The sequence below is a fragment of the Syngnathus typhle genome, linkage group LG12 (genome assembly GCF_033458585.1).
Source record: "Syngnathus typhle isolate RoL2023-S1 ecotype Sweden linkage group LG12, RoL_Styp_1.0, whole genome shotgun sequence".
NCBI classification, from domain to species: Eukaryota; Metazoa; Chordata; class Actinopteri; order Syngnathiformes; family Syngnathidae; genus Syngnathus; species Syngnathus typhle.
The window spans coordinates 32,948-525,965 of NC_083749.1; the positions used below are offsets into that span (position 1 = coordinate 32,948).

The following is a 493,018-nucleotide window of genomic DNA, read 5'->3' on the forward strand; positions in this document are numbered from 1 at the left end:
CTAATTTAGGCGTCTATTTTAGGTCTTTATATCAACCTATTTTAGATCTAAAAATCAACCTATTTTAGACGTCTATTTCTGGTCTATAAATCGTCTATTTTAGGTCTGTATATCAACCTATTTTAGATCTAAAAAAATAAACCTATTTTAAACGTCTACGTTAGGTCTATAAATCAACCTAAGGGTCTATAAATCAACCTAATCTAGGCGTCTATTTTAGGTCTATATATCAACCTATTTTAGATCTAAAAAATCAACCTATTTTAGACTTCTATTTCTGGTCTATAAATCAACCTATTTTAGATCTATAAATAAACCTATTTTGAACGTCTACTTTAGGTCTATAAATCAACCTAAGGGTCTATAAATCAACCTAATTTAGGTGTCTATTTTAGGTCTATATATCAACCTATTTTAGATCTAAAAATCAATCTATTCTAGATTTCTGGTTTAAAAATTAACCTATTTTAGACGTCTATTTTTGGTTTAAAAATCAACCTATTTTAGACGTCTATTTTTGGTTTAAAAATCAACCTTTTTTAGACGTCTATTTTTGGTCTAAAAATCAACCTATTTTAGACATCTATTTTTGGTTTAAAAATCAACCTTTTTTAGACGTCTATTTTTTGTTTAAAAATCAACCTTTTTTAGACGTCTATTTCTGGTCTATAAATAAACCTATTTTAGATCTATTTTAAACATCTACTTTAGGTCTATAAATCAACCTAAGGGTCTATAAATCAACCTAATTTAGGCGTCTATTTTAGGTCTATATATCAACCTATTTTAGATCTAAAAACCAACCTATTTTAGACGTCTATTTCTGGTCTATTTTAGATCTATAAATAAACCTATTTTAAACGTCTACTTTAGGTCTATAAATCAACCTAAGTGTCTATAAATCAACCTAATTTAGGCGTCTATTTTAGGTCTATATATCAACCTATTTTAGATCTAAAAATCAACCTATTTTAGACGTCTATTTCTGGTCTATAAATCGTCTATTTTAGGTCTATATATCAACCTATTTTAGATCTAAAAATAAACCTATTTTAAACGTCTACTTTAGGTCTATAAATCAACCTAAGGGTCTATAAATCAACCTAATTTAGGCGTCTATTTTAGGTCTATATATCAACCTATTTTAGACGTCTATTTCTGGTCTATAAATCGTCTATTTTAGGTCTATATCAACCTATTTTAGATCTAAAAATCAACCTATTTTAGACGTCTATTTCTGGTCTATTTGAGATCTATAATTAAACCTATTTTAAACGTCTACTTTAGGTCTATAAATCAACCTAAGTGTCTATAAATCAACCTAATTTAGGCGTCTATTTTAGGTCTATATATCAACCTATTTTAGACGTCTATTTCTGGTCTATAAATCAACCTATTTTAGATCTATTTTAAACGTCTACTTTAGGTCTATAAATCAACCTAAGGGTCTATAAATCAACCTAATTTAGGCGTCTATTTTAGGTCTATATATCAACCTATTTTAGATCTAAAAATCAACCTATTTTAGACGTCTATTTCTGGTCTATAAATCAACCTATTTTAGATCTATAAATAAACCTATTTTAAACGTCTACGTTAGGTCTATAAATCAACCTAAGGGTCTATAAATCAACCTAATCTAGGTGTCTATTTTAGGTCTATATATCAACCTATTTTAGATCTAAAAAATCAACCTATTTTAGATCTATTTTAAACGTCTACTTTAGGTCTATAAATCAACCTAAGGGTCTATAAATCAACCTAATTTAGGCGTCTATTTTAGGTCTATATATCAACCTATTTTAGATCTAAAAATCAACCTATTTTAGACGTCTATTTCTGGTCTATAAATCAACCTATTTTAGATCTATTTTAAACGTCTACTTTAGGTCTATAAATCAACCTAAGGGTCTATAAATCAACCTAATTTAGGCGTCTATTTTAGGTCTATATATCAACCTATTTTAGATCTAAAAATCAACCTATTTTAGACGTCTATTTCTGGTCTATAAATCGTCTATTTTAGGTCTATATATCAACCTATTTTAGGTCTAAAAATCAACCTATTTTAAACGTCTACTTTAGGTCTATAAATCAACCTAAGGGTCTATAAATCAACCTAATTTAGGCATGTATTTTAGGTCTATATATCAACCTATTTCAGATCTAAAAATCAACCTATTTTAGACGTATATTTCTGATCTATAAATCGTTTATTTTAGGTCTATATATCAACCTATTTTAGATCTAAAAATCAACCTATTTTAGACGTCTATTTCTGGTCTATTTCAGATCTATAATTAAACCTATTTTAAACGTCTACTTTAGGTCTATAAATCAACCTAAGGGTCTATAAATACACCTAACTTAGGCGTCTATTTTAGGTCTATATATCAACCTATTTTAGATCTAAAAATCAACCTATTTTAGACGTCTATTTCTGGTCTATAAATCAACCTATTTTAGATCTATTTTAAACGTCTACTTTAGGTCTATAAATCAACCTAAGGGTCTATAAATCAACCTAATTTAGGCGTCTATTTTAGGTCTATATATCAACCTATTTTAGATCTAAAAATCAACCTATTTTAGACGTCTATTTCTGGTCTATAAATCAACCTATTTTAGATCTATAAATAAACCTATTTTAAACGTCTACGTTAGGTCTATAAATCAACCTAAGGGTCTATAAATTAACCTAATCTAGGCGTCTATTTTAGGTCTATATATCAACCTATTTTAGATCTAAAAAATCAACCTATTTTAGACTTCTATTTCTGGTCTATAAATCGTCTATTTTAGGTCTATATATCAACCTATTTTAGATCTAAAAATAAACCTATTTTAGACGTCTATTTCTGGTCTATTTGAGATCTATAATTAAACCTATTTTAAACGTCTGCTTAAGGTCTATAAATCAACCTAAGGGTCTATAAATCAACCTAATTTAGGCGTCTATTTTAGGTCTATATATCAACCTATTTTAGATCTAAAAATCAACCTATTTTAGACGTCTATTTCTGGTCTATGAATCAACCTATTTTAGATCTATTTTAAACGTCTACGTTAGGTCTATAAATCAACCTAAGGGTCTATAAATCAACCTAATCTAGGCGTCTATTTTAGGTCTATATATCAACCTATTTTAGATCTAAAAAATCAACCTATTTTAGACTTCTATTTCTGGTCTATAAATCGTCTATTTTAGGTCTATATAGCAACCTATTTTAGATCTAAAAATAAACCTATTTTAGACGTCTATTTCTGGTCTATTTGAGATCTATAATTAAACCTATTTTAAACGTCTACTTAAGGTCTATAAATCAACCTAAGGGTCTATAAATCAACCTAATTTAGGCGTCTATTTTAGGTCTATATATCAACCTATTTTAGATCTAAAAATCAACCTATTTTAGACGTCTATTTCTGGTCTATAAATCAACCTAATTTAGATCTATTTTAAACGTCTACTTTAGGTCTATAAATCAACCTAATTTAGGCGTCTATTTTAGGTCTATATATCAACCTATTTTAGATCTAAAAATCAACCTATTTTAGACGTCTATTTCTGGTTTATAAATCGTCTATTTTAGGTCTATATATCAACCTATTTTAGATCTAAAAATAAACCTATTTTAAACGTCTACTTTAGGTCTATAAATCAACCTAAGGGTCTATAATTCAACCTAATTTAGGCGTCTATTTTAGGTCTATATATCAACCTATTTTAGATCTAAAAATCAACCTATTTTAGACGTCTATTTCTGGTCTATTTTAGATCTATAAATAAACCTATTTTAAACGTCTACTTTAGGTCTATAAATCAACCTAAGGGTCTATAAATCAACCTAATTTAGGTGTCTATTTTAGGTCTATATACCAACCTATTTTAGATCTAAAAATCAACCTATTTTAGACGTCTATTTCTGGTCTATAAATCGTCTGTTTTAGGTCTATATATCAACCTATTTTAGATCTAAAAATAAACCTATTTTAAACGTCTACTTTAGGTCTATAAATCAACCTAAGGGTCTATAAATCAACCTAATTTAGGCGTCTATTTTAGGTCTTTATATCAACCTATTTTAGATCTAAAAATCAACCTATTTTAGACGTCTATTTCTGGTCTATAAATCGTCTATTTTAGGTCTGTATATCAACCTATTTTAGATCTAAAAAAATAAACCTATTTTAAACGTCTACGTTAGGTCTATAAATCAACCTAAGGGTCTATAAATCAACCTAATCTAGGCGTCTATTTTAGGTCTATATATCAACCTATTTTAGATCTAAAAAATCAACCTATTTTAGACTTCTATTTCTGGTCTATAAATCAACCTATTTTAGATCTATAAATAAACCTATTTTGAACGTCTACTTTAGGTCTATAAATCAACCTAAGGGTCTATAAATCAACCTAATTTAGGTGTCTATTTTAGGTCTATATATCAACCTATTTTAGATCTAAAAATCAATCTATTCTAGATTTCTGGTTTAAAAATTAACCTATTTTAGACGTCTATTTTTGGTTTAAAAATCAACCTATTTTAGACGTCTATTTTTGGTTTAAAAATCAACCTTTTTTAGACGTCTATTTTTGGTCTAAAAATCAACCTATTTTAGACATCTATTTTTGGTTTAAAAATCAACCTTTTTTAGACGTCTATTTTTTGTTTAAAAATCAACCTTTTTTAGACGTCTATTTCTGGTCTATAAATAAACCTATTTTAGATCTATTTTAAACATCTACTTTAGGTCTATAAATCAACCTAAGGGTCTATAAATCAACCTAATTTAGGCGTCTATTTTAGGTCTATATATCAACCTATTTTAGATCTAAAAACCAACCTATTTTAGACGTCTATTTCTGGTCTATTTTAGATCTATAAATAAACCTATTTTAAACGTCTACTTTAGGTCTATAAATCAACCTAAGGGTCTATAAATCAACCTAATTTAGGCGTCTATTTTAGGTCTATATATCAACCTATTTTAGATCTAAAAATCAACCTATTTTAGACGTCTATTTCTGGTCTATAAATCGTCTATTTTAGGTCTATATATCAACCTATTTTAGATCTAAAAATAAACCTATTTTAAACGTCTACTTTAGGTCTATAAATCAACCTAAGGGTCTATAAATCAACCTAATTTAGGCGTCTATTTTAGGTCTATATATCAACCTATTTTAGACGTCTATTTCTGGTCTATAAATCGTCTATTTTAGGTCTATATCAACCTATTTTAGATCTAAAAATCAACCTATTTTAGACGTCTATTTCTGGTCTATTTGAGATCTATAATTAAACCTATTTTAAACGTCTACTTTAGGTCTATAAATCAACCTAAGTGTCTATAAATCAACCTAATTTAGGCGTCTATTTTAGGTCTATATATCAACCTATTTTAGACGTCTATTTCTGGTCTATAAATCAACCTATTTTAGATCTATTTTAAACGTCTACTTTAGGTCTATAAATCAACCTAAGGGTCTATAAATCAACCTAATTTAGGCGTCTATTTTAGGTCTATATATCAACCTATTTTAGATCTAAAAATCAACCTATTTTAGACGTCTATTTCTGGTCTATTTTAGATCTATAAATAAACCTATTTTAAACGTCTACTTTAGGTCTATAAATCAACCTAAGGGTCTATAAATCAACCTAATTTAGGCGTCTATTTTAGGTCTATATATCAACCTATTTTAGATCTAAAAATCAACCTATTTTAGACGTCTATTTCTGGTCTATAAATCAACCTATTTTAGATCTATTTTAAACGTCTACTTTAGGTCTATAAATCAACCTAAGGGTCTATAAATCAACCTAATTTAGGCGTCTATTTTAGGTCTATATATAAACCTATTTTAGATCTAAAAATCAACCTATTTTAGACGTCTATTTCTGGTCTATAAATCAACCTATTTTAGATCTATAAATAAACCTATTTTAAACGTCTACGTTAGGTCTATAAATCAACCTAAGGGTCTATAAATCAACCTAATCTAGGCGTCTATTTTAGGTCTATATATCAACCTATTTTAGATCTAAAAAATCAACCTATTTTAGACTTCTATTTCTGGTCTATAAATCGTCTATTTTAGGTCTATATATCAACCTATTTTAGATCTAAAAATCAACCTATTTTAGACGTCTATTTCTGGTCTATAAATCAACCTATTTTAGATCTATTTTAAACGTCTACTTTAGGTCTATAAATCAACCTAAGGGTCTATAAATCAACCTAATTTAGGCGTCTATTTTAGGTCTATATATCAACCTATTTTAGATCTAAAAATCAACCTATTTTAGACGTCTATTTCTGGTCTATTTTAGATCTATAAATAAACCTATTTTAAACGTCTACTTTAGGTCTATAAATCAACCTAAGGGTCTATAAATCAACCTAATTTAGGCGTCTATTTTAGGTCTATATATCAACCTATTTTAGATCTAAAAATCAACCTATTTTAGACGTCTATTTCTGGTCTATAAATCGTCTATTTTAGGTCTATATATCAACCTATTTTAGATCTAAAAAAATAAACCTATTTTAAACGTCTACTTTAGGTCTATAAATCAACCTAAGGGTCTATAAATCAACCTAATTTAGGCGTCTATTTTAGGTCTATATATCAACCTATTTTAGATCTAAAAATCAACCTATTTTAGACGTCTTTTTCTGGTCTATAAATAAACCTATTTTGAACGTCTACTTTAGGTCTATAAATCAACCTAAGGGTCTATAAATCAACCTAATTTAGGTGTCTATTTTAGGTCTATATATCAACCTATTTTAGATCTAAAAATCAATCTATTCTAGACGTCTATTTCTGGTTTAAAAATTAACCTATTTTAGACGTCTATTTTTGGTTTAAAAATCAACCTATTTTAGACGTCTATTTTTGGTTTAAAAATCAACCTTTTTTAGACGTCTATTTTTTGTTTAAAAATCAACCTTTTTTAGACGTCTATTTCTGGTCTATAAATAAACCTATTTTAGATCTATTTTAAACATCTACTTTAGGTCTATAAATCAACCTAAGGGTCTATAAATCAACCTAATTTAGGCGTCTATTTTAGGTCTATATATCAACCTATTTTAGATCTAAAAACCAACCTATTTTAGACGTCTATTTCTGGTCTATTTTAGATCTATAAATAAACCTATTTTAAACGTCTACTTTAGGTCTATAAATCAACCTAAGGGTCTATAAATCAACCTAATTTAGGCGTCTATTTTAGGTCTATATATCAACCTATTTTAGATCTAAAAATCAACCTATTTTAGACGTCTATTTCTGGTCTATAAATCGTCTATTTTAGGTCTATATATCAACCTATTTTAGATCTAAAAATAAACCTATTTTAAACGTCTACTTTAGGTCTATAAATCAACCTAAGGGTCTATAAATCAACCTAATATAGGCGTCTATTTTAGGTCTATATATCAACCTATTTTAGACGTCTATTTCTGGTCTATAAATCGTCTATTTTAGGTCTATATCAACCTATTTTAGATCTAAAAATCAACCTATTTTAGACGTCTATTTCTGGTCTATTTGAGATCTATAATTAAACCTATTTTAAACGTCTACTTTAGGTCTATAAATCAACCTAAGTGTCTATAAATCAACCTAATTTAGGCGTCTATTTTAGGTCTATATATCAACCTATTTTAGACGTCTATTTCTGGTCTATAAATCAACCTATTTTAGATCTATTTTAAACGTCTACTTTAGGTCTATAAATCAACCTAAGGGTCTATAAATAAACCTAATTTAGGCGTCTATTTTAGGTCTATATATCAATCTATTTTAGATCTAAAAATCAACCTATTTTAGACGTCTATTTCTGGTCTATTTTAGATCTATAAATAAACCTATTTTAAACGTCTACTTTAGGTCTATAAATCAACCTAATTTAGGCGTCTATTTTAGGTCTATATATCAACCTATTTTAGATCTAAAAATCAACCTATTTTAGACGTCTATTTCTGGTCTATAAATCAACCTATTTTAGATCTATTTTAAACGTCTACTTTAGGTCTATAAATCAACCTAAGGGTCTATAAATCAACCTAATTTAGGCGTCTATTTTAGGTCTATATATCAACCTATTTTAGATCTAAAAATCAACCTATTTTAGACGTCTATTTCTGGTCTATAAATCAACCTATTTTAGATCTATAAATAAACCTATTTTAAACATCTACGTTAGGTCTATAAATCAACCTAAGGGTCTATAAATCAACCTAATCTAGGTGTCTATTTTAGGTCTATATATCAACCTATTTTAGATCTAAAAAAATCAACCTATTTTAGACGTCTATTTCTGGTCTATAAATCAACCTATTTTAGATCTATTTTAAACGTCTACTTTAGGTCTATAAATCAACCTAAGGGTCTATAAATCAACCTAATTTAGGCGTCTATTTTAGGTCTATATATCAACCTATTTTAGATCTAAAAATCAACCTATTTTAGACGTTTATTTCTGGTCTATAAATCAACCTATTTTAGATCTATTTTAAACGTCTACTTTAGGTCTATAAATCAACCTAAGGGTCTATAAATCAACCTAATTTAGGCGTCTATTTTAGGTCTATATATCAACCTATTTTAGATCTAAAAATCAACCTATTTTAGACGTCTATTTCTGGTCTATAAATCGTCTATTTTAGGTCTATATATCAACCTATTTTAGATCTAAAAATCAACCTATTTTAAACGTCTACTTTAGGTCTATAAATCAACCTAAGGGTCTATAAATCAACCTAATTTAGGCATGTATTTTAGGTCTATATATCAACCTATTTCAGATCTAAAAATCAACCTATTTTAGACGTATATTTCTGATCTATAAATCGTCTATTTTAGGTCTATATATCAACCTATTTTAGATCTAAAAATCAACCTATTTTAGACGTCTATTTCTGGTCTATTTCAGCTCTATAATTAAACCTATTTTAAACGTCTACTTTAGGTCTATAAATCAACCTAAGAAATTTCCTCGTCTTTTTGGACACTAGCCATAGCAGCAGCCCAGGAGCCGCGTACTAGTTGTCCCCTCCCCTTTCACGTGCGTGATCTGCTCACAACACAACAACGCCGGGCGCACTGCTCCCGAAAAGAGGAAGCAAGCAACAATGAACTGGATTTCAAAATAAAGTCGCGTCTAATGTCCGAGGTCAAACACGGCGATATAAATCGATGTTTACCTTTAGCATCGATGCCAATAAATCGCAGAGCATTATATCGATTAATCGATGTGTATCGATGTATCGTTACACCCCTAATATCAACCTATTTTAGATCTAAAAATCAACCTATTTTAGACGTCTATTTCTGGTCTATTTGAGATCTATAATTAAACCTATTTTAAACGTCTACTTTAGGTCTATAAATCAACCTAAGTGTCTATAAATCAACCTAATTTAGGAGTCTATTTTAGGCCTATATATCAACCTATTTTAGATCTAAAAATCAACCTATTTTAGACGTCTATTTCTGGTCTATAAATCAACCTATTTTAGATCTATTTTAAACGTCTACTTTAGGTCTATAAATCAACCTAATTTAGGCGTCTATTTTAAGTCTATATCAACCTATTTTAGATCTAAAAATCAACCTATTTTAGACGTCTATTTTAGATCTATAAATAAACCTATTTTAAACGTCTACTTTAGGTCTATAAATCAACCTAAGGGTCTATAAATCAACCTAATTTAGGCGTCTATTTTAGGTCTATATATCAACCTATTTTAGATCTAAAAATCAACCTATTTTAGACGTCTATTTCTGGTCTATAAATCAACCTCTTTTAGATCTATAAATAATAATTTTAGTATAATAAATTAATATTGCTACATCTTGGATCATTTCCAACAAGACACAAATCAGTCAGTGCTGCTTCATAATTTTATTTCATTTTTTTTCTTTTTTCAATACAGTCAACATCAGGAGTGGATGTCTTTGGACATTTCTCATAAAGTTTTTTTTTTTTTGCCATTTCTCTTTTCAGCAGATCATGACGTAACACGAGTTGGATCAATGCTCTTAGAAAATAGGGGACTGACGAATCAGACAGAGCAAATAGAGACAGCGCTGTAGAGGCCATTGTTTTTTTGATTGTCTTGCAGCGATTTGTCCCAGAGATGATGTTACTTCATGGAATGTACATTTGAGCTGGGAAAACATGACCCCAAAAAAATTAGAAATGCAATTCGAATTCAATGAACAAATTGATGACTTACGATTGGAAGGTCAAGCGAAGGGATTTCCAAAGGGATCTCCAAAGGCACTCGTTGAGTTCTGAGCAACAGGTGCAGTCTGCCATTAAAAAACATTATGAATGAATAGGAGGAAACCATTAATGGTCATCCTGAGCAAAGTTGCAATGACAAAATATGCACCATTGGAACAGGTGGGCTCCCAAATAGAGTCGTGTCAGGGGCTCCAAATGCTTCATCGAACTTGTCCAGACTGTGGCCTTGTGCCGGTGCTGAGCTGTTTGAAGAGAAGGCGGCATCGAGGAGGCCCAGGGCGTTATCACTCGGAGCTGGTGCGTCTGTGCGGGGAAAGGAGAACATGTGAGGATGGGAAAACGTGAAAAGTGTTGGTGTCCGGCGTCGCCTTACCGTAGAGTGCCGCCGACATTGCATTGATGTCAAAGTCATCGTTGTCAGCGACGTCTTGAGCCAAACCCACTTTATTGGAGAAGTACTGGTCGAAACCCCCCGATTCCGAAGCGGGAGCCTGCTCGCCTTTCCGAGCGGGGATGGCGGGCGGCTTGGCGAGCTGGAAGTCCTTGAACATCTCTTTGCCGATCTTCTTCTCTTTGTCGCCAAGGGGGTCCAAAGCGGTGAAGGCGTTTTTCTCCGGCTTAGGCGGGGCCTCTTTCACAGGCGGCCGGGGAGGCGGGCGGGACGGACCTTGCTGGTCACCCAGGCTGCAGAAAGGGCTGGGCTGGAAGGGGTTGGTGGCGGCGGGGTGGACCCAAACCCCGGCCGGCGGCGCAGGCTGGCCCCAGCCGAGATGTGGGGCGCCGAACTGAGGAGGCACCTGCTGGCCCCAGGCGTTGGGGGGAATGGGAAGACCACCAAAAGCAGACGGCTGCGGGTAGGCGGACGTAGGGGGTGCGAACATGGAGGGGGGTACGGTGGAGGTTGCCCACATGCCCGCAGTGGTAATGCCGGTATTGGCTGGTGGACCTAACTGAAGATCTCCTGGAGTTAAAAAAAATAAAATAAATTACAAACCAAGAACCTTCTGAATGCTCTTCTATCATCCTGCCAACCCACCCAAAGCCGCGATGGAGGACTGCGCCGAGTTGCCCGACGTGTTGTTGAACAGGTCGCCCCCAGCTGACGAGCCTTCAGGAGCGCCAAACAGATCGGCTCCGAACAAGTCACTTGCAGCAGACTGATCAGGGGGTACGATGAGAAGACCAAGGACATTTTTAAAAACCATATGAAATGTTCTCAGGGTGCATCAACACAGTCGTATTGGAGATGAGGAAAAAAAAAAAAAATCCTTCCTCTGCCGTGAGTGCGCCCAGAGTGGACAATACATTGTGACGCTTTCTTACCAGCATGCATCGCAACTTACCGGCGGCGCTTTATCGGCGGAAGCGTGAGCATTAGCAAAAACAAGGAAAGGAGGTGACAGCATTAAAAAGGCACATTTATGATTGGCTCAAAGGAAGCTCGTGACCACGAGTGCATGCGTTCAAAGACACCACCCTCTTTTTTAGACGTCCAGTGGAGAGCGAGTGCGACCTGCATGCAGCCACCTTCAGGCATCACACATGCAGCCAAAGCCGTCAAACGGCAAGGTCCGGTCACCTTCTGACTCCTCCGACCTCGTCCGGCCTTCGAGCTCTGCGGAGGCGGGTTTAGAACCACAGAGTCCTTGCTCGCAATCTCTTGGTGGCTCGCCCCGTTTGAATCAAAAAAGGGGTTTTGGCCCGATCCCGACTCGCTGCCGTCCATCATGCCGCCGTGTGTTATTTTGCCCCCTAGTGGCCACTGGCCGTTACTGAGAGCGAGGATCATGTTCTTACTGGTTAAGCCCAACATCTGCTGGCCGAGATGTTCAGAGTTCCCGTTCAAAGGGTCGCTAACGGCCGTCCTAGCACAGACGACGGGGCCGTTGTCGGGACTGGGCGTTTTGGACAGAGGATCGTCTCTGAAAGGGTCGCTGTCCGGGGTTGGAAAGTAGCCGAACGGCGAGCAGAAGGGATTCTCTGTCTGGGGCGGCGCCCTGTGGTCGGCGGCACAGGAAGTTAAAAGCGTTCCCTTTATGCAATTCTGATTGCTGTCGACTTCAGAGGACAAGTCCAGCAAGAGAATATCATTAGAGTCCTGGTTCACATGAGAGGGAGATGCAGAGATCAGATCAACACGGGGGTCAGTAACACATGAATCACAAAAGACAAAAATCAACATCAACTCAATTCTAAAAAGGATTTTTTTTTTTGCAATTTGATGACTGCCATAAAACGAAATATTCTTTTTAGAATCGAGTTTACACTTAGGCAATTTTGTAACAGTGTTGTGAGTATTACTGGAAACGTTAAAAGTGGCTTGTAGGTTTTAGCGAGATGATGATCAAGGCGGAGGGAGCGACGCAAACTTACGTTCGGGGCCTGGATGTCCGGGGGGGTCGACATGTCCCCGAACAAGTCCACTGGCTGTTAGTCACAAATGTAACTCAGTTATCACATTAATGAATAAATGCTAAATAGAATAAGATTGATCACCGCTTAGTTGACTTACTTGAGTGTTTTTTACCTGCACAGCATTACTTCCATTCTAAAAACAAAATGTTTAATTTTTATCAAAGTGAATTCAAATTTAAAATGCTACCATAAGCTCACCTCAACAACCGTGCTGCCATTTTCTCCCTGTAAATAAAACGAAAAAACAGAATGAAAAGAAACCCCAAACCTTGACTGTGTACCTCACCGAATAACCACTAGGGGGCAATGTTGCCTTTACCTTCTGGGAGGCCTCAGCCTCTTTCTTCCTCTCGTTGAAGATGACTTGGAAGAGATCCTTCAGGTCCAAGACAAGCGGCTCCGCCTGCCAGGCAACAAACTTCACGTCAGGAACAGACACAAGGTGGCGGAAAAAAAAATAAAATAACATTAGCACGTGCTCCAGAACCTGCTGTGCCGTCTTGATGGCGAAGAACTGATGCTGGCCCTCGGCTCCGCACACGTAGCCAAAGGCCCGGTTGTCTGTCACGTCCCTGGCGATGAAGGAAATCTTGTTGACCGCGTGCTCGTGCTCAATCACCTGACGCAGGAAAATATGTTCGTTAGAGGACCGGAATAATAAATACACCATTGGGAAATAGAGTGACGAAGAAAGAAAATAGAACTTACTCCTGATTTCTCATCAATAATTTTGATGCCAGCCATGGATATAGTGACCCAAATCCGCTGTTTGTGTTTCCCTTGTGAGCGAGCGGCGACCGCCATTCCCTGGAAGTAACACTTGTGAGTTTTTGCCCGTCAGTCATTTAAATGGCCGAAATGTTCACCTTTAGCTTCATCATGGAGTCCTGGCACATTTTGTCTCCTCGGGGCTCGGGTACATCGTCGATTCCGATCAGTTTGGCTTTGTACCTCACGCCGTCCCCTCGAAACCTGGCCAGCAGGTACTCGTCTGTTTTGTCCGGAACTGAATGAGGAAAAATGGTTTTGGGAGTCATGTGACTAAACCTGCACTACCATTTGTTGCTAGGCAGAATTTGTGACTCAAGGAAAATTACTTGGTTAAATTCCTCTTTTTTTTTTTATGAGATTTTTAGTGTGTTTGGTGTTAGCATTGAGCTAGCAAATATTCACCAGATTAGATGAGCATTTTTTAGTTTAAAAAAAAAAAAAAAAAAGACTTTTGTTAGCTTTCCAGTTCCACTACATCTCACCTTTCTTCTTGTCTTTCCTGAACGGCACCTTGGATCCTGCCGTCGCAGGTGAGGCAGGAGGGGAGCTGGAGGTCGAGGTCGAGATAGCGGGTGGCGACGTCGCAGTCGGGTCGCCGGCGGCGGCGGCCACCGGCACGTTGGCCTCCACCATAGTTGACATATTGCGGGAGGTTGTGAGAGTCTCACTAGAGGACGGGGCGTCGGTCGGTGGCTCTGGCGGAAGGCAGCTCAGCGTTGGGCGGGAGCGCTATTAGCATCCACGCATGCTTTGCGTGGTTACCTTCAACAACCAATCGAATAATTAAAGGTCACACAAAACCTATTTATCGAAGCTTCAGTGGGTTCATTTTCCCATCGAACTAAAAGTGGTGTGAGGAGAGAGTCTGCAAAACTTGAACCCCTACAGTGAGGTCAAACATTTGTTCCAAGTTCATCTACTGGACAGGCTATTTTGACAAGCTAGCAATAAACATTTACAACTTTGACAGAACCCATAAAAACATTTTGACCTCCAAGGTGGCAAATCATGCTGAATAACACCAGGTGACTTCTTTTTAATGACCCCAATCGACACAAAACATGCTCAGTGTTGTTCCAGCGCTAACGGCTAGCAAGGCTGCGAGCAGCGCGGAATTGAGCAAAGGTCGGGTACGAGCAAAGGTCGAGCAATCGGGTCGAGTTAATCTTACGCCGGTAGTGTAAAAGATCTTGTGATGCTCAGCAAAGCATTTGCTGATGGAAGTCAAGAGTTGAGCCAACGGATAGTTAAAAATCGAATTAAAAGGAGATAAGGCCGGAATCACCGAAACTTTATTGGAAGTTTGTGTCTTTCTTTTGTTGAGAAGCATGCAAGCACCTGGAATGATTAACACTTTGTGATATTGCCCCCAATTAACAGCATTTATATTTAAAAAAAAAAAAAAAAATCCCATGGAATCTATGGTCCACTTTAAAAAGTTTGAGAACACTTTTTCTTCTGCATTAGTGTAAATTGGACACCTTGCTGAACTTTTTTTTTTTTTTAAGTCACTACCACAAACGTCAGCAAAATATGCAAGCAGCGAGCCCTGGAAGGAAAGTGGGGGGGGGGGGGGATGTCACAATCCTGGGTCCGTCAAGAACCGTGAAGCGGTGCACATCTGGAGGAAATCAGCCAGTGAGTCAGCGTGCTAGTGAATGAAACGTGGTGTAACACAGCCAGGGCGCAAACACACGAACACGAACACAGGCCATGCATGCCAACATGGGCCTCTCGTGCACAATGAGAAGGAGAAGGAGGAGGAGAAGCTGCGTGGGATTGAAAAGTCATTTTTAGACTCCTTGCAGGCTGGACAGTCAGCAGAACAACCCCCCTCACCTCCCCCGTGATTTATAGTTTCTTGTGGAACAAAAAGCCCAGAAAGTTAAAAAAAAATGAAAGCCAGAACATGTGGGAGAAACAGTTTGGTTACGTCAAACATTCATGGATGGAAAGTTGGGAAGCGCGCACGCACAGGCGTGCACTAAAAAAAAAAAAAAAAAAAGTAGGAAAATGATCGTGGACTCACCGTGATTTTCGGAGGAAAGGGGAGCTCGGTGTGAGGTTACCGGTCCGTTGTTTTTCCCCGTGAAAGTGAAGCACAGGAGCGCCGCGCACTCTCGATATGCCGCAAACTCTTGAAGCCTTTCCTGCCTGCTTGCCAGCCTGCCTGCCTGCAAGCTAACGTCGCTTCTGGGGGGGAAGTGGGCGGTCCCTGCCTGCAGCAACAGCGGGCAGGACTCGCTAATAAATCGGAAACCAAGTCACATTTTTATTTGCTTTTTTTTTTTTAATTCATCCCATTATATTTGTGTGTCATTGTGAGAGATTGAGTATTTTTCAGTGCGTGTTTTTTTCTTACGTTTGCATTAAAAGAAACAGCGTCCTCTGTTGCTAGAAGAAGACACTGCAGGAGAGTAGGCTACTAGTTCAAAATAATTTGACTCAAGTAGGAAAATAATTAAATTTGAAGGAGGAAAAAAACAACACTGATTTATTTTCTTTTAACCGGCATGAATGTCAAATACAGAAATGTGTTGACAGGCACATAAAGACCCTAATTGGTGCTCAAGCACCTGCCTTTTCAATTTAGACTGATTAAAAAGTGCCTTTTTTGCTGCAGCCTTTTTTAAAATCTTCATTTGTATATTTATTTCTGTTTTAAAAAACTGTCATCATTTCCATCCAAAGATTTGAGAGGCATTCGAGTTCCTAATGGCGTCCTTTCATGACGTTAGAAAGAAAAAAGTCTTTTCTGGATCCCAGATGAATTTGAGGGGGGAAAAAAGCCATGCAGACGTTTCCAAATGTACAGATGAAGTCGCGTCACCGCCATCTTCTCTTTTGCACGGATGTATTGTAGCATTGACGCCATATTTGCTGATTCCCGTCAATGACGGTGCACCACGGTGGCCTAGTTTCGAGGACTTCCCAGTTTAAAACAAACATTGCCACATTTTTCTGATGCCAAACGTCAGTGCGACCCTTTGTTCCAGTCCCACATTGACTTTCACTTCTGTAAACTGTCCATGAGTAGTCATATCGCAACGCCGCCGTCACATGTCAGACTGGTACGTGTGCACAAAAAGTCAGGCTTTGACAAAAGAGCGCATGCAACACTCCCAACAGAGCCAAGTCATGGAGTTGTTAGGAATGTTGAATATTTGCAATGATTGGATCTTTCCAATGGTTTTGATGAGACTTAGAAAAAGACGGAGGAAGGACGTCCTTCCTGGTCTTGTCGCATCCTGTCTTCTGCTGACAGAAGCTGTTTTCTCTTGTTTTTTTGTTTTTTTATATATATATACGACTGAAACTCACTGGACATTCGTGACTTGCATATTGACTGTTTGTCTGCAGAATATTACAGTTTTAGTCAAAATGTCAAAAGGAACAAACAAATCGAGGAGGTTGGGAGATTTTAGGCCTTTGCATGTGCCTGAACAAAATTCAAGTAAAAACAAACCAAATATTTTGTGGCTCAGAGTATACCAGAGTACATTGGTAAAGTAAAAATAACGCGCAAGATGTCAGTGGGATGCGTTTTCCTCCATTATAAAAATAAAAAGTACTCCGGAGAAGTGACGGTCACTGTGTTGTTTTTCCGAGCAAGTCTTACACAACCAGCTCAACATCACAACAATAATCACTTTTCAAGAGAAAAATGAATCACAAATATGACGCTGATATCAGCAATAATATTATGTCACTTTTTTTTATTAAGTGTAAAGAGAAGTAAGAAGTAGAATAACTAACGATGATGCGCGTACAGTAGCTAGCAAACACTTCTGGGTTAGCGCTTAACTTTAGCACCATTTTTCAACAACAATTCAGTCTGGATACTTTTTCGGATTACCGTTTTTTTCCATGTATAATGCGCCCCCATGTATAATACGCACCCTAAAAATGGCATGTTGATGCTGGAAAAAAGCCTGTACCCATGTATAATACGCACCCAAATTTTGAGTCCTACTTAAGTCCGTAAACGTAAAATTATTTCAGATAAAAGATCATCTTTCGGAACAACCGGATGTTATTCTGCCGGTCAGTATCACTGCGCATGCGCTAGCAAACTCGATAGCTAAGAAATGTTTCGGATTTGTGTAGGGTATATTATGACAGCAAACGAGCAGGTGATACGTCTGATACGAGAGCATTGTGTTCGTATGGAGCGTGTTTGAAGTGAACAGCAGAGAAGAAAGCACATCTGTAATGGCGGCCTCCGTATCATATCTGGATTTAAAAAAATAAAAAAAAAATAAAAATACAATTTTTTTTTTTTTGCATGTATAATGTGCACCCCAGATTTTAGGACAATAAATTCGTTAAATTTTGCGCATTATACATGAAAAAAAACGGTAATTCTAATAAAATCCCGACAGCTGAATTGCCTTGGATGTCATTACATCTCCTCCTCCCCCACGGCCTGAAAAACAGGAAGTCTTTCTAGTCAGGAGAAACATTGGCCAAGCACCTTACCCTAGCCTCCAGCTTCCTGCTGCAAAAGCTTGTAAAAAGCCGTCACATCAGCATATATTGGTGACCGTGGTGTTCCCTTTCCACTTTTTCCCTATAGAAAAGACCCTCAGTTGGGGCAACTGTAAAAAAAAAAAAAACAAGATTGTACGTTCGCAAAAAATGGCTGATCAGAACAAAACATTCCGACTTTAAACAAACATCATCTGGGTGCTTTGGGAGATTCCCAACAGCCGATCAATAATGCCAAGTCTAAATTGAGAGAAAATGTGCTTTTGCAATGCGACAATCATTGACAGAGTGAAGGTTTAAAAGTCCGTTTGGCCCGCGGCTTTGCGTTCATTCAAGTTGTTCTTCACCTGCAAATTCAAGATGAGGATCGCGTTTGCCGTCGTGCTGGGTCTCTTTCTCATGCTCGGCGAGAAAGGAATGTATGTATCGTTTTTTTAGAATCCGTATGTACGTTCTGAAATGACGTACGATGGATAATTAACCTCGGAAAAGGAATTCAATTGACGCTTTGAATGAGGGTAGACAAAATGGCTAACAGGAGCTAGCCTATGTATGCTAGCTGGCATTTTTTTGCTTTCTGCCCTTGCTTTGCTGATGTCATCAAAATCATCTGACCATCATTTCGCAAGAGCAGATTTGAGGCGATAACCAAACAACGTAATTCTCCACTTCCTCCAGTGGGAACACTCGTCCGAGCTAATTCCATCGCTAATGGTGTCTTTTTTAGGGGAGTGGAACTTCCTGATCCGCCCGCCGTGGACTGCGTGTGGAGTCGCTGGTCCGAGTGGGGCGTTTGTGATCCGTGCACGTTAACCAGAGTGAGTCCAAAATTCACATATGTGTTGCAAGCTAGGTGTGGTTAACCCCAACGTGAACCAAACGTGATGGTCAGAGGCGTTCCCGGAGCGCCACGGTGTTCGGACAATTCGGCGGCGAGTCCTGCCAGGGTTCCATTGGCGAGCGAGAGTCGTGCGTGAGCGACGCTACATGTCAACAACCTCCACGTCCGCTATGCACCGACGAGGAGTTCCAATGCGACTCAGGTACTGTTTTTATTATTCTGATGATCTGGACAAAATGGTCATCAAAACTTCCCGCAGGTTCTTGCATCCATAAGAGACTCATGTGCAACGGCGACTACGACTGCGAAGACGGTTCTGATGAAGACTGCGACGACCCCGCGAGGCAGCCGTGTCACTCCGCCGTGCTGGAAAACAACGAGCAAGGCAGGACGGCAGGATACGGGTACCATGTTGATCAAAAACGAATAATAAGTCACGACTCAGCAGTTTGAACATGTTGTCCTCTTCCCTCACGCCAGAATCAACATTTTGGGCTCGGACCCTCGTATGAACCCCTTCAACAATGATTACTTCAACGGCCGATGCGAACGGGTCAAGAATCCGTACACGGGGAAGTTCGACCGACTCCCGTGGAATGTCGGGGTGCTCAATTATCAGGTGAGTCACAAAAACGACGCGTTGGCACCACGTGGTGATCGATCCCTTCCATTCTCCAGACGCTAGCCGAGGAAACGGTCTCCAGGGAAATCTACGAGGACACGCACAGCCTGCTCAAGGATATCCTCAAGGAGACGAGCAGAAATGTGGACGCCGGACTTTCCTTCAAGTTCAACCCGAGCGAGGAATCCATGTCGAGTACGTCCGGCGGTGTCAGTGTAGATTTTCAGTATGAGAAGAAAACTATGCTCAAGGAGATGTCCGAGTACGCCAACATCCGGGTAATTATTATTTTTCCGTCACATTGGTAGAAAAGATTTGTGATTGGGTAATTCTTCTTCTTTCCGTTCAGAACAAGAGCTTCATGAGAGTCAAGGGAAGGGTCCAGATGAGCACGTACAGGCTTCGTTCCCGCGCTCTCCAGCTGGCCGAGGAGTTCCTGGCGCACGTTGGCTCTTTGCCTTTGCAGTACGACAAGGGCGTCTACTTCGCCTTCCTGGAGGACTACGGAACGCACTACACCCAAAACGGGAAGTCTGGCGGAGAATATGAACTCATCTATGTTCTCAACCAGGACGCCATCAAGGCCAAAAGTACGTCGATCAGAGCACAGCGGCGTTTGCGTCAACTGCTCCTTCGAATTTTTTTTTTCTACTTCCAGATCTGACGGAGAGAAAAGTTCAAGAATGCGTCAAATTGGGTATCTCGTTGGACTTTACCGGAGAGTCGGTCAGCGACGGAAAAGCTCACTACAAAGACGACAAGTGTGATGACGTATCGACAAAAGCCCAAGGTTTGACCTTTGACCTTTGCTTTCCCGAAAACGAGCAAAAGCGCTCATTTGTACCCGCAGGAGAGATTGCCGGCAAAGCGGTAGTGGATAAGGTGATGACATCGGTGAAAGGAGGCACCTTGGAAAGTGCCGTGGCCATGAGGGCCAAACTAAACAAGGACGGGCTGATGGACATCGCTACGTACCAGGCGTGGGCTCGCACCATCGCCGACGCCCCTGCGCTTCTCAACAGCGAGGTGATTGCCAAGAGCCAGAATGACGTCATGGAGTCCGGACCTATCATTCGTTTTTGCTTCCGTTAGCCGCAGCCCATTTATACGCTGGTTCCTTTGGACATGGCCGACGCCAACGTAAGGATCGGCAACTTGAAGCGGGCCACGGCCGACTACGTGGCCGAGTACAGCGTGTGCAAGTGTAGGCCGTGCCACAATGGCGGCACTGTCGCGCTGCTGGATGGCAAGTGCATGTGTTTGTGCCCGCACCTCTTTGAGGGAATGGCTTGCCAGAATTTCAAAGGCGACAAAGCCAAGCACACAGGTAACTACTCCATTTAGAAAAAAACATGTTCAAAAACTTCATTTCAAATCATCAAAACTAAAATGACAGATGAATTATTTTTTTTTTGTGTGCAGGTGGACGTCCCGAGGTCTCTCAGGAAGGCAACTGGTCCTGTTGGTCCGAGTGGTCCGACTGCAACGGGGGTAAACGAACCAGGACGCGAAGCTGCAACACAATCGGGCTGCTCGGCGCTCGCTGTAGTGGAGACAGCAGCAGTGAAGAGTACTGCTGAAGAATACAGTGCCACCTAGTGGTCGTCAATGGCTTCCCGTTTGCATCAAATTGCTGCATTTTTTTTTTATTTGACGGCTGATTTCCTTCTTTCAGTTTTAATATTTAGTACAGAACATATGTATGATAGCTAATGTGCGTAAATAAACGCCCTTATAGTGTTGTACTGTTTTTATTTTTTTTATTAATTAAAAAAAAAAAAATAGCTCAATGAAGCTAAGACGTTGAAATGATTACGTCAGACATACGCTGAACACAGAGCATGTTTTGTTTTTCAGTCACGGTGACATGGACATACGTCGTATTTAAAAGCAAAGGGCACATTCCAGTCCCTTGCGCTCATAAATGAAAACCAGGCGAGGACCGTTGAACAGGAAATAAAACAGGCCGTTTTGGTGTTTTTATGACATCAACAAATGGAAATAAGATGTTCCATCCCGCTTTGTCAACAAATCACACGACATACGTGGATTAATTGTCAACAACATGAGTTTTATTATTTTACTGGAATTTAGCCATTGAAAATAAAAATAAATAATACAAAAAAGGCAGGCTATTAGGTGGCAGTAGAATTTTGTGGCACGCTGTTTTTTTTCGTGTGTTTGTATCCCAGCGCAGGGCCGTGCAAAAGGGGGGGGGGGGGGCTGTCGGGCAGAGTGCTGATTTCATCCCATGGTCATGGAAGTTTACAAATTTGAAAATATAAATATCCCGGCAACCGATTATCTTTCTATTAATGCATAGTATTAGTTGTCATTTTCATGAATTAGATATGCATTGATTAGTTGAAATGGTTTTTTTTTTTTTTTTTTTAGATTTCGCACATATCTGCAGCCCCCTTTCTTATATGTCTCCCCAGAAAATTTAGGAGGGTCTCGCACTTGTGGTGTGATAATCCTCGTCATCCTCCTTATATTCGTCATCCTCCTCCTCGTCCGAACATCCGCTGCCGTCCTCTTCCCCCTCTTTGCAAAACGTTTTCATTCTGACTTGAACGTACTCGCACAACTTCCTTTCCTCGCCGTCACACACGCACGTCTCCAGCTCCCTCGCGGCTGGGACGTTGCGCATGCGTGCTATAGCCGCGCGGCACTCCGACGAGCACTGCTGGCCTCCACTAAACAGCCTCCCGCAGTGGGACAGGTAGCCCGTGGTGACAGCTCTGCACGCCGGCTCCTCCTCGCAGCGACGCCGTGCGTGCGTGCAACCCAGTGGCGCGCGCGTTCCCGGCAAGCACTGCTCAATGGCCCGCTTGGCCCTGGCGCACAGTGGATCCAGAGCACAATCGCAGTCCTGCAGATCTGAGCCGCCGCGCGTCAGGTTGAGCTGAATCAGGGACGACACGCAGTGGCTGGGACACGTTCGGCGCTCCCCGCTCAGCACCGATGCGCACGCGTGGGTGTATTGCTCGTAGGCATGGAGGCACTCCGGCTCGCTGTGGCACTGCAGGATGGCCTTCCAGCACACGAACCGCTTCTGGTTGTGCTTGTCGCATACGCACAGCCCAAGGACGAGGACCAACACGCCGCATCTCCACGCGGCTGGACTCTCCATCAGCGTGACGCGTCGTGACTTTCCCACAGCGAGGATACTCAATGTCCTCACGGCTCTTCACTTTGAGCGTGTGCGTGTTTCCAAACTGCTCCCTTATTCCAACCTGTCGACTCCGATTGGACTTTAGCACGATGACATCACGATGGGCGGTGCCGTAAGCACAATTTGGAGCGTCCCAAAAAGTTGTTGAGCGTTCCCCAATTTCCTTTATTGATTTACTCATTGAATAAAATAAATAAAAGTGGCGCACCTTTGGCGCACCGTTTTTTGCTTTGACTTGAGAGCAAAATTTTGAGATATAAGCTCAACAAAATGTTTTGCTTTCTGGGTGGAAGGCTCAAACAGATAACTCGATTAACTCAGTCGGAAAACACAATGGCAATCTCAACCCGACTGCCAAATTCCGGTTATTTCAAAACCCCATTTCAATCTCACATGCTTGTAGGCCCGACTAAAGAATGGCGCAAAACCAGTGACAAATATTTATTCATCTTTTTTTACCTAAACAAATGGAAGTGAAGTCAAAAAGAGGTTGTCTGTCAGCTTGCGGTTTCAGTGCGATCCAGGCCATGAGCCGAAGAACCAGACTGTTTCATGAACATCAAGGTTATTATAGTCCACCAAACCCGACGGAAGGAGTCAAAAGAATTTGTGTAAAAGTCAACCCACCTCATTTGTGATGCTTCTTATAGATGCCAATGTACTCCTGCACGTCATCGGGCGAGCCCAGCACCACGGGGACCCTCTGGTGGATGTTGGTGGGCTGGATGTCCAGAATGTTGCCGGCCCCCGTGGTGGCCATGCCGCCCGCCTGCTCCATGATGAACGCCATGGGGTTGCACTCGTAGAGTAGTCGCAGCTTAAAGACCACAAAGAGAGAGAAACAGTGTGAGCGTTACTGTCATAATCCACCAGAGGGCGCCATAGAAAGCACTCACCTTTCCTTTTGGGCTCTTGGTGTTGGCAGGGTATAAAAAGATGCCGCCGTACACCAACGTGCGATGGACATCTGCTACCATGGAGCCGATATAGCGGCTGCCGTAGGGAGCAGAACCGTCCTGGAAAGACAGAACCCAAATCAGTGGTGACATCACACCGTTTGAGCTCGACAAGTGACTTTAAAATAGGATTAGCGTGTTTTATTGATTAGTGTGAAAGGATCCATTTACCTCAGGGAACTTTTTCTTCTGAATATATTCCGTCACATCAGGGTAGAAATGCTGAGCGTATCCTTCATTCAAGCTGTAGATTTTCCCTTTCTTCTTGATTTTGACGTCTCGATCCACCAGGATGAACTCCCCGATGGCCTGATGGAGAACTTCAAAGTTTTCGCAAGACGGGAGCAATCGCGGTCACGGTTTTGACCTTACCGGGTCAAGCATGAAGCAGTTGACACCTTGCCCGGTAGACAGCACCAACATGGTGGCGCTACCGTACAGAGCGTAACCGGCGGCGACCAGGTTCCTCCCCGGCTGCAGGGCGTCCTTCTCGTTGGGCGCGTCATTTGTGGTCTGCAGAGAGGACTTCATTGTATTGAACCCAAACTCTGAACATTACTTCAAATAGCATTTTAGCTTCACGCTAACCTTCTTGTAGATAGCAAAGATGGTACCAATGGAGACCAGACAATCGATGTTGGAGGAACCGTCCAGCGGGTCAAAGCAGACGATGTATTTGCCCTGAAAGGGAACAACGTCATGACTTACATCATTTTAATTGACATCGTTATTATTTGTCTTACGCTCTTGTCCGACTCGACGACGATAGCATGCTCATCTTCTTCGGACACCAGCACGCAGGAGCTGAAGGATGACTTGAGCATGTTGATGACCAGGTCGTTGGAGAGCACGTCCAACTTTTTCACCTGGTCTCCCGTCACATTGGTGCTACCGGCGATACCGTACCTGCCAAAAAAGAGCGGAGAACAGAACCTTTGACTATGCTGATCTGGTAACTGCGAGTCTTTTTGTTGACACTGATAAAGGCCTGTCAGTGCAAAAAAAAAAAAAGCCCCTCAACCTCCATTGTGAACTTTTGCCCGGGCTGAAGTACAAAATGCGCAAGCTAATTCTTACTGGCTGAGCTAATGTCACTTCATTCACTACCATTGACGACTATGGACGTCCTCACTAATAAGACAATTCAGTGCATCCAAAAGTCCTACTAGTTGTGGAATCATTTTACTAGTGAGGATAAAAAGCATATTAGTACATTCTTTTCAAATCACTGACTACAGAAAAGTCTCCAAATAAAAATAAATAAATCATTTCTCACAAGTTGGCAATGCCGGCCTTCCTGACAGCGGTGGAGATGGCTTTGACGGCCGTGCAGATGGAGTTGAGCAGGTTGGTGAGCTCGCCTGTTCCGTGGGCCTTCCTGCCCTCCTCCAGCACAAACCTGGTGAGGGTCAGCACGTTGGTGTCGAAGTCTCCCTTCTCGGACATTTTCGCCGTCAGGTGCCGGGGACCTCGAGTCGAAGGTGCGCGACAGAGCTGAGAGACAACAGAGAGGGGGGGCGGCGAGGCCATATGGGGGGGTGGGAGAGCGTGCCAGCCAATCACGAGCGAGTTCACGTTGGAATGACCAAAGTTCAACAGATAATGTTCTACCTTTGAGATGCTCAATGATGTTATTATAAATTGCCGTCAATACCAGAGCTGCCCTCGGAGGGAAACCACAATGCGGCCTGAGACAAAAAATGAATTTGACAACTCTGATCAAAAAGTGTTCTGTATTTTGTTTTGCTAACATGCTCAAGCCTTCATTGTGGTGTAAATGGGACAAAAAGAAGTGCTGACCTCAGTATTTTAGCAAACAAAATTCCACTGTCAACTCCCCCTCCCAGTAGCAAATGTTTCATGTGCTCTGACACATTGATTCCGTGAACAAAGGCCAAGTCGGGACATTTTTATTTCGGGCTGTACTCACTTTCATAAATACAAGTTTTCCAAGTAACAAAAAGTGAGGTTTTTGCTTACTTGTGACGGAATCGCTGAGGGTGTCCGCCGAGGTCACCAAACTGACGTCTGCCAGACATGCACAAGAGGCCCGGATTTGAACTTTGAACCCTCAAAGGCTTAAGCAATGCCAGATAGCAGTCACTGATGCAGCTCGTTGCATTTTCTTGCTGGTTAATGATAAATGATGAGATTGAAAAGGCAAATAGAACAGCAGAATGTAAATCTATCAAATTGATTGTAGTGCACGAATTAGCTCAAAAAGTATATAAAATGAAATAATGATGATCATGCCTCGAATTAAAAAATGTACTTAGCTGTCATTAAAAAGTGGGCCTGCTCACTGGAAAAATTAAACCCGTCTGAGAAATTCGGAAGTAGTTGAAAGACGAACGTTAATAAAGCGTTTTTTTTATAAAGAATTTTGCCGTCGATCTAATTTTCCTACGATGACGTAGGCGAAACCCGGAAGTGTTACGAGGCTGGCTCTGCGTACTCCGCGCATGCTCAGTAGGCTCGGCGCAGCTGTTCCGCAATGGCCGCCTCAGCTGCAGGAATAAACAAGCAGGGCTCCCTGACCAGCATTGAACCGTGCGTTCGACACGGCCGGGCGGCCAATGGAGGCACCGTCAAGGTCGGAGAGCTTTACAAACTGCAACCAAAACACAAACAGAGATGTTTGTGCAATTTTTACCGCCAGTCTTGTAGCGTTGCAGCGTTGCTTTCGTGGCTACTGTCTTGAGCCTAAACGCCGCATAGACGTCACCTCTTTCACCATTTGAATTACATCTCGCTCCAAATACAGTAAAGGCAAAATATGTGCAGCGTTTAATTTGCAATCGTAATCAGTCCCTCGTTGGTGTTTTGTAGCAACTTGATCGTGACATCACGTTTGTTTGTGTGTGCGTGCAGAGCAGGCCCACGGATCCAAATGTATCTCTGCAAATAATATTGACATTCAGTTTTGTGAAAATGCAAATCTTAAAATAGATCAGCTTCTATTGACTCTTACAGTGTGCAAACCTTTTTTTTTTTTTCAAAAGAATAATTACACATTGTCATGATCATTGTGGAGGTGTGCTGTGGTGCAGATGCATGGTGTGGTGCTGATCTTGTGTGTTGACTCCCAGGTGCTGGAGTGCGGCGTGTGTGAGGACGTCTTCTCGCTCCAAGGCGACAAGGTGCCCCGCCTGCTGCTGTGCGGGCACACCGTCTGCCACGACTGCCTCACCCGGCTGCCCCTGCACGGCCGGGCGGTCCGCTGCCCCTTTGACCGGCAGGTGACGGAACTGGGTGAGGGTTACCCGTAGTTGTCATAAGTCAAATCCAGCCCACCTTAAATTCATTTCGAAATGAATTGAATCACGCCACTCTTCATTCAGGTGACTCTGGCGTGTGGGGCCTGAAGAAGAACTTTGCTCTTCTGGAGCTTCTGGAGCGATTGCAGAACGGTGCCACCAACCAGTCGGGAATGGCGGAGGACGCTCTGAAGGGAATGAGCGAGGTGAGAAGAGCCTGCGAAGGCTTGCAACAAAAGCCGAGTGTGCAAATATGTCGGCGTTTTTTCTCCGACCCTAGCAGTGCGTGATTCGCTGCGACGAGGACGAGAGCCACACGGCCACCATGTACTGCACGGTGTGCGCCACCCACCTGTGCGCCGAGTGCTCGCAGCTCACCCACTCCACCCGCACGCTGGCCAAGCACCGACGCGTGCCGCTGGCCGACAAGCCGCACGAGAAGACCCTGTGCCCGCAGCATCAGGTGCACGCCATCGAGTTCGTGTGCCTGGAGGAGGCCTGCCAGCCGGGTCCGCTCATGTGCTGCGTGTGCAAGGAGTACGGCAAACACCAAGGACACAAGGTCCGTTGGCGTCGATGTTAATCAAACCCGACGCTCTAATCATTCCACCCGGCTCGTTCTTCAGCACGTCCTCCTGGAGACGGAGGCTAACCAGATCCGGGCGTCCATCCTGGACATGGCGCACTGCATCCGCACCTTCACAGAGGAAGTGTCAGAGTACTCCAGGAAGCTGTTAGGCATCGTGCAGCAGATCGAGGGCGGCGAGCAGATCGTGGAGGACGGCGTCGGCATGGCGCACACGGAACACGTGAGACCGCCGACCCGCCCGTTTGATGTTACCAAACATGAGTTGTTTTTTTTTAAAAAAAAAATCCGGTTCTCGCCAAGGTGCCCGGCACGGCGGAGAGCGCCCGCTCCTGCGTGCGCGCCTACTTCGCCGACCTCCACGAGACGCTGTGTCGTCAGGAGGAGATGGCGCTGAGCGTGGTGGACGCCCACGTCCGCGAGAGGTTGATCTGGCTCAGGCAGCAACAGGAGGACATGACCATCCTGCTGTCCCAGGTGTCCACCGCCTGCCTGCACTGCGAGAAGACTCTTCAGCAGGTGGGACGCCAACTTTTTATTTTTTTTTGCCTTGCCTACTTGATAAATGGATAAATCTGCCTGGTAGGACGACTGCAGAGTTGTGCTGGCCAAGCAGGAGATCAACTGTCTGCTGGAAACCCTTCAGAAGCAGCAGCATCAGTTCACAGAGTTGGCCGACCACATCCAGCTGGACGCCGGCATCCCGGTCACCTTCACCAAGGACAACCGCGTTCACATCGGTCCCAAGATGGAGATCCGCGTGGTGACTCTGGGTCTGGACGGTGCTGGCAAAACCACCATCCTCTTCAAGCTCAAGCAGGACGAGTTCATGCAACCCATTCCCACCATCGGTAAGCTAGCAAAGTAAATACATGAAGACGACCAATTGATCATTTGATTTATTTATCGGATTAAGGTTTCAACGTGGAGACGGTGGAATATAAGAATTTGAAATTCACCATCTGGGACGTTGGAGGAAAACATAAGCTGAGGCCATTGTGGAAACACTATTATCTCAACACTCAAGGTAGAATTTGGTTTACATTTTGTCAAAATATTTTTATGTCTAATACTTTGTTTCTCTCTGGCGTCGCCCGCAGCGGTGGTGTTTGTGATTGACAGCTGTCATCGGGACCGACTGATGGAGGCGCACAGCGAGCTGGCCAAGCTGCTGACCGAGAAGGAGCTGAGAGATGCCCTGCTTCTCATCTTTGCCAACAAACAGGTACCTGAGTCCATCATCTACGGTGGTGCCTTCAGATGAATCACCAGACTTTTTTTTAAATTTTTGCCTCAGGACGTTCCCGGTGTCGTTTCCGTAGAGGAGATGACAGAACTGCTGAGCTTGCACAAGCTGTGCTGCGGCAGGAGCTGGCACATCCAGGGCTGCGACGCCCGTAGCGGGATGGGCCTCCACGAGGGTCTGGATTGGCTATCCAGGCAATTGGTGGCCGCCGGCGTCCTGGACGTGGCCTAGCGTGGACGTCGCTGATCTGTGAACAATTACTTGAAGGTACACGTCGGAGGAGCCTTGAGTGTGCTTCTCCGAGTGGAGGTATTGAAAGAGACCACGACCCGTTGGGCTGAACTTTATGCTTCAAACCAACGCCAATCCAGTAAACAAAGCAGGATATTAAGCATAGAAGATAAAAGCTTTTTTTTTTTTTTGCCATTTTTCTATTTTGGGGCCAGAAACACAATTGGCAATTTGGGCCTACCGGTGCAAAATGAAATAAAAGCAGATTGTAGGTTATTAAATAGCAACTGATATTTCTTTAGCTCTCTGTTACAGAACAAAATTGTTTACTGATATTTATAGTTTTTTTTTTTTTGCACGTTTAAATTGGGCACTTGCTGTTCGCCGGCCCACCGTAGTTAGGCGGACAAACGTTCTACTGTCGACGTCCAGTATTAACGTCACGACTCTGGACGGTCTTGCGGAAAGCGTGGGATGATCTTAATAAGCCGCTGCTTCTTCGTGATGTAATGTGAACCCGTGACCCCTCCCTCTTCTGCCACGGACACTTTTTGTCGCCTCATTAAGGACACACAACCTTTGAGTTTATTCATTGCTATGTAATGTTTACTACTACTACTAAATAACAAATAGCTAAATGTCAGTGTGAAACGCCTTTTCCCGCAAAAACGTAGAAGCACAACGCGCCTCAACACCTCTTGTTACCGTCCGACTCGATGACAGCTTTTTCTTTGTAAATGATTCCGATTGTGATGTTGTCAAATAAACTGACTGACCGTAGTTGGCTGCGTGTGGATTTTTTTTTGCCAACAAATTCAAGACCGAGTCTCCTTCACGCAATGTCAGAGAGTGAGTCAAATCATCCAACACTAAACGTACTGTTTTAATATTTAAAAAATAAAACCTGTACAGTAAGCAGCCGCACGATTCATTTAATGGTGATGTTGATGATGCTGATGTCCTCGTACGGCTTGTCCGTTTTGGGGTGAGCTTTGGAGTTGGAGATCCTCTGCACGGCCTCCATGCCTTTGATGCACCTTCCGAACACCGTGTGCTTGTTATCCAGCCAAGGCTGCCGAAAACATGGAAGTGTATTTTATCCATAGTTGATAATAAATTCCTCTTGAATTGCTTGTAAAAGAAAACTACTTTTTGAAAAATACATTCATAGAAAAGGAGGACTTTGGCGCCGTCTTGTGGCCAGGCCCTGGCTGAACTCACCGTGGGCACCACCGTGATAAAGAACTGCGAGCCATTGGAGGCGGGGCCAGCGTTGGCCATGCTGAGCGTGTACGGCCGATCGTGTCTCAGGGTGGCGTGGAACTCGTCCTCAAACTCGTTGCCCCAGATGCTCTCACCGCCCATGCCGGTGCCGGTGGGGTCTCCGGTCTGGATCATGAAACCCTGAAGACACAAACGCAGTCTTGCTTCATGGCCATGACAACAGTATGCTTCTGAAAATGGTACAAACCTTGATGACTCTGTGGAAGATGTGTCCATTGTAGTAGCCGTTCCTGCTGTGAACACAAAAGTTCTCCACCGTTTTCGGGCACCTACGAGAACAAGGAGGAGAGGTGAGAATTTGCTCAACATCCGAAACGAGTCGTCAAAGTTGGTCACCCACTCTACGGGGAAGAGCTTGATGTGGATGTCACCCATGGTGGAGTGAATGATGGCGCTGTCCGACACTCGTTTGGGGCCCTCGGCCTGCGTGGCAGCCATCACCTCCTCCTTGGAGGGCTTCTCGTTGAAGATGTCTCGGTCAGAGTCGGCGCTCTTGGTGTCCTCGGGTTCCCTCTTTGAGAACTTCACGACAAAATAAGTGTGAGAACCTCACTTGGCGTTCCCATCTGTAGTTTGTGTGCACGTCTCACCATGTAGAATCGGTTCTTCTTGAAGGCCGTGCAGAACACGGTGGGGTCCGGTTCCACATTCTGTAAAGCGGGATTATCTGAGGCCTTCATCTCCACGGTGGGTGCCACTTGCATGGCCTTTGCGACCCCCTGAAAGAGACTCAACTGGACCACGCGGATGTTCTCCTGCTTCCCAAGTATGCGCACACACCTGGGAGACCCCAAAAATAATAATTTCAGACATCTGCTTCTTCTCCGCCTCATCTTTAGCTTGAGCACGCACCTATTGGTTTCCACATTGATGACCTTGATGCCCAGCATGGTCCCATACAGAACGAAATGGCCCGTCTCGTCAAAGATGATGTTGGTGAGTCGGATGCCGTCCACCTTCTCCAGCTCTCGTTCCACCGCCATCCGACGGCCAAATTCCATGTCGGGCAGCTGCTGCCTCATCTGCTGCAGTTCCGTGAACATCTGGCACAAGCGACGGCAGCAATCATGAGGATGTGAATTAGCCGTACTAATTTATCCTACTGATTAATCGGGTAAGAATTTATTTTTCATTAACCAGAAATACCCTGGTTAGAACTTACCGTTAAGGATTCGTCAAACACTCTCATGAGTTTCCCCGTGAGAAAGCGGAAGATTCTGACTTTACGGTCAGACGCCATGGTGGCCATTTTCTTCCCGTCGGGCGAGAACACCAGGCCGGTGGGGTATGTTTTATGTTTGGCGAACTCGTACAAATCCGTGTCCGTCTTGTATTGCCACTGCACGTGTTTCGGGAACTTGAATTCCGAGCGGAGCCCGGTCCAGTACTCCACCATTCCCGCTTTGTCGGCGGAGACGACCACTCGAAATTTGGCATTCAGCCGGATCTGCGACAGCGGCGAGGAGTGCATCTTGTCAAACATGTGGAGAGGCTCGCCGCTTCCTCGCCCGTCGTAGACAAAAATCTTGCCGGTGGATTTTTCCGAGCAGGCCACCGTGGAAATGGCGTCTCCGGGATTGTAGATCCACTCACTTTGACCAGGGTGGAAGCTACAACAAAAAAGGGAAAGGTATAACTTCTCATGTCATCGTCGCTTTCCGCCACTTTCAACTTTGCCAACGACTCTGCGTACTTACCCCAACCTGAGCATGTTGATCATATCAAAATTGACGACGTCAAAGACTTTCATGGCCTGGTCCTCCCCAACAGAGCAGAGGAGGGCACCATCAACACTGACCGAGATGCTCTCAATCACACCTGCACAGGAAGAGCGCACAAGTTGCAGGCGAACTCGTGCAAAGGGTTACGATATTTGAAAGAATTTCAAATCCTAGCTTACCGAGATGACTCCGAAAGTGTTTGACAAACTCGATTCCTTCCGTCTCCATTTTCTTCCAGAACTTGACATGACCGTCCTGACTGGCCGTGATGATAAAGTCTGTCCTTAAAAGCAAAAAGTGAATAAGATTCATTAGCATCCAGTGATGGACGTGCTTCCCCTATTATATATATGAACCTGAGCAACAGGGGGACTTACTTGGAGCAAACAATGTGGGTGATGACATCTCTGTGCATGTAGCTCTTTTCATACATGGCAGCTGAAGGCAGGTTGTCCAGGTAGACGCGTTCATATTCCAGAACTGGGCAAAATGGTGAAAGATTAGTGATTTTACTGAGTTTCTTACAGCAATCCTGGAATTTTTCTGACGGACGATTTGGGGTTCTTGCGCGTTAAAACGTTCTCATGGTTTGACAAAAAAAACACACCAACCTTTCCTCTTCTTGGTCGTGGTAGCCTCGCTCGGCATGGGGCCGACCCATTCCTCCTTTTCTCCGTCTTCATCCTGAGTTTGATCGGCTTTTCGCTTCAAATCCGCACCGTTTTCAGCTGCCGCCATTGTAGACGAGCTTCCGCCTTGTCCGGTCCGTCGTTGTCGTTCTTCCGTTAGGCGCGCAAATATCCGGAACTTTTGTTGTTGCCACTGTTTTTTGGTGGGATGATTTTCACCGGGCACATAGGTCAAACCAACTCATCACTTTTATGGGTGGACCGAACTTGTTTTTCTTCCTTATAATGTATCCACTGCATCCACACCGAGATACCCATACACGCCGAAAAGTCTGTAATTTACAATTCAAAAGATTTTTTATTTGGGTGTAAATGCTGGATAAATAAAGTAGCAATAACTATAGCAGTAATACGAACACCCCTACTAAGACAACGACGTAAACAACGCGATCACACCAGGCAGAGTAGCGGCGCTAATTATCCTCTGTTTAATGCAGTAGCGTAACAATTTGTTCAATAAAGACGTAAAATTCCGCCTTAAAACTACTGTGAAACACTACTTGTCGTAAAAATGAGCAATATATACATTCAAGAACCACCCACGAACGGAAAGGTGAGCTAACTCCAACCTGTCGCATTTAACTTCAACTACGGCCTTTTCAAGTCAAATATGTTTAACCAGTCCACGTCACTTTTCGTTGAAGGTCTTGTTAAAGACCTCCGCGGGTGATATCGACATCGAGCTGTGGTCCAAAGAAGCTCCTAAAGCATGTAGGAACTTTGTCCAGTTGTGTATGGAAGGTAAACAGTCACCCAATACCTGTCTGAAATCATAACATTGACACAGTTGCTTAAATCATGACGTTTTACTCTTAAATGTGGCCCAAAGGTTATTACGACGGGACGATATTCCACAGGGTGGTACCTGAGTTCATTATTCAGGGTGGAGATCCAACAGGGACGGGGACAGGAGGAGAGTCCATCTATGGGGGGACATTTAAGGTTGGAATACTTCCATGAAGTCTATCAAACTCAAAAATCTCAAGACTATTCACCATGACGTCACTTTTTATACCTCTAGCCACCTATTAGTTACAAACATTGTTCTTGAGATGTAATGTTTGTCTCTACCGCCCTCAGGATGAGTTTCACACCAGACTGCGCTTCAATCGAAGAGGTTTGGTTGCCATGGCCAACGCCGGGACGCACGACAACGGGAGCCAGTTCTTCTTCACGTTGGCACGTGCCGACGAGCTCAACAACAAACACACCATTTTTGCCAAAGTGAGTTTGAAAGGGAGCTGTTCCTATTTGTGCATCCCTGACGTCTGACACAAACAAAAAAAATGTTGCTTCCAGGTGACCGGAGACACGGTCTATAACATGCTAAGGTTAGCGGACGTGGCATGCGATAACAACGAGAGACCTTTGAATCCACACAAAATAAGAACTGCTGAGGTAGGATAATCAGCACCCTCAAATTGTTAGTGGTGGAAAATTGATGGATGGTTATTATTATTATTTTTTTAATAACTCTAGGTGCTACACTGTCCTTTTGATGACATTGAGCCACGTGAAACCAAAAAATCAAAGAAGGAAAAAGAAAAAGAGGAAGGAAAGAAATCACAGTCAAAAGCCACAAAGTAAGTCATCTTTAGTTCTGTTAACTTGCCTTGGTACCACTGCATACATTTGTCCATCTCTGAAGGAACTTCAGTCTGCTGTCGTTCGGCGAGGAGGCCGAAGAAGACGAGGAGGTGGTCAATCAAGTCAGCCAGGTAGAGATGGCTGTTTTAAAAGCATTACGTTTGTCCCCGTCGATTCCCGACATTGTCGTTGTCTCCTCAGAGCATGAAAGGAAAGAGCAAAAGCAGCCACGACCTTCTGAAGGATGACCCCAGACTGAGCTCCGTTCCAGCTGTCGATAAGTAAGATAATCAATTCGGGCCTGACCGATTAAGACTTCTGACGTGTTTTTATTTTTCTCTTTCCAAGAAAAGAGAAGACATCCGGCGACGAAGCAGAGGTAAGCCCATTTAAAGTAAAAAAAAGAAGCTCATCAAATACCAATCCAAACATGTTCCCACAGGAGGACGATGAGCGCGAGAAAATGAGCGAGCTGGTTCGAGCCAAACTTACAAAAGAAAAAGGCGCGGGAAAAGCCGGCGAGTCCCAAGATGAATACGAGCGGGGGAAGAAAAGCAGCCGCAGGTACGTACGTCTACAACGCAGTGTGTAAAGTGTACTGAAAAACTGTACAAGAGAATGAAATATTGTGTATTAAAACACACCAAAATCTCAAGCAAACCATATCAAAAAGAGGCTTTGTACTGTAAGGTAAGTCCCAGCTGGTGGCGCTGTTGAGCTTCGCTCTGCAGAGTGCCTGATCAATTGGATCATGCCAAAGCTTTTGCTTACTTTGCAGAGTCTAAAATATTTTAGGTTCGATGTTCCAAAATATTTGTTGTTAATTAGCTTTAATGTGGAAATAAGCTCTCCCTTATGACAAAACATTTTGTTTTATACCAAATGGAAAATATTTTCGGAACCTTACTCGGCCGCGCTGTTAATTACCATATTGCTGTCACGTAATTATAAAACACTGGATAAATTTAGTTGTTGGTCCTTCCGCAGTAGATATTGAACAACTAATTCATCTTAACATTCATTTTTTAAGAAAGTGTATTGTAGTCACAGTGCAATCGATGATGCCCTTGATTTTGGGCAAGGGGAGCCATTTAGGCGCCGGCGGCGTAAAAACCATCCGATGGGTACGAGAACAACCCAGCGTCCGTGACGCTCGTCTTGTCAACAGGTAGCCCTCGACATCACGCATAATCAAACCCGGCCCTCTCATTAGCGCTAATGGGATAAACTGCGCGGGCATGTGGGTACGCTTGACCGCCAGCCAGGTCCAGTGTCGTTTATTAAACACAAGCACAGATTGTTTTGCTACAAGAACTGTAACCCAACACAGTGGTTTGTCTTGGCAGGGCATCACAGAGCAGGCTGCAAGGTAGTCCTGCACAAAGGGGGCATTGTTTTAGGGAGGGGGGGGGGGTGCTCTATCACCCCACCGTCGATGCGCTCGGTCGGGTCATCTCTTCAGCATCTACTGGAGACGCATTTCTCTAAAATTTGATTAAATATTAAGATTTTAAAAGAAAATATTTACTCTTCCAAGTCATGGGTCCCCGGACTCCAAACATTTTCATCCGTCATATGACTTTGTTGTATTACATCATCGACAACATCCACGAGCCGCAGAGTCGCTGACGGCACGCCCCGGATCATCTGCATCCAAAGTGGGTCATCAGACATCACGCGCGGTCCAGCCAGTTCGCCGGCTCCGTTGGACCCGAGCCGACGCGCTCTCGCTCGCTGAGGCCTTGCAGAGATCCGCGAGTTATGCGGCCTGGTTTTTTAGTGCGTGTGCGTGCGCGCGCGCGGGCGTGTGTGTGTGGAAAACCACTTGAGATAATCCAGCGCTTGGCTGCGGGATTGTGTACGTTTGGGAGCTGCCAGGTTTACAGAACTCTGGCCCAGTGCAGCACATCTGCTCCGCATGGGGCGCTCGCTCCCTGGCCGGCTGCTTGGAAAGCTTTCCAGACAGACATGCACGTCTAGGGATTTAAAAAAAAAAAAATACAGCCGAACGAATACCTTGAAGCGTTGGGGACCCGCTCGTAATAGGTGAAAATCTGCTGAGGCCATGTAAGAAACAATTTTTGCTTTATCAATACAAACTGGACTCAGCCAACTTGTTAAAGCCACGCCGCATTTCGCTTTAGGAAGAACGTTTTCCCATCCAGGCTGTAAATAAAAACCACACTATATCTTACTGTATACATTTGGCGCGTTTTGCTGACTCTTTACTGTCTGGCATCATGGCGGTGGCCAGATAGAGAGGGAGTCGGGGGCTGCGGTGGGGCAAGGGGGGGGGGGTTCCTTGCGAGGCAGACGGCGTTGTAAAACAGCGAACCGCGGCGGGCTGCGCGTCGGTCTGGATGGCTGTGCCGAGTCATGCAAATTCCTGCGTGGAAGTTTGGATTCCTGAGTTCTGCTTGGCCAGGGCCCAAGCCGTGAAGTGCCTCCCGAGGCGAGTTCACGCGGCGGCCCGTTGGTCCGCGTTGCTCGCTCGGTCATTACAGGAGACTGCCGCCGCCATCCTTGCGGTCTCCTCGCTGCGCACGGCCACATAGCGAGGTGTTAAGTTTGACTTGTTTTAATATGCCCTTAACTCATTTCAACAGTGGCTTTATTTGAACAGTTGGCCTTCATTTCTCACTAGAAGGCCGTAAAACGGGAATTCGGAGAAGTCCACAAACAACGATATTCTGGAAAACGGTCGAGTTTTTTTTTCAGTCGTCGCGCGGCAATTTGAAGTTTTGTAAAATTCTCCTGTCGACCTCAGTCCTCTGCTCTGGAGGTTCCGAATCACCGGAGAGTTGTTGGGACTCGGCTGGTGGACTGTCTGTCATAAATATTGTAAAAATCATAACAAACATTGACAATATCTGCGTCGAAATACTCGGTGCCCTGAGGGGTGTCCAAACAGATGTTGTCGGTTTCTGGCCTCCTTCCCTTTAATGGTGCCGGCGTCATGGAGCCAATTGTTTGTCCGTCGCCACGGAGACGTAGCTTGTTTTGCCGAGAGTGGCGTGTCGAGGCAGGATGCAGCGCAGCCCGCGTTAAAAACCAGCCACCAGTCTCGGATGCCGAGGCCGCAACGTTGCCATTAAATGCAGAGAACTAAAATCCTGTGCTCATTTCATTTTCTTTTTTTTTCGAAAATCCCAAAGGCAGAAGATTGTCGTAACCCTTTAACCAATGGATATTTGAACACAAAAAAGATTTGAGATTGAAGTGTTTTAAATATGGACTAAATTCAACTTGTAAGTTGAAGCCTCGCAGCACACCGTGTGGATAAAGTACACGGGGGTTAACCATTTACTAGAAGGGAAAGAAAAAAAGGGATGTCGAGGATGAAGAAGCAGACATCAGAAACAAAGGCGGTCATTGTTTAGTCTGGAGATGCTTTGCATGTTTCTGCTCCGGGCGCCCAGACGCTGCAGCTTACCTGAGCTTTGATAGAGAGCATGGCAGCAACACAATAAGCGTCAGACTCACCAAAACATCGGCGCGAGCCAGAAGAACATCTGCAAACCTGCGTCATACGAGGAGGTGCGGGTCGACCTGACCGGCACTTCTCGCCCCGCTTTTCGGGCCGGCCGCCAACTGGGTCGGCTCAGCGGGTCGCTCTCCCCCCCCCGGCCCGCTCGTGTTATCCACTCTGCTCGAAAAATTGATGTAACAACTGCGTGTTTGACGAGAGGGAGTATAAACAACATTTATTGGCACTCGTACTGAGGTGTCGGGAGTTTAAAGGCGCAGTCGTATTCCAAACGGTCCTCTTCTGACCGTTTAGGGCTTTTCCCCCTCGATACCGCAAACCGCGAGGAGGAGATGTTACTCATAAATGGGAGACACATACGTAGCTCCATAAATAATGTGAATAATGATGATATAGAGTGGAAGGTTTGGTCAGCCTCAAATTTGTTTCGAGTCAATTTTTCCCGTAGGAAACGCAACTAAAAATACAGCCAATATTATTAGCTCTTTGCGGAGGATAAAGAATACATGCGTGTGCGTATTGTTATATTATCCGTCGACGTGTTGCTGACTAAACAGACGAAAACAGGTGCTGTTCATTAGCCTGGGTTCAGCTTTGTTAGCATTTTTAAATACACATTGTGCAATTTAGTGCGTCACCACCAGTAAACCGTAAGCATTTTTCGACCGCTTTTCCATCATTGAAAAACTATTTTCTCCCCCCCCCCAGCGAAGAGTTGCGCAAGGAAGTTCGTCAGTTGAAGAAGGAGCTCAGGGCAATGAAGCAAAAAGACGACGGCCCCAAGCCAGCCACGGATGAAGTCGAGGAGGGTATGTGAGCCCTGTTAATTCACTTTTATTGCTTTTTTAAATGAAATGTTAATATGGTGTCCAACTTACTGCAATGAGACACACTTTAATGGTGTTTTTAAAACCGCCACCAGCAAACTCGGAGAGCCGGGTGGTCCACGCCGCATTAAGAAAAAAAACAACGTACATCTCTTTGTATTTAGAGACAATTTATATTCAGTGTGTCCTTCTAAAAGTAACACAAAAATGAATTCGGGAGTGATGTAAATGTTGGCGCGATCCTTTGACCTCTTTGTCGCTCGTTCCACTCAGGAGCACTTAACGTTGGCACTAAAATGTTTGCGAGCCGCAATAAACGATTCCCGTATTGTTCTCCAATAAGTCATTGACAAATCATCAGGTCTTTAACGTGTCAAACAAAACAAAAGAAGTTACAAAATTTCCCCCCGTGCTCCAAACCCCAAATATTTGACTGAAGCAGCAAAAGCAAGCCAACAAGAGCTCGCGACCAAAGGAATGTTTTATATCTTGGCACTCGGTTAGTGTAGTAAAGCTCCAGATGGGACGGACACAACCACCTCCTGTGGGCTGAAATAAAAATGTACAATGTAGGAAGGAGAAACCAGTTCATCCATTCGAAAATGACCAATGTCAGCCAGGCACAGAGCCCAACTGTCAACGGTATTATTTTTGATAGATGATCAAAAGTTGCGTCGGAGATCGTCACTCTGCAAAAATCCGCTGATTGTTGCATAGGTGGGCACGTTTCATCCTATAAAAGATTGGAGTTGCTACAACACGGAGCATCTCCCAGGTGACAAGAGAGGAAAGGAATGTGGTTAGGAAGGCCGTCACAATTGTGACAACAGAGGCTGATGCGAGTGCCACACACACACACACACACACACACAACACCTCGGGGCGTCGTCAGTCAGCATCCATGTTGTCAAGGGAGGAGGCGGGCAGGATGACTGATGGAAGGTGATCACTTGTCACTTAAATAAATCACTCCCTTCTTGATTTTGCGGCCCGGAAAAAGGCTGAGTTTGCGTGTGTTTTTTTTTTTTTTTTTTTTTAATCAGTTTTTTTCACAATTTTTTTTTTTTAAATCCATGTTGTCAAGGGAGGAGGCGGGCAGGATGACTGATGAAAGGCGATCACTTGTCCCTTAAATAAATCACTCCCTTCTTGATTTCGCGGCCCGGAAAAAGGCTGAGTTTGCATGTTTTAGTTTTTTTTAATCCGTTTTTTTCACAATTTTTTTTTTTTAAATAAGTCCAAAAACGTGTCGCTTTTTTAATTTTTTTTTATCATTACCTGTGAGGGTAATTGATGTAATGCCACAAGAATGATCCACCATTGCCCAAAAAATGTCCCATTAAACTGATTTATTCGTAAAGCGCACAAACGTCACGTTGAATGGAGCGACTCATTGGCCTCACTGCGGTTTCTGTTACTTCATTTGTTTGTTAGCGCAGCAAAACACCAGCATGGCCACAGACGTCTGTCATGCGCCCGCAACAAACATCTGCGCAGCCAGCCAGACCGTCTGCTGCTCGCTGACCTCACGACGGGTGTTGCATCACGCGCGGTGGAAAATTATTCTCAGCTGTGCTCGGTACACAACGCTTTCTTGTTGCGTGGCGTTGGACTTACGGACGGGTACACGACTCCCAGGGCGGTCAGGAAACTTGATTAAAAGACACAATTCCGCCAAGTACCTCAACGCTGCATCTATAAAAGCTAATTAGCATTTGTTGCGTCATTTGCATACATTTGTAGATGAAAAGTTGTTAAGCGTACTAAAGGTTTACTGAATGAACTTTGTCCTCTTTGTCCAGAAAGCAAAGAGCCGACCAGCGAGGCTGTGGCCGAGTACCTGGAGGAAAGGAAGAAGTACGAGGAGCGGAGGAAAGACAAACGCAGGAAAGGCTCGGGGAGAGAGCAACAGGTAAACCATATCAAGGTTCATGCCAGACGAGTGTGATGTCTGACCGGCGGCGGCGCTGTTTGTTTGTTTGCTCAACAGACAATGGAGCTCCTCAACCGTTTCAAGGACAAGCTGTCGACGGCCATAAGCGAAGCCCCGGAGGAAGAAGAGGATGAGGAAGAGCTCGCCGAGGATGACGACAAAGGATGGTGAGTAAGCGCATTTTTAGAATCGGCTTGGAGGGGCGCCATTTAGTGCTCGCATTTAAAAATAGACATTTATGGTTTATAGAAAATCATCCGAGCCCCTCCAGCTTTGTTACGCACTTTTAACACTTCTAAATAATTGATAAAATTGGTAAATAAAATAGACAATGTCAAGAGAATTACAGTCACCTTCAAAAAGCACCAATTCTTTCACTTTGAGATCTTTGACATGAAAATGAACTGTCTATCTCCAATATTATTTCATATTTTTCACATATGGCTACAATTGTGTGCACCACATTGTGTGTTATTCTTCATTATTAACCAATTTAAAATGTTTACAATAGCTTGCCCCTTTAGTCGCTCTGTTGCAATATGTCAGTCAACCTAAGACTGAAAGTATTGAAGGAAAATTTGTTTTGTTAATGTATCATTTTGGTGTTGGAGAAATTGATCAGCTACAAAGGTAAGTCCGCGTAAGTACTTTTTTTTTTTTTTTTTTAGACAAATTAAAAATGGATCACTGTAACGTTTCGGAAACTGGTCACCCCATAGATTCATCTCCACGTATTAAACTGCCTAGTCAGCTCATATTTCGCATCACTAGGAGCTCAAAGCTCCGATCCCACAGTCCGACTCGAAAGATCAAGTGAGTTTTTGAATGCTTCAATTTGGGGAAAGGGACACGGGTCCGAATGGCGTGTTGGTTACGTGCACCTGCTAAGTTCCACCGCGCCTATATCCGCCCGAACCAAAATGCCGCGGCATCGCGTCTGTCCTTCCACTCGCTTGCATGCGTGCCAAAGTTCAGGGGGTCCGTACAGTACGTGCACGCGTCAACCCGCTGCCGCCAGGAAATGGGTCCTGACGCTGTGTTCTGCTCTCATATTCTGTTTTTCAACGCAGATCTTAAAAGCAAGTCCAGTTTGAAATGAATACCATGTGTGTGAATGAGAGATTTAGAATAACACAATCTGTTGTTGCCATTAGTCTCCTGGAGTGTGTGTGAGCGGAGGCTTCTTGTGGGGGGCGAGGGGGGGCTAATGAATTTGAGAGAAGCTTTTGTCGGTAGACACCTCGCCGCGCTCCGCCGCGTCGCTCCCGCCAGGTATGGCGAGAACCGTGCAAGCCGGGGGGCTGTTAGCGTAGCGTTGCTGGAAAAACAGCAGTGGGAAGGGAAGTGTGTGCCACTGCAGGAGCAGCCCACTCAGAATGTGGGTTACAACAGGTCAGACATTGGAAGTCAAGTCTGGGACAGAGGAGGTAAACTATTCCATCTGTGTCGGCGCGGACCCCCACCCGCCACCCCCATGCTCGTCCTACCTCGAATTTTACTCCGCCCCCCCCTTGACTGAGTGAGCAAGGCCAGAAAAATAAACAGCGGAGGCCTCTGTAGCTTTGCATCACCGCCCCCGTCTCGCCGTAGCCCCTTTCGACGCAAATGGCCTCCTTTGAAAACGGACCCAGGGTTATTCCTCGCCGCCCAATTTGGAACTCAACCACAGTTGGGTTCAGGGTTAGTCGGGGTTAAGCTTTGACTTAAAACTATGGCCGCCACTAATGATTTGTCATTGATTGTTCATATTTATTGCCCACCGTATAATTGCTGAATCAACAATCGGAACTAGTTAGCCCCCGACGCGACGGTTCTTGTAAAGAAGTCAATGACGATCCTGACGGCCCTCCCATCTTCATCGCGTCCAGGCTTGGCCATGTGCTGCACTTTGATGAGCAGTCCAGGAAGGTCAAAGATGCAACCATCCAGGACGAGGACACCTTTGAAATCTACGACCCACGGAACCCCGTCAACAAGCGGCGACGGGAGGAGAGCAAAAAGATCATGAAGGAGAAGAAAGCTAAGCGTTGAATTCGCACAATGTCCCGGCGAGTGGACTTTGGCTTCAAAATGTCCGAGATATACTCGGTGAAGCAATTCCCCAACATCTGGATTCTAATTGCGTCGTGACCACGATGGGACACTTTTGGACTGCAATTTACGAGTCATTTGTGATGTTTTTTTGTGACGGAACGGGCTGATAATAAAGTGTTACGGAGCTGGAACAACTCGTGATTGATTTCTGACCCATGATCCGTTGATGTTGTTTTCTTTTGGTACAATGACCACTCCACTATATCATCTGAAACGAATGGTGCTTCAAAACAAATGTTGAACAAGTCGTCATATTGCAGCAGATAAAGACTCAACGCTCCAAGACGTTAAAGTCTTTGGTGGTTTTAGGCACGTGTGACCAGAAGCTCCCTTTGGCAAGCACTCCATTTTATTTTGAGGAGGGGGTCAACCACACTTCTGGGATTATGCTTAAACATGCATGTGGAACAGGAAGTGGAGTTAATGTTACATTGGCCGCCACTAATCTAAAACAGGTGCCACCGCAGCACCAGTGTACGTCGCCAAACGTGTCATCGGGATGTGACCGACACGCGTAACCCACAACGTCGCTCATATAATTTGCTTTCAACTAGTTCTTCAGGATAACCCCCACCTTTCACAATAGACAAATAAACAGAACCATGTCACAAAGTCAGGAGAAATCCTGTCCGTCATGTTCAGCATGATTGACTTGGAAGCAAAGCGGTCTGGAATCTTTGCACACCTTCTTCTTGAGGTTGACGCATGGTCGGTAATCTTTGGATACCATCTTCTTGAAGTTGAGAACTTCTGGAAAGATCAAGAACCAACACTTGGAATAAATGAAAGATCTATAAAGAATCATAGCATCTTCAAGCTAGTGACTTCAAGGTTGCCATCAAAGCCAAGACCGGACGGGGGACAGAAACGGCATGTCAATGAAAGCCACCAGAGTAATAACCTCCATTACCATTTGTCCTCATTACCCGCCTGTCGTGATTCACTTGTGATGGATTTAGTACTTCTCTCTCCTCGCTTGCTCTGAAGGACCTTCTAACCAAAACGGTGCTGTTTTTTCCGGTCCCTGGGCTTAAGTGATTGGCTATCGATTCTTTATGAATGCAATCCACTTACCTGAAGCCCGTAGAGGTGACCTGGAGTAGCTCGGAATAGGCACCACGAAGAAGCGCTTTCTCAGCAACCGTGAACGTGGTCCATATCAAGGTGACCGTGACATTGTGGCCGTTGGAAAACTTATAGTTCAGATTCAAACATATCTTTGGACCTCAGTCCTGGAACTTTTATAAGTTTTGGGAATTGTCACTTGTTTGGATTCAAAACGAGTATTCGCCAGTCTTGGCCTTTGCGTCGCCTCTCCAATTTCCCCAAAATGCGAGATCCCTGCCAAAACCCTCCCGTCTTTCTGAAGTCGTCGCAGCTGAAGACTTTCTCTTCACATCTTTGACATCTTCCCCACCTCACCGTGTGAACTACTCCGAGGCTTTCATCTGGTGGTTCGGTCTGGACATCCGCTGTGGGAAAAAACTCTGGCAGGGCTTACCAACACCAAGCCCTAAGAGGACCTCAGTAGATATCAGGTGCCAGAGCCGTGACCTTCCCATTCCGGTCCGGCATTCCGGCTTGTCAGTTTCTTCAACCCCTCCCACACCCTACCCCAATGTGGACTCTGCATGCTCTGTGTCCGAGTACACCATCTGGAGCTCCTCATCCCGCTGTGCTTTGTTCTAGTGCTAAAGTGTCCACAACACTCAGAGCTTTCATCGCCGAGTGTTTGATTGTAGACAGAGCCGCGGTTGGCTGTGATGATTAGTGCCTTGTTGTTGTTCTTGTTGTTAGCGCCTCGCACACCAGGACGTGTCTGCACATTCAGGTGAAGACAGTAAGTCCTCCCGTTTCCAGATCTTATATTTTACCATAATTGTCATGTAATATGGGCTCAATAAAAGATGGCAAACACTTTGTTCTAATGAACGAACCTAAATCTCCGGCGTCCTCCCTTGATGGTCTGCTTACATCATCGTGTGTGTGCTTCAAAGTTAAGTCGACATTTTTTTTTTTTTTGTCTAAAGGTCATCGCAACTCCTAACAAAGGGGGGGAAGAAACAGGGTGAAAAGTTCCATTAGCAATTTTAATTGATTAAATATTAATTTATTTCGAAAGTCAAATGTGTAGTTCAAGCAACCTGGCAACCCACTAGTATGCTACGAGATTTTATTCCAAAATATATGCCGAACGATTATGAAACTTCAGTGAAAGATTGAAATTGTCGTTAGCGCTTTGCTACCATCTGGAATTTTAGCACCACAAATAGTCACACAGTGGTCTCTTTAAAATCAGTCCATTTTATTGTACCTAACTTTTTTGTTTTTAAAAATGTGGGTGAGAGGCTGCGTCACTGCTTATTTTTTTTTTTTCCCCCAAGATGCTAAAATGTCAATTTCACAAGCAGTGAAAATAAACAGACAACACAATAAATTAGCATAGAATTTACATTTTGTGGGGGAGAGGGGGGGGATTAGTAACAGTGTTGCAACATTAATACTGAATATAAAATATACACAACTCATCACATGACGCTTTTCCTTGTCTTTCTTTTTAGTATGTAAGCAATGTGACATTCAAAAAGTTCACAGCAACATGTACCTTTTTTTTTTTGTTCGTTTAAAGTCCGAGCGTTTTTAAATCCAAACGCTCTGCCGCTGTCCTTTTTCCCCCCATCGCTCGACGGCCTCCTTCAAGAAATGACATTGATGTTGGCCGCTAAAAATTAGCAGCAGCAGCAACAACAACAACAAGAGTCCGATATGAACTTTCGCTTTCCTGAGCCAGCAGTAATGGCTTGTTGATGACGGGATTCAAGTGTCCTGTTATTCATTTCTTATTATTATTTTAACACTACAACAAATACATTCCCAGTGTGAGGTACAAACATGACAAGAACACGACCAGCATTTACCGTGGTTAGCACCTCGAGCACCATATTGACTTTGGGCCTTTTTGTTCTCATTGGCTGGAAGAAATGAGGGCAGCTGAAATTTTTCACCAGCCGTGGTCTTTAAGTACTGAATGCCCCATCAAACAGGAAGTTAGGAAGCCACGGACAGAAAGCGATTGGGAGTGAATAAATGATTGCCTTCGAAACAGCTGGCATTGGATGAGTTAAGGTACTCCACTCATATGCGGGCAAGGAAAGCTACAGTATATATTGAATATGTAAATCTTCCCTTTGCTTGCCGTGAGATATGTGCCTTGGCTCAAGAAAGGTTGGGAAACACAAAATTACAGTATTTCATGGTTTCATCCAATGACATGATGTTCCCTTCCGAGACAGAAGGCTACTGTGGAATTTGTATAATAAATACACAGTACGCTGATGATTGTGGGCGGGGCTTGCTCTGGGCTGTCATATCTCCTTGGCGTTTAAAGTATTTACACAAAAAAAGTGCAGCCAAGCCAAATGTCCGCCCCCCGACGACAGCGTTTCTCGCCTGTCCGTCCGTCCTCTGTTAGCCACGTGTCCAGGGCTTTGGACTCGGAGGAAGACTCAACGATGATTCCAGGAATTATTATTATAATAAAATAACATCATTAACCGATCCTCCTCCGAGCTCCACTTCACAGAAGTGAACAGTTTTTGTGTCAGAGAGACTGCTGAGCGGCGGTTTGACTCTCTGGCCAACCACAAACGGTCGCGTTCCCATTTCGGGTGCGTCAGAGTCATCGTTGACGGTGGCGGCGGCGTTCCTTTCCTGGCTCGCGGGCTTCCAGTCTTTGTGTGGAGGGCTCAGTGGCCCTGACACGTCTTGCAGCACATCTGCCGGAAGTAGGCCCGACTGCAGAACTTGAACTTGAGCACCAGCGGGCAGTAGGCTACTTTGTTGACGTCTTTGCACTCTGCGCAGATAAGAAGAACGCAAAATGTTGATATTGATACTATCGATATTTATTCCAGCAGCATCAGTAACGAAAGATAACAAACGGGTCCTTGATCCGATTGAAAAACTCGAGGTCTAAAAATAGCTTGAAGGACGGTGACTCACACGTAATTGTAATACTTATGAGGCGAAACCTTCCTCAGGGAACACAGCGGCTCGACTTGGAGGCCGTGCCGAAGACCGAGAAGGATTCTGGCCCGCACGGCTCTCCGGGCTCGCTGCCACGACTCGCACGCACACACCAAGCGCACCGTGGCTCTAAATGCCTTATCGTGATCGGAGTGTCTTCCCTTATTAGGCTCGGGCCCACGCCTGGGCCGGACCCAATGAGACCAGACGTTGCCTCACTGCTGTGCGTGAAGTGACAATTAGCCCGAGGCTAATCCCATTAGCCGGCCTGTAAACGCTGCTCACGTTTTCCATGCAAGCTCGACCGACCATGTCATACCACATGAAGAATCGAATTAAAAAGTACAAGGGAAACAATGTCATTCATAAAAAAAATATTGTAAAATAATTCTCCTTTTTAATCATTTAAAGTATTTGTTTGATCAAACTAAATGTAAATATGTAAAGATGTATTTATTTTGCTTTGAGATAAATTAATAAAAATATATATTCTAATTGTATTTTTTAAATAATTACCACCACATACAGATTTGCATCTTAAATTGCGACCCAGGTGTCTTACCGTCACCATTGGAGACAGGCGTGGCGTCGCACTTGCTCTCGCACTGCTGCATGGCGGCGGGTCGGAGGGCGTCAGCGCACTCGCTGGACGGCTGCCCCGTGTAGGACATGCACTGCACCGTGCGCATCTGCTGGCCCAGGCCACATTGTGCTGAGCACTGCAAAGACAAAAGGTAACGCTCAAAGGAATAGGCCTATATGGTTTGTTTTCTTTTGATAGGCTCATTTATAATTTAAACAAACACTTCAATCCATATTCTTCGTCTCGCCTCTCTTTGCGGACGAGGCATGTCATTAGCGCCGCCGCAGCGTGAGAAAGTGCGAGCGGACTCCAGCTGTTGCTCCACGAGGGTTTAACCTCTGAGGGGGCCGCCCTTTGATGGACCACCCGGGGTTATCAGTGGGGGTCTGCTTGATGATTGAATTGCCAACGGTTCCTTGATGTTGGCGCAGACTCACCGGGATTGAGACTGTCTGACTGTTGACCTCTGAACTTTAAAAAATTGAGTTGCAACACAGTGTCAACCTCAGCACAAATAAACGCTGACTCGACGCATTCAAGCGTTTTTCCAAAAGTGCCAGATATGGCTTCTGACTTGAAATGGACCGAAGAGATATTACACACGGGCAGAAACGTACCTGGCCCCATTCGCCAGGGATCCAACGCGGAGGGGGACAGCGGCCGAGGCTGCAGCGGATTCGAACCGGCGGCTTGTTGTGGCTCGGACAATGGGCGGGCGGCAAGGTTTTGGTCAGATCGCTGCTCTTGCACAAGGCGATGCGGTGCTTGAATCCGGGCCCGCATTTGGGTGTACACTAAAATTGCAAAAAGTCTTTAGTCACCGGATTGAAAACCAAAACCTGATTTGTCAGGATTTGAGCTCCGGTCAGTGGTTTACCTCGGACCAGTCCAGCGTAACCCATTTGGGGGGGCAGGACTGGTTGTTGCAGACCTCTTGCTCGATGGGTCTGTGGGTGAGACAGTGGGTGTCCTCCAGGGTCTCCTCTTCGACCACCCCGATCTTTCTGATGCACAGGACCGTCCTAGTCCGGATGCCACCATCGCATGTCTTGCTGCATTCAGACCAGTCGCCGATGAACCACCTGGGATAGCGCAAAAATAATAAGACCCCCATGTTCACTAAAAATCGGTTAGAGAATAAATAAAGCGGCACTAAATAAAACTGTACCAAATAACGGTTAAATAAATACGACTAACTTTTTACCGCATAATTTGACCCGTGCGAGTGATATGACATCATCTTCCACGCGCAATTACCACGTTCAAACATCTGCGCTAGTCCGCGAAGGACCCGGCGAGGGCCGTGTGCGACGGGGAGTGGATCCAGATGAGCGACACGCAGGCTCTTAAGCAAAGAAAAAGGAAAAAATGTCTGCTAGCGTCACACATGACACCACTTGGCTGCCGCGTGGCCTCGCACCTGCGCGTACCTCCATGCCAAAAGCATCAAACACAGGTGGTCGCTCTCCAGGCTTTGTATTCTTGGCACCGGGTGAGCGCGGAAAGTTGTAAATCTGCGTGCTTTTATTGTTTTCACTTTTTCAAGATATCACGTTTTAGGTTAGGTTAGGTTTTAGAGTTTATTTGAGGTTAGGTTATTCAATTAATCCCGTATTGTATGTTCGGTTTATCTGCGGTTGAAATCACCGCTAGGCTAGTTTGTTAGCCTGTTTACGATATTTTGCATTTCCCCTATCACGGATAGCCGTGGAATGTATCGCCCACAAATTGGACGACATGTACGCATGTTTTCAACTGGTGAGCGTTCAAACTCGTTTTGACGTACTCAGGAGGGCACGGCTCGCTGTTGCAGTCCCGCTGGTTGTCGGGCGGCTTGCCGTCCGGGTCGCAGTAGCTGTTCTGGACCACTGAGTTGTCGTCCAGTCGCTTGCACACCACCTCCTGCTTCTGGGATCCTTACGACGACAGGTGGACAGATTATAGGATAAGCGGTATAGAAAGTGGATAAGTGGAAGTATTTGCGGATTTTCACTCTTCATAGACATTCTCAGTCAGATTCTTATTTTTTTTTCCTTAGGTCCATTTCGGAGTCTTTTTACTTTGACACAAGTACAAAGTTCAATCTGTGCCAATTTCCTTTACCCAAGTCTGTTTTTACAAAACTATCTGTACTTCCACTTAATTACAGAATGTGAATATTTTTGCCTCTTCTGCTCTGGAATCCTTTGAGACTCTCCGGTTACGCGGAGTCCTAAAAGGTTTGCTTTAGTCATTCCTGAGGCGACGGCTGACGTTGGCTCGCCGCCGCAGACTGGAGCGTTTGACGTTGGTCCGGAGGAGCGAACGAGCCTCGCTTGTCAGTTTTGGTTAGCATTGTAATCTTTGGAACGGCGCAACAGGTGAACTTCATGTTGCGGCCACTGAGTGCAGGTACAAGAAGGGGTGCTCGGTCTGCCAAGGTCCTGACATACGTATGTGGTCTACACGTTCCGGATGGTGCACGATAGACCATTTTTCTGGCTACGTTCTATGGAACAGATTTCCCACCCTGAATTGAGGATTATGCTATATTCAAAGTGATCAAAGATGCCCAATTACCTCCGGCGCACGTCGCCGAGCACTCGGACCAGGGCAAGTGGTACCAGGAGAAGCCCACCTCGTTGTCGCCACTTCCCGTGCGCTGGATGGGCACGTTGAACTTGTAGCGGATGCCTTGGTTCTGTTCCTGGAGTAGGATCTTTGACCGGCAATGAGAGAAAACGCAGTTTTTGGTTTCCGCCAAGCCACACAGTCACTGAACTGATTGGCTGAAGTGTTACCATGACAACCAAGTTCTCTGTGGTTGCCCCGAGGGCTTCCAAAGATTCTGGTTCGTCGGTGGGTCTCTTGTAGTGGAACGCGGTCCCGGCTATATCGAACTTCCTGGGCCAATCGATGGTCCACGCGCCGTTGATGTAATAATCGTCCCCCTCTGATTTCAAGGCTGGAAAGAGACAGAAGATGAACAAACCCTTCAACCCCCTTTTTTTTAAGGCCAGTCCTCAAACTGATTTTCAAAGGCTTGTTTTAAATCCAAGATATGTCAACTCGCCAGTCATAGGCGCTCTCTGACCTTCCAAACGTAGTATTTAAGTCTGGGAAAGCCCTTTAAAAGTCCATTTATTTGCCACAAGATAATCACGACGACCAAACCAAGCGATTTCGGAGAGGCCCGAGAACGAGAAGCAGATGTGCACGGTAGCCGAGCAGACTACAGGTGGAGACAATCAGCGGGCGTGATGTCATCGGCCTCGTTCGTCTTCATCGCGTCTGACAAGCCTCTGTCCTCGCACACCATACGTACGGGAAAAGTCCTCAGGTGAAATCCGCCGCTAATCTGCTGAACGGCGCCTCGGTACGCAGTTGTCAAAACAAACTCCGCTTCCACCAAACGCACGTGAAGCCATCCCGGCCGGTGTCACGTGTTTACCACTAACGAAACGGCACATCTGGCACTGATTGTGAGTGCTGTTGTGTGTACAATTGCTTCAAATGTTTTCAAGCTCGTCACTGATTTGTCATAAACTGTTCCAAAAGAGCAAGATAAGCCAGGATGCATCGCGAGTACTGCGTAAGATCATTTCTGGTAACGTTCCTCCTGTCAAAATGTGCTATTAAGCTACATTTCAAGGGGAAACTCCAGGGAAATTACACGTCTTGGCATTGGGAACATATCGCTTCGGGACCTTTCATTTCCAGGAACTACGAGCCCAGAACAGCTCGTCTAGCCTATATGGTCCTCACAAAGGTGCGCGTTCAGGTTCCTGCTGTTGGAATGTGCGTAGAGGAAATTCTAAGAAAAAAAAACTCTGGTCTTGGTACAGGTGACATATCTGACATATTTAGTTCCAGGAACTACATAATCACGGGCTTTTTGGAGAACCACGGTGTGTTTGAAACGCAGGAACCATCATCTAGATTGGCTTTAATTTCGGCATTTTTCCGTGGTACTTGGAAGTCCCGGAACAAAACGTTCAGATATGATCAGAGACGCACCGCTTCTCCTACGGGGATTTCTGGAAAGTACTACACCCCTCCCAACAGTCCGCCAAATTTCCCTAGAACAAATTTCAGACCAATTTGGTACTTGCCGATGTAGTTCTTGGAAATGGTGACCTCTCGTATCTCGATGTGAACGGAACCTTTGGGGATATGGACCACCTCCATGTAGCCTGCAAGAGAAGTTTTTATTGAACAAGTGGATGTATAGAATGGAGCCCAAATGAAAAGCCAATTGGTCCAAAAAAGGACAAAAAGTGGGAGGACGCGACAAGTATTTTTAGACGCACACGCTCGGCCCACCATAGAAGGACAAAGATGTTTCTCGCTACAGACGGCGGCGTCACATCTCTGTCACTACGACGGACGCAATGCGCTGTTATGTAATCTCATGACATCATATTCTGATACATGTCCAATGTTTCAGTACTTTGGAGGATCTGAACAGCAACAGTCATTGGATTTTTATGTATTCTTTGAAATGTGTCGAACCTCCTCGGGGCAGAGAGTCGTTGAAGAGTCCTTCGGTGGCTTCGCAGGTGCTGCCGTCGCCGCCGCACACTCGACATCGATCCTCTTTGGCATCTGACGCCAGCACGTTGTCACAGCCCACATGCTGGGACGCGAAAATATTTTAAATGCAATGGCTGTTAATAATGAAATCAAGCCAAATGACTCACTTTACACTCGCCGTTGATGCATATGTCCAAGGAGTCGGCTTGGCAGCGCGTGCCATCGATGACGGCCGGAGAGCGCTCGGTGTAGAAGTTGTATCCCTCCGCCAGGCAGTTGAGTGCGCACGTCTTGACGCCGCCTTTGAGCCAAGGCAACTTTATTGGTCTGGACCTTTTCTCAGGACTAAAAGATTTTTCTTGATCTCACCGCCAGTGTAAGGCTTCCAGTTGTAGTACTTCCCGCGGAAAGGCATATTGTCAAAGTCGCCGCACTGCTTCTCCCGAAAATCGCGGGATCCCGATGGACAGGCCTGCCACACGTAAAACAAAAATCATTCGTTCTTTCCCTTTTTCATCGGCAATGAAAAAATAGAATCCATCTATTACGTAAGAGAAGATTTTGAAGGAATGATGCACGGATTGTTGTTCGGCACCAGCTGACCACGCATGACCTGATTTAACCTGGTTTATAATCCAACGCCAATTTACCTGACGCAACCTTGCCCAGCAACACGCCTAACTGGATTTGACGCGACTCATGGCGACCTGACATGACTTTTCAACACTCGCTCTTTTCGAACTGACTGAAGCACTGTTCCATCCTGCTACGATTTATTTTACATTTGTAAATATTCAGAACTTTGCTGTTTACTATCTGAGCGGGGGTATGTCGACACGTGGCCATGTTAAATATTTTACCCTAAGCGTTACTCCAAACGCTCGGCCTGTTGGTTTTCACGCTCTAAAGTGCGAATCTCGTCCACATGCACTCCAAGAAAGTGTCATGAGCGACGTGTTATAATCCCTCGCGGCGCTACTGAATCACTTTTTTTTTATCAAATCTCCGTCTCGCCGGACTTCCACGGAGACGGGAAGTCAGGAAGCTGTGCAGTGACCTTCGAAAGACCTTGCCCAGACAGCGTAGCAAAGCCTCCCGCAGGCTTCAGGTTGCACAAGAAGAACAAGAAGAAGAAAAACTCACGGCAGTGTTACAGGACCTGTAGCGCTTCCTCTCCCCGAGGCAGTACTTCCCTCCTCCGGAAGGTCTGAGTAGGGGACACGGGACACTTGAATGACCGGTGACATCATTTGTCGCCACAGGATCAACCTCACCAAACATGACAGAGCTGCCAATTACAGCGGACCCTCTAAAGCGTCCACCCCACGGCTCTTCAAGAATTCTACCAAAGACTAAAGTCAAAAAAGAAGAACATAGTAACTGCGGAATTTATAAAGACAAAAGCTAAGGCCCCGGATCAAGAATAGAATAGAGGTAGCCGCCATGTGACCCATCTCCGGTCTCGTCCGCCAGGTCCGCTTACATACACTCGCACGTGCACACCGACAGACGCACGTGTGTGTGTGTTTGGCTTACTTTGCCTACTTACGCTGGGCTGTCACAGTGCCTCATGGACGAGGAGACTCCGCCGCCGCACGTCCTGCTGCACTCCCCCCACAGGGACCAAGGACCCCAACCTCCGTTTTCGCTCTGCGGCCAGGTCCCGAATGACACGCACTCGCCTTGGTAGCACCACTGCGAGGAGGGGGAAGAGTACAATAAGCTGGCGGCAACTTATTACACGCTGGGACAACACAAGTGTCAGTTTTACTGTTTTCCAAGCGGCCCGTCCAGGCTGTAAATTAGCTTCGGCATGAAATGTAGACTATACAGCGCTTGACTGATGGCTTTTTTTCCGTAGGCAACACGTGCGCGATCCTTCTTTCAAGCCCTTTTAAACATACGCTAAGTCCCAATCGCATCATTACTCAGCCCATAATTTCATTTACGCATTAGTTCATTTCTGCAGCCGTCCTTGTAAGGCTTTTATGTCTGACTCGGGGCACTTGTGTCCGTTAGGTGTTTGTCACAAGGGAAATTATTTCTTTGCTTTTCTTTCCGGGATTTGCTGAGTTGGCCAAACGTTTTGTGGGTCAGGAAGAAAGAAATTGCAAATCCCAAGGACAAAAGTTCCTCGAGATACGAGTGGCGGGACTTGGGTGTTTTTTTTAGATACAAATTGTCGTCCGTCTGATTTGCCAGCAACCGTTGGTAATACGAGCGCTGTACAGTGGCGGTCAACTTAACTCACTTCACCGCACGAAGGATTTTGGCAGACAGTGAACGGTTTTTCAAAAAAGAGGCTTCAAGCTGTTTAATGCTTCTCCCAGTTGAGGTTTACTGTCAAGATAAATATAAAACTAGAAGAATTACATTTTGTGTATTTAAAACAACCGCATAGCTTATGACAGTTCGTTTAGCTCGATGCTAGCTGATGCTAGCTGTGTTATAGGGCCTCCGTTTGACTGAGGCGCCGGAAGAATGTCCATTGAGTTGAAGCAAAAAGCTCTCTTACATATTTTAACTCATATTACATGTCTTTTCTTTACGTTTGACTCGAAACCTTTTTTTAAAATAAAAATGGGTCAGTCTTCTGGGTGTGACCGTCTACTTGACCAGCTTTTTTATGAGAAAGGGGAAGACTCTCTTTTGTTGTGTCTTCTGAGACATTGGATACAGGAGTCGCCCTGGCGCATCGGAAGGGTGCAAAGCTGCTCGCTAAGCATGTTGGGAGATCCAAGCGGATCAGAGGCAGGCCTAGGCCTTTTGTTTCACCAACTGTGTCAGTAGGTTAAGAGCCTCGAGCGCGAGTGTCGGCTTCAAGGTGACCAGAGGTGGCAGAAGTACTGAAGTATTTAACAAAGCGGCATTGCTAACAATGTGCTGTCAAATTTAGAAACCAGTTTGATTTGACACGAGACTTCCCAGTCTCAGCACCTTTTCAAGATTTACCTTCAAACATGTAAAGTGTATTTAGAAACACATCAGGGTCTTTTAGTACAGTTACAAACTATTTGTACCCGCTTACTGTCCTCTTTCTTTTCCTGGCTTTGTCCCGTACGTCCTCGACAGCTCTGGAAAACGAGATTATGTTGCAGCTGGTAGTTTTGCATTACACAACAACCTCCAGCAAGGTGAGAGCACACAAGAAGCTCAGTTCAGTAGGTCACTTTTTGTCTCTCTCCTATCCACTCCTCCCCCCCTTTGCCCCGCCGCCCTATCCCGTTGGCCCGGCCTCTCTTCATTACACGGCGGGTGAGAAACGGCTGACAGTCGTGTTCCTTTGAAGCTATCCCAGCCGGGGTAGACAGACAACGGCGGGGTAGCGCTCCTAAAAACTGCTCCAAAAGCGCTTCCAAAAGCCCCCCCGGCTCAACCTGGGGCCCCCCTGTGTTGTCCAGGATCCTGTCGGCGGGCCCCGACCCTCAAAGGCTCCACTGAGCTAATGCTAATGGCCGCTGACAGCTCATGACACTCTCCCATTCTTCCCTTTTAGACCGCCAACCATCCGTCCACAATAAGCGACGTAATCCGCGTTAAAACTGTCTCTGCCTAACCTGGACGGCATGCCGCTGACGTAAAGCTCGCCTCGCTAGTCTGCAGAGGTGGCAAAATGACCAACTCCTCTCCCGTCTAGTAACTTACCCCTTTCTCGATGCTCCCCGTCTGGCACAGCGTTCCCTCGGCGGCAGGAATACTGTTAGTGACACAGCGGTTGCTTTTGCTAAGGCACCAGAGCTCTCTACACACTTCCTAGGAAAGAAAGCAAAAGCAAGTTGGTCAGAACATTTGATAGGCAGCATTCAGGGTCTACTGAAAGAGATCCCATCAAGTAACAATTTTGGGTTTGCCTCTTCAGATTACAAATAGCCTTCTGGGGTCATTCGCAACAAGGGGAGTTTCTGTAATTCATCAACCTGCACGGCGGAAACATCACGGAGCAAAAGGTCCTGGTGTGTCTCAATGTCTTGAGTCAGTTGGATCAACGGCGTGACTAACACTTGCTCACCTCGCCGCCACGTCGGATAGCGATGTCAAGGAAGCGCCATTCCCAGCTAAGCGACGGGCCTCCCAAGTCTACAAGATGACCCGCTGGCCTCTCGAATAGCTTGAGTCTTACTGAGTGTCTGGACAAACACAACAGTGTTTATTCTAGACCCCTTCGGAGGTTGATACCCAAAAATCCTCTTCAGCTGCTGGCGGTTGTCCTCCAGTCTTCCTTCACATTGTTCCCCTTAAACATCTGAACAGTTAGCTGTGAATACTTGTGTGATTTTTAAGAAATTGGAAGGATCTCAAAATCTGACACCCTGAATTTACTGTGGCTGTTGGGACATTGAAACGGATGCAAAAGTTCAGGATGTCTGGTCGAGAACATAGAGAAATAGAAAATCCCCAGAGGTTTCCGTCCACTCTTCACTTCAAAGACTTTTACAGGACAATCGTGCTCGGCAGAAGAGCTAGCCTATGAAGAAGAGTTATGAGCCGGTATACTGATTATGACCTGTGAGTCAGTAAATATTCCAGTGCCCCCCCCCTGCCTCTCTCCAGATTAAAGAAAGCAGCAAACTATCCCTCTCTGGTTGCAGCCACTTCCTGTTACCAGCTGCTTTCAATAATCCACCGTGCCACTTGCGTTCCCTATCACAGTTTCTGCGGATTAAAGGTCAACGGTCCGGGACCTAGCCATCATGGATATGGGCCTGATGGAATGACGCCAGGAGAGAACAAGCAAGTGATTAAAAAAAAAAAAAAAAGAACCAAGGGTGGGGGGGTTCAATGGGCAGGTTTGGATTGTCGGCTGGCTTCCATTCCAATGGTTTTCATTATTGGCCAACCACCATCATCACCAACGTTGACTTAAGTCTGGAGGTGCTGACGGAAACCGTCCCAACCGCTTGCAAGACAATAATTAAACAGTTATCTCCCCCACCCAGAAAAACCAACCCCCTTCTCTCAAACAGGAAATATAAACCTGAAGAGCCTATTAGCTCATTTCCCACAGGGGCAGGCCGCCTGCGCGAGTCTAAATACCTCCACCGGCGGTAAATGTCACTGGCGATAACAACCAAGCGCTTTTGAAAAAAAACTCCATGACTTTTCAAGGACCTGTATAAAAAAAAAGTTCGTCCACGAACGCACGTTCCAGATGTGACGACGTCAAGACTGGCTGGAATTCCGTCTACAACGCGGAATACTCAGGCAGACTGACTGGCTCACATCCAACGGACAAATTGTTACGGTACTATTTTCTGACTTTGAACACAATAGACTCAAGTCAACCTGGAAAACCTAACTCGCATCTTCCTACTTGGTTACTTCCCAACTCAGCGGGTTTAGCGGGTGCTGATTTTTCTTACCCCATACTTGCACTGGCGCGAGGACGCCCCGTACTGGAAACGGCACTGCTCGTCAGCGTCGTACACCTGCCCCGGAGCCACTGTTGGGTACAGGAAGTCTCGTTTCAGAGGTTCATTGTCCAGACACGTCCCCCGACCTGAGCTGTCAAAAACACAAAACTACAATAGGATTGTTTCTTGCACAAATGGACCTGGACCATATCAGTTGCCCCCACTGCTGAATTTTCTATGGTGGAAACTAAGATGCCAATTAGAAGGCTGTCTGAGTTCGATGCATAATGTTTAGTCTGAGACGAACAAGCGCTCACAAAGAGAACTCCCTGGAAAAATAAACGACTTGTTGTTGGATTAGCGCGGGTGTTTACTCTGGATAAACTCGCCGGGCTTCTTCTACGAGGAGCTAACCTTAGACAATTACCCAATTAGGATAAAACGGACCTTGTGTATTTCATTTGGAAAACCCTGTTTACTATAACACTGTGTACTTTCCAGCTGTGGCAGCTGTGGTGGAAGGCTTCCATCCCACCACAGAAAAAAAAATGGGCTGGCTGACAACACAAATGTAGACGACAAGAAGACTGAAGATAATTCAGGACTCTTCTAAAAATGTCTTCTTAAATAGTCCAATAACACGAAGACCAGTGTTTTCCTCTACAGGGGAATTTTCCACCTTTTTCACAGGTTGCAGTTCCGCGTGAAAGGAAACGAATCCAAACGAGGGATTTAGTCTTGCCGCTATTTCTCGTCTTTTTACAATCTTCTTGGAATCATTCCGTTTCCAAGGTCCCTGTACTGTTCCTTTAAGAATAACATCAGCATAATTAATAGGTGAGCTCCAAAATGTCTTGTCCCACTCTTCCCTACTTTTACAATTTTGGAACAATCAGGTGCTTTGGGACATCTGTCCTGTCCTATCTTGAAAAACCTGTTCTTGCTCTTCTGTTCCGCATTTTCCCTTCTTTCTACAACCAATTTTAGGATTCTTCCTCATTCAATAATTACTTTGACTGATTTATTGTAACGACTAAAATACGTGGGCCTTGACCACAAAAAGGTGCCAACGACCCAATTCCTCTCAGGAGCCTCAAACATCTCGAGCGCTGCCTTCAGGTTGGCCACGTAAACTCATCCTGAACTCTTCAGCAGAGCGTGTTAATAAAACATTTCTTAAAAAGCCAAACAAAGCGCTGCAAGAAAGCGTATGTAGGCCAACGTGACGGCCAAAGTTGTTTACTTGGCAGGGAGAGAAGCGTGTGTGTGATATCCAAAAGCTCTGTCTGGGGGAGGCAGGAAGGCTGGGTAAGGCAGGGTAATTGGAGTTTACAGACAAAAACCTTTTGTTGGAAACACCAAGGCATAAAAAACCAAATTAAAGTTTCACAAAAAAAAAACTGGCTAATGTCGAATGAGGTGTAACATAAGAGAAGACGAGCGGGGGGCTCGGATAGCAGATTCCCTTTGAGCACACTAAGCGGCTCTTTGTTTGTCATCTCCATCCGGGGTGCTGCTCGGTTCACAGCTTTCAGCCGGAAACATTTTGTGACAAGCGCGCACGCTATTATTCGCTTTCCTTGAGGGCAAGCTAAACGTGAGCAACCTGCTTGAAAAGTAACCAACGCGGAACGAGCGGCGGACAATTGCTTCCAACTCGATGATTCCGGGCGGAGACGTGAAAGCGACCATCTCCGTGAACAAACGAGGCCATTAAAATATACCTCGACCCAACGTCGCATCCTCAAGAGTTCACTCGAACGTCAAGGCTGAGAGCGGTCATTGTCTGGAAAGGCGCCCGGATGCTCAAAGGCGCACATGAAAGCCTTTTCTATTCCCGCAGACAGTGGCGCGGGATCCGCTTCGTAAATCACGTGCCGCGCCAGCGCTGCGCACGAACGCGGCGGGGCAACGGGTGCAGAGAAGCGTACGTGGGGGTGGGGTGATCTGCTGCTACGGGGTGACTCTGACCTCCCGTCTAAACGGTAGAACAGAATACCTGGTCCTGTTATTACATCCATTCAATCGCAAAAAGCTTCTCGATTGCCGTTGAATGTTTTCACCGGCAAAAAAGAGACGACGCAGCAAAAAAAAGTCTGCCGGACTTGGAAGCTGCCAAGTCCTGAATCACGCAGCCGAGGGCATATGAAAAGGTTTAAAGGTGGTCCTGAGTCTCACGGGAAACATTTATACTCTCCCTCGTTTATGTCCGTACTTATCTGTACTTTGCTCTGTTTTTTTGAAAATATATATTGATTATTTCATATCAATTTAAACTAAGCAGCACATCTAATGTGACTGCCGGGGTGGAGGTTCTGGTCGGGGAAGCAAGCGTGACGTGCGAGGAACGACCGGGCCAGGAGCTCCCCGTCAGGATGGCGGGTATCTGCTTTCTGCCAGACGCCGAAGGCCGACTCCAGATGTTTTGTCTGGCTTTGTCTGACTTGGGGCCCGTGCACGTTTTTCACCATGCCAGGCTGGCAGCCAGCGGGGCCTCATTCCGACAAAAAAATTTGCGAGCGTGCGGTTGTGTGTGTGTGTGCGTATGGCAAGCCACTTGTGCATTTATTCGATATCCTTCATATCCAACATAAGGTCTATGGACTAGTATCGTCTTTATCCTGACTAGTAAGACAATTCAGCGCACTAAAAGTATGACATGGGCTTAAGGTGTTGGATAAACTCATAGAAATGTATTCAATATCTCTCTGGAGACAGCTTACGCAATACTCAACTTGACTAGTTTTAGACTTATGTGACAGGATAAGTCTTGCCTGTTTATTATTTATACTCTGTTCATATTACTTTGTGGCCTAATCTTGATCAAGGTTCTAGAAAAAAATGTCTTTCCATTGGCCCATTGGGGGTAGCAGTCATCATCCACTTACTCGAGGAAACTTGTGATGTAGTCTTTGCTGCAGGCCGACCAGGAAAATGGGTTGGTGTTGGCCGTGATGTGCGCCGCCATCAGCTTAGCCGTCTCGTGGCCTTTGGTGCCGCACGAGTTGCCGATGCCGTCGTGGTTCATGCCGAAGCTGCGATTCGAAAGATAATGAGTTAGCCCCCACCACTTAACGACGGCGTTCCTCGGGGTCTTAAAACAGCTGTGAGGAGCACAGCCTGGAGTCAAGGGTCAAACCCTGTCTGGAGCTCAGCAGGAATGAGAAAAAAAATCCTAATCACCACTGTGATGCCTGCCTGTCAATCAACGCCGGCAGGTCCGAGCAGGCCACCGGGGAGGCTGGAAAGTTCGGGGGGGGTCCTTTGGTTCAATTACTGGAGAGTTCCCAGACTTTATTTTTTGTTGCCTTAAGCATACTGGATTTGCAGTCTGAAATCTTTCTACCAAGTTTGTGAATCTAACTTAGTAGTGTTTTCTATTTTATCGCCTACTTTGCTCCCAGACCTTGAAAACTCCAAAGTCACAGTCCTGATCATCAATGTGATTCCTGTCTGTCAATCAGCGCCAGCAGGTCTGAGCGGGTCGCCAGAGAGGCTGAAAAGTAAGGGGGGGGCGGGAATCCTTTGGATCAATTACCGGAGCCGGAGAGTTTGAAAACTAATCATCTCAACAATCAATTTAAACTTTTCCTTGCGGGCCCCGGGAGCACAAATCAGCTCTAATGTATTTAACAAACCCGACCGCATCGCGCCGTCTCAAGCTGTTTTTCTAGCGCGGGCCGCGTATGTGACATCTTAGAACACTCTGGAAATAAATCAGGCCCGGCCGCGCTGTTATTCCTTATACATCTTCTGCAGGCATCGACTATTTTTACAACAGGCCCCTTGCAACAGAAGCAGACACGAGACATAATAAAAGGAAATCGCCATCTTGCACAACTCTCCGGGGAGGCTAATACATCATCATTATTGCGCACTAGAGTCGCGAGCCAAAGGTATGCACGCGCGACACGCTGGACTCGGAGCTCGTGCCAAGTCCCGAGGCACGCGGCCCGGGAAAAGGCAGAACGGCTTAAAGGTGGTGAGCAGGCATAGGGGAGGTCACATGACGTGGACTCGGATCACATGATGGAGCCGACTCACGAGGCGGGCAGCGTTTTGGCAAAGAACTCTTTTTGTTTACAAAATACGTATCCTAAAAGTCAGTCTTTGCTTTCGAAACGTAGTTCTCTGTCTTGTGTGCATGTTTTTCTTGTTCTTTGAATTCACTTAAGGGTCTTTAAGTGGTTGGTGTGCAGCCATTTCGTTTCATGCCACCGGAAAAAAATCATTTGGACTCACTTGTGGCCGATCTCGTGTGCAATGGTGAACGCCGAGCCAAGGCCAATGTCCTCGTTGATGCTGCAGCTCCGCTCCGGCTCGCACATTCCCGCCACCGAGGCCAAGCCTCAAGACAAAAAAAAAAAACACACGACAGGAGTCAAATGCAAACAGCCTTATTAGGACCCTTAGATTTGTCATCGCTAAGCTAATCGGCTGCTAGCTTATCTCTCAACCACAACAGGTGACCCCGGTTGTGACCAACACTGCCAACTACACGGTATAGTTTCAATCTCCTAGTTTCACTTCCCCCGCCAGAGCAGGAGAAATCTCAGGATTGGCTTCCGGCCGCTGGAAAACATCGAGACGGACGTTTACACTTCACGAAGCGCCAGGCATGGCCTAAAACCCGAGCCAAGGAAGGAAACGTAGCAGCCGCCGCGCCCGAAAAGCTGTCAGAGTATTAAAAAAATAGATGTTTTCCTCATTTGGGAGCTGGCGAAAGAGAAGAGAGGAGAAAGGGAGAGCGGGAGAAGCTGTTTCAACTTTCAGCCTCCCTTGCAATCCAGGTGTCGCGAGGCCTTTCTTCCCCAAAAAGCCGGAGAGGTCAGATAGGGAGACAGGAGGCAATTCTTCAAAGATTGCATCTACAGGTGAGTGCAGAGGGGATCGGATGACGGCGCAAAGCAGGTGTGTGTGTCGTGGGGGGAGGGCACTTGCGAGTGTGTGTCTGCAAGAGTGTTCCCCCACCAATCGTTTATTTGGCCCGAAATTTTGCTAACGTCATCAGAACTGGAAAAACAGAGACACATTTGGTCCATGTTGACATCTCAAGTACTGTTGTCTCCAAAACGAGAAAGGAATTCCGAACATCTTTCTCTGCGTGTCATCCAGGCTTGAAATACGAAGAACACCTCGCGTTCGGCCAAATCGCCGATTATTAGTGTTGCTGCCGTTGATCTCAATCACCTGCTTATCTTTTGAGTATTTGGCAAGCATTATGTGTCGAATAAAGCCCTTTTGTATTCTAATCTGGACACCAAGGCGTAGTGTCAGATCTTTGTTTGTATTTCCCATGCGGCAATCCCTTTAAACTCAACTCCAAAATCCACAGCGGGGGAAGGCACCTGCGGCGGTGAGTTTACACGAGCTCCCCCGACTGCGTCTTGGCTAAGAGCGTCACGGCTTTTGTATCCTCTTTGCTAAGAGGCTAAACAAGAATAGACTCGCAAATCGCGATGGGCCGAAAGGGAAGGAGGCGAGCCTGAAGGTGAGGAAAGAAGGTGGGAGAAGGAGGGAGGGAGGGGAAGGAAGGAGTGTGGCTACTCTGCGATTAGTTGAAGAATGTGTGCGTGTGTTGTTTTCCTAACACCGGCGCGGACTGTGTACTATCTCCAGGCTCCGTGATTACTCTGTGACCCCAAAAGGCCAGAGTTGTAGCCCCTGGAGCATGATCCCAGAGAAGAGGGGGGCGGGGGGAAGGTCGCGGGTAGACGACGAGGAAGCCGAGCAGATGCCTGGGCAATTGAAGCCACCGGGGGAATGTGACGAATGTGGTCAATCTGTCAGGGCGCTCCCTGAAGTCACGATACTACCTCCAAGATATACTGTGCTGCCTTCGGGCCCTTGTGCAGATAAGATGGAGGGACGAGGCTGGAGGTGGTAGAGGAAGAGGGAGGAGACGGGTATTTGCTTAAGACCAATGTCAGTGTAATAAATACCGACAGGGAACCAGGAGATTGAAGTCAAACCGTGACGTTTCAGGTTGTCGCCTGGTAGCAGGCAGTTCCGCACTTACCTAACGTTCCGCAGGGTTTGTTCTTGTAGGTGCAGATGTCATACCTAAAACAAGACACCAGAGGGACAATGAGATGTGAGTAACGTAAGCACTTGTCGTGATGGCTCGGTTCGGACCGCACGAAGGTGTACCGAGCCTCGCCCCTGACCCAACTTTTGACCCCGCTAACTCGCGTGCCGGTAATCCAATAGAGCGCAGCCGAGGGAGGCCGCGTGCATTTTACAATGGCCACGAACGATCCAATCGGAGCTAAAGCTTTTAATCTATTAAAACCAAAGGCACGGCAAATTTGATTTCACTCTGCTTCCCGCCTTCTTCCCAATGCATCCTTTTCTACAGCCCTTGTTCTACCCAGGGAACAGGTTCTCTGGAATTAACCCCAACCCACTACCCTAGAACCCAAACCCTGAACTAAACCCTCACTCTAAACCCAAACAAGGTACCCCAAACCTAATCCCAAAACTCAGAGTAACCTCACACCAAGACTCCCCCTTGTCCTAGCCCCAACCTGAAAACCGCAGCCGCACTTCAGTCACAGAAATGTCTGATGAGTTGTGATCGAAGTGACCGGGCAAATAGATTCCAAGCAAATACATAGTCAATTAAACCCCTTCTAATGCTAAAAGAAGCGAAACACCCGAGAGTAAATCTGCACAGCGTCAACAAGCAAGAACGCTCTGGTGACAAAGTGAAGAGACTGTTCTTGAAACACAATCCGCCCGCAAACACTTGAGTTGCTATAGTTTACCAGTCCTGCCAACAACACCGCAGATAAAGCCTAGCTTTTGGTTCTTGCTGCAGGACATTGCACAGAGCGACTTCTATTTCCATCTTTATTCAGCTATCCCACTTGTAAGAACCGTCCGTCCTCACCGAGTGATGAGTACGGCGTTGTCGTGGTGGGCCATCCCGTTCTCCGGAATACTATTGCCGTCGTCGCTGTGGTGGGACAGGATGGATTTTTGCCATTTGCAAAAGCTGTCCAAAGACTTGTCGGCATGATGGTTGATCTCCAGGTTGGGCTGCGGGATAGAGATGGAGGTGATGATGAAACCAAGCAAATAAGCCTTTTTCGCGGCGTTTCCTGGGTGGGCTCCTCTTACCTGATCTTCAGTCAGAATAATGAGTCGCGTCACAATAATGTTCACAACATTTCCTAGACTGGCATCGCGGTAAAGTTTGGCAACCTGACCTCCAGAAAAGAAGAAAAGACACAAAGTCAGACAAAAGGCGTCCGCCGGGGGCACCCTCTGAGAAAGCGGGATCAAACTTACAATATTCATGACGGATAAAATGTAGTGCTCGATGTCTTTGCGGCCGTGGTAGCCGACCATCATCTTGTCGGCCACCACCAGCGTCTCCACGAAGCGCTCGGTGCTGACGGAGCGCCGCGTTCGTTGCGTGCCATTTCGGATCGCGTCGTCACGTTGGGTTGTAGCGGATGTTGGGGACTGGGCGCTGTTTTTAACCAGGTCTGTAAACCACAGATGAACAATTTGATTTACTGAGTGAGCTCTGGGACCTATCCCAGCTGACATTGGGGAAAAAGCCATGGTAGACCCCAGACTGGTCTCCAGCCAACCATCATTGGACATCTCTGGAGTTGGATTCTGGCGGTAGTCACTCAAATGTTCATGAGTCTTCCCCTTTGAACTTGGCAGCCTTTGGCTTTATGACCCAGATGCTAAGATGGTACATGTTGGGGCATGCTGGTTTCCTGCCGACGACAGCTTTTTGCTGCTTCTTATAAGACCCTGTCCCAAATACCTCAATATCCACCTGGTTCTTCTTTTGACATAGTGCTTCTTCTAGCACGTGAATGTCAGAACTCTGTGTAGGAATGTAGATTCAGAGATGACTAGATTGGACTCAGACCCAAGTCAGCAATTTTCGGGCTTGAGACTTGCTTGACTTGACTTTGACTGGGTACTTTTCACCTTGAGCAATGTGACTTATTACAAGTCTTGATTGTTTATTAATTTATTTATAACTGGTATTTATCCAGGGCAGGCAATTGAGGACAGATTTCCCGTTTGCAATGCCAAATACAAATACAGTACGTGGCCGAGTTTGGTGTACCTACCTGAAATGCCGCAGCTCAACTCCTGGCTCTGCTCCTGCGACGAGGGCACGGCGGACATTTTATAAATAACGTGTTGCTGCGCTTCCTCCAGGTTCCATTGGCCGGAGGGGGAGGATATGTTCTTTAATGGCTCGATTAAATACTGTTCTTCCTCCGTTGTGATGACTCCGTGCTTGTCAGGGGGGTGGGAAGAAGGGCGACAAAGCAAAGCACAAGGTTAATTGCCATTCGGACTTTGAGGTCCTTGAAAAATCCGACATATTTACAACCCCTGCACCGGCCGACTTTTTAAACACTTATGAATAGCGACGGGTGACCCATAGCTGTTGTTTTTGCATCTCCTCCAATTTTCCCGGCCACAAAGAGGAGCCCAGCCAAATTTCAATACGTAATCCTTTAGCATGCCAGCCAAACAAGCAATAAGAGCGAGGACTAGCATTCAAACAATTACCCTAAAGCACCAAAAGTGTCTTGGCGCTGTGAAAATGAAAAGCTTATTTTATTTGGGTCTTTTAAAGAGTGAGTCAAAGTTTTCCAATTGTCCAGACGGCTGATTGCATTAAAGCGCACGCTCGCTTTTGACCATTTTTGGTGTTGCGAGACGGGGGGGGGTGGGGGTTTGCAAACACTAATTCAATTTATGATGCCGCGTCTCGATGCTGCCAACACATTTGGCTACGAGGCGAATACATCTTCACATTTGCAAGCTACACTTCATTTTCCTTTCTTAAATTCTTCCCGCTGCCAGGTCGTTTGTTGAATTACATTATCAGTGTGACATGTTGACTGGCCAAAAAGCGCTCAGTGACTGAAAGAAAAACGACTGAAACAGAAGCCGCAGCCCGGCGCAAGAATGCATGCGGACTTTTTCCATCGCAAAGACCATTAGTGACTCTTTCAAGGAATCGTCCAAGGTTTCGAGCGGTTACTTTGCGCTCACCAGGCCGTTGCAGTTGCTGAGCGCCACTCTGGTGGCACGGCTGCGGTTCTGCAAGAATCCCACATAGTGGCAGTTGTCCACCAGGTTGTGGCGCCACTCCATGCCGTCGCGGCCCCAGTACTCCACCGTGAAATGCTTGGAGACCAAGTGAGGGGTGAGAGTCAGGTTTAAGTGGAAGTGCATCCCGTAGGCGGAGAGTCTGTAGAAAAGCTGCGACTCCGGCGGCTCCGCCGAGAGGTCGACCGCCCCGCGTCTCCGTCGTCCGGGTCGGTGGTGCTTCACAGTGTAGCTCAGGAACTCTCCGTTCTCATCCACCCGTACAGGAACGGTCAGCTGATAGTGCTGCAGGTAGGACAGGAACTCCTCTGTGAAGATGATTCCACATGTTAAAGGAGAGCAATGCTACTTTTCGCAGGCTCGTTTCGACGTCCTACCTTGAGAGTCGTGCAAAAGTCGATCGACGCTCTGAAATTCCGAAGCGGCCACGACCACCAGGCTCAATGTCCAAGTTAGCGTCTTCCACAAAATTTCCATAATTCTGGGAAAGATGGGACATGAGGGAAAGGGGTGGTGGGTTTCAGGACCGGGGGAGATGGGACGGGGTGGAGGAGGAAGGGGAAGAGGGTGCTACAGTCGGACTAAAAACATGCGCTCAGTCCGAGGCCAAACCACAACAACTCCATGGTTTGCGTCCCCTGGTTGGCTCGGATAAAAAAAAAAAAAAAAAAAGTCTGCGTGTATTCCGGATGCTCAGATTTCTCCCGGAGGCAAGCGCGTCCACGTCACGGCGGAGGCCTCACGATTCATGTCCGCAGCTCGGCCAAAACACGACCATCCATCAGACGCTCAGGTGGAACTCCGGAGAGGAAGCTCTACATCGGAAACTTGCCTCGGCGCATCCATCTGCATTCCTGCCAAAGGAATCAATCAAGGCGTTAAGGCGACCCGCTCTTGCTTGGCTTGTGTGGTTGAGCTACCTCTCAAGCCTCTTTGTGTTCTTCCAAAACAGAGGCTCTTTGGACTGGAGATTGCTTGACATGATTAAGGACCAAACTATGAAGACATCCAAAGAAGATCCAACCGAGATTTATGGAAAAAGGGTATCTGTGCATCTTTGATGTTTTTTGGACTGATTTGGGATGTTTTTGTCATTTTTAATACGAATGACTCAAATGTGACAATATGACAAAAATTGACCATTGGAAGAGAATCAAACTATGATTGATGAATAAGATGACATTTTTATAAAGACAGACTTTTTGGGATTCAGATTTCCACCATTTCTAGTTATACATGGAAATTATGAAGATTAGAAATAATTGATGAGCAACTAGGCAAACTTTTCATTCAAAAACGTTTCAGGGACATCAATGGCATCAGTGAGGATCTTTGGACCAATTGTTTTGAAATCCAGTGGACATTCAAGTCCAACAAAAGTCAAAGCAAATTACAAAGTATATGCATGAAACATCAGAGACAATTTAGCCCTCACTGCTCTTGGTTTTGTGCAGGTGTGCCTGCCTAATAAGGAGCTCTTAAAAAAAAAAAAGTACCTGTCGTAGAGTTGACTAAATTCAGAGGAGTGCTATTTACCATCCAGGTCGAGGTCAGCTCCGGTCCAAGTGTGCAGGATGTGCGTCCAAAGAGACAATGTCCGTCCCACAAAGCGCCGCCGGCCCGGTACGTGCTCTTGCGCTCATCTCCTGCTCCTGCTCATCCTCTCGGCTGGGCATGGAAGCAACCCAGTCGCTCCAATTCAGAAACAAAACAAAACAATGCACTCTCCTCTGGCGGGGCGCTCTCTATTTCCAACCCGTTATAATCTTGACTCAGGCTGGCTTAAAAAGTGAGTTGAGGTTGCAAGAGGAGGGGAGAGGGGGTGAGAGTGCGGGCGGGGAGGGGGGCGAGTGCACGCACGCATGCATGCATGCAAAGCGAGAGAGCGAGTAGGACTTTGGAGGAGGGAGGCTGGCTGCTCCTACTCATCGCACTCGCCGGGGTATGTCCCACTAGTCCGGCTTTCAAATTGGCAGCCCCCCCCTCTCTCTCTCTCCCTTTGTGGGTGACGTCAGTGCAGATGTGACTCTCTCTCCAAATCATCTGCGTGCATGTCCATCAAGAAGAAAACCTCTCCGGGATGTCACCCAACAAGTTGAGCTGAGGTTGTCGTGGTGACGAGCCACTTTTAATTCTTCAGATATTCATCTTTTTGTTGAAGTGGTGATTAAAAATCCACGAATATGTTCCGTGGTGACTATTAAAAGACTTGGTGGTGACTTTCTGTTTGTCACACGCAAGTGATCATCATGTGGCAGCCTATCATCATTTTCAAAACACACCACTCGCTTCACTTAATGCAGGTGGCGCCCTCGTGTGGCTAAAGGGAGAAACTGCGTCCTGTCAGTGGAGAGAGACCACCAGTTTGGTTTTTTTAGGCAACAATTATATTTATTATTATCATATATAATCCAAATCATTTTTGCATATGAACGTTTTCTGTTTAGTGGGTGGAGCATTGTGAGATTTGGATCGAAGATTGAGGTCCGGAAGACTATTATAGTTATGGTTTAGTTTAAAGAGCAGAATTTGTATGTTCATGTCTTTAGTGGCCATTCACAAGGGGAAGTAGTTTCACTTCCTCTCCAACAGTGAGCTGAAATGAAAGCGTGCAGTCATATAGAATTTTTTTGACAATAATCGCATTCCCATGAGCGTTTTGAAAAAATAAATTCCAATGTGAAGCCACTCATGATCTTTTTTCCTCCCCCGCCAACCTGATTCAACCCATTTTTTTATTTCATAAAAGTGGAAATTCAAAACTGCACAAACATCCCCTGAGAATAGGTGGAGCATTGCCGAAGAAATAAAAGCAGGGGAGTGACCTCCAATAAAAAAAAAAAAACGTCCCATCCTGATAAAACAAAACGGACATCGCCCCAGCTCATCAGTTCCTCCCCAACGCGCCCTCGTTCGGTAAGAGAAGCCTATTATTAAATTTTTAATCGGATTGTTACATTATTTAGCTGCACACATTTTTGTGGACTATTGTCTTCAGTTCTTTTTATTTTACACCAAATGATCACACAATCTTAAATGTGTACATTTTAAATCATTTATTTTTTATATTCTTTCTATGATGATGGTGGTTGTGTGGTTGCATTATATATTTTGAGGAACCTATTTTGCAGCACTAGAGCAGCGTTCCTCCTCCTCATCATGGCCGTGACCAATCAACCGGGCAGGTATCCCGCTTCTGAGTTCCAGACCGGCCTGTGCGACTTCTGCGACGATTGCGGAACATGTAAGTTTCTCTAAATTGCAGGGAAGGTGGGGGGGGGGGGGGGGGAAAGCCGTTAACAATAAAACTCCCACACGGCAATAAATCGGCCAATAGAATAATAAAGATATAAAGAGGCTTGGCGTGAATCTTGAATTGAAGATGAAATCTGACCTTTCGTTTTCCGCGTCGGCAGGTTGCTACGGCCTGTGGTGCTTCCCGTGCTTGAGCTGCACCATCGCCGGCGACATGGATGAGTGCTGCCTGTGCGGCCTGAGCATGGCCATCCGCAGCGTCTACCGGACCCGCTACAATATTAATGTACGGAACCGCAACCCTTAGCTTGAGGACCCTTCATTTTCCATACAATTGTGACATCTCAACTATGCTTTTCACTGCTGTTGCCCAACTTCCTGCCCGAAGAAGCATGTTTATTCAGCCGAGTCATTGTTCGACGCAAAGCCAAAGACCTGCTGCGTGTTTGCGCGCCGACATTGTGTTTGCAGGTTTACCCTGTTCAACTTCATCGCCAACGCGTGCTGCCTAGTGTGTAGCACCTGCCAGCTCAAGCGGGAACAAGCATGTTTATTCAGCCGAGTCATTGTTGGACGCAAAGTGAAAGAGCTGCGTGTTTGCGCGCCGACATTGTGTTTGCAGGGTTCCCTGTTCAACGACTTTGTCGTCAACGCGTGCTGCCTGGTGTGTAGCACCTGCCAGCTCAAGCGGGACATCGACCGGAGAAAGGAACAAGGCATCTTCTGAAAAAGGAGCGCTTTGGCGCAAACCTCCTGACCTGGTGAGTCAAACATTACACATCTAAAGAATGAGAGCAGGTGGAAAAAGTGACTTCAATCTGATAGCAGTCATGTGGTTTCATTTCGATAAGATGTCATATCAATTGTTTTATATTATTGCGCAACGTTAACGCCTTGTCATTACCTGTTGCAGGTCTTATCAACTCTGAGCAGATCTAATCGTCTTTATGGTTTGATACAGCCGGATTTCAATAAAAGACATTTGAATTGGGAGTCAGCTTGTTTGAATCGATCGTCCTAATATAAAAGTAGTGCTTTGGCACTTTCCCGTACCACATTGTAGAAACGTAGTGCTTCGCCGCCATCTGCTGTTATTTTAGTATTTTTACAGTGATGCATTTGAGAGAGAGAAAAGAAAAAAAAAAACAGACTGAGCCAATAGCCGTGTGCACATTTAATCGTATTTCAGTGTCGACACTGTGTGTCGTGACGTTGGCCATGTGACACGTAGCCAATAAAATGCCAGAGCTTGAACACGAGAGCACCCGCGTGGTCAACGCAAACATGAGTCACTGGGGCGCCCGCCGGGCAATAAACATGCCCCTTGAAATATCCAGCCGATGGGACGTGAGCAGTGCAGGGATGTCATTTCCTTGCGATGATGCTTTGGAGTGGCAAGAAAAAAAAAACTCAAGAGGGCTCGGGGTGGGGTGATTTCTACTGACTCATCTGGCTCTCCAGGGCCTGGGCGGCCCACTCGGGAGCTGCCGTTCGGATCTTTTCCAGGAGGTTGTTAACCTGGAAACACAGCGACTGGATCTGCTTGTCCCACGTGGGAAGCGGCTCTCGTGCTGAAAAACGATATCGACATATCAATAAATGCTCAAACGGCTTTCAAGAACACCTTTAGTAGAGCACCCCCTGCTGTCCACGTGACACTTTTTTTTTTTTTTTGCTTTTTCCACACTGACTTCCTACAAAATGGTCACATCGGTGATGCAAGAACTATGAATAATTTTGATAATACCATCTGTCTATATCGCAAATTTTCTTAACTCACTCTCAAAGTGCACAATGCCGTCAATCTGGTCAATGAATCCGTTCATGCGTCCTTCGGTGATCATCTGTGATGCAATCTTCTCAGCCTGTGAATAGGAGCAGGAAAGCTAAATCAAAACAGCGACAAACAAAACAATTTAAAATGCAATACTTTCTCGCCATTTTTGGCTCATTTGACTCCATCCCACTTTTCTCACTTTGGCCGGAGGGATTTCCAAAAGTGCTCCGAGCTCTTCAAAGGTGATGTTGTTGTAAAGTTTACTGGCGGAGAGCAAGTTGTGTTCAATCACAGCTCTGTCCAGGATGCTGGAGCCTGAAGTTCATATCGGGTCAAGTCAATATAAATGAAAGCATTCCATCACGTACTAAGATTGTGTCAATTACAGGTTCGGCGGGTACTGACCGTCCGCCGTGGTGGCCTTCTGATGTGGCATGAGCATGGCGGCGAACTCCTGCAGCTGGTTGCCCCGGATGATGCGGTCCAGGTACATTTTCTCCAGAATCCCGTACGCGGCCAGCTGCTGGCAGCGCTCGTCCTTGAAAAGGGTGGCCAACATGCGGGAACGTTGCTGGCCTGCAATCGCGTCGAAATAAAACATGAGCAAATTTCCCACAATCACTCGGCAAGCGTGTTCGTACCCGCGGACGCCAGAATGGTGCAGTTGAGCGCGTGCTTGAGCGCCTCGAGCCGCTCGCTCTCGTGGACGATGGATTTGTAAGACAGCTCGTTGTATCGTTGCGCTGCTTCAATGAACTTCCTCCTGAAGTCCAGGACTCTGGCGTAGCACACCTACAGGAAGTGACAAGAGTAAGGCATTTAAAATTCAAAGGAATCGATTTCATCGATTATTGATAGCTCACCTTGTAATGTATTTGCAGCTGTTCATTGGAAGACTCGTTTTGAAGCAGCGAGGCTCGGTTGATGTAAGCCTCAGCCTGCACCGGGTCGTCATCCTCCAGGTAGAGACGGGCTATTTTCAGGTAGGTGTCCAACTTGTAGTCTACATTATATTGTCTAGAGGAGGGCGAAAAAGAACGTTTTAATAGACCAGGAAGGATCTCACGGGTGAAAAGGAATTGCGCTCGTGGCTTACTTTTGCCCCGTCTCCAAAGGGATACCGACTAAAACCTGGGCGGCGTTTCTCCAGTCGCCCTCCTTTTCGTAAATGGTCGCTAAGTGCTGTCTGATGGAGGCCACCTGTGCAAAGTGAAGAACTTTAACATGGAGATATAGAAAGACACAATAAGAGGATTAAGAGGTTGCCTGTTTGTGGTATGTTATAAAAACGGAAGTACCTGCTCCTCAAATGAAATGACCCTCGGCTGGATCTTCTCCAAAGTGAAGTGATACACCGCCTTGGCCGTGGCGTCGGGCAGGTTAGGCAGATGCGTGCAAAAGTCGGTGAGCAGCTGTCTCGAGATGACTAGACTCACGTTTTCATTTACCACTAAGAGAGCATGAACAATAGAGGAATGTGTATTATTCTTGCTCAATATGCAACACTATCAAGCGCTTTAAAAGTGACTCGTCGTTCCATACTTGCTTCAACAAAGGCCTTCAGGGATTCAAGCTGATCAGCATCTGTGAACTGGACAGCTTTTTCCAAGATTTGTCTATATCTGAAATGAGATATGCAATATAAGGCAACTTTTTCCACAATTTAAAGCGGTTCTTAGCAAAATAATTTAGAATGAATCAAAATATTAACAATTTGACATTCCATCCATTGTCATCTATGCATTTTGCTGTCCTCTCTGGACAAGAACTGTAAAAATAAAATTCATGTGCTATACTTTCAATGAAACAATGATCTTTGTTGCCCATCGTTAGGCTAAAAGTAGTTGCTAACTAACATGAAAACGTGCAGATGGTGCAAACGTTTATGTGGCTCGAACGCTAGCCACATGCCTACATTTTTTAATCATTCAAACTATATTGACAAAATCATTCCAATCTCGAATACATGCAATTCGAGACAATCACCTATATAGGAGCTATAGCAAAGGAGCTACCATTAGCTTAGCTTGGTTTGTCATGGTAACACCTCCGCCCGCCTATGTCAAACGGAGTGATTTCTATTCCGTACCGGGGAGAGTTTGATGCATGCCAAATAAATGAAAAACACTTTTCTGGTAAGCGTCACGTACTTGGCCGATAGATCTTTGTGGGAGCCAAACGAATTCATCAGCTGTGCGAGCTCCTGCCGCACTTCGGTGGCCATTGTCACACCGTCCCGGTTGTCAACAACGCCGCTTCCGCTGCCAAACGTGTAACTTCCGTTTAGAGGGGAATAATCCCCAATTTTTTTATATATTTTTTTTATTTATAAAGTCTATATCGACCGCTCAGTCCGACACTTAAATAGCATTTTTAAAATGCAATTTAGATAAAAACAAAAATCAAGGAAATCCCAAAGCTAATCCTGTTTACGGTCAATAGATGGCGTAATACGAAATGTTTTCATGCAGGCAACCGGCCACTTGGTTGTTTGGGACGTTCACCTAAAACCATCGACTATATTGTATACCAATACACATATGTTGTATATGAATGGATTTTTTAAAAACGTTTTTTTCACTAATTCTGCATAGAAGGTACCTTGGGGGGGCTGAATTGCTGCTACTGTAACTTTAACAATGACGTATCAGTGACGTATGTGGAGGAAGGCGTGGCCGACCTGTGAAATGTCAGGGAGGAATGGCGCTCGGCGCGGTATTTTGAACAATCGTCTTTTGCTTTCCTGGTTTCTCCCGCAAACGCTGGCTCGCGTCAGATAACTCAGGTAAGCGCGACTCGATGCGGGAAGCTCGCCGCAGCTCCGGCGGAAAACACCACTACGCGTGGCTCTATATTTGTAAGGTGTACAAAATAAACGTAGGGGTGAAGCTAGCTCGGGTTAGCCTGCTCGCCAAGTTTGCTAGTAGTACAGCAGTTGTGCTCCTCGCCCTGGATGATGCCGTTTCGGACGGTTGACATCCCTTCATGAACAACCTGTTAAAAGCATCTTGCACCCTGGGGCAAATTCGATTCGCGTCCATGGTCGCATCAACTTGTCCAAGGTAGGCGCTAACGTTCCGCAACACAGCACTAAGACGTTTTTTTTTAGTTTTGTGCAAGGGTTGTTTTGGTGGCGTGATGTTCATTCACAACATTATTGCGTTTAAAGTCCACGTTGTTATTTTTACTGCCACCGAGCTTTTTATTTTGATATGTTTAAGACGAGATATCCTTGATAACAACTCATGTCACCAAACAACCTGTTAGAAAAGTTATTTAAAAACAAACACACAACTAAATTGAGTAAAAGAGAAAACGTTCATCACTCCGTGCCTTTGAAACGAGACTATTTTCTTTCCACCATCGGAATGATCTCAAGTGACAGATGAGGAGAAGGGTTCTGGAAAAACTAGATTTAACTTTGCTCACCAAGTCTTCACTTATTCACTTCACTTTTGTGAACTTTTAGATCACTGTTTAATATATTTATACTTATTCATATTAATTTGAAAAATAATCAATTCTGCTGTTAGCTGGGCTGTTAGCCGTGCAGCTAGCAGCACTGATGACGAGATAAAAATGGCGGATCTTTCGAAATCCAAGCCCGGCCTGAAATAGTAACGCAGCCAAGTAAATAGCTCGCTTTCGCTCTCTTCCTTTGCCCACGGACTAGGGCCTCCTTCCCGAGGTGGTTTTCATGTCCCTCCACACATACAAAGTAATACAACTTTCCGGCCGTTTTGCACAAAAGCAGTCGGTTAGCCAAGTGTGGGGGGCTAAGCGAGCCCCTCGGTGGGGAAGACGCAAGGTTTCGACCCGGGGATGATGATGATAATGACGATATGATTATGTCATTAACCTGTAATCAGCTGTCGGCCTCGGCTGTAAGGCTTTTTGTTGACGGCAAAGGACGTTTTTCTGGCACGCTTAAATTCCCAGACAGGGTATTTTGGGTGGGTGGGCTAACGTTAGCTAGGCTGCCCTGGCGGTTTGTTTACGTTCACCTCAGAGCTACTAAACGGGAACATAAACGTTCTTAGACAAAGCAGCTGTGCTTATTTTAAACATTACGCCAAACGTCTTGTGGGTTGTTCATATATTTGTCAACGAGTTGTACTGCATACCAGTATTATTACAACTCTCTGAACCTTGACCTCTAGTAGGCTTACTTCACATTTCCTTTTTTTTTTTTGTTGATGTTGCAAACTTGGTCAGCTCTCTGCTTCCTCTATTGGTCGACGAGGGTGAATAAGGGTTTTTTTTTTTATCTGAACTCGAGATATTTATGCTCATTTTTGACTGACACGGTCCAATTTCAAGAATCATAAGGGCGACTTTCGGTTTATATTTCGACGAGCCTGTTTGTCTTTTGTTCAAGGTGTGCCGGGGTGCCGAGTCATCGCCAACATGGACGTGGTGTCGCCCGAGCTCAACAGCCTCCTTCCAGATGAAATCATGGACATGGAGGCCATTGAGGAGGTGGCTCACTCCAGCCAGGACGCGTCCGTCGCCATGGAAACGGATGCGTCCCCGGAGAGCGTTGTCACATCGACGGAGCACGTCGTCACATCGACGGAATACATCGTATCGGCGTCGAGTTTGTCCTCCCCGCTGGTGACGCTGAGACCGGCGCTGGCCACCTCCACTGCCGCCACCAGGACCACGGACAGCATCGCGGGGACGACGGTCACCACCAGCGCCTTGCAGAAGCTCACGGTGCCCCTCAGCATCTCCGCCGCCAACCATCAGATCATCCTCAACAAGGTGGCTTCGGCCCAGGCCACTGAGGCGGGGCGTTCGGTGGGGGGTCAAAAGCTTCTGGTGACCACCATCGGGAAGACGGGACAGCCCATCGTGCTGCAGCTGCCCCACGCCGCCACCAAGGCAGGAGGAGCGGCGGGCGACGCAAAGTCCATCAAGTTGGTGGCCATCGGCGGGAGGTCGGATTTGAAGCCAGCGGTTGGGAGCGCAGTCGGCTTACAAGGGCAGCAGCTCAAAACCTTGCAGGTTGGTTCAAACGAGAACAATCCTATCGCTTTGGCTTTGTAAGTCACTATTTAACAGGTTGGTTTTTGTCTCATGGTTACCATGCACCAGTATGTGCACTAGAAGCTTTAATCAAAATTGTTTTCGTCTCATTTCAATCTTCTTTTTTTTTTTTGGAAAACTAAATTGAAAGAGTGTGCATTAAAGCGCGCTCCATGATTCTGCTTTCTTTATGACACCTAGTCTAATTATGTATCGGACTGCTCTTGCATGAGCCTGCTGCTGTTTTGTTGTTGTCTTGGCTTAGATGTGGACAAATAATTCTGTCTCTTTCCCGATCCTTTGTCATGAACAGATTGCAAAGAAAACGCCGGCGTCCTCCGCTCAGCCGATCAAGTACATCATCAACAAGCCGGTGAACAGCAAAGTGCTGAGTCCGCAGACATCGGGCTCTCCCGTCATTGCGGGCGAGTGACACTTTTTCCAAACGCTCGCTTAGCGATTCTGTAGCTAATGAGGGCGTCTCCTTCGCAGGACGTGTCCTGGCGCAGAATTCGCCGACGATGCCTCAGAGGACGATCACTCTTACAGAGTCCCCGCACAACACCACCATCAGCATCCAGAGCATCGCCGGCAAAAAGATCGCCATCTCCCCCCTCAAGACTCCTAGCAAGGTGAAGCTTTGTGCCGACTCGACAGTTGTACGTTTCCATGGAATATACGTATTCCCAATGTTGGCTCCGTCTTACGCTTGTGCTCCCTCCAGGTGACGGTGGTGTCTGTGGCGTCGCCGACCTCCGGGGGGACTCAGAAGTCGATGACGCTGCCGGTCAGCGTGGCGCTAGGCCAGCAGATTCTCTCCATGCAACAATCGACCACGGTGTCGCCCGTCAAGGTGGCCGCCAGCCAGGCGGCGGCGCAGGTGAGCGACTATTTCAATCAGTGTGATGTGAATTAAGGAAAAGAAATATTCGGATTGCAAACCTTAATACTCATCGCCTATTGTCTTTTCGATTGTAAGCATTTTTGTTAGCAAAATAAAACTCCCAAATGAATCCCTCGTCCTCTTTCTAGAATATCAAATCGGTGGCGGTGGGCGGCTCCCAATTCAAGACCATCATCCCGCTGGCGGCTCAGCCCAACATGCAGCAGATCCAGGTGCCGGGAAGCCGCTTCCATTACGTGCGCCTGGTCACGGCCACCACGGCGAGCGGCGCCGTGCAGCCCAGCGCTCTCAGCACCAGCACCATGCAGACAGGTGACTCCGATTGTGGCGGCGGAGGCGGCGGCGCTCTTCCCGAATGATGTTGTGGAAAACACAGACTAAACATGGCGCGTCCCACAGCTAAACCCATGGTGGTCAGCACGGGGGCGGTGAGGATGTCGGTCCCGATCGTTACGGCGCAGACGGTCAAGCAGGTAAAGCGGCGCACCAAAAACGCTTCTTGATCTTGTTCCTGATTTCAACTTGGGCTCATGCCGCGCTTCGCCCGCAGGTGGCGCCCAAACCTCTAACGTCGGGAGCCCAAGTGATGGGCGGCACAGCCACCCAGCAGCGCCTCATCATGCCCGCCACCGCGCTGCCGCAGCTCCAGCCCAACTTCGCCAACCTGCCGCCGGGCACCGTCCTGGCGCCGGCCCCGGGCGGCGGCAACGTGGGCTACGCCGTGTTGCCGGCGCAATACGTCACGCAGGTTTGGTGCCATTTTTGGTCCCAAAGTTTGAGATGTGATGCTGACACGTGTGTATCCGCGTGTGTGACGTGAAGCTGCAGCAAGCGCCCATCGTGACCCTCGCCAATAACTCCACTTTTCAAACCTCCGCCGCCACCATCCAGACTCAGGCCCGGCTCCCGCTCAATGGGTGAGCACCCGACTCTATTTCCGGGGCGATCCGAGCGCTGATTTTAATGTACACAAGTGACGTTCACGTTCTCCACTCGCAGCATGTCGGCCGAGGCGGCGTCGCGGCCGAGGAAACCATGCAACTGCACCAAGTCTCAGTGTCTCAAGCTGTGAGTGTTTTCAAATTTCGTACGATGCGAGTTTTATTTGTGCGATTAGAATGTGTACGAGCGACACACTTTGTCTGTCTTCAATCCGCCCTCAAGATATTGCGACTGCTTCGCCAACGGCGAGTTCTGCAACAACTGCAACTGCAACAACTGCTTCAACAACCTGGAGCACGAGGCCGAACGCTCCAAGGCCATCAAGGTATGTCGCCGCCCGGCCTTTTTTTCGAGCACGTCCCATTCGAGACACGAGCCTTGACGCTCAGCCCTTTTGTTTGTTTTTGCCACAGACGTGTTTAGACCGCAACCCGGAGGCCTTCAAGCCAAAGATCGGCAAGGGCAAAGAGGGCGAGTCGGACCGGCGCCACAGTAAAGGCTGCAACTGCAAACGGTCGGGTTGCCTGAAGAATTACTGCGAGTGCTACGAGGTGAGCCTTCAACTCGGCACGGCTTCCGAAATGAACCGGAATTCTCGAGCTCCTTTTGTGTCGTCGACCCAGGCCAAGATCATGTGCTCGTCCATCTGCAAGTGCGTCGGCTGCAAGAACTTCGAGGAGAGCCCCGAGAGGAAGACGCTCATGCACCTAGCCGACGCCGCCGAGGTGAGGGTCCAGCAGCAGACGGCTGCCAAGACCAAGCTCTCCTCGCAGATCTCGGACCTGCTCAAGAGGACCACGCCCGTCATCTCAAGCGGCGGTGGCAGGTACCAAAACACTTTAGGCAAAACAAATCATAAAACACTTGACTTGAATCTCAGCCTGGCAACTATTCCAATATAGTTGCTCCAATTTTATTTTTGTCTGTGCACTCATTTGTTCTCCTCCCAGACTCCCATACACGTTCGTTACAAAGGAAGTGCTGGAGGCGACGTGCGAGTGCCTCCTGGAGCAGGCCAAGCGGGCAGAGCAGGCGCGGCAGCCTCAGGCGGAGGCAGAGCGCTTGATTCTGGAGGAGTTCGGACACTGTCTCATGAGGATCATCAACTCGGCGGGCAAAGCCAAAACAGACTGCGCCGGCATCAACAGCTAGGCCGGCTCCGAACGGACACACATGGAGCATCAGAGACGCTCGTTTTTGCGCAAAAGTAGCGCTCCGCTTCCAGCTTTTATTCTCCCCTTTTTATACTCTTTTGCTGTCCTCTTTCCTATCTGATGTTTTATGGTGAAAATATGGTGTCTAATGCTATATTTGTGCTCCCACTAGATAAAACGCAACACATTTTTGATATTTATTTTGACAAGTATTTGTAATTAGTCCGTGCTAATCTTATGTTGCTTACACTGTTCATTAATATTATTGTTATCATTATTAATAATAACCATCTTATTCGGAATCTGCGCACTTAACGGAATGACTCTGAAACTGGCCAAACATTTGCCATCCTCCTGCTAAAGAAAAAGAAGAGTATTTGGCGGATACACAACGGAAGAAGCACAGAAATCAACAAAACATCCAAATCCGGCGGTGAGTATGATTGGTTGACAGTGTGCTGTGCCTTTTTACATGTTGGTGGAACACAGTCCAACAGTTTTTAATCGCTTCAAAACCACCCGAGTCGATTTTTGATTCATGCGCTTATTCATCTCCTGTCAATCAAAAACACTATTGTAAAGAACGTATTCGGCATTACAGCAACCTTGTGCAAAACTGTGTACATTAGCTAAATTGTACAAAATAAAACAAATATTTAGCTATTGATTGAATTCAAAACACAAAAACGTGATTTTTTCCCCCTGTTGTGCTTACTATATCCGTCCAGTAGGTGGCGCGGTTTAACATCCCAAAACGCGACTCGATTAAAAGTAGTTTTTTTAGTGTTTGTTTTAGTCGCTCGAGGGCTCGAAATTGTGTTTTATATGTAAACTGAATGATAAAAATTATTTGACGAAGTTTTAAAAGCGGAGTACAGTGCATAGAGGTTTAGCATTGCGTTGGGGACTTTTTTTAATAACCGTCGAAGAAGAAAAGGCGGAAGTGGAGTCCTCCTTTCGAAGCATGGCGTGGTGGACGCACAGCAGGTAGAAAAAATAAAGTTTTATTCACGTTATTGTCAAGTAAGTGTGTATTGAGTGTTGGAGACCAACTGAACTTCTCTTGGCGTGGCGTGTGGTTCTTGTTTGTATTAAAAGCATATCGGTTTCGACTGTTTTTCAGTTGAAAGGCTCAGAACAAAGCGGACCAGAAAAGTAAGTATTTTTAATTTCATGTTAATTATTGTGACTTCATAGCCATCCCAATGATTATACCAATCACTACCCATCTGACCCATTCGCAAGTCTGGGAATGATTATACACGACAAAACGATGAGGGTTTAGGTCATTTAACTGAAAGTACTTGAACATATGTAAATTCGCCATTTTTAATCGCTTGGTTTCTTTTGTGTGTGTTTTTACAGAGTTGTCCTAAAGTGGCTGTGGAAGACTGTTTTGTTAACCTATTAATAAACGTGTGCACTCTATTTTATGTTGTTTTGTCTAACTTCATTTTCACGTGAACTTAAAAAGCACGATGCCAATTAAAAATATTTCCATACTCACAAAACACTTATAAATTATATGAATTTTCTGGTATTCGCTGAGAAGTAAATCGCAAACATGCTGGACGAAACGGAATCTGAACCGGAAGCGCCATGCTTTCTTCTTCGTGACCGGACCAAGTTCTTCTTCGTGGGTGGAGGCTTCCGATTGACGCGTAGTGCCACGTTGATGGAGCCCAGTGGGGACGTGGAAATTCAAGTGGAGAGCGAGCTCAGCAGGTACCGGTAGCTACGTGTAGCGGCCGTCCTCTCCTGTACTACGTGGGGGGGAGTTGTTTCAGCGTCAAAAGAAATTCAAAAGTAGCGAAAACAGCTTCTTTTCAGTTCCCCCCCTCCCTATTAATTCATTTTGTGCCTGCGCGTATATGTGACAAGGACCACGGAGAAAAGCAAAGTAACGCAAGGTAAGCCAATTGATCAACTGTCAGCTTCCCATTAAGCCTATTTATTAAATAGCATCGTCTTGCAATATTTGCTGTATATTTTAAGTCACGGTTGGTTAATTAAAGACTGAATGTGAAAGTGTTTGTCTGGATGGTGCCCTGCACATTTGCCGGCGACCAGTCCAGGTTCTTCTCTAGACGAGTCATTTTAGATTAATTGAAGACACAATTCAATTAAATCCGTATTCAATTAAGTTAAGTTGACTTCTGGCAAGAGTAGTCATAATCAGTGTCCAATTGATGGTCTCCCCCAGGGCACCAAATTGCTCACAATGGCTATAAGTAGCCTGGGGGCCCGTTCCAAAAAATAGATTAAAAAAGCAGTGATGAATCATGATTTATATCCTTTTTTTATTGTGGGTGTCATGTCCTTCCATAAAGAAATGGCTTGAACAAGATATAAAGCTTAAAAAAAGTCAATATTTTCAGAATGAAACTGAAAGAGATCAACCGTACCGCCATCCAGACCTGGAGTCCGGCCCAGCAGCATCCTATCTACCTGGCAACAGGTGCGAGCACCAGTGACCAGCGTATCAGATGATGTCATGTGAACTTGAATGAATTATTGTCCAGGCACGTCAGCGCAGCAGCTGGATGCTTCCTTCAGCACCAATGCCTCCCTGGAGCTCTTTGAGCTCGACCTGTCCGACCCTTCTCTGGACATGAAATCATGTGGCAGCTTCTCTTCGTCTCACAGGTACCCAAAGAAACAAAAAGCAAATTTGTGGTGCGCGATTTAAACAAGCCCCCACCCTCAGGTATCACAAGCTGGTCTGGGGTCCCTGCTCAGAGGACTCTCAGGGTCACCCAGCCGGCTTGGTCATCGCCGGCGGCGAGAACGGCAACGTCATCTTGTATGACGCCGCCAAAATCATGGCCAGTGATAGTGACCCGGTCGTAGCTGAGAGCGACCGGCACACGGGCCCGGTGAGAGGACTGGACGTCAATCCCTTCCAGGTACGCCACCCATCTTTTCTCTTCACCCGCTTGTCGCTTAGCTCACTCTTCATTTTCTTCCTCTGTGGTGCAGACCAACCTCTTTGCATCTGGCGGAAATGAGTCTGAAATTTACATCTGGGATATCAACAACTTTGAGTCCCCCATGACGCCAGGACCCAAAACACAGGTATGACTTTTTTTTTTTTTGTACTGTGCGACTGTGTATAATATTGCTTGCGTGTCGACAGCCAGTGGAGGACATCGGGTGCGTCTCGTGGAACAGGCAGGTCCAACACATCCTGGCCTCGGCCAGCCCGAGCGGTCGCGCCTCCGTGTGGGACCTCCGCAAGAACGACCTCATTATTAAAGTCAGCGACCACAGCAACAGAGTATGTCGACCGGCCACCAGAAGAAAAAAATTAATTGCAAATAACGAAGATACGTCTTTGCTTGTAGATGCATTGCTCCGGACTGGCTTGGAACCCAGAGGTGGCCACCCAGCTGGTCCTGTCCTCCGAGGACGACCGCATGCCCGTCATCCAGATGTGGGATTTACGATTTGCTACCTCCCCGCTCAAGATTCTGGAGAATCACACAAGGTGCAAGCATCCCATAACAATTAAGGGAAATAATCTCACGGTATCATCGTAATACCGTAATTTTCAGACTATAAGTCGCGTTTTTTTTCATAGTTTGGGTGGGGGGGGCGACTTATACTCAGGAGCGACTTATGTACATATATATGTTTTTTTTTCACTTTTTTGGGCATTTTATGGCTGGTGCGACTTATGCTCCGATGCGACTTATTGTCCGAAATTTACGGTACATGTTTAAAAATCATCCTTTTTTTTTTTTTATTCTTTAAAATGAACTAAAATTGATTTCACTGTAATAATCTAAAAGGTGATCTTTGTTGACCGGTGTGACTTTTTCTTTGGCAGAGGCGTCCTCGCCATTGCTTGGAGCACGGCCGATCCTGAGCTGCTCCTCAGCTGCGGCAAAGACAGCAGAATCCTGTGCTGGAACCCAAACACGGGCGAGGTGAGCAAATATTTGTCCCATCTCCTGCATTTTATTTTTTATTTTTTAAATGTCTCCTAAGTGACCTTTGCTTCCACCGACCGCTCAGGTGGTGTATGAGCTACCAGCCGGTAGCCAGTGGTGCTTTGATGTGCAGTGGTGCCCCAGGAACCCGGCGGTACTTTCAGCCGCTCACTTCGACGGACACATTGACGTCTACTCCATCATGGGCGGCAGCAGCCAGGCGCAGAGCCAGAGGCACGCTGACCAGGTGGGACACACTTTTCATGCAGATACCAATTTTCACACAGCATCCCTAAATGGAGGTCAATTAAATCCATTCAATGAGTAGTTAAGATCCTCAGTTTCTTCTCTTTCCAGATTAGTAACTCCTTTGGCAACATGGACCCCTTTGGGACAGGACAAACACTACCACCACTGCAGCTACCTCAGACGGCCGCCCGCCCTGCTAGCATCAACCCCCTGAAGAAGCCCCCCAAGTGGATCCGCAGGCCTGTCGGGGCATCGTTTGCAGTGAGTTTCTGAAATGGCACTTGTTTCCTTCCCTGTGGTGTTCCTCAAGGGTCAATCTTCGGACCCATCAGGCAGAACAACAATGTGGAAATTCTTTTGGGGGGGAGATATCAGGATGCTTTTGTGAGAACAACAATGTCCCGATCCTGACTTGCCATCCTGCAGTTTGGCGGAAAGCTGGTATCCCTGGAGAACGGCCCGGCAAACGGGCAGCAGCCCGGTGGCCCCCACCTGGTTCACATCAGCCAGGTGGTGACAGAGACCACCTTCTTGACGCGCTCGGAGCAGCTCCAGGCTACGCTGAGTGCGGGCACCTTCCAGGAATTCTGCCAGGAAAAGATCCAAGGGGCCCAGGACCAGTTTGAAGAAACTGTTTGGTCTTTCCTCAAGGTAACTTTCAGATGATGAAATGATGTCTACTTGAAAATTAAGACCTGCGTGTGTTTTCCAGGCCAACTTTGAACGTGACATTCGCAATAAATTCTTGGAGCTTCTGGGCTACAACAAAGAGGAGCTTGCTGCCAAGGTGAGGCCCCACCCCCCGTCTGTTAGCCTAATGCTAATGCAAAACGCCTTTGTTGTGCGATCTGCAGATATCTGCGGCGCTTGAGGGCAAATCTGCCGAAGCTCGGCCGGTGGACGCAGCTCCCGCCAGCGCTCAGCTGCCGCTTGACAATCCAGAGGCAGCGTTCGACCTGATCGCCAGCGCAAACATAAACACGGACGCCACTCCGGAGAGCCTGGACAGCACCGTAGGAGAACTGGACCTGAGCGAAGCTCCTCAGGAGGAAGTCGAGGAGGAGGAGATCTTGTTGGAAGAGGTAACTGAGACGGGACATTCGAAAGTCTACCATGACAATATCAAAGGAATGAAGAGAATCAAATCGGGGGGAAATGGAGATAAATGTCAAAGTGGAGAAAAGGAGTCATGTCAGGATGCGCCTTTCCATTTTTCCAGGAGGTGCCGCTGGACGAGAAGGAGGAGGAGCCCGAGACTCCCGCCCAAGTCAAGGATGTCTCCAAAGCTTCTGCAGAGGGAGTCGATCTCAGCATTAGTAAAGGTAATCATAACAAATGAGGATTTTTATGGATGTAATGTTTTTGTTTTTTTTTGTAATTCTTAAATTGTTTTAAATGCACGACTCTTTTTTTTTTTTTTTTACTCTTTTCCACAGACATGGATGGTCTTATCACACAGGCCCTGCTAATGGGCAACTACGAGGCGGCCGTGGAGCTCTGTCTCCACGACGACCGCATGGCCGACAGCATCATTCTCGCCATTGCCGGTGGCGCCGACCTCCTGGAGAAGACGCAGACAAAGTATTTCCGCAAGATGCGTGGCAAAATCACCAAGGTAGAATGGAAAGAACAATTAAAAGTACCGTATTTTCCACACTATAAGGCGCACCGGATTATAAAGCGCACCTTCAATGAAAGGCCCATTTTAAAACTTTGTCCATGAATAAGGCGCACCGGATTATAAAGCGCACCTTCAATGAATGGCCCATTTTAAAACTTTGTCCATATATAAGATATATACATTTGGCCCGCGGGCCGGACTTTGGACACGCCTGCTGTAGTGGCTCAATATTAGTCCATATATAAGGCGCCCCTGATTATAAGGCGCACTGTCGGCTTTTGAGAAAATTTGAGGTTTTTAGGTGCGCCTTATAGTGCGGAAATTACGGTACCTCCCGATTTGCGTCTTCAAATTTAATGTTTTTTTTGTCGGGTAGCTGATCAGCGCCGTGGTGACAAAAGACTGGCGCGACGTGCTGACAACGTGCGACCTGCGTAACTGGAAGGAGGCGCTGGCGGCCGTCATGACCTACGCCAAACCCGACGAGTTCTCGTCATTGTGCGGTAAAGCGAGCGCCGTATTTGGTCCCGTCGCCTTACACGACTCGCAAATGACCACTCGCTCGTTTCTCAGACCTCCTCGGCGTCCGTTTGGAGGCGTGTGGTGACGCCGATCTGCGAGCTCAAGCCTGTCTGTGTTACATCTGCGCCGGCAACGTGGACAAACTGGTGGCCTGCTGGAACGCGGCCGGCCAACGCAACTGCCCATTATCCCTGCAGGTGTGCTGGGGAACCTTTTCCCATTCTGCCTCTTTGCTCTTTCCATCATGCATGGATACAAAAACATGTTTTCTATCCTCCTCACAGGACCTGGTCGAGAAAGTGGTGGTCCTGCAGCGCGCCATGGAGCAGACTCAGCGCTCGGGTCGTGACGCCGGCGCCCTGCTGGCGGAGGAGATGGCTCGCTACGCCGGCCTTCTGGCTTCCCAGGGCAGCCTGTCCCAGGCCATCGGCTACCTGCCCAACAGCAGCGGTCAGGTGAGCTAGCCACAGCTGCAAAAGCTGCTAACAAGCTAGCCTGTGTGAGAAGATGATAATATCTGCCGTCTATTCGACTACCAGGCGGCAGTAGAGCAGCTCCGTGAACGCCTCAGTCGGGCTCTGGGTCAGCAGGCGGCGAGTCCAGTCCAGACCCCTAGATCTCAGACTCAGCACGGCGGGCTTCAGCCCCGCCATGCTTTCACCCCGGTCCAGCCTGCTCCCCTCACAGGATCCGTACCGCTGCAGACACCCGCCTCCATCCCGGCCCAGCAGCAGTATTACCAGCCTGTAAGTACCGCTAAGGACCCAAGAGTTTTGGCCTAATTGCAGATTATTCATTGCAAAAAAAAAAATGGTGTGGTTCAGGGGAGGTCTGCCTCCACTGTCACCTCGTGGAGTAACCAGACACCGACAGCCCTGCCCAACGTCTCGCTTCCGCCGCAAATGGCTCCTCCCTCCGAGCAGCAGCAGGTACCCCGATTTGTTCTCTCAAACACCGATGCCCGTAATCTAACCGGAATTTTCTTTCCTATTCCCGGCAGGCCGAAGCGCCGAATCCCGTCTACGGGATGCCGCCTTCGGGCTCGGCCCCCGCGGCCTCCGCCGGCTCGACCTACATGTACTCTCAGCAATACCAGCGTGAGTCTTTATTTAGGACACTGAGTAGGAAGGAATGAAGACGGCAAAGCTCGTTTGTTTCCTTTAAACAGTCAAACATTTCACGGTGGGAATGTTTGCCATCTTAGCATGTGTCTATGACTTCTTCCTGGATGGTTCCCCCCCCCCACTAACAGCATCTATTGAATGTCAGCCCAACCCCAGGTCCAGCACTTCCCGCCTGGAGCCTTTCAGCCTCATCACTACTCTGAGCCCCCTTACCCTCCTCAGCCACCCGGCTTCCTCGCCCAATGCCTGCCCTCCTCTCCTCCTCCTCCTCCTTCTTCGCTTGCTCCTTTCTTTCCCAGCTGCTCCTCTTCCGGAGCGTCTTTCCAGCACGACGCGCCGGGCTTTCCTGGGTCGTACGTGCCGCCGCCGCCACCACCCGGCGGAGTCTCAGGTACAAAGTTTGAGCTCGAGCAGACCCTGGACCCCCAGGCAACAGGTGCGAGAGTCCGCCGCGACACCCTTTAGCCGCCCGAACCCGTCCTGTGTGCCTTTTCCTCTTCCTGTCATTCATCTCAGTCGATTGATCCATGGACTAAATGATTTAATCACAATCATTCTACCAATAAGTTGATGACAGGCGCCAATCAACAACTTGTTAACCAGTGACTTGATACCAAAGGAATTAATGACTGATAACATGATGACTAATTTCTTTATGACCCATGAATTAATTAATTAATGACCACTGATTTAATAACAAATATGGTGAGATATTTCCAGAGCAAACCATTCTGTTTGCGTGTACAGGGCCCCAGAATGGTTGGAATGACCCTCCAGCTCTGAGCAGAACATCCAAGAAGAAGGTGACTCTTCTTTTCTGTGAATCCACTTGACACTTTTCTTCTTTATTATATTAATCTCAATTCCCCAATTTCGCACAGGTCCCGGAGAACTACACCCCGCCCGCCCCTATCACTTCTCCCATCATGGCTCCTTTGGGTTCAGACCCTAACGCCCACCCTGTGAACTCTGGAGCACCGCAGGCCTCGGTCCCGGGTCCTCAAGGGGGGTTCCAGCCGATCCCCCCGCCGACCCTCAACCCAAGCATACCCGCTGAGGGAGCGCCCGGGGGCCCCACGGGAGATGCCATACAGGTGGGTATCATTTTGTATTATTTTGCGGCCGAGGTAATTAACTTGACGAAGGACTGTCCAGCCCTCGCAGTCCATCCCGGCTGAGAAAATCGCCAAGAAGCCCATCCCGGAGGAGCACTTGGTCCTCAAGACCACCTTCGAGGCCCTGATCCAGAAGTGCTTGGCTGTTGCTACCGACCCGGTCAGTTAGAAGGAAGAAACTTGTTCATGTTAGCGTGAGCCAGCTAACACTTTTCTTTTGAATTGTTCCAGCAAACTCGGAGGAAGCTCGATGATGCCAACAAGCGTCTGGAGGCGCTCTACGACAAACTGCGGGACCAGACGGTGAGTTTTATTATTTTGTTCGGTCCAAGGGAAAATATCACTTTCTATTCGACTCCCTAAAAACACAGCTTCTCAAGCGCTCCTTTTCCCGCAGCTTTCTCCCGCCATTGTGGGGGGTCTGCACAACATGGCACGCAGCATGGAGGCGCGGGCCTACACCGAGGGCCTGGGCATCCACACGCACATCGTTAGCAGCAGCAACTTCAGCGAGACGTCGGCTTTCATGCCCGTCCTCAAAGTGGTGCTGACGCAGGCTAACAAGCTGGGCGTGTGAGCCCGTGCGGTACCACGTGCTGCCAATCAAGGGCTATTTTATTTTTTTTAATTTCCACTACCAATCATGCTGATTGCTTTTAGATTGACTTTATATGAAGTGATACAATCCAAATGGATCATGTTCAATGCCAACAGGAAGAAAAAGGGAACAGTCAGAGCATCTCAATGAGCAGAACTAGACTGATGAATTGATCGTTCATGTTTTTAAAAGCTTTCTTATCTCAGCGTTATTGTTTTTAAGAAATCTGAGTTGTTAAGTGCACCCATTTAGGTTTTTATTCTCCTCCTCCTTTACACTCCCCCTACTTGGACCAAGTTTTAATCCAACCCCAATATACTCTGCATCCCAAACTGTATTATTCTCTGCGCTTTATTTACAAGGTGACTGTGTCACCGGACACTATTCGCAAAATCGAATAAACAAAAGGACAAAGTGATGAGGATGGCACATTTACTGTAAATAAGACAAATCACATAAACATTAAGGTCGAGGCCTTTAAAAACGTGTTTCCGTATACTTGACGTCTTTGTTTTCGGAGCCTCCGTTAAGCTCTCCCTGTCACTTCCAGCTGTCCGAAGGACGTGATGACGTGATAGTGAGCGGCTTCCTCTTCCGTCAGTTCCGTGTTCCCCGGCCGCACCACCACCACCGTGTTGACGCCGGCGTCCTCCGCCGCTTTGGCCTCTGCAATCACACGGTGGGGGTTAGACTAACTCGTTTTCTATAACTTGAAGAAAAAAATAAATAATAATAATCAACCCAACGCCTAACCTCATTCAAACACGGTGCTTTATTTTGTTTGTCGCATGTTTTTACCGAAACACACCGCATATCTGTAGAGCGGACATGACGTCTGTAAGGCTAGTTATTTATGGTGGGAAATTCAAGTTCTGGGGCAAGAAAGTTCTGGATGCATATTTCCTGAATAAATACAGTACCTGCTCTTTTAAATGCTGTGTCCAAATTGGTGCCACTTAAATAAATGCCTCGCCTCAAAAAGCTTTCAAGAGAAACTTCTGTTTGCGTAGTTTCTTCAATGCTCTCGTAGATGTCGTGATTGTGTCCTAACTAACGAGTGTGTCTGCTTAAGGAAACAAGATAACCTCGTGTGACGTCCGTGAGGAAGGTGATTTCTTCTGGCGGACAGCCGATCCTCTCAGCGATTCTTTTGTAGCTTTTGGGGTCCACTTTGGCACCGACGGCTGTGTCAAAGTGACCGTCAAATAACTGCGGAGCAGGAAACATTGGTCACAATGAGTTTTTTTTTGTAGGTCCGTTCATGATCAAGATGCCTCCAAAATTCCATGTTGCCTGGAGGGCACAAGTGAACAAGAAAATACTAACATCTAAAACGTCGCCTTCTACGGAATGCGAGAAGAGCAGTTTTTGGGCTTCCACGCTGCCCGATGAGTAGATGAAGACTTTGAGGCTGTGCCCTCGCCACCTTCGGATGGACGGCGTCACGTCCTGGTAGATTCTGTGTATGAATGCACCGTCGTTTTAAGTTTCAGAAAAACTGAAGATCGTTATATTGGTTGCCACCATTTTGGTGTCAAGGAATTCTATCTAAGTAAGTCGGTGACAGATGAGTCCACTTACTCGCCTTTGATTGTGCCAGACGCATACGCCACTCGCCACATGTGACCCTGGAGGCGCTTGAGCGCCGTGGACTTGCGGTCGGCGGCCATCTGCCACAGCACGTCGCTCACCACCTCGCGGATGGCCTTCTCCTCGTCCGTGTGCACCGTCTGGTCCACGGCGTGGACGGGACACGCCCGGTTCTGCCTCATGTCCTCTTCGATCTGTTGGGAGTTTGGGGTGTTGTTTCGATGAGTCACATTATGTCACATTTTCAAAGGTCATCTTTTTTTTTCATTTGATAGGATAACCTGTTTTTTAAGAAGATGAACATCCTGTTTGCACTCGTCTTCCTCCCAGTGGGCTGACAGGTAGTCTTCAAGATGCTCCCGTATATATGGAAACAGAATATCCTGCAGAGAGAATGTTTATTTTGAGACGTTGACAAACAGCAGTGTCTACTAAATTAGCTCGTTTGCTTTTTTTTTTTTTTTTCGCCTACCTTTACAAAGGTGATTGGAGTGGTTGTGCCCTCGATGTCCAGCAAAAGGGCAGTGGTGCGAGCAGGGATCGCTACAGTAGCCATTGTTGTTGATTTCGTTTTACGCACGGCTTAGCTAACGTTAGCCTAATTAGCTACGCCGGACCGGTAGCTCGGTGTCTATGTGACGCTCACCGGTCGTGCAACGCTCGCTAATCAAATTGGAAATGTGCTAGAAATGCTTTTCAAGGGGTGGGGACTATGTTATACTTAATTCGCTAGTAGCATGGTTGCGCCTCTAAACATACGTCGACCCTCAGCAGTCGTATCAAGGCGAATCAACGTTAAACGTGTCTCCTCCCAACCTGGTGGTGGCGCTGCAATATTTCCGGTTTCATGACCGAGCCAAGTGCTGTTCGAGCGAAGAAGACGTGGGTAAAGAGGGAGACCCACCGCCAAGTAAATAAACGGCGAATATCGCCATTTATAAAGAATTGGACAAATATTTCGGGTAACTCGCGATCGAACCGAAGCATAGCATAGCATCTGTGAGGCTAACTCTCTAACTAGCCTCGCGGTGAGCGCCAAGATTTTTAGCTCTTAGCTTCTCTTCACCGACGCAACGCCAGCTGTACAAATAAGAAGAAATACGCCAAGAAAAAAGAAACAATCATGTCGGACGACTGCGAGTTCAGTGAAGACGTCGGCATCATGAGGATGGAAGAGGACGGCGAGGCGTATTGCGACGACCCCATGACGGCCGCCGCGGCGGGCGACAGCGGCCTAGATGGGGGCGAGGCCGAGGGGGCGAGGATCGACGCCAGTAAAAATGAGGAGGATGAAGGGTAAGACTTGTTTGAAATGTTTGTCGACAACGTAGCGGGGTTTGCCTGCTGTTCGTCAAATTACCGTACAATGAAATCGAATAACCCGTAGAACTACTAATTAGTGTTTCCTCGCCCTTTTACCGCTCTTGAAATAGTGTCTGTTAAAGCCATTCTAAAATCGATATTATATAACAAAGTCTGAAAATCATACCTGATGATCAACAGCGAGATGAAAAGGCAGAGAAGGTCCCCAATTACACTCCATAGTAGCAGCCATCCGAGCACGTTTTAAAGTAGCACTTTACGGTGCATAATTACTCCATGAACATTGATGTTCATTAAGACTGGCTAGTGTTTCTTATTTTGTGTAAGCAGACTGTTGTTGGATATAATGCTATGGTTTGTGTGAACATTTGCCTTGTGATAGCTAGCCAGGGGTTTGCTCCACATGACAGATGACAAGAAATGTTCAGAGTCACAAACGCATTGATAACTTTATCGCTCCCGTGCCACCAACACCAAGATAGCAGCAATTGATTTTACCGAAATTTTCGGACTATAAGTCGCACCGGAGTATAAGTCGCACCAGCCATAAAATGCCCCAAAAAAGTGGAAAAAAATATATATGTATATAAGTCGCTCCTGAGTATAACTCGCAAAAACTATGAAAAAAAACTGCGACTTATAGTCCGAAAATTACGGTAATCAAGCAGATTGGCAAGGTTGTGAACCTAATGCGAATGGATAAAAGCCATCTCATCGTAATCGTCATGTTACCAATAGGAAGGTGTTTGTCGGCGGCCTCAGCTGGGACACGACCAAGAAGGACCTAAAAGACTACTTCTCCAAGTTTGGGGACGTTATCGACTGCACTCTGAAACTGGACCCCATGACTGGCCGCTCCAGGGGATTCGGCTTTATACTCTTCAAAGATGCCGAAAGTGTTGACAAGGTATATCGACGTTTATTTGACATCCTTGACGTTCAATGTAAGGTTCTTTGTTCTGGTGAGTCAGCCACAAAGCCTTTTTGGTTTTACTCGACATGTGTGCTGCAAATGTTCAGTCAGTTTGATGGCAAGCTGCTTTATTGGTTTGATATGGATGGATCATTTTGTTGCCCAGGTCACTGCGCAAAAGGAGCATAAACTCAACGGGAAGGTCATTGACCCCAAAAAAGCGAAGGCCATGAAGAGCAAGGAGCCAGTCAAGAAGATCTTTGTGGGCGGCCTCTCACCAGACACTCCCGAGGAGAAAGTCCGAGAGTACTTTGCCACCTTCGGAGAAGTCAGTTTCCCATTCCCGGCGTCTTTTTTTTTCACCTCTTAATCGAACAGCAGTCATATTTGTTTTATATTTCATCAGGTGGAGGCTGTGGAATTTCCCGTGGAGAGCAAAACCAACAAAAGGAGAGGCTTCTGCTTCATAACGTTCAAGGAGGAGGAACCAGTGAAGACCATCATGGAGAAGAAGTATCACAACATCGGCCTGAGCAAGGTATTGCCGTCCCGTCACTCGCAGCTCGATGTGTGTCTGGGCAGAAATTGAAAGAAAGAAAACTTTCTGGGCTGTGTAGTGTGAAGTGAAGGTGGCCATGTCCAAAGAGCAGTACCAACAGCAGCAGTACTGGGGAGGAAGAGGAGGTTACTCGCCTAGGTCTCGAGGGAGGGGAGGCGGTGAGTCCCACGTTCAAAATGTCATTTGTTACATTGGCTAGCTTACATGTACCGTAATTTTCGGAGTATAAGTCGCACCGGAGTATAAGTCGCACCAGCCATAAAATGCCCAAAAAAGTGGGGAAAAAAACATATATATATGTCTATAAGTCGCCCCCCCCCCCCCCAAACTATGAAAAAAAAACGTGACTTATAGTCCGAAAACTACGGTATCGACTCTAGTTTGCAGCCGCACACCTCGCGCTCTCACCGGCCCTGGCGTCTGCTGTTTCTCAAAGCGTTGCCGAGGTTGCGTGTGTGATCCGAGTATGTGATCCCAGGTCCCGGCCCCAATTGGAACCAGGGCTACGGCAACTACTGGAATCACGGCTACAGCAACTACGGCTACGGCAATCAAGGCTACGGCGGATACGGCAGCTACGATTACTCCGGTTACGGCAACTATTACGGATACGGTGGCGACAGTAGTAAGTCCATGTGTGACGATCTCTGTAGACCATTTGAACGAGCTAGATCATATTTTTATTGAGGGTGGGGGTGGGGTAGTGGGTGGGTTCGGGGAGGGGGGGAGGGGGGATCGGGGCTCTGTTGGGACAAAATATGGATTTCATGATGTATTGTATTGTCTGTTACAATACAGCCTCGATACATCCGCATCAAATATCAATATTGTCACTGTCATAATTGTCAATCTTTAATGTCAACACTGCATCTAAACATGTTTTCTTAACATTGTGAGTGTATTTTTGTTTTGTTTTATTTCATTTTTTTGTGTACTTAACATGGAAGGGCAGTTTTGTGGGATTTCCCTTCTGTTTCATATACAGGTGCATCTCAAAAAATTAGAATATTGTGGAAAAGTTCATTTACTTCAGTAGTTCGATTCCAAACTCCCAAATTATTTGAATACTTTAAGGTTGATTTGTTTCAGAAGGCAAATTCCTTATTCATTTCTATCCCTATAAAACAATGTGTCATTCTAATTTCTTGAGATGATGGATTTGGGGTTTTTGTTAGCTGTAAACTATAATCATCAAAATTATCAAAAAAAAATAAAATTCTGAAATATTACACTCTGTGTGTAGTGAATCTATGATTGCCACTTATTGAATTGAACTGCTGAAATAAATTGAGTTTCCCATGGAAGGAGATGCACCTGTATATTGTGATGTTTGAGATCGCTTTAATTGCTGCATCATATTAATGCTGGCTAAATATTGCGTTAATACTTAATCACTCCGCAACACCCACCTTTTTGTCTATCCGCTGTTGTCTGGCACGGTTGTTAACAACCATTCCCCCCCACCACAAAATGTAAAAAAGACTTAAAGCACAATGTCGGACCACAGCGCTGTTGATGTTCACATTGGAGACACTTGATCAAACGTAACGACACCGCCAATCCGTTGACCGCGCTCGCATAGCTAGCACGCTAAACGATACATCGCCACCTATTGGCCTGGCATGCGCATTACAGTAGTTCCGTTTAATCCGGCTTTCACACTGCTTTGCATCTGATACTTATTGATCCCTAGAAGCGTTTTTGCCATATCTGTAATCGTTTTGCAGCAGTCGTCTGGGACGGCAACAGTTGCGTTCCACACGAAAGAGCCCGTCCAGTGAGTATTGGGTGTTAAACGTCACACTTGTTGTATGGATTGCCCTTTTATTATGAGTCAGTTTACATGGCTCGCAAAAAAAAGTCAGGTATACCATGAGTTGCAGGTATTATTGGTGTCCACTTGAGGGCGCCGTCGTCACTTGCCACGCGAATAGAGGATCTATGACTTTGAGTGTGTGTGGCTTTAAAAGGTGTGGCCTGCCCGGTGAGTGATGTGGGAGTCAGTGAACAAATGTACAGTTGATTCATAAACTCAGGTTAGCTGTTAACCGGCTAAATTATCCGAATAATCATTTCAGCCTTAAAATGACACAACACCGGTTCAAAAAAATTAAAATCACGTTAAACGTGCCACTTGAATCTATTGTGCTTTTTGTTTTACTGTTATTATTATTTTGTCGTTTTGTGCCCTCACCCGTAGATGAGCCGGTCGGCTACGGCAAGTCGCCGCGGCGCCCCATTCACAGCAGCAGTTACAGACCGTACTAAAACGCTCGAGGTCACCTCAAAGAACACAAAGCAGGTATGTCCACTCCAACACGCCTTCACGTCCCGTAAAACATTAAAAAAAATAGTCCCTAAATGTTTGATAATATTATGTTGTAATGTATACATTTTCCTTTTGGTAACATAGAGGCTACACGGGGGCGATTATTTTAACTCCTGCAGCCTCCTTTGCACCTTTTATTTGGTCTCTTCTTTTTTTTTTTTTTTTTTAACTGTAAAGTTAACAGGTAAAGCACTACTACAGTAATGGATGTACAGTTCACGGAAAAGCGCAAAAAAAAGAAAAAAAAAAAGAGGAAGTATGTTGTCTCTCCTAACTCTGACATACCTTGTTTGTACCTGCCAGCGGAGCTTCCTTGCAGGCCATGAGCTGACTCCAGATACTCTCAGGGCCCGCTCAATGCGGACCGGGTACGAGACGCATACGCTCTCGCTTGCTGCCGTTTGGTATGGTCTCACAACATCCTGTATATCAACTACAAATGAAAACAGCAAAACCGAAAAAAAATGGGATACCATGTTGCCGTTTTTATCAACTTTCCTTTGGCCAGCTTTTGAGTTGTTTATTAATATGTACAGCGGTGCCTTGGGATACCAGTGAGCCAACATTCGGCTAACTAGCTCAATGCTAACAAACCATGTCAAACGCCGTAGTCGAGCTAACGAGTAGCATTTCAAATGTTTTAACCAAAGGCTATTTAAACGCAACGGTGGAGCAACACACGCAGAAAGATCATTGAATCCTCCGAATTAAACTCGTATCTGAAGGCACCGCTGTACGCGGTTAAATTTCCGTAATTTTTTACAGGCCCCCGCCACAAGTAATGAATATTTGTAATTGAGTATTTGCTCTCCAAAGGATACGACAGCAATGCAGTTGTTAATCTTTTTGCAGTTCTGGTGCTTTTGTCTTTTGTCCATGAGCTAACAGCTTCTATGGACGCCGCCGTTGTGTTGGGCCATAACTTTCTTGGACATGTCTTCCCCTCTGTGTTACCGACTTCTTGTAACATTTCTGTAAAAGTAGAAATATCAAATGTAAAACGAGCAGAATTTGTCACATTCACAGACGCTTGCACGCAATGTCTCCTTTTTTTGTAATGACCTATTTTTCTTCTAGTCGTCCTCAAGATTGCTTTTTCTATTTAACGTGTGTTAATGTTAATTTACACATTTTGTTTTGGCACACGGAGATCCGTTAGGTTGCGCTGTGCCACGAGCGCGGCGGCGTGGCGGCTCTGACGTGTGCGCGTCTTTTCTCAGGTGCGCCAGCGGGGGCGAGAGGACGCGGCGGACGACGGGCAGCGGAGACGCCGCCACGCCATCGCCGCTGATTGTAAGCAAAAACAATTACCTGAAGAGCCCATATTTACTCTTTATTTTCCAGAGTCTTCTTTGGATATGACACTATTTTTGTGTGTGGATCGGGGGGTGGGGGGGGTCTGTTGTGAATGGCTTTATTTCTAGTTACACTTATTTACAGTTGTAGATGCACATTTATCACAATGTGTTGATTAGACTATACAACATTCGTATATACACCGACATAATGTATTCAATGTAAGCGTGGTAAAAACATTAAAACACTTGTTTGGATTTCTGTGGAACAAAATTATTTTTTTCGTGAGTAGCGGCAGGAGTGTAACGCAAACAATTCCCGTGGTAAGCACAAAGAAAGCCGAGACATGGCATTGATAGCTTTTGTACAAAAAAAAAAAAAAACATTGGAGATGTTGAAAGGTCCCACAGGTGCTTTGTTCCAATCCCCAGTTGAAGCGTTTCGTCATTCACACGTGCCGGAAGGAAGCGCTTTTGCCAAATGCAGAAGTTGCTTGCTTAAGATGCAAGGTGATTGAATCCTTGGTCTTAAAACAGGCTTTCAATTGCTTTAAAACAGACAATTAGATCACGTTGGTCGCGGCGAGTACGATGAGGATGAAGATGATGACCACGATGACGCCGATAATGATGAGCATTTTGATGTTTTTCCACCAATACTTCCTGGCCACCCGCGTGGAGGTTCTTTGGAACGAGTCGGCCTGCAAAGAACAAAAGGAAGGGCAAATTGATTTAAAAAAAAAAAAAAAACAGCCGCTCTTTTGGTTACGGGTTAAAATTTCATTCGGGTCAAAAGTCTTTTACTCACCGACGCCTGCAGGTCCCCAGTCTTGCCGATCAAGTCGTCCAACCGGTCTCCTCGCTCCAACACTTTATCGATGTTGTCCTTTAGAATGACTTTTACCTCGTTCACTTGCCCTTGCACGTTCTCCAGCTTGGATGCGGAGCCGGACGACGGGACGTTTGGGTCAGTCTGCCAGAGAGAGGGGGGGGGGGGGGGGTTGAGCCCCTAGCAGTCAATTAAGGCTTCAACAAAACTAGTCTACACAAATGTCAGACCATTTAGTCTCCAAATGACATGTTTTTGCTTTCAACAAATATAATTTTTTCTCTAATCTCGTCCACTAGTTGCTTTCAATTAACCTTAAGTACAATAAACTTTTGGAGAAAAATCAAAGACCGTTTAATGAGCTAGAAACCCGGAAACCTTTTTTTTTTTGTGGTGTCATCTTTATGGCATGATTAAATGAGATTGCCTTCAAACTTCCTGCCACGACAGTGCAGCATTCTGTTTTTCTTCGTGTATATCGAACTTCATCGAATTCATCGGTATCGACAACACAAATGAGTTTACAAAAAACTGACCACCTTTAACATCTCAAAACTCTCGTGACCACACAGCTGGGCGTCATCCACCGAGCTTTGAGTCTCTCACATGACAGGAAAGGAAAAGTCCAGATAGAGGAATAGGAAGTGTGAGACATAAATAACAAGAATAACCACTCACCATCGTTGCTCCACTCGTCGGTTTAATATCCAAAACACGAATGATCAAGCGGTGATCTTTGCTGCTTCTTGTGACTTGACTGCCGAAGGTTGCACCTCTGCTGGGTTACTTATTAACTCCCACCCGCCTCAATCAAAGTCTCACTGGCTTGACAACAGCTGCCACCGGCGGGGCCCCAGAAGCTATCTCTGCACTTTCATTTCCTCCTTTTGCGAGCAGGAAAAAAGTACACTTGATTTTTTTTTTTTACTCACTCTGGGTCAATGCAGGTGGCAACTCAAAGGTCATTTGAGAGGAGCAAGCAGTTGTGCACAGTCAGATGATGACATGGCTCGATTTCTCCATTCTTGCGTTTGTTTGCTCGATTGCATTTAAGTGCGCTGCAATGTGTCAGATAGATTAACAAAAATGATAATAATAATTACAATAAATCCTAATACGTTTGCTCTGTAGTTATTTCCTGACTTCTCACATTTTCAGTTTTTTCTGTGCTCTGGCCAGAGGCCTATCTACTTTAAAAGTAATGCTTTGGTGCCATCTTGTGGCATTAAGGTGTCAAGGAACTCTGTTGAGAAATGGCACAACTTAGTATTGCAAAATAAAAATACTAATTCTATGTGTGTTTTTATGTCCAAGGAAATTCTCGGTGATTCAGATCATGTTAAGTTTGGACTGCTGTTCCTGCCATTAATAGCCATTACCGCTGGAGGGCGATGTCGTAGACTACGCCGAATCCAAGAGACGAAAAGTGGCGTCAAAATCTCGCTAAAATGGTAATTTTCTCAACTTAAAAATACAATCATGTGGGAGATACGTTTTTTTGTTTTTTTTCGTGTAGATCATGTAAAAATATACATCGGGTGTTCGTAGATTTGGGACGAAACAAAGGGGAAACTTTCCACCAATGACAACTCGCGACATAAACAGGTGCTCGTGTATCGGGCGCCGTGATTGGTCGGGGTCGAACGGAGGCGATTGCACACTCACGAGCAAGTCCGCTGGAAAACGAGGTGTTTCAAAAAACTCTTTCTCATGCGTCGACTCGAGTAGTTTGGATTACACGTCCGAGTGGTGAGGGATGAAATTCAGCGCCCGGAAAACGTCAAGGGATCCGGTTATCGACGTTAAATGCGCCTTTGGAGGAGACTCGTCGCCTTCCTCCTGGTGAAGTGAAGTGGAGCTCGGTTGTAACTCAAGCCGAGCGCCACCATGCAGGGAAATGTCGGCGTCTACGCGGTGAAGAGGAGGAAAAAGCCCATTCAGAAGAATTACGTGTACGCAAAAGTTTGACGTAGTCACTCATTGACTTCTACCAAGTGTTTTGATAGACGTCGGCCATCATGTCACTTACGTCATCCCACCACAGTTATTAGAATATTGGCGTAATAAGCACGATGCAGCCAACTTTGTCCGTGTTTTGTCCATATTTGGTCACTTCCCGGCAGGTAAATGCGGGCAAGTTGATTCCGCTGACTGGCTGTGCGGGTCTAAAGTTACTTTGACGCTTATGCATGATTTGCCCCCCCCCCCCCCCCCACACACACACACACACACCGCCCCCCCCCCCCCCCAAACAAGAATGAAGAACTTGTATACAGTAAAAAATTGCATTGTAATTTTGAGTTATTAAATAGTCTGGTCCATCTTGTCATTTCCCCATGTGAGATTTTCATGCAACTAAACACCTAGTGTTGTTGTCTAGTGCCGCGCCCCCGCCCGTGAAGACCAACCCGTCCAAGCGGCACCGGGACCGCCTCAACGTGGAGTTGGAGCGCCTGACAGGCCTGCTGCCTTTCTCCGAGGAGGTCCGCAACCGCCTGGACAAGTTGTCGGTGCTGCGGCTCAGCGTGGGATATCTCAAAGTCAAGAGTTACTTCCACGGTAGGTTGAGTGTGACGCCTCATACATCAGCTGTTTAAAAAAGCCACACCACACATATACTGTCAAGTTTTTGCATGAAGAAAAGAACATGAAGCGTTTTTGCAGCGTCCAAAAAAAAGACCCCGCTGCGTGAATGATGAATGTGGCACTTGGATGGTGCAGAGGTCGGATGGCGTCTTCGGCGGAAGCCCCGACAGACCGACTCGGTACTTGGAAGCCGTCCCCGAGCGGATTCCCGCTACAACAACAAAGGGGTGGATTGCTGCAGTCACGTGACGCCCGCTTCTTGACCAACATGTCAGGGGAAATTCCTGGGTTTGTGGGGGGGGAGACGAGCGGCCCATCCTGCGGGTTTGTTTTGAAAAGCCAGGCGTAGCGAGCGGGAGGAGGGGGGATGAGGAAGCTACTTTGCGTGCCATGCACTCATTACTGTCTGACGGGAGATTAGATTCCCCCTTTGAGAGGTCCTTTCACTAGCCAGTCTCATTTGTCCCTAACCACAAAAACGCCGTCTTCCCCAAAACCACTGTAAGATGTTTGTTTATACAGATTTACAGTGACCCCCCCCCCCCCCCCCCCTCAGGGGCCTCACTTTTATAAATGGAGAAGCAGACAGCCTTCTGATTGTGCCGGAGGAGCATTCAAGGAACATCAACAAAACAGGACCAAAAAAATTCATGAATCCAACGACACCAAGATTCCACCAGATAGCACCAAAGTAACATTTTTATTCGATTCTCGCCTTAATATTTCTTCATCGGGCCCCTTCAGTTTACAAACACACTTTGACCAGTGCGGGTACGACAATTTAACGACTTATTTAAGGGGCGTAAACGCCAATTCCAAAACTCTGCTGAAATGGAAAAGTATCTCTTTGCAGAGCAGCGCAGGAAATGCGCGCCGCTCCATCCCCCCGCCGGCGACGGGCAGTCGGCATCGCTAGACGGTATCAGCTTCTCTGAGGGTGAGCTGCTTCTCAAGGTGCGACGTCGTCGTTGCTACGTGGGTGTGTTTTATTCGCTTGCTTCCTCGTTCTCGCTAACCGGCCTCGCCCGCTCTTCTGCAGTCGCTCAACGGCTTTGTCTTGGTGGTGACGGGCGATGGCACCGTCTTCTACACGTCGCCCACCATCCAGGACTTCCTTGGCTTCCATCAGGTCAGACTGATGTGTATGAAAACACCAAATTGTCTTTTATTAGACAGACGCGCACTACTGATAACGAACTACGAAGGTAGACCGACCCGTTCCCGATATTGTTCGCAGTCTGACGTGGTGCAGCAGAGCGTCTTTGACCTCATCCATATCGACGACAGAGAAATGTTCAACTGCCAGCTGAAGCTCGGCGTCCACTTTAGCGAGACCGGAGAGGACGCCGGTAAGTTCCGGGATACGTCATAAGCATCGTGATGATTATCGCTTTACGTTTTCTCTGCTTTGTCGAAAGCGCCCAAGAACGGCTCGCTCAGTCTCATGCCTGCGGAGAACAACTTCTTCTTGGAGAGGAGCTTTTGCTGTCGCCTGCGCTGCCTCCTGGACAACGCATCGGGATTCTTGGTGACTAATCGACGACTCCTAAAAATGTTTGCGGTATTGGGCGTGATTACAGGATGAGCCTAAAATGCACCAGAACCCGAAGAGAAGTTGCTGTCTCTATACTTTTGGACGACTTTTTGGACAACTTGCTGTTCTCGCACAAAGAGCTGCAACAAATGTCTTTTGTGCTAAATGCTAACATTAGCGTGACCTTCCTCCTCCAGGCTTTGAAATTTACCGGGCATCTGAAGTACCTGCGGGAGGATGGCGGCCCCGAGGGGAACCCCTTGCTGGCCTTATTTGCCATCGCCACGCCCCTGCAGCCGCCGGCCGTCATGGAGATCCGCACCCGGACGCTCATTTTCCAGACCAAACACCGGATGGATTTCGCCCCCCTGGCCATGGACACCAGGTACTGGCACCAGATGCTAAACTCCATTAGCCGAGTTTGTAATGAATTGAAACGTCACGAATGGCTATTTTTGCCAGGGGCAAACTGGTGTTGGGTTACTCCGAGACGGAATTGATGACCCCGGGTTCCGGTTATCACTTTGTGCACGGCGCCGACATGATGTACTGCGCCGATAACCACCTCAGGAGTACGTTGCCGAGTCTTGACCGCCGCAAACCATCCTGTGACTTGTTTTCTAACTTGTCCTCCTCCTTCGGCCGCAGTGATGAAAACGGGAGACAGCGGCTTCACTGTCTTCAGGCTGCTCACCAAGACGGGAAAGTGGTTGTGGGTGCAAGCCAACGCCCGGGTGGTCTTCAAAGACGGACGGCCCGACTTCATCGTCGCCCGCCAGAAGCCGCTGACGTAAGCACCCGGCGACACTTCTGGCATCAGATCATTTTTTATATCGGATGTGGTTGAAACATGGAAACATTTCCTCCAGGAATGAAGAGGGGGAGGAACACCTCCAGCAGAGAAGACAGCAACTGCCTTTCAACTTAGCCACGGGAGAAGGTGTCCTCTACGACCTTTCCCTGGATGCCTTCACCGTCCCGGGCCCTCCTGACACCAAGGAGCCCCTGAGAGAAAGTCCCCTGGATCCCAGCTCCATCTTGGGGTCCTTACACCGCCAAGACCACTCGCTTTATTTCCAGGATCCCGCCCCCCAATTCGACGCCTTTTCCCGCGTAGACGAACCGGAACCGGATCAGCCTCTGGAGCGAATCTTCTCGGACAGCCATGCCCTGCTCAGCGTTCCGGGTCAGCTGGACGAGTCGTCCGGCTCCGGGGGACTAACCTCTCATCCCATGCTGCACTCGCTGGAGCAGATCCTGGGAGACTTGGGTGAAGGTGGTCTGGACGGTTTGGAGGTCGAGCAGCGCGAGCTGAGGGACTGGGAGAACACGCTGCTCAGGATGAATCAAAACAGAGACTTGGATCACATCCTGGCCAACGACGTTTTCTCTTTTGTGGAGGAGGCTCTCGGGATAAAGACCTCAGAGGGGGAACGATCTCTCCAGCCTTCCCTCGATGCACAGAAGCCGATAGAGTGTGGACAAGAAGTTCTTTCCGGCGCTTTGTTTTCCACTGCGGGACTTTCTCCCAACTCTCCTCCGGGACACCGAACCGCGAGCGACGGTTCATACCACCCCGAGATTCCCACCCGCTCCTGCCGCTTTCAAACAACTTGCCAACCTTTACCGATAACCTCCAACATCGGCCTACAGGGGGCGCCCTCGAATCTTTCCCAACAAACCGCGTGGCCTCATCCCCCCCTCGTGGACACCACTGGCCCGCAGTTCTCCGGCAGCTGCATGTACAAACACCTCGCAAACTCCGGGCCTCGTGTCCCCCAGGGGGCGCCGTGTCCGGGACTGGCCCACATCAGTGATCCAAACCCAGGCTTCGACCCGCCGCAAGCGGTCGGAGGAGCCTGGCCCCCGGCCGCAGCCACCGGGCAGACGCAGCTTTCCGCTTTTGGCGACATGTCCGGGGCAGGCGCGTACCTACCGGAACATCCTCCTGAAAACAGAGCTTTGCAGTCCACCTTCTTCTGCTGGAAAGGTCAAGCTCAGGTGAGATTTCTAAATGTTCAGTAGATGAAATGAAATTGCTAATACTAATTTCCGCCTTGACAGATGCCCAAAGTTCCCCTGGACTCTTACGCCTTCCCGGTGCAACCACCCGGGAGTATCAACCTGCCCCAAAACACCGGCCCCTAGCCACCGGGAGCCGAGCCGCCCGGAGAAGAAAAAAAAAAAAAAAGCCTTCTCATTTCAAAGGGACTGAATCGCTGCTGTGTTTTTAGCTTTTTTTCACAAAGCCGATGTCTTGCAACCTGAAGAAAACCATAATTAGAGGCTAAGGACATTTATTTGTAAATGCAGTGCATCTAGAAAGTATTCAGTGCTTCACTTTTCCCATATTGTTACGTCAGAGCCTTATTCTCATAATGACAACATAAAATAAGATATCGCTTTTTTTAAAAAAAGATAAATTTGCAGAGATGTATTGAAAACACATTGTTTTAACTTTTGATAAATTCTTAAAACAAACAACTTTTGGTAAGATCCAAGGTCAAAACAGAATCGAAAGAACATAACAGACGTGGGGTCAAAGTCAAGTGCTGCAAATAAATTCTAGATTCATTTTTTCAAAAATATATATTTATATCCAATAATACAATGCAACACAAGCAGAACTAATAGAAGACAATCTACATTTTGCTTTCAAAGGAAATTTTTGAGCCAAGTTAAGTTTGACCCTCAAAAGGTGGACAAACTTGCCAATTACCTGGCAACATTTAAAGAACTGCAATCCATATATTTATTTGACTGAAAACTAACCTTGCATTTAGAAGTCATCGTAGCACTTTTCCACTAAAGATCATTAAATGATTCTCGAGCTCTTAGGAATCGCTTGTAAAGCGTCCATGTGCATTCAGACTTGTACACGTGCAGAGATGATTGACAGTTTTCGGGCAGCTCATCATGCAAACGTCGACAAGACTCCTGCTTTGTATTCTCACTTTTCTATTAAAGACAACCAAGCGACTGGAACTGGTTTGTTTTCTGTGGCTTTTACCAAAACCCGTCAGTGGCGACCTGGTTCTGTGGCCGATCCAAATTGGTGGTGCCTATCTACTTTTTCACGATTGCAAAAGCGTGTACAGTTCCTCCTTCTTTAAGGAACATGTTTCTCCAGTGCAAGAGGAAATGAAGTGGTTCTGTTGTAGTGTCTGTCCAAACAAAGCTGGGATGACTCAACACTTCACTTCCAACCAGGTTGCTGCCGCAATTTGGCACCACCGTGTGGCGGAAAATAGCACTGCAGGAAGGAGGAAAATATTGATATTCACCGGTATCCTAAATATTGTGAAAAATCATTCAAATGAGCAGCGTCTTCACGTTAAGAAACTGCAATCATTTTCAGTCTTTAACTCTATCTTTGAACACCATCAAAGGTATTTGAGCAACATTTAGTGGAGTGAGCCCTGCCCTAGATATAATAACTCTAAATATTTTGAGCTCCACTGGCCCCTGCTTTGGCCGAAAATTCTAATCATGATAAATAGGCTGATAAAATGAATTCCTAATGTCCCTCTCAAGCCTTTTCACATTGACCAGCTCATTGACCTTGTGTTAGAGTGCCCCACCCAGAAATTGGGAGGTCGTAGGGTCAAACCCCGACCGGGTCATACTGGAGACTTTAAAAATGGTACCCATTTCTTCCCTGCTTGGCACTCAGTGTAAGGGGTTGAAATGGGGCCTTACTTAGATCACCGAATGATTCCCGAGCGTGGCAATGCTGCTGCTCCCCTTTCCCCGTTGGCTCCAAATCCCACGGGGATGGGTTAAATGGCGAGGAGGCATTTCACCACACCCAGATGTGTGTGTGTGACTTTAAACTATGTGCGCCCCTGAAATACTTGGATCTTCGACATTCCAGCAGGCCTCTGAACGTCACACGGGGGCGGGGTTATGTTCAAGACCCGCCTCTTCCCCGCCCACACCACCACGAGGCTCCAGTGTTGACAGACAGGCAGCCTACGGGCACGCATTGCTCGCTCCGGCTAAGCTAACAAAGTTGAGCCCCCACCCGCTTTTCTCCTTCTTTCGACGCTTCCGGGAGAAGTGGCAATTAGAACCCTCTCCCTCCCCGCTTGGAAGCGTCGGCAGCTCGCGAAGTCTTGAAGCGGACGTGCGGCAATTCCGCATTTAACACGGAGCTAGCCGAACCGGAGCGACCCGCCTTCTCTTCATTTGTCAACAAAGGGGTTTGACATGCCCGCGGAAGCCCTTCCCCCCACACGGGCACCTTAAAAGGATGATTTGCAAACAAGCGAGCCGTGGCTAACATTCTCGCTTCCCCGTCGCGTTCATATGCTGCGTTGACTTCCCCTTCCGTTGCCGAGCTAGCATGGCGGAGCGTGCGCCCAAGCGGCTCTGCTGTAGGCCGGGCCACGGCTCGACGTGTCGGCCAGGCCAGCGAGCCGGAGCCGGGGCTTCGTCGACGGGCAGCACGCAGATCCCAGAGTCGCTGCTGGACATCGCGGCGAGGCGGGTGGCGGAAAAGTGGCCTTTCCAGCGGGTTGAGGAACGTTTCGAGCGGATTCCGGAGCCCGTACAGCGACGGATCGTGTACTGGTCGTTCCCGAGGAGCGAGCGAGAGATCTGCATGTATTCGTCGTTCGGAAGCGGGGCGGACGAGAGCGGCGACGAGAGTCGGCTGCCCTTTCGCCGCGGTGTCGCCCTCCTGGAGGGCGGCTGCGTGGACAACGTCCTGCAAGTGGGTGAGTTGATCATGTGGTTTGGAACTCGACTGAGGTCAATATTACGAATTGTAAAGCAGTCTCAAAAGAGACAAAGGCGACAATGGGGCTTTAAATCAGCTCAATGGGAATCGGATCAGAGCTCTGAACGCAGCTTCTCCCTTCTCCTCCGGGCACTTTGCATTTCCATTGCGACATTGAAACGCCCCAAATTGAATTAAAATGCAAGCACACAAAGAGAGCCTTTTGCGCAAAGTTTGAACGCTGCAAGGAGATGAGGTCATTTGCGCTTTCTGAGGAATTGTCGCCTAAGAAAATGTTTTGGACCTGGCTGGAACTCAAATCATGAATCATTGAACTGTATGATGATTTAATCCGCATGATGACCGCGACAAAATATGCTTTGGCAGTCATATCACTTGCACTATATGTATATATTTAGAAACGATGGCACACAAGAAATTATGACGTTTCTTTGTTTATATACTTGAGAGATTGCGTAATAGTCTCAAATTTGATTGATGACTGCAATGTCCACAACTGAAACAACGCATGACAGCAGTACTGGCAGAGATGATGTAATGATATAAAGATGCAACTGCACAATGTCGCTCAAAGTAACAGAAAGTAGACAAATACTCAAGTCGAAATCGAAAGTACAGGAGATGTCGCGCGCTTCCCGTTTTGTGGAACTGAGTGTTTAGCCCGAAAATGCATCGTGCTGCATTTAAAACCGTCCAGGGTCATGTTAAAAACATGTCCAAATAATTTATCTGTCTTCTCAACTCCGACTTTTTTATCATACCGTACGTTGCACGATTACACCGTCACAACAGCAAGCCCGAATCATGTTCAACTTGGGCTATTTTAGGTTGTCATTAATTAAAATCCTACAAACACAGTGTACTGGCCTCATCGCAATACGTGCTCGCGCCAAGTCTACGGCACCACAAAGACCCTTTAACATGTCACAAAAACGAAACTTGTGTAACGTCATCATCCCAAAGTCATTGTCGAACATCTCGAAGCGATGTAACATAAAAACAACTCAAGGCACAAATTCGCAAAATGGAATGGTGACGTTGTAAAACTCGTAAGGAGATCCGCGTTGATAGACTCGCGCTGGATAATTCGCTTTGATGCGGCCGCTGATTTTTTTTCCTTTGAATTTAATTCACTTGCTGACGGCTTGCTGCTTTCATGTTCACGTCGGGAGCTTCCTTCGGCCCCCACCGACCCAAACAAACAAAAGCACCTTCCGCTGCCCTCGTCGAGTAGCCGCGAGACTTGGAAGGCCGACGTATATTGAGCACAAAAGCAGCCTTTCTCAAACCGGCTCGGGGTGGGGGTGTGAGTCACACCCTCGTCTGCTTTTGGCACCAGATGAGCGGCGGCCTTCGAAGAATCTCAGTTGTCGTAGCAGCCATTTCTTTCGATTATCCCCCAAGCACACCTCGGGGCCTGTAATCCAATTTACTCCGCACGCTTCATTGGAATGCTAATGTCGTCTACTACACGTCTGCGTGGCCTTTAATTAGCGATCGTTGTACTTCTCAAACTAGGCTTCCTGGACCGAAACATTTCTTTTTGATTTTTAAATGGCCAAACTGCTCATTCAATTGTTAATTCACTCAAATCATATTTCCCTAACACCAGGATTTGCTTCATTCGGGTTTCACTACTTCGTTGTGCTCCGGTCACGGTTCCTTTTCGTTACCACCAATCAGGTTCTCCTGGTCCGAACGTGTTTTGTTGTTCTTGTTGCGTTGCGGGTTCAACCTGATTTTTTGTTTTACCGTCAATGAAAAGAAGCATTAGTCGGTTTCCATGTGCCCTGCCTGCACCTGCTTGTCAACAAGACCTCTTTTTCCCTGCGAAATTGAATCCGCATTCGTGCGTTTCAGGTTTTAAAATCGTGACACCGAAAAGCCTCCAGCGCGGTCATGTGCGTGCGTGGCATGTGACGCCGCCCGTGCTAGCGGACCAGCACATCGTGTACAAACACGCCTTATCTTAATCTCCGTTGAAACACAAACTGTCCTGCGACACGGCCATCTTGTGTGTCCGCAAATAAAGTCGGCGTGAGGAAGGACGTTAGGTGGGCAAATTCTTTGCCACCAACTGTCAACAAAAGAGAATATTTTCTTGGGAGTGTTGCGTTAAGGCGTCCTCCTCGGGGGAAGTCCTCGGCCGCCCTTTGTCATCGATTAACATGCTAGCACGCTAAGCGTCTGGTGTCCACATTTGGACCTGGTTAACTCAAATCCTGGCTGACCTCAATTTGAACAACTCATGCCCCCCCCCCCGCCCCCCCTACCCAAACACACATAAATGTGTCATTAGTAGTCCAAGCTACTTGACTGGTGCTGCTGCTCCCCCATATGTTGACCCACTCTGGAGGCTAATCAGGCTCATCAAGAAGGCCCAACAATGACATCAGGGGAGTTGTGAGGAGGGGGCCATTTTAAGTCCAATTATCTTCTTAGGCGTGTTTGTGTGGCTGTTTAGACTGTGGGAACTATAGTGGTTTAGTTCCCGGATACCCAATTAAGACATCGGTTCGAAAAATTAGAAGGCCTGAGTTTTTCCGTTTGCCGCTTTTGCCATTTTCAAATGGCTTTCCACCACATCGCAATGTTGACGAGCCCTACTTTTTGGTTCGTCGCTTCCCGTCGAGGCAACCCGGCTCTCGTGGCGCCTGGCCCGCAACTGAACCGTTGACGTAACGGAGTGAGAAGTAAGAGAAAGGGGGGAAAAACGTGCTCAGCTGAGTGCGTCGGGAGGTTTGGCGGTGAGCCACAGTCCTGAGCTCAGCATTCTGTCATGCATTTCCTCTCCGTAATGCTTCTTCTTCCACCCCCCACCACCCGACGCGGCCGTTCCGGGGCTCAATAAGTGAGCCGTCTCCACGCCCGAGGCTGCGCTCGCTGTCTGCCAAGCGAGGGATTACGGGAGGTCATTCTATGCATTGAAAAAGACACAAAAAGGCCACGGCTGCCCGTTGAGGCGTGAACGAGGCCTTCTACCGCCAAGGTGCGCTTTGTGTGCTCAAGTGGCCACTTCTGCTTGTAACAATAGGGTGGCTAATCTGTCACCCGAGGAGATGCGGCGGAAAAAAAGCATCTCGGGGAGGGCTGGGAGGAGGAACATGGAAACAATCAATGGCTACGCTAAGCGCTAACTGTTAGTTAGCAGCAAACTTGATCACACTTAACACGGCTTTGTTGCCTCCCACTCAGGCTTCCACTTGAGCGGCACGGTCCGCGAGCCGGCCACGCCCTCGGAGCCGGAGCTGCTGTGCAACGTGAGCGTGAGCTTCGACCGCTGCAAGATCACGGCGGTGACGTGCGGTTGCGGCAACAAGGACATTTTCTACTGCGCCCACGTGGTGGCGCTGTCGCTGTACCGCGTGCGCAGCCCCGAGCAGGTCAAGCTGCGGCTGCCCATCTCTGAGACGCTGTTCCAGATGAACCGTGACCAGCTGCAGAAGCTGGTCCAGTACCTGATCACGGTGCACCACACCGAGGTGCTGCCCACCGCGCAGAAGCTGGCCGACGAGATCCTGTCGCAGAACTCGGAGATCAACCAAGTGCACGGTGAGCATTGAAGACCCAAACCACAGATGGCTTTTCTCACCTGAACAATGTGTGACGTCCTGGACTTGTGCCGGTCGGTCCACAGGTGCTCCCGACCCGACGGCCGGGGCCAGCGTGGATGACGACAACTGCTGGCATCTGAACGAGGAGCAAGTCGAGGCGCAGGTGAAGCACTTCCTGTCTCAGAGCAGCCCCCACGGCTCCGGCAAGCAGCTCAACCTCCTCTTCAGCAAGGCGAGTGGACCCCACCCCACCACCACCACCGACGTCCACTCTCGTCCGTCAACCATGTCGCTTTGTGTTTGTCCGCAGGTGAAAGAGATGCTGAAGATGCGGGACTCCAACGGCGCCCGCATGCTGTCGCTGATCACCGAGCAGTTCATGGGGGACCCCCGTCTGGTGATGTGGCGTCAACAAGGGACCGCCATGATCGAAAATTACAGGCAGCTCTGGGATGAACTCGGTACTTGCAATTCTTTTAATAACAACGCGCTGTTGTCGGAATGCCGCAATGGTTGAGAACTACAGCGGACATTTAAGATTCCCAAGGACAACTCGGGCCTGGTGATTCATAAATGAGATTAAAAGCAAAGTAAAATAAAAAAACAAGGTCCATTTTCCTGTATTAATTTGATGGATATTTATACGTAATGTTAGCATATCCCTTTTACTAACGTTAGCATGAACTTCCAAACATTCATCCTCCCTGTCAGTAGGGGGCGGCGTTTTATGCGCTGAGAACGCATTCTGAACGCTTAAAAAAAGCTAATCAACATAAAGCTTGGTTCTGGTTTTACCTCCCCGTGTTGTGTCCATTGGCGCAGTCTGAACAAAGAGACCCCTCCCCCATACCTTCTCCATCCTCCCTCCCGGTTTCTTGCTCTTGTCATCTGTCATCCCTTATTCATCTGCGCTCATCGTCCATTGTTCTCCTGTCCTCTTTGCACAGTGTTGTCCTCTGAAAAGAGAAGAAAGAAAACCAAAAAAATGGGAAGATGTGTATGAGAGGATAAATGTCTTTAATAATTTGCGAGATGAAGCACTATTTGACAGATGAATCAATCGATATCACAATGTAAAATATCAGATACTACTGAAACGTGCTAACAATGCTAATGCGCTACATAGTAACCGGCTCAATGTTGAGCTCACGTTTTGAATGGCGTTCTCGCAGGGGCGCTGTGGATGTGCATCGTTCTCAACCCGAACTGCAAAGCCGACCAGAAGTCGCGATGGCTGAGGCAGCTCCGCCGCTGGAACGGCATGGACGTGTGCCCCCTGGAGGATGGAAACCAGGGCAGCAGCCAGATCAGCAACGCCGTACCACGAGGACACAACGCCAACCCTGGTGAGGACCCACTCTCTTCTTTTTTTTTTTCTTTTTTTTTTAAAACGTTACCTTAAGCTCCGAGGAACTCACTTTGTGGCTATCAAATCAATTCTTCTCAGACTCATCTCAGCGCACGGTGTTCACGCGGGCCATCGAGGCCTGCGACCTCCACTGGAGGGACCCCCACCTGCAGCGCATCCTCGCCGAGGACCGTAATGCCGATCCCTGTTGCCATGACAACCCGGAACTCTTCAACAGCCGGGGCTGGCCCCTGTGGCGTGGTGAGATGAACCGAGACATTTAACACGAGTTACTTCTGTAACGCTAATAGAACTTATTATGGTCATGTCTATTTGAACGGCAATCAAACTGATTCTGGTTGTGATTGACAGAGCACGTCCCCACGGCGTGCGCCCGCGTGGATGCTCTGCGTTCTCACGGGCACATTAAGGAGGCGCTCCGGCTTGCCGTGGCCGTGGTCAACACGATACGGAGGCAGCAGCACCGGGACTTCCACTTCTTCCGCAATATCAAGAAAGGTTTTTGCCTAGCTTAAAATCCTCCTTTCCTTCCTTGATGGAGTAAGATGACGTGTGTGTGTGTGCGCGGATAGATGAGCTCCACAAGGGCATGATGTCCGTCACCAATCTGGAGGGCTGGGTGGGACACCCCCTGGACCCGGTGGGGACCCTCTTCAGCACCCTCACGGAAAATGAGACGGAGGCGGTCCTGGACGAGGGTGAGACGCCGAAGGCGCTGGCGGTGGAGGTGGCGCTGATCGGACTCGGGCAGCAGCGGGTCATGCCCGACGGGCTCTACGCGCAGGAGAAGGTATGCCACAACGAGGAGCAGCTGCTGGCCAAGCTGCAGCAGCTGGAGCTGGACGACGTGCTGGTCGACGTCTTCCGCAAGCAAACGGCCATCTTGCTGGAGGGTTCGTCATCTCCGCTGTCGGCACGTTCGCAAAGTTCCGCTCTTCGGCCGCTGAAGCTTGGTTGTTGGTCTCCCGCTCCAGCTGGTCCTTACAGCGGTCTAGGCGAGTTGCTCTACAGAGAGAGCGTCCCCATGCACACTTTTGCCAAGTATCTCTTCACCTCGCTGCTACCTCACGACGCCGAGCTGGCCTACAAGATTGCACTGAGGGCCATGAGGTGAGTTGAGAAGCCCCAAGAACTGCACACGGCACTTTTATGGGGAACTATCGTCCGTATTTATTTCGAGAGTTATTCATCTGAGCTTCTGTGTTCAAGGCTGCCGGTCCTGGAGTCGAGCATGGCGTCCGGCGACCTGTCCCGCTCGCAACGCTTGGTGCCTGTGGTGGCCAGTCGTTACCCTCGCTGGTTCACGCTCAGCCACATCGAGTCCCAACAGTGCGAATTGGCGTCCACCATGCTCACTGCTGCCAAAGGTGCGACACCAATTTGGTGCACCGGTACCAGTTTTTCAGTAACCAGCCCGGCGCTGTCTCGTTCTTGTCATATCTCAGCATATTGTTTATTTGCCGTCAGGCGACGCCGACAAGCTGCAAACGGTGTTGGAGTCCATCCAGAAGAACATCCACTCCTCGTCGCACATCTTCAAGCTGGCCCAGGACGCCTTCAAAATCGCCACCGGGATGGACAGCCTGCCTGACCTGACGCTGCTCAAGGTGGCTTTGGAGCTGGGCCTCCAGGTAAGACGCACCGCAACATTATCCGACCGTCCGTCTGGCTCATTCCCGATTTCTGCCAGGTGATGAGGATGACGCTGTCCACCCATACCTGGCGGAGGCGAGAGATGGTGCGCTGGCTGGTCACGTGTGCCATCGAAGTCGGTCAGTTGACAATTTGACAGGAGAGCGGCTCTGACGACAATCTTTTTTTTTTTTTTTTTAATCAAACATTCTCAATTTTCTCCTCCGTGTGTCTAAGGCGTGTTTGCGCTGGACAGCATCATGCAGAAGTGGTTCACGCTCTTCACGCCCACCGAGGCAACCAGCGTGGTGGCGACTAGCGTTATGTCCAACGGCACCATCGCGCGCCTTCACGTGGACTCACGGCAGCAGGAGAACTTGGCCAACTCGGCGCGCACCCTGGCCCTGCAGTGCGCCGCCAAGGACCCGGAAAACTGCGCGCTGTCGGCCCTGACGCTGTGCGAGAAGGACCACGTGGCTTTCGAGACGGCTTATCAGATCGTGCTGGACGCCGCCTCCACGGGGATGAGCTACACGCAGCTCTTCACCATTGCCCGCTACATGGAGCACCGCGGCTACCCCATGAGGGCGTACAAGCTGGCCACCTTGGCCATGACGCACCTGAACCTGAGCTACAACCAGGACACGCACCCGGCCATCAACAACGTCCTGTGGGCGTGCGCCCTGAGCCACTCGCTGGGTAAGAGCGAGCTGGCCGCCGTCATCCCCCTGGTGGTGAAGGGCGTCAAGTGCGCCACCGTGCTGTCGGACATCCTGCGGCGGTGCACGCTGACCTCGCCCGGTATGGTGGCGCTGCACAGTCGCAGGAACGCGGCCAAGATGATGTCGCTGGACAAGGCGCCGCTGCGCCATCTGCTGGACGCCACCATCGGCGCCTACATCAACGCCACGCATTCGCGCCTCACGCACATCAGCCCGCGGCACTACGGCGAGTTCATCGAGTTCCTCAGCAAGGCGCGCGAGACCTTCCTCATGGTGCACGACGGCCACGTGCAGTTTGCGCAGTTTCTCGAGAACCTCAAGCAAATCTACAAGGGCAAAAAGAAACTCATGATGCTCGTGCGAGAGCGCTTCGGCTGAAAGAGGAGCGAGAGAAAAAAAAAAAAAAGACTAGACACCACTTTTACTTGAGTTTTATCCTGCAACTTGAAGCGAACCTAAAGTCTTACAGAGTGTTTGAAGAGTTTAAGCGAACGGGCCAAGATGTGAATGCAAAAGATTGCAGCAAACCCGCCACCTTTGAGACCCGCCCCGTCCAAAAGAGGAAAATCCGCATTGCTTCCAAATCCGTGACACGGCGGACCCCCAAGCGTGGCAAAGCCGGCCGGGTTCTCTGCTCTTGGGTGCGACTGCGAGACTGTGTTGCCTTTTTTTGTACGAATGAGAGTCTTAACACTGCACACAAAACGTCAACAACCACCTCGCCCTCCCTCCCTCCCTCCCTCCGCCAACAGCCTCAAAGACAAGATGAGCGGCTTTGAACCAAATGGAGCGACCAGTTAGCGCCTCTTCGTTCAGGTTCTCACATGGTACCCCAGTTCTGTCCCAGTTTCGGGAAAACCACTCGCTTGTTGGATGTTACGCTTCTCAGGGATGTCTCTTGGGGGAAAATCCAAACACGGACAAAAAAAAAAGCATTTTAATGTAAATACGAATTGTTAAGTTATGAGAGAAGAGTCTATGGGAGGCGCAATACTTGAAGCTGCAGTACTTTTAACACACGAAAAACATATCAAGAGGACTTGACAGGAAAGCGAGCGAATAGAAAAAAAACGACAAAACTTCTTCCGTTCCACGTCCAAACTTTCCCGGGAGAAATATTTCTCTCCTGCAGCCGTTTTTCTTGCCTTGTCATCTTAACGCTTTAAAACAACATGGAAAGCTGTTTGAGTATTTATTCCATTTCCGTTGTATCCAGCTCAAGGTCCATCTTCCAGTACAGTCTGCCCTCACTGGTAGAGGACCACTTTGGCTTGCTGGTGGAACAAGGAATAAATTCTCACAACTGCTCTCCACACAACCAAACTGTGTCTTTAATGTTTTGATTCGTTTTGTTTGCTTCATTTTGGCTGTCCTCAGATCCTGTTATTTATTACACTAGATTTAAAAACGTGTTCTTGAAACTGATGTTTAATACACTGATTTATTGATGTAAATGCTTGTTTTACAAATTCGTTCAAAGAAATATTTGCTTTTTGGAATAAATTTTTGTTTTTTGGTTGCAGAATGACTAATGCTACCTTTGCCAGTAAGGAGTGATGGGGGGGAAATATTAGGGCGTCTCTAAACCTAGTCCTTATTTCTGATTACGTTATAAAACACGCTTTAAATATGTGAAGTGTGTTTATGTGATTATTACGGTAATACAATGACAGTGTCACCGGTGACGCTGAATGGACAACCGCGCATGCGCACTGGTGCCCCTCCCTGCCTCTGCCTGGCGACCAGTGGCCAGCCAGCCAGCACAACTTGGCACGCGCACGCGCAAGCTCACCAAATTACATTTTATTCAAATAGAATAAATAAAAACAGGAGAGGGAGAGAAGGAAAGACGCCCTCGTGGAGAGCGGGGCGATGGCCGCCATCTACGGGAAGATCTTCGTGGGCATCTACGTGGAAATAAAGCGGAGCGACGGTACGTAAGCCGACTACACCATGTCCTCCCCGCCGGTCCTGCTTCTGCCACCGCCGGTGTTCCCCGCGACTAGCAAACATTTGCGCCACCGTCGTCGTCGTCACCGTCATTTTCCTGAGCGCCCTAACATGTCCGCCGAAAGAAACGCGGGCTTTTTCCATTCTGACGCCCGGTGTCAGCCGACCCAGGCGGTGGCGTGATGCTCCGTAAGTGATGTCACTTGTCTCGGAAGCTTCCCCCCCTCCCGAGGTTCTCTCCTCCCGGTGTGAGATGAGCGGCATCATGTGTGCTCTGCATCCGCCGGCGGTGCGGGAGGCTGAGATGAGGGAAGGAGGAAGAGGTCTCCATCCCATGAGTAGGCCACATCTTCCTCCGAACGGCTGCTTCCGGTTTGAAATGTCACAATGGGGTGGATGGCTGTCAGTCAAGTGGGCCTGCCTTATTGCCACACCCTGACTAGGGTCCACCGGTCCAGCCTTGAGCCTGTTGTAGCCTCAAGGGCGACTCTAGTTTTTGCTTGCGATAGCCATGACACATCAATTTAATTTTTCGGATTGAATCTGTCTCAATTCAACTCCTCCCCTCACCCCGACATAGTTCCCTGGCACCAAGATGAGAACTTTGCCCTTTCAGCAAAGAATTGAGGATACGTTTGGGATACAAATCAGCTCACAAATCTATTCATTTGAATTTCCCCCACACACACAGGTCGTATCCACCAAGCGATGGTCACGTCGCTGCACGAGGACAACGACAGCGTGACGGTGGAGTGGATCGAGAATGGCGACACCAAAGGGAAAGAGGTAAACGCCTTCCACCCGAGGCGTTTTCATCCATATCGTATTCAAGCCGACATCTGCGCCACATAGATCGACCTGGAGAGCGTCTTTGCGCTGAACCCGGATCTTGCCCCTGAGGAAGACGTGCCCCCGAGTCCAGAAACTCCTCTTCCTCCTTCCAACATCGCCAAGCCCAGCAAAGTGCCCAAGGTCTGTTCTTTCCGTCATTATATTTAACAGCGGGTTTGTTTTGATGCTCTCTCAACCCCGCCAGACCCGACGAACTACGGCCATACCCAAACCTGAAAACGCCCCGCGGGAAAACCGAGGTACGCCTGTACCAGTGTTGTTGATGATGATGTCGTCACTATAAATGGGCCTATTAAGCGAAATCAAAGTGTCTTTTCCAATTGTTGACTCTTCAGCTGCGGCAGTGGGAACCACCCGAGCCCGTCCGAGCCAGCACAGCCAGCCCGTTGAGCCCCCTCCTCCGTCCATCACCACCCAGCCCACAGCAGCAGCAGCAACGGCAGCAGCCAACCAATCGCTGCTCCAGCAGCAGAATGGTAGCGCACGCACTCACACAAGCGTTGGCGCTTTTGACCCGTGAGCAAAATGATGTCATGATGCTCGCAGCTGGACTAGACCTTCTCAAAAGAGCCTTTGAGGGTCACGAGTCGTCACGCATACAGAACATTTGTGGGATGGAGTGCAAATTTGCTCATGCTAATACAACTTGAACACACACGATTGGTTTCATATTTCAATAAATGTTTAATGACAATGGATTTTTTTGTCTGACTTGAAATGATGATGCTAATAACACTTGTGCTCTTACAGCGCGAAGGAAGTCCAACTGCGTGAAGGAAGTGGAGAAGCTGCAGGAGAAGCGAGAGAAGCGCCGACTCCAGCAGCAGGAACTCAGAGAGAAGCGAGCTCAGGTGAGAGCCGTGCACGTACGCACACTTAAGGGATTATGTGACACAACACGTGTGTTGTTGCAGGAAGTCGACGTGAACTTGCCAAACTACGAGATCATGTGCATGATCCGAGACTTCCGGGCCAGTTTGGACTACCGACCCTTGACCTCCAATGACCTGGTACGTTGCATAATAAGCGATTCAATTGTCCATTAGTTGATGTAAAATAATAATATAATAAAAAATAATATCAATTCAAAATTCCACAAAGTGGCTAAAAATGCTTTTTTTTTTTTTTAAATGACATACATACACATTTCATTCAATAATATAATTTGTCATTTTAGGCGTATGAAATTATTTGTCAAATTAAATTTACTGTTACTGTCTCCAGATTGAGGAACATCGGATATGCGTGTGCGTGCGTGCCAGGCCCCTCAATAAAAAAGGTACGCAGCTCGACGTGCAACTTCCGGAGCGGTGCAGCCACGCAGATCTGACCCCTTTGTCTGGCCGTCTAGAACTGTCCGTCAAAGATCTGGACGTGATCACCATTCCCAGCAAGGACGTGGTGATGGTCCACGAGCCCAAACAGAAGGTGGACCTGACGCGCTACCTGGAGAACCAAACCTTCCGCTTTGACTACGCCTTTGACGAGAACTCCACCAACGAGATGGTCTACAGGTGGGCCGCACCACCCGTGCGACATTTCACACAGAGTTGTGTCAGCTTTGAGCATTGTTGTGGCTAAACGCTGGCTGGCAGGTTCACCGCTCAGCCGCTGGTGGAGACCATATTTGAGCGGGGAATGGCCACCTGCTTCGCCTACGGACAAACAGGAAGTGGGAAAACACACGTGAGTGCTTTTATTTGGACAGCCAGGATGAGCCCGGCGCCGTGCCGTGCCTTTCGTTGACCCGGCCTTTCCTTTCAGACCATGGGAGGCGACTTCTCCGGGAAGAACCAGGACTGCTCCAAGGGCATCTACGCACTTTCTGGTAAACCAACTCTTTTTATGTACCTTACAAAATCATGTCTTGTAACTTTTCTTCTGGCTGATGTGTGCAGCCAGAGACGTCTTTCTCATGTTGAAGAAGCCGATCTACAAGAAGCTGGACCTCCAAGTCTTTTCCACCTTTTTTGAGATCTACAGCGGGAAGGCAAGTCGCCTTGACGACGATGGAGGTTGTTTCGTTTTGCTCAGCGCGTTTTGCTTTTAAAGGTGTTTGACCTGCTGAACCGCAAAGCCAAGTTGCGTGTGCTGGAGGACGGCAAGCAGCAGGTGCAGGTGGTGGGGCTGCAGGAGCGGGAGGTGAAAGGCACCGAAGATGTCCTCAAGCTCATCGAAGTGGGAAACAGCTGCAGGTGCGGGATCTTTCCATGTAGTCTCGTTGCGGGAAAGTCTGCCCTGCCGTTAGCGTCAACGCACCTCCCTCAGGACGTCCGGCCAAACCTCGGCCAACGCCCACTCCTCGCGCAGCCACGCCGTCTTCCAGATCATCCTGCGGCGGCGGGGCAAGATGCACGGCAAGTTCTCCCTCATCGATCTGGCGGGGAACGAGCGGGGCGCCGACACGTCCAGCGCCGACCGCCAGACGCGCCTGGAAGGAGCCGAGATCAACAAGAGCCTGCTGGCCCTCAAGGTCAAGTCTCCGGAAATGTCCCGTGCCGAAACATCGGCGACCGTCTCGCTGATGACCTCGCTGTCCCCGAGCAGGAGTGTATCCGAGCTCTGGGTCGGAACAAACCGCACACTCCCTTCCGGGCCAGCAAGTTGACTCAGGTGCTGAGGGATTCCTTCATTGGCGAGAACTCTCGGACCAGCATGATCGCCACCATCTCTCCCGGAATGGCGTCCTGTGAAAACACCTTGAACACGCTTCGTTATGCCAACAGGTGAGGCGCCATGTGGGCCGAGACGTGACATACGGGACTGAATGTTTCATGTCCACTGTGCTCGCAGGGTGAAGGAGTTCGGCATCAGTCCCTCGGATATTCCCTTTTCGCAGAGCGCTCGCTCCGACCTTTCTCCCACTTACGAGTATGACCTCACGTCTCAACTCGTCCTGTCCAATCGGACGCCGATTCACCAACCCTGTTCTGTCCGATCAGAGCGAAGGAGCTGTCGGTGGAGCCAGAGACCGTCACGGACCCTCTGACGGCTGAACAAGTCAACCAGCTGGAAGTCCTGGAGGCCCAGTGGGGCGTGGGAAGCTCCCCGCAAAGAGATGACCTCAAGCTGCTCTGCGAACAGAACGTGAGCGTTGCCTGGGTCTCGCCACGCGGGCCATCCGCTTCACTGCCAGCGTGTGTCATCCGCAGGAGGAGGAGGTCTCTCCACAGCTTTTCACCTTCCACGAGGCAGTCTCGCAGCTGGTGGAGATGGAAGAGCAGGTTCTGGAGGATCATAGAGCAGTCTTCCAGGTCATCTTTGTGCCACAAATCATTTTGATATTATGTGGAAAATGTACTTTCCAACACAATGTGTTGCAATTCCAGGAGTCCATACGCTGCCTGGAGGACGAGAAAGTGTTGCTGGAGATGACGGAGGAGGTGGACTACGACGTGGAGTCGTACGCAACGCAGCTGGAGCAAATCCTGGAGCAGAAGATTGACATCCTCACCGAGTTGAGAGGTAAAAAGCTGCGTCTCCATCTTGACCAGCTCTGAAGCTCTTCTTTGTTCTTTCAGATAAAGTCAAGTCTTTCCGCTGTGCGCTGCAGGAGGAGGAACAAGCTAGCCAACAAATCACCCCCAAGAGGCCTCGTGCACTTTAGACACACGCAGGCACACACATTGAAAGATCCAAAAGCTCGTCGTCACCGTTGTACACATTAGCGTCGTCGTCACTCTTCCGTGTTGCAGTCATTTATACCGGTTGCTACATTTAAAAAAATATATATTTTAACTTATTTTTTCCCAGCCAATGAGGCTTTGACCGTCGACGACTACTCAACGTTTGAGGTTGATTAATAAAGTTTTCTGTGTATATAAATTGAGCGTGCCGATCAAACCATTCAGCCATTTAAGTGTGGAGATTACCCTCCAAAAATGTAAGTATTCATTTGATAACACCTGAAACACAATGCTCGTTCATATTACAAATAAATCATTTCCATGCAGTCCTCCGAGCAGTTGCATGAAGAAAAAAATGGAGTAGCTGGTTGACCCCCCCACCCCCCAACATTGTGCAATGCCGTAACTTCATAAAGTCACCAAAGAGGAGTTTGTCAAATTGGTTTGAGACGGACTCACACCTGACAAAAATTGAAGTGTAGTTTGTTACTTTACTTTATTGGTGATCATGAATAAAGTGCTCAAATAATAATAAACTCATATGTTTAAGTTCTAATAACCATGTTGTAACTGAACTAAAATCATATTGTCATTAAAGAAAGAGCAATGATGAAATGGAAATGGACATGGTCATTTTACGCTGGGTTACATACAAGTGAATGGGGGCACTGCCATCTTGCGGTAGCTTGCCGTCATTACATGAACCGCTTCATAAACTACAGTCAAAAGCCATTCATGTAATGACGCTAACTTACCACGTGATGGCAGTGCCCCCATTCACTTGTATGTAACCCAGCGTAAAATGAACATGTCAATTTTTCTTTCTCATTTTTGGCCAGACGTCCTCTATGTTCAGTACACTACCTAAAAAAAAACGGCCGACTTCCCTTGCCAAAATGGTTTATAACTTTACCCGGTGTTCGGGAGACCATGGTTCGAGCCCCACACGAAGCGGACTTTGAGCTAAAGTTTGCATAGTGTGAGACTCGAACTCGGTTCTCCCGAACATAAGGCAAAAGGGTTAGCCATCACACTAGTTCAGTGCTTCTCAAATAGTGGGGCGCGCCCCCCTTGGGGGGCGCGGTGCTATTCCTGGGGGGGCGCGTGTGACCCTGGGGAACAGGCTTTTTTTTTGGCAGTACTAGAATAAAGTGTAATTGCGCGTTTACTACAGCAGGGGGCAGTGGCGCTCTCATTGTTACTTCTGTCACGTTTGCGACAGTGCAACATTTTACGACTTACAAGACAAGTTAGGATAGTCACGGTGGGGAGGGGGGGCGCGAATAGTTTTCTTCTTGCTGGGGGGGGCGTAACAGAAAATAATTGAGAAGCACTGGGTTAAATAAAGGTTAACCTAATAAAAAAAAAAAAAAAAAAAAAAAAGTGAACCCTGAACTTTGAACCCGCGGTGACCCCGTGGTGACCCCGTGGTGACCCCGTGGTGACCCCTGGGTGACCTTTGAACCTTGAACTTTCAACTCTAGTTAAAAATCGAAAATGTGCACATGACCCCGTGAACTTTGAACCGACCTTTGACCCCTGGGTGAACTTTGAACCGTAAACTTTGACCTTTGACCCCTAGCTAATTACGTTTTTTTTTTTTTTTTAAACCGGCATAGCAGAACGATCCATAGTCTTCAGATGCCGCGCTGTCGCCATCTCCTGGTCAGTTAGTGAAATGCTTTTGCTGATGTTTTTTTTTCTCTCAATTAAAACAAATCAATTAGCCAGTTGGTTTTCTTTATTTAATATCTATTATTAGACAAAACCAAATTGTGAATCAGTCACCTAGGCTATAGCAGAACAAACAATCCATGGTCTTCAGATGCCACGCTGTCGCCATCTCCTGGTCAGCTAGTGAAATGCTTTTGCTGTTTTTTTTTCCTCTCAATTAAAACAAATCAATCAGCCAGTTGGTTTTCTTTATTTAATCTGTGATATCAGACAAAACCAAATTGTGAATCAGTCACCTAGGCCAGTGCTTCTCAAATAGTGGGGCGCGGTGCTATTCCTGGGGGGGCGCGTGTGACCCTGGGGAACAGGCTTTTTTTTTGGCAGTACTAGAATAAAGTGTAATTGCGCGTTTACTACAGCAGGGGGCAGTGGCGCTCTCATTGTTACTTCTGTCACGTTTGCGACAGTGCAACATTTTACGACTTACAAGACAAGTTAGGATAGTCACGGTGGGGAAGGGGGGCGCGAATAGTTTTCTTCTTGCTAGGGGGGGGCGTAACAGAAAATAATTGAGAAGCACTGCACTAGTTGGTGTTCCCCCGTGTCAACCCACTACAACAACATTTTTAAAACAAAAGTCAAATAACCACTCTTGTCTATTTTTAATATTTGCTTCCAAACGAAATATCCAATGGGCAAAAAGGAGACACGGATCATTCCTTTACATTTCGAGTTCTAACGTCACCTCCATTCGTTTGCAGCAAGAATCCCTTTTTCTTGTAGAGCAAGTAACAACGTACAATAGCGCCCATTTCCTTCTAAAATAACAAATATGTACTACCACTATTTTGGCACATTTACATAATTATCTTCATCCCCATAAAATGACTGAAATCAATAAATAAGACATGCATTACGGATTTAGAGGTTCTTGTTTTTCTACGAGTGAGGTTATGCAGTTGATTAACTACAGTGTGAAAGGATCATTTGGCTTTTGCGCTGGAGTGCTATAACGATAGTATCCTTTTTTTTAAGGCCTTTCATAAAGTACATTTCGTTACAAGCTAGCACCAGGTTCACTTGTAATGTCATTTTCCTCCTTGGAACTGAGCTGGAGCGCACAGTCTGGAACCGTCAAATTACTTGCTGACCAAAACAGCAGAACCAAGCCACGAAGAAAAGCAATGCAAAACCTTACAAAGTTTGAAGTTCTGACTTCATCCACACATTTGTTACACTCACTCACTTTATCGGCTTAAGATGCTTTTACTGACATCATTTTTGTCGGTTAGAATGCTTACACCTTGTATCATCAGACGTACAGTACAGGAAATTTCCTTTTACAGCAACAACTTTACGCTGCCCTCTATTGGCGAGGCGTGTAAACGTCATGGTGCCAGCTTGTCACGAAAATCCACCAGGAAAAAAAAAGGGTGGAAAAAAAAATACACGTTAAACATTCAAGCAGTAAATATTTCCAAAAGGAGCAAAAAGTAGAAACTCCCAGCAGCAGTAGCAGCAGCAGTACATAGGACCACAGCGCCCCTAGCAGGTCGATGAGAGGTATTGCAAAGCAAAGCACTCTAAAGGGATTAGTGCTGTGTACAAGGTCTTGTTGGCCACATTGAAGGAACCTGGAGGGCTTGTATGGAGAAACAAATTGTTGTAGGACGGTGGCAACGAGTATGGAAAGCAATCGGAGCATTATTCAGTCTTTGTAACGTTCTGTAACGCTCAAACCGCTTTCCATAGGAAACAAAGAGCGGATTACCATGGCAACGTTTGTCAAATGAAATGAACCTGAGCTGTTACATCGAATGGGCGCTCTGCTTGTATGCAGTAGAAAATGCTTTTATACTGTATGCCGTGTGTGTGTGTGTATCACGTTAGCTTAAGGCTCGTTACATGAATGAATTGAAACGTTCCCTTGTCGTGTCCTATAGAAAAGTGTTAGTGTAAAAGAGTCATGCTACACAGTCATGTCGAGTCCACTCCTTCTTTGAGATCACGGTGGCTCCAGCCGGTTTGCTACCAGCTCATTTGGGGCCCAACAACTCGGCACCTCCCTCCTTGGTGCTTCCACCGCGTCCCCAGCATCCGGCCGCCAAGCTCATGCTCCGCTGCGCCGCCGCCACCGCCATCGCCGGCGGCGTCGTGCCCCGCTCCGCCTCGCACTGGCTCTGCGTCCGCTCCGTCCGGCCCGGAGGCTTGGGCGAGGTGGATGGCGCTCCGCCGGGCTTCTTTGCGGAAATGGTGCGGAAGATGTGGTTGCGCTTGCGCAGGAAGTCCCCCGAGGCGCCGCCCATCCCGAAGCTGCGCTTGCGCAGGACCATGCGGGCGCTGGCCGGCTTGGCGGGACGGGAACGCTGGTTGTACTCCAGCTGGGACAGGTGCGAGGCGTAGCCATCTGGAATGAACTGAATGCAAGATGGTGCTCGCTTAGGTCATTCTTCTCCACCACCACGGCCCTTCATCCTCGGTGGCTTCATGATCATACCTGACACTGATGCTGCATCTTCTTTGTGGGTCTTCCCACGATGTAGATGTGCGACGGCGGGAGGCCGACGTTGGAGTACACCGATATGTCCTTGCTGGAGCCGTAGGCGGCGAAGATCCTCATTTGGGCCTGAGTGCATCGAGAGAGAGAGAGAGAGAAAGGGGGTCAATCTCTTGGGCGGAGTTCCATTTCTTCATTTTCTCCGACGACGGATAATGGCCCGACCTCGCCGACGAGGCACTTGAGGAAGTTGGCCTTGTGGCGGAGCGGGTCGTGAACCAGGCCGTCGCAGAAGGAGACCACGCCGTGCGGGAAGTTGTGCTGTGAGAGCCATGCCACCACGCGCTGCTTCTGCATGTCCGGACGCCCCGTCACGTACACGATGAGATAGCCCAGGTCCTGCCAGTACCTGACCCAAATCCAAAATGTACACTGAGGGATCCGAATCATCCAAGGAAACAAAATGGAGAGTCCTTACCTGACCACATCCACGGCTCCCGCTCGCACCTTGGGGTCGCTGCCCATGATGGACACGCTGGCGGCAAACGAGCCGTCGATGCTGAACACCACAAACTCGGTCCCGCGCGGCACCACGGTGAGGTAGCTGTCTGCGAAGGTGTGGTCGCCCCTTGTGACGGGAAAAAGCCAAGACGATGCCAAGTCGTTCCACGCCACCGAGGCGATTCTCCTCCTGCGTACCTGACCACCATTTTGACGGGATACACCCCCATGCCCAGCCGCTTGTTGTCGGGGAGCGCGTACGAGACGCGGCCGCTGCTATTGGTGAGCTGCGTGTCGAAGTAGACCCATTCGCCCGAGGGCGGCTGCGTCATGATGTGAATGTCGATCTGGTGCGAAAATGCCCGCGTTATCCAGCTGATGTTGAACGCGAGCAAACCCGGACGCTTACCTTCTCTCCCGTGAGCGTCACCATGTCCAGCGGGCCGTACATGAAGCGAGCCGTCATCGTCTGGGCGCCGTCCTCCATGAACACGCCGTCATTCGCGCGGTGGTTGGCAGTCACATTCTGACAGGGGGGGGCGTGTTTAACGAGCTGTGCCAGAATCAAAAGTAAACCGTATTCTTACCCGAATTTTGACATGAGTGCGTTTGCGCAACCATTTCTCCCTGGGCTTGGACGGCGTGAACTCCGACACTTCTTTACCGTTGAGCTCCAGAATTCCGGAGTTCTCGTGCCTCATCACCTGCGAAAGTGGCCACGTTCAGCCGCTCGACATTGAAAAGCGCCAGCGAGCCCGGACGCGAGCAACCTGTCGGAGCAGGAAGGACACCACGTCGGTGGACTCCCAGTAGGAGGCGTGGAAGAGGTGCGGCAGGGCCACGGTGGGGAAGGCCGTCAGGGCATCGGGGCAGTAGAGGGCGTAGTCCATCCGCTTGCTGCCCCACCAGCGGGATGCGACTGCAACATTGAAAATGGACAAGCGCGCATTGAAGCCATGTTTCCAGCTTTCTTCCAATAACACGGTAGAAAAATGGCTTTTCACTTTTTGCCTAAGAGAGGAACGCCAGAGGGTCACGACACCAAAAGTGCAAGTTCGCCTAACCGAGGACGGCTATCTATCCTAAGGAGGAAGAGGACGTCTCAGGGGGTACGAAGAAGGAGCTGGTGTCCTCACACTGCACACCCCGGGGGTACCTTGCTTCAAGTTCTTTAGCGCCCCGGCTGAGCTGACGTCTGTGATGTCAGAGCCGGCGTCCGAGCTGGGTTTCGACTCGGCGCCTCTCGGGAACACCTGTCGGGTTTTCCTGCACGAGCGCAACGACGGCGTCCGGGAGGCGAGTTTACGGTAGGATTTGGGCAGCTGGGACAGAAGACTGGGCCTTTTTTCCACCGGGCCGGCTGAGGGGACGTTTAGGTATCAGTGCCCGAGGACTGTGCGGAAAGGCTGGAAGCCGACTTACTGTTGGCGACGTTGGAGGCCGCGTAGGAGTCGGCCAATCCCGACACCTGGCTCGCCAGGCTGGCCTCGCTCGCTCGGCGGTGACAACGGATGTGAGGCACCCCGGGAGACGTGGACGGAGGCGGGTATGGCGCGTCCACTGAAATGTGAGTGCCGCCATCTGCTGGTGAGAAGCAAAACAGCCAAAGCAAATAGGACTTGAAGGTCTCCCAGGTCTTCAAAAGACGAAGAAGCTGATGGTTACTGACTGGAGGACGGCCAGTTGAGGACGGGCACGGGGATGCAGGTCTCGTTCACGCCGGTCTCCTGACTGCGATGGAGCGCCGGCTCCATCAGGAGCTGAGGGTTACTCTGCACCGTCTCCACTGGAGGCACAAGCTACTCGTTAAAAGGGCTTGCTTGAAATCATCTGAGACGGATGGAAAATATGCGCACCCAGCAGAGCCGAGTGTCCGTCGCCCAGGGGGAAGCGCTGGTAGCGCGGGACGCTGAAGGGGGGCAGCAGGTGGAAGCGTTTGTCCAAGAGAGGCTCCAGGCGAGAGGCTGACGGGTCTGCCGGGTGGAACAGGTTGTACACCTGCTGGCAGGCCGGACGCAGAGCCGTCACTGAAGACACACAAGACAAAACACGCCCGCCGTCAGCCAGTTGCATTCCACACGAATCAAAGTCTCTGCAGACATTTACGGCATCCTCACCGTCCAATGAGGGCACCACCGTCTTCCTGAGCGCCAGCACCAGGCCCAGAGGAGATCCGAACAGGAAGAAGTCTGTCACCTCAAAGTCAAACTTGCCCAGTGAGCCTCCCTCCAGCATGGTGCTGTTGCTGGAGCGGCGAGAGCAAGGCTCGGCGTGGATCACGCTGGAGTGCAGGCTGCTCCCAAAACCAAACAAAAACAAAGTGGTTGATGTGGTAGAACCTGGACAACACTCCACCCAGCCATAAATAAGTTATACCACTGACCTGGACAAGAAGGCCTGATGATGCTTGATGGTGTCAATCTCGTAGGTGGAGGAGTCGCTGCGTTTGCGCGGCAGCTGCTTCTTGGGGTCGTCGGGCCCCGAGCATCGAGGGATGTCGATGTTACTCCGGCTCAGGTGCCGACTTCCCTCCAGGGACGGCGAGGCGCTGTTGATGACGATGCCGGGAGAAAGCAGCTCCGTGTCCTGACGCGCCAACCGGGACGCGCGCCGTTAGCTCCCATGCTAAGCTAACCGCGAGACGACGGATGGTACCTGCACGCTGACGGCGCTGCCCCGCCTGCTGCTGTTGGGACTTTCCAACACCAGAACCGAACTACTGCACAGAGCGTCAAAGCCCAGGATGCCTCCCACGCAGTCTCCGATCACGCACACCTGCAAAAGACGTCACGATTGCAAGCATCGTCCTATAAAAACAATTCATTTCTTGCGCTGTGCTGACCTGTCCGTTGAAGGAGGTTCCTTCCAGCGACCTGATGAAGTCGGCGTACACCTGGTTGGCTCTGAGGATGACGGCGGCCACGGCGTCCTGGTACTGCGGCGCCGACGTGGCGAGCAGCGGCAGCGCGGCCAGCGGGATGTGATCCTGACTGCTCGAGAGGCAGCCCTCGTCGTAGCTGTACGGACTCAGGCTGCGGAGGGAGGACACGCCGACCGACAATTGACTTTTTTGATGTCCAAGGTTTTCGAAATCTGGAGGATGTGGCCGCCTCCAAATTTGACATGCAAACAAAAAAGACACACAACTCACTTGGACACCAGCGAGAAGGCTTCCACGCAGACAGCGGGACACGGTACTGTGCGGATGGCGATGCGGCCCAGTGCGGTCGGGTAGTGAACCCTCATCACCGTCTCGAAGGCGCCGCTCAGAGTGTTGACGTCACCTTGCTTGCTCGCTTGTTCGCCTGCTCCAGCAAATAAGTACACGCATCTCATAAAGCAAACAAATTCAGGCTGCTAGCTAAAGGCTAACACTTGATGGGTACCTGAGCCCGTGTCCAATATGTTTCCTCCATGCAGGACCAGAATTAGCACGTGAATTTTGGATGACTGCAGACATTGCTGAGATGCCTACGGGAGGAGGCAAAAGCGTCGAGGACACGTAAGACACCATGAGAAATTTCATTGGTGTGGCGAGAAGGGCGTGTAGGACACCTCGACATGCGTCTCCTCGTTGGTCATGGCGCCGAATTCCCCGGCCGACTCGGGATACAGCGACTCTGACGCACAAAGGCCCACGTCACACGCGATGGAGATACGCCAGGCGGAAAATGGCCGCCACCTCACCTTGACCTTCGTCCACTTCGATGGTTTCCATTTTGTCCATCAGGTCGTTGGAGCTCCACTTGGTGATCTCCTTGGGGAAGGCGTCCTCGCCGTCGGAGAAGCTGTCTGAAGAGGACACCGGCCGCGGTGAGCTAGCTCCTCCTCCATCTTTGCGTGTGTGCAGGTGTGTGTCACCGAGGACCTTACCGTGCGCGTCAAAGAACTCATCATCCGTGCTGTCGTCGGACTCTCGCGCAATGCTCTGCATCCTCCACTCGCTCAGGCTGTGATGAGAAGGACTTCCTGGAAGGAGACGCCAAAGTAGCCGGCCTTCACATGGCTGCTCCACGCTAGCGTGTTCCGCTTTAGCGGTCAAAATGATGACATCGGCAATTAGCTTGTCGCTCCGTGATGTCTAATGACATCACTTCACGTAAATATGCCTTCGAGCGGAAGTGCTCCGGTAACCTGGCCAATCCCCGAACCATGTTTTACAAAACGGGACGGCGCAACGTACCTCCTCTCTTGGACGACCTGTTGGAGGATCGGGACGACGTGGACCACTGCTTGGTTAGCTCGCCCCGGTTGTCCAACGCGCCCTGCTTCACTTCGCCGGCCTCGGTCTCGGCGGCGGATCCGGCGGCGACCCGCGGCTCCTGATCCCTGCTCTGGTCCTGAGGGGCCGGGCAGCCGTTGGTGTCGGGGCCGCCCTCCTCGCTGAGGCTGTATTGGGCCATCTTCTTGGCAAGGGCCAGTTGGGTCTCCAGCTCCAGCTGTCGGATGTCCTCGATGGTGAGGCCGTACCACTCGTCCTGCCAGCACCACGCCTGGCGGTGGGCTCGCACCATCACTTTGCGCAGACCTGCGACGGCGACAGCTCTAATTACGCTCGTCCCATCTCGCTTGGCGTCCCTCCCGCGTCGGCCGGCGCCACTTTGAAGCAAACGATTTTTGCTGGCAGAGTAATTATGGCGCTTGTAAAAAGGTTGGATATTACAAGAGCCCCATTTCACTTAGACCAGTGCTTCTCAATTATTTTCTGTTACGCCCCCCCCTAGCAAGAAGAAAACTATTCGCGCCCCCCCTCCCCACCGTGACTATCCTAACTTGTCTTGTAAGTCGTAAAATGTTGCACTGTCGCAAACGTGACAGAAGTAACAATGAGAGCGCCACTGCCCCCTGCTGTAGTAAACGCGCAATTACACTTTATTCTAGTACTGCCAAAAAAAAAGCCTGTTCCCCAGGGTCACACGCGCCCCCCCAGGAATAGCACCGCGCCCCCCAAGGGGGGCGCGCCCCACTATTTGAGAAGCACTGACTTAGACGGACGGGACAAAGGGGACTCGCGGAAAGAAGCTGAGTCAGCGGAATAAATTCCCGCAAATGAGAGAATGGAGTCCAGAAATGGAGCAGCTGCTGGTTCATTAGCTTGGATGCTCGTAATACCCGTGAGGCAGCCAGAACTTTGATTAAAAGTCATGCCTGCCTTTTTAATGTTGCACATTTTGCAGTTCAGCTGAAATCACTCCATTTGGGACTTAAACGACAAATCGTGTCAAAAGTCAGCTTTGGCTTTTGTGCTTGGCCCTACCGACGTCATGGATGAAGCGCTCGGTCTTGGACTGCATGCCCCAGTAGCGGAACTCCACTTTGCACAGCTTGTAGGCGCACATGACCGAGCGGTCGCCGGAACTCCGGTTGATCTCCTCGATCCAGTCTTCAGACAGCGGGCCTCGCCTGGTCTTGAGCGATTGGTACAGTCGGGGGTCTTCTTCTGCCAGGTACTCGTGGGGGGCGATGTAGTCCTTGACGATGTCGATGGGGTCTGGGGGGGCGGGGACCATCAATGGGCAACTCCATTTGGATTCCCAGTAACATTAGTGACTTACCGACTGTCCTTTGTCTCTTCTCAGCAGAGGACAGACTAAAGACATCCGATTGGTCGCCGGTGTCAGGCATGTAGTACGTCTCGATGTCGATGGAGAACTTCTCTACGAATGGACACGTGTACCTGCGGTGTAAGGGGAGAGCTCGCTTAGGGAATTTCTAGCATGAGGTCAGCGAAACGTTTGAGGCTCGGGTGTCGGAAGCTCCTCAAGGAAACGGCGCCCCCACCTGGTGCGCGTGTACGGGTAGGCGTTCCATGACTCCTCCTCCACGCGCAGGGCGGCCTGAGGCAGGATGGAGCAAAACCAGGACGGGATGTGCTTGCCGATGTGGTAAACCTTGTGGGTGTACTGACCCGAGCCACCGGGCCCATCCTGGTAGGGTTTGTTCTCCAGGATCTCCACGCCGCTGCCCTCGCCGCAGCTCTCCTCGCGGCTCTTTTTCTGAAAATCATAGCGGAGGGGATCCTCAGCATGTTAAATGAACATTTCCTTCCCCAAAATAAAAATGTTTTTCACGATATACGACTAAGCTACCGTGGCACAATGCATCTCAGCGAGTTGTTGATGACATCAGACAGAATTGCGCCCCCCGGGTCCGAAAGCAGGCAGCAGGTGGCGGCTGCGTTCAGATCCACTAAAGCCTGAGCTCTTTTTTTTTTTTTTTAAAGTTCAGTCTGAGATGACAGCGGCCTGGCCGGCCTGTTGTCATGGCAACATGGACTCGGCTGATGAACGACGGCGTGCTGATGTCACTCGTTACTGGGGCGACCGGCACACGGCTGTGACGCTGAGCCGGAAAAGGGAGGGACAGCGGTGGGGGCGTGGGGGGTGGAACTTATTTAATTCCACACTGAGGCACTAACTACTCCACACGCACGCATGCACACTCACATGGACGCTTGTCAACACATTGCCTGCACTTAACTTCCATAAAAGATTGGAACGTTAAATATGATGACGAGATGGGGCATCAGAGCGATATTAAAAGCGATGCAAATATGATATACAGACGTATAGAGAGGCAGAGAATATTAAATGTAATGGATAGATGGTGTCGACAACTAAATATGATGTCAATATTTTTAGTCATCAGCAACTGCGGTTGGCGTTACCCCAAAACATCCGTTTCTGAGAAAAAGGAGCTTCATAGGAAAAAAAAAACACACAAAAGAGTGACTGCTTTGCTTTTGTGGCACCTCAAACTATAAAACAAAATCAATTTAATTTAATCGATTAATCGGTTCGCGTGATTTTATTCGGCCAAACTTCGAAACGGGTCAGATCTGATGTAAATATGCCTTCATGCGAGTGCGGATTCTACCGACCTGTATCATGTAGAGCTGAGCTATGCGGTACTCGTCCACGCTCATGGGCATGGGGATGCGGTACTCCTTGATCAGCATGGCTGGATCACCCGGACCACGGTCAGCGCGTCAGGAAGAACGGGACCCGAGTCATCGTAGGCGCCTAAGAAAAGGGAAGGACTGTCAGACGCCATACAGAGAAAGTCCTTAGCGCGTCCTCCTGCAGATCTATTACAAGGTAATCCTTTGAGCCTAAATCCCCCGGCAACCTAAATCCTCAAGCGGGGCGGCCCCGCTCTTGTCCCCGCGCGGCCGGCGCTGACGCAGAGTCAAGAGCGAAGGCCTGACCCGATGCTTTAAAAAGACACGGCGGCGGGCGCAACCCCCCTCGACGCCGTCACGTCGTAAGAACCAATAGAGTGTTTACGTTTGGGCCAGCCCCATCACTTAGTGGGGGAACTCTCTGGACCGGCTCACACAAACATGCGCACGACACAAACGCACAGCGACGACAAACACAAATGTGTGACACGCAACAAGCAAGCCTAAACAAACACACACGGTCGTCCGGACAGGAAGGAGAGGAGGATGGAAGGAAACAAGAAAGGAGGGAAGAAAAGGATGATGAAGGAAGGGAGGGAGGATGAAAAGGAACGAAAAGGGAAAGCAAGGATGGAAGAATGAATCAAGTGAATTTTGCGTGTGAGTCAGTCACGTCTTTTCAGTGCCTGTAATAATAAATCATGAAGGGCTTTTTTTTTTCTTTCGGTCGAGTGTGATGAGCCCTAAGGGAAGGCGCTCTCCCTCAGGAGAGCCGACACTTTTTTCCCACGGATGAAGACGGGAAATCAAAAGGGGGGAGGCCAGCCTCCATAAAGGAGGAAAAACGAGCGCCAATCAGAGTTAGAATAGTTTAGGATTTTTTCTCATAGTTTTTTATCATTTTGTTTGGTCTTTTGCTTTCTAAATTCAGTTCTAATTGATTATGCGTTGATTGGCAGTGAGTAGAGTCAGCTGGGTCCACACCCACAACGGTGCAGAACACCCTTTTTTTTTTTTAGTGTGCTGGCTTACGCATGTCCCTTACACGCAAACATATATAAAGTCTCACACACACACACACATGCAAACACAAACAGGCACAAACGCGTACAAACAGGCAGCGAGACCCGGAAACTCCCGCACAACCACACGTAAAGTAAACTCACAACATGCACACAGACGTAGAAAAAAAACATGACGATGCCGCCCGCACGCACACACGTGCCAGCCCGATGTTAAGAAAGCGAGCGCGAACCTCAGCCCGCCATGCGAGCGAGCAGCCAGCCGTCTGCTGCGGTGACGCCTAGACGGGCCTGCAGACATCCCGCTCACGACGGCGGGCCGCATCCCGCCCTGCTCTTCCTCGTTTCCCGGTAGCGTATTACCGAGAAGCTGGCATCTCTCGCTCTCCTCCTCTTACCCCCACCCCACCCCACCTGCCCCAACCCCTCCCACCCTCCCTCAAGCTCTGTTGCCGTGGAAACGCACGAGGCCTTAGCCTGATTTGTGGACTTTGTTGTGATGCAGTGAGCCGGGCCGCGGCCTCCTCCTCCTCCTCCTCCCGTCTTGTGTCAATAACCTGATATTTGCTACCCGATCGAGTCAATGGCCAAGCTAAACGTTTGCAAATGGACTTCTGTACGATTTTGGCACGGCAAGCACTCCCTTTACTCGTCATGTAAACATGGCACAACAGGAAGGTGTGACACAAAAACACAACTTACACAACATCAACACAGCAGCAGCGGGAGAGCCGGCTGTGCATGACAATGAGCTTTGTGCTCGCGTGTGTGCGTGCGTGCGTGCATGCGAGACACCCTCCCGTTGCTTCCCGTCTTCATGTGACATCAAATTGGTACTTTGCACAAGCACGACTTGTTGATGGCCGCTCCGCCCAGCACACACACTTGCCATGATCATGGCCAGACACACACGCTAACACAATCAAGCTGTCCGCATATCAACCTGTCGGCCATTCATTTGTTCATAATGTCACTAACACCTTTACAAGCTCGCACACACACACATACCTCAAAGATGCTGGCTTTTTTTTTTTTTTTTAAATATCCACGCCTTATTTGTTTCTGTCTAAGCGGAATACAATCATGTAGCACAACACACTATCGTAACCTTTTGTGTGCAACAATACCCCGAGCCACGATGAGGTCATCCCTACAACAAGACACCGCTGACCTGACCAGCCGTCCTACAGAGGTAAAAACGTTCTCGTTGACATTTGACAAGTGACGGACGGGATGCCGCAGGCCAGCGACAATCCCCCCCCCCCCCCCCTCATGTGACGACAGAGAGCAGGGGCTATTTTTAGCTCCGGTGGTGTGGGGGTTCACCGTCACGCTCCTTCAATACTAAACATTCCAATTCTGCTGGAAAAAATAATCAGAAATGACTGCAAAATAAAACATTTTCAATATGAAAGAATATCATGAATAAACGGTGACGATGGAGCAATAAAATACTGGAAATTATAAAAATAAATACCCTTATATGTAAAACAATATTTGTGTCGTGTAAAATGAAATAAAATTATGAAACAGAAAATAAATAATAAAACAGTAAAGAAAAGGGGTAAAAAATAAACTGTGAATAATAATAATAATAGTTGGCAAAAACAAAAAATAATTAACAACGAAGTTAAAGCTAAAAAAACATCAACTAAATCAAATCAATCCGAATTATAAATTTGCAATAAGATTACAAAACAAGGGCGACAATCCAAATAATGAAGACTAATCAAAGGTTGCGAGTGTGTCTTTGCAGTGTTCACTGACATGCTGTGTTTACCCAACTAAAAATAGCATCCAATGACGTAGCAACCCGTGTCAAGCACACCCCCGCATTGCCTCCCCACTCCCCATTATCATTACTGTACCGCTACATCCATGCAAGAGATGTGTGTCTGTCATACTGTATGTATGTGTGCAACTTTGACCATGTGTGAATCTTTCTATGTGTGTGTCTGACTTTAATAAATGTGTTTTGGTGTGTTTTCTTTTTGGTGTTTGTGGGTTTTTTGTGCTTGAGTATGGATAAGTGCCTGTGTGTGTGTGCATGCATGTGTGTGTGTGTGTGTGTGGTAATAGTAATCAATAGTGTGACTCATTCTTTCTGCTGTGGCTACTTCCTAACAGCATTCATTAGCACAAACACAATCTTTGGGCCCGATAATCACATCCTGCCAGGCTCCGACGCTTCTCTGGTTGGCATCAAACCAGGAAATGAAGATAAGCCGCTCATCATTAAAAGGGCACGGCGGCTAACTGCTAACGTGATAACACACACCAAATCCACACTTCTTATTTCAGCTGACGCCAAGGGACGGGCGGCTGTTCGTCCTCCGCCATGTCAATTGTGAAGACGTCACAGATCAGGTTGAAGCTCGGGTTGACACTTCTGTGATAATCGTGCCGTGTTATTGTGGTTCAATAACATCGAATATGTGTATGATACAGTATTTTGTGTGTGTGTGGAACTTTAAAACGTGATACAGGGTCACAGTTTTCCATTGCAGCACGTTGGTAGACTTGTAATCAATCGCTTGAAAGGCGGTCCCAAGTATAATATTGTTGTGTGTGTGTGTGCATGCAAGTATGTTTGTACATGCATATTGTACGAAGTGTACATATTAGTGTGTGTATCTAAGTGTATTTGTACATGTGTCTGACTTTGCATGTATTTGCGTACAGGTGTGTGTATTTGTATAGTGTACAATTGCGTGTACATGCAAGTATGTTTGTGAGTCTATTAATTGTTCGTGTGTGTATGAGTGTGGTTTTGTATACTGTATTTGTGTGATTACGCGTGTGACTTTGTTTCCATACGTGTATCAGTCGACATGAAATGTGTGTTTGTGTGTTGTTTGTGTATGACTGCTTTTAAGTATGTTGAAGTGTTTTTTCAATGTGCGCGTCCCTTTCCAAACGGAGCACTACCGAGTTATTGAACCTGATTGATGGCTGACGTCATGTAACAATCTTTCACGCATCAAGGCATCTGTCCACCCAACGGGCGGCTGTGCTCACCCGAGGCTCGGCCGGCCGGTGATGGTCACTCTTCGGTTGTCTTCTCCCCGCCGCGGCGGTGGTGGCGGTGGCGCGGCATGGCGGCTAGCTGACATCGACTACGGAGAGGTTCGACGTCCTGGGGGTGTGACGCCTTTGCGTCCTGTGTCCTCCGCAATCACAGGACGTCGGGCGTCTCCTCGGAACGCTCCATCTTCCGCTCCGGTGTGTCGTCGTCTGACTCCGATGCTGTGCGTCCGTCTGTCCGTCCGTGATGTTGCGTTCAGGTTGGCGCTGACGTCACAGCACAGGTAAAGGGAAATGGCGACCTCTAGTGTGGTAATAAGTCACTGCAAGCACGTTCACCTAAGGATGGGAGGAATACATGCAATACGTGAATATTATATATATTATTATTACATATATTAGGTGTTTTTGAATTAGTACTGGCCAATATAACTTGAAAATCCACAGTCAGCTTTTTACTTGATAAAAGCAAGAATTGTTCAGCCAACTTCAACTACCAAAACATTCCTACAGATCTGCACATAATATATTTGATAATAACTATCCCTGGTGAGTATGAAGTGTTTTATATATATTTGTTTTTTCCATGTTATTACATAAATATTGGAAGGAAAGACGCCACATTCGTAAGAAAAAATAAGCAGAATTTATTGCGTAATGGTGATCATATTAAGTGGCTAATATGGAGGTTTGGGGTAAGTATAAAAAAAGAGGGACAAGTGATGAGTGCAGAGATTATTGTGCTGGTTCTGGTCCTGCTGCAAAAAAAAAAATCAAAAACAAGCAAAAGTTGGAATGTCAAGTAACACAAAAATATTTCCTTCACCGTAAATGATGTAAACAAGAGAATGGAAAAAATATATACTGGGGCTGTGTCAAAAAACTATTAGTAATGTACAAGCGCTTTGAATCTAAAAATCTGTATGGTACAAAAAATATAGACTTCCAGAAATTTTTTATAAAAAATATCCCTGAGTGGTAGGTAGTACGTTAAAAACATGGTAGCGAGGCCATGCTAACATGAGCATGCTGCTACGCTATGCTGCCGGAGGAGCGCAGGATGCGGAACCTCTTGAGCGTCATGCGGATGGACCCAAGGTCTCGGTTCAGACGCTCCAGACGTTCCTCTAAGGCCACCTGACACACACACACGTCAAGCTACATGTGTTACCTCCGCCAAGGAGTACGTGGACCATCTTAGTGTGGCTCACCTGGTCCAGCCTAGTCTTCATGTTCACTCGACCACCCGACGTCGGCATGCGGCTCAGAGATGCCTCAATCTGCACCACGCGCACGCAGAGTGTGAGACACACACAGAAGAAAATGGCGGCAATGTGTTGAACTAGCCTCGAGTTTCTCCCGCGTGAGCTCATCAAAAAGCCTCTCAGCCTCCGCCAATGACAGAACTTTGTTGTCAGAAGCCAGGTATCCTCCCGGGCTGCCTCCTCCATCTTCACCCGGCAGCTGTGCGTCGCCATAGTCGGGCGACGCCAAGCCGACACCAGCCTCTGCTCGTGGGGAACCACACACGCCATCTCGGTCACACGAACACTATTTGGTTCTTTCGATCCACTTTCTTACCGTGGTGCTCGGCTGATCCAAAGCGGAGCCTGGTCCTGGGACTGCCGCTGTGGAACGAGTGGCGCCTCGTGTGATTGACGGGTGAGTCACGCCTGAAAGATACAAATGGGAATAATGCATGAATAATCACTCGCATTGATAATGACAGCTACTGACCTGTTGCCGAGGTGCTCCTCCCGTGGCATCATGTGACCAAAGGCGGTGGAGTAGTTCTCGGTAGGGCATCGTTTCGGGCTGCCCTTGGCTGGCAACGGGGCAAGTAACGTCTCTCTCTTGGCTGACAGTAAAAGTAAACATTAACAAGAGTCAACAAAATTTAGGTATATAAGACTAGAACATAAAATACAAAAAAAAAAAGCATGTTCATACTTGGCGTGGTTGCGATGGTGCTTTGTAGTCCTGGCGGAGGCAGCGAGGACGACCGATGGCCGTCCGGAGACAAACTCCTCTGACTTCTGAGCGCCCCGCCAACGCCGCCCAGCGATGGCCTGTGATTGGCTACCCCTGTGAAAATATACGTACAGTTGGTAAGTGAAAGCAGAGGAGGGGGACTAGCATGTAAAACGTTCTTACAGGGGGCTCTGCTCTCCGTGGCTCGAGTCTCCTCCATCTCCATCAGCGCCCTCATGATAGGCGACAGGTGGGAGGCGCCCTCCTCCCGGAGTCTGGACGTCGATGGCGTCTGGTCGGGGTCTGTGCACCTGCAGAACCAGAATGCAAATCAAGGCTACTTGACACGAGTCGAGTTAGGCTATGCTAATAGTAGGCTAGTAGTATCCAATATTATGAACCAGCGCTCCAAGAGTCGAACATGCCTCATTGAAGTTTGGGAAGGGAAGCCAGAGTTTGTGGCAGCAGCCGGCTGTTGGACTTCCATCCGGGGAGACCTCCTGCGGGTGACATCCGGCTCTGCGTTGCCTCTGCTGGGTGAGTGCAGCAGGTCAGGATGGTGGAAAAGACTGAAAGGTGGATTGAAAACATCATGGTGACACGCTCCTCCACAAGCTACGAAGATGGCTACATTAGCAAAGCTAGCCGCTCACCCGGCTCCAGAGGGCTGGGCGGCGGGCTGGTAGGTGTGGCGGACCCTGGCCTGGTTCTCGTGCTCCAATTGCCGTACTTGAGACTCCAGCTTAGAAATGGTTCTGAATGAAGATGATAGCAACAAAGGATGCGGAAAAACAATGCGATATTTATGCTTTTTTTTCAAATAAATATTGCAGCAATAATGAAAATCACCTTTTCAGGTCTGAAGTGAGATTGTTGGCTTGGTAAAGTTTGTCTTCAGTTGACAGCAAGTTGTTCTGTCAAACAAAAAGGAACAATATTTTATTTTTTGCTTTTTTTTAAAAAAAAAATCCAACATGGCGATTGTCTTCATTGCTTACCTTTAGTTTGTCGTTGTCCTTCAGCACAGAGTTGTATTGTGCAAGGAGCTGGAAAAAAAAAAAAGACATTAGTCAGCGGACATCACCTTTGCATTCCCTGCTCTCGACCTTCACCTCTTTGTTGGCCTGGACTTCGCGTTCCCTCTTGGCCTCGCTGTCGTCGACCTGCCGTCGAGCCTTCTTCACGGCCGCTGCCTTTTCCTTGGCCGATCGCTTGCTGTCTTCCAGGCGCTGACGCAGCGACTTGACGGTGGCGCCCGCCACCGCGTAACGCTCGGGCCACTCGGCCTGAACAAGGCGTTGGAGACACATAAGTTCACTGTGAAGATTCTGGAAATCCAAACAGGACCTGTTCTTGACTAACCACACGGTAGAAGCACTACTGATAAAAACAAACTCATTCATTTCGATTCTGAAATTGGTTTAAAGCGGTTAAGAAATGTGGAGGGGGGAAAAAAGTGACAGAATAATGAGCCGAGAAGATGCTGACTGGCATTCCCACAATAAAAAGACTACCAGCTGTTTCTCCAGCGTGGAGTTAGTCTGCTCCAGCTTGTCGATACGTCGGCTGGCTTCAGCCAAGGCTTTCTCCAGATGCTGACACCTGGAAACCATCAAAATAAAAGATTAAACAGAAAAAATGTTTTGTGATCCAAACTTGGGAACTGGAAAATTAACTGCAAAATGAACCAGCAGCCCCCATGCAAATCTTCAGAAAGCAGACCTCTCTGAAAGCATGCGGTTGCTCTTCTCCAGGTCTCCGGGCAGATCTCGGAGCTTCAACTTGTCTCGCAATAGTTGAATCTCGCACTCGTAATACGCCTTCAGGTCAGCCACGTGTTGTGCGTGTTTCTCTCTCAGGTTCCGTCGCAGCCTAGTCGGGGCAGATGTAGAAAAACATTCAGCATTTAAATAGAAGTGCTAATACTTGGAAAAAAGAAAGGCTGGAGTTACGTGAAAATTGCATTTCTGTTACTCAATAAAAAAAAAAAAAGACACGTTGCTGTTTGGACTCACAGGGAAAAGACGACTGGATCTTCTAGAGAACCAGAACCAGGCCTCAGAGTGGTACTGCGGCTACGGGTGGTGTCCGCCTCCTCGCCGGTCTTCATTCGCGGGGTGGGCGGGACTTCCTGGGATTCATCAGAGACGCCATCGAGACTCAGCGGGGTCGTAGAGAAAGGCTGGGATGCCAGGGGCTGCAAAAGTGGAAGTAGAAAGTCAAACAACAGCAAAAAAGTCCAAAAGGAAATTTAGAGGGGTTACGTGACCTACCTGCAGCGACAATGGAGTCGAAGTCTCGGAGCGTTCCCAGTCGGAGCGTTTGAGGTCCGTCCTGTGCTTGTGCTGGTATAGCTCGCGTAGAGAAACACACAAGTTCTCAGCCTACAACAGAGGACCTGTTGTCAGGCTCCTGATTGGCTCAAAGAGCCTCAGAGGGTAATCCGGGCTGGGCTATGGCTGCAAAAGGGTGTCGTCACCTGATCTGTGGAAGTTTCTTGCAGGAAGAAAGCAGCTCCGCTGCCGCTGCGGTCGAGGGCGTCCGGCAGACGGCGATAGAGGTCGCACTCATTCAGACGCCAGTAGGTCAGGCCTGAGAGTAGACAATGACAACTTTCTTTTCATAACATTGGAGAAAAATTGCCGTTAGGTTGAAGAAAAGTTGAAGAAAACGCCTGATCTTAATAACAAGTCACCTGAGGCCTCAGACGAGAGGCTGTCGCTCCTCCTCAGCGCAAAAGAGGCGCAGGACGAAGCGGTGGCAGGATGTCGGGAGTTTGGGCTCTCCGATGGGCCGAGAGCAGACTTGGCCGTGCTGCGTGGCAGCTCCTCGTACTCGGGGATTCTGGAATTTAGTCTCGCCTTGGTTTTCTTGGCTCGCAGTTTCTGCCTCAAAGCCCAGGAGGTCAGCGTCTGACTGCACAAATAGCACGATACCAAAAGGTTACGACTGCAACTCACTACAGATGAAAGAAGCGTGACCCACCCCGAGGTTTTCTGCTGGTGGGCTGCCGGCGGCTCCTCCTCGTCGGGAGCATCGGCGTCTTCCGACCACCGGGGCTCCTGCCTCTCCGCCGTCTCCCAGGCGGACAGCGTGCCGTAGCCGCTGCTGAGCCCCGTGGTAGCTTGCTCATCGACCGGTGGGTTGGCGCCGTCTGACCTGTGAGGCGGTGAGGGGGAGCTGAACGGGGAGAGGGCAGCCGGGGCGGCCAGGCTGTCGCTCTCGCTGGGCGCGCGAGCAGGGAAAATGCAGTCGCCGGCCATGAGCGGCAACAGGAAGTCCTTAGTGGTGGTGATGGTGGTGTCCTCACTGGTTTGGATGCCAGCGCTATGGGTGAAGTCTGCATGCGGCGGCCGGTTCTGGAGCTGCACCAGCGCTTTGATCTCGTCCTGAATTAACTGCAGAATTCAGGTTAAACTAATAAGTACAGTAAAAATAATACATTTTTGTTATATGTTGTATTTACATCCAAATGAATGAATTAGTAAATAAAAAATGTCTCTGGCTTTTGGTGCAGGGCTACCTGTATTTGGCACTGATACTGTTCTTGCTGCGCAAGGATTTGCTCCTGGTATTGCTTCTCCACCAGCTGAAACAGGTGCAGCCATCGGCCCTGAGGTAAAAAAAAAAAAAAAACAGCGCTCAGCAAGACGCTGGATTAATGGAGCGGGAAGTCAGCTCGCGCTGTCGCACCTCGCAATCCTTCCAGACCTGCGGGTCGGTCCCGCCGCCGCTGCGTATCTCCTCCACCAGGGCTCGGAGAGTATCGAGGGAGCTCGGGTTAATGAACGGGAGGTTCTTGCCTGAAGTGAACGCGTCATCCTCTGTGCTTATACAAAGACCCCTGAAAGGCAACACTTATGTACTATGACACCTGAATATGTCGTCAAAATGGGCAAAGAGGCCAAACTCCGCACCTGATCTTACTGCACGGCGGCGTGTACTTGACAGTCTGGCAGGCCGCACTGCCCCCTGTGGTCTGGGAGGCCGAAGGTCTACCCTCAGAGACAGCCAGCCCCGAGGGCGTGGTGGCCTCGGAGGACAGCGGGGACGCCTCGCTCTCCTTGCCGCCACCGTCGCCGCTGGGCCGGCAGTGGCTGCGGGGCCCTGAGCTGGACACATCCTCAGAGATGCTGTCATCTGTGGACATGTTTAAGGGCCTCTACAGAGGTGGCGGGAAATCTGACAGCTACAAAATAAGCAAACAAAAAAAGGATGTGGAACATGCTGCAACAAAAAACACCATCAATTCATTATTAGCAAGTTTTAGGTCGTTTTTCAATTTTCACATGGACTTTTTTTTTTTTTTTTTAATCAATGCTTCCTTACATCCTTTCCTGCATCCCTTGAACTTGCTCTTCATCCGTCCTTCCTTGCCTCTTTCCTTCCATCTCACACCTGTTTTTTTCTTCTTTCCTTTCTTTTGGTACTTGTCCAATACTGCTTTAGAATCAGTTGTTTCTGATTTTGACTGAAATCATTTGCCATGTTTAAAACAATGAAAAAAGTCAAATTAATAAAAAGTGCCCCCGCCCCCGTGTCATAAGTAACTTGCTTTCTGGCCATAGATCTTAGAACTAGTGTGCTGATATGTAAAAAAGGTGACAGACTGTTAAACGCTGCACCCGGCCCAAATGTCACCCGGGCACAGTGCGCCAGAATCGGTCACCGCTGTCATGTGACGTCGCGAGCTTGTTGTGGTTAACTTGAGCTCGGCGGGCTCCGCTAGCATGCTAAATGCTAGCTAACTAACAACGCCACGCATATGAATGCCGCTAGCCAATTTACAGGCTAGGCTGGAATGAATTTGGAGGAACCGGAACACAGTTAACCAGATGTTTTATTACGCAAACAAAAGTGCAGATGTAGCAGACGCCACAAGAATTAACCTTACCAGTTTGTTCGAGTCGTCCTGTCATCCATATTTGTCAGGTATATGCTAGGGAGACGCTGATTGGCTGCTGAAATGACGTTAATACGTCAGTAAAAGCTTCGTCACGTGATTGGTGGACAGTATCGATTGGTTTCCCCATTGGCCCGAATTCAAAACGGAACAATATGAAAACTAAAAGGACTGACCAGGACAACTGTATTGAAAATACAATTTATTACACTGTGTAATAAATACATACAAAGATGCAAGTAACAGCATTTTCTTTTGATAACAAAACCAACCTGAACACAGATGAATTGACACTCACTCACTCACTCGGTCACTCATGAAAAATGTGTCTAATCCCTGTACAAGACGTTTGGCGTCTACACTTTTTTGCATGCAAAGTTGATGGAGAAAAAACAAGAAACCAAGTTCCCCAAAAGTGGGCAGTGGGAAACAAGTTGAGAGTTTGACTCATTCGTACAACATGGAGTCGGGACGTCTCGGTCCACTTCTGAAATGACATGCAAGTTGGATTTTTTTTTTCTTTCCTTTTGTTTAAAGACGCATAGTAAGAAGTCTCCTTGAACGGAATGTGATTGTCGCTAGGACCTGGCGTTCCTCTCCGTCTCTGCCAAGCACTCACGCACCAGGCCGCGGGCATGGATAATGCCTGTCAACAAGAACAAGAGAAAACCGATAAACATATGGACATGAAAAAAGACTCACTCTATAGAGATTTCTTGTGGACTTTTAATTACCTACTTATTCAACCTAAAAATTACCTCTTTTGAGCCTCTCCATGGCGCTCTTACTGCCAGCGTATGTGGGTCGGATCTCCTTGCCCAGCTCCTCAATAATGGCCAGCAGCTCGGCGTATTTGTTTTGAGGCACCTGGCTGCCGGTCAAGCCCTGGAGAAGCCAATTGAGTGAAAAGGGAAATGAAAGCAAGGTGGACATGGTTCACAATCCCAGCACAAAAAAAATCACTCTTTCAAACGTGTAGTATATTTTGCCCACAATTGTTCAATGAATTTTGGAAAAGTTGGTGTTACCTGTGAGAATCCCAGAGAAGGTGGTCCGTAGTCACTCAGCAGAGGCCTGTAGGATTGCAAATGGGCCAGGTTGGCTGCTGACTGGAGGCTTCCAACTGTTTAAAACAAAGAATTTTAATTTAATTTCAAACTTTAAAAGCTGTTTAAGTGCTGATTTTTTTGTTAGAACAAATCCAGGGCAAAACTAATTTTCCGTTCCGTAGGCTTTTTTCGAAATTAAAATACAAGAGGCACCTAACTCCATTTCTGTATTTTAAGGTGGATCATTATTGTAGTACTTTGCGAGTATTTGCGGGGAGTAAAGTTTCATGTACTTCCATAAGGTTGCAGTAGCGCGCCTCCGTCAGCAGATGTCCGCAAAGAGGCGCCTCTCGTCGGCGTGGATCAATCAAGCAGCTCGAAGCCGGGGAGCATCATGGACGAGGAAGCGGAGCGAGGCTTCCCCGACGAAACACGACCGATACATTTTTTTACTGTCGCCGCGTAGACGGCACCCACCCGGGCCGGGAGCGCGACCCCACACGCCATCGAAGCTCGCGCAAGACGCCGCCGTCGCCTTCGCCCCGGTCGAGTCCGCGTCCGTGTAGTTTTTTCCTCCTCCTAGTCGACATTCGTAATAATGGCGGCTACGAATTAGCCTAGCTCCCAGGATGTGACCCGACATATGTAACCGGACAAAAAAAACTCCACGCACACACACGGGGCTTTCTCTTCAGGTATTCTCCGAGAACCCCCGAATTTAAGCGTCGATTTAAGCGCCTTCGCCGGGACCCACTCGGACGTTTTGTGCTCACCCTGGTTCCCCGAAGTTCCCGGAGTGTGCTGGTGGGCATTGGGCTTGTAAGACATTCCCAGAGACATTGTAAATGAAAGAAATCCAAATGACCCGACATTCAGCGAGGCGTCTGTCTCCCACTTTTTTGTTGTTTACGGCGGCGCCGGCAAACATGGCCGTCACTGGATGTTGACACCCAGCCAGCCGAGGCGAGCCCCGGTGGAAGAAAAGACACACTTTTGTCGGCCAAAAGCGGCACGTTTGACCCGGAGCACACTTTAGAAGCAAAGTTGAGCCGCGCTTTTGGGTCACTTTAAACGACTTCGAAGCGTTTTTTTAGAGAGTATTTTGACGTCATTTTCGAGCTCGCTTTGTTCAGGCTTGTCTGGAAAAAAAAATTCTTGTGACATTTTTTTCTGTTTTCCCAAATAAAGAGAAATGAGTGGATGAATATATTTTTCATTAATCACATTTTGGGTGAAATAATTACATTAGTGCCCACCTCTGGGCCGCGGACAAATGGTTTGACCCAATTTTGACATCAGGGTCCATCGTGAATGAAAATTAATCAAATTAGCATTTATTATGAAACAGTTTACTGCAGATGCCAAAACCTCATGGTTTGACCCAATTAGTAAAATAGTCTTTATTGCTACATTACATTGACTGTCCATTAACTATTGATAACCTTTCCATCTCTACCCATTTTGATGTTCAAAATGAAAATAATCCATACAAAATAAACAGGAAGTACAAGTACTGCTTTATTGAGCGTTGTGTCACTTCATGGGCCACGTCAGCGAGAAAAGATTTTGCTGACATTCCAAAGCCCCGACAGACCCCAAATGCAATATGTCCCAAACCTTAGGGCATTTTTTTCCCCATCATCCTCTTAGTGCACTGAGAATTAAAGTATTCAATATCGTTGATATCCATGTTAAGGGCTGGGCTAGTATGCCCTTTGACCTCACTAGCAAAACACAAATTCTTGTGTCCACATTTCCTGCTGCTGTATGACACCTTATTTGTCACAAGGTCAAGTGCACTAGTACATAGAGCTTAAAATTGATATCAATATCAAATGAATGCTTAAAACAGGTTTCCATAAATATGCAGATTAAGGACCAGATTAGATTAACGGGCTCTTTCCATACACTCATGAACATACATTAGCAGAATGACTGTCTTACTAATAACATTACAAGTACACGGAGTGGACATGAAATGCTCAAACAGCTTTCCATGAAAGGCAAACTCGAAGTAGAGTTTTGAAGATATGAACGGGCCAGTTCAATATACAACTTTTTAAAAATATCAATGTCCCAAAAATAAAAAATAAATCAACATTAGCATGATTCCTATTGGCATTTCTGAACCAAGAACAATTGATTTATTTCTCCACTAGCGGTTGTAGCGGTGCCATCCTACGTCACATGATGGAAGACGAAAAGGACGTATTTGATTACGGAATGAGCTGTCGTGGTCAAACACCTGAGAAGACCATTCAAAGCAAACAATAAAAGACGTCATGCGGGTCAATCAAATCACAAATCTCCAACTTTTTTGGAGTTTCGAGTAACGCAGGTCGAAACAAAGATCCCTCACGACAATCGTGGGAAATGAAACACGGATGGAAAAGTGAAAGTCTGAAGGATTTATTCTTGGATTGTAACGTAGCGCTCAGTTTCCAGTGTGGCAGGGGTCCGTCGCACATCTTCTACTCTGAATGTCAGAGGACGAAAAACATCACCCCTGTCGGAATGAGGGGTGATGGCGAGTCTTCCAAATTAAAAGAGAATTTAAAAAAACAACAAAAAAAACAACAACCCTGAAACGTTTCTTTTTTTTTTTTTTCCTGTATATACACCAGTCCGCGTTGACGACGCCGTCCGTCTTGCCATCACTATGTGTTGGGCACGTGGCTCAGGCTTTGGGGGTGCAGTTGCTGCCTCTTGTACTGCTCCTGCACGGCCAGCTGCTGGAACTGGTCCGACGTGGACAGCTTGTGCATCAGCGGCGACACGCAGTTGGCCGGAATGATCAGTCCTACATGGGTGAGGGGTGGCGACAATTTCAAATGACACCCGAGTCGTCATCATCATCACCGGTTGCTAAGCAATTTCAGGGTTCGTCCTCTTTAGCCAAGAGCGTGGGCGGGCAATCCAGAGACGCAACTATTTGTCTCGAACGCATTAAAAAGATCATTTCTGATAATATGTACGTGGCTCACCGACGATTCGCTGGCCGTCCTCGGTGCGCAGACGCACGATCTGCACCTTGACGTTGGTGCCGCTAACGGGCGTGAGCACCTCCTCCAGCTCGTTCCACACGCTCAGCACAGAACCACACAGCACGTAATACGTGCGGCAGCGCAGGCCCACCTCGCACTGCAGCCCCACCGAGGCCTTCTTGCAGTTGCCCCGCCTGCGCGCACAAAAAGCAGAAGGTTGGCGTCCATATGGAATACAGAGCAGTCCAAAACTTCTGATTCGGCCTGAAAAGAAATCTTGTCACGTTGCTTGACGAACATACTTACCAGAAAGCATGCGAGCAAATCTTTGCTGACGAGCTGTGCTGTTCGTTCCAGTGTTGCTTGGCGTCTTCTGATAAGACCTGACAACGAGGAACATTAAAATAATGATAATGAAACATCAATAAAACACTGCCTTGTTAAGTGCACGGAAACCCCTTGCATAGAAAGTGCTCGAGCCCAACCTTCTTAAACTTCTTCTTGATGTCAGCGTACGATTCCAGCTTGAGCTGCCTCCCCGTGTTGGGCCGGTAGACCAGGAAGAGCCTCTTCTTTGTGTTCACCTCCTTCACCAAGATGGCTGTCTTCTTGTTGTTCCGTGACTGAGAGAGTCAAACACACACACACACACGCGCTGTTTGAATCACCTCCCGAGACGTGATGTGACTTAACGACCATCCGATTGAATATACCTGCACATAGAAGCCATCGTCCGACCCGTTCTGTTCCGCCCACGCATGCGTGGCTTCCTCCCAGGACATCCCTCGTTCCACGCCCACCTGCCAACGCACACAAATGCAGAGAGCTAAAGGTACAAGTATGTTCATTGATCTAGGGCGTTTAGCAAATAGTCTTCAGGAATTAAAAAAAGAGAAGTACACGAGTTACTTGCCACCCAAAATACTTTGACAGGGACCTACCGTGAAAAGCTCAACGTGGCCTGACGCCGTGTAGCCCGGCGTCAGGAACTTTTTGCAGTCCAACTTCTTTACCTTCTCATCACCAGAACCAAGATCTTTAAAAAAAAAAACAACAACAACAATTAAACGACTTGCTCCATTGTTGTAGTCCATTGTCAACAGAGCCGCCTCGCACCAAGAATGCCCATGTCGAATCTGCCGTTGCGCTTGGCTTCCTGGATGACGGCCGCCAGCGTCTCGGAGAAGTACTGGAACAAGGCGTTCTGCTGATGGACCTCCATGCCCAGGATGCGGTTGAGGAATTTCCCAATGTTGTTATAGTCTGTGGGATCACCACAAATGTCGTTTTTGAAAAGCGGGAATCCTGCAAGACCCTGCTTGGTGGTTGTGAAACTCACCTTTGTCCAGGGAGAGCGAGTTGTATCGATCCTCCACATTAATGAGGCCCACGCCGATCAAGCCCCTTTGAACGTCTGAACGACAAAGTCCGATCAGGCCCAAATACCCTCCGCAGCAAACCGGAGCTCACCGCGATTCTTTGTCATTCGTACCTTTGAAGAAATCTCCTTGAAAGTCCGAGGGGGGCGACACGAGCGGCGTGTCGAGCTTCACTATCGACTTCATTACGATTTCAAGAGCGTTTCGTCCGTACTGCAACGAGACAAAAATGATTGTCTTCCAGGCCTATTTAATGCCTGCAAGATGTGTTGAGCTTAAGCGCATCTTGTGCTTACTTTGTTATCAAAGTTAAACCTGCTGAGGTCTCGAGTCTCCGTCGCTCTTCTGTCTCCATGCGTGAGCGCCCCCTGTTGGAGAGAAACGCCCAAGTCAGTCTGACATCCACTGTTAAAAAACGATTAAAAAAAAAAAAAAAAAATGAACATACAAGACTCTCTAATCTTTTGGCCACGATCGAGGCAAATCTCTGCTCGCCAGCCAGCTCGGAGATGAGGAAGACGTACTCGGGAGCCGTGACCTGATTGGACCTGTGAGTTCTTCCTGCAGGTCACACGGCAACAGTGAGTTCTATCGTGCAAAGTCACAGAGGAGGCGGCGGCGAGTCTCTGGCCACCACCCACCGAACTGCTGGATGGCTCGGTCGGCACTCCACGGCAACTCCAGCGTCATGTGGACCCTGCGGCGCTGATTCTTGACCCGGCGGTCGGCCTGCAGCGAGATGCCCGAGCTGGCCGCTTCCGAGATAATGGCGATGTGCTGAGCAAAAAAAAAGTAGCCACGGTCATGACTCGAGTCCAACCAGTACCGACCGCTACAGCAAAGTGGTCGTCTACTTTTTCCCCGTCCATGAAACGTTGCTTCTCCGTGAGGTTGAGGATTTCGACGGGAACGTCCAGCTCTGAACGGGACTCGTACGTGATGGTGCCGTCGTCGTTGCTGACCACGCGGCCTTTGCGACCCGTCATCTATAGAAAAAAAAAATCATACAATTTCAATCATACATGATATCTTATTGCTTAAATCCCACCGTTTCTACCTCAGCAACATTTTCGGGTCCTCCCAGGTCGTCGATGAGCTCGTCCAGCGTGTTGGGTGGCAGCTCCTCGGCCAGCTCCTCCAGTTTTTCCAGGAGGTCCCTCTTCATCTTCTGAGCGTGTTCCACGGCGTCCTGGCTCGTCAAGCAGCTGTTGTCGGGCTCCGCTTTAACTGCGCAACCAATCAGGGGGGCCCGTTGGAAAAAACGTGCCCGAGTGCAATTCCATCAGAGCGCTGGCGTCTACCTGCAGTCGGCGTGGGCGTAGGGGTGACGGGGGCGGTGAACGTCGGCCGGTTGGAGCCCAGGCCCGAGGCCAGCAAGGCACTTTGAATGGAATCGGGGTCGATGCTCTTCCTTCGCTTTTGCTTCTTTTTCTCTTTGTTCTTCTTGGGCTCCTTGCGGACAAGCCAGGGATCTGAACAAAGAGAAGAAAAGCACGTTGGCGCTTCACAGCGAACCCTAACCCGGTATATTGCGCTTCTTTGAGGGCACGTGTCCCTCACCGTCCTCGTCGTCCTCGCCAGACTCCTCTCTGAACGGGTTGAAGTCGTCGTCCTCGTCCGCCGAGCTGACCGATTTGAAGCTGTCGTCGCTGTCGCCGTCCCTGCCCGAGTCTTTGTCCGACTCGTCCGACTGGCTCTCGTCCGAGCTTGTGCCCGACAGTCCGCCGTGATTGCGAGCTCTCTTCTTCTGCTGTTTCGTCTTAATCTCCGGGGCTGGAGAAACCATAATCCATCATTTTTACCGTCTGAAAGTCAGACAATAACCTTCGTTGCCATACCTTTCCTTTTCTTGCCCTTCTGCTGGGACTGGGACGTGGAGTCAGCAGGCGAAGGAGTCTTCTTGGCCGAGAGGTCGATGCCCAGCAGGCTGTAAAGCTTCCGTCTGTCGGGAGCCGGGAAATGCTTCTCCACCAGGGACTGCAGCACACCTCTGCGACACCAGCCAAGACGTTTGAATGCATTGCCGTTTTGTGGAAAACAAACGTGTTTGGCCGGAGGGAGTTCCTACTTTGCGGTTGACACAAAGTCGTTAAGTTCCCCGCCACCTTCCTCCAAGGCCTCCAGAGTTCTGGCTTCTCCGGTGGACTGCAAGCCGATCACCACACACTGCAACGGGGAAAGTCGGCATTTCTTACAAACACCAGCTTCAGCTGTATCTCCATCCATTATTCATCAATCAAGTGAGACGTGCAGGCGGACCAGCAAGTCTCACCTTCCCATTCTGGACCTCCTCCCTGGCCAGCTGGACCACCCTCCGGACCTTGGAGGCGATACAAAGGTACTTGAAGAACCTTTGGTGGGCCGACCAGAACTGGCCCCACATGGACTTCTTCATACGTTGCTCGGCATCCATCAGGTTGGCCGCCTGCTGGAACTTCTCCCGAGCGCTCACCCACTGCAAGGGAAGCAAGCGGGACTTCAAGATCAATTAGACACTTTTGTGTAAGGTGAGACTCTGAGATGGCGGCGGACTCACCAGCCTGACCGATTTGTTGTACATTTGAATGTAGCGATGAGTCAGCGGGACCTCGTCGATCTTGAACGTCACGCCGGTGAAACTCAGCTGCCGGGCGATGTACATTCCCCTCAGCTTCATATCCATGGCGACGATCTCCATGGCGCCCACGCCCCTGAATGAGGTCCCATGTAAATGTGTTTGGCTTAACAGTTTGTTTCATAAATGACAAGAACTTTTTTTGGGCAATCACCTGCGCTCCACCGCTTGAATGAAGTTGCCAAACTCCCTGAAAGGTGTTTTATGGCCCCAGATGCCCAGGCGGTTCATGTAAGCCATGTTCCTTGGTTCCGAAGCACCTGTTGAGAGGAGAGGACACACTTAGAGTGCTTGGCAAACTTTGAGTGCTTGGCAAACTTCGAGTGGCAGTTCCCCCTTGCTCGCCCGCGTTCTACTCACCTGTCGCGCTGGCGTACACCACGCGGGCCTTGGGGAGTTTGTTCTGAAGCTCCAGCACCGCCAGCCCTGTTTTTGTGGGTTTGGACGATCCGATGGGACACACATTTTTAGCCTTGTGACATTCGTCGTAGATAATCTGGAGACGGTGGGAGTTAAGGAAACGCCGCAAAAAGAAGAATTGTCGAAACAACTCCTGCTAGGACACCGATGATTCCCAACCAACGTGCTCAGTTAAATTTCAGAACCACCACAGTACATAAGGATACAACGCCGTCAAAGTCCTCGCCACACCAGTGGAGCAGTTGCTCAAACCTGGTCTTGTACTTGCCGCCCGACTGGCTCTCTCCGATCAGCGACGAGTAAGTGGCGAAGATGACGCCTTTCTTCACGCTGCCGTTGTGTTTGGAGGAGATCTTGCCGTACTTGAACTGGGGTAATAAAAGTGGCGGGATGAGTCACGCGCTCAAGTCCTCACACTTGCAGTGGACAAATCATGGAAAACGGACAGAATTCTCTTTCCAATGACATGCATCCTACCTTGTTGAGGGAATGGACCTGGATGTTCTTGGCGCCAATGTCCCTCAAATCCCGCTCGGCGTCATACTTCAAGTCATTGGAAACGCTGAACCTGAACACAGGAAATTGAGATTAAACATTTCTGTTTGGGATTGTGGCAAAGATCACGAGGAGGGATTTACCATAGCGACCGCTTCCTGCCCAGGAGGTAATTCTCATAGATGATCCCGGCAATGGTGCGACCTTTCCCCACACCGGCGCCGTCGCCGATCAAGTAGGCCGCTCGGTCGCCGCTCGGCAGGAACGTCTCGTGTTGCTGCCATGGCATTTTTTTTAAATACATTCTTGACAGAAAAGTGTGACACCGAGTGGAGCGCAACTGACCTGTGCGGCGTACGTGATGGCTTCCAGCTGCAGAGCCGACAGGCAGCCGCGGTCGATGACCTCCTCCGGGATGGTCAGGCGGTACCAAACGTCCGGCGGGTTGACGCTGGACAGGGAGCTGGTCTCCACCACTGGGTCGGGATGCCGCAGGCCAACTTTCACTGTGCAGGATGAGAGCTACTTAGCAAGAGGTTGGTCGACAAACATCTACTCAGCGACCTCTCCTCGGCCAGGTCGGTACGACACCCCACTTACGCTTCATCGGCATGTACTCTGCGTACGTTTCGGCGTGACCCAACTCCTCCTCTTCCTCCTCCTCAGGCTCGTCCTCGTCCCTCGTCCCGGGCGCGTGCTGCACAGCGACAGACAACCGGTAAAGACGTCAGTCCGCTTTGCAGACACAATGGAGTGGCGCCTTTGACTCACCAGGGAATGTGAGAAAGCGTGCATTTTGACCTCGTCGTTGTTCCAGTTTCTAACGTTTTCTTTTGCCGGGTTCTCCTTCTTGATGCCGTTGTTCATCTCACCTGCGGGCCAAACAAATTGTCGGGATGTTTACGTTTCGTTGCAGAGCTAACCTGGCGTAAAGACGAGGTACACGTCGATCTTACTGGGCCCTGTGGCGGTGGCTACCGGCGTGGCGATGTCTGGCGGAGGCTTGAGTTTCATGAGCTCCACCAGACTGTTGCCCTTCAGGCTTGAATTCTTGGCACCTCCCGCCCTGAGGAGGTCTTTTAACTGGATCTGTTCAACGGGAGAACGCGTGTAAGAGAAAGCGGAGGGAAGGCCGGCAAAACGGCAAATTCCAACCTGGTCGGGGTTTGAAGGCACGGCTGTGGACACTGAGGGGGTGGTGATCGTGGAGGTGGGCGTGGACGAGCCTCGCAGGGCGGCGTTGGGGACGTGGACCACCTTGGTGACGGTGATGGTGTGTTTGACGGAGTTCCCCGACAACGGCTTGGTGGTGGCCGTTCCGAGCGACGGAAGCTGATTCAGCTGATTTAAGACAAAGGTGGTGGTCGACGGCTGAGGTTTGTGTTGCTGCAAGACAGAAAGAAAAGTCGATTTTAAAACAGCAAAACCTGTGTGATGATTTTCATCCTCACCATGCATCAGGTTCTCAAGTAATACTTTTTTTTGCATGCTGCTAAGGACTAGTTTAAAAAAGAAATCAAATAAAATCTTACCCTGATAGTCACGATGGGACCTGGGGGCGGCGATTCAGTTTTAACTTCCCCAGACTCGTTCCCCAAGCCGGCATCCAGGGCGCTGATTGAGATAGACTGAAAGACAAGTAGTAATGTTATTGAAAATAGAATAGATCTTTATTGTCATTGTCACACATGTACAACAAAATTTAAAAAGTGCCAACCGATCAGTGCATAAAATAAAAAAATAAATAGAATAAAAAGACAAAAAAATACATACACAGACATAATCCTTTTTTTTTTTAGCAGCATTTAATGTGACTACCGCTGTAGGGTAAAAACTGTTGGCGAATCTGCTAGTCCTTGACCTAATTGATCTGTAGCGTCTGCCTGATGGCAACAGTTTGAAAAGGGAGTGGCCAGAGTGGGAAGTGTCCTTCAGAATGTTCTGTGTTTTTCTGTGTTCAAAACCTTTAACTTGGAGAAGAGGAAAGCGAGGGAAAGGCTATCTCACTTGCTGAGCTGCGGAGGGCTGCGCGACATCCTGAGAATCGACGTCAAATACTCCAATGTCATTGGGGCAAATGCCGCTCTCGCTGAGAGCAGTGAGAAGTAAATCCTGTTCGGGATCCATCTGCGAGACACAGACAAACCGTTAAATATCAGCGCCGCAAGACATAACATTTCAACACTAAAGGAATGAAGCATAATTTACAATGCTAAATGTGACAAGTGATTTCCCCCCCCCCCCACACAGTTTTTAGCTAAATTGAAAACACACATTTCTCCCAATCTTATCAAAATAACTCCAAGTATAAAATATGAATATGACGTTGCAAATGAGAAGGTCGGGTCAAACAAGACACGTGTTTGCTACGTCCGACTTCCTGCTTCGTCTTGACAACGTCGCTACTAACAACTCATAACAGCACTCTTTCAATCTTTTCAACAAACTACTCTGCACATATCACGCACGCAAAGGCGCTCGCTCAGACTCGCCATTTGTAGTCGGGCTCGTTTCGTTATTTGGTAGCTTCATTTGATTGCTCCAATGTCCCCGGGCAGGGTGACACAGCTCCCGGTCAAGCTAGCTAGCTTTACTAGGCAAGAAGACGAATCGAAAGCAAACCAATTCGCTTTTTTTTTTAAAGGACCAGACGCAAATAGTCGCTATATAAAGTAGGAAATCTAGCCTTATTTTGTTGAATAAAGAAAACATGCAGTCATTATTCTTGTAGTAAACATCTCCATTGAGCTTGCAATGACAGTGCCCAGACGCAACAACCCATTTCGATATCTTTATTATTATTATCATTATTATTATTTGTGTCGCTGGATGAGGTCGAGCGTATGCCGGAGGACTAATGGCGAGAAGATGAGATCTACTTTCTGGACCGGTCGCCAGGTACGGACCAAATGAGAATTAAAGACTCATCGTGACTTGGTAAACAGCCCCGCCGAGATCCCAATGTCAGGCGTATGCCTGAACGGAACACGCTGGTACCTGAACGCAACATCTGGACTGTTTGATCCTGTTTAGCATATTTAACCTTTTAATATTGTGAGATTAGCCGCAACTTGAAAGAGGTTCAAACGCAAACGAGCCAGCTAGCTAGACGTGTTAGATAACCGAAGACGCGAGTTCACCTAGGGCGAAGCACGGCGGGCGTCCCCTCCGGCTGCGCCCCGTAAGAGGGCCACTTAGACGCGGCTAAGTTGGCGGGGTTGCCTCGCCTGTTTGTGTCGCTGCTGCGGCTAAGCTAACGTTGGCGACGTTGAATCGCAAGAGGCAGCAACCGCACACCGGGTAGTTCTTAAAAAGAGCACACACGATCATCCCGACCGTGCGGCAAATTCTTGTTTTTCCGACGTAGTTTCGAGAAGAGTTACCTTACTTGAGTGGCGGAACACGGGGCACTCTACGTCCGCAGTGAGGGTGCCTCGCCGCGAGGGTTCGGTTGTTGTCCTGTCCGCGCCGCTGCTCTCACGCCATCTTCTTCTTCTTCTTTTTTTTAATCAAGCTCTCCGCCGCATGCTGGTCACGTGACGTGCGCTAGGCCTCGCTTAGCCTCCTCTGGTTCCGCTCCTCCCGTCGTCGAGTGGATCGTCCCGCCCGGCGTCGTTCCACCAGCACCAATGCGGCTGTTGGAGCCGCCGCGCCGCCACGACAACGCATCGGCACAAAGGACAAAGATGGCCCTCTTTGATGCTTTTGACGCAAACGACAAACATCGCATCGGCCAAACGTAGTAGCAAAGCATCACGTGACCCCGGGGCGAGTCTTCTTTCTTCTTCTTCTTCCTCTCGTTTGACGTGAATTGATACTCCGCAACCTGGCGCCACCTGTCGAACTGGAAGTGGGGAACAGAAACTGTGGAATTGATTTAAAAATAAATATTAGAAAATACATTAAATTTATTTATGTATGTTATCATATGGGTACATGTATTTCTGTATTAAAAGGGCTTCTTGTAATTGTGCAAACGATGTGACAATAATTTCTGAGGTTAGTATTTCACTTGAAATACATGTTTTAAAATATAAAATGAATATTTCATGTCTAGATTTGTGTTTAACGTATTTCTCCTAAATATGTATTCGCGATTCCAGAAGAGGGTGAAATATTAATATTTTTACAGTACAGACGACAGGGAGCGATATTTCCCCCTTTTGTTACTGGTACGATCCGTGTCGGAAAAAAATGGCGAACTCGTAGCAGCAGTGGACGCCGCTTGGGTGTGAAGGTGAAGACGGCAGACGGCAGACGGTGTTGTCTCCTCGGACCCGGGCTTTTGACCCTCGGAGGGACGGGAGCGTCAGGAGAGAGCTGAGCGTGGAGCCTCGGGGAACCAGTCGTCGGACATGAACGGGGTAAGTTGGAGACAACACAATGTCGTTCCAGCTTCTCACGAGACGCCAAGGAAGTCGTTTAATGTGAACCTATAGAGTTCAATTTTGCACTCCAAAATGCGAATCGTTTGGAATGGTTGCATAGTTTTTGGCTCGTCAAAACGAAATGGAGCAACAACTCGTGCCTGACTGACAGCTGCATTTGCACACGTTTAAATGAGCGTAAAAACAGAAACGTAGAATAAAACCCAACAACAGCATTTAAAATACGTGCAAAGTGTTTTTATATCATTTTTCTTTTGTTGCTGGTCATTCACCTCGTAGTTTGAACATTTAAAGGGAACAGTAGACGTGGGCTTGGTTCTCCCTCGAGCCTGCATGGAATCGTACGTAAACGGCGCCGCCATGTTGAATGTGGCACTGTTGCGCTGCTAGACCACCACTTATGCTTACTGTAGATAAAGCAATGGGAATATTTAGACTAAATTGTTTCCTCTTTATTGGATTTGCATTATTTTTTCATACCAAACGTGTTAAAGCATTTTTGTGAATTTTTATTTTTGAATTTGATTAGAAATAAACCACTGAGAATACCCCCAGAAAAAAAACCATGACATGCACAGGAGGGGATTTGTAAGGATGTGACTTTTGTTTCTGCACCCACAGGAATCAATATGCAATCAACATTGTGTCACCGTTCCAAGTTGCCCTCTGCCCACGTTTCCGGTCCACAATGACAATATGGCGCAGGAGGGAAGCTGTCGTTCCCTATGTTGCCAGAGGAACGATATCCAAAGGCAGGGAGAAGGTATGATTCATCTTGAAATGGTTTAGTAAAAAGTGTACTAGGTCTTTTTCTGGACTCCGTTCTAATAAATCACACAACTTGACCTCTGTGGCCGTAAAAGAAATCATTTGAAGTTCTGATAAAGATTTGTTTCCCTTCCCGCCAGGCCGGATAGCAAATGGTATCGTCTCGATGACCAAAGATTGCAAGTCTTCAGACGCAGCAAGGCAGCCTTCCTCTTGCTGGTCGGACAAGTGCGCATCTCCTCGACACTTACAATGTCGCCTTCAGCCTGGCGCCGAGCGGCCCTCGCAGCTCGCTCCCGACAGGCCTCCGACTCCTTTGCACAGCAGCAACCGAAGCTCCGCCGTGCCCCGGCGCCACCAGCAGAAGAGAGCCACACCCAAAACGTGCGATTATTTTTCTCACCTCTGTTGTTGATTTAGCACATTTCTCATCCATTGTTTTTCTATTCCCTGAATAGTGCCGGAGGGAAAAATTCGCAGAACCGAAAAGTTACCGACTTCTTTCCAATAAGGCGCAGCTCACGAAAAAGTAAAACGGAGCTCAAGGTAATAATTGTTAAAAAATGTCAAATCAAGTTGAATCCAGATCTGATCTAGAATTTCTTTTGCACTTAGCCTTACACAAGAAGGTCACAATGTTTGCTTAATGCTATTACTCGCTCTCTTTTTGTGTCCAGTGTGAACAGAAGCACCTCATTGACCACCTCATCACAAACGGCATAGAGGAAGGAATGCAGGTAAGGAACGATCCTGCTTGACTCCCTACAACTCAACAAATTCTGATCATTGATCCAGATATTGAATTTAGAAGCAATGTAAACGCATCATGTGAAAATCTTATCGTGAAGGTGCGGCACATGGAGGAAAAAGGCCGAGCGGTGTTTGCCGCACGACGCTTCCGGAAAGGCGAGTACGTGGTGGAGTACCACGGTGATCTCTTGGAGATGGCAGATGCCAAAAAGCGAGAGGCCGAGTACGCCCAGAACCCGGAGACGGGCTGCTACATGTACTATTTTCAGTACCTCTGCAAAGCATACTGGTACACGCGCACTCATTTTGTGCATTCGGTTTTTGTCGCGTGACTTCTTATGCAACGTTCACTCCACATCCAGCGTGGACGCCACCAAAGAGACCAATCGTCTGGGGCGTCTGATCAATCACAGCAAGGGTGGCAACCTGCAAACCAAACTGCACGACATAGACGGCGCACCGCATCTCATCCTGGTGGCGTCACGGGATATCGAGGAGGGCGAGGAGCTGCTCTACGACTACGGCGACCGGAGCAAGGCGTCCATCGCCGCGCACCCATGGCTCAAACATTAACGGCGAGGAGGTCTTTGATTTAGAAACACAGAAGGTCTCCTGCAAAGGTTCATCCTAAAATTTCACTTATGGGGAGGATTTATTCTGGTGTGCTTCTTGTTTTTGTTTTTTTTGAACGGGAGGCACATTTTGTGGTGACGACACACTTGGGCATGCTTCTACAAGTTGGCGTTTTTTTCTTTTTTAATATTTCCCTCCCCCCAAATTTGCGCGCACATTTTTAAAGAACATTGGATTCAGTGTAGAAGATTCTCCATCATTGTTAAATTTTGGGCACTTGTATTTTCTGCTTTTTTTTTTAACACTTCAATGAATGCCAAGCACATTGTATAGTCTCCTGCATTCTTTTAAAATATATTTTTAGCAAAAATAGCTTCTTTTTTTAGTTAACTAGCTGGGGCAGCGGTATAGTCCTCATTTGGGCAGGCCACACGGACAATAAAATAAATCAGTTGAAATACCAGGAAAATGTTACAATGTCATGAGTGTGTATATATAAAGTGGCGTCAACAAGTCTGGCTAAAAATATGGCTCAACAATAAGTTTTATTATTGGAAAAGAATTCCGCCAGTCTTAGTGCTAAGCTAAATCTGCTTGGCGTAGACTTGCCGATTTAACTGCTAAACAGAGGTAGTCTAGGTAGTGGTGTTATTTCTATACGCAGTGGAAGGATTGTGTAAAAAAATATATGAATTTGAAAAACATCTTTTCCAACATATTCAGTATATTATTTGAATTTTTGGATTCATTTAAAAAGCAACAAGTTTCCTGTTAGCATCACATGGCTCTTTTTTTTATTCTTTTTTTTTTTCATTAACTTATTGCAATAATATCTGCCATTTTAGGAAATAAGAGGTGCTATGGCATCCAATAAATCTTAATGCTGGCCTTCAGGAATAAAGTTGTCTTATGCAAATAACACTTCACTTGTTTTTCCTTTTGTTCCATGCAAAAATACATTTGTCTTTTTTCTTTCCTTTTGCAGTTTGCATACATTACAAATAACCAGTATACTAAAAATAGCACTTGAAAATCCAGTCAGTCTTCTTCTATCTTGTGTGCAGTTAATAATATCACCAAAAAAAGAAAACATTCCTTTTCTGCCATAAAGCTGGTACCGGGCTACTGAAAACCGTGATTAAAAAAAAAAAAATGCAAATACAACCAAAAACTTAAAATAAGTTAGAAAGACAAAAACAAGGGCAAATCAATCGAAGGGTTAAATTAAAATATCGCAGTGTTCAAAATGTTTACTTCCATAGGATTGTTAGCTTTACTATTAGTTGTATGCATAGCTTCCCTTCAATGCAGATGGAGAGGATGTTTTTTTTCCTCTCTCCAAAAATACAACGCTAACCATTTTGGGTCAAAGCAGCCATTTTTTATCCCCACTTGCTACCAAAATCACGCCCCCCGAATCTTTTGAGCTGTATGAGGAAACACCAGGGAATTAAATAATGCCTCGTTAACGCACAATATGTCACGGTTATTCCCGAAGAGATCCGTTCATGTGAAACACGCATAAATAAAAACCTTTTTTTTGAGAGGGCAGGGTTGGGTGTTTCGATGTGACGGCTAAAAGTGCGGCAAGGCCTCCTGGGCTTGTTCGGTGAACGCGTCGTCGTGCGCCATGCTCCGCTGCCAACTCCGCTGCTTGTCCCGGGAAAACAAATTAAACCTGAGAACACAAATAGAGAGCTCTTTGAAAATACCACTTCACTTGGTAACACTTGGTAAATGTGGTGAATGTTTATCATGAGTAGACGACGACTTGTATCACGAGTCGACCCACCCAAAAAAAAATTCAACAGGCCATGCTTGAAAAAAACAGGAAGTCAACCATTTTCTTTGAAAGCTGTCATTTTTAGGTCATAGAAGGAAAATGTATCCGGCAGATTTGATTTTGAATCCCGTATACGAGACGGGTCGCCGCCAATCATTTGTGTGCGTGTGGTAACGATTGACAACCCGCTGAATATAAAATGAAAAATAATTTATGTAAGGTCAGACTTAGTTTGGTCGGCAACCTCTGAGATTTTTCCAAGATCATCTTTGTGGACACATATTAGTTTTTAGTGTCAAACCACACCATTAAGTTATATGATTGGGATTTTCGGGGGGGGAATTAAAAAAAGGTTAAGGTGAAAAAATACTGGGTCATACGAGCGCCGCGAAGCCTCTGGCAGGCTGTAAAGTAGGATCGTCTTGGATCAAACCAGCTGCCACCATGGGCATGAAGGCCGTGAAGATCCTGTCACACAGAGGGGAGGGGAGGAGGAGCGGGGCCAACAGGGACCCTGTCAAAGTCTTCATCTTTCCAAAAGTAACCACAATATTTCAAACTGGGAAGTGGCTGAGCTTTAGCCCCAGACAATCATGTCTGTTGTATTTTAAACATCTCAGTAGGTAACCTCATTATTGATTGTGTTTATTCAGTTTGATATTTTTCGGTTATGTATATTGTAATATTTGTATGTACTTTTAATATTTCATTTTTCTGTACTTGTATTACTCGAAGAGGGAGTTCATTTGAAGTGTGTGTGTCTGTGAGTGTTATGAGAGTGTGTATGTTTGGGAAATGAGCGCGTGTACACAACATACAGGCGTTTGATTCCGGACTCCGGCTGCACAGAAGAACGTGAGCGCCATCTGGATTCGGGCTCGGGACTGGGAGCGGCCGTGTCGTCATCCATCTCGTCACTACAAGGGTATCGGCCATTTTAGTGCCACCTCATAAGCATTTTGTGACTATGACATCATTATCTGCTGACCTTTTGTAATAGGCCAGCTCCTCCTGCAGCATGAAAACTTTGGCTTTGAGTTCGTTGCGCTCATGCAGGACGTCGCGCAGCTCCTGCAGGGTGAACCGGGCCCGGTTGGGGTCCTTGGAGTCCGGGGCCTCCTTAGTTGTCTCCTCTTCCTGGCACAGTGCCTCCTGAGAGAAAAGGGTTAGACAATTGACAATAGAATTGGGTCGAAAAGAGATTTGGTAGGCTTCACTTCACACAAACAGTACTAGACCTTAAGATGGAATGTCAAGAAAATTGAATTAATGCTCAAATGGCTTTCCATAAGCGAGACAGGAAGTGAGAATACCTTGGTGAAATATTGGTACACAGCAGGCATGTCGTCATCGCACATGGCCTCCTGGTGGCACACCAACACAGCACGCCTCATTGTTTGCCATTTAGATTTTTTTAAATGATTGGACATCTGCTCTTTGAAACTCACTGTACTTAGCAAACAACACACCACAATGAGCTCTTTCCCTCCAATAATGGCCTTTATGAGAGAAATGGAAATGATCAGGCTACTTTATTTGAATATTTAAAGATTTCAGAATGTTTTACATGCTATGACGAATTTAAGCACAATTAATGACAGTGTTCTCCATTTTGTTTTTTTCCAACTAAAAAACTAGTGCTGTTCCAAAATCCTATCCAAAGTAGTGTTTTGGCACCACCTAGTGGCATAATACGTCATTAGTTTTTTCCCACAAAGACCCTGCAAACTGGCCAGAAGCGCCTTCAAATTCCACACGGCACCAAGACAAGCACGTCAGCGCTGTGTTAAACGTGACACGCCCGTCCCGCCATGACAGTTAGTTGCACGCCATGCGGTCACTAATCAACATTAGTGGTCAGGCCACTTTACCCAAAGCAATGCCGCCTCCTCATCCTCGTCCTCGTCGGGGCCGAGCGAGCCGGGCGGCGGAGGCGGGGGGGTCGGGTTCTCCCACCAAGCCTCCGCCTCCGCCACAGTTTTCGCTTCGCGCTAGTTAAGAAGATTGATGGATAGATGACAGATTTGTTTATGACCAAGGTGAATGACAACGCTACAATATTGCTAAGCTAACAAAGTGCATATTCTGTTTGACGCTGGAGATTTTTTATTTGGGAACCTATCCTCCGTTATCCACTGAAAATCTCGACCGTGAAGAAGGTGCATTGTACCTCTGCCGGCGAGGGGGGCTGAGGCGAGGCTTCCTGGGCGTGGCCCTTTAGCCGCTCCCGCAGGCGCGTTACTTCTTGCCGCAGGGCTCCCACTTCTTGGCCGCGGGTTTGCGCGCCGGCCTCCAGCTCCACCTTTTGCTCAATCAGCGCTTTGCCCTGAGCCTCCACCACCGAGATCTTGTGACGCAGGTCGTGGTTTATCTTCATGAGACGGGACTGCTGCTGCTGGAGCTGCAACAAGCAAAGTCGGAGTCATCTCCATCCTGACACGACAAATATATTTATGACCAAAGGCTTTTTAAAAGATGGGAAAAAAGGGTTAGCTTGTGAGTTTATTGCGCTGTTTGCGCAGCCTTACTTACCGCTTCGATGTCTTCGCTCCTGAGCGTGAGCTCGCGGTCTTTAGCCCGGATCTCGTCCCGCTGCTTGTCCACCACCTCTTTTAGCTTCTTCATCACTTGACGCTCACGATCGCTCATGCCTCCTTAGAAGGAGACCCCAAGATGTCGTTCAGTCAATCAAGATCTCAACTGTGGTTGACTTTACCAGACAGGATTAGCGTGCAAAAAGCGTGTGTAGCAGGAGTGCATACTGAGGCCGGTGTGTGTGCTCAAGCCTGACTGCGGCTTCTGTGTGCAAGCAGCAAAAAGAAAGCTTCCTTTATGTTTGCATGCACATCTTCATCCTTTGCTTTTCCTTTTTGAATGGGAATAATCTAAATAAAAATAATCTTTGGATCAACCCAAGAATGACTGGAGACATGTATAAAATAATGATAATAACAAATGCATAGATATGTATAAAACTCTATATACATTGTACATAAAAAACATTTTAAAAAGGTGGAAAGTCTAAAAAAAAAAATGCACATGCTCTCACCATCGTTCCTCTGAAGGTCGTCCTCGCTCCCAGGGTCTCTCGTGGACACGTTGTCCAGAAGACTCTTGTTCTCCTCCTGCAGCTGAGCGATTTGACAGAGAAGATCCTGTGCCTCTCCTCGCCACACGTCCTCCACCAGCTCCAGCTCCTGAACCACAATCCAATTGAAAAAATGGATTATTATTATTACTATCATTGATAAAAAAATATTATTATTACATTTTTAGTCACTTAATCAGAGTCATGAGTCTGTGAGTCAACCGCTGAGTGTCACAGTCACGTGAACCCTGATTTTATTGTACCTTCCTGTGCTTTTTCTCCTTCTCCAGCCTCTCGGTCCTCTCCAGCTTAAGTTTGTCCAGCTCTAGGCGCAGCTCGTCGGCTTCAGGCCCGCCGATGTTGTGGCGGCTCACCATCACCTCCAGGATCTCCAGGACTCTCACCACTTTGGGCATCAGCCGGGACAGGGCCTCGCAGCCGTATTGGTCGATGATCCGCTCGAACTCGTGGCCCACCGCCGCGGCGATGTCGTACACGTCCATCACCGTTAGGTCGGCTGGGTTTTTCTCCATGGCCGAACCGCCGCGGTCATCTGGGATGTAGCGGTGTCCCTCCATGACTTCTTTCTTCTTCCCGCTGCGTGACACAAACTTCCTTCCTCCCCTCCCTCCGCGAGACACCAAGTCCGCTAACTTATACCGCTAAACTTGAAAAGACCCCCTAAAAGTACCTGGCTATCGTACGTCCATTATGAAGTCGTAAACAAAGATATTAAAAGTGATTTATTCGACATAATGTCGGTCGTTGTCCTGCTGTCCTGTCCCCTCTGTCGCGTTGACATGCAGCAAAGCTGGCCGCCATGATAGGCGCATCTTTTCCGCTTTCCTTTCAGAATAATAGCAGGGTTTTATTTTGAAGGATGTAGTATCATCATTAGGTTTTAATTTGAAGTGGGTCTTTTTATGCTTTATTTTGAGGGATACCGTATTTTTACAGATGCAGCATTACTATTACATTTTATTTCAAAAGATTAAGGATGGATTAAGGATGTCGCGTTCTCATTCGATTTTATTGTGACGTGTTTCACTGCTGGCCAAAAGTGTGAACTTCCTGCCTCCGTCCATGTTCCAGTGTGTTATGTCACAGTACTAAAATAGCACGTGAGGTAGCTGGCAGAATTTGTTTGGGCTGCAGATTGAAATGATTCATAATTTAAAACAGTAAACTTTATTGTAAGCTTTGTGCAGTTTCAACACCCAAACACGAGATGACAAAAGACTTTCTTAGACCAATTTGCAAACAGAAACATGAGATTAAAATGTTACATTTTCATTATCTGTGAGTCCATCTTCAGTCTGGCCTCAAGACTCCCCTGTCCCACTTCCCGTTTCCCCTCGTCTGAACTGCAAAGGGAATTACAAACGTGAAAATTAGTTTTGAAAGTACACAAACTACTGAAATATTCGTCTCTTACCGCATTCTTAAACAAGTTTCCGGATTTGGAGAAGATGCTCGGTCTCCTCAGGTTGAGTTTTCCGGATTCCATACTCTTGGAGTCGGTGGTCTTGGAGTCGGTGCTCTGGGACTGCGGTGAGTGCTGGGAGGTGCTAGGTGTCAGCGATGAGGGTTGCAAGCTGGAGTAGGACGTTTTTAAGTAATTCTGCCCGGCGTTTGGGATGTAAGCTTGGGACGCCGTGTGAGGCTGAGAGGACGTGTAAGGTTGCGAGGGCGTGTAAGCCTGAGATGGCAAGTAAGATTGAGACGGTGTGTAAGGTTGTGACGGCAGCGAGAAGGTTTGCGACGCGGCAGGTGCGAAGGGGTTCGTGGACGCAAAGGTGGGAACGGCAGCGGGCTCGGGCGGAGGTGGCGGAGGGAAGGAGGTGCTGTCCAGTAGAGTGGGCGGCGGCGGCGGTGGGAAGCTCTCGTCGCCGTCCGGCAAGTCGCCTTCCTGCTGGGCGCCCAAGTCGTAGTGGCGCTTCCTCAGCTCGCCCAGGCGGATGCGCTCCTGATCCAGTTGACTTTCTAGCTGCAGAACCCGCACCTAGGAACCAAACCGTCGGGGTTCAATTCAGCCATTGGAGCTTGGAATAAGTTTCAATCTTTTTCTTTCAAACGTACATACTGTAAAAGTGTGTACCACCATCTAGTGGCCAACAGTGAAATTACATCACAAATGTGTGTAGTAAAACTGTTCAAAAAATAATCTGCAAATGGTAGGACCACAAACCCGGAAGTGAACCTCACCTGAGCCTCCATTTCCTCTTTTTTCAGCTTGATGAGCGACATTCCGGAGAAGTCCATCGCTCCTGCGAGAAAGACCAGTTGAAGCTCGTAACAGTCGCGTAGTCTGACGATATTTGGCTCCTCACCTGTCTCTGAGATCTGCTGCTGTCCGTGCTTAGTGGAGGTGACCACCACGGCGGCCATGTCGTTGACGTGGCGCGAAGCCTGCTGCAGTGTGGACAGCTTCCTATTGCCGCGCTCCGCCTTCACCTGAGAGAGGATTGATGCGTCAGCTACATGTTAGCTCGTCAAAAAGATGGAGGCCGGGGGGCACCTTGGAGGCGGCCACCAGCTGGGCAGTGCTGGCAGCGATCTCGTGGGAGCACGCGATGAGCTCCTCGTACGTTCCGTTGTCCCCCACGACGCGGTCGGCAGACTCTCTGAAGACAAAGGTGGCTAATTAATCATTCATTTGGGAATGGTGCTGACTAAATTGGTGATGAGACTCTCACAGCAGCTGCGTGGCGCCCCAGCCCACTGCTTTGGAGGCCGAGATCAGACCTTCGGTCCAGCGTGAGTTTTTGGCGTAGAATTCGGGGACGGAAGCGGCTCCCTGCAGGAAATCAAGACGAAATATGATTATCCATGAAATAAAAATCAATCGAATAAATATGACCGGTGAGCACACATTCAACTCACCCTCCCTCCTTCCACAATGTCCTTCTGGAGATCTGTCGAGGCCGTCACCAGCATGTGAACAGCCTGCAGGCAGAGCACATTGCATTGACTCATTTTAACAAGCGCAAGTCGCAGCCTAAGCGATGAGTACCTTCATGAGGTCGGAGCAGGAGCCCAGGATGCTGTGACGGGACACCAACGTTATAGTGGAGTTGAAATAAAAAAAGAAAAGTGATGAGCGGTGTGGGAATCTCACCTCTGGTTGACTTCCAGCTTCAGGCCACTTGTGTCTTTTCTGGCTTGGGACAAAATCTCCTACGAAGATGATGAGAATTCAGCCCCCAAAGTCGGATCGCAAAAGTCCATGAGTGACAACTTACGTCCATACGCAGCACGGCTTCCTCGATGGCGGTGGAGGTGGCGAGCATCTCCTTGTCCACCATGTTTCCCAGCTCCTCCTTGAGGACATCCTGCCCCTTGGGACGCAGCTCCTAGAGAAAGACATCAATGATCCATTTAAAAACCGAGCAGACTTGACGCAGGAACGGTTTGAATCCAGTGGCACCTGTCCCAGGGCGAGGATGCGCTGGATGGCGTAGCGTATGGCGGTGGAGTCGGCTCTCGGCAAGCTGGCCTGCAGTTTCAAGTCCTTCAGGAACTGAAGGCAGTTATTGGCACAGTCCCGACAGCTGTCAGTCAGACCTGAACCGAGCAAAAACATTTGCGCTTTGTCACAGAACCCGGACAAGGCAGCGTACGGACTTCAAGTCTCGGGGACTTACGGTCGGCCTGGTCGGTGGGGGCCGAGTTCGACGTGGCGCCGCCGTTCACGATGGTGTCGGCGGCCAAGTGGGAGAATTGAGTGACCGCCCGAAGCAAGCCGCTGGCGTCTGGGAACAATGGCGTGGTTGTTAGCGAAGAAAAGGCACAACATCACGCACAAACTAACCATTCCTGTTTGCCAGATAGATCACGTGACTCTGCTGCATTTTGTCCACCGACACCAAAGTGGTCTCGGCCCGATTCACCAAATAATCTGACAGAGAGAAGATGCATGCTGGATTTGTGACGTTTCTTTTTTTAAATTGATTTCTTCAGCGTACCGGGCGAGCAGATGCAGCGGACGTGGATGGGGTCGTCCAGCTTGGCCATGGCGTCCAGGATGATGCCTTCCGCCTCCACCACGGCGCACTGGAGCAGGCAGAACTGCTCCTCCTGCAGCTTGTGAGCCAGCTCGCCTTCACGATTGGCCTGCTCACACGCAAAATCAGCCACCTGAAGGTTGGAGAGGAAACTCGAAGGCGGCGAATCCGTACCTGCTGCTGCAGCTGGGCGTGCAGGGTTCCCAGTTCCATGTTGCTGCGCTGGCGTTCCTGCTCCAGGGAGCTCTGCTGTAGCTGCGCCTGCTGCCGGAGCGAGTTCACCTCGGCCTCTTTTTCCCGCACCGAGCGCAGCAACGTCTCCTTCTCCGCCTGCAGGCCCGCCAAGGTGCTGCTCAGCTGCGAGCCGCTCTGGAAAGAAAGAAGATCATTTAAAAGTGATTTGAGAATGCCAGAGTAGAAGAAGAACGCATCCGTACATACCAGCTCTTTGCTCTGCAAGCTGTTGTTGACCCGCGCCAGCTCGGCCCGGGTGGTGTCCAACTCCCGACGCAGTCTGTCAATCTCCAATTTTTGCTGGGCGTTGATGTTGAGCTGTGGCAAAAACATTGACGTCAAGTGTAGTACTTTTCCCATCTCCAACCTTCTTCAACCTTCTTCTTACCTGCTGCTGCAGCTGAGCCCTGAGCGCCTCCAGCTCGCGACTCAGGCGATCCCTCTCAAGGTCACCAGTGGTCTGCTGCTGCCTCATTGATGACAAGTCCACGTCGCGTTGCTGGGCCGAGCGTAACAGGGCGTCACGCTCTGCCTGAAGAGCCGCCAGGCTGCTGCTGGCCTGGGAGCCTTCCTGGAGGACATGAAATGCTAACCTAGCTACATGCTCCTGTTTTTTTTATACGTTTGTTGTCTAAAATCACACATTACAAATAAATATGTAAGATTCAGTTATGGTGGTCGCTAACCAAAATGCTAAGGTTATGCTATGCTAACATCTTACCATTTCTTTGCTCGCCAGGGTGCTGTGAAGGAGCGCTAACTCGGCTCTTTGCTCCAAGAGTTCTTTATTCAGGTGGTCTGCATTATTCTGCTGCTGGTGCATCTGTAACGCAACCGTTAGCGCTTTGTCTTAGCGGTGTTAGCCTGTGAGGTCTCACCAAGTTGGCCTTCTCCCGACGAAGGTTCTCCAGCTCGCTCTCCAGCCTCTGTTTGGTCCTCAGCATATCCTCCTGGTCTTGTTTGGAGTGGGCCAGATATTTGGTCGTGTCCGCGTTCTACAAAACCAGAATGGAATTATTCGACTGTGGCAGTAGATACATTTGTGAAACGTGAACACCTTCTTCATGAGGTCAGCGTGACTGGTGACCAGTTCGGCATGTTTCTCTTTGAGTTGAGTGAATCGAATTTCAGCCGCCTGCGCACGACCTGAAGAAAGGTTAGCCGTGTTGAACTGGACTTGAAAGAAATCAAATGAGTTGCGGCTGACTTACTGTCGGCCTCTTTGAATCCGATCTGAGCGCCTACGTTAGCCACATTGGCATGGCGTAGCGCCTCCACCTCCTTGCGGAGGTGTTCGTTTTCTGCATGCGCCATTTGCCTGTGGGTGCGCTGCTCCCCCACCTCCGCCTCAAGGTGGTTGACTTGAGCTCGGAGCTCCGTTACACACCGCTGGGCCTGCACATTGATTATTGTCAGATCTCGTATTGTGGTGTACCTCAAGGCTCCCATTTAGGGCCACGCATTTTGTTGTTGTTTCGAAGGAATCTGCAACGTACCTCAGATTTGATGAGTTCAAGTTCTGGTTTTAGGACATCCAGTTCTCTCTTCAGGCTCGCATTTTCATTGTTGTGATCCCTTTGGTCAGCATCAGGCATTCCCATCTGATTCAGCAGGTAATACTACCAAAAGACATAGCATGTTAGCAACAAGGCTAGCCAGTACTGCAAATATTTTATTGTATTTTCTCAGGTATGTACTTTGAATATGATTGTATTCCGCTCACGTTACTCCCAACGTATATTTGGAAACAAATAACAAACCTGCTGGGAATCGGCTTGTGACTCAGTATCATCGTCATCAAAGCGGTCCTGGTTTTGAATCACCACCACCGGCCTCTTGTACTCGGCCAAGGCGGCCGCACGCAGGAAGTTGGGAGGAGCCTTGGGGGGCATAAAGTAGCGAAAGAATGAGTTCGAAAATCAACCCCAAATCAAAGAAAAGCTAAATTACCCACATCTGGGAGTTCTGGGATCTGGATGTAGGTTTTGAAGAACTCAATCTCTCTGGCTTTGTTGAAGAACTGCTTGAGGCTGATTGACAAATCCATCGTTGGCAAACGGCGACTTTCAACTTTCGTTTGTTGACGGTACCTGTTAAATAGTTCCCGGAATCTCTCTCTGTGGCCGAGAAGAACATCTGCTGCGATGCCTACAAGGCACACAGACCAAGAAAAACTGAAATCTGCCATTTTGGTTGCAAGAGGCCATTTTGGCCTAAGTTCATCCGGCGTCGCTCACGGCTGTGGAGTTTGAAGAGCAGACAGACGCAGAAGTGGTACAGGAAGCTGCAGTCGGGGATGAGCGGTATCATAGGCATGAGGCGGCACTGTCCCGCCGGCGTGTTGGGCTTGGCTCCGTTGGTCTCCATCTGACGGAAAACTGTCAAGACCAGAGCCGTTAAATGGTACAATCCGTGGCTACGTGTATGTTCATGTAAGTAAACAAACCAGTGTCGGCCATCTTGAGCCCAGCGTCCAAGTATTCCAACAATTCCTGAGTCATGTCCATCCTGCAGTCAATCCAAACACTCACCATCACACAACTCAACAATGAGAACAACAACATTCATTCACGCTTACACTCTATTCATCTCGGTTCCGGCTTCTCGCTCCAAAGTCTCGTCGGATGCCTCCAAGTTTCCCGGAATGACTTTGTGCTTTCAAATCCAATGGATCAATTGAATACAAGTAAATAAGATAAAGTTACATTGCATGACAAGTCACAGCCGTTTGTTTACCTGGTTGTGAAACTCCATTTTGAGGCAGAGGAATTTCGCCGACAAGGCCACGATGTGGCCGTAGCGATCGTGCAGGTTGCCCTACGGGAGGAACAACGCTGATATAATACATCACGTGACATCATAAAATATCAAAACACTGGCACTCACCCACAAGGCGCCCATGTCCTTCACATTACGGCAGTATTTATGCGAGTCTCTCACAGCCTGACGCAAGTGAAAGTGATGATGGAATTCATTAAAAGCTCTGAATCGCCCAAATTCGGGAAGCCTTCAGTGCTTACGTTGCGATGTCCGTCCCTGAGAACTTTGTGCAGCAAGTAGCAGAACTTCCAGCTGATGATGGCGTTGCTGGACAGCGGCAGGTTGAGGATGTACGACCACATGGTGGCCGCTCCACCTTCCTTGTGACTCCCCAGGAGGATATCTTTCATTGCCGTCAAAGGGAAATCAATTGTCTGGGAGAAACCAAGACTAGGTTCTAAACCCGATTGAAAAGGATACTGCGCACATATTTCGATTTAGCCGGTGCTTCGGCCGGGGTCAGACACTTGCTGATGTATTGCAGCTGAAACATACACAACAAAACAAGTTGGATCCAGATGAATGGACATTAGGTATGCATAGTGACATTGAGCACAAAAATAGACCTGTTGTTTTCCAAACTGCTCCTTCTCCGCCGCCAAGGCCTTTTCCGTCTTGTTCTCGCTTTTGTTCTTGGTTTTGCTCATCTTGTCTCTCCTGTGAAGCAAAATCGAAGCACGTCCAACCAAGACGACCAAAAAATTAGTCCATTAAATGGCCTTTAATCCGATCGACTCTTCCAGGACAAAATTATGGATAAACTCTTAATTTAAAAATCCCTTTAAACTGAAAAAAAACCAGCAGAGATCTTCTCTCAAATGTAAAAATTAATAAATAGATAAAAAGTAAAATTATAAAAATGTGACAGTGTCACTGGCCAGACCTCGGGGAAATGAAGTGAAGGCAGCGAAACTGGTATGCCAAAACAAGGAAACTAATGTGAACCCTGCAAGACTGGTTTCACGACACACACACACACGCTCATTTACATATTCACTCACTCATGCACTCACTCACCAACAGCACCCTAGGGCCCCAGGACAGAGCCCTGGGGCACATCTGAGGGGCACAAGAAGTGTGGGTGGGAGATGAACAATGAAGTTGAATATACTGGATGAGTGGTCAAGTGAATGACTCTGACAGTGATTTTTTTATCTGACAAGTGATTTTATTTTTTCCAGGAAATTAAACGCTGACATTGTCGTGGTGGCGATAAACTCATTTTGCAACATGTGCGGCACAATAAAGGAAACTTAATTAATTTTGGCTGACAGTGATCTGCAGGCGGGAGCGAGTTACAGGAATGCGGCTCAACGAGAAAGACGTCGCCCACAAACGCCGTTGGTCCTCACTCCCTTGTGGTGAGGGTGAGAGAATGTCAGAGGTCATTTTGGAGGCATTGAAGGTCCCACATAGCACGGTCTTGTTTGGAGCAAGCTAGCTTGTCATTAAAGCTGTCCCTTTTTTTTCATCGACAATCGATTTATTCCGGGTTGTTCTACACACAGAAATTAATTATTGTGACGGGAAGCGATTGGGTGAATATTGACAGGAAGTTAGTAGGCCTGGGCAAGAAGAGGTCTCATCCAACACTAGGATGTGTAGTTGTACTCCAAGGCTGCAGGGGCGCTATTGCCAGGGAGCTCTGCTTCTATCGCCACTCTTTCATCACCCGAACGAGAGAACCGCTGCGAGAGAGGCGTGCTCAAAGTACGCCAACTAAACTACGATAGCGCCTGAAACAAAGAATGACTTTCTGAAGCGTTCATTAACGCCAACAATGCCAACGTTGTTATCGAGAGGAAATCGCTTTTAACGGATATTCTGCGGGGTACGTGGCCCGGTTGTTTCTCATGAGTTTATGGCACGGGAGCTAGCCTGCTAAGCTAGCCAAATGCTAACGGTGACAGCTGTGTGACTCAACAGTAGGCTGAAGACACAAACGCTCTAACGTGACTAGATGTGTTTTGCAAAGCCAATTTACGATACTTTCAGCACGAAAACAACTCCGCCATTGTCCGTTATGATAAATACTGTTCAATTTTGTGATTTGTTTTACGGACGCGTCTTAGCCGGCTCAAGTGCTTTCATTTAGCCGTAGCTGCTACTGTGGAAGCTAAGGTTACACTTCATCTCATGGATGGATGGATTATTAATATCTGTTCCCCCCCAGACATTTTGTGATGGCTACTACTGAGATGGAGTCGACAGAACATGAAACGGCCGATCCTGATTCAAAGTACCCATTGAAAGTTCTTTACTGTGGCGGTATGTATATATACACTAACAATTGTTTTGTTAGCCTGTTTATGGCACTTTCCATTGGGAATTAGCATTAAACTAGTTTAGATTAATTATTTTTTTCCCCTCTCTGCAGTTTGCTCTCTGCCCTCAGAGGTGAGTGTCACATACGTTAAATAATATATACTATGTATGTCACATCAGTAATTGTAATCTATTATGTGGACAGTACTGCGAATACATGCCCGAGCCAGCCAAATGTCGGCAGTGGCTGGAGAAGAACTTCCCGGATGTTTTTGCTAGGATGACTCTAGGTGAGTGTTTCGCAGTCATTTCTGTTTATTGTGATGTTGGTGTTTAACAGTTTGTCTTGTGTCCTTCTGTCCAACTGGTCCCGCAGTCAAAGCCCCCAAGAAGGATCCCGAGGCTGGAGATGTTCCCCCTGCCGTCGAGGAGGAGGAGAAGAAGAAGCAGAAGAGGGGTTTGTGCAGCATCGTTGCAGCCAAGGCAGAGTGAATTGTGACCTCGGCTGAATCCATTGTGCTCACTTGTTGCTGTTCTGTTCAGGAGGGCGAGGTCAGATCAAACAGAAGAAGAAGACTGTCCCTCAAAAGGTGACGATAGCCAAAATGCCACGTGCCAAGAAGAAATACGTGACGCGGGTGTGTGGCCTGGCAACCTTTGGTGAGTTTGTCACATGACTGCATGCACACTGCGTGTGTTTTAGCACTGAAGCGCATTACTTGTTGGGGCTGTTCGACAGATATTGAGCTGAAAGAGGCTCAGCGGTTCTTTGCTCAGAAGTTCTCCTGTGGCGCCTCTGTCACGGCCGAGGATGAGATAATCATTCAGGGAGATTTCACCGACGACATCATCGACGTCATTCAAGACAAGTGGCCAGAGGTGATGATAATAATACAAAATAAGTGGATTGTAAAGAATAGTACAATCTACGACATACTTCAATTTAACAAATTAGCGATCAGCCGACTGACGGAACTAATGTTTCAGGTGGATGACGACAGCATCGACGATCTGGGCGAGGTGAAGAAGTGAAGAACCAAAATGTGCACTTTTACTGAAAAATGGATGTGATCTGCAACAACGACAACTCGGCCAAATGTACACCTTAACGTCATTTTATACCTATTTTATTTACTGTACATAAAACGCTGCGCAGCACCTGGCCACTCACTTGAAATTTCTTTTGGTTTTGTTCATTTTTCCCTTAACAAAAGGTGTCAGCCCCTCCACACGCTGCTGGTCCCTCCAATGAAAGCGTAGTCTCATTCATTTCGATTTTCCCTTGTTCAAACCATTAAAAAGATTTCTTTTCGAGATCGCTCATCTGTCCTTACCTGCTGCCTTTGAGTTTAATTGTCTGCGGGATTGTTGATGATATTACATTTACTATTTGCCTTTTGTGCCTCCTGGTCATTACAATTACCAGTTGGCAGAGGTGGAAATCACTCACTCTCGATGGTTTTAAACTGATGAACTACTAGTGAATTTCTATAAACTAAATATTTTAGAATGTCACTAGTACCGCGCAGATATTTGCGGTGCATTCGGCCTCCGAGTTTGTAGTGGCCAGATGACCGAGCTTCCAGCGAGGTCACTGAAGGCGGCGTGGAGTAAACTCGTGACGTCATGCTAGGCGGGACCCGAAGAGGAGGAGGAGGAAGAAGAAGAGAGGAAAAAGGCTGCCTGTCTGGATAAACATGTCATGTAACGGTTCTCGGCAGCATCTACCCCAGCCGGCAGCAAGTAAGTGTCCACGGCGGCACTTTCCCACACACGCGTCCACCTTTAACGTCGCTGTCACGTTCTAAGCGGCGACACGCTGTCATTTATGTTCAACTCGTCCCCTTGTTGGTTTACGCCTTTATATTGCTAATCTGTTGCTAGCTAGCCCGGGAATTACACTGACATAAAAAAATGCTAAAAATAGCATAAAATGAATTAAAAACGCCGCCGCATTTAGACGCCATTTTAATTGTAAAAATGACAGTTTTGCCTGGAAGCCTGTTTGGCGGTTAACTCTGGAAAGTCAGTCCAACACGACTCCAGACACCAACCCTAACACATGCCTTTATTATGTTTTAAGTATGGCTGACGTAAGGAAACATATTTGCACTCGTAAAAGTAGTTGGAGGCTGACATCAGGGCCATTTGACAGGGCAGGGCTGCCGCTCGTTGTTTTGGTGCGAGCGCGCCGGCTGGGCGGGGTAAACGAGCAGAGGTTTGTCGATGGAGTTTGGGTTTCCTGCGGTGTTGTATATCTTCGCGATTCACTGGCTTACTTGAACGTGACTAACTCCTGTTTGCTGAAAAAAAAATGGAAAGAAAGGTACGGATGTGACGTTCACTCCAGATTAGAAGTGGGTAGAATTGTGAATTTTTCATTCACATTTCCCACAATACACTTGATCAGTGACTGCTTGGCAATGTGTTGATAGAACATGGCATGCAAAAAAAGTGATGGGGGTTCACTTTATAAAGGCGTAATAATGTTTTGATGATCCTATTGTGTATTTCACGCATAAACAAACAATGTAAAGAAACTTAATGCACATGTTTCAGGGCCCGCCAACCACATGGTGGGGAAGGATTGCAATCCATAATATGGACAAAACAGGAGCCATGAGTGCAGTGGGCAAAGTTAGCGGTCTCAAGCCCCCCAGTAAAATAGGTCGTCCGCCTGTAGTGACCATGAAGACCACCCTTTCCTCAGGTAAACGAAATGTCTTCTTTGTATGTGTTAATGCGCTATTTAATAGAGGAGATAATCATATTTTCTCAGTTCTGTGGGAACAGAAGAAGAGGAATTTGTGGGTGCTAGTGTGACAACAGTTGAACCCTAGAGTTTCGTACAAATCTTGAAAACTACCATTGCAGGAACTCCAAAGGCACCCCCAGCTTCTGAGAAGCCCCCTGGCAGTGGCGTCACCCCCCTTGGCCAAGATGGCGTCACTGACTTCCAGACTGGGGAACGGGTCTGGGTCAATGGCAACAAGCCCGGCCACGTCCAGTTCGTGGGCGGCACGCAGTTCGCCCCGGGCCAGTGGGCGGGCATCGTGCTGGACGAGCCCATTGGCAAAAACGATGGCTCGGTGGCGGGCGTGCGCTACTTCCAGTGCGACGACGGCAGGGGGATTTTCACGCGGCCCTCTAAGCTGTCCAGAACGCCGCTGCCAGAGAAGGAAGCCAACGGGGCACAGGCTAAGCCCACACAAGGCGGAAGCGAGACTGCGTCAGGTGGGACGCCGTCAACGGGGACCATTCCCCCCTGCGGAAAGATAACCGGCACGCTCACCCGAACACTCCAATCAACGGAGTCAGCGTCCAACCTCTCTGACACGGACTCCATAAAAAAGAACAAGCGAGAGCTCAGGAAAGGAGATCGTGTCCTGGTAAAATACACATTCCCTCCCAGTAAAAATCTCCAATTCTTCCATCGACACCCCATTGAAAGCCATTTGAGCATTACGTTATGCCTGTTGCGGTCAGGTTGGCGGGACCAAGGCAGGCGTGGTGCGTTTCCTGGGTGAAACGGATTTCGCCAAAGGGGATTGGTGCGGCGTGGAGCTGGATGAGCCTCTGGGCAAGAACGACGGCGCGGTAGCTGGCACCAGGTACACCTGCTCGTCCGCACCCACCTGTATTGGACATGCGCACTTTAATTGACTCTGCAATAATGCCACAAAAAGTCAGTAGATTCTTCTTTGCAAAGATCCTGAGTTCCGTGTCCTTCCCTCCAACCCACTCAGATACTTTCAATGCATGCCCCGGTATGGCCTCTTCGCCCCCGTCCACAAAGTGACCCGGATCGGCTTCCCGTGCACCACGCCGACCAAAGCCAGGAGCTCCCACCGGAGGTCCCTCCTCAAGAGGAGCCCGAGCGCTTCCTCCATCAGTTCCATCAGCTCCACCACCTCTTCCGTCAGCGGCAAACCCAGCCGAGCGGGACTGGTGAGGCGGCAACACTACCGCGATGCGTGAATTTTCAGTGAATGTCAATTTTCTCTCCCTTGCTCAGTTGACGGAGACGTCGGCCAGATATGCTCGTAAAATCTCGGGAACCACGGCGCTGCAGGAGGCGCTCAAGGAGAAGCAGCAGCACATCGAGCAGCTGCTGGCTGAGCGCGACCTGGAGCGCTGCGAGGTGGCCAAGGCCACCAGCCACGCTGGGGAAGTGGTGCAGGAGCTTGCCCTGCTGAGGAAGGGCCGTGATCAGGTATGTGCGTAACAAAAATAGCCAAACAAAAATCAACCACCATGCTGAATGTGCGTGTGTGTGTCAGTACGCCGTGGAGACAGAGGCCAAGCTGGACCAGCTGAGGTCGTTGGTGGAAGCAGCCGACCGGGACAAAGTGGAGCTACTCAACCAGCTGGAGGAGGAAAGAAGGTCGGCACTCTCGAGTGATGCCGCTTCAAACTTTTATACTCATAAAAGTCTTCTTGACTATTCTGACCTCGTTGACAGGAAAGTAGAAGACTTGCAGTTCCGCGTGGAGGAGGCGTGCATCACCAAAGGCGACCTGGAGGTAACTCCACGCTTACGTAATTCATCTGTTTTTCATGAAGCCCAGTTTAAAAAGTTATGCCTCATAAAACATGAATCCACCTCGAGATGACTGAAGGGAATCTTCATCATCAAAGCTGTCTAATGGGCATCTTCTTCCACACACAAACTTTTACAACATGTCAAATTGGGACTTAAGTTTATTTTATTGAATTAATGGTCATATAAAATGAAAATCAATCAAAACACATTGTTATTAAAGAAAAAAAAACAGGCTCATTGTATTTTGTTGTCAGTTTCAGCTGCACTTGCATTGCGATGTCGCCTCTAAATTAATTTTTCTAGCCGTACTTTCTTTATGTTCTCTATTGCCGCTTGACTCACAAGCATGGAGAGTGTCGCACGTCCTCCCCCTTGCCACCTTTCTGTCTTTTCAAGGCAGATGCACTGTTTGGTCTTCATTTGACCTTTTACCTTCACGTCACCTCACTTGCCGTCTAACCTGTCACCGAACCAGACGGTCCTCCCTTTTTGTCTTCTGTGCTAAATTAGCCGCTGGCACACGCCTTGTTCACGTCACCCTGTCGCAACGTTTTATCGTATGACAGAAAGCTTCCTCTCTGCGCTGCTCTCGTGCGTTCGTGTGACCTAAAGCATGCACGTTTGCCCCTTTCTCGCTTCTCTCTCTCTCTCTCGCATTAACAGACGCAGATCCGCCTGGAGCACGCCTGCATTAAGGAGCTTGAGCAGAGCCTGCTCTTTGAAAAGACCAAAGCCGACAAACTCCAGCGGGATTTAGAGGACACCAGGGTAAAACTTCAAAATGGCTGGCTCATACTGAAGTTATTAAAAAAGCCTTTACAGGGATAATAAGGCCGGTATGACACTGATGCTAAGCAGGATTGTCAGATTTTGCTTTCCTCCTCGTCAGAACCGTCACAGAAGCTCCCGCATCCGCCTTTGTCATTTACACAGAGTCACACGCTGTCCTGCTTCTGTTATGACTTAAATACTAACTCGACTTCAACAATAAAATAACATGATGTCATAGCGTTGCGGTTTGTGCTTATCCAAACACAGCTCCAAGTGTTAGCCACAGCTAATGCTAGCAGGTCACTCCCATCCGGCCCATCGGTGTAAAAGAGAACTTGTTCTCCTCTTTGCCGTACAGGTGGCCACGGTGTCAGAGCGTTCGCGCATCATGGAGCTGGAGCGAGAGGTGTCGGACCTGCAGCTGCGTCTTCGAGCGTCGCTACAAAAGGAGGACGCGGCGTCACTCTCCCAGCAGCAGCTGGCCAGCCTCAAGGCCCAAGCCCAGTCCCAGGAGAAGAAGGTCGGTTCTGGCTCATCAGTACCTAAGCTCTCATTTATCCAAGATCGGTGAACAGGTTGCATTTATGTTGACTCGCAGATCAGTGAGCTGAGCGTGGACCTGGAGAGCAAAGAGAAGGAACTTCGGTCCATGCAGGACGATAAGGACTCGCTGCAACAGCAACTGGGCACCTTGGTAAGAAAGAAAAATACAAAGCTTACATCAATGTCATTCCAGTTTTTTTTTTTTTAATTGTGTGGTGTCAGGGGATTACAATATGATGTTAGTCTTACCTCACCCCACCTTGTGGCATCATTAGAAAGCATTTGCTTCACAAAGCTCCTTTCCGCCTGTTCAATCAAAAGACAAAAATGGCGGTCATCTTCTCTTCCGCAGGGACAGCAGCTAGAGCAGGCCGAGCAAGAGAGCGCCAAGATAACAAAGGCCGCGCAAGGTAAACAACACACCAGCTCTTACCTTTCCCCCCCCCATGTCCTACTAACAAGGCGGCTTTTGCTGTTTGTTAGAAGCGGAGCAGTGCAAGAAGGACTTCCAGGACCTGAAAGAGGGGAGTCAGTGTCGAGAACAGGAACTCAAAGCTCGGCTGTCTCAGGTTAACTTTTACTTTGGATTCCGCTGTGTGTGAATTTAATACAAACCAGTAAGTGAAATCATACTTACTGTCAATTTGAAATAATTTACTTTTTTTTAATAAAGAGATGTAAAACAAAAAAAATCCGAGTCATGGATTCATCAAAAAAAGTAATCGACAGATCGTTCAATCATTAAAATAATAGTTGTAGTCCTAAAATATATTTAGTCGTCTCCCTTTCTGCGGCCGGGTACCAAATGGGATCCATGGCCTGATGCTTGGGTAGCCTTTCTTTAAATGGAGCACCTTCACCCCCAAGGGATCTGCGTACGCTGCGTTCCGGTCGGTGCACGCTCCAGCGGACGCGGAGCATAAAACGTATTATCTCATGTTCTCGGGCGACCAGCGCACTCGTCATAAGTTACATCAGTGTGCGAGTCACATGTTTGCCATCTTTTGGACACAGGCTATCGAGACGTCGGAGGGGACGTTGCTGTCCTTGGAGAAGCTGACCAATGAGAAGAAGGCGCTGGAGACGCAGGTTAGAAATTGTTGGAAACAGCGCCCACGGGAAGTCATTACGCACATTTCAAAAGCAGCCGAGGGCGCTCTCGAATGTGTTCGCCGCGGCGTGTGCTGATGTAATCCTCACGTGGCACACTTCGTGTGACACTCTGATTCATAAAAAGAGAAATAATCCTTTCCCTGGGCCAATTGTTGCGGTTGTAAACCTCAATTAACCGAAATTCGTGACATTACAAAATAGTTTCCAAGTTCCCTTGACACCTCTTAAGTGAAAAGATTTTAATTGTGCCTAAAGTGTGACTATTTGGGGCGGCCATCATTATTTTCATTCGTGGCCGTGTCAAGTTGAGAGACCAACCATAACTTCTACTGTGCTGCCGCAGCCAAAGTCCGAATGCATTTTTATTCCAACGGCGGGCACAAGTGACATTCAGTGTTTATGACGTGTGTGAACATCAGCTGATGCTTCCATCCTGGCGTGATGCTTGTCGTCGCCGGCGTGGAAACGAAAAGGCTGAGCAGCAGCAGCAGGAGGAGGAGGATGGAGGCGGAGTCTTAGTCCTGCTTACATAATTGAACCAGAGAGAGAGAGAGATGGAGAGAGAGGCTGTTTGATTTCCCTCGCAGTCCATCGTACAGTACTGGCGGTGCTCGTAGGGGGTGAGCACTTTATTGATGCCAGCGTAGCGGCGCTCTGTGTTTATTTAGCGTGGGGGGGGCTACAACACAGGTATGGATGTCGCGGCGCTACATCACGCTTACTCCGGAGGCGTGTACTCGCCTTGCTACCAGGTACGACTTCTTGCCTCTTTAAACTCGCCTCTAAGGACCCCCGCAAGTCAGTCAGTCAGCAGCTCGACATACAGAAACATTGGCTCGCATTTTTTTTTATTAAATATAAAAATATCAAATGTCCACATGCCTCCCAAATTTCACGCGACTAAGCGAAGGGCGTGTCATTAAACAAATGTATGACGCAGCACACGAATGTGAAAGTGCTGAATCAATTATTGACTCCTGCTGCATGTGTTGGAAAGTTTATTTTTAGACGCGTTTGAGATTTGCAGTCACTCCTATGCATTGATTAGTACGCCTAAATGTTGTTTCCGTTTTGCCCTGGGACCTCCCGCTGCTTATCATGTATGGTTTATTCATGACGTATTCTATTTCCTGACCCCCGCTTGTGTTTTTGTGTTCAGCTGGACACGCTGAAGCAGCAGAATTGCAAATACCAGGAGGAGTTAAGTCTTGCTCGGGAGCAGCAGCACCTCATCCACAAGAACGTGTAAGTACTCTTTTACAGGTTTTGGTCGATTTGTGGGAGATACGTTCCAAATCCACCTGCCAAATGGAGGGGGGGGGGAGTGAGTATACCCCTCCGTCCAAATTAGAGGCGAAGAATGCAGTAATTATTCAAAGTAGCAGATGAGTCATGTTTTTGTGTTGTTCTTCTGCCTGATGTTCATTTTTATTTTTAGAATGTGTGTGTACGTGCGCACGTTTTTATATCATGCACCCCCCGCCGTGATGTCACAGCTGTGGATGGATGTAATTGGTTGAGTTATCATCACATAAAAGCAATCAAACACTTCCTGCTTCCTCCCATCACTCTGCTGGGGTTATGTAATTGCTGTCCTCCTTGCGCCGCCTGGCTCCGGCAATGACATCACTGAGTGCGCGTTAATGCGTGTGTGTGTGAGTGTGTTGGTGTGGCTTTGTGGTGAGAGAACAGCTGTTGTCTCCGCAGCTCAGACGTTTGTTCCAATTAAAATTTGCTTCCTCCCATTTTTTTAGACAAACATGTATCAAAATATCAACTAAAAATAAAATTGAATTATTTTAATCTGATATAAACATGTCTTGGGGCTTTTCAATCTGAATTGAGACACTAATAAGAATCCAAATGGAGACGTTGATTCATATTCAATATAATGGTGATATACATAGATATGAATACTACAGTTATTTATTTATTTATTTATTTTATACAGAGAGATGTCCACTGAGGACTCTGGTGTCCAGGACTCTTCTGACTTGATTGCCAATGACAAAGAGCGCGAGCTGGAGACTCTGAGGAATGAGGTACTTGCCCAGAAATAGGACCATGACATCATCGTCATCATTATGACATCCCTCCACTTTTTTTCCCCATCAGGTGGCAACGTTACGGGACCAGAACGCCGTGGCTGAGACGCTTCGATCGGCTGTGGCGACGCTGGAGCATGACAAAGCTCAGCTTCGAGAGCGCGTCCGCGGCTTGGAACAAAGGCTCATGGGACGCTCGGCCTCGGAGGACGATAAGCAGGAGAAGGCGCTTCCAGGTGAAGACAACATTTTCAGCTGCCCATCTACATTTGATTGTATTCACTAACTCGCCACTGCCCCCTGCAGGTGACAAGGCTATGGAGCAGCTCAGGGAGGAGAAGGAGTTCGCCGAGGGTCAGGTGAGGCGGATGCCCATCCCCGCCGCCATTGACTTTGTCACCCCACAAAATGTTTGACCAAACGTTTCACCCGTCAGATCAACTTCCTGAACAGCGTCATCGTCGACTTGCAGCGCAAGAACGAAGAACTGAAGATCAAACTTAAGAAGCTAGCTTTGGCCGAGTTCATTGGCAACGACGGCACGGACGGGTAAGCGCGCACCGCACTAAATTAAAATAATTTACGGGTAGCGTGGTGGACTGGAAAATAAAGTTGTCCTCATTTGGTCAGTGTGGAGCCGGCAAAGTCCAAGCATGACAACAAGGCTCCGCCGCGGCCCTTCTGCGACATCTGCGACTGCTTCGACCGGCACGACACGGAGGACTGCCCCACGCAGGCGCAGAGTCCCGACGCCGTGCCGCACTCCAGCTACCGCGGCCAACGCGACAATGAGCGACCCTACTGCGACGTCTGCGAGGTCTTCGGCCACGCCACCGAGTCCTGCAACGACGACCGCACTTTCTAGACAGATGCTAAAGTCCACCGATCCAGTCTTCTACCATGGTGCAATGTGGACGTAAGTATTTGACATTCCTGTTAAGCTACCAACCAACAAGGTCACCTCATGTTTGACATCATCAGACTTTGGCGCAACGCTTTGCCAACATGTAATGCCCGACTCAAATCTCTCTGGTACATGAGGTTCAAATTTGGTAGTACTCGGATCAAATCAATAGGTGGAATCTCTTTGAAGGAAATGGCTATAATTGCCCTGAAAAGGCTGCTTCAAACCAAAATGGCATGCTTCCTTTATTTTTTGCCACCCGTATGCATTTACAAAAAAACATTTTCGTCCTATGGTGTCGTTGATCTGTCTCGTATATGAGGTGAACATTTGGTAGCCATCGGACAAAGTATTTTCTTTGGAAAAATGTTTTTATGCAACTCCTCCATTTTCGAGTTTAATTGACATCGACAGCACATCCAGGAAACAAAAAATGGCGTTAGCTGGAACGAAGCACGTCCATGAATCCAACGCGTTAGTAACATCAATAATTTTGACTGATTTTATTACTCAACTAGTCTTTCCTGCTTTTATTAATTTTCCCCTTCATAAAAGAAAAGAAATATTGCTATGCTAAGTGATTTGAGCTTTTAAACACATTTTATGCATTGACACTTTTAATATTTAATAATAGTTTTTATTGTTCTTCAGCGTTATTTTTAACAAAATGAGTTTTTTTTTCCCCCCGCTGATATTTGTGGCTTTCCTCAGCGGCATAAGCTAGCTATCACAGTTTCGTTCTATTGTAGCAGCTCTACGAACTCGCCGTCTTTGCACTGATCACTTTAACCACACTTAACAGCTTTAACGCTGTCTGCAACCATTCGTGACAAATATGTTGTTTTTTTTGTCGGAAGAATTGATTCCAAACATAATCACTTTAAAAAAAAAAAAAAAAAAGTTTCTAATGATCACTGCATGAATCTTTTTTTTATTCTTTATTATTCATTTTAGTCTAAAGTCTGGCTTGTTTGCTAAGTTAAGCCTGGGATAAAAAGGGAAAATAATTATTTAGCATTATCATGAAGTACCGCCGATTAGCATACCTTAACAAAACACGAAAATGAAAAACGCGCTATCTTAGCTTGCAAACGTTTTCCCCTTGCTTTTTATGCAAAGCCAAACAACTTGCTTACATATCAATGTCATCGTGAAGCACAACTTTTTTGGATCATATTGAATCTCTGGGTGTTTCTATTATCCACAATGTGACTCACATGTTGAAAAATTGTATATAATACAAATCAGAAGCTTATGTGACCAACGTGCGCACACTGCCATCATGGAGCTTCAAGTTTATTTTTCTGCCCTGTTTATAAGATGCCCTCCCATTTAATGTATAGGGGGAAAAAAATTGTGCTCTTTGTACGTCATAGATTCATGTTTTATACGTGGCTGGGATCTCCATGGATGTGTTGTCAACTTGTCCAATGTCCCCTTTTCTATGTTGTACTGTAGTCCAATACAAGCAGCAAGTCCACTCTTCTGGGGCATCTTCAGGACTTTCTTTGTGGGTCAACTCATGATAAATATGTTAACCAAATTCCCCGTTGCTAAGGAAAACTAATTGGGAGCTGAATTTTCAAAGATCCACATGGTGCAAGCAATGAAAACGTCAACAGAGTCCATTTTAAGAATTTTATTAAGAAAACAAAAACCATTGGACGATAAAAACCGAGCACTACTGATGGAATAAATAAGTCAAACCAAAGCTGTACAAGTTCTAAAGTGAAACAAACAAAACTGGTCCAGAGGGTGTGAGAGAAAAGGAGAAAAATGGGTAAAAGATTTCACACTGTGAACACACTTAGAAGCGACTCCTGGGCTCAAATGGGTGAAAAGCTACAACGGGTTGAAAAAGTCAGCGCGCTTATTAATTAATGCTAATTAATTACACCGTGTCAATGTCATAGAGAATAGCATTGGAAACTCCAGCACGGCTGGACTGGGAATGAGGTATATGCTAATCCATCCTCTGAACCGGGTCTCTTCTCTCCAACCATGTGTGCGCACCCGCTAGCTAGCCGGCTAGCCAGTCTGCTACCGGCGGGAAGTTCAAGTAGAGAGCCATTAGACAGCACCAGAAAACAACAAAATATTAGTGGGAAGTTAGTATTGTTTCCGTCATACTAAGATACACTAAAGAGATTGAGTGTGAGGATGATAGTCACCTGGATAAATCCACGAAAAAACTAAACAGTAATGTCAGAAACAGCTAAAGTTCTCAGAAGTAGAGATGATGGTCATCTGGAAAAAGCAGGCCCGGAAATTTCGCATCAAGCCAAACAGGCCTCAGTTTGTCCTATTTTCTGGTTGCCTACTGTGTGAGGACTGCACTAACCTTATTAGGTCACCTGGGTTATTTTGTACAAAAAAAAAAAAAAAAACAGGGCAGGAAGTTGCCATCAAGCATGGAAGAGCAGAACAAATCTTTCTGGCTTTCCTGCATTAACCCATACCCCCCCAAAAACATGCTTCCGGATTTAATGCTAAACCAACTCAATCTGTAGTGTGCGACGACATCATCCTTATTTCATATGGAATAGAGTTTAAGGCAAAATAATAGATGGTAACATACATTGGCTTCCTTTCATCCTATGAGCTGGCGTGACGATAAAAAGCGGGGTATTGCTTCCTGACTTCGCTAAGCTAACTGAACTCGTACGGTGCTCGTCCAGGGTGAATTTTTAAGGCAAAACTAAAAAGATGGCACCACAAGCCGCCTTTGATTAAAAAAGCGGGACACCGTGGCGAGAGAGAAGAGACTTCCACTAACAGCAGCACGATTTTTTTTCCCGTGATCCATTTTTCGTAACAGTGCGTTGACCCTCCTGAGGGAAAGAAATCCTAAAATCAGTCTAGCAGAACCATACAGGCACCCCCCCAAGCCCCCGGAATCCTCCCCGATCCCGGCGGATGCTCCTTGTTGGTGGACTGGAAGCGCGGCATCAAATTTCTAACATCCGTGGTGGACACTAGGGGGATTAGTTGGGGAAGGGGTGTTGAGTCTCCCTTGGGTACTAGGGGGGGGGGGGGGGGATGTCTGTGTGAGTCCATTAGCCCTAATAGAGTTAATGGAGGGGAGGCGTCGAGGAACCTTTAACTCTCCTCAAAGTCCTGAGACTCCACTTTGCACTTCTTGGTGGGCGGAGCCTCTTGGTCCACATCCTGAGACCAAACAAAAACACGTCGGATTGGCGGCTTTGTCATCCATTGCAGTGCAAAGATGATTTGTTGTCACGGTTACCTGAGCGGCTTTGCTGTCGGAGGAGTCTTTATCGGCGTCTCGCTTGACGCTACGCTCCAACGCTTCCGCCGACGCCACGCTCTTACCTGAGAGGATGGCAGAAACAGAAGCAAGACATGAGCGAAGAATGCCAATTGGAGCTCCAATTTATTTTGGTGCTGGGGAACAACGGCAGAGTAGGTTCTTGACTTTGTGCCTGTCCCCTATTCTGCACTGATTCGGTTCTTGCCGCTCCAAGGCATATTATTGTCGGGACGTCTCACCCCTCTTAGCGTCAGGACTTTGCTCGGTTTTGACGTCGCTGTTTTCGCGGTGAGACGCCCCCGTGGACTCGGGTGCTGGGCTGGTGCTACAACTCGTTTCCTGTTTGACGGGCGACGAGTCGGCGATGGAGCTCTGGTTGCTGTTGTCATCTGGAGACCATTTAAACATTCGACAAGAAACATTTGACATTTTCGAAAGGTGAAATGCAGAACAGGAAAGCATTTAGGATTCGCTCACCGTGCATGTCCATCATGCCGGGAGAGGAACTGTTCTCTGGAGTGGTCAACTCCGAACCGTATTTCTCATCCTTGCCCTTCTTCTTGCTCTTGGTTTTCTTCAAGACATTAAAAGGGAAGAAAAAAAAACAAAGTCAAATTACCGATCAAACTCCTTGTCATTGCTTTCATTGATTACTATCGACAGTCTACATAAATAGAAACATTTTCTTTTGTCCTCCATGTAAAACCAACAACTTCTTGCCCACATTGCATAAAATGTGGTTTTAGTCAGGATAGATGATATAAACTATTTTGAAGCAACCATTCCATTTTCCAAATTCCAGGAATTTTGCAAGCCTACTCACGTCATCCGACTTGGGCTCCGTCACGGGCACCCATTTGTAGATACGAAGAGACGTGTCTCCCACAGTCACCCATTTCTTCTCCCTGGACACAATATCAGAATTCCATGTTAGCAATACATATTCATAAAAACTGCACAATACTAAGCCCAGTTTAAATATGTCCTGACAACATGGCTGGAAAAGGGTTTTAAAGTTTAATGGGTCTCAGGAGAAATGAAGCAAAATCTTGTTTTTAATATTTGTTTTTCTATTACTAATGTAAATGCTAATGGAGCATGACCTTTTATTTATTTTTTTACCTTTTGACCAAGGGTATATGCTCCCAAGCCAAAAATGACATTGTGGTCAGATGTGGCGACGATTTCACACACACAAGTGTACATGCTAATTAAATATGATAGTAAGAAATGAGAAATAATTGAAATAATTGTCAAGCCATTCACCGCCCGTCCCAGCAGCCTACTTCCCGCTCCCCTCCCCACCCCCACAGTCACCCCGGAGCCTTGTTCGCTTACTCACTTCGATCAAAAAGCGCTTGGTTTAAAACCCCCCAAACTGTTTAAAAGTGCTGCGAGTCGAGGGCTTCGTCGTCCAAACGACACCGGGTCGAGTACCGCGGCTCTCCGGGGCGTTCAAAGCCGTGTGTGCTCGGCGTCAGGCGGCTTCATGTGACTGCTTTCGAAATGGCTCCTGGCTTCCACCGCGCGGCGAGGAGAAGGCTGCTCGGCGGCCGGGCTACAGCTGCCCTCCGCCGGTACACACATGCGCCGCGAACTCGCTCGACCGTGAAAAGCCCCCCGATTGTCTCTTTTCATTCGGTTTCCTCTCCTCCCCCAACACGGCTTTCTCTCGTTAGATAACCAGAGACGGCTTTTTGTCTCCCCCGCCCGCCTTGCCCTCCACCACCGCCGCTTACCATTTTCGTACTTTCTCGATCGCGGCCATAACTCGCTTGATATCATCCTTGGCCCTGCTCCGGGTCTCCGCTCGGACCGACCTGCCCGACATTGCCGCGGTGGGGGGGTTTTAATATTCGAAGGACGGGCTCGCCGGTCCGGCTCTCCGTTCAGCTCAGACACAATGCAAACAGTAGAGAGAGCGGCGCACAGCGGGGCACCGTGCGCATGCGCGGCCTGAGGGGAGCACACGGGTAAGGGCGGGGCAAGCAGGAGGAAGAAGTGCTATGCTACCCGGTGGCTATCTAACGACTGTTAGCTCCACTAAAAAAGTTGAGGCGAAATGTTCATTTGCCTTAAATATTTCACACTTACCACTTCCGTAGTCTCAAAACCTCCGACCATCGACTTTACATCAATTTGAGGCGCAGCATGTATCAGCAAAAGCACGATGGAGCCTTTTCCAGTGAACAGTTCAGATTTAAACCGGCAGAGGCCGCTGTTGCTGCTGCAAAAGGTCAAAAGTCCGAGTGTGACATTTCAAAGATTAATTGATTTAATAAGGCCAATTTTAATAAGTGATGTTTAAGAAACAATATAAATTCTTGGATTAGATATTTATTTTGATACTACGGCAGACAGTCAAAAGTACATTATTGTTAATCACGTGACACGCCAATGACTTCCGTATTACTAAAGTTGGTCAAAACTAGCCGCGACGCGATTGGTTGGCTCTGTTTCCTTGGGCGTGGTTTACATTTGGCTCTTTTGAGCGCCGTTCTCCGGACGAGTTGACGCCAAGGTAGTGAGGGTTCCAGTGGCGAGGACGTCGGCGGCCGAGGGAAGAACTTTCTCTGAAATATGGACTCTTCCTCCGGTCGTTGAGAGTCGTCGCCACTCGGTGCGGAGACGCCAGAATTACTTACTTACTTCCGTGGTCGTTTATTGTTTTTGTACCCCCCCGCGCGGAGAATGAAGTCAATTCGCAGGTGTCGGTTAATTAGCGGCTAACGCTCATTTCTCGAGAAGTCCTCCATGGGGGGGGTCTTCTTCTTCTCTTTTTATTCGTCCTCGAATGAGACGACTATGGAGGAGTGTGAAGACAGGTCCACCGAAGTGGACTTGAGGAGCAGCCGCTTCGACTCGGATTTCGGGAGCGAATCCAAAGTGGGAGAGGACCAAAATACAGAGAGTACCGAAGATGAGTGTGACGAAGACGAGAAGGTAAACAAAACAAATAAGCAGCTTACTTGAGTTTTTTTTAACCTAAGACAACATCTCCCTCCACGTGTTTCACTCAGCAAGCCTGTTGGTTACTGCATGGGTCCTCCACATCACTTTTAGTTCGCTAGTTTTAACGTGGGCAGCACCAATCAGGTTTCAAATGAATGACACTTCACAAAACCAGTTTGTTTACATTCAAATTTGGTCAGGTCACGTGTACTGTATGTCACCACTTTATTGAAGTGTAAATAAAATTTTTAAAAATCCCAATATGTCCCCCTTAAAATATCTTAGTGTGAAGCAGGGCCCAAAAGCAAATGTATGATGAACTACTTGCTTACTGATTTAATGCAAATTTATTCAGCAAGCTGGCTGAAAAACATTCAAAGAAGCAAAACTCGTTTTGGTAAAAAAAAGAAATTTCCCAGAGCCACACCAGCAGTGACTAGGCGCTTCCTCAGAAGTTGCGCCAAGTTGACAAAGTGAGGTTATGATCTGCATATTGTCATTTTTTCCCACGTGTGTCTGCCCTTCCCTAGTTTTCCCAGGTGCAAAAGCATTGTTTACATTATAGGTGATCATGACAACATGCCTCAAAGGACCATTATTTGACAACTTGAACACCAGAAATGTAAATCAGATCCTTTCACAGTCATTACTTAAAGCTGATTTATGAGTGTAATAATGCATGATACATTTAAGGCCCACAATATGAAATTACCATATTTTATTTTTCTTAAATTTGTGGGTATTGGCAGGAATGTTCTTTTTTGTTCTCCTCCAGATTGCAAAGTGTGTGTTTCTATGCCTACGTGTGTGTCTGCAATGTTTAGTTGACATTTATTCCAGAAATAGACGGGTGGGAAAATGGGGAACTTTTGGATTGCGACCGGCTCAGACAAGCACCAGGCTGCCTGTGAATGTGGAGAATTCCAGCTGTGGTTATTCCATTAAAAAAATAAAAATGGATTGTTCCAGATCACCTCAGGGTTCAGGTGTGCATACAAGAAAAGTAATTGTACCTGCGAGACTGTGAAGTGCTTTCGTGCAGACTCTTTCAATGTCAATTTTGAACAAGAAAACTTCACTTCAGCTTCTTTGACATGTTAAAAACACTTTTCAAATCTTATTCCACCAAAGCCGACATTGTTGACTTTGCTCGGCGGAGGGCTTGAAGTATCAAAAACCTGTCTGCTGGTCTCGTAGGCGTGAGCATCCTGCTTAGCTGAACAAGCATCCTGGGGCCGTCGCCGCCGCCGTCTGATGACGACGGGCGGCTCGTGCGTCTTGAAAACAGACTCCAGTGGGGGCTTGTTGGGCGTTTCCTGTCCCCGAGCATGTGTGGACTTTACATTTGGGGATGTAAAGCAACCGGCTGTAAATGATTGCTCCGCCTCGGCGTGACCTGCGTGCGTCTGATAACAAGGCGAATGCTGAAAAAATACGCTGTGACCCTTCGTTTATCACGAGGATACGTTCTACGCCCACTCGCAATAAGTCAAACGTGGTAGAAACCACATCAAAACAATTTTGGAAATAGATCCAAATCGACTCGACCTTTTGTTTGGGCTCACCCTTCTCTGATTGGCTGGCACCAAGATGGCCGTCATTAAAAATGTTGCCGATCAAATTGTCTATTCCAGCAAGTTGCATGATTGCCGACCATCGGTGCTTCACGATAGTATTTGCTCACACTGGACAATGTTTAACTTTCTATCGCCATTGGCCAGTGGGGGGGGGCGTCCACTTTCTGTGTATGCGGTAGCGGCTAAGAGGATTACCGCAATCTGATTAACGCTCATCTTCCCCGAGAGCGTTGGCTGCCCCGGCGCGCCATCTTTTCGATTTTTGACACCTGTCTTGATACTCGGACACACGCGACGGAGGCCCATTTGGGCTCAAACATGGCGCTTGGTCGGAATTTACCCTGCAGCAGTCAATTGCCGGAGGGAAAGCAGGTAGGCGGAGTTTGAATTGAACTGCAGTCTTAATTCAGTTGCTGAATATATGTAAATGATGTTCAATTTTCTGAATAATGCTTCAAGATGTTGAGTTAGAATTAGCAGAGGGAAAAAAAAACAACAACGTTGAAGCACTTCTCTGCGCTTCTTGACACTTGGTTCTGCTGCAGCGTGAAGTCACGGTTGGAAAGAGCCTCCTGCATTTTCCAACTTTAAATCATGTCGACACAGGAAACGCAATCCCCCCGCGACCGCTCGCAGAGTTCAACAACCCGAGGCCGCGGCGTCCGCTCGGCTCATCGTTTCGGAGCCGGTTGGGTTCTCGCTGCGAGAGTTTGATTTTAAAAATGTTATTTTTCTCCTCACACTGAAGGAAGAAAAAAAATCTCTCTTGGGGGGTTAAATAAGACAGATGTCAGCTGACGAGGTCTGGCGGAACTCGAGTTTACTTTACCTCCGTGGGCCCAGAAAGTGAGACTAATGATGTTTATGTCACGCAGTGAATATTTCGACATTCAAGTTTATTGCAGGGATTCGAGTTGCTAACTTGGCTTGCCCGATGACCTTCAGTCAGCCCATGTTGATGTAGTTATGCACACACTGAATTGACTAGTCGTCTTTAGCATGTCGATGACGCTTAGCTTGCATTATCACTCATGTTTATGATGACCCGTTTAGGCAGCAAAGTAGGTTGGAAGTCAGTTTGGCCTCCAAGAAACACTTATGACCTTCTTGGGCCATCAGATTAGACGTTATTGACATTTTCAATAATTGCAAAATTGCTTTTTGTATTCGGATCGGGATGCTTTGCGTTCTCCCGAGAGATGCCCCCCGCCCCAGGCGTACAGGAAACATGCGCAAGACAATGGCGGGGAGAGCAAGATGAGAGGTTAGTCGTGATCGGCCGTTTCGCTTCCCGTTTTAAGCGCCTGTGTGTACTCGCCGTGTCCTAGCAACAGTCTGAAAGAAACGCCAGCAAAATTGCCGTTACCGTCCGACCCGTGAAGAGTTCCACACACCAACGGGCGTCCTTTCAAAGAGCTTTAATCATCGGAAGGAATATTAATGGCTGTCGATATTGTTTGCTAGTTCTTCGTATGCAAACTGATGTTTGGAGGCCCTTTTTGTTTGTCGCGAAACGATCATGCGCGTGTCTTGTTAACAGCAGCAGAGGTTGCCCACGGTGACCCGTTGGTGTTTGCTGTGGAAATAAAGACTTGTTGGCAGTGTCCACAGCAGGCGGCCCGGCCCGGCCAGCCAGGAAGGAAGGAAAGAGAGCTCGCTTAAGTTTGATGTTGCTTTCGGGAACCCTGCGGGGAAGGTCAAAAGTCACCTGACGCTTACCCTGTGGAAGGTCGTGTGTGTGCCTTGCCTGTAAGCTGATGGCGTTAGCCAGGCTAGCATTAGCAGCGCTCTTTATTGGAAACCTCAGATAGCTTATCAGCAGTCAAAACCTGGTGAAACCTTTTTTTTTCGTTTAAACTGTGTCAAGAAGGCAAAGCTTATTCACATGTCGAGTGTTGCGCAATCAAATGTATCATTTTATGTTTGTACACCTAATAAAGCATATTTACATTTTCAATGTTGATGCATGTTTGATGTACCGTGTTATCATGCGCACGCCTCTGGTGTACCTTCCGCACGTTCAATTTGATAACCTTCTTTTCCGTGCAGCTGGACCACATCCTCTACCCACCCTCGACCGCGTCGTCGCTCAGGAAGTCCAGCCACCCCGAGCTGCCGCCACGCTTCAAGCGCCAACTCAGCGACGACGGCAGGAACATAAGACGACGCAGTTTGGGCGGCGGTCTGACAGGTAGACGTGGATTTACAGCCCTTCCGTTGTTAGCATTAGCTTTTAAAAGCGCCCCCCAGCATGTTGACTGATGACAGTTTCCTCTGTGTTGACATGTGAGGGCCTCGTGAGGGAAATACTGCTTACCGTAATTTTCGGACTATAAGTCGCTCCTGAGTATAAGTCGCCCCACTCACCCAAACTATGGAAAAAAACCGCGACTTATAGTCCGGAAATTACGGTACTAAGCCACAACTCTAAAATGTTGTCTGCTTCATGTGTGATGTCAGGGAAGTACCTTCTGCTCCCAGCTCACGCCCAGCAAACATCATGGCCGCCGCAGTGGTTTCCCGACACCTCCTCTAACCTGGTCCGCATGCGCGCGCTCAACCTCGGCAAGTCGGACCCGTCCCTCACCTCCAGCCAGGTGAGTCGCACACCGCATCAAGGAGGTTATGAGCCTTATAAAGAGTCCAAAAAAGAAATTTTTCCTCACATTTTCTGAATTGGAAAATTCTAACGGCATGCAAAAAGTATTCAGTGCAGTACCGACATGAATGAGACCTTTTATAGTGTGTTTTTGTCAATTTAAACTTTTTTATTTAAAAACGTGGCATGTATGCTCGTTGCAAGCCAGGGCCTCATTTGTGTTGGGAAACACAAAGCTCGGTGTAAAGGTGACATTCAACGCTCCTTGGATCAATGCGGCGATCTGGTTCTCTCCCCGGGAGATTTGATCAAAAGCAGCGGCTAATCCGATGAGTCGGTGGCGAAGGAAAGGTTAATGCGCGCCTCAAACGTGCCGCTTGCGTGTTTGCTTTCATTGGACACGCTAAAGGTGGGCCTGCTGGCTCATGACATCATCCTTTCGTGAATAACATTATCTCTCATTATACACTCGAACGAAGCACAAAACAAAAGTACAGATCTTCACGAGGCTAAATTCAAAACATTTTAAACAACAGCCGAGAAAGGCCCCCTTCGTGCTCCATAGTGAATACAAAAGTGCCAGTCTGCTTGTGCGCACCAGGGGGCGCTGTTGTGCAACTGCTGGCCGATCACCAATGGTCATAATAGACCAGATAAGTTCATTTTAAAAGAGAATTGAACAATGTCAAACCGAAGTTTTTACTTTAATATCAGTAAACATGAGCTAAAAAAAAAAGTAAACACTTGTGAACAATGCAATATTTGACAGAAAACGTGTTTGTCTGAGCCAAGTGCAAATGTTTGATTGTCAGTGGTCAATTTGAAAGGTTCCTTAATAAACCGTGCACACGTCAATGTTATCAGTCAAGGACATCTCCCAACAACAGTCCGAGGGGAGAAGGCACCACATGGTGGTGCGGGGATTATTACTTATCTCCATATCGCAGCACAAGTGGAGTATTGATTTGCCGCCGGCGAGCAGGACGCGGCACCCACGGGGCGCAATAATGCCAAGGTGTGCTGGCTGACACGGGCGGAGGCGTAAAGTCTAGATAACACCACAATGACATATATTGTCCATTGTTACTTCGTTTTTGAGTAGCCGTCTTCAGTCACTTCTGATAAATCGGCGGGGGGGATATGTTCCTAGCTTAATGCTAACATGTTGCGCAAAATGATGTTAAACTTTCAAACCACGTTGCATAGATTTGATAAGCGGTATGTCAGTTTCTTTTTTCTTCGGCCTTCGGTTTCTCTGAATGGATGAATAGAAAAGACTTGAGTGGCAGCGTGGGTGCGAAGGATAATTGGAGGATTCTGACACAGGCAAAGGAAAATTGGCCTCTTTTGTGTTTTCGCGTTCCTTTCAGAGCCAGATGGGGACATTTTCTTAATCATCCGTTCTGAGATTGTGGCTTGAAACTTAATTATTCTTTTTTGTTCTCTAAAATAAGTTAGGCATGAAAAGGTGCTTCGGTTTTTAACGAAGGAAGTTAATTAGCTGGACAGTTCATTTTATCATATTATTTTAAGTGAACATGAATTGGCGTGCATATCTAACTATTTAAGGGTATTGAAATTTTTGCGCATTATTGAGTGGCAGATTGGAATCCTACTCGAATTAATGTATTAATTTATTTGAGTCTGAATACTTTTAGTATTGTGATTTATTTGGGGCTTTATTTTTGACTCCCCTCCAATATTGCTAATTTCTTTACCAATCTATTTGTCATATGACACCCGCTTCACCCGCTACCCCCCCTCGGCCATCCTCTGTGGGAATTTGGCTGCTGATGAGGATAACGTGAGAGGAACACTTAATATTCGTGCAGTGCTTCCACACCGTATGAATAACAGTGGGGGGGGGCGCACAGTCACGGAATACAGAATTATGGTTGCAGGCCACATCCAGAGGTGTGAAAAATGCGAAATTGATAATCCTCCCGCCGCCGCGTGTACTCGTTAGGTCTGAAACAGGCTCTCCCGTCTGGCGCCTCGTGCGGCATTGGGAACGCCAAGTTAAACTCTCGCCTATCACAAACCCCGAGTGTCTTCACCCGCCTTGTGAAGCGCCACAATGCACGGAAGGACATCCTCTCATTTTCATTCCTTGAGAGAATCGTCCCAAAGCCCCCACCTTCCTCCTTTCCCATCCCCTCGCCCCCCACCTTACCCGTCGTCGTCCTGCCTCCCTTTCCTCTACCGCCGGGGGGGGAAGTCGCAGAGAAGAGCAGCCGGGAGAGGCGTACGGGACAAGTGAGCGGCGTCACAAATCCGATATTAGCGAGGTAGCCGGGCTGGAGGTTGAGCTGTCCGGTGCTGCGTGCTTGCGGAGGCGAGCCGTGACTCTGCCATGGACGAGTCCAGCATTTTGAGGCGGCGGGGGCTACAGGTAGGCGAGCAGACCGCACTCATTTTTTTCTTGTCAGGGACTTTACATCCTCCCGTGTGTGCCCGAAAGGAAGCGGAAAGAATTCCTCTGGTATTGACACTTTATCGACGCTATGATAACGAATAAGCTCACACAGTAACGAGTAAAACGATCTGTTATCGCTAGGGATGCGCCAGTACCACTTGTCCCGTCCCCCCCGTCCCCCTCGACATGTTTCAAGTATTTAAGCCATTGCAGAGTTCCAACACTTTAATGGTGTTACGTCTTGCAGAGTGATGAAAATGTTTTGAGTATCGCTCATAAAATGTCAATATAATCTTCACCCAAATATCATTGCAGACAAAACATTAAATTGAAGGAGGAAAAAAAAAATTACCTATTGCCACTTGATTGAAGCGGTTTAGCTATATTGTATGTGCTGTTTCTGTTATGTGTGCCTTGGCCTCTAGGAGGCGGTGTGGTGCACATATGTAGATAATACACAGGTTTGATGTACAGACACAAAGACTAAGGCTGTACTATATCTTGTCTTTGCAGAACAATTTTAATTGATCCCTTGTCTGTTAGTATCGTTATCATTCTGTATAGATTTCGGACACTCATTTGCTTGTCTTGGATTTTGCTGATGTGACAATTTTCAGGTTCTCATCTGGAAATTATTCATTCATGACAAATAATCTTTTTGTTTCTCTACTTGATCTATGCCTGGGATGTCTAGTGACCGAATTATTTTTTTTCCAATAGCCACTTGTTGCAGAATCATGATTTCAGACTCAGTGTAGCTACTTTTTACGCCATCTTTGCTCAGTAATTCAAAATATGTGCCTTGGCTCAATAACAGTTGGGGTAGACAGACGGGCTTACGTTTCCCCCTCAAATTGCCTCAGGGATGCTCGGCAGCAGATTTTCCCGCTGTGAGCCGGCGAGCTGTGATTGGTGGATATGTCGCGGCTGTAAATCACCTCCCGCTGCTAATTAGCGTCTCGCGCGTCTCCGTCTCGTCTCCTCAAAGAAACAGGGATGCTCGTCTGATGACCGGACGTGACGGTAATGGATAGCAAAGGGACAGCGCCTCCTTAACACGTCCATTTCTTTGCTCCAAGGGCAAAGGTTTCAACCCAAAGAGAACCTTGTGTTGAAGGCCAGTAAATTGGAGGATTGCCCAATATAAACATCCAGTGAAGTACTTAAGAGTAAAATGTTTGTTGCTGTATTAATTGAGATAATTACACGGGCCATTGAACAATTAGATTTAGTCAAGTGAAGGCCAATTTTGCAAATTACCTAACACTTTTTTTTTTAAACAATTTTTAGCACATATGCATTGTTCCAAGTAAAAGCGAATTAACGTCGTGCATGTTCCCTTTTCTATAGTCAAGGTTTTCAGTATTGTAAAAATCAAAGTGAGTCGCAGGTGATTACGGCTGTGAGGATTTTGCCTTATCCCTGCCGTAACGAGTGCCGCGCGCGGGGCGTTTAATTCCTGAGCCATTCTGTGAGTTCTTTGTTGGACTTTTTCACGACAAGGCTGACCTCAGTTTAACCTTGTGCACTACGTGGTCGAAATGCTGCTCTTTTAACGCTTCCTTTTTATTTTTTCTGTTCACAGAAAGAGCTCAGTCTTCCCCGGAGAGGCAGCCTGTAAGTACGCTCATGACTGATGTGACCCGTCAATCAAATTTATGCTGCTCACCCCGCTGTGGTGAAGTTTTTATGTCCTATGAAAAGTTTTTTTTTTTTTTTTTTTTTACTGTCCCCTAAAAATAACTCAACACATAGCCATTAATGTCTAAACCACTGGAAAAAAAAAAGGTGAGTACACGCCTGTGTAAAAATGTCGCCCCCCCCCCCCCCCCTTTCCGGTGTCATGTGACCTGTTAGTGTTGCAAGGTCTCGAGTGTGAATGAGGAAACAAGTGTGGTCAATTTGTTGTTATTGATTCAGATGTTGTCTGTCATCTTCTCAGTACACATCAAAAACAATATTAAGTTAAAAGAAACATTTGACTACAAATGGTTGCTTTCCTGTCAATCTGACAGGTTTATATTTATCGGATTAGTCCACCATAATTGTAGTTCTTTCTATTACGCATACATTTTTTTTTTTTTTTTTTGAACATCAATTTTGAATCACAAAGGACTTTGGTCCAGCGACACCGTTTGGGTGCCACCTACCTCCTGGACAAATATTCCTTGTGCAAACAGGTTGCCGCAGCCGCCAATGACCTCGGTAACCATGGCGATGGTGTCAGGTCTTTGATGAGGCGGCCTCAAATGCATTTAGATTGAGGAACTGCTATGGTTGAACGTGGATGAAAGTGTCACTATTATTTTTGAGTGGTTGGGGGGGGGGCAATCACTATTTGAAGAAAAAAAAATCCCCATTTTAAGCGTTACAGAGACCCAACTGTGTGTAGAAAACACATTTAAAAAAAACGATTCCCATTTATAGGACGTCAGTATGATGTATCAGAATACAAAAAAAATAAATATTTCCTAAAATAATCAGTCATTGCACCTCGTCACCAGGTGGTGGTGTTACTTGCTGTTGGGGGGCGGTCAAAAGAGGGGGGCTAGGGGGGGGCGCAGTCGATTATGAAGGCACGGGAGGGCGGGGCTATTGTCCCTCCGCAGGCAGCCGAGGGTCTTGTTTGACAGCTTCAAGGTGGAAGGACCAAAACAACAACCGCTAAAAGCCCCGGAGTGGGGTCTTTTTCTTTTGAAGCCCCTCTAATTTTAGGGAGTGTTTTTTTTTTTTTTTTTGTTGCCCTCGTCGTTTCATCGGACTGTTTTGACTGCTCTTTGTCCGTGTGCGAGGGGGAGCGAGCAGAGGGAGGGAGGGGGGCGGGGGGCTGGTCTGGCTGACGGCATGCATGCGTTGCAGCCAAGCAGGGAGCGCTTATGATGATCACAATAGAGCAAAAGCGCAGCCATGAAAGCCCAACGGGAACGGCTGCGAATTCCTGGTCTGACGCTCGAGTGAGTATGCTGCTTTGCTAGCTTTAGCCTCCGCAGCAGGAAGTCTCTTATCTTCTGCCTGCCTGCCTGCCTGCACGGGCTCGTGTTTGTGTGCTTGCTGCACGTGTGCGCGCGCGATGCCCCATGCCGCAATGTAAACGTTCCAAACGACCTCGGTGTTAGCGCGCGAGCGGCTACGGTGGTCGCTCCCCGCCGTCCTTTTGTCGGCATCGTTGAGGCGTTTGTCCCCCTTCTGTTGTCTCCACCGTTTCTAATCCCCAATGGGGGGCTGGGGGGGGGAGGATATTTCTTGGATGCAGTTCTTTCTGCACTTGTAATGTGTGGGCTGTTTTTCCACGGACACACCGTCAAGGTTATTTCACTTTCCGCGTTAATAGGATTACCGTACACACGCACGGTCAACTAGTTCAAATCAGGCTGCGACACGCAGTATCGTATTATCTCGCGAGACCGTATCGACACGGCAACAGCAGGTATCCATAGCACAGGTGGTCCATGGATCACGACGCAGTTGAGTCACGGGACACTGCGTCATAGTCTTTCGCTAACCTAGTCAAAATTCCAGTGAGTGTTGTTTGTTTCTGGAGGGAAGTTCCAGTATCCTCTTATGCAAGCAACTGGGTCGGGATGCATGCGAATATGTGGATGAATCATCAGTGAAAGGGAAAGGAACTCCATCTGGAGGTCATTATTATTATCTTCTTCAATAAAAAGAGTGAGAGCTATTAGTCCAAAAAAGGCTTAATTTGTTTGCTAAGATGACAAACCTTTGAATGTTTTCCAATTGGACGTTTTGCGTTGTTACTTGTTACACCCCTTCAACTTGTTACAAAAGATGCCAAATGAGGCTTTGAGGCATTTTCCTGCAGGCATAAACTGATGCTAATGAGCTCCTAAAGCCACTGCAGTAAAATCCGCTCACCTCAGCGTGACCTCAGCACTGCAGCGACACGGTGTGACGTCTTTTTTTTTTTTTTTTTTCTCCCCTCCGCTCTCTTGTACGACAGAGGAGACGCAATGTCAAAGCCATTTATCTGGCTCCAGAAGAGAGACAAACGCCTCGGCCGAGTGCACGTGTCCGATTTTAGATAGCGCTTCGGTGTGTGTGTGTGTGCTAAAACATCTCCGTTTCACTTTGCTCCGTTTAACTTGCAGCCTCACGCCCCGAAGTTTGAGCCCCACTCCCACTAGTCCTTGCAGTCCGTGTAGCCCGCTGCACGCCTTTCACTTCTGGAGGTAAGCGAGTGTCGCCACGCGCGGCCGACCGACCGACCGACCGACCACCTGCCGCATGGGATCAAAATAGCCACGTGGTGATAGAGTGTATCCAGAGACTCCTCGCCGCGTTTGACATTTCCCCTCGTTTGATGCTCTAGCCGACTTCGGAAGTCTCCTATAAAAGTATTGCTTTGGCGCCACTTTGCTGCCAGCGCGCTATGTTGATGTGAGCAGAGGAGTTTCAGACAAGCCGTCACCCCGGTTGAATAGAAAAAGTAATGCTCTGGCGCCATCTTGTGGCCTCTACTGGCAATTTGATACCTTTGGCTGCAAACATTTGCTCTTTGCTGTCGTGCTGACAGAGACCTAAGTTGGTGCGACCAGCCGGTGACGTCCATGCTCTTGCAGCGAGTTTGACTTTGGCCCCATGTGAAGCGTTACGTCCTAACTGGAACACCAAAGGAGAGCACAGCCACAATTAGAGTGAAGGCCAGCAGGGACACACACACACGGCACACACAAGGGAAACTCACAGACGAATATTCCGGTCTTATCAGCCCCGCGATAAGTCTGCTCGTGTCAGACCTCGATGCAGCAACGGCTCCCCTCCTGTCTGTCTTTCCGCCACGCCGAGGTCAAACCGAAGTCGACGACACGGCTTATCTATCTCTCTCTCTCTCTCCAGTCGTAATGATCCCAAAAGACGACCGAGTTGTGTGAGGACGTTTGGGGGGATTAACAATGCACGGATGTTAAATAAATAAATTTAAAGATGGTCTAATATAAACATCCCCCCCCCCCCCCCCCCATCTGGTCTTATGATGTCATCCGTTTATTGTAGGTGGATGTCAAAACAACCCAAAGCGGCAGTTGAGAAAACGTCACGCGAGTCTTATCGCTCCGCTTTTATTGCAGAGCGGGCGACTTTTCATTTCTGCGCAGCTGGGACTTTGCTCTCTTCCGTGAGGTCGTGCCTCCTTCCTAAAGTTCTCCCCTCCCCGCCCGAGCTTCTCCCAGCCGTCAAATTCATCGGCGTCCTGACACAATGCTCGCCGTGGTGCGACCGTGCACGCACTTTGGCGCCGAGCGGCCAATCGGCACGTCCCAAATCTCAGGCGGATCAAAAGGTCAAAGTTCATGTCATGGAGGTTGTTTGGTCGCTTTTTTGCCCTTCTCCTTTACTGTTCATCTTTTGAGTGGCCGCTCGTGATTACAGCACAGCTGGAGGAATTCCCACATTAATACGCTGACCTGTCAAATTTTTGGCGGCGACCCAAAGGAGGGATGATGCAGCAGCAGCTCCTCCTCCCTCCTCCTCCTCGTCCGGCGTAATCAGCGCTAGGTGCCTGTTACGTGCAAACAAAGAGTCAGCTGCTCTGGCACATCGCAGCTCCGCTGCAACCTGACCTGGATCGTCCCCTCGGGATCCTCCCAGGATTACGTCTTTTATCCGCGGCATGAGGACGGCGCAGCCGAACACGGAACGCCGATGCCGCCGCCGCTTTGAGTCGAGCGGTCCCGCCGCTCAGCTCCCGCTCCTCTGCCCCGACTCGGACGGCGGCATGTGGGATTGTAGCTTGTGGACGCCGATGGGCAACTTTTACACGCCGCATTTCTTGGGACGAGCTCGCCTGCGACGCTCCCAAAGGTAGCCCGCTCCACCCTCGTCTCGTGGGGGGGAAGATTGCTTTGGAATTAAGTTGACGCGGAGGCGTGCCGCAACGTGCTTTCTGCTCTCGGGAGTGTTTACAGACGCTCGGTTATTGCTTGTGTCTTAGGGCAGTGTTATGATCTACTGACTGGAAGGAAGTGGAGACGGGGTTTTTTTTTGTCAAGTCGTAGTTACTGAGTCAAGTCCACTTGACTGTGTGTGTGTCTCTTTTGGCTCTTTTGCATGTTTTGATCGAAGAAATGGATTTGTGAATTAGTTGTTGACAGAAAACTTTCATTATTGCTGAATCTGGCCCATTTGAAGGAAAGACAAGAACGTGAGAGCTCGTCAGAACTTGTGTCGGGACCATACTGGCACCTGTGCGGGACTGCTCGCCAATAGAAACGGGAAATGACAAAATGTCCTGATCCAAAATTGTGATTTATATGACTTGAGAATAATGTCATACACTGCACATGAATTTTTTCTTTTTTTTACTCTCTGACTCATGTGGCCCGACTCGGACGTCATGTGGGATTGTAGCGCTTGGACACGCTGTCCAGATTTTATCACGTCGCATTTCTCGGGCAGAGCTCCCAAAAGTAACCACGCCACCCGCGAGCGACTCAACTTGACACGGGAGCGTGCCGCAACGGGCTTTCTGGACTCGGGAGTGTTTACATCCCGTTGCCATGTGTCATGTTACCCGCACTGAGATCAGAGTTTTGGTTTCTGTTTGCAAAAACAACAACGGGGAGGTGACGGAGGAGAATTTTTATTCACAATTTCTGGTTTCATTTAAAAATAAGTCGGCTAAAGTCAGAGTCATCACGCTGATTAGTCACAATGTACAAGATAAGTTATACTTTTCCCAGATAATTGAAATATGAAAACATTTAAATCCGATTTGTTGTAAGGAGAATAATCGTTTTCCAAATTGTCTAAATATGACAATAATGATGATTTTTAAATAGTTAATCAGAATGGTGTTTCTAGAGAATTTTTTTTTTTGCAAAATAAATTGTGTTAACAAACTCGTGTATTACTTTCCCCAAAATAAAAGAAAACAAGGAAATTAATGACGGTATAGTACACCAAAAATCCCTCTGAAGACACCTGAGAGACATTTGCCGAGTCTTAAATTTGGCTTCCCTAATCCCGCTGATAGCGCGCTTTCATTCCTCAACGCTGGCTGGGCTCTGTTGAAGATTGTTGGCCCTGAAAGGGAGCTCAGCGCTTGAAATTCTCGCTCCATTGAAAATGTGTGTCTTGCATACACGAGCCAGCATCCCCGCATAACCTCACTTTTCATTTGTCATGTGTAGAGTGAAGCGACCAATCGACAGCGCGACACCCGCAAGGTCTTTGTAAATGGTTTGAACTGCTATAGAAATGCATCTTTTTTTTTTCATTTCATTTTTAATCCTCTTCATGACCTACTTGGAAAACGGCTTAGCAGTAAATAGCGGCTGGTTTGGTGCACTCCATGTTGCGTTGTGGAGATACATGACGTGGAGTTTTTAAACATATGCAAGAAGGAGCAAAAATTAAAAAAAAAAAAAAAAAGTCTACAAGAATTTTTTATTTTTATTTTTTTACAGATTTACAGTTGCAATAATTTGTATTGTATGAATTTAACATGCACAATTCTGACTGGGAGTGTTTGATTATTTTTTAGACTAATAATAGAAGCGGTAAGTGTCAGATTTGTGACATCGCGTTGTAGTTTTGTCGTCGGTGCGAGTCGGCGCACCTGACAGCTCTGACAGCACAAACGCCAAAGTCTCCGCGCCAGGCTAAAATTGTTTCATTCATCTTCGTCTATTTTTGCCTCGCTTTATTCCCAAAATAAGTTAAAAGGGTCTTTTTGACAGATTGAGACTACTTTGTATGGTCTAAAAATAAAAAAATAAATTTCTCCCCTGATTTTAATTGTTTATGACCATTAGCATTGGGCCTGTAGTTTGAAGCCTTTGGCGAGCTCTATCACGAACGCCAGCGTGAATGGGGGCTACTCGCTGTCCCGTAAGTGTAAGCCAACGCTAACCATTCGACAACTCTTTGATCCAAACACTGCGGCGGCAGGAAGCGCGAGGATCAAGCGTGCCGAGGGCTGATTGGGCAGCGGCGTGGCATCCGCTGGCCTAATCCGCAGCGAGCGCGTATAAATAGATGCCGTTAAACCTGATCCGCTTTGACGCCCGCACCTGTGTACCAGATGCTTGTTCACGCCGTCACCGTGAATGAACGCGCAGGAAGGATGGATCTCGCCAAAGCCAAACAAGGACGACAACACCTAGCCAACAAGATGGCGAGCTAACCAGCTCACGTTAGCGCCTCGCTTGGTGTTGTCCTTAATTTAAATACGTGGGAATTTTGTGAAATTTTCATTTAAATTGAGTCCAATTTGACTTTTTGTCATGAAAGTGTGGAGCTCAGCAGGGCCGCACACGTGACATTAGCGTGTCACGGGCCCTCGGCGTGACCTCTGCAGCCATGCGTTGACAACCACGCCGAGTCTGCCTACTCGGGCATTTCTACGCACGCACACAGAGCGTCCCATTGTTCTTTTGATCGGTCCTGGCCGTACAGAAAGGTCGCCAACGTGGCTGAATTGTTCCCGCCAGACGTGTTTGTTACGCGTCTCGTTGTGTTCAATCTACCTAAGGATTTTAAGATACAGTAGTGGGCAATATAGTTTACAAAAATAAAATAAAAAATCATTAAAAAGGGAACAAGTGAATGATTGTGAATGTGGCAACTGGGTTAACGTAACAAAATGAGAGCAAGAATGATTCACTCTAAAATGGCTGACGCACAGTGTTCATATTTTTGCGTGGATCTGTGTCACTGACTGTTAATCTGTTCTTCCAGCTGTCGGACAAGCAACAGGAAAAGCCTGATTGGAAGCAGCCAGTCCACAGGTTTACCCCGACCCCACTCGCCACTCTCGTCTTTCACAGGTACCGCAGTCATTCATTCATGGGGTTTTTTTCCGCCCCCTGAAAGCTTTACACACAGGTGATTATTATTTTTTCTTTTTTATTGCAATTACAATTTGAAATATTTGGAAACAAAAATCTTCCAATTCGATTTATTTTCTTACTAAAATGCAAGAAAGGCTTTTTTTTTTTTTTTAATTATTATTGTTACGAAAATGCAAGAGAGGCGCTTGCCGCCACCAAAACGATTGTGTCGTTTGAGGAAGCCAAGACCCTCCAGAGAGGAAGTGCTGCTACGGCGGAGGGAGGGATTCGTTCATTGACCGTGGGGCGTTTTATTTCCTGCCATTGGCGCTGCAAACAGCAGCCGTGTCGCCACTGGCGACTCAGTGTTTAGTCTGAGCCCAGCGGTGGAAAGATGCGCTCGGATCCGCAAAATGTTTTCTCCGACAACTTGACTGTGTGGCTCAGGCGCGGTCTTGCTAGTCGAGGTAAGAAACTGGATGAGTTTTTGCCGTTGCTTCTCATTGGTGGACTTCTTTTGTTGTTATGCCCATATATGGACACGGCCTTTGTTGTTTACGTTGCACTCAGGGGGGGGGAAGTATTGTCTAATTAGCCGTTTGGCTCCTGCCCTTGCGAGCATTTATCCCTTTTGGCATCCATGTTGTGTTACTTGATGCTAAATTTCAGTCAAAGTGCAGTTGATGTCTTTGGAGCAACGAAACTCATCACTATTTGTTCCCGCAGGGACGAGTCCACAGGACAGCCCGAGGAACTTCTCCCCGAGTGCCTCCGCTCATTTCTCCTTTGCACGAAGGTATTTACTTTTTTTGTCGCGGCTCGCTCGTAAGACGAATGATTGTTTTGACGTTGGCGTTTGTGGCGTCAGGAGCGATGGTCGCCGCTGGTCGCTGGCCTCCCTTCCCTCCTCTGGATATGGAACCAACACGCCCAACTCCACCGTCTCTGTGAGCATCCCAAAACTTTTAAGTCTAAAATATTTTTATAGTCAGAAATTCCTTCAGTGCATGCTAAGTGCTAACGCTAACGCAATTGCTTTCCTTTGTGTTGTTTTCTTGTTGAATGTATATTTGTTTCACTTCCAGTCATCCTGTTCATCACAGGAGAAGCTGCACCAGCTGCCCTTCCAGCCCACGCCGGACGAGCTGCATTTCCTCTCCAAGCACTTCTGCACCGAGAACATCTCCGCCGACGAGTGTCGCCGGGCAGCCGGCATGCGCCCGCGCTCGCGCAGCCTCAGGTACGGACGCCACGCTGTCCCGTGACACAATCTCGCGTGTGGATGACTCTGTTGTTTTCGGCCAGCCCTGGGAGGTCTCCGTCCTGTTACGACCACGAGATCATCATGATGAATCACGTCTACAAGGAGCGCTTCCCCAAGGTGGGCTGCCGACATCTTCTTTGTCACTTGACCTCACGTGACCTTACTTCTCATCTTTAGGCCACCGCTCAGATGGAAGAGAAAATCCAGGAGATCATCCGCGGCAACTCTCCCGAGAGCGTTCTGCCGCTGGCCGACGGCGTGCTCGGCTTCGCCCACCACCAGATCATCGAGCTGGCACGCGACTGTCTGGAGAAGAGCCGCTTGGGCCTGGTCACGTCCAGCTACTTCTGCGAGCTCACCGACAAGCTGGAGAGGCTCGTGCAGGAAGTGCGTGCGCCCGTAATCCGACTTTTGACCGCGGGAACCTTTTCCGCTCCACCAAATGTAACTTTTCCACCGCCTTTCTCGCCGCAGTCCACCGAGCGTTCTGAGAGCGAGGAGGTCAACTTCATCCGCGAGCTGGCCAAGAAGATCCTCATGGTCATCGCCCGACCGGCCCGACTGCTGGAATGTCTGGTACGCTGCCTCCGATGTCACTCGGGAAGCACGCTTTGTACATTTCGACTTGTGTCCAATATTTTTTCCCCTGCGCAGGAGTTTGACCCCGAGGAGTTCTACCACCTCCTGGAGGCGGCCGAGGGCCACGCCAAGGAGGGTCAGGGTATTAAGACTGACATCCCGCGTTACATCATCAGCCAGCTGGGTCTGACCAGAGATCCTTTGGAAGGTCTGCAACTCCATTCTCTTATCTCACCCACATGGTATTCATTACAAGTCTACACACCCCTGTTCAAATAACAGACCATTTAATGACCATGTACAATCCAATTGGAAAATATAAGAAATATTGAAGAAAAAAATAAACAATTAAGAATCAACACAATTTTAAAGTCAATCACACTAAACATTGACCAATCCATGTTGACGTCGGGGACCTGCGCTGGAATGAAAACGTAAGCTCCCCAGCGGCGGTAACGGTGTGTAACGTCTCGGTTGAGCTGTAAAAGGAAAAAAAAGTGAAACGTTGCACGTGAACAGATTGTCTCTCCTTCCACAATGTCCATGAAGAAGGAATAGCATGCACACGCACACACGGACAGATGTTAAATGGCGGCAGACGCGTGTCGTGCGCTCCCTGGCGTAATGGGCGCACATGGACCTTGGTGTGTTTTATTATGATGCAAGGTGGCTGCTAATGACTTTTAGATGAGTCTCGTTTCCACCTCATTTACTTTCACTCCAGATCAACTCAGTCAGCGCCATTACCGCTTGCCATTTTGTGTTTCACTCCAAAAAAACTTTATTTTTGCCCTCTTAGGCAATAATGAAAATGGAACTAGAATGTGTATTTGAACACCAAAATGCTCTTCCAGCTCATTAATTCTCGTCTAATGAAAGGCTGTTAGCTTATTGCTAGCGTATACGCCATAGATGGGCCGACTGAAATTAGCATTTTGCTCATTTGTACTTTGTTCGTACAGAGATGGCTCAGTTGAGCAGCAGTGACAGCGGCATTGCACAAACTCCAGAAACCGACGACTGCGTAAGATTTCCAAATAATCCTATCGATTGCTTCAATCTTTCTTCTTCTTCATACATCAATATATCAATTTTTTTGCTTCAGTCCCCAAGTTTGAGCGGCGCCCTGAGGTCCAGACGCAAACCGTGCGAGTTGGACTTTGAGTTGACCAAACTCATCAGCAACGGCGCCTACGGGTAAGCCCAAACATCTGTCGGTATAAAAATAAAGGCCACCAAATGCAAACAAGATATATGAAAACAAAGTGAGCCTAATTAGACGTGTTTGTCGGGCAGCGCGGTGTACTTGGTGCGGCACAAGGAGAGCAAGCAGCGTTTCGCCATGAAGAAGATCAACAAGCAGAACCTGATGCTGAGGAACCAGATCCAGCAGGCGTTTGTGGAGAGGGACATCCTCACCTTTGCAGAGAACCCCTTCGTGGTCTCTATGTACTGCTCCTTTGAGACCAGACGGCACCTCTGCATGGTCATGGAGTACGTGGAAGGTGGGCGGCCAGAGAAATGAGGATTCCGAGATGGTGTATGACAATAATGGTGATGATGACATGATTGATCCCACCTCCCAGGAGGAGACTGCGCCACCCTGCTGAAGAACATGGGCCCGCTTCCCGTGGACATGGCCCGGATGTACTTTGCCGAGACTGTGCTGGCACTGGAGTACCTGCACAACTACGGCGTCGTGCATCGAGACCTCAAACCAGACAAGTGAGCGACTCCCACCACCCTTCCGTAAAAGTCGTCTGTTATTTCTCGCTAACCACGGCAGGGCCTCGGTCCTTTCTCAGTTTGCTGGTGACGTCCATGGGCCACATTAAGCTGACGGATTTCGGCCTGTCCAAAGTGGGCCTGATGAACATGACCACAAACCTGTACGAAGGGCACATCGAGAAGGACGCTCGCGAGTTCTCCGACAAGCAGGTGAGCCATCGTCACGGCTTACTTTCTGTTTCTGATTTCTCCTGGTTGCAACTTTTGTTCTGTTTGCGTTTAGGTGTGCGGCACGCCAGAGTACATCGCTCCCGAGGTGATCCTGAGGCAAGGCTACGGCAAGCCGGTGGACTGGTGGGCCATGGGCATCATCCTCTATGAATTCCTGGTGGGCTGCGTGCCCTTTTTTGGGGACACGCCCGAGGAGCTCTTTGGGCAGGTCATCAGCGGTCAGTGGAAAGCAAACGATTGAAAGGAACAACAACATTTTAGGTGAATTAAAAAAAAACTTTCCAATGTGTGTGCAGATGAGATCAACTGGCCCGACGGAGAAGAAGCGCCGCCTGGTGATGCCCAAGAGCTCATCAGCGTTCTGCTCAGGCAGAATCCTTTAGAGAGGATGGGCGCAGGTAGAGACCACCTTCACGTTGATAGCCGGGAAAAAGCGCAAACGGGTTCCCTCCCTATGCCTGTAGGTGGCGCTGCCGAAGTAAAGCAGCATTCCTTCTTTCACCACCTGGACTGGAACGGCCTCCTCCGGCAGAAGGCCGAGTTCATCCCCCAGCTGGAGTCCGAGGATGACACCAGCTACTTTGACAGTGAGTAGGCTTGGGCATCTTTTGGGGGATTTTTTTTTTTTTTTCTGAAAACTGGGCCAAAAAACTAACTCTGTCTCGTCTCGACAGCTCGCTCGGAGCGCTACCACCACCTGGAGACGGAGGAGGACGACACCAACGACGAGGACTTCAACGTGGAACTGCGCCAGTTCTCCTCCTGCTCTCACCGCTTCTCCAAGGTGACTGTTGCCACCGTCTCTTCAGGAGATCGAAAAGGATGAGACAGCCCTGTGATAATTATTGAAATGTGTCCATGGTGGTCAGGTGTACAGCAGTCTGGACTTGTCTCGCGGCCACGTCGAGGAGAAAGGCGACGCCCCGGAAGACAAGAAAAGCGAGAGCCCACCCATGCTGGACACGCTCAGCTGGACGCCCGACTTCACAGACATGTAAATGCCTCCCTCAAATAATACACCCACGCACCTCCCAAGTAGGACTAAATTTATATTTGCCTCCATCTCGTAGGCCATCACTGCCGGCGGACAGCGAGCCGCTCCCGCAGAGTCCAAGCGCCGGCTTGCTCCCCAAGTTCGCCATCTCGGCCTCGGAGAACGAAGTAGACGAGTCGTCCGGCAAGACGTCCATGTCTGTCGGGGAGCTGCCGCGGGACGAGCACGATGCCACCACGCCAGGGAGCACTCGCAGTGGGGCAACGCTCTCTGGTAAAGTGAATAACCAAAAAACTACAACGGACCAGCTTGCCTTTTCTTTTTTTTTTTTTCCCCCCCCGATTTAATTAATTTTGGTAGCAAGCCAAGTGTCTCACGCTTGACTTTTTTCGCATCCAATCAGGGAGTTTCTCTGAGCATCTGGACCAGCTGACGCCCCGGGGCGAGGGCGTGCAGAGCCCGGTCGGAGACCAAGGGACGTCTGGGCTCTCTCCCAGACCCAGCGGAGGCGGTGGGCACGAGAAGCCGCAAATATCCAAAGTCCCCAAGTCTGTTTCCACCGGCGCACTTTCGCTCATGATCCCCTCAGGTTACTGCAACGAAAGTCACTCGAGGGAGTCAGTCGTTTTGTTTGAAATGATCTGAAAGTCTCCCCTGGTTGATCCTCCCAGACATGTTTGGCGCTTCACCGCTGGCCAGCCCGCTGTCCCCTTACTCGCTGTCGTCGGATCCCTCCTCCTCGCGAGACTCTTCGCCCAGCCGAGACTCGTTCTCCTCCTCGCTTTTGGCGCGGCAGCCGGTCGTCATCCACGGCAGCGGCAAGAAATTTGGCTTCACTTTGCGGGCCATCCGCGTGTACGCCTGCGACAGCGACGTCTACACCGTCTACCACATGGTCTGGGTAAGGACGCAGACTCCGCTACGCTCGTCCTCGGATTGGAGCGGCGTGATGACGAGCGCCCCCCCCCTTTTGCCTGACAGAACGTGGAAGACGGCGGCCCCGCGCAGAAAGCCGGACTCAAAGCCGGCGACCTCATCACTCACGTCAACGGCGAGGCGGTCCACGGGCTCGTCCACACCGAGGTGGTGGAGCTTCTAGTTAAGGTCAGTGCACTGACACTACCCTATTATCAAATCAGTTCTGGAACATTCTCCCATCATTTTGCCGGTTGGTCGTCCTCAGAGCGGAAGGAAGGTGTCAATCACCACCACCCCTTTCGAAAACACGTCCATCAAGAGAGGCCCCGCCAGGAGGAACAGCTACAGGAGCAAGATGGTGCGATGTGCCAAGAAGGCCAAAAAGGAGAAGACACCGGAAAGGTACCAGTGAGTCGGCAAGGATTCTTGTCCAGTTTAAATTTCCAAACCCCTGAATGTTTTTCTTTCCCCCCCCCCTTAGGCGGCGTTCCCTCTTCCGGCGTTTTGCCATGCAGCCGTCGCCTCTGCTTCACACCAGTCGCAGCTTCACGTCGCTCAACCATTCGCTGTCGTCGGGTGAGAGTCTGCCCGGCTCGCCCACGCATAGCCTCTCGCCCCGCTCGCCCACCGGCGCTTTACGCCCACCTCCTGACTTCACCCTCTCAGGTAAAGGTTGCATGTTCACCCCACTCTATCATTAAAAAAAAAAAAAAAGCCCATGCTGAAGTACATCCTTTTTCATTTTTAACAAATTAAGTCTTAAAGTTAAGTGTGCCGCCATCTCTTGGTCAAGAGGAGAATTACACCCAATACACAGTCTTACACAGTCTGTTCAATTGACTCTCTTTGGGGGATTGCAGGTGGCAACTCTTCCCAAAGCAGCTCACCCAGCTCCAGCACGCCAAACTCCCCCGCGGGTTCAACTCACATCCGGCCCAGCACCTTGCACGGCCTGGGTCCCAAGCTACCGGGCCAGCGGCTCCGTCAGGGGCGGCGTAAGTCCGCAGGGAGCATTCCTCTCTCCCCTTTGGCGCGCACACCCTCGCCGACCCCGCAGCCCGCCTCCCCTCAGCGCTCGCCCTCGCCGCTGCTCAGCGGACACTCTGTGGCCATTTCCAAAAGCGCCCAGGCCTTCCCCACCAAGATCCACTCGCCACCCACCATCATCCGCCACATTGTGCGGCCTAAAAGCGCCGAGCCGCCGCGCTCCCCGCTCCTGAAACGGGTGCAGTCCGAGGAGAAGCTGTCGCCCTCCTACGTGGCCGACAAGAAGCACCTGTGTGCCCGCAAGCAAAGCCTGGAGGTGACGCAGGAGGAGGCTCAGGATCAGGAGGACGAAGACACCGGCGAGGGCAACGCCACGGACGGGAGTGCCTGCGAGGTGGCGATAACGGCCGTCCCCCGAGTTCGGCCCGTCGAGCAGGGCTGCTTGAAAAGGCCGGCGGGCCGCAGGGAACGGCAGGAGTCGCTGGACGAACTCGACAAAACCGGCACCAAGCGGGAATCCGATCCATCAGGCGGCGATGACTTCCTTTCCCGTCCGCAAAGCAAAACCGAAACGGCCAGCGTGGCCCTGAAAGACGTCCTGTACAAAAAACTCAGCCGCGCGTCGGACGTGGTCAGCGACTCGGCTGCGAGCGACGGAGATCGCTCGCATCCTCGAGCGCCCAAAGACAAAATGGAGAGGTCGGAGCTCAAGGCTTCCAGCATGGACTTCACCAGGAAGCGGCTCTCCTTCGAAGAGCGAGACGACTTTGTGTGTCGACTTTCCCCCACCGTCCATGACAACTTCCATTTCGGTGCCACCCGCTCCAAAAGTCTCCAGCTGGACACGGCCGTGGCTGCTCACGAGCACATGAAGGCCGGACTGGGCGGTGAAGGGCCGATGGGCCCTAAGATGTTTTCGGGACGAGGGGAGAGCGCCGTGGAGAAACTGCAGCTCATTTCGTCAGGCGAGTGCCCTCTGAGGAAGACGTCGTCGGACTACAAACTGGAGGGCCGGCACGTGTCCCCTCTCAAGCCTCTGGAGGGCACCCTGGATATCGGCCTCCTCTCGGGGCCCAGAATCTCCAAAACGGACACGTGTCTCTCCAAAATGGCAGAGAGCAAATTTGCCGTCCCTCCCCAGTGGCTCCAGAATGTGGCGGAACGACAGCTGAAAGCTCCCGACAAGCCCAAAAGTCCTTTAGCGTGCCCCACGAGTCCCGACACCGCCGCTTCCCCGACTCCGTTTCCCAAGGAGCACTCGATCGGAGAGAAAACAAAGAGCCGACATGATGGTGACAGCCCCAAGCAGGAGAGCAGAACCTGCCTGAAGGTGGCCGCTTCCCGTCACAGCTCGCACTTCTCCTGCGGGAAGACACCTTCCATTCGGGAAGTCAGCAACGAAGACCAGGATGACGAAACGGATCAGCCGCAAGTCGACGGGAGGATTTCCCCTGTGGGAGCAGATGCTTGTTCTCCTGCGAGGTTGGGTCTGGACAAAGAAAGCATACCCAGTGACAATTCCAGTTCCGGCCCAAATGTTGCTTCATCTAAGCTCGTCAGAACCTCTTCCGGTCAGACCTTTCCCGTTCACTGTGACGGGTCCACCTCGAAAAAGATTAGTGATCCAAGAGTGGAACTGGGTGGTGTACAAGCCGTGTCCGTGTTTAGTTTAGGCGCCATGTCAGTGGGTGTCACACCAATGCCCAAGAAAGAGCATCTGCCATCAGACGATTCCAAGGCCGAAGGTTCTTCCAAGCTGTTGGAAGAACAGGTCTCGAGGATTCCAGACATTTGCACCTCGAATCAGCAGGAAGGCGGCGATGCCACGGCAGGTCCTAGTGAAACCACTTTGGTCCACAAAACTAGGTCAAGCCCCCAATCCACCCCGGTCCTCGATCCAAAACATTCATTTCGAGAAGCCCCTCCTGTTTCTCACGTAGCCCTCGAGTCCAAATGCAGGGAGCCTACATTCCTCTTTGGTGAGGAATCAACGCAGCCCAGCGACGCCAAGCCGCCGGAACCGAAATGTCCAGTAGCAGCCTCCCGTCCGGCGGTCAAAGAAAGCACAAACTCAAAGGGGAAACTTCTGAAGAGCATCCCCATGGGGGCGCCACACAAGCCATCCGTGGTGCCGCCCAAGCTCAAAGATCCCTCGCCCAAAAAGCAGCCCGTTAAGGAGCATCACGACTCAAAGCCAAAACACCCCGAAGCCAAGGCGAGCGGCGACGCCTCGGAACCCCCCGACAAAACGTTGCCTCCCGACAAGGCGGCCAAGAAGAAACCGGCCCGCCGGGAAACCACAAATGAGACCCGTGCAGGGGCACGGACAAAGACACAGCTCGAGGGAAGGCGTCGTGTGTGACTTCCTGTCACGACAAAGTACCATTGGTGCGTTTTCATCAACATTTTGTTTTTAAACGAAGGACCGGACAAGCTGTTACGCCGGAGCCCGGCCAATCGTGAGACGCCTCGCCGGTCAGGTGCCATAAAAAGCTTGTTTGTTGTTTTAATGCAGTACAGCCTCCGTCGCGTTGCTTGGCGTCCACCAACGGTGAAAGTCGTCCTCACATTCCTTTCTGTGTGGTTTGGATTGGTCGCTTCATTTCGGAGTTTTGCGTTCACCGCCGATGGCTTTCTCGTCTGGAAACTGAGGCGAGAGTGAGTGCGTGATAATGTAGCATCTTGCGAATACAACGGATTAAGAATGTGGTCGGTGTCTAACGTACTGGATGGGCATCGTGTTTTTTGGCGAGGGACGATCCACTGCACTGGTGGCGCCCGACTGGTTGTCCCAATTGGTTAAAAAAGATGTAACGTTACCTCGAGTTAGGAGGATTCATGTCATTTGCGCATTTTGAGGCCTTAGAAAAAATAAGCACGAGTCAATAGCCGTTTGGGATTGATTTTTGGGGGGGGGGGCATTTTATCATAGGAAGAAACAAACGCACCTTAATTGCTCACAGCTCGGGCGTCATGAATGACGAGAGAAAAAAAACGTCGTTTGTCTTGAACAGAGCCATTAAAGCATCCAGTCGAAAGCACATTGATGTTTGTTTACTCGCCTTCGCCGCTGTCTCTATTTTTTTATCGTGCTCATTTGCCAAAATGTTTGTTGTGTGTCTGTCACCCACGTGGAGGGAAAAAAAAAAAAAAAAAAAAGTCGTCTCGAAGCGGTCCGCCCGTCCTGTCTCCACTGTGCCGTTGTTATTTCCACTGTGTAAACACTAGCGTTAGCCACGTTTGCTTCCTCCCACTTGCTTTTTTGTCTTTTAGAAGATGTGCAATAAAAAGTTGTTATTGAGTTTTTGTATTTTGCCCGAGGAGAAACGCTCTATGGATGTCATAGATGTTGTATATTTAAAAAAAAAAAGAAAACAGATATTTATATACTTCTAATGTTGCGTCATAACGAGAATAAAACTGAATCAGATGACACGTTGACCTTTGGCTCTTCTTCTCAGTCACAATAGCAGAGGATTCACTGGCGACCACTAGGTGGCGGTGTTTATCCATGTCTAGCCAAGACTGACAAAAGATTACCTTCCATTTAATGAACAATTCTTCCTGATTTTTGTTAAAAGAAAGTTAGGCCCTGGACTGGTTACAGTGAACATGTTCCCACGATGGACAGTTAGATCAAATAAAACCGGTTTTTCTGGGCGCCATTTTGCCTCACCCTGCAAATTGTTGCAGTGTGGTCTGATTGATGCTATCAAAAAACGATGTAAGCGTATCTGCCTGCCTGTCAGTCATTTACTTAGTCTATAGCCACCAGTATGTTGGGTAACCGCATCAAGTTATCAGTCTGGTCGACTGATACACAGATCAACTGATAAGCCTAGTGTGTTTTATATAGAGATGCCTTTCAGAGCACATGAACACAATGTACAAACTTGAATTTAAAAAAAAGAACAAAATACACATGCTGATACACAGTAACATAAATCTAACCTGTGACTGAACCACCCCGTCCTCCCCCGGCGAAGGCTAAAGCTCATCCAGCGGCCGTGAATTTCGGAACATGAGATTGGCGAGCGGCAGCGTTGGCCCGGGCCCAAGTCACACTGTGTTCCACTGCAGCGCACTAACATTCCACGCACACCATCCATTCTGCAAGACAGCCGGGCGGGTGTCTTATTTTTCCCCGCCATGCTCACAACAACAAGAGTGGACACATACAGTAGGACATTTTGCCTCTGATATTACCTCAGGGAAAATTGCCCCCCCCCCCCCCCCTCCTATGGTGTCCCACAGGGTTCAGTGTTGGGTCACCCTCCTTTAGTCAATATAGTCTGTCCCTGGGTGATAATCGTTTTGGAGTTTCCATCATAGCTTTTATTTCGTTCTGGTTTGTGTGTTTTTTTTAATTCAGTTATTTTTACTTCTTTTTGTTGATTCCAAAGGTGGAAACTTGTTGGTACCTTTCACTTAAAAGGTGACATTGGGGGAAAAGCCAGGCAGTGTGAAAGGCGCCGTTGTGAGTTTTGGCAGCACGGCGTAAACGTGGGCCCAAAAAGCTGCAGCTTGCGTAAGAGTTGGCCGAACGAGTGGTGACAAATCAGCTTTGGTGGAAGATTAGCGTTAAGAGCGGGATTGAGGCTGTCCCACATCTTTGGCATCAACTGACTGGACAAGCGTCCCGACCGTTGCCTTTCCTTTTCCTCTCACCGTACACTTTGCTTTTTGTCCTATTTTAGTGACCAACCAGCCAGAAATAAACGACAACTCTGCCAAGGCCTAAACTTTGACACTGACCAAAAAATATCATTGCAACACTTACAGTAAATTCTCTATTCTAAAATAATGGTATTGATGATGATGGTGGTGGGCGTGTCTTGCAGACAAAGGAGGGAAATGGGTCACATGATGAAGGTGCCTGCCGAGCTGGCGGCGGAGGCCCCGTTTTGCTCCTGCTCTTGGCGTGACCTACTTCATGTGACATGTTCATGGCTGATGCATGGCCTCCTCCTCCATCTCCTCATGCCCCCCAGCCTCCATCGTTTCTTTGAAGCACCCCTCTCAAAGACATCACGACTTGACATGGACGCGCATCTTGACAGTTTTCAAACGTGCGTACGTCAAAGAATAATTGAATGTTGTTATTTTTGTGTGTTTGTGGACGTCAAGCAAAATGTTCAATGTTTGAAAGAGTCTGATAGCTTGAAAGTTTAAAGGGACCCCACCTGCTTTTAAGATACCGGGCCGCCTGACACATTTGAACCTTTGACCTCTAACACCAACGCCAATTTACCACACTGTGAAACTCAATCAATTCTGCAGACGTGTTGATCCCAGTCGAATTTTGGAAATTACGCCCTCCCCTCAGCTCTCCCATAGTTTTCCTCTTTTCCTTTCTTGGCTGGGTCGGTCTGATGCACCTCCCGCAGAGTGTGAGGGTGCAAATTTCATAATTTAGACGCCATGTTTAGTGACCCCAATGAGTCAAGTGCAACATGGGCCCTTCGCTTGGTGGTCTGCACATGAGCCCTTTGCATAGCAAAAGCACGGAGGCAGGACGCTGAGTGGAACCTCACAGTACACGAAAGCGCCATGAATTATTCACGCCGTGTCTTCAAACCGCCACATTCCAGTTAATGATTAGACCAAAAAAAGAGACGTGCTTGTAAACACCTTTACGAGGCTTGGGCAAAACAGTGCGTTTCATACATGTACAGTTTGGAGGAGTGGTGATGGGGGGGGTCATAATAATAATAAGTTTAAGCAAATTTGTTGTTTCTTTTTGGTCTGTAAGGAAGAAAAGCATCGGAGCCCAGCATATGAATCATGCAGGGAGAAGACGCCCAGCGAGCTGGCAAAGTCGGTCAGACTGTCGTGGTCGTGTCCAAATGGGGAATTGTTGCTCATGAATCATTGAGTGAGGTAGAGAGAGGAAGGAAGCGGCCTAACAACACACAAATGCAAAAACCTTTACCGTACGCACGCAATAGCAGAGGGGGGAACTTTTTGGAGTTTCGCAAAACTTTTTTGGCCACGCAACCCTTTTTCTTGACGCATTTTAATCTTGTCAATATTCAGCAGTGTGTTAGAAATGCACAACGTCCACTTCCCACGCTGTTAGGCCGTCCCGCGTGGGTCCGGGCTGCTGCAAATCTGCTTATACGGCCTCCTTTGGCAGTACACGGAGCTTTACTCTTGATAGGGATTTTTTTTTTGCCGTAATTAGGCCACCCGCATTAACCAGCATGCAATGCGCTCTTTACACCACACACACACACACACACACACACACACACGTTCCCACCCTGCACACAAGTAATTAACTGTTGACGTATTGACACCTGAACGGAATATGTATGCTGCGATGACGCAACACATTGTAACGCTGTGTTACTATGTGGGCACGATTTAATGGCGCGTAAGTGAGAAGCGCGTCGTAAACGCGGCAGGACTTTGCCGTCGTTACGTAACTTCCACGAGCAGCTCGGGTTGCACGCGTCCAGGACAGCGAGAACAAAAGGGCGGCGCCGCTGCGCCGATTGGTCGGGAGTGTGACTGACAGGAAGAAAGAACCAATCGGCGCCTTCGTTTACGTCTCGCCCCCTCTCGTTCGTTCCTCTCGTGCCCTCCCTTCCAGTTTGGCTGCACAGGGCAACGCTTGTCCCGGACTCCGAATCAGCCAGCACCGCAACGTCGACGTGCAGCTCCTGCTCGTACTATTCGTGAAGCACGTCAACTCGAGAGGGGGAAGTTCATCTTCCGACGCCTTCAAGCACGATATTGAAGCACTTCGTGGAAGTAAAAGAGGAAACGGGACGGAAAAGAACGACTTGGAGCGAGGGGCATTCATGCTGGCTCGGTAGGTAGGTGGTGTACGCTACTACGCATGCGCCAAATGCTTAATGTATAGCGACCGCACTCGACGCGATTTTAAAATGGTAGGAAAATGCGAGGATATTTGAATTTACTTGCGACTTTTACGTCAACTTTCCCCTTCAATTGTGAACTTAAGATCATTTAAGTAAGTCAATTTATAATTCTTTACAGGGGGGCTCACACCCCCGCACCCCCCCCCCCCCCCGACTTGCTAACTGTTAGCATTTCGTCAGCCACTCTCTAATTTTCACTTTTAACCCCTGAAAAACCGCGACGGGAAAAAGTCCAAAGTGCCCCACCTGGTCTTTAACGCCGCACGACTTTCGTCCGACGTCGTCGTATTCGCCCCCTGTTCGCCCCCGCGGAAGTTATATAACTTTGACGGTGCAATATATCGAGCTGTCAGGGGAGCGAGAAAGCACGGAGCTGTTAGCCGCTATGCTGCTAAATGGACATTATTATGTACAAGAGATGCACACAGAGCGCTTTTTATGGGACAGACTACAGTGGACCCCACATAGTCGCAGTTTGGCTCATTCAAACCATTTTTAATATTAAAAAATTGTGTCTTTTGAAATCTTCTCAAAGTCATCTGGTAGTCTAAGTCAGTGGTCTCAAACCACTGGTCCGCGGCCCCATCGGGAACTTAGCCTATCACTCATATCTCAAAGTATCACTATTGTCATAAATCCAATGCCGGCACATATAATCAATTCCATTTGCATTTAAAACATAGTTTAGTGCCTTGTACATTTCGCAAGCCATATTAAAAGCAGCGTGTCATCCCGCAGCTCTACATAGCATCATCCCTGCAGCATCTCCGCGAGGCCTCCTTCTTCCCCGATGGGTGGACACCGCCAGGAGGCGACACACAGAAACAGCCGCAAATCACCCAACCGAGATGACAAGTGCGAAAGAATGAAGACCAGCTAGACGTGTCCCGTCCCTCCCAAAAAGAATTGCAGCTTGAGTTTTTCTTTTATTTTCCCCTTGGGAAACGTCTTTTGGACAACATGAGCACGGAAGGCTACCAGTATCGAGCGCTGTACGACTACAAGAAGGAGCGCGAGGAGGACATTGACCTTCACGTGGGGGACATGCTTCTGGTGAGCAAAGGTGCGCTGGTGGGCCTAGCGTCTCTGGCCTACGCGGACGGCCTGGAGCAGAGGCCCGACGAGATCGGCTGGCTGCCCGGCTTCAACGAGACCACGCAGGAGAAGGGCGATTTCCCCGGCACGTACGTCGAGTACATCGGCAAGAAGCGCATCTCGCCGCCCACGCCCAAGCCCCGCCCTCTGCGCCCGCTGCCCGTCGCCCCCGCCGGGTTCAGGACCGAAGCCGATTCCGACTCGGAACAAGGTGAGTCCCGGCGCTTGGTTGTTACTTGCGACGTTTTGTGCTAGTTAACATCTCGTGCTAAGTCTGGGAAAAGTAATCTCGCGTGTTGAGACTGCGAGGGGCGTTAAGTGACGTTCTTGATCAGAACGAGCCCGAGTGTGGCCTCAGCTTCCTGCAGCCGTTTGTGGCCGATGATGACGACACCGCAGCAGGAGCAGTGTCCGGGCGGGGCGGCGTTTAGTACCCGCAGAGCGCATGAGTGGCGTTGTGGCGAACGTAGCACCGAGAGAAGAAAAGTCTCACTGTCCTCGTCTATCTGGATGTGGGGGGGGGGGGGGGCGCTCAGCTAAAAGGCTAATGTGTGTACAGAGGATAAGCACACAAGTGGAGCGAGGGCCCTGAGCACCCCCATCCTCTTCTACAGTTTGCATGTTTGGATAACTACTGCCAGGGGGAGGAGGAGGATTGAGGCTGGGAAAAGGGGGCCACGGGAGCTTACATGAGTGCAGCAGATGTGAAGGGGCCGACCGAGAAAGCATTCCTCAGCTCCCAAAAACATGGCCCGCTCATGTCTTCTCCGTGGGGCCACGCTTGCGAAATCTGTTGTTGGAGCCGAGTGGAGAAATGTGCTATGTTTTCTCAAGTGCCTCAAGTTTATTTGCTTTTTCTCCCAAAAAAGTGAGCGCGCACCTGACATTTGTGTAAATATTGTCTGATCTCTTTTCGTGGGACAACTTCGAAGAAAAAGCGAGCACCCCCCCCCCCCCCGAGTGAAAACGTTGAACTTACTGTTTTGACTTGATCAACTGTACGTTTTCGAAGGGCGGAATTGTTGATGTCCGGATTGCGCCGTTGTGTGTTTGTGTCGCTTGGTGGAATGCGGCCGTTTTTGTGTAACTTATCGCTGCAAAACACGTCAATGCATGTTTGAGATAAAGTGCCGCGGGCTGCATCTCGTAGAGGCTGGGGGGGTGTTGAGGTTTTGCCAACCAGCGAGGGAGCCCGCATCGAGATCCGCCGCTCGGCACATCTCTCGCCTTTCTGGTTTGAATCGCGAAGCTTTGAAACTGGAAGGATTTAGCCCAGATTACTAAATCCGCCGGATGGGCAGAGTTTGCATAACGCGGCTCTCTACGTGTGATGTGGCGAGCTGCCGGAATGTTCTTCTTTGGTGGCAAACAGTACGCTCGGCGACTTTGAAGCACCGTTGTAACAATTTAGCGGCCACCGTAAACTTCTCACCGGGTTGCCTCTGCCGAGAAGCTTTGCTTTTGTTTCTTAGATTTCCTCAACAACAACAAATGTTTTCATGATTTCCTTGGTGACAGAGAAAATGATAGTTTTGCTTGAAAGCCCATTTCCTCCAAGCGATTCGGTTCAGTGTGCCAGGGAATATTTTGCAAAACACACATCGGCCGCATCACCTTGGCGTTTCCCCAAACGCCAAGGGATCTTCCATAAAACAGTCAAATATATTTTTGGTGAACTGGGCAGTCTTCTGAGAGTTACTGATTCATTTTCTCGGGAGCAACCTGATACTCTTCGGCGCAAAAGCAAATTCCGAGTAGACAAACATTGCTCAAAGTGGAGGGCCTTGTTGACCGCGCGGTCAAAGTGCGGCGCACCGACGGCAAAGAGCCTCGCCGCCGTATCTGAACAAAGATGTCGGATCCGCCTCATTGGCGGATGGCGCGGAGAGACTGGACCAGCAAAGCTTCTTTGGCGGCGTCTGAGAGCGGGATTAGGGCGCCGCGCGGACGAGAGGTGCCGCGGCTTTTGAGCGTGCGGAACACGTTCGGGGAGGGGGCGTGGCCTCACTTAACCGCTCCGCCGACATCCATCACTGGCTGGACGGCAAGCCACTTTAAGCTCTGATGTTTCAGTGCAATTGTGGAATGACCGAACCGTCTCGCCAATACACCCGCAACGGTGAAGGCAAAACGCACACTAGTACACGGATGGACCTCGCTAAACGCTCAAATGGTTAAGTTTCCATCGACATCCTGTCTCCTCCGCACAGCGCTGGCCGGGCACATCTGGTAACGCTCACAGCGCGGCGACGCCCTAAAACCTCACCAAAAAAAAAACCCCCGGTGGAGCTCTCGAGCCGCGCCGTCCGTCCACGGCGCCCATTTGATCAACGTCGCTTTTATGCGGGCCTTCAAAAGGGTGAAGTCGAGCCCGGGCCCCGGAGAAGACACGAAAATGGTTTGTTTGTTCAGGCCAGCGCATGACACGCCGTTTGCAAGAGCTCAAGGGTGTGTGTGTGTGTTTCTCTGCGTTTTGTTTGCGAATAAATACTTTGAATAACATAACCACAAGGCACACTTTGGCAGCGCTCGCTCCAGTCACTCTGACAGGACTGTGAAATACTGAAGGTTCTCTATAAAATGTTTGGGACCTGAGCAGAGCTCGACGGGAGCAGAGAGCGGCGCCGTCCGGCAACAGTCCTCTCATTGGTCGACTCGTGCTCGCTCGCTCGCAGCGCAGCGCACACTTGGGCCTGCAGGGCGAGCTGCTGTCTCCGCTGGCCCGCCGTCTCACCAGGATGTGGAATGCGCTCCGGCGCCCCGCGTCCCAAACTCGCTCGCACGTCGGGCGAAATATCTCTAAACCTGCGGCCACCACCACGTGAGCTTTGCCGCTTGTCGCCGCCCGGCCTCCCCAGACGAGAAGAAACATTAGAATGTGAAAATGGCCGTCACTTGAGCAGCTCCTCTATATTTACCTCGGCGCGCACTATCTTTAGCGTCCGGCCCAGTCTTGCCCACACGGTCTGCAGTTCGCCCGGTTCAGATGTGGCGCGTAGCATCGGCGGCGGCGGCAGCTGCCTTCGGGCTCACTCAGTCAACCACGCGGGCCTGCTCGGACCCGTCCGGGGGCGCCTCTTTGCATAGAGACGGCCTCCATTATGGGCGCTTAAGTTTCGTCAAGGTCCGCAATTATCTGCAGACATGTTGACCTTGCCATCTGTCTGGGACGGAAAGCCCCTTTTGCGCGGCCTGTCCAAACCCGTGGTGGCATTGTGATGAGAGAACATGTTATTTATTTATTTTTTTTACACACACGCACTGGACTTTTCCGTCGTGCCAAAAGTTCCCGCCCATCCGCGGTACCAAGAAGAAAGGCAGCGTCGGCGGGCACAGCACGGCAACGTCTCGACTTTGTCCGAAACGTTATCTCCAGTAAGGCGAGCCCAGACATTGCGGTCAGTCATTTTTATGGCTGCAATCGGGAAGGTGGGGCTTCAAATATAACTCGTGAATTAATTTCTGAGAAAAAGCCGTCATCCGTTTTGGATATCGAGTCAAGGTGCCCCGTGGCAGCACATCGTGTCTGTGCCGCTATTTCGGGAAATATTCCGTCTCAGAGTTCACCGCTTCTGAGACCCCCCCTTCGCACTTGTCCGACATGCACTTTTGAAGTATTTGAGTACGCTCACCAAGCGTTTTCTTCACACGCAAGATGGCGGCCAAAGAGGAAGTGGCTTCGGATGAAGCGCTTCATTCTTTGAACACGTGCGGCGCAGCTAGCAAAGCTTGCGTTTAATTGGCCAGGTTTAAAAAGTAGGGCGGGGGAAGAAAAAAAAGAAAAGAATTTGGAAAGCAAAATATGCTTTTCAAGAAAGACTTCCATTCATAGTCTGTTGGCCTTTTTTGAAAGCAGAGACAGTGGAGCCTTTCAGCGCAGCGCTTTCATGTCCACACCTGGCCGGGCCGGCCGGCACTAAAAAAATTGCCGACCTGGCTTACCTCTCATCACGGCAAACGTATTTATTCAGCGCCTCACGCCCTTGTAAATACTCCACTTTTTTTTTTTTTTTTTCGGGCCGGCCGCGACTTTTTCAACTTCCTGCCAGCTTGTAAGCCGAGCGCGGCGCTTCCTGTGCATGGCTTCCAACCACAACTCTGCTTTTTTTTTCTTATTGCTGCCGAGCAATGTGCTGCGTTATTTAATAGTTGCCTAAAAGGCACAGCGCTGCCAGCCAACCCCAAGTACAATTGTACACTCAAGTCCTTTGAAGTCGTAAAGAATTACATTTTTGCCTTCAAGCGAATAATTCCTGTAGCTGAAGATAAATGGACTCATTTCATTCCTAACATTCCGAGAGGCTTGTGGCTTTGTCCTCACTTGAGCTTTTGCCCGCTAAAGTTTTTGTTTCTACGCCGTGCGTGAAAGCAACAGCATAAAATGCGCAGCAGCGCCGCATATCGGTAAAACGGAATTTCGGAAACCGCTGCGTCGCTCCGCCGTCAGATAGGCCTGAAGTCAACTCGAACCGCAAAGCACGCTTCTCTCCCGTTGGCTTTTTGCCGCTTCACTATTTCTTCCTAAATCTTCACTTTTTTTTTCGTTTTCTTTTGAAAGGCTTGTGGCTGCTGGACCTGACAGAGCAGTTTTCGCTCCCCGAGACTGCGCCGCCGCACCTGGTCCGTCTGCTCGACGCCATCGAGAAAAAAGGTGTGTTTGGTTTGACAGCGTCCGTTATGTACTCATATGTACTCATTATCGTTATCTAAACAACCTGCGGGATAATACGTGCCTCAATCAACAAAGCCTCCAACTTTTAAAATTGTTTTTTTATAGGTCTCGAGAACCCCACATTGTACCGGACTTTTACTGCAGGGGGCGGTAATGAAGTCAGGCAATATTTGGAGTCTGGTAAGTAGATTTGACACAATGCAAAATTAAATCAATTGCAAAATGCTTCATGGTAATTAGCGTCAATTAGCATATATAAACCTTTCCATCAGCAACAATTTGTGGCTTCAATCATTGTCAGATGTTAAAATCCCAAAACCTGTTCTCCGCTGCTCCTTTAGCCCCAGCTAGCGTCCCGCTTCCAGTACTAGCTGGGAAATTGGCAGGTCCGCTTCAGGCACCTGCTTTTGAGAAAGAAAAAAAAACATTGCGGTTTGTGCCATGTTTGCAGATCCGTCCTCTGGCGACCTGGAGCAGATGGAGCTTCCCGCCCTGTGCGACGGCCTGCGCCGCTACCTTCAGGACCTCCCTCAGCCCATCGTCCCCACCGCCGTCTACGCGCAGCTGGTGCACACCGCCAAAGGTGAACATCTGTTTCTTTTCCTCGCTGACGTCATGTCCAACTGTGCTGAACACGGCGTACTCTGAGCGCAAACCGCCCGAGTACGCTTGAATTTCCAGACACCTTTCCAAACTGTTTAATCTTCTCTCTCCGCCGCACATAAACACTCCGGCGCTGTTGAGAATCATTTCCTATCTGCTGCACAGTTTCCTCAATCGTCCGTTTGCCATTGTGCAGGCCGCTTCCAATGTTTGTGTTTATTTTGTAAAATGCGTCTAACGTTGAGCCAGCGAAGAGACAATTTTACAAATGGCAAGTCAAAATCAAAAAAATTGACAGGCTGTCACATGGCCCGAAACAGGATATCTGCGGTTGAAGGCGACTAAAACAAGTCGCTCGCAGCCAGGCAGGCAGGCAGCCAATCAGCCGCTAGTGTAGCTTTCAGTCTCTGTCAAGCGTGTCCCCTCTGCGGCTTGCAAAAAGAAAAAAAAACTTCATACGCGCGCTCATTTTGTTCCATTCCTCAAGTCCGGTTGCTATGTTCTCACACGTTGTTGTTTGTTTTCTCGTTGGGGCAGAGGTGTCCAATGCAGACGAGTGTGGCCAACAGCTGCGTCGCGCCGCCAACAGCCCCGCCCTGCCCCCCCAGTACTGGCTGGCCCTCCAGTGCGTGCTGCGCCACTTGGCTCGCGTCTGCCAGAACGCCGCCAAGAACCTGTTGAACGCCCGAGCGCTGGGCGAGATCTTCAGCCCGGTTTTCTTCAGGCAGCAGAGCACCAGGTGGGGAGGGGCGTCGTCGCAGAAATGCACTTTTGCTTCATTCGTCATTCATAAAAGTGGAGTGGAAAAAGTCACACACAAGCATTCTCTTAGTTGTCGTTCTGGTGCCCAGAAAGAAATGCCTCCCGTAGGCTGCAGCTAGCTGTTGCTTAGCAGGAACAAGCACGGCGCCAGCCGACGCGCCTGCTGACGTCTTCTTTGTCCTTTTCTTTTTCTTCAGCTGCGAGCCCAGCCTGGACGCCCACGTCAGGATCGTCGAGCTTCTCATAGCCAGCGGAAATACCGAAAGTCAGGCGGCTCCAGGTACTTTTTTTCCTTCTTATCGTGCAAAGTTGAACTTAAACCCGTCCAACGATCTCCAAGAAGCTTAGCTCAGAAATTTGACAAATGGTTCCGAATTGGTTTTCTATGGCACGTTGTTAAAATGTGTCTTGTGCTCAAATGCACTTTTTTTTTTTTTTTTTTTTTTTTTTACAGCCACATCTCTCGCACAGGCTGTGTGAAAAGTAGGCCTAGATATGGATCGTTAAGAGATTTAAAAGAAAAAAAAATGTCTTGATAGCATCTCGTCCGAGTTGCAAACAAAGTCTGCACACGGGGATTTCCAATTGCCGTTGCGATGTCGCGCTGGTTTTCAAGGCTGGCTCTTTGCTGCTTTGCTGCCCGTTGTTGGTGGCGCATGGCACAATGGTGCTTTTACGCCACTCGTCGATGTCACGCAGTGAACTTTCCCCATTTTCGCTGGCGTTCGTTCGTTTGCTTGCTTGCTTTATTTATAGCCGTGTTACTTCATGAAGAGACGTGGGCGGCTTTGGAATTCCAAAATGAGGGCTATAATTATACTTTTCAACCAGTTGAAAAGTAAGCCTCAAATTTTTGTGTTCAAATCTTGATTTATTTTTTAAGGGGCGGGCGATTTTGATATTTAGCAGAATAAAATTGCAATAACGAATTAATTTCCGTGATTACATTGGTCGTGCATTGTAAACAAGAGTGCTTAAATGAGATAAAAGTCTCGGGAAAGGTGGTGGGGAGCTTTGCTTTAAAGCAGCGCCCAGTCGGCTCAGGAAGTGTTCGACACACGCACACATTTTTAAGTGAAAGGTGTGTGTGTGTGCGTGCGTGCACGCCTCCTCCCGACGACCGCTCGTCTATTTTAAGCTTGCGACAAAAGGTCCACTTAGATTTGGTTGGCTGGAAAGCGGAGCTGCCACAGAGCGCCTCTTGTTCAGCCCCGGCCGCCACCCCCACCCGCCCCGAGTGTCCAGCTCAGCAAATATTTGAAAGTTTGCAAGTTAATCATAAGTTACCTCCTCTTCTCCAAACACACAAGAGAGAGATAGAGAGAGGGCGGGGACTGCGAGAGAGAGCGAGCGAGCGAGAGTGCAGCTCTCGGCGCGCCGGCGGAGGCTAATTATTAGCGTGGCAACGTTCGGCACGCCGCACCTGTCCTTGCGCGCCGCCGATTATCCGGATTCTAGCAGAGAAGGGAGCACATGGAACGCTACGTGAACTCCATTTGGATTTAACGCCATTTTTTTTGTCGCCGTCGGAAAGGCAAGACGGCGACAGGAGAAGCATGCACAACTTGCAACGTAAGTCTCCCGACAGCAACTGGTGCCCGCGGGCAGCAAGTACAATTATCCAAACTTTGCAGCCTGAGCAAAAGTAACAGTGAGAACTACATCCTCAAACGAGTCCCTAACTCTATTTTATAATCAAATTGGATTGGTCCTAATCCTCACAATTCCAGCTTCTCAACAGCAACCTAAATTCTCCATAATTCATTCTTGTTATTCTGGCGACTCAAACTTTTGTTTGATCCGATTCATCGATGACCGGACCGATCGACAAATTCAAACGTTTCAGTTTGAAATCGCGGCCGCAACCAGGTGGCGTTTTCGGACGCTTATTTGAGTCGCTGCACTTTGACGACCTGACGGCATTCCACTTGAGCTCTTCCACCTTTCCAAGAAGCTCCGTCTATTTTAGCAGCGCTCAGGAAACGGAGGCGGTTATCCGTGTCACGCTGCGGGATTACCAGCGTATTTTGGAGCCGGGGGGGTTGTGTGGACGTGCCTTGCCGCAGCACAGCCAGCTTGGCTTTGTGTGCTGGGAGGGGAGGGGCCGGGCCGGGTGGGCTGCGGGGACCAGAGCGAATGAGCGAGAGAGAGAGAGAACCAGGACAGGAGGGAGGGAGGGAGGGAGGGAGGGAGAGAGGGAGAGGATAGCGAGGGAGGAAGAGTGTGAGGCAGCCAGAGGACGAGAGATGTCAGACGCACGCGAGGTCTCGTCACCGCAAGACGCCCGGAACATTTTAGGAGTCATTTAATGATCCTCTTGAGTGTTTTTGGTTGGGAATCAAAACCAGAAGGGAACACAGGCAAAAGCTTTTGGGATGACTTCATGCCGCTGGGAAATGAAGGATGCCGGAGCGCCCGGTGACACAGCTCCCGCCTGATTGGCTGCGGTGAGTGATGTAACGCGTTACTGAGCAGGTTCTCTTTAATGTTTTTTTTTATTTTATTTATTTTTTCTCCCTCTGTGGTGATTTTATAAGATAGCGTGTGTGGCAAAAGGTTCTGTGTTGGAAACTCTTGCATTGGATGATGTGGAGCTGGTGTAAAATACATGGAGAGGCTTTTTAGCTGCGCAGAGTATGAAAAAGTGGCGTGTTTGACTAGCGAGCGACCAGTCCCACGTGAAAATGGAAGGACTGGATTTTTAATGGCATGTAAATGTAAAAGTGGTGTTCAGGCTGTGCAGAGGCAGGAAGCCATCCCCTCCCTCCCCCTCCACCGCCGCAAAGGCTGGTTATAAATAGAGCGGCACCTTTAGCACCGGCCGTTAAACTGTCAACGAGCGAGGGGCACCGTCACGGATTTAAGATTATTTCCGCCGTTCGCAATGTTCCGACGGGTCGCACGCCATCGCTGTCGCCAGCTGTCGCCTAAAAGCCGCGCGTCCGCACGCACCGTTCCAAAAATGAGACCCAGGTCTGGAATGTTCCGCCAATGAAAGCATGAACGGCTTTGTGGATTCACGGGCGGCTTTTCTCAATGGAATTCGCGCTCATGAATCGACGTCTTTCCGCCGGGGGCGGCGACTGGAGGGATGTCTTAAGATCAATTGAATATTTGCACTGGCTCGTAAACTTTGTTTGCTCCGTGTCCCGTGCATTTTTGCATACTGGTTTTTTTTTTCTTTAAAAGTATTACTTCAAAAAAATTAATAATGATTTTATTGTTAAAAAAAAAAAAAAAAAACACTTGACTTGACCAACTGTGTGTCTTTGTCTCCTCCAGCTCTTCCTCCGAAGCCGCCTAAGTCCGCCCCCGTCGTCACTAACAACGTTCAGAACAGCAGCATGGCGCTTCAGGACGCCGAATGGTACTGGGGAGACATCTCCCGCGAGGAGGTCAACGAGAAGCTTCGGGACACGGCGGACGGTACCTTTCTGGTCCGCGACGCGTCCACCAAGATGCACGGCGACTACACGCTAACGCTGAGGTAAGCACTCACTCCTGTCTTGGCCGTTTCCATTTAGCGGCGAGTATTGATTTGCTCGATTTCTTTTTTTTTCTTCCATTTGACAGGAAAGGCGGCAACAACAAGCTCATCAAGATATTCCACCGCGACGGCAAGTACGGCTTCTCGGACCCGCTCACCTTCAGCTCCGTGGTGGAGCTCATCAACCACTACCGCAACGAGTCGCTGGCGCAGTACAACCCCAAGTTGGACGTCAAGCTACTCTATCCGGTCTCCAAGCACCAGCAGGTCGGTGACGTTAGCGCTGTGCTTCCGCCGCTAGCGCCGGTGGGATCCCGCCGCACCAAGCTTGACGCCGTGCGCTCCGCTCTCAGGATCAAGTGGTGAAAGAGGACAACATCGAAGCCGTGGGCAGGAAGCTGTGCGAGTACCACCAGCAGTACCAGGAGAAGAACAAGGAGTACGACCGTCTGTACGAGGAGTACACCAGAACGTCGCAAGTAAGTGCCGCGTCCTCTTGGCATTGTTCCATCCGCCGAGGCGTTGGGCTAAAGGCGTTCTCGTCTTCCTCCAGGAAATCCAAATGAAGAGGACCGCCATTGAGGCGTTCAATGAAACCATCAAGATCTTCGAGGAGCAGTGTCAAACGCAAGAGCGCTACAGCAAAGAGTACATCGAGAAGTTCAGGAGGGAGGGCAACGACAAGGAGATCCAGAGGTAAACAAGGCATTGGCGTTAGCAGCCACCGCTCCGCCAGGAGCTGTTAACAGTGGAACTCAACGGGGGCAACCTGTGCTTTCAGGATCATGGGCAACTACGAGAAGCTCAAATCCAGGATTAGCGAGATTGTGGACAGCAAGAGCCGCCTGGAGGAGGACCTGAAGAAGCAGGCGGCCGACTACCGGGAAATCGACAAGCGTATGAACAGCATCAAGCCGGACCTCATCCAGCTGCGCAAGACCCGAGACCAGTACCTCATGTGAGTGGACCCGCCTCATGAAGAAGTCACAGCTTTGTTTGCGCTACCGTCGTAATCTGATGCGTGATTTGTGTACATTCGATTAACATCCAAGTGTGGTCTTGCAGGTGGTTGACCCAGAAGGGCGTCCGGCAGAAGAAGCTCAACGATTGGCTGGGAATCAAGAACGACAACACCGAAGAGTAAGCGGCAACTTTGCGCCGAGAAATCTCACGCTAATGGCCAACATGCTAACGTGCATCCTTTTTGTCCCCGCAGTCAATACTCGATGGTGGATGACGACGAAGACCTCCCCCATCACGACGAGCGCTCCTGGAAACTGGGCAACATCAACCGGCTGCAGGCCGAGGCGCTCCTCCAGGACAAGCGAGACGGAACGTTTCTGGTGCGCGATAGCAGCAAGGCGGGATGCTACGCCTGCAGCGTCGTGTGAGTATCCCGCCCGCTTGCTCAGAAAGCACTGAATTATTTTCCCGTTGACGTGACATTAACGCCGAACGTATTCTCTCCGGTGCAGCGTGGACGGCGAGGTGAAGCACTGCGTCATCAACAAGACGCCGTCGGGCTTCGGCTTTGCCGAGCCGTACAACCTGTACGGCTCACTGAAAGAACTGGTCCTCCACTACCAGCACACATCTCTGGTGCAGCACAACGACTCTCTGAATGTGACGCTTGCCTACCCGGTCTACACGCAGCAAAGGCGATGAGGCGGCCGGTTGGGGGGGGTGACGAGGCCTCATTGGCCAGGGGGGGGCGGGCCAAACGACTAAAAGGACACTTGAAGCGTTTTCAGTGACTGCCTAACGAGTCTGAATGTACACCCGACCGATCTTGGTTGAAGCGTTTGTGTGCGGGATGGAGCTTCACCCCCCAATCCCCCACCCTGGACCCCCTGCCCAAGGACACTTTTTCGAGGCCTTTTCCTAAACGGTGCTTGTGGACTCTATAACGCTTTACCGGCCGCGATGGAACTCAACTCCTCTGTTGTTCGTGTGTGTGTTTGAGGACGTGTGCAAGACAGTATCGACGGGAGAGTGTGTTAGGGGTAATGTGTGTTTGTCTTTGGTGTCCGTGTGTATGTACGAGAGTAGAGGTGAGAGCGTGCGTGTGAATGCGTGTGTTGGAGACACTGTCCATGTGACCAAAACTCGGGAAATCACGAAAGAAGAGTGTTGCGTGTGCGTGCGTGTCGAGGTACTCACTCGTATGACCTGTCGAATAGCAGACGTGGATCAGCTGATCAATGTAGCATAATGGCACTTTTAAAAGTTTTTTTTTTTTTTGGGTTCATTTTGGATGAGTCCTATGGACTTTTTGGTGGCAGAGGAAGTGATGAAACTATGAACCAAGCGCACCAAAGCAAAAAACAAAAAAGAAGAAAAAATCCCATTGAGAAAAAAAAAAAGTTCCAGCTGATTTGATTTTCTTTTTGGTTTCTGATCTGCTATGCAATTGTTTGTTCACACTCTGTTGCAAACCGTGATATAAGCTTGTGTAAATATCCACAACGGTATTTTTAATGTACAAACGCCAACCTGCCGTCAACGTATGATTTTGTTTTTAGAAAAGATAATAATAGTCCGACTTTATTTTGAATGAATTTATCAACGGGCGGAGGGAAAAGATATTTTATTAATTCTGCGTTGCTTCAAACCGCTCCCATTCTCAGGCAGAACTTTCAGAATGGTCCAGTCCGCTTCACTCGCAATTGCAGTTGATGCGGAACACCGCAGTATAGATTTATTTTCATACAACAAATATATATAAATAGAAATATATATATATACGTGCCCCCACATGAGACAAGAGTGGCAAATTAAGATTAACATTCACCCTTCACTTAAGTAATTTTCTGTATCAGAAATAGACATATGTAGACCGCGTGGATTAGCTCATTTGGCCTACCGTTTCCATGCTAACGTTATTAGCGTTATCTTCTGAAATGACGTAGCACATCTGCCGTCCACGTTCGTTTTTAAAGACTCGCAAAAAGTTATGCGTATTAAAAAAAAAAAAAAAAATCCAAGGATGTCAAGTCAAAGAAAGCAATGCAAGCTTACATCCTTGGAAATCAATCTCTGAAAAATACCAATACAGTACTTCTAACTTTTTGTTCACCGCGAGAAAAAATTGTCACAATTTCAATTTTCAGCTCATTTCCCTTACAAGTTGACTTCCTGTGTGAAATGTTGATGTACAAGTGGCAGGCAACAAGTAAAGCAAAATTGGATCATCCTGTGTTAGCTAAGTCATAAGCTAACTAATAGAATGCAAGAATGTCATTGCTAACCATAGCACGTGTACATTTATTTTGTTTTCAAATCTTTTTGACTGAGAAAAAAAATGCTCATCAAGGCTACTAGATGTGTCACATGTGACATGTTTCACCTTTTTAAACAAGCTGCTGATTTTCTTTCATGTTATGGTGTATGATGATTCTTTTTTTCTAGTTTCCTCAGCATCACCATTCTTGTTTTCTTCTCCGGCTTTGTACGACTATTGGAATTGTTTTCGGCGGGAGGTCCCATTTTTGGTTGATTAACTTGATGGTTTACCAGTGTTGCTTCAAACCTGTTTTGGGCTCCGTTACAAAATAAAATCCTTTTCTTTTTAAGAAACTCTTGGTGCCATTATTGCAATATGTTCACAATTCTGTTTTGTTTTTACACATTAGAATGTAAATCAAAATATATAAGATTTAATACATTTTAGATTTCAAACTAAGGTTAAGGTTGCGTGTTAAAAGTAGGGGTTGGGGGGGGGGGTCAGGGGTCATTAAAAAAATCCACTAAAAAGAGCCTTAGCCTAAATTTTTACTGTCTCTTCTAACAATTATATTTGTTTGTTTTACACTGAAGTTAGTGTGCCAAAGCAGTGGTTAAGGTTTCAAACTATGGCTCCAAATCAGATTTCAAGTTTCAAAGTGGGTTATTCTTATGCACTTCAGGAATGTGTTGATTTATGTACCGTCACTTCACAGATGGTTCTCGGCATGATGATTCCTAGAAAGAAAAGAACACACAACATAACAAGTTGATTTCTGTTTGGCGTGCGAGGCCACGCAAGCAGCTTCTCCTCAGGCTACTCGTGTTGGCTCGTGAGTGAACGATTCGTTCAAAAGAACCGATCTTTTCAGTGAACGAAAGTGAACGAATCACTTCCTAAAGTCTTTCGTGTGTTTTTTTTCCTTCAGTTCATATGACTTCAACCAGTAGGTGTCGGTAATGCGCATTGAAGCTGGTGGCACCTTGCCGTAAAACAAAACGAAGAAGAAAATGACGTCACTTCCCCTTCATTAATTGATTTTTATAACACTTATAGTAGTTTTTAAATAACGTGTATGCATATATACGCCTAAATATTGTTTCCAATATATCTACTACAATTTCACATTGGATTGCTGGTTTGAAATTTACTTTTCATATTATTTTTAAATAAACATTTGTTAAAACTTGTCTGGTGTTTTATTCCTTGTTTTTATAATCGCCAATTAAAACATAAAAAAACAGACATATATGTGACAATATGTGTATGTATATCTACTGCAATTTCACATTAGATTGCTGGTTTGAAATGTACTTTTATTATTATTATAATTTTAATAAACATTAAAACCTTGTTAAAACTTGTCTGGTGTTTTATTCCCTGTTTTTATTTTTTTGGGCATAAAAACCAAAATTTGACATTTGGTTAACTGCTTTATATGATATGTATATGTGTTTTACGTTGTGTAACGTGTTGGTGTCCCCCAAAATAAAGAGCAAGTAGTCAAATACACATTCTTGACATGTACAAAAAATACATAAACTTATTAGGTACACCTGAAAATGGTGGTGTACCTAATGTAGTGTCTGTGTGACGTCACAGATCAACCAGCCAATCAGGAGGTGGGGGTGAGGGCGGGTGTGGCACTTTTCACTTTCAGTTAAGCTTTGACCATGATCTTTCCCTAATAAAGTGGCCTGTTATTAGGTACACTTGAAAATGGCGGTGTACCTAATGGAGCGTCCAAGTGACGTCACGGATCAACCAGCCAATCAGAAAGTGGGGGTGAGGGCGGGTGTGGCACTTTTCGCTTTCAGTTAAGCTTTGACCATGATATGTACCTAATAAAGTGTCCTGTTATTAGGTACACTTGAAAATGGCGGTGTACCTAATGGAGTGTCCAAGTGACGTCACGGATCAACCAGCCAATCAGAAAGTGGGGGTGAGGGCGGGTGTGGCACTTTTCGCTTTCAGTTAAGTTTTGACCATGATATGTACCTAATAAAGTGGCCTGTTATTAGGTACACTTGAAAATGGCAGTGTACCTAATGGAGTGTCCAAGTGACGTCACGGATCAACCAGCCAATCAGAAAGTGGGGGTGAGGGCGGGTGTGGCACTTTTCGCTTTCAGTTAAGTTTTGACCATGATATGTACCTAATAAAGTGGCCTGTTATTAGGTACACTTGAAAATGGCAGTGTACCTAATGGAGTGTCCTAGTGACGTCACGGATCAACCAGCCAATCAGAAAGTGGGGGTGAGGGCGGGTGTGGCACTTTTCGCTTTCAGTTAAGTTTTGACCATGATATGTACCTAATAAAGTGGCCTGTTATTAGGTACACTTGAAAATGGCAGTGTACCTAATGGAGTGTCCAAGTGACGTCACGGATCAACCAGCCAATCAGAAAGTGGGGGTGAGGGCGGGTGTGGCACTTTTCGCTTTCAGTTAAGTTTTGACCATGATATGTACCTAATAAAGTGGCCTGTTATTAGGTACACTTGAAAATGGCAGTGTACCTCATGGAGTGTCCTAGTGACGTCACGGATCAACCAGCCAATCAGAAAGTGGGGGTGAGGGCGGGTGTGGCACTTTTCGCTTTCAGTTAAGCTTTGACCATGATATGTACCTAATAAAGTGGCCTGTTATTAGGTACACTTGAAAATGGCGGTGTACCTAATGGAGTGTCCAAGTGACGTCACGGATCAACCAGCCAATCAGAAAGTGGGGGTGAGGGCGGGTGTGGCACTTTTCGCTTTCAGTTAAGCTTTGACCATGATATTTCCCTAATAAAGTGGCCTGTTATTAGGTACACTTGAAAATGGCGGTGTACCTAATGGAGTGTCCAAGTGACGTCACGGATCAACCAGCCAATCAGAAAGTGGGGGTGAGGGCGGGTGTGGCACTTTTCGCTTTCAGTTAAGCTTGACCATGATATTTCCCTAATAAAGTGGCCTGTTATTAGGTACCCTTGAAAATGGCGGTGTACCTAATGGAGTGTCTGTGTGATTCCCTCGTTAAGCGCAGCTGCGTGAAAAGTTTTAGCCCCTGCAGAACGTGAAAGGGGCTAAAACTTTTCACGCAGGTGCGCTTAACGAGGGTCACTTGGAAAACATGTTGGAACGCGGCCCCGAGGACTAGAGCTTGACACCGTGACCTTTGACCATGATATTTCCCTAATAAAGTGGCCTGTTATTAGGTACACTTGAAAATGGCGGTGTACCTAATGGAGTGTCCGTGTGATTCCCTCGTTAAGCGCAGCTGCGTGAAAAGTTTTAGCCCCTGCAGAACGTGAAAGGGGCTAAAACTTTTCACGCAGGTGCGCTTAACGAGGGTCACTTGGAAAACATGTTGGAACGCGGCCCCGAGGACTAGAGCTTAACACCGTGACCTTTGACCATGATATTTCCCTAATAAAGTGGCCTGTTATTAGGTACACTTGAAAATGGCGGTCTACCTAATGGAGTGTCTGTGTGATTCCCTCGTTAAGCGCAGCTGCGTGAAAAGTTTTAGCTCCTGCAGAACGTGAAAGTGGCTAAAACTTTTCACGCAGGTGTTTTTAACGAGGGTCACTTGGAGAACATGTTGGAACGCGGCCCCCAGGACTAGAGCTTGACACCTTTGACCAAGTTATTTCCCTAATAAAGTGGCCTGTTATTAGGGTTAGGATTGAGGTTAGAGTTTGAAACTTTGAAACGCTAACCCTAGTTTTAAACCCTAACTCGCCTGCCACTTACACTATTGGATTTCACTGCGCCCCCTAGGCAGTGGGCGTGATCCATTGGTTTGCTCCGCCAACTTGGGGGTGGAGCCACCTTATGTATTTACACATAAATACTTGCATATGTTTGCATATGCGTATGCATATAAAGTGAGGTTCCAATTGTAAAATAGGTGGGCATAAAAAACATGCGCACGCCTGGGATCGAACCAGTTTCCTGCGGGGCGAGAGCCCGCGTCACGAACCAGTCGGATATTTCGGCCTAGCAACTCACATTCGTCTGCACGTTTTTGTACTAATGATGTGCATTCCAGTGATCACGTGAACTGAATCTTTAGAATCGGTTGACTCAAAAGGTTTGTTCAAAAGAATCGTTCACCAAATCGTTCGCTTCACTTTATTTATTCATTCATTTATTTTTACCTTGTGTTGTATACCTGTCCATAAGGTGTACCTAATCACAGGCCACTTCATTAGGGAAAGAACTTATGTGAAAGTGAAAAGTGCTACACACGCCCTCACTCCCACTTTCTGATTGGCTGGTTGATCTGTGACGTCACTCAGGCGCTCCATTAGGTACACCGCCATTTTCAAGTGTACCTAATTTTCAGGCCACTAATAATGGTCAAAGCTTAACTGACAGTGAAAAGTGCCACAACCACAAATATAAAAACAAGGAATAATACACCATACAAGTTTTAACATAAATGTTTATTTAATAATAACAAAAGTAAATTTCAAACCAGCAATCTGTTAAATTGCAGTAGATATATTGGATAACAATATTTAGGCGTATATATGCATACACGTTATTAAAAAATTCTATAAGTGTTCTAAAATCAAGATTAACCCAAAGAGAAGCATAATCTCCCCGTTGTTGCATAACGACGCATGCCTTCAAGCAATAAAGTTTGCCGTTACCTTGGAGAAAACGTGCCTCAAAGAATTTGTGTTTCAGTGAGTGGTTCTTTCTTTGCTTGGCAAATTGTAAATCGACATTCTGGCTTACAAAGTTCACGTCAGGAGGGAGACACAACACGTTCACTGACTGACGCACAGGAAGGAAGGCAGTTCACCCATTGACTCGTTCGCGAACGGGAAAGTCCTGATTCGTTCCCTCGCTGATCCGTTCTCGCGATGAACTGGAAATGCAACTCACTCACTCACTCACTCACTCACTCACTCACTCACTCACTCACTCACTCACTCACTCACTCACTCACTCACTCACTCACTCACTCACTCACTCACTCACTCACTCACAATGAGAAAAGAGAAAGTACATTAAGTGTTCATAAATTGTCAACAAAAGGTATATACAAAGAGTCCAGTGGACGCTAACCCTAAACCCAAACCTTATCCTTAATCCAAAAGTTCAGCTCACACTGCACCAAAGTTTCCACGAAAATCTCAAAAACAAATTGAAGGTAACAATCAAATGTCTGTTCAGTCATTTATTTATTTATTTGTGTGTAACATAACCAGAATACTTTATCAGCGATGTAGTTAAAGTAAGGGTAGAAACTGGTGAACACCGCCACCTAGTGGCTATCAATGGAAATGACATGCACTTTTCTCTGACATTCTACAGTGCCTCCTACACAGTAAATAAAGCTCAATTTAACGATCACTAATGCAGAGTTCAGGTTCAAATTTAACATTACAGGCCAATGATGATCATGTGGATAATGTACCAAATACACGATGAACAAATAAGCCCTTTGTCCCTGGAGGGATGGGCCCGAGCGTCGAACTGAATGTGTACGTGTGTGTTTTAGGCAAGGAGCTTAGTCCTCACGTGCGACTCTACGATCTTTTCCTCCTGCTCTCAGGATTCCCAAAGTTGGCCGGTCGGAGTTTCATCTCGGCAAACTCGATGGAGGTTTCGTGGCCCTTCCAGTGGAACCAGTTGACGCCCTGCGGAGCGCAACCATCACAACAAAATCACTAGTCAACTTAAGGAGCTTGTGTGCTCACCGCTCGTACGTCTCCGCGAGTTGACGTGTCCCGCACCTTACTGTGACTTTTGTCTCCATATTTCCCCATCAGGTTGACACGATGGCAGTTTTTGTACCAGAAGGCTCCCTTGTAGGACAAAGCGCAGTTGGTGACGGCGACGTCATTATCGTTGTCGAAAGTGGAGAAAGGACGGCCCTGGTGGTACGTCATGGAGTCACCTGATGAGGGAAGACACTTGTAAGCTTCTTATATTGATGAAAAGAAGAAAAAAAAAAAAAGAAAGCTTACCTGCTGTCCCACTGTAGGCGCCGATGTAAAGCTTATAACGCGTTCTGGGCTCGGCAATGGAGAACTTGTCATATTGAGCGTAGGCTATGTCTCTGGCATGCCTCAGGTCCACGCGCAGCACGTACTGGCCAGCGGCGGTGATCTTGTGAAGGTTGCCCAGACCTGCAACGGTCGAGCTGATCCGGCAACACCATCGAGCAGTAACACCCTCAACGCGTCGGAGGGAGAAGAAACGTACCCAGCCAGAACTCGTCGTTCATGTTCCCAAAACCAGCGGTATAGTTCTTCCAGTTCCTGAAGAACTCGAGCCTTCCATTTTGCCGTCTCAAGAAGACCTGTGGAAGTGAGCGACATGGTTTGGTTCCTTGTCAGAGAAGAGAAATGAATGCAAAAAGTCAGCGGCAGTGCTGCTCAAATGCTCACCAGCCAGCCGCCGCCATCCGTCTCCATGTCGCAATAGACCTGGATGAGCTGGCTCTTGACGCCGGCCACGTAGATGGCATACACGCCAGACGTGTTTTCCCCGTTCTGGAAGAGCTCAGCGCAGTCTTTGGGGTAATCATGCTGATGGCCCACTGGAAAAACATATGAAACAGTTTTCCACCAGAATGCAGCACTGACAGAACTTTGGGATCGTGTTGGCGAAGACCTGTGCTAAAGACTGTGGTCCCGTGTTGGCTCCGCCCAGCTGTGGCGATGGCTTGCAGGTGTACCGTGTACTCTGTGGACCTGGCCAGCTGGGCCATGTTGTACGAAGAGGCGGTGGAACTCAGCATGACTTCCTACAAAATCATTTGCGACAAATGATTAGCGGTAAGTTGGCTACGTGTGGCACTTGCGGCATACCCGGGTGGTGCCATCTGCTGCGGAGAAGGTGAGCGAGTAACCGCTAATGGCGGTTTGCGGGGGTCTCCATGTCAGAGTGGCGCTGTCCGTTTGAATGTTGACGGCCACCAGATCTCGAGGGGGGTCCACCTCTGGGAACAAATCTGGGTTAGCAACGTTGCAACAAGATTGATTGGATTTCCATCCGAGCCTACTGGTGGTGAATTGCGTCAGCACAGACGCGCTCATCTGCGCCTCCCTGGTGGCGAACAGTTCCACTGAGTAGAGAGTGCCTGGAAGCAGCGAGCCTATCTGCAACTCGGTTCCAGAAACGCGCTCCACGATCGGGGCCACTGATGGGCACAGATCCACAAATCAACACGGAGACATTTTCAAGTCGAGCGGCACAACAGACAAACCTGACTCGGAATTGTACGTTATCACGTATCCGTCCACCGCAGCCACGGGGGGTTCCCAGAGCAACCGGGCCGAGCTGTCTGTGATGTCAAGCGCCGTCAGACTTTGAGGTCGGTCCAAAGCTGTCGGGGTAATCCATAGCAACGGTCTCATTGGAAGATCTTCTCAGGGGCCCGAGGGCCGCGTGGACTAACCAGTGGTTACGACGTCGCCGCTCGGCTCGCTCTCCTCCAGGCCCTTCACCGCGCTGATGGTCACCTGGTACATCCTGCCGGGACTCATGTTGGGCAGGAGAGCCTGCAGCACCCCGCCGTCCACAGTTACGCTCATCGGGTTACCTGCGGACAAGAAAGGATTAGGACTCGAGGCCTCATCCCCGTCCGAGACTCACGAGCCTCACCTCCTTCAAATGGCGTGTAGGTGATATGATAATTGTCGACGGCGGACTGAGGCGTGGACCAGTGGACCACGGCTGACGAGTCGGTCACGTCGGAGAAACGAAGGCCCTTTGGAGTAGTCAGGCCTGGTGGAGGGAAAAGGAGTTAAAAGGACTTGAGAAAAAGTCCAAGGACTCAAAGTGGTCCGGGCTCAGCAAGCCTCCGCCAAAGAAAACCGATTGGTAACTTGATCCAGAGGTTAGCAGAAAACCAGAGGATTCCGAAAGATTAGTAGACGAGCAGTGGATCTGGTTTGGAAGGGTTCCGGAGTTTAGTACAAACCATCCAGTTCTGAGATGTCCCGAAAAGTTCAAATAAGGCATTGGAACAAGTTTCGAGGTTAGTTATAACAATGAGGTTCCAGAGGCTGATGATAAAACCATTGGATCCAGTTCTAAGCAGAGGTTAGTAGAGAAAAAAACAGTTCCAGTTCTGAGGGCATCAAGGAGTTAGTTTGAATCATTTTTGAGAGGTTCCAGAGGTAACAGATCCAGTTCTGGGAGGTCTGAGAGTTTAGTATACAAAACGCAGATCCAGGTTCAAGGGGTTAGTGTGGATCAGCAGATCCAGTTTTGAGAGGTGTGTATTTCCGGTCGGGTACCTGTCTGAGCAACCCCAATGATCGGTTGGGAGCGGTGGTCCAAAGAAAGGCCATAAAGTTCAATTTCGTACTCTGTGCCTGCCATGAGTCCAGTGATTAGCCTGGTCCGCTCAGCACCGTGGACAATGTGCTCCTGAGGACGGGCCAATCTTTTGCTGTCCCGTAGTTTGATGACAAATCTGTCAAAGAGGTCTTCGTCCGCCGCCCACGACACGCGGAAACTGTCGGCCGTGATGTCGGAGACAAAGAGGTGCTCCACCTCGGGTTCTGCCTCTGGGCCGGAAAGGAAAGTTGGTTGGTTGGTTGGTTCATCCACTGGGGATCTTCAGACAGACACATTAGAAGGTTCCTCGGAGGTCACCGGAGGGATGCAAGTGCAAGTTAGTCCGAGCGGAAGTAAGGAAAAATGGAAGGGACAAAAAAGCTTGTCCGAGAGTTTCAATGGAGTCATTTTTAGACGGGAGGAACCCAGTTTGGTGCCATGCGTCCTCCCTCTCGCCAGACACGCTTGCAGCGCATTCAAAGAGAATGAAAGAGATTGAGGCAAACGTCATGCTCAATGTTTTCCTTCCTCTGACAGTTTGGCTCCTTTTATTCGATTTCAGAGGTTCGATATTTTTTGCTACATCCAATTGTAGCTCAGGTTCAATGATAGCCCCGGGTTAGTAGAATGGAACAAGCTCCAGCTCCCATCGTACGCTGATGCCGAGAATAGAAGCACAAGTGTCCCTTTCAAACCATCGGAAGGAAAACACGCTGTCAAATACGCAGGCAAACCAACGAGCTGGCTCGCATTTGATTTGGGGGGGGGAAAGGAAAAAAAAAAAAAGGGGACAGGAGCGCCACAATGCCTGCTCCTGCCAAGACCGCGTCATAGACGCTTGAAAGCAAATGACAAGCGGAAACCAGTCTTCGTCATCAATCAGGTCGGGCGGCAATATGAAGAAAACTCAGCAGCAAAACATGGCAACATGGCAGAGCCCAGTGACCGGCGTCTTCCATGACTTCAAAACAAATAAATCAACGGAGGCGTTGCCGTGTGGCGAGCTTGAAACAAAGAAACAAAAACCGAGCAAGCAACGACTCAGAGGTCACAGAACTTGAAGTCAAGGGAGTTGCTTTCCCTGCGGTTGGTACCTGTGAGGGCAAGCGCGGTGAGGGGCCGAGAGAGGAGCCCCGCCTTTGACACGCCCGTCAGCCTGACCTCATAGCCTATCCCGGTGATGAGCCCCCCGACGTCCAGGTGGCTCTGGTTTCCCGGAACCTTGAACTCCTGAGGCTCCAGAAGCCATCCCGAGTCAGTCACCACTAGGTTAAAGTGGCTGAAAGCCCCGGAGGAGGACCACGCCGAGTCTTCCCGCGGCTGCCGCTGCTTCACGCTCCACGACGCACGGAAGCCGAAGGGGGTGACGTTGGAAATGGTCAGGTTTTCCACTTTGGGTAAAGGTGCTGGAGGGAGGTGCGAGGAGGTTGTTTTTGTCACTTAAGTCGTCTTGGGAAAGGCCTGTTCTGGTTCTCTCTGATTTTGTGGATTTTGGTTTCATGCAAGGTGTGAAGCCGGAGGGTACCTGTGACGGCGTGGACAAGCGTGGAGGGAGTGCGGCGGCCGTGGGAAAAGCCGTAAACTTCCACGTTATAGCTCGTGGCGTCCATCAGGTCAGAGACGGTAAGGTTTGTGGCGTGGCCGGGCAAACTGAACTCTCGCGCCTCAGACTGTTGCTCGGCGTCACCGACACGGACAACAAAGCCGTCAAAGTGGCCGGACGCGATGGTCCAGCTCACGCTGAGGTTATGCGGACCGCTAGACAGCGCGCTCACCGGCCCCAACACGGGGGCGTCCTCTGAACACAAAGAAGAAGATGGCGGTTGAGGGGCGGCTCGGTGGTGGTGGCGGGGGTGGGAGGGGCCTACCTGTCGTGGCCTCGGCGAATAGGGGCGGCGTGTTGCTGCCGCCGGTGCTGGCGTACAGCTTTATATTGTAATGTGTACGGGCTTTAAGGCCGGCCATGAGCGTGGAGCGCGCGTGGCCCGGCAGAACCTGACCCATGGCCTGCGAGGGTAAAGCAGACTCTCTGACTTCTACGACAAAGTTATCAAACGTCTTGGCAGCCGCCCGCCACGTCAGAGACACTCGGTCTGAGGTAACGTTAGCGACAACTAGCTGGGACAAATCTGGCTCTTCCGCTACGAGAGGGGAGAAAGAGATATACAGGAGATGCTTGTTAAACTAAAATTTTTTATTTTTTTTTATTTACATCACTGTGATGTCGTCCCTGCAAGGCCGTCAAAGGACTTTCTCACGCGACCCAGAAACTGCTGATGTCAGCAATACGATGCAAGCCCAGAAGTCAGGAAGACGATTGATTTGAAGCGTACGAGATCCTTCGCAGGGACGACAGCACTATTTCTGTCTTCGAAAATCTCACTGGCGATTATTTTAAAAGATACCTGTGGTCGCAACGACACTGACAGCGCTCGTTCGGGCTCCTTTGTACGTCCCGTAGAGGAAGGTTACATAGTCCGAGGCGGGCCGCAGCCCCGACACCTGATGTGCCGTTGCGAAGCGGGACAGGTTGTACTCCCTCGGCTTCATCAGCCAATCGGAGTCAATAATCTCCAGGACAAAGCCGTCCAAGGGGCCCTCGGTGTGGTTCCAGACCACCGAGAAGCTCTCGGACGTCACGTTGGACACGTTAATTTCACCGAGCGACGGCTGAGACGCTGAAGGGAGAAAGCGTCGTTAGATCAACATTTGATCCAGCTTTGGTTAGTTTTGGATTTCTGTTCTTTGTCACGTTGCAATGGTCTCCGTTTCCAAGGGGGTGCGGCTTAGCAAAAGTCGACTGAACCAATCATGCTCTCGAGTTGTTCAAACGATTGCGACAAGATGCTTTTGAGAAACGAGATCGATTTGCTTTGGCAGTCCTCGCGGCGTGTCGATGCAGGGGGCGGGGCTGAGCGTCATGCACTTTGATCGAAGAATGGGACGCTCTGGGCTTTCTCTCTGCGGTTGTGGTTAGGCAGACGCGTGATCCAATGAGGTTAGGGCCATGTATGCGCGGCATGCGGCACAACAAAAGACAAAGTTGGAAGGAAAATCGGTCAAAGCTGTTTGAGCAGCTCAGCAAATAGTTAGCGAGACTTCGCTTTGAGCTGACATTTCTCAAAGGCAAGCATATCTTCCTTTCTCTTGAGGGGCATGCTCGCGATGATCGCCATGCACTGACGCTCATTCCAAGCTTCGTGAATGTTGATGACATCATTGAGCAATTTGTTAGGGGAATAAAAAGCGAGCGTGGCAAGGCACGGGAATGGACCTGGTACCTGTGGTGGCTTGGCCGTACACGGGCTCCAGAAAGGTGTCCCGGTAGAGGGGGTACAGGACCACCATGTAGGTGGTGTTGGCGTTCAGGCCCCACAGCCCCAGGCTGAGCGCGCCGCCCGACACGCTCAGGTTCTGGCTCTGCGCCATATCGTCCAAGTTTGTTACCTCCACCACAAAGCTGTCGAAGTCGCCGCCCGAGGGGCTCCAGGAGGCCGTGAAGCCGTCCCAGGTTATGTCGGAGAAGGTGAGGTTGGCCACGGAGGGCCTCGCTGAGGGCCCCGCTGAGGGGCCCGCTGAAGGGATCGCTGAAGGGATCGCTGAGGGCCTCGCTGAGGGCCCCGCTGAGGGCCCCGCTGAGGGCCCCGCTGAGGGCCCCGCTGAGGGCCTGGCTGCCTCTGCTGGCCAACAAAACCACAATCACTGCAATTTTTGCACGCTTGAGTTGACTTCTTGGGAGCCTCGACCAGGGATGAACAATCCATTCAGTGACCTCCATTCAAGTTTTACGAATTCAAATCATGGCTAGAAATGTTTCTCCCCCCAAGTTCAAAGGGCTCCAAGAGTACCTGTGAGGAAATCAATGGGTTACGGTGCCCCCCCCCGGTACCTGTGGATGCCACCAGAGTGACCGGCGAGCTCATCCTGTGGCCTCGTTCGGCCGTCAAGGTGACGGTGTAACTCGTTGCTGGCGTTAGGTCGGGCAAGACGAAGGTCGTCTCCGAGGCGGGGATCTCCGCCTCCTCCACTTGTCCGTCTCTGGAGACGTACACCAGCCGGTATCGGGACACCTTGGCGTGCGGCTTCTCCCATCTGATGCGGATGGACGTCTCCGTAGACTCGGCTTGCTCCAGACCTTGGGGAGGGTCCAGATCTGAAAGGAAACCATCGGTCATGAATCTGATTTTTCGTCAGGATCATGATGTCACTCACCCGTCGCTGCGTTTATGGTGGTTGGGAGGCTCTCCCGCTCATTCTTCACGCTGGTCACGCCAATCCCGTACTCGGTCCCTGGCTTTAGCCCTAGGCAGCCACCAGAGGTGAACAAAAAATAAATAAAAAAGTGTTGGCCTCCCCTCTACACTTACCCGTGATTGTGGCCGTGGTGCTTTGTCCCGGTCCTCGCGGGAACACTTCCTCGCCGTGGGCAGCGCCAGACAGCGGGCTGTATTTCACACGATAGTTGTCCACGTCGGCCAGATTGTTGCGCCACGTCAGGGTGATGCTGTTTTCTGTCTGCAGCACGGCCAGCAACTCCCGGGGGGCGTCCAGAGCTTCACGCCATACCGCACCCTCACGTTAGTCATCCGAGTAGCACGGAAGCGAAACTTCGGGATGGAGCCCACCTGTGGTAAAGGTGACGGTGGCCGGCTCACTGCTGACATTTTTTCTGCGGGCCACCAGTGACACCGTGTACTCCGTGTCGGGCTTCAGGCCTTCCAGGCTGTGCTGCTTGTCCGGCGGGAAGATCTCCACCTCGGCGCCCTCGGAGGAGGCTCGGCTGGGCTTGTAAAGCAGCGTCACCCGGTCCGTCGGCGCCGCGGGCTCAGACCAGCCGATCAGCGCCGAGGAGTCGCTCACGTCCAACACTTGGAGCCGCTGCGGGGCGTCAATGTCTGCAGACGGGAAGAGTCGCGTCATCAGAGACCGTCGGGCGAGGTCAACACTTTGAAGGGGGGTTGAGACTGAGTCAAGACTTTAAAGAGCCAAGGCAAACACTTTGTTCAAAGTTGACAAAATGGAATCCAAAAGACACAGTTCCAGACAAAGGTCTGACGACAGACTTGAGCTCAGGCGTGAGCTTGAAGTTATTTCGGAATGCTCCGGGGAATATTCAGGAAGTTCAAATGTCACGGAGCTAATTCCCCAAATTAAAAAAGTAGAAAAATAACTCACTGGTTGTGACTCGTTGGATCGCCGGTGGACCCCTGGTGTTGTTTTTTATAACGCTGATGGACACCTCGTAGTCCTGACCCGGCCCCAGGCCAGACTGGAGGAAGCGGTTTTGAGATGAGGGAACTGTGCTCACCACCTTTCCATTTTCTTCTTTCTTAAAAAAGAAAGAACACCCAAAAACAAGCACAAATCAGACAAGTGAATGAGAAATCATTTTCCACATGTTCAAAGAAACCCTGGCGACTAAATCAAATGCATATTGCGCTGAGCAAAGATTTCCATGAAAAGGGCCCGCTTTAGCACCTCACACTCATAAAATCCCGGGAAAGCTTTCAAAGGAAACCCACCATGTTGCGGAAGTGGATCTCCCAGCCATCGAAGGGAAAGTTGAGCTGCTCCCACACCAGCTCGACGGAGGTCTCGTTCACAGACTTGAATCTCAAAGCTTTTGGTTTCGGAAGAGCTGCGAAGATTCAAACGGAAAAACATTTGGGAATTTTCCTAAATGAGCTGAACAGGCTAAATTTAGAATAAGTTGAATTGATGGGAACTGGTCTTTTTGTTTTTCCACATAATAGCTTTTGGGTACCTGTGGCCACGCTGGCGCTAACCGGCACACTCGTCTCGTTGCTCAGAATGGCGTAGACCTTGATGCTGTACTCCAAACCCGGCTCCAGCTCTTTGAGCGTGGCCGTGCTTTTGTCTCCGGGCACGGTCAAGTTCAAAAGGAGCCCGCCGGGTTGGGTGGGCACATACGTGACCAGGTATTGGGTCACCAGCATGTCGTTGATCCAGGATAAGTCCACCGTCTCCGTGGTGACTTCACCCACGGTGAGATTCTTAGGACGCGACACTGGGAGGAAGAGGGGAAGAAAAAAAAAAAGGGTTCTCATGGTCCAGTGCGCACAAGCTAATGCAAGCTCCAGAGAAACATCTGGAAGTAGTGAAAGAGATAAAAAAAAAAAAAAGTGCTCACAAGAATATATTTGGGGGGAGCAATTTTAAAAAGACTTCCAACCATATATTAGGCAAGACAATTTAAAGCAGTGGTTATGAAAGTGGCTTCAAGGAGCCGTAAAGTGATTTGCAATAAATTACGGAATGTGGAGAAAAGAAAAAAAAGTGCCTACCTACATATGGGAATGTGACAATAAAAGGAACACACGAAACCTTGGTTACCTTCAGAGCAGTCTTCTCCGATGTAGCCTTCGTCGCAGATGCACTGACCCTGGACACAGACTCCTCTGTTGTGGCAGCCGTTGAGGCAGCTCCTCTCTGCACAGCTTACCCCTTCGTACCCGCTTTCGCACTGGCACTTGCCCTTGACGCAGCGCCCCCTGCCGTTGCACTTCTCCGGACAGGTGAGCCGGGAGCAGTCGCGGCCCGAGTAGCCGTCTTGACAGACGCACGCGCCGTCGCGGCAGTGGCCTCGAGCCAGGCAGTCGTTGGGGCAAGCCTTACGACCGCAGTCGTCGCCGGCAAAGCCTTCGTCGCACACGCACTGTCCGTCCAGGCAGCGCCCGCGATTGCGGCAGTTGCGGGGGCAGCTCAGCAGGGCGCAGTCGTCGCCGGTGAAGCCGGCGTGGCACGCGCAGCGGCCCTCCACGCAGTCCCCGCGACCGTAGCAGTCGGCCGGGCAGGTTTTGACGCCGCAGTCCTCGCCGCCGAAGCCTTCGTCGCACACGCACTGCCCGTTAACGCAGCGCCCCCTCTGCAGGCAATCGTTGGGACAGGAAAGCTCGCCGCAGTTGTCTCCTCGGAAGCCGAGGTCGCAGGCGCAGCGCCCGTCGACGCACTGGCCTCGGCCGTTGCAGTCGTCGGGACACGCCAAGCGGGCGCAGTCGTCGCCTCGGTAGGCGGCGTCGCAGACGCACATTCCGTTGACGCAGGCGCCTCGATTGTTGCAGTCGTTGAGGCAAGCCAAGCGGGCGCAGTCGTCGCCGCCGTAACCCGCCGCGCATGCGCAACGGCCATCCACGCAGATGCCGTTACCGTGGCAGTCGGCGGGACAGCGGAGCTGTCCGCAGTCCTCGCCGGAAAATCCGGGCTCGCAGCGGCAGCTTCCGTTGACGCACAGCCCGTGACCCAGGCAATCGTTGAGGCAGAGCGGCTCGGAGCAGTCGGAACCGGTCCAGGGCTCGTCGCAGACACACTTGCCGTCCTCACAATGGCCGTGGTCTTCGCAGTTTTCAGGGCACTCCACGTCGGTGCAGTCGCTGCCCTTCCAGCCGGGCTCGCACGTGCATCGGCACGTCTCGGCGCTGTAGTTTCCGTGGCCACCGCACAGCGGACCGCTCCTCGCGTTCCTTGCTGCCTGGGCTTCGCAGCAGACACTGGCGCCGCCCCCGCACCGGCTCCTCAACGCCGACACTTCGCCCTCCAGCATCTCGATGCGGCTCAGCAGGTCTCGGACTCGCGGCAGGTCGGCGGCGCAGCCGCAGGCCCCGCGAGGTATGTTGATGCGGTGGGTGAAGACGATCTGGCTCTCCCCGTCGGCGGGAAGGTAGCGGCCGGAGGTGACGTCCGTTTCCGTAGGCGCTGCGCTCTCCGTGGCGTCCAGGTCGACAGAGCACAGGTGGCCAGCAGGGACGTTGATGTTGTAAACATGGTTAAAGACCACCGGCTGGCGGTCCGCACCAGATGAGGTGACGTTGTTCTCCTGAGGCAAGTGGCGGCGATGCCGAAGTATTTTTGTCACCAGGCCGGCGGACGAGAAGCTGAGCAAGGCGCTCACGAGGAGGCAGAACATGTGAACTCTTGGGACCATGATGCTTCACCTTCACGTAGATCGATCTGGAATGGAAAAGCAGGCTGAATTTGAAAAAAGAAAATGGGTGGTCAAGAACATTTTTCTAGCCAAATCCAGCCACAAAATAATCGTTTCTGAAAGAGCATCAAACCATCTTCAGGCGTCTCGGACTGCCGCACTGCCTGTCAGCGCTCCCCTTTGGTAATTTCTTCCAAACAGTCGTAGCCGAGGCGCAGGTATGCGGCCGGGGCCTCTCTGGATTTTATTGTCTTGGCCTTTCACCCCATCGCTGCCTTGAACCTCTCTGTGACTAACAAATTTAGTGGGATGAACCCACCCTATGACGGCGACAGTGCGGTCAAAGTCCAGTCAGGTGCTGGCTGGTGCTGAAAATTCGGACTGGCGAACGCTGAAATGGCAAATCCACGAGGCTAACGATGCATGAAAAGCAGACACGCGGCTGCTCGACTTCAGTAAGCTACAATCCAGAGATTGCCGTCGCTTCCCACACTCTGGCAGACGGACGAGAACTTTCCAGCCTGGAAAGGAGATGCCGGGAATGTTGGAGCCGGCAAACGGTGCGACTCGCCCCATCCGCCATCTGCATCCGATCTCCCGTTTTTAAAAAGTGACAAAGAGCTTGTGATTGCCAATCGGCCGAATTGCATCTGGAAGTCGTTCGAATGCCATTCAGTGAGGCAGCGCAAGAGCTCATTAACACATTTCTCCGTTTCCTGCTAAATGTAGTCAAATAGTAATAAATTCTGGACCATAACAAAACCGTTTAATTGGCTAAAAAGCACTCAGTAGAACATTGTATTCCGAAGCATAGACGCACGTTTACCTAAAGCAGATTTACCTTTATTTTGTTTTTTTAAAAAAATAAATCATTATAATTTGTTTGAAAGTTTCATAGAGACTTGAGAGAGATATCATAATCATGTTTGTATAAAGAATTGCTGCACTGCAAATTAAATGGTGTTCTTTAAAGCAAAAAAAAAAATGCATTGCTCTATGGAAAATCAAGTTGTAAAACGATATTTCACATATTTATTCATTCAATTTTGAAAAATTCAATTCATTTCAAAACACACATTTCCAGATGAGGTGTTCATGAAATGGTTGCTGTCCTACCGTGCAGCCTTTTTGTCCCTGGCGCTAAAGTCTCCCTCACACGTGGACGGACGACGATGACAGCATGATGGTCCCTCCGCGGCAAGGTGTCAGCTCCTCGCTGTTGCCGCTCGGCTGCTTTGCCACTGAGAGCGGGATGCAGAAATTCTAGAGAGAGGCGAGAGAGTGGGAGTGAGTGTCTTTCAAAAGTGAGGTCAGAGCGCCGCTGCCTCCACACTTCAAGCGTCCCCCCCCTCCCCTCCCCACTGAAGCTGGGACGTGTTCAGAACATCATCCTCGATGCACTTTGGATGCTTTGCCGGTTGTTCTTTGTCTCGTTACAGACTACGGTAAATAAATGATGAGTGGCTCCACACTCCGAGCTTTAATAGCGCCATTCGCTGGTCTCCTCGCTTAGCGACTACACCGCAGCGTTCCTGGGAAATCGTGAGAGAGCGAGCAGCGCTTGCGGTCGAGAGGGGGAAAACACAAGAATGGCGGGAGAGTGATGTCAGATTTCGCTTGTTCCGCATCCGACACATTAACTCCACACCCAGGATCTTCACTCGCCGTGTCCTGTCGACCCCAGATGAAGCGTGGTGGGCAAAGTATGGCTGGTGGGCCGTAGACTGCCTTTTGCTACTGTCAAAAATGTCTAAAACACACACTGCTCACTTGGTTGAAGATAATTTGATGAAATTTGTTCAGGGCAAAAGACTTACTGTACTAGGTTCCACAAGGGAGCCTCCAATTGAGACCCACCAGCTGCCGCCATGTTGTTCATCTTAATGCGATTAGCACCAACAATTAGCATCAATGTTTTTAATGCATCTGCTTTGCATTTGCACAGAAGACACCCCTCTGGGAAAATCCTCATTTGATCACCAGACTTTTAAATCGGTAGGAAAGAGCAGATTAAGTGGATTTGTCACTTTTCATTGCAGGAGGGCCAACAAACGCAAAGCAAACAACATGTCTGGATTTTATTAGCTTTCACAGCAAAAAAAAAAAGAAAAGAAAAAGCCGCATGCGAGTTGAGGCAACCTAAATTTGCTGTCACTGTACGTCACCGTTCATCAAGTCAAATGTTCTCCGCGGGCTCTGGTGACGCCAGCCCAAGCAGGCAAACGGGTCACACGCTACTTTAAAGCACCACGTAGCCTGAAGCAAGAAAAAAAAAAAAAAAAGGCCGACTTGAGAAGCACAAGTCAAATATGTAAAAAATATATGAAACAAAAACGCCCCCAAATATTTAATTACCAAAACAATAAGCAAGCGAGTGATTCAAAGTTGCAGTAGCCGTGGCAGCGTAACAAAGAGACCTTTTGGTCTCAGTCCCCCTTGGGCCATAAAGCACAAGAGAGATGAAGCCAGAGCGGCCCCAAACGCCGCCCCGACAGGTCAAAGGTCACCGCTGTGAGGCCGTTCCGACTACTTCAAGCTGAGCAACAACAACGGGCGGTGACGAGAGATGAGCTCATGCTTTGGCAAAGGTGAGTCACGGACATCAAGCTGGGCTCTTAAAACCACTGGAGCTTACATAAATAGTATTGGCAAGGCGCAAGCTACAAATACTTTTGTCAGGTATCGCTACTTCGACTCCAGTGACGAAGCACAGCAGTGACACAAATAATCTATGGAGCACTCATTTAGGCATTGGCTTTTCCATCTGGACTTTGTTGAAATATTTACTAAGATTCTCTTTCATTATGCAGCCGCCACAAAAAGGCCCGGAGGCCACACACACACACAAACACGCTCTTTGCAACTGACACGCCACAAATCAATCGTTTATTGATTTAATTGACTTTGACATCATCTATGGGGCTAAAATATTACAACTGAGAATGAGAGCGTAACAATGACACAAGGGAAATTGTTAAATTGCGTGGCATTCAATTTTTCTTTTTCCACATGGCTGGCAGCGAGGCGTAAACACTGAGCAGAAGCAGAGGCACAAACATGAACTAATATGGATCTCTTTTGTGTTTAAAGATATGAGGAAGAATCCGTCGCAGACACGAACGATGGCTCTGGGCTGCAAAGTGTTTGTTTAAGAGCTTGGCAAAGCGAACGTTCCTCAACAAGATTGAATTCTGTATAAAAATGAAATGTCGTATTGATCTTAGTGACGGGGATTTTCCATTGACAGATCATTAAACATCCGAGGCGCACTGGTGCCGACCCCGTGGCCCGAGAGTTTAACGGGCCTCGAAAACTGTCACTGAACCAACTGTATTTATTTATAGAGGATTTTTATTTAATTTTTTTTACATTGTCGTCTCAGAATTTCACGTATCGCGGGTTGGTCTGGACCGCGGCCCCCACCATTTCCTTTCCAAGTAATAACATCCAGCTGACAAGTGTCACGGATGAATTATAACTGCAACGTTCCCCCTGATGCTCGCCTCATTCAATCCAGCTGACGTCGCCAGGGGAGACGTCCGGCTGGGCCGGCCAGCGTGGCGACTACTCCGGCTGGCCCAGGTTAGTGGCGACTCAGCACTTTTCAGCCAGCAGCTGTAAAAACCTGCGGTCTGACTTGGAAGCGGACTTGGAAAATTTTGAGCGGGAGCGTCAAGTGATTGTTGTGTGGGGTCCACCGTTTGTCAAATTAAAATATTTGTGGGGTGGGTGTGGGGAGAAATATACCAAGGATGAGTGAGGACAAATGCTAACGCTAACACGGTGAGGGACGATTTATGGAGGGCAAATGTTTTTCGCAGTCAGACACGATCCGCTGGAGTTGCAGCGCAAAGCCGCAAACATAAGACTTGAAATTGATTTTCTTTTTTTCCAACCGAATTTCACTTCAGTTCAATTGTGTGCGTGATGTTCTTCCACAATGCCATCATAAATTAACTCGACATTACCGTGCAACCTACAAGCAAATGTTTACTGCAGGAGTTCATGGAAATTTGGAAAGCTCCGTTAGAGGCAAAGAAAAACAAAACAAAAAAAGACAAATGGGATTCAACGGATTGGATTTAGCCGACAACCCACAAGAAGAACTTAACAGACGTACGAGAGAGAAAAAAAAAAAAAAAGAACTATTGGGGTGTTTAACGTTAGCAGCTGCAAGGACGGGACGCCTCTGCCAAGCAGCTGGGGGGGATTTCGGGTGATGTCACACTAGTCGGGCTACCGGAGGCCTCGGCGCATAAACACGTCTGGTGTTAGCTTAAACAACGTACGCCTCTCCATCAGAAGGAATTATTGGCGGGAGGTGAGCGGAATGTAACCAAACGCTCTGCAAAAACAATAAATAAAGCAGTTGCTGGGCACCTCCACTTTGTATTCATTACTTGACTAGCCAACAATAGCAAGACACTTTTTAAGAAGGTCATGTGATTTGAAGCTGGGGAGGTTTGCCTTTAGGCCTTTAGCTGTAAAAACATATCGTTGTAGTTAGCGCCTGCTAAATGAAAAATGAGTGCTTATTGGTCAGATGTCTAGCCATGGATTATGACACGCATCAAGATTGGGATTATCACAATCAGATTATCAGTCAAAATCATACTTACGAGTGAAATCCGGTTTTGAGTGTGAATTTTAATCTCTTGAGATGAGAAAGATCCAACCCCCAAAACGATCCAGAATGATACAAGTGCTAATCTGTCCGTGGAGGATTTGTTGATGTTAGTTGGCGTACGGACAAAGCTGATATGCGAACATCCACCCCCACTTTAACTGGGTTGAGGCTGGATTGTAAAAAATCAATATTGCTAATAAAGCATCAAATGAGGTCAGGACTTCCAGACAGATTAAGTTTCATTAGCCCAGTGATCATTGTTACTACATGTTTATAAAGCGCCCTTATTTGGTGTCTTTTATTAGCTCTACTGCCACAAGCCTTTATTTAGACCCATGTAATCACTATTTGTTCCACTTTTACAACCTCCGTTTAAGTTACACGTTTTCATTAATTGTTTGAAATCCTCAGACGCAGTTAGCGGCTAGGTTGCTCCATCGTGCACTAAAGCTCACAGTCCAGGTGGAGGATGAATCAGTGGAACTGACAAGCTGGTCACGCGAAATCCATCCCAGACGGTCTGTGAAACATAATCAGTCACCGTTATTTCGCCTTTAGGCTTTAAATGGAATGACGGACGCCGATTTGAACGAGTGCTAACGCTACGTGCGATCCGGCGTTGAACAAAAGGCCCACTTGATGGTTTGGACATATGTTATATGGAGCACGGCGCGGGGAGGCCGACCGCCTGTATCCTGTTTTTAATTATGTATCGACAAGACCTCGGGGACTGTCCTGCTTTTATTGCAAACGGGTCAGAATGGGAGAACTTTAAACATGGTCGGGAGAATGGTAGGGTAACGCAAAGTTACTGATTGTAGCTGGGCATACTGAAATTTGAATAGATGCTAAGGTAATTATTAGGACCTGACTGATGGCCTTTGATGCTTCTTGGGTGTGTAAATTTGCAAATGCAGAAAACTATCACTAGAGTTTTCCAGTTATATGTAACATGATGTAACCACCAAGAAATATCACGCTTTTCAACTTGCATCACCAAAATTTACATTTCCTCTGACCCATTCCTGAATTGGCTGCCTTTGAATGGAAACGTGGGTCGAATTTGATCAGTGAATATTTCATGTGGAAACATTCCTGCCAATCGGAGAATAATACAGCTGTTGTTTACCTGTAAATTGTTCTGTGTACAGTTTGACAGCACGACTGGCGAGGGCTCCTGCTGAACCATTGAGACGTTCATAGCGCCCTCTGGCGGACAAAGCTGGGATTTCACTGATACCGCACATGTTAAATCGTCTGGTCGCCATGTACATCTTGGGTACCTGGGACAGGAAAACAATTGTTACTTTAATTTGTATTTCCATGATGGAAAAACTGTTCAAGCATGTTTGGGGTCAGAAGAGATATAATAATAGATAGAATGACTGTTGTCGACATGGTCGCCAGGGATGGAGATTGAACCCACAACATGCAAGTTTAGAGATAAACAGAGGTACACCGCTCATACATTGAAGTCATACATAACATAATAATATTGTTATTGTGATTATTTCAAAACGGCGAGGAAAATGGTGACGAAAATCTAACATTAGAAGCGATTTTCTTTAGGGTTGGGCAGAAAATGTAACAGTAAGGTCACGTCGTCTTTTTGACAAGCCCTTTCAATTTGACAGCGAAGTAAAATAGGTAAAACTTATTTTCTTCCTGTGAACAATTGAATATTTACTCACATTCCTTGGAGTAAATGCGGTAAATTTGGCTACTCTTACGTCAGAAGTCGTTTTATTTCGGTGTGAAGTTGTCGTAGCTTTAAATGTCGACAACTGAGACCTTTTAGATAAAACGAGGCTAGCAGTTGATTATTTGAGCAAATTTTAACCACTAACCGTTGTAATTTATTCCGTTTCAAAGATACAAATGTGCTAAACGCGACAGTTTTATCACTCATAACTCATCCTAACTCACCTGCCATTTGATTGTGGTAATCGGTGACTTTGAGTCAATCAGTGTGCATGTTCGTCATTGGCTGCGTAGCAATGTTCGCTGTCATTGGTTGTTCTAGAAAGTGTCCTTTGCGCTCATTGGTTGTTAACTTATAGCTGAAAAGTTCATCCAAAATAAAAAGGAACAATAAAGCGTGGTCAAATCACCAAACTTTATTACAGACTGCGAGTTTCTTTTGAGCGTTAAAACACATCAAATGTCAACAGCGGAATATTTGTATGGCTCTTCACTTCAAGGTACACCGATAAAAAGACCCTGTTTGAACATGGAATTAATGGCAAAGTGCACAAATAATTGTTTCCAGTCAACTGCATCACATTTAACACGCACACGAGTGTTTTCTTTCAATGGTGTAAAGGGTTTACATTCAGATTACATGGGAGTAAATATGTGGACATTTTGTTAGTGGGCACTTTTTTAAAAAAATATCCTCGAGCACTAGTAGTGACCCATACACACGCATACGCACACACAAACAGCAGCTCAAGTTGAAATAACAATTTGGCAACACATGTCGAAGCATATAAACACACAAATAAAACAGCTTGCAATACAACATGGAGGTAATATTTTGAGTTTGGCACAACACAAAAGCTTATTATTTCCTTTTCTCACACTGGAAATGGGACTACTTACATGCTTGTTTTTCTGCAGCTAAGAATCTAATAAACCCACACAGAGCACAAGATGAAAAGTCATTTGCGTCATTTCCGCTGGCTTCGCAACCATATTTATATGGGAAAAGTACAAAGTTGCTTGGCGCAGTGTAAACAAATAGCGCTAAATAAGTCACGCGTAACCCCTGTAAACCCTTAAAATGTCATATTGCACTCGAGAAGAATTTGCAATGCGCCAACGGAATCAGCTCTGGCCTGTTTAAACCATCTTTAGCAAACAAAAAAAAAACTGATATATAGATATAGAATTATTAGGGTATTCGGTAATACTATTTTTATTATAACAGCTTGTGAGCATCCACACGGATATAGCGCTTTAATATATAGATTTATGATATGAAATATACATATTTATACATTGCTTTAACAACTATAGGCTGCGACGGGCACAGCCGGATATAACATAATAGCTATTCTACCGTATTCTCCTCCAAACAAATAGAAATAAACGCGGCCACAACGGCGTGGAGCCGCTTGACGTGATCTACCAATTAAAGTCTCCCATGCACAGAGAGGCTTCAATACTGGTTGAGACTGGTTTGAAAACAGGCCAGCGGACCCCTCCAGAGAGTCAAAAATCAGCCAAGCCCGCAAGCTTGAGTGGCTATTAAGTCAGCGCAACGGGAGCAATTTCGATACATTTGCACCCCCAAGTCAGTGTACAGTGAACCCCTGCCTATTGGTGCGAGTGGAGGCGCTTCACTCAGACAAAAGTAGTGCTTCGCCGCCATCCTGGTGTGGAGGATTTATGTTCGTTGGGTTGCTTCATTTAAACAAAAGTAGTGCTATGCTGCCATCTTGGTGCCGAGGAACTATGTTGAAGTAAGTTGAGGACCATCGTTAGAAAAAAGTAGCGGGGAAGGGGGGTGAGTATTGTTCGCCGATTTTAGCTATTTGTGACGGTTCTTGGTCCTGACCCCCCCCCCCCTCGTGAATAGTCAGGGTTCACTGTACAACAATGTTGAGCATCTCTTTCTGTACACAACAAAACAGTACACACTATTAGAATCATATCGGGACGCCAGCTCGGCTAGCAGCGCACACATCACGTATCGGACGTACAAGAAAACAACGTTCCTTCTCTCGGTGAGCGGGGGGCAGGCGTGGGAGGGGAGGGAACAGCGCCACCTGTCGAAATGCCGGCCGGCGAGTGCAAACGCGAGGAAGGGGGTGGGGGGGGACTCAAGAAAAAACACAATGTCAGGCCTGCGCCTCGGACACCTCGCTAACTCCACTGTATCTTCCACAGATGTACCAAAGCCCCGGTCACAACCGCCCACCCCCACCCGAGTCGGAACGAGCACAAACTTTACATAAAAAGGAACGCCTGCTTCTAAATCAAGGGTTCTCAAACTTTGAGGGGCTACGGACCCCTTACAAGGATGCATTTAACCAAATTCACTCAGTTTAACTCAATACTCATTGGTCGCAGTTGAGGCGTGGTGCTAATATGAAGAAAATGGCTGCCAAACTTAAAGGGAACGTCAAGCCAAAAATGTTGTTGACAAAATGTTTTATGCGCCCTCACTAGTCTAAACACGGCATTCCGATTACAATGGCGTTTGTGGAATAGGAATTAAGCAGCAAATTCATCCTGTATTTTTTTTTACTATCTCAGAGGGCGGCCATTTTGCCACTTCATCAATTGATTGACAAAATGATTGACAGATTAAAATAATTAGTTCATGGTTTGTATAATTCCATCTTGATGGTGGTGCTGAGAGGTGAATCAAGTATGTTACTGGCTATGCGCCCCCAGGGGTCCGAGGACCGCAGTTTGAGAACCACTGTAATCTAAACAACTAACCACGGCGTCCTCTTCAAACTTGAGTGGACATCGGACGCCAGCGAGCATGCACATGGCGCCGAGGGGACAAAAGGGGGAAGCCTTGTTGATCACACAACTCCACGTTCGTCTATGCAAAATTTACTCAACACGAGACCAGAAAGGCTCACGACAACGACAATCTCAAGACAAAGAAGCAGAAGACCCCCCCCCCCCCCCTCCATCGAATTAGCCACGATGATAACCCCGAAGCCGACGCGCAACTTTCCCGCTCAGTCCTTGGCGTCCCATCGGGTGTCGTCCTACTCGTGCCGCGTCCAAAACAAACAGGTGGCGGACATTTTCACCGCAATAAAAGCGGCGCCCGGGCACACCTTTGTAACCCACCAAAGCGGCAGAAGGACGCTGTATAGCGGCAGCCTGGAGGGGTTGCCTCGGAGCTTAAATGAAGACCCCGGTGGTCTGGTCATGAAAAGTGAGCACCTTGCGTGGCTCCGCCTCCTCTAGAGCCCGGTGAGGTCCACGATGGCCTTGATGAAGATGGCGTCGTCGCGGATGTAGGAGTTTTTGGCATCCAGCTTGGAGAACGGGCAAAATAGCGGGCAGCCACTGGCGATGTTCATCTCGCTTACCGGGCGCTGGAAAGATGACGAGGTGACGTCGGGCCGGAAGGCGTCGATGATGTGCTCCCGGTTGCTCTGGTCCAGAAGCATCAGGGTCACCTGAAGGGGAGAAAAGCTTAGTCTTGACTGAGATGCCACAAGATCGTGATGGGCGGGTCTCTCTCATGGATGATTGTTTTTTTTTTTTTTTTACTGGACCTTCTGGTTGAAGGGCCACTTGAGCAAGGCGTCGCTCAATCCCCGCATCACCACAAAGAACAAGGACAAGTGGCTGCCGCGCCCCGTCCCGTCCCCATTCAGATAGATCCGCAGACACATCTTGTAGCCGTACTTGCTGGTGTAGAAGGCTGCAAAGGAACCAGGCAGGATTTGGGCTTCCTGTTCTATACAATCATCTTGACTATTTTCTTACCTGGCGAGAACATGGCGGGAGCGCGACCGGCGACGGCGTCCTGCCTCTTTTTAGCAAAATCGGAGATCCTCCACACAAAGACGCCGTCGAAGGTCGAAGCGGACATTTCCCGAAGCCGACCTTCCATCTCTGCTACCGTCAGGTCCTTCAGGCCAACCGTCCTCTCCAGCTGCCGCACCTGCAAGAGCGTTTCTCAGAATTCCCGTTTTAACGATCCCCCTCCAAACGCCACCGGCAGGCTGACCTTGTTACTCAGAGCTTCGATCTTGTCTTGGTCCAGCTTGTGCTGGCGGTTACTGGCTTCCATGGTGGTGGCAAAGCGCTCCACTTCTCGGTTCAAGACACACACCACGTTCTCAAAGGTGCCCGCCTTCACCTCCAGCTCGGTGCAGCGGCGGCCCAGCTCGACGACCTTGGTCTTCTCGCTGTGGAGCTGCAGCTCCAGGGCCGCGCCCACCGAGCTGGGCAGCGGCGTGAAGGAGGTAGACACGGACAGGGTGGGGGCCAAGGTGGGAGGCGGGGGCAGGGGAGCCGGTGCCGGCGGGCCCGAGCCGGAGGACGAGGAGGCGGCGGCTCCCTGCACGGGAGGCCCGGAGGAGGTGGTGCTGAGCTGGGAGACCCGGGCCTCCAGTTCTCGGAGGGACTGCTGCAGTTCCACCAGTTTGTGTCCCGCCACCTCCAGACCCTGCGGCTGCAGCCCCTCCATGCTCACCTTCATGCCCATAATGTAGTGCAGCAGCAGGTTGAGGTGTTCGTAGGCAAAAGCCCGTTCGTGGTCGTGGGTCTTCTCCTTCTCCACCTGCCGACGGAAGTGACTTAAGAAGTCTGAAGAGCAAAATAAAGGAGCCATCAAAAAGGTGACTCACCGACATGTCGCAGCCCACCACGTGAAAGCGACACGGCATCCTGAATTTGCTGCAGAACTTGATGTGGTCCACGTACTGGAAGATGTGACAAGTGTCAGTTGTGGGATGAGTTGGAGAGACGAGCACTGTCCTCAAGCTCACCTTCTCTCTGGGTATCTTCTTTTTGGCACAGCCCTCGCAGATCATCGGGTATTTGGGGCAGATCTCATCGTGGGCCTGGTGAGCAATCATGAGCCAATTCATCGCTTTGAGAAGTCTATTGAGTATTATGCTTTGTATTTATTTTTGAAATTTTCTTTGCTCACCTTGATGTTCTTGAAGTGAAAAGGTTCTTTGCAGTACTTGCAATTGAGCGTCCTCTCCGGGCACTCGCGCTCACTGTGCCGCTCCTGCTCGTTGAAGCGAATGCGCTCTTTGCAGGAAGGGCACGGCACGATCATGAACTCGCACTTGCCCTCGTGGCTCATCTGACACGTGCACACGCAAAAAAAAATCCAATTTTATATCCGCCAACCAGAAGAGACCAACAGAACCGAACCGCTCAGTGAACTTCAGCTCACTTTCCCCCGACTTTTGTGACTCACCTCATATTCTTTGATGGACCCTCTCCAAGAGCAACTTTCATTAACACAGACAGCCGTGAGGTTTTCCACTTCTCGCCGAACCGCATTGTCGGGAAAAGCCTTTGAAACGAAAAATGCGTGTTTAAATCAAATAGATGTATTTAAATAAATGTCAAACATATGTAATGGTACTCACACATCCTTGTTTCAGGATTGATGTGGTCTCCTCAAAAATTTCTTCCTTGATGCAAGCCTTGCATTTCTGCGGTCCGTTACTGCAACGACAAAACATGTCTAGTATGAACGGACCTACGAGAAATTATTTTCTCCATTTCCAATTTGAACCAACGACTTGCCGACCTGATGGCCAGGTTGAAGCAGTACGAGCAGAAGCGATGGCCACACTGCGCCTGGAAGGGTCGTCTGAGGATGTTGTGGCAGCACTTGCACAGGTGCTTGTCCTCCAGCTTGTTGCCCAGGATCTTCTTAGGGAAGCCCGGCTTGTTGCTCTCCATGGACGAGGGAGGCGATGGTTCCTGGGCGGCCATGCTGTCCAATCACAAGCGTTCACACCTAGGTAGGGCAGACGGCGTGGTCGTTCAATTTTGCATCATCGCGAAAAAGTCAGGAAAATCTGATATGAAACCGTTTTTCCAATTTGTTGGAATTTCCCATCCCTAGTTATTTGTTGTTCAATATCACGTGTAGAAGTATCAATAAAGTTGTCCCGATTGAATTACGCTCCTGGCGTTTAAATGTAAGGACTGAGGAAATGGAGCCCAATATTGTGTTGCTAGCATCGTTCTAGCATCTACCAGCGAGGCCCCCGCGGCCTTTTTGTTTACATGACGATCCACTGACTGGCTGGCTGCTGCCTCCCTGCCTCGCCTCCATTGTCTCCTTGTTGCTAAGCCGTCACAGCATCCTCGAGTCAGAAGAGGAAGAGAAGTGGTACCCGGAGGAGAGAGAGAGAAAAGGGGGGGGCGGAACTCCCCCCCCCTCCTACCCCCGCACTTACCAGCAGCCCGCTCCGGTCTTCCTTGTCTTAATGAGCAGCCATGGCCTGGCTGTCCTTGTCCCGAGACTCGACTCGACGTTGTTTACAGGCGCGACGAAGGCGGGTTTCTTCCATCCGCCACATAACAACAACACGGACGGGCTCTCCGGCAGCGGCGGCTGTTTTCGTCCAGCGACGCCATTGCTTCCCTCTCAACACGACCACCGGTGACGTAACACGGGGGCGGGGCTGACGATGGGCGAAATGACACACGCGCGAGTCAAAAATGACAAAACAAAAGTGGCGGAGGAAAGGAACTGCGAATAGCTAATCGAAAAGGCAGTCTAATTTTGTCACTTTTTTCCTGAAACTAATATCGCTTTGTTGTGATAATAAAGTTGTATTTCTTTGAGGCATTTATATTCTGTTTATAAACACCACCCACCCCTCTGACACTTTTAATAGACACATTGAGCACAGAACTGAACAATGTATGAAAAACACTACATAAAGTTGCACTCAAAATGATTTAATTCCTTACTGTAAATTAATTTTCAAAATATAATCTACAATGGGGATTATTCAGAAATGACAGACTGGAGTTTTGGACAAGAAATGCTGGTATAAAAATATATGTGAAAGAGCATGGACAAGCTATCGGAGTAATTTTTAAAATACGAGTATATACATAAATATAATTTAAAGGCACTTTTTTAAAAGTTACATAAAAACAGTACAAACTGTGGAGCCTCTTTTTTGAAAGTGCTTGAATACTACTGGTGATCAATACTACATTGCCTGCTGGAGTCCATGATCCTGAAGATGATTGGTCGCATCATCATCTTTTTTTTAGGTGTCTTCCAGAAGCTTCCGAAGGTTTCTTTGAATCTAAGCATACACACAGTAACAGTGTGACGCCAAAACAACATTTGAACTCATTCAAGAAAATCCGCACAAACCTTTTCGAGTTTAAGCAGGCTGGCGGAGAGCTCACCAAAGATCTCCGCATCCTGGACAGTCACTGTGTTTCTGCAAAGCAATTGGGAGTCATATTTCATGCAATAATGAAAATCTAATTCTTGGCAATTTTGTATGTGTTGGGAGCAATCAGGTAAAATCTCTAGAACATCTCTAGATAGCAAATATCATTCTAAAATGGCCGCTTTTCAGACACGGCTACTTTTTTTGTGGATCTACTCATGATGGACATGCCTTCCAAATTCCATACCGCAAAGTGAAACTATCTTCCATGCCGATGGTTGAAATCTTCCCAAAAATTCTTTTTGGATCCTCATACCCTGCATGCACACGATCCCGGGCGGACAGTATGACATTCAAGCGATGCTCGAGGGCCGCCATCTTCAAAGCCATGTAACACGAGGACACCACCAGGACGCCGACTCTGTTTATGGAGGAAACACAAGCGTCTTAAAACAACCTGGACAACAATGGCCTCTCGTGTTGCACGTGGTGAACGGAGCACTCACAAGAACAAATAGATGAGCAGGACGGGGAGCAAGGTGGTGTGAGGCCAGGCTTTGTCCGCTTGCGTGGCCCCCGCCACAGACTTCGATGGCCCTTTGTGGCAAAACAGATACGTTTTAAAATTCCGGCCTTGAGGACGGATCGCATTAATTACAGCGACAAGAAAAAGTCGACACACCCTTGTACACCAAAACGAAAGACAAACGAGCGTGACAGTACCGCTCTTGGCTCGGCTCTTTTGGCCTGGCTGAAGGTGCACGTCTGCGTGCACAGACACCTCTCTGCTCAGAAAAGTGTTGGGGACGCTGGCGAATTCTGTTGACAAAGAAATGTTTAACGCAGGATTCTGCCTTGCAAAGCAGCAGGACGAGCCTTCGGAAATGCTTGTCAAACCAAGCAAGTCTAAACTCTCACTTGCTATTTACTCAAACGTTTTGTCAACAAGTCTGCGCGAAACCTGACACCCGCCGCGCCTTCGCAACCTCATCCATGTTCCGTCACCCACCGGCCATTTTGTCACAATCCGGAGTCTGCGATCCAGAGCTGCTACTGCTCTCCGCCTCCATTTCCTGTCGCCTCTGTCGCACCACGCCGTCCAGATCAGAGAAGGTCCGGGCCAAGTCCTGCAGAGCACGCACAGGAACATATACAATGGCACTACTGCTGAGAACAAGGGCCTCGCTTTCTATAGATGAAAACAAAAAACATTCCAGACCAGAGGAAGAGATGGTGGGCGCTTGACTCCAAAGCCGTTCTCACAGGAGGAGGCCACATGACTGCCGCACGTCTTCTCCACCTGAAAAGTTGTCAGGCGTTAGCAAGTCCGGGCTTTCTACTTGATGCGAGCTATTCAAATAATGACGGGGCAATTTTTAGGCCCCACACAAAATGTGTTTGTTTGAACTGACCTCCAGATGGACGCACACGGACCTCAGAAACTTGTAGGTGGTGTTCCGGGACAGGAAGGACACAAAGACGTGCTGGGAAAACACAACCTGGGCTAAAGTTAAGATGAATTTTTTCCAGAGCTCCTATGACACTCTCATTCGGTGGTATTACCTGCTCCCGTGTGCTTTCGATCACCAGGGCATTGGGCACCAGCAGAGCCGTTTTTGTCTTCTTGATGAATGTCACAGACGCTGCCCGGATGGCGATCTACAGAGAAGGTTTTTGAGTTGTTAAGCTAGTTTCTGCGAGAGCGCCCGCCATACCTTCGTATCCCTGCCAAAGACTTTGGAGTGGAAGCAGATCCAGTTTGGGGAGACGAACATTTTGCCCTGATATAAGATGTCTCTCTGCAAGGCGCATGTGTAACCTGGCAATGTCAAGCAATCAACATGTTAAAAAAAAAAAATGTTTTTTTCCAATATGGTGGCAGACGTACTTTGCGTGAGCGCCTCGTCCCTGCTCACTTCCTTGAACAACTTGTGAAACTGCAAGTTCGTCTTGGAAAGCTGAAAGAAACGAGACAACTGGAATACCTGCGTCAGGCATGTTGAACCCATTAATTTGTTTTCAATGTTAACATTTTTGTTGATCATTTCCCCATCACATCCCCCCCACAGACGTAAATAAAAAAATGTTTAAATGCAATTTTAATGATGAGTAAGAGAGGAGTATTCCAAACAAATCCATGGACAGGTAAACCAGCGGATGTCCAACCGCAAGTACCGTCCGTCTAAGTGGAGAAACGCACCTGAGTGGACGGTGACTTCTTTACTTCCGATTTTGACAAACGGAGGTGAGTGGGCCTCCTCCGGGCACTGGGGACATCGTTGTCCACCTCAAAACTGCCACAAAAAGTTTAAATATGGAAGTACTAAACTTTTCATCAAGTGGCTCATAACAGAATTTAAGTGAGTCCGTTAGCGCAACACACCGGGACTTGAGCGCCAGCTGGCCCGAACTCACCTACTCCCGCTGGGGTAGTCGGTCGTCCGGCACGGCGGAGTCAACGGTCGCTCGGCCTGCTCGCCCATCACCACCGTGTCGTCCTCCCCCTCCTTCGTAGCCGCCCGCTACCGCCGCGAGGAGACATACGAGATGACCCGGGTAACCGGGGATTTGGACCGATCGAGGGGAGAAAATATGGGAAAAGTGGCTGGATAAAGGAGGAGGAGGAACCGGGGAGGAGTCGGAGGAGAGGCCGAAAAAAGGGAGCGAGACGACGGGAGCGCTGAAAACCGCCCGCGTTTTGGGTGCCGGAAAGAAATCCATAATTTAATTTCTTGACACTTTATTCACAATTTCTAATCACTATTAGAACAACAAATGATAATAAAAAAGGGAAGAAATCCAGACTTTCCCCCGACTTTCTGGGCCACGTCAATGTGATTGACCAACATGTCCACAAGAGGGCAGCATCATCCCTTATAGTCAACGTTCACCTCATTTCTATTACAGTAGAGGTTCTTATTTCCTTCAATATTTAAAGAAGCTAAAGTTGTTTGACTTGCGAAAGTAAATATTTAAACTTTAAAAGAACAAATTTGAAATTAAATTAGGCTTTTAGACATGGGCTTTAGGTTTTCAAAAACAGGGTTCGAGCCTGGGTTAGGGTTTAAAGCAAGGTTTAGTGTTGCAAATTAGGGTTTTAAGACTTCTAAAGTATGTTTTTTTTAGTCAGGGTTACTGTGTGTCTGGTTCTGTATCTTTAATTCTCTGTTCAATGAGTCATGTTGCATATTTTCTGTGTTTGTTTTTTATTTGTGGCTGCCTGATGACAGCTTGATGACGGTTGCAAAACATTACGGCCCACATCTGGGCGCTTCTTATGTAGGGCACTGCCCCCCCCCCCCCCCCTCCACCCACATCCACTCAAAGGCCTCATTTGTGGGCCCAGTGATGGATGAAGCGATAAGGCCTGGAGACACCACAGAACACGTACCACTTTCTGGGATTAAGAAGGTCAAGAACTATCTTTTCAAAGAAAAAATTTCGAGACAAAAGCAGAAAATGAACACATTGACGGATATGGATCAGATACCCATGAGGAAATCCAGCTGCGATGGTCATGTGACTAACAAAGAGATGCTTGATAAAATCTTCCCACGTGTCCTTTGGAGACTATTCATTCTTGACACACACACAATGGAGTCAGTGTGTGTGGGCGCGCAAGTTGCCCTCCTGAGAGGAATCTGCGATGAAAAAACAGACAAGAGAGTGGGAATCGTATTTCTGATTTATTTAACAAAATATTAGTCGCTGCATTACAACCCTGCAGAGGCCCTAAAGTGAACCCCCCCCCCCCCCTTTCCCAATAAAAAGGAGTAGAAGCATTGATTCAACTGCTGTGGATTAGGAAGAAGTAGACTCAGAAATATAATTAGTCTACTACCTGGTATGCTTTGGTAGCAAGATAAAAAAAGGACACGGTCGATTTCCCGAGGGGTGTAACGTGACCGTCGACAAAATTCTGGGAATCCAAATGAGGGTGCAAAAGTACAAGGATTTATTTTCTCTTTTTTCCTCGTACATTCCGAATGAACTGGGTGCTCAAGGTTTGAAGTTCTCAATTCCTCAGTGCAACCAAGAAGTGGTGTCAACATTGATCCAAAAAGTCCCCCAGCTAAAAGTATCCCCTGAAGGCATCATTGGTAGTCCAGATGCGATGGAGGTTCCAGTCTTTGGTTGTAGAAGGCATAGTGCGGGTAGCATGGGCCTGTGGTTGGCCAAGAGCGCACGGCCATGGTGTAGGGTCCGGATGGCAAAGTACTGTAGGGGTGATAGCGAGCTATTCCCATACTCTGCGGCGCTCGGACGGAGCCCCCCGAGCCACTCAAGTGGGGCAAGTGCTGAAGACAACGGGCAGGTGTCGAGGACGGAACCTTGGGGTCCGCCTCTATGGCCATGTGTGCCCGCAGGTGAACCAGCTCATCAGGCGCAGTAAAGTGCTTGTCACCCGGAGCCCTGGCTGACTCCCGGTTGCACGTGTGGGGGTTGCTCGGCAATATGTAGGAGTAGAACGGGTGTGGCGGGTGGGCAGGGTATACCAAAGGAAAGCTGCAATTGAGACTTGAGAGCTCTTGGATGCAGGGGCCGCTGCTGACATGGGGAAGGCTTGGGTAGCTGAGGCAGTAGGGATCCCGGCACAGACCCTGCATGAAGAAAGGTGGCGAGGCTCTCGCGTGTGGGATGGAGCTGGGATGCTTGGGACCCAACTGAGGCGGGTAGCCAGCGTAGGTGCCCGCCATTGAGCCGTGGTAGACCACATTGGACGGTGGCAAGGGGAAGTGGCGGTGAGCCGCCTTGTAGGGCGAACTGGGCGTAAGGCGCCCGGGGCCGGAACCTGATTGGCTGCCACCTGAGCTGCTCACGCCGCAGATGGCGCTGGCTCGGGGGTGGCCAGAGTTGGCGAGGTGCAGACCCTCTGAGGTCAGCCTGCTTGCGTCAATGTCTTTTTGGGACTGTCCGCCGCTCGTACCACAGTCGCTACTTGTGCTGCTCGGGCTTCCAGTTTCACGCTCGCTATTCGGCGAGTGGCGCAGCGGGTTGGGCGTCGTGCCACCTGATCGTTGGGTGGATCCTTTCTCACCGCAGCTCGGCGAGAAAGGGTGGGGCCCGTACGACGGTGCGTTGGCTATGTGCCCACGAGCGCCGCCAAGGGCCTCGACTCCTACTTTCTCGGACAAACTGCTGCTGCTCACTTCATCATCGCTACCTCTACCAATGCCACCGCTTCCTTTGAGGTAGGGCTTGAAGCTGCACATGTCCGCCAAAGGTGGACGCTGCTCTCCCACTTTAAAGCTGGAGCGCGTGGTGCTTTCCTTGGAGGACGCCGGAGGATCTGCTTTCCCAATCTGCGAGCATGTCTGGGCCAGCATAGCCAGAGGGCTCTTCTTCACGTCCAGCTAAAATCAAGCAACAAGAGATGTTTAAAATATTCACTTTGTGTACTGGGTCACTTATAATAAAACATCTCTTTAAAATAGCATCTTGCAATTAACTATTTACTACTGAGCCCAAAGCCAAAAAAGCAATGTCAAACTTTTTTTAAACATACTTTTAAAAAAATACATTATCAATGTAGTTTACAGTATGTAAAATATTTAAAATGACATTTATGTCATGCAAGAAGTCAAGCACTTTTTAACTTTAGCAAATATTATCTTGGAATCTCTAGTCTGTGAATTCTTTCCATAAACATGTTAATTATTTGCTGCAATCAATCAAGCAGCCTACCTCAATGGTGACAGAGGCGGCCGTGAGCGGTTGCAAGTATTCCGGGTGGGTCAAGTTGCCCGTGTGCGCGCTCAACATGTTGGACCACGTGCACCGCGAGCCGTCTCGCCTCGCCTGCCGAACGGCACGGAGGTCCTGATGAGGCGACGACTGACAGAAGACGTGCGGCGCTCGGCCCGTTGCTCAACTTCCACCGTTCAGTGGCTCTCCGCGAAGGGGGAGATTTCATCGGACGCAGCGTAATCCATCCAGTCCTGCCGGTGTCTTCCGGGATAACGACGAGTCGCGGGTGGGGAGTTTACTTGTGCATGTTGAGCGGCTCCAATGTAAAGTTCCGAGCCCGACGAGTCCCTCATGCACGCCTGTGCTGCGTGCACTCTTGCAGCCGATTGCAGGCAGGAGGAGGCAGGCGTGACGAAGCAGCCGGTGGGCGGGGCGATACGAAGCGCAATATCAGCGATACAAGTAACGATACGGTTTTGACGTGGTTTGTTTTCTATAGTCCCCCCCCCCCCCAAAAAAAATGAGTCCAGCTCTATTCCTGGCTGCGTTGTACTTTTCGAAGCATTTTTTTCCCCTCAGCAAATAAAAGAATGTCATCTACAACTAATAATTCAAATCTATGTATTAGCAGAAAAGTCAAATTAAATGTAAATCAGATCCAAATGACCCATTTGTGGCAATCCAACCATTGACGACATTCTTAAATTTAGGGTGGGAAAAAAATGTAGAAAGTAGAAAAACCTCACCCCCAATTTTTTGGGGGGGCACAACCCCAGCAGGCTTTCCCCTTGTGATGAAGGCCTTTCACTAGCATTTTTATTACAGCTCGTAACCCTCCCGATGGGTCGTGCGTATTCTCCCCAAACGGACACATTTACAACACGTTTATGAGTCGTCTGTGTTGTCGGAACAGCGAGACACGGCGGGCCGCTTTTATGCGGGGAAAAGTCTGACAGGGATAATCATTGCTTTTGGGGGGGGGGGGGGGGGAACTCCCTGGCGACGCTCAGTTTTTAGCATTGGGTCAAGGACACACATCCCACAAAAGTGGCAGTAGTTTGTTTTTTTGAGCGCACCCCCCCCTCCCAAAAGGAAAAAAATCCAGTACACGGTTGACAGTAGCACTGAGCCAAGTGAGCTCAAATTTCAAGCGCCTGTCAAAACCTTCACTTTACATTTCAGCTGCGCACCGCCGGCGGCTTGTGAACTTTTCACTCTTTCATTGTGAAAAGAGCCATCATTAGCGTGTCGTTAGCTTCATCATGTGCTCTACATCAAAGTCGGCTCCCGTGACACATCTCATCGGAATCCGTCATGTGCTGCTTTTACCGAGCTGTCACACTTCAAACAACCTCCCAAAAACAATAAAAGCAGTCAACCACAAGCTTGGAGGGGAAAAATATCGCAAGGGCGTCAACGCCGTTCGGTTGCTCTGCTCGGGTAGGGTGGCGCTGCCCCGGGGGGGGGGGTGCACGGCCCGAGTGAACATGCCGGCATCGCCGACCAGATTTTCCACTTCCTGTGCCAAGATGGCGGCTGTGGCCTTTTATCCGCCGCCTTTTCCTTTCAAACAAATCAGGACAGTTTCACACAGAGACCTGGCCATTTCCTCATTGAAGCACAATGAATACTTTCTTCACGATTTCAACGTCGTCAAAGCGCAATCTGTCGATCCGTCTCACACGCATACAGCGTTTCGTTCTTTGGCTGACTTCTTTACCTCAGCAAAGCCAAATTATACCCCGCGTGCGTTTTGATTGACAGGCGAGGCAGCGATATAAGAGGAGGGGCGTCGTCCGTTGCCGTCAACAGGCCGCAATGAGTTTACAGCTGTCTGTGAAGTGAAAAAAAAAAACGTACTCGCCGTGGCGGCCCAGCAATTATGCGCCCTGACAGCATTCTTGACTCGCCTTTCTTTTTTTTTTTTTTTTTTGTGGTTTCGAAAAACTATGGTCAGTCGATCATGATGAGATTATCGCAGTTGAGCTGTCTTGTGTGTGAAGTTCCGACCGTTGCGTTGACTTTGTATTAAATATTTCGATACTTAGCGTCAGACATTGGTGTAGCGGACACGGTTTTAAGTTGGCAGCCGGCGGACTAAAATTCGTTTGCTTTGGAAGAGAAATTGCCTACATGGCCCTATAATCCACGCTTAAAAAAGACAAACAGGTTTTTGCCGAAACAGCAGCTCCGAAGTGGACGCGGCATTTTTGCTGCCACAAAGATTACGCCATAAAACATCAAAGATGAAAGAAAAATGACATGAAAAGCCACCGCAGCTGCCATCTTTCACTCGCCAAGCGCATGTGGCTGCGACGCCTCCGAGCCAATCGGTCACGCAGCACTCGTGGACCCATAAATCTATCCCGACAGGAAGCGAGGGGATCGGCGGCGTAAATCAACGCCGCAGATGAAAAACAGACGAGAGAGGAGGCCGGACGGGGGAGAGTTCGTGGCGGGACACAAAAACATTCCAGATTGTCCGTGAAGTCCGCGGGGCACTGAACTGAGACTTTAGAGCAAGACTTGAAAATGCCAGGACTGTCCAACCTCGGTTCCTCAGTGACTTGTGTGTCCTAGTGGCTATGTCCCAGCATCCTTGTATCCTAGTGTACTTGTGTCCTTCCATCCTTGCACATGCATATTTTTTTTCGACATGGAATTCTTGTGTCCTCGTAGACTTCTGTCCTTATGACCTACTGTGACCTATTATTCTCATGTCCAACTGGACTTTGTGGATTGAAGTTCTATGCACTTGACGACTTGTGTCCAACTCGTGTCCGAGCAGCTATCTAAATCGCGCATGAAAGCGTCGTTCTGAAAGCTCGCGTCTACGGACAGGAAGTGGTCATGACCTTACTTGCTGTCCGGCGCGAATGAGAGGAAGGGGATCAAGAGGACGGCAACGGGATTCCAAGCTGTTGTCGTGGAAACGGCGATGACGGCTTTGTCGGTGTCACGGCCGCTTTGCTTGAACAAAGGAAGTGGAAAGGACTTATGTCACGACAGCTCCATTTGACTTCAATTAATCGACAATAACATTTTATTCCGATGATATGACGATTCACTCCAATTCTGATCAAACTATGACCCGATTTACTCCAATTACAGCGCAGATTTGCTGCAAATACAAATAATTCAATATATTGAAAATGATGACAAATGAAATGATCCGCGGATTCCTCCGGAGGTAAAAACACGCCACTATGGAGGTCAGCGTGAAGCCAAGAGGAATTAACACTCGTCACTCAGCCGCCGCTGGGAGGAAGGTGGAAGCTTTGACAGAAAGCGACGAGCGAGAGAGAAAAAGAACATCAGCGCTGGGCTGGCGACCTTGGCAGCCTGGAAGCGCCACTTTACAGCGGAAAATCCAAACGGGAATATTTGATCCCGCCGCTCTTCGCCGCAAACTTATTTTAGGAACTGCGCCTGACCAACACCACATCTCGGAACGGGATGTTCTCAAAAGTGTGTACTAGTTACAGTCGGCTCTTTACCCGCCGTGGCACTCCACAAAGCCAACAAACTAAATCTATTTGTCAGCATCTCATTGAGGCGCTGACAACAGGAGTGGGAGAAGTCAACTTCTGTTCAGTCATTTTTTTAGATGAATACCGTCACATGACAAGGGGAGCGCATTCCTGCCTTTAGGACTTTTCTCGATTGAGCATGGAAACACTGGGCCATAAAAAAACAGATCATCAAGTTGCTGGGCAGAATTAAAGTATGCTGTTTTTTGAGCTAATATGAGAGGGTGAAAAATAACCGGCTTTAGCGCAAACATTATTCACAAGCGTAATCTCCCTCTTTAACTGAGCAACCAAATAAAAATGATACAGCCCGTGTCGGCACTTTTACAGCGTGCTATAAAGCAGAACGGCACAGTTAGCGCAAACACACACACGTGCATGCGCGCGCACACAACCTGCAAAAACACTTTTACTGCGGCCTGCAAATGGAATAGTATAGTGATTTTACTATTTAAAAAAAAAAAAAAAAGCGGAGGAGGGAGTTTAATGAGCGACTTTGATGTCAAACAGACAGAAGGTGATTAAACATGGCCGCCATCTGTCCTCATAAACACCGCCCGGTCAGAGGGGTTCTCGTAAAGCAGACGTTACGCAGTCCCAAAACACGTCACGACACCTGTCGTAAACGTTGAAGGCCATTCATGAACAATGGTGACCAATCAGATGGGGAAGTATGCCAGGGTAAATAGATTTTAGCTAGAAAAAGTCTAACAGGAAATTTCTCAGCGATGCTGACAGCAAAGTGTCTGCTCGTGACGTAGTTGTACAATCCACGAATCAAATGTCCATTTTTTATTTTTGCGTGAAGAAGGAAAGAGAATTATAGGACCTGGGGGTCGCCATCGATTGGCCGCCATTTGTGATGGATGACGCAATAAGCGGCAAAGGAGGAGTAGTTGAATGATTGATGCCGGTCAACGCGCTGGCCAATCAGCAAGCGGGAAGACATAACATGATGGAGGACCGAGAAAGTGGACAAGATGGACGGTGGCTGGGGGGGAAGGGACACTTGTCTCTAGAATGGACCGCTAGTTATCATTTAAACCTTTGATGACAACACTTAAGTCACATTTTTGACATTCTTAATCGTCATACGGACAAACAGTTTGACAGCAAAGTTATTGTGCAAGCTAAATGTGCTACATGCTAACATGTCAATCAAGTACCAACTGTCAACACAAAGTGCATGAACGAACAAGATAGTGGCGCTACCTGCTGGCGAGATCTGAAACTACCATAAATTGTCAGGACCTTACTGGGAAGACTTGATTTTAAACCTTTAACCATACAAAACCACACACATTTTAATACTTCTTTTTACTGGTCATGAAGCCAAAAGAGTAATTGAATCATAATCAATTTATGTTTGAGCTTTTTCGGCACTGTTATGACCTATTTATGAATGAATAGAAATGATCATTCTTAAAATCTGTTTTGTTGCTTGATCAGTAAAATAATTGGCAGATTAATTAATTAACTATTTGTTAGTTATATTTATTCATCTATATATTTTAGTTTCTTTTTTATTTGAAGACGGTGGCTCACCTTTGACGCGTCCTGTTGTGCTGTGACCATCCTTCTCTCCACATTCCGCCTGCTGTCCGCTCTGCTGGTGTCCAAACTGGTAGAGGATCCTCAGCTTGCCCATGTGGCAGCGTGGGAGCACGTCGGGGGTCCACTCAATGACAAAGGGGCCGGGTTCTTCTGGGTCATCCGAGCCGGGCCCTGCTCAGGCCGGAGACAAACGTCAAGTGCATGCTGGGGATGCTAATGCTAATTGGAATACGAGCAACTCACCAACTTTGAGGAAGGTTTGGAGCTCCATGGGCCGAATGGGCAACGTCCTATCCGTTCTAATCCCGTCCGCCGGCGCAGGTTCAGGCGGAGGTTGAGGACAGTGAAAGCGGGAGTAGGAACCGTCCATGTTGCGGACAAAACTCTGAGTGAGCTCTAACTGCAACTGGTAGACAGACGATGATAGTCCAGGCCTCAGACCACACGGGTGGGAATCGAGGGGTCTTACCTCAGGCGTGTCAAAGATGCGTTTGACCAGTGCGAGGTTGGTGATGTGCCAAGTATATTTGGAGAGGGAGCCCTGAGGGACGCCGTCATTGTTCTCCAGCACTAAAGCCATCGAGACACATTGAGTTTGAGTTAACTTCAGTTAGCCTGGTGAAAAACGCAGACCATGTGGTCCCACCTGTGGTGAAGTTGGGCAGCCGCCTCTTGGAGCCCAGAGACAGGCGATGCTGCAGAGCATTGAAGAATTGCTGAGGAATGTAGTATACCAGAGGATCGGGTTTCCCTGTGGGGTTAAAAAAAAAAAAAGATTCCAAAGTCTTCTCTTTGTCACAGTGACGTGCGTGCAATATCGGCCACATGCTAGCTGTCACGTCGGACTTTTGAAGAAGGGGAAAAAAATATATACATTTCCTACCGTCAAACTGGTAGTGCATGGTTTGCTGAATCCTCTCAGTGACGCCGGCCAACCACTGGTAGAAACTCAAGGACATTGAGCCCTCATCCACCATCTGAGTGCCAGCTGAGACACGGCAGTTCAAGTACCAGGAAAAAGTCACGGAACAATAAGTAGCAATAAGTCATAAGATGTTTTGGACTAGTACCTGAGGGAGCTTCATCCGGGCGTGGTTTCTTGGCTTTGTGAAGATATCTGAGCGGTTCCGTGGGAAGGGGAGGGGGCCTCTCGCAGGGAACGAGGACTTTGCCGGTTGGGGTAGGTACAATGCCTGAAAGACAAAGGCGTGACAGGGTTAATGATGTTGCATTATTGAAGAGGAGGTCATCATCATATAGTACTGTACAACTTTAAACGGCTGGACCAATCAGATGAGCACTCTTACCTGTTGTCGCCGAGCTGATAAAGGTGGCAAATTCTGACGCCAGTTTCTCATCGCTGGCAAAGGCACAAACGCAGGCATAGAAGTGCAGGCAGGGGTGTGAAGGGTCTGGGTGGTCAGTGGCGCACGACGCCTCAGCCGTCTGCGGGCGGCAGGCGCAGTGAAATGCCGCCTGCTGCTGCGTCGCCCGCCGGGTCCTCCTGCCGCCTTTCGCCACATTGGACGGTCCTACGCCGCCACCAACCGTCAGGTGTAGAAGGCCCAGGGCGTGCGCAGAATCGGGGCGGCACTTGACCACCAGCGTGTCCTTGGACACTCGTTGCACCAGGGGCCCCGGGGACTCGGTGGCTAGCCCCCACAGTTCCTCTTTGTCCTGCATTGAGGCTGTCAATGCCTCTAGGGCAGAGCTCTTGACGCTCAGAGGGGCGGCGGAGCGGCGGCACTCGATGGCAGTCTTGATATGGACACAGAGGGTGTCGGGTAAGCCGGACTCGGAGCGGTCGGACCTCGAACCCTGCTTGCAGGCCGGCATGAAGCAGCGGCCCATGTTGATCTGAGACAGCATGGGGTGCCGCTCGCCCGTGGAGATAGCGGTGTCGGTGGGAGACAGCCCCACAAAGCCCAGCTGGGCGGATCCTCGTTCTCGGTGGCACACGGAAAACACCTGTGTTGGAGGGAAAATAATATCTAAGATGATTCAATACTCATGCAAGAAGATACGTTATTTATATTCCCCACCAACCTGAACACCGCCCCCTTCGTTGTTATCCTGCTCCTTCCCCTCTCGCTCCTCGCTGTCGATGATCACTCTGACCGCCTCCACGCCACCCTTCCGGCTCCCCCTGTTCCCCGAGGTGGCGTTCCGGAGTGATATCCCGCACAGTTTGTTCTTGCAGCTGAGCCCCCGGGTGCCGTTGTAGACGCCACAGCGGGGACACTTGCGGATGCCGCGCAGGGTGGCCCTCCCCAGGTTGGAGAGGAAGGCTGGGGTTACGGCGGACCCCGCCTTGGTGTGAACGTCCTGCTGTTTGGCGGCGAGCGGGGTGGCAGACAATGGTGGGATGATGGAAGGGGCCATGCCTTCCATTTTCTGACTAGGCAAGAAGGAAGGGGGGGTCAAACTAAACACATAGTGGGCTGTGTTTGGAATCATTCAGCATTCCACTACTCCATAAACACTATACAGGGAACTTTCAACATTATATATATATCTACATTCATTCAATAACAAAAAACCACGAACACGTAACCCCCCCCAACCACCTGGCGGGTTTTGTACTTCTGTATCGGTGCCACTAGAGGGTGGTAAAGCAGTATAACGGAAATGATTCGAAACGATAAACCTGTCACACATATTAGGACTGTGTTCAATACTTAAAATATTCAACTGCAACAAACCACCTTCACACGAAGCTCATGAGTAATATTAGCTTACACAAATTGATGTACCATCACAAGTATGCGGACTAGGACGTTATTGTTAAGTCATTAATAAAACTCATTTTGACATTTGAATATAAATTGCTATGAGATACAAACAAAGTGTAATGGTTGAATAAGACTACGAGGGCTCTCCACAGCAGTGGAAGCATACTTTTAAACTTAGGAAAGCGCCGAGAACATGCAAATGAGACTCGAACCCCGGACCAAGGAACTTCAGTTTGAAGTGCCAACCACTAGTGTCTAACAGCTACTAGAGGAAAAACATATTCACACCCTCTTGAGCCGTTACAAAATACTTATTAAATACAAGCATTCAACGTGACAAAATGAATAAATGTCTCATCAAGTACCTGGGAAGCTTCTCTTCGGTCAAATAGGGCTATTTTACCTCCAGAACTGCTCGACCGTCGCCATTGCTTCTTACATCCCAACACCGCATTGCGCCTGTAACGACACTGCCGATAGGTCGGACAAAGTCACGTGAGATAATGTGGGCGGCAATTTCTCCTGCGTGAGGCATCATGGGACTTGTAGTAAATATCAATAGACGAGTGGCAAAATTTGTTCCTGTGTGACTGCCGTGTTTTGCTCGGTGACATCTAAATATTAAACGTTTTTCTCACTAAGCCCTAAATCTAGGGGCTTTTTAAGGGATTGTACGTTTTCACCAGTCTACACACAAACTTACATTCACTCACATATTCACACATACAAGTGTTCTGAATGAACGTCATTCTTTATACAGATACAATTGAACAGAGCGCTCAGTTATTTACAATAAGACTTCAAAAATGATATTACAAAAGAAGGTGGAATGCAAAACAAAACGAAAACACTTGAAATTGAGTGAATTTTTTTTAAAAGTAGTTGTGCAATATTTGTCTGCCTGGTAAGTAGAGACGAGCGTGGCAGTTGTGTTCCCTGCAAGACATTGTTGGAAATCCAATTCAAACAATAAAAAAAAAAAAAGTCGACAGCCACTCGGTGCTTTCTAATCAAAACCATGGTGTCGCTGCAGTCAATTCCCCCCGAAATGGGGGGAAAAAATAAAAAAAGGCAAAAAGCTCACAAGCTGAGAAAGACGAAAAATTACAAAATTAAAAACACGATGTAGTCCTTTCGTATTGAGCGGGAAGTGGGAGCGGGTGGGGTGGGTGGGGGTGCCTGACTTGTGTGTCAAAGTAGCAGTTCATGCACACCAAATCGTTCAGGCTGCTAAGTTCGTACTCTTTGCTTCTTCCTCAGTGATTTCCTACATTTCACAGAATGACTTCTGCACCCTGAGAACTGGCCAGGACTAACGGGGCGGCGAGAGAGACAGCATGGATGTGGGGTGGGGGGTTGGGGGGGGGATTCAGATCTCTTTGGCTCTGCAAACAAAACATGGCGACGGCAAAGACTTTAAGCAACGTCGCCTTTCCCTAATCTAAACCATAGCTGTGCTCAACTTGTCATGTACATGTTGGTTGGTGATGGCGTAAAGGATGCGAGGTGCCAAAAAAAAAAAAAAAAAAAGCAAAATGGATGTCCCTAACCAGAGGCGCGTCCAGCGGGCGAGATCAGTGGGTGTGGAAGCCGGTCGTGCCGGCCATGCCGGCTTGGTTGGCGAGCATGGTGCCGTTGACACCCTGGCCGGGCTCCACCATGCCGCCGTTGCTGACGGCGCCCACGCCGGTCCACCCGGCGGCGGAAGGAAGAGGACTGAACACAGGCGGCATGGACCCAAGTCAAAATTCAGGAAGTCATTTTAAGATCTTCTCAATGATAATATTTAGCTGAAAAAATATGGTGAAACGTTAATGTGCTGCGTCGGTCTACTCACTTGTAGCACTGCTGATCCCAGCTCTGGCCGTAGACGCCGTAGCTGGGCACCTGCCAGCCGTTGTGCACGTACTGGCCCATCTGCTGCGTGTTGCCGTACCACTGCCCCCACTGGTTGTAGGGCTGCGCCGCAAAGCTCACCGTGCTCTGAGGCAACTGGACCTGCTGGATGGGGCCCACCATGTCGGTGGTCTCCTTGCCCCAGTAGCACTTGACCACAAAGCCCTCCACCGACGTGCCGTTGACCGAGACGATGGCGTGGGCGGCCGCCTCGTGAGAGTTGAACCTAGGCGGGCGAGTCGCACTTTTGAGCTAATGTTACACAATTTTGTATTAAAAAAAAAAACTGACCTCACAAACGAGTAGCCCTTGTCGGGGAAAACGCGGATTTCCATGATTTGACCAAAAGGCGAGAAGGTCTGCCTCATGATTTGCTCTGTGAAGAGACAAGCATTCGTGCATGTGTTTGTAAAATAGTTTCTTTGAACGGTGATGATGGGTTGCAAAAGTTGCTGTCCCCACACGCACTACAAAAATCAATTTTGGACAAAAAATGACATCCTCACCGGTGAGACCTGCCGTGACTCCACCGCAGTAGACTGTGCAGTTACTGGGACTGGACTGATTGACCACCTCGTCGAAGGACAGCTGCTTGGTGGTGCTCGCTGTCAGACAACGCGGCACCGATGATTTTTATGACAATTTACAATGTTCAAACGTCACCTAACTTGGCCAATTTTTTTCAATCAAGCGTCCATTTGATCTTACTTTCATTGGTTGTTTTGGGCGTGGGCTTTCGTGTGGCCCAGTTGGTTCTAATCTGCCTCCCTCCAAGCCACTGGCCTCCCATCTGCTGGATGGCGTTCTCGGCATCCTGAATGTGGCAACGACAAAGTACGTCAAGCTGGTGGCTCCGCGAATCGTCCGCGGCGATGGGAGGGGAGGGAGCGGAGCGCTCACCCATTTGTTGAAGAAGGACACAAAGCCGTAGCCTTTGGACTTGCCGGTGGCCATGTCCTTCACCACCCGACAGTCACTGCACGCAGTGGCGGAAATCCAAATGTAAGCGTTTCTTGTAATAAGCAGCATGTCACTGCTTACGTTAGCATTAGGCTAGCAGGAGCAACATGGCAAAGCACTAAAAGAGGTGAAAATGAGCAACAGTAGTCCACTTACGATATTTTCCCAAAGGGCCCGAAAGCGGCCTTGATGTCATCCGTGGTGATCTCAGGACTGAGGTCTCCGACAAAGACGTGGAAGTGACCTAAAAGACGTTTTCAAGATTTGTACATTCCCAAGTGTCTTTACGATGTATCGATTTGGTTTTCTCATTTTTAGGCCCATCCCTCAAGACAACGTTGGTATCTAATTTACGGTATCGATTTGCACATACTGCTTGTGTCCTTCTTTTGGCTGGTCGGCGTGGTGGCCCAGTTGACCTTGACTTCCTGTGCAGAGACACAACATGGCGAGGAGACAAGTGTGAGACATTCTCAAGGCGGAGGAGGCCGCTCATGTTCTGATTAGACCACTTGTGGTCTCACACCACTTTTACTTCTATTTGCTGATTTTGAGGTTGTTGTTTTGAATTGCGGTGGCTTTCTCTTGTGCATCATTACACACCACTGCTGATTTATATCATGGTACAAACCTTTTCAGAAAACTAAACACACAGTAAGAATTTAAGAATGGCCTATTCAAGATGTCACACCCTCAGAAATCAGGAAAAAAGTCAGGCAAAAAAATTTGGAGCAAAAACTGAAGGAAGTAAGGTCCAAATAACAAGGGACTTACAAACAAGTGAATTTTACGAACTTGTTATACTCCTCAAACGCTCCTTCAATACCTGTTGAGGAATAGAATATTTTCAACTGAATGTTTGTCTCGCTACAAGTGTGGCGTCTAGTGGAAAGCAGGTAGTACAGCAAATCAATCAAAAAAAAGAAAAACACACACACACACACACACACACACGCACACACACAGCCATACGAGGCAGAAGAGCATCACCCAACACAATCAAACACTCCCGGCTTTCAAAGTTGAAAATATTTTTCTTTGCCTTTAACACACCAAGAGTGGCCCACCCAGCCCGGTCCGCGCCAAAGGAGACAGGATCGCTTACCTTACCCAGAATTTTCCGACCGTTCATGGCCGCAATGGTGGCCATGGCGTGTCTATGCTCATAGAATTCCACAAAGCAGTACGGATCGTGACCCGCCGTCTGGAGTGGAGCAGGGAAAAAAAAAAGTGTAAATACGTGAAGAGATGTGCAAATCAACATGTTCAACAAAGTGCTCAGCTATTCCATTTGAATGCCATTTATAGAGTGTCAATCGTGAAAGTTGCCATGTACTGTTTTGTTCCATAGCGGGGGGTGGGGGGGGGGGTGGGGGGAAACACAGGAGTCCATTCACGCTGCGGTGTTTATTCAAGTGGACAACGCAGCCTTGCGATAAATTGGACTGCCGTGTCAATTACAGTACAGTCACTACATGAGGAAATACGCCCACCCCCAATCTGAATCAACAGTTAACACAACAAGGTAAGTTGACTCACTGAACTCACATCTACGATCATTTTACAGCTCTTGCAGGGTCCGATCTGGCCAAATAACTCCAGGATGAGGGCTTCCGTCACATCCCGCGACAGGTTGCCCACGTACCTGCAAAAAAAGACAGCAACGTGAGATGCCTTTTTTTTTTTTTTAAACTAATGGGTCGCTAACAAGTGGGCCGTGCTGAAAATGGTTTAGCGTGTAGCACATTTTGGTGTTTGAGTGTACATTGTGTCTGCACCCCAACTGTCCTATTTCTAATCACCTGAAATGACTGATGATGATGATTATTATAAATATCCACAACTTAACTTGAGGTTCAGGTTAAGTTTCTGTCAAATTGCATGCGCCAAACCCGCTCAGCCTAATTTGTGGCTTGCAAATAAGACAATGAAGCCAGGTTGAAGTCAAACAAGCATTTGCAAAATAAATTTAATACGTGATAAACAGGTTTGCTGCACTAGTCTGTTCCGATGTCATAAAAAGGACTAAAATTACTAGCCCAATTTGATTTCTTAGTCATTGGATTACTTAAACACCGCGAGTTGCGAGGTTTTAATATACTCTGTGCATCTAATTTGACCTGAGATTACCTCGAGTTGGAAGATTTTAAAATAGCACCGAGCTAATCTTAAAACAGGAAATACAGAGCAGACAAGCGGTTTTCCTCGTTAACGTCACTTTGACGTCTGGTATGTAAATGAATTAAACCGCGTATGCACGAAGGAGCAAACAATGCAGAGATGTGGCCATTAAACGGAATTTCAAGGCCTAAAATGCTCCATTTTTAATTGGACGCTTATTGAATTGAGCTCGTAAGCACGCAACATTGTTCTTAATGCGGCGGTAATACCGTGAAAATTCTCTCCATATTTTCGGGCAACCCCTTCAACAAACGACGTTACATATGCTTATGTCATTTTAATACGCGTCAGAATGCATTTTTAGTCTTGGTCACGTTAGCGCGTTAGCTCCGCGTTACGTGAGCAACACAAGCTGAGCTAAGCTAACCAGACAGCCGGAGAACACTCACAGGGTTTTGGGCTGGTCATCGTCCATCCTGTCTCAAACTTGCTGGCCAAGACCAAGTCGCAAACGCGTGGCGGAGGGCAAGTCCACGGCCGTCGCGGGAGGCTGCCGGTGACACCGTGTCCGCTTGTGTTTTTGTGGCGCAGTACGAAGACGATAATGCCGCCGAGACTGGGGGCGGAGGGGGGGACAAGCTCCGGAGCGAACAATGGGGTAGCCGACAAAGATGGCGGAACGCGGGGCCCTCGGTTGACGAGCAATGCGCATGCGCAACACTCCGACACACTTAAATCCAAAATAGAATAAACTAAAATAAAGTCCATTGACGATATATAAAATCACACTGCCACACATTAAATTTAGCCAGACAAATAAATAAATAAAATGTTTATTTCTGAGGTTCTTACCCACATATATGGAGTGCTTCCTATCAGTCTGACGTAAACGCCGTGCCTACGTGGCGGTCATGTTGGCAGGGGCGACCTTCTCTTCACCAATACAAGAAAAGAAATCATCTTTACAACCTAAAAGTGCAAAATTGTCATGAAATGTACACGCATGTATACATTTTCTTATACACACTAAATTTTTTTGGACAACATACTGTGTATGGATCAATAGGTATCGATCACATTGCTTGTAGTGTACCTCCCTGTCAGCATTGATCAAAACGGTGGGTGAAGACAATACATTAGATGAAGGACAATGAAGAATAACAAATGCCAGTAAGATAACACATGTTTGGAAGTGCTATTCTAACATGATTTATTCACTTTAAATAAATCCACACCAAATAAAAATATCCTAGCAAAGAAAAAAAAGTGTCCCTTCCATTGAAGATTGTCCGTTAGGCCGACAACGCTGGTTCGTACGCGATCATCTCAGTAGGCAGTTGCGGTCGGTCACGAGCTTCTCCAGCCTCTTGATCTTGCGCTTGTTCTTGGGCTTGGTTTTGTCGTACATGCCGTTTTTCAGCAAGTGCTCCTTGCTGTGATGTACCTGAGCGCCGTGCTCCAGCTGGAAGGAGCACAGGGCCTTCAGTGGCCTCAGCAGCACCTGCCGTACAACACGAGAAGAACGCAGGCTCGTTTGAATCCAAACTGCATCGTTTGGTTTCATTCAATTGATGGTGACAAATCAATTTTCTCCATTGGAACGAATTGCGATCCCATTAATCTTGCGCTGCAGCATACCTCTTGAAAAATGTCATTGCACTCCAGGATGGACAGAGCGACGGCGGCGCACTCCAGCGTGGACAGACAGATGTTGGTGGGCTGTGTGCGGATCACATATTGGCTCGAAAGACTTCTGTTAAGCTGCACCTGATGGACACAAACCAGAGAGCAACACATGCAGACAATATAATAGAACACTCCTAGGAATTTATTATTTATTCAATGACTATTTTGCTGCAAATTCTGCCTAATTATTATGTATTCCCTCCACTCACCTGCTTGGGGAGGTGCAGCATGCTGTTTTTGAGAAAAATGTTCTTGGCCTGGCTCCAGGTGCCATCTATAAGGATGATGTTATGCGTTTTGTCGCCCTCTTCTGGACACTGTATCAACTCCTCCAGGTTCTGGGAGTTGGGGCCGGGGTACAGGATCAGAGTCCGGCTGTCCTGACACACTTCGGCCAGCTCAGGGTTCCTGAGAGACAGAAAGAAAAGGGAGGACAAAAAAAAAAACTCTGAAAATCTGCGATGCATTGAAGAAGCAATAATCTTCCTGTCACCTCTGTCCCTTTTCCCAGAAGTGCCACATTAATAAATGAAATTAATTTTAATATACTGAATCCAGGAATAAATGATGGATCTAGTGTTCTGGCTCGAATCCCTCCATTTTGCAGGATCTCTGTGTAAAAGAGGTACAAGTGGGTGCTGCTTACTTTGCCTCGTTAAAGCGCCTCCCGATAATAACGTTGCACTTTTCTGGCGGTAAACATGCAGCGAGAAGAGGAACTGTGCGGAGAACTCTGCTCTCCTGAAAGCAAAACACGTGGAACACAATACATCACGTTTCATGCCAAGAACCATGAGATGTTGCTAACCAAAACAGCAGCACATACCGAGGCACAGAAACGATTACACAGCAATTAATATTATGACACTATTGGAGTAGAAAGCCTCACCTCTGCCGGGTGCTGTACGATGTAGAGACATGTGGACACGTCCAGAGGTTGTGCGGGTAGAAAGGGACACAGACACACCTTCTGAGGGCGACTACATAATGGGAGGAGGAAACGTCATTTAATCCAGCAGCCATTTCTTCTCTTTAGTTTCACTACTAAAACAAACACAGGCTTGAACGTTTTACTTGCGCATTTTAAAAAGAATTGAGTTCTACTGGCGTCTTTGCTCTACTTGGCTTGGGAAACTTAGCATTAGCTTAGCTTCAGTCATTGTCATAAATCTGCTCACCGGCACCGTAAACACGTCGGTCTTCGCTCGCTAACCTCGACCGGCAGCGCTGCCAGACCGCCGAACGCGTCGTCCAAGCAGTCGTCGTCACTCGAAGTGTCCAGTGTGTCGTCAGCGTCCTTCGCGTGGGAGCGTGTCGGGCTAGATGGTATATGCTCCATCGCGAGGAGCGATCTTAGAGCTCGAAAGGCAACAAACTAACTTTGAGCTTTCTCGGTTACCGTAGGCACGCCGGGTCACTGTGCAGCAAGCTACCTCTACCGGTGACTACTGTTTTGAGAGTGTTGCAAACAATTTTAAGATCTCATTTATAATGTGGGACAAAATGTTAAAGTTTTAAACTCAATATCAATGTCAAAATAAAGAAACTTGGCAAGAACGCGCTGGTTCTATTGGGATTGAGCTTTCTCGCTTACCGTAGGCACGCTTAGTGACACCTAGTGGCAGAGCATTGAGCTGCCACTAGATGTCAGTATTACTCTGCATTCATCTTCATTTTCACTATCCTTGGCAATGGTTGCTTTTACCAGTTTGATACACATTTTATAAACGTGAAAACTTTGACTTCATCTTATTCTGAATGATACGTGGCTCATTTACATAACGCCTCAGTCATCATTGAATACACAAGAAAGAAACAGGTTACTTGTTTCTCCACCTCACCACTAGGATGCAATACTTTCTTCCCTGAAGCATGTGAAATCCCGTCATTTATTTTTTGAGTAAAAAAAAGATTGGAACAATGAGACTTTGTGTTCAACGTCCTTCCCATGCGAGTACACTCAACGGAATTAAAGAGAGAGAAAAAAAGTTAAAGAGCTTCAATTTCCAGAGGAGGGGGGCGAGGAGGTAACAGAGGGGAGGCTTGGCGAAGAGGGGGCTGGATGACGGAATGTGTTTGCCAGATGTTTGTCTTCTATGTTGAAACAAACAAACATTCCGGGCGATCTCTCACTTTCTTTTCACCGTCTGGTTTCCATTCTCACCCGCAAACAAAAAATTTTGACATATAAATAAAAAAGGGCCAAAGCTGCGTCGGACACGTGTGCCGGGGATGTTCTTGGCGTGATGAGCTGTGCCGGGCTCTCCTGCGGGCCCCGCGGACCTGCACGGACCTCTGTCGTCATCCTGCTGACTCATTGTCGTCTTCCTCGTCCAATCTACACTCTTCCTATGTATGAGCCCCTTCTTCATGAATCACTTACCCACCCTCAAACACTTGAGTCTGAGAAGACCCCCACCAGGAGGGCTTTCCTCCCAACAGCAGAAAAAAAAAAGTTGACTTCTTCTCCAATGTGGACGGATTCTGGCTTGGAGCTGCCGTCAGGCGATGAGCTAGGAGAACATCATGCGAGATTTACGATGCAATAATTATCATAAATCTCAAAACATACTGTGCAACGTTGGCTTTGGGTTGGCTTATGGAAATGAGTCCAAATGAACATATTTTTGTTGGAAGCGCAACAGGATCAGAGAGAGGTAGAAGATTTGGAGGCTTTGTCTTGGTTCAGGGGAAGTCAAGAAATGAGCTCTAACACTATGCCATTAGATGCTGACTCAGCTTGTCATTGGAAAGCTTGTTGCTGGAGACCCCCCACCCCGCGCCTCAAATCATGATCCCCATTTTCATGAGGATGAGCTCATGGCACTTGAGCTGATATACAACACCTTGAAATCGAGTGTTTCGCAACTGCAACGTGTTGGAGCTCTTTCTCTCTCGCTCTCTCTCGGTCTCTCCGAGCCTGTCTCGAAGAAGGCCCTTTTTATGCCTCCATCAGCTGCTAACCATTAAAGAAGGCTGTGCATGTGCCACCGCAACACGTCCAAATGCATCCCGTCAGACTCCAGAGCGCTTGTTCCTGTTCTGTGCCCGTGAACACGCTTTTTCCCCCCACAACGCAGCTGCGGGATGCGTCAGCGTCTGGGTCCGTCCGTATCAGCGATAACGGGGGCTGGGTGACGACGTTGGAGTCCCAGCCGGGGAAAAAGTGTGTCATCAAAGTGAAGGTTTTAGCTTTGCCTCGGATTTAGGGATTGGCTAGCTTGATTGAGTTTTGGCAGGGGGTTGGAGATATTCACTGACCATCTTCTCACAATCTCCATGCTCTGTAAATTGTCCAAACTCGGCTACTTTGCACGGTGTCCACGAGCGTCCAAAAGGTTGAGTCACGCGGCTGTTCCATCTCGTCCTCCCCTTCATCATCATCATCATCAGCAGCGTGTTTTGCCTGGCAGAGCCGACCCGAACGCGGCGTCTGGGATGGAAAGACTCACGTTACTGGTAGCGGCGGCCGCCACATGTGTTTACGTTTAACTCTTACGTAGCTCACCTGATGAAAGACAAACGGGAGGGAAGAAGGAAGTGGTTGGAAAGTGTGATTCGGTCAGCCACCGCGTCATGGCCGTCGTTGGGTTGGGGGTCTGGTTCTGCTTGGACGCGGGAGGCCGACCGCAGTGGAAAGAATATGCAATCCAGACGGGGAAGACGTTAGCGTAGAGGAGAGCGGGAACTAGGGGGTGCTTCCTTTTCCCACCATCATGGAGCCACCTAAACGAGTCAGGATGAAGGCATGGATGGAGCGCAATGGAAAAACATTGTGAATGTCTGGACGGTGTAAAACGCACAGAACAGCAGCAAAGCGGGTCCAACATCGTGAAGTCATGGATTACTTTGGTGTCACGTAGCACACATTCGATTATTTTAGCATAGCAATTCATAAATCACAACAAAATGTTATTTGATTAGCAAAGGCTTTTAAAAATCAATTCTGGCTCTACACCAATGTCAAGATCTCGAGCAAATGTTCTTCTCATCCTTCCCAAAAAGTATTTCGGAAACAGATGGAGCGGCTAAATCCTTTTCACAAACAAATCGTCATCATTTATACGAGAAAAAAAAAAAGAACACCGGGCTGCGGGCTTTTAGAAATCAATGTCAAGCGTTTCCTCGACAGGTTGGGATCTCGCGATGGTTTTCACATTCCAAACATTCTTCCCAAAGAGATTCTTTGAGACAAACGATTGTATTCATGCGTGTGATTTATCACCGGACTGGAAGAAGCCGGAAAATATCTGCTTGCCAACGGTGTCATGGATGCACTGGAGCCTGGTTCTGATCCAACCATCACTGTTGCCGGAAAGACTGGGAATTCATTTTCAGGACAACTTGGGCAGCTGAAGGCAAGGAGACCAAGAAGAAGGATGCACAGGCGCAGTTACAAAGCTGAATTGTTGACGTTTCCTGTTGTGTCAGTAAACAGCGGGCCCACCCGGCCAGCCGGAGGCGCATCTGTGTGTGTGTGTGTGTGTGTTTGTGTCAGGCCAACTGACGGCTGGGTTGGTGGAAAGAAGTTTCGAGAGAAACCTGAGCGAGAACGACATTTAGGAAAGTTGTCACTTTCACTTAAGGAGTTTATTTTAAAATGCCAATGTATTGCACTGACCCGCAAGTTACTGCTCGAGTTACTGCTTAAGAGAGATCACTCAAGATCTACGGAGATGATTTAGCGGCATCCGGCAAAGTGTGAATCAGAGGAGAGGAGGAGGGCTCCTCATGAGGAGGTGGTCCCGCTTTGCAAGAATGACTCACCCTCAAAGCGTTGAATGGAAAACATCCACAGCAGCCAGCCAATCAGCTGACTCAAAGTCAACTGCTAACTATTAGCTAACCTCAGGCTCCACTTCCAGTCATTTTCCTGCTCCTGATTTTCCTAATCATGGTGCATGGTCGGGATGTCCTCGGTATCAAGCACCGCGTAAACGTTCCTGCGAGTGGGTTCTAATGTCTTTAGCCGACATTTCGTGAACAAGACCACCGTCCCCCTCCCAATTGACCACCCAGCTACTCTGACACTCTGATTGACCTGAAGTGGAAGTACGAAAAGTGTTTTCGTCCGCGACCAATCAGATCAAACAATGCCCAACTAGAAACACGTGGCGCTGAAGAATTGAGCGGTGGGATTTGGCTGAGTGCTCGTTCAGCTGCTAAATGGGACAATATGAAAATACAGATGAACGAGCGCCATTGTTAGCCTTTCTCCTCAAGCTAAAGCAGTGCTTCTCAATTATTTTCTGTTACGCCCCCCCCCCTAGCAAGAAGAAAACTATTCGCGCCCCCCCTCCCCACCGTGACTATCCTAACTTGTCTTGTAAGTCGTAAAATGTTGCACTGTCGCAAACGTGACAGAAGTAACAATGAGAGCGCCACTGCCCCCTGCTGTAGTAAACGCGCAATTACACTTTATTCTAGTACTGCCAAAAAGAAGCCTGTTCCCCAGGGTCACACGCGCCCCCCCAAGGGGGCGCCCCACTATTTGAGAAGCACTGAGCTAAAGGCTTGACACCATCCACGTACGAATAACCTTTCCGCAATTAGCCAACCGATTTTCAAGAAGAGAGTGGATGTCATGAGAAAAATACTTTTATCAATTGCTGCTGTTTACATTCCGCCCCTTGTTTGTTTCTCGTCCCGGAGGCCAGAGTACGGACTTAAAGGCGTCCCCCAAAGTCAACTGCTAACTATTAGCGCCTACAACTGGGTTGAACTCAAGTAGTCTAAAGTAAATGGATTTCTCCGCCAGGCTAGCTGCTAACCGTTAGCGATAAGACAAACCACAAGTTGGTTGTCTCAGTGAGCTTTTCCAGTCGTTCTTTCTCTTTTATTGTTCCTGGTTTTACGGCCCAATTTGAGAGAACCCGAGTCGCATTGTAACGTGTTTGCATTGCGCTCAAGGCGGTGCGAGGGGCGGAAAGAAAGGAGGAGAAAGGAGAAAAAGGGAAGGAAAAAAAAGGAGAGAAAACGTGCAAGCTGAGCTGTGAGAACACGAGGCAGGCGGAGCAGGGGGAAGAGGAGCCTGGCCAACGGAATTTGCTGGAAAGTCACCGCGCCGAGCAAATGCGCAGCAGTTGTTGAGAACTTGTGTTCAAAAAAAATCAACCGCAAAAAAAGAAAGCGCACGCATTTTACTCGCCTTGTTTCGAGAAAAAGCAAACAAGGCGAGGGAAAAGGAGCGTCGACGAGAACGTGGGGATGATGGAGGGATCGGCACCGCGTGCAGCACCGGGTGCAGCACCGCGCAGCCCTCAGCCTCCCTGCGGACCCCCACGTGAACAGAACATATGTTGCCGCGATGACATGACTATAGGAAATCTGCAGGATGGGAGGGGCCGCCTGCAAGGAGGATCGGGATAGGCGCCTCCTAATTCCACTCGGTTTGTTCCGCCCCTGTTCAAAGAACTTTTATGAAACAATGACACGTTGGGGACGGGTACCAGCGGAAAGATTCAGATATGGGCCGGGTTGGGCTGAGGTCTCGTTTTACGCTTAAGACAAGAGTCGAGATGTCACGATAAACAAACTTGTCATCATCATCGTTAAAAAGGATTGCGGTGTTCAGTCTTTCAAGTTCATCCGCTAATCTCCCGCGCCATCTGGGATGAGTAAACTAGGGGAAATCCTCCCACAAATTGCGATATCACCAACAACGGCTATACCGGCTTGATATTTTCACGGCCCAAAAGAAAATAGGCGAGCCGTCTGTCATTCCGCTAGACGTCCTGCCTCTGCTAAAACCATCTCCGTCGTCTCGTCTTTGACCAATAAAATGGAATGCCACAGACATTCTTTTTCGGAGAGGTCAGTTGGCTGGGGACTAGGTTTAAGGTAGGATCAGTTATCTTTCTTCTTGACAAGTCCCACAAGCACCAATCACTTGGTGGAGCAGAACGTGTTAGAATGGAACCCAACTATGATCTGGCCTTCCTAAGCTGGCATCCAACACCGAGCGCCCTCAGTGAACCCAGAGTCCGACGTGTTTCTGCGAAGACGCCGCCAACCCAAGTTGGCGCGGCAGCTGAGAACAGCGGGAGATTGCACATGGTGCTGGGAAACATGGTGAAGGGCTCTTCTGGATGATTCCGTCTTTTTTCTAGAAGTTGATTTCAAATGCTGACTCAGCGTAAAATGAAGCAAGATAGCAAAAGGGCTAGCGTGTCTGGATCCGCCCTCGCGAGCTTTGTTCTTTGAAGCGAGCGAGTGAGGCTAGTCGCTGCCTGGCTTGGTCCACGTCTTCTGTTTTTAGAGCGTCATCTCCGGATTTATGTTCTCCTCCGGGGCTCTGGTGTCTTTTCCATTCAGATTCCCTTCACCGGAGATCCCGCACGCAATTTTCTCTTCCCTTCCTCCTCAATTGCGGCAACACGTTCGGAGCAGATGTTGAATTTGAGCGCTGACTAAAAGTGGAATCGATCAATTAAAGACGAGTCGGACGGCACCACTTTGCTGGTCATAAGACATAAACTTAACAACTGACAACTTGTGAAAAGTTGTAATGTTATCGGAGAAAGCCGTAATGTTTTGTTTTTTTTGACAAAAAAAATAATTGGAATGTTTTGGCAAGTATGACTATGAAGAAAAATGTAACAAAAAATGAAAATGTTACATTTATGGCGATTTCAAAGCACTTCTTGATGAATTCACGTTGACTATTATTTTCGACCGCCGGCTAAATACGAAAACGTAAACGCATGAAAGTACTCGCGGGCTCCTTTGTGATTGATGGGCAAGTCTCGGCCGTTGGTTACGCGCTGAACATCTTCAAAACGCCTCACGCTTAACGTCGGTCGTGTTTTGGAAAGGCCGTCATTCGTGAAATGTGCAACGGTGCAGGAAAATCGCTGATGTCATTCTTCAATTTTATCGGCTGAGCTCACCATTTGATGCCGTTTCTGCTCTGCCACTGTGCTCGCATTAATGATTTTTTTTTTTTTTTCTTTCTCTGAGCTTGTGGAAAGTGCGAGTTCACCTCCCACGCCGCCTCGCTCAAACTTTTCCACTGTACAATAGCGCCGATTGTTAGCTACCTTGTATATATTCCCTGAAGGTAAAACCATTACCGAGTATGTAGGTCAGATAGAGTTTAACAGATCACTGAGAATAACGTGACGCTCTCTCATAAAGTTCTTTTTCTCAGCCCAGACAATTGTCGCAAAGGTGAAGGCCTGCTCCTCGTCGGAAAAGCAGCTTTGAAGCCGTAACCCCGCTTTGAGGCCGTGCCCGCACTTGCTGACCTCAACGTCTGGAGCGGTGGAGCCCATGTGGCGCGCAGCTCTTCTTCATTGAAACATTCAAGGTGCCGCAGCCGGGCCGAGCGGGAGGAGACTAAGAACGCGTGACGGACCGCCTGTGAAGACACAACGAGACCAAATGAACAAACTGCATCATTGCAACGTGGAGACACCCGAGAGTCACGATTCGCTCTAACGGCATTCCAACAAAACCGAACCCTGGGTAGCACGTTAGCATGAGATACTAATTTTTATCATCCCATGCTAACGTGTTAGCTAGCGCCTAATCGCTCCCAGATACATGCTCCACGTCGACCGCAGGCACGAAACAATGGCTCCGAAACGAGCCCGCAGACATTATCCGGAAGGAGAGTCGCCCTAGATTTCGTCTCCTGGTCAGACTTTTTGCGGGTGACACATTGCGGGCTGCGCAGGAAACTCTGGAAAGAGTGAACAACATGCGCTGAGTCGGCCAGCCTGCGGTGCCTCAAACCCAAGTCGGACAGACGGCGGAATGACTCACAGACGCGTGACGTCGTCCCATTTCTGTGTATCGCTCACGTGCCGGAACGTTTCTCTGGGAATCCGTCCGTCAATCCATTTTTTTTGAGCAATGAGTCAAAAGAAAACAAGATTTTTCCTTTCTCATGGCTTCTGGCTTCAAATTTTGCAAAGCGGCCTTCAGCAGCCAGTCGATAAGTGGCAGCCGCTGACTTGGCGACAACGCGTCAAGTCGGGCGACGTCGCTTGTGTGTGTTTTGATTAGCACGTGTGAAAGGAGGCCCGCTCGCAAACGGACCCTGTTTAACTTCAACGCGACAACTGCTCAACTTCAACAAATGTCAAAGGCAGAAAATAAGGCACATAGCTTGTAAAAAGTTAGCCGCCTTTATACGACAACCGCGGCTACGTCTGACGGCGTCATTTTTGGCGGTTAGGGCCGACACTTCAAACGGTGGCTCGTCGCTCTTTGTCTCTGCTTTAATTGGCTTGAAATCATTTTAAAAAAAAAAATTACTGTGAGTTATAAACAGTGATAAATGTATTTTTAGCACTGGAGGCGTTTGATTTCTGATCTTTGGCACGCTCAATCAAAAAAAAAAAAAAAATGCATATCTTGACGAAACGTGTTTGAGACGACGTCTACTTTTTCTCCACCGATGAGAGATTTGTTCATTTCGTGCCGTGTGAGGCAAGACAAGACAACGACGCATATTTTCAGACGCTCGTTATTTTGTCGGGCATTTCCATAATCAACAGTCCGGTTGCCTTTGCTGACGTGTTTGATTTTCTTCAATAATGCATCCTTTCAGACACTAAACGATGAATTCGCAGCACGTCAAGTATGGGAACAACGTTTAGCAAAAAGCAGGACACGGCCAGCGTCGCTCTCGACAGCGCAGGGTCATGTGTGACTTTCATTTATTGGCACGAGACGACGGCAGTTATGTGCAACGGCTTGTTCGAAGTTGACAATCTGACACGTACGATGCAGAACGGCAACAGTCAAAAGACGGCAACTATTTGACCCGGAGACATTCGATAATTGCAGCCCATCAATCTTCCCTTCTACTCTATTTCGTTCCTCGGGTGTCCTTCGCTACGTTGCTAGCTAACATTAGTGTTTTGCTTAACCGGCTAACGGCAACGTTTGCGGATGAAACAAGTTATGACTCGGTGATATTCTTGATCGTCCTTAAAATCGCGAGCCTGTTGATTCTTGACGTATTCGCCCCACGTATGCAACGATGCTATGCTACATTAAAAAAATTGGACACGGCTGCTTGTAAGGGAGTGAAGCCATGCTATCATTTAAAATGACGCTGGGCTAGAAAAACGGCACCGGTTGTCAGGCAACACGACTTGGTCAAACAAATGGTCAGGTTTTGGGCGACTAAGTGGAGGGTTGGAGCCCACTTGACCACGTTTTGGCTTTGGCGGTCCTTGCAGGGTGAAAGGCCGCAAATTAGAAGGAGGTCGCTAACAGCGGAGTCGCGTGCGCTCAAGGGCCCAGCGTAACCTCGGATGAGGACTTTTTTTGCCTGAGTTTTTCCAGACAGCATCCGGACACCCGCCTTTAGTTGCCCCCAAGGCTGACTGCTCATTGGTTGTCATGTCCGGGCCATGTTTGACAAAACTTTTGTGTGCAAGCCATAAAAGCACTTGACAGAAGAGACTTATTTCACCCTGCGTCACGGTTGCTACGGTGACGACCTTGTTTATGATGGTGATGGATTGGCATGCAAGTTCTATTTACAATATTACAAAGGGGAATTTATTGGGATTGTTTATTCGCCCTTAAATGTGAATGAAACATTTGCCAATAAAGTTCATAAAAGTTTGATGATGGACGACTGGAACAGAAGAATTACGTTTGTAAGCATGTAACATTGTCTTTTTATATGAATCCATTCCTACTTCAGGAATGACTTTTCCTGCCCCCGCCACCCCTCCCCTTCTCTTTTCCTTTTTTCCTCTGGAATTCCAAGTGCAGGAATTGTAGGCGTGAAACTTTCCCTTGCACTTTTCCCCTCCCAGCTGCCCTCCCCAACGCTCCCCTTTGCCCAATAACAGGCTCTGATTTGCCTAAAACGTGCAAGCCGCCTGCTGATTGACAGCCCGTGGTGGTGGGTGTGTGGATTTTTTTTTTTTTGAAGGGGGGGGGGCGCAAAGTGACGGCTGCAGGCGCTTCAGAGGAGCGCAGCATCTGAGCGGGACAGGCGGCGTGTCCAGTCCGGAGGATCCCCCCCACGAAAAGCTTGGGACCCTTATGGCTGCTTGAAAGCCCCCCACCCCTCCCCGCCATCAACACAATTCCTCCCCCGTTCCCCATCTTTTTTTTCTTTCTTCCTTCTCTTTTTTTGCGATCACAAGCGGCCGCGGGTCCGACTTGAGTTGAGCTGCGAAGCGCCGTGGTGCACTCAAGGCAGGCGGCCATGGATACCCCCATCAGATGGAAAGTTAAACGGAGGTTAAGGGACCCTCTGGTCTCCCTGCTTGTCATTTTGCTTTTCGTCACATCGCCAGCGAGTTCAGGTAGGATGCAAAAAAAAAAAAACCCAAAAAAGACCATCAATCCTTTTGTGGTTGTTTTTGAGCTGCAGAAACTTTACGCACGCAGTTTAAAAGTTGTGCAAAGTCACTCGGCTGGCTGACTGTCACTCAAAAAAAGCTCTCTCCATTTCAAAGCATGTTTGGATGCCACTTTGAGTCCACTTTTTTGCATGGTGGAAAAAAGCTTTTCCAGGGCCAAAACAAAGCTGGGACAGTGGGGAGTCGAGGAATTCTAGTAATTTCTAAATAGTGAAGACGTTTAAGAGTCGACAAGAGGTGTGGTGGTTGACATAGCTGATTTTCCTGCCAAGTGGCCCAATGGACTGGCGAGAGCTCAGCTGCTATTGATGGGATGAGCGCAGAATGGACACATCACTTAAAGTAGGGCGGTGGCGCTTTTGTGGCTCACATATCTGATTTGGACTTAAAGTCTTACACCATCGAGCGACCAAAAAAGTCAAATGACTAAACTGTAAGGACAGACATGCGAATAGCTTACTGGAATCTAATAAGTGGCAAAGCTAACGAATATCAAGATGGTGGGAGCGTAGTGGTTCACATAGATGATTTTCCTGCACGTAGAATCATTAATGATATATTGATATCACTTAAAGCAGGGTATTGATAGTTTGGTGGTATAGTGGTTCACACAGCCAAACCAAAATTTACGGCAAAGATCGATAAAATATGGAGGAAAAAAAAAAAATTACATTGAATTTAATGTGGAGAGAAACTATTCAGCCTCCTCCTCATCAATTGTGGACAGCACATCTGCCACAGGGTCTGATATTCCAGATTTGAATCCCTGGGGGCCCAAATACAGACTGCCAGAGACCAGTCAGCTGAGATGGACGCAAACTGGAGGGGTCCCACAAAGCCACTTGCCATGTGGGGTCAATGGGGGTCTGGGCTGCATTTATTATTAGCATCCAGCTCGCCACTCTTGGTGGTCCAACAGGTGGAGCATTGCCGCGTTGTGCTAATAGTGCGACCGCTCCATTGGTTTATCTTTGGCGTTGATTATTAGCACGTTAGCACCAGGTGATCAGAAAATTGATGCTAGTTTCGTAGTGCTAAATGAAACACCGAAGAGTCATTAGCGCCTTCACTTTTACTCCACTTTGCAAATGATGGTAGAAAAGACAAAACCTGCCTCCAGTTTTAGGGGTAGCGGCTAACACGCTAACGCTAGGCCCAATATTGACGGTACAGATTAATAGAGTAGTAGCAGATCTAGATGCATTCATGAAACCAATTGGTAAACGCATCCTAGCAGAGCTAATAGTTAGCATGTTGAGAGTTTTGGGGTTAGCCGCTAACATGCTAACACTGCCATTGTTTGTTCCAATTGAATTCTTTTCTATTTTATGCACTGTTTGGCCAGATCAATCTGTAATAACATTCATGGAATAGCACGTCCTTGTGAAAACAAGGACGGATTTGGCCTAAAGGCGGCGGCGGTGGCAACACAAGGCGGTGTAAGAACATACATCCAGGATCCATCAATACCTTATTTTGTTTCATTCGAAGAAAGAGAGAAAAAAATCAACATCAGAAAAGTTGGCCGCCACATCTGGATTTGATACGCTTCCACTGGATCGTCTGCTAAAGCCTCGGAAAAGCCAGGAAAAATGTCTTCCAGATGTTTTCTTCCCGATTCTCGGTGGAAAAAAAAAGAATTGCAGCCCCCCCCCAGCCCCCCCACTGAAAAGAAAATACACCATTCTTGCGGACGCTTTTTTTTTTCCTCCGAGAAAATTCCAAATGGAATAACATCTGCAGCCTCTCAGCTGAATTTTAGATAGCACGTCCACGTTCAAGGTCATTAAAAGATGCTTTTTCGTTGGGGCCGCCATCACACGTGTTCTTAATTGCAGAATTCAAATACATGTGTTGTGTGCTCTTTTTTTTTTTTCTTCCTCCAGGCACTTTTTCAAGTTGTTTAAAAGCGATTGACTCTGTAGATTTTAACGAGTTGCCTTGTTGTTCACTTCCTAATGAGACTTACAATAATTGAACACGTGTTTCCGTTGAAGAGATGGGCAATGAGCAAAGTTGTCGATTGAAGTTTATGCATTGATCGTTAAAAACACGTGTGGATTGATCATGTCCGGAACCAACCAAAAATATTCACTCATTACTTTTTAGGAGCGGCAACTTTGAAAAACAAATCTATTATCACGTTTAGGGTTGGGCGTAATAAATGACTAAGACACATAACTAATCGTTAAAAAAATTCATGCGGAATTGATCAATAAAAAAAGTCTGCAGGTTGACTGTTTGTGTCTTCTTTTGGAAGTGGGAGCCTTTCGAAATCATCGCATCCCCGTTTGCCCTGGCTAGTTGATCGTTAAGAATTAGTTTGGCGTAGGGTAGTCGTGTTGTCGTTTCGGTCGCTAGTTCTTGAATATGACAATATTCCAGGGAACTTACTGCACTATTTGGCGCCATCTGGTGACAATCTTATGGCATTTCAGAAAGAGCACAAAGAAAAAACCTGCAATCTGCGTAACGATAGTTTTTGCAACATTTGAGCACGGAATCAATGCTAGCTAGTTTTCGCTAAATTCCATACGCTATTATGCCTTGCTAGCAACATTTGAGCACGAAACCAATGCTAGCTAGTTTTAGCTAAGTTATAAATGCTATTGTGCCTTGCTAGTTACATATGAAGACAAAACACGCAACCTGTGTGAAGAAAGTTTTCGCAGCATTTGAGCACGGAATCAATGCTAGCTAGCTAAATTCTATACGCTATTGTGACTTGCTAGTTACATGTGAACGAAAACAAAATACAAGATTTTGATCTACCCCCCCCAACACATCACCACACTTTAGTGGCACACAAACACTTCATTCTTCACCGCATCCTGCACTGTATATCCCGCCTATTAGATGTCGTCGTAATTAAGGTTGATTGTTTGAAAGTGCTGAATGGCGCTCTGTGTGTCAAACTACGCCCCCCCCGTCCCCCCTGATCGGGCCGGGATGTGCCGCAGGGAGCACAAAAGCTCCGTCGTTTCGGTTTCGGGTTACAGTTCACGGGGACAAGAATGTCCTCGGCTCATTTGGGAATTGTAGTCCGCTCACAAGAAAACTGTTGTTGGTTTTTTTTTAAAGCGTAATGAGGGTATTATAATCAGCGCATGAGTCATCCTTTCCGAGCTCGCATCCCCGGGCCGAGCTTATCCGCAGTTTGGGCCGCAAGAAAACTCCAGCTAAGCACTTTTCTCTCTCTTTTCATTTCCAACCAGATGAAATACAATCGTCGCCGCTTGAACGTAGTTGAATTAGGACGGGCTACGATGGAATAATAGCGGCTGTTTTCGTTCTGCCCGAGCTAGTTAAGATGTGTGAATATTGACAGAAGGAAAGTTAGACTTAGAATCGGAACAATTGTCAGTGTAACTAATAAAACCTAACGCAGCTCTGCTTACCTTTTGGCTTTGACAAGGTAGCAGGGGTGTGGGGACGTGGGCGTGACTCGAAAGTGGCCCCGGATCTTCAGCCAACTCGGCGAATACTTGTCGCCTTATCTGTCGTGATTTCGGAGAAAGCAACCAACAATTAATGAATTGTTATAAGTATCAAAGTAATTGACCACTGTCTATAACAATCGAGTAATTATTTTGTTAAGTTGCAGCGGAAGGAATCCCACTTAAATTTGGCGTCTTGAAAAGTAAACGATTATTCTTGAGCCCTCTTTGTGCTTTCTAGAGTGAGGGGGGGGAAAAAAAAGAGCAGCGCATTGAGTCAGTTTTTCCGTTCTAGTTAGGGTTGGACTGATTTATATCATCGGCGCTGTGAAGTAAACCATCTGGAGCTCTGCTAAAGCAATGAGACACACACACAGAGCGAAAGAGAAGGAGCAAGTCAGAGAGTCCTTGAAAAATACTCCAAAATGGCATGCGGTTCATCTTTCGGACCAGCGTAGGGACTCTTAATGGCGGTTATAGTCGGCTCCCACCTGATGGGAAGCGGGAATTGACGACATTTTTTTGGTTACATTTCAAACAGTTGTCTTAATAAAAGGACATTGATCCTGGTTGTGTCTCGTGGTAAATTGGGCGTGGAGGAAATCAGAGTGGGGAGGAACACCGCAGACCCAAATGTTGGTGGATTAGCAAGCAAATGGATCTTCTTCAGTTATAAATCTTTGGTGCGTCGTTCCCCAATTGATGTGGTCTCTCTCTGATCGGTCGTGGGTCTTGTTGTTGTTGGTTTTGTTGCCAGGTGTGGCTATCGGAAGAGTATTTTGTGTCTTGACGTTTACCAGCCTCCTGGCAACATGGCGGAGATGAAGACTTGGACTCAACTCTTTAGCTTTCGGTCACCAAGACTTTCATTTTGATCCATTCAATTCTTAACAAGAACGAGCGTTATCTAGCTAGCTAGTTATTTACATGTTGAAATTCGGACGACGTAAAAGGCTCTTAAAGGAGCGAAGTATCTTTGACGTTCACGCTAAGAACCGTCTCGTGGCTTTTTTATGTGTTGTGTGGACACTTTGCCTGGACTCAACAGGATGTCCATGCGATTCATGCGCAGGCGCGGGTAATGAGCCCAATCGAGCAGACGTAATGCTTGTTCTCACGTCTGGTCACATGCTAAAGGTCGGCGCTAACGCTAGCGTGTCTCGCAATACGATGCGGTTAGCTTACAAGCTTATGACAGGCGCTAACATGGCATATTGACATCGCTAGGGAGAACCGTGAGCGGTGTTGCGCTCTCATTTGGGGGGAGGACAATCTTTTACTGGGCATTCCTCCTTTCGGAGCTCGGCTCCGAAAACGTGGCTGCTAATTAGCGCTTGCTTGTCCTCGGAGCCAGGTCAAGCATGCGCGCCTGGAGAGCCGGCTGGCCGGGCGTTTGGCCGGCCTCACTTCGGCGAGGGTCCGTGCCCATCAGGAGAAGGAGGAGGAAGAGGGGCAGTGAAAGAGGAATGTTAATCTCCTTCCCACCATGAAATTTCACGATTGCAGCTCACCTCCCTCCTCTCCTCTCCAAGAAACAGTGCCGTCTGAAGAGTCGACAACGATTGTATCTGCGTGTGTGTGTGTGGTGGAAAAAGACGGGGGGAATGGGATCCACCACACATTTGGCACCGAGCCGAGACCTGGATTATGGATCCCAAGCTACTGTTCAAAGAATAAAAAGGTGGAAAAAAATGGTGGTGGGGCGAGTGAATGATATTCGCTCAAAGCTTCGATGCTTCATATTTGAAAAGTGTCAAACTGACTGTCCGCTATAAACACTGCTGACGCTTGAAAAAAAGTCCTGTGAAAAACTGCTGAGTTGTCAGAAAGGGAGAAATTTAAATCGCGTGCGCCCGTTGAAGCGGAATCAGCTCGAGTTTTGCTACGTCGCATCAACGAACGGAAACGGCTAGCGTGCCTGCGAGGGGAAACCTCTTGGACGTCAGGGATGTTTTTAATAGGTGGGCCCAAAGGTGGTGGTCCCCAAGGTGCTTGCACTAAGTGGGTAAACATCATATCTTAACAAGGTGGCGACTGACAGCTTGGGATGTGGTGGCCGCGGCTTCCCAAGCCGATGAATGACGCCGTGTGTCTCGCTGGTGTTTACCCGCGGACGCGTCTCGGCTTCTTTTTTGCGGTCCTTCGTGCTGAGAAAGCGCCATTGTGTTATGCTCACACCTTGGCCGCTCGACTCACCTCCCCGTGACCTCGCTGAGGGGTTTTACATCTGCCAGGGTGCAAAAAAGGCCCGATTGTACGCCGAGGAAACGGAGGAAATTGGATTGAGAAATGTAAAGCTGAGGCTGATGGATGGAAGCGCCGCGGGGAGAGGTGGCAAAAGTATTCGGACGCAGATACTTTTGCGTATATACATTTTATCGACAAAGCATTTCTACGGGGTTACTAACTACTCGCCGCCAGGTTATCAAGTAAGGCATCAGCGCCATCCCGATGGATTCCTTTCCCGACGATCTTGACGGGATTAGCGCAGGCGGGTCGGCGCGGCTGCGGGTCGTGATTCGGTTAGCATCGACTGGTTGCCCCGCTGCGTGTTATTGAGCTGTTGTTATTGCTTCATTTGTTGTCGCTAAACTAATAAGTTGACGTCTGTGTGAAGGATAAGTTCTGTTTTTTTGGCTGAAAAACTCACTTGTATTTTTGTCCACTTTTTGTCATACAAGTTCCAGTTCCCCCGCACCCTTGAAAACAGAGGTTAAGAGGTCGCTGATGATGATTCCAGCTGCGTCACCGGCACAAGCTCATTGTGCCCTTAAAAGGGCAGAGAGAAAAAAAAAAAGCCAAGATGATTAACGGACAGACGGAAAGTGCAGCCGATGGCTGGCTGCTCCCTTGTAAAAACAGTCTGAGGACGAGCGTCGCTTTGTTCCATGCAGACAATTTGAATCTTTTACGCAGTCAAATTTCGGTTATTTGGGGATTTTACGGTGTGGTTTTCAAAAAACGCCTTGTTCAAAAAATGATGACTGTTTTTTTTTTTTTCCCTGTAAAGCCAGACGAGGCCACAAGATAGTGCTAAAACTATGGCTACGAGGAAAGTAGTCATTGGACCATTCTAAGATCATTCAATGTAGAGGACAATATTTAGCCAGGGTTGTTAGAGGAGAGTCTCTATTTTCACGCGGTATTAGCCAAAGCTCCGGGATGACAACAATCGGGACTCAAATAGCACGTTGAGAAAGAAAGCCGTTTAATTACCGAGCGGGGACGAGAGCCTTCCTTCAAGACAGGAAGTGTGGGCCGGATCAGATGAGAACATCCCGCTCTGAATGTATCCTCCTCGGAATTGTTGACACTGACTTTCAGTTTGTATAAACTACGTTTGCAATGTGAGAAAAATGGAGGAGGTATCGAACAAGCTGCAAACATATTTCAACATGAAAAATTGCTGACAAAGCCAAAATCCTTTAGCATCAATTTGTTTCGTGTGCAAGCGGGAGATTCCGGCACGCTCTCCGGCCAGCTGTGGCGGCTCACGTGCACATTCTTTTGTTTTTCCGTGTGTGTGGTCCCTTGTTGCCTGACTCCCAAGAATGTCATACCTGCACATGGGAACGCTCCGGCAGGAACAAAAGCATTCTCACTTTTGTTCCGTCCGTGCAGTAAAAACTCCACCTATTGTCCATCCGTCCGTCCGTCCCTTGTGTTTACCCGTCCTCCTAGTCCTGCCCCCCTTGTAGTGACCCCGTCTTCTGTCCACGGTGGACGCTTTTATGGGAACAGATGTTTGAGGAGAGCGGTTTTGGCACGACGGGCGGTGCGGTACGGGTCCGGTTAACCCGACGTGTGTATTCTGGTGGCCCGGGCAAGTGTGCTAATTGCACCTTTTGGACTGCGGTGGTTTTAGCGCCGCACGGAACGGGATGGTAGCAAGTGTTTGGAACTCGGAATAGCGGCTTCCCCGTCAAAACACGATTGTGGTTGTGTCGACAAGAAATAAAAGATAATTATGCGCCAAAAATTTGAAACATAAAGCTCAGCCTCATGACCTTACAATTAGCTATTATCGCTTCCAATCATGCTATGTTGCTAAGCTAACAAGGCAACGTACATATTTTGCAGGCCACAAAGCTGACGACTAATATTGAACTGCCTTTCTTGTCTTCCTTTTGCGCAGCGGAACCAGCCAACCTCTTGACGATTTTAGATTTTCCCAGTTTACCCGAAGGCGTCACAAAAACAACGGGCTTCTGCTCAAATCGGCGGTCGGCGCAAGGACCCGATGTGGCCTACCGAGTATCCAAAGAGGCGCAGCTAAGCGCCCCCACCAAACAGCTGTATCCAGGTGAGTTTCGCTTTACTCTAATCCTGTGCAGGTGTCTCGCTCGATCCCGAAGTTTTCCTAAATCTGCACGGCGGCAAGGCAGGGCTATAACAGCCAAACATAGCGGGAGAGCAATTTCCCTTTTTCCTTTCTTGCCCCCCCCCGGGTGGCACTTTTATAAGCTCCCATAAGTTGATTATTTATGTCGGCCAACCAGCATGAACTTTGAATCCAGCTGTCTTAAGCATCTTGAGGAATTTAACTTTTTCTATTTTTTTTTTTAACCTTCAAGTATGTAAAATAAAAGCTCATTTTAACTGTGCAGTTGGTAACGTTACAATAAATTAAGTTGCATAACCAGCCAACAGTGTGCAAATTCTAAAAATATTTTCTGTAGTTACAATTAATTTAATTAAAATTATTTAAGTCATTATTTAAGAAAATCAAACAAAAAACTCGTATAAAATAACGATCCATTTTCATGACTATTTATTATAACCAGTCAAATAAATATTAATACTATTAATATTAACTATAATAGGTGTAAGCGGGAAAGTCATGGAATCTAAAAGAAATATTTCAGGGCTCTTGAGAATGTAAATACTGGAACGGAGCGCGTCCGCAGGGGTGCATTTTGGCCGCCCCTGGGCTAGCATGTGGGGCTTCTGCGGGTTAAATGGGGCTGACGTGGCTCTGGAGCCTCTTTTCCAATCTTCCCTCCGTTTTCCCTGGAGCGTCGTCATTTTCCAACAACTCTCATCCCTCTTTGCTTTGCAGTGTCATCCCACATTTTTTTTCGTTCAAAAGTTTTTTCTCTCCACTCTTGCAATGATTTAGCAATTGGTGGGCCATCCGCGTCAGATGTTTTTCGGCCTTAGCGCCAAGCTAGCCTTAGCAGCTGGCTAAATCTGTAATTAACATGTAAATGATGTCCAATCCAATCTAGAAGCCATGCTAACAGCTAACATATTGTAGCTTTAGTTACACCAAAAGAGCCTCGGCAGTGCCATCACTCCATCCCATTAATTTTTCCAGCTCAGCTCAGAGCTTCTTTCAACTATTAAACTCGGCTCGCTGACACCTAATCCTTGAAAAATGTCGACAAAACGAATGACACAGAGACGCTAAACGGTGTTGGACTAGGCTGCCGAGCTGTTTGCGGCGAGCGAGCGCAGACATGCAGTCATCAATCGTGGGGAACGGATGATTGGTTTAAAAGCTGAAACAGAAGTCCTTTCTATTACCTTTACGACTTCAAAAGGCCACGCTAATTATAGCGCACGCTTCCCACGCCAAGGAATGTCTGCTGAGGCAAATTAGCTAATCAAGCTACAGAAGCTAATGCGCCAGGGTTTATGTCGTCAGCGCTTTACGTTTTTTGGGAGGGTTGTAAAATTATTCCCAGCACTCAAGTCTGACAAAAGGATGAAACATTCTGCTGAGGAGAAACTCTACATTTATTTTGGTTCCCTAACACTTGCTTACCGGTCCCGAGTCGTCATCTTGATTCATTTTCTATAGCGCTAGCAAGCTTCTCCTCGGATGCTTGGAAAAAAAAGTCTTGATAGTACCAACCGTACTCATTGTTACGTATTTCTATATAATTTGAGAGTTGGCGTTTTCTTCTCGACGTGAAAAAGCTTTTTATAAGCTCTGCCACATTTTGACTTTTCGAAGAGCGAATTGGAAGACAGCTAATTAGACTCTGGAGGTTTAACAAGCGATCGTAGCTCCGGCTTCTCCATCAGATTGTTTCCTCATGTTGCTCCAAGAAGGATTATCCGACACTTCCGTATACTCAAGTCCTCCCTTTTTTTGCGCCACCCAAAATACGTCAGTTGTCTGACCTCTTTCCTTCACCTCCCCTCCAGGTGATGTGTTCCCTGAGGACTTTTCCATCTTGGCCACAGTGAAGCCCAAAAAGGGCAGCCAGTCATTCCTGTTGTCCGTGTACAACGAACAGGGAATCCAGCAAGTCGGACTGGAAATGGGGCGCTCGCCCGTCTTCCTCTACGAGGACCACACGGGAAAGCCCGGACCGGAGGACTACCCGCTTTTCCGGGGGATCAACCTGGCCGACGGAAAGTAGGTGGACTGGTTTGGTGTTGGGATTTGGGGCTTTGATTAGGAGTTACTGTTAGAGATTATTTTAGGGGATTTGGTCTAGTGAGTTGGGTTTAAGAGAGGCTTAAGGTTTAGTATCGTTAAGAAATCAAAATGCAAACTAGACGTTATGCAAACATGGTCCCTCGGTCTAGAAATTCTGCGGCCTGTAACCCGGCACGCGTGTGAACGGACCGTATCTGTTCTTCTTCTTATCCAGGTGGCATCGAGTGGCCATCAGTGTGCACAAGCAGACCATCACCCTCATTCTGGACTGTAAAAAGAAGACCACCCAGAAGCTGCTCCGATCCGCCAACCCCATCATCGACACCAAAGGGATTATCGTGTTCGGAACCAGAATACTTGACGAAGAAGTCTTTGAGGTGAGTTCTCTTTAGCACGTAGCACCACAAAGACATGAAAAAGGTTCAGAACGCATCGAGCTGTTCTGACTTTTTTCGTGAGGCCGTACAGGACATTGCCGCCCGTTTGAGGTTTGTGGCGACGACGGGCATTTCCCCCGCAGACGCGTCGGTGACCGAGCTCGCCCACGACCCATGTGTCGTAAATCACAGTGTACAGTTGATTGCAACTCCCGACTGGTCGCCCGACAGTCCGTCCACATTTTCGTCCAACATTTTGACAAATCTGGCCACTAAGTACTCGACAGTTCAACAGTGGTAAAAATGTCAATACACTCACCAGATCCGCCAGAAATGTTCAGCTTCGGTGGGACTCCACCGTTAGCATTAGCATTGACGTTCCACGTGTGGTGAGAATCTAAAAGAAAATAGGAAAGGATTATTATGGCTAGCAAATGAATTTTTCTTTTTGGGCTTCTAAAGCGGGACTCATGCTAATTGCAAGTTGAAATGATGAGCATGCTACATGATAGCGCCAACGCTTTGTCTTACTGCGACTGCGAGCACTTAAAGTCAAGTTGACAAACTGTTCTGAGGTTTTAGTTCACTTGTCCAACTTTTGGGTTTTTTCAATGAACTCAAACGCGTTGCAGTTAAGCCATCGTGAACTCATTAAGTCGGGAAACTTGGCCAGAACAGAGATTTAAAAAAGTAATAAAATAAATAAAAAAGCTATTGTGTATTCACAGCATGTACTGCATCTTCAAAGAGACAACAAGAATTTTCCTTGGGTTTTCCTTATTTCCCTTTGGGAAATAAAACGAGCATTGTAGATGTTTTAAAGATTTCTAGAGGGACAGGAAAAGATATTTCTGGATTCCTGACTCACTTGCTATAAAGAGCATAGCGAATCAGAATGTAGGCATGAAAGAAATCTATTGTGCGAACATGTGTCACAACCAAAATCGCTGGTTTGGAAAAAACGGACTATTGGCATGCCGATAATTAGTAGCAGAGGCCAGTGTGACACGACAGATGCCGAGCCAGCGGCGGAACGTTTGAAATATGACATCACCCACCCCCTCACCACCAGCGTGCAACCAATCTCCTGATGTTAAATCTTCCGAAAACTGTTAATCAGCGCCGAGCGCAAACCAAAAGCAGCTTGCTATGAAAAATAAAATCACATTCTTATGCAATTGACTCAAAAGATTTTACACAGCAATTTTTTTGTGAGCAGTGCACATCATTTCTGATTTCACCAGCGCGTTAGCATCTGTTAGCGATCGAGTACAGCTCGCGTCCAAATTCAGGTCACCATTGTAGGAAGAGTTGTGGACCACCTGTATTGGTTTTAATGGAACTTAATTGGGATTGGATTTGGAAGCTTCCGCGGACTTGAACGGACTTACAAGTACATCTGACTCGGATCAAGCTGTGGCAACTGCAAGGCTTTTAATTAGCCAGGAAGACCCAAAGTGGGCCGCAGTTGTTTTATTGAGAATGACGTCATACCCAAACCATTAAAAATCCGAGCCGAGCTATCGGCAGTCCGACTCCCGGCTGTTGCCGTGGGAAGGGGCCATGTTTTTTTTTTTCTCTCGCTCGAAAAACCTCCCCCGCTGCTCGTCTGCCAGTTCGCAGGCGGGACAGACAAGACTCTGCGGGGAAAAATGGAAAAAATCCACAGCATATTTTCCAAACCGTTCTCCCCTTGCTCCCTTCACCCCGCCGCCATTTAGTCTGATTAGTTGTTTTTTTTCCTTGTCTGCGTCATTTGACAAGCGTGCAGTTTAATGCAATTTAATGCAAATTATTTCGCGGGCATCCACAGGAAACTTTTTTTTTTTTTGGCTGAAATATTTGCTCTGTCAGCATGTTCTGTGCATAAATTCTCTAGCAATTGCTGTGAATGTAGTACATGCCGACTCAGCGGTGGTCAGGCAGTGCTACTTACCCGAAAGCCTCAACTCAAGCGTTGGTTTGTGGTTTGGTTTCTCAAGTGGATGTCGTGGTCAGTGGGACAAACGTCCATATATAAGTACGGGTCTTGGTGGCTTGTCTCGCTTCCGCCGCCTGTGTCGTTCAGAGACAAAGCCGTGATTAGTATATACAAAATTTCATATGCTGGAGGTCAAAACGTGCGAGAGACAGATGAACATATTTCAAAAAAATATAGATAAATACAAAGCAAAAAACTGATCTGTGGTAACAAGAAAATTCTATTTTATTTACAATTATTTATATTAAAAACATGTGAACATTCTAATTCAACATTTACTGTTATTTATTATTATTATTTTTTTAATATTATATTATTATTACATTTATTTTAAATAATACATTTCCAGTTGTGCAGCAAGCCACAAATGGCCCACGGGCCAAACGTTGGCCACCAATGGTTTAAGAACTATGGTAGATGAACATGGGGGTGCGCATACAAAGACGGTGGCGGCCAAGTCTGGAAAATATGATGAGCTTGCAGCTGAGGTCAGTCCTGGAGTGGTGACCGTATGGCATGACATCATCCGCAGGTTTCTCTCGCTATCAGCGGCAGTGCCGCATGCTTCAGGTTGGCTGGGCGGGGGTCTCCAGAGGATAACATATGGAACCCCCACTTTGTTGCACACACCCACAATTAACCCCAAAGTTAATATCCCGGATTGACATCATATTTAATGTTTCTACATACGGTATAGCTCAAAGTCGCTCGCACTTGGCCGATATCTCGGACCATGCGGAGGAGATCTCGTGCATTTTACGAGCACGTGTGATGTAACACATGACCCAGCTAAAACATGGCCAGGCCGTTGTCCTTCAACCCATCATCCACTTTTGGGTTTGGGAATATTTGTTCCAGCACGATAAATTGCCTAACTCAAATCAGATGTTTGCGCCCTTTTATTCACTCACTAAGTCCTCCTCCATCTCAGCACTTTTTCTGGGAAAAGCCAAACACGCAACCGCCGTCTGGTATAGGAGGCGAAATGATCTGCTTTCCTTCCATCTTTCCACACCCCCTCGCAAAAAAAAAAAAAAAAAAAAAAAAAAGAACAGGAAATGGTAATATGGTCCAGAGAGAGGCCAGATTAAGATCTTTAGCGGTGGAGAGGAATGGGGGAACTGAGGGAGTTAAGAGAGGTGGCAGAAGTACTCACAAGAACAAGTACAGATAGTTACGATGTTTCGATTGACGTAGCAGCTCCGGAAAATGTTCAAAAACCGATGAAGTGAGCTGCCATCTCGGTGGGGTCCACCAACTGGCCCACCGCCAGGTGTAAATATTCAGTTTATGTAGTCTAAGCCAAGGCTCGGGACCTCCAAGGGAACCAGCTCCACGGGGCACTTCAAGCCCCGTTTGACCGGAGGATTAAACTTCATCAAGCTGCTAGGTGAGGCGGAACAATTGGAACCATTGCTGGCTTTACGAGATTGGTGTGGCAAAATGGTCCCGATCCTGCAAGGGGACACGGTCATTGAGATAATACTGAGCAGCTAACACAAGCCATTGACTCACAAGCAAATAGCGAGAGGTAGCAACAACACAAAGAGCGACATGGCTGAAAACAGAACTGCGACCCCCCTGGTAGGTTGAGGTCATGCGTATAGTAGATTTTTTAAACTGAACAATTAGAATCAACGTCGGATTGACTTGCAACAGAGACTCTACACACTTCGCTTTTTAGCCAGAGACTCAAGTTAGCATCATGCGAAACTTGCGGTGCTCGATGTTGCAACACTTTGTTGCGCAGCGTTTTGTGAAGAAAAAAAAAAAAAGTCTCGGGAGTGCAATCCGGAGGGCCCGGGTCCAAAAGACTCAGCCTAAATAGCTTTGAGTTGGGTTTGGGCAGCGAGACAGATGTTTGGCCGAATTTGAAACTTCTCCCCTCTACCATTAGCATATCAATCATGGTATACATGACATATTTGAACAATGGCATTCCAGCGACTTAAGAAACACGTGTAATTATATTGCACATAATACTTCAACCCAATTGGTGCGTTAGCGCCAGCTCACATCGCGCATCTGCACAACAGATGCGAATGTTGAGTTCCAAGAAAGGAAACCAGAAGATTAGCCTCCACGTTGTGCCGTGTTGACAAAGAATGGTCCCGAAATTAATTAGTATCGCAATCCACACACAACTCAAATAAGTGAGCAAAAATCACAAGTTACATTTCTCTGGAAAATGTGAAATTCGACTCAATAGAAACATTCGCGGGCAGTTTTCCACAGCCACCGCAGAACAAAGGCCAAGGAACACGGTCACGTTGCAAACGTTACTCCCGACCAAGTGTGAGCTCATTCCCAACTACGAGATCCCTCCGTCCCCTCAGAGCGCAGCTGCGACCAAACGCAAGCGCCCAGCCGACTCCGAATCTTCGCATAACGGAGACACGGTCACTTGACCGTTTCTCCGCTACTTCATTCCTCCCGTCTCGGAGGAAGCGTAGGGATTTGTTTTCTCGCACCCAAAGTCAACGACAGCGATAAGCCAAGGACAGAGCAGGAAACATCGCCGCCCCCCACCTCCCACCCTTGCGGACTACGAAAGGATCGCCAGGTTTTAGCGCTCGACGTGTCGACTGTGCAAACTGACACTTCTTGGGATTATCCAACAGTTAGAACAAGAAAAGTAATGAAATGTTAATTCAGGCCAAGACTTCTCAAAACAAATAAACTGAGCAAGCCAACGTAGCGTGATACCAGAAATACTGACGATGGAATTTCCATTCAGATAAACATTTAAGTTGTGCGTCGGTCGGTCCAGGTTCTGCAGGGGATGAGGGGGGCCTAATCGAAAACACAAAAAGTGGGAGTCCATTCCCACAGTTGTACCTCGTTAATCCCCCCCCCACCCCATGTTTGATTCCGTACTGGAATGATGTGTGATGACATCACTGCATTCGGAGGTGCGATGAGAACATGTTTGGACAGAAGCGATAAAGTGCAGACACACACGCAGACCCAGCTCGCCGTGTAGCCCGGGGATCCGGCGGAGCTCTTGCGTTGGTTTTTCTTCTCCTGCGCTCGCCTTCCCATCAATCTCACCCGATTTGTCAGCATTTTTTCTTCCTTAAAAAAGCTGGACAACCCCCATCCATACGATCTTCTGGAAGTCAAACTTCTGCAGGTCTGCTCACGCTATGTGCAGTCCTCCCACCACCACCACCATCCAAGATGAAGTCTTTAAAAGCTGTATAAGAATGAAACAAATATTCTGAAGTGCAAGCCTGACTTCGTTTATATGCAGATGTCCCGCTTTGTTGACCCCCCTTCCTCCCTTCGTTGTTTGTTGAAATGCATAACTTGGTCGTCTGGCTCACTTCCTGTTTCTGGCTTTTTGCAGGGAGACATCCAGCAGCTAATGATTGTAGCAGACCACCGCGCCGCCTATGACTACTGCGAGCACTACAGTCCCGACTGCGAGGTGGCCGTCCCCGACCAGCCGCAGAACCAGGACCCCAACACCGACGACTACGTGAGTTGCTCCGTAAACAAAAGACGCAACAGGGCTTTAAGGTGTCCTAAAATGTCTGCGAAGCAAAACACGGGAGCTCCTCAACTCATTTCAACAAAACATCCCGACAGCCGTTTTTGAACGCTGCCGGGGGTTCATTGGGCGATGACAATGATGAATGGGGCCTGTACAAAGCTGAATTCCTGCCTGAAAACGTAGGATGTGTTAAAAGAAGAACATAAACATGACCTGTGAGAAGTCATTCTTCATTTAACAAATTGGAACAGGGGCGTCCACAGGAGGTTTCTACAAGCCCAAAGCATTCCAGTGTTTTGATAAATGGTGCACCTATTCTCCAGAACACAGAAGAGGACAGCTACTATTACGAGTACCCCTACTACGAGGACGTGGACGGAAAGACCATCGAGTCGACATCCGATGATGAGGAGACAACCAAGGATGTCAAGGTAGTTGATCGGGAAGCGGGTCGATGAAACACTATGACCAATCTGCATTTGGTCACAGGTGACCGGTGCAGGCGGCCTGGCGTCCAAAGTGGAGGAAGTCGTGAGAGACACCGGCACGGGTGGAAAAGTGGTCATCTCTTCATCTTCCGGCTCGTCCTCCAGCACGGGCTCGTCGTCCAGCAGCTCTTCTGCGAGCGCCACGGATGACGACGGCGCGTACGACGGTTACGACAACTACGGGACTTATGAGAGCTACGACGACGAGGCGACGCAAGCACCTGGGGGCGCCGGCTCTCAGCGCGTCACCGTCACCGGTCAGCAAGTCAACGTGGTTGGCGGAAACGATGACCTGATCATAGGAAGTGCCGTGGGAGGCAAGGCAATCAGTGGCGGTGGCGGATCCTCAATCACCATCAATAAAACCGCAGTAGGTGAACCGCTTCGACGTGGACACCAGAATTTCTCGGGCTTATAACTTTGGTTTTCCTAGCTCGGAACCTCCTTCGGAGACTACAGTGATTATGGCGATGGGGATTATGGTGTGGACAGCCACGTGACCACTGGTGGAGGCAGCAGCAGGTAAGGAACTCCAGTCACATGACACTCCCCCCAACATATTTAAGTCGCCTGTTTTAGGACTTGAAATCTAAGACTTGCAGTTGTGACTTATTCTCATCTTTGTGAAAATCGCAGCGGTACAGTTCACATTGGCGGTGGCGGTGGCAGCAGCACCATCCATCTTGGTGGTGGCGATAGCAGCAGCAGCGGCACCATCCTTCTCGGCGGTGGCGGAAGTAGCAGCAGCAGCACCATCAATCTTGGCGGTGGCAGCAGCACCGTCGACCTCGGCCTTGGCGGCGGCACCATCGACCTCGGCCTTGGCGGCGGCACCATCGACCTCGGTGGTGGCGGAGGCGGCAGCAGCAGTACCATTGACCTCGGTGGAGGTAGCAGCACCATCAGGCTGGGCGGCGGAAGCAGCAGCGGTGGGACCATCTCACTGGGCGGCGGAGGCAGCAGCAGCAGTAGCATCGACCTCGGTCTCGGTGGAGGTAGCAGCAGTGGCACCATCGGCATGGGCGGCGGTGGCGGAGGAAGCAGCAGTACCACCGTCATCCGAGGAGGAGGCGGAAGTAGCTCCACCGTCAACCTCGGCGGCGGTTCCGTTTCGGTCGGAGATGGTTCCGTGTCAGCGGGAGGCTCTTCCACAGTCGGCGGTGGGTCGGCCAGTGCCGGAACCGGCGCCGGTGGTTCCATCGCCACCGGAACGGGCCTGGGCATTGAAGGCGAAGGGGACTACACGGACTTGGATACCTTCAAAGAGGAGCACATCAACAACTACGATGATTTGGATCTCAATATTTACGATAACTACGATGAGTTGGATTACCAGGACAAAGGCTCCAAAGTGCTTCCCGCCGAGACCAATGAGTATTACGGACAGGTGAGGGAAGACGATGAGGTTGAAGCCCAGTGAGAAAGAAAATCAAGACAGGACGCGGGAAAGAAGACCAGCAAGATGACATGCGGTAACGGCCATGTTTTTGTTCCAGGTCGACGGCGTCCGTGGCGAGAAGGGACAGAAGGGAGAACCCGCTATCATTGAGCCAGTGAGTATTACCATCCATGGGTGGGCCACTCCAGTCACATGACTTGACTGGAGTCAACGCCAGACTTGAGTCGATGGACTTGGTTATCATGAGAACCGACTTGACTGAGCTTCATTTGATCCGAGATCGTGACTTCGGTAGGCTCGAGTGGACTTGTCGCGACACAAATGAAAAGGCTTGAGACCGAACTCGGTTGTCGAAGACTCGGGCGTTGTTGTGGTCATTTTGGCGTCTGCCATCTGTGTGCACTCACCCAGACACAAGCCGCTGGCGGACGTACCGCCGAGGAGAGGCCGCGGTCATCGGGACGACAATGTAAACATTTGGAGAAGAGCCATGCGGGGCTCGTCAGGCATTCGTAAACACGGAGCGGGCAGTGCCTAAACAATTCCCTCGAAGCTTCTTTGCTCACAACCTGAGCCGCTTCACTCCCAAAACAAATGTCAACGAGTGTACACTGCGGCGTGACGGAGCTTTTTCCTATTTACACTGACGTCGTGCTTAGCTTCTTCGCCTCGCAGACAATAGACAGATGTCCTGGGTTTTTACCGTCGCGAAAACGTGCGACTTTTCGTCGGCGACTACTCCGAGCAATTCGATGAGGTAAACGTTGAGAGGGGCGAGGCCCAGTGGGCCATGGAAAACCGCTGAGGTCACGGAATTAGGTCCCAATGGGATACGCTTGATTTATAGTAGCCACGGAGGCTTTTGCGGGTTTTTTTTGGGGCGCCCAGAACACCGCTTTTCCCCCAAACGATTTTCTCTAACATCTCAATAGAAATGACGCAGCCCTTCCACGCTGTGCCAGTCTTTTTCCCAAACTCACGCACTCCCAACAACATTGCTGATACAGTTGCTGCACCCCCCCGCCAGACTATATCAGCAAAACAATATCTCCTGCAAAATTGGGAGCACCTCGTCTTTTTCCTCAAATGTTTAATCCATTTGGGGTTGACGCACCCCTCCCGCACCGGGGTCATCGACAACGGTCTTCTTCCCCAAACATCTCCGACCAGTTGATGCACCCCTTTGTCGAATCATGCTCATCTACAAGAGTCTCCTTGCAAACCTCTGCACCCCTTTTAACACCCCGTTAAGAGGTGGCGCACCCAGAGCGATGCATTGGGGTCTTTTTCCCGAATTTTAGAAGCCGCGCAGCCCTTTTGATATAATTGACGGAAGTTGACACACCTCCAGCAGGGAATCCTGCGCTACAACACGCAATGCTAGCTTGAATGCAGCCAAGATGTTGCCACCGCAAACACGTCTTTACACACAACCCGACATGCTTGTCTTTGCGTGCACGCACACGTCGTGACTCTGGAGGCGCGCGGCGCGCCGTGCCGCACTGCAGGGCTTTTTCCCCGCGCCAATTAATCACCAGCTGAAGTGACGGAATGACGGGCAGGAATGCGCGTTAAGGCTTGACCTTGTCGTTTACGTTCATCTTTCACAATTCACGTGCTTTGTGCCTTGCAGGGAATGCTGTTGGAGGGTCCGCCTGGGCCTGAGGGTCCAGCGGTAAGTCAAGTCGCCTGAACATTGTCCTCCGCATGTCTTGTTCCTCCTGATTGTTGGCGCTGGTTGCCTTTCTCTCGGCGGACCGGCCTGTTTATGTTAGCGCTCGGCACACAAAACATGCCTTCATTTCCCTCGTTCAAAAAGGGAGCGGTCGCTTTCCCAGATGAGATAGGGACTTGCTCGGATGTCCATTATTTAGTCCACCCTCCTTAAAGAGGCGGTCCCGATTCAAGTCATAGACATATAAAGAGCGCCGCCTGATGGAAGCCCCATTTCCCCCCCTCCCCTCACCCACATATAATACAATAAAAACATGTGTGACTACTTTTCAACTGAAAGAAAAAAAAAACACTCCATGTGAGACGTTCAATGTCATCTTTCTGTGCTTATGAACTAGGGTCTTCCCGGACCGCCAGGTGCCACTGGCTCACCGGGCGTTGCTGGAGACACCGGCGAAAGGGTGAGTTCCACTGCTTGTGAGCTCATCAAAAATTTAAAGGAAGAAACGCTACGCAGCTAGCTACTCAGCTCGCTAGCGAGACAGCAAAAAGCGGCCTTTCAAAACAAACAGAAGCAATGACATGAGGAGTGCTTGACTTATTCGAAGCAAATTATCTGCCAATAAAAGGGGGGAATTTGATTTATTTGGCAACCGTGGGAGAAAATGCTATCTGCAAAAGCCGCTCTTAAAAAAACATGAAAACAAAGCGAGGACATGTGGATTACATTACTTGATTTTGTCCAAATGACCTGCCAATAAGAGTGGAAAATTTAACTTGGCGAGGTTCCTTACGACAAGCAACGAACAAACATAATTTGCCTAGATTTGCTTATTTTCTCCAAATGTATTCACCCACCCCCCCAAGTGTTTTGGAGTATTGTATTCAAGTTTCCTTAAGCTTGCGTGTGTGTGCGTTGACACTCTGTTTTGTTTGCTTACCCATCAGGGTCTTCCAGGTCGTCCCGGTCTTCCTGGTGCTGATGGTCTACCTGGACCCGCTGGCACAGTCCTGATGCTGCCTGTAAGTAAACCCCAAGACAATTCTTATCATGCTAATTTGACCTGCGCCCAGATGTTCCTATTAAATTGGTGAACGTGACAAAATCCATTTCGATTCCTCCAATCAGGTGAAAAATGACCCAGAAGCTTCCATTTCGCGTTCTCGCCTCTCACCGTTTCTGATGAGTTTCCCAGATTTGAATTTACTTTTTTTTTTTTCATCTGGACAGGAAGTCTGTCATTCCGCTGGAAAAATGATTCCCTTAAAAAAAAAACATCTGAGCACATTGAGTTCATTTGCATTTGTGATTTGGAGAATTAAACACATCGCATATGTGAAGGCCAAGCGAGTGCAGAGATTTTATGTCCAGGCAGCTAATGAGAGCCAGGTCGAAGAGGGAGTGAGTCAGCGTTACAGCGGTCCACAAGTCTGGATAGCACCCCCTCATATACAATGGACACCAAAAACTCATTATGAGGCAATCTGTAAACAATTTTGCTGATATTGTGTCATTTTGGACGACGCTTTCCCGACCACAACTCGGGGGTTCTGCGAAATTCATTTGCATTAATAGAGTGATGGAATATTGGTGTGAAAATGATCTAATGAAAAGCTTGGACACTTTAAAATGTGAGTCATTGCAACGGCATCTAGGCAGTAAAATTATAAATGTAATTATCATTAGGCGGTTTGAAAAAAACAACAACCCAAAAAACAGAAAGACCTTGAAATCCAATTCTGGGGATTCTTCCCCTCTTCATATTTACTTCTAATTTAATTTAAATTTAATTTGACATGACGAAATATGCACCACAGGATCATGACTCAAGTCGTGGAAGATTCCATTGTGGTGCAACGTTGCCTTACGGCCACTAGGTGGCAAGTGTAGCATTTGTGGAAACAGCCTGAGTTGCTGCTGCTACTGCCGCTGTGGAGGAAAACCTCCTTGGATCCATCCATTTTCTTAGCTGGAGCAGCTCACTTTTTGCCGACACAAGCAGTGGACGTCATGGACTGGTCGCCGGTCACCCTTGACTGGTTGCTGACCAATCTCAGGCCGCATAGAGACAAACATCCAAACCTTTACAAATTCTTCTGGTCATTTTCAATGATTTTTAGTGGCAGACATGTACGGTCAACATGTGTCTTCTCTCCACGTCTCAGTTCCGATTCAGCGCCGGAGGGGACTCGGGTCAGAAGGGACCGGCCATGTCTGCTCAGGAGGCCCAGATGCAGGCAATCATGCAGCAGGCTCGGGTGAGCCCCAGCACACACACACCTCTATCTTCATATGCACGTCTCGATCTTGGACTGACGGTCTTGCCCCTCCCGTGTCCAGCTGGCGATGCGTGGATCCACCGGTCCCATGGGTTTGACCGGCAGGCCCGGCCCACTGGTGCGTACCGAGAAGGAAGTCACGCGCCCGAGGTCACACGACCCCGTGTCACCTATCACGGTTGTCTTTTCAGGGTCCTCCTGGTATCGCGGGAGTGAAGGGAGAGTCCGGAGAGGCCGGTCCTCAGGTGAATAGTTGACACCAAATAATGTGAAATCCCCCACCCCCCATTGATGGCAAATGAAATATAATGTAAAATTTCTACTGATTTGGGAATTTTCTTCTAGGGTCCACGTGGACCTTTGGGATCAGCTGGACCTCCCGGAAAGCCCGGCAGAAGGGTACGTGTGATGCAAAGAAAAGCCCAAACATACTTTACAAACCATTCCATCATCATCATCCGAATTCTGACCTTGACAGGGACGCGCCGGAGCTGACGGTGCCAGAGGGATGCCAGGTCAATCTGGACCCAAGGTACGTGGACCCCCGTTTGGACATGGGTTGGAATGCGACAATCCCAAAAGCTCAAAGTGCTGTAAGCTCTTTTTGTTTTCAGGGAGATCGCGGCTTTGACGGTCTGGCTGGACTTCCTGGCGAAAAAGGACACAGAGTGAGTGACTGATTGCTTCCCCCACCATGAAAATGTTTGTTTTCCTGACACTATTGTGATTGGTTCCAGGGTGAAGCAGGACCCCATGGGCCACCTGGTGCACCCGGAGAGGATGGAGAGAGGGTAACAACGGCTCTCACTTTAAAGAAAAAAAACGTTTTGTCGTATGTGACCTTGATCATTTTCTGGCCTCCAGGGAGACGACGGAGAGATCGGACCAAGGGGACTTCCTGGGGAACCAGTGAGTCTTCATAATAATTTTATATCTTTTTTTAATTTGCAATCTGAGTGGGATTTGCAAATTTCAAACTGTACAACTTTAGCGGTCTCACTTTAAGACATTCATGCACAACGTTTGAGGGATTTTTACACTGCTCTTTGTTAACCTGCACAATTTTGGGAGGATTTACTGTAGTCTCAGTTTAAGCCCTTCAACTTTTCGGGGTTGCAGTCGCCTCATTGCAACCTGCAGTAACGGGTGAGTTACGATAGTCTTACCTTCAGCCTTGCAGTTTTGTGAGATTTACGGTACTTTCATTTCAATCGTCTGATATTCAAGTCATGATGGATTTTGTCCACCAGGGTGTGCTCGACTGGCCTGCTGTCATGCAAAGGCAGGGCAAGCGTAAAACACAAACTGATCTTGCGGGTGTCGTCAAGTGTTAAATTCGTTTTAGTGGAAGCTACCAACTGTGCAATTTGAACTCGACTGGGACAGAGCGGAAAAGAAATTACTCATAGATCATTCCTTAATGATCTTGTATACAGAGGTTGATTTGTTTTTGCATCCACGAGAGGACATTTGGGAAGCAAAGTGGTGTAACTGAATTCAATTAAGTTGAATGAAATTAAATCCAATTTTTGTGTGTGTGTGGATTAAAATGAATGGTTCACAGTCTGCTAGCAATTCTGATCTCATTCTCTTTGCCTTATGCCAGGGGCCCCGTGGTTTGCTCGGACCTAAAGGACCTCAGGGCTCCCCCGGACCTCCCGTGAGTCTCCTCATCCTCGCTATCATGCGCTTTTTTTCACAGCTGAAGCTACTCGCTAATAATGACGGACGATTATGGTTGATGCGGCAATATCGTGTTTGTGTGGCCTCCCGCAGGGTGTCACCGGAGTGGACGGCCATCCTGGACCCAAAGGCAACATCGTAAGTGGCGCAAAGTTGATTTTCAGTGGGAGGGGAAAAAGGCAAAAGTCTCATTTCAACTTTAGAGGGATTTGTGGCACGAGTAAAAGTCATGCTTGGAAATGATGGCTTGTGTTTTCTCAACCAATCCAAAGGGACCTCAAGGAGAACCAGGACCTCCAGGACAGCAAGGCAACCCTGGTGCTCAGGTGAGCTGAGGCTCGGAAAAAATCTTGCCGACTTCCTGAAAAAAATCCATGATTTTTATATTTTTCTCTCTCCTTGCAGGGACTTGCCGGGCCTCAAGGTGCTATCGGACCTCCTGGAGAGAAGGTGAAACCTCCGTCTTTGCAAAACTTAACTATGTTTGAAGCATTAATCTGCCGCCTCTGCAATCCATTAATGGGATGCTAATGCGAATGCTAACGCTAAGTCATAAGCGCACTGTGCCTCTGAGGCAAAAGTGAAACACAGCTCCCATCTACTTTTTAATTAGTCAACTATTAAATAATGCAGTTGGTTTCTTCCAACGCATGCAGATTTACGTCTCGTAGCATGACATATATATATATATATATTTTTTTGTACTTGCAGGGTCCCACCGGTAAGCCCGGCTTGCCAGGAATGCCAGGAGCTGACGGACCACCTGTGAGTCCCCGTTTTACCACGTTCTCCCAAAGACATTTTTAGGAGCACATGACTTTATTTTAAATTGACATATTTGCATCATTTTTTGGAATTATGTCAACGCCCCCAGCAACCCATTGTCAATTTTGCAGCTATAAAAAAAGCCATTCATATGACTCAATATTGTGCCCGCAACGCCCTCCCTCTTTCCCTTATCCTTCCTTAGCCTGGAGAGCACAAATAGCTCTATGCACTTCCTTTATTTCTTTTCCTACACTTCCATTTGTTTGCCGGCGCCGGCCTGCACCTCATCTCGGATCCATTTCCTTTCCAAAGTGGCAACGCTGGAAAGCCATCAGCGTTGCAATTCCTTCCAATCTCGCCACACTCTCTGGGCTCAAATAAGGAACGTGTGCGTGCGTGTATACATTCTCGATTGATACACGCGGCTATCGAGTGCAGTTTGCGCGATAAGAGCAAACTTCGAAATGAAAAACTTCATTTATTTTGTCCTCTAGTAAGATTGATGATGTCCTTCAATTATAATTGAATGTCTTTACGATGATCTTTGGCCATCACGATAAGTCTTTATGATTGTCATTATGTGTTGATGAGACGATATTTTTTGACTGTCACGATTCTTAGGGTCACCCTGGAAAAGAAGGACCTCATGGAGAGAAGGGACACATGGTAACTTCTTCACACTCACGTGTGTGTGTGTGTGTGTGTGCGTGTTTCAAGTATTAATCTTACCGTTGGTTGTCTTCAGGGACCAGCCGGCCCTCAAGGACCCATCGGTTATCCCGGTCCTCGAGGCGTGAAGGTGAGTTGCCCATTCGCCCACTATTAGCGACGTTTGTAATCAGAAAATGAGTACGGGTAATCCTGGAAATGCAATAAAAGGAAACATTACGAGAAGACAAATACATATTTTGGAGAAACAAGATTTGGCATAACAAGACGACGCTGTTGTGTCTCAGGGAGCAGATGGTGTCCGTGGCCTGAAAGGAACTAAAGGAGAGAAGGTAAGGGAGAATCATTCTCAACTTGTGAATGATTATTCATGCTGCGTTGTTTGTCATCCCCGGCCGGGTGTCATTGGAAGAATTTCCATTTAAATTGAGCTCCGCTCTCGTTGCCAGGGAGAAGACGGCTTCCCGGGTTTCAAGGGAGATATGGGCATCAAGGGTGACAGGGTAAGTCTTGCTTGTTTGTTGTACCGCTGCTTGTAGCTTGTCACGTTAAGTCAAAATGTCCGAGTCGTAGCTTTTTAACCTTCAGCGCTGGCCTTTGACGGCAGTTCATAATAGCGAGTCGTAGACTTTTCGCGTCGTTTGTAGTCCGAGTCGTAACTTAGAGTCGTAGGCTTCAAACTGGACTCGTAACCTCGAGCCAATCTTTCACACGGAAGTGTCAGCTTGCACTTCAAACGCCAAAACATCCACTCAAATTGACGACAAAGAAATCAATGGCGCTTTGAAGCCCGCAAAGTCCCCTGGAGGGTTTCCTTCATTTCCTCAAAGACAACACGGAGATCAATCTGAAAGATCAGAGGATAATCCAACTTAAAAGACGCAGGGAAAAAAGTGTGTTGCTTTCAAATGCTGACATTTGTTTTACGCTCGCCCTCGCCCTTTTCTACTCAGGGCGAACTTGGAGCAGCGGGACCCAGAGGAGAAGACGGTCCAGAGGGACCCAAAGGTCGCTCAGGTCTCCCCGGAGATTCCGGTCCTCTCGGCCCATCTGGCGAGAAGGTAAGAAATGCTTGCGGTCGTGTAGCTAGCACGGGACGCTAACGTAGCCTACACAATGCTAATGTGGGCGTATCGTGTCACAGGGCAAACTTGGAGTGCCCGGCTTGCCTGGATATCCAGGAAGACAAGGACCAAAGGTAACAATTGCTCATTTAATTGGCGGGATAAGACTTGTAAACTAATTCTCGTTTTTCTTCATAGGGATCTCAAGGTTTCCAAGGCTTCCCTGGAGCTAACGGAGAGAAAGGAACTCGGGTATGTGCAACTCTTGTGGCGTAGGATAATATTAAAACAAAGCGTGGAACTAATACGAAAATGTAAAGTAACCAAGGGGCATAGCGAATGATAACGCAGTTAGCATAGCATACATTTCTCAGGAAATAATTTTGAAAGAGAAAAAAAAAAGCAGTTTACTCACTTGCTTTGTTTTCCACAGGGAACGGCGGGAAAGTCGGGCCCTCGTGGCCAGCGAGGACCGACGGTGAGTGTCTTAGTCAGCAGAGTCGTGACGCTAACAGATGGCCGGCCATCTTGGCACCTCGGACGGCTAAAATGAATCCTGGCGGGGTGTCGCCGTGATGTGTAACTGTTCGTTGTTTTCCGCAGGGCCCTCGAGGTGAGAGAGGCCCAAGAGGACCTACGGGAAAAGCTGGACCAAAAGCACGTAAAACTTTTACTTTCAAATGTCAAATCTATGCTTGAATGGACATCTTTTATGATATTCATTATCATTTTTAATATACTCTAACGGAAATGTTCAACTTCTCGTCGGCAGGGCACCTCAGGGACCGACGGACCTCCAGGACCTCTCGGCGAGCGGGTAGGTGACTTCCTGAGATCTTAAATGAATATTTCCAAATATTTCCTTCATAAGTGTTTTTGTTCGTGTGTTAGGGTCTGCCAGGACCTCAGGGACCAACCGGATTCCCAGGACCAAAGGGCCCACCTGTAAGTAATCAGCCCTTTCAGTTTTGACCTACTTTGTGTTCCGACTGTATTCTGAGATGCATTTTTTTTTTAAATGTCTTTAAAATTCTTGCACCATCTTGACAAAAGTGAAAACAGATTTAGCCGTCCACTTACTGTAGTGTAATGTGTGGTGCTGTAATGTGTTCCTCAGGGGCCTGCCGGGAAAGACGGACTTCCTGGACACCCTGGACAGAGAGGAGAGACTGTGAGTGGTCGCCAGAAGGAAATCGTCACTTTATCAGACTAGTCACATGAAAACTCTTCATCTATTTGTCTTTTCCTGCAACCCGCAGGGATTCCAAGGAAAGACTGGCCCTCCTGGTCCTCCAGGTGTGGTCGGACCTCAGGTGAGGGCGTGCCCTTGGACAATGGAACCTTTGAGATAAAAATTAATCCCATAAATTGGAATTTTAAAATAGGTTTTCCTAATGAAGCAATTGCTTGTGATTTTGTAGGGACCAACAGGCGAGACTGGACCAATGGGAGATCGTGGCCACCCGGGACCCCCAGGTCCACCTGGTGAGCAGGGTCTTCCCGGAGCTGCTGGGAAGGAAGGCGCTAAGGTAAGACCCCAATGGAACCAGAATTCGGTTTTAACATTTGCTCTGTTATTCACCGACAACATAACTACCCCCACGCCACCCTTCCCACCATCTCCGCAGGGCGACCCCGGACCTTCTGGCCCCGCCGGTAAAGATGGCCCACCTGGCCTGCGAGGCTTCACCGGCGAACGAGGCCTCCCCGGCCCTGTGGTCAGTATCATTTTGTTCCTGCGTTGTCATTACGTAACGCTCGTGGGCTATCAAAAGCCCGGCGAGACCTTGCGTAGGCTTGATAAGAAGCACGACGTGATCCCGCCTTGTTTGTTCAGAATTCCGCGCACAAAGCACTGCTTGTTATGTAATCTGCTCACACGGTGATATCGAGCAAGAAATAATCCTTTTTCAAAGACGACCTGTGCTGTGTGGTAAAACTTCTGCTTGTGTTTGCAGGGGGCTCATGGTCTGAAAGGCAATGAGGGTCCAAACGGCCCACCTGGCCCAGCTGTAAGTACCTCTGCATCTGGCATCCATCCTGGCTGTCAATACTTTGCTTATTGTGATTAACAAAATCCTGATGTTAGTTTTATTGCACCACAACAATTTTTTTCTTTGGATGAATGTCGACACTGTGTGCTACAGGGTTCTCCTGGCGAACGTGGTCCCGCTGGACCCGCCGGACCAACAGGACTGCCCGGACGCCCCGGCCCCCAAGGGCCCCCAGGCCCCGCAGGAGAGAAAGGCGGACCGGTAAGAAAGTCTTGATAACCCAAAAATGAAACATTTGTTCAGGTAACGTCCCTCCAATTCCAATTTGGTTGAAAATAATTCAAGTTTTATAGGTACTATGAAAGTGCCAGATCGAGTCTTGATGCCTGAAATTTAACAGGGAGAGAAAGGACCTCAAGGCCCAGCCGGAAGAGATGGTATCCAAGGACCAGTTGGTCTACCAGGACCCGGGGGGCCCCCTGGACCACCCGGAGAGGATGGGGACAAGGTGGGACATTTCAAAATAGCCTCTAAAGACTTCTGTCCTTGCGTTCATTCCATCTACATTTTTGCATAAAAAAATTCTGGGTCAACTTTGTAACGAGTGACGGCTTTGTTTCTCAGGGAGAACTTGGAGAGCCCGGTCAGAAAGGAGGCAAAGGTGACAAAGGCGAACATGTGAGTTCATATGATCTTTACATGAATTTTCATCATCAGTTATCATTCATTAACACGTCCCTCAAATCCAACAGGGTCCCCCAGGCCCTACCGGACCCCAAGGACCAGTTGGAGCTCCTGGTCCAGTTGTGAGTATCTTGATTTTCGTGCATCAGTCAGTGCTAAATTGGCAACTGACCTGTTTATCTGCTTCGGGCGTGAAGGGAGCAGATGGTGAGCCTGGTCCCAGAGGTCAGCAGGGTTTGTTTGGCCAGAAGGGAGACGAAGGATCCAGAGGCTTCCCCGGACCCCCAGGTCCAGTCGGACTGCAGGTGAGAGAAAAAATAGACCTGTTAGGGAATTCCCATGCACCACTGTGATTTATTGACACTCAATTCTTGTTTTCCACAGGGCTTGCCCGGTCCACCTGGCGAAAAAGGAGAAACAGGCGATGTTGGTCAGATGGTAAGTGACTTAAAATATGTCATGTGGTGAGAGTGAGAACAACAAATTGTGGGATTTGTGCTAATTACAATTTTTCATTTAGGGTCCACCTGGCCCGCCTGGACCAAGAGGCCCCTCCGGACCCCCTGGTGCCGATGGCCCTCAGGGACCTCCCGGTGGCATTGGCAACCCCGGTGCTGTTGGCGAGAAAGTAAGCTTCTTCTGTTGTTGTCCGCTTACTTTGCCCCCCACACTTTTCTTCCTTCGGCGAGTTTGCACATTTTTTGCACATTTCCAAAAGTTGTTTCCTCTCCTGGGAATCTGACAAGTTGGTGCCTTGTCGCGACTGGCCGTACTGCAATTCCACTCCATTTGCGGAGATGGATTGTGGCAAATGACAATCTCACTTCCCCATCCTTCTTCCTTTCCCCCAGACGGGGGTGAGAATTGCAAACAAGCGAGCGCCATGTCGCCGGAGTTGACTTGATTTAAGAGGACACTTTGTTGTTTGCAAACAGTTTGCATGGCCGCTCTGTCGGTACGACAAACAACTCGCATCTGTCGGGTGACGAATGCCGTCATTAATCCCCTAAGTCAGTTGAGGCTCCGTGAAAATAGTGTCACGCAGTGACGCTCCTGTGATTGGCCAAAGAAAAGTTTGAAACGATGATAATGAAGAAATAATGTTCACCACCCTTCCTGTGATAAAAAAAAGAATGTCTTGACGAGTGCTGGCATTTACCTCAAAGACTAAAAGGACCTCGTTACAAGTTACCACCTCCCATGATGGCAATTTTACCAGGCCGAGCTTCAAGCCCCCATTCCGTGTCGGAAGAGTTTACAGTAGCGTTAGCATAAAAAGTCAAGGGCGTATGGAAAAGGGTTTGTCAAGGAAAAAATGACTTTGTATTATTAACCACAGAGAGGGAAGCTTGAGAAATGCCTCTCACAGGTCTCTGATAGCTCAATCTTCTCCCATGCGAAATGACAACACCCCGCTCTCACATCGCTCTTCGGGCTAATGACACTTCCACCCAAATGGCACTTTTACGAGGCGGAACATCAGCATAATACCGTGCTGAGTCGCTGTCAGTCATGCTGGCACTTGGACTGTTGTCAGCAGATAAGAAGCAGTTAGGCCCAGAGGGGATGTAAAGCCACAAGATGGGGTCTTCATTCATAAAAATGACAATAGGCTTCATTCTGCGCTGAACTAGCACAAGAGTTGCTATTATTGAATCTCTCCGGAAAATGGGACTGTCAACAAATCTGAAATATCTCTCGACAGGGAGATGCTGGGGAGACCGGAGAGCCGGGTCTTCAGGGAGATGGTGGTCTACCGGTGAGTAACTTTGTCACTGACATTCACGCCGGGAACAACAAATTAAAAGTGCTCTGAATATTCATTTGTGCTTGTATGAATCCAGGGACCCAGAGGAGAGCGTGGAGAAAAGGGAGAGGCCGGTCCGGCGGGTACTGCTGGACCACCTGGACCAAAGGGTCCCCCTGGAGACGATGGTCCCAAAGGCAGCCCTGTAAGTTCCCATCTTGATCCATCTTATCACAGTTTGCATAGAAATGTGCTTTAAGGCGACTGTGGTAACTTTCAGGGTCCAAGCGGCTTCCCTGGTGATCCAGGTCCCCCTGGAGAGCCTGGTCCGGCTGTACGTATGACATCCAAACTCCAACTGAGCGAACTCTGTTAATTATTGCGGGCTACTTAACTAAACGGCTTGTTTCTGGTTGTGTTGTGCAGGGCTTAGATGGTCCACCTGGTGACAAGGGAGATGATGGAGAGGCTGGTCAGGCTGTGAGTGCCATGATTGTTTAGAAATCCCACTTACATTCTTTTGCACGGTTCATTTTATAACTTTTTGAATTAGGGTTCCCCGGGACCTACTGGAGAGTCTGGGTCCTCTGGACCACCAGGAAAGAGAGTGAGTACGCTTTTCCCGTACCATTGTTCGACGTCCCATCATATTCCAACACAATAATCTGTGCCGTGTTTAACCAAACAGGGTCCGCCTGGAGTGACGGGACCTGAAGGAAGGCAAGGGGAGAAGGGAGCCAAGGTAAAAGATAAAAGCATGTGTTCAAAATGTAGATTTGCATTTAAAAAAAGTACCACCTTCAATTTAGTCAAGGCGACTGCACACTCAATAAATCTGACTGTTGATGGTCAAGGTTGAGCAGCCTGAGCCGAAGCTAAATTCATTTCTGTGATTTTGTGTGCGTACTAAAAGGGAGAGGCCGGATTAGAAGGACCTCAAGGAAAGACTGGTCCTGTTGGGCCTCAAGGATCTCCAGGAAAACCCGGTTCTGAAGGCCTGAGGGGAATCCCTGGCCCTGTTGTAAGTGTTAATTTTGCGTAAAACTAAATTCTGCATTCTCGTGAGCCCAACATCACTGCTTGTGTTTTATGACCAGGGGGAACAAGGTCTACCAGGTTCTCCTGGTCCAGACGGACCTCCCGGGCCAATGGTGAGTTTAACTTTGACAAGTGGGTTGGTGGGTTTGTGAACCGGATACTACTCAGACTGTTCCCTCCTTCACAATCACAGGGTCCTCCGGGCTTACCTGGTTTGAAAGGAGACTCTGGTATCAAAGGAGAAAAGGTGAGGCCACAAACCATAACAACAAAGACTAATGGACTCATTTCCTATCCAATTGATCAGCTGTGTTGTTTGCCCGTAGCCATCAAACCATTAGAGCACTGGCTGGCAGTTAGATGTATGATGGCGCTAATGTCTGGGCTGGCCTGTTATTGACTAGCTGTGTGCTCTCTCTCCTCAGGGCCACCCAGGTCTCATCGGTCTTATTGGACCTCCTGGCGAGCAGGGAGAAAAGGGCGACAGAGGTCTTCCCGGTCCAGCGGGAACTTCTGGCCCCAAAGGAGACAATGTGAGTGAACGAAAGGTCGTCGTGGAGATGTCATCCTTCCAGTGTGTCCTTGCTCCCCTTAGCTCGTTACTCAAACAACTCAAACCACTTCAGCAATTATATCATCATCTGTTTTTGTTTAGGGTATTGCTGGTCCTTCTGGTCCTCTTGGTCCCCTTGGTCCACCTGGATTACCCGTAAGACTCCGCCGTCCATATGTTACATTGTCTCGTTGAATGAAATTAGGGGTAACATTATCAACTTTGTGTCGTCAGGGTCCTCCCGGTCCCAAAGGTGCTAAAGGGTCATCTGTAAGTTATCGGACGACTAAAAGCAAACTACTTTCAAATGCGGTATGATTGAGGGTTCCTGTGATTGTTCTTTTTTAGGGTCAAACTGGACCAAAGGGAGAAACTGGTACACCGGGAACTCCAGGCCCTCCGGTAAGGCAAGAATTCTTCACCAGCTAGATGCTAATGATTCTGATGACTGGATAAAAAAAGGTTTTAGCCACAGTTCAAACATTTGAGTACCACTGGACGAATCCTTCCTGTCTTTGTAACAGGGCCCCCCAGGCGATGTCATCCACCCACTGCCCCTCCAGGCCTCCACTAAGGGCCGCTCGCGCAGAAACATCGACGCTAGCCAGATGATGGACGACGAGGCAGCGGACGCTAACTACAAGGACTACGATGACGGCATGGAGGAGATCTTCGGCTCGCTCAACTCACTCAAGTTGGAGATCGAGCAGATGAAGCACCCGCTGGGCACGCAGGCCAATCCCGCCCGCACCTGCAAAGACTTGCAGCTGTGCCACCCTGACTTCCCTGACGGTTGGTATTTGCTTCTCCGAAACAACCGGCCAAGTTCCTCATGTCGCTAACTCGGCCACGCCCCTCAAAGGCACACAAGCTACTCTTGACTCTGCTCGTGCCAATGCACAAGTAAATCTCATACGCCTTCTGACTGCACAGGCGAGTACTGGATCGATCCCAACCAGGGCTGCTCTCGGGACTCCTTCAAGGTTTACTGTAACTTCACAGCCGGTGGCGAGAGCTGCATCTTCCCTGACAAGAAGTCTGAAGGGGTGAGTAGGGCCGTTACTAATTTTAGCCTGGGCTTCAACGGAAGGGGTAACGAGACTCCCGTGCGAGCAACTCTACGACTACATAATCAGAGCAGTGATTTTGACAGTAAACGGTGTTATTTTCGCTCTGGTACCCATGTTACCAGCCTCCATTAGAGTACATGGAGCATCTGTGAAGGAGGGGCCGCGGGCGCCTTTACCATTCTAGCAGTCTCCCCTCACTTGTACATTCTCTTGCCTTTCTTCATTTCTCAGTAGAACGACACTGAGCCCGAGACAATTTAACTCGTTTTTGCTTCAGTACGTAAAGACGAAAGCGGCGGTGCAATCCGTCTGTCGGGTGGATGCGCTGCGTGGCGGCCATTTTAATGAGGCCAAGCACCCCACTCCCCCAACACCCACAAGCAATACCAACCCAGCAGAGGAGCGGCGCCGGTTTGCTTAAGGCGGGAATAATGAAGAGGAAAAGACATCCAGCGCTGTCAAGACTTTGCGTTATTAGTCGAGCACTTTCGGTACAGCTGGGTGTTCTGGTATTTTTACGGCATACAATTTGCATGGGTGACTGCCTGATGCACCTCTTTGTCTTTTCAGTTTTTCCCCATTTGAGCCTTGTCCAACGTTCCTTTTAAGGCCGTTCCTTTGATCCACGTCTCTCGTTCAGATCTGATCTGATACATCCTCGCCATCTGTTTCTTGGTCTTACTTCCATTTCCCCTTTGAGATGCAGTCTTAAGTTCTCCTCATTACATGTCCAATCCACCTCTGTCCAGTACTTTCTTTGAAACTTGGGGTACCTTCACCAACATCTGATGTATTCATTTCTTATTCTATCTTTTCTGGTCACTCTTGACACGAATCTCATTGTCTTCATTTCCATAACTTTCTTGGCTGGTTATCTTTGCCACTTCTTCACCTTTTAGTCCTACGGGTATCGGTCGAGATCTTTCACAAGTTTCCTTCCACATTGTATAAAATGGTTGGCTTCCCGAAGCATCACTCATTAACGCATTAAGTCTATGATGCCATTTTTAAGACGGCGCCATAGCTTCATCCATCTGAGGTTTGCTAGTCTTTAAATAGCAACACGGCAAAGCCCCCAGCGGGCCCTGCTGTCTTCGTTCATCTCTGTGTATGCTGCAATTTTTACAGCAGCAATTAGCTGCCGACTGCAGTTTGTTCAGACTAAAACAGCACCGTGCCACTCCGGACCATTCCGGCAGGTGCGGACTCCCCATACCCACCCCCCTCAAAGGACAAGCATGAAGGGTGAACTCATCATCTCTCCCTCATGGGCAACACTAACCATTTTTTCCTTCCTGTCGATCCGTGCCCCTCCCCCCCAGGCTAGACTCACCTCGTGGTTAAAGGAGAACCCCGGCTCCTGGTTCAGTGAATTCAAACGTGGTAAACTGGTAAGCAGGACTTTACCGACTCCCTTTCCCTGAATGCCTGTTATATGGTTTTTACAGAGCAAAATGGCAAAATGGCCCAAAGACTCACCAGGCACATGGTATAGTCACTACAAGAGAGGTTCCCTGGTAAGTGGCCCCCCGCCTGCGGCCCAGGCTGGGCTTGCGTGGGCCCCCAGGCTATGCATGGTTATGGTACTGCACCTCAAGTACAGTACATTACTCAGAAAAGGGCGGGGCTTTGGAGTGAAATTTCAGGATGAACGAATAAATACATATTTCAAGGTTATAGTGACCTTTGGCTTAATCCTGAAATTTCACCTGAAAGTCGAACATCGCCGGCTTTTTACGAGTAGTGTATGTACAATAATTGCGGCGCACACGGCTTGACTGTTATGACGGGAATGGTGACGCATGACTTGGCATGAGACGCATGCTCCTTCAGTCCAACAGCAGAACCGGGACAAATGGACGGCTTTGGTTTTTCGGCTGAACAGGTAAACCAAAGTCTCTGTTTGCTAGTTTAATGCTCGCCAAGCTTCATGCGGGTTACAACAAAAAGCTTGAACTAGAGTCAACCACTAAAGTGGTCACCGAGTCAGTGGTGGTGTGGCTACTGTGGCTCAGGAGATGCATGCGAACGAATGAATGAATAAAAGTGCATGGAGAAGACGTGGAGACAAGAGGATGCTTTGCTCCAATGGCTGCCACTCCGCATGCGCCCAGTAAGTGTGCCGGGAAAGACCAAGCCGTAATGTGGACCTTAATGGATTTCTCATGGTTGGTATACAGATCAGAGTCAGGGCACAAGCTGTCTCTTCATGCTAACGGGTTCTGGCTCACTGCAAAACCTATGCAAAATTGCTCAAATAGAAATATAGATATGTATATTATATTAGGGTACTTGCTGCATTGAGAGACAATTAGCATATTTGTTTTGATACGTTTTTGCAACATTAGCTCACGTTAATTCTTTCAACAACGACTCGCGCTGTCCCTTTGGGTCGCAGCTCTCCTACGTGGACGCTGAGGGAAACCCAATCGGCGTGGTCCAGATGACCTTCATGCGCCTGCTGAGCGCCGGCGCCCGCCAGAACCTGACGTACAGCTGTCACCAGTCCGTGGCTTGGCACGACCAGGACGGCGACAACTACGACAAGGCCATTCGCTTCCTGGGCTCCAACGACGAGGAGATGTCTTACGACAACAACCCCTACATCCGAGCCGTGGTTGACGGCTGCGCGGTAAGCCGAGGACGGCGCCGTAGATTCTTGCTATGCGTGTACGCGGCTTTAAGTCAATTTTTTGTGTGTCTGTCAGCTGAAAAAGGGCTACGACAGGACGGTACTGGAGATCAACACTCCCAAGGTGGAGCAGGTGCCATTTGTGGACATCATGTTCAACGACTTTGGCAGCCCCACGCAGAAGTTCGGTTTCGAAGTGGGCCCTGTCTGCTTCGTCGGCTAAAGACTGAGCAAAAGATGGAGGCAAATTGAAAGAAAAACAAGCGACACTTATTTTTTGTTTCGAGGACAATTCTATTTGTAAAAATAAATTTTTTTTTGGGTTGGTTTTTTTTCCTCCCTAAAGCAAAATTCTGAAGGATGAGAGGAAATAACCTTGAAACCTCAGTGTGTCTTCTTCTCCACCACATGCAAGTTTTGAAACCGGATGATCGCACGGTCTCCTGCCACGGACTCCATTTTGGCTCCTCCTACTTCCTGTCGCGCTCATTCTTCACTTTATTGTTGGGAGCTTTGTTTGTGCATAATTGTCCCTTCCTCTTCCTGCCCTTTTTTTTTTTTTTTTTTTTTTATAAATATATATAAATATATAAATAATTTTTATGTTTGTAAGTACATTCTGTATATTGATGCTGGTGTTTGTTTTATTGCTCTACTGGCTTCAAATCGCGCATGTGACTCAATTGACTGGGCGGATACGGCGATGACATCGTCATCAACATTGACAAGGGAATTTGACAGATTTAAAAAAAACAAAAACAAACGAGGGACATAAAAAAAAATTGGGATTCTTGTTTGTTAAGAATGGAAGTAAAAGGAAAGAAGAGCTCAAACAATCTGCAACAAACAAACTAAAAGAAATAAAAATCGGATGACGTCACCCGAAAATCGGAAGAACTTCGGTGCTATTTTTCTCTTCTGTGGTGCTACACTATGTTTTTCCTCGTGGATCTTTTTTGCTGCATTTTTGAACCTTCATTTTTTTTTTCCTCGCAACACGGGAACAAATCAAAGTGACAAAAAATAATCCAAAGAGCATTTTTGTTGTTGTTTGTTGATGTGTGTGACGAAAAAGCATGCCAAAAGAAAAATAGAGCTTTAAAGTCAACATTTGGACTGGGGAAAGGTGCTTTTTTCTTCTTCTGAAACAGGTTTTTGCACTCTCTTACGCTTATGACCGCTAGTGTCTTACCACAGAATGTTCTACAGCCCTCCACACTTTCATAGTTTTTCAAACCAATAAAAATGAATCAACAAATATGTGACTTGAACAATTTCTCCAAATGCTTTGCCATTGTTCTGTTCTCTTTTTACCTTTTTTTTCTTTTGCCGTTTTTTCAACCTGTATACGGACACAAAAAAAATCAGTTTTTTTCTCCATTTTTTTTTTTCGTTTTCAAAATGTCAATAAATCAAAGTTTACCGTGGCCATCCACTCCTTTGTATGTCTTTTGAAGCATTAAAACTCATCTGTATGCATGAAATGGTTAAGTTTGCTCTCTTGTTGTCGTCACCGTTATATATTTATTGTATTATTTAATAAAACAAATAAAAAATATACATCACAAATGTAAGTGTAAACAATGCCATTTCAGTATAAAGAGTTGAGATCTTTTGCCTTGTCTTTGTTGAATCAATCAGTGAATTTGGACGGCAGATATCGCTCGTAATCGGAATTTTACCGGAATTGTTTTTTTCCCCAGAGCTTCCTGACTGACGGCCAAAAGTTTGCAAACGCCGGAGAAGGAGCTAACGTTGGATGTTGCTAACCTAGCAACGGTTCATTGTAAATGTGGTTTTTCATTTGAAAAGATGCTAACCTAGAGGAACCTGCTGGTACAAAGAGGTATTACATCAGCATTTTTGGTGACATGGTCACGGATGGGGGGGGGAAAAAAAAGTCACTTGCAGGTATGATGATGAAATTCAGCCATGCCTTAACAAGCCAGGGCCCGACTGGCCTTGGCGAGGCCCGGGCGGCGAGAGCTTTATCACGGCGGCGCATCGACGCTGTTCAATCTGGAAGCCCCTTGGAGCGGAAAAGCCCGTTATTAAATTCCAGACGACGTGCAACGCTGCCGATTTGGCCGCTTATCTGATTGGCATGCAAGTGGGTCAGCGGCGACGGGACCAGACTTCTGATAAGCGAGTTTCCTCCGGCTCAAAGCAATTACGCTAGGCGCCGGCTCGAGGGGGAACGCGGCCAAGCCCAAATTCCCTCCTCTTGACCTGTCGAATCGGAACCCACGACACTCTTTAAATGAGGCATTCGAATTTTGATGATGTCTGTAGATCCAGTGTTGCATATATTACACGTGTACAAAAATCATTCAAAAAGTGGAGATTGTGAAAATATGTTGTTCATAAATGCACTTTGTGTAGAATCAACGAATCAGGATTGTAAGAGATCCATAAAAAAGAAGAAGAAATGCAACGCTACCATCTTTCCGGTCTAATTAGACGACGGTCGCCGTCAATCAAGATGTCATAAAGTTAAGAATAAACACACAAAGTGACGTATCGCCAATACGGCCGCTGATTAAACCGTAAATTCTGCGCACGTCTTCAAGTGCGAGCTTTTTTTATTCCCCATTAAATCATTTCCCGAACAAATAAACAGAAAAAGAGAATTCGCTGCGTGTTATTTGCCCATGCAAACGAGGGCACTAAAATATGATGCATGCACACGTTAGCGCCGAGAGAGGTCTACACAGAAGATGGAGATTACATTTGTTTCATGTGATGTATATATCGACATGCAAGTTTACTTTTAGAAAAAAAAAAAAGCCCAAGATACTGAAATTGCTTCGCCCCCGACAACAACGTCGGCCCGTTCCTGCTCTCTTTGGGCCGGTCTCCGAGCGAGAGGGCGCTCTCGGCTTCAAACGTGCTCGAGGAGGGTTACGGGCTCAGGACCATCTGCTTTCCCTTCTGGCCCACCATCTCATTAAATCAAGGCTACATTCGGCAGCGGCCCTACAAAGCGTCTCCTGTCGAGCGGAACCTCAAAGTGACTTTTGTTAAATATTCCCTTTTTGCTGCTCCAATGCCAAGTCAGCCAAGGATGAGCTGCGGCTGCTCTATTTTAAGTCTGCCTTTTTTCTTTTTCTTCCCCCTGCTCTCAAGAAGTCTCCGTTGTTTGTAACCCCCGATGACAGCGCAAACAATAGTTCCGATGTTTTTTTTTTTTACGCATGTTAATGATCTCTGCTCCGACTTGTTATGCCACGCGTCGAGCCGACGTTGTTACCTGCCTTGCTGCAGGGGAAAGAAACACGGTCGCCTCGGGTGGCGTATTGACACATCAAAAATATCTCGTTCGCTTCCCTCGCCGCCCTCGATGCTTTTGGGGTTTTTTTCAAAACAAAAAGTCCTAATCTGAAGGGGGGGGGGCGCCTCGATAAATTCTGAGCTGTCTTCGACTGTAAAACTTTCGACACGGTGAAACGAAAGTTACTCCTCGTTCGTACCTGCGCAACTGAACCGCACCAGGTGTTTTTAGTTTTCCATCAACACCCAAGACCAAAGACTCGTCGTGTGAAAACAACCTGCGACACACGGTCACATGGTCAGCACACACCGCTCAATTAGTCGCCTCCGGTTGTAACGTGTCGCCGCCGACGCTTTCCTGCGGGCTCATCATCCGCCGCCTTGACTCAACACTCCCTCTTTCCCTCCAGAGCCAATTTACCGTCCGTCGCCCCCCCCTGGAGGTTTCCCACTGTCCCCTTTTCTGTCAGTTTACCGCAGCCGCGGCTTTACGTTGCATCAGTCGCCGCCGCCGACTGCGGAGAAGAGCGACTGGACGGCTTCGCGCAAAAGTGACGCAATTGGTGAAGAACAAACGTCACGTCGAAAAGTTTGGTGGTCGTATATCTGCAAATATAGTTGGCCATCTCTTGGCAATATGCGAGCGGCTAGTTTTAGCAAGCGAGTTGTAATTGTGCAATAAATTGTTGACCCTCGGGTTGTTTTGATGAAAGCAAGCCACAAAGTTGTTATTGAGACACCGGGGAACTCTTTCAGACATTTTGTCTCCTTTAAATAAGCACTGGTGGCCATTTTGGTGCAGTGAGGATTTTTTTTTGTCCCGATTGTTGCTCCTAACCGGCTCACTTGTATGCTGTATTTTTTTCGGATTCACACAAAAAGCCCGCAGGTGGTCGGGATAAGGGCCACACACGACGGAGCGAGATATCACGTCGGATTTCCAGCTGGGTTTCGTTCTTGGCGACAGCGCACCTGTGCCGCCGTCGTCGTCGCTCTGTTGCACCCGCCGGAAACGTAAAAAAAAAACGTTGACAGGCTGACAAACGAGCGCGAGTTGGTCCAGTTTGCGCTGAGTATATTCCTCATTAAAGCGAAGCGTATGCTGCTTTTTTTTATTTTTGCTCACGTCAAAAAAGTGGAACAATGAGATTGCCACGCTTGATTCATCATTCATGGCATAGAATTATCCACCGCGGCTGTGAAAGAGGAAAAGGAAATAGCACTTTTCAAAAAAAGCAGATCTGTTTAAGGTCAGATGGCTTTCGCAACAATTTCTTTGTTTGGATCAATTCATTCAAAGAAAAAAAAAAGGGCTCTAGGGTGCTAAGTGAGAAAGCTAGTTGAAATGCAAGAAGCTCTAAAAGGTGAGAGTCTGTCAGCGCTGGCGTTTGCCGCAGTTATATAAAAGACACGCTGGCACGCAAACAAGTGTTGCGGCCCACGCGCCCTCCCTACCTCCCTCCCTCCCAGGCGCTGCATTATTAATGACGTTGTGCCGTGCTGATGAAGACCATGCAAATGAGCAGCCCGGAACGCAATGCACTCGGCAGGCGCACTGACGCTCGCTCGCTCGCTCGTTCGCAGTCTACCCGGGGTGGCAAGAGCGCACTGAATAAATATTCTTGCCAAGTAGTAGCAGCTTCCGCAACACACACGGAGCAAAGTTGTAGCATGGATCTGTTTATGAAGTACAACTGGGGAGGAGCAAAATCACCTGGAAATAATAAAATAAATAAATAAATAATAATCAAAAATACATATATATATATATATATATATATATATATAAAAATAATAGTAATATTAAATAATAGAAATAAAATAAAACGGCAGGCTTCTTGGGTCTTTACAGGCATGGCGGTTTAAGATTTTGCAAAAATGACAAATTACCAAATTACCAAGTGAAACAAGCTACGAGGGCTGAATTCCAGGAAGGCGTTGAGAAGGCTCTCACCCCTACCTTGCCTTTTTTGGAAATGGCTTATTTGGCTCAGAATAAGAGGGAGGAGAAGAGAGGGGGTGAATTTGCGGGGAGCCAAACTCGCTAATCATCCTGAATCTCAGCAAGGACAGATGGCGGGATTGCCGAACACCAGAGATTGGAAGAAAAGGCAGGCCGCTGCTTCTTCCCTCGTGGCTGAGCGAGCAAATGTTTTTGCAAGGATTAAAGTTTTGTGACTTGAGCACCAAGCCTAGGGCAAGATGTATCACCCGTGTCCCCGACCGCCATCTCAGCTCCAGCGAGCGTCACGTCACGTCCACATGTGTGCATTGGTATTAGCGTGGGTAAAGCGGACAGACGCCATCGTCACCATCTAATCTCTGTAGTATAATCGAAGAGCCTGTAAGCAAACGCGTCGCAAAACAACAGTTAGCGCTCGCTAGCTGTGTTTGTGTAGCGCGAACGTCACTTGCATGTTAACCGGACCGAGCAAATCCCGTGGCGTTTTCTTTGTTGTTTCAACAAGAGCAAATATTTCAAGTCTGTCAGATGACTTCTTTTCGCTCCGTGTGTTGTCCTTCCGAAAAAGAAAAGCTAATAACACCTGCCGAATGTGGCGGGATTTCATTTCACATCGTTGAATGTCTTTAGATTGTGTTTATTTTTTTAAATTGTTATATGTTTTCATATTGTGCAATATTATAGCCTTATATTTTTTATAAAAAAATTAACTTTTTGGGAAGTCGGAACAGATTACAGGCAATTCCATTCATTTCAATGGCGACAAGTGATTTGTGACACAAATGTCAAAACGTACTTTTTGTGGTTCAATAAAGGACGGAAGACAACGTCCAATGGCGAATGCCATTTCCGAGTCGGGAACTTCGCAGACGTGCACGGCACAATATGCCCGCTGACATTTGAAAAGGTCGTTTAGAACAAACAAGTCGTCATGTTCGCGGCGGAGGGACGGATGGACGAGGCAATAATGGCCTTCTGCGCGCCCGCTTTCATATCGCTCATAAACACGGAACTAATCAGGGCCTCGTGGTTCTTCGCTACGAGGCTGCGGCACTAAGTGAGCAAGCGGCGGGGAGGGAGGGAGAAGGGAGGGGGAAGAAGAGGAGGAGGGTGATGAAAGAGGTTAGTAATGGCAGTACGCCTGTGAGCCGAACAGAAAAATCTGTCAGGGACCTAAATTTAAACCCTCTTCCTCCTTCTTTCCTTCCATTTTTGACTCAGCCATCAGGCCGTCTTTCAGTAAAAATGCGCGCCGCTTCATTCTTCCTCCGGCAGTGCTCACACACGGATGCCACAAAAGAGGAACAGCTTAAAAGAATCACGTTATATTTTGGGAAGAAAATGTATTATTGTGAGCAAAAAATCTTAAACATATTTTTTTTACAAAAAATTTTATTCTTACATTTTGTCCTTTTGTAAACACAATTTTCTTTTAAAAAACATCAACTTGATTTTCACAGAATAATACACATTGTCCCCAAAAATATATCTAACCAAAAGGAATTTTTCCTTGAAAGTAAAATGTGTATATTACAATATTATATTAAATTTTTTTTCATATACATATTGATATTTTTCTTCTCAGTGCTTAACACTCCATTCTAATTGACCTCTACTGCTTTTGTAGTCATTCATCTCTGCTGCGCGCGTGCCAGTTGGACCACCCCTCCTTCCCTCTCCTCCATTACCTCCCTCCCTCCCTCCTCCCCTCCTTGCCTCGCTCGCTCCATCGTCAGGCTGCAACTTCCGGCGCCTCGCGCTCGGCCAGTCTCTCCACCGGCACCATCGGCGGCGTGTCAGGGCGGGCTGATGTCAACTTTGTAGCGCCGCCACCAACCTACACCACCCACCACCCCATATGCTTCTACCCGACGTGTAAAACGACAGCGAGGAGGTGGAGGAGGAGGAGAAGGAGGAGCGGTGGAGCCCAGGCGATGCATCTGCACACGCGCCGTTGCTGAGGGAAGGAAGAAGGGAGCTACCGTAAGCTCACGTTTGGCCATCCGGCTATTAAAAACAACACCGGCAAAGAAGACGCGGGGGAGGAAAACAACGACAAGGTGAAGGGGGTGGGGGGGGGACACCGTCCTCGCACTCGGGAAGGCAAGAGAGATGCAGCCCGCCAGCAGGCTCCTCACGCTGGTCCTCGTCGTCGTCATGGGCACGGAACTCACACAAGTAAGCTCCTTTTTGTCCTCTTTTAAAACGCCATTTTGCATCCTGTCATCCGGCCCTTTAATTAGCTCAAGCGAAAGGATCGAAACGTGTTGAATGAAATTATACGCGCCGACTCGATAGCGCTACTCATCGTCTCGAGGGGGGGGGGGGAAATCTCATTATTATTGTTTATTGCAATCAAATGAGTGTTCCAGAAAGAACTGTCCCCCCTCCCGGAGGTGTTGTGAGCATGCTCAGTGAGTCCATTAACGTGTAAACACCATCGGTGCACGCTAATAAAAAAAAAAAAAAAGCTGACTTCCTGTGATCTCAAAAGGTAAACACTTCATCAAGGTGGGCGTCGACAAGTCGCGATAGGAGATCAGTTGTTTTGCCAAGTGATGACATAGTAGCTGGTATTCTTCCAATAATCGCTGAGAATCACGGATTCAATACGATAATCAAAGCGTAGTTTTGTAGGATTTACGATGCTAGTTTTTCTTTCAACGCACTTTTATAATACAAAGGAAATTTGGTGTAAACAGGGTACCGATGCCTCTCTGTGTTTACGCTCAACAAATCAGTTCTTTCATATTATCAAAAGTTAGCATCTCACAATATCTACATCGGTAATCAAAGATGTGCGTCATGAAATAAATGTCCAAAGCAGGATTGAAGAGAACTTCCGCAAAACTGTTTTCTTCTTGTATCAAATAATGTTGAACTAAGCGGCGCGCCGCCATCTTACCCTTGACAGTGGAATGGTTCTATTTGTGCCATAATTTGGCAATCATTGCTTGTACTCTTTCCAATTATCAGCTAATCCCCGTATCATCTTATCGTTCTGATATCCAAACAAAGTTTCGCCAACGACGATCTCGCACGATAACGTCACATTCCAAGTTCCTCCTCCGCATTCCGAGTTCCTCCTGGTCGGCAGTCGTAACTGCCGAGGTGCCCTTGAGCAAGGCATCGTCGCCGCCAACTCAGCTCGATTGGTGTAGACAGCACTCGTGGCGCCCATCTTGTCACGTTCTTTTAATTCTTCAACAGAACCGGAAGCCTTACATCCATCCAAAGAATACCTTTGTGTTTTCTTCCTTTTTAGAGGCGCAACAGTGATGTCGCAATCGTTGCAAGGAAAACATTACAACCGATCAGTATATCAAAACAAAGGGCAGATCATCTCCCGCCAAGACAAGCGCCGCAATAAAAGCGTGATAAAAAGAGCGTTGGCGTGGTGATAGCACACTTAAACGCGGCTGCTTATGAAGGCGTTCAAATGGGAAGAATGGATGATGGAAAAAAAAAAAAATCAATATAGTGGAAAATATCAGCTTCATTCTTCAATGCATGCCGTTGTTAATTAGCGATTCTAAATTTGAAAACTTCAGTCCATATGACATCATTAAAACGAGGCTCACCACCAGTTTGGAAAATACGGCGGTACGGTGAAAGCACCTTGACGGATATACGGTAGACATCGTCCATTGATAACCGATCATTTGTATGACACGTACAGTATTTTGCCGAATTTTGGACGGTGCTTGCAAAGGGCAAAATATTATAGCAGCCTTCTCTCTGCAGAGATGCTGACATGATCGAACAATGGAACGATTTGCAGTGAGGGGCGGATGCCATCAGTCAAATGGGGAGGGGGGGAAACTACATTTCACTCAGTTTATTCGGGTCATTATTCGGGTCAGGGCTGAATGGAGTGTCAGCTGACTGAAGGTAGATCGATAGGAGGAGGCGCTGCCAGGGGAGTGCAGGCCATTAACAATTTAGTTTGGAACCATATGAAAGATTATCTTGTTTACAATTTAAAAAAAAAAAAAAGCTAAGTTCTTCAAAAAAAACACTAAGTGGAGTTCAGTGTCGTGAAAGGTTGTCAACCCAAAACTATCATTTTAAAAACGACGTGAATTGAAGCTCGAGGTGTTATGATGTGAGTGGCAGTCAGAGTGGGAGTTGCATTATCGCCGTGCACTTGCGGGGCAGAAGCAAGTGTGTGCGTGTGTCAGTGTCGTCATGGCAACTGCTCCTCACTGTAATGCACCACGGGCGATGATGTTACTTTTTAAAATCGCGCCTCGTGTCTGAGGAACTTTGAATGCTCATTTGTCAGACTCCGAGCATGAAAAATGGATTCGCTATTTGCCGAGAGGATTTTAATTGCTTGTGCTCACAGCGCCGCAGTAAAGACCACTCTCCGGCCACACGCGGTGGCTGACCTCTGCTGATGCGTCACATCCTAACGCAAAGGTCACACGGGAGGTGGGATGCGTCAATGTGGCCAGAGTACATTTGGCCCAGGTTTTACCTGTAAAATGCATTACGGGCGCCATTATACGGAAACACTGCGGCTATTCCGGGGGTCTCATACATGATGCATCGCTGCCATTTTCACTGACTTATTTCACATGGCTGAACTTGGATTTGAAAAAGGGATTGCGTATGATCCAGCCCACCAAACGTTAGCAGAAATTCTATTCTGCTCTATGACCAGGTAACTGGGAGACACAGGTTAAATGTGTCTTCTGCCATCTAGTGGAAGGGCATATCATCGTTTTGCCCGTCACTACATGCCAGCGACATATTTGTCATAAACGTGCACATGAGACTCTAAATTGTCCGTAAGTGTGAATGAGAGTGTGAACAACTGACTGGGAACCAGTCCAGAGTGCACCCCGTCTCTTGTGTACAGTCAACTGGGACAGGCGCCAGTTCCCTTCGGATGGACCTGCAGTCGTTGAACACCCGCAGTACCTCATTTGGCTTCCAGATGGCGCCAGAGCCCAAGGCAATAAAAGCTCATCCTTCATTAAGGCTTGAAAGCATCTCGGCCCCTATTAGAGAACCTCGATGACAAGCTGGGAGTTTATTCAGAGGTGGATTGGAGGGTGGAGGCAGGGTTGCCACAGCAACCGTGAGCATCCCCTCGTCTGATTAATCCCTCATTGTCATCCCGGGCTCAGGGGGGGTCGAGCCACAACGGGCAGATCAAACTGCAATCGCAGATTTTTCCATGAGCCTGGCTGACATCATTGCGTCTGGAGATGGATGCATAGTAGCTCACCCCTCCTCTCTCCCTCCTCCCTCCCTCCCTCTTCACTTTCATCCACTCGGAGCGTGCAGCCTCTTAATGACGGCGGGCGGGAGGCGGGTTGTGGGCGTGAAGCAAATAGTAAAGAGGCGCAATCAGAGAGGGAGACCAGTGCACGGGAGATAGCCGAGCAGCATACAGGTTCCTGCGCCTGTCCTTTCCCGCTGGACCAAGTTACGTCGGAAGAAGAAAATGTGCAAGAAACGAGGAACCGAGCCGGAGACCCGGTGTGAAGCGGCGAGCCAAACCGGGCTATCCGACCCTCGTCCGAAACAAATCTTCCCCGGAGTGGTTAGGATGAAGACGGCGTGAGTGGAGGCGCACTTTCGGCAGGGCGGTGGGTGGGGGAAGAAGATGTCAGTGCCCCTGCTCAAGATCGGTGTGGTGCTGAGCACCATGGCCATGATCACCAACTGGATGTCGCAGACGCTGCCCTCGCTGGTGGGGCTCAACACCACCAAGCTGACGGCGGCGCAGGGCGGCTACCCGGACCGGAGCACCGGAGTAAGTGTGCCACTATTTATTTTGTCCTTTGACCACAGACAAAAACCTCTTCATTTGACTTGAGATTCCAAAATCGAGAGTTTAAACCCATCAAATATCTGAAGACCGCATTTCTAGTGTGCGCTTTACTCACTCCGAGCAACTCTCACGGATCTGTCTCATCTGCATCTTCCGTCTGCTGAAGAGTGTGTGGCAAAATGGGAGGGTTACATATAAGGCAAGAGATCCTGTCCCAGGTTTAGGACCCCCTGAAGCGTCTCTGTCCAATCGTCTACAAAGTGACGAGGGTATGACGCGCGGGGGTTTAAGGCCATCGGATACGTAAAGAACCGATCAGACCCAGTGGGGTGTTTGAAAACCTAAGGATCGAAACATCTTCATGTCCAGTTAGTCTCTTCTACCAACTGACAAGACATTTCTGGGGTAAAACCAATTAAATATCAGTCAAACCTCAAGGCGGTCAACGGTCCTGATCATAGGCACCGTGCTTGTCCGTCTGGGCACGTAGTCTTTGATTCATCCAGGATGGCGCGATCGGTTTCAAGTTTGGTCCACTGCTTGATTTGATAAAAACACCCAAAGCAGGTGTTGGGTTTCTTCCAGAGGAGATCTTCTTTGTCAGGAGTGCAGCAGAGCGGCAGCAGCCTTTTTCCAATTTGTTCGCACCTTCCTCCCACTGATGGAATCAGTGGGTGCACGCGGGATTTGCGGGGTGATTAATGTTTTTTCCACTTGCTCAGTCGGTCGTCTCCAGCGAATGAATGATTCCAGCCCACTCCGAAACGATTGATTTTGTTTGCCGGATCCGCCAAGATTCGGGACCGTGGCCTTCTTCTTTTCGCTCCCATCAGTCTTGCAACTTGGGGTGAACGATTCTGTGATACTCTGACATCTGACATGAATCTCCGTGGAACGTTTCCAATTTGGAATCTTTCCAAAACTGCCCACCACTTTGGCATCTTTCTTACGGCATCGCAACTCAACCACCGTCTGCCTTTCAGGTGCTGCCGGCAAACCCGGAGGAGTCGTGGCAGGTTTACAGTTCGGGCCAGGACGGCGACGGTAGGTGCGTCTGCACCGTGGTGGCGCCCCAACAATCCATGTGCTCCAGGGACGCTCGCACTAAACAACTGAGGCAGCTACTGGAGAAGGTAGTCCCATTCTTAAGATGGCCTCAAAAACAAAAGGCAACATTTCACACGAGTTTGCTCGCAGGTCCAGAACATGACCCAGTCCATCCAGGTTCTGGACCAAAGAACCCAGAGGGAGCTCTTATACGTGGAGAAGATGGAGGTGCAGCTCCGTGGCTTGCAGACCAAGTTCAGGCAGGTGGAGGAGAACCACATGCAGAACATCGCCAAGCAATACAAGGTGAGAGAAATTCCACAACATCACGGCCATCACGCCAATCGCACATTTCAAAGGTTTGGGGTCACTCGGACAATTTGACGTTCTCCGTGTCCCACCTGCATGTTTCACGTCATAACCACGACCCATCGAGCGCATGGCGTTGGCGTTTTTTTCCTGTTCAAAATGAAATCTTTGCGCGTTTTGTTCGTTGTTGTGTCTGCTAGCGAGGTTAGCAAGCCACTACCAACAGCCTGTCGTTTTCTTGCTTGCAGGGCTAACTTTAAGACATGACATAAAGAGAAAGAGAGAAACAGAAAGAGCCACAGGGAAGAAGAGGCAGGTCAAAATCCAGATTTCTTTTCTCCCCTTCCCCATTAACCCAAGTGAGAGCTTTTGGGGCAGTTCAATTAGCAGCGATTACAAAGGCAGTGAAGCCCCGCCCCCCCACAACCACTGATCTCTTCCTGCATGTTACTTATTGCTGTTTTTTCCCCCTCCCTCTCTACTTTGATTCCCAAATGTAATTGATAAAACTTCTCTCATTGTTGTTATTTCATTCTACTTGCTTTGGAGCTTTTTGTCTATGCATATTTGGTTACTCGACAAATCTACACAAATTAATAAAAAACAAAACAAAAAAAAAAAACATCTCGACGTAAAATTCCAGTTGTGTGTGACATGTTAAAGAAAAGAAAAAGAGAAAAGTAAAGAAAAGCATGTAATCCTTACTACAATGTTGCATTTTAAAAAGACTATGACCAATAAAGAGCTTTCCCAATTGTTGCTGGTGTACCGAGGGCTTGCTTTTTGTATTCTATTTTTGTTTGTTTGAAGCGGCTGGTCACCGCGGGACGGAGCCTCGACAGCAAAAAAAAAAAATCTGCGGGTTTGTGCACACACACACTTACACGTACACTCAAATGCACAATCACCACACACAAGGGGTCTTGGTGGTAGGTTAGCGTTAGCGTAGCCAGGAAAAGACAGTTTTTTTCCTTTTTTTTTCTTTCGCGGACGCTTGGCTGGGTGACGGGCTTGGTTTTGCGACGCGCCTGACACTCAACCGAGCTTATTCTAATCCTTTCAGGCCATAAAGGCGAAAATGGAGGAGCTTAGGCCGTTGATACCCGTGTTGGTGGAGTACAAGGCCGATGCCAAATTGGTATTGCAGTTTAAGGAGGAGGTCCAGAATCTGACGTCAGTGCTAAGCGGGCTGCAGGAGGAGATGGGGGCCTATGACTACGAGGATCTCCACAGCCGAGTGTCAAATCTCGAGGAGAGGCTTCGAGCGTGCATGCAAAAATTGGGTAGGCCGCAGACGCAGACATGTGCACGCACACACCTGCAAGCACCATACCGACACGCCGAAAAGATACTCAGGCACATTCACATCAAGGAAAAAACACACTCCAGGCTATAGTCCAAGTACATCTGAAGATTTTTTTTTTTTTTTACGAGTAGAGCTGCAACTCACGATTATTTCAGTAATCGACTAATGAGTCGATTATTTTTCAATTAATTAAATTTAAAATCATTTCACAATTTTCATCTGTTTAATCAAACACAGGACATTATTTGAAAGTCAATGCAGAAATTGCACAAGTAAAGGGATTTTTTTTCCTGGTTTGGCTCTAACATGTTAGAAAATGAGCAAAAACCTTCATGATTGTTTTTCAAAGTAAAAGCAGATGTTGGCAAATATCTCGTTTGGATTCAAGAGTGAAGACAGAGCGTTTGCCGACACATCGCGTCATCTTTCGTGACATGGTTTCTCCAGAACGGTTTTGCACAATGATCATCATATTTAATGGCTAAAACACAAAGGATGGACCGTACCATTGGGCTGTTTGGCTTTCCCGGCTCAACGACAGCATCTCAAAAGCAACGACTGAGGAAATCATCTGAGAAAAAACACGAAGGCGTCACGGCGACGATCAATGTCTCGCCGACTCGCCAAGTTCCTTTTGCTTTCCAGCCCGTGGCCAATGGCTTCACACCTCTGTCGCGAGTCTCGGCGCTAATGGATGCACACCCACACTCGATTGAATAAGACGGCAGCAACGCGGACACGCTGCAAATCGCGGGTAGATTGTGTCCCCGTATTTTGATGATTATCTTCTACACTTTTGATCTCCGCCGCACGGTCTGAGCCAATTTCGACAACGAGCTAACGACCCCGCTCAACGTTAGCCGTGTTTGCAACTTGTGATTTGCTGGAAAGTTGAAGGTCAAGCCTTGAGACTGGCGCGACTTGTTGCCTGCCAACTCTGGGCCGAAGCCAGCCCAGTTGATGCTTGCAGCGCGGTTTCCGCGTGAGCACAAGACAAGAGGAGATAAAGGACGAGGTCACCCAGCCAGGGACGGCAGAATCCAAGCCCGCCGGCACTTTCATGTTAGCACAAAAGGCGTAGCGGTGCCCCCTGTTGCTGGGATTTCATTCATGAAGGTCAATAAGCTGCATGAGCGTCAGCAGAACAGAAAGGGGAGGAAGGGAAGAAAGGGGGGACTGCAAAGAGGGGGTCCAATTCAAGTTCAAGCCGCAGTGACGGATCCCCCGCAATCTTTGAACGTGCTTCAAATATCGGACAAAAATTGGACAAAAGGGTGATTTCATTTGTGAAGGAGTTCAGAGTCCCAAGTGAAGAACCTATGGCGAGTCATCAAATGTTATCACTATGCCCCGCCCACCCAGCAAGTCATGACATATGTAAAAGTGGCTTGAGGGCTTTAAACAATAATGATTTCCGACATTTCATCAGCGACTGCAACAAAGGAAAAGTATAAAGTAGATTCTGTCCTTCAAGCTTTGCTGTGTACTGAAAGAGTCCTGAGGCAAGGCGAGGCGGGCAGGAAATAGGGGGCGGGGCGCAATGAACATCGATCAAGCGGACGCGCCGGCTCGCCGGGCAATAATCAAATCGATAAATCACCCGCCGTCACGTCCCGACGGTGCGAGCGCTTGAGGCTAAAGCTCAATGTTGACGAATGAGGCGGGAAGTTCATACCGCAACACCTGCGAGATGGGACCCACTTACAGATTGACTATTAATAATGTTTATTCAATGAGGCCACCAAAATGGACTCCTTTGGCTCTACCTAGCAATGTTTTTTTCATTGCGTCGCCACCTCAGCCGCCACTTCCCGTCTGCTTTGACCTCCGTACATTCAGGGGGGATTAGACCATCCAGACTTTAAGAAAAATATTTGCACAAATGGAGGATTTGCTTCGCAGGCAGAGTAGGAAAGCAGCAGCCGAATTATTTTAAGATGGATGCAGGATTGGAGCATATATATGAATGATTAAATCGAGCAGAGATGGAATTACTTGATAGTAATCCTTCTGAGGATTACCTAAGAGAACCATTGCCAATACTGCGTACGACAACAGTAATTTATACGAGTGCATTACCTTTAAAATGAATACATTTTCAATTCATGCTAATTGTTTGACAAGAAAACTCCAAAACAGAACACACATACATTTTGGATATGAAGATGCCAGAGGAAAATAAGTGGAGCACTTCACAGCAGGGGATTTTTTTAGGAGGCTTAAAAGGAGTTTGCGGCTAATTTGTGCAAAAGGGGCTCACGGCAAGCCGAAAGAGGCCATCGTGACTTGCTCTTTAAACGAACCTCGCCCAATGGCTCATTAGGAAGTACCTCATTCAAAGCGCCTAATTGACATTTGCTGGAGTGAAACGGCGTCCGAAGGAACGGACGCTTCACAGCAAGCGTTTTATACCCTGTTCTCGGCCATCGTCGCGTGGAACTCAATCACCGCCAATTAAAACCGTAGCGGATACAGAAAGTACACGCGGCAGCTCTTGGTGTGTGAGCGGAATAACAACAATTATCTATTGACCATTACAAAGACGGAGGGGAGAGGCCAGATGGACGCCGCTCCCCTCATCCTTCAGGCAAACTCATTTGGATGTCGAGCAAATGAAATCGGGGGCCTAATGAATTGGACGTTTAAGACAAAGCGGCCCCCGAATGGCTTTTGGCTCCCGTTTTCTTACCTCTCGTCCTCTGCAGCGTGCGGCAAACTGACGGGCATCAGCGACCCCATCACCATCAAGACGTCCGGGTCTAGGTTCGGCTCCTGGATGACGGATCCCCTGGCGCCTGAAGGAGACACACGGGTATGCGAAAACTTAAGTGGTCTCGATGAACTTATGTCACGTTTAACATCTACGATTGTTGGCCTCGGTTGTTTTACGAGCAAATCGTTGGATTTAATGACTTTGGTTGGAATGGGGCCCGAAATTGTCCAGATGATGCTACGCTGTTAAAAACACCACGACAAGAAAAAAGAAAAGAATAATACATGGTCGCATTTTCGCTCTGCAATGAGAAAACGCAAAAGATAAATCTTTGCGACTTTAACCAGACAGCAGCCGAGCGGACAAGCAAAGGTGACGAGCGGGAAGTAAACACGTTTTATTGGCGGCGCTTTATTGGGCCTCGCATCGCAATCAGCGACCCAACTTTCAATGTCACGTCCGCCGCCATGTAAATTGCTTCCTGGAGGCTGCTTCAACTTGCAAATTGCTGACCTAAGGTTATATTTAGCACACCGCCAAGGCTACCTGGAAACAAATACATAATAAGCAGATCGTATGAAAGATCTCAGCACATTTGATCTGATATGCGCACTCTATTCTGGATTGTTTGATGTTGGCAGAGATCTCGAACAAACCGGTAGTAGCAATTAACAACCGGCTGTGTAAAATGATCCAGAATTATTTTCCTGATTACCGCAATGCATTTCTGTTACGGACTGGTAATTTTTCTATTAGCGGCTCGGAATGATGGAGGGTGGAGCGACTTGGTGAAAAGCCGCTGCTGCCAACCGCAAAAACTGTCGACATCGATCCGTCTCCTTGAATTAGCGCTGACGAGCGAGCACGCCGCCAAAATCCGGCGGCGGTGCTGAGGAGAAGGTCAGCGTTGTGACTGCGGATAACGCAGTTTGGAAGGTGAAATCATTTGGAGGTTGCGCAATCTATGATTTGGCCAGTAACCGTCAATCTGCCGCTCGCTTCGGCCAGACCCCATTTTGCTGATCAATAAATGGATATTGGGAAGCGTGACAGGAGGAATGTCAATTCTCTGTTGGTGGTTAAAGCTGTTAGCCTCCCGCAGTCCCAATTAGGGAAAGACTTTTTCATGTAATTCCCTTTATCAACAATCGTAACGATCGACAAATTAAGTCAGTGGTGCGCTTTGTTTTGCTTCAATTAGCCAGACTAGCGTTTGCAGTCTGAGGGGGTGAACAATTCTCCGACAGTGTCCTCACAAGTCTCCGCATTAAAAGTCTCAAGTACCTCAAGGTCAGGACGATTCTTGTCTCGCAGCACGAGGCAAAATTAAAAAAGTATATATCGACCAGACTACAACTTATAACTTGAAAAACATGAACATTGGGACACTTGGTAAATCAAGATACCACTTGAGATAGCTAGCTAGCTAGATACCTTATGATTAATAAAAATTCTTCATGGCCATTTTATATCCGCAAGCTCAGATTGAAGATCTAGCTGTGAATCCCTCATGACCTTAATTCCCATGTGTTTGCTGTAATTCTCAGGTCTGGTACATGGACGGTTACCACAACAACCGCTTTGTGCGCGAGTACAAGTCCCTGCAGGACTTCATGACAACAGACAACTTCACCTCGCACCGACTTCCTCACCCGTGGTCTGGAACGGGCCAGGTGGTCTACAACGGCTCCATCTACTTCAACAAGTTCCAGAGCCACGTCATCATCAAGTTTGACTTCCGCACGTCGGCCATCAGCAAGTCCCGGCAACTGGACTACGCCGGCTTCAACAACGCCTACCACTACGCCTGGGGCGGTCACTCCGACATCGACCTGATGGTGGACGAGGGCGGACTGTGGGCCGTCTACGCCACCAACCAGAACGCCGGCAACATCGTTATCAGCAAGCTGAACCCCAACACGCTGCAGATCGTCAAGAGCTGGACCACCAACCACCCCAAACGGAGCGCCGGCGAGTCCTTCATGATCTGCGGCACGCTCTACGTCACCAACGGCTACTCGGGAGGCACCAAGGTCTACTACGCCTTCTCCACCAACTCCTCCACGTACGAGTACATGGACATCGCTTTCCAGAACAAGTACTCGCACATCTCCATGCTGGATTACAACCCGCGGGACCGCGCCCTCTACGCTTGGAACAACGGCCACCAGGTGCTTTACAACGTCACGCTGTTCCACGTCATCCGCTCGGAGGAACTGTAGTCGCGCTACGACGGCGAGATTAGATCTGCGAAAGACTGAATGTACACGTAGAGACTTTGAGGAGCGAGGCGGGGAAAAAAAAAAAAATCTAAATATCAGATCATTAGATTTAACAAAAACAATATGGAGAATTTTGTATGTTTAAAAAAAAAAGATTGTACTATGACTATCCTAGTTAGGCAATAGTTGACGTTATTTTCTAGTTGCCATCCTTTGGAATGAAATACTTTGATTGTTTACTGCGTAGAGAATGATTGTGAAAGTAGACTCCATCTATATCGATCTATATATGTACTCTATATCAGATTTAAAATAATACAAGAGACAGATGCCAAAAAGAAAACCATGCCTTTTTTATGTCATTGACTCGCATTCATTCCAATGGCTGATTATTCTGCAGTAATCAAACAGTCCTGAAACAAAGACTATTCTTGCTAAGCCAAAAAATAGATATATAATACAAATAAATCAAAGCAAATAAAATAAAAAATATAATTAATCAACGCAAACAGTTGGGTTTGCAATGGACACACTCCTCCAAGGACTCGACAGTACATCGTGTGGTATCGTTTTCATCGAGTATCGTAGCAAATAAAGTCCGCCGAGGACAGCAACAATAATGACCGAAGGCCCCGACTGTTGCTGGGCTCTCTCGCCGAAGCTCATTTAACTTGTGTCGCTGACTACTATTTGTGCAAAAAAAAAAAAAAAACGCTTTCTTTGCATGAGTGTTTTCTACTGCTACTGAATGTCTTTTGCCCTAGCTATAAAAATAAAAAAATAAAAAAGGAATACGGGGGGGGGGGGGGGGGGAGGTTTGCTTGGGGAATTTTGATATCTTTAGCTGCTTCTTTGTAATTATTTATAGCTTTGTTTGATTTTTCACTTCTGTTCTCGTCTTTGTATCACCGTAACCGTCGGCGTCATAGCTTCCCTTTTATTTCTGAATGCATGGAAGGAATCCGAAAGTAAAAAAAAAAAAAGAAACATGACTGAATGTATCTAAGGTTGTCATCGAGAATTCAGCTCATTCGTGGTTGAAATTTCTTTCTTTACGTTGAGTGTCACGTGCCCGCTTGTGAAGAACCGTATTGTTTTTAATGTAATCTCCCTGGACAAAAAAAAACAACAGGATTTCTTTTTCAGCTGTACTGGATGTGTTGTATCTGAGATGAGATAGAAAATGATTTGTGTCAATAAAAAAGGAACTACAGTGTTTAGATTGTCATGTTAAAGAACAAAAAAAATAGCTTGGTTAAAGCTTTGCGGAGCATATTTGCTCAAAGCCTCCGTTTACCTTCGATGTACCAACGGGATTGATTGTGAGCGCTCATGGAATAAGCCCCTCCCCCATTTCCTGCCATCACCCCCCCCTCTGTGTCAACTTTGATGTCCTTTTCGTTGGCGCGCCGCCTTTCCTCCATTTTGCTCGAATTCACTGGGTTTGGCTCGCCCCCACCTCCACCGTCTTTGCTGTCCAACCTTCAGCCTGTCAATCTCTTGCCCCATTCTCTGCTAAACGACCCCGTGCCCCCCCCCCCCCCCCCCCCCCGCCTTCAACGCCTTTTCGTTCTGAGAATGTTTCAATCGATGAATAAATGATTGCTTCTATTTTCTCCGGGAGTGTTCGGCCAACACAAGCCGCTTTGCTCCTGCGGAATACGCTACGGATGATAACGTTGGGGGGGGGATGTCAGCGGGCCGATCTGCCGACGCACACGACTGAATGAGCTGTCACTCATCAGCTGACTCCATTTGCATTTCATTTTTTCCTTTTCAGCTGTGATTGGCGCCTCGGACCTGTTTCCTCCACCTGATAGTTTGCATTTCATTTCATCACGTCGTTGCGCCGACTCGGCGGGCACAAACACGGCTTCTGTGGGGGCTAATTAGCTGTTGCGCTCCTGCAACGACGGCTAAAATAACACAGCAAAAAGCTTTGACCTTGCTCGGGCCCGACAAAAAGGAGCTCCATTTCCCCAAGGACAAAAGCACTTATCAGTAATGGAAAGCCACCGAGCCAATAACGGGCTTGCTCAGATGTCGCGTAGCGCTACAAAATGGACGCCCAGGTGTCACTGTGTACATTTCCGCAGACATTGGGGGGCACCTCTAAAGCTAACTTGTTTTGGAAATTGTGCGACGGGTCCTTCGATTCATTTTTGGATTCCAAACCACCGCGGGAAATTATCCAATGTCATTCGTTTAAACAGGGACTATGCAGTTTTGGTTTTTATTGTTTTTTGCATTTTGTTTTGGCTAACAACCAGCCAAGCTCGAAGATGCTACAAAAACACGTCGCACAAAAACGTCACTAAAATTCCCAATGATTTGCAAGGAACTGATTAATTTTAATCAATTTAACAATTTTAATTAAACTAATTCAAAAATTAATTAATCAATAAAAATGATTTAATTTAATTGATTTTATTTTGTTTACGTTAGACTGCAATGCTCCCCGCCGGTGAGATAGTTCCGACCTCGCCGGCAGCCTTGAAATGCGGCAAGGCTAGCGAAGACATCGGGAGAACGGCATCTTGTTATGGAAATGATAACCTTAAGTTGAATCACATTTCAACAGCTGGAACGCAAACGTCTGACAATTTTGCATCGCAAATATTTCCCAGTAGGCTTCATCACGCTACACGGTTTCATTGTAGCTGTCAGCAAAGGTCTGACTAGTCTGAAATTATTACAAGCCCTTTGCGGCGTGAAATAACAGTTGATAATAAATCAATACAAACTTTGGCAAAAAAAAAAAAAAAACGAAAGCGGGAGACGGTTTGTTTTAATGATGCACCGTAAAACATCTCAAAAGATTCCGACGGGGCCGAAGCGTTCAGTTTGCGATACAAACTCACTCAACGTGCTAATTACTAGCTTTAATGAGCCGCTTCATGGATGTTTTTGTAAAATGCGCTCCATGCAAGTATAAACGTGATTAAGGTACGGCATAAAATAGCCAAATCGCCAACTTTTTACAAACCGTGTCAATCCAGCCTATTAGTCTTGTAGGAAATCACAAAGAGTGTCCTTTTAAAGGCCTGCGGGTCACCTCATTAGCTTCCGGAGAATTATGCAGCGCAATTAGGGAACGAGGGATCCCGCCACCCGTCACTACCGTGACAAGCTGTGGGAACATGTGGCGGGGGAAAAAAAAAAAAAAAGCAGGCAAAGAGAGGAAGGTGAGGCAGTCCGGGATGAACGCGCCAGATGGTGTTCATTGATTATTCATCGCCTGTGATGGATGTCACTGTCAGAGCGGCACGCCAATCTCAGTTTCGGTGCACCGAGGGTCGGGAAGCGAGGGGTGGGCGGGGGGTCAGGGTAAGGCGCTCTACCCGGGCATTGTTCAATCGCGGCATGTCTCGAATTGTGTATTTACGCTCATGTATGTGGACGGATCAGAGGGATTTAGGGCTGGAATGTTACATTGCGGCGGGATTAACGGAAGGCCCCCCCCCCCCGCTGATTGGTTTGCGGGCTTCTGTGCTTGCCAAGGTGGGGGGAAGGGGGCGTCTCATTCCAAGTGCACATTCAAAAGCATGGGGACCTTTTTGAGCAGTCACGCACGAGCTGGCCGTTTTGTCACAAAGTGCGCTTTGACAAGAGTTGGCGATTGACACGTCACTTCCAATTTGCATCGGCGATGAAAGCGGCAGGACTGGGACGGCGTAACATCTTTTTGCAAGGCTGGCATCGTGCAAGAGAGCAGATCAAAGCGCTATGCGTAATGATTGCAATTTGGCGGCATAGTACATAACAAACAAGTTGAAGAAAGTACGGGTTTGAAAATGTTTGAAAATGTGGATTGATTGCTTGACGTTCATTCCGAAGGGCAATGCCGTTCCTCCGTTTAAAAGGCGGGTGTGATTTGGCAGCAGCAATATGTCGCCGTGCTGACTTGAAAATTTTCTTGCTCCACTTTCCTGTTTATCATTTGAAGCAGTTTTATGAAGCGCGCCGCCTCACCTGCAGCTTTTTTTATTTTTTTTGGAGAGGCGAGCTGCGGCTCCCTCCTGGCTTGACTGCGCATTTCAATGGGGATTTGAGTCTTGACCCGCCGACTGCCTCCCACCAGCCTCCGATCGTCATAGAAAAAACAACTTTATGCCACAATCGGGCTTTCTGTCTGGCTCTTCTTTATTTACATGCAGACTGGCAGAAGGCGAGGTCCTTTCAGGTCAGCTAAATCCCATTTGTGCAATGTGACCTCCACTCAACTCCGGCGCTATCCAAAATCAATATGTTTCCTGTTTGTGTATTGAACAATAACACAGCGGTAGCGTGGCAAGTCCCAAGAATTGGTGGCTGATGAATTGCCTCTCCAAACTATTGATTGGCTTTAACCAGCGGAGGGGCTGATGTCCGCTATGGGAAGGGCCGATGGGATTTCGGTCTCAGAAGTGAGGCTCAAAAAGGGAACAAAGCACCAAAAATGACACTCGGGATTTCTTTTCGATCTCAGGATACAAGGACTGAGCAAAATGATTATAATTTAAATATTTTTCTGCAAAAAGCGGCGTGGGACTTGTCATCCAAGAGTCGAGCCTCCGGAAGCAGCAGGCTGGCGCTGCGATGCACCGACATTTGTCCGCCTCTCCATTAGCGCCCCGCTCAATTGAATTACAGCGGAGGAGCGCTTCGGGTTTCTCGCGTGGTTCGCCAGCAATGTTGACGATTAGGAAATTGCAATTAGGCGGCCGTGTGAGATTCCGTGTTTGGTAGAGTGCGAGCTTTAAAAATGAAGAAGACATTCTGCCAACCCCCCACCCTGGGCGACCGCAACAAGAAATTAGGCCTGCCTTTTTTTTTAACGACCTCATCCAGGGCTGGCTTTAAAGCAAAGACGAGCTCGCGTTCCAAGGCTATAAAACAGCCGGCGCTTTTAATTAAATCAGGCTTGGAAATGGCGTCCGATTGGATGGAACGAGCAGGCGGCGTTGTAAAAGTTGCGTGGCAAAGACGACTTCGTTTTGACCTCCCCGGCTGCCTTTGGGAGATATTTTGGGCACGCTCCTTCTCGCCTGGCTTTATCCTCCCTCATCAGGATTTCACATTTCATCCCGGCCGTTAATGGACAGCGGCCGCCGCTCGATTATGCAAATGCGACGAGTTTGGTCGGATCCAAATTGGCGCTTTTATCGGGAGATGTCTCGCGCCATCTTGCACTTGCAAATGTGCGGCTGAAGTAGAAGAGAGAACAAATTCACCTTCATATTGTTTTGGAGGATGAGTTGGGACAATCAATTGCTTCCATCTGCATTGATTCTACATAAAAAAAATAAAGTCTGATGTGACCAGTCTCAGAAAATGCCTTAATACGTGAAATTGATAACGTTCAATATCAATCATATCACAAATCTCACATTAAAACGGCGGTACGGAGTCGTTTTTCTTTCCGGCGTAGCAGCAACACGCTAGCGTCATCATGCCACTCATTGAAATGTTACAAACACATTAGTGGAGGGCTCAATCTCCTTTTGTTCAGCACCGCGAGCGACGACTAACGTCCGCCAAGGAGATAAATGGCGCCTCGCTAGCGTTTGGCTCTCTGCGGAGCGGCGCTCCTGACGGCGGCGTATGGATTTCCACGTCCGGGGCCTGCGAGGCCCTAATGATATTTAGACAAAGTGCATCTGACAAACAAGAGAGCGATGGGCGAGACAAGGGCGTGTTTTCTTTTTTTCCTTTTTGCGCAGATGGGATGTCGCTTTCTTTGCACAGAAGAAGGACGATGGAGAGAACATGGCCGCCGATGCTGATTGCCAGGCCGCCGCTTGAGACGGATGCGTCGGATTTTACAGTGGTATCAATCACAGGCGGAAAAGTGTTAAATAATGTCCTGGCAGATTTTTTTCACACAGGGAAGAGAGCGAGGCTGAGCAAAGCGAACAATGAAGAATCTTTATTTACAGTCTACAAGAAGATATGACTCTGAAATTATCTGCTGGTTTTTTTTGCAAGGCTATAAAAAGTCTGCACACCCCAGTTTAAACCCAATCGGTACAAATCAATTGAGAGAATATTTTTTAAATAATAACAGATGCTTAAGTGCTAAACATTTAAGAAAAAAAAATTCTGCCAACTTTCTAACTTAACGTTAAAAAGAATGACTTGGGCATTGAATAATAAATGAAATCCATTTAGCAAGGTGCACCTAAAATAACGCAGGGCCCCCGGGCCATACGTTTGACACCTGCAGCACGGCAATGAAAATCCATATTAGAGCCGGTTGTATCAATAATGTATCATAAAAGATAATGATACAATACATCACAATATCACCCCCCCCCCGGGATCATCTTATGGACCCTTTAAAATGAAATAAAAATGATGAAAAAAAAACACCCAAAACAAATGTTGCGCTCGATCCGTCTTCTTTATCACCTGGCTGGTCGCTATCCTCTCCTTTCCTTTCTCCCGCCACAATCGCCGATCAATCCGCTCACATTCACCGAGTCATGAATTATAAATGTTTTTATTTATTCACCCTCACGCCGCTAGCTACAGTGAGAGAGCGAGCGAGCGTGAGGGGGGGGGGGGGGGAGATGTTTTATCACGCTCCAAGCACACTCGGCGGGAGAATATTCCGTCCTTGGCCAACAGCTCGTGGAGCGATATGACATTTCTGGGCGGATTACAAAGCCGGGCCGTCACGGCAGATCTCATTTGTTTGTTCCGTGTCACTTTTGGGGCGGCGGTGGTGGAAATGGCCGGGACAGAAGAGGATGTGATGCTTTATTGGAAGGCATTTCATCATTTCTTGATGGTCCCCCGAGGCCTCGCGCTGTGCAGTGCTTGCTGAGCTGAAAAGGCGTGGATGTTTGAAATTGGCTCAACAGCGCCCCCTGTTTTTGGATGCACTGGATTTACACCTGTGCGTGTCCCCCCCAAAAAATCCCAACCAAGTTACTATCCACATAATGACCACCGTCACTGTCCAATGGCGAGGCTACATCGCCAACTACTGGCTTGGCATGTGCACAACAGGTGTCCTCCTTCCATCTGCGTATTTACTTGGCGTGGCGTCGCGAGTCACGACGGAACAATAGAGGCGTCCTTTTAGCGGTCTCTGCGAATGATTCGCTCCCGACGTGAGGAAGTCTATTTTGAGAGAAGACACGGTTGGAGGAGGAGGCGAAGCTGAGATTCCTCAGCCAGTTATTGAATAATTTACACAGGCTGCCAGTGTACTCATTAGGACTCTACTGTAGCGAGCGGAGTCGGGGTGAGGGGGGGAAGCGGGCGAGAGGCTGTCAAATGGCGAGGGATGAGGCAAAGAGGCTTGGAAGCGGGGTGCAAACGCTGAGCGGCGAGGGGAGGTGGGGGTTGGCCAATACAAGGCGAGAAGAAGTATCATGGGAGAAGGAGGGGGGGAAAAAAATTGTTTCTGTCGGTGCTGTGATTAAAAGATTTATGGAAGCTCCAGTATCCGAGCATGCCACTCTTCCCTTTGTCTTCTTTCAACCGGGTTGCGGCGGCGGGCCGAGGGAGCCGGCTAAAGCCTCCATTGATCGCGCAAACGAGGTCCGGCTCGCTCTTTGAAATACCCCCAATGTGACTGCGAGGAAGGGGTGAGGTGGATTGGAAGGATATAATCGGGGGTACGGGAAATAGACAGTATAAAAATTGGCCAGCAAAACGTGCATGAAGACAATCAGGTTGTTATTGTTCTGATGATAACTCCAAATTTTGTTTTATGAGATCAGTATTTGATCGGCCGCCATGTTGAAAGGTCACATCAGACGAGGAGAACGACTCCTGTTCATTTCCGCCCCGGCTACGTGAAAGGGGTTGTTTGCACAAAACACATCAAGTGCGCTCCTCAAGAGGATTTTGCAAAACTCCCGCTCACCCGGCTTTCGCGCCGCGCCGATATTGCCTCTCCATCCACAAATTCGGCGAGCATGCTCCGACTGTGACAATCGGCAGCAATAGCGTATCCATCCCTCCCCCCTCCTTCTCAGCGGTGAATATTTCATGAGCGGCGCACGGCAGATGTTTCTCGTAAAACGCATCAATATTTACTTTTGGTCGCCGCACTTCATGTTTTAGTATTCAGGTGACACAGCGGGAGATTGGCGGCGGGTGGCCCAACGGCAGCTAGGCTGCTTTTGTCTGCTTCAAGAAGGCTAGAGACGCGTCGTGAATGACAATCGGCCGGCTAATAACTTAGCGCTAGTTTTAATTTTATTTTTCAACATGCTATACACAAACATTTCAACATGCTAGCCTCGTTATTTTAGCTATCTTAACTCATTCGCATTTTTATTATCAACCTATTAGCATTTTTTTAAAATTATTTTTATTGTCAAATGGGCGAACACAGCTAAAAAACCAACACGTTTTTGAAGGCATCAAAATGGAGGATTATGATTTTTTTTGGGATGTGGAGCTAAAGTTGTGATTTATCTTATTTCCAAGGGCAGAAGAGAATGAGGCGTGCATGTTATCGCAACTGTAGTTGCCACACTTGTTTTGGAATCAACAGAATTTGGTGTGGGGGGTGGGTGAATCCCAACATAATCTGGATTAGCCGGCCTTTTTTGGCCGCCGCCAATTCCCTGGAGAGCGGAAAAAAGGGAAACTAAAATGCCTTGCGGCGGTGATATTTTTCCCGCTCGCTAGATGACAAATGAAAACGGAGGGCCTTCTCCCTGAAGAGCCTCCATTAGTGATCACTTAAGGGGCTGCGGTCCACTATGAAGCTGTTGGCAGGGAGGGGCGAGGGGGGTGCTCTCTTTGGACTCGCAAATGGTGCGGATTAGCTCCAGCCAATTGTGGGTGGAATCCAAAAATCAACATTGTCCAAATCTATATCTCTCGATCTATCTGAAAACGGCTTTGGATCTTCCCCAACTCAGCTAATGATGTCACGGCCTTACATTGTTTCTTATCATTTTGTCATGGCTTTTTAATGATTTTTTCTCCCGACGCCAAACGTGAAAATCGAACGCGTTTCATCGAGCCGTTTCCTCGCAGGAGGGATTAGCGGACGGGATCCTCGGCGCCAAACAAGAAAATGTCACGATGCAACTCGTGGGCAAGAAAATATTGAGCGAGGATCAGTTTGATTGCGTTTGACAAGAAAAAGCAGCCTGGCCTCATTGACCACATCGATTTACGTGACGGACGGGCTCGCAACCTTAATCAGCGCTAACCTTTAACGCTGACAGATAAACCCCAACACGGCGCAAGAAACATGTTAGCTTTGCAACGGCTGGCTAGCGGCTAATGCAACTTTTCTTTTTTTTTTTTTAATCACCCTGACCGACATCTTTGATGTTGCTCGGAAAAAGTCAACTTTCCACGTTTGCGTGCACAGCACCCTCATGATCCAGAGGGTGCCCCCTTTCTCTCTGGGCTCCAATGTGGCACTAATTGGCACCGAGTCTGACAGCTATCCAGCCATCCAGCCAAATTCTTAATGACACCGCCTCACAAGCCTGGTGGAGGCACGGATGAAAATACTTTTTTTTTTTGTCTTCCCCTTACACTCCTTGCACACGTGCTGAGCTACTCCAGCGTTCGCTCCGAATTTCAAATACTAGCAACTTATAACACATAAAACACATTGAACTAACCTGTGGTTACTGATTGATCTCATTTTATTCAGAGGATAAAGAATATATGCCTTTGCTCAGACAAAGTTTGCTTCATTAACCTGGCTAAGATGTACAATAATACTTTAAAAAAAAAGAAAATTCACTTTGTGTGGCATTTTGGCTACGACTTGATGAAAGAGGAGATGTATCGCAATGGATCAATTCCTCAATCGATAACTCAATAGACAACAAATTAGAGGAGATGGAATTTAAAAAGTCAACAAATGCACCGACCGATCTTTGTCAATTGGATGTCTCGTCCATTCAGGACAAGGACACAAATGATCGATTTTCATCTCACTCTAATCATTTTGATTCCAAATGACTCACAGACGAATCTGCTGAGTTTGCGCTATAATCGACCCAGTCACGGTTACTGAATACATTGGACACGTCTTTGTTTCCCGTTACCGGCTCTTTGAAGAGTGTGTTGGGCTCCCAATAGTGACATTTGTACCGGTGTGTCCAAATATTGCTTTTTGGTGTGTGTGATGTAAGAAAATACTTAAGATGTCAAAAGTGATTAACGGCTAAAAAGAGACGCTGTGGAGAAAATGATCTGTTTCTGTTTGTCCTGCTGTACACAAAGGCCCCAGTGGAGCTGCTGTCCGGGTCAAACTTTCTCAACTGATCGATATTCAATCTGTCAGAGCGCCAGATGCGGAACTCTGCGCGACGACGACGCTAGATATTAAAATTCGACGCTTATTTTGAACGAGGCTTGGAATTCAGGAAGAGATTACCGCATTACTCGAACCAAATCATCTTTCTCGAACCAATTTAGTTCAATCGGATCGGGGGTTGGAAATCACTGCACAATTGCGTCAAAAGATTTTGGACACCTTCCTCCGCCTTGTCTGGAATGAAAGGTTCTCGAGGGATTTGTTCTTGTCTTAAAAGGTCGGTGTCCTTCATCAAAGTGGTGTGAAGATGATACATCATTTTGACTCCACTCGGTCGGGCTTAGATTTGCAAAAGGTCACGCTCAGCCCCCGCCGGGAAACATCACCTCGTTGGAAAAGTCGAGTACCTGACATTGGAGATAGTGCCCCGTGTGGTCGCGTAAAGCTGTTCACTGGACGCTGAAGCATTTCATTTTTTTTTGCTATGGTGAAAAGCCAACACGAATGTCACACGCAGCTAGCTTTGTTAGCACGTAAGTAGTGTAATGTTAGCATTCTGGTTGCTTGAATGAGTTTGTCACGACTGAAAAAATCTATTTAGTGTCTGAACCCAAAGGAAAAAATACTAAAACACATTTGATCTCGTTATCGGTACTGGTATCGGTGATACTTACTCGATATACGATATTTGATCACCTCTATTGGTATCCGTCGCACCGAATCTGGCCGCATCGTACGACAGTCTCATAAATCTACTCCTGGATTGCCGTCAAGTCGAGAGACACAGCGAGGAATGTGACCGCCATCAATCCTTGGCCGCTCAGAAGATGAATGAGTGTCGTTTAAGATTCTTTTCTTCCCATTGGTCCAGAGAAAAAAAAAAAGTGCTGATCTGCCAAAACGTAATAGGCAGTAAATCTATTGTATCGCATTTCACTTTTTGTAAGTGGATAAAAAGATGACAAATGTGTCACTGGTACTGCACGACGCGCAACCTCTGACTGAAGATCCTTCACGGATGTTCGAGGGCGAGCCACGTCTTACGTCACGCCATTTTGCCTCTCGCCTGGCTGATTACAGCATCCCGGATCCGAATGAAATCATATTTCATTTTAATGAGAGATTAAGACTTTGCAGTGGAAGTTATGATAATATTATGCGCTATCACATCCTCACACATGAAGACTTTCAGGGTTTTTTTTTGTGTTCGACAAAGATTACGATTACCCGTGGATCTTGGAGATGACCTTTGAACAGATCATCAGGAATTTCGCGGGACTCGGAAATGGTCAACAAGACCCTTACATGGACACTTCAAAACAAAATGGCAGACTTCCTGTCTCTTTTCCAACATTACTTCTAGCGAATTTTGTGTACCAAAGATAAACTGTCATCCGGGACCAACTGGTTTTCATTTTTTTTACGACAAGTCGTGATATTTTAAAATTTAGCATCACCTGTCGGTCTCGTTTAAGATATGTGAGGCAAATTTGAACAAGTTAGATTGAGAACCAACACGCTACAGCTAGGGACCGCCGCCGCGGATTTAATTATTGGCGCATCCTGGATTGGAAATCACCCGCTAGCTCAGCACATTCGTGATGTTTTCGCTCCTGGCGGAGCGACGGATGAAGATGCCTTGCGTGCAAAACCGAAACCACAGAAGAAGAAGCCTGTGTGTCCAAAAATAACCTCATGAATAATTAATGGTGAGAAGGCAAAGTGACCCAGATGTGGGGGAAGCGCATTGTCCGCAAGTGCATCTAATGGATCCCGAAGAGCTAATCGAGACGGCGTGTGCTAACGCGCGCTAGCCTCGTATCTTAATGTCCGTGTCCGCTGGGAGCTCATTAGCCGCGGGGTGAGGTACATGAGTTAGCGTGTAATAATGGGAATTAGCCATTAGCCTGTGGCTACGTGTGCAAATGCGCCACTAAAAGTCTCCCAACCGCCACTCTGTAACTGAAACTGTATCCTTATGAATGGAGTACTGTACTCGAAGCAGTGCTAACTAAAGCGATAACTATTTTTAGTGCCAGTGGAAAAGCAAGATGCAGTACCGTGCCAGGTACTATTTGTAGTACCTGGTGCCAGCTGCTTTTGCCAAAGACTAGCGACTTGGAGTTTGTGTCGTGCCAGGTACTGTCGTGTTTTTGGTCAGTTTGAGGCGTGTTGAGACCAACATGTCACGCAACATGGCACGTGCGTGTGTTTGGTGACGTGGGACGAGGGAAAAAAAAAAAAAGTCAATAAGCAAAGACGGGGAGAGGCTTTGGCGATCGGTGCTTGGTGCGCGTGCGTTTAGGCACACACGCTGCGGCGGGCCCATATGGAGCGTGGCGGCCATCTGTCCTCCTCTGGCCCGCCTTCCTTCTGCTCAAGTCAGGCTTCTCGGAAAATGTCCGTTAGTTATACGGGAGGGGGGGACTTGTGGTTGACGAACATACGTGTGGACATATATGTCGAAGTGTTAGTATGGTAAGACTTTGTATGCTAACGTGTATGTTAGCGGATTACCATGTACATTAGCATGACGATGACATAAAATGGATTAGTATGTGAACGTCTGAAACGACACGTACGTACGTGAGGGTTGTCTAACACGATTCTGTCATGTGGGATGAATCACACTGGCGCAGGGATGTGGCATCAGCGTGTTTGGATACGGCGACGAGTCGCGATAAGCGCTCACCTGACGCAAAAGGTGTAATGCTATTTCCAGACGTGTAGATACGTTACCGAACACGAACTCGTTCACTCCTGCGCATTTGCACTTGGCAGTGAGTGCGAAAAGGAAAAAAAAAAACGTGTCGCGTTATTTCCGAGCGCGCTCGCCTCCCCGGAGAACGGGAGCGTGTAGAAATGACAATCTGGAATAAAAGCCCACAAGAATAACATCATGGATGACATCATCGTCATCTGAAGTGGACAGATGGACGACATTTTATAATTTGATTTATTTGTTTCATGAAATGATGTTGCTACAATTTTATTCTTTCCTTTTGTCGTGCCTTTAAATATTTCCCCATTTTTAACAATTTTTCTGCTGATACTTCATCTAAAAAAATTCTGGAAAAACGAAGATTCTATCTACTCTTGTATTCTCATCTGAATGTGGGGTATCGTCACATGTTTTTGACACGTGTCACGGAACAAAAATAACCCGTGAGCGAGCAAGCAAACAAGCAGACAGGCGGGCCCATTTCCCTCCGCCATCAACGTCTAATAATAAAGTTGTGTTGCAGATGACGCCAGATAAAAGCGGTGCTCCATTTAGCAGCGCCTCAAGGTAACCCTCGCTCTCCCTGTAAAATCATCCCATTCGGAGAGGTCGGCGGTATTTTGCGACAGCGTCCCTCGAGCTCCTCTTCGCTCTCGACAACATCGTTGTCACTAGACAAATTTAGGCAGACAGAACAAAGCTGGAAAAACTTACACTGAATAAATGTAAGCGCTAAAAAGGGTTTGACGGATACAATTTCCAACAGTCAAATCGCAAGTTATTAAGGGTGTGCACACTTGTGCAACCACAGTATATCACTTGATTGTAATGGTGGAGCAAGTGTGGAAACAATCTATAACATTTGAACCGGGGTGTGTAGACTTTTTAGACGTTCTCTGGTTGATTTTGATGAAAGACTTTTATTGCTTCTGCAAAAAGACGGAATCGCGACCTTTTGGCACTGTCGACGTCGATCCAAAATCTATTTTCTTCGACGTATTTTCTTCGTTCGCCGGTGTTCGCTGTGAAAAAGCGATTAAGACGGATGTTGGCGGCGCGCGCGAGAAGGCGAATTAGCGCCTTACGACAATGAAGAAATAAATCTGGGTCACAATCCCGCCTGCCTCCTTTTTTCCTTGTTCAGGAGAGACTTCACAAAGGTTTTTCTTTTTTTTGCTTCTTCGTTGCTACTGCTGTAGACGTGAAAATGGGACAACTCCGAAGAGATAATGAGCTTTGAGAGTGTGCGCCCACACGGGTTTGTAAACCTCATCTATGAAAGTACTTATAACGGATACTTGAATTTACAAAAAATACATATTTTTCTTTCTAAAAAAAAAAAAAAAAAAAAAAAAAAAGTCTTAGAGGGAAAACATATTTTTGATACCCCACAGTGCTCGCTGTTGGCTAGCTAGGTTAATAAAATTTAAGATTTAAAAAACAAAAAGTTGTATTTTATCACAAAAGGTTTTTTTTGTTTTAATGAGATATTTTTGATCAGTCCAATCAAATTTTGGAGTTAAATTTTGATCACATTTAGATATTTTATCAAGTTCTACGTATCCTTATGCATGATTGTTCTTTTAGTTGTCGCGCTTCTAAAAGTTTGACCTGTTCGCTAAGAGAGTTTATGTCTTGGCAGCGTCATGATCTTTGTTATGCGCGTCCAGTTCAGTTTTATTTTTAGCTTTGGCGCCACGACGGTTGGCCGGTAACTCCACTCACACTCGCCCGGATGCCAGCGAGAAGAAACAACCTGAAACCATTTGGGTTTTTTAATCGGCCCGCTATCGACGCCTTACGAGCACATTTGCATTCGCTCTCATTGAAAAGTTGAATTGCGTTTGAAAATAAACAGTTGTGGTATGGTAATAAAAAAAATAATAAAGTGCACGTGTGGCTTCAAGCTTTGCTGAGGAAATTGTCTGGCCATGCTCTCTTCTTGATCAACAAACTCCATCGCAGCTTGTCTACTATTTGCATAAGCTCTGAATAATACATTACTGTTTTTATGAGCGCGGTTTGCTGTTGCTCACGAGCTTCGACGGCACAGGGGCTGCGAAAACGTGTAACTATGTTTTAATAAAGAGACCGAACGGTCTTAAATCAATTATTCGGGGTTCCAGAGAATATCAATTGTAGTAACAAGCTGACATTGACATTTTCTTTTGCTAAAAAAAAACTGGGGGGACAACAATAATAATCGTTTTAATTATAAATGGATTAAGATAACGATACATTGTATTCTATTATGTTAAAGACGAAATAATAAAGTGAAAATGTGAAACCGAGTGTGTAAAATAGTCAAAAAATCCTATATTTAGCTAGATTGCTAGCTATTGAGACACCTCGCTAGCTAGTTAGCGAGGTACATTATGTATGGTATACCTTTCCACCACTGGCGACAGCTAAATTGGTAAAACATCTTTGACAGCCCCGCCTCCGTTTTGGCCTGCGCTAAGCCGACACGTAGCCAAAGATCAAACTCGACATAAACTGCTGCTGGTTAGCGCAAAAGCCAAGCGACGTGAGCAGAGGCTGCATTCGTAGCATCCATAATTTAGCCTGCGGTGATGTTGAAGACGCACGGAATCACCCGGCCTTGTCGTGTCTCTCGTCGCATTTCGTTTACTTTGCCATGTGAGACAAAATGTCAGCAGAGTCCACCGACGGACGCTGACACGGCTGCTAACACGGAAAAGCTCTTTTACAACAGCGGAGTCAGTCTTGCTTACTTTGTGATTTAGTCACAAGATATACATATCTAAAAGGATTAGGGTCATAAAGGAATTGAAATGGTCTTTGATGTTGACAAAAACATGCCAGCTAGTCGAGGTCTTTTTTCCCCCCCTCGCCTACAAATTTGTTCTCCAATTCTCTGGGGATTTAAAAGGACACCTGAGCTTGTTCCCCAAGTCCCAATTCATCTTGTCAGATGTGATGAAAAAAAAAAAAGGCCACTGGATCACTGCCAGACTTTTTTGTCCCCTATGACCGAGCCCAAAACACCACCGAGGCGGCTATGGACCTCCCGAGAGATGAAGACTTTACTCTCCCAAAATCCCATCGGGATGACCCCCTGATGGATGTTGATGTCGGTAGCTTGGCAAGGTAGCTCCCGGAAGCAGCCAAAAGAATATTTTTTATTTGGTCAACCGGCGCAAAAGATTTTTTATTCCACACTAACCGTTTAAAAAAAACGATAAAAAGTAGAACTGAGAACCTTTAGGCACTACAGTTTTGTCTCCTAGCAACCAGGAATAAGTGGGGGTAGGCAGTGCAGAAACATTCTGCTAAATTACTATTCAACCATTCCAAGGTGTATTTTTATCATACAAGGGAAAAAAAAAGACAATTTGTTACGTTTTGAAGGATCGAAGCTGGGCTCTACTAAATAGACGCATCCTCTCGAAAAAAAGGTCGAAGCAACCTGGAGCCGAACTCTCACTCGTAATATTTGTGGCAGCTGGATTGATTTTGTTTTTATTTTGCTGCGGGGCTACAGGCAAACTTTTCACAGCCTTATTTTTGTGTTTTCCCGACAAAAAAAGTGAGGCATTGTCCTTCCTTTTTTTGCGTTGTTTTGTTGTTGAGATGCTGGAGGCAATGTGGAGGATGCAGTGAGAATGGCGAGAAAGAACATCGGCATCATACTTACTTTATTGATCCGATTATCATTACGATGATGGTGCGAATCTCTCTATCGCAATACAAAGACGATTTCAAACGACGGCAAATATGCGTTGCGCTCCCACGACAATACAACCGCGCTTCAATCTAACTCAGTTAAGATTCACGCCAACAACGATACGACTCATTCTGATACGATTCGCTTCAATGACGACATGATTCATTCCGAGGCCGATATGATTCGCTCAATTAAGATATATGCTCATCGTGCAAAATAGCGCTTGACGTATTTTGCATATTCATTTGCATCGTTACGGCTGCTTCATTATTCCCTTGCATAAATCTTTTTTTTTCTCCAGATTTAGGCCTTTGCACATTTCCCTTGATGCAGCCTACACACATACACACACACGCACGCACAACGCCAGCAGCGCCTGCTGTTACATGCATATTTTATGGACAACCTTTCACTCCAATTTCCACCGCACAGTCTGCAGGGGGCATCCAGGTCAAAAAGTCACCAGAACTCAGTGGATGAACGAAAACCTCAACAAAGACTCCGCTCATGCATTTCCTCCGATAAACTCCTCAAGTAGAAACTTTCATTTTCCCCTCAATGACGCCGATGCATGGCAAGGTCTACGGGGAGCCCATAATGACACCGAGGTCTCATGTGGATGAAGGCGCCTGACTATTGGACAATTTTCAGAGTCATTATTTGGAACATATACTCCATTATTCGATAATATTGTCGATTGTTAAAACATTTTTTTACTTTTTTGTACTTGCCATTGGAGCGCCCCAAATCCCCATAGCAGACATAGGATGCCACAAGATGGCGCTATATTTTTTTAAGGGTGTGCATCAATGTAAATAAGTATTTTTTGTTAAGAAGATTATTTTTTGTATAAAATAAACATGATCTACATATTTAGTCTTGTCCATTAGAGTGATCAAGTGTGTGTGTGTGTGTGGGGGGGGGGGGGGGGGGGTTATTAAAAATACTAAACAGATGCAGTGGTGAGTGGTAGCTTTTAAAATTCATGCTGGTGAACTCCAGGCTAAAATACAAAAGTGCTTCATTTGCAAACATTAAGCATGAACCAGATGGAAAACAAAATCGAAATCACTGAGTATCAAGGCTTAGGCCTCAGGGCTTAAATGAGTCGCTATCGTGAATTTGCTACATTTTGCATTCTTGAAATTATCCCTTGATTATTCATAAACGAGTCATATGTTAAGTGTAATTAGGAATCGTGTTGAATCAAGTGTCCCTAAAAAAAAACACTTAAAATAACCCAGCGGATCTCTGCTGCCCTCTGCAGGCCAAATGTATAGTTTTGGTCTTTCTTTACATGTGGGTCAAATGTCACCCTGTTTCCCTGAGATGTTTCACTTAACAATTGTAAAATGAAAAAGGTTTGTAATTACCAGGTGGGGCCAGATCCTTCTTTCATCCAAGTTCCGATGCACTGATATGCATTTTTGGGTTTTGGAGCTCAGTTGAGTAGAGCCAGACAAATGGCAAAAACTGAGGTACGAACATTGGTTCAGTACCGTCACTCTGGGTGAGAAGATTCAAAAAAGAACAAGTGTGAAAGGCTTGCTTAGGTAGATACAAGCAGGTACTTTGCCGGTCTTGCGTGTAAACAAAAACCAGTAAAAAGTACCTGGCTGTGAGCTACTTTCGGACTCTAAGGACCTATGTTCAGTCAGAAAACTGTGGACAGATGTGAGTTTGATGAGTTATTACAATTTACACCGTCATGAAATTCATTCCCAGGTTTTGGAGTAACAAACAAACGGGCAGAAATGATGGCATCCACTTTGGGCAAAAGTCGACAGCAACAACAAACGAGTCAAAAAGCACTTTATTGAAACAAAGTACTTTACAGAGCACATTGGTGGCTGTCTAGTGACTCGCCAGTCTCGCTTGTAAACAAAACAGCTGCTAGCTAGTTTCGGGCGCAACCTGGTTCACGTTAGCGGTGGGCCTCAGGACATTTTCAACACTTGGTGCCACTGACACAATTTCGGTTTTGCCTCCAGACCAAACAATAGTGCTGACTAAACCCAGTACCAACCCAAGTATTGATCTTGTACACATTATTTGGTAGCACTTTTTTTTTTTAGCGATACATGGTACTGTTGTGTATTGGATCTCATGGCATTTCATAGAGATAAGTTGTACCGTTATTGTAGACCTTGTCAGGGGGACCCTGATCCGTAAAGGATAGGTCAGTATCATTAGCCTCAATAATAACGTTGTCAGAAAAGAGGTAGGACCAAAAGTGGCCGCTGTGACGGTCCACGCCATCATGGCAGATGACAGAGGCCAGGCGGTACGTTTGCTTGGTCTTCTCGTTCACGTTCATCTCTAGCAGCTCCGGCGAGTAGACGTGGTCGTGACACACGTAGCCGTCGCCGACGATGCGGTTGACGAAAAAGGTCAAAATGTCCGAATGGGGCCAGAACTGCTTTTGCATGGTTTTGTGCCCGCATGCTTTGCACCGGCTCCGTCGCCCGCTCGTGGCGCGTTTCATCAAAGACAGCAACGTCTCGCCGTTGCGCGGTCTGGGCAACGTGACGATGTTGCCCAAGTTGGAGATGGACGAGGTGGTGTGGTGGCAATGCGGACACCAGCTGACGTTGCGCACCTTGATACTTGTGCGGATCCCACACTGGTCGAACCACGACAACAGCGGCACCAGCAGATCCACGGAATCGTTGTTCTCGTACAACAAGAGCGCCGGGACGCAGTCGCAGAGCTCGGCCAGCGCCACGCAGAGCTCCGCCGCCGTGAAGCTCACGCCCGGGTTCTCCAGGGCACTCAGATAGAGGCAAGCAAACGCCGGCATGTTCGCGAGTAACTTCACAAACTGAAGTGTACGATTAGGTAGCTTTTTCCGCACCACGTTGAGGTTTAGCGTAGCTTGCAGCGTGGAGTTCATCCAGCAGTTGTTGTAGTAGTTTGCGAAGCGGCAGATCTTCTTGAGCGGGCTCCTTTTCTGCCGCGCCGTCCTTTCCACGGGCTCGTCCACCCACGGGATCAGCCGTCCCGCTCGAACTGTTGGGTTTGGTAAAACGGCGGCACGTTTTAAAACAGCCCAGGGTTTAACCTTTGCGGGTGTGGTGGGTGTGGTTTTCGTACCAGAAGGTGGACCCCCCACGACAGTCCTCAGGGTTTTTGTGGCCACGGCTCCCAGGGCAAAACCCAAGAAAAGAAGCGGCATCTTGCTCAGGAAAAAGAAACCATACACGACCAAACAAACCCAGGAGTCACCAGGGGTATTGATCCGGCTTTGTGACATCACAGGACTGCGGTCATTTTTCTGTTGTCTGACATCAGAGGCTCTGTGACACAGCCAGCTCAAAAAACACCAAGCCCCTCTTGGGGTCCACCCCTCCACCATGCTATCATAATTAATCCTTGTACAGTTCCAGGTTTACCATGAGCAAATTTCCACAGCAAGACTTACAAAAGTCATACCGTACTGGTAAAACCAGCACCAAGTACGCAGAGGGAAATTCTGAAAATTCACACGAGCTGCCCCTGTGCCTGTCCGCCGACGGCGTGCAAAAAACACCCGCGATAAGTGAAATCCGCGAAGTACAGTCACCAACAAGAAGTACTGGGCAGGCTAACGAGTTAGTGGAAAGACGCTAATTCGCGATCGTGCTAACACGCCAAAAAGGACTTCTAAAGGAATGTAAATGAACATTTGGAGCAATACTACATTGTCGTAAAGGTTAGACACATGTTTCCTCAATTTAGAAGTTTTATTTTGAGTTATAAATATTTTCTCAATTTGGAAAACACATGTAGTGAAGCCGCGATAAACGAAACGCGAAGTAGCGAGGGCTCACTTTAGTGCTTGACACTATTTTTAATCAGAATGGAAAATAAACACATCGTATTGAATTGTGTTATTCTTATGAAAATTATAAATGCTAAATAAATTATAAAAACCTCTCAGACAGATTGACATTGAATTAGGTTATTGAAACGGGATTTCCTTTGCAATAATAAAATAGAGGCACGTCTCCTTTAAAAGGCCGGCTATGGGAGCGGGTTGGGGGGGGAAACTCATCCGGGGAAGGAGGTAGGAAAACGCACCGGCATTTCTATTTTGAAAACGTCTGTAAAATGTTTTCCGTCATTTACCCCGTCATGATAACGGCGGAAGTGTGTAACTCCGACGGAAAGGAAAGGAGTGGCGCGATTGCTTCTGCAGCGCTCAAGGTTACGGTGTCGCTGCATAGATAAGATGCAGCGCGGCTCGCTGGACATGCGCCACCCCCGTTGCGGTGTCGAGGCTGCGTCCGGACAGAGGACGTGATAGTCGGATCGCGAAGAAAGGCGGACAGGAGGGGAGGGGGGACCCGGTTCTGAACCAACATGGCCCGAGCTTTGCGGAGGCTCATTCATTTGCTGCTCTTCTGCCCTCTATCGAAAGGCCTGCAGGTACACTTGACCGTGCACCTCATTCTGTATGTACGTGCGCTATCACCTCCGATTAATCGATCAATCCGTCACTGCACCAAAGTCACTGCAGCGAGTTTCACTTTTGCACGCCTCAACATCTCTTATGAATTTAAACATTTATAATCACTAATAGCCTCTGTTACAATGTGACATGTAGGCTATAATAAAAAATTATTAAACCTAATCAAAAATGCATTAACATTGCATTTGAGATCAATGCGACATGTAGGCTATGATAAAAAGATAATTATAAGTAAAAGTAAACAAAAATACATCAGAATTGTATTTGAGATCAAAGTTAAAACTATGTCGTTCGAAATTGCACGCTTGACATTCATACACAAATAAATGTACAATTCAAAATGGCAACAAATTCCGAAAATATAGCAATACTTGAAAGTAAGAACTTAGAATGTGTAGAATATTCTATCTTCTCACAAAACAAATCTCTCTGCCTTCTGTCAAGGTGAAGTACCTACTCTTGGTTTGGTTGGGCGTTCTGGTGGCCAGTTGGGTGCTCTACATGCAGTACGCTTCCTACTCGGAGTTGTGCCGTGGACACGTCTGCCAGGCCGTCATCGTAAGTCCACAATAATACTAACTTGACTAAGTCGGTCGGGAAATCTCCCAAGGGCTGGACTAGCCGGTAAAAATAGATAGATACTAATTCCTTCCACCAGAGATCCAAAACACTTAGGTGGCCAGTTTCCCGTGGCTGACTTCCTGTTTCCTGTGTCAGTGTGACCACTACAGCAGAGGCGTCATCTCCGGGTCATCCTGCAAGGCTCTGTGTGAGCAGAAAACGCTGACGCTTGGCCACTGCATGTCCACCTCCTCAAAAAATCAGGTACCGAAACCCTCCGTCTACCGGGACAGGCGGAGCCAGTACTCGGGCTCCGAGGAGTACGGACAGTCATCAAAAAAAACATTCCGTGGTTCAGGAAGATATTTGAAACCATCGCCCTTGCAGGTGTACGCTGGCCATTGGAAGGAGAGGCCGGTGGTGATCAAGTGCGGTATCGAGGAGTCCGACGGCGGTCCCGATTCAGCGACCCGTCCGAAGAGGAGCCTGTTCGATAAACCCACACGTGGAACCTCCATGGATGAGTTTAAGGAGATGTTGCACCACTTCCTCAAGGTGGATCGTTGTCCGTCCCGCCCCTGTTACGGCTCTGATGTTTCCTCCGGAGGCGGGAGAACAGCGTAATGAACTTCTGGCGTCAGCCCGTCTTGTTGTTCTTCCGGCTTCTGTGGTTTCATTCTGGCCATCACGGGCAGGGTGTGGTGAGATAACCCGATAACAGCTAACCCTAAATGATCTTCTGCAGGAAAATTTCGGGGAGCAGCCATCCTTGAGCTCCCTGGTGGACAGAATCATTTCACTGGCGGACATCAACCAGGATGGCAAACTGTCTCTGGCGGAAGCCAAGTCCATCTGGGCCCTCCTCCGTGTCAACGAGTTCCTCCTGATGGTGGCCCTCCAGGAGAAGGAGCATACCCCAAAACTGCTGGGCTTCTGCGGGGACCTCTATGTGACTGAGCCACTGGGTCACACCTCCCTCTACAAGGTGGATGTGCCGCCCTACCTGCAGGCTCTGGTGCCGGGGGCTCTGGTATCCGGGCTGAACCACTGGCTGGCCCCGGCCTGGCCCCGACGGGCGCGCATCACTATCGGCCTGTTGGAATTTGTGGAGGAGGTCTTCCACGGGCCCTACGGCAGCTTCCTGATCTGTGACGCCAGCCCGCGTCACGTGGGCTACAACGCCAAGTACGACTGCAAGATTGCCGACTTGCGCGCCGTGGCCTCTGAGGCGGCGGTGCGGGCCCACCTGAAGGGACGGCGTTGCGAAACCAACGCCGACTGCACCTACGGCCGCGACTGCACGGCCACCTGCGACCGGCTGGCAAAGCGTTGCAACGCCGAGGTGGTCCAGCCCAACCTGGCCAAGGTATGCGCCCTGCTCCAGGATTTCCTGCTTTACGGGGCGCCGCCTGAACTGCAGGGGGACCTGGAGCGCCAGCTGCGCACCTGCGTCACCCTGACCGGGCTGGCAAGCCAGATGGAGGTGCACCATTCGCTGGTCCTCAACAACCTTAAGACCCTGCTGTGGAAGAAAATCTCCAACACCCAGTACTCCTGAACAACAAACAGGTTTGCTTGCAATTTGGCAATTTGGGATCGTAGTAAACCAAGACTTGATCCTTGTATCATCACGGAAGACTAAAGTAACCTGTAAATAGTGTCCAAAGGGAAAGCATCGCAAAACAAAATGGACAAATGCAACTCGCTCACTACCAGTTTAGTATTGTGGAACCTCTAAATCGTTCCAAACTGTTGGTGTGTCAAAGCACGTATTGTATATGAGAAACATCTCCTAGCATAACAGCACACAAAATTGACAATACTGAAGATATGATATGATTGTCGCAATTTACAGTTTAGCTCAACACAAAGCTATTATTCAGTTGTATGAATGGCTACACAGTTAACACACTTGATTGTTTTACTATGTTTTAACCCTAACTCACTTATGAGACAATGAATGGAAAAATGAGCTTTTACATTGTCATATTAACAGTCTTTTTTATACTAAATTATAATATTAAAATAATAATAAAATACTAATATTAAAATGACATGTCTATTCAGATTAATATTTTATAATATAATAATATAATAAGTATTACCTTTGGAGAAGATGTTGCTCAAGCGGACATTGAATATTTAGAGGTTCCACTGCAAAATGAAAAATACATTGAAGCGTGAGCGGAGTTGGTGACAATCAGCTGTGATTAAAAACTTGACTTGATACTTTTCAGTGTTTAATTTTAATTCCTCTGAGGGCCAACAAACAAACGTTATCCATGTCTGTATCACTGCATTCATTTTTAAAAAAGTGAAATGATCAAAATATGCTGGAAATTGATTTTGGGATCCGGAAGACTGCCCACACTGTCAATATTTCTTTAACGAGACTTTGTTGATACAGATACTTTTGCAGTTTAATTAGCTGTGTTACTTCTGGATTGATTTGATGATGTTGCAATTACCTTTGTCTTTTTCCTGGTATCAATTGGAGCATTCCACACGGAGTGCAATACAGGCAAAGCTGATATATTTGCTGTATTGGTACTCCGTAAAGGACCACATGATGGAGTTGACGTAGGAGATTTCAAAATGATTATTGAACGCTTTAAGAGAAAATAAGTTGACGTCGTAGCATCTGCGAAGATAAAAGACAAAGTGTGGCAAAAAAAATGACATACGTAAAAGTGTGTTTGAATGTGTGGCTCGGTTCCAAACCCAAAGTCCAATGAAGGATGACGTTGAGCAATCGTGAGTCACTTTTTTATATGCTTTGTGCCCCATAAAATGCACACACAAAGGCATTGGAGCCCAAGTTGCGTCTCAATGGGCAGAGTAATAATATAAATTGCTGTGTACTTACTGTCTTCTCTGCGGGGCCCGCAACACTGTCAACACAACAAAACATATGGTTTGTCTTTTAATTGTTTGTATGAAAAATGGTTTAATTTCACATTTGTTTTACTTTTATTAAGGGTAAAAAGTAATTTACAATGTTGCTGTCATTAAAGGTCAATTATATATATTACTTTTGATTATAGTACCCTCTCATTACTAATTAAAACGATTGAGTTTTTTTTATATTTAAAAAGGGCATTATATGTTAATATGAATAACGATCCCTAGCTAATTAAATACTGGTTTTATAATTGGCAATTCAAATTTCAAGGTGCTAATTTATTGTGAATATTTTTATATTTGTCATCAAAACTGGGGATCATAAGCTTCCCTTTGTTGTATTATGGATTTATATTTATTAAATAGGATTTGAATTTTAGTTATAATCCGTACTACTACAACTACTTGCGTTTGACTTGAACGACCTGAAAAAACTAGTTAAACTGGACTGTATTTACAACAGTTACATACTTATAAGTCAAAATATCACATATTGGTACAAAAAGACAACACTCCAAAAAAATAGTTTATATTTTAACTGGACAATGATGCTACTTTAGCACGAGCCTCATTAGCTCGAGAGATCAAAGAAAACATTACAAACTTGTATCAATACGTGTACACAAATGTAAGATAAACATTTCTGGACACCTATGGAGAAGTTTTTAAGAGAAAAGCGTACAGGAAAAAGTGATATTTGATATATTTTGAGGACTTCATGGCGACGTCTCCCCACCTGTTGGTCGGCTTCCCTTGATGAGTTGTGATTGACAAGAGGAACGTGTGAAAAAGCCCGCCTGCAACTACGGCAGCTCAGAGTGACCAAAGTTCCCAGAGTTTGCTTTTCCATAAAGGCAGGATTTCACTGCGTAAAAAGTCAATTGTCATGTGATTATTACAAAAATCAATACTTATTTGTTATTGTAAGGCCTGAGCCAATACTTTTTTTCAGGCCTTATACGTTTGACGTGCTGTTTCAATGTGGTGCCACTTCTCTGCTTCCGTCTACAAAAATAATCGGAAAAATAAAATGTCATTAAATTAAAGACTAAATGTATTACTGTTTAATAAATTTTAAAAAGTTTAAATTATGATTTCTAAACTGAATTACAACTTAGTGGATAAGCAGTGGAAATAATGACTTAATAAATGCCATCATTTCCTTTTCTGAAATGTCCTTCAATAAAAATGCAATTTTAAATGCGCTTTAAATTGGGGCACCGACAGCCCTCCAGGATCTATGACTAATCCAAAACACATTTTAAAAAAAAAACTAATAAAAAAAGGAAAAAGAATGCATGGATAACAAATGTAATTTTAATAGTCAGCACCATACATACAGTGAAAATAAAATGAGTGATGATGAAGGTCTTTTGTTTAATCCAAGATTAACAGTAGGGGGTCACAGGCCAGGTGAGTTGGGTGCTGTCAGGCCATGGAGCAGCTCCATCTGCTTCCTCTTGTCCTTACCTCGCCGGATCGCCATCTTGAAGAGGCGGCAGTAAAGCTCCACGGAGACGGGCGTGTCGTCGTTGCCGGGTACCGGGTAGGTGACAAGGCAGGGGTTGCAGTTGGAGTCCACCACACCTACAGTGGGGATGTTCATCTTGGCAGCATCACGCAGGCCCACGTGCGGGCGGAACACGCTGCTGAGTGTGCTCAGGAAGATGAGGAGGTCGGGCAAGCGTACACCGGTCCCGTACTGCACGTGGGCGTTGGTGAGCAGGCCGCCCTGCCAATAGCGCGTATGGGCATATTCGCCGCACTCGCGTGCCGTGCTCTCCACCAGCTGGCCGAACTGGCGGCGGCGGCTGACGAAGAGGATCACGCCGCCGCGGTATGCCACGTGCGCCGTAAAGTTGAGGGCCAGGCGCAGGTGTTCCACCGTCTGGTCCAAGTCCAGAATGTCCTGCTCCAAGCGGCAGCCATACAGGTAAGGGACCATGAGCCTGCGAGTATGCAATTTTTAATTTTTTTTTTAAGAGGATAAAATATAACTTTTTGCAAATGATTGTGCAGAACCATTGACAAGACTTCACCTGTGTCTGCATCCTTTTTTGTGGCCAAGGTGCACTCTCGCATCAAACAAGTCTTTGACCGTGAAAAGCTCCGAGACACGGAAGAAATCGGGCTTCTCTAGGGGCAGCTTCATAATATCATCTGCAATAATATTAAAAACAACTTTGTTTATATAGAGTACACAAACATTTAGGGTTGTAAACATTTTCATATAATTCCCCTTGCCAGTAATGTCAGTTTACACAAACCTTCACAGTGCTACTAAACATATACAAATAGATATTAGCTACTATATAAATATTACAACTCTCGATATTAGTCATCAACGGCTTACCCGAGACTTGGTCGCTTTGCGGTTGTAATTTGATGGACGCTGCAGTGGAAAAATTGCAATTATGATGACGTAGAAGCCTCCATAGCCCTGAAATAATATATATTTGCAAATTAGGCATCGTAGTACTTGACAGCGTTATGACACAAGTGACGCTGTCTACCGAGCAAGCCGACACACGGATTTACCATCGCTTCACGACCAACCAAGCAAATGTGCACACATAAAAAAGTTAAAAATAGTGATGCATGTTGAAAGTTTTAATAAATACCATACCTCTCGTTAATGTACAAGTAGCCATGCTTGATAGTAGCACGGAAGGTCAGCGCAGTGCGCATGCGTCCTTTTGCGGTCTTCTTCTTGTATGTCAACCTTGGATAGTTGGCTCACTGTTGCCTCCCGCAGGTTTTTGTCCAACATTGCACCTTGTTGTTTTTTAAACTGTTCTTAAATCGTTCTAACAATCCAATAAATAACTTAACCATTGTAAAACTTTTTTTAATCTACTTTTATGTCATAGTGTCCAGGGAACCATATTTACTCAAAAGCAGAATACTAGCTGTTATCAATACAAATGGATTCTTAGATGAATTAAAAATAAAGTATTACTTTTGTTCTTTCTGGATATTAGCCACCCCCCAAACATATCAGACAAATGTTTAATATTCTAATAATACAATAACGTGCAACAAGGTATACATTAGTCTGAAAAATGTCAAGACACAAGCATTGACCACATCATATAACAGCACCAAATGTAAACAATTCAAAGGCAACACACAACAACGGCCAAACAAATGGCAGCAACAGGGAGGTAAAATTCACTTTTGTCCCCCACCAGTCAACAAATGTGCAACAGTGACATTCATCTAGAAATGAAACCAACCATTCTTTCAACATGTTTCACAGATACAACACGTTCCGCTTTCTCGTCCATCTACCTATAAAAAGATGACATGATTTGGACCAATGAAAACACATACACATACACACATGACCTACCTGCGTACCGGAAAAAACTGCAACCTTCTTTTGACGTTCGGCATCTTGCATGTCTGCAAATAGGTGAGTTTTCAACATAAAGACTTCATCAGGTACAAAGAATTTAGAAAAGAACACAAGTTGTTTTTGCTTTTTCTTGAGATTTGTGGCGGACATTTTGTTGCAATGTCACAAAAGAAGGATAGAAAAAGGATACCTCGTTCTTGTAGCTATTGCGGCACATGCTACTGCGTTCTTCCGAGCAAAGCGCGATGCACGGCCGAATGACGATGCCGGGGTCCAGGGCGTACGACAAGGACCTGCATGGGTGAGTCACAGCACGTCAAAGTGACCCGTCCCCTCCCACCCCAGAACAGAAAACCAATTTGTTGCTGAGATTGCGCTTTCTTTATTACACAGATAAAAGACACAGCATTAAAAGTGAACACAAAGGATACTGAAAATAGGAGAAAAAGAGTCCATACAAAATATTTACAAGACTGGCAATGCACAGCATGTTCAGTATTTCTCTTTTTTAATAAACAAAAATAAATAGCCTTGTTTTTGTTTTGCCGGGGACAAAAGTCAGAAAGACGAAAAATGACAGTGAAGAGGACTGCAATGAGTCCTTTTGAAGGACAGAGTGCTGAAAAAGGAGAATTGAAATCAGGCCACAGACAAAGTGGCCAAAGAAGCAAAGCGTGGATGCAAGAGTTTGCGAATCTTGGCTGGCGGCTACAAAGAAGCACAAGTTTTTGCGAAATGCAACGCGTACAACTGATAGTTTGTGAAGCGCGTTTTGCTAGAGTCAAAGAGGGCCAAAAAAACCCATCAGATATGTCAAGAAATCGGTCAACCGTATGGAAACGAGTCGACAGTTGATTAATCGTGTCTTGAAGTGACAAAGAAGATGTCTGACAAGAAAACGTGAATGTATGCGGTTAGCATGAAAAAAGGAAGGAGAAACTCAAAACAAAAGTAGCGGAAATATCAAGAAATCGCCAATTGCATGGAACTGATGTCGATTAATCGGGTCTTGGAGTGACAAACAAAAAAAAGCCGACATGAACATTTTTCCAGTTGGAAAAGCCAAGGTTGTGAAGAGTCATATATGTCATAAAAATCGCGTGAAATCCACATGAACTGTCAAACAAAACAAAAAAAGAAGAAAAGCAGGCACGTCCTAGCACGTGAATAATTTTGCGGTTGTCTAAAATAAACAATTGTTGGTCGTAAATACCGAAAGTCGGGTATGTTGAAAGGTTACAAATCTGCGGTTAATGCTGCTACAAAGGCACCGTTGATTTAGTGTCAAGTCTCCCCGAGCTTTTTTTTTTTTTTCCACTCGAGTCGATATGCATTCCCTTGCCTTTCAAACGTCGCTCGACTGCTACAAAAGTCTTGGGTCAAAACGTAGCACAGTGTTGTCACCGAGTGGTGTCGGGTCTTGTGACAAAATGGCCGCCACTTGAACTGGATCAAAATGTGTGTGTGTGTGGGTAATATTAACAAAATTTAAGCAGGATTCTAATTATTGGTACTTTTTGACCGTGTGACTAACAGAGCTAGTGGTGACCCAAGGCTTTTGTCCCAAACTCAGAGTAAACAAGACAATGTTGCACATTTATTTTTTCCCCCCCCCCAAGAAACTGGTGAAATGTATTCAAAAGCATCTCGTCAAGCGGTCGCAATAACATGATTATATTTCAAAATAAATTGGATCCATTTGGAGATTCTCTGGCGCCATTTTTTTTTTTTTTTTGCATGACCAAAATGTGGCCGTATTGCTTTTGGTAATCTCATGGCACAAAACACACACCGTTGTTGTCATCAGCAAACTTCCCCCAGAGTCCTGGGTGGTAAAACTTAAATAATGCAAATCAAGAACACAGATGACGACACCGTGTGGGACTAAAAAAGATACTTACAAAGTGCTCTGCTTCTTCTCTGGAGTCTCACCTTCTGACTCATCTATAAACTTCTCATCAGCTCCCTCGAGTGGAAGGGCTCTGCTCTGGTCGGCCCCGGCCTCTCCCTCGTCGCTCTGGCTGCTCTGCACCTGGACGTGGTTGGTCCGACCCGACTCCAGTTCGACAAACACGCTCTTGTCGCGCGGCACGTGCACCGTACTGGCCGCGCCCGGACGTTGCCCGGACGAACCGTCGGCGACGAAGGGCTTTGAGGCGCCGCTCGTCACGGGGGCCCTCGGGGTTCTGTCTGTGGACCACGAACGTTTGGCTGAGGACCAGAGAGAGGCCGGCGTTGGGGGCTTGAGTTCGCTGGGCTTCCCTAGAGACGCCGGTGACGGACTGGCTCTCGTCGCGGACGTGCTAATGTGAAATGACGTTCGGTTGAAATTTTTGGGGTCGACGATGGGGAGTCCGAAACTCTGGCGCCACTTGATGGACTGATCCAGAGCCGAGACCTTTTCGGTTGGTCCGTCGTCGACCCTCGCGGGTGTCACTGGTTTTTGCTCAGCTCGGCCCGACCACGGCGAAGTTCTGGGGTTGCAGGACCACTGCGGGGCGACCGCAAGGACCGCCGAGCCGTCTGGAGCGGAGGGCGCGGATTTGTCTTGGGGCGGAGCCGACGTATCGACGCTTTGTGTCGGAATTTCAGCCAGCTGATCATCCCGTTCGAGGTCACGTGGCAGCGGGGCGCCATCCGCGGTGCCGTTCCTGGGCGCCTCCGCGTCGTCGTTTGTTCTTTCTGAGACCTTCTCGGCCTTCTCTGCGAGGAACTTCCGAATTTCCTGCTCGATGCTGTCGTCGCTATCTACCGAGCTGCTATCTTCTTTTATCCGCAGAGCAGTTGTGGGCGGATGACCTCGGACGTCGTTCTCGCCGCGGCTCATCTGTCGCTTAATGGTTGGCGACGCATTTGGCAAAGCGGTCCTCTTTGGCGAATCACTTTTCCTTTTGTGGCCCTTTTTCAAAACGGTAAGCTTGGCTAAATGATCGACTTTTGCCTTTTTGGCGGCGGCTCGCGATTGTTCGGCTTTTTCCGTCGGGCGTTTTCTGGAATCGCGTTCCGACCTGCTCATCTTCTTGGACTTCTTCTTGGTCTTGAGAAGGGCTTTGATGGCCGTGTCCAGATCCTCGTCGCTGTCGAGCGAGCTGCTCTTGTCCCCGCTTTTCTCCGTCGATCTCTCCAAGGCCTCCGGTGGGCTTTGTGCCTTCAGAGGATTGGTAGATGAACCTACGGAGGACGCGCTGGAGCTTTTGTCCTCTTTGGATTTGCGCTTCTTGGTTAAGGACAACCTCTGGGATTTCTTTTGTGTGACTTCTTGCGTCGTCGACGGTTCTTCGGGTGGACGTTGGAGCATTTGCGCCTTCTGTTCGAGAAATTTCATAATCTCTTGCTCGATCCCATCTTCGCTGTCGACCGAGCTTCCGTCGCTGTCCTGCTTCGGAGTTGTGGATAGCGGCGCGGCGACGGCGAGGGCGCTGCCACTTGGACCCATGTCCAGATGGGACGCGAAGGCTCCCGGCATGACCGTTTTGGAGATGTCCAGTATGGCTTCGGCGCACATCAGCTCGGCGGTGGTATTGGCTTTGGGAAGGAGCGGAACCGGCTGCTCCGTAAAGCTTTCGGTTCTCAACAGATGAAAACCGTTACCTTCACTTCTCTGGCTGACATTGAGCGAGTCCTCCAAGAGAATGGGAAACGGCGGCTGCGCCCAATTTGCCGTCTTCTCCGCTGGTTTATTTTTCCTTTTGAGTTTGGCGAGGCCTGCGCTTCCGGAGGCATTGTCTTGAGATTTGAGTTGTTCGAGCTGATAGCTGCGAATGGCCTCCTCGATTCCGTCGTCGCTGGAGGAGTCGGATTCTTCCACGGAGGCGAGCGGTTTGAAAGCGTCCCCCCTGGTCTGCTGCTCCGTCCTCTCCAGCTGGTACCTCTGGATGGCCTCCTCGATGCCGTCGTCGCTGGAGTTGTCGGAAGCGTCTTTCGCTTTGACGTCCCGTACCGCACTGTTTGACTTGTTGCTCATCTGATCTCGCATCATGACGCGAGCCAACTCAGAGTTCCCGACGGCGGCCTCGTGAAGCGAGGCCTTGTGTTTAATGTACTTCTTCAGGGGCGCGGTTGTCTGTGTGGCTTGGATGACACTTTTGGAAAGCTGGCTTCTCATTAAGGAAAAGGCCTGGCCTTCCGACTTCATTTCAGGAACGGTTTGCCTGGACGATGGGACAAAAGGTTCGGCCTTGCGTTTGTGGCCATCCTTTTCCTTCAGGTATTCAAGGATAGCCTCCTCGATTCCTTTGTCCACGGAGTCGTCGCTATCGCTGCTCTGGTCACCGTCCTTGAAAGTGACATCGGTTGAACAGTTTTTTGTTTTGGACTTGGCTTCCACGAGGGAGCCCACCGCCACCTTACAGGCCTGGGGAGGCCCGTCCTGTCCCTGAAGCACATTGCCCTCCACCTGGTCGTTCATATCGAGTGAGGACTGACTGCTCCTCAGGCTCTCAATGATCATCTGGACCTTGTTTGCGATAGGAGAACCCCCGTTGGACAACTCCGTGTCCGAGTCATTGAGGCAGACGGGAATGCTAAAGCCGCCGGGGTGTCCGCATGCTCTCCACTCGGTGTGAGGCGCCGCGACAGTGGGCACGTTCATTAAGTACATTCTACTCGAGTGAGGGGAGATTGTGGACCATTGGGAGTGCAGCTGCCTCCTTCTGGTGTCACATTGTTCAATCTGAGGAGAAAATAAAGAGAAGAAGCAAATGACAGAAAATGTGGACATGTCTTCAGTTTACCAGAGTCCTGTATCGACCTCTTTATCTATATTGCGAAACATCGATATTATTCTTCGATACACAAAACTGCATTGTTGACAATATTATATTGCAAATGACACTGAGGCATTGACATGACAATCTAATTTGAGGAGTGTCGGGCAAAATAACATGTTGCCATCTTATTAAATATATTTTTTTAGCTATTGAAAGGCGTTTGCTCATTTTTTTTAAATCCTGGTTTAACTATCTTTTTGGGCGCTGCTATGCTGTTTGTTTAGTAAGAATGTTCTGGAATTTCAGGGACATCAAATACAGATGCACCTGTCGCCACCAGTATTTAACTTTTTTAATTGAAATTAAACAGAGTAGTCAAACATAGCTTAAATGTTCCTCCATTACATGCTCCAAACGACATGCAGTGGATGCTAATATGGAAGTCGGCGAGTTTCATCCACCCAGCAGCCAGCCGGAGGCGGCCGGCGTTGCAGCACCGCGACCGGGGCATGCAAAGCACATTCACGTCGTCAGAAAGACAAACACCATAAGATTGAAACTTTCACCCCTTCTTCGGTGACAAATGAACGGCAAAAAGGCAAAACTGGCAGAGAGAGGGCCCGAGTTTGAAGCATTTTCATGACCGGCTTCTACCCCGCAGAGCGGCCGGAAACCAACTGCGCCAAGCGGCTATGACTCGCCCGAGGAGCCCAACGAGTTGACGTGGAAAAGCGTGTGAAAAACGAGAAGAAATCTCCCCGTTTTTACTTGAAGCGTGAAAGAAAGTTAAACAGGGGACGTATGAACGGCGTCTTATGCCGCTGCATGTCCACCACCCCGGATGTTTTGCCACGGAGCAACCCTCGAGTACCTCGTCATACTCTAGCGGCGTCGAGGGCTCGACTGCTCGGCGCGGGGCAGCTACGAGACGCCGCGCAGCTACCATGTTTCTCGGCGCGGACTGCGGTTGTCAACCAGTGACAAAAAGCGTAGTCAATGTCGTTTAAACACATATTGTTCGACCTTACGGTGGGGTACGCGAGTCCGGCGCCTAAGGTGGCTGATGGTGGGGGGAGGACGACGGCGATTAGAAAGGCGGGAGCGGGGCCTCCCGGCTGCCGCAGCCCCGGCATTTTCTCCGGCTGAGAAAGCCTTTGTACTGACACCCCCAGCATCGGCTAGCATGCCACGTTTGGAAAACTAAAAAAAAAGACCCCACAGAGGCGAAAACTTACCGGATGACAATGAAGCAAATGCTTAGAGTACGCATCCGAACTCGCGGGTGTAGAACACCGCGGGGGTGATGTTTCAAGTGGCCGTCTTTCGAGCTCGAGTACCGGCCGTGTGGCTCTCGATGTCGCGCCCTCCACCGACAAGCTCCCCCTTAAAGGCGGCTGCCGCCTGGCTGCAGCCGAAAGGACCTCTTTCAAATATGGCTAGATTTTTCCACCCCATCACCACCACGCTTTAGGTGTTGGCTGCTTTTTAATATTTGAATAACTCAATTTAAAGTACTAAACAATGTATTATATCTTGTAATATATGTCAATTAACTTTTGACATGAAATGGAAAGGTTTTATCTTCAGGCAGGCTTGTATCTGAGCTCACTACTTGGTAGAGGTGGACCTAAGAGCATGTACCTGAATAAAAGGTTTCTATCTACCTACCTAAAATAATGCTACAAACATATCCCAAATCGATTTCTATTGCATAATGAAGTTAGATGTTGTTCAACTTGTTACACTCATGAATCACAAATGTCAAAAAAAAGTTAAGCAAATGATCTGAGGCTGGAATTGTTTTGGAGGCTTGCTCAAATGATCATCATCCAGGATGGAGTTTAGCTCAAAATTGCATATTCGCGATGCATGCCAACGTCAGGGGAATTACATGCACCTCATATTTATTGATTTGTATATTTTGTTTGTACAATACTTACTGGATATTAGTATTTGTGCCGTGCAAAGGAAATATTTTGTCAATCAATTAAATTCGCATGCAAAAGGTGGATACCAAATTAAAGATGTGGCATCCCAAGTATTGCCTTCAAATACTATCGGGAAGTAGACTAACAGTTACTTTGGACCATCTGGAATGAGTTTGAATGAAGCACAACTCCCGAAAGAGTCATATATACGCTTAAATATCTATAATTAGATATTAATATTAATAGAATCATTATTAGAGCTCTGTGACAGCATGACGCGAACTGGAGAAAACGTCCGCAAGCAAACTAGGGGAGTCGTGACGGTATTAACGAGGACCTCTGAATGCAACACTGCCCCCTGCTCACACGCACGCGCACGCGCAAACAGACGGCTCCTGGACTGGAAGCGGCTGCTGGGCGATCAGCTGCACTGCTGCTGCTCCTCCTCATAGTGGCGCGGTGTGGGCCGGAGCCAGGCCTCCACTGACGGATTGAACCTTTCGGTACCCGTCCCGTTTAGTGTCAACAGCGGGTGTCACGTACGGAACTTGATGCATTTAATGGTTAGCGCTAGCTAGCGTTGCTACATAACCCGAGATGTCTCGGTGGTCGGCACTTAGCTGAGCCCCCCCCCCCCCTTCCAAAAAATTGATTTGCAACCGCTCCGGATCACACAGCTATGCGGGAGACGTTACGGTCCGCTGGTGTCGGATTACTGGACGTGTTGATGGTACGGCTGCACCCGGCCCCGCAGCGTCGAGCATCATGAGCGACTGCCATGGCGGTACGGTGCAGCGACTTGATGTTGATCAGTGCGGGGAAGAGGACGAATGTTTGGTGCCACTCTCCCCGGTACTGCTCGATGCTTCCGGGGTTCCCGTCATCCCAGTACCCGCCCCAGAATGCCGTACTCCGGGGACGGAAGAGATGAAGATCGGGGAGAATCTCAACCACCGAGGGCGTGAGCAACATCGGGTCACCGTCAGAGCCATCGGGAAAGTGATGGGGGACAAGTGGGAGGCAAACGGGAACTTTTCGACTGGCATCCACGCCCAGGAGGATGGAGACAAACACTGCAAGAAGAAGAAGCTGGTGACAGTGGACACTTCTAAAGCCAAAACCTCCCTGGAGGGAGTCAAGATCAGCATCAGGATGCTCAAGTGGAAGGAGGTTTGTACAATCAAGAGTGGACATTTGAACTGAAAACGTGGTCGTCAAGTTGACACTCATCTCGAGAAATAGTTCTAGCATGAGAGGTGTTGACACCTTGGGGATTACTTGCAACCCGATTGCGACTTGTTAAATATTCACAAAGCTGCTAATTGAGTCCGGTCGGCCATTGCGATGGAGCCGAGTTACCTATCGCTGCTCCCTCCCAACTCAAGTCCATCTGCAGGATTCTGCAAACACTGGCAGGACCGTCCCTGGTGTCATTTGATTCTCGGGCCATATGGGACTCTCTCCAACAGTGGAAATGATAAGCTTGACTTTAATCCAATCGTCTAAGTCCTCTTTCAGGCAACTGTGAACGAGCCAAATTGTTGGCATGACGACAGCAGCGGCAACGCCTTTTATGGTCACGGAGGTAGTTTGTTAAGGCACACTGAAAAACACAAATGTACAATCGTTAATTATAAATATATACTTTTATATATACACGGCATGGTGATGCAGTTCCGCCTTGAATCACTCAAGCCATGAGTGAAACGGCACTTGACATTTTTCCATCCATTTCCCCCCCCCCCCCCCCCCCCGCCTCCCTTCCTCTTGCATGCTGACTCACTAATGGGATGCTCCTCTATAATTCCATCTGGGATCATCCTCATGCTCAAGTCCAGCTGGCTCGTGCCAAGCAGGCCGCCGCCGCCGAGTGCACGTTATCTAATAAGTGCTCGTCGTGCCAGGAAGCACACAATTCGCCGTGACGTCGAATCAATACGAAATGGCTGACGACTACTCACTTCGTAGCAAAGCTTCTCTTTTGTAGATTTTCCTGGAACCTTTCACGCTCCACGTGAACGGACACTTGGTTGCTACTCCTCCATGATTGTGTCCAAAACTTTCTTTTCCATTCCCCCAAAACAATCCTAAACTGTGGCTTACGGCACCTTTTGTATCGTGTCACTTTCACAGCTCAATGCAAGCTTATCCTTGCAAGAGAACAAAGTCGGGCACTAATCCTGCCGCTAGTTATGCGCTTGACTGTCCTAATTAACCCCCAATGCGTACCCGCAGATTCCCAGCGGAAGACGAGCTCCATGCGACATCTACTGGCACGGCGTCTCCTTCCACGACAGTGACAACATCTCGTCGGGCCAGGTGAACAAGTTCCCAGGTACTGAAAGGACTTTCTTTTGCCCTGTGACGGAATGCGTGTCCGTCCTAACCTTCTCTGCGCCACAGGAATGCTGGAAATGTCACGCAAGATCAACCTGAGTCGAGCCGTGCGCATTATGGAGGAGCTCTTCCCCGTGGAGTACGACTTCTACCCGCGCTCCTGGATCCTGCCCGACGAGTACCAGCAGTTCTCCGCGCAGGTGAGGGCCGAAGGCACTTCCGCCGGTGTCGTGCTGGATTTCATTTGTGTTGTTCTCCGCGGTCAGCTTCGCATGGTGAAGGAGTGCGACGACACCTTCAACCCCACCTTCATCGTCAAACCCGACAACGGCTCTCAGGGCGAAGGCATCTACCTCATCCGCGACCCGGCTGAGCTGAAGCCGGCGCCGGCCATAGCGGCGGGCGCACAGGCCCGGCAGGCCGTGGTGCAGGAGTACATCGGCAAGCCGCTGCTGGTGGACAAGCTCAAGTTCGACATCCGCCTCTACGTGCTGCTCAAGTCGCTGGAGCCGCTGGAGATTTACATCGCCAAGGAGGGCCTGACGCGCTTCTGCACGGAGCCCTACCAGGTGTGCCGCCTTCCCTTCTTAGAAATTTGCCAAAGGAGTTTTGTAATTGCGTATTGATGCCACAAGGTGGCGGCAAAGCGCTTCAAACATACTCAACGCCATTCTTTTAGCATGCCCACAATTTTGGACTCATCAATAATATTACGAGAAGGACGGCCAACAAAATGAACACGTCCAAAAAAAAGCATGAAAGCTAAAGCGCCCCCACCTGCTCACGCTCACCTGAAAGGACGCCTCGCTGTTGTGCACCAGGAGCCGAGCCAGAAGAACCTGGGCCAGGTCTTCATGCACCTGACCAACTACTCGCTCAACGTGCACAGCGGCAACTTTGTGCACTCGGAAAGCCAGAGCACGGGCAGCAAGCGCACGCTGAGCAGCGTGCTACGGCGGCTGGCCGCCAAGGGCGTGGACGTCAAGAGGGTCTGGTCGGACATCATCGCCCTGGTCATCAAGACCGTCGTCGCCGTGGTGCCTCAGCTCAAAGTTTACCACCAGGCCGACATCCCGCCCGGGAAACCCGGGCCCTCCTGCTTCCAGGTGAGCCATTCGCATTGTTGTCCTGCTGCAAAAATAAGCCAAAAAAGATGGCTGCAGAAAAGCCCGCTAGACCGCAATTGCGACTGAGCACCAGTAGACGGCAGTGTTGTTCCGCTAAAAAGTCTTCCCGATGCTCTCCCTCTCAAACGTTCTCAAAAAGTGAATCGACTTGACTTTTGGTTCATTTTAAACGCCATGTTAAAAAATGAAAAAAATACTAACCACGCTCTGATGTTTGTTGTCAGATTTTAGGTTTCGATATCCTCCTGATGAAGAACCTGAAGCCCATCCTTCTGGAGGTCAACGCCAACCCCAGCATGCGCATCGAGCACGAGCAGGAGGTACGCGAGGCGCGCCCCTCGTCCTCCCCGGCCGGCTCTTCGTCCCATCCCGTGTTTGTGTTGCAGGTGTCGCCGGGAGTGTTCGAATGCGTTCCCAGTCCGGTGGACGAGGAGGTCAAAGTGGCCGTCATCAGGGACACGCTGCGCCTGGTGGACCCCCGACTCAAGAGAGCGTCCTCGTACGTAGACCCATTTTTTTTCCCCTCTTAAAATGACACTTATTAAATGTTTTGGGGGATCTGAATTGTTCTTTGTGCAGATGCCAGCGGCGGTCAGCGGGCGGGGAGGAGGCGGCGGGCGACGGCCAAGTCAGGAAGCATCCCGACGGCGTGCCGTCGCCGTGCCTGAAGCAGGTCTACCCCAAGTACAGCCGGCAGTTCAACTACCTGCGCCTGGTGGAGCGCATCGCCGCCCTCTTTGTCCGCTTCCTTGGTGTCAAAGGGAACATGCGCCTCGGACCCACCGCCTTCAGAACCTTCATCAGGTGCAGCATTTTTCATCTCTATTTTTTTCTTTCAAAACTATAGATGCCCAAACATAACAATAATGTGTGTCCTGCAGGAACTGCAAACTAAGTAGCAGCAACTTCACCATGGCATCGGTTGACATCCTCTACATCGACATCGCGCGGCGCTGGTCCGGATCTTTGCCCGACTCTCGGGAAGCAGGTAAAGAGAAGGACACGTAATGTTAACGTATATCGCAAAGCATAAGTGACGGACGGACATACCTTGTTTTCCAGGCATGGGCTTGCCGGCTTTTGTGGAGGCCTTCTTGTATCTGGCGGCCCGCAGGTTCAAGACGCAGACACCTCGACAGCAAGCGGCGTCCCTCCTGGATCTGTGCGAGGCCCAGCTGGAGTCGCCGACGTCTGGCCCCGAAGAGCGCCGCTCGTTGAGTTGCGGTCGGGCGGCGTCCCGTGGCGGTGCGGGGGCGCCCAAGCCCCACCTCCAGCAACCCGGGCAGGCCCCGCCCTCACCCGCGGCCGCGCCTCCGGCACGCCGAGCCTCAAGCCAGGACTGCCGCAGAGCCAAGGGTCGCTCGCGAGAGGCACGCGTGGAAAACTGACGTTGCTCGCCATTGTCTTTGCCCGGGGGCAGCTTACCGTTAAGAATATTATTTCTCTATTTTTTCATTGAGTTTATGAACTAATTTTTGAATTGGTGTAAATACAAAGAATGCAATGAACATTTAACGTTTTTGAATTTGTGTTAGGAGGCGAAACTGGCTGCAGCCATTTGACAACTGCTAGAAAAAAGGACGTACGTCCGAAAGCCAAATGTGGCCCTCGAGCGCTCTCTAATACCTCTGATTTTGCACAAAGACACATTTGCACACAAATGTATGCATGCGTCGATAAAAATAAAAACAAAAAAAAAAATGGTGGGAAAAATATTGCACAGTAGATAGAGCTTAACGAGCTGACTTTTTATTTGAATGCCAAGACAAGTGGGCAGCTGTAGGATTTGTTTGTAGTGGAAATGAAGTAGATACCACTAACAGAGAATAAACTTTGACCAAATAAACATTTGTATGCACGGCAAGCTTCGTTTTGTAGACTTTCTACCTCGCCTAGTTTCACCTTGAACGGAAATATGACAACGTATAGAATTTCTGCTCGTCAATCGGACGCATCGAGGTCATCACGGAGGCTATTGGATTCACTGCAACTAATATATATTTATTTTTAGAAAAAGTCTGATTTGAATAAGAAAAAAAAAGGCCATTTTAAATGTATTGTTTTGCTTTTTTAGAGGCAAAGAGGGGGCACAACTGGTTCTTGATATAGCTAAATAAAACTTTAATAATAGGTCTTGTTGCAAATGTACATACGTTGCACGGCCACATTTGGACAACACAAGGTTCTCTGTACATTATTGTTTTGTCACGTTTTGCCGCCAAAAAGTAAAATGACAAAAGAAAAATAAAAAAAAGCCTAATAAAGAACAAATTTCAACAAATACTTTCAACATACTTACAAAAAGTATTTTCTACAGGTTCATAGAAAACATACAACATTTTTTGCTGTATTTATAGCTGATTCATCTTCGAGCTTCTCCTGACTGTAAACTCGGCTGTGTTAACTTAGCCTAGCCTAGCCTAGCATAGTGGAGGCTATTTTCAAATAAAAAGAAAGAGGCGTGTCTTTCATCTATGAAAGCAGCATCTAAGACAGCATTGCGACTTTTGGACTCGTATTTTTTTAATTATTATTTGAATGAGAGACTATGCAACTTTTGGGCCACCGAGCTAACAATGTAAATGTTTGGCACACCAAAATGCCAGGATGTGCATTTAAAAAAAAGAAAAAGATTTGAATGGTAGCCATATCTACAGTTAATAAGAATAAATTAGATAATGCAATAGATGTTGATCACTCATTCCTAAATATTTTTGATATATTAGGCAAATAAAAAAATCTGAGGTGGTAAAAAAAAAGTCCTGAGGAGAGCAAGTGGAATTAGGTGGTTTGAAAATATCTATTTCATAGTAATATGTCTTATATTTGCCTATTAAGCTCTGGCACCAAAAATAGTTTAAAAAATAGTTTTTTTAGGAGTTTCAAAAATATTTCCCCTCCTTGGGCATTACAGTCATGTTGTCCAAGTAGAAAAAAATAAAATAAAAGAGAAAAAAGTCACTTGAATAAAAAGAAATGGTCTTGAACGAGGATCTTATAGTTTTAGTGAAATCTCATAATGCTCGACTGATGTTTAAAAAAAACAAGGTGGCGTAAAAAGCTGCATAGTCTCTTAGCTCGGTATTTGGATGTTTTACAAATAACAACCACAGTCCTAGCGCTCCCTTTTCTTTAGTTAACACATAAAAAAACAAAGCTTACATTAGCCACTTAACGTAAAAGTGCATAGACCTCTGAGCCATGAGAAAGCCACGATTGTGCTGGCCAATCTCAATCTCAACAATGTGACCCCCCCCACTGACGCACACAAAAAAGGGCCCGTCTTGTTTTGGCTGCTCGCGGTGCTAGTTTGTATTTACAACACCCAGGATGACCATACAGCAGAGATTGAGCGCGAGGTTAAAAAATAATATAATACCGTAATTTTCGGACTATAAATCGCGGTTTTTTTTCATAGTTTGGGTGGGGGATGACTTATACTTAGGAGCGACTTATATACATATGTTTTTTTTTTCACTTTTTGGGCATTTTATGGCTGGTGCGACTTATACTCCGGTGCGACTTATAGTCCGAAAATTACGGTAATTACTGTCAAAATGAATATCAACATTTTTTGTTTTTTACACTTTCACGCTGATCAATGATCCAATTTCGCTCAATGGGTTGGAAACATCTTTTCAGGTCAAGCCCGGAAAGAAAATTCAACAAAACCACTTCACATTTTTGATTTTCTACTCATGTCAAGGATAAAACTGGGTATGAGGCTTTACGTTGGGTTCTACAGGAGCTAAAAGTTGACAGTATGGTTTGGAGGTTTAGTGGTATGGTTTGAAGGGTAATCAGGCCATATTCAACCAAGCGCTAAGTAAAAGACTCTGCCTTAACCAATCCCATTTTTGCAGCGGAAAATCTCAGACGGGTAAGAAACGGTCCGTTCCTCGGTGGCCTGGCCAGTCAGTCCAGTGTATAGCACATCCGTCCGTCATCGCAACATCCAGCTGCTGCAAGAAAACCTGCGCGCTCTCGTCAGTCATATTTTTGGACGCATAAAAATAAAACTCCTAAATACAAGTCTGCTTTTTACCTTTGACATTATCAAATATAGCCGCCCCCACATGTGTGTGTGTGTAGTCTAGAAGCCCCCCCCCCCCAAAAAAGAAATGCATACATCTATATTAAATTGCATCAATATAGTATCACATAAATCTCATTTACTTACATCTTACACATACGTTTGTACAAGCTCTATCCTTTACAAATCCACAGAATATAATTGTGCCTTTATTTTTTTTTTTTTCTCCTCGCTTCTTTAAAGTTTTTGCAGAAATCGGGAGCTGTGGAATAAAGTCGCCATCCTTAGCTTTAAGGCGTTGCATGTACCAAGCTTTCACAAAGTGCACTGCCAGTTCAGTCCGTGCGGCTGAGAGGTCATTTTTAGCTCCCGGTCGGTTCTTTACAAACTTGAAGCTAACACGCTAGCCAAGCGACTGGAGTGCTAAGTAGTCGTTGAAAAAAAGAAAAAAAAAAGACGTAGTGGTTCGTCCCCCCGGTTGTCTTTTTGTACGTACGCATTGTACAAGCTGCGACCATCCGGCGAACCTTGACCCTTCCAAGTCGGCCCCGTTCGGGGTCCGGATCGTCCCTTCCCGTAGGTGTGAAGAAAACGTTTCTCTCGTAGGTCCCGCTTTGACTTTGTTTTGCCGTCTAACAGTTGCTGCTGTTGCGGAACTCACCGTTCTCGGTGATCTGCAGCTTGGTGGGGTTGGTGGGCGAGATGCCGTTGCGCGACTGCGTGCTGTAGCGCTCCTTCAGTTGCGTCAGGGCGCTCATCAGACGAGTGTTGGCCGCGTCCAGAGATGCGATGCGCTTCTCCTAGGCGGAGACGCCAAAAAAAAATGCTAGAATCGAACCAGGAATCCAAATCGAGGCATTCTGAAATTGTCGCATAGCAACCGTTGCTACCTGCGCGTCAATGATCTTCTGTTTGGAGTCCACCACCGCCTGCATGTCCGAGTGATCTTTCTTCAGCTCCTCCTCCACCGACATTAACCTGGACGAAAGGCACGTCAAGACGGCGGTGGGAAATCGCCGCTCGCCGACTCTCCCGTTCTGCCCACCTGCTGATGATGCCCTTCATCTGAAGGTCCTTGTCGTCCTGCTGCCGGCGCAGACGCTCCTCGGACTCCTCCAGCCGGGCTTGGTACTCCATCAGGACTTTCTGGGCCTGCTCGTCCTGACCCTTGAGACGGGCCTCGTACTCTTCCAGCTTCTGCACGGAGGCCCGCAGCTTCTCCTGCAGCAGCGCGATCTCCTGCTGGTACTGCCACATGGGAAAGCAAAAGACTTCTCAAACGTTGAAGGTCCAGGAAGCGATCCGTTTGTGGCGCAAAGATGGTGCGGTTTTGTTTTGTTGCTGACAAAAATGCAGACGCACACACAAGCTGCTTTGCAAATGTACACAAAAGACACACACGCAAACACACTTTGTTCACTCGTGCCAAGAAACCGTTGTACTGCGTTTCCTCAAATCGTGGCTCGTATGTATCATTAGGAAGGTGGTGGTGGTGGTGGGGGGGGGGGGGCATTGAGGGTGGAGGGAAGGTGGAAAGGAGGTGGGGCAGGTTACCTTCTGCACCTGCGTCAGATCCTCTCTGTGCCTCAGTGAGTCGTGCTCCGTGGTCTCATGGTCTAAATACTGCACATTCATATTCAAAAGCCACGCTGCCGTGCGGTCCAGCGCACTGGGGTTCACGGGGGAGGGGGCCTAGTGGGAACCAACACACACACACACACACACACATGAGCGGAGTGCACGTGAGGGCTGGGAAGTGGATTTGGGGGCGGGTCGCAAACAAAAGCACAGGAACAACAGAAAGAAGCTCCTAATGAACATCTGGAAGACAAAAAGCGGGTGGAATGGACACAATTTGGCAACGGTGGACGTGGGAACACAGCGGGCCCCCATTCTGGCTCGGGATACGTTGCAACATCTTGGTGCTAGCTAAAACTCCGACTATTAGAAAACACTGCAATTCTCATTGCAACGTCACTCACTCACACACACGCGCGCACAGACAAATACCAAGCCAGCTGTTAGCTCCCCTCATGCGAGGCGCGTCACCTTGTGTGCACGTGAGCGAGACTCGTTAGGGCATGCAAATGAGATGAGCAGAGGTCTCCGCCCACTTTTAGGAAACATCTTCATTTCAGCGATCCAGCGTACCTGTTTGTGATGCGCCCTCTGCTTGGTCTCAGGACTGTCCCCCTTGGTCGAGGACGACTGTTGGCGCAGGCGGGCGCCGCCGCCGCCCATGGGCCAGTCCGGCGACGAGGTCATGATGCCGCCGCCCGAGCCGGGCCGGGCGTAGGGGCCGCTGTTGAGCAGACCGGGCGGCGTGCGGCCCCGCGTCACGCTCTGGGGCGGCGGTGGCTGGTCTATCCGTCGCTGGGGCCCGGCGCTGTTCTGCCGGGGGACGGCGGGCTGGTGCTGAGCCTCCGTAAGGGACAGCTGTCGGCGCGTGAACTCGCCCGAGCGTCTGGCGTATTCGTCGCCGCTGCTCCCGCCGCCGTGATTCAGGAAGGGGAGTTTCCCGCCGGGCGGGCCGTCCTCATTGTTGCTGTGGGAGCTGACCGAGCTGTGGCACTCGGAGCCCGAGTCGGTAAGACCCCGAGGGGACACCGGAAGGCAGGTGGCCATCTGGTACGAACAAATGTGTAGATGATAATCAAGACGTAAGGAGACAGACACATGAATGACTATTTTTAGTTACCTGGTAGACCGGATTCTGGAAGGACAGCGGGGCGAGTAGCTGGGCGGGTCGGCCCGGAGCGCTTTCCGTGCTCGGGGTGGTCGGGGTCTGGCCGGGCCGCCTCATGTTGGGACCTCCGGGGACGTTGCACTGCGGCACCCTGGCGGCCCAGCCACCCGTTGAAACTTCAGCTAAAGCGTCCGAGGGGCCGGAACTTGGACCGCCTTCCAGACTGCGGGGGTCTTGCAGGTCCACCATGGACAGACTCTTGCTGCTGTTGGGCATGCCCAAATCTGGTTCGTTGGTCTCCGAATAACTGGAGCTGCGTGCCGGGGAAGGCTGGATCCCCGAGCTTCTCGTCACGAAAAATAGGTCCTTGTTTTCAGGGGTGGGGGAGGGCAGCCGCGTGAAATCGACCAATCTGAGAACATCAATTCATCGTGGGTTCAAAATGATCCAGCTCAGAACCGATCCGATCTCGGCGCGAGCGGCTTTTTTACCCCGCGAGGTCGTTTTCGATGACCATCTTCTGCAGCCCCGTGGAGATGCTGCAGCCGGCCTCGCCGGGCGACGAGCTCGTCTGTTCCGGCGACCCGGCGGGCGGTGCGTGGACGCTGGACGGGTTGCTCAGCGCCACACTGACCTCCCGCAAAATCCTCGGCAGAGGTCCAAGCTTGGAGGTGGCGCTCTTAAGAAAGCAAAGAGCATTGGTTGGCTCGTGAGCGCCAGAGCAGAAGCTGACCAAGCGCCTGCTTCGCTTCCTGCGACCGCTAGGGGGCCTCTGAGCAATGAACAGCGCAACAGAGCAACGTCAGAAAGGATGAAGGTGGTTGGTTTGAACCATCTGCGCTTTATCCTGGCCGATTTATTCATGTTTGAACTATATTAATTGGGTGAATGCATATTTAGAGGGGAACTCAAGAGGAAAGATGCTCCCTCACTATTATGATTCATACCACGCTCATGTACTAAGAGTCGATCGGATTAATCAATCCGCCTTGGGGTTACGCCGCGATGGCCGCCGTCTGCTGTCGACTGAAACTGTCGTCAACCTGCCCTCGGGAAACGGCGAGTTTAAGATCCGTGGCGCATCCTGGCTGACGTAGGTATACGAAATCCATATTTTGGGGCCCAAAATCAAACGGAGCTTCCGCTTCCAGAATTGGAACGCTTGAGTGAGCACAGAAATACAAAGCCACTCTGGCTGACTGATGTCTGAATGATTCCATTTTTTTTTCTTCTTCCCCAGCAGATGGAAGACTTTATCTAATGATTAGCAGCCTCCCCATCTGCCACCGAAGCGAATGTCCCCGAAAAACACGATTGCGACCTCCCCGGGCCTTTGGCACCGTTCTGTGTTTCCGCGCTGTTTATGTAACGCCGTCATAAATTATTGACGGACGCCCCGATGAATTGCGAGCGTGATTCCACTTTTTCAGCAGCGGTGGTAAATCAACCACCAGAAGCTCTGAAACAACAGCTTCTTCAAATCAAAAAATAAAAACGATGAATAATAATATGAAGCCATCCGATGGATAATAAATGGTGTCGGGTCTAACGAGGCTCACGAAACAATTCATGAGGATGCTGCTGCCTTCACAGACGTATGCCGTGGTGTACCTGGTCCATCTGGGAGACCACCTCGGAGAGGAGGGAGTGCAGCGTGGAGAGCTCGCGGCCCAGGTCGATGTAGCCCTCGAAGCCGGCCGTGTTGGAGATGGTCTCCGGGTTGGAGATCTCCAGCAGGAAGCGCTGCATGTTGCTCCACTCATGCTCAAGGAACTGATTCATGAAGGACATGTACTCCTCCTTGTTCCCGAACCTGAGCACCCGTTGATAAAACGTAAAGCAATCATCAAAATGAACGTGAAATAAAAATGTCAAGAATTAAAAAAAGGGGCATCAATGCTATTCGTTAGCCTGCCAACGGCATTTTGCATTGTGTGTTAGCATTCAGCTAGCATAAAGATGTGCGATTGCCGTGTTTTAAAATACATTTTGACGCCATTTTTTGTCTCCCCCGACGTGCCAGATGCTAAGCACTCACTTGGCAAAATTGGCCAGGTTCTGCGTGACCTTGGCAATGAGCGTGAGGGTGCGCGCCGTGCGGTCGTCGGGGTATTCCTGCATCAGGTTGAAAAGCGACGGCGACATGATGGCCGGGCACAGGAAGCGCAGGAAGAGCGAGGCGCTGATCAGCCGCTCGCTGATGTCCGGCCGGCCGCGGTTGCCGCAATCCTGCCGCCACGACGCGAACACCTCTTTCAGCTCTCGCGGGAACACGCTGGAACCACAAAAGATTTGAGTTTTAGCCCGGCTGCCCGGCGGGACCGTCTTGAGCTGCTCACCAGTACGAGTTGATGATCTTGCAGAAGGCCAGCTCGCAGCACATCTTCAGGTTGCTCTGATGCTCCTGGAGCTCCCCCGACGAGCACTTGGACGGGTCCACCTCGCAGTTTTCGTCAGACTCGTAAAGAGCCTTTATGAACTCGCCTAGAAAAACAATAAACCGGGACGTGAGTTGAATGTGTTCATTTTCTTTTTGTCTTAAGCTTTCCAAAGATTTCGCCCAAGTGAAACAAACTACTGCATAATTTACAAGGCAGCTCCGGTATTCCCGGCCAATCGTCCCGTTGGGACGAGCCGCTCAGAACAAACAAACAAACAAAGAAAGCTCGGCTGTGTTCAAGCTCCAATATTGACGTAGAGTGGCAGAACAGCCATGGCCGCTCACCAAGAGCATCCTGCAGGTACTTCTGGCCCACCAGTTTGAGGTACTCCTCGATGGCTTTGGTGGCCAGCGTGTTCTCGCGGAAGATCAGGTGCTCGTTCTCCCCGCAGCGGTCCACTTCCGACATCATCAGGTCCGTCAGGAAGTCCTGAAAGGAAAACGAGTAAGACCGCTAAGATACGCCACCGTGGTCATCAACAAACTCTCTGAAGTTTTCTCTCTAGAACTGCAATTCTTTTTCTTTGGCTTGAAAGGAAAGTGCAGCTTCTATCCATCCATCCATCCATCCATCCATCCATCCACCCATTCGCTCACTTGGGCGCTAATAAGCGCAAGTGGAACGCGCTTTGTATCGCTGCCACATCTCATCAGGCATCAAGAAAAAAAAAAGAGGAGGAGGATGGTATGAAGACACGGCTGATGGCATCTAATGAATAGAGTCCCGAGATGCTCTCTGTGAACGGCCTGGCTTACTTGCCAAGAGAACTCAAATGGCATTCAGATGAATTAGTCATATATGCTCTTAAAATGGCCGCCGCTGAGACGCCATCCTCGTGGCAATGACTGATGGCTGAACTTTTTTTAAAGTGACAAAGAGAAGTGACACACCATAGGGGGAAAAAAGAATCTTTCTAAATTTGGTCTCTTCTTCAGTACTTGTTGACCAGACATAAATAACACGCATGCTAACATTAGTTTAGCCCGGTTGCGTATTTTTATACTCGGTAATCTCCACTCTGCTGCGCGCTAACATTAGCTCATGTCAAAGTCAAAAAGACACGATAAGCAACCTTGGACTGCTCCCGACTCAAGCCGCCCCGGGACGCGCGAAGGAACTCCAAAAGCTCCGCACGAAAGGAGGGAATTAACGCAAAGTAATTAAGGATGCAAACGTCTCTCGCTCTCTCTCTTTGTGGCGACTTCTCCCTCATCAATCAGCCAAAGATAGACACGGCTTCTTAAGCGCTCATCGTTCAGCGAGCCGACAAAGTGGGATCGAGTCAAAGAAAGTCTCAAAAAGCGGTATCAGGGGACGGCAACTGATGAGGCGGCAAAAGACAAGCGGTTATTTTGGTCTCTGAGCGCAACTGCCACGCGACGTCTTCATTTCCTGTCCTCATATCACTTGGGCAAAAGCAGGGGTCAGAACGCCATGGAGAGGGTGTGCTCATTTTCGCAAAAGATCAATTTGAATCGTCATCTCGAGGGCGACTGCATCTTTTAGCGTCTAGCAATTTTCAATTCCGGTCAAGCTAACATGGGCGGAATGTCGCAAGGGGCTGCGGGGGATGCGCAGACACGATTATCGGTGCTCCAAAGTGCACGCCGGAGGAAATCACCTTCCTGTCTGGTCTCTCGTCTACAGCTGCGGGGGTGAAAAGTTCACCGCAGTCGCTACAAGAAGATTTGACCTTGATGTGCGCCCGTAGTCTCTCCATGGGACCCCGGTGAAACATAATATTTTGCTCGGTCCGCGGCGTGGCCAATCATCCAGCCGAGACGGTTCTGGACATCAAAGACTTCACTCTCGGGCCATAACTTCAGAGTACTGACTTTGGCGCTTTGACTTTGAAGGTCTCAACATTTAGGGTAGGACACGTCGGCAACTTAAAAGTTTTGGAGCTATTTTTAGACTCTGACTTTTGGGCCGTGGCAACTTTCCCAGCCGGGTCATTCAGGACTTGACTTTTGGGCTCCTCTGACATCCATAGTAAAATCAGACTTACTTTGGCTTTGCCGGTGCTCTGCAGAATATGAACCAGCGCGCAAGCCATCTCTTCCTTGTTCTTGACGCTGATGCCGGGCTCGAGCACGGAGCAAAGCAGCATGTAGTTGTTGGTGGTGTACTCGGCGAACTCCTTGTACATCTCCATGGGGAGGATGTTCATGCTCTGGTAGCGGGCCTTGATTCGGATCATGGGTCCCGACGCCTTGCCTTTGGCGGGGTTGGGCGTACTGACCGGGTACCACTTCTCCACAAACTGCCGCCCGCTCACCGTGGCCACGGGAATGCTGACCAATCCCACGTAGTTGTTCTTGTCCTTCTTTTTCTTCTTGTCCGTGTCCTTGTAGAGGTGCGCCGTGACGTTGCGCACCGCCGGCAGGTTGTTGAACTCAAAGTGCTCGCCCCAGAAAACGTTGTCCGTCTTGAGCTTGCAGGTGGTGCGGGCGTACAGCGCGTCGTCCAGGCACAACTCGCAGAAGTATTTCTTCTTGGCGGGGAGGTCCTTGGCCTCGATGAGCCACAGTCGCAGCATGTTCTCCACCCGCCGGCTGTTGTCCTGCGGACCGGTGACGGCAAAAGTGGTTGAGAAAAGATGCTCGATTGGGGGGGGAGAAAATGAAGCAATTACGCTGTCACCTCTGTCCTGGACCGTTAGCGCACCTGCTAATACCGCCATTTGAAGTCGGGGGAAAAATAGCTTTAAGAGCCTTTTTATGTCAGAAATACTGACACATCATGAGGAACTGATGGCCATGATCATATGTATCTCAAGAAGCTTAGTCAGATGAATAGCAAAGATGGCGGTGGGTGCATCAATATGTAATGCAAAGTCGAGGCTTTTCATGTTGGGATTTCAAGTGGGAAGAAATTGTGTCTCTGCAGCGGCCATCGACGGGAAATGGAGGCATCCTCCCTCTTTCCTCACCTTGTTTGGCTGCACGGCTCTCCTCAGGTTCTCCATCCATTTGTCCCTCTCGGCTGACGAACGGCAGGAAAAGCACTTGCTCCCCGAGGAGGTCGTCACCTGTGTGGACAAACGTCGACATGAACACATGGCTTCCACGATCGGGCTTGCCTATTAGCACCTAGCTAACGGTTGTTCTACGAGCTTTCTCTTCATCTTTTTTTAACAGCATCACATTCGTGTATTTGCTTTTGCCAACCGTATCAATTCTTCAATGCTCGCCACCCTCCCGTGATCTCCACTCGTGTGCGCTAGGCGTGATGCGCCGCCGCCGCCGCCGCCGCATGTGACTCGCGGTGCTAATCAGAGGCAGCGGCCCTCTTCCCAGCATGTTGCAAATTAAAGTCGGTTATCAAGAGGTTAAATCCCACCGCCGGCAAAGCAACAGATTACCCCCGCATTGCACTTTAGTTCCATTAAAAAAAAAAGCACAATCATTTCCGATTGCACTCACCCCGAGAGAGCTGGTTACATCACTGTCGCTTTAATCCAAAATCCAAATAAAAAAACGATTTCAAGTGCTTAATGTGTTCTCAGCGTTATAATCTTTATGTAATCTTTGGAAAGCCTCCGCCGGTCGCAGTGTGCTCGCTCGACTTTTAGGGCGGAGGCCTTTTTCCTTGGGCAAACTTAGCATTACCGATGCTACACACAAACACTTTGAGCTAAATGGCAAAGGCGCCATTTCGATATCTCGCTGGGGAACACGATTCGGTACTGCCCAGTATGAAAACAAATCCGTTTGTTTTGAATCGATGGCACAGCGGGGCTCCTCACCTCGAAGCAGTAGTCCTGGCCGAGGATGCTGCTGTGCACGGGTTTGATGATGATCTCGTCCTCCATGCTTAAGTCCAGAGCTTCCACAGCGCTGCTGGGACTGAGCAGTGACTCATGGGAGCGAGACTCCTTCAGCCTTGGCATCAGATGAGATCTAAGAAGAGAGACAAGAGGACAACGAGTGAGTCAGAACAAGTTCGGAATAGGGTCGGCGGGAGGGCTAGCATATGCGCGGCGCGCGCTAGTTAGCCGGCGCGTGGGAGGAAAGTGTGAGGACGCCTGGAGCGAGTCCTTCCGCGCCATCGGCGCCATCATCCTCCTCGACGCCGCCATCATCAACTAATGGACGCCGCTTGCTGCATCGCCGCCGTTAAACGAGTACATTGATTAGCATTAATGTTCGAAACGCTTCCTGCTAGCGAGCAACGTCAATAAAATGAAGCTGGGAATCATTCAACCGTCCCCCACTTCCTAATCACTAATCGAGGGATTTTTAGAGAATGGACAATATCGTTCAGTCAAAGGACTTTCCGTACCGCTGACGTCTAATCCAGTCATAACATAGTGACGATGACTAACAAGATCCTCGTCCAGACTTCAGTATTTTACCAGTGATGGAGTAGCATTAGCCTGCTTCCTCTGCCCTGTGCTCGATAGAAACTCACTTATGTGTAAGCCAAGCTGAGTAATGGATCCCGAGAGTGTCTGGGCAGCAACCTGCTCGCTTTACTCAAGTATCTTGGGGGAAAAGAAAAAATTATGAGTAGCGTCCACGTGATTGTCGAGCTGTAGGAGAACTCAGCGATGCGAGCGAGGGCTTGACTAATGCATCTAGCAATAGCCAAGCCTTGGGAAGAAGAAGAAGAAGAAGAAAATGTGTGCGTCCTGCGAGGCCACTAAAGGAAAGACGACCGATTCAGCTGATCAAGTCTGCAAACTAAAGCCAACTCGGTCGGCACAAAACACAACAAAGTGATGGAAATCAAAAATGGGCCGCTTGTCTTGCGCCTTGAGTGATGCGTGGGAAGAAATTCGCTGCCCTCCTTTTCCCGCCCCCCGCCCCTTCTTCTCCGCCTTTGTCCATTGCCACAAGGCTGATTGAATATTCAGGTCAAGAAGTGAGACGCAGCGCTTTCACTCGTCTTTCCAATCGCTTTGGCCGTGCAACCGTCCGTCGGCACCCTCGAGCGCTGACGCGGCGTTACGCAAGCGCTTTCTGGTACCTACTAGTTGAAAGTCAAGTTGGCGCAACAAAAAAAACCACGCCAATTTTGCATCTGTGTTGTTGGCCACAAGTAATATTTGGCACCCTGCTCGGAATCCTTATTGGTTACAAATTTAGCTCTTGCAGTATAACAGATGAAAATTTAATATGTTTTTTTTTTGCCAGCAAGCTGCTTTTAATCTCTCACTGTTGCCATGACTCCCAGCGCCGGTACACCGCAGTGTGATGCCTGTGATTAACTCAACCTTTGCCCCTTGACCTCAGTTCACCGCTTTGAGTCATTAGCCTGACCTTTGACCTATGGATGTATTCACTGTTCTGACATCTGCTATTGGAGTTGTTGACAAAACACCTACGTGCTCTGCAAGATGATAACCTATTGACTCGTTGCCCTTCAACTAACAGGCCGTTGTGATTTTTCCGATATTTTCCCTATCTATGCGTATAATACGCACATAGACCCGCCATTTATCGTGTGAGTCAACACGTAAGTCTGAATCGCTTCTACCATGTGATTGCTCTCAGTGAGTCGTTGCACCGAATCATCTGAATCTTCTGCCTTGTTTCAATGTTGATTCAAACAATCAGTCCGCAGTGTTACCGTGTGATTCAGTGAACCGAATCGTTTGAATGCACTGCTGCATTTTCACGTGAATCGAACCGTTTGAGTCAAAGTTGGCAGTGTTACCATGTGATTCTGCTAATTCGCATCAGTGAACCAAATCCTTTGAGTCTGCTGCTGTTTCCATGTGAGTCAAGTCACGTTAGGCTCGAGTCAGTGAACTGAATCCCGAATCCATTGGTGTGTTTCTACACAAGTCAAATCACATGAGTCTTCAATGTTTCCCGGATCGCACTGTCCTTTTCTACAGAGTGGCATTAATACAGACCTCAAACTCTCGATTCCAGACTCAGTATTTGAATCATCAACTGATTCAGGAAGCGACCGCCTCTCTTATTCAGCATTGCCTGCGGCGTTGAATATTTTCTGCTGTCATGCCCGCACATGCTCCTGTTTTTTTTTCTCTCTCTCTCTCTCTCTCTCTCTCTCTCTCTCTGTCATGCAGCTCGTTTGCTCTTCTTCCCCAAAACTACTACATGAAACAGCTTTTAAAAAGTTAAGACATAGATAGATCCCTCCACGGACTACAATTTGCACAACTCCCGGCAGATTCCCACGCCCAGGATGAGCTCCCGACACAAAAGCACACTTACACCCTGCTGCTGAACAAATGAAACATGGTGCGGCGCAGTCTCTCCAGGACGGAAGCGCGACTCCCGTGTCGCTCCAGCGGCTCGCATTCCTCAAAAGCAGATGTGGCTTGTTTGCTTTTTTGCCGACGTACGTTACGGACAGTCCTGGGAAACGCAATGGGAGAACGAGCCTCTGCCCCTCTGAGCACAAGCTCCCCGAAGGATGTGTGTTGCTAGCAACACAACACTCCTCTCGCAACATTTAAAAAGACAGCGCTCCAAATGTGTGGGAGTCGACCATTGGGGGAAAAGACTAGTCCCGATCACAATCAATTCTTGAAGCTGTCAAATTGTTTTGCTATCAAAGATCCGTTCTCAGTCTTTGGGTTTGATAGTTTGAGCTGTCAGAAAAGCCAACAAAGTCAAAGTTCTGCTTGACATGTTACTTACAACCAAAAAAACTAATTTGCTCTACTTTTTGCTCAGAAACTGCTGTTTTGGTTACGTTCGCAGCGCACAATAATGCCTCGCGAGATCTATCAAAACGTCCGAGCTAAATTTCTGCATCCACTCGGATCCAATTCCTCTTAAAATGGACAGCGTGAGCGCTTCAAAGTGCTTCCAGTCTGACGCCGAAGCCGCGTGACAGCCAATCTCCCAAGGACATATATGGAGCGCGAGTCAGCCTGGCAGGAAATCGAGCCCCTCCCTCCTTGGTTCCACCATAGCAGGAAACCGAAGGGGGGGAAAACATGTCCGGCGAGCTAGCATTACAGCTTTTTGGCGTGGCTGGTCAACAAACTCCGGCCGGTAAATGGTTAACTGCGGAGGCCGGCTTTGGGGGGAAGGGTGGCGTAAGGGGGCTTTCCTCATTCCACTCCTGGCTCGTGATGATGTCATAGCTCACAAGGCATTTGTTAGGGATGCAGCTGCTGGGAAAATGCAACACTGGGGCGAGATACTTATGCTACGCAAAGTTAACCCAAAATAGTCAATAAAAAAGTCAATAAAATTAAACTTCAGCCGTGCCATGATTACCGCTTTAATTATTTAGTTTATCCTCAGGTTGTTGAGGGGGGTTAAAAAAACTAAACTGGGCCGAGTACTCAATCTGTCAAGATCTCGTATCGCTACAATGATCGCAATGCCGGTGTCCGATTGCTTCTCCCGGAAGAACCTGATCAATGAGAAGAGCGGACGCTAGAGGAGAGGATGCAAAAGCTGTTTGTTTGATATTCAAACATTTGCAGCTTCCCAGCCAAAATGTCACGTAAGGAGAAGAGAACATTTGAAATGTTGACATTCGGATCAGAGCCAGGCTCTGGTTTGTCCTCCTAATGAGGAGAAGAAGAGTTCTAGAAAATAGACGGATGCATTTTGAGGCCCAATTACCCAGCGTACACAAAATGATCCTCGAAGGCTATTACATAAGCGTAGCCGGTCATGCGTGAGGGAGCAACACCGAATTATGGCACCGGGCTCTCCACCTTCATTTTTTTTTGCTTTGTCACTCACTTCTTCTATCTTCCACCCCATCTCCGAGCAAAGACGACTTTGCGTCTGAGCCCCAACTAAGAAAGCTTTGTTTAGCTTGTTAACATCTATTCATGTGCATTGAAGCGTCCCCCCCCCCCCCATTCCAGTCCAAGTCCAACCTGACCTTACAAGCAATTACACCTCCTTTACACAGACCACTGCACCGTCTTCTTCCCGTTAGCCCGATTCCAAGGAACGGGACTGAGACGCACAATCGGTAATCGGAGACGGCCACGACAAACGCGACTCGACCTTTGGACCCAAAGGTTCCGTACTGCAACGCCGTGTGTATTTATATAACGAGCTATACTCACAAGGAGGGGGGGGGGGGGGGGGTGCATAAGAAAGCCGATTTGAGACGGGAAAGGTACAAACACTGGTTTGACTCCAGAGACTCACTTCTCCTCTGCTAAAAAGGAAATTGTGGCTGTTTTTTTTTTTTTATAGGTCATAGCAGACTGCTGGTGGAGGGCCATGTCAGCAATGTCCTGCTTTGGTGAGTATTGCGCAAAAAGGCATCTTGCTGCTTCAAGCAAGCAAGCAATGCAAAATGTGACTACGTGGGTCGGTTTTTATCAATTGTCTAAGGACGGAACATTCACCTGGTGAAAGGCAGAGGCGATTTTTCTTTCGGTTCGGCCGGCTCGCTTTTAACAAAAACGTCCCGGTTTGTCGGGTACGGCGTCAAAGGCGATTTGACAGAAATGAGACATGAAAGAGGCTCATTTTGTCTCTTTGCATTGGGAACAAGGAAGCCTTTGACGATTGCGGTTTGTTTGTCTCAGATCTCTCCGGTGCAATGTTTGCAAGTACAGGACAGTCTCACATGTTTTGGTTTGGTTAGCTCGGTTCTAACGCAAAGGTCCCAGTTTGTTGGGTGCTGTTTTAGCAACTCAAAGATTGTGGTGTGATTGCCTCTTCAGGTCTCTGAGGACAGAACCTTCACGTAGTTTGACCGAACCGGCAGTCGTCGAAGCGTTTACGATCAGGAGCACAAGAGAAGTTGTCCCGATCCAACAATGTACGAGTGAGTCATCAATGGTGCCCAGGCAAAACCGTGACTAACCACCACCAAGAGTATCACCAGTAACGGCTCGACAACGCGACGTGTTGCGCCCCTTGGTCTGCTAGCGCCTTGGCTGGGAACGGTCGGCGTCGGAGGCGGCCCCCCTACCGGCTGCGGAGAAATGTCTTTCTTTCGCCTCTAGCGGAATGACAAACAATGCCTCCCTTGCAAGGGAGGCCCTCTTGGGAATTATCGGGAATTAGATCATGACGACGCATGCACGCACGCACGGACTGGAGGGGATGCGGTCCCTCCCTTGAAAAAACACCCAAAAGACGGCACGTGAAGCGGCGGGGATGAAACTCACCAGGCATCGTCAGAATTCCAGAGCGAGCGAGAGAGCGACTGTGAAGCTGGACAAGAGGAAGAGGGGATGCAGGGAGAGAGAGAGAGCGAGAGAGAGAGAGGGGGGAGGAGGAGGAGGAGAAGAACCCCCGTGAGGCAGGGATGGATGCTTTTATGTTTATCCGTCTCTCCCCCCCCCTTGTCGCTGGACTTCCTCCTGCCTTGCTTTTCCTTATCCGGCCGGACCGCCGCAGCGACTCCCTCCAGTCCCGCGTCTACGTGCCCCACTTGCCCCGGCTCAAATTCGGGGAGAGGGTGGACGACGGCGCTTTTCGATTGCCTTTTGTCCTCCCGTGCGGCTCAAGCTCTCCCTTTCTCTGTCAGTGATTGACTGCGCCTCCCCATCGCTGTCTCCTTGTGCGGGGAGGAGCCTAGCTGTGCAGGCAGGCAGGCGGGGCGGGGCCGGTCGGGGTGAGGGGGGCAGGGAGGGTGTGTTCTATCACATGGATGTGTGTGTGGTGCAGGCCAGGCCAGCTCCTAGACTGCCTGTGCACAGACGCCTCGCTGTGCACATCTGCGCCATGTTAGATGTGGCTAAGTGACGATTGGCTCGTTTATTTGCTACTGATGAATCACTGCAGGGGAGATGCATAGACATGGGATGTCCAAACTACGGTCCGGGGGCCGCTTATGTCCCGTCTGTCGTTTTTTGGCGGTCCGCGGCATATAATAAAATATTTCACACGGCTCGCGATGCTATTAGTTCAGAAGTTGGTCTGCCACGTGCAGCATGGCTGACCCATCGAGTCAGGTGTCCGTATAAATATATATTTCGATCTATGGGTGAGCATAGCCCCCTACTCACACCCTTCTTGTGGCTCGCTCTTTGTCCTGTCAGCTGTTGGTCAAGTTGCACTGGCCCAGTCAGCTGTTGTCGTTTCTATTCAGTCGGACGCAATTATCTCGGGCAACTTATTAGGCAGTTTAAAAAAGAAAGGAGGGGAGGGGACAAAGGGGGCTACTTGTAGAACGACCGCTAATGGACGACGGGGAGTGAGAGTTCCAGCCCTGCTATTGCCTCCCTGCATGTGTGTGTTGAATGATGTCATCAAATATGACATCATTCAGCCCATTCTTTCCCGGATCAACACAATGCAGCCAAAAGAAGGAGAAGTTCAAACACACAAAATGACGTCATTCATAGAGCGCAGATTTCGACCTGATCGTGGCGTTTTATAATATACAAAGAAGATTTAAACATGTATAAGATGAAGACATTTTCTGACTAATGACATGGAATTGGGTCGTATCCCTCAAAGTGGTAGCCGACTCGCGACATCCTTCAACTTTCGACATTTTTTAAAAAACATTTTATCAGTTTCGTGGAAACTGAATGCGGCTTTAAACGGAGCTTTAAAAAGACATGGGCCCCCAGAAGGGGAAGGATGAGAGATAAGAGCGCCGTTTGAAGGCTTCATAAATGCTCCATCACGACAACAGCGCCTTCGTCGCTCGTTTGAAAGCTGCGATGGCGACGCAGAGTCTCGTCCCATTTTAATGAAGATCATGAAAAGGTTAAGTTCTGATTTTGTCGGGCTAACTATTTTGTTTGGAAGTTGAGTGAGTACTTAAGGACGGTCCAAAATCTGCGACTGCTAGTTCAAAATGGTAGCCGAGTTTCGACCAAGAGGAAGGGGCAGAGAAGGTGCCCAACGAACAGATTGATGTTGCCGAGATGGCGGCGTCGGGTCGCGCAGTCGCTAGCGGGGTGCGCCGCAGCCTCGACGAGGCCCTCGGTATTCCCGTCACGCTCGTGGCTCATCCATTACAGCTCATTACCCAAACAAGAGAACGAAAGAGTGGAGCCGAGGAAGAAAGAAGCTCACAGAAGCCTCGGCGGGGCTGCGACCGCGGCGGACGCATGAGTGCAGACGTCCGTGATGTAACATTTACAATTTACTTTGATTGTGATGCTTTCAGAAAATCGACATATTAAATATTGAAGCCAAATTGGCTTTGTTTTTATGCCATTACGTTTTCCCTTCGTTAAGTTTGCCGTGGACTTAAAATCATAGTTAGCAAACTCAAGGCCCGGGGGCCAGATAGGGCCCGCCACATCATTTTATGTGGCCCGCAAATCGTGCATCAACTTCATGTGTCATTACTAAATAAAAATATGAATTTACTTTTAAAAAATAGTTATTGCTCCCAATTTTTATTTCCAATATTTGAACTGGTTTTACTATTTATTGGAGTTGTGACAAAAATGAGTTTGACAGCCCTGCTTGGCAGACTTCCTTCTCAAGTGGCCACAAAGAGCACATGAAAGGTTTAACGGAGACCTGAGGGAGGCTTGATCCCGCATATTGTGGTCACAACACCTGAGGTGTGTTCACATAATTTAATACCTTCAAATGTCATCACTTTATTGGATATACAGATGGATGTGGCAGCCCCACACACACACGCTCTGACAGCGCCCCCTATTGACACGTCGCGAGCTATTGCTGCTTCACAAGAATGGTACGTTTGCATCATCGTTGATTCATTTGAACAGATTTCCAATTGCTATTTTCTTCAACTTGGGATTTTCAAAACGCGTGTGTGTTGTGCTAAATATGGACGTGGCCAGCGAGTGTCCAGCCTCTGATTATCATGTATAAATATTTCATTTAGGGAGTCCAGCTGCTTCTGTTTCTCATCGGCAACTCGCTCCCTCGAGTCTGCCTCGGGGGTCCGGAAGAAAAGAACAACCCACGCGAGGCCAATAAGGAGTGGTTTGTATGAATAAGCATAACAGGAGCCATGTGGATCTGCTCCCTGTATTGCATCTGCACATAACAGCAGGCATTTATTGGCTGCGTATGAAATTCCAGCCCTAGCCACCATGGGGTTGGGGGGGGGGGGGGGGGGACTAGGGTTTGTCATAGACTCACCTGTCATTGTCCACGTTGCGGAAGCCTGGCAGAATATGCCTGAAGCTGGAGTTGCGGTCCAGTTTGGGTTGACTCTTGGTGCGCTTGATGGAGCCCTTCAGCCGCCGACTCAAGAAGCCCTGCGCCACCCCCCCGCAAAAAACAAACACAGACTCAGGAAAAGTGTTCTTGCAGTGTGTCACAAACAACAAGATAATCCAAATCAGCTTTTTTTTCCTCAAGCCAATCAAGGCATCCTGTTTAATCATGCAACCATGACATTCACTTTCAAAGCTACGAGTGCTCTTCAGCATCATCTTTATTGAGTTGGCGCGCCCCCGTCGCCTGCCTTTATGAGCCCCCTTGTTCATCTTCCGGTGAGTAAAGTCGGGACAAGGTTAAAGACGTTACCTGAACTTAAAGCCACATCTCCATTATTGGATGATTACATGTTGTGATTCCCGCTTATGACATCATGGCGGTGCCGTAACTGCTTTCGATTCAAACACAGTAATCAAGCGCTAATTTGCCAGATACACGCCTTCCGTTGCGTCTGTTTTTTTTTATTTCCATTCCTCTTTGTCTGACTGCATTTACTTCCACCCTGGCGAACATCTGCACTCGCACTCCCCAAGCGCGCCGCCGTCGCCATGGCAACTGTCGGCTGGCATTTGGAGCGAGAAGAATATTGAGAAAAAAGAAAAAGTGTCAGGATGCTGCCAGTGTTTGCCGTGACGTGAGGCCGCTTTTATTTGGCGGGAGAAGCGGGGGGGGGGGGGGGGGGTGAATCGGGAGGATGATTGCCGAGTGCTAATTAAACGTAGCGGGTTTATGTAACCGTGCGCAACTGTCGAGTATTTTCATCCTGGTGAAGCTCAAAGCGCCTGGCTTTCAATTTGAAGATTGATTTCATCCCGCTTTTATGACCAAACGCAAAGAAACGCTTGAAAACAAAATGGAGTACATGATAGTCAACATTGGTGCGGTAGCTGCCATTTTGTCTGTAGCGATGCTAAGCTAAGCGCAACAGAGGTTTTTCTTTTTGCCAGCGTTTGCCGCCATTAACAATAACCACTGACAATGAACGAGTGCCAAGATTAGCAAGATAGCTAGGGTTAGCGGTCCGGCGCGATGCTTAGCTAAATGCGAGAAGACATATTTGTGAGTGACCGTAATTTTCGGACTATAAGTCGCGTTTTTTTCATAGTTTGGGTGGGGGGGCGACTTATACTCAAGAGCGACTTATATACATATATATGTTTTTTTTTCACTTTTTTGGGCATTTTATGGCTGGTGCGACTTATACTCCGGTGCGACTTATAGTCCAAAAATTACGGTGCTACTCTGTGTTGCTGCTCCATGTATGCTTAGGCAGTAGTTGTTTGAAAATTGGCATACCACTGCACTTGATCGTTCAGCGCCATCCTTGCATTTCCACGTTTGTTACACACGGTAGTCATACGACACACTGCCGTCCGTCACGGTCGGCCCATTAGGGCTACTGTGTAATTACCCACCAGAGATGACTAGGTCGCCTCGGGCTTTGGGCCATAATTAGAAAGCAACTTTATGACAGGCACAACAACATGGGTCTTTTGTTTGCCGCGACAAGCACCTGTCGGCAGGTAACAACTCGAGTAAGCTAAGAACATCCAACAAAGACATGTTTAAATCAAGCTCACATGCTAGGAATAGCATTTTGTAAAGATCCTCTTCAAAGCTTTGCCAAACGCCTAATCCCTCGCACACGAGCCGTTGAACCCATTAGTCGACGACACAATCTTGAAAGAAACAAATGGTGGATGACATTAGCAGTTAGCCTCGCTAGCTATTCAATTCACCTCTGGTCTTAACGCTTCGGACCTGCGGTTCCTTGGGTGGACTGTCGTCGAACAACAAAGGCAGTGTCATCAAGTCCGACTCCATCTCCGCCCCCAAAATATTATGCTTGATAATGACTTGCCTCATCCTGTCACTTTATGACACTAAAAGCGCTACTTGTTACTTTATGACACTCACTTCTGTGTAAACAAAGAAGCATAAACCAATGAGCGCACCTGCAAATCTATCCACATTTTTATTTTACTTCAGGACCATTCAACGATACTGAAAAAAAAAACAATCCACGACAACTCAGCAAACACACATGCTAAACCAAACATCGGTTTAGAATTTGAATTATGCAAACATGTTATTTAACCTTGTCCTCTTCCCGCTGTCGGAAGGTAAAAAGAAAAAGTGAGGATCAGGGCTGCTGCGCCTGTTATTACACTCTCAGCGGAGGCTATTCTCTCACTTTCATTCAGTCTGAATGGATGACTGACATCTACATTAACCCCACTCACACCCAGGGGGGCCGGCGGCAGGTGGGGAGCCATCGCCACAGAAGGTCGGAGGAGGAGAAAAAGACATATGCTGAGGCGATGTAAGATATAAAAATAAAAAAAGAGACCGAGAGTCATGCTGAGAAAAAAGGGGACAGAAATGGAATCGAGTGGCCTGGGAAAGAAATAATATCGACAGAGAAAACGACTGCTGGTTGAGGCGGAATAAACGGAGCGACGGACTGTTTAAAATGAAGCAACAGGAGTCATTAAAAACATAAAAGCACATGACAATAAAATGGGTATAAAAAACACTATGAAATTCAGGAAATAGGTCAAAAGGAGCCTTTGTATTGCCAACCAATCTAAGACATAGGCTGCCCCCTACTGGTTTGGAGTAAAACATATCCTACAACGTGTAATACCGAAAAAGGATAGCAAACTATGGCAAGAAATCCCATCAAAATATAGCTGCCATATCGTTTAAAAACAATATTCTATTTGAGGAAATGAAATCTGAGGTCGCAGTCGGACACAAACTACTATCCTGGCATTTACGCTTTGTTTGTGATGTATTTATTTTTAAGCCATATTAGGGAAGTAGAACTTTGAAGACAGCAGAGGAGTTTTGAGCGCCGCTTCCTTTCCGAGTGTCGTCTCCAGCAAACAAGGTGACGGAGAAACATTTTGACAGATTTAGCACAGGAGCACTTTAGATGTTGCCGTGAGGAGAGAGAGAGTATTGAGAGGGCGTTTTTTCTTTTTTTTTTTTAAAGCTGAAACCAGGAATGCATTGATCCAACCATCTACAGTACAGAGCTCCCGCATAACATTTCAAAGGTTTTCCAAACCGAATAAGTATATGGGGAGGCCTATAATTAACGTAGCGAAAAAACAGCAATAAATCTAAGGATGCATGCAATGTTTTAGAAAAAGTTGACAAAAAAAAAAATCTTCGAAGACACTGGCCCATCTGTTTTGGAGTCATGCATCCAATTGGGACTTATTTGGAGTCGATATCCAAGTCGTCAAAGTATAGGGAATTCACCTGAAATGGCTGCTTCATAACAAAATGGCCGACTTCTTGTTTCGGCATGGGTAAAACTGGTGGGAAACAGTTGGTTTGAAACTTTCTATGTGAATTTTGGGAGGTCGAGCTCAGGGTTGCTAACATGTATCCCTTTAAGACGACAAAGCGAATTCACGTTCAGCTCGTTTACAGTATTAGCAAGCATACAAGCCAAAATACCAAAAGGCGAGAGCTTAAAAATGTTTCCATATTTCCGATACATATTTTCTTTTTTTTTACACTGACAAATAGGTCAATTTGACATACAGCTTTTCTGTAAACACATTTAGTATTTACACTTCACCTCTGCTGCGCCTCCTGGCTCGTTTCTTATTGATGCAAATACCCGCTGCTAATTGCTAATTAGCTTCAAATTGATGACTCATCACCGAATTTTCCACTCAATTAACCGCCTGTTTGTCTTTGGAATTAAAAGTGGCGCGCTGCATATTGCGCTGGAAAAAAATAAAAAGCGTGTTGCACATTGACCGACCGGCATGTGCTCGCTTGAACCGGCTTTGATGTCACGCAGGGAGAAATGAAAGCGAGATCTGCGGCGGACTTGCGCAGCCACGCGCGAGCCCGAAACCTCGGCGGTGAACATAAAAAAAAAAAAACGACGTTTCCACTTCATCAAAGCCAGTCGGGCTCACATCACGTCCATCTGGAGGCCAGGCTGAGACTTGTCGGGACCAAAAGAAGAACTATAGAAGCAAGAGACAGACTCACAGTACTCACGGTGACTCTGAATGGCGTGGTGGCGGCGGCGGCAGAGGCCGACGCGGCCTCCATGGTGGGCGGGTTTTTGTCCGTCGGGCTGCCGGGCATGCTGCGTCGGCGCCCGGACCTCTCTGGAGGAGACTCTGCAGAAAACAAAGACGTGTATCAGTAAAATGAATGTGAGCGCCCCGCTGTTCGCTAGCATTAGCAACAAGCTAGCAAAGTAAAACATATATGGTACTCTAAACATGAGTGCATGTTTTGTGTTTTGCACATTCAAAATTTCCGTAGTCGTCAGCAGCGGCGCCTTTTTTTGCTAGCTTGCATCGAATTAACCGTCTGCTGTTTAACGGGCCCGCTGACGGAACGAGCGGCGGGGCGTGAATTGGCCGGGCAGACGAGGGAACGGCGGCTTCTGGCTGCGCAGCTTGCCGCCTTCCGTTGCGAAAACGCCCACCTCGGCTCTCGGTGTCAACGTAAACACGAGACGGAACAGATTTACTCTCCAGTCAGATTTTTCCTTTGAGGCCCATCTGGATTGGGAAGTGTTAGCTACTGTAAAACGTTTTTTTTTTTTTTTTGTAACTTCAATTGAAACAACATGCACACAAGCACCAAAGACACTTGAAGAGACGAGCGAGCATCGGCTTGTTGAGCGTCCAGCTATCGCTAGCGCCTGCTTTCTCCCCCTGCTTCCTTCCTTCCTTCCATTAACATTCACTAATATGGGTCACGCCGCACATTTCCTCTACGCGCCGACCCAACACCAGCTTAATGCTCGGAGGCGAGGTCGACCGACACGGGACATTCCCGTTTGCAAACGACCGTCTTGCTAGTTTTGTGGCGTAAAAAAAGTACAAATACCGTAATTTTCGGACCATAAGTCGCACCGGAGTATAAGTCGCACCAGCCATAAAATGCCCAAAAAAGTGAAAAAAAACATATATATGTATATAAGTCGCTCCTGAGTATAAGTCGCCCCCCCACCCAAACTATGAAAAAAAATGCGACTTATAGTCCGAAAATTACGGTACTTCACCAAAGAATACATATTCCAAAAACTCTTTTCTGTCCTGCCAATTTGGACCCATGGTAGGCGGGTCCCAAACACATCCACCGTAATAAACATGCATCAACCCCCGCCAACAATCTCGTCTTTTACGACTCCGGGCAAATATTTGTCTCGTTTTGTGGAAAACCGCCTCGCTATTAACCGACAACAGCTGCTCCATTCCACGGCAAAAACAAAAGGAGACTGTCGACCCAAAGTGTCGGAAAATGAAGACGTGACGTTGTAGACCAAACGCCGTCGCGGGACGGACGGCGGCGTACGTGGAGAATGATCATTATGAAAATAATAAACAGCAGACAGCCTGAGTGTGGCAAGAAGCTGACACCCTCAGGGATGAGAAAAAAAATCTGCAAAGAGAATGAGGAGTCTTGTGTTATGACAGCACACTTTCAAGTTGTCTGACTTCCATCTTAAAATAGATCTCAAAAAATACAGGCGCCGTAGTAACTAGGCTTATTTCTTGGATTTTTAGAATATTTTACACGGCGGAAGGAATCCCAGGGGTTTGGTACACCTTTATTAGGTAACCACAAAAAAAAGTAATATGCAAGTTTTTGGCAATAAGTTAAAGTTCAGTCAGGGGAAATCGTATTTTGTATTCAGGGTCTGGTTTTACTTGCTATGGATTTTATTTTGCTTTATATAGTTCCATGCTGCTCATTTTAGTTTTATGATTCAGGGGTTGAGCTGTGTGAGTTGACACCCCCCTCCCAAAAAAAACAGCAACACTTTTTGAGTCCGTGTGTCTGACACAACTCAAAATGTGTTGTTTTTTTCGTGAAGCTGTCAAAACCCGGGCGCCTTGTTTAGATCCTCAACGGGTCAACGAGATATGCGCTCGGATAAATAAAATAACAAACTCGCGCAGCTGTCAGCAAGTTTCTTTGTACCCGACTCCCTCCTACCTTTCAGGTGCGAGACAACCCGTCTGCAGGGGTTTGCGGGCCGGGCCGTCTCTTGAATCTAAATGTGTTGCCTTAATGTCAATCACGGAGCGACGCAACGCAAGGTAATTTGGGCTCCTCCGAAAGAGAGTTCTCATTAGCCACGCGTCGCTTGAACGGTGATCCGTGTAATAGAGGTCACGAGACACATAACAGGAACACTTTTGCTCAGCTTTATGGCTTGCGAAGAAGAAGAAAAACAAGTTAGCAGAATCAGTGGTTGTAAACGTGGCAGAGTCAAGAGATTCAGGTCGGATTGGATTCAACGGAATGGATTCAAAAGGAGTCGCTTTGGTATCCGTTCACATGATTCAATTGTGATTGATGAATTTGGGGACTCCACAAAAGTTTTTGGAGGAAGAAGCAGTGGCTGTTAGGCAGAGGAAGTTAGTGGTTATGCAAAATCTGACGTGAATAGCCCAGCCTCGCTTTTGTGTATAATCCGAGTCCATATTTATGGATTACAGGAGGGATTAGCTTGCACCTGTCGCCGTTATGGCAGTCGATGCTCAGGAAAAAAGCATCGTCATCTGGACCGTCTCCAGCATTTACCCAAGGCTCGAGGGCTGAGACGGCAGGGAACGACGGGAGCTTGAAGTCCAGGATGATTCGGTCGCATTGGTTCGATGACTCAAGTTAGCAGACTCAAACGATTCGAACTTGATTCACCGCTTTTAGATCATTTGGGGTAAACTCGATTGAAAGACTTTTTTTTTGTTCTTATTTTCCAGGCTTGCTTTTGTGTGCACGTCATCATGCGCTACGCAAATATAAGCAAGCGGGCGAGTGAGAAAGAAAGAGGAAACGGAGGCAACTGATAACAAACTTTCCATCTGAAAACAATAACACGTGAGCTCACGCCTCGGCCGGCCGCAGGGATGACGAGCATGTCAAGAGTTGCTCGCAAGAGCGACCTCGGTCGAGATGAAGGCCTCGACGACGGCAAACCGGCTTGGAGGAAAAGCGTGTTTTTGTTGACGCGAGCCTTTCGATACGGCTTTCATCGTTCGCAGAGCACTTAGCGACAGCCTTGAGTTTGTTCTTTGCCAAGTGTGTACTTCCACATTTGAAGGAACTCTGATGACACCTTAATTGCTACTTCGTTACTCTCTAAGAGACTTTTAAGGAGGCCCCCCCCTTTCCCCGAACAGGCAGGTTGACCCTCGAGCTATCGTCTGTCAACTGTTGCCACGGTGACCGAGAAGTAGCATCGGTGTGCGAATGGCAACGGCAAACTGCCTTGAGCCGATCACTTGGGGTGTAACGGCAAGTCGTGTTTGATATAGTATGCCGCAAATCTTTAGGAAAAAAATTAGAGCATTGTAGCATTTTAGCTAGCTCTCAAACAACACGCAGTTTGGTGTCATGTTTTTGTTCCACTCAAAGTTTTTTTTTGTTGAAACAAGTTATCAAAATGACTTTTGCATGTCATTGAAAGAAAATAATTGATGACTTTGGTAAATTCCAGAGTCAGGTTTTTTTTTTTTACCGATGGATACTTTAAGAAAGTACAGGACTTGAATCGAACCTTTTTTTTTTCACTAGTCTTTTTTGACATCCAGGTGAGTACAGATTGTGATACGGCGAAGTGACAAAATGTTATTTCCTCGACTGCGTTTATTACCCTTCCTCGCAGCCGGCCGGGTTCGACTGCGAGAGCGACTGCGCTGCCGCTGCAGCCGAGACTTGCCCAGGAATCTGTAGTAGTACGACCGTCTCCCGGATCCCTTCCTGGTAATCCCGGCCATCTTTTTCTCGCTACTCTTAAATCTCTCTTACAAATTCAAGTGATTAAGAGTTTTAAAAAAAAAAAAAAGTTCTCATAGCAAAGTCCTCCTGCACTGAAAGTCCTCCATTGTCCAAACATTCCACAGGGTAGACTGAGGAGATTGCAGCTGCTCATGTCCTGCCTGTCCCTGCAGCTCCACCTTTAGAACACTCCCACTCACCCCCTCAACTTTCCTCACCCAAAAAAAAAAAAACCTTTTTCCCACAACGAGATCCCAGAACTCCGAGATACTGCGTGTGTGAGCGTGTATCCTGGCGGCTAGGAAAACTTCCCAGTGTGGTAGAAAGAATTTTATCACACCAAAAGAAAAAAAAAAAGGCTAGTTAGTGTTCCCTGATTGCATAAAGCTCCCATTGTACCACAGTCAAAGTCGATGCAAAACCGCTCTCTCGCTCTCTTTGTCTGCGCGACCAGGAACAAAAACAAACAACCGCAGATAAAGACTTACAAAGGAAGATATTTGAGAACATCGTGTTTTTATGGATGTGAAGCGTAAATGGGTTTCAGCTACTGGCCTTTTGTTGGTTCCAGTCATTCGGGTCGACAAAGCTTCAATTGAAGAGGAACACGTCTGTTTGACTTTCAATGACAGCACTGGACAGACCAGCTAACAACTAGCCAACAACTTTTGTGTCATCCTGTAGCTACTGTGCACTTTGAGAATCACTGAAGAGTTTACAGATGCAAAGGAAACCAACACTCAGCTCGATTGTTCCCGTATCAAAAACATCAGCCAGCCTCGCGCAGAATGCGCTTGCTGTTGTTTATTTAGCCATCGACCGACCGGCAGGAGGTGGACAGACGCACAATCCCGCGTGGTCAGGAAGCTTCTGAAAATGACGATAAGTCCTTTTGTTCCTCGCAATTTCCAGCAAATGCTGAATCGTTAAGGTTACGCTCACGATCCCCCAAACTGCATTTTCCCGTCAACGGTGTTTACCAAACCGCTCATGCGTCAGAGCACTTATCTGACTTGAAAAAAATAGACGCCTTCAAAGTCTGTTTATCTTAATGCAAAGACATAATGAGAAACATGGGCTAACCATTAACATCCGTGTCATGGTGTGAGAACGAGTATTTGAACACAAATGGTGAAGCAACACACATAGACAGCGATGAGCCCGCCTCCATGGACATTATCTCACTTTATCTGCATCATACTGCCACCAGGTGGCCAAGATGAGCATAACAGACTCATGCCACTTGGTTTACGGTACATGTTTGGATCATGGACATTTCTTTAGATTAAAAAAAAAGGGAATGAAATATTTGAAGTTGCTTGTACATATCTGAATTTGTTGGTTGTTGCACAAATAAAACATTGAATGCTATTTTTACAGCAAATGTATCAAATACTTCATTTCAACCTTTAGTTGGCCACAATAATATTAATGGCAGGAATGTAATTTTGCTTAAGGACCCCTAAAGACTACAAGCAGAAGGGTTGGTTGAGTGGATTTTAGCGTGCAGACCAATAGCTCCCCCTTGTGGAGAAGGCGGCAACGTACAAACAAATTCCACCATGAGCTATTCATTCGCCAGTGGACTTTTCTAAAAATAAAAATGTGGACACGTAGTCACACTTTGAGGGAGACCTCTGTATTCTACTGGCCGATTCTAGGGACAGTTTTTGTCAGACCCAAATAAGACGGGATGGCCTCAGGGGGGGATTTAAGTCTTAAACCGGAGGTCACTGGATCATAACCCGGGTTACTTTTAATCTCCCTCCTCGGTGGACTTTTCTAATCTTAATCGTCAATCTGACCTTGCCAAAAGTGAGAGGGGAAAAAATCCATTCCTTTTCATTTTTTCTGTGCTTCCACTTCGCCACATCTGCATGTGCGATTGTTTACAGGGGTCACCAAAATTTATAAGAAGCACACGACTCTGCTCAATGGACAAAAATATGTCGTCCAGTGTTTGTTTTTTCGCAATGTGCTGATGTTTAAATCGCTGCTACCAAGCGTGACACGGCGGACAGCGAGACAACAATGTCGGTCGGGATTACAGTAAAAACGCTTATGCGGCAGAAGTCCGTTCCAATCAAACCTGCGTAGACCAAACAAACACATGACGCAAGCGCCCAAACAACAAAAGTGCGTCCCTACCCCAAACAGATTCCCGGAGGCTTCATTGATCCCCGCGGAGAACTCATGCATGTTAGCACATGCTTTAAAAATAAAAGCCGCCGCCGTCCTCCGCCTCCTCTTCGTAATCCTGTTCCTTTTTAATCTAGCAGCCAAGTGCCTTTTAAATCCCCCTAGCCCTTGGCAGACATGCTAGCTCAAGACGAGCGCAAGAAGGAAGACGTCAAACAGGAAATCTCCATTTTTTTTTTTTTTGCACCAACTTCTTGTCGATGACCGTATCTAGAACTTTTGATTTGCATGTCCAATATAGCAAGGCTCTCTCGCAAGGCAACAATATTGACATTGAGGCAAAAAGACAGTAGGAGCATTATGTTGGATTTAGTTGGATTGAGTAATACGCTGGAATTTGAGGAATTCACGGCTTCTCGTGCAGCCCACAGAGGCTTCATTGTTGACATTAACAATGGGCGTAATTTGTTAAATGGCCATGTGCATTTTAAGTGGTCCGAAAACAGAGAGCAAGAGTGCAAACGCGTGCTTTGTAATCTCCTGTAATCAAATGTAGCGTATGGCTAGCCAGGAGCTAACATTCAACACTTCTCGTCAAAAGCAGACGGATGGACACCTCTCACAGCAGAGAACGTAATTTCGTTCATGAAAAAGTTCAGCTTGGTTAGCCGGCGGCTAATCAGCTAGCGGATAGCTAAAATAAAACTTGTTCTGCTTGTGACTAATGCACTAATCGAACAAAACACGCTAGTTGTTAGCTCCTAGCACAACATTAACGTTTGTCAAACTCAATTCCTTTCCCTCATAAAATGTTTGGAATACGAAGCTGCTCGAGACCAGGCGCTTTTAAAATGATTCACTCCTCTGATCATGCTCGGGAAAAAGGAGAAAGGTTAAGAAGGTCTTTCTTCTCTTCATTCACTACAGGATGGTGGAGGGGGAAGAGGAGGAGGGAAAGTTCCGTCCTCAGACAGCTGCTTCAACAAAGACACTCGCAGCATTTCTCTTAAAAATAGCATCCCTGTTGTGGCTTGGATGGACCCCGTGACAGGAAGTGAGAAGGTACGTTCGAAGGGAAAACGGGGAACCTCAGGGAGTCGAGTTTATGTTCCTGTCTTTCCTGTTTTCTGTTTGCTTCCCACTCCAACCTCACTGTCCTTTCCTGACCAGTCTTGGAAATCAGAATCAAAGTTGGACGCCAAACATTAGACAGCTGTGCAATTCCAAACATTGCCTGGTTTTCGACAAAATGGCCGATTTCTTGTTCAATTTTATACATTGAGATATTTCTCATGCCAATTTTGTGATGATCCATAAAACTGGATGCAGCGTTGCATCACTTTGGATTTGAGGTCATGGCTTTTGAGTAGAGGATAAAGATTAGGCGGTCCTGACAATCATGACGGGGACAGATGCCAACGTTGGAAGTCGGACAATTTCAGTTGTACATCTGTAAACAGCTTTTTATTTGGCCAAATGTGTTCAGCCTAATAGCGCTGATTATGATAATAGCATAATGGCTTCATAATTGCATTGCAGAACATCCTCAAACTATTTTGCGACAAATTAAAGTGAGAGAAAACTAATAAGCGACACGTGCCCCCCCCCCCGCCCTCGGCCCCCACCGACCGGAGACGCCTGATGTTTCGCACGCGCCGCGCCAACAACTGCTACTTTTCAACAAGGCGACGCCACCCACAAACACGGCCGTCTTTACATAGTTGCTCTTGAAAAACTTGGACGGGGAGCTGAGAAAACAAAAGCCAAACCTGCTCGGCCAAAAACACACTGAGGTGTTTGTGAGCTGGGGGAGAGACGCTATGTCACCTTCTCCTCGACACCCAATTAAAGGCTCCCATTTTTTTTCAGTTTCTGCCTTTACTCAGGTAGTAGGGACAAAGAATTGAAGTCAGGAGGAGGACACGGGGGGGGGGGCAATCCTCAGGTGGTCAACTCTGCATCAAATCTGACTACGAGCACTTTTGGGACCGCCGTCCCCAAAAATGATTTCCCGCTTGATCACCCCCTCAACGCCTCCCCCCTCCCTCTTCTGTGCCTTCCTTCCTTCCCCACAGCTGCCGGCGCTCTAATAATAGGACAACAATGCCCCCAGACGCACATTCGCAGACGCTTACTACGACTACATTCGGAAAAGTTCACCTCACGGAACACGAAAAGTCACTTTTTGGTAAGTGCAGCTTCCGGCGGCGCGTCGGGGAAAGATGACGGTGTGAAATCCGGGGGAGGCTTTTCCTTACCTCAGAGTCTCATCCCAGAGGAGAAATCCCGACCAAAGCAACAAGTAGGAGTTCCGGTTGAGCTTTTTCGCCTGCCTTTTCCCCCTCATGCAGGATCTTAGCCGTAAACAAGCGAGTCTGCTCTGCTATGCCAGAGTGTGAAAGAGAGTGAGAGAGTGTGTCCTGAGCGAGGACTCCTGCGGGGCTCACCCTCCCTGCCCCCCTCGACCATTCCACCACGACCACCTCCTCCCACACTTTCTCACAAAGCAGGAGCGTCCCGTTCTTTTCTCGTGGTTGGAGCTGATTTCAGGGAGGAAGTCAACGGTTTAGTTGCCGCCCCCCCTCTCTCCTCATTGTTGAAAGAAGGTAGAGGGAACAACGTGTTGTTCCTCGGGGCAAAGAGAGCAAGAGGAGGAGGTAGAAGAGGAGGAGGTGGAGTTGGGAGCCAAATTCCAACATTGCCGTCCAGCCAATGGGAGGCTTTGTTGCGGCCCGAGCGAAAAACCGCGGGGCCAGGCTCGGGCCTCTCCAGAAACACTTGGGCTCGTCGCCACTGAAACCCCTCCTGGCCTTTTTGATAGCATCGCTGCAAAAACTCAAGTCGTCTCAAATCTTAAATCAAAGTTAAATATGCTTCCGGTCTTCCGTCAAGCCAATTTGAATTTTTAAGCCGTACGGGTGGATCGTGACGGTAGGTACAGTAGCCCGCTAGCTACACAGCCACGCGTAAGAATATTAAGCTAGCTAGATAAACATTTTTGAAGAGTGACACTCGTGTTTCTGCTCAGGACTTTTGCCCACGGAAGCGACAAGAGATAGCACCCCCCAAATCTTCTCAATGCACCCCCCACTTTCTTCACTTCACATGACACTTCATTTCCCACCATCCAGTCACACGACTCTGAAGGCTGTCTGTTTGTCTCATCGTAGCGTACAATTACAAAAACACAATAGCACAGCTGCTCCCCTTTCAGGCATGAATACCAAAATGCTTTATTAAAATTATGACGACAATATGGATGCCGATTATTACGGCACTGGGTAAAAAAATGCAGCGGCGCACCCGCTAGAGGCGGCGGCGTCGTACGTTGAGGTATGCGGCCTATAGAATTACAAAGCGTCTTTCATCTGCTGGCCCTGTCCCTCATCCTGCACTACCTGTCGCTCACTCTTTGGTTTTGTCACGCCTGAGAAGGTGTGAAAAGGTAATGACAACCAAATCGTGCCTTAATGTGATCGATTGCTAGCAAGCGTGTAGCTGAATAGCAAGCGAGAACTTTCAATGACAGAAGTCTGACTTCTTTTGGGTGAAGGTAGGATGATGTATAGAAATGTATTATTTGATTAATTATTTAAAAAATATCTATATTTAGGACACGTTTTTTGTTATTTATTAATTGTTAAAAAAATATTACATTGAGATATTTGGGGTATTAATGAGCTAGGGTTATATTTTGGAATTTTCCAAAAAGCCGAAGACAACAAAACATTTTTTTTTACTGGTTACTGACATGTATGCATCGGTAAAATCTCGCCGCCGCCATCCTACTTTAATGTCGAAAAAGACTCGCAGGACTGCATTGTTTTGACTGCTTGCTTGCTATCTCACTGCGGTGATAGATTTTCCCCCCTCATCTCACGCTCTCCCCAGCGCCCCCCGGCACACTTCGCTCCGTGTGGGATGGACGCATTTACATAAGAATTAGCGGTCGTGAAATGCGCGTTTGCACGACTGTGGAAATGGAGACAAACACAAAAATGGATGTGCAAGAGGAACGTCTGCTGGCTACAATATGATACCGCAGTGAGTCTCTTGTATCAAATGTATAATCTTCCCAACAGGTTAGGTTTGTAGAGTAGATATAAAAAGTCTACACACCCCTGTTTGAAATTCAAAAAAATTAAGTTCCGATGTTCCAGTAGGCTTTTTGTGACAGTCAATTGGAGACTGCGGAGCGCAATATAGCAATGTGCAGGCTAAGCTAACAAAAGCCTGAGCCGCCAGCGGAGGTTGACATAACAGAAAGGATACAGAGGGCAGCAAAACTGGATGTTATCTTTCAATTAAAGTTGTCGGCGAAGATCACGACCTCGCAGGGTTCACGACTCCCGGGTTCTCCGGGTTAAATTTAACCCTGCGGCCTGCCGCAAAATACTCTTCCCTCTCTTAAAACGAGATTACAGCGTAAAAAGAGGCACATGCAAAAACTGCAGGCCGGCTCCTAAAATATCCTTGGCGCAGCGCTAAACTGGGGCGAGATGGTTAGCACATGACAAAACAAGCAAGGCTACGCTCGTATAAAAAGCCACGCGCATTCTTCCCTGGCAGAAACACACAAGAAATGCCGACGGCGCTTTCAAACCACAAGACCGCCGCTTACATCTGGATGAAATATGGTCCGGTCGGGAAAGGTTCAACAAATGTGTCCCTTTGCCTACAAAAAAAGAAATAAATTGACAATCCTTGCCTGAAACGACAACGCTTCACTTGACATTAGCATTCTCTATTAGCATTAGCATGCCTTTGGTTGCTGATGAAGAGAAAAACTCCTCTCGCAATTCCACTTTTAATTCCCCAAATTGCTGAGTGGACGGGAATGGCGTCCAAACGCAGACGGGGAGCGGCAAAGCTCAAACGCCGCTCTGTTATTTGAGTTATGCAGCGTCGCCCTGGATCCAAAACATGCGGGAGAATGTCCAGCATCAGCACAAGTCACACTGGCGGCGACTTGGGGAAAGAAATCAAAATGGAAAGATGGGAGCTTTGTCATTCAAAGTGATAGGCTCATCTTATTCGGATTCGATTCGCAATCTGCTTTTGGGGTCATCAACGTACAAGAACATTGTCACTCAACTATGACATCATCTGTAACTAAAAGAACATTTAAGTTATGTTTGGGTGAGTGTTATTTTAGAACTAGAGTTTCGAGTTGGTTTGGCGACACCGGAGACTCTCCACACTTTGCTTTTTAGGCACAGCCAACACAAGAAATGAGCTTTTTCAAATTTCGATGAGTTTGCAATCTCAAAGGATTTCTGAAACAATTCCTAACTAAATCTTTTGGGGGTTTAGCGAAAGGCAACTTTTATTGCTTTTTCTTCTTCTTCTTAATGACTCGGTCGAGACTCAAACAGGCCTTGGGGGAGGCCAGAAAAGAAGATGAAAAAGGGGGGGGGGGGAGAAAATACGACACTGTCGCCGTGATCCTCGCGGGATTTATTTGTGTACATAACTCTCCCTCTTTCTCTTTCTTTTTTTTTCTCTCTCTCTCTCTCTTTGTCGCCGTCGGCCGCCCACAGGCGAGCGACACGCTGCATACAAAGCAGGATTGGCAGAAGCACGGCATTATCGCGCCCACCGCAGCGCAGCCCTCCCGTGCCGTGCCGCACATGGGCGAGCTCACGTCCGTCCCGTCCCGTCCCGCATGTGGGACCTTGAAACCGGAAGCGCTTCAACTTCCAGGAATTTGGACTGGCCAACACTGTCCCTTTAATAACCGTGCAAAATGCCAAATTTGGGTTTGTCCAACGGTTGTCAGTGAGACAATTCCACTGCTGATCTGACATGACAAATGGCTCATTGAGCCCAATTTGGACTAAGTAAGACTTTTGAACTCTCAAAAAGTATCAGCTGCTCACATCTGTGATAACTTCTTGAAAAACGATCACTCACCATGCTGAGCATCCGCTTCGGGCTCCATGGTAACTCACGCGGCCATATTCCAAGGGTCCAAAAGTGCAACTTTTGCTGCCTTTCCGACTGGTTGTCCGCCGAGCGAGCGAGCGAGCGAGCGAGCGGGCTGCTGCTCCGGCCCTGCTGCGATTCAACTCGCATGAGCGGTGTGAAAGAAAAGGCACGGACGGAGGGAGAGCCAGTGGACGGGAGGGAGGAGGCAAGGACGCTGTTTCCCCGCGTCAGGGGGTGGAGAGAGAGAGAACGAGAGAGCGAGAGGCTTGTGGTTGCAGAGGAGCTTTTGGGTTTTAACTCTGATGCCGATCAGCACATTTTTTTTCCCCCCTCGGCGGGGAAAAGCAAGGAAAAGCGTGTCACTTTTGGTTGTTTGCTGGCACCGTTTGGAATACAAATGTCACGCAGGGTGGCATGTTAAGGGAAAAAAAAAATCTCGGGAAGAATAAACAGCAGATCTCAAGTGTTTACAGTGGTTATAAAAAGTCCAGAGCTGATTTTTCCCACGTTTGTCCCCAGTCAGAGAAAACTGATGGATTTACATTCTACATTACATTCTTGTATCTCCCTCTCAAGGAGATATGAAATCCGATCTCATATTCTGTGGCTGAGCTATTTGGACTCCAAATGTGAGCGATGCAAACGACGCGCAGGCAGAAGGACACGCGGCTCCTCTCACTCGTTTGGCCTTCAACGTCTTCATATTTGAAGAGTTCATTCTAAATCATCTCTGCTAACTTGTGGTTTGGATAGCATCAGTTTCGTCGGAGACAAAAACAACCCTAGCAATCATTTAATTTTGTAAATAAATGTCTCCCTCTAGTGGTCGACTCTTAGTCTATCTGGTCATTTATCTTCCATCCCAAAAAGCCAAGTGTTGAAACGGCAGCAATGGAGTGTCTGCTTTCTTGCGTGAGTGTTAAACGATTGAAAAGTCGTGCTCACCGCTCCGGGCGGACGGCGGGCCGCACAGCTCGCTAAAGTGCGTCTCGGCAGGCACGCTGATGGTGCGCCGCAGGAGGCCGGCACCGCCTGACGTGCATTCTCTGCGCTCCTGGAGCAACATCTGAAATGGAAGAAAACACAATTAGCCAATCAAAAAAAAAAAAAAGAAAATCAACCAACCCACTTCGAGATTGCAGAAGATAAAGTGAACAAAGAGACGGACGGCACAAGCGTCTCCGTCCTATTGTCGTAGGGCCAAAAACACATGTACATATATACACCACCAGATGGCAGAAGAGTGTTTAAAAAGGTGAGGATCATCAAACACCAAACACTCCTGCAAGCACCACTTGTTCTCAAGTACCGAGTACTTTTTCCACGGGAAGGATGCGGCTACCTGCTTTTCCTTAAATGTGGAGCGGCCATCGCCAAAGGCGCCAAACGGCGGCGGCTTCCAGGCGCCTCGCTCGTCGAACGAGCGGCCGCGTGACAGCCAGTGTCGCGAAGGGCATCGGACGTCTGGGGAGAGACACAGGAGGGCGACTTTATCCCAAGATCATTTCATTTACAAGCCTGTGGCGAAATTCTTGTCCAAGTGTGTATCAGGCATTCGAGTGGCGACTCCAATCTGCAATTCAATGACGGCGGCGGCGGCGGCGGCAGTGCGGGGAGAGATACGCGGCGCTATTCATCGGCCTTGTGTGTGTGTAGTCCTGTCATGCTTGAGCGAGCTCCATGCTACGCTGTGTGGGAAAGATAAGCCGTGTTCCAATCAGATAGCCCATTGCGGGCCTCACGGCGTTTTTGCTGCCCCCCGGTGGTCTTTGTTTTTTTCTTGGCCCCTTAGTCTGTGTGGGAGCGTCTGGATGCTAGTTTTGGCCTAATGCTGCTCCTTCGAAGGGTTCCCATTTGGCCGAGTGAAATTGCAGTGGTTAGCAGGTTGCGTTAGCTTCTAGGCGCTAGCATCTCTGCAAAGATCATGGCGTTCTTCCTCCGCTATGTTCGTGTCGTCGGAGGCTGCTGACAAACACAGCCGCGGCGATGAAATAAACATAAGTTGCCGACCCGGAACACGCAAACGAGCTTTCAAATGTTTGAAATATTCAAAACAACAGACTCGACGCGGGCGCGACGCTCGCCAAGATTAAGATACGCTTGACGGATTACGATACAATGAGAGCCAATGTTTATTCAGCGGGGTGACATTGTAATCAATGAGTTGATTAGTAATAATTACATCCGTGAGGTCATGACCTGTAGCGCATTTCAAGGGAGAAAGAGTTTTGAATATTCCTGCAATCAAAGGATCGGCAAATGGAAGCAGGAGTTCCGAATATTTCTCCCATTTGATTTGATTACAAATACGATTATATTTTGCAATCATTTTATTTTTACAATATCATTTGCTCGAGTAAGCGCAACTTTGTCATTGTTACAGCAGAGCTAAATAGATGACCTGAAATCAGCCACGTGAGTGGCTGTTGCCGTGGCGACGCTCGTCGGAGCGTGACGGGAAGGACGGACCGTGCCTCGGGCCGCCGATCTCGGTCAGCACCGGGATCAATAAGCGGCTTCTCCATGAAGCTTTTCAGGAAGTTTGGCAATTTTCTCCAGAGGCGCTTTTCACTTCCGAGCTGGAGACTTTTTTGAGTCATCGTTCAGGTGGTACGTACTTTTTGTCTTTCTTCCTCGCCATTTTCCACTCGCTCTCGGAATAACCTCAATTACATCATCTTGCTGGCCACCTGCTATGCTGCTCCGGGCGCTCATGCGGCGCGTTTGAGCGTAAATAATGCTGAGCTAGCATTGCTAACTGCAACCATATGGCTTAAGAAGAAAAATAATTCAATAAAACAAACATCTCAGAACTGCTCTTATCAACTTTAACTTTTTGTTGTCAAGCATCACTTTACTACCAATGTCATCTATACTAATTAGGGCCCAAGTCATTCTATAAATGATCACTTTCTTCTTGATAAATAAGATAGATGATGGATGGATGGATGGATAGGTGGATGCTCCCTTACCTGCCAGGTAATCAGATAGCACGCTGTCTTGCGGCTGCATTCCCATCCTTCGCTTTGCGGCGCTAATGACGAGCCGGGAGAAGAATTCACGCGTCGGCCGGCCACCACCGCTCACCGTCCTGTGCGTGCGTTGTCATCGTACGCCAAGTGAGAGCGACACAAACGGGAGGGGGGGGGGGGATGCTGGGAACTGCTTGAGAAAAGTGAAGGGAGGGGCCGGAGGAGAACAGACAGAGGTGGTCCCAAAAACATCACAGTCATTTCAACACTTCCTAAACTATCGTGACTAACACCTTAGAAAATCAGACTATTAATTAAATACAACTTTGCATGATGTAATAGAATGTGTCAAGTATTTTTTTATTCACTCAGAGTGACACAATGGCCGCTAGCGTCTTCAGCCAACTAAAAGCGTCCATACGTGACAGAATGGCGTCAAAGCAAAGGAACCACGGTCAGGCTTATTTCCATCCGCGTGGATTTGCTGCTTACGCATTAACGCAAACGCTAATCCGCAAGCGGCGAAGCGGCTTCGACGACTTGCCCGCTAATAGAAACGTTGACGGGAATTTGCAATTATTCCCACCTCGTCGACCCTCGGCAAGGTTTCCACGGCAACAAAAAACGTGACGTGAAATTTGTTCTTTGATGGACATGTGTTTTGGAAGACCGCATGACATGATACTGCATAAAGCGCATTTTTTGTAACAAAGACAAGATTCAGTTAGAAACAAAGTGCACAATTATGTGAAAATGAAATTTAAAAACACTTCAGTCGAAAATAAATGGAATGCTTTTGCAAACATCATTAAAGTTAGAGTTACAACTTTTTTATCACGTCACATAAAAGTCAAGATTAGCTTGACACAATCAAGGAAATTGACTTACCCGGCAACACTACTGGGCTTCATTAAGCAAACAGCAGAGGGCGCCATAGCTTCAAACTTTGCACAAACCAGAATGCAAGCTGCCCATTTAAAAAAAAATGAAAAAAATACTGGACCTGCTAAATCAAACATAATGCAGTCTTTCAAATACCTTTTCAAACTTGGAGGCTAATTAAGTCTTCAAAGACCTTGACATGTGTGATTTGGAAAATGTATTCAACATTATTCAAGAAAAATTTGACAGTGCTCAAATACAACGGGGTGTTGTAGTTGCCGGAAAATCCACACGAGGGCGCTTTTGCTCCACGCCTTTTCCATACAAGTGATTTTTTTTTTGAATGAAAAAAAAAATCAGCGGACTGTTCATTTAGCACCCGATAAAATAAAAAAAATAAAAAAGAAATGTAAATGCGACATGGTGAGATGCATGAGTCATCCCACTCTCGTCTTCAGACCTCCGAATGAGGACTCAGGCAAGCAACAGGGGGCGCCAAAGACATCACAGCTCGCCCCCAACGGCCTTAAAAAATCCCATCTCCTGCACATTAGCGCAGATTTTCCCCTGCAGAGGCGGACTTTTAAGTGCTGTCCGTGTGCGTAATGAGTGGACGCGGTCCAGCGGCAAGGCTACAGGCAACAGGTGGCCTCTCGTCTTCAATATTCCAAAAGCTAATTTATCTCCTTCTCCGGTGGCTTCCTTTCATTCGGCCGGCTCGTTACATCTCGGGCCGGCAAGACTCGGCAAAGAAGATGTCATTAATCTCTGTTAGGGGTGTTTAAATGTAAAACGAAAATTTGCAGGAGGGGGGGAAAAAAAACAACTTTAAAAAACAAGCAATCATGAAAGTGGAAATCCAAAGGGGATGGATTCACTGTGGAATATTTGTCGCTTGCAAACGTCAAATGTCAATTTGGGTCTTCGACGCGACAAATATTGCAGACTGCGTGACGCCATTTCAGTGAGGGACATCAAAGTGGCCATCTGTATTCTTTCCAAACATCCCAGCATCCCATAATGCAGAGCAAAGGGTGATGCATAGCGACGCTCCAAAGTGAGGTCACGCAGAGTGGAAGCGCCCAGGGGCTCGCTCCACTTGCCGGCGGTCCCGCTCGCCTCACCATCACGGAAGGAAGACGGTACCAGACACCCTCGGGTCGCATATGCCGCTTCCCGGGATGTCGTTGAGTGCGAACGAGAACGACAATGGACCTCCCAAAGAGGTTCGTTAAAATGAAGAACTTGGGTCAGGTTGGACGGCTGCTTTCCTACGAGTGTGACCTTTCGACCTTTCGTTAGCATCAAAGACACGTATAGCCTTTATTGAAAATACATTGATACAAATATTCACATATACTACACATCCACACAAATATGTACTTGTTTTCCCGACCTTCAAAGACACTTGAGCCTCACATCCAGTCCATGCTTTTGTAGTCAGAAAGCGCTCAGGTGCATTTAGCGGACTTTTCACTCCATCAGCGGTGAGTCACTGCCCCGACATCGCATCGTAGCGCCTCAAAACGCCAAATCCCCCGTTCGACAGGCCAAAATGAGAGCGGGGAAGAAGAAAAAAAAAAGTCCCCGGAGTAATGAAAGCTCTCCCCTCTCAGGGATCAGACAAACAGCATATCTTGTCATCTTGCCTCCATTCTGCTCTTCGATCGCCACCTCCTTTCTTCCCCTCCGCCCTCAAAGTCACAACAAGAGCAGAGCACACCAGGGCCATTTATCAGGAAGAAAAAAAAAAAAAAAAAAAAAAGGAATGCCACACCGTTTATTTCTCTGCCAACTCCCCGGAGAAAGAAAAGATTACCCAAGTAAAGTATTTACGTTGGCTTAGCAACCGAGGCAAAGTGTTCATATCCACAAGCGCGAGTAAAGCATTTTAAGCTTTTCTCTCGCCAGGAGGGGGAAAGTGAGGAAGAAATAAATAAAGAAATAAAAAGGACAGGAAGGAGCATTGCCTTTCTTGACAAAAGCATGAAAGAGCAGGAAAGCAAAAAAATCCTCCAGCAATCCTCGCAGACAGAAAGAGAAAAAAAAGTAAAAAGAAATCAAGCCAGCCATTCTCATCGTCTTTTCCCAGACTTCTCGGAAGCTGCCACGAAACGTGCCGCGGCATGCAAAACAGGCGAAAATAAAATGGAGCGCATTCAAAATCTTTCACACACACATTTCTCACACTTGAATGTTGACAATGGCCAATCAGGTCCAGAAAAAGCACCAAAACATCTTCCTTCACGTTCTTTCCACCTTTCAGCGCTTCATCAAATCCCTTCTCTCGGGCGGCTTGTTCTGCCAGACAAACCGTTTTCCGGCAAGGCCCGCTCGGTCAAGCCGCTCCTATTATTGCTCGCCGATAACCTCCACCAATTAACACGAGCTTAGCCGCCGGAAGAAATCCCTTTAAAGCCACGGCTAAGACGGACGGCGCGGATCAACGGAAAGCAACGGCGTCCGCTTCATTTCAAATGCTATTTAGAATGGGCTTGATCCGTGATCAGAACCGGCCGGCGTTCTTCTCGGACCTGATAAGGAGCTTTTGTCGATAAGCGGGTCGATAGCCCAGGCGGGGAGCTTGCGATGCCAACAAGGTACCGTAAATTCCGGACTATAAGCCGCACCGGACAATAAACCGCACCAGCTAAAATTGGGGGATATTTTAGTTTTTTTCTTATATAAGCCGCACCGGACTATAAGCCGCACGTGCACATGTGTTTTTTTACAATGAAAGACCGTTCACAGAAAGCCTTTTTAAAGTTTTTATAACATCTCAACATTGCCTGTGACGAAGGGTTTAGAGCCCTTCGACGCAAGTCACCTAGCGTGCATTCCCACTAAAGCTCATAATAGTCACAAGCAACACAGCCAGAATAAGCAGCAGCCCTAGTAGTGTTTCAAAATAGTATTTTTGTTGTTTTTTTCTTCAAGATACCGCAGTGTATAAAAGTGATCAAGTCATCACGAAAAAAATCCTTATATAAGCCGCACCTGACTATAAGCCGCAGGGTTCAAAATTTTGGAAAAAAGTCGCGGCTTATAGTCCGGAATTTACGGTAGGTCCGTCTCGAACGGGAAGTAGGTAGTTGACAAAAAACAAATCTATGGCAGAAGTTTGTCGGCAACACAAAAGATTTTACTGTGACAGCAGATGAAAACATTTTACTGGCGCAGTCTTGGATTTTAGGGGTAAAAGGCGAGCGTATAAAGGACGTCTGGCGCCCGCTTGTTTGTCCTCGGGTTACGGCAGATGTCGTGGTCTTATTGCTTTTGGCTCTCTCGCTTCTCGTTTACAACCGTGGTCCGTCCACGGGCCTTTAGTACGTTGTTTTTCCAAGCAGTTTTTTTGCGGACGTAAAGTTTGAATTGTTGGCAGCGCGCTGCCATGCGACAGGGTTCCCTAATTGAAGTAGGAAGATGTCGCTAATTAGCGCTGACTTTATCGACTAACGGTGAGATTTGCTCGACCCATTTACTGTCGGGAGGGGCTGAGGAGGTTTACGGCGGGATAACAATGGAAGCCGGAGTCTCTGAGATCAAACGATTTTATTTCGGTTGTAACCACGAGAAGTAGGAGCGGGGTGGATGAGTGCTGGGGAGGCGGCAGGAGGGGAGGGGAGGGGAGGCGGGTCTCTTCTGGGAACGCTGCTCCAGATTCCGATATCCACTTTGTTTTGTCTCTCGCTCTCCCTTGGCCCTTTGAAATATTTAGTAGGAATTCTTGACTAACGCGCTCGCAATCGCCGCGTTCCCCCGTCGTCCCCGAGAGGCGTCCGTCCGTCAAGCGGCCAACATCTGGAAGCGGACAGCCGTTCCCTCCGGACGCCGCGGATGGCCGCGTCGGATCGAGCGGCTGCTTCCTTCCTGCCTTCCGTGGCGGGCCCGCCGGAGAGACTCTTGTCCCTCATGCCACAAATCCATCCAGCCAATCATCTGCGGCGTATCCCAGTTAGGTTGGAGCTGGGGTCCATTCCCTGCTGGCTTGAGGTAGACCGGGGGCGGGTTCACCATCTGTGGTTTCTGAAGTGGTGGATGGGTTCCTGAAGAATGGATCCCCCTTGGTTTGCCACCCCCCCTTCCTTCCTCCGTGTCTTTTGGTACCTGCTGATAGTGTCGTGGTGAAATGAGGAGAGGAACCTGGCTAATCCGCGTTACCGGGGAGAATATCGGCAACGGCGCAGGTTAATATCCATACAGGCCAAGGTTAAGCTGACGGACATAATGGCGAGCGACCCCGCCGCCGCCTTCTCCGTGCCGCTTGTTACCCCGCCCCGCCCCGCCGCACGCCCTTGCCTTGTTAGGGCACGGGCGCCATACGACGTGCTTTTGTTTTAGCTATGCTAATAATGCGTGTCCTCTTATCCATACAGATGAGAACGGGGAGAACAGATGGCCGGGGGAAACAGGAGTCACCTCGCACCAAATTAACCGCCGAGCATCTTTGCATCCCCCGCTGGGAGCTGAAGATTCTCGCCGCTGAAAACGCCACAGCTCGACGACGACATGGCAAGGTGCCAGTTGGGCCACTGTGTGGAAAAGTTACAAGGTAGGAGAATTCATCTCCGTTTTTTTTTTGACTGTGTGTGGTTGGCATCTCATGCCGCGGTGACTCTGCAGTTCTGAGTGCACCGTTCCAGTTTAACGCCCAACACGGTATACTGTAAACGTGCGGCCATTTCTGTTTCTAGCTAGACGCTAACCCGTGACGGCTCACCTTTAAAAGTCGATCAAAGCGTAACGAGGCTAGCGAAACAAAAGAAGGTGAGCCAAACGGGGCCTGGAGTACGAGAAGAAGCAAGTTTTGATTCATGCTTTTGGCCTGCTGCGAAAGCCCCGACGGGCCGCCCCGGCAGAAGATCATTACTCTGCCTGTCATTGCTAACTGTATCACGCCGGAGACCGGCTCGGCGTATCGCTCTAATATCGCTCCCGTTAAGATAACGCGGCGGTGGGGGCAGGGCGCAATGAGCCCCATTGATTTCCGCTCCAACTTGAAAATCATCAGCGTCCAGACGGAGCGGCCGTCACCGGTTTTTGTTTTTTCGCTGACCGCGGCCTTCCCGGTAATAACCGCAGCAGTTGATAAGCTGGTGACCGTTAAAAATCAATATTCATCTCGACGGAAAGCTATTGCGAGCGCGCCGATCACGTCCGCGGATGACGCTAATCGATTCAATACGATTATTTCATTGGATTAGACCGCGGGGCTTGGATAACACAATACAAATTGCGTCTTGAATATCCTTCCAATGCCGTTAGCATTCTCTTCTATCTTGATATTCAGGCTGATCCAAAAAAAAATAATAAAATGCCTTATGGCACATTTACAGCAATGTTTTTTTGTTATGTGCATCGACCCTGTTTGATAAATCAACAAATAAATAAAGTTCACATTCCACTCTGTCCTCGAAAGAAATTTACGCGCGATTATTCACAGCAACAACGACAACTCGAGGCGGCCTCACCAGCCACCAGGCGCCGGTCAATGAGCGTCAAGCCAGCAAACAAACGATTCCTCGGAATTGAATTACTGGGAAAAAGAAGGATAAAAAAAGAAACAAAATAAAGCGCCATCAAACTTGTAACTTTTTCCTGCACTCGCTTACAACCTGAATAAACTAAACGGCCCGACAGTCTAATCGATGACGTCTTCGTCACACTTTGTTACCAGTCGCCCCCCCCCCCCACCCAAAAAAAACTAAAGAAGACACTCAAGGACTCTGAATGGAGGCCTGATAAATAAACGACGGAGGCTCCCGATATCTCGCTTGGAAACCTGCTTGGCCCTGTCAGCGCACGAAGCGCTTGCATCAGTCTTCGCTCTACCTGGAATGCTGAGAAGAGGATTAGAGGCCAAGGAAGAACCGCCGGCGGGCTGGAGACGAGAGCAAGAAAGAAAAAAAAGAAAGAAAAGGGAAAATAAAACAAGAGCCTTTCCTTGGTAATCCACCAGACCAAATATCTTATTCGCCTTGGTCGATAATGGCTCTGATGGAGAGGTCGCGCCGGCCGGGCTGATCAGAGCGCCGTTTGCATGGCGCTTGCTAAAATATGACAGCTTGTCTCGTCACACTCGGCCTCAAAGAGATTGGACGCGGTAGCCGGCACGCTTGAAAAGACGCTTTGAGAAGATGGGAGGAAAATGTGGCGCTAGGATTTTGCTTCTGCGCTGGGAACTTGCGTCATCTTTAACGGTTAAGACCAGGACAAGACTTTTTGAGTTTAAGACAAAACCGGGACCTTCAAGGTCTCGAGGTCTTGAGGGTTAGAAGACAAACACAAGGTTGGGTGAATCTTTTGGAGAAGCCATTAGCTTAATTTTAGCTAGCAGACAGTTGCTAGAAGATGAATAACCAAATGAAGAAATGGAAATTACAGTGACTGGTTTGGGGCACAATGAAAAAACTATTTCCAACATGAGGCAATAATGTCGACAGGTTATCTGCCACCGGGAAAAGCTGTTGGGTTGTGCTACCGACAACCTAGCAAGGTGAGAACGTCGATGCCCGAGTGGCAATTCAAGCAAAAAAATCGTTTCGACGACTTGAAAGCTTTTTTGTCATGTGTGGCTTCGCACATTTCGTTCAAATATAGAAATGAATGCCGCTTACACTGGCGTACCGTAATTTTCGGACTATAAGTCGCTCCTGAGTATAAGTCGCCCCCCACCCAAACTATGACAAAAAAACGCGACTTATAGTCCGAAAATGACGGTAATTAAAAATAAAACAAATATATCGCTTAGCATCACCGCTAGTTGGGATCCAAATGATTGCGTGTGTAATTCTAGAGAGCAAACTTTTCGGCTGCTGGTTATTTCGGCAGCCCTCCAGGTTGATATTTTGATTCGTACTTAATACTGGAGAGGACTGATGAGATGGTGTTTGCAATCTTTTTCAGCTTGGGTGGGCAAAGTATTATTGATTTTTTTTTTCCTCTCCAACCCTTCAGCAGGTGGATTAAGAAACGAGTTTGCCTCTTTGGACGATGGCTAAGCATGAAAGGGCCTCGCGGGTGTACCACATTCAACTATTTCCTCTCCTGACATTTCTAGCTAACAGTCCGACAAACAAGCGGCAATCTGTCGGGGAGGGGGGGCAGCGGACATATTGCAATACGCTTGAAAAGATTTGATTAGGATGAGTGCGAGAGCAGGAAAATGACCGTATTGATTTTTCAAAAGCTTATGAATAAAATGACGCCGGTCCTGTTGGGAGTGCCAAATAAATGTATCGTTTTCAAAAGGTGTGACGACGTCTGTTTTATTTTTGGGTGCTTTGTGGAAGCAAGATTTTAGAGGTGGATTGAGGTTTTGTCACTCCGTTTTTGTTAACTCAAGAGATTCAAAAGTGTGAGAGCTTCCTCTGGGAGAAATTCTCAGGTTTGAGCGCATAATCCAGGCGCTAATTTTTGTCGAAAACTGCTGGAACATTCCGAGTCACGTCGCCCACATGTCCCGCCTACCGGGTGACAGTCGCGACAAATCCCAAACCTTCTCTGTCGCAAAAATGGTAAAGAGGCGACACGTCAGCTCAGCGTCTCGCCGAACGATATCCCGGAGCCGGCGTACGCGGCGCCCTATCGCAGTGCCAAAAACAACGTGAAAAAAAGCACCTGATGACGTTTGGCTATTATACGAAGAGTTGACGGCGTCTGTCGGGAAATAGCGCTTTGAGTCGCTGTCAGGTAAACAAGGCCAAGGAAACAAGAAGTGCACACCAATCAAAATGGCTATTTTGGGAACATTTTCGGGAAAATGTCAAATTGTAAATGACCTCATATGTTGTGCATGAGTCCAATTTTGGAGCCTCCCAAAATTTAGAGAACGTACTGAGGCGAGCAGGTTCACCTCGTGGATGTAGCGACAGATGTCACTTTTTGTCAAGACATGTCGGCCTTGGCTGCTCACTTGGCGTTTGTCTAAGCAGCTTGGAGGCGCTTATTAGGCTTCGTCTGCTTCACAAGACTGCAGCGTTATTGTCGCCCATGCCGCTGCTGCTGCGGCGGCGGCGGCGGGCCGGGCCTTTGCTATCTCGGCTTTCAGTTGCCGACTTAGCCGACTTAATCCAAGCGCTGCAATTATAAAAACCGTCACTACTGAAGAAAAACACGGTAGCAGCATCCGGAATACACAAAGGCTAACACTGGCTTGTCGATCATTCCTCTAGTAGAGTAGAACTACGCTGTTTAATTCCCATTATGTCAATTAAAGTGTAAAAAAATAGGGACACAGAAAGTAGAGCGGAACAATTTAGAAAAATAATTCAGATTTTTTTTTTTCAATCATGATTTCATAAAGGATTATCTTTTCAAGATCCCCATTTTATATTATCTTAAAATGAATTCCAATCAATTATATTTCTTTCTATTTATCTTGTATCTGTGCACTTGTATAATTATGACTCGATAGTGAGGCGCCACCGCGCAACGTTAGCGCAATGTTAGCTTACGTTATCTTACGATTGTTGTTTCTTTCTCTGCTGCGCGAATTTCGCTTCACGGGTCTCGCTCGCTTGCTCCTGAAATTGACTGGAGCTGGGATGCTTTTATTTTTTTTCCCCTGGAAAGGTGACCTCCACTCCCGACCGTGATGAATCTGTGGCAGCTTTCTGCGCCACGAAGGCTTTTTTAATGTTGAGGGGGGGGGGGGGGGGGTAAACTCTGAATGTGAGTTAATGAAGCCTATAAATAGTGAATGAAGAGTGAAACTAGAGAGGACAAAAAAAAAAAAAGGTACACAGCCTGGAAACATGCAAATCATGCGAGTTGAATGACCTTCGGAATAAAGGAACGTTTCAAACTGAGCGGAGAGCAAAACACCCAATTACCTCCGTTGCGCATCCTCAAAACATTCGCCCGTCTAATTTGCAAAATACATTTGAGGTAAAGACACATGTCCCCACCATCTTGATTCTGCTTCTGATACCGTGTCATCGACAATTTAATTAAAACAAAGTCGAGGTTTTCACCGACATGAAGCCTCAGGTGACAACGGTCATCTGTCCTCTCCACCTTTGGCTCCAGGTGCCGATGGCTTCATTATCTGCGCTTCCTTGCACATTGCTTAATTAAAAGAAAGCAAATGGCTTCAAGGGCAGCCACCTGAAGACAAAGAGGAACGTGCTGACTGGCCACCGTTGGAAAGAGTCATAATGTGGCAAAAGAGCAGCGGGGCGGCGGCTGGGCCGCGCCGTGTAAAACGCGACGCTCCATTAATAGCGCGGCGGCCGTAAAGCTGTCGCCGGCATGCCGCCGTCGTCCCGCATCAAAGTGATTTGCGGCGGGCGCGAGGTGCCAGGCCTCAGTTCCCCTAATGACGGCGGGATCCATCACGCTCATTTAATCAACGTTGAAAGGAAAGCAAAGACGATGGATGAGGCCATCGCGCACCTCGATGGCCACTTCATAAAGTCGCTCCGCCGCCCCGTCCCGCACTCGAGAAAGCTTGATATGATCGCCAGCCATTCACTGGCCTCAAAGTGCTTCTTTCTTAAACGGACGGCGGCGCGGTGATCATCGAAAAGCCATTACGGCTAAGTATAAGGCTCTGGAAGTTCCAAGGAGACTTCGAATGGGGTTAAGGCGTGAAGCTACATCACGAATGGTGGCAAAAATCAGACTTAGAAAATACAACAGAGAACTTTCGAACAACGCCGTCAAGTATCTGTCTGGCCTGTCGGGAAGGCTCGTCATCGCGTTCCTCAAGGACGAGTCATCTTTGGCTTAGCCTCTAAAAACGTTGCTTGAAAGACGTCCAAATGGACCGGCGGCGGCGGCTTGATGGACAGACGCAATTTCAAAAGTCAAATCAGAAAACGGTCGATTACTCGCGGGCGGATGCGGAGTGTTTGAGAAAGTGCAAATGCGGATCAGGTTTGCGGGCGAGAAAGCAGGTTGAGGTCGTGCCGTCCACGGAAGTTAGACAACGGCCTATCGCTTTTAAGTACCGTATTTTCCGCCCTATAAGGCGCACCTAAAAACCTAAGATTTTCTCAAAAACCAACAGTGCGCCTTATAGTCCGGTGCGCCTTATATATGGACCAAATTCTTAAATTCAAACTGGCCCGAAGTATTGTGTCATGAAATCAATCATAAGTGGCCCGCTGAAGACTATGAATCATGTCTCAAAAAGACTATGGATCATTATTTTACGATTATAAAGTAATTTGTTCCGTCTGAAGTTGAAATAAAAAAGATAAAATGGAGAATGATTTGATTTGGATTCAAAATCTGACATGATGCATTAATGGTGCGCCTTATAGTCCGGTGCGCCTTATATAAGGATAAAGTTTTAAAATGGGCCATTCATTGAAGGTGCGCCTTATAGTCCGGTGCGCCTTATAGGCCGGAAAATACGGTATTAGCGGTCCTTTGCTAGCAAAAGAAAAATGAACGAAGATTAGGTTTGAAGGAGAGTGTTGGCAATGCGGGAGTCGGTAAACCAAGCCTGCGCTCTCCATTTGTCAAAATAATAGAAAATAAAAGCTCACAGCGAGCGAGCTGTCCATCAGCAGCCTCTGCTCGGCTTCCCTGCCGCCTGACCCGCTTGTTTGCCATCCATCTGCGGCAGCCGACATTACATGGCGGACACCAAAGCTCATTTGAGGACCCCTGCGCCAGCCGGCCGCCCTTGACAGCTCGCAATGTGGAGACGGCCCCGTGATATGACGGCGAGCCCGATTCGTATTTGTTACCAAGCCAACGTGCGTTTTGAAGAGCGCTCCGTGATACGCTGTGTAGCCGAGTTAAATGACTTCTCATTCCGTCTGACATGTGCAAACAATCCGAGCCGGCGACCTCCCCGCGGTCGGAGACGTCATCGTACATTAGCGCCGTGATGGAAGTGCGATGCGGAAAGCCCCGAGGGGACCCGGCGGCGGCAGTCCGATATCGCCGCCGACAGACACGGCCGTCGGTAATCTGGAGTCTGATTACTACCCGTGACGCTTTGCGAATGCCGAGTGGACGGGCGGGCGGACCCTGACCAGAGCACCCATTGAGCGATGTCAGCCGGCGGAAGTTGAGGTTCAGCCAGGCAAACAAGGTGCGATTGAAATTACACCGAAAAGGTGCTCGGAACACACGAGATGACGTGCGGCGGCGGGAAAGAAATAGCCAAAGTACATATTGAACAAGTCCTACGCTCTTCATCTCCGCCGCTTGAAGACCCCCCCGGGAGGATTCCGCACGGCAAAGGCTCAATCATAACGCCATGATGAAGTCGAGCTTACCTCGAAAAAGTCAAGTGCTTGAAGAATAAACAAGCTGGAAAGATTTGGACTTCCACAAGACAAAAGAGCCTTTTACGCTAGCCGTTCAACTTTAGCGGGCATCGATGAAGAACGCGTTCCAACGGGAACAAAGTACGTTTAACAGAATCATTATTGGTACGGTGACGATTACTAAAAGGTTTGGAAGAGGCGGCGATTTATTATGCAGAGTCCTGCTGTTTGTTGCGCGCGAAGCTGAACGCTACAAAGCGTCTCGAGGGCAGCCGGTGGCAGCCGTGACGCTCGCTAATTGTTTTCCTGGGGGACGCGGTTGAAAGCGAGCCAAGTGCCGGGTCGGGTCGGCTCATCCTTCCTTCCACCACCTGGCCAAGTTGAATCAAAGCCACGTCAAGTTTGGACGGGTAATACCGAGGCGGCCTACGTTGAGTGACATCCCGTTTGGATGCTAACGGCTAGAAGCTAAGCGCTAGCCTCGTTCGTCTTTGCCGTGTAACACGATTGACGAAACTACCATACGTGAGATTCTTTGTTTCCAAAAACACGCGTTCTAAGACTGACCAAGGTTCTAAATTGTCTTCAACCCTTACGAAAAGACTCGCCGACTCGTCTTTGAAGTTGACCAAAACAAACCGAGCGGGTTTGCTGAATTGCGTCGAAATGTCAATCCTTCTCTTTTCCTCAGCGTTCAAAGGCCTGCCCAACAAATAAAGGCCAAAGTGCAGATGCGAGCAATGATTCGACTTGGAAATCTGTTGCTCCTTTTGTGTCAAAGTGAGGCAAACCCGAATGGCGGCGGGAGCATCTGATTAGGACGTCTTCTCTGAAGTCTCCCTACTGCCGGCGGGCGGTTATTTTGGGCACAAGACTTGCCGTGGACACTTTGTCCCAAGTGGCTTGCCTTAATATGCCAGGGAGGACTTGTAGGACAGCTGCAGGAGCCCGCCAGGCACGAGCGTGCATGTCATTGCAAGCAGCTGTGCAGTGCTGCGCTTTACACAGCACACAACCAAACAGACCTGCGCAATTAATACAGACCATTAAAAGCTGCAAAAGCAGCCCTCGCACTGCCTGTAGGGGGTGAGTTTGGGGCCAGATGGGAGGTTGCAAGGCAGGAATAAATAGCCGTCGATATTTTTGACACTTGTTCTCGCGAGGTGTTAAATCGGGGCTCACCGCGGCGAGTTGCGCGCACGATTAGCTTAGCGCTGGATGTCACGCCGGCGCCCAAAACGCAACAACATTAAAAGACCGACTAGTGTCTGGTGGGAATCCGACGTGGGGCGTCTCTCCACAGAGACCCCATGCTAATCATGCCAGCAGACAAGTGCAAGCTAGCGGATCTTACGAGAAAGAGAGGACTGCGCCGTTGTGGGAGTGGTCACAAATCCGCTCGTCAAAGAAGCCGTTTTGATCAAACGACATCAGTCGAATGCGTGTCGAAATAGCCGCGAGCAAACTCTTTTGACGATACATTTCCGCAAGGGCGACTCATGTCACGTTGCCTGTTGTTGCCTCGCTAAGCGTGTGGGAGGTAATTAAAGAGCCTTGAAGAAAATGACACCCTTGCATAACGGCAATAATAGCTTTTGTTTTGAAAAATGCTAAGTGCCGCTTCCACGAAAAGGGAGGAAGAAAAGATTGGCTCCCAAGCGGTGGTCTTAATACTTTCCTTGTGGCACGCTCTGACGGCAGGGAGCCTGATGACGCCTGACGGGCGGAAAGGCCAGCGGACTCCAAATGTGGCGCAGAGAATTCAATTATAGCAGTTCACACTCTTCCCATTATGGAATATCCAGTCATTAGGGCTGCCATTCCCATTTCCCTCGCAAGTGACACGGCCGCTAACTCGCTCGACGACCCCGTCCGAGCGAGCTGCTTCCAAGCGGCCATTTTGGACCACTTCTACGACAAGATGTCCAAAATGGCTTTTTTGTTAGGAGCGGATCATTCGAAGGCATAAGGGGGCTGTCGCACGTTGCCCCGAACAAATAGCTGACTCGGTATTCCGCCAAGCAAAACGAGGTTACTTCGAAACGCCCGCTACCCAATAAACATCGCAATCAGGTTACGGCCCAATGCCACACAGGATTTATCACCCTGTGTGTAGGAGGGGGAGACCCCAGAAAATGGCGTTTGTGGACCTTGTGGGACAAAAAGTTCCACCATATTAGATTTCCTCCTTTATTGCCTGAACCAAAGTGCAGCACCTCAGGACTTGCTCCCATTAGTTCATTGAACTTTCCTCCCTTCAAAACAAAGCCCAGCAAATATAAGAATCAGCAAGCGATTTTATTTATTTGTACGACCCGAATCATCTGCATTGGAAACCAGCGCACGGATTTATCATTAGCGAGCGTGTGTAAAAGCAGAAAGGCTTTGTGCGACTCCAGCCGCGATAACAACCAAGCTGCAAATGTAGCGATGGCAATCTTGGCGCTAGCGCTCGCCGTATCGATCGTCGCGGCTTTCGTCCCGCTCGTCCGTCTGGGCTTTATGTTGGCAATCTGCGGGGGGAATAGCTCGCCCCTCCCGAAACCTTTTCTTCTGATAGTGCCAAGAAATGTACCGGTAGGTTTAATTCCAAGCCGTCTGACAAACGGTGTCGTGTCTTCCGAGAACGGATGGAAATCGCGAGCGGCGCCGCGACCTTGTGTTTTTGTTCACTGGTGCTTTTGTGGAAAACGTCATTGATGGGTATAAAAGAAACAAACTTGAATAGTGGTGCATTCAGCTAGCTAGCAAAACAAGCCCGCCATTCAATCGATGACGTTTGTGCTTTTGCACACAATCTTTCACGTGACAATTTATACGTGCTTGGAATATTGCCCATTAACAATCTTTGACATCTATAACCGTCACTTTCCTAGGAGAGAGAGAAAGCCCAAGTACTTTTCTTTCCACCAGCCTGATTCCTAAATCCGTGGAGATATCATCAGTCTCGGCTGCAGATTACGACTCTCCTCCCCCGTCATTTGCATCGCCTTCGTAACATACAAGCGGAATAAATAAAGAGCCAAGGAAGATCTCCTCCCTCATCATTTATGTACGTGCTGATACTGTTGCTGACGATGCATATGATTACCCGCCCCCTCCCACTCGCCTTATTGGTTAAAAGGCGATGATTATTTCTAATTTTTTGCAATTTGATTTTTTGCTTAGTGCGGTTCCTTGCCTTTGCTGTCCCGCAAATGACAATATACGACTCCTAAGTATGCTTTGCAATCATCTCAAAGCTCCTCGAGTGTCAGTGCGGTCAAGGACTGAACAGCCTTCAACTTGCAACAACTCGTCTCTGACAAGACCCAGACACTTCATGTCGCCCCGGAAACACAGATTAGGTTCCCTGTCATCCTCCATCAAAGGCGCCGTTTGAAATTTGGGGATTACCTGAGACCGATCCCTCTCCTTTGACACTCGTGTCAAACGCCTGTCCAAATAGTTCTTTTTTTTTTTTTGCCCCTGCCACAACCTCAACCTTGCCGCTTTGGATTGCGTCGAAGCCATCCAGAATCAAGTCACATGACTAACTACCAAGTCCGCATACCCAGTATCTTAACTATTTCAAATTTCTTGTAGAAATTGGCTCCATTCGTAGTGAACCCTCGAAAAGCTCAGGTTTTAATAGACGAAAATATCAATTCCAAAGTCAATTTCGTCCTGGCATGCGGCTGCAGCTTAGCAATAGGAAGCACTTTTGGGAAGAGATGTCAAGATGACCCCCCCCCCCTTCCCTCCATCTCTTCCCGTCCCTCCGGGCCTCTCCGGTTATCTCCGTCTGCCAGGTATTTAGTTCTGCAAGGTCATTATAGCCTGCTGTAGCGCACCGAAAGGCTAAAGGTCAGGCGTGATTCTCAAGACACCGGACGGGTCGTCGAAACTGGACCCGGCCATTTGACGCCATCGGTGACAAATGGAACCATTTAAGACTGGACTTGTACCTCCGTTTCAATTGCCTTCAATTGAGGAGAATCCACAAAGCAATGCCCCTATAATAGTAGCCTTTCTATTTCACAGTCCTGAAGCGAGGAAGTTTCTCCGCTTTGTATTCCGAGGTGGTCCTACTTTCATTTCCCGCATCGCTGGGTCCTGACAAAACCGGGGACTTGTCTGACCACCGGGTCACGTCAGCCCCGGCTCGCTTCCACCCGTCGTCTGGATTGCGAAGCGGCTTCCCTGCACTTTGCTGCATTTTATTTTTTTCATCATTAGCATTCCCGTCTTGACTCGTTCAGCGTTCGCCAGCTGGATTAAGACGCGACGTTTTGTCGCGCCACTCAATCTGATAGGAGTCTCAACCCGGTGGCGCTGACACCGATAAGACGACTCGCAGTTGTTAGCGAGGTTGGCCCGCGCCAACACCCAAAGGAAAGGGGGGGGGGGGGGGGGAGCGCATTACTACAGCGATGTAGAAGCTTCCAACGGAGATTGAAATATCAAACGCAATTGTGAGAACATTTGTTATCATCAAAGTTTTATGGCTTTCCAAGGCACCGGTTGAATTAGAGGCAGGCAGCTTGAATTTTTGTCTTTTAAGTATTTAATACCGTCGTAATAGTGACGTGCTCTCACGATCGACCACCCTAAGAAAAAAAATGGGACTTAAGGGTGCCTTAATTATCAAATGACTCCTAAAATGGCCGCCGCAAGCAAACTTTCACGTGGCGCTACTTGCGATGGCAATATGAAATTTAGTAAACAAAGTAAAACTGTCTTTGGAGGCTGAATCCATTTTTTTTTAATCAAGGAAGAAAGCTCATCAGTGCTCCAAAGGAAGGACGACACACTTGAGGGCCCTTCTCCTCTCTCCTCCTTTTCGAAAATGGGAACGTTTATTGAATGCTGGCGAGAACAATAAAACACAGAAGCAAGATCCAGCACCCGCAAAAAAAGGAAAGAACGCAAATCGCTAGCACGTCACAGGGAAATGAAATTCAATTTCTATTTTAGTCAACTTTTGGGGAGGACATTCCAGAAAGATTTGGGGAAGGATCTTCTCGGAAAAGCTTTGAGGATCTACCTGGATTTGGTACGGGGGAAGAAGTTTTCCACAACATTTGGGCAAGTGCGAGAATGTTTGGGGAGCGATGGAGACATTTTAGGGAGGACCTTTTCGTTTTGTTTTTTTTATCGTCCGGTCGAAGAGAGAGAGAGAGAGGAAAAAAGCAGGTAGTTGGGCAACCAGGGCAATTGTAGGTGACGCTCGGCTCCAACATTTATTGAATCTAGCAGAAACGTATACAATAAGCACAACGTGATTGAAGTGGTGAGGGGAGGGGGCAGGGTTAGGGTGCAAGCGCAGTTCAACACAGTACCAGTAGGCGGCGTTCACTCAATTGGGTTCACGATCACAAGAAGTAAAAGCTCCGTCTAGAACAATACGGAAATCCTTCCGTTGGGCAACACAAAGAGCAGCAAAACGGGGTGGGGGTGGGTGGGGGGTGGATTGTACACAAGCATCATGTGACTTGGACTCACCAACGAGACGTACCGAAGACGCTTCCACGTGTACACGTCGGTATTTTCTGGTTTTTAAGTTAAGAATTTTTTTTGGACTAGGGAGTTGTGGAAAATTCGATTTTCTATGAAACAGAATATGCATCAAATTATTTAATTGAACTAACATTTCCCTTCCTTTCTTCTTCCTGCCTCTGATTGGTCGAAAGGACAACTTGCAAATTGACAAATTTGGGCCCTTACATTTGGAATTTTTAATTGTTTTGAAATACCCTTTTGTACGTGTGGAACTCGCCTCGCACGCCCTTACTCTCTCTCGCTCGCTCGCTCTTTCTTTCTTCCTCCCTCGCTTGCTCATCCTTTTGTTTTGTCCACGTGCGCACAATGCCCACACGCGTGTATGTGCATTTGCATGCGTGGCCGCACTGGGTCCGACCGTCAGCGGCTATTTCCGGCTTGTTTGTCGCATCCTCACGCCCGTTCAAGAACATCGGCGGAGAAGGGACGTGTGTGCGTGCAAGCGTTCGTTCGTTCGTTCGTTCGTGTGCACGTGGACATGTGCTTTTGGGGGCCAAGGTTCTGCCAAACGTCACGCTGTGTGTAATACTCCCGCTGGCCACTAGGAAGAGTCTCTCAGAGATGGTTGCAATGTTCCACCGTGTGCATTTTCTTTTTTTTTTTTTTTTGCATGTACTCAGTTCTGGGGTTTTTTCCTCTTTTTTAAGCATGGTAACAAAAACCGGACATGCTCTAAAAGTCATACACGCTGTACAGTCAAATTTACATTTTTTTTTCTAAAGCTTTCAGTACATCCAAAAAAGGGACAAAGGAGGGAAAAGGCGACACTGGAGGGAAAATGTAGCATTATATGGTGAGAATAAAGATGCCATCAAAGAGAGTTAAATCATTTTCTTTTGCCTAAAAATGAAGAAAAATGCAAACATCTAAAAATGAAGATTTTTAAATATTTGAGACATTTTTCGATTCATTTAAAAATTATATATGCAATTAAAACAACTTACTGACAGAACATTTAACACTTATACGATACTTTTTTATAAATAATTTAATTCTGCAATGGAGAGAATGCGGCAAACATTTTGTGCTGATTTTTTAAAAATGTTGGCACACCATTAATTTTGTCTTGTGTTATTGCGGGGAGAAAAACAAAAAAACAAAACTGAAGCTGTAATGCATGATTAGCCGTTTTTTGATGACAACTTGATTCCTGTTGCCTATTTTCCCCCCACCGCGCTTCTTTGTGGAAATCCAATGAAAATAAGATGACGTACAAATTTAATTGCACTCTTTCTCCGCAACATTATTCTTTTTTGTATGTATAGATATAGAGATTATTTATATATATATTTATACGGTGCTTTTCGTCTCATTTGCATAAACGTAAAGGACAAAAGAAAGAAAACATTTAGGTCGGTAGAACAAAAGCGGACTGAATTGATTTTTTTTTTTATGTTCTAACGTGCACATCGACATGAGCACGCACACAACATCAGGTAGCCATCTGCGTGGCGTGGGTTGGAGGAAAGATGTTCTCCATTGTCTCCTCCTCTACTTCCCGCTTGGTCCTTGCTGGTTCCACGAAAAACAAAATCCGATTTCTTTTTTCCCCCCCAAAAAAAAGACTAAAAGGGGCAGAGACACCAAAAAAAACAAAATGGACTCATTTGCCGTCCAGGTCGCGGGTGGGCCGTATCTTCATCTCGGAGAACTTGAGCGAGTACTGCCAGCCGGTCCAGGCCGACCACTCGATGCCGTCGGCGTAGGACGTGTGCTGGCCGCGCAAGTACTGGCCGTTCAGGTTGGACGTGTGGCAGTTGCGGTACCACCAGGCGCCGTGGTAGAAGGAGGCGCAGTTGTTCTCAGAGTGGTCGTTGTCACGGTCCTTGGTGGTGAACTTCATGCCGTTGTGCTTCAGGAGCGAGTCGCCTGCAGCCATGGGGTGGGGGAGGAGGGGGAGGAGGATGGGCGAGGGGGGGGGGGGGGCGTAATGTGTGGGGGGGTGGTGGGCGATAAATAGAAATGAGCCAGCGCCTCCAGTCCGTGGCAATTTGGAGCCGTCGAGTGGATGAGTTTCATTCACAGAGGAGCTTATGAGTGGGAGGAGCTTCATTTTAGCCCCGGGTTGCTAGCCCAAGTTCTCGTTACGTGAGCACTTGCGTTTTTCCAAATTCAATTCAACGATTTTCCTCAGCAAAGATGAATTTGGAATTAAAAAGTTGAACTTTTCTTCCCCCCCCCCGCCCCCCAATCCTATTTTGTCATGTGGCTTTGTGTTGCTATCGTTCCATCGCCCGCCTCCGCGGGCTCCATCGCTCACACCTGTCCCCCCATTCTCGGCGGGCAGAGCGATGCTCCCAAAAGGTTCGGTAAATTGCTTTTTTTCCCCCTCCCCTCCGCTATGTCTCCACCTCAGGCTTTTGTTTATGCTGCGGCTCAATTAATCTCCTGTAATTTCATCAGGATGACGGGCCAGCCGCCTCCCATCTGAGGAGAGATTTTTTTCAAGGAGCAACTTTTAAATGGACGTTACGATTCACGAGCGGCGCAAAGCAGGCGAGCGGTGACAAAGCGTAAAATGACACATTCATAATGAGCACTTGTTTTTTTTTTTATCTTGTAACCCCTCCCACTTGATTTCTATTTAACATCCGATTGAGAATATTACAAGCAGTTCTTTTGATACATTTAGATCTATTTTTTTAAATGAGGGATCTTTGCACGATTTGTTTTTTGTTTCCCAAACGCGAGAATTAACGAATAAACATCGCGCCAAAGCGTTACCTGCATTTCCAGAGTAGTCCCCCACCGTCAGCGGGTAGCCGTCGTCGTCCGGGTCCACCGAGAAGAGGCCCACGCCAAAGGTGCCGTACTGGGCGTACGCCGTGCCGTTCTCAAAGTCCTCCAGGTCGATGCGCAGCTCGTAGTTGCTTTGGATGGACAGAGCGTGGATCTGTTTCAGCCCTGGACAGACACAGCGGGGGGTCAATGTTACAGCTTCTTTCTTGAAAAAAACCCCCCAGTATCCTTAAAAAAATATTATATATAAGATTATATATTATATTATATATAATATAATAATATAAATATTTTTAAAAATCTTAAAAATTGTTTTCCCTCAAAAAAAACTTTTTGCCTGCTTATTTATTTATTTTCTCTTCTCTCCAAATACTCTTTTTCCGTTGTCTGACACTTTTTGTCAGCGTTGACTCCATAAACGCTGCTCTTACATTTGCCGTAGGCGGACGCAGGTGCCAAGCCAAGTAAACTCGCATTTTCTCTGACAAGACTCAAGAAATAAAAAAATATATATATAACAAAAAGGACTACTTGGCTTCAACTTGGCTTTTACATGTCAAAGCTTCTTTTTAATTGTAGCTCAGTGGTGAGACGGAGAAGCGAGAAAAGCTTTTCAGAACACCAACACATAGGAAAGAAAAAGATCTATTATGTTGCAAGATGACTTCCACTCCTTTGTTGCGCACTCGTCAAAAGCGTGTTCTGGCCACTGCGCCACCAGCAAATCCTGCGGCCGCTGAGATTGGGCGTCTGCAAATGCCTTGCTTTAGCTTTCAGCGCTAATTAGCACCAAGGCCAGCTCCCGCGTGTGCAAAAAAGGACTTCTTTGCCATTTGTGACTCCTTGCTAGGCGCCGCTAAACAGCCCATCGCGGAGTTTTCCCCCGGCGGGACAATCGGTTAATTCAGCGAGCAAAATACCTGCAAATGCGAGCGCCCGCCCGCCCGCCCGCTTGGAACAATAGCATTTAATTAACAGACAGGTACACCTGAGCATTTAGATGCCGAGGCGCGCCTGGCGTTACTTGGCTTGTGTTGCTCTTTAATTATTCCAAATTAGAGCCGAGCCGGGATTCTCTGAGGCTTTAATTAGAGACCAAATTAAAGTTATGTAAATACACTCACGCAGTCTTATAAATAGTTGCGTGCGCGCATGCGTGTGTGTGCATCTCGATTATTATTTGCTGTTTTTTTTTTTTTTGCCTTCTTCGGAAAGAGAAAACGGCCCAAAGTCTTTTGAAGTTTGTCAAATGACTCCAGAGAGGGGAGCTCCCCGAGGGTGACGCAGCGCCGGGGCGCTCCTTTTCAAAGGGGAACAACATGCAAACTATTTCTGTCAAACCTGCCTTTATTTCTTTATTTATTCGGTGATCAAGGATTCCAAATCTGTCGCGCGTCCTCAAGAGTTTGACTTGCCGCGCGACATTTTGGAGTTTGTGTTCGGCGGGCGGAAAAGGAGCCGCGCACGATTTATTCCGATAATGAATAAAGAGAGGACGATGCTAATGTCGCTTCAAAAGCCGCAACATGTTGAACAAAAAAAAAAAAAAAAAACCTGCGGAAAAACCCCCGCAATATTTGAAATATAAATAAAAAATATATATACCGTAATTTTCGGACTATAAGTCGCACCGGAGTATAAGTCGCACCAGCCATAAAATGCCCCAAAAAGTGAAAAAAAAACATATATAAGTCGCTCCTGAGTATAAGTCGCCCCCCCACCCAAACTATGAAAAAAAACGCGACTTATAGTCCGAAAATTACGGTATATATAAAAAATACAAAGCACATAAATCGCTGACTAAAACAAACTTAAACTAATAATAAAAATACACAACTTTGCTCCCAAGGATGTCCCTTTTTTTTCCTCTAGAGAAAAACAAACGTTTCCTCAAATATATAATATTTTCAAGTCAAACAAACAGATGGAACATGATGCAATTGTGTCATCAAAATCCTCACATGAAAAAAACAAACAAGCAACATGATGACAAGACAAAGACTGTCCACCAGTTCCGCTTGTGGAAAAAGACAAAAGACAAAAGAAAAAACAGGCGGTATTAAATTTAGAAGCCCTCCGTCCACGTGGGAACTTCGCATTGTTCCTTCCATAAAAGATGATGAATATCTGCAATTACATCATTAAAGTGGGTCACCGTGATCCATAACTCATTTTGCACAGCTGAGCTTTCTCACAGAAAGCGACACCGATTTTCCTCAATAACGCTCACTTGATATTTGTTCCTTTTGGATTCAAATATCGACAAAGACAAAAGTTTCACGTCGGAATGGAGTCCCAGACTAAAGATAACAGAAGGGGGGAAAAAAAAAACCCGTTAAAGGCAGACGATCCCTAAATCCACCAGAGGGATGATTACACTTTTCAATGGCGCTCGTGACATTTCTGCCAGTTAATTATTCATCATGCTTTTCTCTCTCGGTTGCCTGGGGGGGGCAGCTCCTGCTCGACAGGCTAGAAGTGGCTCCCATCCTTGCATCACCATAACTCAAACCCATCCGACTTAGCCCCGCCCCCTCCCCCCCAGCAAAGCCTTCCTTTGACTTCATCTTCCTGTCAAGCTCTGCTGAGATTGTGGCAAAGATGATTTCTTCAAATTGCGAGGACGCTCATTGGGGTACCGTTGCGATGTTTTCCAGGCGGCGTGGCGTGACGGGGGACAATATTTGAAGAGATGCTATCCACCGAGTCAGGTGACGGCGGGCGGTCGGTCGGTCGGCCCGACTTCGTCTGAAAGGTGACGCCGAAGCTTCGGCATTGTCGCTAACTCCACATCAAAAGGTCGCAATGAAAGAACAGAGACAGGTGTGCGCTCAACTATGACACCTTAAGCCCACCCGCCGCCGCAACTCCGTTCCCAAAGGCGGCGGTGACATTTGGCAGGACAAAGGAAGAAAGAAAAGAATTGTCGGATTCTGTCACATCTGATTTCTGCTTCTAAGGCTTCTCGTCGGACCAGCCTGTTGCTTATCGAGACAATTCCCCCTTTTAAGGCTGCCAAGGGACGCTTCGTGACGGGGGAGACGGAAGGTTCCAGACGTTCCTCGCCTTACTAAGCACGAAGGAAAATCGGTCTGATTCTCTTTCAGACACCTCAAACCCGACGAGCACAAAAACAAGCCTCACCCGGAGTTTGACGGAGACGACTCGAGTTTTCCTCCGGCTGGGAAAGAAGAGCTCTTGATGGAGCATCCCCAGGCAGAGTCTAACTCGGGAGTCATTATCATGGGAATATTTGTTCACTTTGCCCACAGCGCCCTCATTAGCCCTCTCGCGAGCGACGTTGCACAGGTTTTGACACTCTTGCACAGCTGCCGATTTGAGACGAGCACCGAGTTTTTTTTTATAGGGCGTCCTTTCAAAGGGCGGTCGCCGTTTTGATTTTCAAAATCAAAAATGATCGGCCCGTTGCTTTGTATTCTGGGATGATGATGTGGGTACAATTGACGCTAAAGCATCTCAAATGGTCCCATTATTGTTCTCCGGGGTAGCTATTTGTGCCTTTTGTTGGTACCAGTGTCCAAAATTGACGTTCATAGAGGAGAAGAGCAAGCCTTTGCGGCGCGTTCGATAAAACTGGGGCAGATTCGAGCATACAAAAGCGCTAACAACTTTGCGAGGTCAAATTGAACGCACTATTATGGAGAGCCAATGTCATTGTGCATTTCAAGGACTCAAAAGCGAACACCCTGTACTCGCAAACAAGACTAGGGATCCGGCTCATAGCAACCAAGATGGAGGCAAAGAATGTGGTGGCAGACTTCAGAGGACTTCATCTCCCCACCGACAGCCCGATCCAAAAATGAACTTGGCTCCGAGGAGCAAGATGGAATTTGCGAGATTCAACGTGACTACTCGGTGACAGACCATTGGCAGGACCATCTCGGTTCACGCTGAACTCCGCTCGCCTCCCGCCTGGTCCCCCCCCCCCCCGCGCCCGCCAGCTGTCACTCGGCCCGACGTTTCCTCCCAGCTCTCATTCCAAATGAATGAACGCCGGCCGGCGCTCTTGGTGGCTTGTTGACGCCGATGGTGGGAGCTCCGAGCCAACTACCAGCCGGGGAAACAAGTGTGCCGCTTGTACCGAGAGGCAACACGTAGTTCAAATATCCGTACAGAGCAATTAAAAAAAAAAACACGCAGATCCAGATAGAAATACTCTTTCATACTGTAAAATATAAAAATTATCCCCCAAAAAATACTCGCCTATACTTAATACTATTGATTGTCAATCTGTCAATGCTCAGCCGCCTCTGCCCGGCAGGTATATTTTTCCAATTCAGAAGTGGGTGTCATGCTAATTGGCAGCTGTTGATGATTAATCGGCACGGCAGTAGATATATTCTTTCACTTTATCATTTCCCACCCATTCGGGCATGACGTCGTGCATTAAACATCGCGGCGAGAATAATTCACGCGCAGGTAATTTAACACTGAGGAGGCAGTAAAAAATGTCTGCCGTGACGACGCCATTCACCGGCTTGATGGATGGGGTGTGACTTTATTATGGTACCTCCGCCAAGAAGGTTATGTGCCCGTAGCAGCTTGGAGCTCGTTGTTATCGTCATTAACTTGGGAGGCGAGGCTACGTTATACAACTTTGTTGGCTGGCTTTTCACTGTATTATTATAATCGTTCAAAAGCAATACAAATCATAAACAATCGGTAGCACACCGTTGGCCCATTAGCTTCCGAGGCTGTTTCATGTTAGCGTGTGACTAGCCTTTTTAGCTTAGCAGGCTATGCCTGTGTTTGTTTGCTGGTTAATTTTGTGTTTACAGTTACAAAGATCCAAAAACACTGAGAAGAGTCGCCCCTAGCTAGCTTTGATAGCTTAGCAGGCGCATTAGCTTAGGATGATATATTCATTTTCACCGTTTGAAAGATTTAAATGAAATATAAAGAAGGTGAAATCAGAAGCAATGAATTATGATCGTTCCGGAGGAGCTATTCTTGTTTAGCGCCATCTACTGGGACCTTTGTGTAACTTTCTCTTTAAAGCTCAATTTTGTTCATTTACACTCAAGACCTGTCAGATCTGTGGACATGCACCGTATGTCATGTACAATTCAGAAAAAGATTCAGACGACTCACTGAAACAGCACCATGAACATGACACGAATGACAGATCCAAGATCAGGCTTACTTGGAACCGATTGGACGCTTATATCCATTTTGTCCCCCGAGGCTTTGACCTTGCTTTTCGAGAGATGTCTACGAAATGACTCCTAAAAAAAAAAAAAAAAAAAAGCGAGCAAGTGAGCGAGCCCGACGGAATGCAGATGAGACGACATGTCACGGGGGCGCCGGACAACAGGACGCGAACGAAAGCCTTGAAGCGATGCGTTTGATATGCTGACTGATTTTTTTTAGCCAAAGTAATGAGAATCCAGAGCGAGCCAGCGAGCCAGTGTCCAAACGGAGCCCGCAGCTTTAAGAGCCTCCAGCAGTGTTTGCCTGATGTGACATTGCTGCATGTTCATCACTAATCAAGCGCGGGCAGGGGGGGGGGGGGGGGGCATCATTAAAATGCTACCATTTGAAAAGACTCCCGCTAAGTTGCAGAAATTCTATTTTGTGACAAGTAATGAACCCTGATGCCACAAATTAAATCCACAAAAGTTGAGCTCTTCTTTAAATTGGAGCACAAATAAGCTTGGTGCACACGTTCAAGTATGACCTGCTGAGGACATGGCGCTCGTGTTTAAGGCATGAACATGCCTTTTGACAGCTTCCTGTTGTCGGATAAATATTTCATCGACGTGAGAGGGGAGGAAAAAAAAAAAAAATCCCGCAATCCCCGACATTGACTCACAATAAGATTAAGCCACTGACTATTTAGAAACTTGGGATTGCGGACATGAAGAAAAAGTGCAAAAACAAACATTGTTCGATTTTAATGAGCGTTTCTGAATTCAGGCCAGGGCAGGACCAAGTGTGCTTTCATTAGCATCCTAATCATTTCAACTTTAATTGCCCCATCTTGGACCGGCTGGGCACGTCCGATTCCTCCATGCGTGCGTTCCACTTCTCCATCCATCACCGCGCCAGCCAAAACAAGTCGGACTCCAGCTGCAGTGCGGGCAAAATAGCCGTGCGATGAGAGGTATCAAATGAAGCACTCGGGCTTTTGTGGAGAGGAGGCAGGCAAGGGAGGGAGGGGGGGGGGCTTTTTTCTGCTCTCCTCATACATAGCGAAATGATGGGCCAATTGCGGCAAATTGCGGCGATCTGCCTACCGCCGCCGCCGCAATCTGGAGCAGATGGAGCCTCTGCCGCGCTGGCCGAGCAATCGGCATGATTGCACCGCCTGACCCTCTCCCGAAAGAAGCGTGGGACGCCCCGGGCCCGGCTGAGGCATTGCGTTGTCAGCGCGGTGGGCGATTATCAGGGCGGAGCCACCCCGAGCGACTTCATTGCTGAGCAGGGATGACGCCGGTGAATAATTAATGACATTGGAATGCCGGATTGGAGGAGCCTTAACTGAAATCACTTTGGTGCACTCTGAATAATACATGACGACTGGGGATCGTCGTAGTAGTCTCCACTTGGTCACGCGGGATACGCTATCGTATCACTGGCAGAGACTTTATACCTTCAAGCGCTTGGTTGGTTCGTACAGTCGTTACGATTTGGTCATCGGGCGACGTGGCCAGCCGTCAATGGCGACGAATGAGACGACAAGCATTTCGTAAATGAGCAATTTCAGTCGATGAGTTCACATATATTCGAGGTCCATTCGCCGTTATTTCCGCGCAAGGTTAAGATATATGAAAAGATGTACGTAAAATCCCTTCAACTGAATAAATGTATTTGTTTAAAAAAACCTTGACAACATAACCCATAACACATTTAATCGTGGGAAAAAAATGCTATTAGCTTATGATTGAAAGTGCTTGAGCACTAACATGGACACGTAGAAGTGAGTGCATCTCTTATCAAGTATTAACGCCGCTGACAAGCTGCATAAATATATTTTCCGACAAACGGTCCACGGGTGAACACTCGCGGTGGAACACTTGAAAGTGGCACTCTGGGCTTCGAGTGGAGAATTAAACTGCAGCCGCGGTGGATTGTAATTATGCGTGAGCGGCAGGGAGGCTTCGGGGCGAGAAAGCCAAAAGGCGAACGATGCGCACGAGGCGACCGTGTGGGCAGAAAGCGAGCGAGCGAGCGAACGAGCGCCGAGGAGTTTTGCCGAGCGCGGGGGTCACCCGCAGGTGAGTTGAGGTGGCCGTCGCAGGACTATTTGCTGCTCGCACCGAATATTAAGTAGCAGAGCGGGACATTGGATGGAGAGGCAAGACGATAAGCACAAAGGTTCATATCAGCTTAGCTCGTTGCTATGCCTTCGTTTGTTCTCTTGCGGTTGTTTTGTTTTGTATTTTCCCTGACTTCAAAGTGGTGCCGAAAACGGAGAGAAAAAAAGTGAGCTAGCAAACAATGGAAGATGACGAGGCCAGAAGATTTGATCTGAAGGGAAATTAAGGGCCGCTGCAGCAGAATGAAGATTGGGCCACATTTGCCATAGAATACATAAATGGCATATACCGTAAATTCCGGACTATAAGCCGCACCGGACTATAAACCGCACCAGCTAAAATTGGGGGATATTTTAGTTTTTTTCTTATATAAGCCGCACCGGACTATAAGCCGCACGTGCACACGCGTTTTTTTTACAACGAAAGACCGTTCACAGAAAGCCTTTTTAAAGTTTTTATATTTGTGACATGACTTTCTCAACATTGCGTGTGACGAAGGGTTTAGAGCCCTTTGACGCAGGTCACCTAGCGTGCATTCCTACTAAAGCTCATAATAGTAAGCAACACAGCCAGAATAAGCACCAGCCATAGTAGTGTTTCAAAATAGTATTTTTGTTGTTGTTTTTTTCTTCAAGATACCGCAGTGTATAAAAGTGATCAAGTCAGCACGAAAAAAAATCCTTACATAAGCCGCACCTGACTATAAGCCGCAGGGTTCAAAATTTTGGAAAAAAGTCGCGGCTTATAGTCCGGAATTTACGGTAGTTCACGACGTATGCATCGAGTAAGTCACGTGGCAAGAGTGTAAGTAAAAGCGACTGCAGCCTGAGGACAAGGAAAAATGAAAATACAAAAAAAGTCTGATGTAAACAACACATCTTTCACACTATTCTTCTATTCTACTGTGAACCAAAGATGCGCCCTGGTGTCTCCTTTTGGTTTGTTTGATAAGGTGAGCACGCACAATGGCGTGCTACAATGGCTCACTCTTTATACAAACAGAACATTTGTGAGAAAAAACAACATCAACTAAAGAACCGAGGGTGGCATTCAAGCTTTTGTGCCTTTGGCTTATTGTTACAAAGTCATTCTTAGTGGGGCCCATGTCATTAAAACCAAGTAAGTGCAACTCTGTTTTGAATTCCAATGATTGACGACGCCTTAGATGACCCCGAAAAAACATGACGTGAGGACACAGTGAAAATGAATAACCCGGAGACCCGAACGAGAGGCATCGCAATTCGGCCGTCGACATAAAGACGTCACGGGGGTCGCGGGCGGCGGGGGAAAGTGTTCCATTAAAAAGGACCCGCCTGGCACATGCACGGCCACCTCGGCTTTTACGGCCGCCGTGAAGGACTCGCTCCCGTCGGCCGCAGAAGGTCGCCAGTATAATATACGAGAGCTGCTCGTTGAAAGCCGACTTTACTGGAGCCCTGCGCGGACCAGATACGGGTACTGGGACGTGAAATCCGTAAAGAACAAAATATGTTTCGCGAGGGCCTCCTTTAAACATCGGCATCTGGTAATAGCCAAATTAAAATATTATTTATGTAGTAGGGGTAGAAGAAAACGACCAATCCGATGAGAAAATCGGTCTTGAGTGACCGTTCAAACGGAAAATGTATCGATATTGTATTTGAAGTATGCAGGCGCGTTAACTTTCAGATTATTTTAGCCCAAACAAATAATTGTTTTTCTCCCCAATTCTCGCCCATCACGACACCCCCCTCGCCGATCCATAACATCCGCTGGCGCGTGTGACGTCCTCGGGCGAAAGCTGTTGTGTATCAAATGAATTTGATGAGGTCTCGCTTGACGCTCGCTACAGCTGGCTCATTAAACACTCGAGTAGGCACATTAGCATTTTGGGCTTTTTGGGATAACGGCAATCCATAAGGGCTTACATGTGTTTTATTTGCCCGCCGCCAATCAAGCGCATTTGTCTGCATTACGGCTGCTAATACAACTTATTACGTTTTTTACGGTCGCTACAGCCGAGCGTGCTCTGTGCATTTATTTTGGACTGGCTGCTTAGTTTATGAACACAAAGTTGTTGCGATCCATTCTTGAGTCAGGTGGAGGTTTTTCCCTAAGTTGGTTCTTTCTGTTTTTATTGGTTTGAAATTGATGTTTTGTTGTTTTTCCTACTTGTTAGTGTGTTAGCGCTTTTCTTATTTTGCACCTTGTATGAAAAATATATAAGTAGTAATTGAAATGGGTTAGAATGAAGTAGAGCTGTGATGCAAATTGAGTAGCGAACTGGCTATTGAAAAGAAAAAAAAATAAACCTCTCCAATTTTCCAATTAGGCGTCAAAGCAATTTGTCTTCAGGGAGTACTGTTTGGATGGCCGAAGTTGCTAAAAGCTACATGCGAGGTTCATTCGAGCGGCTAACTGCTAACGGCCCGCTAGCAAAAAACTAAATTGAATTTACAAACAAACTCGAGACAAATTAGCTTAGCGCTAGCTAGGAAGACGCTAGAAAGGTACGACGCAGGATCCTGGAGGTTCAAGTCAATTATTTTAAACTGTGTTGAAACTTTGTGGATAAGCCGTTCAGAAAATGGATGGCTGAATTTCTTTTTTAGCATGTTTGCTGATAGCTATGCAAGCTATGAGTTCTCATCAGCGAGTGATAAGGAACAATCCCATCCGAGCCCTCCCACAAGCCAAACAAACGAGAAAGCAGTTGTCAAGCGAGCTCACGCCTGGTTGAGTTTCATTTTTCAGACTTGTTGTCCTCAACGTCTCTTTCGAAGCTTGGTCAATAGGCTTAAAAAGAAAATGGTAGATGCTGACTGACTGACTGACAGGCTTTTAACGCGACGCTCACAAAGGGCTTCGGCTCGGTGGGCTACCGCTCACAGCGGGACGGACGGAGAACGTTGATGGATTTTAGTCGGAATGGTCCTCGCCGGACACTTACTAGGTGAGTTTATCAATCCGAGCGCCCGAACCTCTGGGGAAGCGCCCAACTATCGGAGGAATGGGTGGCGACAGAATGGGCTTGAAGGTTGCCGTATTGATGTCGGCGTTTTAAAGAAAATCTCTTTTGCTCGCCCCTCCGTGCGCTTTCCGTTGACGCGTCAGCTATTTTTTGCACAGTGCGGCCATTTGTCCTCATTTCTTCTTGTCAGAAGAAGAAGTCAGGCTTGACTGGCCGCATCAGATGAATCGGAAGAAAAAGATGAAGAAGAACGCGGAGTTGTCGGCCATGTCCAAAGACTAAAGTTGTGCTGGAAGTACGGTGGCCTTGCGGGGCTCATTAACCCAGGATGGGTGAAGGTGGAACTCTTTTTACATTTTGTACTTTATTATTAAGCCCAAAAAAGTCCACGAGCCTCTACGGTGCGTTTCCATCGGTGGGTTAGACGACGGTGCTCGCTAGCTGTTGTAGCCCATCGGTAGCAACATCTTTCATCTGCTTTTGGAGCTATTACATGTGGAGTCGTCCCACGGCCATAAAAAAAAAAGAAGGCAATTTGTGAAGCGGTGCAATATGTAGAGCAAAAAAGAAGGCCGCGTCTGCAAACAACGCTTATTCGTCTTGAGGCGGCAGCCGCAATGACGTTGGCTCTCCCGCTCTCTCAATCCATTTTTCATGTTTGCCCCGAGGGCAATCGATGACGGCGGTGACGAGACAATAGCGCACCCTGGGCGAGCCGCAAAAGGCGACGAGTGCGTCTGGTCTGCCGGCTCCTTCGCCGCGTGTGTACACTTGGCGGGAAAGCCGTGCATCCCGCCGCCGTTCTCCACGCCCCCCCCCCCCATTGTTTGTGCTAAGAAATCGCAAACTGCTCCGTTTAGCCTCTCTCACATGCACAAAAACAACAAGCTGCCAGCTAGCAAAAAAGACATCAGAGAAGACTATTTCTTGCTGTAGGTCAAATGTTATCCAACAGGAGACTAAGGGCAATATGAAAACGGACTGTGGAAGCTTGTGGAGGATCACAAAAATGAAACAATGGAGGAGAACAAGGGTCACTTTCAATCATTTCTAGGCATGAGACATTTATCCAAGGAGAGACTAAGGGCAAGCAGACAATGGAGCGCGGCATCTCGGAGGAGACTGCGGACACCATTATCCTGATCACATCACACTATTTGAGACAACTTTTATCCAAGATGAGATTAAGGGCCTAGGGCGAAATGTCATCTATGCAACCATCTGGCCATCAAAAAGAGTCGTATTTTTGTTATTTTACTTTGCGGCTATTTGCCCCAAATCTCCGCGGGCTCCTCCACTCCATTGCAAAGACGATGGCCGCTCCGCTTCGCGACGGGGCCGCCTCCCCACGGGCGCATTGCGCTCCCAAAGTGTTCAAGAGAGTGCTTTTTATCCAGAGTGCAGATGAGAGAGGACGTCTTTTGCGTCCGGGAACCTTGACCGCGCACACAGTGTGTGCGTGTGCGCCAACTTCTTTTTTCTCTTCAGGCTCCATTTGCTCTTCCAAAGTGACGTGCGGCTGAGATGTGAGCTTTCAAAGACACACAAACACAAACAACACGCTTCCAACTGTGAAAGCTCATTAAAACGCTGAGGCCAAAGCCAAATTTCCTCAGGAAACAACATCTCAGCAAAAGATTAGCTTTCTTTGGGCGTGGGGATGGCTGTGTTTTTTTGCTCCTTCTTTTTTTTTTTACGAGTCAATTGGCACCAAAGTGTTTCTACTGTATCGTTTTTTTTTTTTTTTTTCCTCTTCGCGGCGACCTTGTCTGAAAGGCATCTGGCTAACTTGGAAGAAAGTCGCAGCTTGAATGAAGCCGACTGCATCCCGGAGACGTCAGAGGGTTACAAGGTTAGGCAATTTGCCGAAGGCTGCCGCGACCGTTTTGACAAACATCCGCCGAAGGGCTTTTTCAAAAAGAGATTACGTGCAAATACAAGACTTGCAAACAAATATGGACACCAAAGCTGAAATCGCATCCAGGATGTATTTCTCAGCTTAAGATGCATCTTATTCAATAGGTGACCACGATTGTGAATGATGTGAGTCACCCCGCACCACCAGACTCACCAACAGCTTCATACTGTTCGGATCCTGAACTCTCACCCCCCCCCCCCCTCCCCTTCTGCGTAGCGTCCTGTACTTTTCCGCTATATTCTGACTGTCTGCTGTATGCACACTTGCTCCATTTTTGCTCCTCTTATTTATTGTCTTATTTGTTTATTTATTATTTATTCATCACTCTTATTTATTCATTGTTTGTGCCTTCTTGTTTTCCTTTTTTTCTGTTGTTTACTTGTATGTATATTGTGTACTCGTCACCGTGGGATAGTGGGAACGCTATTTCGATTTCTTTGTGAGTCTTGGCATGTGAAGAAATTGACAAGAAAGCAGACTTTGACTAAAGACAGCTAGAGAAACAGTCGAAAAGAGAGACTACGGAGTATCAAACCCTAAAACAAAAAATAGAAATAAAGCAGCATAAGTTGAATTCGATGTAATAGGAGACAGAGGGCAAGGAACTGCTGCAGGAAAATATAAACCATCGAGTATCATAACGCCAATCGAGAAAAATGATGATCCATTCATCAATTTCTCATTGTTAAAACTATTTTGTCCGGGAGGAGACTAAGGGCCCCAGCAGCAACTGTCACTTGCTTTATTCTGCCTTTTTTTGCACCATTAGTATTTGAAGACAGAATTGCAACCAAAAAAAAAATACCACCAACCACCATCAGCATGAGACCCATTTTATCCAAATGGAGACTAAGGGCCCGTTGTATCGGTATTTCTAAACTGCAATGCAGTGTAAGCTGTCGCCATGACCCGGAAATACATAAACACTTACCGAGCCAGTGTTCCCCGGTGATTTTCCCAAATCCCTCACGGTAGGACTCCCAGGCTCGGAAGAAGCTGACCGAGCCGTCTTCCCTGCGCTGGATCACCTACACAGGACGGGACAAAGCGGGACGGGGGGGGTTACTAAATGAGACAGAGGGAAATTCAGCCAGCCGCTGTGATGACTCCTTCAAAGTGCTACAGTGTTGGCCGGACGCGCAGGACGTGAAAAATGAAGCCAGCAAATGCACACAAGAACTACCTGGCAAAAAGGCAATCTGTCGAAAAAATGAAAAGAGGACGTAATTAAATGTGAATTGCGTTGACAGTGGGAAATTGCTCTCTGCGCTTCGTTGAGTTCTAGCAAGCTCTTACACAAGACGGTCAACCGCCACTTCTCACACCGATTGTTGAGCTCCTATATTTTATGATTATTATAAGCAACGGGTAAAAAGAAAAAATGTCTCCACAAAACCCGAGGTCAGCCCAAGCACGCCCGAGTCAAGCGTGGAGCAGCCGCGGGCGGGTTAAAGTGCCTCGGGCCTCTCTTCAATACGCGCCGTGCCATCCTTAGGCGAGCGGGCAGTTCTCGTCTCCACTTTAATTACAAGTCGACCTTGCGGGTCGCAATCGGGCCGTCCCCACGACAGGACAATTATTGCTCTCCTTTCCGAGCAAGCGGATGGATTGAAACGTTTTGTTCCTCATCTTTCGCCCATGTCCATCGGATTTAGATCAGAGAAGGGGTTTTGATTGGTTTCGGGTCATTCCAACTTCTGGAAGGTGTAGACCAGTTTTTCTGGATGAACTCTGACCCATTGAGGCCCTTTAAGACTCCTAAATAAACATGACTTGATTTCAGTGAGCATTGTGGGTAATTATCGCCAATTAAAATTCTCCTCGGGCAGGCAGCCAGACAGGCTCGGCACGTATACGATAATTTCCTCCGGGCCGGAACGTTGGCCTTATCTGGAGCCGCGCAGCTGAGAAAGCGTCACGTTGACACCTTCCAAATCACAATCGGCCAGGGTGTCGCCGAGCTCCAATGTTTGTAGCAGACATCAAAACAAGCTTCTGCCACCGAGCCGCTTCTGAAATCCCAGCGTGCTCACACTTTAGCCGCAGGGCATCAGGTGATCAAAGTTGTGTCAAAGCGGAGGTGAAAAATGTCTGCTTTGGTCGTCGCCGATATCGTAAAGACGGCGCAGAAGCGCGGGCTTGCTGCCAAATCCTTTTTTTTTTTTTAAAGGCTATCGACGTTCATAACCAGACTGTTAACGCAACACTTGAAGCCTGAAAATTGTATTTTTATTGCAACGGACTAGTTTGAATGGAAAAGATCAATTGTCTTCACCTCCTGCAGAGTTAAAAAAAAAAAAGAAATATATCAAGGATGAATCTGGGACAGTGGCAACCTCTTTTCATATCGCGCCGCGCTCTCTTTGCATCAAGCCGTCTCCATTCTGCACTTCAATCTCTCCCTCCGTGCAGCTCTTAGCTATTAAATTCTTGATTCGAGCTGTTCTACATGCTCGGCGAGGTCTAAACAAGCCATTTTCGGCCCCAGAATCACCTGCTGTCTTGTCTCCTTTGCTTTGCGACCTACTCAGACATCAGAAAGAAAAGTGTCAATGGAGACACTTTGAGGTCACTGACAATCTGCTTGGAAACTTGAGAAAAGGCTGGAAGGAAGGATGGGGGAGAGAAAAAAGGACGGCTAAATTGCTCCACATTCACAGAAAGGCAGTAACTCGGGACCGAGTCTGGCTCCCCCAAAAAGTGTCATAATGGGTTCAGCTTTGGATTATTCAGTGCCATAGTGTGTGTATTTGCAGAGTGAGATGAGAATGGCAGATAATTGTCACAGTATTTTAGACGCAACAATTTGATAAGCAGAACTTAATCCCTTTAATACAGACGGTAAATCGAACGCGGGGTCAACCGAGATCGACCACGTGGCGCCGAACGGTCCGCACGCACCATTCGACATCTCGACGTCTGCTGCGATTAGCCGTTCCAGACAGCGCGCCCCCATTACGAAGCCCGATCCCCTCCGCCGCCGTTAATTCTATCAAGCCGCACTTCTTTTTGATCCGCCGAGCAGAACTGGCTCCGGTCGCTAATGCCAATTGGTGGAGGCGAGGCCAGTCTCGTCGGGCGCTAATCCCGAGGTGTTGAAAAGGTTTATCCTGAGCCAAAGGCGCCTCGATCCTCTGTAAAGACGGCATTGACAACGTGAGGGACGGCTGGGAAGAAGTTGGCTTTTCTCTCAAACGCACTGTTAAGGCTTGCTCTATTAATTAGCCGAGTGCGTTAATGACTGAGTCGATATGTCAGGCCTGTTCCTGTACTTCGTCCCCCTGGTGGCTTCATTCATGAGGTTGCTGTATGCAGTCAAGCCACGCTCGAAACTTTAAAGTCATGTTAACAATCGAGTCAATGAACTGACATTGTTTTTCTTCTTTCCCCCCCAAGGCCGCTGCCCAAACGTCAATCCCGCGGAACGCCTTGGCGCCCGCGGTGGGATTTGCATGCGCGGCGTTAACCTCGCTGTAATCGCCGCAGTAGATGAAGGCTACTTAGCGAGCCGCCTTAAGCACTTCAGCGGGATTTCTGTCAGCGGCGGGGAGGCCGCCGCCGCGTGCAGATGGGACACGCAGACAGCCCTGACGCAACGGCGGGCCAGAACCAACATAAGCTGTTTGCCGCTAAAAAAAAAAAAAAAAAAAAAAAAGCTGTTTGAAGGAGATTTACAATCTGGCACGGGAGGACGTCGGCGCGGCGAGCAGCAGCGAAGCGCAAAAGACGCTAGCGCTAGCTAACGCTTTGCTGAGCAATATGATGATTGGCCAAATTCAATGGCGAAAAAACAAAGTCGACTTTTCCAAAACAACATATGCCGGTGAACGTTCCCTAATCCTATTAGAGAGACAGATGCGCTACCGACGTGGCGGCAATCATCCTCCGGCACTTTCTTGCTTAGCTTTTGGCTGATAAGATTATTCCTGGCTGTCTGCGACAAAGCGATTACCATCTTGACGTTACTCGGTTGGGTGCTGCTGTTTTGATCAGCAACAACGTCTTAGCATCCGAGTTGAGTGGAATACTAATGGTGGTGTAAGTGGTCATGTTTTGCTGACGCTGTAGGTGCTGCTGTTCTGGTTAGCAACAGAGTTGGGGAGTATACATTTATGAGACAAATTATACTATTTATAGTCACTGAGGTGATTGGGGGGTGCAATATTTTCTTCTTCCTGAGAAGGAGTGCATAACAGAAAATAAGTGAGAAGCAAATGTCACACCATATGAGAATTGAAGAGAACAGAGCTGAAACGGTAGAGGAGGAAAAGTCATTTTTTGAAGGTTTGCTGCCTTACAAAAACGTGAATAGGACACGCGTGCATCCATCCACGAGCGAGCGACCCTGCATTCCATTTCGTCTTTCTATTTGCTTTCAAACGAACAAACATGAAATATTGAAGCCGATCATTGGTCGGAGAACTCTCCGAAAAGGGGGCTCCAAAGCACACAAACACGGCGGAATCCGACATTGCAGATGAAACTTTTACATTTGTCTGAATGGTTTATTTGTCGGCGACTCGTGATAAAAGCCCCTCCGGCGTTTGATGACGCCGCAGCGTCAATAATGCAGGCTTGCTCTTATTTTTACACCGTATACCTTTTACGGCAAGTCGCAATCGGAGAAATTTGCCCGCATTTAAAAGGTTTGCACGGCCGATGCATCTTTTAGTATTTGCGACTTCTGGAGGTTGGAACGCAAAGCATTTGAAAGGTCCCGCTCGATGGTTGGCATCACTAAGTTTTGGCCCATTTGGATTCAAAAAGTCCATTCTTCCAATTTTCATCCCCTGTTCTATGGTTGTCATCATCACCACACATTGCCAACTCTCTCCCTTTTATTCCAGTCAGACGACCCTCCTTCCAAGCCTTCCGGTCTTCTTCTTCTTCTTCTTCCCACCTCCCTCCAGCTAACCCGTAGAGCCCTCAAGACGCCGCCGACATGTCACGGCGGTATGCTAATGCGGCTGCGGCATATGGCTTCATTGCTTATTTAAGCCCAGCCCAACGAGAGACAGACCGCAAAGCTAGCGACTCAACCCGTCCTGGGCTGGGCGCCCGCTTTCCGGATGACGCCGCCATGATCTGTTAATGAGACTCAAGCGCGATGCCAATCGGCTCAACACACCGGGCGGGATCAGCTATCGCTAATCCGATAGAGAAGGTTACGCCTGCAAAAGGTGTCGCAGAGCTAGTTGTTTTTTTTTTCAAGTGACTGACGAGCAGGCTTCGGCGCTCCGTCCCGTCCCGACCCGACCCGTCACGCTGCGCTGAGCAATCCGTCACTCTGATAGTATCGCTTTATTTGATGATTGCGAGGCCGCGACCTTGCCCGTCTGGCAAATGCGATGTCGCGCGAGTGACGACTGCACTGCGGGTGTCCTGTCACCGCCGCAGGGGAGGTGGGAAAAAACAAAAAACCCGAAAATCATCACTTTGAAACACCAAACTGGGGAGCTTGTCAGACAGATGCTATACTTGCACTTTATCATTTCCAAACCCTAATGAGCACTTTTGGGTTGAAAACAATCATTTAAAAATGACTAGGGAGGGGCTGCAAAGGTCTTTGTGTATACCGTAAATTCCGGACTATAAACCGCACCGGACTATAAGCCGCACCAGCTAAAATTGGGGGATATTTTAGTTTTTTTTCTTATATAAGCCGCACCGGACTATAAGCCGCACGTGCACACGCATGTTTTTTACAAAGAAAGACTGTTCACAGAAAGCCTTTTTAAAGTTTTAATAACATACTTTAACATGTCTTTCTAAACATTGCCTGTGACGAAGGGTTTAGAGCCCTTTGACGCAAGTCACCTAGCGTGCATTCCCACTAAAGCTCATAATAGTCACAAGCAACACAGCCAGAATAAGCAGCAGCCATAGTAGTGTTTCAAAATAGTATTTTTGTTGTTGTTTTTTTCTTCAAGATACCGCAGTGTATAAAAGTGATCAAGTCATCACAAAAATCACGAAAAAAAAATCCCTCTATAAGCCGCACCTGACTATAAGCCGCAGGGTTCAAAATTTTGGAAAAAAGTCGCGGCTTATAGTCCGGAATTTACGGTAATCATCTGTCATTGTGAAATTCATAAGTACTTGTATCGTCGGTTCTTGGAATTGGAATGCGGTCATTATCTTTTCGGGGAAAAGCTTTTTGAAGGAAACTTGCCTCCTGGCTACTAACAGACGCAAATGAACACGTTTCTTCTTGTTCTCCAGCCAGAAGGATTTAGTGAAAAGGTCTTGTCAAGGTTGTCTTCCTCAGACTTAACCTTTCAGACTAAGTGCGGCATGTCTCTTCCCACAAAGAAAGAGGAATAAGACATTTTTGCCAAACAGATGCAACAAGATGGCGTCAAAGCACTACATGAAGCTGATCAACAGTTGAAGTCAGTAAGTCCATTTTCATTTTGAAACACATTTGGCAAAACCAAACTTCCTTCCTCCGAGGCCTTCAAATAGACTCAAAATAGCAAGAGGATAAAAGCGGAAATTAACTTTATTTAAAATGTAAATTTGGTGCGTTCCTTTAAGCGCACGGCCATTTTCACGCACTACTTGGCGGACATGAAAGGAGGCAATTATTTCTCGAAAGTTCAGAGCCAGGAAAAAAAGATTAACACCCTTCTTGATTTGTACTTTGGAAAGATTCCCAAAATGTGAAAGTAAACATTTAAAGATGTCGCGAGGAGTCGACTCTCCATTAGAGACACGAGCGCAGCCCTTCAGACTTCGGAACAAACAGAAATAAACGTCTCCGAGGAGTGCGCCTCACTCGATATCGTGTCGTTGCCGGTGCGTGCGTGCGTCAGAGAAACACATTAAAAAGACATTTCCAAAGAGAACTTGAAAAAGCGCCACCGCGTCAATGTCTGTTCACCTCCGAGCGGCGGCGGCGGCGGCGGGCGATGCTGTTTACCGTTGCAAGGCCGCACGTACGCAGCCCGCCAATACTAAGGCACATTACGACCCAAACGCAAATCTCACCACAAGGATCATCTGAAACACGCTTTAAGAATGAGATGCTGGAAAAAGACTCACCGTCCAGCCGCCTCCGTCGGTGGTCATGTCGCAGTAGACCTGAAAGCCGCTGGGATGGTGAATAGGGAAGATCGAATAGATGCCGTCCTCGCGTTGGCCGCTAGCGTACAGGTCGCTGCAATCGCGAGGACGCGAGCCTGGCAAGAAGAGGAAAGGACAGACTTGAGCAAGACAGAAAAATCTCCAGCGAACTAGCTAGCAAGCTATCCTACTAAGTCCCTCTTGTTCACCCTACTAGTGGGCCTGATGTGGAATAAACGTTCAAAGGGTGTTTCATAGTGTTAGCGTTAGCGCCGTCAACCAACTTTTTTTGTTTTGCCATCCATTTCCTTTCATTTTCTTGCTTTCTTTCTTTGGCTTCTTCCCCCCGCGAGACGAGAAAGACGCTGACGCGGCGCAAAGTCGTTCACGCTGGGTGAAGAAGGTCACATTTGATTTATGTCCGCTTGTCTTTTTTTCCCGCCGAGCCAAGTTCATGTAAACACGCTTCTCCGGCTTGCCGAAGCAATCGCATTCGTCGCCGGCCGCATTTTAAACGGGGGGAAAAAAATAAAAGAACAAAAAGGGGATTAATGTGACGCGGATGGATGGAGGAAGGACGGATGGCTGGCTGGCTGGCTGGCGCTCGCCGCCTGAACGATTTGGAGATACAAAATATAGCTGAGATGAAAGAGTGGAAATAAAGATTCAAAACCGTCTGTTGATTTATCCCCGGCGCTCCCGAAGGTTGTTTTTTTTTTTATTCCACGTCTCGTCACGAGCCGCTAACGAGCTCCGACGTTCTTCATCAGAGCGCCGGAATGCTAGCCAAGCGTTTCTCTTCTGGTCATTAGCGACAAAACAAAGACGTCCATCTGGCCCATTTGTACTCGCGCTCTTTTCCTTTGTGACAATTTTCGAATACGTCGCAGAAGAAAAAAAAAAAGTCTTATTCTCACCGGGCGAAGACTGAAAACAGAAATCGGGGCACTGCGTCAGGTCGTGCTTAATTTTGGCGGGATCACCCCGTCAGGTTTTGTCGACAAAAAATAGAAAGCTCACAGAGCGTAATCATCGTAACGTAACAAAATCATTAACAGTTTGACTAATAAATTGTTGCTGTTAGGCTGTGATCAAATTTGTCAGAAATGATCTTGGAATATTTCGTCTGTACGACGACGCTCAGCCGTGAAAGGCAGCTTTGCAATGAGCCACAGTGTTCGCACCCACTCCGGCGGACATTTTGTTCCTTTTAGTAAACTGGTGAAAGTCGATCACAGAAGCGATCCACAATCCCGATAAATATTATATAGCGCCTGCGCTGTGCGACTTGATAAAACATGCATGAGCTGCTTGTCAGATGAGGGCGGGAGAAGGTTCTGCTGCCGCCGCTGCGCTTGAAAGTTGACCTATGAGCCCTGACAGACAGCTGAGCCAACAGGACACCTGCTGCCGGCAGGCTTTTTGTCGAAAATAATGAGAAGCCGCACGCTTTGTGAGACGTTCCCTGACAGGACCCGGCGCCGGCGGTCACGGTGGCGCTGACGATGCGCCCGTCAGCCCCAAGTCGTGCCCGACGTCGGGCTGACGACACACAGACCACGATTCTGTAATGGAGAAAAGCGCGGGGGAGGAAAAAAGCAAGGCGGCTGTCAAAGGAAAAGTTTGAACGCAAGGTCGCAAATTGCGGCAAAATCTTTCGATTTTTTTCTCCAGTCAAAGGGAGGAAGGTGCGCCGTTTGCTGGCTCAAAGGACTTCATTGTTCGCGTGTGTATCAAACCCGCAACCGGGTCGCCTTACCGTTAGCGCAGCCTTTGAAGCGGGTGCCCCTCGCCGGCGCCCTCTGCAGGTCGGCTTTGGTGCGTGCTTTCAGGCCTACGTTTTCCTTCTGCATGGCGTTGAGCGCGTCGCTTACAGAGTTAACCACCTTCACCATGTTCACCTGGCTGTCTGACAGCAGCTGAGGAAATAAAAGTGGGGTTTAAAAATAAAGAAGCGGGCAGAAAAAAAAAATAAAGTGATAGAATAGATACACAAAATGAATCAGAGTGAAAAAACACTGCCGAGAATCAAAACTAAAAGCTAAGCTAGAACAATAAACACACTTGCATCAAGCAAAGACATAAAAAGGGCATCGCGGCAGTCCTGCGGGAAGCCCGATGATGAATGTGCCATCCCAGCCCCTGGACCCCCCCCCCCACCGTTGACGAAGGGGGGGGTCGTTTGGACTCGGCGCCCCAGTTGGCTGGCGGCCCTGCGCCGCCAGGTGTTTGGCTTCCCCTTGTACCGTTGTACATAATTTGGCCCTGGGGTCTGCTAGCTTAATGCTAACACATAAAAGGGAACACCACAGACGGGGCTGACCAGACTAGCACTCGTACCGCGGTTGTTGAAGTCTTTAAATAATTTGGATATAATCACAAAGAATGAGAAATGAGCGTACAACGATACCCTTCGAATATTACTGCGGCTTATTAGCGACAAATGTGGTTAACTGTATTGGAATCGTTTCTTGAGCCCTCCCTTACTTGACGTGGGCACGTCCACAGCAAGGCAAAAGCTCATCGTGAAGTGCGGAGGGGCGGCTCATCAATTAGGACGCTGATGTGATTAGCTCTCGTTAGACACCCTTCACACTGGCTGCCGGGGTAAGTCGGCAGAGTCGGTCATTATCAAGTCATTAAACGCTCGTTATCAGCGCTAAATGGCAGCGTATGTTTGGGGTACCGGGGTCCGTACTGTGAGGGCGGCCAGGAAAAACGAGTATCGAGGTCTTGTATTGGAGAAAATGAACAGTAAGAAACGGATGGGGTGTTTTTTTTTTGGGGGGTTCCAATTCAGAGAGTACAGCAAAGTACTTTGTGTCTCAAGTACTGTATCCCGAGTACTTTTCGACCTGAATCTTCTCAGCTGCCCATTTGCTTAATTGCGCGGCTGGCATTTAATCCCCGACGTGACTTTGATGTTTATCCGCCGATGATCCAATTATCATTATCCCCGGTTATTTGGTGGAGCTTTCAAAGTTAATTGCGCCGCAGCGCCGAGCTTTTCTTTGTCATCGTGTCGCCTCAAAGGACCTCGCGTCAGGATCGATGAACGTCCAGAGTGGTGCGAGTCGCGACTCGCTCCGGCGCGGTTAATATTCCAGCGACGTCCCGCCGACTTTAGAAGCTGCCATTCGTGTCAAAGTGGACTCTGGTGTTGTGTTTGCTGAGCACTTGATGGGCCCCAAAGGCCGCGATCGCTGGGACGCCAATCCAAACGTTTGCACAATGTGACTCGCAGAGAACACTGGGACAAAACGTTAAAGACCTCCGAGGAAATCCTAATTTGAAACAACCTATTACTGCTCTGTTCTAAACTATCCGTGACATTGCTGTTCCAATACTTTTGGGGGACTGCGCATTCCTTTCTGTTGCTGTTGGAGATGGCCAACGTCTGGGCGATCCATCCGCAGGGAGCCCCTCACAACACACAAGCGAGTCATTGCCGAGGCCGCGCATCGCAATCCCGGCCACAGGTGGCCCATTGATCGCGCGAGCGGTCGGGAGCGGCGGAAGCGAGCGCCGCACGCCCCAAAGACGCCATCAATCGTCTGGGATGATCTCGCCCACTATAGGGACATGGACTTTTTGTCTGGGCGACGCCGCGTGAAAAATAGCAACAGAGAACCGTAATAAAACCCAAATTTGAAAGCCAAAGCTCCGCCTTGGAGGGTTCCTCCTTCCTACCTGTATGAGGCGCGCTTGCTCCGACTGCAGCGTGTTGAGGTCCTGGCCCAGGCCTCCCTGGCCCCGGCGCAGCGCCTCGTAGTCCATCTTGAGCTGCCCGGCGTGCGCCGACAGCTTGGCCACCTCCTCGGCCAGGCTGACGAGCAGCGCGCGGTCTTGGCCCTTGACCGACTTGAGGTCCGAGTCGTGGTCGGTGAGCGAGTGCAAGAGCGAGGTCTGCACGCCCTCCAGCCGCAGGAAGTTGCCGCTGTAGTCGGGGCAGTTGGGGTCGATGAAGATGTTGACGCGGGAGCCGTCGCCGCGCTCCACCGTCACCAGAGCGTTGGCTTCGTCCTGGTTGGTGGAGATGTGCGGCAGGCCGTCCGACATGGGCGGCGCTTGGTTGTGGTTCATGAAGAGGATGGTGCCCGTCACCGTCACGGCCAGCAGGACGGCCACGAAGAGCAGGATGGTGCACAGCAGGTAGCTGCAGCTCATCCGCTGTCGGGAGAGGACGCAGCAAAAACATGTCAAGGGACAGGAAATGGAATTGATGGGTTGGGATAGGAATCTTGAAAAATATTTTTGGATTCAAAATCCATCCAAAAACAGCAACAAGCTCCAAAGGGGAAAAAGCTGACGTCTTTCGGAAGCCATTAACCAGACGGTAAAATGGCCGCCTCTTTGGCCTTTCACGAGCGGCCTCGATTTTCTGTCAGATGGGCGGGAGCGGACACGAGGAGGCGTCGGGGCCCCGCGCTCGCCGTGATTACAAGCTCGGCGGCGATGAATCTGTGCATGATTTCTTATTATTGCTGGCTGGATGAACGAGGAGTGCAAATGTGCTGTGTTTGTTTAATGTTGTGGATGTGCAAGCGTCCGTGCGAGAGGTGGCGGGCTTATTAATATGCAAATGAGCCGCCCGGGCGCGGGGCGGCGCGCTAATAGACGGCTAACGGTAAATGCTTTATGACGAGAGAGCTTTATGGTTTCTTTAATGTGCAGAAAATCAATTGGCTTGTGCGGGAAGCGAACAAATGAGCCACACAAATTACACTCGTGAAAAAATGATGCAAGGTCACTTCCGTGCAGGCAGAAAAACAAACAATTCCGCACTCTCGTCCGCCGACGCCCACGGGGTTCGCCGGGCGAAGCCCTACGTTTCGAAAATTAAAGCCAACACTAAGGAGCGCAACTACCGTTTTTTTCCATGTATAATGCGCAAAATTTAACAGATTTATTGTCCTAAAATCTGGGGTGCGCATTATACATGGGTACAATTTTTTATTTTTTTTTTTAATCCGGATATCATACGGAGGCCGCCATTACAGATGCGCTTTCTTCTCTGCTGTTCACTTCAAACACGCTCCATACAAACACAATGCTCTGGTATCAGACGCTTGCTCGATCACCTGCTCGTTTGCAGTCACAATGTACCCTACACAAATCCGAAACATTTTGTCGCTATCGAGTTTGCTAGCGCATGCGCAGTGATACTGACCGGCAGAATAACATCCGGTCGTTCCCAAAGATGATCTTTTTTCTGAAATAATTTTACGTTCACCGACTTAAGTAGGAGTCAAAATTTGGGTGCGTATTATACATGGGTACAGGCTTTTTTCCAGCATCGACATGCCATTTTTAGGGTGCGTATTATACATGGGGGCGCATTATACATGGAAAAAAACGGTATTTGGATTTCAGAGTCAAGGTCACATTGGAATTCTAATCATACTTTAAAAAGCCAGATTTGAAAAACTGGCCCAAAAATCAGAAAAATGTATTTCGTTCTAAATTGAGGTTATCAAACTAGCTCTGCAGCTCTGCTGCCGCGCCACGACTTGAGCGTCTCGCGTCGGCCGCCGCTAATGTCCTCACCGCTGCAAACGTTAGCGGAGTTTGCCTGCGCTTTATTGCCGGCGGGCCCGCCGAGACGTCAACGGGGGCCATCAGCACAGCGGCGCCGCAGTAAACATTCATCGCCTGCTCGCTGGGCCGTTACGCTAAAAACAGAAAAGATATACAGCGACTCGCGCTCCGCCGCTCATACGCCGACGACGCTTTCACGCAGATGCCAACGCACGAAGCTTTGCGCTAATTTCATCTCCAGTGAAAGCCGAGCGGAGGGTGACTCAGAAAGACGTTGTACTTTTAAGTCTACTAGGAGCTGAGGTGTCACAATAGCAAATTTGAAAAGTCTATCATTACCCCCCCCCCGTGTGAGTGGCAGGAAAAGGGCAACAACCACAAGGGCCACTAGGGGGACGGGCGCAAGAGACCCCTGATCTAGACGATCTGCAGAGCCGCGTCGGCCCAATTTCATATAATGCACGTATTGAAATGACATATTAGGCCTGCCTCCCTCCCTCCCTCCCTCCCTCCCTCCCTCCCTCGCTCGCTCGCTCGCTCAATCACAGACTTTGAATGAACAAGGTAGAAGCACTTTAAGCTTGGCGAAGGCTGAAAGGCTCGATGTTAATTAAGCCAATTTTGCATTTATCAGCAGGTAGTAGGTGCCTTAAAAGCCACCTAAAAAAATTGGCTCATTTACAAAAAAAACGTTTTAGCCAAAGTGACAAGTGCGGGGGAAGTTGATTTAATAGCCAACAAGCCTGGCCATCCCCTCGAGCAACTTTCTACGTTGACCCTTCAGACGGAGCCCTGGGGGGAAGCCAAGGGCCCTTCAACTAAAAACTGTCGGCGGGAGGTGAAAGCCCACGCAACGCCAACGGCCTATTAATTTTGGGGGGGGAAATGAACCTCTCGACTTTATCAGCGTGGGGCCACTAATCTGGAACGCGCCGGGGGGGGGCCGATCGCTAGAAAGTCCACATTGCCTTGATCTTCATCAACAGAATCGCTTTCCAAAAATGAAGCTAGCTGTAGCGACGGGGAGGGCGGGCCTTACCTTGGCCGGCGTCTCCCGGGCGCTTTCCGCGTCGGACCAGCGATGTTTGAGCTGCGAGGAGCCGGGCACGCACTCGCAGAACGTCTGCACGGGACAAACACACGGCATTTGTTGTGCGTTGTTGTGATGCTAAGTGAACCGATGTCCTCGTTAATGCCGTTTGTTAGCTTCTTTAGCCGGGTTAAGATAGGAACTTTGTTTTATTGTTTCTCTCGGTTTTTGCAAAGTCTACGGGGTCCAGAAAGGTTAATGGATTGTACTTGACTATTTCTTTCGGTACGACAAACAGGAGTCTTTGAACGCACCTGGAAGAGTGCAACGAAAAGCACGATTTGTGAAGTCGTAGGCGTTTGTTAGCTTCTTTAGCCGGGTTAAGATAGGAACTTTGTTTTATTGTTTCTCTCATTTTTTGCAAAGTCTACGGGGTCCAGAAAGGTTAATGGATTGTACTTGACTATTTCTTTCGGTACGACAAACAGGAGTCTTTGAACGCACTTGTGCAACGAAAAGCACGATTTGTGAAAAGTAGGCCGTGCGTCTTTGCCAACTTAACGACGTGGCTACGTATGCGCTAGGAGCAAAGTCGGGTAGTGATGAATAAAACGAAACGAGTCCGACGGTGGAGTTTGATTCTCGACTTTGTCGAGCGCCACTGTCACCGTTTCTGCAGCTCCTCGCTTAGTTTGTATTTCAGCCACGTTCTGGCCATTAGAATTCCGCGCCTCTTCTCCTTCCGCTTTATCTCCTTTCGGTTCCAACTTACAAATAACACAGCGACAGCCTCGCCTTTAAGTTCCTCGCTCACAGCTACGCCGCCTTCATACGTTTGAGCGCCAAAGGGGGCTGACAAACGACTCAAACACGCCGGCGGAGATGGCGGCAGATGCAAGATGGCCGCTAATCTGAGCTGGCAGCGGCGGTGGGGAGTCACCTGGTACCATTTTCTGACAATGAAACGAAAGCTTTTTTCAGGCATCGGCAATTTACTTGAGGATCAATATATCAGCGAAGCTACATTGTGCAACGATTGTCACGTCAATCAAATTTGGACGAATTCGTGGGGCAACGTGGCAATAACGCCGCACCCCTCGCGTGATGCTAACATTGCCAGTGCTTTTTATTCCCTCCTTGCAGAGGATTTACACCGAATGGAAAAATTGTCATGTTCGGCGCGTCCTCACTGAAACGCCATGGAGCCCGCTGGACAAAAAAAAAAAAAAAAAGGCTGAAACTCAGGCGCAGCTGTGACCGAACGCGTACGTGCGGACGTTCTCAATGAACAAGTGGCACGCTAGCACTCGAATCCTTCGAGCCCAAACAAAATGCCGCCGTTTCTTTTATGCGTCGTCCTTGGCCTTGAACTGCGTGGATGTAAGCGAGGTGTGTTTAATCCCACTGTTGGTTGAGCTGATGGAGTGCGAGACGGCCGGGGAGGCTTTGCAATCAAATGTGATTTGTATAATGTTTTGAATGCATCATCGGAAATAACGGTATTTTTTGGGGGGTGGAAATTTTAGTGGTGAAATTGTTGTTTTTTTGGAAATGGAAGTAGAATGAATGGTGAATTTTTGGTTGAATTTTTGGGGGGGAGATTTAACAATAGCGAACTTTGAGAACGTGCTGAAATTGAAATAATGTTAATGGGACGAATGACATGGAAGTGGATGCGCGTCGAAATAACGGGAGGGAAAAAAACAAGCAATTTCAGCAATAATAAAGCCGAGGAAGAAGAGGCATGCCGGCCGGAGATGAGCTCAATCTTATGAGACAAATTACCTACTCGACTCTCCACTGCCTGTCCTTGGAGCTTTCAAAGCAATCGGCCACACACGCACACATACACACAGTTGTTATAAAGGGTTCACTCATCGTGTGGGGGGTCACAAAGTTCGCTTTAAAGTTGTTGCCTTTTTTGGGGCTCCGTTTGAAACATTAAATACGACGCCGGGCCGCACAAATAAACTTGACTTGTCCTGACTGGGAAATTAAACTTTCATCCAAACAATGGCGAGAAACAAGATGGCAGACAAGGAGAAGCCGAGTGGCCTTAGCCGTGTTCATTTGCACATGTGCCGGCGCTCATACATAATGTTATGTTAAGAAGGCTGACGAGTGTGTGCGTGCGTGTGTGTGTGTGAGGATGGGAGCATCGGGTTTTGCGTGTCGCAGTGCAGCCACCTTGCAGATTGCTGCTCGGGGCGTGAAGGGAGTTGCGTGTTTGTGCGTGTGTGTGCGCAAGCCGTGCTATTTGTCTTTGTCTACGTGGCCTTCTCGCGCGCGTGTGTATTGTTGCGGCTGAGTTGGTGTGAAGACTTGTTGACGTTGTGACCTTGGTTGGCAAGGAGATCCAATTTTGATGCTGATGGCACGCGACAAATATGCTGTCTGCTCTTTTACTCTTATTCCGTGTGTGTGTGCGCACGTGTGTGTATGGCGTGACTGGAGGCCTTGCTGCCTGAGCGCTATCGGGTGCTAAGTGCCCAATGTTTGCCCCCGTTTCCTCCGCCTCCAGGGGACGTCTGGCAACATCGGATTGTGGGTCGTCTCAGGTCGCAGGGAAAAAAAATACAACTTGTTCCTCCTACCACACAGATGAGTTTTTTTCTTTTTTTAAACATATCCTAGCTTAAGATTTGATTTATTTAGACTGTCTTTTTTGTTCGCTGGTACGTGAACATCAGGTGGGAAAAGTCGGGCAGGTAAAATATTGACGTGGTTTCAATTCACACCAGTCAGTAATTATAGACAAGTACTTAAAAAGTCCATTTTCCAAAATATCAAATCCACAGCGTCAGATTAACGGCATCATCGAGTTTACAAATCGACACATTCGTTCACGTTTAAAAGGTCAATACGGGACATTTTGGACGCTCGCATTCGTCGGGACAAAAAACGAAGCAACTCAATTCAGATGGACGGACGGACGGCCCGGTAAGACGGCGAGCAGAAAGCGGGCGTGGACGTTCTTTTAAAAGACGCAACGCATACCGGGAACCACTTAGTGTTTTTTTTCTGACGCGACGTTCTGGAGTAAGGAGATAAAGCCACTTAAATCAGGACAGGACGCTCAGGCAGAGCTCGGCGGGGGAATAGAGTGAGGTGGGGGCGGAGGGGGGGGGGGGGGGCATAAAAGGGTGCTTTGTTAGCGTGTGAGAAGGGGAAGCTTTCAAGGCAGCAATTAAGACTCGCTGAGAATGTAATTATTTTTCCCCGAGTGCCAGCAGGCTCCCTGACAAGGTGGCGGGTGACAATCTCCATGCTCAGCAGATTTACGAGGCGCGTAAATGTTTGAGGAGGAACATTCGCAAATATCGTCCTGGCGAGGAAAATGGCAGCAGTTCATTTTGCGGGAGAGCTAACGATGCTCAAAATAGTCCTGAGAACTTTCCCCACAGGTTCCCTCAGACTCGTGCGCCTGTTGAACGATGAAGACCCGGGACCACTACACCAGACCGAAGACTCATGCGGTCCACTTAAAAGCCATTAGACCAAGGAGCCATTTATCATCTTCGCGGGGACTCGGAGGGACCCCGGAGTGCCTCGGAGTGAAACACTTCAGAGGATAAACCACTTTGCACCTTGTCACCGCTTCTCCCGGGGAGCCCGCGTGAACTCGACTCCATGAGGAATTTATCAGTGTGACTGTCTGTCAGTCCGGTTACTGTACGTGCGTGTGAAATCCCCAGGCGGCGAGATTTGACCCATGACCCCCGGACTCTAATTGTGGCGGGACGCATATGCCGGGATAATTATTCCGAGTAATCCGTTGCAACGTCCCTTGACGTAACCCTTCGGGCTCTGCTTTTGAAGATGGTTAAAGTACTGTAGGGATTATTCCAGTACATTATCGCTTTAATCTTCTCTTTAACCCCTTCAATCAGGCTCGTCCACCCCCGCTGCGAGGTAGGGTTCCCTTCTGTTAAGCGACATATGGCCACCGACACGCACTCCTAATCTACCAGAGGAATTATATAAACAAGGCGTTTTATCGGATGGCGTGCCGACGGACTACGAAAGTACAAAATGCATTGTAAAGGTTTTTCCGCGGAATCTCAGCTCAGCCCCCCCCCCACACACACACAACAAATCGTTCATAAGACGTAAAAAAGTAAATTGGATATAGACGTCCGATCAGTCATGGATGAGAGAAAAAATCATTGAGGACATAATTAGAAAAAGAAGACAAAGACGAAGAATCCTTGAATTGTCCCAGAAGGGAACATTGGATTTTGGGCGGCTAATAGCCAGATATGTGTCGACCAGAGTGCGAGTGCAATCACTTTTTAATGAAGCCGTCTTGAGAAATAATGCCCAAAGTTGATATTAGCGTTGGAATCTATTTGCATACGCAAAAAGTCAAAGTGTGGAATGAGAAGCCCTGAAATTGGCCCATTTCCTAAAACCACAAACACTTGAGACTTTTGAAGAGCATCCTATTGAACTAAATATGTCCACCAAATTTTGTGCTGATGCTAAAATTTTCCAAACTTTTCAGAGGATGTCAAGAACCCTCAAAAATAGAAACGAGATGCAAACAAGTACCCGGGCGTGGACGGTTGATTTGTCGCAGGGATAATAATAAACATCAATTTCACGAGGGTCTTTGGTGCTCTGGCTCATTTTATTCAAATGAGTTTTATTTAAAGTTTGCGTGATTAATACGACAGCGGCGCCGGGTTCAAATGTGGGCTTCATTACGATGCAAATGACGCGAGAGCAGCTGTCCAAGTCGCCTCCGGGTTTAACCGAGGCGCCTACGGGGAGCCGTCGCCGGCGCCGCATCGGGTGACCGCCGACCTCTTTTTCAGTGGGCTGTCAGCGCCGCCGCAACATGCACATAAATGATAGGAAATTAAAGGCGGATGGATTTGATATAAAGATCCAGAGTGAGATCTGGGGTCATTTGGGGCATAGATTTGTGTGGGGCTCTTTTGGGTGGGTCCATTTGTGCTCGACAGGTTTACCAAATGTAATATTGCTATAAGTGAACGTTCAAAATTTCAAAATATCTCAAGGACATATTGGCCGTTGAAGGACACCTGGAATTGGCTGGAATGACTAAAAAAAGATGTCCGGCTTTTTTGTGGGTCCACTTAAAGTAGACAAGTTGACCGAATTCAGTGTTGCTAAGTGAAATTGGCTTTAGGGGCAACAAAAAAAATGTCAGCCTTTGAAGACCACCTGAAAATAGCAGAATTCACCAAACATTTTTTCCCCCCCTCGATCTCCAGGCCTCCTAGCACCATCATCTCTCCGTCTGTCTCTCGGGCATGGCAACGCCGCCAGAGTCGCTCTTCATTTCGGGCACGCAAGTGATAAATCAATAGCAGCTGCGGGAGGTGTGTGGGCCTGATTGATTTCTTATGTTAACACATCATAGAAGGCCCGGCAAACCATCGCCGCCTTTCAAAGTCCCAAGCGAGTAAGTAGGAAGAGTGTTTTTAACAAATGAAAAAGGCTAGGGGGAGCACCTAAAACAGGGGCAACGTCAAGTCCGAGGAACAATTTGTCTGCGATTACACGGCAATTACGCTTTCCGTCAGCGGCCCGGGCGACGTACTCTTGACATTCTTTGTGTGCACACTGTAATTGCGGACATCCGACGCCGCTCGCCCGCTACTCTCGGCAGACGATTCCCGTCCTCATCACATCTTCATGCATTAGTCATGGCGTGCGTAAGGGAGATTTGACTGGAGACGGCAGACAAATGGCTCGAGCCTGCATGTGCTTTGCGAGGGGCTTTTAAAAAGAATACTCCCGACGCCGGACGTCGATGATTGACAGCTCGGCCGTACAAATATTCCCGTTTTGGGGGGAGAAGGAGAACGGCTGACGTAGCGTCGCTGGAGTGACTTTGGATGGAAATGAATTTGAACACGCATAAATTGAAAGGTCAAGTTGCCGTGTTGAACCAAACCCAAAAAAAAAGAGAATTTAACATTTTTGCTAATGGTGGTTTCATAATTTAGCATCTGTGGCACAAGAAGCATGACAAAACTGCGCGTCACGTTACAGTGAAGGTCTACAATCGCTAAAGTACAGCTGTCCTCACTCTGTCAATACGCTGCCCCCTGGAGGATTGGAGTACATAGTAGGAACTATCCGATTTCCTATCGACCGCACCTATCGGCCTTTCATTTTTTCCGCATCTCGGAGGGGGCTTGCATTTGTGCCAGGTTTCACGTGCCTCTGAGACGCTATCCGCGTCGGCGTGTCGGTTTTCTCCGAGGACCCCGTCGCTGCTGCCCGAGTTGCGCGGCATCAGCAGAAAGTAGTGACCTGCGCCCGTCTGCTATTTCCATATCCAATTTCGTTGCTACTGCAGAGCAGTGCAACGTCTCACCAGTGGAAACAAGGGAAATAGTAAATATGTTGCTTGTTTTCAGCCGTAGCCAGGGGGCGGGAGCTTTCGCTCGTCGGGAATGATATGCTCGAAAAACGTTTGCCAGTGCCGCTAATGAAAAACAAGCCCGGCGGTGCAAAACAGCAGCGCTTCTGCTCACGTAGCAAATGATGGAGGATTTTTTTTTTCTTCCAGAGAAAATATGATCTGCTGCAAATTTGGACTGATATAGCTGTTGCTTTTGTATGAAATGGAGAAAGAAGAAGAAAAAAAAAAAGGAAAAGAGTGCTTGGCTTAACATGGCGGGGAACTTTCTAGTCAGACAACAATGTACTACAACATGGAGCTAATTGTTTGGAAGCTATGCTAACAATTGAAACGCTAGCGAGAAAGGAGTAAAAAAAGCTTCCATCCCCGAGTGCTCTTGAAATAAGGACACACAAACATCAACGATTGATTTTTTCATGATGAGGAAATGTCGGCCGGAGAGAGACGAGCCCGTTTGTCTTTGCGATTCAATAAGACGGTGGCGATAAATACCTCGCCCGTGTCGTCTTTTCACGCACCATTTCATTTGCTAGCTCTCTCCCCCCCGAAGCGACTCACCGCTCCGTTCACGGTCGCAGCCGACGACAATCGAAGCAAGGCCGCAAATACAATCGGGGTTCGTTTGAGGCGGCCCGTCCCAAAATGTCCGCTTCTAAGAAAAATTGCCAACTTCCTGTTCAATTTTTGAGAGCCTTCTAATTCACAGCAAAATTCTCATGAGACTTCTTCACGTATCCCGTAGTGGTAAACACCTCAACTGAATTTGGCGTCCATAAGCAGTTTCGAAACTGGGGTCAGGGTTTTATTTATTCCTTTTTCTCCCGAGGGTGCTAGCAAATGAGTTTCAAAACATGTCTGGGCTATACCTACATGCATTTCCCCGTTTTGGTTAGATGCCGATCACGCCGAGAGCCGCTCATGATGAGTCTTAGTTCATTGAGATTGGCTATCTGTTAAGCGATGATGGCGTTCACCGGTGGGAAATTGCTCCATTTGGAGCGAGAGGCGAAGCAATCGTGCGGCGCTTGGAAAGAACGTTAAAGAGCAAAAGGCGGCTCAATCAAAGCCTCTCTGCCAGTTGGACTCCCGATGATGACAAAAAGAGCCGCTATTCAGCAAACAGCGGGGCGGACGCCAAAGTCCGCACTCAACAGATGCTCTGGCGCAGCGCCCAAGTATTCTTCTCTGTTCTCCCGCCTGATTCCGCCACAATTGTCCTGCGAAAACACAAAGCCCCGTTCTTTTTCTGCTCCAGATCCGGATCCAGCCACACGACCGTAGCTCCATTACACTGATCTTTCATGATTCGCTGGATCCGAAAGGCTAATTAATTCCCTTATTAGCTAGCGTCGTGTTTTTACCTCCGTTCCAAAAACTCGAATTAACGATTGCAATTACGCAATGCGGTCATCCGCATAGTAAAAAAAATAAAATAAAAATGCGCTCAAAAGCATGCAGTGTAATAATAATATGTTGCTTTAGTTTGCTAATTTTATAATTAGTAATAATTACGTTTTTGATGTGAGGTCTGAACCAGCTAAGCTAACAAGGCTGAACGTGTCCCGGCTTTTTCGGAATTTCAAAATATTATTTCAACTCGGGTGGATTTCAAGATTTCCTCTGTAAGATTATTTTTCACAAAACAAAAAAGCTACTTGAAGCAATGACGTAACTATTGTGATTGATCTTCTTTTAGATTTCTACTTGATGCCTTTGTGGTGTCACCGGCCTTCTTTCCAAGTCATGTGACTGACTGACAAGCACGTTATTACCACTGCCACAACTCAACACGGTACACGGTAGAAGTCGCGCGGTCGACAAATGCATTCGACCGCCTGTCATTCGACGAGTGCTTTAATGCGGACTCTTTCCATTTCAGCGTTTTGCCGGAGAGGCGTTTTGAGTGTCACGTAATTTGCGAGCCGACTCGGCGGATTGATGCTCGCCTGGAGCGTCGGGGCTTTTGTTAAGCTCGGCGAATGATCGCGTTGCGGGTACATAAATACAGCGATGGGCGGCATCGGGCCTTGATTTGCGCTCGTGATGCGGACGCTCGGCTTCCAAATCAACAAACGGCAAACACTTTATTAGGTGCGCCTCCGCCACCTTGCAAGACACCATTAAAAAAACGAGTCCTTTGTGGACGGCGGTGGAAATGGAAATCGATTTTTCATAAATCGGTACTACGCGACTTTTTACTTGAATTCCATCCATTTGATAAAACGCCGACCGCTATGTGTCCAGTGTACCTAGATTTTACGAGCAATGAGGACGTACGCCTTGAAATGTTGGTGTGCGGGCGTGCTATCGATTTCAAGGCGGCTTAGCACTTTTAGTGCTTTGGAAAAGTTAGGATTTGTTCAGAGTGCTATTGATTGCTTCCAAACTGATGGGCGACTCTTGCGAGATACTTCTCGGCTGTACCGCGTGTATAATCGTCTTCTCGGAGGCCCCGGCTGCTTTTTCTTTCCCTTAATTGGGATTTGGAAACAGACTTTTCACCATTGCTGTGTTGGAGAGAGAGCGCATGAAGGCTACCCTGGCGATAGAGCGGAGAGCGCCGGCACAATTGTTGCGGGACAATGGCGCAATCGTCAAAGAGTCAGCGACTTGAGAGCACGACGGGGGCGATGCAATTGTAAACAGTAAGAGGAGGGACGTAGAGCGAATGGCGCCAATTCATATGAACGGGATTAGTCATCAATTAAGAATTCAGTGGCTAGTGTAGGCTAAGCCTAACCTTAATTTTGGTAGGCTAGGTAAAATCAAAGTTAACACTAAAAAAACCCACATTGACCTGAATGAGGCTCGTTTAGCTTCATGCTAACAAACAATGCAAAACGCCATAGATAGGCTAGCAGGGGTGTGTGAATCTTTTGAGTACACGCACCGTAACGGTAATCACAGTCAGGACTACAAATGACATAATAATTAATCGAGTCACTCACAGTAGTTGTGATAGTCTTGATGACTGTACCATACTGCCCCCGGTGGCCAGGTTGCACACCGGAGGTTTTGAATTCTTTATATTTCATAATAGAGACAATCCAACAGTACGTCGTCAAATAATACGAAAAAGAAGTGTGCGAGGGGAAATGAAGAGCAAAGCGCAAGCGGCTCATCTGGCGGCGTTCCCTATCGCCGTGTGATCGGAGGCGAGCGTTTGGGGGTGCTGGGACATATTTTCCCCTTTAATCCTCGCAGTGGAGCCACTCGGCGTATTAGTCTCATTTAGTCATTCGCGCTTGCGCTTCATCTCAATGGCTGCCTGCTCTTTCCCTTCTTTCTTCCCTCAAGTAAATATTGCAGCAAAGACAACATGCTACCAGAACAAAAATGGCCGCCGCAGCAACATGTGTCACAGCGTCACTGACAACTACTTGTTCCACTAAAATGGCCGACATCTTGCCACCAAAAAAAAAAAAAGCTACGTACACTCAGGTATGAGAAATCAACATTTTTGACAGTTATTTTTGCCACACGAGTGCCATCTTGTATTCTGATGACATAATAACACTGTGTTGTATATTGGAGCTATTTTGCAGCGTGTTGATTTTTCTTTGCTCATTTAAAGCCATTCAGACGACACTCCGAACAGCAAACGACATTTGCGCATCATTTCCTGCACGCCCATTGATCGCCGCCTCCGGAGAAGTATCACGCTTACCCCGGACGTCATACGTGACAAATTACCTCTTACGTATCGAGTCAATATGAATTGAGAGCAGTTCAGGATGCCTCCAAATGACTCACCGGCTCTCCTTTTGATGAGGAGGCGGGCGGATCTCATCGGAAAACTTGTCAGACTTTGCCAAAATGCCACATGGAATCATTAGCTCGCAAAGTAGAAGTGACAGGTTATTGAAAAAACCTGTGAATACCTGTGTGGGAAATGCGCCCCCTAGAGGTTAAGAGCAGCACTGGCGTGACATCAGTGCAATGTGGTTGGACAAGACAGGTAAAGGCTGTGATCTTGCTGGAATTCTTCCGAATTCACACAAACAGAATACTGGCAGCGCACATTTGCACCGAGGGGTTGGGCGGCTAGTGGAATATCGATTAGGAAGGGATGAATAATTCCGTTGATTCTCAGCACCTGCATGGCTGGAATTCTCAATTTGCTCACTGCATCCCCACAATGACGAGGAGGAGGCGCCTTGTGCAGGCGGATGCGTTCAGAATGGGGGAAAAGTGAATCAGTGTCTTGAAATCGGAGCCTGGCAGCCCCTTGTGACATGACCGTGACCTTGTGTATATATAATGTAGAGAAAAAAATATCAAAATGGGGGGGGGGGGGGGGGGGATATTTAATGCCAAGTGTAGAAGCACTTAAAACCACATCTAAAGTTACTCCATTAAAACAAATATATGTAATTTAATACCATGCAGTTAAATTGTATTTTCGTATATTTAAAAACGCGCATATCTAATTGCGGCGATATATCGACCGGGCACCTCGCCTCCAAACCGGGGAGCGCGGGTGCCGCCAACCGGGGATAGAATGGATGAATGGAGGAGGTTGGCTGAGAACGATCTCCGCACTTTTTACCACCAGCATACGCGCGATACCCGCGCGCGCACGCACACTTCATCCATATCGCGTGCACGCACGCACACGCACTTCATCCATATCGCGTCCACTCACCTGGTTCTTGTGGCGAGTCCCGTCTTCGAGTTCTGAAGAGGTGTCCATGCTTCCCCCATCGGCCGGTCAGCGTCCCGCGGAGAATGTGCGCATTACATCCACCGACGCCAACACATCCAAGCCGAGCAAGTCCCGCGAACCGAGCAGCCTTTACTCCATTTGCGTGGAACTTCGTAGTCGGCTTCTGCTGCAAAATGCTGTACTGCTGCTTCGGATTATTCCGCAGGGAATGTTCTGCCCCCCAAAAAAGAAAAAAACGCACACAATTCCCACTCAGAAAAAGTCTTTTACTCCATGACAAAAATCAATCTTATGTTCCAGTTGCGTGGTTTCTCAGCTAAAGTCCGCGGACGCTCCTTCCTCTCTGCAACATCCACGCAGGCTCTGGTTCCGAGCAAAAGAGAGCGAGCCAAGTGCGCGCTCCTCGCTTGCGCTAGTGCGCACCCGCCCGCCTGTCAATCAACGAGCGCCCGCCCACCCCTCCACGAGAAACATCATAGCGCACTGACACCAAGTAAGTGGCAATGAATAAACGCCGGAGCATAAGGAAGGAGGAAGATGATGATGATGATGATGATGATGATGATGATGAGCTGTCATCATCTGTATCATACGTTAACGGAGATGCCTACAGGAGGAGACGGGAGGAGGTGGCGGCGTCGTCTGGGACGTCACAACAAGCACCTTAAGGGTGTTGTTTTTTTTTTCTTGCCGTGGCAAAGTCCACAAGAACATTTGAAGCGGCTACTATGTCGCCTGTCTGTTTCACACTTGCCTGTATCTCGCAATGTGTCCCTTTCCGCACCTCCCACGTCACAGTTCTGGTGCGCTCGCTCAATTGGGAAACAAAACCAAGTGTATTAAGTGTATTACGGTGGATGTTATTAGGCCCAGAGTGACTAATCAGGACAATCTGGCTGATTTCCGCTGGGCCAGGCTGCAATCTTCAGACTGCTATTTTTTTTTCACAGGCCTCATATTTCCTTTCAAATATATAAAAAAAAAAATTTTGTTTGTTATACATATTATTTAGGGGAATCATGAAGGAAAAGGGGAAAAAAAAAAAAAAAAAAGGCAGCTTAAAGTGATGGGAAGGCGGCGCAAGAAGCGGCAGCCGGAAGACGCCAAATCGCATTTGGAGAGGCGAAAAATAAACAACAAATTCTATGTCAAAGAAAGAAAAAAGCCAGACTGCAGTGAAACACCGCAAACAAAGACTTTACATATATATATATATTTTGTTTTTTATCGCAACTGAGGTGACGCCCCATTCTTTTGCACGCCCATGGGGCATGCGGGGCTCATGGGAAAAGGCAAAGCGTGCACTAAAAATGGCAGGCAAAGCGCACAGATGTTCAATTTGCCAACGTTGGCTTGGGGATGGGGGAGTGGAAGTGAAATATTACAATAACAATAATAATAGGAATGACTTGAAAGGCGGGAAATAGCCGGCGGGTCTCGTGGACGCCTCCTTCGCAGCGGCGAAGAGCATCCATCTCCAACGTGCGCCCACTTCTGGCGGGAAAATATCATTCTTAAAAAAGAAAGTTTCTCCGAGGATGAGCGCTTGCTTTATCTCAACGATTGCAGCCTGCTGTTGTTGGAGATGTGGCCTCATCTCTCTCCCTCCCTCCCACCTTTGGCTTGTTTTGTTTTTTTTCCTCCACGCATGGCAGGCTGGCTCGCCCTTCCTCAAAATGCCACGGCGGTTGATAGTTTGCAAAAAAAAAAAACAGACAAGATTCTTTTTTCTCAGAAGCACAATACAAAGAACCGGCTGCAATTAAGGCACCAGTAAAAGTTCTTTTTTTCCCTTTCATGTTCCTCTCCCTTGAGGCAGTGACTTTTACAGAGAAAATGTCTTCTTGTACTCCTTAAATCAAGTCGGAAGAGAAAAAAGTGGTCAGACGGAGCGCGAATGGCTACGACCGAGTCTTGTGAGACGATTGCGTCACGCGTGACGCAAATGAAAGAAAATGAAACCTTAACATTGAGGCCATTTCTGCATTTTAATTGAAATCTAGTTCCCGAAATTCCAATGGCTAAAAGTGCATCTGTAAAAATAAAGGCCTCCCTCCCTCCCTCCTAGTCCTGTTCCCTATCCGACAAGACTTTTGATGGGCTTCCCTGGGCCTTGAAGGACTCTCCAATGTTTGCCGACGGGCTCATCTTTCGAGCGGTGTGCAATTATCTGCAGGGCCTCCTCCAGGGCGACACTCGCTGGGGATAAAGGAGGGCTGGGGGTGGGGGCCAACCACTTCCTGCTTCGGTTACGACTTCAACAAGATTACGTCTAATGGGATCCCAGCGGAAGGAATATAAGTTGGCCTTAATGTTCCATTTTGTGTCCGATCCGCAACCTCTCCGGCGGATTGGGATTTAGGCAGGTAGCTAATCCCAATTCTTATTATTAAATCATTACCGGAACTTTTAACCGTAATGTGCGCTTTGTTACGCTTCCTAGCTAAGCTAGCATCTTGGGTTTTACACAACAGGTCTAAGAGGGATATTTTCATTAAGTGGTTTTTTTTAAGTACCGTATTTTCCGGACTATAAGGCGCACCTAAAAACCTAAAATCTTCTCAAAAGCCGACAGTGCACCTTATAGTCCAGTGCGCCTTATATATGGACTAAATTCCTAAATTCAAACTGGCCCGAAGCATTGTGTCATGAAATCAAGCATAAGTGGCCTGCTGAAGACTATGAATCATGAATCAAAAAGACTATGGATCATTATTTTGTGATTATAAAGTCATTTGTTGCATCTGAAGTTGAAATAAAAAAGATAAAATGGAGAATCATTTGATTTGGATTCAAAATCTGACATGATGCATTAATGGTGCACCTTATAGTCCGGTGCGCCTTATATAAGGACAACGTCTTAAAATGGGCCATTCATTGAAGGTGCGCCTTATAGTCCGGTGCGCCTTATAGTCCGGAAAATACGGTAGTTCCGGCCAACATTTAATATTTGACGTAAATGAGTCTTGCAAATGGCTCACCCCAACCCAGTTTAGCGGCCTCTCCAAAAATCTTAATTGTATCACTCCAACCTTTTAGTGGAGTCATTCGTCAACGGCGGACTTCCCATCCCTTGCATCGCGGTCGAGCTCGTTTCGACGGCAGCCTCGGGCTGTTTACATCTGAGAAAAATAAATATTCCGAAACGATGAACGTGCGCTAAGTCAACCCAGGGGGAGGGGGCTGTTTTGTCACCGTCTCGTTCCAAAACAACGATTTCATCACTCTCCTCCCAGTCGCATTCGGGTGCACCCGTTGACCGCGCCCGCCTGTAATACAGGAATTCCAAAGGACGGAATGAAAATGGACCACCTTGCCCGGTGCACTCCCAGCAGCCGAGGAGAATGAAAATGACCCGTCTTAAATTGTAAAAATCAAAGTTTTTTTTCACCGGCTGAAACGTTACAGTGGTTACCGGGAGAAGGAGGGGGCGACATCTTGACGGCAGAGCGCCGAGCGGAATGAAAGCGACTCGGGTTCTTTCATCTTGGGTCGGGGGGGGGGAGTCAATGGGTGAAAGTCAAAGTCAAGGCAAATTAGGTTTGCAATTTTTGGGAGTGAAAAGAAACAGTTTCGAAATGTTTTATGCATAAATCTGGTTGAGATATATGCAATATGCGCATTGTGTTGCTCCTTCTGGTGTGCGCGCCTCGGCCACTTGGGGGCGGTATAATACATGCATACGGAAATGATATCGGCCGTTCTCTTGATATGCTTCCCTGTACGGTGAAGTTATTATTCATGTGTTGCTCCACGTTTTGAGCGTTATTTCATGTCTTTCATGGCCGTGTCGTTTATTTGGCGTTTTTTCTACTGGCGACCAATCACTTCGTTTCCTGTCCACTTGCAGCCAGGTGAAAACCCTTTTTATTTTCACAGCGGGACATCTCCCAGCAGGATCAATTTTGGCATTTGCATATGCTCGGCTTGACACAACAACAACAACAAAAAAGATGTCAGAACTGACAGGGTTTATGCCAGATGATTTTCATTTCATTTGTTTGTTTTTATTAGCTTTATATTATTAAAAAGGTGTCAAACCATACGACTGTGAATGTTTTTGAAGTAACACTCCAAATAAGTGCATGTTCTCTCAGTTACTGAGACATCATATCGTACTAAATTGACATGATTTATAATTACCCACTAAGCGTCTAATTTTAGTCCAAAAAAATTCTGGCCAAGCATATGCCTTCCATCTCATTGATTTTCAAAGGAACACTAAAAATAATTGTGCTTGTATAACATCGTACTAAATTGACATTTTCTAATATACAGGGAGTAATTTCAATATTTGAAGAAAAAAAAAGCTTCCCATCCAATTCATTTTTGAAGTAACATCCAAAATAATAATAATCATTTGTCAGCCAAGCTCGGGTTTCGAGTTTGGAATTCCACACGGACCGGGCTAAACATAGCGACAGTGGCAGCGAACAGCACCCTGGAGGAAAGCGGCTACTAATAGAACTTCAAAATGTGAGGAAAAGGGCCAAAATCCGACACGTCAAGTCATTTGACACAGTCCCAATCAAAAGTGTCGACAAAATGTCGCAGAGGAGGAACACTGAATTGCAAATACAAATGAAGTGAAGCAAAAGCTCGCAACATGACATCCTACCAAAGTGCAAGCTAACAAATTGAATTCAAATTTTAGTTTTTTAATGTCATTTTCCGCAATTTTAATGAGCAGGCAGTTTTATTATATTACAGGTTACATTGAGCAACCATATGCTAGGCTAATGCTACTTTGGCTAAATGTTTTAAAGGTTATATTTAGCAAACTGTACGCTTGTCTAAGGATATTTAGCGATGTAAAAAAAATGCAATAAAATGCGAACCGTGTTGTACAAACAAGCCCCAAAACCAATTTTAGATTGCCCCCGCCCCCTTGACTGTAGACCCGCCCACAATCCTACAATCTGCACCGACCAGCGAGACTGGCAAGAAAGCAGACGTAATGTCCCGTGTCGGGATAAAGCGAGCGACTTGTAAAAACTTTGCCACCTCGGGCGTTAAAATTTGGATCAAGATTCGTCAGTAATCCTTAAGAAGAAATGTGTTTAGCAGAAATCGACAAGGCCAAGAGTTTCTTCCACTCGTTGGCTGCGGTGTCGAGAAAGCTGGCACGGGCCCCGCCACTTTGTGCCGCTTGTGCCAGGCGATAATCTTCCCTTGGCGCAGCCGCAAATCAAGCGCAGAAAATATTCTTATCGGGGAGCGACAGCAAACATCCTCCCCCGTATCCCGACGGACGCCGCGCTTAATTGATTTCGCATCGTCCCAACGGCGCTGGTTTATTTACCGGCCGGCTCGTCAACGTTTGTTTGTTTTTTGCCGTGCCGACCGCAGACGGTGTTACGTTTGTCCCGCTTTGATGAGAGTAAATAACAGTAAAGCAGAAGGGCAAAATTTGTTATTGAGAAGATAACCAAGGTCAGTATCAATGATACCGATTATGAATGATGCTGGATGCGTCACTGGGATTTTTTTTCTTTTTCCCTTTTACATGAACCCTGAATAAAAATATTTGTATTTACCGTTTTTTCCATGTATAATGCGCCCCCATGTATAATACGCACCCTAAAAATGGCATGTCGATTCTGGAAAAAACCCTGTACCCATGTATAATACGCACCCAAATTTCGACTCCTACTTAAGTCCGTAAACGTCAAATTATTTCAGAAAAAAGTTCATCTTTGGGAACAACCGGATGTTATTCTGCCGGTCAGTATCACTGCGCATGCGCTAGCAAACTCGATAGCAAAGAAATATTTCGGATTTGTGTCGGGTACATTGTGACAGCAAACGAGCAGGTGATCGAGCAAGCGTCTGATACCAGAGTATTGTGTTCGTATGGAGCGTGTTTGAAGTGAACAGCAGAGAAGAAAGCGCATGTGTAATGGCGGCCTCCGTATCATATCCGGATAAGAAAAAATAATAATTGTACCCATGTTTAATGCGCACCCCAGATTTTAGGACAATAAATTAGTTAGATTTTGCGCATTATACATGGAAAAAAACGGTAATCATGCTGAGCTTGGTGCCTTTTTTTTTTCCCCCCGTGCATTTTTCTGAATCTGCAGCAAACAGGCCAAGCTAAACACTTCGATGACACTTTTTCACTTGGAATCGATAATTGGGCTCACGTGGGGCCACGGCGGCGTCACTTATCGATGACGTTAGCACATTTCGTGTTGTGTAAAATGATTCTCCGGAGTAGAGTGAAGCAGAAATGATTAGCTTCTCCGCATATTCACGATTTAGAGACGTGAGGGGACTACAAAGCCTGAATTCCAGCAAAAAGTTGGACGCCACTTAGAATTCATCCGAAGCATACAAACGATAAGATAGTGGGGAGCTAAATGAGAGGTGTTCAGAATAGAGGAGGGCTTAAGTGGCGCATACTGATCAAATTCTTATTATTTTCCTTTACATGAGCTTGCGCTTTCAGGCTCGGTTAATGAGGCTAGCTACTTATCTCATTAAGCAGAACGCTAACATTAGGCTACCAACGTTAGGGGCCGAGATAATCAGATAATCCTTTTTTTTTCTTTTTACCCTCTTGTGTCAATAAGGCCTTCGAATGTTGTTTTATAAAATTCTACACCAAGTCTTGACATATGGCAAATCATTATTTGAATGATTTTCGATATTTTTAGATTTGATCTTTTTAAAATGATCATGTTGAATGCTTCTCAGGGCTTCTGTGAAAGACAAGTTTAAGGGAGGAAAAAAACCACGGGGCAGCCAGCCGGGACGTATTCTCCGACATAATTCGATTACAGTTAGCGGAAGCCGGCAAAGAGGAGCCATTAGAGGGCGACGAGGGATGGATGGAGGGCAGCCATGATGAACAAGGGGACCTACGCTGCGGTGCGATGGGAGGGAGGGAGAAAAACGGGACAGTACCTGTCACCAATGTCATCAGCTCGATGCCCTCGGTGGTCTTCCTTTACGGGTGTGTGGCAAATGCAAGAAGACAGAGCTAAAGGATACGCATTGTGGGCCTTTGTCTCGTTAGATTCAGCACCAAGCTAGACGAGGACAGATTTCTGCCATGTCGTAGATTTTCAATCATCATTTTTAACGGCTTTTTAAAGCAAATCTAAATTTAGAGAGATGCGCATTTAGTGCAGTGCCACGTTGTGCCACAATTTGCTTGGCAGCACTGAGCTCCACTGAAAGAGATGCCGTGTAATAAACAGCATGAAGAAGAGGCAGAAAGCATTTCATATTGTTTGGGCAGTATCTACTACTACTACAGGTAACCAAGAAGTTTTGTAACTACTCCAACAAGAAAGTTTGCAGTGATTTGATTGAAGAGCTGGAGTCTCTCCATCAGGCGCAACATAGCAATTATAGCTCAAGTGGCTTCTTTTACTCGAGTTGTTCCCTGGAGGGCTAATCAGGTATTTTTTGACATATACGTACAATATGAAGAAGTCGCTTAAGTATCGGGTGGTAAGTCGTCACAGGTCTCTGCCGCGCTCAAATTGTCACTGCGTTTCGGCCTTCCCTCGTACCGTACTTTCTTCGCCGCTTCCTCTCATTAGTTCGCACCTTTGCCTGCGTTCATATCCAGCGCGCCTTCTCGGGCCTCGTTACCGACTCGACTTTATAACGTCTGTACCGTTTGTTCTATTTCGGTTCCTCGTTCCCGAGCCGAGTAATTCTTTCCCGTCTCGCTTGTTTCGGAGGTGATTCCGATTTGTTTTCGTTTCATGATCCCCCGCTATATCGCCGGCGCATCTTCCGTTTGTTCTACATCAAGGGAAACACATTGGATCAAAGTTTGTAGTTTGTATACAAGAAGTTGAATGCGCTGAAAAACGCTGTGATCTAGGAGTTGAGCCGTGAAGCGTTGCGTCGCTGAGTTAATATGGCGGGGGGAAAAAAACAAAATGGCGGGCACATAAGTAATAATCGGAAGACAATCAATCACTTGGCCTCATTAATAGGCATCCATAATACATGTTAAATGGGAGAAGTACTTTACGACCGGGTTTGCTTTAACCTCCAAGAAAGAACGGTCGTCGCCGTGCCCCGCGGCCTCTGCAGTGTTAATTGGCTCACTTGTCACTTCTCAACTTTTAGCGTAATTGATAGTGCCGCCCCCTTAAGCAGCACCGGCTGCACCCCGCCACCTCGCTTTTAGTGTCCCCCTTTGATTTAGTTCTTCGCCCCTGCGACCTCTCATTTCCCCGGCGGCACATTCTGATCAATATGTTGGACAAATATTGATAACCTTGCGCCGACCTCCCGTGATCTTGTCAAATAGACGCCGGTGGTTTATATGCACGTGCGTGCTAGCACATCCAAAAGTGTCTATCCCATTCAGGCTTTGGCCACTTTATGGTACGGGGCTGGAGATTGGAAACTCTCACCTAGCAACAATTAAAGTCACTTCGGGGGTGAAAAACGAGCGGCGTTTCCGAGTTCCGCAAAGTACAGCGACAGGTGGCAAAATGGAATGAGCTCATTGGCGGGAATCAGTCACGCGTGGGAAAAGGCGGCGGGAAATGGAACTGAAAGCTGGACGCCCGGTTTGGATTTATGTGCGACAATGTGTCGGAAATTGCCTCGAAGTTACCGTCGGGCGGTAAAGGGCAATGAAAATCAAGCACTGTACCAACTTACTGCAAGGAAGCAGAAAAATGTTTCAGCCAAAAATATTCAGCACTCGCTAAAATATTTTACGTAGTGGCTAAGTGTCGCGCTAGCGGAAGAACATTTTGTAAGCTCTCTTTTCATGCCTTGTCTGTACGTATTCTCGTCAGTTTAAACGTGTGGATAGTGGATAACTTAATTTTATTTATTTATTATGATTTATTTATTATGATATTCATTTTTTATTATTTATATTATTTATTTTATTTAAATTAAATGTTTCTGCTGTGTTTCGATTAGATTTTGTTTCATCAGGTCTTGCTCATTAGGGTTTGGTTTTCACTTGATCTCAGTTATTTAATCACTCCGCGTTTCTTGTTTGCCTTTTTGTTTTTGCCTTTGAAAATAAATCTTTGCGCCCTTTGCTTCCCGGCGCTCTGGTCCTCGCCACTCCATCATGAACCTGCACGACGGTTAATAACGGGTCTGAAACATTTCCCTGGCGATAAACAAGGCACCCTGCATCAGTTTGCATGCCAAATGGTTATATTCCCGCCACGGAACAAGGCGGGGTAATCACGGAGCAACGTGGAAATACTCCACGCTGATGACACGTTGCGGAAAGTAGACGAGGCCTGTCACGATTCGCCGGCTTGCCCATCTGTTTTCTTCGCGGCTACGCGCGGCCGTAATGATTTTTCGCGCCGGTAACAACTGGCAGCTGTGGGATCTCAAAACTCAGATGAATGGCGGACAGGGTTGAAGGGAAAGGCATGACACCCGCCACGTATTCATCATGATGTGCGACGCGGCTCGGTGTCAAAGCGCCACATGAGAGGGGAGTGGATGGAAGAACGCCAGACGGGAAGCCGTTGGCCAGCGGGTTGCCGACCGCTGCTCATTACAAATGCCAATTACCGTAATTTTCGGACTATAAGTCGCACCGGAAAAGTCGCACCAGCCATAAAATGCCCAAAAAAGTGAAAAAAAAAACATATATATGTATATAAGTCGCTCCTGAGTATAAGTCGGCCCCCCCACCCAAACTATGAAAAAAAACGCGACTTATAGTCCGAAAATTACGGTAACCTTTTTGGAAAAAGCGATTGTGGAAAAAAAGTGGACGATACAGCGTATGGCGTCGTTAAGAAATCTCACATCTTAGCCTAGCCCAGTGCTTCTCAATTATTTTCTGTTACGCCCCCCCCTAGCAAGAAGAAAACTATTCGCGCCCCCCCTCCCCACCGTGACTATCCTAACTTGTCTTGTAAGTCGTAAAATGTTGCACTGTCCCAAACGTGACAGAAGTAACAATGAGAGCGCCACTGCCCCCTGCTGTAGTAAACGCGCAATTACACTTTATTCTAGTACTGCCAAAAAAAAAGCCTGTTCCCCAGGGTCACACGCGCCCCCCCAGGAATAGCACCGCGCCCCCCAAGGGGGGCGCGCCCCACTATTTGAGAAGCACTGGCCTAGCCTAATTGTAACACAAATATCGTCAATGTGAACCGTGCGGAAGATTTAGGTTGACCAAACAATCACAGTCCGATTGCAAGAAATGAAATGGGAATTGATCCAAAAAGATGTTTTGAAAAATCGGCTCCGGTCAACAACCAGGTTTAGAATAAAAACTTTGGTCATATGTTGGGATGTTCGAACGGCAAATTCACAAACATCAGTCCGAGTTGGCTCCGGCAACGCTCATCGCACCACCCGTCGACAGCTGTCAAGCTGACGAGGCTTTTCACGTCCTCACCTTTGGACACTCTTGAACCGCTTATCCAGCTCATTTACCTCAGCGGGATGCGAGTGTACGAGTGTGCGCAAAGATATAATGAGCACGAGCCTCTTTAATGCCCCGCTGTGAACACGACAAGGAGACATGAATGCAGCTGACCTTCTGAGACGCGCGGGAAGACAAATATAGACGGCGGCGGCGGCGGCGAGCTCGCCGTGTGCGGACGTCTCGCACCTGATTGAAGTTCCCCCGGGGGGGAACTGATGAGCGGCAGTCACCGTCAACGTCAGCGTTTTCACGTAAGTGCCCATCGGGAGCATAGTGGAGTCTTTCCCAACCTTTACTGAGACTAAAAACAGATTTGCCTAATGTACCCGGCAACAGTAGACTCTTATTTTTTAAGTGTCGACGAACGTTCCCGGGCTCAGAGTTACGTAATCGGCTGTCCAAAGAAACGTCCGACACGAGTTCCTTCCGCGATGAGTCTCGTTCGACGTTTTGCAGGCGGGCAGCTTTAACGAGCATCAAATGGGGAAATGGCGACGGTGTGACGGGAATCAATGGCCCTGCCGTGGGGGGGAACGCGGTCCAAAACAGATCGATGGACGGTGAACTGAAGGATGCGTGCAAACGGTAAATCTGCACTTTATTCCTCACCTGTGTGTTTTCAGTTTTTTGATGTTTTTTTTTTTTTAGTGGCTGAGATGTTTACAGCAAAACCCTGCTGGCTGCCGTATCTCCTCCCCGAGGTTGCCACGGGACAGCTGTTCATATAAAATTAACAGTCTGTTTGCTGGCGAGAGTTTCTTCTCGTCCTTGTTTTAGAAAAGACTTTTTTTTTTTTGCCGCAATCCGTCTCTGTCTCGTTTAACGCGAGGCGATAGAACATACGGATCACGTCTTTAGCACCGCCATTATTCGGTCTGCTTACTGGCAAGAATATATTTTTAGGCTTGTGGATATTTGGGTTTTAAGGTTGTTGGGGGGGGGGGGAGGCTTTAAGACATTTTTGCAGAAACTTAAAACTTGGCTCCAGGAATGTTTGACAAAAATATCACTCGCCCTCCACTGTTGACTCCGGTGCCTTCGGGCTCGCATCGTCAACGTCGTCACGTGTATTATTGCAAATCATATTTTTTTTCTCGACTTCCCCTTCAAAAAGCGTTCTTCGCAAAATTCTAAGAGCACCTCGTGATGAGGAGTAACTACCATCGAGTGCCATTTCGTGCTTTAGCGCAGACCCCTTAAGTGAACCAAGCCCAATATTGAAGCGAAAACTTTTCCATTAAGCAATTTAATTGGACATCTTATGAAGGTACGACCATGTGAGTACTAAGAGTACACTTGGAAATGATACGTTTGATATTTCCTTCT

At 47.7% G+C, this 493,018-nt stretch overlaps 45 protein-coding genes and 8 long non-coding RNA genes across 121 annotated transcripts; 21 read left to right on the forward strand and 32 right to left on the reverse strand.

Moving 5' to 3' along the window:
* Positions 1-9,908: 9,908 nt before the first annotated feature.
* On the reverse strand, positions 9,909-15,658 carry dab2 (DAB adaptor protein 2). Of its 2 annotated transcripts, XM_061293635.1 has the most exons (15): positions 15,484-15,658; positions 13,937-14,216; positions 13,550-13,689; positions 13,392-13,490; positions 13,171-13,302; positions 13,003-13,086; positions 12,882-12,908; positions 12,781-12,816; positions 12,642-12,695; positions 11,848-12,366; positions 11,305-11,425; positions 10,642-11,229; positions 10,417-10,571; positions 10,258-10,333; positions 9,909-10,189 (listed from the first exon to the last, which is right to left on the reverse strand). In XM_061293635.1, the coding sequence occupies exons 2-14, from the start codon at positions 14,094-14,096 to the stop codon at positions 10,268-10,270; spliced, it is 2,181 nt and encodes a 726-aa protein (XP_061149619.1). In that variant the 5' UTR covers positions 14,097-14,216; positions 15,484-15,658; the 3' UTR covers positions 9,909-10,189; positions 10,258-10,267. The 2 variants fall into 2 exon arrangements, with proteins under 2 accessions (XP_061149619.1, XP_061149620.1); XM_061293636.1 differs by lacking the exon at positions 11,848-12,366 and having other exon boundaries at positions 15,484-15,656.
* A 2,554-nt stretch (positions 15,659-18,212) lies between these two features.
* c9 (complement component 9) lies at positions 18,213-21,147 on the forward strand. Its single transcript, XM_061292503.1, has 11 exons — positions 18,213-18,361; positions 18,670-18,760; positions 18,835-18,985; positions 19,043-19,187; positions 19,264-19,402; positions 19,462-19,683; positions 19,755-19,995; positions 20,064-20,195; positions 20,256-20,431; positions 20,498-20,732; positions 20,828-21,147. Exons 1-11 carry the CDS (start codon positions 18,303-18,305, stop codon positions 20,983-20,985), a joined length of 1,749 nt encoding a protein of 582 aa, XP_061148487.1. The 5' UTR covers positions 18,213-18,302; the 3' UTR covers positions 20,986-21,147.
* Positions 21,148-21,761: 614 nt separating this feature from the next.
* Positions 21,762-22,638, reverse strand: LOC133163016 (growth arrest-specific protein 1-like). The gene has a single exon (XM_061292518.1). It carries the CDS (start codon positions 22,536-22,538, stop codon positions 21,849-21,851), a length of 690 nt encoding a protein of 229 aa, XP_061148502.1. The 5' UTR covers positions 22,539-22,638; the 3' UTR covers positions 21,762-21,848.
* Positions 22,639-23,008: 370 nt separating this feature from the next.
* LOC133163012 (fructose-1,6-bisphosphatase 1-like) lies at positions 23,009-25,965 on the reverse strand. 2 transcript variants are annotated; one of them, XM_061292513.1, is made up of 10 exons: positions 25,517-25,965; positions 25,148-25,224; positions 24,813-25,030; positions 24,280-24,442; positions 24,125-24,217; positions 23,909-24,049; positions 23,708-23,845; positions 23,477-23,596; positions 23,208-23,397; positions 23,009-23,125 (listed from the first exon to the last, which is right to left on the reverse strand). In XM_061292513.1, the coding sequence occupies exons 3-9, from the start codon at positions 24,980-24,982 to the stop codon at positions 23,209-23,211; spliced, it is 1,014 nt and encodes a 337-aa protein (XP_061148497.1). In that variant the 5' UTR covers positions 24,983-25,030; positions 25,148-25,224; positions 25,517-25,965; the 3' UTR covers positions 23,009-23,125; position 23,208. The 2 variants fall into 2 exon arrangements, with proteins under 2 accessions (XP_061148497.1, XP_061148498.1); XM_061292514.1 differs by lacking the exon at positions 25,148-25,224.
* A 26-nt stretch (positions 25,966-25,991) lies between these two features.
* Positions 25,992-29,636, forward strand: trim23 (tripartite motif containing 23). 2 transcript variants are annotated; one of them, XM_061292504.1, is made up of 10 exons: positions 25,992-26,129; positions 26,626-26,788; positions 26,878-26,999; positions 27,074-27,355; positions 27,420-27,602; positions 27,683-27,898; positions 27,966-28,230; positions 28,296-28,406; positions 28,480-28,604; positions 28,677-29,636. In XM_061292504.1, the coding sequence occupies exons 1-10, from the start codon at positions 26,031-26,033 to the stop codon at positions 28,854-28,856; spliced, it is 1,746 nt and encodes a 581-aa protein (XP_061148488.1). In that variant the 5' UTR covers positions 25,992-26,030; the 3' UTR covers positions 28,857-29,636. The 2 variants fall into 2 exon arrangements, with proteins under 2 accessions (XP_061148488.1, XP_061148489.1); XM_061292505.1 differs by having other exon boundaries at positions 27,077-27,355.
* Positions 29,637-29,718: 82 nt separating this feature from the next.
* ppwd1 (peptidylprolyl isomerase domain and WD repeat containing 1) lies at positions 29,719-32,746 on the reverse strand. Its single transcript, XM_061292502.1, has 11 exons — positions 32,473-32,746; positions 32,239-32,341; positions 32,041-32,144; positions 31,838-31,958; positions 31,303-31,750; positions 30,993-31,183; positions 30,731-30,920; positions 30,481-30,662; positions 30,328-30,409; positions 30,078-30,260; positions 29,719-29,928 (listed from the first exon to the last, which is right to left on the reverse strand). The coding sequence occupies exons 1-11, from the start codon at positions 32,597-32,599 to the stop codon at positions 29,785-29,787; spliced, it is 1,875 nt and encodes a 624-aa protein (XP_061148486.1). The 5' UTR covers positions 32,600-32,746; the 3' UTR covers positions 29,719-29,784.
* A 103-nt stretch (positions 32,747-32,849) lies between these two features.
* Positions 32,850-70,297, forward strand: cwc27 (CWC27 spliceosome associated cyclophilin). 4 transcript variants are annotated; one of them, XM_061292507.1, is made up of 17 exons: positions 32,850-33,103; positions 33,195-33,291; positions 33,380-33,492; positions 33,631-33,774; positions 33,850-33,948; positions 34,030-34,133; positions 34,199-34,268; positions 34,339-34,418; positions 34,486-34,516; positions 34,580-34,701; positions 38,333-38,433; positions 40,254-40,363; positions 40,442-40,551; positions 69,181-69,293; positions 69,466-69,590; positions 69,927-70,065; positions 70,218-70,297. In XM_061292507.1, the coding sequence occupies exons 1-16, from the start codon at positions 33,062-33,064 to the stop codon at positions 70,029-70,031; spliced, it is 1,566 nt and encodes a 521-aa protein (XP_061148491.1). In that variant the 5' UTR covers positions 32,850-33,061; the 3' UTR covers positions 70,032-70,065; positions 70,218-70,297. The 4 variants fall into 4 exon arrangements, with proteins under 4 accessions (XP_061148491.1, XP_061148493.1, XP_061148492.1 ...); XM_061292509.1 differs by lacking the exons at positions 69,181-69,293; positions 69,466-69,590; positions 69,927-70,065; positions 70,218-70,297 and adding an exon at positions 42,253-43,947; XM_061292508.1 differs by lacking the exons at positions 69,181-69,293; positions 69,466-69,590; positions 69,927-70,065; positions 70,218-70,297 and adding an exon at positions 42,253-43,947 and having other exon boundaries at positions 34,486-34,701.
* Positions 42,845-44,406, reverse strand: LOC133163018 (uncharacterized). The gene is made up of 2 exons (XR_009716311.1): positions 43,553-44,406; positions 42,845-43,228 (listed from the first exon to the last, which is right to left on the reverse strand). It is a non-coding gene; the product is annotated as an uncharacterized LOC133163018 (long non-coding RNA).
* adamts6 (ADAM metallopeptidase with thrombospondin type 1 motif, 6) lies at positions 44,763-67,959 on the reverse strand. Of its 2 annotated transcripts, XM_061292495.1 has the most exons (25): positions 67,586-67,956; positions 66,427-66,903; positions 65,993-66,357; positions 65,053-65,224; positions 64,244-64,443; positions 64,073-64,156; positions 63,843-63,991; positions 62,970-63,013; positions 61,193-61,298; positions 59,839-59,985; positions 56,960-57,101; positions 55,245-55,352; positions 53,149-53,294; positions 52,743-52,806; positions 51,969-52,071; positions 51,767-51,900; positions 51,579-51,702; positions 51,179-51,259; positions 49,868-50,031; positions 49,647-49,785; positions 48,874-49,003; positions 47,965-48,169; positions 47,705-47,881; positions 47,067-47,223; positions 44,763-46,334 (listed from the first exon to the last, which is right to left on the reverse strand). In XM_061292495.1, exons 2-25 carry the CDS (start codon positions 66,524-66,526, stop codon positions 46,225-46,227), a joined length of 3,351 nt encoding a protein of 1,116 aa, XP_061148479.1. In that variant the 5' UTR covers positions 66,527-66,903; positions 67,586-67,956; the 3' UTR covers positions 44,763-46,224. The 2 variants fall into 2 exon arrangements, with proteins under 2 accessions (XP_061148479.1, XP_061148478.1); XM_061292494.1 differs by having other exon boundaries at positions 63,843-64,156; positions 67,586-67,959.
* Positions 70,298-70,465: 168 nt separating the features above from the next.
* Positions 70,466-73,357, reverse strand: cops4 (COP9 constitutive photomorphogenic homolog subunit 4 (Arabidopsis)). Of its 2 annotated transcripts, none has more exons than XM_061292512.1 (10): positions 73,232-73,357; positions 72,624-72,703; positions 72,380-72,531; positions 72,178-72,281; positions 71,945-72,098; positions 71,723-71,873; positions 71,487-71,657; positions 71,281-71,396; positions 71,085-71,169; positions 70,466-70,875 (listed from the first exon to the last, which is right to left on the reverse strand). In XM_061292512.1, the coding sequence occupies exons 1-10, from the start codon at positions 73,303-73,305 to the stop codon at positions 70,742-70,744; spliced, it is 1,221 nt and encodes a 406-aa protein (XP_061148496.1). In that variant the 5' UTR covers positions 73,306-73,357; the 3' UTR covers positions 70,466-70,741. The 2 variants fall into 2 exon arrangements, with proteins under 2 accessions (XP_061148496.1, XP_061148495.1); XM_061292511.1 differs by having other exon boundaries at positions 71,085-71,190.
* A 385-nt stretch (positions 73,358-73,742) lies between these two features.
* Positions 73,743-80,537, forward strand: lin54 (lin-54 DREAM MuvB core complex component). 3 transcript variants are annotated; one of them, XM_061292499.1, is made up of 14 exons: positions 73,743-73,866; positions 75,460-76,088; positions 76,423-76,534; positions 76,602-76,741; positions 76,834-76,989; positions 77,142-77,325; positions 77,413-77,486; positions 77,564-77,761; positions 77,836-77,930; positions 78,013-78,081; positions 78,178-78,280; positions 78,369-78,506; positions 78,579-78,781; positions 78,906-80,537. In XM_061292499.1, the coding sequence occupies exons 2-14, from the start codon at positions 75,489-75,491 to the stop codon at positions 79,105-79,107; spliced, it is 2,274 nt and encodes a 757-aa protein (XP_061148483.1). In that variant the 5' UTR covers positions 73,743-73,866; positions 75,460-75,488; the 3' UTR covers positions 79,108-80,537. The 3 variants fall into 3 exon arrangements, with proteins under 3 accessions (XP_061148483.1, XP_061148482.1, XP_061148484.1); XM_061292498.1 differs by lacking the exon at positions 73,743-73,866 and adding an exon at positions 73,890-74,143; XM_061292500.1 differs by lacking the exon at positions 73,743-73,866 and adding an exon at positions 74,205-74,799.
* Positions 80,538-80,738: 201 nt separating this feature from the next.
* sec31a (SEC31 homolog A, COPII coat complex component) lies at positions 80,739-89,265 on the forward strand. Of its 3 annotated transcripts, none has more exons than XM_061292490.1 (27): positions 80,739-81,019; positions 81,488-81,567; positions 81,632-81,755; positions 81,817-82,015; positions 82,089-82,184; positions 82,246-82,386; positions 82,454-82,596; positions 82,939-83,038; positions 83,127-83,288; positions 83,399-83,551; positions 83,717-83,941; positions 84,003-84,077; positions 84,145-84,372; positions 84,510-84,612; positions 84,727-84,905; positions 85,288-85,414; positions 85,485-85,630; positions 85,718-85,888; positions 85,973-86,179; positions 86,258-86,362; positions 86,434-86,530; positions 86,703-86,993; positions 87,305-87,360; positions 87,439-87,651; positions 87,713-87,832; positions 87,904-87,975; positions 88,070-89,265. In XM_061292490.1, the coding sequence occupies exons 2-27, from the start codon at positions 81,489-81,491 to the stop codon at positions 88,247-88,249; spliced, it is 3,792 nt and encodes a 1,263-aa protein (XP_061148474.1). In that variant the 5' UTR covers positions 80,739-81,019; position 81,488; the 3' UTR covers positions 88,250-89,265. The 3 variants fall into 3 exon arrangements, with proteins under 3 accessions (XP_061148474.1, XP_061148475.1, XP_061148476.1); XM_061292491.1 differs by having other exon boundaries at positions 86,703-86,948; XM_061292492.1 differs by lacking the exon at positions 86,703-86,993 and having other exon boundaries at positions 88,070-88,689.
* Positions 88,689-90,685, reverse strand: enoph1 (enolase-phosphatase 1). Its single transcript, XM_061292517.1, has 6 exons — positions 90,333-90,685; positions 90,142-90,243; positions 89,852-90,054; positions 89,597-89,729; positions 89,356-89,479; positions 88,689-88,936 (listed from the first exon to the last, which is right to left on the reverse strand). Exons 1-6 carry the CDS (start codon positions 90,414-90,416, stop codon positions 88,797-88,799), a joined length of 786 nt encoding a protein of 261 aa, XP_061148501.1. The 5' UTR covers positions 90,417-90,685; the 3' UTR covers positions 88,689-88,796.
* Positions 90,686-90,714: 29 nt separating this feature from the next.
* Positions 90,715-96,537, forward strand: LOC133163014 (heterogeneous nuclear ribonucleoprotein D0-like). Of its 2 annotated transcripts, none has more exons than XM_061292515.1 (7): positions 90,715-91,156; positions 91,922-92,090; positions 92,263-92,424; positions 92,503-92,634; positions 92,714-92,813; positions 93,134-93,280; positions 94,841-96,537. In XM_061292515.1, the coding sequence occupies exons 1-7, from the start codon at positions 90,984-90,986 to the stop codon at positions 94,921-94,923; spliced, it is 966 nt and encodes a 321-aa protein (XP_061148499.1). In that variant the 5' UTR covers positions 90,715-90,983; the 3' UTR covers positions 94,924-96,537. The 2 variants fall into 2 exon arrangements, with proteins under 2 accessions (XP_061148499.1, XP_061148500.1); XM_061292516.1 differs by having other exon boundaries at positions 94,856-96,537.
* Positions 96,352-98,912, reverse strand: si:ch73-234b20.5 (uncharacterized protein LOC449923 homolog). 2 transcript variants are annotated; one of them, XM_061292521.1, is made up of 4 exons: positions 98,774-98,912; positions 97,787-97,992; positions 97,088-97,252; positions 96,352-96,980 (listed from the first exon to the last, which is right to left on the reverse strand). In XM_061292521.1, exons 2-4 carry the CDS (start codon positions 97,787-97,789, stop codon positions 96,843-96,845), a joined length of 306 nt encoding a protein of 101 aa, XP_061148505.1. In that variant the 5' UTR covers positions 97,790-97,992; positions 98,774-98,912; the 3' UTR covers positions 96,352-96,842. The 2 variants fall into 2 exon arrangements, with proteins under 2 accessions (XP_061148505.1, XP_061148504.1); XM_061292520.1 differs by lacking the exon at positions 98,774-98,912 and having other exon boundaries at positions 97,787-98,076.
* A 5-nt stretch (positions 98,913-98,917) lies between these two features.
* LOC133163003 (aryl hydrocarbon receptor-like) lies at positions 98,918-104,213 on the forward strand. The gene is made up of 11 exons (XM_061292497.1): positions 98,918-99,060; positions 99,489-99,667; positions 100,548-100,648; positions 100,734-100,823; positions 100,932-101,043; positions 101,113-101,222; positions 101,426-101,613; positions 101,691-101,800; positions 101,877-102,018; positions 102,098-103,229; positions 103,293-104,213. The coding sequence occupies exons 1-11, from the start codon at positions 98,996-98,998 to the stop codon at positions 103,374-103,376; spliced, it is 2,313 nt and encodes a 770-aa protein (XP_061148481.1). The 5' UTR covers positions 98,918-98,995; the 3' UTR covers positions 103,377-104,213.
* Positions 104,214-105,168: 955 nt separating this feature from the next.
* zswim6 (zinc finger, SWIM-type containing 6) lies at positions 105,169-114,771 on the forward strand. The gene is made up of 13 exons (XM_061292496.1): positions 105,169-105,946; positions 109,165-109,521; positions 109,607-109,755; positions 109,834-109,984; positions 110,696-110,869; positions 110,971-111,132; positions 111,244-111,390; positions 111,465-111,785; positions 111,867-112,002; positions 112,102-112,259; positions 112,360-112,523; positions 112,583-112,664; positions 112,762-114,771. The coding sequence occupies exons 1-13, from the start codon at positions 105,574-105,576 to the stop codon at positions 113,622-113,624; spliced, it is 3,237 nt and encodes a 1,078-aa protein (XP_061148480.1). The 5' UTR covers positions 105,169-105,573; the 3' UTR covers positions 113,625-114,771.
* Positions 114,772-114,971: 200 nt separating this feature from the next.
* Positions 114,972-120,289, forward strand: LOC133163005 (kinesin-like protein KIF2A). Its single transcript, XM_061292501.1, has 20 exons — positions 114,972-115,179; positions 115,888-115,982; positions 116,049-116,168; positions 116,233-116,287; positions 116,384-116,524; positions 116,799-116,899; positions 116,963-117,058; positions 117,273-117,327; positions 117,400-117,562; positions 117,644-117,734; positions 117,813-117,876; positions 117,947-118,038; positions 118,101-118,243; positions 118,317-118,521; positions 118,596-118,774; positions 118,842-118,919; positions 118,991-119,135; positions 119,201-119,302; positions 119,378-119,513; positions 119,570-120,289. Exons 1-20 carry the CDS (start codon positions 115,119-115,121, stop codon positions 119,653-119,655), a joined length of 2,208 nt encoding a protein of 735 aa, XP_061148485.1. The 5' UTR covers positions 114,972-115,118; the 3' UTR covers positions 119,656-120,289.
* A 1,704-nt stretch (positions 120,290-121,993) lies between these two features.
* Positions 121,994-135,642, reverse strand: LOC133163508 (membrane-associated phosphatidylinositol transfer protein 2-like). The gene is made up of 26 exons (XM_061293466.1): positions 135,288-135,642; positions 131,227-131,368; positions 130,128-130,342; positions 129,902-130,023; positions 129,604-129,837; positions 128,530-128,874; positions 128,220-128,315; positions 128,034-128,138; positions 127,902-127,966; positions 127,733-127,817; positions 127,498-127,651; positions 127,189-127,378; positions 127,002-127,121; positions 126,730-126,932; positions 126,464-126,639; positions 126,203-126,373; positions 126,016-126,132; positions 125,769-125,930; positions 125,117-125,265; positions 124,934-125,050; positions 124,756-124,872; positions 124,545-124,693; positions 124,324-124,473; positions 124,071-124,254; positions 123,846-123,974; positions 121,994-123,765 (listed from the first exon to the last, which is right to left on the reverse strand). The coding sequence occupies exons 2-26, from the start codon at positions 131,302-131,304 to the stop codon at positions 123,385-123,387; spliced, it is 4,014 nt and encodes a 1,337-aa protein (XP_061149450.1). The 5' UTR covers positions 131,305-131,368; positions 135,288-135,642; the 3' UTR covers positions 121,994-123,384.
* A 278-nt stretch (positions 135,643-135,920) lies between these two features.
* On the reverse strand, positions 135,921-142,219 carry LOC133163509 (M-phase phosphoprotein 9). Of its 2 annotated transcripts, XM_061293468.1 has the most exons (24): positions 142,159-142,219; positions 141,594-141,735; positions 141,182-141,453; positions 140,958-141,108; positions 140,788-140,877; positions 140,250-140,662; positions 139,960-140,180; positions 139,744-139,856; positions 139,538-139,648; positions 139,280-139,461; positions 138,987-139,136; positions 138,779-138,866; positions 138,377-138,550; positions 138,263-138,310; positions 138,114-138,178; positions 137,918-138,019; positions 137,690-137,833; positions 137,448-137,575; positions 137,244-137,378; positions 137,031-137,151; positions 136,875-136,966; positions 136,641-136,801; positions 136,505-136,573; positions 135,921-136,430 (listed from the first exon to the last, which is right to left on the reverse strand). In XM_061293468.1, exons 3-24 carry the CDS (start codon positions 141,412-141,414, stop codon positions 136,326-136,328), a joined length of 3,096 nt encoding a protein of 1,031 aa, XP_061149452.1. In that variant the 5' UTR covers positions 141,415-141,453; positions 141,594-141,735; positions 142,159-142,219; the 3' UTR covers positions 135,921-136,325. The 2 variants fall into 2 exon arrangements, with proteins under 2 accessions (XP_061149452.1, XP_061149451.1); XM_061293467.1 differs by having other exon boundaries at positions 139,960-140,662.
* A 137-nt stretch (positions 142,220-142,356) lies between these two features.
* LOC133163089 (cyclin-dependent kinase 2-associated protein 1) lies at positions 142,357-144,273 on the reverse strand. Its single transcript, XM_061292669.1, has 4 exons — positions 143,990-144,273; positions 143,196-143,290; positions 142,926-143,052; positions 142,357-142,813 (listed from the first exon to the last, which is right to left on the reverse strand). Exons 1-4 carry the CDS (start codon positions 144,054-144,056, stop codon positions 142,746-142,748), a joined length of 357 nt encoding a protein of 118 aa, XP_061148653.1. The 5' UTR covers positions 144,057-144,273; the 3' UTR covers positions 142,357-142,745.
* A 448-nt stretch (positions 144,274-144,721) lies between these two features.
* sbno1 (strawberry notch homolog 1 (Drosophila)) lies at positions 144,722-154,891 on the reverse strand. 3 transcript variants are annotated; one of them, XM_061292657.1, is made up of 33 exons: positions 154,497-154,891; positions 153,116-153,235; positions 152,641-152,736; positions 152,264-152,494; positions 152,065-152,197; positions 151,880-151,980; positions 151,709-151,805; positions 151,454-151,614; positions 151,252-151,385; positions 151,091-151,181; positions 150,820-150,981; positions 150,554-150,689; positions 150,348-150,453; positions 150,116-150,269; positions 149,852-150,034; positions 149,648-149,745; positions 149,418-149,569; positions 149,140-149,352; positions 148,881-149,051; positions 148,637-148,806; positions 148,434-148,565; positions 148,221-148,356; positions 148,028-148,140; positions 147,876-147,947; positions 147,693-147,792; positions 147,540-147,614; positions 147,317-147,463; positions 147,142-147,236; positions 146,914-147,000; positions 146,686-146,823; positions 146,507-146,583; positions 146,201-146,394; positions 144,722-146,016 (listed from the first exon to the last, which is right to left on the reverse strand). In XM_061292657.1, the coding sequence occupies exons 2-33, from the start codon at positions 153,233-153,235 to the stop codon at positions 145,874-145,876; spliced, it is 4,218 nt and encodes a 1,405-aa protein (XP_061148641.1). In that variant the 5' UTR covers positions 154,497-154,891; the 3' UTR covers positions 144,722-145,873. The 3 variants fall into 3 exon arrangements, with proteins under 3 accessions (XP_061148641.1, XP_061148640.1, XP_061148639.1); XM_061292656.1 differs by having other exon boundaries at positions 154,492-154,891; XM_061292655.1 differs by lacking the exon at positions 154,497-154,891 and adding an exon at positions 153,601-153,726.
* Positions 154,892-155,267: 376 nt separating this feature from the next.
* On the forward strand, positions 155,268-158,508 carry kmt5aa (lysine methyltransferase 5Aa). The gene is made up of 7 exons (XM_061292667.1): positions 155,268-155,472; positions 156,118-156,259; positions 156,405-156,648; positions 156,723-156,810; positions 156,942-157,001; positions 157,113-157,303; positions 157,377-158,508. The coding sequence occupies exons 1-7, from the start codon at positions 155,464-155,466 to the stop codon at positions 157,585-157,587; spliced, it is 945 nt and encodes a 314-aa protein (XP_061148651.1). The 5' UTR covers positions 155,268-155,463; the 3' UTR covers positions 157,588-158,508.
* rilpl1 (Rab interacting lysosomal protein-like 1) lies at positions 158,351-163,292 on the reverse strand. Of its 8 annotated transcripts, XM_061292661.1 has the most exons (10): positions 162,722-163,292; positions 162,420-162,567; positions 161,903-162,024; positions 161,541-161,771; positions 161,242-161,361; positions 160,684-160,734; positions 160,359-160,522; positions 160,189-160,287; positions 159,751-159,838; positions 158,351-159,265 (listed from the first exon to the last, which is right to left on the reverse strand). In XM_061292661.1, the coding sequence occupies exons 1-10, from the start codon at positions 163,034-163,036 to the stop codon at positions 159,260-159,262; spliced, it is 1,344 nt and encodes a 447-aa protein (XP_061148645.1). In that variant the 5' UTR covers positions 163,037-163,292; the 3' UTR covers positions 158,351-159,259. The 8 variants fall into 8 exon arrangements, with proteins under 8 accessions (XP_061148645.1, XP_061148644.1, XP_061148643.1 ...); XM_061292660.1 differs by lacking the exon at positions 159,751-159,838 and having other exon boundaries at positions 161,903-162,021; XM_061292659.1 differs by lacking the exon at positions 159,751-159,838.
* A 338-nt stretch (positions 163,293-163,630) lies between these two features.
* Positions 163,631-170,449, reverse strand: LOC133163498 (huntingtin-interacting protein 1-related protein-like). Its single transcript, XM_061293448.1, has 33 exons — positions 170,083-170,449; positions 169,937-170,000; positions 169,717-169,859; positions 169,583-169,639; positions 169,433-169,513; positions 169,275-169,351; positions 169,143-169,204; positions 168,934-169,074; positions 168,787-168,844; positions 168,651-168,726; positions 168,457-168,576; positions 168,193-168,315; positions 167,908-168,091; positions 167,754-167,842; positions 167,575-167,691; positions 167,418-167,519; positions 167,085-167,267; positions 166,904-167,014; positions 166,637-166,831; positions 166,424-166,571; positions 166,270-166,356; positions 166,103-166,210; positions 165,886-166,022; positions 165,701-165,811; positions 165,577-165,635; positions 165,472-165,502; positions 165,342-165,404; positions 165,155-165,255; positions 164,977-165,082; positions 164,789-164,912; positions 164,664-164,725; positions 163,894-164,460; positions 163,631-163,822 (listed from the first exon to the last, which is right to left on the reverse strand). The coding sequence occupies exons 1-33, from the start codon at positions 170,161-170,163 to the stop codon at positions 163,781-163,783; spliced, it is 3,810 nt and encodes a 1,269-aa protein (XP_061149432.1). The 5' UTR covers positions 170,164-170,449; the 3' UTR covers positions 163,631-163,780.
* A 716-nt stretch (positions 170,450-171,165) lies between these two features.
* On the forward strand, positions 171,166-173,114 carry denr (density-regulated protein). 2 transcript variants are annotated; one of them, XM_061293450.1, is made up of 8 exons: positions 171,166-171,347; positions 171,690-171,784; positions 171,894-171,913; positions 171,987-172,071; positions 172,158-172,238; positions 172,325-172,441; positions 172,521-172,660; positions 172,769-173,114. In XM_061293450.1, exons 2-8 carry the CDS (start codon positions 171,700-171,702, stop codon positions 172,811-172,813), a joined length of 573 nt encoding a protein of 190 aa, XP_061149434.1. In that variant the 5' UTR covers positions 171,166-171,347; positions 171,690-171,699; the 3' UTR covers positions 172,814-173,114. The 2 variants fall into 2 exon arrangements, with proteins under 2 accessions (XP_061149434.1, XP_061149433.1); XM_061293449.1 differs by having other exon boundaries at positions 171,987-172,070; positions 172,148-172,238.
* Positions 173,115-173,388: 274 nt separating this feature from the next.
* On the forward strand, positions 173,389-183,185 carry clip1b (CAP-GLY domain containing linker protein 1b). 2 transcript variants are annotated; one of them, XM_061294272.1, is made up of 20 exons: positions 173,389-173,524; positions 174,341-174,491; positions 174,656-175,170; positions 175,268-175,392; positions 175,528-175,729; positions 175,797-175,994; positions 176,062-176,165; positions 176,244-176,304; positions 176,988-177,092; positions 177,454-177,615; positions 177,694-177,789; positions 177,991-178,048; positions 178,122-178,207; positions 178,653-178,727; positions 179,911-179,996; positions 180,703-180,793; positions 180,867-181,032; positions 181,103-181,155; positions 181,233-181,345; positions 181,427-183,185. In XM_061294272.1, the coding sequence occupies exons 2-20, from the start codon at positions 174,383-174,385 to the stop codon at positions 181,659-181,661; spliced, it is 2,640 nt and encodes an 879-aa protein (XP_061150256.1). In that variant the 5' UTR covers positions 173,389-173,524; positions 174,341-174,382; the 3' UTR covers positions 181,662-183,185. The 2 variants fall into 2 exon arrangements, with proteins under 2 accessions (XP_061150256.1, XP_061150257.1); XM_061294273.1 differs by lacking the exon at positions 176,988-177,092.
* A 139-nt stretch (positions 183,186-183,324) lies between these two features.
* On the reverse strand, positions 183,325-186,911 carry bcl7a (BAF chromatin remodeling complex subunit BCL7A). The gene is made up of 6 exons (XM_061294274.1): positions 186,711-186,911; positions 185,795-185,876; positions 185,449-185,545; positions 185,211-185,360; positions 184,948-185,033; positions 183,325-184,868 (listed from the first exon to the last, which is right to left on the reverse strand). Exons 1-6 carry the CDS (start codon positions 186,800-186,802, stop codon positions 184,800-184,802), a joined length of 576 nt encoding a protein of 191 aa, XP_061150258.1. The 5' UTR covers positions 186,803-186,911; the 3' UTR covers positions 183,325-184,799.
* A 545-nt stretch (positions 186,912-187,456) lies between these two features.
* mast4 (microtubule associated serine/threonine kinase family member 4) lies at positions 187,457-213,438 on the forward strand. Of its 12 annotated transcripts, none has more exons than XM_061294259.1 (30): positions 187,457-187,914; positions 191,550-191,691; positions 191,961-192,097; positions 196,101-196,132; positions 198,625-198,705; positions 203,213-203,301; positions 204,031-204,100; positions 204,173-204,251; positions 204,390-204,544; positions 204,610-204,685; positions 204,746-204,955; positions 205,043-205,144; positions 205,223-205,355; positions 206,110-206,171; positions 206,253-206,344; positions 206,444-206,652; positions 206,734-206,872; positions 206,953-207,085; positions 207,159-207,324; positions 207,403-207,504; positions 207,571-207,693; positions 207,781-207,890; positions 207,976-208,100; positions 208,177-208,373; positions 208,504-208,689; positions 208,772-209,001; positions 209,082-209,204; positions 209,284-209,420; positions 209,500-209,684; positions 209,879-213,438. In XM_061294259.1, exons 1-30 carry the CDS (start codon positions 187,726-187,728, stop codon positions 212,365-212,367), a joined length of 6,303 nt encoding a protein of 2,100 aa, XP_061150243.1. In that variant the 5' UTR covers positions 187,457-187,725; the 3' UTR covers positions 212,368-213,438. The 12 variants fall into 12 exon arrangements, with proteins under 12 accessions (XP_061150243.1, XP_061150245.1, XP_061150242.1 ...); XM_061294261.1 differs by having other exon boundaries at positions 204,408-204,544; XM_061294258.1 differs by having other exon boundaries at positions 204,031-204,251.
* LOC133163941 (uncharacterized) lies at positions 196,551-200,224 on the reverse strand. The gene is made up of 3 exons (XR_009716474.1): positions 200,095-200,224; positions 199,939-200,033; positions 196,551-199,135 (listed from the first exon to the last, which is right to left on the reverse strand). It is a non-coding gene; the product is annotated as an uncharacterized LOC133163941 (long non-coding RNA).
* Positions 213,439-216,591: 3,153 nt separating the features above from the next.
* On the forward strand, positions 216,592-231,087 carry pik3r1 (phosphoinositide-3-kinase, regulatory subunit 1 (alpha)). 4 transcript variants are annotated; one of them, XM_061293316.1, is made up of 15 exons: positions 216,592-216,826; positions 217,631-218,198; positions 222,546-222,638; positions 222,765-222,839; positions 223,111-223,242; positions 223,800-224,001; positions 224,222-224,304; positions 227,307-227,511; positions 227,598-227,778; positions 227,865-227,990; positions 228,065-228,207; positions 228,293-228,469; positions 228,577-228,651; positions 228,728-228,898; positions 228,987-231,087. In XM_061293316.1, the coding sequence occupies exons 2-15, from the start codon at positions 217,853-217,855 to the stop codon at positions 229,174-229,176; spliced, it is 2,199 nt and encodes a 732-aa protein (XP_061149300.1). In that variant the 5' UTR covers positions 216,592-216,826; positions 217,631-217,852; the 3' UTR covers positions 229,177-231,087. The 4 variants fall into 4 exon arrangements, with proteins under 4 accessions (XP_061149300.1, XP_061149299.1, XP_061149301.1 ...); XM_061293315.1 differs by having other exon boundaries at positions 216,592-216,822; XM_061293317.1 differs by lacking the exons at positions 216,592-216,826; positions 217,631-218,198; positions 222,546-222,638; ... (2 more) ...; positions 223,800-224,001; positions 224,222-224,304 and adding an exon at positions 225,356-225,596.
* Positions 231,088-235,891: 4,804 nt separating this feature from the next.
* On the reverse strand, positions 235,892-248,323 carry LOC133163727 (tenascin-like). Of its 5 annotated transcripts, none has more exons than XM_061293923.1 (26): positions 248,081-248,323; positions 245,377-246,990; positions 244,787-245,050; positions 244,545-244,660; positions 244,198-244,351; positions 243,648-243,917; positions 243,390-243,575; positions 243,235-243,324; positions 242,912-243,175; positions 242,304-242,699; positions 241,428-241,700; positions 240,891-241,163; positions 240,548-240,820; positions 240,117-240,428; positions 238,980-239,252; positions 238,342-238,464; positions 238,136-238,279; positions 237,944-238,063; positions 237,740-237,877; positions 237,546-237,676; positions 237,349-237,481; positions 237,123-237,274; positions 236,938-237,034; positions 236,700-236,861; positions 236,466-236,629; positions 235,892-236,369 (listed from the first exon to the last, which is right to left on the reverse strand). In XM_061293923.1, exons 2-26 carry the CDS (start codon positions 246,962-246,964, stop codon positions 236,259-236,261), a joined length of 6,207 nt encoding a protein of 2,068 aa, XP_061149907.1. In that variant the 5' UTR covers positions 246,965-246,990; positions 248,081-248,323; the 3' UTR covers positions 235,892-236,258. The 5 variants fall into 5 exon arrangements, with proteins under 5 accessions (XP_061149907.1, XP_061149906.1, XP_061149908.1 ...); XM_061293922.1 differs by having other exon boundaries at positions 242,304-242,702; XM_061293924.1 differs by lacking the exons at positions 240,117-240,428; positions 240,548-240,820; positions 240,891-241,163; positions 241,428-241,700 and having other exon boundaries at positions 242,304-242,702; positions 248,081-248,317.
* Positions 248,324-251,138: 2,815 nt separating this feature from the next.
* LOC133163875 (uncharacterized) lies at positions 251,139-253,604 on the reverse strand. The gene is made up of 3 exons (XR_009716459.1): positions 253,518-253,604; positions 252,721-252,874; positions 251,139-252,111 (listed from the first exon to the last, which is right to left on the reverse strand). It is a non-coding gene; the product is annotated as an uncharacterized LOC133163875 (long non-coding RNA).
* Positions 253,605-253,688: 84 nt separating this feature from the next.
* LOC133163422 (TNF receptor-associated factor 2-like) lies at positions 253,689-259,861 on the reverse strand. Its single transcript, XM_061293297.1, has 11 exons — positions 259,502-259,861; positions 258,844-259,056; positions 258,680-258,758; positions 258,505-258,603; positions 258,226-258,387; positions 258,062-258,136; positions 257,921-257,995; positions 257,299-257,853; positions 257,055-257,232; positions 256,841-256,989; positions 253,689-256,741 (listed from the first exon to the last, which is right to left on the reverse strand). Exons 2-11 carry the CDS (start codon positions 259,029-259,031, stop codon positions 256,523-256,525), a joined length of 1,779 nt encoding a protein of 592 aa, XP_061149281.1. The 5' UTR covers positions 259,032-259,056; positions 259,502-259,861; the 3' UTR covers positions 253,689-256,522.
* A 132-nt stretch (positions 259,862-259,993) lies between these two features.
* LOC133163424 (GRAM domain-containing protein 2B-like) lies at positions 259,994-263,091 on the reverse strand. 7 transcript variants are annotated; one of them, XM_061293305.1, is made up of 13 exons: positions 262,877-263,091; positions 262,662-262,755; positions 262,350-262,419; positions 262,177-262,280; positions 262,025-262,120; positions 261,874-261,945; positions 261,681-261,761; positions 261,471-261,588; positions 261,185-261,280; positions 260,968-261,058; positions 260,778-260,882; positions 260,440-260,509; positions 259,994-260,368 (listed from the first exon to the last, which is right to left on the reverse strand). In XM_061293305.1, the coding sequence occupies exons 1-13, from the start codon at positions 262,942-262,944 to the stop codon at positions 260,330-260,332; spliced, it is 1,104 nt and encodes a 367-aa protein (XP_061149289.1). In that variant the 5' UTR covers positions 262,945-263,091; the 3' UTR covers positions 259,994-260,329. The 7 variants fall into 7 exon arrangements, with proteins under 7 accessions (XP_061149289.1, XP_061149286.1, XP_061149285.1 ...); XM_061293302.1 differs by having other exon boundaries at positions 260,709-260,882; XM_061293301.1 differs by having other exon boundaries at positions 260,709-260,882; positions 261,874-261,960.
* Positions 263,092-263,184: 93 nt separating this feature from the next.
* Positions 263,185-274,431, reverse strand: lg12h2orf42 (linkage group 12 C2orf42 homolog). Of its 4 annotated transcripts, XR_009716390.1 has the most exons (11): positions 274,331-274,431; positions 273,280-273,631; positions 272,541-273,201; positions 272,304-272,426; positions 272,117-272,221; positions 271,880-271,984; positions 271,703-271,803; positions 271,477-271,639; positions 271,225-271,404; positions 269,010-269,119; positions 263,185-264,102 (listed from the first exon to the last, which is right to left on the reverse strand). XR_009716390.1 is itself a non-coding variant. In XM_061293293.1 (10 exons), exons 2-10 carry the CDS (start codon positions 273,622-273,624, stop codon positions 264,062-264,064), a joined length of 1,824 nt encoding a protein of 607 aa, XP_061149277.1. In that variant the 5' UTR covers positions 273,625-273,631; positions 274,331-274,431; the 3' UTR covers positions 263,185-264,061. The 4 variants fall into 4 exon arrangements, 3 of the variants coding, with proteins under 3 accessions (XP_061149277.1, XP_061149278.1, XP_061149280.1); XM_061293293.1 differs by lacking the exon at positions 269,010-269,119; XM_061293294.1 differs by lacking the exon at positions 269,010-269,119 and having other exon boundaries at positions 273,280-273,627; positions 274,331-274,419.
* Positions 264,394-266,572, reverse strand: LOC133163423 (zinc finger protein 703-like). The gene is made up of 2 exons (XM_061293298.1): positions 266,147-266,572; positions 264,394-265,815 (listed from the first exon to the last, which is right to left on the reverse strand). The coding sequence occupies exons 1-2, from the start codon at positions 266,222-266,224 to the stop codon at positions 264,556-264,558; spliced, it is 1,338 nt and encodes a 445-aa protein (XP_061149282.1). The 5' UTR covers positions 266,225-266,572; the 3' UTR covers positions 264,394-264,555.
* Positions 274,432-274,697: 266 nt separating the features above from the next.
* On the reverse strand, positions 274,698-279,628 carry LOC133163284 (cytotoxic granule associated RNA binding protein TIA1-like). 2 transcript variants are annotated; one of them, XM_061293047.1, is made up of 11 exons: positions 279,392-279,628; positions 278,361-278,466; positions 277,927-278,025; positions 277,195-277,249; positions 276,978-277,065; positions 276,762-276,837; positions 276,570-276,675; positions 276,368-276,466; positions 276,153-276,237; positions 275,803-276,087; positions 274,698-275,681 (listed from the first exon to the last, which is right to left on the reverse strand). In XM_061293047.1, the coding sequence occupies exons 1-11, from the start codon at positions 279,415-279,417 to the stop codon at positions 275,540-275,542; spliced, it is 1,167 nt and encodes a 388-aa protein (XP_061149031.1). In that variant the 5' UTR covers positions 279,418-279,628; the 3' UTR covers positions 274,698-275,539. The 2 variants fall into 2 exon arrangements, with proteins under 2 accessions (XP_061149031.1, XP_061149032.1); XM_061293048.1 differs by having other exon boundaries at positions 278,370-278,466; positions 279,392-279,627.
* Positions 279,629-279,759: 131 nt separating this feature from the next.
* Positions 279,760-282,008, reverse strand: dtwd2 (DTW domain containing 2). The gene is made up of 6 exons (XM_061293083.1): positions 281,807-282,008; positions 281,518-281,608; positions 281,275-281,369; positions 280,838-281,036; positions 280,581-280,709; positions 279,760-280,443 (listed from the first exon to the last, which is right to left on the reverse strand). The coding sequence occupies exons 1-6, from the start codon at positions 281,965-281,967 to the stop codon at positions 280,264-280,266; spliced, it is 855 nt and encodes a 284-aa protein (XP_061149067.1). The 5' UTR covers positions 281,968-282,008; the 3' UTR covers positions 279,760-280,263.
* Positions 282,009-286,999: 4,991 nt separating this feature from the next.
* On the forward strand, positions 287,000-289,997 carry LOC133163347 (uncharacterized). Of its 2 annotated transcripts, none has more exons than XR_009716371.1 (2): positions 287,000-287,699; positions 288,778-289,997. It is a non-coding gene; the product is annotated as an uncharacterized LOC133163347 (long non-coding RNA). The 2 variants fall into 2 exon arrangements; XR_009716370.1 differs by having other exon boundaries at positions 287,000-287,468.
* Positions 289,998-291,552: 1,555 nt separating this feature from the next.
* On the forward strand, positions 291,553-328,873 carry col5a1 (procollagen, type V, alpha 1). Of its 2 annotated transcripts, none has more exons than XM_061292914.1 (67): positions 291,553-291,907; positions 299,537-299,704; positions 301,555-301,768; positions 302,007-302,169; positions 307,500-307,631; positions 307,970-308,077; positions 308,136-308,504; positions 308,568-308,656; positions 308,771-309,521; positions 309,631-309,687; positions 311,167-311,208; positions 311,606-311,668; positions 312,156-312,230; positions 313,374-313,466; positions 313,549-313,605; positions 313,679-313,732; positions 313,833-313,886; positions 313,966-314,019; positions 314,102-314,155; positions 314,225-314,278; positions 314,352-314,396; positions 315,094-315,147; positions 315,264-315,308; positions 315,443-315,496; positions 315,576-315,620; positions 315,882-315,935; positions 316,560-316,604; positions 316,684-316,737; positions 316,895-316,939; positions 317,057-317,110; positions 317,561-317,668; positions 317,752-317,805; positions 317,870-317,923; positions 318,105-318,149; positions 318,275-318,328; positions 318,444-318,488; positions 318,563-318,616; positions 318,789-318,842; positions 318,931-318,984; positions 319,093-319,200; positions 319,300-319,389; positions 319,630-319,683; positions 319,819-319,926; positions 320,066-320,173; positions 320,290-320,343; positions 320,418-320,471; positions 320,547-320,654; positions 320,734-320,787; positions 320,870-320,977; positions 322,055-322,108; positions 322,194-322,301; positions 322,377-322,430; positions 322,523-322,576; positions 322,650-322,703; positions 322,785-322,838; positions 323,010-323,117; positions 323,194-323,247; positions 323,328-323,381; positions 323,560-323,667; positions 323,790-323,843; positions 323,922-323,957; positions 324,036-324,089; positions 324,212-324,479; positions 324,621-324,733; positions 326,080-326,148; positions 327,156-327,389; positions 327,466-328,873. In XM_061292914.1, exons 1-67 carry the CDS (start codon positions 291,808-291,810, stop codon positions 327,610-327,612), a joined length of 6,291 nt encoding a protein of 2,096 aa, XP_061148898.1. In that variant the 5' UTR covers positions 291,553-291,807; the 3' UTR covers positions 327,613-328,873. The 2 variants fall into 2 exon arrangements, with proteins under 2 accessions (XP_061148898.1, XP_061148899.1); XM_061292915.1 differs by lacking the exon at positions 326,080-326,148 and adding an exon at positions 326,206-326,274.
* Positions 328,874-334,329: 5,456 nt separating this feature from the next.
* olfm1b (olfactomedin 1b) lies at positions 334,330-346,749 on the forward strand. Of its 2 annotated transcripts, none has more exons than XM_061293031.1 (6): positions 334,330-334,800; positions 339,391-339,540; positions 339,605-339,760; positions 340,827-341,046; positions 343,775-343,881; positions 345,330-346,749. In XM_061293031.1, exons 1-6 carry the CDS (start codon positions 334,735-334,737, stop codon positions 346,002-346,004), a joined length of 1,374 nt encoding a protein of 457 aa, XP_061149015.1. In that variant the 5' UTR covers positions 334,330-334,734; the 3' UTR covers positions 346,005-346,749. The 2 variants fall into 2 exon arrangements, with proteins under 2 accessions (XP_061149015.1, XP_061149012.1); XM_061293028.1 differs by lacking the exon at positions 334,330-334,800 and adding an exon at positions 337,995-338,389.
* Positions 343,759-371,323, reverse strand: LOC133163339 (uncharacterized). Of its 2 annotated transcripts, none has more exons than XR_009716361.1 (6): positions 371,294-371,323; positions 370,523-370,547; positions 370,125-370,297; positions 369,762-369,810; positions 364,019-364,151; positions 343,759-343,864 (listed from the first exon to the last, which is right to left on the reverse strand). It is a non-coding gene; the product is annotated as an uncharacterized LOC133163339 (long non-coding RNA). The 2 variants fall into 2 exon arrangements; XR_009716362.1 differs by having other exon boundaries at positions 371,240-371,320.
* LOC133163285 (uncharacterized) lies at positions 364,447-366,683 on the reverse strand. The gene is made up of 2 exons (XM_061293049.1): positions 365,739-366,683; positions 364,447-365,654 (listed from the first exon to the last, which is right to left on the reverse strand). The coding sequence occupies exons 1-2, from the start codon at positions 365,998-366,000 to the stop codon at positions 364,750-364,752; spliced, it is 1,167 nt and encodes a 388-aa protein (XP_061149033.1). The 5' UTR covers positions 366,001-366,683; the 3' UTR covers positions 364,447-364,749.
* Positions 366,912-370,687, forward strand: dipk1b (divergent protein kinase domain 1B). The gene is made up of 5 exons (XM_061293041.1): positions 366,912-367,052; positions 367,540-367,653; positions 367,813-367,920; positions 368,044-368,211; positions 368,402-370,687. The coding sequence occupies exons 1-5, from the start codon at positions 366,987-366,989 to the stop codon at positions 369,212-369,214; spliced, it is 1,269 nt and encodes a 422-aa protein (XP_061149025.1). The 5' UTR covers positions 366,912-366,986; the 3' UTR covers positions 369,215-370,687.
* Positions 371,324-371,854: 531 nt separating the features above from the next.
* Positions 371,855-373,414, reverse strand: mrps2 (mitochondrial ribosomal protein S2). Its single transcript, XM_061293092.1, has 4 exons — positions 373,184-373,414; positions 372,911-372,997; positions 372,597-372,717; positions 371,855-372,506 (listed from the first exon to the last, which is right to left on the reverse strand). Exons 1-4 carry the CDS (start codon positions 373,206-373,208, stop codon positions 371,960-371,962), a joined length of 780 nt encoding a protein of 259 aa, XP_061149076.1. The 5' UTR covers positions 373,209-373,414; the 3' UTR covers positions 371,855-371,959.
* A 138-nt stretch (positions 373,415-373,552) lies between these two features.
* ppp1r26 (protein phosphatase 1, regulatory subunit 26) lies at positions 373,553-380,023 on the reverse strand. 3 transcript variants are annotated; one of them, XM_061292964.1, is made up of 5 exons: positions 379,860-380,023; positions 375,817-378,587; positions 374,106-374,208; positions 373,918-373,962; positions 373,553-373,848 (listed from the first exon to the last, which is right to left on the reverse strand). In XM_061292964.1, the coding sequence occupies exons 2-5, from the start codon at positions 378,513-378,515 to the stop codon at positions 373,801-373,803; spliced, it is 2,895 nt and encodes a 964-aa protein (XP_061148948.1). In that variant the 5' UTR covers positions 378,516-378,587; positions 379,860-380,023; the 3' UTR covers positions 373,553-373,800. The 3 variants fall into 3 exon arrangements, 2 of the variants coding, with proteins under 2 accessions (XP_061148948.1, XP_061148949.1); XM_061292965.1 differs by having other exon boundaries at positions 373,553-373,844; positions 373,906-373,962; XR_009716349.1 differs by having other exon boundaries at positions 373,553-373,844; positions 373,906-374,208.
* A 912-nt stretch (positions 380,024-380,935) lies between these two features.
* ttll11 (tubulin tyrosine ligase-like family, member 11) lies at positions 380,936-385,880 on the forward strand. Its single transcript, XM_061293009.1, has 10 exons — positions 380,936-381,722; positions 382,788-382,887; positions 382,956-383,089; positions 383,156-383,458; positions 383,711-383,995; positions 384,241-384,336; positions 384,403-384,515; positions 384,596-384,820; positions 384,898-385,004; positions 385,079-385,880. Exons 1-10 carry the CDS (start codon positions 381,318-381,320, stop codon positions 385,402-385,404), a joined length of 2,094 nt encoding a protein of 697 aa, XP_061148993.1. The 5' UTR covers positions 380,936-381,317; the 3' UTR covers positions 385,405-385,880.
* On the reverse strand, positions 381,583-383,785 carry LOC133163349 (uncharacterized). Its single transcript, XR_009716373.1, has 2 exons — positions 383,681-383,785; positions 381,583-382,155 (listed from the first exon to the last, which is right to left on the reverse strand). It is a non-coding gene; the product is annotated as an uncharacterized LOC133163349 (long non-coding RNA).
* Positions 385,881-386,113: 233 nt separating the features above from the next.
* Positions 386,114-421,245, reverse strand: dab2ipb (DAB2 interacting protein b). Of its 8 annotated transcripts, none has more exons than XM_061292935.1 (17): positions 421,076-421,245; positions 409,268-409,401; positions 405,167-405,285; positions 396,925-397,078; positions 396,109-396,207; positions 395,185-395,739; positions 393,461-393,605; positions 393,075-393,219; positions 392,774-393,010; positions 392,347-392,548; positions 391,227-391,414; positions 390,748-391,147; positions 390,201-390,674; positions 389,604-389,741; positions 389,095-389,297; positions 388,940-389,027; positions 386,114-388,849 (listed from the first exon to the last, which is right to left on the reverse strand). In XM_061292935.1, the coding sequence occupies exons 1-17, from the start codon at positions 421,101-421,103 to the stop codon at positions 388,682-388,684; spliced, it is 3,477 nt and encodes a 1,158-aa protein (XP_061148919.1). In that variant the 5' UTR covers positions 421,104-421,245; the 3' UTR covers positions 386,114-388,681. The 8 variants fall into 8 exon arrangements, with proteins under 8 accessions (XP_061148919.1, XP_061148921.1, XP_061148922.1 ...); XM_061292937.1 differs by lacking the exon at positions 421,076-421,245 and adding an exon at positions 417,421-417,802; XM_061292938.1 differs by lacking the exon at positions 421,076-421,245 and adding an exon at positions 415,172-415,301.
* Positions 401,254-405,116, forward strand: LOC133163341 (uncharacterized). Its single transcript, XR_009716364.1, has 3 exons — positions 401,254-401,375; positions 404,671-404,753; positions 404,907-405,116. It is a non-coding gene; the product is annotated as an uncharacterized LOC133163341 (long non-coding RNA).
* Positions 421,246-428,601: 7,356 nt separating the features above from the next.
* LOC133163343 (uncharacterized) lies at positions 428,602-481,854 on the forward strand. Its single transcript, XR_009716366.1, has 3 exons — positions 428,602-429,131; positions 429,321-429,496; positions 481,600-481,854. It is a non-coding gene; the product is annotated as an uncharacterized LOC133163343 (long non-coding RNA).
* Positions 441,739-481,737, reverse strand: fibcd1b (fibrinogen C domain containing 1b). Of its 2 annotated transcripts, XM_061293032.1 has the most exons (8): positions 481,279-481,737; positions 470,243-470,326; positions 467,356-467,835; positions 465,425-465,584; positions 463,645-463,781; positions 457,532-457,628; positions 444,438-444,617; positions 441,739-443,582 (listed from the first exon to the last, which is right to left on the reverse strand). In XM_061293032.1, the coding sequence occupies exons 1-8, from the start codon at positions 481,324-481,326 to the stop codon at positions 443,317-443,319; spliced, it is 1,452 nt and encodes a 483-aa protein (XP_061149016.1). In that variant the 5' UTR covers positions 481,327-481,737; the 3' UTR covers positions 441,739-443,316. The 2 variants fall into 2 exon arrangements, with proteins under 2 accessions (XP_061149016.1, XP_061149017.1); XM_061293033.1 differs by lacking the exon at positions 470,243-470,326 and having other exon boundaries at positions 481,279-481,734.
* Positions 481,855-493,018: the final 11,164 nt, after the last annotated feature.

Excerpts from the sequence above, each read along its gene's own strand:
- dab2 (XM_061293635.1), bottom strand. The coding sequence starts at position 14,096 with ATGTCAACTATGGTGGAGGCCAACGTGCCGGTGGCCGCCGCCGCCGGC. Across the intron at positions 12,696-12,780 it reads TGCAGGTAAAAAACACTCAA|CCAGTGGACTTGTTCGGGGA; the intron begins GTAAGTCAACTA and ends TGTGACTAACAG. Across the intron at positions 11,426-11,847 it reads GAGGTCGGAGGAGTCAGAAG|TCTGCTGCAAGTGACTTGTT; the intron begins GTGACCGGACCT and ends CCCCCTGATCAG.
- c9 (XM_061292503.1), top strand. The coding sequence starts at position 18,303 with ATGAGGATCGCGTTTGCCGTCGTGCTGGGTCTCTTTCTCATGCTCGGC. Across the intron at positions 18,761-18,834 it reads ATCCGTGCACGTTAACCAGA|AGGCGTTCCCGGAGCGCCAC; the intron begins GTGAGTCCAAAA and ends CGTGATGGTCAG. Across the intron at positions 20,432-20,497 it reads CTGCGCTTCTCAACAGCGAG|CCGCAGCCCATTTATACGCT; the intron begins GTGATTGCCAAG and ends TGCTTCCGTTAG.
- LOC133163016 (XM_061292518.1), bottom strand. The coding sequence starts at position 22,538 with ATGGAGAGTCCAGCCGCGTGGAGATGCGGCGTGTTGGTCCTCGTCCTT.
- LOC133163012 (XM_061292514.1), bottom strand. The coding sequence starts at position 24,982 with ATGTCCGAGAAGGGAGACTTCGACACCAACGTGCTGACCCTCACCAGG. Across the intron at positions 24,218-24,279 it reads TCGTCGAGTCGGACAAGAGC|GGCAAATACATCGTCTGCTT; the intron begins GTAAGACAAATA and ends GTTCCCTTTCAG. Across the intron at positions 23,398-23,476 it reads CCAAGAGCCCAAAAGGAAAG|CTGCGACTACTCTACGAGTG; the intron begins GTGAGTGCTTTC and ends GTGGTCTTTAAG.
- trim23 (XM_061292504.1), top strand. The coding sequence starts at position 26,031 with ATGGCCGCCTCAGCTGCAGGAATAAACAAGCAGGGCTCCCTGACCAGC. Across the intron at positions 27,899-27,965 it reads GCGAGAAGACTCTTCAGCAG|GACGACTGCAGAGTTGTGCT; the intron begins GTGGGACGCCAA and ends TCTGCCTGGTAG. Across the intron at positions 28,231-28,295 it reads GCAACCCATTCCCACCATCG|GTTTCAACGTGGAGACGGTG; the intron begins GTAAGCTAGCAA and ends TATCGGATTAAG.
- ppwd1 (XM_061292502.1), bottom strand. The coding sequence starts at position 32,599 with ATGGCGGCAGCTGAAAACGGTGCGGATTTGAAGCGAAAAGCCGATCAA. Across the intron at positions 31,184-31,302 it reads TGTTTGACGAATCCTTAACG|ATGTTCACGGAACTGCAGCA; the intron begins GTAAGTTCTAAC and ends CGCTTGTGCCAG. Across the intron at positions 30,261-30,327 it reads TCTTCCACAGAGTCATCAAG|GGTTTCATGATCCAGACCGG; the intron begins GTTTGTACCATT and ends TTGTGTCTTCAG.
- cwc27 (XM_061292507.1), top strand. The coding sequence starts at position 33,062 with ATGAGCAATATATACATTCAAGAACCACCCACGAACGGAAAG. Across the intron at positions 34,269-34,338 it reads TGGTCAATCAAGTCAGCCAG|AGCATGAAAGGAAAGAGCAA; the intron begins GTAGAGATGGCT and ends TTGTCTCCTCAG. Across the intron at positions 40,552-69,180 it reads GAGGATGACGACAAAGGATG|CACTAGAGCAGCGTTCCTCC; the intron begins GTGAGTAAGCGC and ends CCTATTTTGCAG.
- adamts6 (XM_061292494.1), bottom strand. The coding sequence starts at position 66,526 with ATGGAAATTTTGTGGAAGACGCTAACTTGGACATTGAGCCTGGTGGTC. Across the intron at positions 55,353-56,959 it reads CGCGCCAGTGCAAGTATGGG|GAAGTGTGTAGAGAGCTCTG; the intron begins GTAAGAAAAATC and ends TTTCTTTCCTAG. Across the intron at positions 47,882-47,964 it reads TTACGCTGGACTGGTCCGAG|TGTACACCCAAATGCGGGCC; the intron begins GTAAACCACTGA and ends TTGCAATTTTAG.
- cops4 (XM_061292511.1), bottom strand. The coding sequence starts at position 73,305 with ATGGCCACCGAAGTGCGGCAGGAGCTCGCACAGCTGATGAATTCGTTT. Across the intron at positions 72,099-72,177 it reads CCTTTGGAGACGGGGCAAAA|ACAATATAATGTAGACTACA; the intron begins GTAAGCCACGAG and ends GCCCTCCTCTAG. Across the intron at positions 71,397-71,486 it reads GAAGGCCACCACGGCGGACG|GCTCCAGCATCCTGGACAGA; the intron begins GTCAGTACCCGC and ends TATGAACTTCAG.
- lin54 (XM_061292499.1), top strand. The coding sequence starts at position 75,489 with ATGGACGTGGTGTCGCCCGAGCTCAACAGCCTCCTTCCAGATGAAATC. Across the intron at positions 76,089-76,422 it reads AGCAGCTCAAAACCTTGCAG|ATTGCAAAGAAAACGCCGGC; the intron begins GTTGGTTCAAAC and ends TGTCATGAACAG. Across the intron at positions 78,082-78,177 it reads AAGTCTCAGTGTCTCAAGCT|ATATTGCGACTGCTTCGCCA; the intron begins GTGAGTGTTTTC and ends TCCGCCCTCAAG.
- sec31a (XM_061292490.1), top strand. The coding sequence starts at position 81,489 with ATGAAACTGAAAGAGATCAACCGTACCGCCATCCAGACCTGGAGTCCG. Across the intron at positions 85,415-85,484 it reads CGAGTTCTCGTCATTGTGCG|ACCTCCTCGGCGTCCGTTTG; the intron begins GTAAAGCGAGCG and ends CTCGTTTCTCAG. Across the intron at positions 87,976-88,069 it reads ACAAACTGCGGGACCAGACG|CTTTCTCCCGCCATTGTGGG; the intron begins GTGAGTTTTATT and ends CTTTTCCCGCAG.
- enoph1 (XM_061292517.1), bottom strand. The coding sequence starts at position 90,416 with ATGGCTACTGTAGCGATCCCTGCTCGCACCACTGCCCTTTTGCTGGAC. Across the intron at positions 89,730-89,851 it reads TCTGGCACAATCAAAGGCGA|AATCTACCAGGACGTGACGC; the intron begins GTAAGTGGACTC and ends ATTCATACACAG. Across the intron at positions 88,937-89,355 it reads CCTCACGGACGTCACACGAG|AGGCCAAAGCGGCGGAGGAC; the intron begins GTTATCTTGTTT and ends GTGTGATTGCAG.
- LOC133163014 (XM_061292515.1), top strand. The coding sequence starts at position 90,984 with ATGTCGGACGACTGCGAGTTCAGTGAAGACGTCGGCATCATGAGGATG. Across the intron at positions 91,157-91,921 it reads AAAAATGAGGAGGATGAAGG|GAAGGTGTTTGTCGGCGGCC; the intron begins GTAAGACTTGTT and ends TGTTACCAATAG. Across the intron at positions 92,635-92,713 it reads ACAACATCGGCCTGAGCAAG|TGTGAAGTGAAGGTGGCCAT; the intron begins GTATTGCCGTCC and ends TGGGCTGTGTAG.
- si:ch73-234b20.5 (XM_061292521.1), bottom strand. Across the intron at positions 96,981-97,087 it reads CTGGGGACCTGCAGGCGTCG|GCCGACTCGTTCCAAAGAAC; the intron begins GTGAGTAAAAGA and ends TGTTCTTTGCAG.
- LOC133163003 (XM_061292497.1), top strand. The coding sequence starts at position 98,996 with ATGCAGGGAAATGTCGGCGTCTACGCGGTGAAGAGGAGGAAAAAGCCC. Across the intron at positions 99,061-99,488 it reads CCCATTCAGAAGAATTACGT|TGCCGCGCCCCCGCCCGTGA; the intron begins GTACGCAAAAGT and ends GTTGTTGTCTAG. Across the intron at positions 100,649-100,733 it reads AGGGTGAGCTGCTTCTCAAG|TCGCTCAACGGCTTTGTCTT; the intron begins GTGCGACGTCGT and ends GCTCTTCTGCAG.
- zswim6 (XM_061292496.1), top strand. The coding sequence starts at position 105,574 with ATGGCGGAGCGTGCGCCCAAGCGGCTCTGCTGTAGGCCGGGCCACGGC. Across the intron at positions 112,003-112,101 it reads ATTGCACTGAGGGCCATGAG|GCTGCCGGTCCTGGAGTCGA; the intron begins GTGAGTTGAGAA and ends TCTGTGTTCAAG. Across the intron at positions 112,524-112,582 it reads CTTTGGAGCTGGGCCTCCAG|GTGATGAGGATGACGCTGTC; the intron begins GTAAGACGCACC and ends GATTTCTGCCAG.
- LOC133163005 (XM_061292501.1), top strand. The coding sequence starts at position 115,119 with ATGGCCGCCATCTACGGGAAGATCTTCGTGGGCATCTACGTGGAAATA. Across the intron at positions 117,328-117,399 it reads CAGGCCCCTCAATAAAAAAG|AACTGTCCGTCAAAGATCTG; the intron begins GTACGCAGCTCG and ends CTGGCCGTCTAG. Across the intron at positions 117,563-117,643 it reads ACCAACGAGATGGTCTACAG|GTTCACCGCTCAGCCGCTGG; the intron begins GTGGGCCGCACC and ends GCTGGCTGGCAG.
- LOC133163508 (XM_061293466.1), bottom strand. The coding sequence starts at position 131,304 with ATGCTGATCAAGGAGTACCGCATCCCCATGCCCATGAGCGTGGACGAG. Across the intron at positions 126,374-126,463 it reads GGTGGTGCCCTCATTGGACG|TGACGGCTCTGCGTCCGGCC; the intron begins GTGAGGATGCCG and ends GTGTGTCTTCAG. Across the intron at positions 126,133-126,202 it reads CGGACACTCGGCTCTGCTGG|TGGAGACGGTGCAGAGTAAC; the intron begins GTGCGCATATTT and ends TTGTGCCTCCAG.
- LOC133163509 (XM_061293467.1), bottom strand. The coding sequence starts at position 141,414 with ATGTCCACAGATGACAGCATCTCTGAGGATGTGTCCAGCTCAGGGCCC. Across the intron at positions 137,152-137,243 it reads CACCATCGCAACCACGCCAA|CCAAGAGAGAGACGTTACTT; the intron begins GTATGAACATGC and ends TTTTACTGTCAG. Across the intron at positions 136,802-136,874 it reads TGGATCAGCCGAGCACCACG|AGGCTGGTGTCGGCTTGGCG; the intron begins GTAAGAAAGTGG and ends CCCCACGAGCAG.
- LOC133163089 (XM_061292669.1), bottom strand. The coding sequence starts at position 144,056 with ATGTCTCTGGGAATGTCTTACAAGCCCAATGCCCACCAGCACACTCCG. Across the intron at positions 143,291-143,989 it reads GGGAACTTCGGGGAACCAGG|TTGGAAGCCTCCAGTCAGCA; the intron begins GTGAGCACAAAA and ends TGTTTTAAACAG. Across the intron at positions 142,814-142,925 it reads CATGGAGAGGCTCAAAAGAG|GCATTATCCATGCCCGCGGC; the intron begins GTAATTTTTAGG and ends TCTTGTTGACAG.
- sbno1 (XM_061292655.1), bottom strand. Across the intron at positions 150,270-150,347 it reads ATTCAAGCGGTGGAGCGCAG|GGGCGTGGGCGCCATGGAGA; the intron begins GTGATTGCCCAA and ends GACCTCATTCAG. Across the intron at positions 147,948-148,027 it reads CCAAAAGATTAGAGAGTCTT|GGGGCGCTCACGCATGGAGA; the intron begins GTATGTTCATTT and ends TCTCTCCAACAG.
- kmt5aa (XM_061292667.1), top strand. Across the intron at positions 156,260-156,404 it reads TATCCAAAGGCAGGGAGAAG|GCCGGATAGCAAATGGTATC; the intron begins GTATGATTCATC and ends CCTTCCCGCCAG. Across the intron at positions 157,002-157,112 it reads GCATAGAGGAAGGAATGCAG|GTGCGGCACATGGAGGAAAA; the intron begins GTAAGGAACGAT and ends CTTATCGTGAAG.
- rilpl1 (XM_061292659.1), bottom strand. The coding sequence starts at position 163,036 with ATGGAGGGACACCGCTACATCCCAGATGACCGCGGCGGTTCGGCCATG. Across the intron at positions 161,772-161,902 it reads GGAGCGAAGACATCGAAGCG|CTCCAGCAGCAGCAGTCCCG; the intron begins GTAAGTAAGGCT and ends TGCTTGTTGCAG. Across the intron at positions 160,735-161,241 it reads AGGAGGCGGCATTGCTTTGG|GAGGCCATGTGCGATGACGA; the intron begins GTAAAGTGGCCT and ends GTGTGCCACCAG.
- LOC133163498 (XM_061293448.1), bottom strand. The coding sequence starts at position 170,163 with ATGAGCAAAACCAAGAACAAAAGCGAGAACAAGACGGAAAAGGCCTTG. Across the intron at positions 168,577-168,650 it reads AGATCCCAGAACTCCCAGAT|GCTCCTCCCAACTTCCTGCG; the intron begins GTGGGTAATTTA and ends ATGCCCCCCAAG. Across the intron at positions 163,823-163,893 it reads GAAACTTGTTTAAGAATGCG|TTCAGACGAGGGGAAACGGG; the intron begins GTAAGAGACGAA and ends TTCCCTTTGCAG.
- denr (XM_061293449.1), top strand. The coding sequence starts at position 171,700 with ATGGCTACTACTGAGATGGAGTCGACAGAACATGAAACGGCCGATCCT. Across the intron at positions 171,914-171,986 it reads TTTGCTCTCTGCCCTCAGAG|TACTGCGAATACATGCCCGA; the intron begins GTGAGTGTCACA and ends TTATGTGGACAG. Across the intron at positions 172,661-172,768 it reads TTCAAGACAAGTGGCCAGAG|GTGGATGACGACAGCATCGA; the intron begins GTGATGATAATA and ends CTAATGTTTCAG.
- clip1b (XM_061294272.1), top strand. The coding sequence starts at position 174,383 with ATGGACAAAACAGGAGCCATGAGTGCAGTGGGCAAAGTTAGCGGTCTC. Across the intron at positions 175,171-175,267 it reads GGAAAGGAGATCGTGTCCTG|GTTGGCGGGACCAAGGCAGG; the intron begins GTAAAATACACA and ends TGTTGCGGTCAG. Across the intron at positions 177,093-177,453 it reads GGGATTTAGAGGACACCAGG|GTGGCCACGGTGTCAGAGCG; the intron begins GTAAAACTTCAA and ends TTTGCCGTACAG.
- bcl7a (XM_061294274.1), bottom strand. The coding sequence starts at position 186,802 with ATGTCGGGCAGGTCGGTCCGAGCGGAGACCCGGAGCAGGGCCAAGGAT. Across the intron at positions 185,546-185,794 it reads CGGAGCCCAAGTCGGATGAC|AAAACCAAGAGCAAGAAGAA; the intron begins GTGAGTAGGCTT and ends AATGTCTTGAAG. Across the intron at positions 185,034-185,210 it reads AAGTCCTGACGCTAAGAGGG|GTAAGAGCGTGGCGTCGGCG; the intron begins GTGAGACGTCCC and ends CCATCCTCTCAG.
- mast4 (XM_061294258.1), top strand. The coding sequence starts at position 187,726 with ATGGGGGGGGTCTTCTTCTTCTCTTTTTATTCGTCCTCGAATGAGACG. Across the intron at positions 204,545-204,609 it reads CCGCGCTCGCGCAGCCTCAG|CCCTGGGAGGTCTCCGTCCT; the intron begins GTACGGACGCCA and ends GTTTTCGGCCAG. Across the intron at positions 208,374-208,503 it reads CAGTGGGGCAACGCTCTCTG|GGAGTTTCTCTGAGCATCTG; the intron begins GTAAAGTGAATA and ends GCATCCAATCAG.
- pik3r1 (XM_061293316.1), top strand. The coding sequence starts at position 217,853 with ATGAGCACGGAAGGCTACCAGTATCGAGCGCTGTACGACTACAAGAAG. Across the intron at positions 227,779-227,864 it reads CGGTCTCCAAGCACCAGCAG|GATCAAGTGGTGAAAGAGGA; the intron begins GTCGGTGACGTT and ends CTCCGCTCTCAG. Across the intron at positions 228,470-228,576 it reads ACCCGAGACCAGTACCTCAT|GTGGTTGACCCAGAAGGGCG; the intron begins GTGAGTGGACCC and ends GTGGTCTTGCAG.
- LOC133163727 (XM_061293922.1), bottom strand. The coding sequence starts at position 246,964 with ATGGTCCCAAGAGTTCACATGTTCTGCCTCCTCGTGAGCGCCTTGCTC. Across the intron at positions 243,918-244,197 it reads GATCCAACGAGTCACAACCA|ACATTGACGCCCCGCAGCGG; the intron begins GTGAGTTATTTT and ends TCCCGTCTGCAG. Across the intron at positions 243,325-243,389 it reads CACCACGGCCACAATCACGG|GGCTAAAGCCAGGGACCGAG; the intron begins GTAAGTGTAGAG and ends GTGGCTGCCTAG.
- LOC133163422 (XM_061293297.1), bottom strand. The coding sequence starts at position 259,031 with ATGGCCGCCCAGGAACCATCGCCTCCCTCGTCCATGGAGAGCAACAAG. Across the intron at positions 258,604-258,679 it reads CAATCCTGAAACAAGGATGT|GCTTTTCCCGACAATGCGGT; the intron begins GTGAGTACCATT and ends TTCGTTTCAAAG. Across the intron at positions 258,388-258,504 it reads GGTCCATCAAAGAATATGAG|ATGAGCCACGAGGGCAAGTG; the intron begins GTGAGTCACAAA and ends TGCACGTGTCAG.
- LOC133163424 (XM_061293299.1), bottom strand. The coding sequence starts at position 262,944 with ATGGGCGAGCAGGCCGAGCGACCGTTGACTCCGCCGTGCCGGACGACC. Across the intron at positions 262,756-262,876 it reads GACTACCCCAGCGGGAGTAG|TTTTGAGGTGGACAACGATG; the intron begins GTGAGTTCGGGC and ends TTTTTGTGGCAG. Across the intron at positions 260,369-260,439 it reads GCCTGCTTAAACTCGAAAAG|ATTCAAAGAAACCTTCGGAA; the intron begins GTTTGTGCGGAT and ends GTGTATGCTTAG.
- LOC133163423 (XM_061293298.1), bottom strand. The coding sequence starts at position 266,224 with ATGTTGAGCGCGCACACGGGCAACTTGACCCACCCGGAATACTTGCAA. Across the intron at positions 265,816-266,146 it reads CCGCCTCTGTCACCATTGAG|CTGGACGTGAAGAAGAGCCC; the intron begins GTAGGCTGCTTG and ends GCTTGATTTTAG.
- lg12h2orf42 (XM_061293293.1), bottom strand. The coding sequence starts at position 273,624 with ATGGAAGGCATGGCCCCTTCCATCATCCCACCATTGTCTGCCACCCCG. Across the intron at positions 271,640-271,702 it reads GCATCTTTGACACGCCTGAG|TTGCAGTTAGAGCTCACTCA; the intron begins GTAAGACCCCTC and ends TCTGTCTACCAG. Across the intron at positions 271,405-271,476 it reads CCAAACCTTCCTCAAAGTTG|GGCCCGGCTCGGATGACCCA; the intron begins GTGAGTTGCTCG and ends CGGCCTGAGCAG.
- LOC133163284 (XM_061293047.1), bottom strand. The coding sequence starts at position 279,417 with ATGGACGATGACCAGCCCAAAACCCT. Across the intron at positions 276,676-276,761 it reads TGTCCTTCTTCAACAAATGG|GATGCCGAGAACGCCATCCA; the intron begins GTGAGCGCTCCG and ends TGCCACATTCAG. Across the intron at positions 275,682-275,802 it reads TGGGATCAGCAGTGCTACAA|TCCTCTTCCTTCCGCCGCCG; the intron begins GTGAGTAGACCG and ends GCCTGTGTTCAG.
- dtwd2 (XM_061293083.1), bottom strand. The coding sequence starts at position 281,967 with ATGGAGCATATACCATCTAGCCCGACACGCTCCCACGCGAAGGACGCT. Across the intron at positions 281,370-281,517 it reads TCGTACAGCACCCGGCAGAG|GAGAGCAGAGTTCTCCGCAC; the intron begins GTGAGGCTTTCT and ends TTTTGCTTTCAG. Across the intron at positions 280,444-280,580 it reads GCAATGACATTTTTCAAGAG|GTGCTGCTGAGGCCACTGAA; the intron begins GTATGCTGCAGC and ends GTTGTACGGCAG.
- col5a1 (XM_061292914.1), top strand. The coding sequence starts at position 291,808 with ATGGATACCCCCATCAGATGGAAAGTTAAACGGAGGTTAAGGGACCCT. Across the intron at positions 314,397-315,093 it reads GGGGACTTCCTGGGGAACCA|GGGCCCCGTGGTTTGCTCGG; the intron begins GTGAGTCTTCAT and ends GCCTTATGCCAG. Across the intron at positions 327,390-327,465 it reads CCGTGGTTGACGGCTGCGCG|CTGAAAAAGGGCTACGACAG; the intron begins GTAAGCCGAGGA and ends TGTGTCTGTCAG.
- olfm1b (XM_061293028.1), top strand. The coding sequence starts at position 338,240 with ATGTCAGTGCCCCTGCTCAAGATCGGTGTGGTGCTGAGCACCATGGCC. Across the intron at positions 339,761-340,826 it reads ACATCGCCAAGCAATACAAG|GCCATAAAGGCGAAAATGGA; the intron begins GTGAGAGAAATT and ends TAATCCTTTCAG. Across the intron at positions 341,047-343,774 it reads AGCGTGCATGCAAAAATTGG|CGTGCGGCAAACTGACGGGC; the intron begins GTAGGCCGCAGA and ends CGTCCTCTGCAG.
- LOC133163285 (XM_061293049.1), bottom strand. The coding sequence starts at position 366,000 with ATGGTGGAGGGGTGGACCCCAAGAGGGGCTTGGTGTTTTTTGAGCTGG. Across the intron at positions 365,655-365,738 it reads CGTGGGGGGTCCACCTTCTG|TTCGAGCGGGACGGCTGATC; the intron begins GTACGAAAACCA and ends CAAACCCAACAG.
- dipk1b (XM_061293041.1), top strand. The coding sequence starts at position 366,987 with ATGGCCCGAGCTTTGCGGAGGCTCATTCATTTGCTGCTCTTCTGCCCT. Across the intron at positions 367,053-367,539 it reads CTCTATCGAAAGGCCTGCAG|GTGAAGTACCTACTCTTGGT; the intron begins GTACACTTGACC and ends CCTTCTGTCAAG. Across the intron at positions 367,921-368,043 it reads CCACCTCCTCAAAAAATCAG|GTGTACGCTGGCCATTGGAA; the intron begins GTACCGAAACCC and ends TCGCCCTTGCAG.
- mrps2 (XM_061293092.1), bottom strand. The coding sequence starts at position 373,208 with ATGGCTACTTGTACATTAACGAGAG. Across the intron at positions 372,718-372,910 it reads GCAAAGCGACCAAGTCTCGG|ATGATATTATGAAGCTGCCC; the intron begins GTAAGCCGTTGA and ends ATATTATTGCAG. Across the intron at positions 372,507-372,596 it reads AAAAAAGGATGCAGACACAG|GCTCATGGTCCCTTACCTGT; the intron begins GTGAAGTCTTGT and ends GCATACTCGCAG.
- ppp1r26 (XM_061292964.1), bottom strand. The coding sequence starts at position 378,515 with ATGTACTTAATGAACGTGCCCACTGTCGCGGCGCCTCACACCGAGTGG. Across the intron at positions 374,209-375,816 it reads GAGAAGAAGCAGAGCACTTT|GTCCTTGTCGTACGCCCTGG; the intron begins GTAAGTATCTTT and ends TCACCCATGCAG. Across the intron at positions 373,849-373,917 it reads GAAGGTTGCAGTTTTTTCCG|GTAGATGGACGAGAAAGCGG; the intron begins GTACGCAGGTAG and ends ATCTTTTTATAG.
- ttll11 (XM_061293009.1), top strand. The coding sequence starts at position 381,318 with ATGAGCGACTGCCATGGCGGTACGGTGCAGCGACTTGATGTTGATCAG. Across the intron at positions 383,996-384,240 it reads CCGGGCCCTCCTGCTTCCAG|ATTTTAGGTTTCGATATCCT; the intron begins GTGAGCCATTCG and ends GTTTGTTGTCAG. Across the intron at positions 384,516-384,595 it reads CGACTCAAGAGAGCGTCCTC|ATGCCAGCGGCGGTCAGCGG; the intron begins GTACGTAGACCC and ends TTCTTTGTGCAG.
- dab2ipb (XM_061292933.1), bottom strand. The coding sequence starts at position 413,022 with ATGGCCGGGATTACCAGGAAGGGATCCGGGAGACGGTCGTACTACTAC. Across the intron at positions 393,606-395,184 it reads AGAGCACCGGCAAAGCCAAA|GACTTCCTGACGGACCTGAT; the intron begins GTAAGTCTGATT and ends TTTTCCTTTCAG. Across the intron at positions 391,415-392,346 it reads TGGTCTCCCAGATGGACCAG|AGCGCCACCTCCAAGCTTGG; the intron begins GTACACCACGGC and ends TGCTTTCTTAAG.
- fibcd1b (XM_061293032.1), bottom strand. The coding sequence starts at position 481,326 with ATGGACACCTCTTCAGAACTCGAAGACGGGACTCGCCACAAGAACCAG. Across the intron at positions 470,327-481,278 it reads GGACTCGCCACAAGAACCAG|ACGTTCTGCGAGTGCGTGCC; the intron begins GTGAGTGGACGC and ends TGTCCCGTGCAG. Across the intron at positions 444,618-457,531 it reads CACCGGGGAACACTGGCTCG|GGCTGAAACAGATCCACGCT; the intron begins GTAAGTGTTTAT and ends GTGTCTGTCCAG.